Source organism: Halichoerus grypus, chromosome 10 (genome assembly GCF_964656455.1).
Source record: "Halichoerus grypus chromosome 10, mHalGry1.hap1.1, whole genome shotgun sequence".
Lineage (NCBI taxonomy): Eukaryota > Metazoa > Chordata > Mammalia > Carnivora > Phocidae > Halichoerus > Halichoerus grypus.
This window is the reverse complement of record NC_135721.1, coordinates 100,424,294-100,960,086: the sequence shown is the minus strand read 5'-3', so window position 1 is coordinate 100,960,086 and position 535,793 is coordinate 100,424,294. Positions and strand designations below refer to the sequence as shown.

The 535,793-nt window shown below is 38.1% G+C and overlaps 3 protein-coding genes across 17 annotated transcripts; 1 reads left to right on the top strand and 2 right to left on the bottom strand.

Moving 5' to 3' along the window:
• Positions 1–67,649: 67,649 nt before the first annotated feature.
• Positions 67,650–363,465, bottom strand: TASP1 (taspase 1). 9 transcript variants are annotated; one of them, XM_078056923.1, is made up of 15 exons: positions 363,400–363,465; positions 354,410–354,628; positions 351,074–351,141; positions 348,477–348,545; positions 324,311–324,431; positions 309,996–310,080; positions 292,831–292,910; positions 265,914–266,020; positions 229,103–229,222; positions 223,878–223,956; positions 174,964–175,074; positions 163,559–163,591; positions 130,215–130,325; positions 107,023–107,096; positions 67,650–68,664 (listed from the first exon to the last, which is right to left on the bottom strand). In XM_078056923.1, the coding sequence occupies exons 2-15, from the start codon at positions 354,552–354,554 to the stop codon at positions 68,572–68,574; spliced, it is 1,296 nt and encodes a 431-aa protein (XP_077913049.1). In that variant the 5' UTR covers positions 354,555–354,628; positions 363,400–363,465; the 3' UTR covers positions 67,650–68,571. The 9 variants fall into 9 exon arrangements, 6 of the variants coding, with proteins under 6 accessions (XP_077913049.1, XP_077913050.1, XP_077913051.1 ...); XM_078056924.1 differs by lacking the exon at positions 363,400–363,465 and adding an exon at positions 362,788–363,370; XM_078056925.1 differs by lacking the exon at positions 363,400–363,465 and adding an exon at positions 356,262–356,968.
• A 59,490-nt stretch (positions 363,466–422,955) lies between these two features.
• Positions 422,956–485,998, bottom strand: ESF1 (ESF1 nucleolar pre-rRNA processing protein). Of its 2 annotated transcripts, none has more exons than XM_036083808.2 (14): positions 485,890–485,998; positions 483,624–484,308; positions 477,521–477,909; positions 476,631–476,744; positions 474,576–474,676; positions 473,179–473,331; positions 470,944–471,058; positions 468,953–469,100; positions 463,262–463,423; positions 438,854–438,975; positions 435,523–435,610; positions 428,267–428,349; positions 424,769–424,915; positions 422,956–423,810 (listed from the first exon to the last, which is right to left on the bottom strand). In XM_036083808.2, the coding sequence occupies exons 2-14, from the start codon at positions 484,264–484,266 to the stop codon at positions 423,517–423,519; spliced, it is 2,559 nt and encodes an 852-aa protein (XP_035939701.2). In that variant the 5' UTR covers positions 484,267–484,308; positions 485,890–485,998; the 3' UTR covers positions 422,956–423,516. The 2 variants fall into 2 exon arrangements, with proteins under 2 accessions (XP_035939701.2, XP_035939702.2); XM_036083809.2 differs by lacking the exon at positions 485,890–485,998 and adding an exon at positions 485,647–485,859.
• A 24-nt stretch (positions 485,999–486,022) lies between these two features.
• On the top strand, positions 486,023–520,970 carry NDUFAF5 (NADH:ubiquinone oxidoreductase complex assembly factor 5). Of its 6 annotated transcripts, none has more exons than XR_013441941.1 (11): positions 486,023–486,306; positions 488,974–489,014; positions 492,071–492,134; positions 493,362–493,409; positions 494,852–494,955; positions 496,524–496,563; positions 499,270–499,467; positions 505,217–505,277; positions 516,504–516,600; positions 520,173–520,256; positions 520,607–520,659. XR_013441941.1 is itself a non-coding variant. In XM_078056919.1 (11 exons), the coding sequence occupies exons 1-11, from the start codon at positions 486,085–486,087 to the stop codon at positions 520,949–520,951; spliced, it is 1,038 nt and encodes a 345-aa protein (XP_077913045.1). In that variant the 5' UTR covers positions 486,025–486,084; the 3' UTR covers positions 520,952–520,970. The 6 variants fall into 6 exon arrangements, 4 of the variants coding, with proteins under 4 accessions (XP_077913047.1, XP_077913046.1, XP_077913045.1 ...); XR_013441942.1 differs by having other exon boundaries at positions 520,162–520,256; positions 520,607–520,625; XM_078056919.1 differs by lacking the exon at positions 516,504–516,600 and adding an exon at positions 520,859–520,970 and having other exon boundaries at positions 486,025–486,306; positions 520,607–520,689.
• Positions 520,971–535,793: the final 14,823 nt, after the last annotated feature.

The following is a 535,793-nucleotide window of genomic DNA, read 5'->3' as shown; positions in this document are numbered from 1 at the left end:
AGAAAGAGCTAAGAAAAGCAGGCCAGAACAAAGGCTTGAGAGTCCAGGTGAGGGGCACCTGGGTGGCTCAATTGGTTAAGCATCCAACTCTTAATTTCGGCTCAGGTCATGATCTCAGGGTCGTGAGATCGAGCTCCGTGTCAGGCTCCATGCTAGGTTTGGAGCCTGCTTAAGGTTCTCTCTCTCCCTCTACCCCTACCCCTCCCCTACCTCCCCCCCATCCCTTTCCAAAAAAAGATCATCCAGGTGAGCAGGACAAAATTCTGCAATGACAGAAGTAAGTAGAACTACCCATCATGCAGATTATTCATTTTCCAGATGAGAAAACCAAAACCCAGGAAAAAAACATATATCACATTGGACCCATCTTTCATTTCCTAGCCCAATGCTCTTTCTACTATATCAAGTTATTGGTGTCCTGGTGGTGTCTTTGGTATTCTTGATCCCACCCCTAAGTTCCCCTAATAAAATATGTTCTTTTGGAAAAGGTTTTATCAATCATATACATTTTAGAATGAATTACCCATGTATTTCCCTTCTCAGAATATTTATATTTAAAAGCTATTTCTAATTATGACATGAGAAGCTTTATCAACATCTGAAGGAATTTTAAACAACTGAACTGATAGGGAGAGAATCAATATATCTATATATCAGGGAAGCAGATTTGGTTTCTAATAATAAGAAAACCATTTTTTGCAAAGAAATTTGGTTGTGGGGCACCTGGGTGGCTCAGTCTTTAAGTGTCTGCCTTTGGCTCAGGTCATGATCCCAGGGTTCTGGGATCGAACCCTGCATTGGGCTCCCTGCTCGGCGGGAAGCCTGCTTCTCCCTCTCCCACTCCCCCTGCTTGTGTTCCCTCTCGCTGTGTCTCTCTGTCAAATAAATAAATAAAATCTTAAAAAAAAAAAAAAAGAAAGTTGGTTGCAATGGATTGCATTGCCTTTGAGGTGGCGAGTTCCCTGTTGGGACAGGTATTCAAGCAGAGACTGGAGATGAAACACATGAGGAGCTCAACTGAGTGATGAGAGAAAAAAATGTACAACAATAACACCCTCTAATAAATGTTTTCTTTAAGGGTAAGTGCAAAGTACTATGGGAAAACAGGCAGGAATCAGGGAAGTACCTGTTGGGGCTAATGGAGGAGTGGTATTTCATAAAGCAGAGAAGAGGGAGGGGGAAGTGGACATACTTGGAGTTAGAAAAAAGTAAGAATAAAAACAAGGAACAAGGAATGAAATTGGTGTTTTCTGAAGGCCAGTATATTTAGAGTGATGAGCAGAGGAACAAGAGTAGTAAGTTTTGGAGCTATATCTAAGATGTCTTTATTAAGGATTTAGCATGGAAGATTAAAAGGAACAGAGGTCTTTCCTACTAAAGTGAGAATGACTGATATGAACAATATTTTCAACAGGCTCTTTGTCTTTTCATACCAGACCTTGCTGACCTAGTAAAATGAGAGTTGGAAGATGAGGTGAATTGGGGGCACGGGAGGGCCCCTAAGCTCTTTGCCTACTGAATACATCCCTGGTCTCCTGTACTTCATCAGGTTAGTGCCATACCTCTGGAAATTTGCTGAACTATGGTCTGCCTCTATCAGGATAAGCTAGTTTTCAGTCCCAAAGCCAATGAGTGATACTCAGAAAGCCAGAACACCTCTACTCGGGTATCTGATAAGACAAGGCAATCTTATCTTATTTTCAGCACAGGACCTCAAGCCAGCTCCAGGGTAACCCCAAGTAATTCCTTCCTTGCAAGTGGATCATGAGCTCAAGGGCCAACTTCACCTGCAGCAGAGTAGGCTGCCTGCACCCTCACCCGCAGTCCCTAAATATGACCCCTCAGCAAGTGCTCTACAAAGACCTCTCATCAGATTCTTTGCTCCTTCGCTTCTCCCTGGAAAAAGAGCCCCTTTTCTAATAATCCACTGGGCCTCTTGGGTGCCCCGTGTGAGCGAGCCAAGAGGGGCAAACAGAGATGCCCAAGGCCCTCTAGTGGCCACACATGGGAAAGTTGAGGAAGAGGACTGGGACACACGGGGCTTTCTCCTTGGCCCCAGTAAAATCATCCACCATGATTATAGTCTCCGGAGTGTTTGGAAGAGCTGGTTGAAGCCAGTTCTTTCTAATCACCAAGCGAACATTCATAACCTTAATCCTTGTTCTACTCCCTTCCTCACACTCCCTTCCTTCTACTCCCTTCCGACACTCACAGGATCAGTTTGGTTTTTGTTTGTTTTTCTCTCACTCACTCTGCCTTTACTCAGACTGTTCAAATATGCCAAATGTCCCTGCATCAACCCTTACGGTGTCTCATATTGGGCACAGAGGATCTGGCTTTATTTCTACATATTCTGCTCAGCTTGGTCGTTCTTGATCCTATAGCTGAGCTCTGGCTCTGGTTGGGTCAGTAACCAAGCTCAACATTTCTAGAAGAACAGAGTCTGGCCTGTTTTCCCTCCCACAGGCAAGTCACATGCTGTCGTCGGTTGGGTGGGCCTCTGGGGCAGGTGTCGTGTCCCTTACTTTTCCACACCCTGAGCTCATAGCACTGCACTGGGCAAACGTCAGGCAATGTGCAGAGAGGACTTAAGAATTTGAAGGTTGACTCAAACGACCTGTATTCCAGTCCCGGCTCCCACACCTGCCGGCAGGGTTCCACTGGACAGGTTAATCAGCCTCTGTGCATTTCCGTTTCCTCATACAGTTGTTATGAGAACAAACTAAGATAAGAGCCACGAAGTTCCTGGGGCCTGTCAGATACCATGTGCCATGAAGCTTAGACGTTGGGATTTAGTCATTTGGCAACTATATATTGAAATCTCCTAGTTGCAGGCATTGTTCCAGCTACCAGAGATACAACAGTATGTAAATCCGAGTCTTTCTGTTGGAGGGCAGACAGCCAAAAAATAAATAAGTACATAATCTGAGATAATGATAGGTGATATAAAGAAAAATAAATTATTTGATCACACACGTATGTTGCATTATTTATGGCAATACTAGTTGCTGTAATAGATAATCCTCAAAATCACAGTGGCTTAACCCAGTAAAAAGCTAGGGTCTGTTTCTGGTCAAGTGACTCTCTTCTAAGTGATGACCCAGGGGTCCAGGCTCCTTCCATATTGTGGCTCAGCTATCTTCAAGTTGTGACTCTCTAGGATGTCCTGGGGGTCATCTCTATTCCAGCCTGCTTGAAGAGTAAAGAGTGGGCAGGACAAGCATAAAGGTTTACGTAGGTCAAGCAGAGAAGTACTCTACATCATTTCCTCTCCATCTCCACAGCTCTGTTCCATGCCACACTCTTCTGCGAGGACGATTGGGAAATAGAGTTTAGTTGGGGCATTGGGGGTGCAGGAAGCCGAGATTGGCAATGTGAGCACTCAGCCTGTGTTTGCCACAGCGGTAAACCACCAACTACCTGGTTACACAAGGCAGGAATGAAAGTCAGCAGAAGGATCTCTGGATGGGCCCAAAGTAGGCGACCAAAGAAGAGAAGTCCTTCCCAGCCCCTCACCATCTTCCACATTGCATTATAGTGCTAAACTGGACCTCAGTTTCCCATCTATCAATTGGATAAGACCACCTGTTCTACCTACTTGTTGGCACATCCCCCTTGGCACTTACCACACTTCCTACACATCTATGTCCACCAGCCTCTCAGGTGGAAGTCCACCAGCCCAACTCTCAACTGATCAAGCCTTTGCCTGATCTCTTTCTCTGGGCAGTGGGGCCCCTTGGCTTGCACAAGGAACAGAGTAAAGTGCCAGGGAGTTAACAGTGCCCCGCACCCCAGGAGCACTTAACAGCTGACCTAGAGGAACTATGTGGATGAATACCCCAGCCTCCTCACCCTCAAGTGGAGCAATTCTGAAGCATATTTTATACTATTCTCAGAGCTCCCAGTCTGACTGAGCTCCCTTCACCCACAGTGGTAACTTCCTTGCTAACACGCCATTTATTGGCTTCCTTCCCATCCCCATGTTTCTTCCCCCACCCCCCTTCTGTTGCTTGCCGGAATCATTTCTCCAGTGTGCTATCTGCTCAGATCATTCTCTCTAAATTCTCTTCTGGGGGAGTCCCAAACCAAGACATAACTTTATGCTTTAATACTTACTGAGTGCCATTCAAATATAAGCTTACTATTATTATCATCATGCTCATGTGGAGAAGAGGTTTTACTGTTGGTGATAGCTCTACCAAAAAAGAAAATTCAATCTCATTCTGACAAGAGATTGGGGCTCTACTAGATTTTTGAGCTTTTACAAAACAAATAATAAGCCCCCAGTTTTTATGATTAGATCCAACAGACAGAAAATGACTCTGCCAGATCCCTCTAAAAATTGGTGAAACCGTCTCCTAACTTTCGAATTCATCTCCCTGCTGACTACAAATCAGCCCTGCTCCACAGACCACACTTTGAGTAGCACTGTGCTAATCAACTGAGCAACGGTGATCAATACCCCCACGAGCAGGGATTCTGGCCTGCCATACAAAATCATGAAAAACTTCACAGGAAATTATGTGTGGGGAGGGAAGAGGATGGGGTTCTCCCTTTGTCATCCACTTACAATTTCCAATGGAAAACTGTGTGGGTTGTCACCATTATGCCTGCACTATTTCAGACTAATTAAAGGCTTGCTGTGGTAATTACTGGGTGGGTATCCACAGGAACATACATCCATGTGTACAGATCCTGAATACAGTAGTATAAATTAAGACAGAAAGCTTACAGCCTGGTGCTTTTCTGAAGCTTAGTATTGGTTTACCATATGGGATTAGAAGAAGAGGGGCACTTTCTGGGATCAGAAGGTAAGACTTCTTAGGAAATAAATTTATGGGACTAGCAACTCTTTGTTGAACCAGAAGAAAAAAGCTTAGAGACAGTTGCGGTTTTTTGTTTTGTTTTGTTTTTTGTTTTTTATTTTTTTCTATCTCCATCTCCATGTAGAAGTTTGGAAAGCCAACATACAAAGATCAGTGCCTTGCCTGGAATGGTAAAAAGAACATCATCCTCAACCATTTTAGTGGCAGGGCAAGTGGTAGAGGGACTGGATTGAGACACAGCTGCAAAAGCAAAGCTGGGGAAAAATTTTGTGACTGCTAATTTTCTATCTGTTTTGGGAGTAATAAATATGCCCTTACAGATATTCATGATTGCCCTCAAAATAAAAAAAATAATAATAATAATAAAATAAAATAAAGACAACTTTTAAATGGCACAGAAAAGCCTTTCATTCCTGAGGCATGTAATTCATGGATGATTTTCAAAATGTCATGTTTGAATTGGGAAAGTAACATTTCTTGAATCAACTGGCCAGTTGCTTCAAAAACATGACTCAAAGGATATAAAAATTTCAAGCCTGACTTCTAAAAAAGAAAAAATGAATTTTTTCTATGCAGCCAAGTTTATTTTTCACAAAGGTCATGGCTGCATGTTAGGTTCTAAATGAAGTACACCTTTAATTCCTTAGAGAAATGGAGCATTAGCAGATCTCAACAAGCACCGGTTCAAAATTTCACACCAGTAGATGTGCGGTTTCGCTTTGTCCAGCTCTGTCCTCCTGTACTCCCTTCTACACGCAGCCTGGGTTTGGTTTTGTTTTATCTTTGGAGAGCTTAGCAAATGGACAAGGAGGCAGGGGAAGGCAAAGAGGAAAGCCAGGATTTCCCAGGACAAAATCCTCTTTGGAGCTTCTAAAGTAACTCATTGCCCCCGGTTGTCGGTATAACTAAGGTGAGGTATTTACACAGGGGAAGACTGGGGAGACCCAGACCACTGATGTGGTCCTGTCCCCAAGGAGCCTTGAAATCCCCCCTCAGGGACCAGCCCTGAGCAGGAAGAGATTTCCAGAGGCCTCATGCCTCAGAGCCACGTGATGAAGATTCTTCCAGTCAAAAGAGAGTGGGATGCTCTGTGCTGATTGCTCTGGAGGGAAGGCCTTTCTTCAAGAATGTTTTCGGGTCCTCACCTGGGGACTGACTCTACTGAGTGGAGGCCAAGGCCGCCTTCCCCAGGTCTCAGGAGAAAGCCCTCCATGGAGCGACTCTTGAACACTCTGTCCCGCTCTTACAGGAGAAATTAAGGAGAATTATAAGGAGAAAAAAAAGGAGGAAAGCAGGGATCCCATTCTAGGAAGATAAAGGCTGGTTCATGCCAATCACCATCAGCAAATATACAAATCCAAACCTTGAGATAAAAGCAAATTCACTCTCTGTTTCCTCTTCTTCAAGATTTCTACCCTGTGCCATTCCAACCACCTTCCCCACTGCTCCTCATTCATTCCTTCTGTCACTCAACCGGCCATCTCATAGCCAGCTGCCATTCTTTGGGGCCAACCTTTTTTTTTTTTTAATACTCTTCAAAAAATAAATAAATAAATAAAAATACCCTTCGAACATTGGACTGATGTATAACGTACAATCGGAAAAATGTACACGTGTCATAAACGTGTGGCTCAGTGAATTTTCACAAAGCTAACACACTCGTGACCAGAGTCAAGGAAGAGAATAGAAGGTTCCTGAGGGAGCTCCCTGGGATGAAATGTTCTATGTCTCGATTAGGGTCATGGCTACACAACTGTCTGCATTTGTCAAAACTCACTGAATCGGGCCCTTATTGAAAAAAATTGAATTTCATCATATGTCAATGTTACCTCAACATCAAATAACTAAAACATCCCCATCACTCCTGCGCCACCTTCTAGTTAGTACCCACTTCCCACCAAAAGTAATCAGTGTCGTGACCCGGTATTGGTTTTGCCTGATTTCGAACGTCGGTGGAATCCTACAGCATGTGCTCCCTGAGGTCTCGCATCTTTTGTTCAACATTGTGTTGTGAGAGTCTTCCCATATTGCTGTTTGTAGTTATCGGTCATTCATTCTCATCACTGTCTAGGTTGCATGTCTCTACCTTTTCTACCATTTGGGTGGTTGCCAATTTGGAGCTTTTATAAACAGCACTGCTGTGAATGGTCCAGGGTGCATCTTTTCATGCTTGTCTGCACACATTTGTATTGGGAGTGTAATTAACAGGTCCTAGGGTGTGCACAGCTTTAGCAGATACTGCCCAAGGGTTTTCCAAAGTAGTTATATTGGTTGACATTCTATCCAGGAGTGGTTGAAGGTTCTGGTTCTTTGATCAATCTTGGTTCTACCCCTACACTAAACATTCTTTGATATTCTTATCCTTTAGATTTAAGTCAACGTATGTGCACCGAGCACTTACTGTGTGCTTGTCACGATTCACCATGCTGGATACTGGAGACACAAATAGGAACAGACAGGAACCCTGTCATAAATGAATGGTTCAGTGGCGAGACCAATTCAGACAACTGTACTACAATGTGATAGGTGCCATGGGACCAGATGAGGATGTGATTAATCACAGCAGTTGTAATTAATAAGTCAGAGTTGCCACATTTTATTTAGGAAAAAAAAGTCTGATAATACCAAGTGTTGGCAGGATGGTGCAAAAACAGAAATTCTTATTGCCACTGCTTATTGGGATATAAATTGGGGGATAACTTGACTATACCTAGTATAGTGGGTGCTGTAAAGTGGATATAGCAGAAGTCACCGATTTCACTCCTGAGGGCTTTCTTTATATTGTCAAAAATTGGAAACAACTTGTCTACCAACAGAGGAATGGACACATAAAACATGTATTAATAAGATAGAATATCATCCAGCCGTTAAAATATATGATCTAAAGCCATACATACTGTTGCAGATGTGTCATAAACATTTAATATGTAAAAAAGTAAATCTGAAATGGATATATAAAGTATTTCACTATTTCAATAATTTAAAAACTCGCAAAACAATGTTATATTATGTCTGGCTCTGACATAGGCAATAGTACTAAATTATGCATGGGAAGGCTAACCACCAACTTCAAGGTAACAGTTACTTCTGGGGATGGATGACAGTGAGCGGGTGGAAAAAGTGGAAAACATTAGCGGTGATATGTTATTTCTTTTTTTAAAAAGGAAACCTAAAATATATTGCAAGATATTTAATACTGGTTAAATCTGAGCATTGGGTAATGAACAATTGTTACATGATTTTCTGTATATGTGATATATTTTAAAGTAAGTACTGAAAATACATGAAACTGAAAAGAAAAAATAAATGATGTAGTGAGGTTGGATGGCATCCTACAGGGTCATGAGTCTGATGCCCCTTGGTACATATGAGCCCACACACAGAGGATGATGTGCAAGCCGCCATTGGCTGTTGATGGTAATGGTGAAGTTGGGACATCTGTATTCACCAGCTCCCAGGCAGTGAAGCCACTCCCAACTAGCGGCCGCCTTGGTTCTTCCAAGAGAAGCACACACAGCCTCTCCCCAGGTTCAGAGTCTTCCTTCCTTTCTTGTGTGCACAGCTTGGGATAAACAGAGCCCTGCACTGGGAACATGGTCCCAAATCCAGCATCTACTGAACGGGAGGCCCCGAGCCCATCCCGCAGCCTTGCTGAGTCACAGTTCCTGCCACCCCCCTGCAGTCCTGCCCCCAGATCTGCAGGAGGAGCCAAAGACAGCATAAAAACTGCCCCTTCTGGGGCCACTGGTTCCCATCTCAGGCTGACATGCCCGCCTACTGTGCTAGACATTGGATTCAGAAATCATCTCAGTCACTTTCTTAAAATGTCACAGGTGAGGACCCCAAGGCTCAGGTAGTAGAAAGACTTGCTCATGATCACTCAAGTAGTAGATCCATATTTAAACCTGGGGATGTCTGACTCCAAATCCACATTCTTCTTTCACCATTTGGATATCAAACGTAGAGGCAGTTTGTCTGCTTACTTCTGTCCCCTCTGCCCCAACTTTCCTACACGGAACCAGCATCTGCAAGGGGTGTGAGAGAGTGAGCTTTGATTCTCATCTGAGCACCTTCCAAATTCAAGTTGGGCCCCTGTTCCCCACTGGTCCATCTGAGGGTCTATCTCACCACCATCACCGATGACTAAGCATTCATATGCCACAGATTTCTCCCACCGTCTGCTCCCCTGAAAAACTGAATTGCAGAAAACCAAACAGAGTAAGAACAACTAGACTATGAGCAACTTCTGGCTTCCACTAGATGAACCAGATGTGAGCCTGGCGTGCCAGGTGTTTCTGCTTCTAGTCAGTAACTGGAAGTTATAGAAGGCAGAGCTCGGACACAGCAGGGGCCGCTGATCCGCATCTTGTCTGGGTTTCCAGGGGCCAAGGGTTGAGGAGTGAGCCCCACTTAATCTTAACAGGGCACACTCAGGTAAGTGGGAGAAAAGAGCTCAGCAAGGCACAGATTAGAGAAGAGAGAGAAGTAACGGGGGAAAAGATAGTGAAATGGAAGCCTGAAAAAAAATATCCCACACACTAGCCTATTTATCTGTCCAAAAAAAGAAAGAGTTTGTTTTCAGAGTTCTAAGGTTGTTATGACACCTGAAGATATGAAGGGGTTAAGTTTTGGCCACAAAAAAAATTACCCCCTCCCCACGACACACACACACACACACACAGACACACACACACACACATCAGACATGACAGAGGCCCACGGAGGGGTATGGCATCTTGTTGTCTCTGGGGCTGTGGTCCCAGCAGGGTACCTGGCAATGGCATGTCTGAAGTCTGGTCAAAGGAAAGGAGCTCTCTGACCAGCATGGGTCCCACAGAGACTGTGCAGGGCTCTGCTGGTGAGCAGGGAGGGAAGAGAGCACTGGCAATTCTGAAAACCCCACCTATAGCTTGAAGGCTAGAGGATCTGCCTAGCCTGCTTTGAGGGGGTGACCCCGGACCCCAAAGTCAGGGGCAGGGGGTGGGGGTAGGGAGACGTGTAGCAGGTGCAGCTCTAGAGCAAAGGGCCCGGGCTTCCCTTCCCATGGGAAGTGACCAATAACTCAGACCACTGGCTCCATTAACCATGCCCTGCAGTCAGAGGCCCCCCTCCCACCCCCAGCAAAGGCTGAGGGGTCATGGGCCTTGGAAAAAATACAGCATCTTGTCTTTTTTTCCCCAGAATAAGATAAACCCATGGAAAGGATAGCAGAGTATGCCTCAAGCAAAAATACTCCCCAAATTCTGAAGAGAATTCAGACTTCATTAGCAGAGTTCTACGTGGTATACTAGCTTTGTATTTCAGGAGGTACTTTAACCTTAAAAGCATTGGTATCATCCTGTGTTTGCAAACCCAAGGGCAGCAGTTTGAGACAGATGATGACAATAAGGACTCAAGGTTGAAAACAAGAGAACTTAACTCTGGTTAATTTAAGAAGAAAGGAAGCATATTGGACAGATGTTGGGTAGCTTTAGGGAGATTCAAACAAATAAGAATAAAACCACATCACGTATTATTTAAGAGGGAGGCTATATCAAACAAGGTAACCATGGCTTAAATAAGATAGAAGTTCATTGCTCTCTTGTGAAAAATAAGTCTGGCCTTAGATAGCCCCAGGGAGGTATGGAATCCAGTTTCTTCCACATTTCTCTTTAAGCCATTTCCACTTCATGGTCTAAAATGACTACCCACACTCCAACCATCACATTCATATTCCAGTCAGCAAAAAAAGAGAAAGGGGTGAAAAAGGACTTCCCAGAAGTTGCAGGCACATTTCTCTTTGCCTCCCATTCACCAGAACTCAGTCCTCTGGCCTCAACTAGTTACAAGAGAGGAGGAAGTCTTTAGCTGGGCAGCCAGGAGCCCCAGCTAACAAGAGTCCATGACAAAGAAGATACTGGAGAGAAAATGAGCAGTTCCTTCCATAGGCACCTAAACCGTATGATTTTTTATGACAATTGCAGTCACACTTTTTATGGCAAGTGTGGTCAGACCAGGCAAGGAGCCCCATGAGCAGGGCTTTTCCTCCCAAGGTAAGTGATGATTGTCACTTGGATCCAAGGAGAGAAATGCTCTGTTCCAGGAAGTTCCAGGTCCCTGGTCCCACAGCATCTAAAACCCTCAGTAGCATTGCTGTGCACGTGTGATCCTTGGTCCCCTGGTCAGGCCCGTGGCCTTAAAGCCCCAGCTTGAACACAGGAACCTGGTGTATTTCGGTCTCTGTGTTTTGCCCAGCACCTAGCCCAGGGCCAGGCACCCACAGCTGGCTTTCAAAGAAATGTTTATGAAACTGATGAATGAACCTCTACATTCAACTGCCTCCCACATACATGTGTGACTATTTTTCATGTGGATGAAAATATTTAAAAGTATTACTGAATTTATAAATGTATATGTTTTCTTCCCATGTGTATTTTCTCAGTGCATTTCTAAGTACATGTGTGTTTGGGGGAGGGGGGGCTGGGCAGCAGAGTCAGATTCTCTGGCTAGAAGGCCTGGGTTTGAATCTGTAATCGGCCACGCACCAGCTGTGTGACCTTGAGCAAGATACTTCACTTCTCTGTGCTACAGTTTCCTCATTTGGTACTGTTGCTCTTGGGGTTGTCTTGAAGATTTAATGAATTAACACTTATATTCTGTAAATTGTATCACATAGGACAGTGATTGGCACAGAGGTTTAAATAAAATGAAATATTAAAAGCTCACATACCCTTTGACAAAGTCTCATTTTTTAATGTCTTAAAGAGAGTCTCCTGAACAAAGCTGGAAAGCTATGACCCAGACTAGATGATTTTTAATTTGGCAGCTCTTTAGATTCAAGCTTTTTTTTTTTTAATTGCCCCAATCCCAAGAGCAAGCCAGTTCCTCACTGTCAGAGACAGTTTGTGGGGCATCTCCTGAGGATCCAGGGCCAGATTACGGAATCTAAGAGAAGACACCCCCGCACACACCATTCGCCTCACACCCTGTTGTCTTGACTGATGAACCCAGTTCAAGGAGTGATTGTATTTCTCTCTCCAAACCCTCCACCTGCCACATCGCTCGCTTCATAGCATCCCAGCAGCTGACCATGTTGCAGAGACCAATTCCCTTTGATGCCCGGGACCAGACGAGGTCCATATGAGGCTCTCAAACAAAGCTCTCGCTTTGTTTCTAAACAACTTAAGAAGGCTTAAAGGGGGAAGAAGTGCCCTATTTTCTCAGGCTCCTTTTCCTGCTCAAACAGAATGAAAAACCCAAGACCCAGGGAGGGACCCAATGAGACACAGAGAGAACCAGACTTTGAGAAGGAGACAGGAGTGCAAGACAAGGAATGGCTGCAAAGCTTAGATTACTTCCTAAAGGATGGAGGGTGAGTTGGGGGGGGTGGGGGCGATACGTGATCTTTATCTAATCAGACAGTCTACCCAGGAAGTCCCTGAGATCAAAGCAAGGGGCTTTTTATTTAGCCCTGTGTCAACTTAAAAACAGTCCTGGCAAAGCCACAGATCTGGACAAGCTCACACCTCTCCCCACCCCCACCGCCCTGAGCTGTCTCTCAGCATCTGAACCCTCTTAACATTCCATTTGGAATAAAACCCTGGGATGAAAAGAGTTCCCAGGATTACTGTAGGAAGAAGAGACAACATTTGACAAAGTAAGGCAGAAAAGGCTCGGCCAAGCCACCGTCCTTCCTGGCTTCTTGGAACAACTAGGTGTGCGCTGAGGGAAGGCACCACCATTTCTACTTCTCTGCGTACATTCCTCGCCATCCACCATCCCCCTAAGATCAAAGGAGTCCTCAGAGGTACACAGCTACTTGTCACAAGCATTTTTTCCCCACATGCCAGGGACTGTGTCAGGACAACTCTGAGGAAAAGAAGGCACTAAGGGAGAGGAACCAGACTGTCGTGGGATAGAGGCCAAGAAAGGAGAGCCACAGGCCCCATTCCTTGGTCCCAAGGATGAGCTGGTGAGCGGGATCGGGGTGGGGTGTGTTCGTGTAAAGGAGGAGACACACAAAGGCTGACCTGTTGAAAAGACAGGTGCTGAGAAAACGGGGGACTGGTTCAAAAGGGAGGAAAGTCACTTTTTAGAAATACAACCACTCAAGGGGAACAGGACGGGAAACTTGGAATCACACCACAGAGGTAGAAAGAGTTCATCCCGCTGGATAAAAGACTACAGAACCAGGGTCACCCTCCAGTGCATTATCATAGAGAAAGCTCAGCACCGTTTTTTTTTCCCCAATGCGGCTGAGATCCTTGTATCCTTTATTTCCAAAAACACAGACGTGGTTCGGCTCATAAGGACCTAAGACTTCTTGGTCATTTATTTTGTTAGGCATTTAAAATACTTATTATCTTAGTTAATCTTTATAAATACCTTATGATTATTACTCCCATTTGATGAACTGGATTCATCAGTTCAGACCTGGTTTTTCTTACACGAGCCAGGGACTGCTCCTTGAGTTGATTTTTATTTTATTTTATTTTATCTTCCTTTATTTGAGAGAGAGCGAAAGAGAGAAAATGAGCGGGGGTAGAAGGGCAGACAGAGGGAGAGGGAGAAGCAGACTCCCCGCTGAGCAGGCAGCCCGACTCGGGGCTCCATCCCAGGACGCTGAGATCATGACCTGAGCCGAAGGCAGACGCTTAACTGACTGAGCCACCCAGGCGCCCCTCCAGTTGATTATTAAAAGCAATTTTTAAAAGAAGAGTATGTAACATTCACCTTGAAAGGAAAGCTTGTGCTTCATGGTCAGCAGCTTGAAGTGGAGGCTTGCTTCTGGGAGAATGAACAAACCTTTTTTCTGTCCGCTTCTCCCAACAGAATTTATTTTTTCGTAGCCAAATCGGTGGGAAATGCAGTATTTCTCGAGTCTTTCTGGATTTCAATGTAGTCAGTTCATCACTTTTAGGATGTGTTTTTCTCTAAGAAATGTTATGTATCTTCCTCCTAATAAGGACAACATGCACTAAAGAGGAATTCTAATTTTAAGCCAAGAAACATGTGAAATAATTGCTTGATGTTCTGTAGGAAAATGTTGCAACTTTCAGGTACATCTCTGGGATCTGGCTGTGAATCAGCTTCAATAACACTCACACATGCATGCTTGTGTGGCCCTTTATAAAATATGTCCTCATGGGTGTTCTCTTTCATATCCCCAACTCACTGGTAAGGAAATGGAAGGTGTGAGCAACTAAGTGAGTTGCTTAAAAATACACAGGACTTTGTAGGGATCAATTGCCTCATTATCTGTTAAGACATAACTAAATGTGAGGTGTATTTTTAAAATACAGCTTTTAGCTTCAGGACTTATGAAGGCTTAAAATGATGAGCAGGACCCAAAAGTGTGGAAAGAGGGTCTTACCTACATTTTTATCGGGAGTGTAGGATTTAAATGTGCATCCTTATGTTTTTCTGAAGACTGGTGGGTTTTAACTGCGATTGGATGACAGTCTCTTGGAAGAAATTGTTTCAACTGGCTTTGATTGTGCCCTAATCATTATCAGCTATTTCAAATATTCAGGATGCTTTCCCTTCCACAAGTGGAAAGGGCTAGGTGATGGAGGTCAGAAAGATGCCTACAAGATGTCTTCACGTTGTCTTCAATTTCCCAGGCACTGATCTCTTCTCCCGGCTGGTGCCAAGTCAGGGAGCAGAAATGGCTTCCCACACCTCTGCAGAAGACACTTCCTAAGCATACATATATTGGATAACAGATAAATTTAAAGCCAGAGCATCCTTAGAAATAACCTAGTTTAAGTTCCTTATTTTCCAGATGAGAAAACTAAAGCACAGGGAGGGGCAAAGAGATATACTCATGCAGCGGAAGAAAAACACAGATCTCCTAGCCCTGATGACTACATTTTAACACCATTTGGTCAGAAAATACTTTGTTTCTTTTCTGCTCCTTCTTCTCTTGCTGGTCTGCTATTTCTTGCGACTCCAAAGAAATAAATCAGAATGTTTCCATTTGTTTTATAGACGTGTTCCAGCCAGGGAGCCTCTTTCTGGAGGCAGGAACAGAGAGCCACTCCACCTAAGTGACCACCAGGGGGTGCCCACAGGACAGTCCGACAAATGGGGGTTCTCTGGAGAATCTCCCTTCTCATGGGAAACACATGTGATACCACAACTGAGATTATTATCTTTTGTTCTTAGCAAAGGGTTAGAGGTCTCTGGTCCCTTCTGAAAATGAGTTTGGGCATGAAAAGTGAGGAAAGAAAATCTGCAACACGTGCAGACCTCGTGCTTAAGATGTATTTGTTTAGAGCTCTTGCTTGCTTGCTCTTCTAGTATCTGTCTCCATAAATAAAACGGGGAGAAACCTGTCGCTTTGAGTCCCAAACAAAGCAGAAAAGAGCAGGGATTAGATGTCATGAGAGGGCTCACAACTTCTGCTATAAGAAAGGTAATAAGGGGCGCGGCTTATAATACGACTTTCTGCACCCCAACCTGTTTCCTGGAACAGTCATCTGGTTGTTTGTCCCCAGACACTTGACCATGACCAAAATCCCTCTGCTGCCTTCAGAAGGCAAAACTCACTTCAGGTGAAAGCAAGATCCAACGATCAGCTCTTCAGTAAATCCTACCAGCATCAAAATATTGATATGTGGGTAATACGTATTCATTCACAATTCCCATTTGATGAACTGGATTCATCGATTTGGGCATGATTTTTCTTATTCATGCCATGAACTACGCATAGAGCAGAATATTAAAAATTTTTGAAAGAAGAGTACTTAACACTCACCTTGAACAAAAACCTTGTTCTTCAAGCCCAGCAGTTTGAAATGGAGGCTCCTTTATGGATTAAAAAACAAACAAGCAAACAAAAAACCAGTTTCATCAACCCCCAAAAAACTCTGTTACTACCTGTTGTAGTCACATCCTCCACTGCACCCTATTGACCCTGGTAAGCACTGATCACTGTTTGTCTTTTTGAAATGTCATGTAACTAGAAACATATAGTCTATTACCTTTTGTAAATGGCTGATTTCACTGGACATAATGAATCTGAGATTTATCCAAGTTGTTACTGCTGTTGTTGTTGTATGTATGTGTAAATGGTTCATTCTTTTTTTATTGCTGAGTAGCAATCCAGTGTATGAATGTACCACAGTGTGTTTATCTATCACCTATAAGGGACATTTAAGTTGTTTCTAGTTTGGGACAATTATGAAAAGAGCTGTCATAAACAATTATGTACAGGTTTTTGTGTGCACATAAGATTTCATTTCTCTAGGATAAACATCTAGGAGTGGGATAGCTGGGTCGTATGGTAAGTATATGTTTGACTTTTTAAGAAAACACCAAATAGCTGGACTGTTTTGAATTCCCACCAGCAACGTATGAGCATTTTAGTTGCCACACATCTTCATGAACACTTGGTTTTGTCAGTATGTTTTTTTTATTTGGGCCATTTGAATAGGTATATAGTAGGACCTCATTATGTTCTTTGTTTGAATTTTCTTAATAGTTAATGACATTGAACATCTTTTCATGTGTTTACTTGCCTTCTACGTATCCTCTTTAATGGAATATCTTTAAATTTTTTGCTCATTTTTAAAATTGGGTTGTTTTGTTACTGTTGAGTTTGGAGAGATACAGGTTGGATACAGGTTGTTTGTCAGATATGAGTCTTTCAGATATTTCCCTTCAGACAATAGTTTTTTCTTTTCATTTCCTCAAGAGTGTCTTTTGCAAAGCAAAAATGATTAATTTTAGTGAATTCCAATTTATCAGTATTTTTCTTTTATCTATTTTACTTTTGCTGTCATGTCTAAGAGGTCAGGAAAATTTTCACTTTTTTAAATTTTTATACAGTTTTGCATTATATATTTAGATCTGTGATTCGCTTTTAAGTTTTTGTTTTTTTTTTTTTTTTTCGCTCTGAGTTAATTTTTGTATAAAGTGTGAGGCTGAGGTCAAGGTTCACTTTTTTGAATAGGATGTCCAATTACTTCAACACCATTTGTTGAAAAAATTATTCTCTCTCCTTTTATTTATCTTTGCACTTTTGTCAACAATAAGTTGATTTTACTTGTGTGGGTCTTTTTCTGGATGTTCTATTCTGTTTTGTTGATATATAAGTTTGTCCCTTCCCCAATACTTCATAGTCTTAATTACTATGGCTTTAAGATAAGTCTTTAAGTCAGGTTGAGTTCACCAACTTTATTCTTTTTCAAAATTGTTTTGGTTATCCTAATTCCTTTAATTTTCCATATAAATTTTGGAAACAGCTTGTTCTTATCTATAAAAAATCCTGATGGCATTTTGATTGAAATTGCCTTAAATCTCTAGGTGAATGTGGGTAAATTCAACATATTATTATGTTTAATTGCATAGTAATCCATAAACATGGTATGTCTCCCCCATTTATTTAGGACATCTTTGATTTCCTTCATAACACTTTAAAGTCTTCAGCATACAGATTCTGCACATTTTTTTTTTAGATTTATAAATGAAGTATTTCATTTTTAGCAATATCTTATTTCATGATTGTTATGGTCTGAATTGTATACCCCTATCCCCAATATTCATGTGTTGGAGTCCTCAGCACCTCAGAATATGACTATATTTAGAGATAGGGTCTTTAAAGAGATAATTAAGTTAAAATGAGGTCATGAGTGTGGGCCCTAATCCAATATGACTGGTGTTCTTATAGGAAGAGGAGAATAGGACACAGACACGCACAGAGGGAAGATCACGTGAGGACACAGGGAGATGACCATCCACAAGCCAAGGCAAGAGGCCTTAGAAGAAACCAACCGTGCCAAAACCTTTATCTCAGACTTTTGGTCTCCAGAATTGCGAAAAAATGTTTCTGTTATTTAAGCCATCTGGTCTGTGGTAATTTGTTATGGCAGCCCTAGAAAAGTAATATAATAATCATACTTTTAAAAAAAAATTCAGTTTCAGTTGTCCACTGCTAGTATATAGAAAACAACTGATTGTGTTTACCTCATATCCTGTAAGCTTGCTAAACCCACTATTAGTCCTATGAGGTTTTCTTTAGAAATTCCTTGAGATTTTATACATGACAATTATGTCACCTGCAAATAGGGACAGTTTTATTTTTTCCTCTTCAGTCAGAATGCCTCTAATTTCTTGTTTTTGCTATTGCAATGGCTAGGACTTCCAGTATAAAACAGAATGGGGACTTGCTCCCAGTCCTAGAGAGAAAACATTCAGTCTTTAACCATTAAGAATGATGTTAGGATTTTTGTAAAATATCATTCTTAAGTTGGGGATGTTTGTTTTATTCCTTATTTGTTGAGAATTTTTATCAAGAATGAATGTTAAATTTTGTCAAATGTTTTTTTCTGTATCTATTATTTGATCATATGGTTTTTCTTCTTTCAACCATTAATATGCTGGATTACATTGATTAATTTTTTAATATTGAATCAGCCTTACGTGTGCTAGATAAGCCCCTGTTGTTTTATACACTGTTAAATTTTATTTTCTAACATTTTTTTGTGTGTGTGGATTTTTGTATCTGTATTCATGAGGGATATTGGTCTATAGTTTTCGTTTCTTTCAGTGTCACTGATTTTGGTATCAGGATAAATCAGGCCTCATAAAATGAAATTAGAAATGTTGCCTCTTGGGATGCCTGGGTGGCTCAGTCAATTAAGCATCTAACTCTTAATTTTGGCTCAGTCATGATCTCAGGGTTTTGATATCAAGCACTGCATTGGGCTTCACACTGAGCATGGAGCCTGCTTAAGATTCTCTCTCTAAAAAAAAAAAGAAGGAAGAAATGTTGCCTCTGATTTCCTGGAGGAGATTATATAGAATTAGTAGTATGTCTTTTTAAGATAATTAGTAGAATATTCCAGTGAGAAAATCCAAGCCTAGAATTTTCTTTAGTGGAAGCTTTTAAACTACAGATTCAATTTATTTAGTTGTAGGACTATTCAGGTACCTATTTTATCTCGGGTGAGTTTGGTAATTTGTGAAGCTTTTTCCCTTCTTGACTTGCCATGTGTTTTTCTATTTGCTATTTAATGTTGTTCTAAGTAAATATATATGTAAAATTTAAGTAAAAAAATTTATGTAAAATTTATTAGCATGAATTTTACCATTCATCCTTATATTGAAATTTTAAATGAAAATATTAACATTTAAATGAAAATATGAGTATTTAACTTGTGCAAGGAATCACCAAAATTACACAATTTGTACTTCTTGGCTCATACATGCTTATGTGTTTTGTTCTTATCAGAACAGTGGAAATGCTGAAAAAAGCTAAATCAGGTGGTTTTTATCTTACTTCACACACTCACGTTCTACCAACCAGTCTCTATTTGGGGCTTACAGATGAGTTAGGAAGGACTAAAAGGAAAGGAATAATTCATTGTCCTATCTTTCTCTTTCCCTCTGTGTCATTACCAGCATACAAGGTTGGCTAATATAGGATATGATAAGGTTTCTTGATCATTCATGCTTCTTACAATGCCTTTTTCTTCTTTCTGCATTCAAAGCAAGTCTGGAAAATGTGGCCTCCCAGGGCTATCAATACTACAGCTTGCTTTGTATGTTGTACACATACATGCTTTGAATTGTGCTGAATTCCCATGCATTGCTGGTCTGCCAGAGCTCTATACTCATGCACCATTGCAAACACTAACTGCAAATGGGCAACAAAGAACAGCAGACCCACATATTGTATATATCTCTTCAGCTCATATACGTGTTCCATTGCCCTGTCAGACTTCACTTGTGCAATGTAAGATAAAATTATTAAAAATGTCAAGATAGCAACAGCAGAACATTCAACCAAGCATGGGGCCCTACTGAGCATGGGCCCATGCAACTACCCAACTCATATACCCATGAAGCTGGCCTGGCATATATGTGTAGAAATCACCAATAAGGTGATTCTCCATTTTTAAATTTGTTTTATTGTTCTACCCACACTTGACTTCCTGGGAAATCCATGGAATCCAGTGTGACATTTTGAGATCATTAACCACTTGACAGGGGAGGAGAGAGAAATTTAAAGCAAATGTGTCAGGAGTCACACCTAATCAAAGATCAATCCAAAGCAAAGATAAAAGCACCTTGAAATTACAACATGAGTCAATAACAAGATAAGTTTTGATTCCAAATATTTTGGGAAGAGGTCAGTTATGTCGAGGAACACATAGCTGCTCCCCAAAACATACTGAAATAAAAATATTCACATTTTTTCCTACCTGCCATAACCCCTTTACAGTGCCTCCCTTTAAAAAGACATAGTTGATGTTCCATATGTAAGCTATAATGTTCAAATTTAAACAGCTTGGTTGTATAATAAGATTGTTGTCCATATGAAAAATAGTGTCTCACTGTTCTATCAACAAGAAATAAAGTTTATGATAAATTAAAGGTAATATTTCTTTTATACATCATACAAATTTATTTCTTGTTTCATTTTTATTCATTTTTATTATTTTAAGGGCATTATACTGAGGAAAAAAGCCAATCTCAAAACATCACATACTCTATGATTTCATTATATGGCATTCTTTTTCACTTTTTTCTTTCTTTCTTTCTTTTTTTTTTGTTATTTTTGAAATCTTTTTTAAAATGCATCACACATTTGCTTTCTTCTTAAATAAAGTGTACAGATCCCTATTTGACCTGTCCTTGAGGACTAAAGATTATGATGTCAAACATCAATTATTATATTCAATTGGGTTTAACAAACATTTACTCAGGAACATTTACTGGCAAAGCATTATGCCAAGAGTAACGGCTATCTTAGTCAGTTCGGGCTGTTATAACAAATATACCATAGTCATATATATCCTTATATTGTGTAATACCAGTTTTAAATGAAAATATGAGTATAACAAATATAAATATCAGGTATTTATTTCTCACAGTTCTAGAGGCTAGAAGTCCCAGGTCAGGGGCAGCATGGTTGGGTTCTTAGGGAGGACCCTCTTCCTGGGTCGCAGACTGCCCAACATCTTGTATTTTCTCATGGTGGAAAGAGGGCTATCTCACTCCCAGCCTCTTCTTACAAGGGCATTAATTCCGATCACAAGTGCCCCACCATTGTGACTTCATTACCTTCCAAGGCCGCACCTCCAAATATCTTTACACTGGGAATTGGGTTTCAACACATGAACTTGGGAGGGACACATTCAGTCCATTAGAATGGCCCATGCTATTTAGTGCATCTGATCTAACTGGAGAGGTAAGGCAGATGTGTAAGTTCAAAATTCCTCACAAGTGCTGTTATATACATCTAAACAAGAATCATGGGGACAAGGAAGAGAAGGGAGGGAGAATACATCTTGAGAATTCAAATGGGTCTTGAAGGGTGACTTGCGATGGCAAGAAAGGGTGTGCCATGCTAAGAAATTCACACTTCTTAAGTGAAAGGTGAAATAGAGCAGGGTGTTGTGCTGGCACCACAGGTCAAATGTTTGGGAATAGACGGAACAGTGAGAGAACATTAGACTTGTATCTACAGACAGTGGGAGCCATAGAAGGTTTTGTAATAGGAGGATGACATGAGCATTACACTTAATTGCAGCAATGCATTTTGAAATGCGTAGGACAGTGTGTACCTATATAAACTGCTCTACTGTTATGCATTCTTTTAACTTGTTATTATAAGTTTTCTGCCACCTTTTAGTCTGCCAGCTAGTCTTGATACTATCAGCCTATATGACTCGTGCCACATTCATATCTAACTTCCTACTAAAATTCTGCCTCTACCCTACTAAAAGCTAAATACTAAATAACCAGGATTATTTGAATTGTATTTAAATAAATATGCATACACTATGAGATACAGACTAAAACTTGCTATTTCTCTAGATTGTTTACTGTTTACTTAGTAAACAGCAGGGATTTGCCTAAAAGAGAGGTGCATGGGTTTGGACCCCAATAAAAATTAAGATTTCCAAAGGAAACTTCTGGTTAAAAATACTGGACCATGGCTACCTTTTCTTCCTACCCAAATTTCATTACAATGACAGCCACGGAATTTTTAAAAACAAATTAATCAACAAGGTCAAAGAGAATGAGAGACAATTTGCCATAAACGCTTTCAACAAATTTTTGGAAGGTGAGAGATGAATGGAAGAATGGTAATTACCTTGGCAAATGAAGAAAGGAGAAAGCCAATTGCTTGCAGACAAGTGGGGACAGAGCTGCTTCACCCTGAAGAAACTCTGAGCTGCTCAGTGTTTATAAGCAACGAAAGTTCCAAAAGACACGTGAGAGTAAGGCCCTTTATTTGTTGGAAGTTTGCCTGTTATGTGGTTGAGCCCTTCAGGTCTCCTCTCCCCTGCATTCCTTCAGGCAAAAGCCCTTCTCTCAAGTCCTTGTAGAAAGCTGGCTGCTGATTCTTTGGAGTAACTGGACTTGGGGGCGGGTGAAGAAAGGTCTACATGTCATACTGTGAATCCCCCAATCCTCCTTCCCCTAGCTGTTTCCAGAACTACTCTCACCTACACACGCATGTGCACACACACAAACATACACCCTGGCAGGAGATTTAGGTTCCCCTCTAAACAGTTCAGAAAAGACCTTCAAATAGTGACATTTTGAAGTTCTTCAAAGAATTGGTGATTCATTCCCTGACTACCCTACAGTAAAGTGTCCCGATCCATGGTCTTAGAGCATCCCATCAAACTGCTTCACTTTTAAGTAGACTGAGAGGTTTTCTTCCCTCCTGGCACCAAAAACATAGTGTCTTTTCCAACACCATTTCCCCAACACTCGACACGAGCTGGGTCAGATAATTCAAGTCAACAATTCAATTCGGTTCTGATACCCTCTATTGGAGTTAGTGTCAGATCCTACACGTTAAAGGGTTCAGTCCCACAAGACTGTCCCACTTTGGGTGCTCATCACAAGTCTCAGGCCATCCATACTACTGACCCACCAGCTATAAATTGGGGGTTCCCTCAACCCCCTCCTTAGGTTTAATGATTTGCTGGAACAACTCACAGAACTCAAGAAAGCTTTATTTACTATAACCAGTTTACTATAGAGGATATAATTCAGGAACAGCCAGGTGGAAGAGATGCATGGGGCAAGGTGTGGTAGGAGGGTCACAAAGCTTCCACGCCCTCTCCAGGCACCACCTTCCCAGCACCTTCATGTGTTCACCCACCCAGAAGCCCCCTGAACCTTGTGGTTTAGGGGTTTTTATGGAATTTTCATTACATAGACAGAATTGATTAAATCATTGGCCATTGGTGATTCAACTCCATCTCTAAGCCCTCACCTCTCTCCAGAGGTCAGGGGTTGAGCTGAGAGTCCTAACCTTCTAATCATGGCTGGATCTTTCTGGAGACCAGCTACCATCCTGAAGCTATCTAGAAGCCCCTCAACCAAAGGTCATCTTATTAGCATACGAAAGAAACTCTGCTCCATCAGGAGATTCGAAGGGTTTTAGGAGTTCTGTGCTGGGAAAATGGGACAAAGGCCAAATATTTTTTATGCCACATAAACATATCACCAGATATTATGAAAAGTCCCCAACATGAAAGAATAGGAACAAAAATCAAAGGGGGGGGGAAGAACAGAATTAATGTAGGAATGAATAAAAGGTTTGAAAATATTATTAGTATTCTCAAATACATAAGAAGAGATATTGCATACAAATAAAAACAGTTTGCTAAAGAGGAAAAAAGCTCTTGAAAATGAAAAATATGATTGCAAAAATTTTACTAATTTCATTGACAGTTGACAAAGTTGAGGCAAAGATCAAGGAGATAGAAACAAGGAAAAGAAAGGAAAGCAAATTAGGGGACTGACCCAACATCCACCAACAGGAGTTGTAAGAAGACAGAACAGAAAAAAAATTGAGGAGAGAAATTACCAAGGAAACAATGCAAGACAATTTCCCAGAAGACATTGGTTTCCAGACCAGAAGCGTTCTCTGAGAGCTCTAGACAATAAATGATGAAAAATTCACATTAAGGTGAAGTGAGACATTTCTGAAGAGAAGATAGGGTTAAAGAGAAGATCCTAAAAGCTTCCAGGAATTAGAAACAGATTACATAAAAAAGAATGGGAATCAAAAGGTCATCAGGAAAGAAGACTCCAGCCATAAGATTTCAGATGGCCAGTGAGTCATGTCATGCTTTTGAAATCGTGAGAGAAAATAAGCTTCAACCAGACCAGTGAAGGCATAGAGGGTCCTGAACTCAGAAAGGAGCCTCACACTTGGATTTCATGCTGTGGTCACCATTTTTTTTTTTTTTTAAAGATTTTATTTATTTGACAGAGAGAGCACAAGCAGACGGAGAGAGAGGGAGAAGCAGGTTCCCTGCTGAGCAAGAAGCCTGATGTGGGACTCGATCCCAGGACCCTGGGATCATGACCTGGGCCGAAGGCAGCCGCTTAACCGACTGAGCCACCCAGGCGTCCCAGTGGTCACCATTTTAAATAATTTTATCTTTGAATTTGTGTATTGGGAATGAAGTCCCACAGGACAGTGGTGCGTGCCCAGCACTGCCTCCTACCACCCCCTCACCTCCCTGGCATGGGTTCTTGGCCACCTGTTCCCTGACCCCCACCAAGAGGCTACTGTGGCCCCTGAGCCCCCGCCCCCCCATGGGCCTGGTGCAGGTACAGGGACAATTGGGGTTGGTTGTGTACACAATTGGTGGCCAGGCTCCGCTCTGGGTGCTTGTGAAGGTCTGCACTCACCCAGCCAGTCTCCCCATGCCTGAGGGAGTGTGACATTAAAATAGCAAATAAAAAAATACCATGGGAGGTTGAGAGAGAGAGGTCACAAAAGAAAGGAAAAAAGCTTTTTTTTCTGCTCTTTGAGAATTTTCAGTGTGTGCTGAGCCCCAAGAACTATGCAGCCATCTCTGGCTTCAGTTTAGAGACTGCCTGAGAAGCGAGAACTTTTGTTTTGTACCTCAAAACCTCAACTGCAAATATCACCAAAGATAAAAAAAGCAAATCCTCCTCATATTGGCTAATTTTATAACGATGTCAGGATCGTTCCAATGTGGACCAAGGATCCCACAGTTGGAAATTCCTGGTTCCAATGTGCCTTTACTGAGCCACACCCTGACTACCGGATTAGGGCGCTGACAAGCAAGCACTAGATTCATATCCACACAACCACAATTTCAGACCCAGAAAGACAGTTTCAGACAGAAATCCCTGAGTAGACTGAGGGGTTTAGTGAGGTTTTTGCCATATGAATAGAGGCACCTGTTTTAGGAGAGTTTCTCGGGGTCTTCTAAGTTCGAGTTAAGGCAAAACCATCTGGAGGAGAATGTGAGACTCTGGAAATGGCTATCGAGAATGAGAGGATTTCCTTCTCTGGGAAATCTTAAGAGGAAAAAAGATTCCTGCTCATCTGGACCAGCACAGATTAGACCAGAGGCCAAGGTGGGGAGACTCAGACTCTCAAGCCCCGCCCCCAACCTCCTGAGTCTCTGATTTTCATTTTCTTAGACACCAAGGTCATTGCCAGTGGTGAGAACAGCCAAGTCCAGACCTTGTTTTTGAAGTAAGTACTGCAACTTGCTTCACACGGGTCCACAGTCTCAGCGCCCTTAATTCTCCCCCCATCTTCCCCCTCGCTGCCACCCCCAGAACCTCAGACCTCAATGGATTTGGTGACCTGACAACTGCCCTTTACATAGGGATTTGTGTCTTAAATTACCCCTAAGAGGCCTCTGAGACACGTCTTCCTCACAAATGTATGCTGTCGTGGTTTTCAGACAGAAACGGGTGTGGACACATGGGCCAGCCTTGCGCTCATCAGACAGGTTCTATGAAGTTAGTCGCCAGGTGGTAACCATATTACTTCATGCTTCTCGGTAACTTTTGTGCACCACAATTACCTTTGACAGTTCTTGAGTGGGACAGCAATTTTCAGCAAATGTTTTCAGTAACCGGAGGCCAGAAGGAAAGGAAACGTGAGTGCGTCAGTTAAGCTTTGAGTGTGGGTCTGATAGCTCTTCAGCACCTCTGTGGTGTTAGAAATAGGAATTCTGTGGAAATTTGGGCACATGGAACTTAACAGAAGGGAGCTAAGCAAGGCCCAGGGGGTTTCCACTGTATTTAAGAAAGAATTTGCCCTTAGGCAGGGTAATAAGTCCTACCATGATGAATTTCTCCCAAGCGCCAGAATAGAGTAGAATTTTCCTTTCGATGGGGTTTCATGTGAGGGATGTTTTGTCCTCCTTCGTCTTAATTCCCTACTGCAGACAATGTGACGGTCACTTCTTGGACTTGCCTAAATGTATAGTGACTTCAGCAGTCCTCAGGGTTATCTAAGGAAGATGTAGATCAATTCACCCTCCATGTACTAGTTTCTGTTTTCAGGAAAAAAAAAATTCTGAGTCATCACAGGTGAGCTGTTCAAAATCTGGTCTTATAGAATGAGAATATGAAAGTCAATCACTTCTCCACAGTCCCCTCACTAGCACCAACACACACTATACACACACACACACACACACACAAGTATGAGCACACACGTGTGCAACAGGGACTTTCTAAGAAAATACAAAACAAAGTACCTGGAAGTCTCAAGTCATACATCATAGGAAAAAAAAAAAGAAACTTTAGGTCCCCAAATCACTAGGTGTTAAAAGGACTGATTACACACAATTGATACATCTGCAGAGTTAGGGCTGCTGGAGTTGAACATGAGGTCATGTGGCCACGACCACATCCCAAAGAACGTACAATGATTCATCCTCCTGGCCTGATGCAGAGCAAAACTTTCCTTTGACACACCCAAGAGAAGAGCCTACCCTTTGCTCCAATTTCATTAGCAGTGTTTTACAGGCAAGCTTTCTTTTGATCTCCAGTGACTAGACACATGATATCATCAGCCGTAAATCAAGCCACATTTTCCCCCTTTCCCTAAAACGGGTCTCACTGGTGAGGACAATGCCAGCTAATCTGTAACATGTTGCAGATTGCAACATCTCCTGGTGCCGTCATTTGTCACCTTCTTTATTTGCTTACCAGCCACTTTGTCAATAACAGTTGGTGATTTTTCTCCTAGACTCCGAGACCAGAATTCTGATTTTAAACTTTGCCTGCATACCTCATCCCTACCAAAGTTCGACATTCGACCATTGCCCATTTTGAACTAGTTTCCGTGCATCTCAGGACTCCGTTCTTTTCTTAGATGTGATCCTTTGGTGGAGAACAACAGCCTCGAAAGTAATCTGCAGAGGGTATGATATAGAATAACTCCCCAAAATAACTCTGTTTCCCCAAAGTCACAAGTGGCAGCTTGTCAACCATTTATAAATGGTTGAATATTAATCTTCTGCTTAGTTTGGGAGACCAGAGAAGGAGGCACCACAACCAGGCAACACATGTGTAATTGAGCCATTCTTGAATCATGCTCAACATGAAAACAGTAGGCTGATGTCTTTTATTTCATCAGTTTTAAAATAATAGCCTTTAATCAACATCTTTCTTATTATAAAAAACACAAAATGTGCCTGTTACCAAAATATCAGGAAGTACAAGCAAGCAAAAAGTTAAAAAAAAAAAAAAAAAAGGAAAGGAAGGAAGGAAGGGAGGGAGGAAAGAAGGATAGAAGGACGGAAAATACTCCAATTTCCCCTGTAGCATAACTATTGGTTAGTTAGGCCAAGACATTCCCAAGTATTTCCTCACTGGGCTATCTCTGCTATGGAGTCTGACAAAGTCCCTTGTGCACCTTAAGGGCTCATATTTGAACTTTGTCTGTAAAATTAGAATTGCTGATAAAGCCAAGGACATGATGTGTCTATGGGAAGGTTGAGCAAAGAGGCATGACAACCCCCTCTTCTGAAGTCCCTTTCTCTCACCTTTCTCCACCCTTCTCCTGATGATGGACTGAGTTGGTGTATCAGTTAGCTTTTGCTACATAACAAACCACCCCAAAACATACTGGTTTAAAACAATCACCATTTATTATTTTTCAAAATGCTATGGATGCACTGGGTGGTTCTTCTCCTCTGAGCTGACTTGGCAAGCTCTCTCATGTGTCTGTGATCACATGGCGGGGCGGGGAGAGGGTCCGCTGATGGCCGGCTTTACAATGACCACAATCACATGTCCGGTGGCTGAATGGCTGTTGGTGAGGCCACAGGGTGACTAGTCACATGTCTGTCATCCTCCAGCAGGCTAGCTGGGGCTTGTTCACGTGGTGGTCACCAAAGTGAGAGAAAGTGTGCAACACTCCTTGAGGTTCAGACTCAGAACTGACAAATGCTCACTTTTGCCACATTCTCTTAGTCAAAGCAAGTCACAGGCCAGCCCAGGTTCAAGAGGTGAGGAAACAGATTTCACCTCTTGATGGGAGGAGCTTCAAAGTAACAGACAAATTTAGGAAGAATTTGCGGCCATTTTGGCAATCAATTACAATACTCAAACAGTATTCTGGAACCACACACGTGGGCTGGCCTTCCCAAATCTTCGCTGCCCACAAACCCAGACAGAGTTTGTTTTTCCAGTGGGGCACGGATTGCAGGTCTGGATGGGTTGTTTGTTTTTGTATTTGTTTTGACTTTAAGCTATTTCCAGGATGTTTCTTTCAGAGCAGAGAAGGCTCAGTTCTGTCTGCCATGTGTATTAAAGATGAGCTGTGAGAGAGCATTGCTTTGTGGTGAGAGGACCTGGAACCTGGGACAGAGGCAGCGGAGTCCGTGACAGACCCTCGAGGCATGGGAGTCCACCCTTCCAAAATAAGGAGACAGTCTTCTTCCTGCAGTGCTGCCTGGGGCTGCCCGACAGCCAAGATTGTGCAAGTCAAGGGTGTGACCAGTGTTACCCAGCCCTGCCAGGGATGACAAGGCAAGTTTACCTCACCAGCACATAGGGGACACTCCAGCCTGATGAATTTGTGGAATTCCTGGCTCTTGGTTGACAATATCTGGCTCATGCTCTCTCTGCTTTCAAGTTTGGAGATTGCACAAGTGACATGAAAGGTTGCAGAGGGCCTTGGAATGTCCTGTTTGATGAAATCACACACAGGGACAAGGAGGGGTCAAATACTCCTGACAGGGTGCCCCCTGATGACGTGCGCATGTTGGAGGGCGGGTACCCACCTGGCTTGGATCGCTTCTGGCCATCTGGGGCGTAGACAAGGAGAAGCTAGAGGACGTGACTGGCAGAGATGCAGGAAGGAATGTCTCAAGAAGAGTGAAAAATTGCTTTCATGCACTTTGCTGGCAAAGCCTCCAAGAATGGAGCCTTTTCCTGAGGAAATATTGCAACATGCTAAGCTGCTGAAGGGTCAGGGAAGGGTCCTGGCCAATGGGGGTGAATGCCCCTTCACTGGCCTCCCTTACCTCCGGCGAGTCCTGCTTTGTGGCATTCCCATGCGAGTGGGGAAAGTGAGAAATTCCACTTCCAGTCCTTGCCGCCCACACGGAGGTCTTAAATGAGGTCCGGCAGGAGGCCAGTATTAGATATGCCTGGAGGCCCGCATGGGGAAGCCAGAACTTCCACCCAAACAAGCTGTGGCCATGCTCATCTATTGCTCTCCTGGGAGAGCAGAGGCTCAGCGTGCCAGAGGGCGGCCCAGTTTGGCTCTTGGAAAAACGGCCCTGTTGGGCTTCATTCCTCACGTACTTGCTTTCTGGCTCGAGAGACAATGCTAAATTCAGTGCGCACCCACGTGAACGTTTCTGAGTCCAAAAGTCAAGGAGACTCCCCAGACCACACTTGGACCAGGGGAAAAACAAAAGGAATCCATCTACTTTCTTTTAATGTGTTTCTCCCTATTGGACTAGGGGCAGCAGAACTGGGCCAAGCAACTGTGGTTCCTAGGAAAGTCCTCCTAATCTACAGAAGGCCCAGCCCTGTCCTGAGATGCAGGGCTCCCCTTTCATCTGTGACCCCTGTTTGCAGAGCACCTGCTCAGGTCCCACAACCAATGGTTGCAGCCAACTTGTAGGATGAAAGGCAGCAGGGACCCCAACCCCATTCCTGCAGAATCCAGAACCTGGGAGGGTTCCCAAGGCCAATTGGGCAGCCCTGTTTCCACAGAGCTGCCATAAGAGCCACACCAGCCTTGCCGTTGGTCCCCCTAGCCCACCAGCTTCTGTTTCCATGTGGTTACTCCACTCAGGAATGTTCTCACTTTTAGCCCTTCCGCTTATAGATGTTCTACTCCTCCTTTCTCTATTGCTTCAATCCCAGGCTGATTCCATCTTTCTCTGTTTAGTATTCTCTTTTCTGGTGTTCAGTGGACTTTTGGGTTGTGGGATACTCTCAGTAATCACGTCCTAAAGGGGAGAACCATGATCTATGAAGGCCAAGAAGTACCCTTGGTCTTGATCTCTGGCTCTGGGGGTGTGGTACTGTGATTTATAATAAGAAATACATATTTGGACTTTGTCCCCATTTCTGGCACAGAGCTTCTAAAACCCTTAGAATTTCCTAAGTAATGAGTTGCCTTTTGTTAAGTTAATGAAGTGACTTTTGGACCCCACCTAAGGCTGAGTGCTGGTTGCCAGGAGAACCAACCAGGTAATTAGAGGGCTGGAACTTTCAGTCCCATCCCCCTGACCCATAGGGAAGGGGAGAGGGGCTGGATACTCAGTCAATCACCAATGGCTAATAATTTAATCAATCATGACTATGTAATGAAGCCTCCATCAAAAAAAAAAAAAAGTTAGGATTCGGAGATCTGGGTTGGTGAATACATGGAGATTTGGGAAGAGAGGCACACTCAGTCAGAGAGGGCTTGGAAGCTTCATGCCTTTTCCCCATATATTGCCCTACGAATCTCTCCCATCTATTTCTGAGTTACATAATAATAAAATGGTAATCTAGTGAGTAAACTGTTTTCCTGAGTTCTGTGAGCTACTCTAGAAATTAATTGAACCCAAAGAGGGGGTCATGTGAACCTCTGGTTTATAGCCAGTCAGTAGAAATACAGGTAACAACCTGGACTTGTGATTGGTATATGAAGTTAGGGGAAGTGACAGTGTCGGGGGACTTGGCCTGCGGGATCTGAAGCCATCTCGGGGTAGACAGTGTCAGAATTGAGTTGAATGGCAGGACACCCAGCTGGTGTCAAAGAATTGCTTGCTTCTTTATGGGGAAAGTCCCTACACATTGGCATTGGAATCAGAATCATTGGGGGGGAGGGACAGGTCTTGGGATGGTCTCAAGTTTACAGTGTCTAAAATACACACACACAACACACAACACACACACACACACACACACACACACACACACACACACCTGCCCAGACTGGATTTTCAAAGTTTCCTTCAACAAAACATTAGAATCAGATTTTTCAGACCCTGATACATGGGTACAATTAATTTAAGCAACTGGAGGCAAAGGGAAGGGGTAGTTGTCTACATAATGGAATGGGAAGCTGGCACAGAAAAGATCGGGGAGAGATCCTTCATTTAGAATCAGAGATTCTCAGAATTTAAGAAAAAGACCTACCAATAGAGATCTCTGTGTCCAGGGGAGGTTTTCTGGAATGAAGCTTTATTCTCTCAATGGTCTCCTTGCTACACTTGGAAACATCCACCCTCCTGGGAAGTAAAGGTAAGGTTAGACCACTCAGTGAGAGAGGATGTCCCTTAAGGCCAAGTTCTCGAGCATCCATTGTTTTCTTCCCATCTTCCTAGGGCTTTATCTTCTCCATGTACCCCACACCCCTAGCCCACTATGCTGGCCCCTCTCTATCTGTGCTGGCCCTGGGTTCACCCCACTCCAGGCTCATTCAGGGGCGGACATGATTAATGAGCCATGGCAGGCCCAGGAAACAGCCCCAGCGGCCTCCAAGATTTCTTTGGCTTGAGGCATAGCAGAGGCCCTGAGTCTTCCAGGGTTCTACCATACTAGGTTCCATGTAAGGAGGTCAGACCCCACACAGGTAAGCATGTCCAGTCAGACTGCTCCCACCCACTCCTAATCCACCACCACCTTCCGCAGGCTTGTGCATGTTTATACACATTCGCCAGGCTGGACTCCTGGAGACATGAACCTCCCTGATTCTACCTTTGAAAAATTGGTGAAAATTTTAGAATTGTTTCCTTTCCACTTTTCTTTTTTATTATAAAGACCATATAACCACATTACAAAAAAAATGAAGAAACCCGAGTTAAAATTTTTGTTTTTATTTCTGTTTAGTCTTTACATGTATGCATACAGGCTTTTCTTTTTGTTTTTTTTTTTAAAGCAGTAAGCAGAACGTAGGGAATTCTGTTGGCCAACTTTTTCTCCACTTCAGCTGCATTTTCTGGTCCATGAGGACTTTGGGCACTGGAATCCAGCAACGGTAATGGTGGGGGGCCCACGGTGCCACTCAAGAGGCAACATCAAAGGGCTGACACCACACCCCTTTGTTCTTCCCCAAAAGAATCTAAGGTGTCCTTGACCTCCACAGAGCACCAGTGGAAAAATGAGCTGCCTCCCTGATTGAGCAGCCTTGCATGTATCCAATGGTAGGGCTCTGGCACTGCTCCCGGTGGACCTAGGTTTTACAAGAGGGAGGTCTAGCACGCACCTTTCCCCAGTGGAGTGACGCAAGGCTGCCACCTCACAGAACAGAGCCGTCAGTGTCTCTGGAGGATGGACTTTGGCACTGGGTTCAGAGTGGGTGGAACACTGGGCATTTGTTAGCTGAGCCAACCCCATCAGTTCCACTCTTTCCCCAGACCCAGTGGGTTCTCCTATCTCTGCCAGAGGTTGAAAAGGGCAGCTGGGGATGTGGAGCAGGACCCCAGAGGACTGACCCCCACCACTGCCACAGGCTCCTCAAAGCCTAGTCGGTCTCTTCCCATGAAAACACTCAGTTCCCTCCCAAACCGTAAAAAGCGAATGAAGAGCAGGACTGTTTGGCCAGCACACTGGCTAAGAGAAACCTTGGAGGCGGCTCAAGGGCTACTGCCCATTCCACGGGGACCATGCTTCCAAACACAAATATTAACCTTGGCCATCTGTCTGTCTCCTGCTTCACAACTTAGACGGCGCTTTTTTGGGGTCATGTTTAAGTTGGGGAAGAGGGAGATGAAGAAAAAAAATATGAAGTCTCCTGGAACAAAGTGAGCTTTTGATTTCTAGACAGTATTTAAATGGTGCTAGTGTTTAAAATCCACCCCTGTTAAAGACTACTTTTCCAGGAACTTCTAGAGCAGAAGGGTGAATCCCAGCAGCTCTTTCTTATGGGGTCCTCAGGCTGAAAACACACAAATGGAAATATCAATGCTGTGATTCTTTGTTGCAAAAGCACTCAAGTGACAACAAATCCCCACAACTCAAGGCTGGAGGCCCAGGGAATCAGCTTCATAAAGCCTGAAGACTAGTCCTGCGCCGTCGTGGTTTATATTTTATGAGACGGTCAGCAGGTGTGGCCACAAGAGGAGACAGAGGAGAGGTTCAGGTAACAACAAAGTTTTATACTCACAGATCCTAGAGACAAGAGGCACGGCACACCTTGCCGGGCCACGTAGGAAAGACACCAGGGTGGTTGGGAGGCAGAAAACGGGAATGAAGGGTGTGCTTTGGCCATAGCCTTTATGGGGGTTTCCTTGGGAAGGGCAAGGCAGGGCAAGGTAAACAGTTTAGGATTGCTAATTTGAAAACTTTGAGGAGGCTCCGGGCTTTAAGAGCGGTCATCAATTGCCTGGCAATAGCACTGGCCCTGGGATGATTGAGGCAGAGGAATATTGCCTCCTGGGATGCACTGGCCAAGTAGAGTAGGTAGGTTACTCTGGATTGGTTAGCTTGCACATGGAGGACAGTTTCCTGGCCCTATCCTTTGCTATCTCTAAGAATTTTATAACTGAGGGAGGGGCTGTGAGAAAGATTTTTCTTTTCTTTTTTTTTTTTTTTAAGATTTTATTTATTTATTTGACAGAGAGAGACACAGCAAGAGAGGGAACACAAGCAGGGGGAGTGGGAGAAGCAGGCTTCCTGCGGAGCAGGGAGCCCGATGCAGGGCTCGATCCCAGGACCCTGGGATCATGACCTGAGCTGAAGGCAGACGCTTAAAGACTGAGCCACCCAGGAGCCCCAAAATATTTTTCTAAGATGGCAAAACATCATGGTATACAGAAAATTGAAATTATTTACAATACACATAGCCTTCTCCAGATGGGTCCACAGTCTATGAAAATGCACCTAACCTCATCAGGGATGCCAAATCCAGAAGACAACAGTGGTTCTGTCCACAGCACCATGCCAGGGGCAAAGTACTATGGTGTGCCAAAAGTTAAGTGGCCCAGGCACAGGAGAGTAGAGTCTTCCCAGGGCCCTGGGAGCTGTTGGCTGCTGGGGGGGGGGGGGGGCGGGGAGCAAAACCCACATCAGAGCTCAAGCCTTTCAAACAGGGAGCCCCAGACTTCAGCAGTCATCTGGGCTTTAGAGAAGGCAGAAAAATATGCAGTGCATCTATTAAATTACCCTTTCTTCATTTATGCCCTAGTTATTTTAGCTCCTCAAGCTTCATGTAATTTGGGGCTCCCTTTAAGAAGGGCATTGTGATACACACCATTAAACCAATGATTCCACGTCTAATAATTTGCCCATAGGCAAGAATCAGTGATGAACTGTAGTCTTAATCTCTTAGATGCTTAACTATGTTCATACTAGAAGAAATTTGAAAACAACAACAGTCAAAAGTGAACTGGCTAACTACATTATGTACAAGCAAATAATATGCAGCCATTTCAAATGATGTCTTAAATAATTTAATGTGGGTTGATATGGGAACTGAAAAAGGGTTATAAAACAGTACGTACGGTGTGATACTAAAAAGGCCACAAAACACAGTACGAAACAGCCTTTACTCAAAATGTGTATGTGTATCTATATATTCATAGAAAAAAATCTCCATGTGGGGGAGCCCTTCTTGGCATGACCCCCACATTCCTGCCTTGACTCCTAAAGCAGGAACCCCCTCCCACTGTGTGGCTTTCTCAGAGGAGGTTCCCAGCTGTGGAGATGACCCTCCAACCTGGAGAGAGCAACTTATCTTAACTGGCTGTATGGGCAGCAATTAGGGTCATTCTGTCTCAAAACTCAAAAACAGAACCTCTCCCTTTCCTGTCCTCTCAGACCTGCTCTGGCAGAACCCTAGGCTTTTTCTTACCTCAGACAGGTCCAACCAGGCCTCTTCTTTCTGCTTCCAGCTTCTCAGTTTACTTTGGATGAATGAAACCAGTCAGGCCCACTCATGCTCCAGTTGCCTCAAACTGAATAATTGATAAAGTTGATAACTTATAAGTATCATCTAGACTCCTGGTGGGGAAGGGGGATGGATGATAGGATTCAGTCAATAAACCCCACCCTGAACCCAGAATGGCCTAAGGCAGTGAGGGCTTAGGAGACATTTGGCAATGGTCAGGAGGCATTTTTAGTTGTTCCAACACAGATGAGAAATAGGAAGGGAGTTGTTATTGGCATCTAAGGGGTAGTGGGTAAGAGGCCAGAGATCCACTAAACACCCTACAATACACAAGGCAGCCTTCCATAATAAAGATTCATCTGGCCCAAAATGTCAGTAGAGTTGATGTTGAGAAACCTTGATCTGAAGGATATATATAGAAGTGCTGACAGCAGTTTGTCTTCTATTTTCTTAGTAATAAAGAAAAAAATAAAAGTTACTTTAAAATTTAAGACAAAGTGGCTGTACTACAATTAGGATTTGTCAAATGAAGGGAGGAAGAAAATAACATGGTTTCTAAAAAAAAAAAAAAGGGTAGCTAAGACTATGAATTTCTTGAGGCAGGAATATTTATATTTTGTACAACTTTGTGTTCTGAGCACCTATATCAGTAGGTGGCAGGCACGTGGTAGGTACTGGGCAATTGTAGATGGATGGATGGATGGATGGGTGGGTGGATGGATGGGTGGGTGGATGGATTGGACCAGCCTCAATATCATCAAGAACACTTAAATGTCTTATGGTAATCATTTTGCAATATACACTTGTATCAAATCATCATGTTGTATACCTTAAACATGTTACATGTCAATTATATCTCAATAAAGCCGGGAAAGAATAGGGAAAAAAGATAAAGTGGCTATAGCTTGTTAAAAGTTCAGGTATGGCCACATGCTGTGAGTATTTATTGAAAAAAATTAAAATCTGGTTCCTACCAACAGCTCCTGGCCCTCTTTGGAAGCCCCTCCAGAAATAGGGCCTAAGAGGTAGAGAGAATGAATTTGGTAGAGTCCGGTCATAGCTGTGCATTACTAGAAAAGAAATTTGGTAAGTCAACCCATCCCTAGGGACCCAATAAATTTCACGTTGGCTTATTTTTTTTTCTCTTTTCACTCAAACAATGTAAATTTTTAGCTACTGACACTGCTGTATGTGTGGTGTGATGCATGCCAGAAAGCATGGAGTTCTGTTTCCATAGGTTTATTATGGCTGGTCAGTCTTAATTAAAAGACTGCTTTTGTCTTGTCTTTAGGGCTTCTGGACATGGCGCCTGAGCTTTATTTTTGGCTCTGAGCACCGATGTTGCTTCCTGTTTTGTTGCCAGATTAATGACATACAGCATGTGAACTAAGGCAGCCCAAGAGAAATATTTCTCTCACCTTCCTTCTTATTCCCTGGGACAACTCCGGACCCACAACAGGTCAAGTGCATCATACAGAGCCAGCAACTCTGACGTGCTGAACACCCGTGTCCTGCCACCTCCTGCATGTTGGTATTTTTGACAGTCCTCAATTAGCATGGCACAGTTAACTTCAGCCTGTCATTTGTGTGGGCTAAGCTGTTTGAAAAATCCTGGGGTCAGCAGGGTCAGCCAGTGGTGGGAGGACCATTTTCCTATAAACAAACGATGGAACCTCTATGTCTGGAAGATACCAGCTGTGGTTTGGTGCCAGTGACCTTTTGAGGGGACAGAAATGTCAGCCCCCTTCCTTCTTGGCTCCTTGGGCTGTCTCATTCCTGGGACTGATGCTTTTCCATTCCATTATCAGAAGCCCCTGAGGTCACCAGGATGTCTGGTTCTAGTTTCATGTTCTCATTACTAGTGCTAAAGATGCAACATTTATCCCCAAGTAACTATATGGAATAACTTATTCAACTTATGAAGTTATAAATCCTTGAGAACATCTAGGAAAGTTGGTTTTGGTTTGAAGACTATGTCACCAAAACCACTCTTACCATGAGACCATTTCGCTGAGAGAATATTTATGCTTATGATTAGGGGCATGAGAGGGAAAGCATGTAGATAATCTAAAAGGAATTTCAATCAAAAAGATAGAAATGAAAAAGAAAGGGATCAGAAAACTCAGCTTTCATGGTTCGTCTCCCCCTCCGATTCCCCCCCTTCATTGGGGGGGGGGACTCTGAGAAATGGACTCTGAGAAACAAACTGAGGGTTCTAGAGGGGAGGGGCATGGGGGGATGGGTTAGCCTGGTGATGAGAATTAAAGAGGGCACGTATTGAATGGAGCACTGGGTGTTATACACAAACAATGAATCATGGAACACTACATCAAAAACTAATGATGTAATGTATGGTGATTAACATAACATAATAAAATAAAATTTAAAAAAAACTCAGCTTTGTTTTACATGACTTGAAATTTTTATCTGATCCCTCAGTAGAATGTTGCCAAAACCCTGATATTAAAAAGAAGGCTCTGGGGGTGCCTGGGTGGCTCAGTCGTTAAGCGTCTGCCTTTGGCTCAGGTCATGATCCCGGGATCCTGGGATCGAGCCCCGCATCGGGCTCCCTGCTCAGCGGGAAGCCTGCTTCTCCCTTTCCCACTCCCCCCTGCTTGTGTTCCCTCTCTTGCTGTCAATCTCTCTGTCAAATAAATAAATAAAATCTTTAAAAAAAAAAAAAAAAAGAAGGCTCTGTCCATCACTTGTAGTATGATAGTATATATTGAAATTTGCAAAGAATCTACAAAAAAAATCTAGAACTAATAAATGAACTTATCAAGGTCACAAGATACAAGGTCAGCATTTACCAACAATCAATCAGGGGTGCCTGGCTGGCTCAGTCGGTAAAGCATTCAACTCTTGATCTCAGGGTCATGAGTTTGAGCCCTATGTTGGGGGAAGAGTTTACTTAAAAATAGTAATGGTAATAATAATATAACAAAATTTAAAAAAATAAAGGAAAAAAAACAATCAATCATACTACTTCATGCTAGCAATCAAAAATTAGAAATCAAAAAAATAAAAAATATGATTTACAATAACTCCAAACTGACATAATTATGTAGAAATCTAAAAAATATGGGCAGACTCTATATGAGAAAAATTACAAAACATTAATGAAAGAAATCAATGAAGATCTAAATACATAGAAAGATACACCACAGGGGTGCCTGGGTGGCTCAGTCAGTTAAGCATTTGACTTCAGCTTGGTCATGATCCCAGTCCTGGGATCCAGCCCTGTGTCAGACTCCCGGCTCAGCAGGGAGTCTGCTTGTACCTCTCCTTCTGCCCCTCCCCCTGCTCGTGTTCTCTCTCTCTCTCAAATAAATAAAATCTTAAAAAAAGAGAGAAAGATATACCACATCCATGAATGGGAAGACTCAACATAGTAAGATGTTAATTTTTGCCCCAAATGATCTAAGGATTTGACTAAGTTCCAATCCCAATTCCAGTAGGATTTTCTTTTGTGGATAAAGTAACACTGGCTCTAAAATTCATTTGGAAAAGCAACTAGAACAGCCAAAACCATTTTGAAAAAGAATAATAAATTTGGAGAAATCATGCTATCTAATTTTAAGATTTATTATAAAGCAACAGTAATCAGAACCATCAAAATTTAAAACTTTTGTTCCATAAAAGACACTATTAAAAGAAAGGAAAAAAGAAAGAAAGAAAAGAAGGGTACAGAGAAATACTTGCAAATCATGTATCTGACAGAGAACTTATAACCAGAATATATAAATAACTCTCAAAACTCAACAATATAAAAACAATCTAATTTTAAAATGGGCAAAAAATTTGAATAGGCCTCTCTCCAAGGAAGATATAAAGATGATAAATAAGCAAAACAGAATTAGCCATTAAGGAACTGCAATACCATAAGAGACTACCATATATGTATTTGAATGGCAAAAAAAAAGACAATACCAGTGTTAACAAAGACACAGAGCTCCTGGACCTCTCATACCCTGCTGTTGGAAATGCAATATAGTACAGCCACTCTGGAAAAGTTTGGCAGTTTCTTGTAAAATTAAGCCTATACTTACCATATGACCCAGCAATACTACCGCTGTATATCTACCTTAGAGAAATGAAAACCTATATTCACACAGAAACCTGATCGCAAATGTTTTAGCAGCTTTATTCATAAATTCCAAAATGGAAATGACCAAGATGTCCTTCAGTGGGTGAGTGGATTAACAAACTGTGAAACCACCATATAATGGAACACAATTCAGCACTGAAGACTTAGGTCCATGAAACAAATTGGATACATCTTAAAGGCATTAAGCTGTGTAGAAGAAGCTAGTCTCAAATGGTTACATATTGGGACACCTAGACGGCTCAGTTGGTTAAGTGTCCAACTCTTGATCTCAGCCCAGGTCTTAATCTCAGGGTTGTGAGTTCAGGCACTGTGTTGGAATGGTAAGAGAGTGTGCCTCTAAAGGAGTAGTACGAGGGAATTTGAAGGGTTGTGGAACTGTTCTGTGTCATGATGGTGGTGGTGGTTACTTTAATCTTAAGATTTTTTTTTAAATTTAACAGTAGACTTTGTACAAATATGTAATTATTATGATGTACACCTGAAACTAATATAATGTTAAATATCCATTCTATCTCAATGAAAAAGAATAAGCTTTTCATAACCATAGGACAGTGCTATCTAAGAGAACTTTTGGTAATAAAAATGTTCTGTATCTTGATATGCCGTACTGTAGTCACTTGTCACATGGGACCAGAAGGCACCTGAAATGTGGCTAGTTTGAGACACTGAATTTTTTTATTCTATTTAATTATTTTAACTTTAGATAGTCACATAGGGCCACTAGCTACTGTATAGGGCCGTGCAGCTACAGAACACTTGAATTGCTATGTTGTATTCCAGAGTTTACCTAACTTGTGTAGATACAGAAAACACAGGGATACCTAGAATGGTAAGAAATCCAAAATTCATCACATGTATACTCATTGAGAATGTATGAACTTGGATTTTATAACCCGGTTAAGGTTTTCTGAGATTTGGGTTAAAATAAATTTACATTCGCTCAGCGTACTACATCCAGTGAAGTGATGGGCATGTGGGCTGGGTGGGGGCAGACGGGTGGAGCAGGAGACACACCAGTAGTTTCCTGTGTGACAGCAGAAAGCCAGTCTCTATCCTTTCTTAATTGTTGTGAATAATTCAGATGGAAATCAGTACTTACTGACTTGGACTTGGATCAGCCTCAATGAGTAACCATGCTGCCTCTTGGACTCAGACACTGTACAACCTTTGAACCAGTGTTTTAAATAATACTTATGAAAATACATGGTTCTTTATAACCTAGCCCCTGACCACCCTCCAAACACACAGAGAGGGACTTATAATTTTCCCACCTCACATCTCTGCCCCTTTGCTTTGTCCATCAATCCCATATGGAGTCCCCTTTCTACCCTCTCTTAATGTAATAAAAGGTGTCTTCCTCTTCTTTATTACAGTGTCTCCCAAACATCAATCATTTGAGTACTGCCTTCTTGAGTTTTTGCCTTGTTTCTATCCCTCCCTGTACTATTACTGATCTTAATACTTTGAACATGACACACTCTCATTTACTTGGCTTGTCTTAAGTGATCGTGTCCATGACACCATGGATTTGGTGTGTTAGTTATATTTTGGCCAGCACATACTAGAGCAAATATATTATAAGGAAAAATGTTTGGCATTCGTGCCCTAAAGTCAACTCATGTACCACCAGTGCCACACTCAGCACTTTGGGTAATGTGGCTTCCACAGTAGGTGTGGTATGCACCCCTAGTGCTTCAGCAGTTAGGCATAAGCCTCTGGTAAGAGAATTAGAAGACTCTTCAGTGGGAAGTTGACTGACATTTGGGAGTCCTCCCACAGAGCAACTGGTCAACTGCTTGATTCCACTGTGAAGTCCTTTTTGCATATAAAGCTTCCAGTCATGTCTTAAGTACTTTACTAGAAATAGGAACAGAGAGCCAAAGACCACCAAATATTTGAGGAATGTCTCCTAACATAAAAGACAAAAACCAAAACGAAGAACTACAGAGAAAAGAAACACAAAGGTCGAAGAGATAATGTAGCGATCAGAAGAAAACTATAAAAATCCCACTAAAGTTAATATCCTTAGATTGAAAAGAGATGTTACGGAGCACCTGGGTGGCTCAGTTGGTTAGGCATCTGCCTTCAGCTCAGGTCATGATCCCAGGGTCCTGGGATCAAGCCCCATGTCTTGCTCCCTGCTAAGTGGAGAGCCTGCTTCTCCCTCTCCCCCCTGCTCATGCTCTCTCTTGCGTTATCTTTCTCTCTCTCTCTCAAATAAATAAAATCTTTTAAAAAAGAGAGAGATGCTGCATCCATGAGACAAGAAGAAGAAACTATAAAAAATAATGAATGAAATAATAAGAAAGAACTCATAAATTTAAAATAGGGTGGCTAAAATTTTTAAAAATCAGAAGGCTTGGGAAATAAAGTAGGTGAAACCTCTCAGGAAGTAGAACAAATAGAAAAATATTTTTCATAAAGGTTGATTAGAGTCTTGGGGAATCAATCTAGGAGATCCAAGATCCAAATAATAGTTATTCCAAAGACTTAGAGAATGGAGAGGGAAAGAAATTATTAAGGAAACAATAAAATAAAAATTCCATAATTAAAGGGTTTGTGCCTTGAGATTGAAAGGGCTCACTGAGTGACCAGTACTGTGAGACTCATGGAAATAAAGAGAAGATCCTAAAAACTATCCCAGAGAGAGAGAGAGAGAAGGAAAAAAGACATCACTTACAAAGGATTGGCGATGAAATTTGCATTGGACTAGTCACAGCAATATATGTGCTAGAAGACAGTAAAGCAATTGAGTTTCAACCAGGAATCTATATACAGCCAAATTATAAATTATTGTAAGAGGGATAATAAAGACATTTCAGATGCATTCCTGGACTGAAAAAATAAGTGCCTCCCCTGTGCTCTGTCTTAGGAAACCACTAGAGAAGATGATCCTACAAAAGGAGGGAGTAAGCCAAGAAAGTGGGAGATGTGGGGAACCAAAAACAAGGCAGCCAAAAAGGGAAGTCACAGGGTAATGGTGAAAAAATACTCCAGGATGACAACCATGCAGCAGCCCTAAAGACTGCATCAAAGCAGGAGAACAGAGGGGTTCCGCAGGGAAGACTTCAGAGGAAGAAAGTAGAATAAATTATCTAATATGTTTGAGCTTTTGGCAAAGCTGTCAGTGGGGGTGGGGGATGGGGGGTTGACAGATCTGATAGGAAAAATTAAGGTAGGACCCAGAAAACTCTGCAAGTGGAAAACAACAATAAAATTAAGCATTGGGCAAGAAAGATAATCACAATTCCCTACTTGGTTCTGGGGGAAACCATATTTATGAACCATAACAACATAAATAGTGACAATTGATTTAGCTAAAATACTGTGATATAATTATGAGAATAGGGATAGAGGAAAAGGGAAGGGAGTGTGCAAAGGTAGTGTCCTTATTTAACAGAGCAGGAAGTCAACACACAGGGCCTAAAATGAATAATCCAGAAAGAGTGTAAGCAAACATAAATACCAAAAAAAAAAATAGTTGAAAGCAAGTGGGTCTTGGGCAGCAGGACTTGGGCTAGGAAGTGGTAAGGCCCTTGATATTTGGGGGCTTATTTAATTTTTAAATTATGTACATACATTTTATTAAAAAAAAAACAACTTAAAAAGGGAGAGAGGAATTATGGCTGCCAGGCTGCAGATCAGAGAGCAAGATTTAGTTGCTAAGGGGAGCCATAAATTATAGCACAGCCAACTTTCTAAAGGCTCCCTTCTGCACACACTACCCCCAGATGATATGACAATATTACACCAGGGAAGAGAAGGAAAGCCATGCCCAAGCTCCACCCTCCCTTTTGGGAAATTCTTGGCTCAGTTCACAATACTGAGTCTTTGTTTCATGGTGTTTGCAGGACTCTGCCCTTTTGGAGGTGAGATGTTTATTTTCCATGGCCAGAAACTTTCCTGCATCCCTACCTCACCATACGTGTGGCTGGGGAGTCGCACAAGCCCTAGCATGCTTCCTCCAACACTGTGCATCAAGCCTTGGCCACAAATTATGTGTAACATGATGGCGATGGTGCCTTTGGAATGTTTTACGGACTGGCTGTGTCTTCCATTTTGACCACGTGAATGGTTCATGATGTAGCTAGGGACCTGATTGGTGGGAAGTGGCAACTTACCTCAGCTACACTTAAATGCCTCTGTGTAACTCTTTCTGCTCTCTTCCTCCTAAGCTCCAGTCCCATTTATCTTGGTTAAGGAGATCTACCATCCCCAAAGAGTCTTATAGAGAGCTCACTGTTCCCCACTTTGCAGCAAAATAGTTATGTTGATACCATGTGCAACCTTGCTCATACCTCAACCACTACTGCTTTCTAAATGTTGAGACCTCATTAGAATCATCTGCTATTAAACTAACATGCTCTTGGTACTTCCTCTCACTCTTCATTCCCATTGGATTCTTGACAGGGAAACTAAAGTTTTGTTTCATAAAGGAATCATAAATCAAAAAATAAAGGAAAGTCAGAGAAAGGACAAAAAGAGAGAAGCCTCACAAATCCATATCTTGTTTCCAGGACTTGCTATTGAAATGTTAGTATTTTATATAATAACAAGTTTTATGGCTTAAATTCAAGAGGTGGGAATGCAGCAGTTAGTATTCCAGTCATGCCTACAGATTTTTCCAGATTTAACAATGAGCAATTGTTGTGAAGCATAGTCTCCTCATTCAGCATATAAAGGTCAGAGAAATAATCTGCCTTTCTATACTTAGTCTTAGGGAACTGGGTTTTGGGAGCTGCCAGCAGCCTCATAACTAACAGAACTAAGCCCACATCAACATGACTTTAGTATTTGTTCCAGGAAATTCTTGTCCAGTAAATAACCTCAGTGTTTGCTCCAGGAGCTTCCTAACATCTACTTATTTTCAAACAATGGACTACTCAACCAGCCCCCTTTTTCAGGCCAACAAGTTGCTCTGTGGGACAGACCTACTTGCTTATCACTGCGTACCTTGCTTCTTAGAACCCTTACCTTTCTATGAACTTTGCCCACTTGGAAGCCCCACATTGAAAGGTCTGCCTTAAACCACTCAAACCCAGATCTAAAACCCTACACATATATGCCTGGATCTTTCCCTTTGAAGCTACTACTAAGACTTTGTCAAGGTGGTGTTCTCCCCTATTGCAGTAAGTAACAAACAGCTTTGCTTGATCAGCAGAGTATAGCTATGGTCTTTTTAGAGAGTTGGCAGTAAACGAATACTTACATTTTAACCATTTTTGTACAGTCACAACTGTTAGCTCGGCAGTCTTGTTCTGTTAGCCTATTTTTCATTTTTTTCATTCATTTGTGCATTCATTAAAAAAAATTTTTTTTGAGTTCTACTGTGAGCCAGGGGAATTAAAGAGGCTTGGTTCCTTGTTTCATGAAGTAAGGAAAAAAGACACTAATCAATGAATTTCACAAATATAAATGACTATAAACTGTGCTAAGTGCTATAAAGGAAGGGGGCGTGGTGCCAAAGAAACATTTAATAGGCCTACTATGGGAAATCTGCAAAGGATTAGTCCACTGGGGCTGAGGTAGGAGGACTGAGTAATCTCCAGGTCTAAAAATGGGGTCCAAATGTAGGCTGAAGGACAATTTTGCAGGCTGAAGGAAAAATTCACCCCTTAGGTTAGGAATTCATTAGTGTTCTCTTCAATTCCTGTATCTTCAGGATCAGATAACCATTTTGTTTCTTCTGGATATTTCTCTTTCACAGAAATGAAAAAGAAAGACAAATGTTTCAAAAGGAAGAGAACCAAAGAGAAAAGACAACATATCCATGTTTTTCATTGTTAAACTCCCTTTTCCCTGGTAAGAAGCAGTCATGGTAAAAATGGAAGATCCTAACCATTCTGAAAAATAGCCTGGCAATTTCTTATACTTATATTCTTTTTAAATGTAAAATACCATATAACCCAGAATTTTCACTCCTAGGTATTTACCCAAGAGAAATGAAAATACATACCTATACAAAGATTTAAATATGAATATCCTCAGCAGCACTATTTTTTTAAGATTTTATTTATTTACTTATTTTAGAGAGAGAGAGAGAGCAAGCAAGGGGAGGAGCAGAGGGAGAGGGACAAACAGACTCCAAGTTGAGCACAGACCCCAACACGGGCTAGATCCCATGACCACAAGATCATGACCTGAGTCAAAATCAAGAGTGGGACGCTTAACTGACTGAGCCACTCAGGCACCCTACAGCACTATTCTTAATAGCCTGGAACTGAAAACAACCTGGTGCTCACCAACAGTATATTAGAGAAATAAACTGTGGTGTATTCATTTAGTAGAATACTATACAGCAGAGAAAATAGGTGACCTACAGCTATATGCAACAATATGGATGCATCTCTCAAACACATTTTAAAGGCTGCACACAAACGAATACATACCAGGTGATTCCATTCATATGAAATTCTATGAAAGGCAAAAAAAAAAAAAAAAAAAACACTAATCTGTAGTAACAGAAAACAGATCAGTGGTTACTAAGAGCCAAAAGTAGAGGGGGACTAACTGTAAAGGGGCATTAGGGAACTTTTTGGGGTGATAAAAATGTTTTATATCTTGCTTGTGGTAGCAGTTACATAGGAGTATATGTTTGCCAAAAATCATTGAACTGTACGTTTGAAATGGATATATTTTATCATACATAAATTTTAGCTACATGAAATTGACCTTTTTTTTTTTTTAATGAAATGAAGGGGGAAGAAATTTGTTTCCAAATGAAACTGGTGAACTCTGCTCCAAATGTGATTAAGCGTCAGAGTTTTATGGCAATCTTGTTGCAAGAAAAGAACTATATACATCAGGCTAATCCAAAGACATCCTTTTAGTGGGGAAAAGAAATCATTAGGTAATCATTGTTAGACTAGGATACCAAAAGAAAGAATGTCAGCTGAGAGTCGCCTGGGAGGATGAGTAACTGGTTTCTCAGACATGGTATTAATCCCATCAGAATTCATCAGAAAATTGGGGTGCCTGGGTGGCTCAGTCAGTTAAACATCCAAGTCTTGATTTCAGCTCAGGTCATGATCTCAGGGTTGTGAAATCAAGCCCTGCATCGGGCTCCGCGCTGGGCATGGAGCCTGCTTAATTAAGATTCTCTCTCTCCCTCTCCCTCTGACCCTTGTTCCTCTCCCTCTCCCTCTCAAAAAAACAGAGAAGAAAAGGGAAGGAAAAGGAAGGGAAGGGAAGGGAAGGGAAGGGAAGGGAAGGGAAGGGAAGGGAAGGGAAGGGAAGGAAGGGAATGGAAGGGAAGGGAAGGAAGGGAATGGAAGGGAAGGGAAGGGAAGAGAAGAAAAAAAATTCATCAGAAAGGTGCTTCTGCATTTATCAGGAAGGCCAATTTCTTCCTAAGAGGAGGTTTGTGTATATTAATTCACAAAAAAGGTCCAATTCCATACAAAATGTGGTACAATTTTTTTTTCTTCCAAATATAAATTCACTAAAAAGGAGATGGAAGGAAAACATCTTAAAGTGTTAAGGGTTGTGATTATTTCTCAGTGATGGGGTTGTAAAGGAATTTAATTTTCTTCCTCATCTGATTTTTTAAAAAAATTTTCTAGTATATCAAGTGTATCACTTTTGTAGTTCCAATAATAAGAAAGAAATGTTTTTCACCATCATTTCAATAAAGAATTCCATTTCTTCATTATAACATGTTTGACTATGAAAAATGAAGTAAGAAATATGAAAGTGCTGGCCTGGGATCTGTGGAGGGAGGACAAGCCATGTTTCTCAATAGCACTAAGCTAAGGAGTGAAGCAAGGTTAGGAAGGGAAGAAATTCCTTAGAGAAGGAAAGATGCCAGGAGATGGAGATAAATGGTGCTATGGCTGTTGGGGGAGGGGCAGGTGCTGATTTGGTCTTGTCAGGTCTCCCAACCTTTGTGCCTGTAGTGACCAAAGATGGACAGATAACAAAGGTCCATCCGACACACAGCAGCTTACCCTGTGCTACTGTCCATGGGCTTACGAGCTGGACTGAGACTCCTAATTTTGTAAACAAAGACCCAGGACTTGAAGTCTACATATCTGACCCCTGAGATGGGCCAAACTGGTATCTCCACTGAAATACCTGTGCCCATTGAAAGAAAAAAATAATTTGAAGTGACCTGGAGTAGTTTGCTGTTCATTAAGTGCCCTACCTACTGCATCTTCCAAGACCGGATTAGAAGGCATCCTTCTGAGTCAGCCAGCTCCTCATGCTGCAGCTCAGGATGTGTGTGGTGCAGATGAGGAAAGAACTCAAAGGCAACTTGTACATGAGCCAATGAGTAAGCGAGAACATCAGTTGAAATGGTGAATTCTGGGGAAGGAGCAGGCTTGTGGGATCAGGGGATGGGGAGATAGAAACTGAGGGCTCTGTGTTAGACATATTATGAAATGCTTTATTAGGTGTCACAGTGGATATACTGAGTCAGTAGTTTGCAGTTTAGGTGCAGTTCAGGCTAGAGATTTGGAAGGCACAATACTTAAAGCCATCAGACTAGATAAAATCATCTATGGAGACAAGAGGGCTGAGAACCAAGCTCTGGGACCACCAATGTTCAGCAGGAGAGAAGAGAAACCATAAAAGGATACTGAAAAGGAGAAACCAGGGAGGTATGAGGAAAACCAGAAACATTAGGTGTCTCAGAATCCAAGTGAAGAGTATCTTTAATTCTAAATCTTCAACAACTCCAGCTTATTTTTAAACAATCCTTTAAGCAATGGCTGCACTATTTCAGCCCAGTGACCTACCACTCCCAGACTTACTGAAAAGATATTCACTATGATCAAGTCTTTGGACATGGCCCAACATCCTCCCAGTCACCTATGTGGTTGATTTTTCCTCTCCCAGGGAAAGGTCAGCCAAAAACAAGTCCCCTGCATAAGAGATTCATTCTCTGGCCTTTATGATATAAAGTGAGCCTTCCCCCATTTATCCCAGCATTGCCTGCCCTGACATGTTCTGCCAATGAAAAATGGCTCCAAAGAGCACTCTTCTGGTGTGTACCAAAAAGCATTTCCTCTTTCCTTGCAGACTCTACTGGTCTTGGTACCAAGAGGGTATTGCCTTACTTGGCTACACACACACACACACACACACACACACACACACAATCCAACTCAGCCCAGGGATTCAAAACACTGAGCAACTCAGGAATTGGTTTGGGGAGCGGAAGTACCAAAGTCACCACCACCTAGCTCTTGCTAAGCCTTAGGCGTTGTAGCTAATCAGTTAGTAACATTGAAAGACTCCTTTTATGGAGGCTTCCCCACCATCAACGAACTCATTTTATATAAATATTTAGCCAGGCAATAAACTGGACAGCCTATATTACTCAACATCAGCCTCAAAAGACCCTCCCGATTTATATACACAGCATCTTGGTGGAGCAATACATTTTACACGCATGACATGGTCAGCGATAAATATACCAGGGTAGGTCAAACCCTATTTGGTTCTCTGCTTTTAACTGTCTTGGGCTTTGTGTGTTTCTTTAATCAGTTGGATGATTTAGATAAACAATGTGTATTAGTCTTTGTAAGTATAACATGCCTTGAACTTTTTCCAGATCTTCATTCCCATTCATCATCATAATAGTTGCTCCCCCTTGGCCATCATTAAGATTAGAAATGTCCTTGAACCATTTAATGATATTCCACAAGACTGGACAGACTTTTCATGCCTTGATGAATTGTGATCACTCAGCTTAGACCAATGAAATTGGATATCCTTTAATGTGCCTGATGACTTTAAGGAGTTTAGGGAAAGCAGTGCTCAGGAATCAAAATGGCTTCACAGAATAACCATTCATTTGGGGGAAGATGCATGATTTAAGTAAAAATTGACTAATGAGTTAATATTTAATCTGATAGCTAACTGCAGTAGATATTATTTCTTTGTTCATACTGCTGAATATGGTTTTATCTGCAAGTGTCCATTTATTATAGAACTCATTAGAATTCTTAAGGGAGATATGACATAATTTTTTTAAAGCATAAGTTAAAATGTTAAACGAGGTTTCGTTTAACACATATAAAAGTGACTTTTATATGTTCACACCACTGATGAGGAAAACTATAAAAACAAGGCTGGGCTAGAATGTGTTTAACTACCTTGGAGTGAAAAAAGACTAGTTGTCTCTATTTTATGGGGCCCTGGAGCTCCAGATGGTCACCATGGGAAGGATGTGACCCCTAAATATCTGTGTGATACAAACAAGCAGACTTGGCCATTTGTCCCATAAATATCTTTAATATTCTCACAGATCTTTCTATTCCACCAACTCTGAAACCATTGACATCACTATGGTTTAGAGCTGGCTAATGATATTGACATATTTAAGTCATCTTTAAGTTCCTCTGCAAACCATGATCTGAGACAGCAGGGTTAAGAACAGGAAGTGAATGTGTAGTGGAGAGAGCATTGTGCTTGGAGTCAAAAGACCAAGCCCTGACTCTTTCATTGGTAATTTGATAAAAATTACTTACAGGAACCTCAGTTTCTTCTTTTATTCATCAATTATTTGTTAAACATCTATAATGTGCCACGTGCATTCTCGGGATACACAAGAGAATGTAACAGAACATGGGGCTCACGTTCCATTGCTGGCCCTGACCAAAAAAACTCTGTCCTTTCCAGAATTGTCATATGGGTCAAATAAGATATCATAAGTAAAAACACTTTATAAGGTGCTTTCCTCCCAGCAGCAAATCCTGAGATAAGAATCTGAGTGCAAGGGCTTTATTTGGAAGGTACAGGAAACACTGATGGTGGGCCTAGGAGATGAAGGAGAGGAAGGCAGCCAATAAAGGATGCATTAGCAAGGCAGTCACCACTGTGGAAAACTGGAAACACCAAAGGGAAATTCTGGGAAGTAGTGCAAACACAAGCCCCAGTGATATCCCATGCCGGAGGTGAATGAGTTGGGATATTTGTACACCAGCTCCTGCGAATCATGAGTTGAGGGCTGCTCCAGGCTGTGTTAATGTCCTGGCACTTCTGGCATGCCATGGACAGAGTAGTCTTCTGTGATTTTGGAAAGAACTCCCAGGCACAGAAATGCAGAGTATGGTAATTGCAGAGTACGGCAATTGGAAATCAGCTGGATCACACTGGAATTGGTAGTGTCTAGGAATATGGAGGGGGACTATCAGTGAATGAATGGTACAGATGAGTAAAGAATGAACCTATTATCATCATTACTCTACCGGTCAGATGGTTCCTGTCTGTCCCCAACCATGTTTTGCAAGTCCAGATAGATGGAGCCTCCAGAACCCATGAATTCAATGAATTTTGCAATTTAAGAATTTTTCATTTTGATGACAAATTAAAATGAATGAATACAAACATATTCAGGGTCAACTTGCAACTAATTCATGCCAGGCAATTTCATTTAGCATTTCTATTTGTGATTGTAGTAATGTTGATGCCAAGCGACTATTACAGGTAGCTGGAAAGAGTAAGTGAGACAATTGAGTCATGATCAGTAATAAGGTATGCTGAATGTAAAATAACATTTTTGGTCTTATCTTTATGTTCAGGGTTGAGCGGAGGGGGCTTCGTGGATCAATCTATGTATGTACCAACCTTCGTCAGCAGTAAATGTAGTGGTAAACCCTCAACTAGGAATTTTTCATGAAATGGCTACATTGCAATTTCCCAGGGTATCTATTAAGTGGATTGGCTAGAAAAATAATGGATAGATAGTTAAAGACAAGTTTATTGTCAATAAGGAAGTATAATGCATGTTAGCAACTCAAATGATGGCTGTCAAGTTCAAAATCAAAAGAATCAGGTCAACTAATGAAATATTCAGCTTCCAAATAAAGGCTTCTATAAAAAAAAAAAATCAGGACTTCTGCTTCTGGAAAGATGGAGTAGAGGCACTTCCCTTATTCCTTCCACTAAGTACAGCTAAAAACATGGGGCATTATATATAAAACAAACATGAGAAAAGTTGGAAAGGTGGAGAAAATAAGGCAAGCCAGTTCAGGATCGTGAGTCTTGAGGAACATGGTGATGAATTCCCTGAGTTTTTGTTTGGCCTCATCTATCCCAGACTGGATACTGGAGAAGCCAGCAACCCAGGAATACCAATGGACACAGACAGAGGAGCCCCAGGAAAAGTCTTCTCTCTCAGGCCAACAGACCAGGAAAGGGGCAGTCTAGCAGAACAGAAAACTTTTAGACAAGAATGGCTCTACTTCCAGCCAAACACCATGAGAAATAAAAAGGCTGCAACCACACCCCCACCCCTTCCAGTGAAGGTCATGGGGAGAACCTAGACTTCCATTCTCTTTAGGCTGCTACAGGCATCTCAACACCCCCTCTACCAAGTGGAGTCATAGAAGGCCCAGGGGAAAGGAGACTTTCATCACCTCTTGAGTAATAAAAAGCCCCTTCCCCTCCCAGTAGGCAGGATGCCAGCAAAAGTTCTAGTGGGAGCCTGAACTCTCACCTCCATCAGGGGATAACAAGGAACCACTCCCCTATAGGGGTCAAAGGAGCTGAGTGGAGAACCCAGACTTTTCCACTTCCATCTGGTAAGTAACAAGGGAGCACCCCACTTCTCCCACCAAAGTGGCATCAGAGGAGACCTGATTTAAAGCAACCATTATAAAAATGCTTTGACAAGCAATTATGAACATGCTTGAAACAAATGAATAAAAAGTAGGAAGTCTCAGCAAAGAAATTTAAGGTACAAAGAAAAATCACATGGAAATTTTAGGACTGAAAAATGCAATAACCAAAATAAAATCAAACAATGATTTAAGGTAAAACAATAACAAAGACAGTGTAATATAACCATTATATCATTGTTAACATAAACTTTGCTTTTAGATTTTGTTGTACTCACTTGGAAATCTCCTTGGATTTATAATTGTAAACAAGCTATACATGTGAGAAGTTTATACTTAGTTTTATGTTTATACACTTTAAAGTGGCAATAGTTTGAAGTGATTTATACTGACACTAGGAAACAATGGGGTTTTTTTCCTCTGTGAGGGTCCCTCATTCAAACAAGAAAATATATTTTTTTAAGATTTTATTTATTTATTTGAGAGAGAGAGCACGCGTGCACAAGCAGGGTGAAGGGCAGAGGGAGAAGCAGACTCCCTGCTCAGTGGGGAACCCAATGTGGGGCTCGATCCCAGGACTCCGGGATCATGACCTGAGCTGAAGGCAGATGCTTAACTGATTGAACCACCCAGGTGCCCTAAGAAAATATGTACAATGGAATATTACTCAGCCATCAGAAAGGATGAATACCCAACTTTTACATCAACATGGATGGGACTGGAGATTATGCTCAGTGAAATAAGTCAAGCAGAGAAAGTCAATTATCATATGGTTTCACTTATCTGTGGAACATAGGAATAGCATGGAGGACATTAGGAGAAGGAAGGGAAAAATGAGGGGGGGTGGGGAATTGGAGGGAGAGATGAACCATGAGAGACTATGGACTCTGAGAAACAAACAGGGTTTTAGAGGGGAGGGGAGAGGGGGGATTGGTTAGCCCGATGATGGGTATTAAGGAGGGCATGTAGTGCATGGAGCACTGGGTGTTATACGAAAACAATGGATCGTGGATCACCACATCAAAAACTAATGATGTATTGTATGGTGACTAACATAACATAATAAAATTAAAATAAATAAATAAATAAATAAATGACATTTACAATGTCTTATGGGTGAATTGTGCCTCCCCCACCAAATTTCATATGTTGAAGTCTTAACCTCCAGCACCTCAGAATGTGACTGTTTTTGGAGATAGGGCCTTTAAAGAGGCAATTAAGGTAAAATGAGATCATATGAGTGGGCCTTAATCCAATATGACTGGTGTCCTTATAAGAAGAAGAGCTTAGGACACAGACACGCACAGAGGAAAGACAATGTCCAAACAGAACAGATAGGGATGGCCATCTACAAGCCAGGGAGGGAGGCCTCAGAAGAAATCAACCCCATCAACACCTGGATCTCAGACTTAGAGCTTCCAAAACTGTGAGGAAAACAAAAGTCAGCCAGGCTGGGGTACTTTGTTATGGCTGACCAAGCACAAACTACTACACAATGCAATTGGAAATCTGATCATTTAATAGAGTTTTAACAATATGGAAGAATTATTGTAAAATGTTTTAGATGTAATAATATGGCCAAGTTATTGTGGTTATGTTAAAAACACCTTAATTTGGAGGGCACCTGGGTGGCTCAGTTGGTTAAACTGAAACTTCGGCTCAGGTCATGATCTCGGGGTCCTGAGATTGAGCCCTGCATTGGGCTCCCTGTTCCACGGGGAGCCTGTTTCTTCCTTTCCCTCTGCTCCCTCCCACCCCTACTTGTGCTCCTCTCTCTCAAATAAATAAACAAAATATTTTTTAAAAAATAAAAAATTAAGTTAATTATACATGTGAAAAATGTTTGGAAAAACCAGAAATGATCAACCAGGAAAATGAAGAATTTGATATGGCATGGTATTCTTCACCAATATTTATTCCTGAATTATATCCTATTTTTTTCTGTTTTTTAACAACTTACTGAGATATAACTTACATTATCATTCATTCACCCATTTAAAAAAGTATACAATTCAATGGCTTTTATTATATTCACAAAGTTGTGCATTCGGCATCATAATTAATTTAAGCACATCATTAATTAATCCTAGAAGAAACCCCACACTCCTTATTTATCACCACTTAACATTCCCCATCCCCCATCCCTCCCAGCCCTAGGAAGCTACTAGTCTATAGATTCTGTTTCTATAAATTTACTGATACTGGGCATTTCCAATAAATGGGATCATACAATATGTGGTCCTTTGTGACTGGCTTCTTTTGTGCAGCATAATGCTTTCAAAGTTCATTCATGTTGTAGTATTTATCAGTATTTTATTGTTTTTTATTGCCAAATAATATTCCATTATATGGATATATACTACATTTTGTTTATTTATCAGTTGGTGAACATTAGGATTATTTTCACTTTGTGACTATTATAAACAATGCTGCTATGAACATTCATGTCCACGTTTTTATGTGACATGTTTTCATTTCTCTTGGGTATACATATACCGAGGAGGGGAAAAACTCAGTGTTTAACTATTTGAGGAGAGCTGCCTGACTGAGTGGCTGCACCTCATAGAATAAGTGGAGATGTGTCCCCTCCTCTTCTGTTTTTTGGAAAAGTTTGTGTAGAATTGGGATTAATTCTTTTTTTTATTTTTTTATTTTTTTTTAATTTATTTGACAGAGAGAGACACAGCAACAGAGGGAACACAAGCAGACGGAGTGGGAGAGGGAGAAGCAGACTCCCGGCCGAGCAGGGAGCCCGAGGCAGGGCTCAATCCCAGGACCTCAGGATCATGACCCGAGCTGAAGGCAGACGCTTAATGACTGAGCCACCCAGGTGCCCCTGGGATTAATTCTTTAAATGTTTGGTAGAATTAACCAGTATAGCCATCTAGTCCTAGACTTTCTGGGAAGATTTTTGCTTCCTAATTTAAACTCTTTACTTGTTATAGGTCTATTTGGATTTTCTATTTCTTTTTGAGTCAGTTGTGGTAGTGTGTATCTTTCTAGGAATTTGTCAATTTTATCTAAGTTATGTGACTTGTTGGTATTTAGTTGTTTGACACTCCCTTTATATTCTATTTCTTTCAGTTATATAATACTATCTCTCTTTCATTTATGATTTTATTAATCTGAGTCTTCTCTCTTTTTTCTTGGTCTGTATAGCTAACGATTTGTCAGTTTTGCTGATCTTTTTGAAGAACCAACTTTGGCTTTATTGATTTTCTCTGTTGTCTTTCTAGTCTCTATTTAATTAATCCTCATTATTTCCTCCTTCTACTTGCTTTGGGATGAGTTTGCTCTTCTTTTTCTCATGTCTCAAAGTGGAATGTTTGGTTGTTGATTTGAGATCTTTCTTCTTTTTTAATGTAGGCACTTACAGCTATAAATTTCCCTCTAAGAACTGCTTTAGCTGAATCCCATAAGTTTTTTGTATGTTATGTCTTGAACTCATTTCAAAGTATTTTCTATTTTCCCTGTATGTTTTTTTTAAGATTTTATTTTTAAGTAATCTCTATACCCAATGTGGGGCTCAAACTCACAAACCCAAGATCAAGAGTCGTACACTCCACCAACTGAGCCAACCAGGCATCCCTACCTTTCCTGTGTTTTATTTTTGGCTCACTGATTATTTAGTAGCACCCTGTCTAACTTCCACATATTGCTGAATTTGCTCGGTTTCTTTCAGTTAGTAATTTCTAGTTTTATTCTATTGTGATCAGAGAACATGGTTAGTATGATTGCAATCCTTTTAAACTTATTGAGGTTTGTGTTATGGCCTAGTCTAAGGTCCATCCTGAAGAATGCTTCATGTGCACCCTAGAAAAATGTGTACTGTTGTTGTTGGGTAGTGTGTTCTGTAGGTGTCTGTCAGGTGAGCTTTGTGTATAGTGTTGTACAAGTCTTTTACTTCCTTATTGATCTCTTGCCTAGTTCTATCCAATATAGAGTGAGGTATTGAAGTCTCCATTATTGCTGACTTCTCTAGTCCTCCCCTCAGCTGCATCAGGCTTTGCTTCATGTACTTTGGGGCTGTGCTGTTACATGCATATATGTTTATTATTGTTATGAATTCCTCATGGATTGATCCTTTTATCATTGTAAAATGCACCTCTTATCTCTAGCAATACATATTTTGTTTAAGTCTATTTTGTCTGATACTAGTATAGCCACTCCAGATTTCTTATGGTTGCTGTTTGCATGATATATTTTCCATTCTTTTACTTTCAACCTATTTGTATAATTTAAGTCTAATGTGTCCTATAGACAGCATATAATTGAAATTTGTTTTTTAATCCATTCTGGCAATCTCGGCCTTTTGGTTGGATTGTTTAATTCATTCACATTGGTAATGGTTGACTTTATGTGTCAATTTAGTGGGTGTTTGGGGATGAGATTAACATTTAAATTAGTGAACACAGAGTAAAGTAGATGGCCCACCATAATGTGGGTGGACCTCATCCAATAAGTTGAAATCCTGAATGAATCCCTGAGCAAGAGGGAGTTCTCCAAGAGACTTCCTTCAGACTTCCACTGCACCATTGACTCTCCAGGGTCTCCAAACTGCTGGCTTTCATGCTGGCACTGCACCACTGGGGCTCCTGGGGCTGAAGCCTGCTGGCCCACACTGCAGATTTGGCTTTGCCAGGCTCCATAATTGTACAGTCCAATTCCTTATGAAAAATCATTTATATACACGCACACATACACATCCTATTGGTTCTATTTCTCTGGAGAACACTGACTAATACAACATCTAATGTTATTACAGTTAGATTAATTTTTTGCTTTCTACATGTCTCCTATCTTGTTCCATCTCTATTTTGTTCCTATTCCTTTACTGATTATTTGGCATTAGTGATTATTTGTAGTGTAATTTGATTCCTTTAATAATTTTTCTACTATTTATTTAGTTATTTTCTTGGTGGTTGCTCTAGGGCTTCCCATATGTATCATTTATCAGAATCCACTTTAGATTTATATTAACACAATTCCTGCAAGAAGTAGTAATGTTACTCCTATATAGCCCTACTCACGATTTTTCTTTTTGTGCTATTATTGTCACACATTTTACATCTATAGATGTTACAAATGCAACATTACATCATTATAATTATTACTTAATATAATTTTACATCAAAGAAGTCGAGATAAGAAAGAGCAAGCATATATTTGTAGGTTTGTTACATTTACTTTCTTCAGCCAACAGCCAGCAAGGAAATGGGGATCTCATTCTTACAACCTCATGGAACTAAATTCTGCCAACAACCTGCATGAGCTGGAAACGAATCATCCCCTAGTGCCTCCCAGAAGGAATGCAGCCCTGCCAACACCTTGATTTTAGCCTTTTAGGTGCTGGAGCAGAGAAACCAGCTGAAGGCTTCTGACTTACAGAATTGTGAGATAATCCATACGTGTTGTTCTAAGCTGCTAAATTTATAACAATTTGTTATGGCAGCAATAGAAAACTAATACACTGTTCCACACTGCCTCTCCATGTCACCATGAGGAATCCTCATTTATTTATTTATTTTTTAATTTTATTTTAGTATGTTATGTTAGTCACCATACAGTACATCATTAGTTTTTGATGTGGTGTTCCATGATTCATTGCTTGCGTATAACACCCAGTGCTCCATACAATACCTGCCCTCCTTAATACCCATCACTGTGCTAACCCATCCCCCCACCCCCCTCTCCTCTAAAACCCTCAGTTTGTTTCTCAAAGTCCATAGTCTCTCATGGTTCATCTCCCCCTCTGATATCCCCCCTTCATTTTTCCCTTCCTTCTCCTAATGTCCTCCATGCTATTCCTTATGTTCTACAAATTAGTGAAACCATATGATAATTGACTTTCTCCGCTTGACTTATTTCACTGAGCATAATCTCCTCCAGTCCCATCCATGTTGATGTGAAAGTTGGGTATTCATCCTTTCTGATGGCTGAGTAATATTCCATTGTATATATGAACCACATCTTCTTTATCCATTTGTCTGTTGAAGGTCATCTTGGCTCGTTCCACAGTTTGGCTATTGTGGACATTGTTGCTATGAACATTGGGGTAATATGGCCCTTCTTTTCACTACATCTGTGTCTTTGGGTAAATACCCAGTAGTGCAATTGCTGGGTCATAGGGTAGCTCTATTTTTAATTTTTTGAGGATCCTCCACACTGTTTTCCAAAGTGGCTGTACCAACTTACATTCCCACCAACAGTGTAAGAGGGTTCCCCTTTCTCCACAACTTCTCCAACATTTGTTGTTTCTTGCCTTGTCAATTTTTGCCATTCTAATTGGTGGAAGGTGGTATCTCAATGTGGTTTTAATTTGAATTTTCCTGATGGCTAATGATGATGAACATTTTTTCATGTGTCTGTTAGCCATTTGTATGTCTTCTTTGGAGAAGTGTCTGTTCATGTCTTCTTCCCATTTATTGACTTGATTATTTGTTTTTTCGGTGTTGAGTTTGAGAAGTTCTTTATAGATCTTGGATATCAGCCCTTTGTCTGTAGTATCATTTGCAAATATCTTCTCCCATTCCATGGGTTGCCTCTTTGTTTTGTTGACTGTTTCCTTTGCTGTGCAAAAGCTTTTTATCTTGATGAAGTCCCAAAAGTTCATTTTTGCTTTTGTTTCCCTTGCCTTTGGGGATATGTCTTGAAAGAATTTGCTGTGGCCAATGTCAAAGAGGTTATTGCCTATGTTCTCCTCTAGGATTTTGATGGATTCCTGTCTCACATTGAGGACTTTCATCCATTTTGAGTTTATCTTTGTGTATGGTGTAAGAGAATGGTTGAGTTTCATTCTTCTGTATATAGCTGTCCAATTTTCCCAGCACCATTTATTGAAGAGACTGTCTTTTTTCCATTGCATATTTTTTCCTGCTTTGTTGAAGATTATTTGACCATAGAGTTGAGGGTCCATATCTGGGCTCTCTATTCTGTTCCATTGGTCTATGTATCTGTTTTTGTGCCAGTACCATGCTGTCTTGGTGATCAAGCTTTGTAATGTAGCTTGAAATCAGGCAACATGATGCCCCCAGCTTTTTTTTTTCTTTTTCAATATTTCCTTGGCAATTCAGGTTTTTTTCTGATTCCATACAAATTTTAGGATTGTTTGCTTTAGCAATTTGAAAAATGCCATTGGAATTTTGATCAGGATGGCATTGAAGGTATAGATTGCTCTGGGCAGCATAGACATTTTAACAATGTTTATTCTTCCGATCCATGAGCATGGAATGTTTTCCCATCTTTTTGTGTCTTCTTCAATTTCTTTCATGAGTGTTCTGTAGTTCCTAGAGTATAGATCCTTTACCCCTATTCCGAGGTAGCTTATGGTTTTTGGTGCTATTATAAAGGAATCGGTTCTCCAAATTCTCTTTCTACAGTTGCATTGTTAGTGTATAAGAAAGCAACTGATTCTGTGCATTGATTTTGTATCCTGCCACATTACTGAATTGCTGTATGAATTCTAGTAATTTGGGGGTGGAGTCTTTTGGATTTTCCATATAAAGTATCATGTCATCTGTGAAGAGAGAGAGTTTGACTTCTTCTTTGCCAATTTGAATACCTTTTATTTCTTTTTGTTGTCTGATTGCTGTTGCTAGGACTTCTAGTACTATGTTGAATAACAGTGGCGAGAGTGGGCATCCTTGTCATGTTCCTGATCTTAAGGGAAAGGCTCTCAGCTTTTCCCCATTGAGGATGATATTCGCTGTGGGTTTTTCATAGATGGATTTTATAAAATTGAGGAATGTTCCCTCTATCCCTATACTCTGAAGAGTTTTAATCAGGAAAGGATGCTGTATTTTGTCAAATGCTTTTTCTGCATCAATTGAGAGGACCATATGGTTCTTCTCTCTCCTCTTATTAATCTGTTCTATCACATTGATTGATTTACGAATGTTGAACCACCCTTGCATCCTGGGAACAAATCACACTTGGTCGTGGTGGATGATCCTTTTAATGTACTGTTGGATCCTATTAGCTAGGATTTTGTTGAGAATTTTGGCATCCATATTCATCAGGGATATCAGTCTGAAATTCTCCTTTTTGATGGGGTCTTTGCCTGATTTGGGGATCAAGGTAATCCTGGCCTCATAGAATGAGTGTGGAAGTTTTCCTTCTGTTTCTATTTTTTGAAACAGCTTCAGGAGAATAGGCATTATTTCTTCTTTGAATGTTTGGTAGAATTCCCCAGGGAATTCATCAGGCTCTGGACTCTTGTTTTTTGGGAGGTTTTTTATCACTGCTTCAATCTCGTTACTGGTTATGGGTCTATTCAGGTTGTCTATTTCTTCCTGTTTTGGTCTTGGTAGTTTATAGGTTTCCAGGAAGGCACCCATTTCTTCCAGATTGCTTAATTTATTGGCATATAGTTGTTGATGATAATTTCTAATAATTGTTTCTATTTCCTTGGTGTTAGTTGTGATCTCTCCCCTTTCATTCATAATTTTATTAATTTGGGTCCTTTCTCTTTTCTTTTGGATAAGTCTGGCCAGTAGTTTATCGATCTTATTAATTCTTTCAAAGAACCAGCTTCTAGTTTCGTTGATCTGCTCTACTGTATTTCTGGTTTCTAATTCATTGAACTCTGCTCTAACCTTATTTCTTTTCTAATGAGTGGCTTAGGCATCATTTGTTGTTTCTTTAAGGTGTAAAGATAGTTGGTGAATTCAGGATTTTTCTATTTTTCTATTTTCTATTTATTCTATTTCTATATATTCTATTTTCTATTTTTTTTGAGTGATGGCTATATATTTCTCCCTTAGGACCACCTTTGCAATATCCCATAGGTTTTGGACCAATGTGTTTTAGTTCTCATTGGTTTCCAAGAATTGTTTAAGTTCTTCTTTGATTTCCTGGTTGACCCAAACATTCTTGAGCAGAGTGGTCTTTAGCTTCCAAGTGTTTGAATTTCTTCCAAATTTTTTCTTGTGATTGAGTTCCAGTTTTAAAGGGTCTGAGAATATGCAGGGAATAATCTCAATCTTTTGGTATCCATTGAGACCTGATTTGTGACCCAGTATGTGGTCTATTCTGGAGAAAGTTCCATGTGTGCTCGAGAAGAATGAGTATTCTGTTGTTTTAGGGTGGAATGTTCTTATATATCTATGAGGTCCATCTGGTCCAGTGTGTCATTAAAGCTCTAGTTTCTTTGTTGATTTTCTGCTTAGATGATCTGTCTATTGCTGAGAATGGACTATTGAGGTCTCCTACAATTAACGTACTATTATCAATATGACTCTTTATTTTGGTTAACAGTTGGCTTATGTAGTTGGCTGCTCTCATGTTGGGGACATAGATATTTACAACTGTTAGATCTTTCTGTTGGATAGACCCTTTAAGAATGATATAGTGTCCTTCTGTGTCTCTAACTACAGTCTTTAGCTTAAAATCTAATTTGTCTGATATGAGAATTGCTACCCCAGCTTTCTTTTGAGGTCCATTGGCATGGAAGATGGATCTCCAAACATTCACTTTCAGTCTGGATGTATCTTTAGATGTGAAATGAGTCTCTTGTAGACAGCATATGGATGGGTCCTGACTTTTTATCCAATCTGCAACCCTGTGCCATTTTATGGGAGCATTTAGGCCATTCACATTGAGAGTGATTATTGAAAGATATGAATTTATTTTGATCATGTTGCCTGTGAAGTCCTTGTTTCTATAGATTGTCTCTGTAAATTTCTGTTGTATATCACTCTTGGGGTCTTTCTCCTTTTATAGAACCCCCCTTAATATTTCTTGAAGGGCTGGCTTAGTGGTCACATATTCTTTCAGTTTCTGCTGGTCTTGGAAGCTCTGCATCTCTCCATCCATTCTAAATGACAGCCTTGATGGATAAAGTATTCTTGGCTGCATGTTCTGGAACCCTCATTTATTCACTCAACAAATATTTAGTGAGAACCTATGATGTGCCAGGCACTGTCCTCAGTGCTGGAAGTATAGTATGAATGACAGAAAAATCCCTGTTTTCAGGGAGCTTACCTGCATATCGAGGGAGACATATAAACCAAACCAATGTGTCAGTGATATGGTAGATTGGAAAGGGTGAGTGCCAGAAGGAAAAAATAAAGCAGAAAGGGGACAGGACACAGAGTGGTGAGAGGAGTGTGGTGAGAAGGGTGCTCACTGAGAAGGTAACATTTAGGGACACCTGGGTGGCTCAGTCAGTTAAGCATCTGCCTTCAGCTCAGGTCATGATCCCAGGGTCCTGGGATCGAGTCCCACATCGGGCTCCTTGCTCAGTGGGGAGCCTGCTTCTCCCTCTTCCTGCTGCTCCCCCTGTTTGTGTGCGTGCTCTCTCTCTCTGACAAATAAATAAATAAATAAATAAATAAATAAATAAATAAATAATAAATAAAATCTTTAAAAAAGAGAGAGACAGTAACATTTAAACAAAGAGTTGAAGGAGATGAGGGAGGAGCAAGCCATGTGGATCCCTCTGGAAAGGAGAGTAAAGGCACATGCAGTGGCTCTGAGATGGGAGGTGGTCTGGGCTGCTGAAACAGCAAGGAGGCCAGGATGGCTGGAGCAGAATGAGTGAAGGTTATAATAGGAAGTGGGTCAGAGAATGACAGGGAGCAGATTCCAGGGTATTGTAAGGACTCTGGGGCAAGGTGTACTCTAAGGTTTTGAGCAGAGGTGCATCATGATCAGACTTCTCCTGGCTGCCAAGTGGACAAGTAACTGTGGATGCGGGGAGGCCAGTGAGGACCCTGTTGTAATAACCCAGGGAAGTAGTGGTGGAGAGGGGGAGAAGTGGTTGAATTCAGAACGATAGCATTTAGTAATGGATTGGTTCTAAAATAGGAGAAAAAGCAGATTCAAGGATTTCAGGTTGATGGCCCCCAAAGAGCCTTGTCTCTGTATTAATACCCTAATGCAGTCCCCTCTTGAAACTGGGCTGAACCCGGTGACTTGATTTGAGCAATACATGTGGCAAAAGTAAGGCTGGGACAGTTCTGACCCAAACCTTAAAAGGTCCTGGTAGCTTTTGCTTTCATGCTCCTGGGAACCTTGAGTTGTCATGTCTTACAGGAGAAGCAGCATGAAAAGACCATGGAGGGTGGCCATGAGCAGAGGAAAAGACCCTGAGCCTGCATGGAAAAAGAAGGAAGCTCATCAGCTCATCCCCCAGCTCACACTCCAGCTGAATACAGCATACCCGTGACTACCGGCAAGAGTCACAGAAAACCCACTGGGTAAAGCCAAGCTTAGTTGACACAACTGTGAGAAAACAAAATAGTTGTTGTTTAAATTACTAAGATTTAGGGAGGTTTGTTATACAACAACAGATACATAAAAGAAAAAAAAATGATCCCAAGAATTTGGGCCTGAGCACCCAGAAGGATGGACTTACCATTAACTAGATGGAAAAGGCTGCTAGTGAACAGGTTAGGGGAAAAAACTTGGGTGGACAGATTAAAATCTTACTACTTATAAATGAAGAAGAACATATTTTTCTTAACATATTAGAAGAACACAATCTTCTGGGGCGCCTGGGTGGCTTAGTTGTTAAGCGTCTGCCTTCGGCTCAGGTCATGATCCCAGAGTCCTGGGATCAAGCCCCATATCGGGCTCCCTGCTCCACGGGAGGCCTGCTTCTCCCTCTCCCACTCCCCCTGCTTGTGTTCCCTCTCTCTCTCTCTCTGTTTGTCTCTGTCAAATAAATAAATAAAATCTTAAAAAAACAAATAAACAAACCCACGATCGTCTATCTTTTAAGCATTGCTGGATTTTCCAAGGCCAGGAAAGGCCATTTGAGGAGCAAACTTTTGGACCTCCGGCATAATGGCAACAGCAGTGATTAAAGGAATTTAGATTTTTTTTTCTATCCAGGTTCTGAAGCTCTGCTGACAATCAGTGAAATCCCCATCAGGGCCGAGAAACCTTAGCCCAGTGTTTCCAGCTTCGCCACTGTGGTTTCAGGCTTTGGTGACTCGACCACGTAAAGGAGAAACCACCGTGCTTGCTTTCCCTGCCGCTTTCCGCAACTGGTCACAATGAACCACCCTGGGCTTGGCTGATGGGCTTCTGGAAGCTGAGTGCACAGCCTCAGAGGGAGGCCCTTGCCAGTTTTAGATTTAATCCTTCCTGTGGCCATACACTTCAGAGACAGCAGTATGTGGGCACAGAAAAACTGCCTGGTCACTTTGGTCAGCCTGTCGGTCTCCGATGATAGGCATCTGGACTAATAAACTTGAACCCAAATTAAGTGTTGGGGAAAAGCAGTGTATTCCTTAAGAATTCTTAATGCCCCATAGCAAATATTAATGTAAAAGGATTACTTTTATGGTGTCAGCCTCCCGCTCATTCACTCTCAACCTATATAGCCTACTGCATTTACCCACCCACATCTCCTTCCCCTGCTTAATCAGGATTTGGGAACGGTTTAGGATATAGCTAAAGTAAAACAAAGTAATCATATTCACGGGGGCTTATAGCTTCTGGGCTCAACCTTTCCTTGGGCTTGTGTTCCTGGGTTGGAGGAGTAGCTTCCATGCATAGTCCCCTTTTGGTTCTCCACACCACGACTCACCACTGGAACCTTAAGTTGGATGGGAGACTGGGCTTCGTGGCACAGAGGAATTCACAACGTTGAACAATTGTAGGGTTTATGTCAGAAAAAAAGTGGATGTGCTTGACTCAATAAACATTTTGTTTTCAGAAAAATGTTGGGAGGCATTTTTAAAAAAAATTAACCATAAAATTACATTGGTGATATCCAGGCTTGAGAAATGACATTCCAAAAGTGGGTGTCATATTGGTTGTTACAGTGTGGTCATCATGGAGATGTGTTCATGACGTGGGGACACTGGCTACCACTGTTTGGGTCTTTTCAAATCTCTTAAAGTCATCACACACCTTTGGCTATGGTTTCTTCCGAGTACCAGTAACACGATTCTAGATTCTTTCCCTTGAGGAGTTCCTCACTCCTTGATGGACTGCTGCTTTTCAGCTTGTTTTTCCCCACCTCCTTAAAAGTATGCGCCTGTCTCCAGCTGTCTGGTGCCTGCCATTACTGACCAAGCTGTGAACTTCCTTCCACTTCTGTGGCACATCCAGCCTTATCACTTGGACAATGTTCAATCAGATATGACGGATGAAGATGTTTCATCAGGAGCACAAGGCAGGAAGAGACTCCAGTGCAGGGCCCAAACAGACTGGTGAGTCCACCCTCTCAGCAGAAGAGGGTATAAAGGCCCATCAAGGCCTCCTGGCCAAGGAGAATGGAATGTTTCTTAGTTTCAAGTCCCCAAGAAGCAACCCTGGGACAAGGTGGCAAATGCAAGTAGTTCATCTGGGAGATGACCCCAGGACACACAAATAGGGGAGCAAAGAAGGGTACAGGGAAGGGAAGAAGGCCAACATGAGGTGTATTCGTAAGTCAACTACCACAGAGGGCAAGTGAAGCTTAATTTCTGTGGGAAATCTCAAAAATAGTGTGAAACATGTACCCCAGACTTATACCACCCAAGAAGCAAGGCAGTGAGTATATTTATACAACGTCTGTTCATCACTGGTTGAGAGCTGCTCTTGGGGCATGCTGATTCCCAGGCATTTCTGGCCTGCTGTGTGCAGGTGCAGCTTTCTATAGTTCCCGAACAAGTCCTCAGGCGTAGAGGTGCAGACGCAAGCCTCTAAATGTTGTCTGGGGCACTCTGAACTGGAGAATCAACGGGCAATGACAGTGGTCTGCTCCAGACCCTTGCTCAGCTGGCTTTCACTGGCAAATCAGACCTTGCCACGGTGCTCACTGTGTGGACCTGTGGCCGGAGAAAGCAGATGCTGACTGTACCGTTAGGACTGGGGATGGGTTTCTACAGAACTCTTAGGATAGAATATAGGTACTGAACAGCACTAGCTGAACCAATAATAAATGAGGTAATTCTTGTAAGCCTGGACATCCTTCTATGATATTCTTAAGTGAAAACAGCAGGTGATGTAAACCCATTTCGGTGTTAAAAACTTAGAAAATTCATGCATAAAAAGTCTATAAGGATACAAGATAAAGTGTTATTAACTGTTGTCTCTAGGGAAATGGGGTTATGAGTTAATCTTTGTTTTTGTTTTTTTTTCTTTCTGATGTTTTGTAACGAGCATGAATTGCTTTTATAATAACAATGACCAGATTTTTTTTTTTTTTAATGCCACAATAATACAATCTCAAGATTCAAGAATAATTTCAGGACTTTTCTAAATGTTCCCTTCTTCAAACCCTCCTTTCCTCCCTCCCCCCTCTTACCTGTGCTTCAAAACAGAATTACAACGCTGCTTATTTGCAGGTGACTGCAATGTACCATCACCACTCTCAAACATGGGACAAAGTGAGCAATTAGGCAAAAAAGACTTTTGAGCAGCCAAAGAGAAGTCCCCACAGCCGCAAGCTAAAAGTCATCCATTTTGCTCACAGACAAGTGCCACAGACTAGCATTTAGGACTTACTTACGCGTACTTTGTACACAGTTCTAACAGACACTGCTCTCAGACTTCACCTTCACAGTTCAAAGAAGCAGGGAAAAAGGGAGGAAGGGCCTGCCCTCATCAGACACACAGAAGGCAGTGAGAGGAGGCGGAGCTGCCAAGTGAGGAGGATGGGCCTAGACGAGGCCTTCGGGCCTCAGCACGGGCATGCGCGCTGCGGGTGCCATGCCTTCCATCTCCTCGCCACTTCCAGAAAACTCCCGTTTCCAAACCCAGAGCAGAATCACCGGGATGGCCTTAAGGAATCCAGACCAGGCTTACTTATACTCAAGAGAACCAAGCATCCAATGATCAGGGCTTGAAAAGAAGCAGAAGATAGGCATACAGTAAAGATCATCCATGTTAAAATACTGCTTCAGCATCTTGGTGATATAAGCCAGACTAGGGAATGAGGTTACTTTCTTATCTCTTTTGACCCTTTCTACTTTTGTGTGAAATGAGGTTGATTATCCTCTGGTTCCAGGATCTGCTCTTTAATATCTGATCTGATCACTAAGGAACTTATACCACCCATTATGTTTTTGCCTCCATGATTCTGAGTATCACTTTTTTTTTTTTTTTTTTTTTGCCTCCTGGTTTGACACTATTCCTTAAATTAAAAAAAAAAATAGGAATTGGAGAATAAAGTCTTAACAAACTGTTCTTGGAGGGGCTGTGTTCTTTTACACTGACCAGTTTTTAAACTCTTCATAAAAGGGGTTTTTAACAAGCCCAAACTTTTAAATATGAGTAGAATAAAGTCAAAACAAGATGAAAAGAAATGGCATTCCTGGTGAAGTAGGTCAGATGATTTTCAGACTCCAAAGTGTCCTGATAGTTTTATGTGATCCAGTCCAGTTCCTCAAAAAACCCTGCCAACAGGTAACAGGTCTTTGAAAGCTTTTGAAGCCAAAGGCTCCCCACCAGCCAGCCCATCGCTTACTAAGTTCTCAGCCTCATTAAGAATGAGAAACAGATACCACGGCACCAACCTGTCTACGGGAACACAGCGAGACAAATGTAATTGCCTGTACAAGGAATATAAATCAGCAACTCCCAAATCATTCATATTTACACTCACTCCATTTTGGTTGTCTTTCCTTTATAATTTGGCCATACATCGATGTCAAGTGTATAATTTCATCTGGGGCTTTATCAGTTACCGCCCAGAGCCATGATTATATGGTGCAGGGAACTTCCTCTCCCTGAGCAAGGCTATCTTTAGTATCTTCTTGATAGCCACTTCTTACACAAAAAATTAAAGAAAAGTCTTGGTTTCCTTATGTGGCTCCAGAATCACTAAATATAACATTTAGAAGCAATTTATCAACTGAAACCCTTGGGTTTTCAGCTGCCACTACAATTTTCCAAAGCAGAGTGTTCTTATTCCTTCCCTTTGTTATTTTTTTATCAACCTGCAATAAAAATTTTAGGGATCTTGATACTGACCATTCAATCATGAACAAAGTTCAACTTTCATCTTGTTAGTGTCCAGCCTAACTGCACAAAGACTGGTTTTGAACTAGCAGAATCATAGCAAAAAAGATAAAGGCATGATTTCTGGAAGAAGTAACTTTTTACAAAACAAAATAAAAAATGGCTCTCCAATCTAGGATTCAAAAGATAATTTATTAGTCTGAGAAGAGGAGTCACACACTATACCCAGTAATATGCTTCTTTTATTTTTGTGCCTTTATCTTAAAAATATATTTAAACAACAAACAAAGATAATATTGAATTTTCCCATAAATTTTGCTTTCTTATTTACAGTGTTACATTGTAAATAACATTCCATTATACACAAATTAAGGACTGTGCATTCCTGTATGTTCTCTTTACATATTCTCTCATTATATAGTACATATAGCTTGAAGATATGCAGTATTTAAGCTTAGAAAAGCTTGAGGAAAGAAGTACAAACTTTATCAATAAGACTATTATTTAAAAAGGTTCTGACCTTAATTCTCTGCTAGATTGTTTCACTGAAACCATTCTTTGTTAAAGAAAAATGCCCCATATGAGGGATGAGAATAACAGTTTAAGTTACCACAGGATCCACTTAAACTGGTTAACAAATAAAAACACTTTATCACTTAGTACTGTTATTAAATGGAGCACTACCACTGTCAAATCATTTAAACATGTAGATTTACTCTTCAGTTCAGACACATCACATCAACGACAGCTGGTACCTCTGTATGAAATCAAAAATGTTTCCTTTGCAACTTTAGGTTTCACTTGTAAACAGTAAAGCACACATTTTGTAAAGATGATTTAATCATTCCTGGTCATAAGTTACACAATAAGGAGCTCGTATTTCATCGAGAGAGAAGCAGGCACGCGCACACTCAGTCCCGCGCACCCGCCGAACACCCGCACGGCACTAAGCGCTAACTGCAGCAGCGAGCCGTGCACGAGGCTGCAAAGAGGAATTATAAAACGGCGAAGATAAAACATCCAACTTCAGTTAAAATCCCCGAAACGCTCAGGCTCTGAAATGCCTCTCGGACGCTTCATGCTCAGCCTGAAGGGTCAGTTCACCGGGCTCTCCAGGCGGCAAACCCCGCCTTCGATTGCCACGGACTGTCCCGCCACCGCACCGGGAGGGAGTCTTGAAATGTGAGTCTGCAGAGAGGGAGACAGGAGAGCGTTAGAAGTGCCAGCGGTGTCCTCCCATAAGCGACAAGGGCGGAGGAAATACCAGAATGCCACAGCCTCTCTTTGCTTCTCAGGATCTACAGACCCTGATGGTAACCTTTAAGTGCAGAGAGATCCTGTTTGGTCAAATCTTGCAGGGGATGTTTACTGAGCATCTACTATGTGCTAAGCACAGCACTGGCAATGGCAAGTACAGAATGAACAAGATAGCTAAGGCTCCTGAGAGCCCAGAACTTATAATTTAGTCATGAATTCAGAACAGTAATTAATTGTTTTAAGGCCAACTTTATCAAGCATATTCTAGTTCTCTGAAAACTAATAATTTATACACATTTTGTCTTCCAAAGCAACTGAGAATACCTGATTCACGTTTACATTTTATTCCCTAAGGGATTTGAATAGCTTGCAAAAATTCAGATAATTCAACAGCCTAAAAAGTGAGGCAATGAGACTGAAAGAAAAATAGAAGCTTACAAAATAAGGTAAAGACAGGCATGAGATTAACACACAAAATCTCGCCTGAGTTCTGTACCCATGCTAGAGGCAGCCTGCTGCCCCATCTCTCAGCTTCCTCATTCCATGACCAGAGAGTTGGTTCATGTGTGTCCAGGATCACAACAAACCAACTGCTCAGAAGGGAATAACAGTTCCTTGTACAAGGCCTGGGAACTCTCTCTCTTACGGGGCTTCATACACAGTAGGTACCACGTTTAGTGGGTGAGTGAAGACATCAGTTGTACCAAGAGGAATTTTGTAGGGCTGAGGGTTAACTTTACTCAAAGGACGCTGCCCTGATGGAAGATCGTAAAAGCTGTTCCATAAGGGGTCAGGATGATGTCAGCCAGGAATTCCTCTTTTTGATGATCCGGCTTAATCCTGGGATAGATAAATGTTGGGAGCTTCTAAGAAGAACAGAAGGACTGCATATCCCTTAGGTAATCCTCTCTAATTCTGCTACTCTAAACAAGTTTTTCCTAAGGACCAAACAGAAGTGAGTTCGAGCCCCGGGTGAGGCTGTTTGGACACAGCCAGCGAAGTGACCAAGCCTAGAGTGGGAATGATGTCCTCTCATGCAACCAAATATGAAACAAGCCTATGTTTTAGATGGAATGACAGCTAAGCTAACTGATTTGTAGTTGGAGGGTAGACAGTATTCTTGAATCTCACTGTGCAAGTCCTATTAGAGGAGCTAACGTAAGTCAACAATTTGGAAAGTTCTAGAGAATAGGAACTGTTCTCTAGGCACTGAGTTTTTCTGTGTGCAAGGCAGGAAGCAACCTGTAACCTACAAGGGTGAGGTCTGTTGCCTCAGGTAGAGAGCTGGGTGAGGTAGTCTCTGTGGTATCTCCTGGGACACAAGTATCAGTGAGTTCACTCACTAGGCTCATGCTTCTGGGAACCGTGTCCCAGAATCTGGGCTCATTATTACATCTGAGGGCCAAACTTGGATCTCACCATATGGATACACTGTACCTGAGGAGTCCATAGTGGGAAAGCTTGTGGCTCTATTGTTTCTTTATTCCTCATTTAACCTAGCAGGAGTTAGAACAGGGTGCTTTGTTTAATTCTGCTACCCAGCAGTCTTTGTCACACCAGGCACAAAAATCTCAATTCTCACAATTCTCAGGGTTCAATATTGATGGGGCTACTTTTATTCCTCCAGGAATTCCTTAACATGAGGTGAAAGAAAATTTTTTTCCCTAGGTATCATTCTTTTTTTTTTTTTTTTAAGGTTCTTCTAAACAAAACAAAACAAAACAAAACAAATCCCTGAAAGAGTAGAAGTCCCTTGGTCAATTTCATCCCTAATCTCACCCTTTCCAGTCATGAATACAGTCATGCAGCTATGACAGGGATCAAGAATGAGGCAGAACCCCAGTGGAAAACAGTATGGGGATTCCTCAAAGAATTAAACATAAAATTACCATATGATCCAACAATTCCACTTATGGATATATACCCCCAAACAAGTGAAAGCAGGGACCCAAGAGCTAAAAGGTGGAAACAACCCAAGAGTTCATAAACAAAATGTGACATATAGTATATACATGCAATGGACTATTATTCAGCCCTAAAAAGGAAGGAAGTTCTGACACATGCTACAACATGGATGAACTTTGAAGATATTATGCTAAGTGAAATAAACCAGATATAAGATAACAAATATTGTAAGATTCCACTTATATGAGACATCTATTAGTCATGTTCATAGAGACAGGAAATAGGATGGTGGTTGCCAAGGGTTGGGGGAGGGGGAATGGGCAGTCACTGTTTAGTGGGTACAAATTTTCAGTTTGAGAAGATGAAAAAGTTCTGGAGATGGATGGTAGTGACGGTTACACAACAACATGAATGTACTAAATGCCACTGAACTGTGCATTCAAAAATGGTGAAAATGGTAAATTTTGTTATGTATATTCTACCATAATAATAATAAAGAAAAGAATAAAGCAGAAATGACAATTTCCTACCTGGTCGAGAATAATATTCCACATGATAGCATTAAGAAAAGAGGCTAGCTAGGAATGAATCTACAGTGCAGACCCCCGTAGAAGAAGCATCAACACCATCAGGTTCTGTTCACAAATAGATTGGAATTCTCCAGTCAGGTCTGTTAAAATATCTGTCCCCTAAGAGAGAAGCTCACAGGAAAATCTGTCTTCATGTTTCCCAGAGATCCAGGGAGAGTCCAGTAGGACCTCCTGGCAGGCCTGGCCATCCAGGCATCAGAGAATAAATTAATTGTTTAAAGATCAAAGAGTGAACATATGTCCAAGCAGATGGCCTGCAACTTGACCAGGGGGATCCTGGTCTTAAAGAAACTGATTTCCTGCTGACCAAGTTAAAGACCAGAGCTAGAAGGAAGAAATTCTTGCCCTATGGACCAGAGGACTTGATAGCAATCCCTTGAGATTTACAAATACACAGAGGGCCAATTCAAACTTATCTCTGACACTGCCCCAATCAGGTTTATGATAGAAGAACATCTAAATAAACTGAGCTAAACTACAAAGCATCAAGGAGAGTTAGGAAGGAAAAGAAAAAGGATTGGAAAAGATGACAGTCGTCTTGAGACAATCTGTTAACAGTACATGGACAAAATGCTTCAAAAACACATTGAGGTTTGTATAAATTTTGCTGTTTACATAAAACAGAAATGCTCAACTAGACAAGCTAGTTAAGATTAACTTCTCAGGATTACCCCCTCCCCAAATCATCATCTAGTCAAGAGGGATTTTGTGATTATAAAACACATTGGTGTGATCTTGGTTTTGAGAGCAATAAAATGGTTAACAATCTGTCCGAATGACAGTACTTCCCCAGCTTCATCCATCAACATGATCTTCTGACTCATCAGAAAATAACTGCCCTTGGTCTGAAAACATTTGAGCCAAGATGTATTTGAAGCTTTCTGTGGAAATTTCAATGGAGCATCAAATCACATTATGAACAGTGGGAGCTGTTTAAGAGAATGTTTTATATGAGTATTCATCTTGAAATGCTCTTTTAGAGAAGTGGGTTGGAATTCCTCTTGTGGCTAAAAAGAGACCATTTTCTACAATGAACTTATATGTCAGCATTGAAAAGTGCAATAAAGTATTTTACATTGTCTAAGGACTGTGTAGACTCTCGGGTACCCTACAAGCATTAAGAATTTAACAAGGTGTCTTTAAAACCATTTAAATACCAATGTACTTTTATGAAAATTAAGAACTAATGATAAATAGCACATAAAAATCGTATATGAAAAAGCAGCAGATGAGTTCATTTTGGGTTGTTTTCCTCCACTTCTTGTTGCATGCTCTACTCATATACCTGTCTAACCATGATTCCATGTCTCCAATGTCCTTTTCTGGGTCTTTCTCAAGTAAAGACTTCCTTGACTGGATCCCCAACTCAATCTAGAAGCTCTTCTTCTAGCTCTTGTGGCACCCATCTGAGCATTTCTTGTCCTGTTATGTAACTGCCTTGGTTCTTGGTCTGCTTTGAATTTTTAGCTTCTGTAAGTGAAAGTCAATAGGAGGCAGGAGCTGGTCTTACACAGGCCTCTGTATTCCTTGCACCTGTCAAAGTGCTTGACCCAGAAGGCACACTCTGGAAATGCTTACTGAGTGAAGTGACTAAAATACACCCTCAAGGGGCTATACTTATGAATGCATAAAGAATCTCAAGTGTTTTAACTAGTATGACCAGCCAGTTTGATTAAAAAGTCAAACTAGTTTGTCATAGCAAATTCTTTAAAATAGATTTTTTTTTTTAGACTGACTAAACTTTTCCATTTTCCAAGTGATTGTGTTGTTAGAACAGAGATGGAGCTTTAGATTTCTCAGATGCTAACAGCTCCATACCAGTGGAACCCACTGGCTTTACACTTAAAATTCTCTGCTTTCTTGCTAATTCCCTGACCGACACACAAAGATCCTTGAGGTTAACATTCCTTGAAGAATTATCCACTTATAAATTAAACTAATTCAAAGCCAATATTCTTATGCCTATATCTTGTTACAAAATCAAACACTGTATAATAACAAATTTAGTCTAAGATTTTAAAATGAGAAAGTTAAAGAAAAAAATATAGAAATTATATAATCCCTTGATGTCTTAATCACAATCTAAGTAGTAGTTGGGACTTCCTATCATTCATATTCATGTCTTTAAATCTCTTAAGACCACCTTAGTGACTGTTCTTTTGTGGTTTCTAGGAAAATTCAAAGCACACGATTTAACTTTAAAAGTCTCAAAGCCTTTATTTAGCAGTTATATTTTAATCCATCTTTCCAGTCTTAGGAAAATTGTTGAGATCTACCACAAGAGTCAAGGGAAGAGACTCTTAAACAAGTTATTATCCTCCTTTGGTGGGATCAGGAAAATAAAATCTGGACAGACACGGTCCAAAAAAAGCCTTGGAAATATTTTATTCATTGGTTTCATAATTCTGAGGGTTTGGTTTTCTGTTTTTTAAAAATAGAGCTTGAAGCAAGATAGTACTGTCAAAGCAATACGGGCATTTACAAATAGAATAAATGACACGGAGAAAACATTACACACAGAGACACTTAAGAAACAGTATTTCAAAACACATAGGTATTTTCATCCACCAAAAGCTTAAAAAGTACATGTAATATATAACATATCATGTCCAATTCTGAAGTTAAGTCTACAGAGCCAGTTTATCATGATAGCTATGTGCATGGGTTACAGAATCAGAGCATCTTGGGTGCTGGGGCATTTCCTCTTCTTCCTGGACACACTGAGGGACGACATTTCCCAGCTTCCTTTCAGTTAGGTGTGGCTACGTGACTGAATCAGGCCAGTGGACTAGAGTGCTATGTGCCACTAACAGGCCTGGCAGAAAATCTTCTTATGCACCATTCTCCATACTCTTTCTCTGATGACCTTGAGGCCCACGTGCTATAAGGAGCCTGAAACTCTGGTTCACAACTTGGAGGAGAGCCTGCTACTAATCACAATCCCCAATTTGAATTTTATGGGAATAAGAAACATACTTCTTATTGTGTTTGAGCAACTATACATTTTGGGGTTTCCTTCTTAGAGCAGCTGGTGCTATCTTAACCAGTAATGGCTCAATACAGACCTCTGCACTTTCTAGCTGTGTAACCTCTGCTGGCTATGTAACTTCTCAGGGCCCCATCTCTAAAATGAATATAATAGTAGCATTTATGATCAGGTTGATAAGGACTACATGAGATATTGCATGCAATGAAAATATGTGTCAATTGATGTAAGATTATCATTATTCAAACAAACATGTAGCCATAGAATAAAACATCATACAGCAAAATCTCTATTGTAGATTACTGGATATCCAAGAATTGGAGAATTCAATTTTAAAAGTTTGATAGTCTGCAAAAATAGAATGAGGTATTTTGAAGAAAAATTAGCTGCATGCTAAAAGGTAAGGTTCAAGAAAATGGACATTTTTAGGTCAGTATTTTTGATGGTGCTATTTTGCTGCTACAGATAAAATAATTAACAATTGCTGAGTACTTAGTAACTGCTAAAGATTTGTATATATCTGCTTGCTATATTCTAAGTCTCAAAAACAGTGGACATATTTGGGTGCTACAGAGAAAACCAAAATGGTAGAATACTGGTGAAATGCCTTCTAAGAACATGTGGCATTGAGGGAAGACAAGTACAGCCATACAAAATGATTAGAAAACTATTAACAAAAGCACATAACCATGTACTAGAAGGGTAGAATACTCCAAAGTGTGTTTTCTAACACCAGTAAGCAATTAAGTCTATACTGCCAATATTGATCGGGGGTCCTACAGCTGAACTCAGTGCTGACACTGTTTACCAGGAGATAGTGTCCGATCCTATAGGTTAAGGGCTCAGTCCCACAAGCCTGTTCCTCCTTCCCAATCCAGACACCAATCGCAAATCCAGATTGATGGACCTACCCACAATAAATGGCAGGTTCCCACGACCTCTCTTCAAGTTTGCTAATTTGCTAGAGTGGCTCACAGAACTCAAGAAAACAGTTTACTTACTAAATTACTGGTTTATTGTAAAAGTATATAATTCAGGAGCAGCCAGATGGACGAGATGCATAGAGCAAGGCAGCTGGGAAGCAGCTCAGAGCTTCCATGCCTTCCCCAAACATGCCACTGTCCCGGCATCTCCATGTGTTCACCATCTCCATCTTACGGGTTTTTTCTGGAGGCTTTATTACATAGGCATGACTGACTAAATCACTGGCTATTAGTGACTGAGCTCAATCTTCAGCCCTTCACCTCTCCCTGGACATTGGGGGATCTGGCTGGAAGTTCCAACTCTTAATCACATGGTTGACTCCCCTGGCAACCAACACCCATCCTTAGGTTACCTTGGGGTTTTCCAAAAGTTGCCTCATTAACATAAGCTCAGGTGTGGTTGAAAGTGGCTTGTCATGAGTAACGAGACACCCATTTCACCTTTATGGATGTAACTCGATTTTAGGAACTGAAGACAAAAGACCAAATATTATAACAAAATATGATCCCACTGCTCTTAATGTTTACGATATTCCAAGGGTTTTGAAAGCTGTGAGTCAGGAACCATGAAGGAAGATCAAATATACATTTCTTATGATAAATCTCAGTATCACAGATACCCAACCATAAATGTCATAGGAAGTCATGAGTGAGAAAATGGATGTGGATCACAGAATTGAGGAAGACATTCCAGAGGCCCTGGCACTGGAAGGCAAGTAGAACAGGAGCGCAGAGGGACAGAAAAATGATATGTTGGACCTTAGTAAGGGAGAGCTGACAAGTTTATTTGGTTTGAGCCACACAGTTTTTCCAACTTTTAAAAATAGAAAATATTTTTAAATTCAGAAGTTGTATAAAAGCATCTTGATTTCTAGCTTCTCTTGAAAAATTTGGCAACCCTTGATTCCTTAACTGGGGTGAAGTAGTAGCTACCTTCTTAAAGTACATTTTTGGCAAGAATTTTCTACAGGTGGGGCTGTTCTTCCTGCAGAGTGTGTTCAGAAGGCACCCAATATCTAGTGATCCTCTTTCTGTGGGTTTGATCCACTGGGTTCAGGTAGTGGCAGCCTGATCCTTCCATAGGAAATTCCCCCAACCTTTTGCCCAACGGTTTTAGTGGCCACTGATAATCATTGCTTAGACCCCTTATTTCATGAGGGGGTTCCCAAAGGATGGTTTCCTGTCATTCTCACTACATTCTTCTATGAAGAACTTTCTCTCATCAACTTTTTGCTATTCTAAAACAAAGTTTATGTAAGAAAGGAAGGATAAATATTTGATTTTCCACAGCCTTTTCAGGGTGCAAATAATAAACTTCCAAAAGCAGCCAATCACTCCCCCCCAACATTTTTTGTGGTGTTAAGAAATCAGTTTGTTTTTTTTTAAGATTTTTTATTTATTTTTATTTGACACAGAGATAGTGAGAGAGAGAGCATAAATAAGCCGGGGGAGCGACAGGCAGGCAGAGGAAGAGGGAGAAGCAGGCTTCCTGCTGAGCAGGGAGCCCGATGTGGGGCTCGACCCCAGGACCCTGGGATCATGACCTGAGTCGAAGGCAGCCGCTTAACTGACTGAGCCACCCAGGCACCCCAAGAAATCAGTTTCGTTAGAAGAAAGATGGTAAGAGATTAAAGAGGGAACATGGCTGGTGGGGTAGGGATAGAAAGAGAAGGTACAGCATTTTACCTCTTCATTCCAGCTAAAGACCAATTCTTCTACATTTTATTAAAAAAAAGAGACAGAGAGAGAGACAGAAACAAAAGAATTATAAGAGCTACTTCCAAACTGCCAATGCAAAAGAAACCGCATATCTGGCTGGACTGGCTTGCTAGCTCTGTTCTGGATGACTTATCTGTACACTCATCTCTTTTAAGTCAAATACAGTACCTTATAGAATGAATTAGCTTCTTCTGGACTGACATAAAATAAGTGTTGCTGTCAGTTAATATTGTAAAGTTTGTTCAAGATCAATTTGACTATTTAGCAGAAAGTTCTTTCATCAAAGTGAACTGGGTGTTAAGATAGTATATGAGTCTGCTTAAGGCTTCCCTAACAAAATACCTCAGGCTGGGTGCCTTAAACAACATCAGCTTATTTCCTCACAGATCAAGATATCAATAGGTTTGGTTTTTCTGAGACCTCTCTCCTTGGCTTACAGGTGGTCTTTTCTCTATCACAGCATCCCTAGTGTCTCTTCCTCTTCTGATAAGGACCCTGAGTCCTACTGAATTAGGGTCACACCCTTATGTTCATTTACCTTAATCACCTCATTAAAGGCCCTACCTCCACATATAGTGACATTCAGGGTTAAGGCTTCAAGACATGAATTTGGGCGCTGGGGTGGGAACACAATTCAGTCCATAATAGGACTAGTCCATAATAGATACTGATCTTAAAATGATACGGAGTAAAATCCAACAATGCCCCATATGTTCTGGTCTCCATTAGTTCTCTGAGCTGAACTCCTCCTGCTCTCCCCACTTTGCTTGGTCCTCTCTCTCTCCACTTGCCTCCCTGCTGTTACGCAACCACACAGCACACCCCAACTTGAAGGCCATCATGAATGCTGTTCTCACTGCACAGAAAGCTCTTCCACCCAATGTCCCTGTGGCTCGCTTGCTCAACCCTGCCAGATCTGTACTCCAAAGCCGCCTATTCAGGAAGGGTTACACCGGCCCCTGGCCCTGAATCTCACTACATCACCCTCCCTGTTTCAAGGGTTCCTATGTCCTTACTACTATCTAACCAGCCATTTACTTTGCTCCTTTAACTTATTCATTGCTTGTCTCCCCCACTGGGACATAAACTCCATGAGGGCAGGGAGTTTATCTCCTTGTTCATTGCTTTTTCCTTAGTTCCTAAAGGATACTCTGGTATATGGGAGAGGTTCAGTATATTTGGTAAATGAATAAAGGCCTTTTTTTTTTTTTTAATGAGGGTTGGGAAACAAGAGTACAAACTGCAAATTAGACATTTTATATTTCTTAATTTTATATTTTATAGTTTTTAATTATAGTTTGTTATAAATTTTTAATGATATTTATGGAAATGAAACAATCAAAATGATATTGAAGTTGTGGACCTTAAAAAAGTCTGAAAATAAAAGCCTGCAGATTTCCCAAGACTGACACAGTATGGTCCAACAGATTCTGTTCATTCATTTATACCAGAATTGCATTGTCAGCACACATATCCTCTTCTTTTAGAGAGAGATGAACACAGACATCAGCTACCTAAACAGTGGTCAAGTGGGGGCTGTGTGCCTTGTGTGTCTCTTATGTTAGGCCACATTAATAACATTTTGATGAAGTCAGAATGAGGAGGAATATGGAAAACACTACGGCAACCTTGTTTGCATGAGCATTTTCCCTTCTGGAAAGCAGGACTCTAGCCTAGTGAGACATCAGTGCCTCCTGCTCAATCTTTACCAGGAGCATTTGAGGAGACAGATAGTCTTTTTCCCTACCATTTTCCTTTCTCCTGTTAATTCTGACTTACTTTTCAAACTGTTGAGTCCTCGGTAATATATTTTTCCATCTACTAATGGTGTCACATGAACTTTCTTAATATACTATGGAATAATGTGTGTATTTCATAGAATAAAGACCCATTTAGCTACAGGCTAGGTTTGTCTTCTTTATCACTGTGCTACTCAGGGCATGGAAATTTAGTACTGTGAGGTGGCTCTGTTGGCTGAATATATCTTATGTCCTTACATAAGGACATTCTTACCTGATGTGATAATAGTCACTCTGTGCTTTCTTTTACTGGCACAAATGTGATAGACCTTAAATGACCGATTCCAGGGAGAAGGGCAGGGGAGGTGTGTCTGGTTGGCTTTTATTGCTTTGTGTCTATTATGGGCATTTCTCCCCGCTTAATGAGTGAGTCAGGAGACACCACCACCCCCATCCTTTTCCCAGAAGTTCCCTGCCCACTGCTTTCAAGAGCTGTCTTTCAAGGAGATATAACTTGCGAATAAGTATATTCTGAGCATTCTTTGTGTGTGGCATTAAACCTCGGAATGTAGTTTACTGTTCCAAAAATAGTTTGGTCTTTAGATTTCATCCTTAAAGCAGATGTCCTCAAGTAGTTGATGGTGTCACATGAACCTGCTTAATACAGTCCAGAATAACGTTTATATTTTATAGAGCAAAAACCGATTTACCTATAGGTCATAAGATCTGCTGCTCACTTCCTAAGCCTCTGTGATAGTGGGAAAGTCAGTGAAGTCTCTGAGTTATAAAATGAGGACTTTGGGTTAGATTATCTCTAGAATAGCCCCTCAAGTTTTTTTTTTTTTTTTTAAATTTTATTTTGTTATGTTAGTCGCCATACAATACATCATTAGTTTTTGATGTGGTGATCCACGATTCATTGTTTTCGTATAACACCCAGTGCTCCATGCAGTACATGCCCTCCTTAATACCCATCACCAGGCTAATCCATCCCCCCACCCCACCCCCTCTAAAACCCTCAGTTTGTTTCTCAGAGTCCATAGTCTCTCATGGTTTGTCTCTCCCTCCGATTTCCCCCCCTTCATTTTTCCCTTCCTTCTCCTAATGTCCTCCATGCTATTCCTTATGTTCCACAGATAAGTGAAACCATATGATAATTGACTTTCTCTGCTTGACTTATTTGACTTAGCATAATCTCCTCCAGTCCCATCCATGTTGATGTAAAAGTTGGGTATTCATCCTTTCTTATGGCTGAGTAATATTCCATTGTATATATGGACCACATCTTCTTTATCCATTTGTTTGTTGAAGGGCATCTCGGCTCTTTCCACAGTTTGGCTATTGTGGACATTGCTGCTATGACCATTGGGGTGCATATGACCCTTCTTTTCACTACATCTGTGTCTTTGGGGTAAATACCCAGTAGTGCAATTGCTGGGTCATAGGGTAGCTCTATTTTTAATTTTTTGAGGAACCTCCACACTGTTTGCATTCCCACCAACAGTGTAAGAGGGTTCCCCTTTCTCCACAACCTCTCCAACATTTGTTGTTTCTTGCCCTGTCAATTTTTGCCATTCTAACTGGTGTAAGGTGGTATCTCAATGTGGTTTTAATTTGAATTCCCCTGATGGCTAATGATGATGATGAACATTTTTTATATGTCTGTTAGCCATTTGTATGTCTTCTTCAGAGAAGTGTCTGTTCATGTCTTCTGTCCATTTTTTGACTTGATTATTTGCAAATCAATCAATGTGATAGAACACATTAATAAGAGGAGAGAGATGAACCATATGGTCCTCTCAATTGATGCAGAAAAAGCACTTGACAAAATACAGCATCCTTTCCTGATTAAAACTCTTCAGAGTATAGGGAATGTCCCTCTGGAACATTCCTCAAGTTCATAAAATCCATCTATGAAAAACCCACAGTGAATATCATCCTCATGGGGAAAAGCTGAGAGCCTTTCCCTTAAGATCAGGAACACGTCAAGGATGCCCACTCTCGCCACTACGGTTCAACATAGTACTAGAAGTCCTAGCAACAGCAATCAGACAACAAAAAGAAATAAAAGGTATTCAAATTGGCAAAGAAGAAGTCAAACTCTCTCTTTTCGCAGATGACATGATACTTTATGTGGAAAACCCAAAAGACTCCACCCCCAAATTACTAGAACTCATACAGCAATTCAGTAACGTGGCAGGATACAAAATCAATGCACAGAAATCAGATGCTTTCTTATACCCTAACAATGCATCTGTAGAAAGAGAAATGAGAGAAACGATTCCATTTACAATAGCACCAAAAACCATAAGATACCTCGGAATAAACCTAACCAAAGAGGTAAAGGATCTATACTCTAGGAACTACAGAACACTCATGAAAGAAATTGAAGAAGACAAGAAAAGATGGGAAAACATTCCATGCTCATGGATCGGAAGAATAAACGTTAAAATGTCTATGCTACCCAGAGCAGTCTATACCTTCAATGCCATCCCGATCAAAATTCCAATGACATTTTTCAAAGTGTTGGGACAAACAATCTTAAAATTTGTATGGAATCAGAAAAGACCCCGAATCGCCAAGGAAATGTTGAAAAAGAAAAACAAAGCTGGGGGCATCACGTTGCCCGATTTCAAGCTATATTACAAAGCAGTGATCACCAACACAGCATGGTACTGGCACAAAAACAGACATATAGACCAACGGAACAGAATAGTGAGCCCAGAAATGGACCCTCAACTCTATGGTCAAATAATCTTTGACAAAGCAGGAAAAAATATGCAATGGAAAAAAGACAGTCTCTTCAATAAATGGTGCTGGGAAAATTGGACAGCCACATGCAGAAGAATGAAACTCAACCATTCTCTAACACCATTCACAAAGATAAACTCAAAGTGGATGAAAGACCTCAATGTGAAACAGGAATCCATCAAAATCCTAGAGGAGAACATAGGCAATAACCTCTTCAACATTGGCCACAGCAACTTCTTTCAAGATACATCTCCAAAAGCTAGTGAAACAAAAGCAAAAATGAACTTTTGGCACTTCATCAAGATAAAAAGCTTTTGCACAGCAAAGGAAACAGTCAAGAAAACAAGGAGGCAACCCACAGAATGGGAGAAGATATTTGCAAATGACACTACAGATAAAGGGCTGGTATCCAAGATCTATAAAGAACTTCTCAAACTCAACACCCAAATAGCCCCTCAAGTTTTAACATTCTCTGACGCTGACTTCATTTAGCTTGTGTATACATTGTTAATGAATCCAAAAACAAGTGTTTTACTTCTATTCCATCATTGTCTTGCACTAAAAGTAATAAATAGGCCAGAGCAATTTCAAGATCTAATTCCTAAGTTCAAGCTAACAAATCAGAAATATCAACAGTATGAGGAATGAATGCCATATGTTAGTCATTTTACTGTATGTCACCCTACCTAGTTTTCCACATTTAAAACAAGGATACCATAAAAGATCCAATGGTGAATGTGGACAAAACAAAAACAGCATTATAGTGAATTTCATTGTTAGTACTGAAACAAGGCTACAAAGAAGAAAAATTTCTATTGTTCTCACATATAAATATCATGTCCAAGGAGCCTTAAAATGCTGTCTGATGAGAACAGCATGTTGTTCCAGTCTCAAGGCAACTTTTGTTACTTCTTTTACCATGCAGAGGACACCACACTTGACAGGCAACATCAGACAAGACTGCCCTCCTATTTTTAACTTAAAAGCCCTGTGAAGGCATCCACATAAACATAGCAGGTCCCACAGTACCTATTTATCATCACTCACATGGAGAATTATCATGAGTATTCTATTTTGCTAAAGGTGATAAAAGCTCTCCACTATTTAGCAAATATTTATTCTGCGCTTATTATGAGAGAACAGAAGAATGAAACACACATGGATCTTGCTCTGAAGGCAATTATGTCTTTGTAGGATGCAGAAACTAGTTCTTTGTGACCCTAGTTCCTTATGATATCTTAATAAAAATACCAAGTCCCTATATTTACATAATACTTTAATTTCCATAGTGCTTTTGCATCCAGATGTATACTATACCTATATTTCAGTTGAAAAAAAGCAAGGCCCAGAATGGTTATGTGGTCTGTTACTGTCACAGAGGAAGTGGAAAAACTGAGACTTGAATGAAAGCTTGTGGACTCCAAATTTAGGGTTCTCTTTATTCCCACAAAGCCTTACCATGAAGGATTCTAAATCTAGCTCTGTTAAGAGACACACCTCTCACGGCAGGAGGCTTATGACTGTATAGTCTCCCAGGGTGACATAGCATTTGCTCAGAAAAGTTATTGCCACAAATTTTACCAACATGTTTTAGGATGATTCTGGGATTCAGAGAACTAGGTCTGAGCCTTAACTCTGCTGCTGACAAACTAGATAAGTCTCAGGACTGAGAGGTCACTGGCTCTCTGGGCTTCAGCCTCTTTGTCAGTAAAGATGAAAAATTTAATTCAATTATATTCAGGGTTCTTTCTGATTCTAACATTCTACATAGTTTTGTATTAGGAAGGCCCTCTAAATGTTTGAATAAGTATTTTTCCAAAAAATCCATGTCTAAATTTTCCTAAAATTTAGGTTACAGATTTTTTAATAGCTCCTCTAAGAACTAATTAAAATCCCAATTGGTCCTGGGACTTTGTATCACCTTCTCCTTAGACCCAGCCTAATATTGAGAGGTGTTCTTAGAGGGTAGTTTTATGACTACCTACTGAGACCCACTACATCAGAGTATCTGAGGTTGGGGCCCAGGAGGCTAGATTTTCACCCCACCCCTATCTCTGCAGGAGCAAAACCTGTCCCTAAGCTACCTCTTGGATAGTAGGTGGTCAGGCAGGAAGAAAGGTCAGTGGATAAGTCATGCAGACTAAATGTAACTACATATCTGATACCATAATGTTAATGCATACCTACCTCAGGTTGTAGAGGCCTTTCATACTCTCTACTCTGATTTTTATTTTTATTTATTTATTTATTATTATTTTTTAAAATTTTATTATGTTATGTTAGTCACCATACAATACATCATTGGTTTTTGATGTGGTGATCCACGATCCATTGTTTTCGTATAACACCCAGTGCTCCATGCACTACGTGCCCTCCTTAATACCCATCACTGGGCTAACCCATCCCCCCTCCCCCCTCCCCTCTAAAACCCTGTTTGTTTCTCAGAGTCCATAGTCTCTCATGGTTCATCTCTCCCTCCAATTCCCCCTGCCCATTTTTCCCTTCCTTCTCCTAATGTCCACTCTGATTTTTAAAATTTTCTTTACTCTTCTTTATCAAATGTTTTAAGAGGAACATGTACTATTTTTATATTAAAAACTGATTTTAAAAGAATAAATTAGTATGTGCCATTCCATGTATTCCACATAATCACAATTGTGTGTAAAAAAAAAAAAAAAAATCACAGTTGCAAAAACAGAAGGAAATGTACCAAAATGTTAACAGCAGTTAATGTGGGGTAGCTTGCTGCATTCCAGAAGGATTCACTCAGGGCCAGGGCTGAATTTTTTTTTCTTCCCATTATTTTCCTGTACCTTCTTAATTATGTAGTATGGTGATTTAGTGAGTGTCCAATGCAGCAACACAATCTATAAATTAATCCATGTCCTTTTATTAGTGTTCTAGATTCATTTTGGAAGGTGGGACTGTGTCCCCACTCTATTTCCTAGCATTGCTGAAAAGGAATGAATGAAATAACTGTAATGTCCACACAGGACCCAGCAATGGCACCCGGATGAACCGATCACTCCGTTCTCCTCGGAACACCTTTTTCCCTTGGCTTTAGGACACCATTTCACCTGGTTCTCCTCAACCTCTACAGCCACAACTTTTCAGTCTCCCTGGCAGGTTCCTTCTCCTGTCACCAACTTATACACACAGAGTTCCCCGGAGTTAGGCCTCCTTTCTTCTGTCTGTGTTCACTCCCTTGGTAATCTCAACTGGTCTTAGAGTTTTAAAAAAGCATTCATATGCTGAGACTCGCAAATATACATCTCCAGCCTAGGCCTCGCCAGACGACTAAGTGGCTAGAAGATTGGTTCTGGAGTTCAGACTGTCCAGCCTGAATCTTAGCTCTACCTCTTTGTAGCTGTGTGACCTTAGGTACATAACATGGTGTCTCAGATATTTCTTCTCTGAGGGGCTAATGGTGGCATGAGGTGCTGAGCTAAGAGGAGAGGATCTAGCTGAGTCCTGCAGGCCCAGGTGTAAGGGGTTTACCTTCAATTCTGTAGGGGGAGGCTCTGGGCCACCAATTCCTTGGTAAAGACAGCCCAGTGGCCTCTTCTTAGAGAACCTGGTACAGAAGTCTAAACATCCTGATGATTTATACTGGGTGAAAATCCAAAATGTCAGTTACAATCTTCTGCTTGGTAAGCTGCCAGATAACATAGATTTTTACCATCACTTGAAAAGAGCATCTTGCATTTGAAAAGAAATGAAAGGCTAATGTTTAAACTATTATAAAGAGTGAAATTACCATTTGTGTAATGGACTATTTCCTGAGAATATCAGTTGATCTGTCAGTGAGGAATTTGGGAGGGGTAAAAATGAAAACCACTAACAAACCCTTTGAAGAAAGTTCTCCTTGTCAAAACCATCTGCTTCCTGACTTCTTATTGATCTGACCCATGAAATGCCAAAGAACTAACTGCTAAGGCATTGAGACCTAGACAGCAGTATGTCCCAAGCTGAACTCCTGCTGCATCCTGGGAAATGCTCTCTGAAAAAAAGGTGCACAGTTAAATGTCAGGGAAATGGTATAAACTTATTACTCAACCCAGCCCACTCTTCTTAGAGCAAGATAGGCATGTGAGCACTTAATGGTTTAGACATCCTTCTAAGGGGGAGCAAAATACATGACCCCAAAATATGCCACTTCGGCATGTGGATTATTTTGAGCTGAGGGCAATTGAGACCCAGCAGAATCAAGAAAATTTTGAGACCTTTAACCACTCAAAAGAACTTAGATAGGAGGCCTGGCCAGAAAGAGAGCCATTACCGGGGATAATTTTGTATCTGAAAGGCCTATCTATAGGGCAGGGCAAACATCTAATTACCAAACATCTGCTCTTCTTACTGTGAATTACCCTCCTCCCCTTGCAATTCCCAGGCCCCTATTCCATTCCTTAGCTCAGGATGGCATACAAGCCTCAACTGACTCACTTGTCCTTGTGTCTCAGTGGTTTATAGGACTCCTATATGTACATAATTAAATTTGCTTTTCTCCTGTTAATCTGTTTTATGTCAATTTAATTAACAGACCTGCTAAAAGAACCTAGAAGGACAGAGAAAAAATTTTCCTCCCCTACATTTCAATAAAGAATTCTGTGTGACTTTTTAAGCCAACTCATCCCAAATGTTAATGCCTTCCTTTAATTCCAGCCACATTCAAACTACTATAAAGAGTGTCCTCTTATTTTACTTTAATGCTGAAGCCTCAGCTCCTTTTGCTGGTTCTTCCTCACCGCACTAACAACTAAATGTTGGGGAACTTCACGGCTCAATAGTTAGACAACTTTTCCTCTGCTCATTTTATAGAAATGTATCTGTGAAATGTTTTGGACATAAGTGAAGCATCTGATTGCACTGGAGAAAGAGGAAAGAATAATAACTCTCCAGACCTACTCCTCTAACAGTTACCATTCCATTTCTTTACTTCCATTTACAGCAAAGTTCCTCAAAAGACTTGTCTGTACTTGTTACCTCAATGTTTTTTCCTTCTGTTCTCTCTGTAAATGCTCTACAATCAAGTTTTTGCTTTGGCCACTCCAGTGAAACAGTTCTTACCAAGGTAAGCAATGCCTTCCAATCCTAAATCCAATGTTCTGTCCTCAGACCTAATTTCATGGTACTAGACTACTGCATCTGATAAAATTGGTCACCCTCTTCTCTTTGAAATACTTTCTTTCCTTGATTTCTAAAACACGACATTCATGTTGTTCTCCACCAACCTCTATGGCCACTTCACAGTCTTCTTTGCTGGCTCCTCATTTCCCAAACTTGTAAACACGAGAGATCCTCAGGACTCTTTTCTCCTGTCTGTGTTCACTCATTTGGTGATCTCATTCAGCCTTCTAGTTTTAAAAAGCATTTATATGCTGAGATCCCAAGTATGCATCTCTAGCTTAGTCCTCTCTCCTGACATATACATCCAACTATCTACTGGGCATCTCCATTCAATGCTTTACAGGCATCTCAATATTAACATACCCCAATTGAGCTCTTTCTACGTCTCCTCATTCTTCTCAAGCCTAGTAAATGGCAACTCCACTTTTCCAACTGTTCAGGCCAAACTCTTAGAAGTCATCATTGCCTTCCCTATTCCCCTCATCCATCAGCAATCCATCAGCAAATCCCATTGGTTCTACCTTAAAACACAAAGAAGCAACTGATTCTCACCATCTGCAGAGCTAACACTCTAGCCAAGTCATTACTGTCATTTATATGAGTGGCAACAACCTTTCACTCAGTCTCCCCTTCATAGCTGGAGTCACTTATTATAATGTTAAGTCAGATCATGTCACAAATGGGTTAGTGAGTGACATTATGCTAGTGAGTTTCCAATGGCTCCCATCTCAGAAAAAAGCCCAAATCCTGACAATGACCAATATGAACTTACACTATCTGGTCCCTCACTGCATACTGACCCACTAAAACTGGCCTTCTCACTGACCCTCTAACATACTAAGAATACTCCTACTTGAGGGCCTTTGTACTTGCTGTTCTCTATGCCTGGAATGTTCTTGCCTTGCTCCCATAAATCTTCCAAGACTTCACTCAAATGTCACCTCCTCAGTGAGACCTACCTAACATCGGAACCTTCGTACTTCCTTAAATCCCTCCCAGCTTCATGTCTCTTTTTAGCACTTACCACAAATATAGTATATGCCTTACTTATCTAGTATATGCCTTACTTATCTTGTTTATTATTTCCCCCACTAGCATGTAAGCCCACAAGTACAGGGATTCTTGGCTTCTTTGCTTATTCTTATATCCCTAGGGAAGTACCTGAATATAAAGGGTACTCCATACTATTTGTTTAATAAATACTTCATTTTAAAAGATGAAGTTTCTTTGTTTTATCAAAACTCTATTCTTAGTTAAACTGAGTTTTTTAAATAGCTAAAATCTCAAAGTCAAAGAATTAGGGCTTCCTTCCTAGTCAATCATTGTTAGTCACTATAATAAATCCTTGAGTAGCTCTAAAACTGGTTAACTGAGGTTAAGAAAAATATATTTTTGTCATCTTTGATGATGAAGATCTTCTAAATTGTACTTATTTCTTTTTTTGTACCAAATATGGTTACTGAACAAAAACATTGAAAAAAAAACATAAGCAAAAGTGCTAGATTCAGGAACTTGTTGTATCTAAGAGGATTCATATTATAGACTGGGTCTTCCTATCTAACCATATGGCATTGGAAACGTAGAAATTTCGATGAAAGTATGTTCTATTAAGGGATTATTGGGACTTACTACTAACTGCCTATTAAGAGCTTGTTTTGCCAAGATCTTCCATTTTTATCCTTAAAATACACATTATAAACATTTCTAATGGAGCAGTGTAGTTGGCAGTTCTAACTATTCAAAATTTTACCATACTATCCATAGAACTATCAGTGGAAGAAATCAGGGGGTTATTTGGTTTTTCATCTGTTACAGGAGAGACATTTAAAACAATATTAATTTTCTATTTCAAGTGAAGAAAAAGCTGTTTCCAAGTACTTTGAGCATCTCCTAATGGCAAATTGTTAATATAATCTTCATCCTAAATTAAGTTTCTTTTTACCCCTTCAACACTACAGCAGACAGTGTAGGCCAAACATGTATAGCACAGTGATAACAGCTCAAGAGCATAAAAGTCCATCATCAGTACCTACCACTTACTGCATCCAGAAGTATTTGAAAGGAATGTAAACAGAGAGAATAGCTCAACCATATCCAAATGTCTCAATTAGTTATTACCAAAATGTTAAGTTTTCACCAATTTACAGCACTGCTTTACTTATAGGACATAAAAGTCATACATTGCAACTATCATAAAAGAATTTTAATCCTAGGATTACATAGATTGGACACCCCAAGATAAAGGTTTTAAAAAGACAGAAACTATATTTTATGAATGCATGGTATTGAAATGAAAATGTATTCTAGCAGATAGACTTTGCTTAGGGTTCAAAAGCTACAACATGGATCAATCTCAAACACCTGTGAGTGAAGCAGGCCAGGTGGAGGACTGCCAAAGTGGAGTGGCAGGCCCCACCAATAGGGTGGCTACCAGTGTTGTCAAATCTGCTCTTAGAGGATAAAACAAATCAGAAGGGGGAAAAAATCATATTTTTATGTAATATTTAAAATGTTTAAATCCTGTACAAAAATGTTATGTGAAATTTGTATTTTGTGTAAATTAAATTTTTTACGTAAAAATTTCAATTTTTTAAAAAAGCTGATCTGCTGATGAATCCAGCTTTTAATCTCAAATCTGAGGTTACTGGGAAGGAGAGACAGTGGGGACAAAATGTATCCAAACAACAGTCTAGGCTCAAAGTTCTACCCTAAGCCTTGACATGGAATCACTCACTAAAGATGCAACTATGGAAAGTCTATACATGCTAAGTCTTGGGTGGTCATCAGCACCTCCCATATACTATATGCTTGGGAGATCCAGCTCCTGTCACTCACCAATTTAATGAAATAATGTAATGAAAGTTCTTATACAATCAATGGGTGATACTGAATATTTATAATCATAGAAACCAATACTTTGTTTTGAGTTGGGAAGTTAACATGAAATAAGAATGATGCCTCAAGACACAAGAAAAATCTCAAATAAACAATCTAACTCTAACACCTAAAGGAACTAGAAAAAGAAGAACAAACAAGGCCCAAAGTTAGTAAAAAGAGGGAAATAATAAAGATCAGAGCAGAAATAAATAAAACAAAGACAAAAAAGAAAAAAAAAGAAAACATCAATGAGAACAAGAGCTGGTTCTTTGAAAAGATAAACAAAATTGATAAACCTTTAGCCAGACTCACCAAAAAGAGAGGGAGAGAACTCTCAAATAAGAAAATCAGAAAAGGAGACGTTATGGCTAATACCACACAAATACAAAAAATTATAAGAGATTACTATATAAAACTATATGCCAAAAAATTGGACAACCTAGAAGAAATGGATAAATTCCTAGAAACTTACAATCTTCTGGGACTGAATCAGGAAGAAACAGAAAATTTGAACAGATGAATTACTAGTAACAAAACTGAATCAGTAACCATAAATTCCCAATAAATGAAAGTCCAAGACAAGATGGCTTCACAAGTGAATTCTACCAGACATTTAAACAAGAGTTAATACCTATTCTTTTCAAACTATTCCAAAAAATAGAAGAGGAAGGAATGCTTCCAAATTCATTCTGAGGCCAGTCTTACTCCTATACCAAAACCAGACAAAGACACCAAAAAAAAAAAAAAAAAAAAAAGGAAGAAAATTATAGGCCAATATACCTGATGAACATAGACATAAAAATCCTCAACAAAATATTAGCAAACCAAATTCAAAAATATTCATCAAAATCAAGTGGGATTTATTCCAGGGATGCAAGGATAGCTCAGTATATGCAAATCAAACAATGTAATACATCACATCAACAAAATGAAGGCTAAAAATCATATGATCATGTCAATAGATACAGAAAAAGCATTTGACAAAATTCAACATCCATTCATGATAAAAATTCTCAACAAACTGGGTACAGAAGGAACATACCTTGACATAATAAAGGCCATACATGACAAATCCACAGCTAACATCATACTCAACAGTGAAAAGCTAAAAGCTTTTCCCCTAAGATCATGAACAAGACAAGGATGTGACTCCCACCAAATTTTATTCAACATAGTACTGGAACTCCTAGTCATAGCAATCAGACAAGAAAAAAAGAAATGAAAGGCACCCAAATTGGTAAGGAAGAAGCAATACTGTCACTATTTGCAGATGACATACTATATATAGAAAATCCTAAAGACTCCACCAAAAAACTATTAGATCTAATAAATGAATTGAGTAAAATTTCAGGATACAAAATCAATATACAAACATCTTTTGCTTTTCCATACACTAATAACAAAATAGTAGAAAGGGAAATAAAGAAAACAACCCCATTTACAACTGAATTAGAATAAAAACTAGGAATAAATTTAACCAAAGAAGTGAAAGACTTCTGTAGTAGTCAAAAGTGATAACATCAGAAAACTTCCCTTCTGGTTAAAATAGTCATTATCAAATATAGTCAACAATATTGTAATAGCATTGTTTAGTGACAGATGATAGCTACACTTGTGGGGAACATAGCATAATGTATAGAGAAACTAAATCACTATGTTATACACCTGGAACTATTGTAACATTGTGTGTCAACTATACTCAAATAAAAAAGTTTTTTTAATAAAAAAAATAGTGAAAGACCTAAACTCTGAAAACTATAAGACACTGATGAAAGAAATCAAAGGTGACACAAATAAATGGAAAGATATACCATGCTCATGGATGGAAAGAGCTAATATTGTTAAAATGTCCATACTATTCAAAGCAATCTATGGATTCAATGCACTCCCTATCAGGGTACCAACAGTGTTTTTCACAGAACTAGAGCAAAAAAATCCTAAAATTGTATGGAACCACAAAAGACCCCAAATAACCAAACCAATCTTAAGAAAGAACAAAGCTGGAGGTATCGTAATCCCAGATTTCAAGATTTACTACAAAACTATAATAATCAAAACAGTATAGTACAGGCAGAAAAACAGACACACAGAATGCACACATATAGGGTCAATTAATCTATGACAAAGAAGGCAAGAATACAATGGAGGAAAGACAGTTTCTTCAACAAATGGTGCTGGGAAAACTAAACAGCTACATGCAAAAGAATGAATATGGACCACTTTCTTACACCATACTAAAAACAAACTCAAAGTGGATTAAAGACCTAAATGAAACCACAGTACTCCTAAAAGAAAACACAGGCAGTAATCTTTTGGACATCAAGCTTAGCAATATTCTTCTGGATGTATATCCTCAAGCAAGGGAAACAAAAGCAAAATATACAATCGAGACCTGACATCAAACTAAAAAACTTTTAGCACAGTGAAGGAAACCATCAACAAGACAAAAAGGCAACCTAATGAATGGGAGAGAATATTTGCAAATGATACATGCAATAATGAGTTAATATCCAAACTATATAAAGAACTCGGGGTGCCTGGATGGCTCAGTCAGGTTAAGCGTCTGACCCTTGGTTTCAGCTCAGGTCATAACTTCACAGTCATGGGATCGAGCCCCATGTCAGGCTCTGTGCTCAGCATGGAGTCTGCTTCAGATTCTCTCTCCCTCTCACTCTCTCAAATAAATCTATCTGTCTATCTATCTATCTATCTATCTATCTATCTATCTATCTATCCATCCATCTATCATCTATCTAAAGGATACAACTCAACACTAAAAATAATCCAATCAAAAAATGAGAAGACCTGAATAGACATTTTTCTAAAGAAGACATTCAAATGGCCAGCAGACACATGAAAAGATGCTCAACATTACTAATCATTAGGGAAATTCAAATCAAAACCACAATGAGATATCACCTCTCAGAATGGCTGATAACAAAAAGACAAGAAATAACAAGTCTTGATGAGCATGTGGAGAAAAGAGAACCCTCATGTACTGTTGGTGAGATTATAAATTGGTACAGTCAATATGAAAAAACAGCATGGAGGTTTCTCAAAAAACTAAAAATAGAAGTACCATACTATCTAGTAATTCCACTTCTGGATCTTTATCCAAAGGAAACAAAAACACCCTTTGTTTACTGCAGTGTTATTTATAACAGCCAAGATATGGAAGCAACCTAAGTGTTCATCAATAGATGAATGGATAAAGAAGATGTGGTGTATATATACCCAATGGAATATTATTTAGCCACAAAAAAGAATGAAGTTTTGCTATTCACAACAACGTGGATGGACCTAGAGGGTATTATGGGTATTATGCCAAGTGAAATAAGCCAGGCAAATATCACATGATTTCACTTACATGTGGAGTCTAAAAAACAAAACAAATGAACAAGTAAACAACAATGACAAAAAGAGAGAAACAGACTCATAAGTAGAATAACTCAGAATAAACAGACTCATAAATAGAATAAACTGGTGGTTGCTAAAAGAGAAGGAGTTGGGGGAGGGGCAAAATGGGTGAAGAGAATTAAGAGGTACAGACTTCCAGTTACAAAATAAATGTCATGGGGATGAAAAGGACAACATGGAGAGTATAGTCAATAATACCGTAATGCACTTACGGTAACCATTTCACAATATACATAATTGTTGAATCACTGTATTATACACCTAAAACTAATTTAATATCATACATCAACTACACTGCAATTAAAAATTTTATAAATTTTCAAAAAACAAGAAAAGATTCCTTTCATTTGACCTCTGCTTTATAACCAAAAGAAAGAAAACAGCATTCTGTAACCATTACTCACTCACTGTGGGTAATGAGGGCAATCATTCTCAAGGACACTTGTCTCAGTTACATGCCATGATTAAGTGTCTTGTAGGCAAACAGTCTGCCTTGGGAAGGTACATATTTACCTAAAATGTTGGGTACTAAAAGGTAACAAGATAACACTCTAATGTTCAACTCACACCTGATGTGAAGTATGTGGACTGATGACTATGTAACTATGTAGAAGTAGGGAAAGTAATGTTTCATTCTTTTTCATGTTGCTATAACAACAACAGCAGCAACAACAACAAAAAGGCTTATTCACTTCACCTCAATTAACATCCAGTGTTTACAAGTCCAGGTGATAGACATGTTTATCTTTGCAAAGATCTAACCCTACACCATGATTAAAATGAGATTTATGTGGATAAATATGGCTAATACCTTTGAGAAGATTTATGCTCTTGCCAACATGGTGAATTCTCTCCTGTTTATTCTCTTTACTGCTTTGAAGCAATGCCAATGAATCATTTGGAAGAAATTGATGGAATAAGACTTATTAGGCAAAAATAAAATTACTGATTGCTCTTAGAAATAAACTGGAGGCTGAGGAGACCTCTGTCTCAAAGTTTGTTTTTCACACATTCAGTTTTAGACAGTCTTCTCCTGTTTGTCTAAAGGACTTTCTAAATAGACCTAAAGGGATCTTCCTGGCAGTCCTAACAGCATGGAAAAGAAATGCAATTTTCTATATCTGAAATTCTGGGCAAGTTTGAAAGGTACAAATAAAATCACTGATTAGCCACTTTTCTTTGTGTTCTGTAAGTGCATCTGGCAAATTTAGCGTCTGGGATGTTTGCTTAATACACAGCTTACTGGTGGTGCCCAACCTACCACCCCGAGGCAGCTGGCTTCCTGCCAGGGATCAGGTTCCTTCAGTTATCAGGCTCCTTCAATATGGGGACTAGATTGCCAAAAGCAGTTAAAATTTGGTTTAGACTAAGGCCAACTTGTATCTAGGTGATCTTCATAAATCTAACATATGGTCCAATAAATCCAGTGACTGAATTCCACTGGGTACCATCATGGAGCTCTTTTAAGGGATTCATGGGCAATATACCCCTAGGTGTTCCACCGTCTAGTGCTCAATAGAATCTAAGAAGGCTGCCTGTATGTTCAAGGGTCACACAAGAGAAATTCAGCAGTAGCTAGTAGCAACATTTTTCCCTCCTTTAAAAGAAAAATTATTCAGTGAGGTGAGCTTAACAGAAAAGCTGCAGGCAAATCTTAGAGTAAATAAAAAACTGAAGTTTGTGATGCTATCAAGCTGGTAGACCTCTAGTCAGACAGCTTTTTGAAAGGGCATTACTGTCAAATTAGCCTGAACTGCAGGGTTGGAGGGTGTGTGTGTGTGTATTATTGTAACTTCAAACAATTATTTTGTTTTTCTGGGATTTCTGAATTCACTTGTTTTTTCTGGGGTTTCTGAATTCACTTGGCAGTTGGTTTATATTTATGAGTTAGAGTTATATTTTGTCAAATGGAATAACCGCCACCATCTCCACCAGAGACGCAGGATGAAAATTCAGGCGGTACTACTCTTGTCACAGACAATGTAAATGGCACCTTTGGGAGTAGAATTACAGTGTAAAGAAGGCTTTGGAGCCGTGGAAGCCATGAAAGCCTTGAGAAAGTCACTACAACTTCTACCACCACCATCATCCCCCATCATCATTCATGTAGCTCTAATATATATATGCACTTCAGCTATATTATTCAATTAATTTTCAGGATGCTATGACAGCATCACTAGTATTCTCACTTTAAATATGAAGAAACTGGGATGCCTGGGTGGCTCAGTCAGTTAAGCATCTGCCTTTGGCTCAAGTCAGGATCCTGGGATCCTGGGATCAAGTCCCGCATTGGGCTCCTTGCTCAGCAGGGAGCCTACTTCTCTCTCTGCCTGCCGCTCTCCCGGCTTGTGCTCTCTCTCTCTCTCTAACAAATAAATAAATAAAATTAAAAAAAAAAAAAATATGAGGAAACCAAGGGTCAGAGTTGTAACCTGCCCCAGGTTATAAACAAGCAGGAGCTACAGGATGGAAATCCAAGTCTGGCTAACTCCAAAGCCCATTCTCTTCATCATTACACCACACTGCTACTTAAAGACAGGCCTGATAATACCTTTCCTTAGACTTTTAAAAACAGAGGGTTGATTCAGATATGATAAAATGTCGAGATGTTAAGTAAAGCATTATCACTTTTGACCATTCGTATAACCATGAAACCGAAACCAAAACCTATGCAGAAAATTTTCCTTTTTAAAATAGTTTTTTTTTTTAAGATTTTATTTATTTGTCAGAGAGAGAAAGAGAGAGAGAGAGCACATGGGCGCACAAGCAGGGGGAGGGGCAGGCAGAGGGAGAAGCAGACTCCCCACTGAGCAAGGAGCCTGATGGGACACTCGATCCCAGGACCCTGGGATCATGACCTGAGCTGAAGACAGAGGCTTAACTGACTGAGCCACCCAGGTGTTCCAATACAGAAAATTTTCATACAAAATATATTTCTATTACATTCCAAATTCCCTCGTGCTTCTTTTCTTGAAGCAACTACTTTTGGATTTCTTTCATCTAGCATACCTTATATAAACGGAATAATCACAAAGTAGTCTTTTGTGTCTGGCTGTATTCACTCAATGTAATGTTTTTAATTTATTTTTTTTAAAGGTATAGAAAAAAATTTATTTAGCTTGTGAGGATTTACTTTCACAGTGGCACAAATTCTTGGCATAGAAGACCCTAAAGCTTTATAAATTGCTTTAATTAGGTAAATATCTAGGTTGATATTATGAGGCTGTCAAACATTGTTAGAAAAAGTTAATGGTCACTAGGATTTGCATACATAATCACATAATGGCAAAATAAACCAAAGAACAAGACTTTTTAATACCTCTCAAAACATAATAAATTAAAATTTTTCATCAAACATTTATTCCTAGGCTATAGCCATCTGGGTCTCTGAATTTATTTTCCATTTTACACTTTCTGACATTTTCTCTGAATACAGGCTATAAATAATCTTCCTCATTCCCTCTCCAGCCTCAACACCCCAAAGTCACCCGTTTTACTTAGGTTATACTATTATTTTTTAGAGAAGATACACTTACATAGCACGTTATACTTATGAATGAAAAAATGTTAAAGGATTACAAATAATAAGGTAATTATTTCATTGATCCTCATCCAATTTCAGAAAGATCATTTTCCTAAAGCACCAATTCCACCTAATACAATTCTTTCCATCTCTAAACACACTGAAAAAAAGTGAAATTATAGAAAACTTATGATAGGTTACTAGACATTGTGTGCTTTTAACAGTTCAACTGGCAATACTTGATGATCAGGAGTAAATTCATAGACTTAATATTTTAAAATGTATACTTTAATAAATATAAAGTATATAAACACTTAGGTAAGCTTGTTGAAGAAGTTGACCAAGATAAATTAGAAGATACTGGTATCCATCTAGATTTTTTTTCATTTTTTTCAGTCTATTTTATTAAAGTTGTTGAATGTATACTTTCTTATTTGTCATTCTGGAAGTCCTTTACTGTAAAGACAATTCTTTTATCTGATAACCATAACAGCAGCCACATTGCTAGTGATTATTCCAGATCCCCATGTTGGATACATTCAATTTCTTCTTGAGACACAAGTTTCCATCTGAATTTCTGAGGCAATGTTTTTATAAATCCTGCAGTGTCGTCTTATGAACCCTGTTATATCCACAAATCTGGTGATTTATTCCTTTAGAATGTTGTGAAATTGCAGAAGGGAGAGTGGTATTCCTACTGATCTCAAAGCTTCTGATATTACTGGGTTTAGGATTGTCTCTTTCACCAGAGGACACTGCCTTTATTATAGTAACTTTATGGGGAGTCTCAAAATCAGTTAAGTCCTCTAACTTTGGTCTTTTTTAAAGTTGATTTTTACAATTCTAGGTCCTTTGCATTTCCATAGAAATTTTGAAATCAGCTTGTCAATTTCTTATTTAAAAAACTACTAAAATTTTTATTGGGATTGCTTTGAATCTATGGATGAATTTGGAAAGAATGGCTATCTTAACATTATTGAGTTCAATCCGTGAACATGCATATTTTTCCATTTCATTATGTTTTCTTTTATTTCTCTCATCAAGGCTTTGTAGTTTTCAGAGGACAGGTCTTGCACATCGTTTTTTAGAATCATTCCACGTCATCTAAGAATAACTACAGTTTTTACTTCTTTTCCAACTTTTGTCTTTTATTTCTTTTACTTGCTTTATTGTACTGGTTAGGAATTCCGGTAAAATACTAGATAGAAGTAATGAGTGGACCTCCTGTTTCTCTGTTCTCAATGTTAGAAAGAAAGTGTACAGGATTTCACCAATTTGTATGCTTTTAACTGTAGGTTTTTGGTAGATGCCTTTTATCAAATTGAGGTATTTATCAGATTTCTGGTATTGTAAGGATTTTTATCATGAATGGAAGTTGAAATGAGGATATGATATCTAGATGATCATATGGTTTTTCTCATTTATTTTGGTTAATACAGTAAATTACACTGTTTGATATTTTTAATAGATTTTTTGGGATATTTTAACAGATTTGTTCACATCCCATAAAACTCACCCTTTAAGTGTTCAGTTTAGTACTTTCAATACATTTGCAAAGTTGTGCACCTCCAATTCCAGAACACTTTTATCACCTCAAAAAGAAACTCTGTACCCATTAGCACTCACTCTCACACTCTCCTCCCCCAGCAACCCTGGCAACCACTAATCTACATTCCGTCACATTTCGTTTATCCATTCACCAGTTGATGGGTATTTGTAGCTATTATGAATAATGCTGCTATAATATATCTGTGCACAAGTTTTTGTGTGGTCATAGTTTCAATTCTCTTGGCTCTATATCTAGGAGTGGAAATGCTGAGTTATATAGTAACTCTAAGTTTAATTTTTTTTACTGCTTCTATAAGCAGAAAATACTGAATTTTGTATCTTTATTTTCTACTTGCTCTTCCTAAATTCATAATTCTGAGTTGAACTCCTTGGATTTTCTAGGTCTATATCATATCACAAAGATATTGGTGCCTTTTTGTCTGTTCCTTTCTTTTCAGAAGTTATACCTCTTTTCTTTCTTTCCTTTTTTTTTTTTTAAAGATTAACATATTAAAAGGGCGCCTGATGGCTCAGTTGGTTAAGTGTCTGCCTTCGGCTCAGGTCACAATCTCAGGGTCCTAGTATTGAGCCCCACGTCTGGCTCCCTGCTCAGTGGAGAGTCAGTGGGGAGTCTGCTTATCCCTCTCCCTCTGCCTCTCTCTCTACTCGTGCTCTCTCTAGCTCTCTCTCTCTCTCCAATAAATAAAATCTTGGGCGCCTGGGTGGCTCAGTCGGTTAAGCGTCTGCCTTCGGCTCAGGTCATGATCCCGGAGTCCCAGGATCGAGTCCCATGTCAGTCCCATGTCAGGCTCTCTACTCAGCGGAGAGTCCGCTTCTCCTTCTGCCCTTCACCCAGCTTGTGCGCGCTCTCTCTCTCTCTCAAACAAATAAATAAATCTTTTTAAAAAATAAATAAATAAAATCTTTTTTTAAACCTTCTTTTTTTTTATTATGTTATGTTAGTCACCATACAGTATATCATTAATTTTTAATGTACACTACATAAATAAAATCTTTTTTAAAAAATAATTAACTTATTAAGAATTCCTGCACCTATGTTTAGGAGGGGTATTGGTCTGTAGTTTTCCTTGTAACATGTTTGTCAAATTTGGATACTGAGGTTACCCTCACATCATAAAATGGGTTGGAAAGCATTCCCCCTGCCTTGTTTTCCCAAGATAATTGTTGAAAGATTGTATTATTTCTTCCTTAAATGTCTGATGTAACATACCAGTGAAACCATCTGGGGATGAAGTTTTCTTTGTAGAAGATTTTGATTATAAATTCAATTTCTTAATTATGTATATGCTTATTTCCAACTTTCTCTGTTAGATTTCATAAGTTGGGTTTTTTCAAAGAATTTATGAATTTCACCTAAGTTACTGAATGTAATAAAGTTGTTCATTTTATCACCTTATTATCCATTTAATGTCTGTAGGATCTACGATTCTGTACTAATATTCCCCTTTCATTCTTGATATTGGTAATTTGTATTATTTTCTGTTTTCTGACCCTTCTTTCTAAGGTTATTTCAATTTTATTAACTTTTTTCAAAGAACCAATTTATGGCTTTGTTGATTTTTCTCTATTTTTAATTTTCTATGTTACCTTTTTTTTACTTTTATTTTGATTATTTTGTATTTATTCTCCTTAAAGCTTAAGATGGAAATTTAACATTTATTTAAATTTTCTCAAAAAAAAATAAAATAAATTTTCTCCTCTACTATAAGCATTTAAAGATATACTTTTTCTTTTAATGTTCTCATTGTATCCTATAAATTCTGACATGTTGTTTCCATTATCATTCCATTTGAAATAATTTCTAATTTCTTTTGGTGAGTATTCCTTATGAACTTGAAAAGAGTAACTTGTTGAGTGTGGTATCTGTAAATATCACTTAGGTCAAGTTGGATCATAGTGTTGTTCATACACTCACTAATTTTTATTCTACTTAATACTGAGAGAGGGATGTTAAAATTTCCAACTATATTGTAGATTTGTCTGTTCCTCCCCTATAGTTTTCTCAATTTTTGCTTCCTTTACTAGGTACATACACCATTAGAATTTTTATGTCTTCTTGATGAATTGGCCATATTATCAATGTCCTGCTTTATCTTATAATGTTTCCTATGTCTGACATTAATATAGCCACACCAACTTTCTTATGTTTAGTGTTTGCACATACATTTTTTCCATACTTTTACTATCAATTTTATCTGAGTCTCTTTAATGTGCATCTCTTATAAACACTATATAGTTGGGTCTTCTGAGATTGTTTTCAATATGAAAATCTCTGCCTTTTAAATTGAGTGTTTAGTTTATTCACATTTAATGTAACTATTGATAAAATGGAGTTTAAGTCTTTCAGTATTTGTTTTCTATTTGTCTCATATGTTCTTTGTTTTTCTGTTCCTCTTTTCTGACCTATTTTTTGGTTGAGTATTTTGTAGTATACTTTCTTATATGTCCTGTACTGATTTTTTTTGTTATGTTTAAATTTGTTATCCTAGAAATTAAAAAGCAACCTTAACTTATCTCAAACTACATCCAAATACTAACATCCTGTCTTATAAACAATGTAAGAACTTTACAGCTATATAATTCCAAATGCACGTATCTTAGACCAGTTGTTATAGTTCCATAGGTCAGACACACTCTTCAGTTTCTTAAATTCATTTTCCATTTTGTGCTTAAGTTTGGACAATTTATACTGACTGGTTCTCAAGTTCACTAATCATATTTTCCACGCCAATCTCCTGTTAAGCCCATCAAATAAGTTCTTTGTTTCTGATATTGTATTTTTCAGTCATTCCATTTCCATTTTGTTATTTCTTTTTATAGTTATCATAACTATTTTATAATCCTCCTCCACTAATTCCAACATCCAGGTTATCTGTGGGGATAAGCTTCCATTGACTGATTTTATTCTGCTCCTTCAGAGGACTCAAATTTTTTTTAATTTTTTAAGATTTATTAATGTATTTATTTTAGAGAGAGAAAGGGTAGGGGGAGGGGCAGAGGGAGAGAGAGACTCCTAAAGCAGACTCCCTGCTGAGTGGGGACCCTAATGCAGAGTCAGTCCCAGGACCCTGAGATCATGACCTGAGTGAAATCAAGAGTTGGCTGTTGGGGCACCTGGGTGGCTCAGGCATTAAGCATCTGCCTTAGGCTCAGGTCATGATCCCAGTATCCTGGGATTGAGCCCTGCATCGGGCTCCCTGCTCAGCGGGAAAGCCTGCTTCTCCCTTTACCACTCCCCCTGCTTGTGTTTCCTCTCTCACTGTTTCTCTCTCTGTCAAATAAATAAATAAATAAAATCTTTAAAAAAAAAAAAAAAGAGTTGGCTGCGTAACTGACTGAACCACCGAGGTGCTCCAGAGGACTCATAATTTTTATTGTATGACAGACACTGCATGTAAAAGAACAGTAAATTATATTCAAAATAGGTAATATTTATCCTAAGAAAATGGCAAACTCCCTCCCTCTACGTTAGGACTCTGAGTCAGTCTAATCTCTAGGTGAGCTGGTTCTGGGCTTTGTGGTAGTTTTAGATTTAGTTCACTATTGGCTAATATTCTGAGGTCTGGATCAGGAATTTCCCTTAAGCAAGGTCTGGGATCTGAGCCCTGATGAGATTCTGAAGACTACTCTATGTCTTATAATCCAGCTGCCCGTGTTCTAATCATGGGAGATTTCTCTTTGTATAGCCGAGCCACCAGATTTCTGGGTTGCTTAGGTTTCTCTTTGCTCTTGATAACCTCCCCCAGCTTTCCATGCCATGGCATATTTCTTCACCCTGTTGCCCAGGCACTAGCCTTCAACAGTATGCTGCCTTGCCCTTGAAGGTCCTGTATACATACCTTGTAGGAATAAGGGAGGTTTCTTCTCATTTCTTTTCTTTATCCCAGCCTTCTCTTGCAACTGCCTTGTATTTGATAAAGGGCCACTATACCTCAGGGAGATGTCTCTCAGTTCTCCTGCTCTACCTCCAGTCTTTCTTTGGCTACTGCCATGTACTTGGTGCAAATCCTACACACCTTGATGAATCACTCTCAGTTCTTTGCCATGTTCCAAGCTCTTGGTGTGCTCATTTGGTGAAGGCTTCATAGGGAAGAACTGGTGGTGGGTGCAAGACTCATCCTGTGACTGGGGCTTCTTAGGATTTTAATCTCTCACACCACTCACATGAGGCTATAAATAGTTCATTGAAAGTTTGGCTAGTTTCTCTTTATATTCTTCTACATCAGTTTTACTCCTCTTCCCACTGTTCTGCCAGAAATAAATCTGTCAAGAGGTTTTTTCTGTCCTAAAAGTCTTTCTGGGCCTTAGTTCACTTAGGTTTTTCTAGCATATTCAGTTTTTTGGATGATTTTTTAAATTTATGATTTTATAGTTTATCCAGCTCATTCTCATTGTTAGGAGTAGGAGCAAAAGTGTCTTCATCTTAATTGGGAGTGGAAATCTCTTTCTCAATTCCTTTGATAACTCCTTCTTGTTTACCTCCCATTTTATATTTGTCTTCCTCTTATGATTTTATTTGAGAGGTACATTAAGCCTAACAAAAAACTCTCAGAAATCCCATCTGTCCTAACCCTTCTAAATAGATGTTCATCGAGATTTTTTTAAAGCCTCAGAAACTATCTTCAAAAAAAACAAAACATGGTAAATACACTACATTGGGATTGCAAAAATTCTACTGAAAATTGAATAGCAATATATCTGCTTATGTAATCTGGAATGTAGAATTTAGAATTTGCAGATTGGAGGCAAGTATCTAGGGCCATAATATATACAAATATCTATAATATATAGAATATATCCATAATACATCAAGGACTAAATAGAATCTAGTCATCCATATTCAGAGAGACAGATTTTATTTCTTTGTTGTTATCGTACTTTATCCCAGAAAGGACTTAAGGCATAGTAAGGTATTCTTATTCTCATTTTACAGATGAGGACTCTTGAGTTCCCAAGAGGCAGAGTGATCACACTAAATAAACAGAGTTGGGGGAGAACCCAGGCTCCAATTGCCTGGCACTGCACTCATTCCAATACTTATTCATTTCAAAACTAATCAAATGTGCCATAATATCCAAGGGTGATATATTTTTAAAAATTTCTATGCAAAAATAATTTCAAAATTACAGAATAGTTCAAGGAACATCCATATATCCTTTACCCAGGTTTACCTATTGATAACATTTTGCTCCATTACTTTGCTATCTATCCATTCATCCATCTATCCATATATTTTTTCTGGACCATTAAGAAGATATTGTATATATTATGGCCCTCTATCCCTAAATACTTCAGTGTGTATTTTCTAAGAGTGAAAATATTTCTTTATATACCACAGTACAGTTATAACAAACAAATTTAAGAATGATACAACACTTTTTACTATCTATAATATTTCAATTTTGTAAATTGACCTAATAATGCATTTATAGCATTTTCCCCTCCCCTGTAGGATCTAGTCTAGGATCAAGTATTGCATTTAGTTGCCAAGACTCTAGTATTATTTAATCTGGAGCATTTCCCTCAGCCTTTGTCTTTTATGACACTGACATTTTTTAAGAATATAATCCCTTTTTTCTTTCTTCATAGAATGTTCCTCATTTTAGATTTGTCTGATGTTTCTTTGTGATTAGATTCAGGTTATGCACTTCCAGATGGAATACTACAAAAGCAATGTTGTGTCTTTCTCAGGTTATCACATCCAGAGGCACATGATGTCCATCTGTCCCTCACCAGTCACATTAATTTTGATCACAAGGTCAAGTTGTTGCCTGGTTTCCTCATTATATATATATTATTTTTTCTGCAACTAATAAGAAATCTGTGGGGAGACACTTTAAGACCATAAAACAGCCTGCTCTTCCTCAAGAATGAATTTTTATAACAGTATTTTCACTACTGTTATAGAAAGTTATAAAATAGTAAAAGAAACCTAGGTTTCACTTAATACACTTCAATAAGTTCCATGCCAGTTTTAACATCTGTTTTTATTACAGTAGTCCATGCACACTGGGTGTTTATTAAAAACTGTTCATTAACTACTATCTGGGCAGGATATAGGCAATCTGATTTTTAAATCCAACTGGTATCAATGCCCTAATTTTGGTTTAATAAAAAAAAGAAAATCTCTAACTTATGCTACAGAAGGTTTAGAAATTAAATTAAATGATATAATTAAAAGAATGTTCTATAAAAAAGAGAAGAAAAGAAAAGAAAGAAATTTGTAAAAGAACCTACCTCTATTTATTCAAATTGTATACAGACTCTGGTTACAATAATATTTATTATCCAGCCTTTTTAAAGCACTATGATTTTGAGGTGAGCTTTAATTCAAGACCTTAACTTAGAGTGAACATAGCTAGCTTATATAAAATGTTCGAATGGCCAGGTGGCTTTAGTTTCTGAGTTTGGTAACAAGAAGTCCAAATTAAAAAAAAAAGAAAAGAAAAGAAAAAAACTTTTTAGAAATAGATTTTAAATTTAAAAAATGTGTGTGCTTTGTTGTTGTTTGGTTTTGGGTTTTGTTTTGTTTTAGTTTTAGTTTTTAAAGATGCCTTCTTTCTCATTTGCTACCATGGATCTCAACATTATGTGAGAGCATGTTTCACAAACCAGTCATCATGCTGAACAGGCATGCCATTAATTCAACAACTTTTTCATAGAAGTCAGGAAACCAGAGGGGTAGGCCAAAAGCTTACTTTCTTATAAGGAATACAAACTTTGCTATAGCCGCTTTCTCTTTTGAGCCCAGCTTCTCATTTATAACATTGTCTTACTTGCAATACAATAAAATTCCAGCCTTTATGACAGAAGAGATGGGTTTTTTTGATCAATAGAATTCAGCAGCCAAAGCATTAGTGTTTGGGTTTTTTTTTCTTTCTGGAAAGCATTTGTAGCCACAGGCTCAAAGGAGGAAGAAAGAGAGAGGGATTAACTCTCTGCAAGGAAGGTCAAAAACATAATTTACAAGTGAGGCAAGAGGAGCAGCTGTATCTGTAGGTCCAATCAAGACTACCAGCTGGAGAATTTACCAGCAATATGAAAACCACGTCCACCAGATGTCAAGCAATGCAACTAGAGGCCAAACATCTTTGGGCTCAATGCAGGACTCTCCACTCTCTTTACTACCCATATTTCATATTAAATAGTAAGGTGTCTTCCACAGGCCACCAGCAGGGATAACTAGAACATTTCCGCTCAAGGGACTTAATAACATGATGGTACCTCCATCAGACTGGCTTCAGTACTAAAGTCTACCTCATATATGTTCTTTTATTAAAAAGCAATTTTAGCTCAGAGTCAATAGGTAAGGGGTGAGAGAAACTTAAATGGCTGCAAGCCATTACTGTGGCTTCTCAGGCTTATTTTATATTTGGGAATGGTTTTGTCATTGGGAAGAAAAGAATGTTCTGAAAATACTTTTTTGAATAACCATTTTTCCACTCATTCTTTAAGCCTGTGCTGTTCAATACAGTAGCCATTTCACCACATGTGGCTATCTAAATTAAAAATAAGTAATTTAAGTTAAATTTAAACTAATTTAAAACTCTGTTCCTCAGGCATACTAGCCATATTTCAGGTGCTCAGTAGCCACACGTGACTAGTGGTTAACTTACTGGACAACACAATATAAATATAAAACATTTCAGTCATCACAGAACATTCTATTAGGCAATGTTACTCTAAACTCGAAAATCATCTTTATTTTCTATTTGTTTATTTATTTATTTATCTATTTATTCTTTAGAGAGAGAGAGAACAAGTGGGGGAGGGGAGGAGCAGAGGCAGAGGGAGAGAATCTTAAGCACACTCCATTCCAGCACAGAGCCCGAACACAGGGCTTGAACTCACAAACCTGAGTTCATGACCTGAGCTGAAATCAAGAGTTGAATGCTTAAGAGACTGAGCCACCCAGGCACCTCTCAAAAGTCACCTTTAAAACGAGCAGCTATAATTTCCTTCTGTATATGCTATGAAACAAGGCAATCTCTGTGCAGTCTCTTATGAAGTAAGTCTACTAGTGTATGAATATTGTATTAGGTGAGGGTAAGACAAGAGGAGGAGAGCTCAGTAACACTGTTACAAATATAAGCCAATCTTTGTCTGATGAAATGCTCTTGATGCTACTGGCTTGCTGGATAATATGCAGAGGCCAGACTGGATGGCTTAGTTAAATAACAAATCAGCAATAAACTGACATGTACCTTAATTTGTTACATGTATCCTTAATTTGTTAATGATTCAATCTATATCAGACATTTATATCAGAAGTTTCCTTACTTATATTTCCAAATGTGCAAAATAAATTATGTCCTTTAAAAAAGAGGCTGCCCAACTTCACAGCTTTGCAATTGAGGTACTTAATACCAAGTAAACATCATATGCCACAGCTGTTTCTAAAAATTTTATGAAGAAGAACATGAGTCCAGTATAAACTAAAATCCATAGATTATATTTCTTATATAGACTCACCCATCATGGATGCAGGGAAACCAAGCAATGCATGAGTAGCTGTGTATGTCTATGTGATTGTTGTGACTCACTGAGGGATGCATGCCACAGGCACGTGTCACACAGGGCACAGACCTTTGACTCTGCTCACGAGGACACCATGCCAGGGCATGCCAGGACACAGCAGAGCACTAGACAAGTCATATGTGCAAGCACCTCAGCCACCTCCACCCTTGCACGTGCAGGGTGATGTCTAGGCACTCAGCCTTCTTTACCTCAGTTTCCTTGATCTATTCCAACACTCCCTGTAAAATCACTCAGCCCTGTCAGCCCATCAGCTCGACTCCCATTTTCTCTTCCCAATCCCCAGTTTCTTCTTTTCCAGTTATTCACAATGGCTGAGGAAGAACAAGATGAAAATAAAGGGGGTCGGGATAGTGTTTCCTAATCTCCCCTGCTCTGTCATCAAAAGCTAAAAAGATCTGCTGTTTCCCTTTGGGATCATTAACTGTTCTTAATCAGATTCTCATAAAGATCACGGAGCTACTGCCCAATAGAGGCTGAAAAAAATACATTTTTATCAACTTCACTGGTTAGAGGTTCATGCAACAGCTGCAAGGTTTTCAGGTTATGCCCCAGTTTTCCCGCTTACCTTGGCTTTCCCATCCTGGGCTGACATATATCCAACACACATGCTCTCTGTCGTGTGGCTCCAAAGAAATTCCACTGCCGTGGAAGAGAACACAAATAGGCACATTCAGATCACAGATGGAAAATAAATCTTTGCTTTTTAATAGAACAGTTAAAGATGGCTTTATATTTTAACACACTCAGTTCCCTACTTTCCATTTGGTCCTTCATAAATGTCAAGATGATTTAGTACTCAAAACTGTGTAATGCCATTTACTATGAAATGAAAAATGTATTTCTTTCTTGTCAAAACTTATGATTATTACATGTAAAATAAATGCTCTTCTGTTTGAAACTTGTAGCCTTAAAAACACACATGCACCACATACTCATACACACAGTACACAATGATTTAGCATATGTAATATTCCATAACGTAGTTTCCATAGTTTCCTTTAACACTAACACACACACACACACACACACACACACACAGTCTTGGTTTCTAAATACCATTCTCCATAAAAAGGAACCAAGATTCTTTGGAGAATGTTCATTCCAGGGCTGGGGCAGAGAAAATATAAAATGAATCTGGAACATCTTATTGTGCCAGAAAGTAAGGAAGTGCTCAAAGAATGATGACAACTTATCAAAATGACCCAGACGTCAGCCTGAAGGGGCTCCGACTGGCCAAATCAGTGTCAAACTAAGTATCAAAATAAATAGTAATGAATTATCACCACTGAATAAAATAAGAACCAATGAGCCCATACTAATGCAAATAAATAAATGAATAAATAAATGGGGGAGAAGAGAAAGCTCTTCCTTGTAGCAGAATGCCAACTAACAAATACAGAAGAAATAACAGTTAGAAAACCATCATGGTTGCTAAAATGGGTGACAATTTGAAGAGGAGCAAACTATTTACATAGTCTCCAAGTATCTCTCCATGAAGTCCTTACTAAATGGAACGAGGGAAAGTTTAAGTTCACTGTGGAGAAACTAATGAAGCCCCCCTAATCAAATGATCGAAACTCACATCACCAATTAAGGGAAAATCAACACCACGTGCCTTCTGGTGAGACACTGTGGGACACACCACCACTTCTGCGGTACTTCTGCCAAAACTGCAGAACCCAGACTGCATGAGGAAACACCACACAAATCTGATACAGGAACACTACTAAATAACTGGTTTGAACTCTTCGGAAATGTCAAAGTCAATTGATACAAAGGAAGTTGAGATAAAGGAGATATGATAACTAAATGCAATGTGTTATCCTACATTGGTCTGTGGGGAGATGTCATAGGGACATTATTGAGACAACTGATGAAATTTAAGAAGGGACTACGGATTAGGTAATAATGCTGTATCAATATTAAATTTTATTATTTTGATAACTGTATTGTGATTATTTAGAAGAATGGCCTGTCCTTAAGAAATATACACTGAAGTGTTAAGAGTAAAGACAGCAGACATCCACCTTGACTTCAAATAGTTCAGAAAAAAAAAAAAAAAAACGTTTCAGTGTGTGTGTGTGTGTGTGTGTGTGTGTGTGTGTGTAGAGGGAAGAGAGGAGAAGGAAGGAGTGAGGGTAGAAAAACAAATGGGGGGAATAAAAACAATGGGTGAATCTGGGTAAATGAATAGTGGGTGTCCCTTGTACTATTCTTGCAACTTTTTTGTAAGTTTGAAATTATATCTAAATAAAAAGTTACAAAAAGAAAAATCCACAAACATACAGAGATACACACAAAACCCTGTCACCTTCAAGTATATATACTTTCAAAATTCTAAATTTTTTTTTAAAGGCATTTTTTAAGTTTTGACGTACTTCTCCAACAAAAATTTCAAAACTCCCTGATAATAAAACAGCATTGCTCAAGACAAACCCTCTGGGTCCCAGGCCATCCATCTGTTTATATCTCTGAGCTAATTAAGCCTGAAGACAAGTGTTTGAGTTGAGATACAACTGTGGGATCAGTGATCCTAGACTCTGAAGGCTTTGCCAGACATGTGGGGAAGAAAGAAGCAGTAAGGGGCAAAACTGAGTTCCTCAGATACGTGGCTCATTCCCTCATCATTAATTAATTATCAAACCTGCCAACCTGCTCAACAGACGCTCCAGTGAAGAGTGCAGGAAAACAGTGTCACGCAATGAAGCAAGTTCTCTTCAACAGATGTTTTTTCTTCCTCACACATCTGCTTTGAACTTCAAAAATCTTGAAGTCCAGAGCAAGGTCTGGGATATTCTAAATTGCCTAATAGAGCAAAGGCATTCAAGTCTTACTGAATTTCCTTAGAGTGGTGACAAAGTAATTGTATTTAAATACAAAGTTAAGGCATTTCTAAAATTGTGACTTCTCCTTATTCTCCAAATGTTAAGGTGGCTCATGAACTAGCCATGGAAAGAAAAATATATGGAAATATAGTTGATCTAATTATGAAAGGATAAAAACATTACACTTTATTTTTTAAGATACAATTGTGCTTATTTTAAATGCATTATTCTCTCTAAAAATGTAGCCTGCTTTAAGGAAATGTAATATATAAAAAAATTCAGAATTATGAAACGGGATAAATTGGGTACAATGACTGACTTCATTAAACAATAGTTTTATATTGAAGGGTTGCCAGTGAAGTTTCTAGACATAGTTTAGGAGTTCTTAAAGAAAGTAACTCAGTGTCTAGAAATTCAATCTTCATTTATTCTTTCCACAAACATTTATTACCAAAAAATGTATTTTTGCAATGTGCATTGTACTGACACACTATTTTTAACACCTACAATTCAAATATGGATGTATGAGTTACTAGTTCAGGCTAACTTGAGAAACTCAACAGTAATCATTTATAATTTAAATTATAGAATGCTTTTGAAAAGAAATCCTGTTTATTTAAAAGTGTATGTCTTAACTCAAGTTAATTTAACAAAATATTTCTTGATCAAGGGCTTTAGGGAAGTAGGAGAGAGAGAAACTAACAATGAGAATCCATCATATGCCAGGCACTGTCTTTTGTAATAGAACACAGTAAGGCCTGGATGGGGAACCTGAGGCTAAGAGCAGGTAAGTAACATGGCTTAGGTCATTTTAGTAAGTGCACAAACTACAATTCAAACAGGACTTTGGATTCCAAAACCTGGTGACCTTCCATTGTTCTATTGCTTTGAAATTTACACTGCTTAGAAGATTTATAATTAGTGTTATATATTGCGAGGATTAAATTCATTAAAAACACCAAAGGACCAACAAAACATTAAACACAACTCTTAGATATCTCTTAAGAAAAGCTTTTATTTTTATTTATTTTTTTAGAATATTTTTTTAATTTTTATTTTTATTTAAATTTTAGTTAACATACATGCAATATTGGTTTCTGGAGTAGAATTCAGCGATTCATTATTTACAAACAACACCCAGTGCTCATCACAACAAGTGCCCTCTTTAATACCCATCACCCATGTAGCCCACCCCCACCCACATCCCTCCATCAACCCTGTTTGTTCTTAACAATAGAGTTTGTTCTCTATTGTTAAGAGTCTCCTATGGTTGGTTTCCCTTTCTCCTATTTTCCCCCCTTCTCATATGTTCATCTGTTTTGTTTCTTAAATTCCACATATGAGTGGAATCATATGGTATTTGTCTTTTTCTGAATGACTTATTTCACCTGGCATAATACACTCCAGTTCCATCCATGTCATTGCAAATGGCAAGATTTCATTCTTTTTGATGGCTAAGTAATATTCCACTGTGTATATTTACCACCTCTTCTTTATCCATTTATCAGTCGATGGACATTTGGGCTCTCTCCATAGTTTGGCTATTGTTGATAATGCTGCTATAAACACTGGGATGCATGTACCCCTTCAAATCTGTATTTTTGTATCCTTTGGGTAAATACCCAGTAGTGCAATTGATGGGTCGTAGGATAGCTCTATTTTTAACTTTTTGAGGAACCTCCATACTGTTTTCCAGAGTGGCTGCACCAGCTTGTATTCCCACCAACAGTGCAGGAGGGTTCCCCTTTCTCTGCATTCTTGCTAACATTTGTTTCTGTGTTGTTAATTTTTGCCATTCTGACAGGTGTGAGGAGGTATCTTATTGTGGTTTTGATTTGTATTTCCCTGATGATGAGTGATATTGAGTATCTTTTCATGTCTGTTAGCCAACTGGATGTCTTCTTGGGAAAAGTGTCTATTCATGTCTTCTGCCCATTTATTAACTGGGTTATTTGTTCTTTGGGTGTTGAGACTGGTAAGTTCTTTATAGATTTTGGATATTAACTCTTAAAACTGTAACAAAACCCAGAGGCTACAAAAGACAAGATCAATACATTTGACTACATTAAAAATGTTTACGATATTTCCTTTTGCCATATGGGGAAAAAAGGTCAAGAGATAAATGACACACTAAGGAAAATATCTGCAATTTGTAGCACAGAAAAAGGGCTAATTTTCTTCATATATAAAGATTCACAAATCAATGAGAAAAGGACAAAAGGAATATAATTGGCTCTAAAACATGAAAAGAAGTTCTACATTTCTCATACTAAAAGAAATGCAAGTTAAAACCACAAAATACCGTTATTCAACTATCAGGTTATCAGATATCAAAAGTTTGAAACATTATGTTAGCTGGGGGTGGAGAAAAAAGCACTCTCACCTACTAATTATGGAGGCATGGCCATTTGAAAATATATCCTTGCAATTTGTGGTAGTTATGTTCTATAAGGTTGCCATGAACACTGAATTAGCAAACACTGAGCCATTGCTCCTAAGGGAAATATAGGGTTAGGTTCCTACAAGCCTCTTGTCACAACATTTTCAATCAATAAGTAACCTTATTTTATGTGTTTCTGTGTAAAACATCTTATTTAATATATTTTTCTTATAAGTAATTAATTATACATAATCTTTCTTTATAACACAACATAAGCAAAGAAGAGTTTAACATTTTCCTGATGCTGGATAACCTGCTTAGGAATTTCTTTGGTTTTCAGCCTCACAATAATGCTGTCCCCTATGCTCTGTTCATTGGTCATTATCTCATGAATCCACAAGTTGAGTACTTTTCCAGCTTTTCCATGGCTTCATCATGCACACAGATGTTACTTTAGCAGTTTCTGGAGCAGCCTCACATACAATTCAATGAATTTCCTCTTCCTTTTTCTGGATGTACAATATTGTTGATTCATTAACTTTGAACTCATAGCCAACAACATTATAACTCTTGCCTGAAGGAAGCTTATCGAACACACGTTTTCTCCACAAGACAGCACAACCTCCTTGCACAAAGAAACACTAGGCAGCACTTCAGCACTGAGCTTGGGGGCCGCTTTATTTTTTTAAATTTTAGTAAGATTTTAATTTTAATTCCAGTATGGTTAACATAGAGTGTCATATTAGTTTCAAATGTACAATATAATGACTCAACAATTCTATACATTACTCAATGCTAATCATGAAAACTGTGCTCTTTAATCCCCATCACCAATTTCACCCATCCCCCCAACCGACCACCCCTCTGGTAACCATTAGTTTGTTCTCTATAATTAAGAGTCTTTTTCTTGATTTGCCTTTCTCTCTCTCTTCTGTTTTTATTGTTTCTTAAATTCAAAATATGACTGAAATCATATGGTATTTATCTTTCTCTAACTTATTTCACTTAGCATTATACTCTCTAGCTCCATCCATGTTGTTGAAAATGGCAAAATTTCATTCTTTTACAGCTGAATAATATTCTATTATACATATATACCACATGTTCTTTACCCATTCATCTATCAATGGATACTTGAGATGCTTCCATAATTTGGCCATTGTAAATAACGCTGCAATAAACATAGTGGTGCATGTATCCCTCCATATTAGTGTTTTTGTATTTTTAACACTAGTACTTTGAATGCTGGATTGTAGGGTAGTTCTGTTTTTAACTTTCTGAGGATCTCCCCATACCATTTTCCATAGTGATTGCACCAGTCTGCATTCCCACAAACAGTGCAAGAGGGTAATTACATGTTTAACTTCTGGAGGAACCTCCATACTGTTTTCTACAGTGGCTGCACCAGTTTGCCTTCCCACCAACAGTGCAGGGGGTTCCTTTATCTCCACATCCTTGCCAACACTTGTATGGAGTTTAGCCATTCTGACAGGTGTGAGGTGATATCTCACTGTAGTTTTGATTTGCATTCCTCTGATGATGAGTGATGTTGAGCATCTTTTCGTGTGCTATTTGTATATTTTCTTTGGAGCAATGTCTGTTCATGTCTTTTGCTCATTTTTTAATTGGGTTGTTTTTGGGGTGTTGAGTTTTATACATTCTTTATATATTTTGGATACTAACCTTTTATCAGACATGTCATTTATAAATATCTTCTCCCATTCCGCAGGCTTTTAGTTTGGCTGATTGTTTCCTTCACTATGCAGAAGCTTTTTATTTTGATGTAGTCTTAATAGTTTATTTTTGCTTTTATTTCCCTTCTCTCAGAGATATCTAGAAAGAAGCTGCTATAGCCAATGTCAAAGAAGTTACTGCCTGTGTTCTCTTCTAGGATTTTTATGGTTTAAGGTCTCACATTTAGGTCTTCAATCCATTTTGAATTTATTTTTGTGTTTGGTGTAACAAAGTGGTCCAGTTTCATTCTTTTGCATGTTGCTGTCCAGTATTCTCAACACCATTTTTTGAAGAGACTGCTTTTTTCCCATTAGATATTCTTTCCTGCTTTGTGGAAGATTAACTGACCATATAGTTGTGGGGTTCATTTCTGGAGTTTCTGTTCTATTCCAGTGATCAATGTGTCTATTTTTGTGCCAGTCCCATACTGTCTTGATCACTAGAGCTTTGTAGTATAACTTCACATTTGGAATTATAATACCTCCAGCTTAGTTTTTCTTTTTCAAGATTGTTTTGGCTATTCAGGGTCTTTTGTGGTTCCATACAAATTTTAGAATTGCTTGTTCTGGTCCTGTGAAAAATGCTGTTGGTATTTTGATAAGGATTGCATTAAATCTGTAGGTTGCTTTGGGTAGTATGGATATTTTAACAATATTTATTCTTCCAATCCATAAGCATGGAATGTCTTTCCTTTTCTGTGTGTTTCAGTCTCTTTCAACAATGTTTTATAGTTTTCAGAGTACAGGTCTTTCACCTCCTTGACTAATTTATTCCCGGATATTTTATTATTTTGGGTACAATTATAAATGGGATTACTTTCATAATTTCTCCTTCTATTGCTTCATTATTATGTATAGAAATGCAACAGATTTCTGTACAATGACTTTGTACCCTGTGACCTTACCAAATTCATTTATCACTTCTAGTAGTTTTTTGGTGGAGTTTTTAGGGTTTTCTGAATATAGTATAATGTCATCTGCAAATAGTGAAAGTTTTACTTCTTCCTCACCATTTTGCATGCCTTTTATTCCATCCTCTTATCTGACTGATGTGGCTAGAACTTCTAGTATTATGTTGAATAAATGTGGTAAGAGTGGATATCCTTGTCTTATTCCTTATCTTAGGGAGAAAGCTTTCAGTTTTTCATCATTGAGTATGATGTTAGCTGCGGGTTTTTCATTTATGGCCTCTATTATGTTGAGGTATGTTCCCTCTAAACCTACTGTGTTGAGGGTTTTTATCATGAATGGATGTTGTACTTTGTCAAATACTTTGTCTGCATCTATTGAAATGATCATATGGTTTTTATCCTTTCTCTTATTGATGTGATGAATCATATTGATTTGTGAATACTGAACCACACTTACATCCTGGGAATAAATGCCACTTGATCATGGTGAATGATTTTTTTAATGTGTTGTTGGATTCGGCTTGCTATATTTTGTTGAGGATTTTTGCATCTATGTTCATCAGAGATATTGGTCTGTAGTTCTCTTCTCTTGTAGAGCTAATGTAGGCCTCACAGAATGAATTTGGAAGTTTTCCTTCCTTTTCTATGTTTTGGAATAGTTTGAGAAGAAGAGGTATTAATGCTTCTTTAAATGTTTGGTAGAATTTGCCTGTGAAGCCATCTGGTCCTGGACTTTAGCTTGTTGGGAGTTTTTTGATTACTGATTCAATTTCATTGCTGATAATCAGTCTGTTCAAATTTTCTATTTCTTCTTGGTAGTTTGGTTCCTATTTCTTCCTGGTAGTTTAGTTTCTATTTCTTCCTGGTAGTTTGAATTTATCCATTTCTTCTAGGTTGTCCAATTTGTTTGCATATAATGTGTCATAATATTCTCTTAGAATCCTTTGCATTTCTGTGGTGTTGTTACTTCTCTTTCATTTCTGATTTTGAATTTTCCTTCTCTCTTTTTTTTTTTTTTTTGTCTTTTCAGTTTTGTTTTTGTTTTTAAAGTAGGCTCCACACCCAGCGTGGAGTCCAGTGTGGGGCTTGAACTCATGATTCTGAGATCAAGACCTGAATTGAGATCAAGAGTCGGATGCTCAACCAACTGAGCCACCTAGGTGCCCCCACTCTCTTTTTGATGAGTCTGGCTAATGATTATCAATTTTGTTGATCTTTTCAAAGAACCAACTCCTCCTTTCACTGATCTGTTCTATTGTTGTTGTTGTTGTTTTTAGTTTATATTTCATTTATTTCTGCTCTAATATTTATTATTTATTTCCTTCTATGGGTTTGGGGTTTTGTTTCTTCTTCTTTTTCTAGCCTCTTTAGGTGTAAGGTTAGGTTGTTTGAGATTTTTCTTGCTTCTTGAGGCAGGCCGCTATAACCTTCCCTCTTAAAACAGCTTTTGCTGCATCCCAAACATTTCAGACTGTTGTGTTTTCATTTTCATTTGTCTCCATGTATTTTTTTATTTCCTTTTTGATTTCTTGGTTGACTCATTCATTGTTTAGTAGCATGTTATTTAACCTCCATATGTTTTTTCTCTTTCCAGATTTTTTTCTTGTGGTTGATTTCTAGTTTCATAGCATTGTGGTGAGAAGAAATGCATGGAATGACTTCAATCTCTTTGAACATGTTGAGATTTGTTTTGTGGGCTAATATGTGATCTATTCTGGAGAATGTTCCATGTGCACTTGAAAAGAATGTGTGTTCTGCTGTTTTAGGATGGAATATTCTGAATTTATCTGTTAAATCTGTCTTGTCCAATGTGTCATTCAAAGCCACTGTTTCCTTGTTGATTTTCTATTTGGATGATGTTCTGTTTGGACAGATGTCCTCTGATATAAGTGGAGTGTTGAAGTCCCCTACTATTATTTTATTATTATTGATTAGTTCCTTTATGTTTGTTATTAACTGCTTTAAGTATTCGGGTGCTCCCATGTAGTTGCCTAAATATTTACAATTGTTATATACTTCTTGTTGGATTGTGCCCTTAATGATTATATAGTGTCTGTCTCTTGTTACAGTCTTTGTTTTAAAGTCTACTTTGGCATAGGGGCCCTGGGTGGCTCAGTTGGTTAAGTGTCCAACTCTTGATTTCAGCTCAGGTCATTATCTTGGGGTTGTGGGATTGAGCCCCACATTGGGCTCCATGCTGGATGTGGAGCTGGCTTCGGATTCTCTCTCTCTCTTTCTGCTCTCTCTCTCTTAAAAAAAAAAAAAAAGTCTATTCTGTCCTATATAAGTATTGCTACCCTGGCTTTCTTTTCAAATCCATTTGCATGGTAGATGCTTCTCTATCCCTTCACTTTCAATCTGTATGTGACTTTAGGTCTGAAATGACTCTCCTGTAGGCAGCATATAGATGGGTCTTTTTTTTTTTAATCCATTCCATCACCCTATGTCTTTTGATTGAAGTGTTTAGTCCATTTACATTCAGAGTAATTATTATTAGGTATGCATTTGTTGCCATTTTGTTACTTGTTTTATGGTTGTTTTGTAGCCTTTCTCTGTTCCTTTCTTCTCTTGCTCTCTTCTCTCACAATTAGTTGACTTTCTTTAGTGATATACTTGGATTCCTTTCTCTTTAGTTTTTGCATATCTATTACTGGTTTTTGATTTTTGGTTACCTTTCGGTTTGTATATGACATCTTCTGCATAATGGAGTCTATATTAAGCTGATGGTTGCTTAAGTTTGAACTCATTTTTTACTCCTCTCCTCCCCACATTTTAGGTATATGGTGTCATATTTTACATCCTTATATTCTGTGAGTCCCTTGACTGATTTTTATAGATATACTTATTTTTACGGCATTTGTGCTTCCTACTTTTCTTACCCTTGTTTATGGTCTTTCCTTTCAACTCAAAGAGTCCCCCTATAACATTTCTTGTAGGGCTGGTTTAGTAGTCATGAACTCCTTTAACTTTTGTTTGTCTGGGAAACTCCTTATCTCTCCTGTTCTGAATGATAGCCTTGCTGGAGAGTATTCTTGGCTGTGGACTGTTTCCTTTCAGTACTTTGAATATGTCATGCTACTCCTTTCTGGCCTGTAAAGTTTCTATTGAAAAATCAGCTGATAGCCTCAATAGAGGTTTCCCTTGTATGTAACTGCTTTTTTCTCTCTTGCTGCTTTTAAAATTCTCACTTTATCACTACTTTTTGCCATCTTAATTACTGTATGTCTTGGTGTGGACCTCCCTAGGTTGATTTTGTTGGGGAGAATCTCTGTACATCCTGGATCTGGATTTCTGTTTCCTTCCCTAGATTTGGGAACCTTTCAGCTATTATTTTTTCAAATAAATTTTCTGCCCCCTCTTCTTTCTCTTCTTCTGGGATCCCAATAACATGAATGTTATTATACTTAATGGTGTTGCTGAGCTGCTTCAGGGCCATTTTAAACAGTGAAATCATCAGCAGAGGCACAAAAATGTGAAGAACATGTCATTAAACAAGCTACAAAGAGGATGCTGAGACATGAAGGCAAAGATTCACCCTGCTCACCTCAGCTGGGAATGTGCATGTCAGGTGACTCAAATTCTTTACCACTCTGCATGTGCCTACAAATGACTGTGAAAGTGTCAGGAGTACTGATTTTGAAATTACAAATAAGTTTCAGCAAGTAGGAAAATGAGCAAATATGAAATCTGCAAATATTGAGGACTGACTGTAGTTATTAAAATGACATAGTCTTTGACCTAGTAATTCTACTTCTAGGTAATTATTCTATAGATATGCTTTTATATGTATGAAATAACATATTTACAAAGATACTCACTGAAGTAGTTTTAATTAGGAAGAAACTGGAAGTAGCTCAGTTGCCTATTGGTGGGAGTATATATAAATAACCATGGTACTCTATATAGTGGAATACTACGCAACAATTAAAAACAAAGGAAGAAGCTCTACATAGGAGGTATGGAACCATCTACACTGAGTATTTTTGAAACTTTCTGACCATGAATCACAATATTAACAAAAACAAAATTAAAAAGTCCCACATGTTGTCACTTAGTATATACACTTCTTTATAAATGAAATTTCACAAAATAATACCTACCCTTTTACTTACCACGCATTGGTTTATACTACTGGGTTCTTTATATTCTATCCACCATATTTAAAAGATTCTGCCTCTGACTCACTAAATTGACTTTAGACCTCATTAATATGACATGCTTTTGTTTGAAAAAATACTTATTTACAAGATAGATAGTTTATCTAAAATAAAAGGCAAGGTAGACAATGATATAAAGATAGTGCTGCCATTTTTGTGGAAGAAAATAAGAGGGTACCATGGATGAATATGTAAATACATGGGATCTCTCTGGAAGAATATTTTAGGAACTGGCAACAGTAGTTGCTATTATAAAGAGAACTGTTTGGTTAAAGGAGTTTAATGGAAGGCAACCTATTTTTTACCATATATCCTTTCCTGAAATTTCTGAATTTTGTCCTATTTTGGTTTATTTCCTATTTTTTAAAAATGCCCCTAGGAATCTCAATTACCCTATTAATCTATGTTATCTATTAAGAATTTCTTCCTTATTTAGATTATGACATTCTAAACTTCTGAAATTTGATGTAATGAGATGTTACCATATATTTTTAATTATCCTTCATGAGAATGCTTTATTATGATGTGAAATGATCTAATGCTTTCAAATTGTTTCATGTCTCATGACTATCTAAAATATGACTAAATCTTATGAAGGACCATGAATAAGTCCCTACATAAATTTACACTGGGCATATATATTTAGGGCAAAACCTGTTATGTTTAAAGAGCAATTAAAACAAACAAAACAAAAATTTATTCCTGTTAGAAATTTAAAAATTCCAAAACCACTACAAGCTTTAAAAAATAAGTAGAAAACACGGGACACCTGGGTGGCTCAGTCATTAAGGGTCTGCCTTCGGCTCAGGTCATGATCCCAGGGTCCTGGGATTGAGCCCTGCATCGAGCTCCCTGCTCAGTGGGAAGCCTGCTTCTCCCTCTCCCACTCCCCCTGCTTGTGTTCCCTCTCTCGCTGTCTCTCTGTCAAATAAATAAAATCTTAAAAAAAAAAAAAATAAGTAGAAAACATTTATTGTCTCAAGGGCAGTTTATATCACAAACTTTTATAACTATCTAATTAAGTCCTAATTTACAATTAAAACCTGGTAAAGGGTAGTACAAAATTAGCTCAAATACAGTTACATAGAGGCAAAAAATAATATGAATAGCATTTCTTACCATGAGTAATATCTAGAAGTCTATAATTTGTTTCTTGATTTTTAGGGACTAAATTTGAAATTGTTTAATACACCTAAAATGGAAATTTATGGGAAGAGTATTAAGAAATGATTCTAATAATACAGCAAACTGGGCAGATGTTATATCATAGTACCGGGACTTTTCCATGTATAATTATTCCATGTAGAGAATCATGAACTGAAGCAACATATAGGATAAATGAATGGCCTGGAATGACATATCTGAGTGTGGGAAAGTGCCCTGTTTCTTTGCCAGTGGCTGGTGACTGTTTACATCTCAATTACTCATTTGAAAAGCCTACTGTTTTTTAGAAAGCCAAAGCCCAAGGGGCACCTGAGTGGCTCCATCAGTTGAGCGCCCAACTCTTGGTTTCCGCTCAGGTTATGATCCCAGGGTCCTGGGATCGAGCCGCGAGTCGGGCTCTGTGCTCAGCAGGGAGTCTGCTCAAGATTCTCTCTCCCTCTGCCCCTCCTTCCAATCACACACACACTATCTCTCAAATAAATAAATAAATCTGAAAGAAAGGAAAGAAAGAAAGAAAGAAAGAAAGAAAGAAAGAAAGAAAGAAAAAGAAAAAGCCATTGTGAGGCTACTGAAAATGACCAGACCATGAAAAGACCTTCATCAGAAAACTTTAAGAATACCCAAAGCCAGACTAAAATAGATTAACATGTAAAAGATGGTCACAGGGATTTGGCAAGCTTCTTCTTTACCAAGTGACTTGACAACACATCATATCACATAAGCGTGATGTGAAAAAAGGCCAGTAGTACAGATCCTGTTCCAGTGCCAGAGAATGGGTTAGGTGGGATGTGCTGTGCCTGTGCTCTTCAAGAATGACATGTTAGGGGCTCCTGGGTGGCTCAGTCAGTTGAGCATCCGACTCTTGATTTCGGCTCAGGTCACGATCTCAGGTTTGTAAAATCAAGCCCCACATCGGGCTCTGCACTCAGCACAGAGTCTGCTTGTTCCTCTCCCTCTACTCCTCTCCCTGCTTTCTCTCACTCTCTCTCAAATAAATAAATAATAAAAATCTTTTTTAAAAAAAGGATTACAGGTTAATGGTATTACAGGCACATCCGAAATGGATTTGCACATAATCTTAGAGGCTAGCTTTTCTGGAAAGCTGCATTTAATGCATTGGAATAAATAAATACACGCACAAGTATAATGCACAAGAGTGGTTCTACTTTAGTTTTAATGTCCTTCCACTATATGAGACAGCCTTTAGCCCCTATGCAAGGCTTTGACTCCTAGTGACACTTAAATCACCACCTTCACTAGTTAATATTAGAGCTACAAGCCCCCCCCCCCCACCTTGCAAAATGCTCCCTCCGCCAGGATACCTCTTTCTCTTTCAAAATGATTCACAGGTCATTCTGTTTAAGCAAACAAAATTTCTTTACTAGGGTTGCAAGCAAGTTTTCTCTACCAAATGGATTCTCTTTTCTAGCCAGAGAGAAGTTCTCAGCCACCCCTTTAAAAAAAAAAAAAAAAATTGTTGTTCTCCAATTGTTGTTAACAACCCCCAGCTGCACTGGCTTCCGCACCCATTTAAAACCCCTCTGCCTGGCTTCACATCCCAGACTTCTTGCAAGGAAAACAGAACTTTAAAATCAGAACCGTCTTGGACCGGACAGTTGCCAAGTCAGCTGCTGCTCCTTAGACTTAGGTGGAATGGCTTATCCTCAGACATTCTGCACAGTGCTTTAAGTTATATCTTACTAAATAAAGATAAGCTCATTTTTAAAATGGGAAGAATGAGGAACTGTAAACAGAAGAGCCTCCTCTTATCTCTGTAGATTTTCCCTCCTGGTTGTTAGGTTCCTTATAACCCAGAATGGGGTTCATACAGGGATACTTTACTGTCCTGACATGGAATCTTTAAGATTCATATCTTGTATGTTCCATTGTGGCCATTAAGTAGCTCTGAGTTGGCTCACCTCTCTGAAAAACTTTCACGACTGAACTGTTTTAGGAGGGATGGGATTGAAGTTCTATAGAGCCCCATTTATACTAAGCCAAGAAAATAACTATTTTCTCTTTCCAAGGCTCACTCTGATTTGTTCAAGACTAAAGAAGGATGCTGATTGAAAAGGAAGAGAAGAATGTCGGTCAAATAGTAATATAAGCCTCAAAGGACAATTTGGTTCTTTTCCTTTTTTTTATCATTTTATTTATTTTTAGAGTTATTTATTGAGAGAGAAAGAGCATGAGCGGGGGGAGGGGAACAGGGAGAGGGAGAGAGAGAATCTCAAGCAGACTCCCCGCTGGCAGAGCCCGACTCGAGGCTCGATCCCACGACCCCGAGATCATGATCTGAGCCGAAATCAAGAGTCGGACACTTAACCGACTGACCCACCCAGGCACCCCTTTTATCATTTTATTGTATTAGAAACTGGAAATAAGGGCCACTGGCTGCAACATGGAAGTTCTCTGCTGAACAGAAAAGCATTCAGTGAAACAAGTTTTATTGAAACATGATTTCATTCATTCAACAAATATTTTTTTAGGATTTATTTCATGTTAGAGTGATCTCTATTACCATTTGAGCAGATGAAAACTGACTATAAAATTTGTCAAAATATTTTTCTGAGAGTTTTAGGAGAACCACAGTAATAAGAATTACATAATCACTAGAATTCTATTCATAAATCTTTGTATTCTTTATATCAAATGGAAAATTTTGTGGCCAAAAAAAAAAGTACTACATGGTTAGATTACAGCTAGTACTACACTTCCCACGATTAATGCTAATGAATGAACTGGGTTCTACCACATTCATAAAAGGTCCATAATAATATTGTTTACATACACTCTATTCTTCCTTCATGAATATGTGGTTTTCACAGATTCTAAAATCATAGTTACTCTCAAATATCTGATGATAAAAAAAATTAGGTTACAATATGGAGAAGCAACTTTACAACCATGAAAAGAACTCTACAATTTATTATGAGCATTATAATATATGGATTTATTTATTTATCCACATCCACCAACTGTACTACAAGGTCTGTTCAAACTAACCAATCAATATACTGTACAACTCAGCCTTCAGCTTCATATGATTTCATTTTCCTTTCCTTCTTGTGACATTATAATTTTGTGCTCTGAGTTTACTATAACTAATATTACTGGTTTTGTCCACATGCTCACAAACTAAAGGAAAAGACAAAAAAGCTTTTAGATCACCTAATCAGTACCCTTAGGGGAAAAAAAAGCTAATGTAAACAAAGATCTTTACATTTTTTCTGTATGGGATAAAACAAATGCCTTGTGTGGTTTTAATTATTTCATAAACATATTTTAGCATAAATAGCAAAATAAGGTACCTATTGTGAGAAGCTCAGCAGCTCCCAATTTTGTGATGGTACCAACTTCTATAATCAAGTCTACAGTCCCTACATCTGGCCACCTTTGAATTCCAAAGCATTGCTGGGGCACTAAAGAAATAAGCTTCTACCCACTTCCCTAGGTGTTATATGGAAGTGTTGAATCACTATATTGTACACCTGAAACTAATATTACAGTGTATGCTAACTAACTGGAACTTAAATAAAAATTTAAAAAAGAAAAAGAAAAAAGCTTCCAACCATGACACTGGACCCTCTTATAGAACAAAGTTTTAGTTATATTTCTAAGACAAGTTATTAACATCAGATAAGCATCCATCAGTACCTCTTTTCCCACTACCAGTCTAATAGCTAATTTGCCTTCTCTCTGAGAGTTATTTTTATGATCATGTGAGCCCAACAGAATGCCTAGTCATAAGTGCTCATGGTGGCATGTGCCATGAAATGGAAATCAGTGATACTGCTGGGGCCCCCAGAATGAAGCTCCTTTGAAGTGCATGTGTTTATGTGTGCTTGCCAAATTTTTAATGCCAGTAAAACCAAAAGGCAGTTTGGAATTTTAACTTACAGTAAAATGACCTTTTATCTTTTTAATGTTCCAGGAAGCATCAACTCAATCTAACATTTTTTATTTTTAAACCATAGCATGTTTGGTAACAGTGACAAAAAGAGTACTTGATAAAGAACTTCGCCTGTTCTGCAAAGGAGGGGAGGGAATGCCACATTTAAGTTCTAATTGGCAAGTGAAAAACTATTTAATTTGATAGAGCTAAGTCTAAAATGATGGAAGGATTCATTATTCTTTCAAGTAATTATGTAAGAAACTGCAAAAATTCTCATAGAAGAAATCATATGACATACCATTTATCATACCATTTATATAAAGTCAGGCCCACATGGGGGCTTCAAAGAGATGGGTAATGGGCAATTTCTTAAGCGGGGTGGCAGGTCTACAGGTGTTCATTTTATTATTATCCTTTATAACTTACAAATTTATTACATTCTTTTAAAAATATATGAAACATTTCATAGTTAAGATGAAAAACAGGGAAAGAAGGGGTAGCTGGACAATTAGAAGCAATATCATGTACAACACTTAATTATCAGCATAATGAACATATTCCTGGATAGTAAGGAACCTGGAGTTATTCTCTGCGTAAGGTGAGGCTAGCTTAATGGGGGAGTAACAATTGCCGTATGTGTTCATCAGATGATCAGGCTCTGGCTGAACTGAGTGCCTCAAATCTATTTAGGATGAAGGACTCCCAACAGTGGCACAGAGGTCACTGGTCAAACACACAGTCTTTTTGCCCCTAGGAGCCCCTATGCCTCCTATCCTGAATTGCTTAAGATTTTCCTTAAATATATGGAGTCTGTTTCTCATTGATCCCCATATTCACTGCTTCCTAGTAACCATTCTAAGGCAGGGACCCCTGAACTTTACAAAGTCTGTCAGGCTCCCACCAGTACAGTGAGGGCAAGCTATAAGGAGAGAAATGCACCCATATAGTGAGATTGGCTATTTATGCCATGTATTTGCATATATTCTAATTACTTGTGTCAAATCACAAGTTTAAAACAGAAAAAGACTCATTTTTTTTTCCACTGGAAGGCTTGATGTGCCTCTGTTTACACAATTATTAGCCATACTATATACAGCAGCCTCAATAAAGCTCTCTGTACAGGCCTGGAAAGCACATGTAATTGTACTTTAGCAGGTAAAATATATATTGGGTTTTTTTTTTTTCTCTAAAAGCAGAGAGAAAATTAATTCTTTTCAGCTGTTTCACTCCAGGGAGAAGCATTTGCTTTGCGTTAAAGCAGTGATTTGTAGGCTGGGCTTTGCCAGCATCTCATGATCTGGGGAGTGGGAGGTGGAGGGATGGGTGTTGCAAACACATTTACATCCAAACTGTCCTTTTTACAAGGCTGTTTGTAGAGGTTATCTTCTGTGATCCATTTTTGACTGTCTCCAAATCTTCTTGTTTCCGGACACTTGTCATTATCCAACATTTCCGAGCCATACTGTTTTGGATTGTTTTTAGAGCATGTAAGGATACTTTATGTGACATTTCATTTTTCTGGAAGAGTGTCAATTTAAAATTTCTGCTAAAAAATCAATAAGGAAATTCCATTTGACACTTAATTCGTTTATTTAATAATCAGTGGAGCCTACTATGGAGGGTGGGTACAAGATTGGATATGACACAGTCCTTGCCCTCAAATGGTTCACAATCTGGTGGTGTGATTCTCAGAGGCTGTGGAATCTTCTAGCACTTGGAAAGATATTTTAAATCCCTGATCCTCCATGTGAATCACTGGGGCTCAGAGATCTGTGATCTATTCCTGTCAAATAAGTGGGCTCAGAAAAAAGCTTAAGAGGTGCTGGCCTAGAGGGAGGGATAGACACTCTAACACATGTCATGGCGAGTGTTACAAGGGATGCCAATTGCATGTTGCAAAAAAAAAAAAAAAAAAACACAAGGAAGGAACAAATTACCTGGGGAAAAGGGTTTCCAAAGGATTCTAAGAAGATTCTTATCTGTCCTGGGTCTTTAAAGAAGGAATGTAACTGGCCCAAGGCATTCCAAGCACAGGTAAAAGCATGTGAAAGTTATTGGGGAAAAAACAGGACCCTCTGGAAGAAGACCAAGCAATCTGGAGTGCCCAGAACTGGGGGCGCTGAGGCTGTGTAGAGGGAAAGGACTAATTGGAAATGACAATGAAAGCATGTTCCGGGGTTAGATCAGGGGAGGACTTTCCCATCAAGTTAAGTAGTTCCTATCTGTCTTCTAGGGAAATGACCAGCAGAGGCAGGAGTATGGATGCATCCTCACAGAAAAATTGAAAGCAGGGAGTGATAGTAAGAGACACAGGTTTTGACTTTACTTTAACACACAGAGAAAGTTATTCAACATTTAGCTTAGACATATAGTAAACTGATTACATATACTTATGTGGCCCTTCTTTTGACCACTATCCCTCTGAGCCTGGGATTGGTCTCTCTAAGCCACCATTAGGTCAGGTTCTCATTTTTGCCCTTTCTGCTTCAGGGCAGCCTGCTTCTCTCCTGACTGCCCATTTCTGAGCCCATGGTTAGGTTCTCTGGGCCAGCGAGAGAAAAGTCTGGTAACTGTATGGAGGTGGGATAGGAATAGAGTCAGAGCAGCTAACAAGATAGTCTAGAAAAGAGTAACTAGGGACTATAAAGTAGGAGGACACTGATCCCATTTGTCTCAGAGGATCCCAAAGAAGAAAACCAGGATCCACTGATGCAATCTGATAGTCTCAGCTGCCTAAAGATGCAAGAGAGCACCTTGATTTGTTACTGTAGCTCTTTAGACAAACTAGAGGCTCATTTGGCAGTGAGAGGATTTAAAAGGTTTGTTAGTCATCTATTTTGGCATAAATTACCCCAAAATGTAGTGGTTTAAAACAACAAACATTTACTATCTCAATTTCTGTGGGTTAGGAATTCAGGAGTGGCTTTGTTAGGTGATTCTCACTCAGACACTTACACTCTCCCTCATGAGATTCAGTCAAGAAATCTGTGCAAGGCTGCTGCAGTCATCTGAAAGTTCATTCAGAGCTGAGGCTATTAGCAAGAAGCCCCAGTGTCTTGCTGGCTTTTGGAAGAAGGTCAGAGTTCTTTGCCATGTAGACCTCTCCACAGTGCTGCCTGTCTATACATGGCAGTTGGTCTCTCTGAGAGTGAGAAAGCAAGAAGGATGTCACAATGCCTTTTTTGATCTAGCCTCAGAAGTCACACGCTATCACACTGCCATATTCTTATGCCTTGTAAGAGAGTCTCAGGGAGAGGAATTAAGCTCCATCTCTTGCAAACAATTTATGGATAAAGCACATGTAACAGGGTCACACAAGAGGATTTTGAATATTCCTTCATACCTGAGATTTACCAATTCTATTCATAAATCAGTAAACAGAGGACAAACCTTGAAAGTGTCCTGTACTTGAGTCATCCCATCCTTGAAGTGGCCCCACTGGGGCTCTTGTAATTGATATATTTGTCAAGAGGAGGGGTTCAGTAATGGATTTCTGGAAACTCCACCAAGTGACAATGGGGTTTGATTGAAACTGCTCTTGTGGTGTTATGGAAACACTACCTATGATTTTCAGAAAAGAGAGTGGACACAGAAAAAGCTTAAGTTAGAGACTGTTTTAATTATACTATTCTTTGGGGGGAAAAATGATTGACCAAGATATAGTAATCCAGTTCTTGTTTGTTTTTTTTTTTTCATTTTGGGAATTGTTTTATTTGGATTGTACATAAGAAAGACTTCTGAGCTCTCCTGGTTACTAGATATTACTAAGCATTACAGAGCCATGAGTTTATGAAGTTAAACTCTCATGAGGGTTTTATAAGGCAATATAAGAAGTCATGGTCCAAACATAAAGCAAATTAAGTTGTGGCCTGCTTTGGAGCAACTGATAGGGTATAGCATGGGAGAATCCACTTGACCTTGATGTTTGAAATATTCTCCTCTTACAGGCAGAGGTTTATGACAGACACTTATGAGTCCAATCTTCCACTACTGGGATCTGCAGTGAGTAATATTTATACAGTCTTGGTACTGCCAATGCTGGTTACTATCACTGTTCAGAACCTCTAATCAAAGTGTAGAAGACAAGTTAGCTACAGGACAGAATGTGGATGTTAATAACCATCGCAGCATTGCTAGAGATTGAGGTGAGGGTTGGGAGTAAAAAAGAAAGAAGAAAGAACACATGAACTTTCCTGAACTTACATAGTCAAAGGCGTGAGGTATGGTTGAGAGACTGTATAAAGTTGAGGAATCAAGAAATAAATTAAGAAATAGTATGTTACAGTTGCAATAAAATTAAAATTTATGATTTCAAGTTAGAGTAGAAGTCTAACAAAGTCAGGAGGAAAAGGGAGAGGAAAGTGATGTGAACTACATTCTTAATTTTTTTTTTCCCCAAAAAGGAGCCACAAACTACTGACCAATCAAGAAATAGAAGCATGAACATATTCTATAGAGTGCAGGTGTTTCCAACAAGAATAACCAGAACCAGAGACTGGTGGCTCTGGGACTGAGGTGACCATGGTGACTTTCACATCTCCTTTCCTATCCTATACATACATTACTCTTTTGAACAAATGTAAAAATCCATGTGGTTGGTATCATCTATAAGTTGATACTAGCCTATGTTCACCAGGTTTTAGAAGATAAACTTCACAAACATTAATTCCTCTAGTTAGGTTTAACAAATGACAAGATTTTACTTATTTTAGAAATTCACACTTTACATTTCATTCTTCTTTTTGAAACAGAGAGTAGGAATTAGTTTACAAATTACTACCTTGGTGATAAAAACTATTTAAGATGAGCAAAAACGCTATGATTTATCCTTAAATATGCATTTCTATACTACACCACCAAAAATAAAACGACAACCAAAAAACCTTATAATTTTCAGGATTAACTCTAATGGGCAAGAGTCCAGGCTCAGTAAAGAACCGATACTCCAACCTAGGAAAAGTCTATGAAGCAGTTTTAGCAACTACCCCCGTCCGGCCCCCAGTCCTAAGGGTTATTCTGAGTTTTAATGGAAGGCCCAGGTACATCCTCCTACAAACTCCCTTCTATCCAACCATGGAAGATTTCTTCAAAGGATTCAACAATGATTAAGATACCAAAGAAGCAAATGGCTAATTTGCCTTGGTTTAATAAAAGACAGCCATTTAAAACTACAGTTCCTGGGAGCAACCTGGGTACCAAATATACTAGGTGCAAAGAGAAAAGGAAAAATATATATATATATGAGGTTAGTAGTCAGAATCCAAAGTGCATTTTTTTCCCCCTTTGAGAAATTAGGGGGAAAACTTTATGAAAGCTCTTTCAGCTTCTATAGAAAAAATACTTTTGTACCCTCATAAGAAAGGCTTGCTTTTCTAATTTACAGACTCACTTGTACTACACCAATTCACAACAATCATACAATATAGATCAGGCACCACCCACACCTTCTGTAAGAAAATTTATAGAAAGGGTTGAACTACCACAGTCCCTGTGGATGATCTACGACAGTTATATTAAAAAAAAAAATACTTAGGGAAGAATGGATAAATACCAAGTGGTGTATCTGTATAATGGAATACCACACAGCAATGAAAATAACAAACTACTGCCACATGTAACATGCACATCAGATACACATAGTACATATTCTATGATTCCATTTATATAAAATATAAACCCCAGCAAAACTAATCATGGTGTTAGAAGTCAGCATAGTGGTTCACTTTGGAGGGGTAAAGAATGGGGGTGGGTTACCAGGGGTTTTGGGGGTTCTGGTAAAGTTCTACTTTTTATCTGCTTGCATGAGTGGGTTCAGTTTATAATAATTTATCAAGCAGTTGCAGTTATAATTTGTGTACTTTCCTGAATGTATATATAATTATTTAAAAAGTCAATTAAAAAATAACATATAAGGCCCCCTCCTAGCTTATGCAGTACCTTTATGCAGATTTTTAAAAAATGTCCCCTCTGAAAAAAAAAAAAATGTCCCCTCTGGATAAATGGATTAGAAAAAGGCATCCCTGTGGGCAGAGGGAGTCCCACAGGTTTGTGGAGGATTGGCTGGTTTTTAACCCCAGTGGTACACTTGGCTAGACACAAAACCGCACATCTGGATGGACATCTGCAAATCTGCAAAACACTCACTTGACCTTTCTTCACCACAGCTTTATGAGGAGGGCAGGGCAGATGTCCTTATTTTACAAAAGAGGAAGTGGCACAGAACAGTAAGACTGATGCACAAAGGCGTCATAGCTAATAAGCGATGGAGCCAGAACAGACTCCGAGGCCAGTAGCTCTTCACATGGTTCTGATTCTGTTTTGGGAGGGGAAACAGGAAGAAGCTTCTTTCTATGTTTGTTGCTGTGTATGTTGTTATGGGTCATCTCCATGCTTTGTGGAACTAGGCAGGGAACAAATACATGGTCCAATGTTCTTAATATTGGGGCTTTAGTAAAGGTCCTAGGTTCTAAGCCCATTTGAAAAATATGCTTTAAGCATACACTTAAAAATGAATATTCACCTTTTAATGTTTACTTATGCAAAAAGATCAGTAGAATAGACATGTGTAGATACCAATAGAGCATTCTGGCCTTCCCATAGCTTAACATTATTAACTTATGGACATAAATCTTTTCGTGTCTTGAAAAAAATGAAAGAGAAAGACACACACCTAAGGTATATGTCCAGCTTACCTAGAAGTGTCTGCTTATCTTGGGAGGAGTCAGACTCTGCAGAACACCTGCAAGTTCGGAGAACAATCACTCCTCCAAGCACACCATCTTCACTGGCCAGGAAAGGTGAACCTAGGCAGGAAAGGCAAATGGTCATTTTTCAGTGAATTTTCCTTTTTTCATTTTCAATTTTCATTTGATTATAAGAACAAAAATGTGGTATGAATAAGATCTTGAAAGATGCCCATTTTCTGACAACCACCATTGTTCATGCCTTGTATAGGCCTGATGGCAAACACAGGCCTATGCCCAAAGAGGGGCCATTTGGCAAAGACAATCCCAGATGCTGCCAAGAAGACTTGAGTGGGGGTGGAGTGTGCATTACAGTATTCAGATGGAATTGGAAACACTACCAGATTAAAGGACCAAAACACAAATACAGGAAAAAATGCTCAGCAAGTCTCTTTGATCAGCTCTTAGGGATCACTTACCAGGCTCTCCCTGCTGTCAGGGGCATGCCACCAAAAGCTTTGATTTACTACCTTAAATTCAATTTTAAACAATAAGCCACAAACTTTATTACAAACATTTAAAAATGATCCTGATGGTTTACACAAATAAGGGTGAAACTGTATTTCTATTATAAGAGTCTGGTGGTTAGAAACAACCAGGCCTCTTTGGGATCTCACACACTGAACCATTGTGAGCATTTCAAGAACACTACATTTTAAAATCCCTCATTTTTCCTCCCCAAGGACATCTTCTTCAAACATCTGGCATAGCAAGTAAGCACGTGGAGAACAAATGCAAATTAACCCAAGCACTATCAAAGAAAGTAATAAAAACAAAAACCAACCAAATTGGATTTGGGGAAGCTTCTGGTTAAACTTAGTTGATTAAACACATATATTTATCTCCACTCCTTCCAAAGGCATGGCCCAATGAGGACAGAGAGAAAGGCAAACGAGAAAAAAACTGACCTTTTAGAAAATGAAAAGAAGATGGACATTAGTTCGCTCACCTAGTGGGACCACAGAAGCTGAAATCTAAGCTTTCATGGTGGGACAGGGTTGAAATTGGGGGGGTCACCTATAAGAAATCACCCAGTTTTGTCATGAAACCCAAAAAGAATTGGAAATTGGAAGCCTCCAGTTTCTCTGAAGGCAGGGATATGGGGTGGGGCTGAAATGAAGATGGCTGGTTTAGAGTGTCCAAAAGGACCCTCTACACCAGGTGTCAGTAAGCTATGACTTATCTGGTCTACAACCTGTTTTTGTACTGTCTACAAGAGATGCGTGTTTATTTTACAATTTAAAGGTTATTTAAAAAAAAGAAAAAGGAACGAGGGGCACCTGGGTGGCTCAGTCTGATAAGACACCCTTATCAGTGTCTGCCTTCGGCTCAGGTCATGATCCCAGGGTCCTGGGATCGAGTCCCACATCAGGAAGCCTGCTTTTCCCTCTCCCACACCCCCTGCCTGTGTTCCCTCTCTCTCTCTGTGTCTCTCTCTGTCAAATAACTAAATAAAATCTTAAAAAAAAAAAAAAAAAAAAAGGACGAGAAGGAGAAGAATATGTGATAGAGACCATGATGTAGCCCAAAAAGTCTAAAATCTTTACTTTCTGGCCCTTTCAGAAATAGTTTGCCAACCCCTGATCTAAAGCCCCAGATTCCTGCATAGAGAGGAAGTTACTTCTTCCTAACCCAGGAGATGCCAGGATATTTACTCTTTAGAGAGGATGAACCAGAGGGACTTGAGTCTTGGGGGCATCAGACTCAGCATATGGCAGGAGAGAGGCTCCACAGTGAATATAGGATGTGGAAGTGGAAGTCTTAATGCTAAACAGTGAAATAACCAACTCCTTTACCCAGAGGCTCCCAGGATACAAGAAGTCAGGCTGATATCCTCCAAACAAAAGACTGGATAACTCCCTTCCAGCCACACAACCAGCTCAGGAATAAAGACCTATCTGAGAGACCCTAAAAAATTTGCCTCACGGTAAGAGCTTCCAGATGACAAGTATGATTCATTCAGAAGGTTTTCACAGTTCAGCTTTTTGGTATTTAACTGTTAAAAAGTATAGACTACCTAGGATCACTAGTTGTTTCAGTTAGGCCTCTAGAAAAGACAGAGACCAAAACTAAAAAGCAACACAGAGAAAACTTAGGCAAATGCATTGAGCAAAAGAAAAGAAAAAAAAAGAGAGAGAGAAATCAGAAGAACAGGCCAGAAGGTCCAATATCTGAATAATAGGAGTTTCAGAAAAAGAGCATAGAGGAAATGAAATTTCAAAGAAAGAATTCAGAAACATTTCCAAGAATGGAAAGGTAAGTGCTTGGACTAAAAAGCCTCATCAACCTCCCAGAACAACTCATGAAAAAAAAAAAAAAGTGCCATGGAGGTACATCACTGTGAAATATCAAAATATTGAAGAAAAAGAGAAAAGTCTAAAAACTCTCAAGTGGGGGAAAAAAGTCACATGGAAAGCAAGGGTATCATAACAGCATCAAAATTCTCAACGTAACACTGGTAACTAGAAGATTAGAAGGCACCTTCTTCAAAATGCTAAAGGAAAATTATTTCCAACCTAGAATTCTATACTAGGCCAAAATGTCAGTCAAGTGTGAAAACAGAATAAAGCTCTACAAAGTCTCAAAGAATTTACCTCCCAGGTACCTTCTCAGAAAGCTGTAGGATGAACGTGCCTTGGCAAAGTGAAGGAATAGGGCACATAATGAGAAAAAAATTGAGATCTGGAAACAGGGGATCCAAAACAAGAGAACAAAAAAAGATTCCAAGATGGCATGCAGCTATGCAGCAGGCTTAGAAAGTGGACAGTCCAAATTGAAGCAGGAAGCCAGAGGAGGCTGGAAAGATATTTCCAAAGGGAAAATAAATCAAACTTACAGAATATATGTTGGGTTTGAAATTATTAAGAGGAAATGTTTCAGATTTTGAGGGAAGTTTGACAATCAAGAGTGACTGGTATAAAAAAAACAAACAAACAAAAAGAAACCTAAACAATAATGAGGCAAATATTAACTGCAGAAAAAAAATAATAATTTGTGTAAGAAAGGAAATAGAATCACAGTACACTATGTAGTGCAGATGTCAATAGCTGGAGTCAAAAATATAAACTCACAATACTGATGAACTAAAAAAAAAAAGGGAGGGGGACATAATACATTAAGAGGAGGAATGGTACATGTAGTATGTGTAGGTTTGGGGTTGGAAATATACGGGAATTAAATCTTGGCCTTTCCTGGTATGAATATGAAGATATCTCAATTCGATATATAAACAATATCTAAAATTGAAAACTGAAGGAATAGTAGTACAAATGTGTTATGTTGAATTACAGATTTAACTTCTAAATGAAATAGCTATGAGAGTTAAAAGTAGTAGCCTCAGGGGAGAGGAAGCTGGGGGAGAAGGGACTGGATTGAAACAGGGAACCATTCATTTTCATTTTAAGTCTGGGGGTATTGTCTTTTTAAACCACTTACTTGTTTTGCCTTGCAAAGAAAAACAACACAAATTTAAACTGTGGAACTGGACTAAATTTTTTAATCCTCAGCCTCTTAAAGAAGGGGTAAGGAGACAGGAAACTCAGTCATTGAGAAACTACCCTGCATCAGGGCTTGGTTCCACGCTTTCATGTTCTACAGTTTGATTTTCAGAACCACTGAAGGGGGTCAGAGAAAATCTCCCCAAAATGTGTCATTTTGGCATGTGGACTATTTTGAGCTGAAGGCAATCGAGACCCTGTGGGCTCAAGAGAAACTTCTGCCTCACCCTTAACTACCTAGAAGAATCTAAATTGGGGGTCTTTCCTAGAATTAGAGTTATCACCAGGAATAAATTTTATCTGAGTAACCCATCTGTATGGCAAGGCAAATATCTAATTACCAAACATCTGTTCTTATTGCCTATGAATTGCCCTCCTCCCCTTTGAAGCCCCAGGCCCCTATCCCACTCCTTAGCTCAGCATGACATAAATAACTCATTGTACCTTTTTGTCTTTGAACCTCTCATGTATAAGGAGTTCCTGTATGTATGAAATTAAATTTGACTTTCTCCTGTAAATCAGTCTCATGTCAATTTAATCTTTAAACCAGGTGGAAGAATCTTTGAAGGATAGAGGAAAATTTTCCTCCCCAACACTACTGTGCCATGAGGTGTTTTCACGTTACAGATGAAGAACCTAAGGTTCAGAGAGTTGAGCAGAGTATGTGGTTTTCCGTTATGATTCTCTGAGCCCATAGTCCTTGTTTGCTTTGCAGCAATGCCTGTCAGGGAATGGGAAACTTCGGATAAGCTCACATTCCAGCTGCTGTTAGAAACCTCCACCCCACCAGCACTCAAACTCTTGATACCTCTAGAACAGTTCCTTTCCCTACCAAATCCAGGAATTTCTCCTAGGTTCCTAATAGCTCATCCAAGCTCAAAACTCTCTATCTCTTCCCTCTTCAATGACTCAACACATGAAACCATGTTAAATCCCAACAGTTCTCCCTATGACTGTACTTGTGCTAGTTTCTGCCCCTTCATTTCCACTGACAAGACCCTCAATGTACTCTCATTGTACTGAAAACAGTGTAGTAGGCTCCGTGCTCCAGTCATCCAAATCTCTAAATTAATTAATTAATATGTACTATGTGCCAGGACTCTTCTAGGCACTGGGGATATAGCAATGAAAAAAAAGAAGTCCTTGCTCACATCTAGTTGAACAGGTTAGGGGACAAGTAAATTTACAAGTCAATAAAGAAATTCATCCAGTTATTGATAAGCACTGTGAAGAAAATGAATCCTGGTAAATGAAAGAAGGTGTGACTTGAGCAGGGGCTACTTCACATCAAGGGTCAGAAAAAGCCCCTTTTGTTAAGGAGCTAACCATGTGAAGACCTGAGGGAAGAACATTCCAGGCAGATGAACAAGCAAATGCAGAGACGTTAAGGTGAGAAGGAACCTGGATGTTCAGGAAATACAAGGAGACTAGAGTGGTAAGAGCTGAGTGAGGGAGAGGGAAGAGAGGGCAGAACATAAATTCAAAGAGAGGCAGGGCCAGGTCACATAGGGTTACAAAAGGCCTTGTGGGTACAGCAAGGAGGTTAGATTTTACTGCAAGTGTGATGAAAAGATGATTTAATCTTTAACCAGGACGACAGTTCTTGTTTGCACTTGCAAAAGGTTGCAATGGATGAATGCAAAGTATGAAATGGATTGGCAGGGCAAGCATGAAAGCAACAAGTCACTAAAAAAGGTGCCATGGCAGCCCAACTGACAGATAATAGTGGCTGAGGTGAGCCTGCTGGCAGTGGAGTCTGTCAGTAGAAGCTGGGTCTGGGATATACTCTGCAAGTAGAACCAAAAGGGCTGTTCACAGAATGAATATGGGGACATGTGAAACAGAGACATCAAAGTTTACTCTAATAAGAAGTATGCACTATGCTATGATTACATCATTAAACCATTCAAAAACTTCCAATGACTCCCAGGTGCCCACAGAACAATGTCCAAATGCCTTAGCCTGGCACAGTCCTCCTCTCTCTTCCCAATCTTATCTCCCTATTTATTTTTACACACCAAATGCTTTAGCCAAATTGGACTTCCTGTATCCCATTTCTCCAAGATTTCCCCCTGGGCCCATTTGTGAACTATTCTTCCTGAATCCTTTTCTCCCCATGAACTGAATCTATCCTCAGTGCCTTTTATACAGACACAGCTCTCTGGGGTGAGGGTATCTCACCTTTAAAGCACCTTTAGTGACTAATGAAATGCTTCCACTTATTCACCGCCTTCTCCTATCCCCAACCTCCTACACACACACACACACACACACACACACACACACACACACACACACACACACTCCCACTTACACCACTGCAGTGTGGCATTGAAGATAGCAAGACAGGATGTTAATGCAGTGAAAGGAGATGGGGCCCCCAGGGCACCATCGAAGCTACAGCAGGACTTCCCCCTCTCAGTATGCATTCATTCAATAATTTAAGGAAACAATGATTAGAGTATGTTTGAAGATTTCAAGTTTTTCATGGAAAGTACTCAGATTTCATATTATCACTGTGATGTTTAAAAAAAAAAAAAATACTGACTCAGACAGAAGGCCTTGTTTTGAGTCTGAGGGTAGCAACTATGTATTCTCAAGAAAGACATTTTTTTTGTAATCCATGCTTCAGTTTCTTAAATTATAAATCATGGATATTAAAAGACATCTTTCTGGTTGTTACAAGGACTGAATTATACATATGAACTCTGCAACCTCTGAAGAGCTATTTAAACATTTGGTGGTAGTAACAATGATGGTAGGAAGACACTTCAGCATTTTGGTGGTTCTCAAAAATTGTCAGGCTGAACAAGATCTATTACTGTACCTACTTGGTTAACCCTCCACAACAGCCAGAACCAGTGTTCAACTGACATTCAATGGTGGTGATAGGATATCAATTTTCCAAGTTAAAATGTTGAACAGTCTCTGTATATAAGGAAACACTATTTCTTATTATTCCCAGTAAGAAAAGAAAAATTAACATGGAGTGACATTTTAGGCACTGTGTTAGGTGCTTTTCATACCCATACAGGGAATTGGGGGTAAAAATTAATAAAATAAGACAATCCAAAGTTCCATTAATATATGCGCAAGAAGTTGCATAAAATATCTAAAGAAGATTAATAAATAAATAATAAAAATTAAGTGTCATTCACCCTAATAAAATGTCCCTAACAGACTGCTTAAATATCCAAGTCTAAAACTGTTACGGAATGAAATTATAATTACAGATGGTAAGAGAAATAGTTACTGTGATCAAATGTATCTAATCTGAATATTCATTTAAATTGTAAATCCATACTGTAAACAAATGAGACACCTACTTACTAAATTTGTTCCATAATTTTTAAGGATGAAGAATTTGAAGAAATTTGAAAGGAAAATCACTATAAGTATTAAAGTAGAGAATTCAATGAGAATATTAATCCATATTCTTTTGATTGCTAGTACCAGAATCTTAATTAGCATGATCTTCAATAAAAAGGAGGATTTGCTGGCTCATAAAATCCAATGGTAGGGATGTGATGGGTTTCAGTAACAGTAGGAAACAGTTCTCTATGGACAGTAATTCCCATCAATAGTTCCAGAACTATATTCCTGACAACTTTCACCACCAGAGAGTTCCTCTTTTTCAGTTTTAACATTCTCAGGGAGCATCAATTGGATTTAGGAAAATTCAAAAACTTGACTATCCTGGCTCCAGTTAGGGATTAAGCCTAGAACAATCAATTGTGACCAAGAGGCCAGTGGAGTGGAGTCATGGATGGACAGACAATACAGAGATCCAGGAAACACAAATGAAGAGAACACTGGGCTACAGAACCAGGAAGTCAGGATCTCATATTTGGTGTGGTCTACTTGAACTTAGACAAGCCACTTTACCGCTCTGAACCTTGCTTTCTTCTTTCATCTGAAAAATTGGGAGACTGGACTAACAATCTCTGATATCTCTACCAGTTCTAATAGGCTGGAGTATTTTTAGAGATTCATGTCTACCCACAGCAGCAACCAGTCATTACCTGATGCCAGCAAGACAAAACATGAAAGCTCCTTTTGCAAAACCTGGTACAATGCTTCCTCTTTGACATGTGAGAACTTATCAAGAGAGTGATTCTGTAGCCAGAAGGCAGCTGCTAGGGGTCCACCTTCTCATTATATTTAACAAAGAACTTCTGTCTTTCAAATACATTTCTGCACATTGCTTTCCTTTTAAAGTCTATACACCAAATCACTTGAATGTCATTTTCTCTTGGAGGAATTACACACATTGAGAAAAAGAAATAGAGACAAAGATGGTTTGAAGGTCAGATGAACAAGAAAATGGAGGGCTGAGGAATAATGAATGTTCCCTACTGCAAACACATACCTCTAACTCCAAAAGAACAAATTTTATAAATATTCTTTAAACACAGAAGTAGGATAATAGTTTATACTTCTTAGAAGACCAAGGACTTTTTTCCTAAAGATGCACTTGAGTTGGTTAATCTTTCCTGGATGTGAAGTATTAGCAGAATGACATGAAGACTATATAACATAATGAGAGGAGCCAATCACAATGTTCAGAAGCACTAGCTCCATTAACGAAGTGCTACTACATTTTGCCTTTGAAAAGAAGGCTACAAGATCGCCACCATCATCCTATTAGATGTATGTTAACTGCATTCTATCATTTCCTGTCCCCACAAAAATCCTAATGTAATGATTATTACTATAATCATCTGACAGATGAGAAACCAAATTAAAAAAGAAAGAAGCTGATGCACAGGGAGGTAAATGACAGGCTCTCAGAAACACAAAGAGGAAGTGGGGATCAGGACACTAATCGATGACCCTGATCCTTTCACTACAAACCCTGAGGACTACCCCTGTTCCACCTCTACCACAACTCATGGATATCATCATTATACGAGGTTTTCTGGTGATTTTTAAACATAGTTTTAAAGACTCTAATTTAACTCTTTTTTAAAAAAAGATTTTATTTGAGAAAAAAAGAAGAAGAAGAATATAGCAGCAGGGGAAGAATGAAGGGGGGGAAATCGGAGGGGGAGAAGAACCATGAGAGACGATGGACTCTGAAAAACAAACTGAGGGTTCTAGAGGGGAGGGGGTTGGGAGGATGGGTTAGCCTGGTGATGGGTATTGAGGAGGGCACGTTCTGCATGGAGCACTGGGTGTTATGCACAAACAATAAATCATGGAACACTAAAAAAAAAAAAAAAAAGATTTTATTTGAGAGGGATGCAGAGAGAGCACAAGCGGGGGGGTGGGGCAGAGGGAGAAGCAGACTCCCCACTGAGCAGGGAGCCCTAGGATCATAACCTGAGCCGAAGGCAGACGCTTAACCAACTGAACCACCCAGGAACCCCTAACTCTTTAAAGAGAAGAGTTGAGTGTGGCCAATAGCCCTTTTGAAATCCCTTACTACCATAATTTGAAAGATAGAAAAAGTTAACTTGTTTCAGAACAGAAAATTCCAAACTATAATCAGAACCTAAACATATCAGAGAGACAGTCTGTAGATAAATATATTGATTCTGCCATAAATATTACAAGTAAGAAACCAAACTGAGTCCATTAAAGCTTCTGTTTCTTGGTTTAACCAATCACAGAATACAGCCACCTAATACTGCTCTAGAAATGACAAGAGATTTTTTTTTTTTTTTAAAGTTTGATACAGGGTCTCTGTTCTCAAGAGAACAATTCAGCTAAGGAGAAAAGACAGTACATTTCTAAAATCATACTGGCAGTTATAAAATAAATAAATCATGGAAATATAATGTGCAACATGGTGACTACAGTTAATATTGTATTGTATATTTGTAAGTTGCCAAGAGTAGGCCTTAAAAGAAAAAAAAATCTAACTATATATGGTGACAGATATTAACTAGACTTATTGTAGTCATCATTTTGTAATATATATAATCAAATCAGTATGTTGTACACTCAAAACCAATATAATGTTATATGTCAACTATACTTCATAAAAAAATCATAAAGCAGTTCAAGAAGGATCAGTAGGTATCTTCTTTTCCTAAATATTCCAGCCCAGCATTCTATCTGCTAGTGGAGGTATCCAGAATTCCACCAAATCACCCTTACACAGCAATGACAGGATGAGAAATGTGAATCCCTGACAGAAAGAAAGTGGGAATGGCCTACAGGCAACTGGAAGATTCACTGGAGGGGAAAACAAATGGTCCAGTTTTCCAGCCCTGGTCCTGGCACATTCCATGTTAACTTTAACAAGTAAGAAGAGGATTCTCTACCCTCAGACTCTAACAGGTCACCCCAAGCTGCTGCTGGGGAATACAGAGAACACCTTTGCCCCACAGTTAGTTACCATCTAACTTCCATCTCAAGGAGTGTCACAAGGCAGAAGAGGCCAAAATGGTGACAGTGGCAGAAGACAGGGGTCCAGACTGGGCAAGCTGTCCCCAGTGGGGTAGGGTGTGGTGGTATAAATTCATAATTGCTTATTAATACTAGAATAAAGCCATGAATTTGAGAAGTATAACATTCATTCAACAAATATTTCATATTTCATACAGATTCACTTTTATAAAAAATTTAAGAATCAACTCTGTGTCAAGCACTGTATAGGGCCCTGGATATGCAGTGATTAAGGTAAAATCTGTGTCCCCAACTGCTATGGTCTGAATGTTTGTACCCTTCCAAATTCATACATTGACAAATGCCCAATGTGATGGTGTTAGAAGATGGGGCCTTTGGGAAATGATTAGTCTCCTTACAAAAGCGGCCCAAGAAAGCTCCCTTGCCCTTTCTGCCATATTAGGTTATAATGAGAAGTCTGCAATCCAGAAGAGGGCTCTCACCTGACCATGCTGGCACCCTGATCTTGGATTTCCAGCCTCCAGAACTGTGGGAAATAAGTTTCTGTTGTGTATAAGCTACCCAATCTGTGGTATTTTGTTCTACCAACCCAAATGGACTAAGATACCAAGTCATCTATGCTATGATAGACAACAGACAGTATAATCGGCACAAGAAAGGGAAATCAACCAACATAAGGGAGATACAGTGCTAATATGGGTTGAGAGGGAGAGAGCATTTTAATTAGGATGGTCAGGGACAGCTTCCCTGATGGTGACATCTGAGGAGAAAAATCCAAGCAAGTGAGAGAACAGTAATTCAGATATTGGTGTCTTGATACATACTTATTTTGCAGCTGGCAGGTCAAGCGGCAGAGTTTCTAGCAGATGCGTCTTAGCTGCTGCTGTTTGCCTCAGATGCAGTGCCTGGAGGTGGCACAGCTATCTTGTGGCCATGAAGAATAAACCAGCCACCCACTAAAGATTACCCAACGGAGTCTGGGCTTCTGATGCACGGTGCAGCCACCGTGCCAGCTTTGGACCGCTTTCAGACTTCTTATGTGAGAAAAGAAAAGCCCTCATTTTGTTAAGCCCCTACAGCTGGGTTTCTGTCACATTAGTCGACCATAATCCCAAACCGAAAATTTCCTTTATCCATTTTTCTGTCAGGTCCTTGGGTTTTTTCTTTCCCCTTACTAATTTGCTAAACTCTTTACACATTAAGGCAGTATTTGGTCATGTGTGTTGTAAATATTTTCCCTCAGTTTGTTATATATATTTTGATTTTTGTCTATGACTTTTTTTGTAATAGAGAAGTTTTTAATGCTTATGTGGTGAAATTTATCAACTGCTTTCCCTTATAGCTTCTGTCCTGGAAGTTTTTCTGTAATCCAAAATTATGAAAATAAGCAGTCCATTTTTCTCTATTCGTGCTTTTATAATTTCAGTTTTTACACTTAAAATTTCAGTCCATCCGGAATTAATTTAGGGGTAAGGACTACAGTGAAGACCCTGCTTTATTTTTTATTGATTTATTACTGTTTTCCCTAAATGGTCAGCAAATTGCCCAACATAAATTTGTTGGAAAATTCATCTCTTACCCACTGATTTGAAATGCATTTTTATCACACATTACATACCCATATGTATTTGCATCTGTATCTAGATTATCCTGTTCCATTGATGAAACTATTCCCATACAGATACCAAATGGCTTTAATTATTATAGCTTTCTAGTATACCTGACTGGGCCAGTTTCCTCTCATTATTCATTATTTTCACAATATTCTTTGTTACTTTCATGTGAACTTTCCATATGATCTTAAGAATAAACTTGCTTATACTTTTACCTCTCATCCTCACTGGAATTTTCATGTGAACATAATTTAATAAAATTGTGATTTTGCTTAACACTTAGGTTGTCCTGGTAAATTTTTCCAAGGAAAGCCTGAAGATGGAGATAGTTATATTCCTGACACCTCCAAATGGTGGAGCCATGTGAATTTTTAGACAAAGAAATGTGACATGGCGTCCCTAAAATAAAATCTGCAAGCATGCCTCTATCTAGTTTAAAAGGATCAAATAAGTATCTTTCTAGAATATCTTCTGAGATGTTAGTATAAAAAAACCAAATTTTTTTTTTCTTCATGGTCAGTTTTCTCTTCGGATCCATCTTATCTGATTAACTACAGTCTGTAGTCACCATCTGTAATATTCTCAAATCAAGAAAATCATTCTCAGCAATGCTCAGCCTACTCACAAAACAAGACAAAACCAAAACTAGACCCCTCAGTTCTAAGAGAGGTTGGACAGCAAGTTGTCTGCTGAATTGGCAAATATTTAGGTCAACAAATCAATCCTAAGTAACCCTAAGTGTTTGAAATACGAAAAAAAGTTTTCTGGATAGACAAAGTTATTTCTCATTGAATCCTAGATTCCATCCCTGCGAACTATCTTATGTCCAAGGGACCAATGTTAATGAGCATTGTAATTTGCTTCAGCAGGGCTATGCTGGTATTTATCTTGACTTAGTCAACAAAATCAATGTGATCAAATAATGCAGATAAGCATCTGGGAGTTCACCAGATTGTCTCCACCAATTACTTACTGCACAAAGACCCACAAAGAACATCATACATTTAGGAAGACTATATACCCATCTGTTGCTGTTCATTGTTTTGAGCTGTTCATTCTGCTCAATGAGTTTTTCCTTCTCGAGTTGTTTCAGCACATATGGTATTTTGTCCTGTGAACAAACTTTCTTCACTTTTTACTTGATAAGGCTGGATCCTGCTCATTGTGCAGAAGTACATGACATTGAGGCTTACCATCATGCTTTTCATTCAAACGTAGAGTCAGTTTAATGCAGCACCTACTTTATGTGCTCTCATGCATTTTGCTTTTAAGTAAATAAATAAATCTATTGTAGCGGGGCAAAATTGGCTTCATATAGTCTGTCTGGAAAGCCTGAAAAAATGGTGTGATTGTTGTGGGGATATAATAAGAAATATATATTTTGTTCTTTGACCATAGTTCCTGGTACACAGCTCCTAAAACCCATGTAATTTCCTATATGAGAGCCATAGGGACATTTATTGTTATAATATTTAGTTTTGTTCCTAATTCCTGCAATAGCTTTGTAGTAATAAAAATAAAATGGGTAACTTTTGTTATTTATAACAAGCCCCTTTCAACTACACCTGAGTTTATGTAAATGAGGTAACTTTGGAAAGCCCCTAGGTAACCTAAGGATGGGGGCTAGCTGCCAAGGGAACCAACCAAGTGATTACAGAGGGTTGAAACTTTCAGCCCCACACCTTTCACCTCAGGGCATAAGGAGGAGTTAGAGTTTGAACTAATCATCAATGGCCTATAATTTAAACAATCATGCCCATGTGATGAAGCCTCAATAAAGACCTAAAAAGATATGGCTTGGAGAGCTTCCGGGTTAGTGGATACAGTGATGAGAGAAAAAGCAGGCCTGATAGCCAAGAGAAGCCATTTTAGATTTCTTTCTAAGTCAACATTACTGTATATAAACTTTGTTCAAACCAAAAGCTTGATTTATGACCTGCCACACATGCCTTGTGCATCTGCTTTGTGAATGAGTAACCCAAAGGAAAACCACTGCATCCTTGAAATAATCAATCAATTCTCCTACTCCCTCCATTCCTTTATGATAAAACTCATGACCTAAATGCTCATCTATAATCTTTTGAGCTTTTACAAGATGTAAAAAAGTATATAACCCTGTAAAAATTGTTCATTCTTAGGAACACTTTCCAAGCAGCTGTCCCAATTTGGGCTTGAATAAAATGCTCTTTCTTACTTTAGGATATTCTAAAAGGTTTGTTCATTTTGTGTTGACAACAGGGAGAGCAGTGAGCCCAGAGAAGGCACAGCAGCTCCCAACCCCTTCCTACACACCTTCCCCAATAATCTTCCATCTGGTGGTTCTCAGTTATATCCTTTTTTGAAAAACCAGTAGCCTCATAAGTAAACTGTTTTCCTGAGTTCTGTGAACCACTTCAGCAAATTAATTAAACCTAAGAAGAGGGTCGTGTTAACCTCAAATTTATATCCATAGCACAGATGACAACCTGGGTTTGTGAGTGGCATCTGGAGTTGGGGGTGGAGGGTAATGCAATCCTGTGAAATCCTGAGCCCTTAAGTTGTGGGATGTGATGCTATCTACAAGTAGATAGTATCAGAAGTGAGTTCAATTGTAGGACACCAAACTGATTGATATCAGAAAATCAGAGAATTGCCTGGTGTGGGAAACCCCCCCAACACACATTTGGTGACCACAAGTGTTAAAGTGAGGTCCTGACAGAAGAGACATAGGAGTGTTTTTCCTTAGCAAATGGTGATTGCTGATATTGAGATTCCTGTAAGTTTCTGGATGCTTCAATATTTTTCATATTTATTATCGTATTGAGACACAATAGTTAAGTAATTATAAATGCAATTTTCTTTTTTTTAAATTTTTTATTGTTATGTTAATCACCATACATTACATCATTAGTTTTTGACATAGTGTTCCATGATTCATTGTTTGTGCATAACACCCAGTGCTCCATGCAGAACGTGCCCTCTTTAATACCCATCACCAGGCTTAAATGCAATTTTCTATCAGTGTTTGAGCTTACAACTCTAGTTCTAGAAACATTGCATTTTTACACTGTGAACTTTAAATGAATCTGTCCTGTACCCATGTATAGTGAGTTAACATATCCTGAACACCTAACAGTGCAGACACCCATTAATGCAGAAGGACATCACACAGAGGGCTAGACTGCAATTAGACAATGTATCAACATAATAATATGTGGAGTTTTGTATATCACTTGAATGTAATTCTCATGTATTCTATATTTAGTGAAGTCAGTGGACTCATTAAATACATGTTCTGTACAGCATTCTACCAAGCAGGTATGCAAACACACAAAAAAATTTTTGTTTCTGAAAAATTTATAATCCTGTTGGTAAGACACAATTTACTTAGCTAAAAGCTAGTGAACAGCATTTAATAATATAGATTAAATGTTTACATATACAAACTCATATATGCAAATACTTATACACATACTATAAATATGTACATATATCCCACTAGAATGTAAGAGCAATATGTATAGATGGAACATACATATACAGAGCCTCTTGTTCACCAGCCACCGCTAGAATAGTGTCTGACACCTAACAGGTGATCAATAAATACCTATTAGATGAGGGGCGCCTGGGTGGCTCGGTCAGTTAATTGGCTGCCTTCAGGGCAGGTCATGATCCCAGCATCCTGGGATCAAGCCCTGCATCGGGCTCCCTGCTCAGCGGGGAATCTGCTTCTCCCTCCCCCTGCTCTTGTGCTCTCTCCTGCGTGCACTCTCTCTCACTCTGTCTCTCTCGCTCTCACTCTCAAACAAACAAAATCTTTAAAAATATATATCTATTAGATGAATGAATGGATAGCCCATTAATGGGCCTTATGTTAGGTGTTTTAAGACTTGAGAAGGGCATACTTACTAGAAAGCTCTAGAATGAGTAGTCACAACTCTTGACTATTTACACAAGGTGAACTTTGAGAAAAGTCATACAGAAGAGCAGAGCGCTCAGAATAAGGTGAGCACTTAATATCTACTAGATGATCTAGACCTAGAGAAGGATTAAAAAGCTACTTGACTGTGGACATGGGGAAGGATGCTGTCCCAGGCACAGGCAACACTGGGAAAAGAGACAACTGAGTCTGGACACAGAGCAATTTTAAGGATTAATGAGAGGAGCCAAGAAGAGAAAGGACAGGAGGAGAGTCTGGAGATCCAAGGGCCAACAGTATAAAGAATGTCTAGGGAGATGTTCACAGTGGGAAAAACGACATGAGAACAAACAAATCAAACTGCCTAAACTGAAAAGATGAGAGGGGAATGTCAAGGAACCAGTGGTCCAGAACTGATCAACTTGCAGAGGAAGAAACCAACCCAAGGGATCTTATGGCAAAAGGGAAGAATGAGATGAAGCTATAAGAGAGAGCAATCAGTGATCAAGAAAGTAGTACCATCTCCAAGATCTGCTTAGCAAGGTGATAACAGTGGTCACATTAACCAAGGACTTAATTTCCTAACAGAGCTCCAATAATATTTTTAGTTGTTTCAAAAAGTCAAGAAAGAAACTGCTAGACCCCAGAGCTCCCACAATGAGAGTTGCAAGGCATTCTGTTCCTGCTGGGAGTGTCACACACATAAATTGGGTTAAGGAAAACAAAAAAGCTATACTGAAAGGGAAGGGGGGGCCACAAAAGGTGACCGATCATCTGTAAGAGTGTGTGAATATCGGTGTTACTTTTCCTTCATTTACCTATTAATTACGTATTCAACCCAGTTCTGAGTGCTGGATTACATTGGTAAACAAGATACACTTGGTCTTAGCTCACAGGGAGGTTACATTCTGATGTGGGATATAGCCAAACAAGAAAATACATGCACACATTATTTATAATTGTGACAGTTCCACAATGGAAACAAACAGCGGACTAAGAAGGAGACTAATGGAGGCAGGTAGGACCCATTGTTCACAGGCATCTCAGAGCAGGTGGCATTTTAATTTTGACTAAAAGATGAGGAGAAAGGAACCAGATGAAGATTGGAAAGGGAAACATTCCAGACAGGAAATAGCACATGCCAAGGTCCTGAAGTGTGAAAGAACCTGAGAATTTGTAAAAACAAAAACAAAAACAAAAAACAAAAAGAAGACCAGAAAGGCCAGCATAATGAGCAAGGGAGGAGAGTGACCAAGGATGAAGTTGAGGGAACAAGCAGGAATCACATCAGAGATGCCATGAGGCAATGTCTGCATTTTATCCTCATTACAATGGAGGGCCATCAAAGCAATAGAGAAGGAACTGGAACAGGCTGCTATGTGGAGAATAGACTGGGTTGAGGGTAGTTGTCATGGGAAAAGGCAGGAAGACTGCTGAGGATGTTTCTATGGTAGTCCAGGTGAGAGTTTCTCAGTGAGTGCAGAGATATCCCCATGTTCCCTGGATAGCCCCCCTTGCCAAGGTCCAGTGAGGTGGCAAATGGACCACACCCTCACCACCATACTGAGTACATGCTGCAGCAGATACTGCTTAGAGCAGAAGTGGGACAAGAAGAAATTACACCGGGGACTGACGGCAGGTGCTCTGCCAAGGAGAGCATTTGGGTCACTGCTCTCCATCAGGAGGCCCATGTACCACACTGGAAATGTGTGTATGCAGTCATACACCTAGACCTGTCATTTCAATCAGGTTATTTACATGTCCCCTTACCATTATGTAAGATCCACTGTGCAGCCCTGAGGACAGTTGTCAGAGAATCCTGGGCACAGCGAGGTCTACCGTTTCCTGTTAAATTCTTTTCCTGGTCTACTGCCCCAATTTCCTTCCCTTTGTGGGTCCATCATGGCCTTGTTCATCTCTGGAATTCCCTTTGTGTCCTAATTCAGCAGAGCTCTAATTTGTTAACTGTAGGGTGCTGAGCAGGATCTATTTTTCAGCTTGTCATTCTTCACTAAATAAAGCCCTAAATCTTTTTTTCATCTTCGTTGTGGAATTTCAGCTGCCCTATTTGATTTAATTGTAGATTTTTACAGTCTACACATGCCTAGAAGCCTTGGGCTGTGGATAACCTTTTACTACGTCTAATAAATAAAATGAAAAGAGAAACTGCAGAAGTAAACCATAAGTGTCTTAAAGACTGGCCAACAGGCAAAAATGAGAGCCATGAATTTCTTAATTTTTAAGAACATTCTTGAAGAGTGAGATTTTATTCATTCCAGAACAGCTAGAAAGACAGCAAAGGTAACCAAAAATTTTTAACTCCTTTCCTTCATTTGTATTTGTAAAAGGATCTCTACTAGAATTAATATGTTACCAATGGCACTGAAAGACCAAATTGATTTGTCAGTCATCTTTGTTTTAACTTACAGAAGAATCAGCAGTAGACTGCCAAACTCAAGCAACCCTAAGGAAAAATAAAATAATAAAGTAATGAAATAATAAGATAAAATTAAATTTAAAAGCTTGTAATGAGAAAAGGGCCAAAAATAAAAGTAGGCCCCTTGTAGGAAAAGACAAGCAATATAACCCATTAGGAAAACCAGTTTTTTTGTCCATAACATGTTGAGAAGGGTGAAAAACGAAAATTGTGTTCTGTGAGTTATACCTGATCATTTAGGTAAATAAAATTTGAAAAACAGTATGGTGTACATATAACAGGGGGCTTTAGGAAATTATCAATCAATAACCCTTTATGCTCAAAAGCCACTTTAATAGAATTTTTATAAGAAAAAAATAACAAAAACATAAAACCATATTGTAGATCCACTTGAAGGATTTAAATTAATCTAAAATTAAATGAAGAAAAATATTCTACGTATTACATATAATACAGATGAATATATAAAACTATCACAACTTCATAAATAGCCATTAATAATCTGAAATAAAGATGAAATGTCACTTTTAAGAATTTTAGGAACTCCACAAGCAAGTTTATCCATATAGACAAATATATACACACTCACAATTTCATAAAGAGAGTTGCTATGTTAATAAGCTGAGATAAACACTGAAATGTCACTCTAAGAATCTGGGGAATTCCATAGAAGCAAGGTCTATTTTGGACCTGTCTCCCAGAAGGGGATAATTACTAAAGAGCAAAAAGATCCTCCACTCACAAAACTGTCCAACAACACAAAAATCAAGTGTAGCACCATTTTGAGACTCATAAAAAATTCTAAATTTGAAGAGGGAACAGAGGGATGTTTTCATTTGTGCATTTTCAATTATGCATTCCCACCAAGACAAACAACTAAATATAGCCTGGTCAGTGGTGATGCACAAAACCTTAATCTACTGTGCAACCAAAAGGTTAATATTAGAAACAGTGGTGAATCCAAAAAGTTTCAAAAAAACACATTTCAGGGCCACTTTTAACAATAGCAAGATCTATGCAGACAGTTGAGTGAGCCATGTTTTGACGGTGAGCACCCTGAAAGGAAAGAGGGTAGTGCCAGTAACTCAAATTTTTCATTTTCATACTTAAATTTATGCATCAACTTTTGGGCTAAAGAAAAGAATCACTCACTTTCTGTACCCATCTGGTTGGATTCCATCTCAGGACTCCTGAGCCCTGTGGCTGTTTCATGTTCATGTCAGTTAATGCCACAACTCAGCAAAAAACAGATTTCAAAACATTCAGGTAAATTAGCCAACATACAATGTCAGGACTTGTGTATTCAGAAAACTGTGCATTTTTCTCTTCATGTTTATTGTGACAAACGGTTGGCATGGCTACGCTTACTAGGGGTACACAAGGTTTGAAATTTATATTAATGTAAAGAGTTTCATGGAAACAACAAAATATTCATGTCATGCCTGGAGTGGGGTGGTATCTTTCTTTCTCCTCACGACTGCCCACAGATTCTTAACCAGGTTTGAGCTTCCTATCATCAGACTTGTCCATGTGACAGTTCATCCACTGGCCCTCGGAGGTCTCTCCCCATCACTCCTCAAAGATTTATGTTCCTAGATCATTGTTTCTTTGACATCCGTCCTGCCATAACTGCTAGTGATTTCAAGGTATGGAGATTATGCTTCCATCTCTGAGCTCTCAATTCTTTGAGCTCTTCTTTCCCAAGAATCCTGTCCTTTACTCTATGTCAGCCACTCACTCTATTATACCATATTGTGATTACCAACAACTTCCTCTTTTTTAGACCTCACTTGCAAGCATCTCACTCCCCCTAACTTTCTAGTGTACCCCCTCTAGTACCCAGACTCCAACAATCCTTCAATCTGTCCCTCACCCACCTCAAATTCTCATTTTGGTCCTTAAGTGGGCTAAAGTCTATGGTCCATCATTATAATTAATTCCCTGCAAAAACTGTCAGCTATTTTGCCCTGCTCTTGACCATCATACTCACCTGGCAAAATTCCAAGTTAAATCCTACTCCATGCCTATACCCCTAAGCTGAATTTGACTGGAGAATGGCACTACCATGCTAACCACTCATGATCACTAACCTCAGTTTGGGCCCTCAATGCTGCCCGGAAATCATACATTTCTCATTTCTCCTCAAATTTCCAGTATCTCCTCCTCCATCCTAACTCTGGAGCTGACCTTGCTTCCCAATTCCCTGAGAAAAATAAAAGTGAGAGAGAGAACCTCCACACATCCTCATCACATCTTCTTGATTCGAATATTACTACAAAAGAACTGCTCATGTTCCTCCTAGGTCAATGGCTGTGCCTGTCCATCCCTTCTCACTCATCACTCAAGTGATTCCAGGGTCCCTCACCATCTGTCCATCACCTTAAAATGTCATCTGCAAACTCTTAATTCTCAGGTTTATTTTAGCACAGGCCTTCTCTCTGAACTAGAGACTTGAATATACAATTGCCTAATTAACATTTCCACCTGCATATTTAATAAGCACTGCCTGGAACCCCTGATCTTCCCCCATGACTTACTCTCCCTGGAGGCTTCCCCACATCAATAAACAGAAACTTCATTCAGTTGTCCAGGCCAAAAGCCAAGTCATCTTTGACTCTCTTTATCTCTTACACTCTGTATCAATTGAGTAGCTATTATGCTAGCTCTGCCTTCAAAAACTTGCCAGATTCCAACCACTTCTTTCCCTTCCACCACCATCACTCTAGTCCAAGCCACTACTATCTCTTGCCTAATGTTGCCTGAGAGCATCTGACTGGTCTCCCAGGTTCCACTCCTGCCCTCCATGTCTACTGTCAGTACTATAGCCAGAATGACCATGTTAAAATGTAAATCAGGTCATGTTATTCTTCTTCTTATAAATTTCCATGGGTAAGTTTCTACATAATGGTCTTTACTACCTCTTTGAGCTCCTCCCTAACCATCTCTCCCCCTTGTTCCCTCTGCTCCAGCCACACTGGCCTTCCTGCTATTCCTCAACCTCCACAGACACATTGCTACCTCTTTAGCACATGTTGTTCTGGCAGGTTCTTCCCTTCATGGGCCACATGGTTCCATCTCTCACCTCTGGATTTTTGTTCAAATGTCACATTCCTAAAGGAGGTCTTCCCTGACCACGTTCAAAAATTTCATTTTTCTCTGTAGCTCTTACGACTACATGACAGATGAGAAGTTTACCTATTTATTTACTGTCTGCCTGACTTGATAAAATATAAGCTCCATGAGGACATGGACTTTGTCTTATTCATTGCTATACCCCCTGTACCTGATCTAATGCCTGAAATATACTATATGTTCAAATACTTATTGAATAAAGGAATAAATGCATGTTTCTGGAAGCACCAAGATGGAAGGGCTTTTCTGAATCATCTAGGCCAGGGATTGCCAAATTTTTTTTCTGTAGACAGCCAGATAGTAAACATTTTCAAATTTTGCAGGCCATCTGATCTAAGTCACAACTACTCAACTCTGCCATTGTAATGTAAAAGCAGTCACAATGTGTAAACAAATGAGTGTCTGTGTTTTAATAACATTTTATTTACAAAATCAAGTGGCTAGCAGGATTTGACATGTGGACCATAGTTTGCCAAATCCTGATCTAGGTTATTCTGTTGCACTGAGCATTAAGGCCTTAATCACCAGTTCTACCAAAATTTTTTAAACAGAGTTCATAACTGCTAGAGCTGGGGCCATCTAAACCAATCATCCAATCTAACCCCTGTGGCAGACATAGATGCTTACCTAGCATCCATTTTCTCCTTTCTACCTAAAAGGAGCCCATTTTATTGAGGGGACAGCAATGTGTACAGCTAAGAATCTATGTTTCTCAGCCTCTCTATACCTAGAAGTGACCACGGGCCACACTTCTGGCCAATAAGATACACAGAGAAGTCATGTGGAGAGCATTTTAGGAAAAGTCCTTTAAAGAGGGTTGACTGGTGGCATACTCTTTTTGTTCATTACCCTTGTCCCACTTCCTGTTTTAAATGCAAATGCCATACCCAGGAGTGGTGAGAGCCACACCCTAAGGATAGAGAGTAGGAGGAGAGGAGGCAGGTACATTGAAGACACTGCGGAGCTCAGGCACAGGTCCTCCAGATGTCTTGTTATAAAAGGAAAAACTAATCTCTGGTTAAGCCATGATAAGTGGCTTTTAAAGAAAGAAAATGAATATTTGGTTAAGCCACTATAAGTAGCTTGTAAAAAGAGAAAATGAGTCATCTAAGATCCTAAAAGCCAGCAAGTGGCATGACAGAGACTTGAACCGATCCTGTGACTTCCACTTCAATAGTCTTTCTCTCATGCCACTCCCCACTCAAAGACAGAATAAAAGGCACAACATGCTATTCCACACAGAATAGACAGCAATATGAATTAGAAAAGCTTTGTTCCTATCCAAAAATGATCATTTCCCAAGCTCAGATAACTAGGAATTCTGGAGATTTTATCTAGCTTCAGATGTCAGTTCCACACCACTGACAGCCCCTAAATTAATCCTATCACTCACAACTTAAAGAGAAAGAGATGGCTCTTCTATATAGCTTTGGTAGAAAAGCCCAGGGAGGGTTTCAATTTGCCAGACTTGGATACCATGCTCATTCTGGAACCAACCACCATAGTCAGAAGGAGGATTATACTGCTTGACTTAGACTGGGTCACACACTCACCCCTGTGGCATGGGAAATGGGTCAGCCCCACCCAAACGGGGTCTCAATGGTTCCTCCCAGTAAACAATGGGCTCTGATATCAGAAGACACGGGAGAGGAGTGTTGAAGTGCATGCTCCCCCATACACACACACACACACACACACACACACACACACACACACACACACCATTTTTTTGTGCCTATCCCAGGAAATTAGTAGATGTGGGTTGTAGGCTTAACTCTCTGACTAACTGGATGCAGGTCACCCAGTTGATACATGATCTTTGGTTCTGAGTTTTCTGATCATTTACTAAAAGGAGATGACTCATTCAACATTAGCCTTAAGTACTAAAAGATGGACTGAAACAGGGTATTAGAAAAAATCTTGGAAAAGTATTAAGTGCTATATAATTATGTAGGATTATTATAAGTGAATAACTACAACTGATATGAGAAAATAAGAGACTCTTTCCTACCTCATCCAAACCTATAAAAATCTTTAAAATATCCTTTACAATGATGAGCACCACAAAGGGCCTCATATTGCAGTCGGTCTAGACAACAAAGACAGAAACTCTTGTGCACCACCTTCCTGGGACTACTAACAGGCCCATAATGTTCCCCTCAAAAATGACTTGCTTCATTCTATTCCAATCCCTGCTCCAGTCATAACCTCTTCACTCTGTTGATCTTTAAAAACCAAAATAAAAAAATTTTAAGTAGCCCTATACATACTGTTTCAAACTTTAAATGCCTTAGAGGAATTGATATATATGGTCATTTGCTGTGGCCACAGCAAATAGCAAAAGACTGAAACAATCCAAATGTCCACTAAAAAGAGGCCGTATAATAAAATTATACCACATCTATATAATGGAATAGTATATAGCTGTTAAGAATAAAGAAACTCTTCATGCACTAACTCAAATAGGATTACCTAGATACATTCAGTGAAAAAAGCTAAGTGAAAGATTGGTATATAGCTATGCTGCTACCATTTGTGTAAAAGGCAAGAAAAGAACACGCAAACCATGATGCCAGGCATAAAGGCATGGGATCTCTTGGGATGCATACAAAGAAACAAATTACCTTGGTTTTCACTACAAAGAGGAGCTGGGTTTGCTGAAGAACAGAGTGTGGGAGAGACTTTTTTATCTTTTCTATCTTTTGAATTTTGCATCATGTGATTATATTAACTTTGCACCAAATAGACAGATTGATAGCATAATACAGCATAAACCTGTGGAAGGACAAAGACACCACCAGGTCATATAGATCTCTAATAATTAAGCACAGAGGTTGATGCATTTGGCTGCCAGAATAATCCACTCTAAGTTTAATAGTCTAACATAGTAGTTGTGTTAATGTATTAGGGTAGTGATTGTAATATAACAATCAACCTGCCCTCCTCTATCAACTTCATGAAGCACATGGTCACCCAACACTTGAGCAAACACATGCTTCTATTAGCAAAAACAGAGGATGAAGTAACCAATTAGGTATTCAAACAAGAGCATCCTCCCATTTATGTAAGTATGTATGTACGTATTTTGATGTGCACACACACATGAACACATACACACACACACACTAAAGTATGAAGATAAATGGGTAACCAGATTTTTAATACATTTTCCATTTCACAAATACTCGCTGAGGATACACAAGGAACAATTTATGAGTGTTTTCAGCAAAAACTACCAGAAACACAGACCTATTGTGACTTAAACAAATTGGAGTTTACTTTTCCCAGCTAACAAGTAATCTGGAGGAAAGTGGCTTCCGCATTTGTGGTAGCATGTCTACAGTGTCAAGGCCATTATTTCTGTGAGTATCCTGTCCATTACCTTATGGAAACAAGATGATTGCTCTTACTCCAGGCATCACATCCATATTCAGAACAGGAAGAAGGTAAAGGAGGTGATGTCATCACTTTTAATCAAGAAAAGAAAATACTGTCCCAGCAACTCTCAAGTGGACTCTTACTTGTATCTCATTAGCCTGACCTATATTGTATGGCTATTTCTGAAAAGGAGTCTTAAAACATAAATATTTAGTTTTTACAGTATATTAGAGTCATGCAATGGCAAAATAAGCTCAGAAGGACTACTGGACAAACCAGCCCACAGTATGTGCCACAAGTACTCTGATAGGCTATAAAAGTTGGCACGTGGAGGTGATAAGTGTGACCCCCCCCAACAGTTTATGTGCTTTATTGCCTGCTTTCAGAATATTTTAAAATGTGACAATATGATGGATTTTAGATTGGATGCACAAGCTGACAAGTAAAAATATTGAAGGCTTTTCATAAATCCAAAAATAAAAAACGAATGTACAAGTTATACATTTATATTTATGTGCCTTCTTATTAGAGGTAATTGTCCTGCCAAATAAATGCACATCCAAAAGTTACACACATTTATTTTCTGTATATTTCTCCTTAAATGTAAGTTTTCATTTGTTTAATGAATTATAATTGCAATTAATTTCTCAGGATCTATAGACCAGTTCTGTTCCCTCCACTTTGTTAAATGCTAAAGTTTTGTTATAACTTAAGTCCCAAAGAGTTGTTAATTTTATCATAAGCTTTTCTACAAAGAAAATCAATTACCCTACAGTGTCACCATCAGTCTACAGTGCAAAAGCATTACACATACAAATATTTTTTCCTGAGCCATTTGTAAGTAAGTTTAAAACATTATAAGCCTTTCTCCTAAATACTGTGTAATAGACCCCCCCTAAAAAGAAAGGGATTCTCTTACTAACTAGAATATTATTATGCCTAAGACTATTAATGATTCTAATTAACAAGACTATTAATTAGTAATTTTTATGAATAATAAGTATTATCATTTAATCTCTTAAAACTTCTCCAAATGTCTCCCAAAGTATTTTTTTAATCAAAGGCTAATCACACCTAAATGTTTTTGTTTAAAGTGCCATGTTTTCAAAATTATTCATCCAAAGGTAGTTTCCTACACCATTTTTATTGGCTGTCAGTTGATTGGTATTTGGGTTGGAGTCTTTAAATACAGGTTTTAATATTTATAAAATAGCCACTTGTTTTGCATTTTTGTATCTAAGTGATTACAGAATACAACAAGAAGCTTTTGAGAACATTATACTTTATAGGAAGAAAAGAAAAGTAGGGAAGGAAGACAGGCAGGATTATTTTTGACTTTAAAAAAAGAATGGAAATGCACACGTGCACATACATGTAAGCGCATGCATGCACACCCATGCACACACACACACACACTTACAGCAAACACACTCAAAATTTGCCCCAAAAATACAATTACAGAATTCCAAATCAGAAACTCAAATAATAAAGACTGCTACTTGATTTAACTGTTTTAAATAAATATAAATCTGCTACTTTAATCAAACAAAGAAAATACTCGGAGCTTACCCAACCTGAAACTGAAAATCAATCCAGAAGCAAGGTAACATAGCAGAAAATCAGCAGTGTCATTGAGCCTCAGATGGACTGTGAGAAGCGCTCCACATAAGCTTCCCACGATTAATGCTAATGAATGAACTGGGTTCTACCACATTCATAAAAGGTCCATAATAATATTGTTTACATACACTCTATTCTTCCTTCATGAATATGTGGTTTTCACAGATTCTAAAATCATAGTTACTCTCAAATATCTGATGATAAAAAAAATTAGGTTACAATATGGAGAAGCAACTTTACAACCATGAAAAGAACTCTACAATTTATTATGAGCATTATAATATATGGATTTATTTATTTATCCACATCCACCAACTGTACTACAAGGTCTGTTCAAACTAACCAATCAATATACTGTACAACTCAGCCTTCAGCTTCATATGATTTCATTTTCCTTTCCTTCTTGTGACATTATAATTTTGTGCTCTGAGTTTACTATAACTAATATTACTGGTTTTGTCCACATGCTCACAAACTAAAGGAAAAGACAAAAAAGCTTTTAGATCACCTAATCAGTACCCTTAGGGGAAAAAAAAGCTAATGGAAACAAAGATCTTTATATTTTTTCTGTATGGGATAAAACAAATGCCTTGTGTGGTTTTAATTATTTCATAAACATATTTTAGCATAAATAGCAAAATAAGGTACCTATTGTGAAAAGCTCAGCAGCTCCCAATTTTGTGATGGTACCAACTTCTATAATCAAGTCTACAGTCCCTACATCTGGCCACCTTTGAAATCAAATAAACCAGCAACAAAACTATGATTCTTTTTAATGTAACATGTTTACAGAGAGGTGCTATTGTTGTTGTTCTTCCTCTTTAGTACTATGCTTTTTGCTTACTAACCAAATAATATTACCAAATTACTTCCAGTTATCTAAATTCGGTAGCTAATTTAAATAGTCTTTTCTTTGTTTCCCCAAAGGTCTGTGTGAGTAAGAACACATCTACTAAGAACTATGGACAAATCATCCTCTGCTATGTAAAAATCTCCAAGTATCCAAAATATTTGGGATTTCCAGGATGTAGGAAGAGGCTACAGCTCTTGTATAAATAGGAAACCTAGGCCACAGGGAGAAAACCAAGGTCAGCTGTGAATGTGCAAAGCCCTGCAAAGTTACATTTCTGCTTCTGGCTACCCATTTCCACTTATCTTGTTAAGTCTATTGTTAGTCTGCTGCTAATCAATTCTATTAGTAATTTAATACAAAAACAAGTTTTTCTTGTTTCTTATTTGTAAGAGCAGAAAAAGAAGAGAAAACTGATTGAGGCTGCCCAGAACACCCCAACCCAGTTTTATCCCAAGATTCTCCTTTAGGAACAATGCACCTGCCATATCACAGAAGGTAACTTCTGGGTTTCTTGGAAACTGGGATGCTTCTGTTTCTTACATTCAAAATGTACTGAAGAAACAAACTTAGGTGTTACGCAACTTAATAAGCAAGTGAACTATTTACTTTCAAAATGATTGTCCAGGTCAATAAATGTGATTTTTGGGACACCTGGGTGGCTCAGTTGGTTAAGTGTCTGCCTTCAGCTGAGGTCATGATCCTAGGGTCCTAGGATTGAGTCCTGCATTGGACTCCTTGCTCAGTCAGGAGCCTGCTTTTCCCTCTGTCCACTCTGCCTGCTCTGCCTGCCATTCCCCCTGCTTGTGCTCTCTCTCTCTGACAAATAAATAAATAAAATCTTAAAAAAAAATAAATGGGATTTTTAACAATCCTTTCTAGCCAAAATAATAATAATAATAATGTCTCAAATTTTTACTACTTTTAACAGTTCCACTGAATATTATCTAATCCCTCTTCCTATTATGGGACCTCCTAGCCTTCCTACACAATCTTTCTGCATCTTGACTTAAATAAGATATATAACTATTTTGTAAACTTCTGTTTAAAAAAGAAAAATAAAGGAGACCACTCTGAGAAGTATTTCAAAGCTCACCACAGCAACTCCTCAGAAAGAGATGAGTAAAAAGCGTTCAGTTTTGCCATTAGCTTCCTAAAGAACATTCTTGAAGGCCCCTGGAAAACCATGTTCATTTCTAAAATGACTGTCTAAGAATTTAAATAAATAAAATAAAATTACTGTCATCTTTACAGTTACTTGCTATTTTTCTTTTTTGTCTCCATTCCATCCTCTCATTTAAATTTATTCTGATTTATAAAACTTCTACACATTTAGAAATATTCTAGGATTCTACATATGTATCTTTTGTTACACAGGAAGAAAAATATGATTTGCTTTGCAACTTTGTGACCTTCTATGAGATATATTCTAGCTAAAAAAGAAAAGATGAAAAGCAAAGTATTAATCTTCAATAAGTTTATATACTATGCAAAGTTAAGTTGTGGATGCCAGTCTTCTATCAAACTCTAAACCCTGAGTTGGTTTCCACAGGTGGCCCTGTGCTTATGCCAAGTGGTACAGGAGGGAAATGGCACCTGCCAGTTCCTTTATTTCTGGAAGGGTCTCTCTGTGAATGCTGACTCTCTGGGACATGCTCCAAGATGAGCAAATACCCTCCCCACTGTGTGCCCCAGGTGCTCCTCAGATCATTGTTTCCATGCTGTGTGTCCAAGGGGTTGTTTGCCTGCCTCTCTCGAAGTCTATCCCAGACAAGCCTGCTGACCTTTAAAATTCCAGGCTTTCAGCCTCACTGGTTGCCAGATGTTATGAAATTCATACCTTCTCACTTTCAAAGGCAATTACCATGGGGATTTGTTTTCCCTTTGTGCACCCCTGTGTGTTAGTCTGTCTCTCACCATTCTCCATGACTATGGCTCCCTCCCTACCTCCAGCACCACACTCCCCTTCTCTCCCAAACTGCCTCCCCACACTTCCTACCTTCTTTGATGTGGCCTCTTCTCTACCTTTAGTTGTAGAATTTGTTCTGCCAGCCTACAGGTCAGTTTCTGATGTATTTAGGATGATTTGATAGTTACCTAGTTATATTTGTAGGGTAAGATGAGACTCAGGTCATCCTCCTACTCCACTGCCATCCTAAACATTGATTTTTAAAATAGGTGTAGAGACTTACCCAAAGGATACAAAAATACTGATTTGAAGGGATACATGCACCCCGATGTTTAATAGTAGCATAATCAACAATAGCCAAATTACGGAAAGAGTCCAAATGTCTACTGACTGATGAACAGATAAAGAAGATGTGATATACATGTACAATGGAATATTACTTAGCCATAAAAAAGAATGAAATCTTGCCATTTGCAATGATGTGGATGGAGCCATAGAGTATTATGCTAAGTGAAATAAGTGATTCAGAGAAAGACAAATACCATATGATTTCACTTGTATGTGGAATTTAAAAAACAAAACAAATGAACATGGAAGGGTGGGGAAGAGAGGGGCAAACCAAAAAACAGACTGTTAACTATAGAGAACAAACTGACGGTTACTGGATGGGAGGTAGGTGATGGAATGTTAAACAGGTGATGGGTATTCAGGAGGGCACTTGTGATGAGCACTGGATGTTGTATGTAAGTGATGAATCACTAAATTCTACATCTAAAACTAATATTGCACTGTATGTTACCTAGCTGGATTTAAATAAAAACTTAGAAAAATAAAAAAAATTAAAAATTAAACAATTAAAAAGAAGACAGTAACTTACAAGGGAAAAACTATAAGGCTAGCAGATTTTTCAGCAGAAACTTTCCAATCCAGGAGTGGCATGATATATTCAAAGTGCTGAATGGGAAAATCCCTGGCCAAGGGATTGATAGCAGGCTATCATTCAAAAATAGAAGGAGAGATAAAGAGTTTCCTAGACAAACAAAACTAAAGGAGTTCAACCACTAAACCAGCCCTGCAAGAAATATTAAAAGGGACTCTTTGAGTGGAAAGGAGAGACCAAAAGTGACAGTATAAAGGTAAGAAACACAAAAGCAGTAGAAATGAATATTTCTGTAAAAAATCAGTCAAGGAACTCCCAAAATAAAAGGATGTAAACTGTAACAACATATAACTACAATGTGAGGAGGAAAAGAGTAAAGAATGGGTTCAAACTTAAACGACTGCCAATTTAACATAGACCACTATATGCAGAAGATATATATATACCTAATGGTAGCTACATATCAAAACCCACTAATAAATATGCAAAGAATAAGGAAAAAGAAATCTAAATATATCACTAAAGAAAATCAGCAAATCATGAAAGAAAGACAAGAAAATATCAGAGAAAATCTTCAGAAACCATAAAACAAATAATAAAATGACAATAAATGCTTATCTGTCAATAATTATTTTGAATGTAAATGGACTAAATGTTCCAATCAAAAGACACAGGATGACAGAATGGATAAAAAAACAAGACCATCTATGTGATGCCTACATGAGATTCATTTTAGACCCAAAGACAACTGCAGACTGAAAATCAGGGAATAGAGAAACATCTATCATGCAAATGGAAGTGAAAAGAAAGCCAGAGTAGCAATACTTATAACAGACAAAACAGACTTTAAAACAAAGACTGTAATAAGAGACAAAGAAAGACACTATATAATAATAAAGGGGACAATCCAAAAAGAAGATATAACAATTGTAAATATTTATATACCCAATATAGAAGCACCCAAATACATAAAACAGTTAATAACAAACATAAAAGAACTAATCGATAATACAATCATAGTAGGGGACTTTCACAGCCCACTTACATCAATGGACAAATCATCTAAACAGAAAATCAGCAAGGAAACAGTGGCTTTGAATGACACACAGGAACTGATCGATTTAACAGATATATTCAGAACATTCCATCCTAAAACAGTGGAATATACATTGCCTTCAAGTGCACATTCTCTAGAATAAATCACATATTACCCCACAAAACAAGCCTCAACAAATTCAAGAAATCAAAGTCATATCATGTATCTTTTCTGACCACAACTCTATGAAACTAGAAGTCAACCACAAGAAAAAATCCAGAAAGATCACAAATATATGGGAGGTTAAATAACATGCTATAAAACAATGGATGGGTCAATGAGGGGAAAAAAAAAAGTACATGGAAACAAATGAAAAGGAAAACACAACAGTCCAAAACCTCTGGGATGCAGCAAAAGCAGTTCTAAGAGGGAAGTTTATAGCAATAGAAGCCCACCTCAAGAAGCAAGAAATATCTCAAATAAATAATGTAACCTTACATACAAAGGTGTCAGAAAAACAACAACAAATAAAATGTAAAACTAGTAGAAAGAAGGAAATAATAAGGATTAGAGCAGAAACAAATGAAATATAAACTAAAAAAACAATAGAAGAGATCAATGAAATCAGGATCTGGTTCTTGAAAAAAATCAATAAAATTGAGAAACCTCTAACCAGACTTATCAAGAAGAAAAGAGGAAGGACTCAAATAAATAAAATCACAAATGAGAGAGGAGAAATAACAACCAACACCACAGAAAAACAAACAATTATAAGAGCATATTATGAAAACCTATATGCCAACAAACTGGACAATCTAAAAGAAAGGGATAAATTTCTAGAAACACACAGATTACCAAAACTGAATCAGAAAGAAATAGAAAATTTGAACAGATCAATAACCAGCAAAGGAATTGAATCAGTAATCAAAAAAACTCCCAAGAAATAAAAGTCCAGGACCAGATGGCTTCCCAGGCAAATTCTACCAAACATTTAAAGAAGAGTTAATACTATTCTTCTCAAACTATTCCAAAAATTATAAAAGGAAGGAAAACTTCCAAATTTATTCTATGAGGCCAGCATTACCCTGATACCAAAATCAGATTAAGACACCACTAAAAAAGAGAACTGCAAGCCAGTATTTCTGATGAACATAGATGTAAAACTCCTCAACAAAATATCAGCAAACTAAATCCAACAGTACATTAAAAAAAATCATTCACCACATCAAGTGGCATTTATTCCTGGGATGCAAGGGTGGTTCAATATTCATAAATCAATCAATGTGATACATTATTACATCAATAAGAGAAAGGATAAGAACCATATGACCATTTCAATAGACACAGAATAAGCATTTGACAAAGTACAACATCCATTCATGATAAAAAAAAATACCCTCAATAAAGTAGGTTTAGAGAGAGCATACTTCAACATAATAAGCCTATATATGAGAAACCCACAGCTAACATCATATTCAATGGTAAAAAACTGAAAGCTTTTCCCCTAAGATAAGGAACAAGACAAAGACAGCCATTCTCACCACTTTTAGTCAACATAGTACTGGAAGTTCTAGACACAGCAATCAGACAAGAGGAAGGAATAAAAGGTATCCAAATTGGTAAGGAAAAAGTAAAACTTTCACTATTTGCAGATTACATGACATATATATAGAAAAACCAGAAGACTATACCAAAAAAATAGTAGAACTAGTAAACGAATTCAGTAACGTCACAGGATATAAAATCAATGTGCAGAAATCTGTTGCATTTCTATACACCAGTAATGAAGCAACAGAAAGAGAAATTAAGAAAACAATCCCATTTACAATTGCACCAAAAATAATAAGATACCTAGGAATAAACCTAAGGAACAAGGTGAAACATCTGTACTCTGAAAATTATAAAACACTGATGAAAGAAACTGAAGACAACACAAAGGAATGAAAGGACATTCCATGCTCATGAATTGAAAGAACAAATATCACTAAAATGTCTATACTACCCATAACAATCTGGAGATTTAATTCAATCCCTATAAAAATACCAACAGCATTGTTCACAGAACCAGTACAAACAATTCTTTTTTTTTTTTTTTTTTTAAGATTTTATTTATTTATTTGATAGGGAATGAGAGACAGAGAGCATGAGAGGGAGGAGGGTCAGAGGGAGAAGCAGACTCCCCGCCGAGCAGGGAGCCCGATGGGGGACTCGATCCCAGGACTCCAGGATCATGACCTGAGCCGAAGGCAGTTGCTTAACCAACTGAGCCACCCAGGCGCCCAGTACAAACAATTCTTAAATTTGTATGGAACCACAAAAGACCCTGAATAGCCAAAGCAATCTTGAAAAAGAAAAGCAAAAGTATCACAATTCCATACAACAAGTTACATCACAAAACTGTAGTGACAAGACAGTATGGGACTGGCATAAAAATAGACACATAGATCAACAGAAGAGAAAATCCAGAAATGAACCCACAACTATATGGCCAATTAATCTTCAACAAAGCAGCAAAGAATAGCCATTGGGAAAAAGTCTCTTCAATAAATGGTGCTGGGAAACTAGAAAGCAACATGCAAAAGAAAAAAACTGGGCAACCTTCTTACATCATACACAAAAGTAAACTCAAAATGGATTAAAGACCTAAATGTGAGACCTGAAACCATAAAAATCCTAAAGGAAAACTCACGTAGCTGTAGCAACTTTTTTCTAGATAGGTCTCCTGAGGCAAGGGAAACAAAAACAAAAATAAACTATTAGGATTACATCAAAATAAAAAGCTTCTGCATAGCAAAGGAAAAAATCAGCAAAACTTAAAGGCAAACTGCAGAATAGGAGAAGATATTTGCAAATGACATATCTGATAAAGGGTTAGTACTCAAAATACATAAAGAACATATAAAACTCAATACCTGAAAAACAAATAATCCAATTAAAAAATGGGCAGAAGACATGAATAGACATTTGTCCAAAGAAGACATTCTGATCCCAACAGAACATGAAGAGATGTTCATCATCACTTAGCATCAGGGAAATGCAAATAAAAACTACAATGAGATATCACCTCTCACCTGTCAGGATGGCTAAAATCAACAACACAAGAAACAACAGGTGTTGGCGAAGATGTGGAGAAAAAAGAACACTCATGCACTATCGGTGGGAATGCAAACTGGCAAAGCCACTGTGGAAAACACTATGGAGATTTCTCAAGAAGTTAAAAATAGAACCACCCTATGATCCAGCAATTGTACTACTGGGTATTTTCCCAAAGAACACAAAAACACTAATTCAAAGGGATACATGCACCCCTATGTTTCTTGTAGCATTATTTACAACAGCCAAATTATGGAAGCAGCCCAAGTATCCACTGACTAATGAATGGATAAAGAAGATATGGCATATATATGCAATGGAATATTATTCAGCCATAAAAAAGAATGAAACATTTCCATTTTGCAATGACATGGATGGAGCTAGAGAGTATAATGCTAAGCAAAATAAGGCAGTCAAAGAAAGACAAATACCATATGATTTCACTCATGTGTGGAATTTAATGAACAAAACAAATGAACAAAGAGGGGAAGAGAGACAGAGACAAATCAAGAAACGGACTCTTAATTATAGAGAATAAACTGATGGTAAAAGTTACCAGAGGGGATGGGGGTAGGAGGGATTAAGGAGTGCACTTGTGATGAGCACCATGTGTTGTATGGAAGTGTTGAATCACCATATTATACACCTGAAACTAATATAACACTGTATGTTAACTAACAAGAATTAAAATAAAAACTTAAAAAAAATGAATGTCTACAACATACTTATTTCATATTTTCTATTTAGTGATGCTTTATATGCAAAGTCTTTTGCAAGCTGGTTGAAGTTTCTACTGACATATTCTCTCTCTCTCTCTCTCATGGTAACTCCCCTTTAGGTAAAGTGTTTTATTTCAATTTAAGGTTGTACTTTGGATTCATATTTGAGGACTATTTTGAGATCTGACTTGAAAGAGCATTCCTTCATGAAAGATTTTCATTTTCTTCTGTTAAGCCCTGGAAGCTTCATTTATCTAGGACTACCTTAAATGAAAATTCTCTTCTATTAACTTGAAAGTGTGATTATTGCAGTTAGTATTTTGTCTAGCACTGTTGGATTATTTGCAATCAGAAGGTTCGAGGATCTCCACTTCACAAAATTGCCAGGAACAGGAGTGCCTATATTTCCTGAACTTTAGTGTGGTACTTATTGCATCTTATATTTTATTTATGATGCATCTGCCCTTTTTCTTCCCATACAATGCAAGTTCCTTGATAGCAAAGCTATTTTGTTTTATCTGTGACTCTCTCATAGCAGCCAACAAAGTACATAAATGGATCTCAATGAATATTTGTTAAATAAAAAGATGTTAAAAATTCTGAAAGTATAAATGCATAAGGCCCAAGAACTGTGATGAATAATGCATGCTTTGGCAGCTGCCTAATTTATTGTTTTCCTAATTTTGCAATTTGTACATGTGAGTACAACAGACTTAAGTGTCACATTTTCTATGATAATTAAGAAGAAACATGTTTGATTTTTTAATAGATAAAAAGAGTAAATTCTCTTAGGAGTCCCTCAAACTCCAGGTAGCTACAAAGGAAAAAGATTTCAGCATTTGAAAAAGAAAAATGTATGTAAAGAAAATAGACAAATGTCTTGAAAAAAATGCAAAACCACACTGGTGAAGAGAACAGTATATTTTTAAAATTTTCTAAATTATAAAGAAATTCATGAAACATAATGATCTCACAAAAAGGTTAAAATGTGTAATGACAACTTACTTTTGTTCTTCCTATGGAAGCTAATGCTCAGGAATTATCAGGGTTTTAGTTAAGATTTGGTCATTAAAAGAAAACATTTATTGAATATGACCTCTCAATTTGGCAGAAAAATCACAAGAGGGGACTCTCTTCAACCTCAATTGTTGATGGCATTCTGCATTTCACAATAAACCTATGATGTCAATAAAGTGCAAGAATATTCCTCAAAGAAATTAAATGAGAGAACACTAAGCTAATAACTTAGCTTAGAAAGTCAAAGAGAAGAAGAAATTGGGTATTTACAGATAACATTTTATCAACTATTATATTTAGTAGTGAGCAGAACCAACTAAAAAATGTACTGTGACATTACTTGTTGAGAACTGGGAAAGAAGCTATAATACCACCCTGAAGTTCACACACCACACGTACAGCCACAGTTTGCATGGAAAAAGGAGTAATTCATGAAACCAAGTTCATTCAAAGATAACCATGAATAGGAAAAGTCACATCTGAATCATTGTAAGAGCTTTTAAATGTGTGTGTAATCGCTTAAAAAGCACAACTAAAAAGGAAATCTATTTATTTCTTTTCCCTACTTAACTAAGCATTCAGTCTATAATCAGCTGGTTAGCATGAAGTATTATTAAGGCACTATTTTTACAGTACCCATTTTATGGGTTTTGTATGTTACACAAACAGTGGTTTTTTAAAAAATGCATGAATTGGTTATTCTCTTTCATGCTTCCTATATTAAGTCAAACCAAAGCTCTGGATCTTGGTAATGCAAGTGGAAACAAAAACAGTTCAATCTTCAAAATGTCTTTCAATTTTACTCTATTCATTCTATCACATTAAAGTCTCATTTATCAAAAATAGATTTTTAAAGAGCCCTGCATTCAAGGTAATTTCAGAGTTTGTTTCAAATTACAAAAAAATAGGAAATAACAAGTCACTGACTAGAAAAAATACATAAAAACAAATTATTTAATCATAAGTGTAAAATTAGTTTTAAAAAGATCCCTTATTGCTGCAGAAGGTCACAGATATCAAACATATCACCACCCAAAAAAGACAGGGTTATTTTAAAATTCTGTAGAGATGGTTACTGCTACACCATTTTTCAATCTTTCATTGTAGATAATTTTATTATTAATAAAAGTTAAATGTCAATTAAAAGAAAATCGCCCAAACAAGACAAAGAAAAATGGTCAAGAGCTATGAGCAGATAATTCACAGATTAATACAAAAGGCCAAGTTATAGTGAAAAGTTGCTCAACCTCACTCATCAAAAAAAGATGAGTTAAAACTGGAAATCATTTTTTTAATCCATGACTTTGGCTATCTTTTAAAAGTTGATAATAACCATTAGAAAAGAGTGTGAAGGAGACTTCTAGTTTCCAGTCCAGCATGTAAGGAGCTTGGAAGTTGTCACTCTATCCTAACAAGTGAAAAGCTGAATAAACTGAAAGAAATCAACAACTCTTCTTAGATCCATCAGAGAAGTGAGGTCACAAGGTAAACAACTGCCCCCAAAATTGGAGAGAGTCAGATACAGAGAATCACAACTTATCAGAGCACAAGACCATGAACAGAAGCCTCCACGGAAGTAGTGCCAGGATAGGAAAACCAGAACTGTAACTGAAGAACTGCTGGATTCTCAGTGTAGCCAAGTCCCTGAGTTAAAAACTCTTGGGTGGGTGTGTGTGGGAAGGAGAGCATCCCATTCCTCAACATTCCATTGAGGAATGGGATGACAGTATTGTGAGTTTTACCTCCTGGAGCTCTACCAGGTTTTCACAGTAGTGAAAATTGGAGAAAAATTCCTTCATGCTTCTAGGAGGAGGAGGAGAAAAGGAACCATTTTTAATATAAGAGAGCATTCTGTTCTTATTAACAACGCCCGCCCTCAAGAGAAACTATTTTACCAGAGCCTAGTCTGTGGGGTTTTATCAGAGCCTAAATTCAACTCAAAATACTCAACTCCAGCCAGCTCTGACCTACACAGGAGAAGGTAGGGGTGAAAAACAAAGAGGCACTTGGCAAAGTTCACAGACCAGAGGCACAGGCTCAATAAAGGACTGGGACATAATTATAGGAATATAGAATGTTCCCCTCCCCCTATACCTCATCACCATATTACTAAAGGCCTACTTCCCACAGTTCCTTTTACCCAATACATCATGTCCAGTTATCAAGAAAAAATTACAAGGCATACTATAATGCCAAAAACCCAGTTTGAAGAGCCAGAACAAGCATCCAACCAGATTCAGATATGACAAGAATGCTGGAATTATCAGAGAAGGAATTTAAAAGAACTATGATTCATACACTAAGGGCTCTAATGAAAAAGTAGACAAGATGCAAGAACAATGGATAATGTAAGCACAGAGATGGAAAGTCTAAGAAAGAATACAAAAGAAATGCTAGAAATCAAAAACACTAAGGATATGCAAACATCTAAAACTGAAGAAGCAAAAAGAAAAAAGACTGAAAAGAAAAGCAGAACAGAATATTCAAGAACTGTGGAATGACTACAAAAGATGTAACCTAAACAAAACAGGAATACCAAAAGAAGAGGAGAGAAAGGAACAGAAGAAATATTTGAAACAGCAACTGAGAGTTTCTCCAAATTAACATCAGACACCAAATCACAGATCCAGGAAGCTCAGAGAATAAGCAAGATAAATGCCCCCAAAAAACTATATCCAGGTAAATCATATTCAAAGTACAGGAAATCAAAGATAAAGATAAAAACCTTAAAAGAAGCCAGAAGGGAAAAAACACCTTACCCACAGAGGAGCAAAGACAAGAATTACATCTGACTTCTCAGATATCATGGAACAAAGGAGACTGACGTGAAATATTTCAAGTGTCAAAAGAAAAAACAACAACAAAACACACACACACACACACACACACAAACTCCACCAAACTTGGATCTTTCGAAAGGAGGAATAAAGACTTTCTCAGACAAACATTAACGGAATTTGTTGCCAGTAGACCTGCCTTGCAAGAAATATTAAAAGAGAAGGAAACTGATAAGCCAGAAATGTGGCTCTACATAAAGGAGTAACATTAGAGAAGTAATAAGGGATGGTTAAATAAACTTTTCTTTTTCTTTTTTTTTAAAGATTTTATTTATTTGAGAGAGAAAGAGAGAGTGCGCATGAGCAGGGGGAGGGCCAGAGGGAGAAACAGACTCCCCACTGAGCAGGGAACGGGATGTGGGACTGGATCCCAGGACCCTGAGATCCTGACCTGAGCCGAAGGCAGCCACTTAACCGACTGAGCCACCCAGGCACCCCTAACTTTTATTTTTCTTATTCATAAGTGATTCAACAGACAATAATTTGTTCAAAATAATAAAAGCAACAATGTATCTAAATATATGCGTGTATATTTATATATGATTATCTAACGCCTGAAATGAATGACAACAATGATATAGGGATGAGAGGGAGGAATTGGGAATTTTTATTTGAGGTACTTGCACTACCCATGAAGCAGTATAGTATTATTTGAAAGTAGACCTAGATTAGTTGTAAATGTATACTGCAAACTGTAGGGCAACCACGAAAAAAAAGCTTTAAAAAAAATTGATACTCTACAAAAGGAGAAAAAATAGCATCGTGTAAAATGCTCAGAGTATACAGAAACAGGCATTCCCACATGGGAAAATGATATAAACAAAAATTACAGACAACATGAATCTTTCTCAGTAGGGTAATGGATAAATTACGGAACCACAGAATATTCAGCTATAAATGTATACATACTGATATATTAAGAGCATCAAGATATGGGGCACCTTGGTGGCTCAGTCAGTTAAGTGTCTGCCTTTGGCTCAGGTCATGATCCCAGGGTCCTTGGATTAAACCCCTGTCTTGGGCTTCCTGCTCAGTGGGGTGCCTACTTCTCCCTCTTCCTCTGCCCCTCCCCCTGCTTGTGCTCTCTCTCTCTCTCATGAACAAATAAAATCTTTTTTAAAAAAGCATCAAGATATGTTAAGTGAAAAGCATTCTGCAAAACAATATATTAGAAATCTCTTCTATATAACTGTTTAAAATGATGAGAGAGGGAGAGAGAGTGGGGGTGGGAGGTACACGGACAAAGAGAATAGACTATGAAGCCACATTCCAAATTGTCAGCAGTGGTTCTTTCTGGCAAGAGCAATGGGACTTAGAGTAAATGGAAAGGGGGCATCTGTCTTGATTATTATATAAAATCTTTCTATGTATACATTGCAATGAGAATCTCTAGATATATTATCTACGCAAATGCTTTTTTAAAAGAAAAAACAAAGGAAGCAAGAAAGGAAGAATATAGTGGTGTCTTTCCATAAAACCAAGAAGGCGGTTGCTAGCTAGTTTTAGTCACTGCCATAATGATTTCAGCCAAATTACTTCAAACAGGAACTTGAGATCCACCATTAACAATTTTAATTTATAGTGTCAATTAAGGAGCAATTTGATTTCCAACTATACTTTCACACAAATAGTTTAGGTTGGCCTGTGAACAAACCAAGGATCCAACAGAATTTTGGGGCTAGAGGGGACTTTCTGGGCCCTCACTCTATTCATGAGGAAACTGAGAACAAAGAGTTGTCCTAAAACAAACAACTAATTTCTTCACTGTTAAAAGAGGGAAGAACTCAACCTTCTTGCTCCTTGTCCAGGCCTCTGGAAATTCAATTTATTTCTTCTAACTACTTTATAAATATCATCTGTGGTTCCTGAAAATTCCCAAGTGGTTCTGGAAAATTTTCATTTTCCAATCCTATTTCCAAATCACCTGATTAAAAAGAATTTCACAGTTTCAGGTTGGATACAGTAGAGAATTCATAGAACTCAGCATGGTGAAGGAATTTAGAAACCGTTTGTCTAACATTCTTTTTTTTTTTTAAACAAAACAACTTAAGTAACTTGCTACATCCAGTGAGTCAGACACAGAGTCCAGAGTGGAACCCAACTTTGCTAACCCCCAGGATAGTCTCTCCCTGTATTTCCCATTCATTTTACTTAAAAAAAAAAGGCAGTATGATCCTACACAAAGAATACACACTAACTGGGTGACATTGGGCAAGTCATTAAACTTGAAAACTAAGTTTTCTTCAACTATTAAATACACAGGGTCAATCAGGTGAGCTCTGAAGTTCACTTCTTTCCATGAATCTGGAATTGTTAAGATGGGGTTCAAATGCACCATTAGGTCCTGGGTTCCAGTGGCAAAATGAAATACTGCAGTCCAACTCTCTGAGTAGCTTCAAAGAGCTATAGAGAAGGAAAGCACAGACAACCAGAAGAGAATAGAATGGAGTTCAGGAACTCCTTAGCATGGACCCAAATCTGGAAAGGTAGAACTAGCTGGTGAATCTGTGGTTTTAGATTCAGTAAAGTGCTTCAGAAAGTTGCGATGTGCCATAATTCCACACCTACCACAGGTTCCCAGGAAGTTAACTTCTCCTGAGCAACTAGTTTTCACCTCTTACTATTTCTTCCCACTAATGTTCTGAGAATGCATCTAATATAGCTGGACAACTAATAATAAATTATATAAATTATATATGCTATTAAGGCCAAGAATTTGGTTTCCTTTAAAAACAGCATTCAACAGTTGGTAATTGTTAAAACAAAAGACCAATAATACCTAAGTCTGATTCTGATATATTTGAGGATAGAGTAACATGAATGTAATCAACCTTTTTCTGAAAAATCATGAGAGGCAGACCTCAAAGGCCTGTTCCTAACTCATTCCTCAGCTTACATTTTGCTATCAGGCAATTCTTGCTAGCATGTATATAGTTAATAGCATTACTTATGTCTTCATAACCTCAGTTTAAATAACTGTAAGAAAGCACCTGTACAAAATCTCTTCATATTGAATTATTTTCCTACAGTTATTCACTCTGTTCTTCCTTCAGATATATCCAATTCTTTCCTGCCCATAATCTGTTTTTCTTTCTCTCTTTGCCCTAAAAATCTTTCCTGATAGGGCATTATACTTATTAAAGGCCGGAACAATAATGAAATACAGTTTTATCCCCATCCCCAGAACCTTCCATCGATCCCATCAGTTGTATGCTTATCTAGTTGATACGTTTTATCCTTTGAGCTTCTAAGTGGATTTTCATAAATTCTAAGTAGAGACACCTTTGGGATGAAATATGTTTTGATAGGTAAATCCTAAATTTGGGCAGAATAAATAGTTTAGAGCTCCCCATGAGTACCCTAAAGGTAGGACTGGGGCTAGGATGTGACTGGACATGTGGGCATTGGTGGGAAAACCAGAAGAAAAGAATTGATCACTGGCATAGGTTTCTGCCCCTCTTTCCAAGCTGGTGAAAGTAGAGGAAAAAGAGGAGACAAATAAAAAAGCCCCAGCTAGATCTGGAGGATCCAAGAATAGATGAGGCCTAAAGACACAGAAAGCCAGGTAGGGAAGTTCCCCATTCCCATGCCACACTCAGGCCAATAAGATGCTCTAGGAGTAAAGCAGAAAAACTAGCCTCATATACTTGGGCAATGAGGACTTGACATTCTCACTGATTATTCCAGAAGTTTCAGACCATCTGATTCTACTACCACTAGCATCTACTGTCAGTGGATGCTGTGTGCACTAAGAAAACCACAGGCTACAACAAGACCATGGACACCAGAGCAAATTCAGCAGTAACAGAAGCCAGTAACCCATAAGGAGGTAGAGGGCAAGTCCCATCTCAGCAGAAACCAACAGTAGGAGGAGGGAGACCATGTACCAGATGGTCCCTCCCACAATGACAAAGAAGTTCCCTTGAATCCCACTGCCACCCAGCAGAGAGGGAAAGTGGCAAACAAATATAAAGTGCCATGTATAAAGAGACTAGGCTTACATGGAAGGAGCTAGCAGAATGAAGGCAAGAAGTCAGGCATTAAACTGAGTTAAAGAAGATAAACAGTTACAAAAGGCACCCTTCCTGCAATTTCCAGCATGGGCTGGGAAGGAGACAGTATGGGTGTGGACATCTGGTGAAGTCTGCCCCAGCCACAGGCCCAGAACACAGTCCCCCTGTAACTTTGAAGCCTAAGCCTGGGGCTGGCAATATAACTCCAGCAGCTGCACAGGACTCCCTTGGCAAGGCCCCACACAGTCTGCATGTAGCCTCTGTGGCCCAGAGAGTCAAAGACCAAGTAGTCAGTCCCTCTAGAAGCCCTCTGTGACCTGTGGGCTCTGAAGTCCTCTGTGTCTTCTGCCTCCACTGGTGCCAGGCTCCCACTACACACCCAGCCACTAGGTACTGACCATCTGCTCCCTGTCTGCACTCGAGAGTAGCCTACTGTCTGCACAGCAACTCCAAACCAGTCCCAGCAAGGCCAAACCAGTGAACTTCTCTGCTACCTGGTGGCCAAACCATTCCTTCTTCATCAAGGTTTGTGCCCCTTCCAAGTATGTCCTCACTTGGACACTCAGCTCTAGAGTACCACCTAGAGTTTCTTTATATCTTACAGTTACTCTTTCAACATAGTTAACAATTCTTTATATTATACTTCTCCTGATTAACCTAATGTATAGTTTGTTTGTTTGTGTTTTTAAGATTTTATTTATTTGTCAGAGAGAGAGAGCACACAAGCAGGGGGAGCAGCAGGTAGAGGGAGAAACAGGCTCCCTGCTGAGAAAGGAGCCCGATGCAGAACTCTATCCCAGGACGCGGGGATCATGACCTGAGCCAAAGGCAGATGCTTAACCAACTGAGCCACCCAGGCATTCCCAATGTATAGTTTCTATCTCCTGATTGGACTCAGAGGGCTACATCCACCTAGTCTCAAAATCTGAGTCTACCAATATTTCTACTTTCTCCATTTCCTCTCCATCCTTTGGACCATTCCCAGCCCCTCATGTCTCTTTCCTATAGAGATGGTCTTGGACAACCTTAGATCTATTTTATAAACCCTCCCCCAAAATACCATTTTATTTGTCAACTTAGAAACACATAAGGGTTCTCTCCTTCCTATCAGATCAAATATGAACTCTTATGTTGAGATTTTTTTTTTGAGATTTTTTTTTAAGATTTTATTTTTTTCTTTTTTTTTATTATGTTATGTTAATCACCATACATTACATCATTAGTTTTTGATGTAGTGTTCCATGATTCATTGTTTGTGCATAACACCCAGTGCTCCATGCAGAACGTGCCCTCCTTAATACCCATCACCAGGTTAACCCATCCCCCCCCCCATAACCCTCAGTTTGTTTTTCAGAGTCCATAGTCTCTCATGGTTCGTCTCCCCTTCCGATTCCCCCCCTTCATTCTTCCCCTCCTGCTATCTTCTTATGTTGAGATTTTAAGGCCTTATGTGACCTGGCCTCACCAGCCCCACTGCACATAAGGAATACTTCTTGCCAGGTAAGAGTCATATAAGTGTCTAGCTCTCCTGATACCACATCTGACTGTCATGTCTGTTTATACTCCTCTCTGCTCCCTCTTTTCCCACTTATCCCAGAGCCTTCTGGGGCCAGTTCTAAGAGCCCCCACCCATTAGTTCTTTTGGGAACAATTTCTTCCTACACTTTTGTCTGCATTGTCCTCATCACATAATTGGCATTCTATTATACCCTGTCTTAATTGTCCAACTAGAGATACCACCTCCCAGATTAACCCTGTAATAGGCTTTTCTAATTTATTCATGGCTATTACCCTTATTTTTAACTATATATGTCTTATACAACTTCACCACTCTTCACATAGTGGTAAGCTCAATGTTACATGATGGGAAAAGCAGACTAAATCAAATAGTTTTAAACCTATGTAACAGTTATGGATAGGACCACTGCGAGGCAATATAAAATCTTTCTATAGACTTGAAAAAGACACCCCTTCCTCCAAACTGATGCAGCCTCACAGCTTGGCAAATGGAGCCCAGGCAGAATTTCAACTCAACCCTACACAACTGTACATGGCAGCACTGGACTCATTAATGTATCACTGACTAAAAGAAGCGTCAAAGTGTATTATAAAAAAACTTTTAAAGGATGTTATCTCTTGAATTTTGTTTTAGTAGAATTTTATGCTACTATATATATATCACTCTAATCCTAGATAATGTCTCACAGCTTGGGTATTAGATTAGTTTTATGGCAAATTTCATGCATTAGTAGGTATCTCATGTCATTCTTTTCATGACCAATATTAATTGGAGGTATAAGTCTATGCTAGGCCCTGGAGCTAGGCCTTTTGGCACAAATATGGTATCTGACTGGTTTACAGCTCAGTGAATCAATCTATATTTAGAAGAACACAATTTTTTAATGTTATACTTACTGATAAACTTGTTTTGCATAGTCTCCAACAGTGCTTGGTGAGCATCTTCAGCTTGTAAAGCGTGTGAACATTCTCTAGCCAGTATGGTACGTACAAGATGCTCCCCACATCCTAGAAATAAAAGGAAACCAAGAACGGTTGAGGAAAAGCAGTGCTAAACATCCTTCTTGTCTTATTAGCATTAAAACACCCTTATATGCCACTTAAGAAGTAGCTGTTTTGGAGAATAATTCAGTGATGGATGAAATGACTTCTATGAGCAATCTAGAATTTTAGTAATAAGACTCAGCAGAAAATAAACAAATAACTATCTAATATCAAAAGGAAACAGAGAAAAATAAAAGAAAACCCCTTTTTTATAGGAATGGTTTACATAATATAGGAATTCAGATTCTCTGCCTAGGAATCTCCTAGGGTTCTGTCTCATTTCCATTGTTGGGTAACTACAGAAATTCTGTTTTATAATTTATTTGTTTACATACAACTGTCCTAGTCTCCCATTTTGCCTCTGGCACCCCACACACCTGGGCGCACGGGAGAAGTCTAAACAGCCAGGGGCAATCTAGATCTCCATCGACCTATTTTTCACTAAAATGTCCACCACACCTCAACAGCTGCAAAGTGGACTTAATAAAATAGCACCTTTCTCACTTTATAATAGTAACTTACATAGCCTTCAGGGATGAATACTCTGTAATTTAAAAAAAAATAAGAATATATTTTTAAATCCTTGGAGTAAACTGGGACCATTCAGACACACTAAGAAAGGGCAGGCATGATGGCGATGGGAAGCACTGCCTAGAATTCCATTACAATTTCTATCTGTTGAAAGTAGAAACTGCATGCAAAAGTAAAGACAAAAGAAATTTAACTTATAGGCTGGTAAGTTCAAATAAAAGATTTCTGAAGAGGCTGATTTTTTTTTCTTAAAATTAAAAAGCTACTTTCATAAACATTGGAGGGGTAAACCTTTTCAAAAAACTACTAAGTGACAGGGCACCTGGGTGGGTCAGTTGGTTAAGTGTCCCACTCTTGGTTTTGGCTCAGGTTATAATCTCATGGGTCGTGAGACTGAGCCCCACATCGGGCTCCACTCTCAGTGGGAAGTCTGCTTGAAGATCCTCTCCTCCTGCCCCTCCCCACCACGCACACGCTCACTCTCAAATAAATAAATCTTTTAAAAAAATACTAAGTGCCACTTGAAATGCTTATTATATATAAAATCAATTGCATTAATTAAAATGCAAATACCCTCTTACCCAAATGAGAACAGAAGATACATAAGACCTGCTTCCCATCTCTTAAAAAATAAAATAAAATCTTGAGGGAAGCAGCTCAGCATGGGCACTGGCTGCCTAACTTGCTTACACCAAGTCCCACACACCTGTGCTTTGGTGGTACTGCCCTTCCCAGTCAAGCTTGCTTTAGTCCCAGTGGGACAGGCCCCTCCCCCCAGAAGACCAGCAGAAACCCCCGCCCACACCACATGTCCCAAACAGAGTTCTACAGGGCCCCTGTTCTGGTGGAGTTAGTATCAGGGTCATTTCACAAGCAAACCAGAGCACACATAGTTAAAACTCGCCACAGTCAGGCCAGGAACCAAACACTGCCCACAACAAAGGAGAGCCTCTGCGGATGACTGGCCTAAAGGACAGAGCTGCCAAAACACAACAGCACAGGGCACACAGCACACATGGGAGACACTCCCTGAAATTTCAGACCCTGGGACCCTGGGCACTACATGACCTCTTCTTCATAAGGCCATTACTTTCAGGAGCAGGAGACATAACGGGCTTTCTAACACACAAAAGAAGGCAAGAACTTAGACAAAATACCAAGATGGAGGAATTTATCCCAAATGAAAGAACAAGATAAAGCCACAGCCAGAGAGCTGAGCAAAAAAGATATAAGGAACATGCCTGATGGAGAATTTAAAGCAACAATCATAAGGGTACTCTCTGGGCTTGAGAAAAGAATAGAAGACATTCTATCCCTTACAAGAGAGATAAAGGAGTTAAAAAAGAATTAATCAGAGATGAAAAATACAATAAACAAGACTGCAAGTAGGCTTCATGCAATGAATAGCAGGCTGGAAAAGGCAGAGGAATGAATGAGTGATCTAGAAGACAAAATAATGGAAAATAATGAAGCTGAAAAAAGACAGAAAGAATTATGCAACACAAGAACAGACTCAGGGAACTCAGTGACTCCATCAAATGTAATAACATTCATATTATACGAGCCCAAGAAAAAGAAGAGAGAGAAAGGGGGCAGAAAATTTATTTCAAGCAATAACAGCAGAAAACTTTCCTAATCTGGGGAAGGAAACAGACATCCAGATCAGGAGGCACAGAGAACTCCTATCAAAATCAACAAAAGCAGGCCAACACCAAGCCATATTGTAATTAAATTTGCAAAATACCGTGATAAGGGAAAAATCTTGAAAGCAAAGAGAGAAAGTAAGTCCTTAACTCAAAAGGGACAACCCATAAGGGTAGCTGCAGATTTATCAACAGAAACTTGGCAAGCCAGAAGAAAGTGGCATGATATTCTCAAAGTGCTGAATGGGAAAAATCTGCAGCCAAGAACACTCTATCCAGCAAGGCTATCATTCAAAATAAATGGAGAGATAGTCTCCCAGACAAAGAAAACCAAAGGAGTTCATGACCACTAAACCAGCCCTGCAAGAAATATTAAAGGAGACTTTTTGAGTGCCAAGGAGAGACCAAAAGTGACAAAGACAAGAAAGGATCAGAGTAAATCTCCAGAAACAATGACAAAACAAGTAATAAAGTGGCAATAAATACATAATCTATCAATAATTACTCTGAATGTAAATGAACTAAATGCTAAATGCTAGCTAAATCAAGAAGCACAGGGTGTCAGAATGGATAAAAAAACAAGACCCATCCATATGATGCCTACAAAAGACTCATTTTAGACCTAAAGACACCTGAAGATTGAAAGTGACAGGGTGGAGAAATACTTATTATGCAAATGGATGTTAAAAGAAAGCCAGAGTAGCAATACTTATATTGGACAAACTAGACTTTCTTGTTCTTGTACTGTTTTTGTTTTTGTATTTTTGTATTTTTTTAAAGATTTTATTTATTTGAGAAAGAGAGAGAGAGACCACAAGCAGGGGATGCAGCAGGCAGGGGGAGAGGGAGAAACAGGCTCCCTGTTGAGCAGGGAGCCGGATGCAGGGCTTGATCCCAGGACCCTGGGATCATGACCTGACCTAAAAGCAGATGCTTAACCAACTGAGCCACCCAGGCACCCCATATTATTTTATTTTTTAAGATTTTATTTATTTTAGGGAGAGATCACACAGAAGCACGGGGAGGAGCAGAGGGAGAGGAAGAGAGAGACTCTTAAGCAGACTCCCTGCTGAGCATGGAGCCCAGCACAAGGCCAGATCTCACCACCCTGAGATCATGACCCGAGCCAAAATCAAGAGTCAGACACCCAACTGACTGAGCCACCCAGGCACCCCTGTTCTTGTATTATTTTTATCCTGCTTTGGTATCAGGGTAGTACTGGCCTCATGGAATAATTCTGAATGTGTTCCCTCTATTCCATTATTTGTAAGATTTTCATAAAGATTGTGCTGGACGATTTTTGATTCCTAATTCAATTCATTCTTGTTATTAGTCTAAAAAGATTTCCTACTTCTTGGATTTAAGATTCATGAGTGAATCTTAGTACCCTGCGCATTTTTAGGAATCATCTGGGGTTTTTTTCTAGGTTAATTGATGTGTTGGTATAAAATTGTTTATAGTAATCTGTTATCACACTATTTCTGTGGTTATCTGCTGTATTTTTTTCTATTTCTCATTTTGGTTTTTGAGTCTTCTCTCTTTTTTTTCTTAGTTAATGTAGTTAAAGCATTGCCAATTTTGTTTATTTTCTTGGAAAAACTGGTCATTACTTTCAATGTTATGTTATTGTTTATTCTGGTCTCTATTTTACTTAAAATTTCTGGGTTTCTTTAATTTCCTTCCTCTACTAGATTTCAGCTAAGTTTCTTTTTTTCTAGTTCCTTGTGGTGTAATGTTGTTTATTTGAACTTTTTTCTTAATACAAGCATTTATAGCATAAATTTCACTCTTAACATCTGCTTTTGCTGCATCGCATAGGTTTTGGAATATTGTGTTTTCTTTTTCTTTTGTTTTGAGACATATTTTGATTTGCCAATTGATTTCCTATTTGGCCCATTGCTTGTGCAGTAGCGTGTTAATATTTACATATTAAATATTTAATATATACACTGTAGATTTTTCATCTTTGTTTTATTGTTGATCTTCAGTTTTGTACCACTGTGACTGGAAAATATAGTTGGTATGATTTCAGTCTTCTTAAACTTGTAATATTTGTTATGTCTCTTTTTATGTGATTTAACCAGGGATTCTTCTGCATATACCTGAAGAAAATGTGTATTCTATTTTTCTTGGATGGAATGTTTTATATATATCTTTTAGAACCACATATTCTGAAGTATGCTTCAAGTAAAAAATATTCTTGTTGAGAAAAAAAATTAAAAGCTCACCTTAAAAAAAAATCCTGCCAAAGTTATTCCATTAGTTTATTAGAAATCAAGTTCTACATTCACATAATGGGTAAAGGGTATCAAAGGATCGGAGCACCCATTGAGACTACAGGAGAAGTATGATTCAACTTACAGTCAAAAACTTCACAGCAAAAGAAGGAGCATCTCTACCATCCACTCAGATTCCCCCACAGGTCCAGGGACAAAGTAATGTTTTCTCATGTTATTAATCTGTATGCACACACACGCGCACACCCACACACACACTACACTAGTAAAGGTTCTTAGCAATCAAAAAGAAATGTGGGCTAAGATTATCAAATGAAAGAACCTCTCTTAAGTAATGTCTACAAATTTTTAAATTTATGAAACATAAAGCAACACAAACTGATATAATACACAATTCTCTGTTTAGCTGGCATGTATTGTGACAGGCGTTAGGCACCAACAATAAATCACCCTAAAAATATCATCTATAATTGTAAATCATTGTTAAGCCTTTCATATCAGGAATTTTCCCTTCATATGTACAACCTCTCCTTCCCATTCTCTCCCTATCTCCGTTTCCTCCCTCAATATATACATGCACAGATGCATACATACATACATATACATACATATGTGCATATTATGAATACACTTACAATATATACTCATTTTCAAAAATACAAACCATTCAAAAAGTGTGAAAGTAACCATAAGAGACTCTTAATCTTAGGAAACAACTGAGGGGGTGGGGGTGGGGGGATGGGGTAATGGGATGATGGACATTGGGGAGGGTATGTGTTGTAACGAGCACTGGGTATTATATAAGACTGATGAATGACAGACCTGTACCCCTGAAACAAATAATACATTATATGTTAATTAATTGAATTTAAATTTTAAAAATAAGTTTTAAAAAAGTGTGAAAGTTTTAAAAATCACTTCATATTTTGGGGCACCTGAGTGGCTCAGTAGGTTAAGCGTCTGCCTTCCCCTCAGGTCACGATCCCAGGGTCCTGGGATCAACCCCTGCATCGGGCTCCCTGCTCAGCAGGGAGTCTGCTTCTCCCTCTGCCCCTCCCCTGCTCATGCCCGTGCTCTCTCTCTCCCTCAAAAAAATAAAATCTTTAAAAAAATCACTCGATATCTTGCCAGAAGTAACTTCCCTGTATTTTTTGGTAAAGTGTAAATGTAAATGTCCTTCCAGATCTGAATATCATTTTATAAGCATCTAAACTTACAGGAAGATCTAAAAATGCAATTTAATATATAACTTTCTGAGCAGGATTGTGGTGTTCCCTATTTTGTTAAATTTTTGCAATATTATTTTTATAATCAGGGAAAAAAACAGCAATAAAGCTAATAGAAAAGAAACCATTTTTGACACTTACTATGTAAAGACACTGTGCTAAGCTCATGAAACTCCATAAATTTTAATTCCCTTTGTGTACATATTTGATGTTGAAGAGTGAAATGTTATACTTTAGAACAATAATAGTTAGAAAATTGGCATATTATAAGCTAAATGAGTGTTCAGAAGGTTATGTACACATGCCTCAAGTCAAAGAGCTAAACCACATGAAGTTAACATTACATCAAAAATACACAATATGTGTCAGAGAGACTTTTTCTCCGTTGTTATACAAGAATATACAGGATTTTCCAATGACTGATTTTTCACTGAGAAACTTTTAAAATTATGACTTCTATTCGGACATATATCACCTCTAAAATAAGAGCGCTGACATCAAAAGCTTGTTCTCCTGCAGGTTCCAATCAAAGAAAAGTTTGACTTATGTGGTTTTACCCACAAAATTCCAAGGTTTCTTAGAATATGCTGCCAGATAGCTGAAGTGTGATTCAAAGGCAAAGAGTTCTATTCATTATACACAGATATGAAGAAATAAGCCTTTCATTGTGTCCTCTTTTTGTCCTTATTCAGGCAAGTATGTATTACATTCTCAGATCTTAGAAGAAAACATGAATTATACATAAAATGAAGACCTAACAACAAACCTAGAAGAAAAGTGATATGAGCACACCTCAGAGATATTGCAGGTTCAGTTCCAGATCACTGCAATAAAGTGAGTCAAATAAATGTTTTGTTTTCCCAGTGCATATGAAAGTTATGTTTACACTATACTCTAGTTTATTAAGTGTGCAATAACATTATGTCTAAAAAAATGTACATACCTTAATTAAAAAATACTTTATTGCTAAAAAATGCTAACCATCATCTGAGCTTTCAGCAAGTCATAATAACTGACCAAAGATCCTGATAACAAATATAATAATAATGAAAATGTTTGAAATACTGTGAGAATTATCAACATGTGACACAGACACAAAGTGAGCAAATGCTGTTGGAAAAATGGTGCCAACAGACTTGCTCAACACAGGGTTGCTACAATTCCTCAATTTGTTAAAAAAAAAAAAAAAACAACAACAACAGAATATCTGTGACCCACAATAAAGTGAAGCACAATAAAATGAGGTATGTCAGTAAATATCAAGTTCTAAAAGAACTTACTTATTTTAGCATCAGTAAGAATGACAACTTCATGGATTAAAACACATAGTGAATTCATAACGTACATTCTAAAAAGCATCTGTCACCTCTGAAAGATGCTATGGAACCAATTCACTATTCTGAAAACTGGTACATTAAAATAAAGATTCTAGCATTTCTCTGTCCTTCCTTTAGGAACTGTACAGCATGGTAACCACATAGTTTATGAAGGAAAATTTTCTCCACAGAAGTATCCCAACTAATAAATGAAGAAGAATTAAACAGAATTAGAATATAATCATTTGTAACCTAAAATGTGATAACTGATATAGGCAATAATCATCAATAGCTCCTAATACCACAAAAAGACACAATCAGACATTAAATGTCCCTTGATAAAATTACACCTTTGTAGTCTTGTCCCACACCAAAAAATTTACAGCTGAATATGAACAAGCCTCTAAATTTAATTATCAATTTCCACAAATAAAGGGAATTTGCAAAAAAAAAAAAAAAAACAACCTATAGTTAACATCATTACTTAATGGTGAAAAACTGAATTGTTTCTCCCTGAGATCAGAAACAAGGTAATGATGCCTGCTTTTATCACTCCTATTCAACAATATTCTGGAAGTTCAAGCCATTGCAATAGAGCAAGAAAAAGAAATAAAAGGCATAAAGATCAGAGAGAAGCAAAACTGCTTTGCAGATTACATAACTGCTTATGTAAAATCCAAGGGAATCTACAAAACAACTACCAGAGATATCTCTCCAACTTCTTCCTATCTTATTAGTAGTCTAGGGCAAAGGTTGGCAACAGATAACTACCTGGTACTTATCAGTCCCCAAAATGTGGACTTGATTTTCATTTCTTCTCCTATTTACTCACTCACCAGATTGTTACTGACAGCCTACTTGCTGCTAGGCCCAGAGTGCCTAGCAGTTGGCAGGGGCACTGTTGCATAATGTCAGATCTCCCCAGTGGTGTTGGACCCCTACTTAACTCTTAAGTATTCAGTCAACTGTCATTCTGCCCAGTCCAGATGCCAGTGCCCTCACTGTGTATCTTACAGATCAACCCTGAGGATTTAGATGAGAACCCTGGATTCAGCAGGAACCCTGGTCACTCCCATAGCCCACTATGAGTCACTCTCCATGGCCCACTAGTCCCAACCCTAAGCCCAGTCTCAGCTCACTCCTTCACAGTGTGCTTCCTGTTGCTGAGACTTCAATATGCCCCACACTCAAAGACTTCAGAATTATAATGTATCTCCTCTCTGGTGAGAATTGTAATACATCTCCTCTCTTGTGGGGATCCTTAACCTTTCAAAACCCACACCAAAGATGAATTCGCAATAAAAAATTACAAACCACACATGCATGTGCATGTGCATGTACGTGCACATACACATATACACACACACACACTTATAAGATGGAATGAGCAGATGTAAAAAGAGAAGGATTATCAAACTAAGAAGTGGTACTAGAAGAGAGGTGGACAATCATTTTGTTAAAAAATACAAAGTAAATATTTTAGGTTTTATAGTCTACATATGATCTCTCTCAAATATTCTTCTTTTATTTTTATAACAACCCTTTATTTTTTTAATTTTATAGATTTGATGTATTTATTTGACAGAGAGAGAGATGAGAGAGAGAGTACAAGCAGGGGTGACAGCAGAGGGAGAGGGAGAAGCAGGCACCCCACTGAGCAGGGAACCCGATGTGGGGCTCAATCCCAGGATCCTGGGATCATGACCTGAGCCGAAGGCAGACACTTAACCGACTGAGCCACCCAGGCGCCCCTATAACAACCCTTTAAAAATTTAAAAATCATTCTTAGCTCATGGGCTGTACAAATATAGGCCACAGGCCAGATTTGGCCCAAAGGTGATAATTTGACTATCCCTGTAACAGAACAATTTGTAATACAAAGATTAAAAGGAAGAGAGATCATAAATTAAAAAAAAAAAAAAAGCAATCTGGTAGCAGGTGCCGGGGGAGGTGTGCAGATTTTTCAAGGCACCAAATGAAACCTTTCAAATTAGAAGAAAATTGTTTAAAATTCAATGAAGAGAGAGAAATAAAAGGTATACATAGAAAAAAAAAAACCTAAAAAGCATCCTAGAATGATAAAGAGAAGGAAAATAAGGCATTAAGAAGCCTGGAGTATAAAATGAGACTATCCAACAGATTAATAGGCATTTTGAGATAGAGAAAAGAAAGAATGGGGTGAGGGAGTACTAATATTTGAAGAGATAATGAATTAAGAGTTTCCAGAATTTAAGTCACAAGGAAATTCTTAAACTGAAGATGCATACAGTGTTCCAAAGAAGATGAGTACAACAAACCCATCCTTAGGTATACCACAGTGAAGCTCTGAATGAAAGATAATCAAAAACTAATCACAGGGCACCTGGGTGGCTCAGTTGGTTAAGCGTCTGCCTTCGGCTCAGGTCATGATCCCGGGGTCCTAGGACTGAGCCCCATGTTGGGCTCCCTGCTGAGCGAGGAGTCTGCTTCTCCCTCTCCCTTTACCCCTCCTACCCCTCCTACTCGTGCTCTCTCGCGCTCTCTCAAATAAATAAATAGAATCTTTTTAAAAAATAAAAAATAATCATAAAGAAAAGAGGGATCATCTACAAAGAAATTAAAATTTAACTGTTCCCAACCAACAAAAGAGGCCAGAAAACTAACATCATAAAGATGCTAAGGCAATAAACAGAAAATAACTTGTCAACCTAGAATCAGTTAAACTATCTTTCTAGAGTGGGGTGAATACAAACTGTTCAGACATATAATGACAAATTCATTCCTTTGAGATTTTAGCTCCCAGGTTACTTCTATTCTTCCCAAGACTACTCCTTGTCATTAATTCCTGTTTGTTTGTTTTTCAAAGATTTTATTTATTTATTTGACAGAGAGAGAATACAAACAGCGAGAGCAACGTGGGCCTTGATCCCAGGACCCTGAGATCATGACCTGAGCCAAAGGCAGACACTTAACAGACTGAGCCACCCAGATGCCCCAATTCCTGCTGATTTTAGTATTTACGCAGGTGATTCTCCCAACACCTTGACATCTAGATTCTCTGATACCCTCTCTTCAAGTTATCCACACTACCTCATACATTCACTCCAGTGACAATGTCATTATCAATAACATTAACTGCTCCATAGTCTCAATTGCAGTCATCCCACCCTTCCCATCTTTCCGGCTCACCTCTTGAGCACTTTGATTCCAACATTCCCTCCACCTCACCAAAAACTGCCATCTATTAATTATGTTGGTTTTAAACTATCCTGAACTTCTCTTGGGCCCTCACCTACTTCCTTATCCAGCTAAAATTCCAATGCTTCATCAACTTATATACATTCTCTTACTCCTGAAGGCCTCCATGTTTCTCTCACCTCATCCAACTTGTCTGGCAGAAGCCCACCCTGGAGTTATCGGTCAAAAGTACTACACAAGGCTGCAAAAACAAAAACCCCCAAACCTTAGTGCCTTAACATAACAAAAATATAATTCTCATTAATGTTACAGGTTGTACTTGGGGCACCAGAGAATGTGTTCCACAGAGTCACTCAGGAACAAACCCAGGCTGATAGGTCTGTAACTGCACCTCCTGGATCATACCCCCTCCAGAACAAGAGAGCCATCCAGGGCCTGGAAGTCACACATATCATTTCCATTTCAGTCCAGTGGCCAGAAATTGTCACATAGTCTCAGGCAACAACAATTGGGCTGTGAAATATGGAGGAGCATAGGAATAGTCAGGGAGCACTACATTAAATGTCCCTGTCATCTGACTAAATCTAACTTTCTATGCCTGCACCTGCACAGCTAAATGAGGTACAGCAGCCATCCTGTGACTGTGGGGTGACATACATGAGCAGGAAGGCATACCCACTGAGGAATGTAGGAGAGAAAGGACAGACCAGGTACCAGGCAACATTGTTGGGTAGCCCAATCAGCCCCAGGCTCCTTCCAGGTTTCCTGTTATATGAGATCTAAAATGAAACAAAACAAGAACTATCTGTTTAAGCCACTGTAATTGAGTTATCTTTTTTAAGCCCAAATGCATTCTATTTTTCATGTTTTCCCTTTGGCATAATAAACATAAAATTTACCATTTAACCATTTTTTAAGTGTACAATTCAGTGGCATTCACAGTGCTGTACAACCATCACCACCATCTACCTCCAGAACTTTTTCATTTTCCCCAAACTGAAACTCTGCACCCATTCAACAACTCCCCATTTCCTCTCTCCCTCCAACCCTGACAACCACCATTCTACCTTCCATCTCTACAAATTTTACTACTCTAGGTACCTCATATAAGTAGAAGCATACATTTTTGTCCTTTTGTGACTGACTTATTTTACTTAGTGTCTTCGAGGCTTATTCATATTGCAGCATGTTTCAGAATTTCCCTCCTTTTTAAGGCTAAATAATATTCTATTGTTTTATATATACACATTTTGTTTTTCCATTCATCTGTCAATGGACATTAGGGCCAAATGCATTCTTAATCTATATAGAGAGCTATTTGCTGAGGTAGAAAATGGCTCAGAAAACTTTACACTGAAAGAAGACAACCTCTAGCTACTTCCTCAACTCAAAACTGCATTGAGTCAAATATAATTTCTGATAAGTTCAAGTAGGTATATTTATCAGATATCATTAGCAGCAATACATGAAAAAGATCATTTGGTCTGAGCACATATTTTCACTGAGTTATTCTAGAAAATCCATGATATACTCAATCGCTACCAACCAACCAAATTTCTTCTTAATTTATTTGAATAAATGAGAGAAATTTTGATTAAAATAAACCCTTTATGATGCCTGAAAAATGGAGCCTTACATATTTAAGAGTACCTTTTTTTAGGCGGGGAGAGGCACAGGGAGAGGGACAGAGAGTCTTAAGCAGACTCCCCTCTGAGTGCAGATCCCTATGCAGGGCTCCATCTCACCACTCTGAGATCAGGATCCTGAGCCCAAGAGTCGGATGCTTAACTGACTGAGCTACCCAGGTGCCCCAGGAGCTAGTATTTTCTATGCTACAGCCAGGTTCATGTTTAAATCCAGCTGAGTGACTTTGGAACTCTTCATTTAAGCCTTAGTTTCTTCAGCTGTAAAATATGAGAAAAGCAAGTAGTAGCTACCTCATGGAGCTATTGTGAGGACAAAATGAAACAATGCACATAAAACATTTAGCATAGGGTTGGACCCTTAGTAAGCACTTAATAAATATTACAATGAGGGTAATAACCTTCTTAAAGGAAAAGATTTTCTATCATTTTCTTGTCCTCCTCAATCTCATCTCTGTACTTTTCTTCTATTATGACAAGGTGATTCTCAGCTAGCCCGACCATCAACACTGATAGCCTAGAATGTAGTTAAAAAGTTTAGCCTTTGATTTGCTACTGCCTCAAAGCAAGCTGAGCCTTCACATAGAGGCAAAATGATGACCTGAGTAAACCTTTCATTATCAAAACAAAACAAATAATATGAAAAAAGTGTCTCTTAGTCTGGCAGAAAACATTTTAACTGTGGTTATCCAGGAATTGTGGGCTATGCATGATTTTTGTTCATTATTTATTATTATTTTCCCTAATTTCTATAATAAATGCCTATTTTTTTTCCCAACAGGTTTATTGCCTGACTTTAATATTACACTCCTGCATTCACAATACTTTCTCTTAAGGCAAGATAGTAAAGAGCAAATCAGAATCTCCCATAATGGGATTTGGTCCCATTCACTTACTTCCCTACCTGAGTTCATGAGTTGGTAAGGGAGACTGAACTAGTGCTACAGGTGTTTTATTCATCTGACCTTCATCACATATTTAGTATTTTCACTTCAGCTCTAGTGATAGATGCAGCCTTCAAACTAAGATAACTAAAAATATGCAAACATAGGGGAGCCTGGGTGGCTCAGTCGGTTAAGTGTCTAACTCTTAATTTCGGCTCAGGTCATGATCTCGGGGGTTGTGAGATCGAGTTCCGCACCAGGCTCTGCACTGGGCATAGAGCCTGCTTGAGATTCTCTCTCTCCCTCTGCACCCCCCTTCCCTCTCCCTCTTAAAAAAAAAAAAAGCAAAAATAGCCCCCCAAAATTGTACTGTACAATCATGTTTTAGTTCCAAAAGTTAAGTAACAAACTGAAGTGTCTGCAATACGGATAGAGAAATAAAACTTTACCAACTCTTGGCTGACATTTAAGATATATCTTCATCATTTCAAGATAATTTTTAATCTTTTTTATCTTTGTCTCAATTTAATAGTGGCAGCAGGAAAATTAAAAGAACTTTATGTGTCAAGTTTTTGATGTAGTTTTCAAATGTAGAGTTTTAATGTAGTGTTTAAATGGTAGAAGATTATAATTCTTCCACAGACCTCAAAATGAGATTAGGATTTTAAAGTATAACTCCTAATCTCACAGATCTTGCTCTTCTTTGGGAGACTTTATTTCTTCTAAACCACTCTAACCTCAGTTCGAATACAAAGAGCCCCCAGAGGGGGAAAGTGAAGTTGCATTCACAGGAGAGACATAACCCACATTCCCGGGCAGCCTGCATACACAAGTACAGGATCAGCAGCAACAAAAGCTCACATTCAGTACCACTGGCACACCACACATCTCCAAGGATTACTGATGATTGTGAAGTATTTATGTCATCTTATAAATGTTGCCATTCACTCTCACTGCGGCTAGTGGGCATCTGAAAAATCTTTCAACACATCCCCTGTTAGAAGTCCACAGGGACAGATAAGTAATGAGGAAAGGCCTTTCCAAATTTAAAAGGAAACATTTGGTACTTCAGTTTCCAGTATTGCAACATCTCTTTTTCAACAAAGGAATTTATTACATAGTACGTCACCTTTTCCCTGTCGGAGGATTTACTGCCAATTTTGGAGTTAGGTTACTTCTGGTTTTCAAGCCTGTCTTGTGAAATTAAAGAGAGGACTGCCTTAAAAGTGATAGAACACACATGATTTCAGTCTTCACAGTGTCCCCATGGTTATCAAACCTGGAACCTATTATATACAAGAATAAAACATAAGGAGCTTCATAAAGAGATGGAATAAGGAGTGAAGATGTCTAATCCAGTAAGTCTAAAGGTTATATTCACCAACACACACTGTTTCCTCAATATTTAGTTATCTCTAATCCATAGCCCATCAGCACACTTTGGATATTTATAGTAATCTATCAAAAACAACTCAGGCTTTTTCCATTTTTTTGATCAATAATAAACAACCATAAGAGAAACCAATTTTACAAATTAGTTCCTAGAGGTCTCATCTCTTATAAATTAGGATGTGATTAATATATGCGTTAGCATTTCAAAATTACTTAAAGTAGAGAAAAATATATTAGAACAGTTATAATTAAACATAGGAAAACATCTCATCTACAGGACAGTGCTAGGCATCTGCTACATATACTAAATGCCTGATAATTACTAGTTATTATCACTATTATCAATTTTATTGAGAAGGTATAACCAAACCACAAAAGATTCAACTGTCTGAATAAGAGGTAGCTACATAAATGAGAAGAGTTCCAGTTCTGTGAATGCCAATACTTCCACAAATTAAAAAACAAAGAAAAAACTCCCAACAAAAATGAGTAGTGAAAAGCCTTTATCCAATCTACCATGTCAGAAAGAGTCTATGGTTAACAATACAGAGGCGCCCCCTCCCAAAGCTTGAGCCACCCCTTCTTTCCCTTGCTCCTCCTTGTCAAAGTCACATCTCAAATGTGGGAATGTACCCCATATTCATTCCGAGCATGTATAAAGATAATAAAATAGTTTCTTCCTTTCTGACCTAAATATACTAAATTTAGTTATCTAAATTACAACACTCTGTTTAGAGCACCTGGGACAAATGGTGCCAGGCAGGGAAAAAAATCGGAGAAAACCACCTCACACAAGTGGTGTTCTTAGCTACGATGGAGCCCCTAAAATCCTATCACTACTGTTGCATTTGTCTGGGAAGCATACTACAGGCATAAGCATTAGAATTATTTATATTTGAGAACTTCATTAGCGCAGTAGTCACAAAAGAAGCATCACTGTTTGTAATTTAAGCTGATGCTCTTATACACCTTCTACACAGAGTCCTGTTCCATTAGAGAGAAGAACCACAGATGAGGAGAACCACCTCCATGTGTGGAATCTGAACTAACTCCCTGAAGATCATGCCTCAGTTTCCTCACTGGAAAAAATAAATGGCTTAGTTTAAATGGTCTTAAATTCCTCATAAGAAAAATTTTTATAGCTGTAAGTACTTTTAGAACTTTAATAACATTCCAGTTAAAATTCAGTTAAGAGGCTTGCAATGAACAGACAACTTATGAGAAACACCTTATAAAATGCTGTTAATTAATAATACATTCCAAATAAATTCACCTATAGAAGACTTTATTTTTTAAGGGGGAATATAAAAGGTCATAACTCACTGACTCACCATTAATTGATCAACTACTATCTGGGGCTTTCACAAACATCACTTTATTAAGGCTTTACAATTAACTTATAAGGAAGGTACTGCCACCCCCACTGGGCAAATAAGAAAAGTAAATTGGAAAAACAAAGAGGCTAAGATCCAAGTCTTGTAACTCTAAGTAACATACTTGTTCCACGATGGCCCACCACTGCAGAAATCATGCCTATCCTATCATGCAAAAAAAAGGAGATACAAAGAAAACCTCAAAGCCTCATAAACATAAGTCAAGATCAAAGTAACAATTACCTGCAGATAAATAGCACAACAAATTTTGACACCAACACTTAGGACTGCAGATAGCTTCCAATTTAAACCACAACACTCTAGAAACAATCACTAATCAAGTACTAAAGGAATAATATTAAAGTTGGAGGGGCACCTGGGTGACAGTCAGTTAAGCATCTACCCTCGGCTCAGGTCATGATCCCAGGGTCCTGGAATCATACCCACATTGCAATTCCTGCTCAGTAGGGAGCCTGCTTCTCCCTCTCCCACTCCCCCTGCTTGTGCTCGCTTGATCCTGATCTCTCCCTCTGTCAAATAAATAAAATCTTGGGGGGTGGAACAAGATGGCGGAGGAGTAGGAGACCTGGATTTCATCTGGTCTCAGGAATTCAGCTGGATAGGGATCAAACCATTCTGAACACCTACAAACTCAACAGGAGATTGAAGAAAAGAATAGCAACAACCTCTCTGAACAGAAAAGCGACCACTTTCTGGAAGGTAGGACGTGCGGAGAAGTGAATCCGAGGCGATATTCGGGAGGATAGACGGCGGGGGAGGGGGCCTCCGTCGGCCGCTTCTGGCAAGTGACAGAGCAGTGGAGCACAAAATCGGAACTTTTAGAAGTCGGCTCCGCTGAGGGACGTCACTCCAGTGGCTAAACGGGGGGTGGAACCCTCGTGGGACAGTGTGGTCTCAGGACCCTCGGGGTCACAGAAAGACCGGGGGTGCCTGAGTGCGGCAGAGCTCCCAGGTATCGGAGCAGGGAAGCCGGCTGCAGAGACGGAGACGAGGCGCGGGCTCTCAGCTCGGGGTTGCCATAAACCGTGATCCGCGGCTCAGTCGGACCACTGCTCCTCCAGCAGTGACCCAACAAGCGGCAGATCCGGGGTGACTCCCCATCCTCCCCCGGGAGGAGTGGCGTGGAAGTGCACCTCATGGATCAGCTGGGTTTGGAGACTCCACACGGGGTCGGGGCCAGAGATAGAAACGCTCGGTCATAGGCCGGGTGAGGATGGAGTGCAGCCGGAGACTTGGGAGTCGGGAGTGATTGACTGCTTTTCTCTGGGGGTGCACTGAAGAGTGGGGCCCTAAGTTCTCGGCTCCTTCCGGGGCGGAGATTGGGAGGCCACCATTTTCACTCTCCTCCTCCAAAGCCAAATGGAAAGCTTGCAGGAAACAAAAGCTCCCGAGAGCAAACCCGAGCAGATTACTTAGCCCAGACCGGGCAAGGGCGGGGCTATTCCGCCTCCAGCAAAGACATTTGGGAACCACGGCAACAGGCTCCTCCCCCAGGAGATGAGCAGGAACAGCCAGCCAAGACCAAGTTTATCCATCAATGAGAACAGCAGAACTCCAGCGCTAGGGGAACACTGCACATAGAATCCATGGCTTTTTTACCATGATTCTTTAGTCTTTCAAAGTTAATTTTTTTTTAACTGTCTTTTTTTTTTTTTGAATTTTTCTTTTTCCCTTTTTCAAGCAATATCTTATCAATCCCATTTTTTAAAAAATTTTTATTTTTCATTTTTAGAGTCATATTCTATCCCTTCTTAGTAGTTACCCTTATTTTTGGCATATATATATATAAGTTGTTCTCTCTTTAAAATTTTGAGATACAGTTTCTTCTAAGAAATCAAAATATACACTAAATCTCTAGTGTATGCTTTGTTCTAGTCTCCTGCCTGATCACATTCTCTCCCTTTTTTTTCCTTTTTTTTTAAGCCTCTTCTTTCTTTTTTCAAACAACTTATCAATTCCTTTTATAATATTTTTTATAATTTTCATCTTTACAATCATATTCCATCCCTTCATCATATCAACACTTATTTATGTACATATATATGTTTTCCTTTCTTTAAAATTTTGGGAGGCACTTTCTTCTAACAGACCAAAATACACACAGAATCTAGTGCGTGGCACTGATCTATGCACCAGCCTGATCATATTTGATCATATTCTGGCTTTTTTTATTTTGTTCTGTTTTTGTTTGTTTTTATCTTTTTTTTTTTCTTTTTCTTTTTTCTTTCTTTCCCTTTCTTTTCCCCCGGCTTCAGGTCTTTTCTGATTTGTTTAGAGTATATTTTCTGGGAACATTGTTACCTGTTAGCATTTTGTTCTCTCATTCACCTATTCTCCCCTGGACAAAATGACAAGACGGAAAAAAATCACCTTAACAAAAAGAACAAGAGGTAGTACCGACTGCCAGGGACCTACTCAATATGGACATTAGTCGATGTCGGATCTAGAGTTCAGAATCATCACTTTAAAGATACTAACTGGGCTAGAAAAAAGCATGGAAGTTATGAGAGAAACCCTTTCTGGAGAAATGAAAGAACGAAAATCTAACCAAGTCGAAATCAAAAAGGCTATTAATGAGGTGCAATCAAAAATGGGGGCGCTAAGTGCTAGGATAAATGAGGCAGAAGAGTGAATCAGTGATATAGAAAACCAAATGATGGAAAATAAAGAAGCTGAGAAAAAGAGAGATAAACAACTACTGGATCACGAGGGCAGAATTCGAGAGATAAGCGATACCATAAGACGAAACAACATCAGAATAATTGGGATCCCAGAAGAAGAAGAAAGAGAGAGAGGGGCAGAAGGCATAATGGAGCAAATTATAGCAGAGAACTTCCCTAACGTGGGGAAGGAAACAGGCATCAAAATCCAGGAGGCACAGAGAACCCCTCTCAAAATCAATAAAAATAGGTCAACACCCTGACATCTAATAGTAAAACTTACGGGTCTCAGAGACAAAGAGAAAATCCTGAAAGCAGCTTGGGAAAAGAGATACGTAACCTACAATGGTAGAAACATTAGATTGGCAACACACCTATCCACAGAGACCTGGCAGGCCAGAAAGGACTGGCAGGACATATTCAGAGCACTAAATGAGAAAAATATGCAGCCAAGAATACTATATCCAGCTAGGCTGTCATTGAAAATAGAAGGAGAGATAAAAAGCTTCCAGGACAAACAAAAACTAAAGGAATTTGCAAACATGAAACCAGCCCTACAAGAAATATTGAAAGGGGTCCTCTAGGCAAAGAGAGAGCCTAAAAGGAACATAGACGAGAATGGAACACAGACAATATACAGTAACAGTCACCTTACAGAGAACAAAATGGCACTAAACTCATATCTTTCAATAGTTACCCTGACTGTAAATGGGCTAAATGCCCCAATCAAAAGATACAAGCTATCAGATTGGATTAAAAAACAAGACCCATTGATATGCTGTCTGCAAGAGACTCATTTTACACCCAAAGACACATCCAGATTGAAAGTGAGGGGGTGGAAAACCATTTACCATGCTAAAGGACACCAAAAGAAAGCTGGGGTGGCAATCCTTATATCAGACAAATTAGATTTTAAACCAAAGACTGTAATAAGAGATGAGGAAGGACACTATATCCTACTTAAAGGGTCTATCCAACAAGAAGATCTAACAGTTGTAAATATCTACACCCATAACATGGGAGCAGCCAATTTATACAAGCCAACTAATAACAAAGTAAAAGGAACACATCGACAACAATACAATGGTAGTGGGGGACTTTAACACCCCCCTCACTGAAATGGACAGATCATCTAAGCAAAAGATCAACAAGGAAATAAAGACTTTAAATGACACACTGGACCAAACGGACTTCACAGACATATTCAGAACATTCCATCCCAAAGCAACAGAATACACATTCTTCTCTAGTGCCCATGGAACATTCTCCAGAATCGATCACATCCTAGGTCACAAATCAGGTCTCATCCGGTACCAAAAGATTGGGATCATTCCCTGCCTATTTTCAAACCACAATGCTTTGAAACTAGAACTCAATCACAAGAGGAAAGTCGGAAAGAACTCAAATACATGGAGGCTAAAGAGCATCCTACTAAAGAATGAATGGGTCAACCAGGAAATTAAAGAAGAATTAAAAAACTCATGGAAACCAAAGAAAATGAAAACACAACTGTTCAAAATCTTTGGGATGCAGCAAAAGCAGTCCTAAGAGGCAAGTATATAGCAATACAAGCCTTTCTCAAGAAACAAGAAAGGTCTCAAGTACACAACCTAACACTACACCTAAAAGAGCTAGAGAAAAAACAGCAAATAAAGCCTAAACCCAGCAGGAGAAGAGAAATAATAAAGATCAGAGCAGAAATCAATGAAATAGAAACCAAAAGAACAGTAGAACAGATCAACGAAACTAGGAGCTGGTTCTTTGAAAGAATTAACAAGATTGATAAACCCCTGGCCAGACTTATCAAAAAGAAAAGAGAAATGACCCAAATCAACAAAATCATGAATGAAAGAGGAGAGATCACAAACAACACCAAAGAAATACAAACAATTATAAGAACATATTATGAGCAACTATATGCCAGCAAATTAGATAACCTGGAAGAAATGGATGCATTCCTAGAGATGTATCAACTACCAAAACTGAACCAGGAAGAAAATAGAAATGGAAGCAAAACTTCCAAACTCTTTTTATGAGGCCACCATTACCTTGATCCCAAAACCAGACAAAGACCCCATCAAAAAGGAGAACTACAGACCAATATCCCTGATGAACATGGATGCAAAAATTCTCACCAAAATACTAGCCAATAGGATCCAACAGTACATTAAAAGGATTATTCACCACGACCAAGTGGGATTTATCCCTGGGCTGCAAAGTTGGTTCAACATCCGCAAATCAATCAACGTGATACAATACATTAACAAAAGAAAGAACAAGAACCATATGATCCTCTCAATAGATGCAGAAAAAGCATTTGACAAAGTACAGCATCCTTTCTTGATCAAAACTCTTCAGAGTATAGGCATAGAGAGTACATACCTCAATATCATAAAAGCCATCTATGAAAAACCTACAGCGAATATCGTCCTCAATGGGTAAAAACTGAGAGCTTTCCCCCTAAGGTCAGGAACACGGCAGGGATGTCCACTATCACCACTGCTATTCAACATAGTATTAGAAGTCCTAGCCACAGCAATCAGACAACAAAAAGAAAGAAAAGGCTTCCAAATTGGCAAAGAAGAAGTCAAACTCTCACTCTTTGCAGATGATATGATACTTTATGTGGAAAACCCAAAGACTCCACCCCAAAACTGCTAGAACTCATACAGGAATTCAGTCAAGTGGCAGGATATAAAATCAATACACAGAAATCAGTGGCATTCCTATACACCAACAAGACAGAAGAAAGAGAAATTAAGGAGTCAATCCCATTGAAAATTACACCCAAAACCAGAAGATACCTAGGAATAAATCTAAGCAAAGAGGCAAAGGATCTGTACTCAGAAAACTATAAAATACTCATGAAAGAAATTGAGGAAGACACAAAGAAAGAGAAAAACGTTCCATGCTCATGGATTGGAAGAACAAATATTGTGAAGATGTCAATGCTACCTAGAGCAATCTACACATTCAATGCAATCCCCATCAAAATACCATCACCTTTTTTCAAAGAAATGGAACAAATGATCCTAAAATTTGTATGGAACAAGAAAAGACCCCGAATAGCCACAGCAATGTTGAAAAAGAAAAGCAAAGCTGGTGGCATCACAATTCTGGACTTCCAGCTCTATTACAAAGCTGTCATCATCAAGACAGTATGGTACTGGCACCAAAACAGACACATAGATCAATGGAACAGAATAGACAGCCAAGAAATGGACCCTCAGCTCTATGGTCAACTAATCTTCGACAAAGCAGGAAAGAATGTCCAGTGGAAAAAAAGACAGTCTCTTCAACAAATGGTGTTGGGAAAATTGGACAGCCACATGCAGAAGAATGAAACTGGACCATTTCCTCACACCACACACAAAAATAGACTCCAAACGGTTGAAAGACCTAAATGTGAGACAGGAGTCCATCAAAATTCTAAAGGAGAACACAGGCAGCAACCTCTTCGACCTCAGCCGCAGCAACTTCTTCCTAGAAGCATCGCCAAAGGCAAGGGAAGCAAGGGCAAAAATGAACTATTGGGACTTCATCAAGATAAAAAGCTTTTGCACAGCAAAAGAAACAGTCAACAAAACCAAAAGACAACCGACAGAATGGGAGAGATATTTGCAAATGACATATCAGATAAAGGGCTAGTATCCAAAATCTATAAAGAACTTATCAAACTCAACACCCAAAGAACAAATGATCCAATCAAGAAATGGGCAGAAGACATGAACAGACATTTTCCAAAGAAGACATCCAAATGGCCAACAGACACATGAAAAAGTGCTCAACATCGCTCGGCATCCAGGAAATCCAAATCAAAACCTCAATGAGATACCACCTCACACCACTCAGAATGGCTAAAATCAACAAGTCAGGAAACAACAGATGTTGGCGGAGATGCGGTCAAAGGGGAACTCTCCTACACTGTTGGTGGGAATGCAAGCTGGTGCAACCACTCTGGAAAACAGTATGGACGTTCCTCAAAATTTGAAAATAGAGCTACCCTACGATCCAGCAATTGCACTACTGGGTATTTACCCCAAAGATACAAATATAGGGATCTGAAGGGGTATGTGCACCCCAATGTTTATAGCAGCAATGTCCACAATAGCCAAACTGTGGAAAGAGCCAAGATGTCCATCAACAGATGAGTGGATAAAGAAGATGTGGTATATATATATCAATAGAATATTATGCAGCCATCAAAAGGAATGAGATCTTGCCATTTGCAACAACATGGATGGAACTGGAGGGTGTTATGCTGAGCGAAATAAGTCAATCAGAGAAAGACATGTATCATATGACCTCACTGATACAAGGAATTCTTAATCTCAGGAAACAAACTGAGGGTTGTTGGAGTGGGTGGTGGGGTGGGAGCGATGGGGTGGCTGAGTGATAGACACTGGGGAGGGTATGTGCTATGGTGAGCGCTGTGAATTGTGCAAGACTGTTGAATCACAGATCTGTGCCTCTGAAACAAATGATGCAATATATGTTAAGGAAAAAAAAAAGAAGAAGAAGATAGCAGGAGGGGAAGAATGAAGGGGGGGAATCGGAGGGGGAGATGAACCATGAGAGATGATGGACTCTGAAAAACAAACTGAGGGTTCTAGAGGGGAGGGGGGTGGGAGGATGGGTTAGCCTGGTGATGGGTATTGAAGAGGGCACATTCTGCATGGAGCACTGGGCGTTGTTCACAAACAATGAATCATGGAACACTACATCAAAAACTAATGATGTAATGTATGGTGATTAACATAACAATAAAAAATTTAAAATAATAAATATACGAAATCTTTAAAAAAAATAATAATAATATTAAAGTTGGAGATTTCATTTTGCATCAAGGCCACAGTGTGCATTTTATGAGTAAAAAAGCCAAGATGCAGTTATGAACATCTACAATAACGTAGATGTAATGTAAAATAAATATTTCAGTACACATATTGATTATATATATTTCTACAAAGCCCACAAACAGAAAGAACATAAGCAAGACAGTTATACTATACCATAAATTTAAGCTGTAACTACTAAGCTGGCCATATATATTAAACATTTACTTAATAATTTTCTTAATGACAAAATTTAGAAGTGATTTACGGGGGTGATTTGAATGGCCACAGCCTCTTTAAAAACTGAAAAAAGAAGTCTGAGTTGATGTTATTTCTCAATAAATTCCTCTGCACAAAGGAGATGCAATATAAGTCATTTCATCAGTTTTAAAGCTGTATTCAGAGTTTAAAAACAACTTCCAGTATTTAGAGGCCTCACGAAGTATGATGGGGGAGAAGTTTTAAATTTCTTCACTAGTCTCTGCTCATTCTTTTCTCTAGTCAACAAAGTGTCAAGGGTAGTTCTGACATTGGAGAAAGACACAAAAGTTCCAAAGGTGAAAGGGGAAAATGGTAATCATACTCATTTGTCTAGATCAGAGTAGAATTTAAGGAATAACGGTAAAAAAAAAAAAAAAAAAATGGTCTGAAAGCTATCTTACCACCAACTAGCAGAAAAATCATATAAGCAGGTAAAAGAAGGGAAAAGCAAAATAGGCAGGCCACCTCATACAAGACATGTAGTAAAAGGAAAACAGACTATAAAATTTACCACCTCTCAAGGTTCTCATTTGACATCATTAAGAAATAATGCTAGTTAAAGTAGAAAATACATTCATTTGTATTACTTTCTTAAACTTTTATTTGAGCCAAGAAATTTATTACAATTCTATTCTAAAGTTGCCTAAGACTGTGCTTCCGAGGGCATGAGAGATATCTTTGCCTAAAATTAAACGGTCTCAGGAAATTCATAGAATTTTCCATGAAAACCCATGTAGAGATTCCATAGGGTCCACAAACCCCAAATTAATAATCCACACAGCTATGACATTATTTAAAAATCTACAAGCATATGATTATAAATCAGGAAGCTAAACTTTCATTTTGATTTCCAATAAAAATACCTTCTGCTGGGACCATGAACTTCATGTGACAAAGGCAACAGTGACACTATCATTACCTAGAGACTAACATGGAAATTGCAGTGAAAATACCAAAATTAGATTATCATGTTAGAATCCAAAAGACTCCACCCCCAAATTACTAGAACTCATATAGCAATTCAGTACACCCCCAAATTACTAGAACTCATACAGCAATTCAGTAACGTGGCAGGATACAAAATCAATGCACAGAAATCAGTTGCTTTCTTATATACTAACAACGCAACTGTAGAAAGAGAAATTAGAGAATCGATTCCATTTACAATAGCACCAAAAACCATAAGATACCTCGGAATAAACCTAACCAAAGAGGTAAAGAATCTATACTCTAGGAACTACAGAACACTCATGAAAGAAACTGAAGAGAAACAAAAAGATGGAAAAACATTCCATGCTCATGGATCGGAAGAATAAACATTGTTACAATGTCTATACTGCCCAGAGCAATCTACACCTTCAACGCCATCCCGATCAAAATTCCAATGACATTTTTCAAAGTGCTGCAACAAACAATCCTAAAATTTGAATGGAATCAGAAATGACCCAGAATTGCCAAGGAAATGTTGAAAAAGAAAAACAAAGCTGGGGGCATCACATTGCCTGATTTCAAGCTATATTACAAAGCCGTGATCACCAAGACAGCATGGTACTGGCACAAAAACAGACCAATGGAACAGAATAGAGAGCCTAGATATGGACCCTCAACTCTATGGTCAAATAATCTTTGACAAAGCAGGAAAAAATATGCAATGGAAAAAAGACAGTCTCTTCAATAAATGGTGCTGGGAAAATTGGACAGCTATATACAGAAGAATGAAACTCAACCATTCTCTAACACCATACACAAAAATAAACTTGAAATGGATGAAAGACCTCAGTTCCTGTCTCAACAGGAATCCATCAAAATCCTAGAGGAGAACATAGGCAGTAACCTCTTCAACATCAGCCACACAAACTTCTTTCAAGATACATCTCCAAAGGCAAGCGAAACAAAAGGGAAAATGAACTTTTGGGACTTCATCAAGATAAAAAACTTCTGCACAGGAAAGGAAACAGTCAACAAAACAAAGAGGCAACCCACAGAATGGGAGAAGATATTTGCAAATGACACTACAGATAAAGGGCTGGTATCCAAAATCTATAAGAACTTCTCAAACTCAACACCCAAAAAACAAATAATCAAGTCAAAAACTGGGCAGAAGATACGAAAAGACACTTCTCTGAAGAAGACAGACAAATGGCTAACAGACACATGAAAAAATGTTCATCATCATTAGCCATCAGGGAAATTCAAATCAAAACCACACTGAGAGATTACCTTACACCAGTTAGAATGGCAAAAATTGACAAGGCAGGAAACAACAAATGTTGGAGAGGTTGTGGAGAAAGGGGAACCCTCTTACACTGTTGCTGGGAACGCAAGTTGGTACAGCCACTTTGGAAAACAGTGTGGAGGTGCCTCAAAAAATTAAAAATAGAGCTACCCTATGACCCAGCAATTGCACTATTGGGTATTTACCCCAAAGACACAGATGTAGTGAAAAGAAGAGCCATATGCACCCCGGTGTTCATAGCAGCAATGTCCACAATAGCCAAACTGTGGAAAGAGCCAAGATGCCCTTCAACAGACAAATGGATAAAGAAGATGTGGCCCATATATACAATGGAATATTACTCAGCCAGCAGAAAGGATGAATACTCAACGTTTACATCAACATGGATGGAACTGGAGGAGATTATGCTAAGTGAAATAAGTCAAGCATAGAAAGTCAATTATCATATGGTTTCACTTATCTGTGTAACATAGGAATAGCATGGAGGACATTAGAGGAAGGAAGGGAAAAATGAAGGGGGGGAAATCGGAGGGAGAGACGAACCATGAGAGACTATGGACTCTGAGAAACAAACTGAGGGTTTTAGAGGGGAGGGGGGTGGGGGGATGGGTTAGCCCGGTGATGGGTATTAAGGAGGGCACATACTGCATGGAGCATTGGGTGTTATATGAAAACAATGAATCATGGATCACTACATCAAAAACTAATGATGTACTGTATGGTGACTAACATAACTTAATAAAATTAAATTAAATTAAATTTAATAAAAAAGAATCATACTATTTCCTGTAAGAAATAAGGATCCTTGGAGAAATAACTGGTTCTGGGCCTGGCTAGAAGTCTTGTTCTACCTAAAAGCAAGAAAACTATCAAAGATAGTTATGTCAGAGAACTGAATCAAACTTAAAGGGGCTTTTACTGACAAAAGATGGAACAATTTTACCAGTAAAAAGAATGATGGTTCTAAACTCTTTAATATGTCAATTGTGAATGAGACTGACTCAATACTCTACATTAGATGTATGAAATGTGCTCCTTTTTAGTAGCAAATACTTTCTTCAATCTTGTCTGTGTTCCAAACATAATGTTTATCATATAATGATAACAATGATTATGAACATATGAAAAAGCAAGAAATATGCCCTATACACAAGAGAAGGAACAGTCAACAGAAATAGGCTACTAATGGTTCCAATGTTGGCATTATCACATGAGAACCTTAAAATAATTAGGATAATTATTTTATGTAACTATCTAGTAGAAAAGAGAGAAATTTTCACAAAAATATGGGAAATCTCAGCAGAGAAAAATCTTCAAATATGAACCAAATAAAATAAAATTAAAAATATAGTATCAAAAATGAAAATGCATTCAACAGACTTATGAGTAAATAAGAGATAGCAAGAGAAAAAAATCAGTGAACTTAATAACAGTCGTGAGAAATTACCCAAACTGAAACACAAAGAGGAAAAGAATGACTAAAAATCGAACAAAGCACCCCAGATCTATAGGAGAATACCATAGGCATATAATGGCAGTCCCAGAAGTAGAAGACAGGACAAGGCAGACGGCATGTCTGAAGATATAATGGCTGAAAATTTTTCAAACCTGACAAGTGAAATCAACTCAATAACCTAGGAAGCTCAGCAAACCTAAGAAAGATAAACACGAAGAATATCACACTTAGGGACATCATAGTCAAACTGCTGAAATCCAAAGATAAAATATTAAAAACAGAAAAAAAAAAAAGATATATTACACACAAGGGGCCAACTTCTCACCATAAACAAAGTGAAAAAGACAACAGAATAACATTTTTAAATTACTGAATGAAAAAAACAGTCAACATAGAATTCTCTGTGCTGAGAAAATAACCTTCAAAAATAAAGGGGAAATAAAGACATTTCAGATGGATAAAGATGATAACTCATCACCAGCTGAACTATAAAAATACTAAAGAGCATTCTTTAGGCTAAAAAGAAATAATACAAGAAGCTTGGTATTAGGAATAAAGAGCAAGAGCATCAAAAAGAGGAACTAGTTGGATAAATTTTTTAATTTTAAAAAGCTATTAAGTATGTGTGCATGTGTATATTTGTGTGCAAATTTCTTTAAAAGATAACAGACCACCCAAAGAACAAACAATCCAATCAAGAAATGGGCAGAAGACATGAACAGACATTTCCACAAAGAAGACATACAAATGGCCAACAGACACATGAAAAAGTACTCAACATCACTCAGCATCAGGGAAATACAAATCAAAACCACAATGAGATACCACCTCACACCAGTCAGAATGGCTAAAATTAACAAATCAGGAAACGATAGATGTTGATGAGGATGTGGAGAAAGGGGAACCCTCCTACACTGTTGGTGGGAATTCAATTTGGTACAGCCACTCTGGAAAATAGTATGGAGGTTCCTCAAAAAGTTGAAAATACCCTACAACCCAGCAACTGCACTGCTGGGTATTTACTCCAAAGATACAAATGTAGTGATCCGAAGGGGCACCTGCACCCCAATGTTTATAGCAGCAATGCCCACAATAGCCAAACTATGGAAAGAGCCCAGATGTCCATCAACAGATGAATGGATAAAGAAGATGTGGTGTATATATATATACACAATAGAATATTACGCAGCAAAAAAAAAAAAAAAAAATGAAATCTTGCCATTTGCAACAATGTGGATGGAACTAGAGGGTATTATGCTAAGCGAATAATTCAATCAGAGAAAGACAATTATCATATGATCTCACTGATATGTGGAATTTGAGAAACAAGGCAGAGGATCATGGGGAAAGAGAGGAAAAAATGAAACAAGATGAAACCAGAGAGGGAGACAAACCATAAGACACTCTTAATTTTAGGAAACAAACTGAGGGTTGCTGGAGGGGAGGGAGGTGGGGGGATGGGGTGGCTGGGTGATAGGACACTGGGGAGGGTATGTGTTGTGGTGAGCACTGGGTAGTGTGTAAGACTGATGAATCACAGATCTGTACCTCTGAAACAAATAATACATTATATGTTAATTTAAAAAAAGATGACAGCCCATTTAAAGTAAAAATAATTTTAAAAATAAAAATAATAATGAAGATGATACCTTGTGGGGTTCATAATATAATATGAGCATTAAAATATATGCCAAGGACTCAAAGGATAGAAAATAAATAATGAATTTGTCCTGTTAAAAGAATCTTACATTGTTTGTAAAGTAAAATATTATTATTTTAAAGTAGACTATAGTAAATCAATGATATATGTTGTAATCTCTAGAGAAACCACAAAAAAACATAATATGTTGAAATAGAACAAAATATTAATAGAGGAGGAAAAAATGAACTACTAAAAAGTATTCAATCCAAAGGAAAACAGGAAAAGAACAGAAGAGCAAAGAAAATTAAGAACAAATAGAAAATGAAAAGCAAGATGGTAGGATTTTGCCCAATCATATCAATAATTACATTAATTGTAAATGGACTAAATGCTCCATGTAAAAGGCTCAGATTATCAATCTGGAATAATTTTAAAAGGGGAGGGGGCCCCACTTGTTTATAAGAAAAATAATTTCATATAAAAAGCAAGATAGGCTAAAAGTAAAATGGTGGAAAATGATATCCCAGACAAGCATTAAGAAAGCTGGTGTGACTGTGTCAGTGTTAAACAAAGTAACTGAAATGAAGAGGCTTATCTAGAGATAAAGGAGAATATTTTATAATGATAAAATTTATCCAGATTTATCCAGAAGACATAACAATCCTAAACGTGCATGTAACTAATAACTTCTAAACAGAGCTGTATTTAGAATTCTTTCAAATATCAGAGCTTCTAAATACAGGAGGCAAAATGATAATGAATGCAATGGGCCGAAATACATCAAACATATAAAAATCTACAAATTGACAATCTCACATATGAACAAATAAATCAATGTAAATTAAAAAAACAAATTCAATAAAATAAGACTTATTTGGAGCGCCTTTGTGGCTCAGTTGGTTAGACGTCTGCCTTTGGCTCAGGTCATGAACCCAGGGTCCTGGGATCAAGCCCCTCGTCAGGCTCCCTGCTTAGAGAAGAGCCTGCTTCTCCTTCTCCTCCCCACTCGTGCTCTCGTTATCTCTGTCTCTCTCAAATAAATAAATTAAAATCTTAAAAAAAAAAAAATAAGACCTAATTGAGCATCTTAGGAAATTACCTGAGCATCATTTCATTATTTTGAAAACTGATGTATAAATAAAAAGACCTGAGCATCTTTTCTGCCTTTCCTGTATAAACTATATCTGTGGGTAGCCAAATAGATGATGAGGAAACGTTTTCTTTTTAGAATAATTATGGCCAATAAATGCATAAGAAATCATAGAATTCTGGGACATAGTCACACAATGGAGTATTATACAAATGTTAAGATAAATGCACTAGAGTTATAGAACACCTTTCTGGACAAATACTATAGAAACATAATATTTAGCAAAAGAAGCAAGTCACAGACAACTACATACCATATGATATCATGCTCCTATACCTCAATAAAAAACCATAAAACAAGTAATAAATTGTTTAGGATGCATACATATTAAACTTTTTTTTTTTTCAAGGCAAGGGAATGATACACAATTCAGGATGGTGGTTGTCTCTGGAGGAGAGGCAGAGGTTTGGGAAGAGAATGGAGTAGATATAATACAATTACTAATGTTCATGTTAAGATGATAAAAGGGTAAGGGATTTTATTTTATTTTTATGTTTTATAACTTACATATATGATACATTCTTTTAAATATATTCAATAACACAGCTTAAAAATACTTAGTTCTTAATAAGAAAAAAAAGATACAATCAGTTGGTATCTACCAAAACCCTTGAAAACATCCATTCTTTTTGATTCATAAGGTATATTTCTAGGAATTTGTGTTAAGGAAACAGACAAGTATACAAATATTATGTACAAGAAAATCACTGTTATTTGAACAGCAAAACAAAACAAAACAAAAACAGAAGGCAGGAAATAACTCAATGGTCATTCTAAGAAACTGAAGCAATTTTATTAAATAGAATTTTTTTGGAATAATTTTACAGAATAGAATTTTATTCAGCTATTTTAAAACAATAAAATTACCATTTAAATCACTAACTTAGGAGTTAGTAAATTCCTAAACCTTATGAGTTAGACCAGGGGTACTTAAGCCGAGCAATCCATGACTATGAATCCCATGAAATTCTACTAGAACTGTGTGTACATTTATGCAGATAACTGTGTTCATGTGCATGTTTCTAGGCAAAGAATCCACAGTTTTTAGATTCTCAAAGGGAAAATGGTTACTCCAAAAAAATAGTTACTATGTTATAAGCTAATCTCTAAAGATGGCCCTCAGTGAACAAAGCTACCTGGTATTCATGACCTTATGTGTTCCCCTCCTACACTGAATCTGGATTGGCCCTATAATTCATTAACAAGCAGAATGCTAGTCCCAGCCTGAGCCCTAAGGAAGACTGACAGCGTTTACTTTTGCACTTCGAGAGTCCTGAGCTACCATCTAAGAAGTCCAGCTACCTTGCTGGAGAGGCCACATTAGAGAGGAAGAAGCCCTGATACTACATGGAAAGAAAGCAAGTCCAAAGCATTCCAGCATGGCACGTGTTGTGATGAGCACTGGGTGTTATACGTAACTAATGAATCACTGAACACTACATCAAAAACTAATGATGTACTATACAGTGGCTAACTGAACATTTAAAAAAAAAAAAAAAAGCATACCAGCTGAGCCCAACCTTCTGGCTGTCCGCACCAAGGCACCAGCCATGTGAGAAAGCTTTTATGGACATTCAGTTAAGCCACCACCTGAATGCAGCCATATGAGAATCTCCAGGCATAACCGGCAAAAGAGCTGTCCACTTGAGAACCAGCCAACACACATAATCATAAGAAATAAGAAAAGGGCTGTTCTTCTAACCCACAAAGATTGGGGGTGATTTGTTAAACAGCAATAGGTAACCAAATAGTTACCGATGGCTGATTTAGACTGAGTAACTTCACCTAATTAAGTACCTAATGTGTTGTAGTATAATGGCTAAAACAAAATAAGAAGCTATCCATCAGTGGATATAACATCACTCCTCAGTCCTGTGTGTAATCCCTGTCCATGTGGGCATGTATGTGTGTGCACACACATGTACACACACACACAGTAACGCCATTTATATAACAGTTTACTGAACAAAAACAACTTTAGTCACTTTGATTTCATGTACTTTATTTATAGGCCCTTTTATTACACATAAATGAAATACAGATCAAGCATCTAACTTTGCCCTTATATTAAGAGATGAAAAGGAGTGAGACCCTCAAATGACCCTTCATTTTAAATATTACAGTGGTTACTTATGTAAATCACCCTCTAGACTTAAAAAAAAAAGTACACTGAGGTTAAGGGAACACGTGTTTAAAGGTATTTTATAATGCTAATAAAATAGCATTGTATTATGTCATATTAGGATAATTACAATGCTTACTGAATAGAAATACTTTCTCTTCATTAATTTATACAATAATCTTGCAACTGATACTTGAGAGGAAAACAAATTCAAACAGAACCAGGAATTCTGCCCCAGAACCAAGAAGCAAAGCAGAACATAAACAATATGAAAAAGGCCAGATCCCATTTCATCTATTTAATTTGAGTGAAATGAAAATATAAACAAACTTTGTGGTGGTGTGTTTTTTTTAATCTACTGCATTTGATTTTTCAAAACAAAAACATCCATTTTCCACAGCCAGCTCTGTGTTAGCCAAAAATAACGGCAAAAGGCATGGCTTTGGTAAGGACAGATATAAATGACAACTATATATTTTTTAACTCTTTAAATACCCAACCTGTAACATTTTAAGTAGAACAACAGCTTATTAAATTTCAATTTAGCCCCTCTTCTTTTTCATATTTCTCTACTGTCATTGAGGGCAGATTCTTTAGATTTTCTAGGTACTCAGGTACTGTTTGACCTTTCTGAACCTGATTTCTCATTTGAAAATGAGAATCATTATGTAAGAAGTATTCAGCATAGTGCCTGCCCATAGCAATTGCTCAGCAAATGACAGCTATAATTACCATCCCTATTACTGATCACAAAATGATGGCAAGTGCCCAGTTTAGTAGGATACTGGTGGTTACCTGCACACCTATTTCCTCCTCCTTTCCTAACAGAATCCTGATTTTGTTCTGCTTTCTACTTCCCCCAACCCACAGTTATGAACGTGCCTCACAGGCATATCATGTGCCCATGATAGGTTTATGGGTAATTTCCTTTTTTCAGTGATTATTTCAGGAATAGGCATGTGACCCAACATTAGCCAATCACCAGAATGTGAGGAGAGGTCTGCTGGGAAGCTTCTGAAGAAAGTGTTCCTCATTCCTGGAAAAGAACTACAAAAAAAGATTTTTTTTTCTCTAGAGACTTTTGTGTGATGAGTTTTTCTGGCAATGTAGTAGCCTTTCTGCCATCAGTCTAAGGACGAGGCCAACAATGACAATGACAGAGAACTAGTCCTTTAGATCATCAGTGGAGCTCCTGAACCAACCAACACTGAAGTCCACCTACCTCTGAACTTCCTCCTATGTGAAATCATATCGTTCCTTATTGTTGAAGCCAGTTCAAATTGTGATTTTTGTTACCTGCAGCCCAAAGCACACTAACTACTACAGTAATGGAAAGGTAGGAAAACTGTAATAGATTTTATCAAGACTAAGCTAAAATTAAACCACCCTTCTCTTCAAAAGAACAGAGCCTCTACCATGAACATGTAAAGCTCTTAAACAGGCAGGAGCATTGGCTCTGGTTTACCAATGTGGCAACAAGTTAAGTCATTTTGCCAATCAGACTGTATGACAGTGCTTCAAAATAGGCAAAGGGTTACTGAATTCAATTCAACAGATATTTATTGAACACCAACAATATCCTTGAGCCACCTCAAGGAGCTCTCAGGCTTTGTAATGAGGAACAACCATACAAGTCATATAAATGCTGTCTCATGGCCCCACTGACCACAAAGGGAATAAATCTGCAGGACTGAGTGAGGGAAGGAGGAAGAGAGAGAACGAGGGAGGCTGCAGAAAAGAAAGACATTTGAGCTCAATCCTAAAAGATGAAACAGACTTCTGGGAAATGATTCTAAACAGGAGCAGAAAGAGAAACATGCATTCTTCTCAAGAAATTGTGCCACAGAAACTTCTTTCAAGACACGTCCCCAAAGGCAAGTGAAACAAAGGCAAAAATGAACTTTTGGGACTTCATCAAGATAAAAAGCTTCTGTACAGCAAAGGAAACAGTTAACAAAACAAAGAGGCAGCCCACAGAATGGGAGAAGATATTTGCAAATGACACTACAGATAAAGGGCTGATATTCAAGATCTATAAAGAACTTCTCAAACTCAACACCCAAAAAACAAATAATCAAGTCAATAAATGGGAGAAGACATGAACAGACACTTCTCCAAAGACATACAAATGGCTAACGGACACATGAAAAATGTTCAACATCATTAGCCATCAGGGAAATTCAAATCAAAACCACATTGAGATACCACCTTACACCAGTTAGAATGGCAAAAATTGACAAGGCAAGAAACAACAAATGTTGGAGAGGTTGTGGAGAAAGGGGAACCCTCTTACACTGTTGGTGGGAATGCAAGTTGGTACAGCCACTTTGGAAAACAGTGTGGAGGTGCCTCAAAAAATTAAAAATAGAGCTACCTTGGGGCACCTGGGTGGCTCAGATGGTTAAGCATCTGCCTTCGGCTCAGGTCATGGTCCCAGGGTCCTGGGATCAAGCCCCACATTGGGCTCCCTGCTCAGCGGGAAGCATGCTTCTCCCTCTCCCACTCCCCCTGCTTGTGTTCCCTCTCTCGTTGTGTATCTCTCTGTCAAATAAATAAATAAAATCTTAAAAAAAAAAAAAAATAGAGCTACCCTATGACCCAGCAATCGCACTCCTGGGTATTTACCCCAAAGACACAGATGTAGTGAAAAGGAGGGCCATATGCACCCCAATGTTCATAGCAGCAATGTCCACGATAGCCAAACTGTGGAAAGAGCCAAGATGCCCTTCAACAGACAAATGGATAAAGAAGATGTGGCCCATATATACAATGGAATATTACTCAGCCAGCAGAAAGGATGAATACCCAACTTTTACATCAACATGGATGGGACTGGAGGAGATTATGCTAAGTGAAATAAATCAAGCAGAGAAAGTCAATTATCATATGGTTTTGCTTATCTGTGGAACATAAGGAATAGCATGGAGGACATTAGGGGAAGGAAGGGAAAAATGAAGGGGGGTAAATCGGAGGGAGAGACAAACCATGAGAGACTATGGACTCTGAGAAACAAACTGAGGGTTTTAGAGGGGAGGGGGGTGGGGGGATGGGTTAGCCCGGTGATGGGTATTAAGGAGGGCACATACTGCATGGAGCATTGGGTATTATACGCAAACAATGAATCATGGAACACTACATCAAAAACTAATGATGTACTGTATGGTAACTAACATAACATAACATAACATAATATAACATAACAAAATAAAACAAAACAAAATAAAATAAAAAGAAATTGTGCTAAGTTGTTTATGTTGCAGTGACAGCAATAAAGAAATGAAGTAAATGATGACAGTAGGACTTTATTTTTATTTAAGATTTTATTTATTTATTTGACACAGAGAGACACAGCAAGAAAGGGAACACAAGCAGGGGGAGTGGGAGAGGGAGAAGCAGGCTTCCTGCTGAGCAGGGAGCCCTATGTGGGGCTCGATCCCAGGACCCTGGGACCATGTCCTGAGCAGACACTTAAGGACTGAGCCGCCCAGGCGCCCTGACAGTAGGACTTTATATTAAGAGTTTATTTTGTAGATCATAATAAAACTTACCTGTGCAATTTGCACAGTGAGTTGCTAAGAACTATCCATGAACTTGAAGACATGGGCAGGATTTAATATGCAAAAGTTGTTATGAGGAAAGCCCAGAGCTGTACACAAACCCAAGTCCATACCGAGATACAAATAATTCTGATGTGAAAAGCTGCAAAGAAGGAACTGCTGCTAAGATATGAAGCAAAGTCAAAAGCAGGTAAGACAAATCAGACAAGTGAAGATGTATATGACAAATGTATGACAAATATTTCAGTTGAGAATATTATATTTCTATATTCCACTAAATTTACTTTGGCATAAGTATGAAAGCTTAAAAGGTAAAACAGAGGCAAATCTAAATTTTAAGTATAACGGAGGACTCAGATGAAACAAATGCTCAGTAAATTTTAAATATTTATTGTCCTCTGACATGAATTTTACTACCTACATCTTAGTTAGCTACATGGGGCAAATACTCTCGTATTTCTTTTTTTTTTTTTAATTTTTATTGTTATGTTAATCACCATATATTACATCATTAGCTTTTGATGTAGTGTTCCATGACTCATTGTTTGTGCATAACACCCAGTGCCCCATGCAGAACGTGCCCTCTTTATTACCCATCACCAGGCTAACCCATCCTCCCATCCCCCTCCCCTCTAGAACCCTCAGTTTGTTTCTCAGAGTCCATAGTCTCTCATGGTTCGTCTCCCCCTCCGATTTCCCCCCCTTCATTCTTCCCCTCCTGCTATCTTCTTCTTTTTTTTTTTGAAGATTTTTTTATTGTTATGTTAATCCCCATACATTACATCATTAGTTTTAGATGTAGTGTTCCATGATTCATTGTTTGTGCATAACACCCAGTGCTCCATGCAGAATGTGCCCTCCTCAATACCCATCACCAGGCTAACCCATCCTCCCAACCCCCTCCCCTCTAGAACCCTCAGTTTGTTTTTCAGAGTCCATCATCTCTCATAGTTCGTCTACCCCTCCGACTCCCCCCCTTCATTCTTCCCCTCCTGCTATCTTCTTCTTCTTCTTTTACTCTCGTATTTCTGAGAACACACCACCATATCATCATAGCAGAATTCAAGCACATTATTATTCCATCACCAACATTAGTAAATAAAGACTAATATGACAGATTACAACACACAATTTACCAAGGTATTATAAAGAACCAGGAAAACATTCTCATGTAGGGCTAGAATAGAAAGAAAGAAAGGGAGTAAACAGAACCCCTCAGCATTACAAAACATACAACACCAAGTCCCAGACAACAGGAGATGCAATGGTACAAAGTGATAATCTCAATGATAATTAGCATATATGTTTGTCTCTCCTCCATAAAAAAAAAGATGTTCTGACCCTGGCTCTGGTGGACATACCCTTCTAACCTGTTCCCTCCATTACAATTCAAACCCAAGTCTGATTCCCAAACCCATGATATCCTGCACCCCAAACTGCCTCCAGCATGTAACCTGCTCTTACATTCAGTGTGGGTACATGCAGACCTAAAATACCACTGTAGAATTTTAATGAAGTCTCTAATTCTTTCATATCTAACTCAGATTTTTTAACATGTCTATCCATGCTTTCTTCTAGCCAGTGGTTATTAAAATCCTTTTTATCAAAGACAAAAGACAAATACAACACACAAATAAATATACTTTTTCATGATATGAACAAAACATTCTGAAAATAAAAATGTAAGGTATCCTTTGGTCGCAATGTGTTATACTGTGGACTCAATCATGCTGTGATTCACTGAGAACCATGACATGTATTCAGTAACAAGTTAATAAAAATGCAAGCTGTTTCTACATTTTACATTATCTCCATTTTTTCTCCACGATTTGCCAGTAAATCTTTTTGCCCAAATTAACCAGTCACCATGGACAGAACTGGTTAAAACATATTTGATTCAGCATTATGTCCTTCTGACTCCTCTATCAGCATCTTTTAGAGTTAGCAGTTGTTTTATCCACTTCTGTTTATAACAAGAACCTCAGTTAGTGCTAGGTGCATCCCAGAAGAGTCTGGAAACATAAATAACATTTCTGCCAGCAAAATGATCCTATCTCAGTGGCCCTTATCCACTGATATCTGGCCTGTAAGTTAACTTGTTCCACTGTTAATACTTTCAGGGATACCTAGAGTCTAGGATATACACCAGATCTCTTTAGCTTTTGATCCACCAAAACACAATGTGGGAAGAGATTGGTAAATTGTATGGGATGAGAGTTATAGTCAAGGCACAGCTGGGGGACAGCACTACTCTGCCCATCGAAATGTTGCCTTACTACTTAAAAGTATGATCTATGGACTAGCAGCCCTGGCATCACCTCGGAGCTTTTGAAAAATGCAGAATCCCAGCTCCTCCCAGACCCACTGGGTCATAATATGCCTCTTAACAGGTGATTCATACATGCTAAAGTGTGAAAAGAATAGGTATTTTTTTAAAAAATAGCCTGAAAGACTGTTTCTAAAGATACATCATCAAGATTATTATCCTAAACAACTCTCAGAAATAGGAAGCCTAAACCAAGGTTTGTGTCTAAAGAACCATATACCTTATGCTGAAAATATCCAGGAAAAACGCTATGAGGAACCAAAGACCCGTACTTCAAGCATCTGAGAGCTAAAGCCCTGAATTCCCTGGGCATCACTTTTTTTCATAACAGCTTGCCAACATCAGACATACTATGCACCTTCAGAAAGTGATGAGTTATACCATGTACAACTTTCATAGCAACAAATTATCAATTTACAAAACTCAAAGTCAACATATTGTGCCTCACAGTCTTTTAAGCTGGCAAGACTTTAAAGTACACACAAATCTGAAGTAATGTGTTGGAAATATTTGATTTATGTTAAACAGCGCTCTGGAATTTAAACATTCGTATGCTCAACCAAACCCTATTCCTAGCCAATCGGTTCACTGATCAGCTTACATATACCGTTCCAACATACACTGCCCAGCTACATTTAATATTTAAGATTTTTAAAGACCTTTTTGTGTTTTTTAAATAAATCTTATTTCAAGTAAATTTCCTGAGCTGAAAAGAACCACCACCACAACAAAATAATACCAAAAACGGCTCTGTGCTATAAAAGGCACTGCTTATATTGAGTGAACTCTGCCTCTAACAAGAACCTTCTACAGAGGGAACTAAGATGGCAAAGCCACGAAGGCCCTCAGTCCAGTAAGGAGCACGAAGCAGCGTGTCAGAAAGAAATTGTTTTTCTGCTCCTTTTGATGGGTTATGCTTTCAAGTCAGGAAATTAGAAACAGGTGTGCCACAGGGCACACACATCCTCGCTCCACACTGAATAACACGCGTTTTCAATTTTCAAACATGAAAGGGACTCCTGTTGAATGAAAGAAGAAATGAAAATCCAGCTCTGTTTCTGCGAACCATATGAAGGGAGCTTAGAAAGCCTTTGACAAGTTGCTCGACTTACTCCCTCTCCAACTGACAGCAGGTAGTAGTCGACAATAGGAAGGAAAAGGCATTCTTTCAAGTGAGAACAATCAAAGGGAGAATTACATTAAGGATCACAGCACTGGCATTTTAACCCATCACTTGATCTTATGCTTCTGTTTCTACCATTTCTTCACCTTCTGTTTTAAAATTAGAAGTCTGTTCTTTCAGAAAACAACAACAAAGCAATGCAAAATAAGTATCTGGCAAAAAAAAAAAGAAATCTAAGAAAGTACAAACATCAAAAAGAACATCTTGGGGCTCACCTGATCCACTATAACCCAACTCTAAATAATCTCTTTCAAAGAAATATTTACTATTCTTCATGATGTCCTGAGCTCTTCTAAGGTGCTGGAGACATTTCAGTGAGTATATGAGTGTGATGGGTAAGCTAAACTTAAAGGCAACTGGTTTTGGCGGGATTTGAGGGAAGGGTGTGTGACAGGAAGCAAGATGTACTAATGGCAGCAGCAAACAGTCAACGCATTAGGTGCACGGAGGTGCCTGCAAGTGACCTTCTGGGGGGCACGGTAGTACGCGTTCCTTAGGAGAATGGATGCAGCAGAACTCCGTTCAGGACTAGCAAGCCTTTAGTATATCCAACATATCAACATATTTCTATACTGGCAATAGGAAACTTCCCTATACTATCAAGTATGGACATAGATTTCATGCCCTTTTAGGACACAGAACATCATGACTTCTTTTTTACCATTCCCAGACTATAGCACAGGATAAGAGCCTCTAAAATAGGTACTGTTTTATAACATGAGAGCAATTACAAGTCATCTTACATAAGAGCAAAATACCTGCACTCATGTATGCATGAAAAGACATCCTTCATATCCCTTAAAATTATGTTTCAAAGAAGATTTAATGACACATTTTTCATTATACAATATTAAATAAACAAAGCATAACACAAGCTGAACAGTTTTGCCGTTTTTGTTTTATCTACCAAAAATATTAATATTGCCTACAACAGGATGGCAAAATTATCAGTTTCATTTTCCAAATTCTTTTCAATGAGCATATGTTTTCACAATTAGGAAAAAATCCATTCATTTAAGACCTCTAAGATACATGATAACCAAAGCTGTCATACTGAACTGGTTTCCTAGGAAATGACCTAGCATAATTCAAAATTCTACTTTATTTTGAAACATCAGTGACTTTACTTATGTAAAAAGCAGGAAATAATATATTAATAGTTCATCAGATATGAAGTGACATAATTAGAATAAGCAACAGTCTCAGAATAGAATTCCCATCCCAGATAATTACTTTAGTTCTTAGAAATGTGCTGGTAGTTTAAATACTCTGTTATCTATAAATGAACAATATTTCTTCCCTGCCCCGCCCCCAACCAAATGGTCCAAAGAGTCAAGTGCTTTTAAGATGATGATGTTTACAAATGTTAGGGTTTTATCTATGCTCACATCTAGAAGTTACAATTCACAAAAAAAAGATTTCTCATGGCATGATTCCCAACCCTACATATTACATACCAAATTATTTCAGCTTAAGTAGCTGTTCATTACCCTGAGCCCCTGAAGATTCTTCTTGAGTGTAACAAGATTATGCAACAGGAATAGCACTGCCTAATAAGGCAGATAAAGGAACCAGAGTGGGCTGAAGAGTCTGGATTCCAACTCAGTAGAACTAACAGCAATATATTTAACTTGTTGACCAGTTTTGCCTCCCATTGAACCATCTCAGAGATGAAAGATCTATCAATCTTCCAAAAGCATGAGCATGTCCCTAATCAAAAAGATCCCTACTTCATACAAAAGAAAATTTAAATACTAAGTCAAGGCCATCTAGGACCCCAAATTAAGCTCCACATACCTTGCACTTACCCCTCTATTTAAGCATCTTCCATTCTCACCAGAATAACCACTCTCAACACTTCCCTTACCTTCCTCTCAGGCCTGAATCATCTGGGCTTGACCTAGCTCACTTCGCCTGTTATGGACTAATTGTTTGCGCCGCCACCCCCGCCCCCCCGCCCCCACCAAATTCATATGTTGAAGCCCTTATCTCCTATGTGATGGTATTTGGGGAGAGGTAATTAGGGTTAGATGAAGTCACAAGGATGGCACAAGAGCACTCCATCTCTCTCTCCTTCCCTTCTTCTCTCCCTCCCTCTGCCATATGAGGGCATAGCAAAAAGGCAGTTGTCTGCAAGCCAGAAAGAGTACCCTCACCAGGAACGGAATCTGCTGGTACCATGATCTTGGACTTCCCAGTCTCTAGAACTATGAGAAATAGATGTCTGTTGTTTAAACCACACAGTCTATGGTATTTTGTTATAGTAGCCCAAGCTAAGACACTACCCCAATGTATTTATTTGTTCATATTCAATTCATTCAACAAACATCATCAGAGGCTCTACCTGATAAGTACCATCCACGTATCAGTGAAGAAAATTGATGAAAATCCCAATCTTCATGGAGTTTCACAGTAAAGCAGGGTAGAAAATAAAAATAAAGTAAATAGATGAAAGATATAAAATTAGATAATGATATATACTATGAGAAAAAATAAAACATGGAAAGAGAATAGGGAATGTTGGCTGAGAAAATTTACATGTTTAAATAGGGTAGTCAGGAAAGATCTCAGTAAGAAGGTGAACCACCTGAATAAAGAGTTGATGAAGTGGGAGGCAGCAGCTTCAGCTACTGAGGGCAGAGAGCTAACAGGAAAGGAAGCAACTCAGGCAAAGGTCCTAAGGTGGTAGTGTGCGTGGCATGTTTAAAGTACAGTAAAGCAGCCAATGTAGCTGGAACTGAATGAGCAAGGAAGGAAAAGCAAGAGTTGGAGTCTGAGAAGAAAGTGGGGAACACGTATATCAGGCCTCAGAGGCCCTTCATAAGGACTTTGGCTTTTCCTCTGAGTCAGAAGGGAAGTGACTGGACAGTTCAAAGAAGTATGACATGATTTTGACAGGTTAGAACACCAACTCTTGTGTTGAGAACTGAATAATGAAACAAAAGAGCAAAAAACAAGGTACCAGCTAGGGGGCTACTGAAAGAATCCAGATTAGATGTGATAGCACTTTGAATCTATTGGTAGCAGTGGAGGTGCTAAGAAGTAACAGACTGTAAATATATTTAGAGAGAATACAGTTTGTTGTTGGATTGGATGTGGCTGCTTTGTACCTCCGACAAAGGTCCCTGGGGACGAGGTTTGCAGCACAGACTTAATAGACAATCTCCCACAAAAGGGCAGAGGAAGACTTGTGGCTGCTTTTTAGGTTAAAGAACCAAGGAAGGGTAACACTAATTCCCAGCCCTTGAGGAAGAGGGCTGGCTCAGAATCACTGGCTCACAAATACTTAGGCAAAAGCCTGGTCTCATTTTTTGCATTTTTTATCACCCCAACCTTTGAACCTACTCCTGGCAAGCCATGGCCAGCCACATCATCACCACCCTCAGGGTTCTAGAACTATCCAGAGCCAAAACCTGGAAAATCAAAGAACCTACAAAATCAGAAATCACTGGGCCACATACCAGAAACCAAGTAGCAGAGCTTTCTTCTTGCCAAAATACTTTAAGGAAGGGGGATTGAAGCCTGTGTCTTCTGAACTCCAGTCAGCTGCCATATAACCCCTGGACTCACTGTTTCTCTTAAAGAAAAAAAACATACTGCACAGACAAGTAACAGCATACCAATGTTAAGGTCAATCAGAGCATAAACTTAATCTCCTTCTTTTTTCTTCCTTCTGATCTTCTAATCCTCAATCTGCTCTTCCTTTCCATAGCCAGAAAAGACCACAGATGTATCTGACATTATGCATCTGACGTGTTACTGAAAAATTATGTGTGATTCTGACTTTGGCAAATTAAATCAAAATTTTAAAGTACTATTTAAAGAAATTCCATGGTGAATAATCTTTTTGAAATGACATCCATCCTTCTGTAAGAGGGAAGAATCACACGCACATTTCTTTCATTTAATGAAATATATTTGACATATAACATTGTGTAAATTTAAGGTGTACAGCTTGTTAATTTGATACATTTATATATTATAATATGATTGCCACTGTAGCAATAATTAGCACCTCTATCACATTACATGATTATACTTTCTTTTTAGTGATTGGAATAATTAAGTTCCAGTCTCTTGGCAATGTTGATGATTATAATAATCATCATTTGTCTTAATTTTAATTTGTCTAGTAAGCACTTACTAAGTGCAAGGCCCTGTGCCAGGCACTCAAGAAACACAAATATACCCACAGATCCCCTTTTCTCAAGAGCTTATGTCACTGCTTAAGAAAGCCTAAAATAAATTGTTATTTTCACACACACACAAAGCTGAGAATAAAAAAAGCTTTTATTAAAGTTTATCAATTCTAAAGTATATTTTTTTCCACATTCAAAATTTTCTGAAATCAGTCCGTACATTATAATTGATGGCATCCTCCTGTGACTGCTCTCCAGACTGCAGCTATGACATAGCGACCACTGCCTCTAGAAGGAGGTAAGCTCTTCCTATTGTTGACCCTTCAGTTGAGTTATGTGCCATGTTGGAACTACAAGTTTTGAGTTTAATTGTCATTTACCATGTATTCAAAAGTATTACAGTATGATACAGAATTGAAACAAAAAGTAATTATGAGCATAAGAAGGCATGGAAATAGCAATGGAGCATGACATCGTTATCAGTGCAGCAAATACTTCTTGTTGGAGGAATACCCCCAAATTCTGTATTTTCTTGTAAAGCAACAACCATGTGTTAAGAGTGATGAGAAAGAAGTGTGTCATTCTATAACTGGCAGTCTTCTCCCCCTCCACCCCCGCTTAGTATATGTATCTTATATTGGTATATTTTAGTCCTGGATATGACACTAAACATATAGGCAACAAAAGCAAAAATGGGTAAGTGGGACTACATCTAACTAAAAAGTTTCTGCACAAGAAAAGAAATAATCAACAAAATGAAAAAGCAACCTACAGAATGGGAGAATATATTTACAAACCATATATCTGATAAGGGGTTAATATCCAAAAGACATGAGGAACTCCTACAACTCAATAGCAGAAAAACAAATAGTAAGATTAATACATCAGCAAAGGACTTGAATAGACATTTCTCCAAAGACATACAAATGACCAACAGGTACATAAAAAGGTGTTCAACCTCACTAATCATCAGGAAAATGCAAATCAAAATCACAATGAGACATCACCTCATACCTGTTAGAATGGCTAGTATCCAAAGGATAAGAGATAATAAAGGTTGGTGAAGATGTAAAGATATTCACAGCCTTGTACACTGTTCATGGGATTGTAAAATGGAACAGCTGCTACCGACAACAGCATGGAGGTTCCTCAAAAAATTAAAAATAGGACTATTATATGATCCAACAACTCCACTTCTGGGTATTTATCCAAAAGAATTGAAATCAGGATCTTGAAGAGATATCAGTACCTCCATGTTCACTGCATCATTTTTCATAATAGCCGAGATGTAGATACAACCTAAATGCCCATCAACAGATAAATGGATAAAGAAAACATGGTATATATGTATAATGGAATATTATTCAGCCTTAAAAAAGGAAAGCCCTCCATATACAACATGGATAATCCTCAAAGACGTTATGCAAAGTGAAATAAGCCAGTCACAGAAGGACAGATACTGCATGATTCCACTTCTATGAGGAACCTAAAATAGTCAAACTCACAAAAGCAAAGAGTAGAACGGTGATTGCCAGGGGCTGGAGGAAGGGAGAAATGGGGAGTTGATATTAATGAAGTTTTAGGGCACCTGGGTGGCTCAGTGTCCAACTCTTGAATTTGGCTCAAATCATGATTTCAGGGTTGTGAGATCAAGCCCCACATCAGGCTCCACACTGGGAGACTCTCTCCCTCTCCCTTTGCCCACCCCCCTCAAAAAAAAAAAATAAATAAATAAATAATAAAGTTTCAGTAATGCAAGATGAATAAAGTTCAAGGGATCTGTTGTACAATTTGCGCCTAAAGTTAAAAATACTGTGTTATACATTAAAAGATTTAAGAAAATAGATTGCATCTTGTGTTCTTACCACAATAAAAAAAAATATGAATCAACCAAATTTTTTAAAATAATGGTGTATTTTATAAAAGATAGTGACTTAGATTCAATGACACACTGTTAAGTACTGAACCACTACTCTGAGCCAAGAAGTATGCTAACTGCCTTCCATATGTCGACTCATTCAGTACTCAGAGATATTAAGGTAGATATTCTTGGTTTACAAATAACCCTTGCCAAGTCACAGCCAGTGAGCGAAAGAGTCTGCACAAGAACCCCTGTATATACTCTACTGCCTTCCAAGCTAGACAAATCTCCATGACGCCAGAACATTAGTCAGAGTTTGCACAGCTAGCTCCTGCCACACTACTCTCTTCCCCACTCCCCACTCATTCCTCCCCACCCAGTGATGAGAACAAGATGCTGGAGTTTATCCCTGAGGCTAATGATCAAATTACCTGTCTGGCCTTGGGAGAGCCCTATCTTGACCATAACTATCTTCCCTCTGCCTTTCAATTATTACCTTCCAAGAACTATAAACATAAAATGTAGGCCAGGTCTCTGAATCCTCCGCAACAGCCTAAAGCACCAGTTTTTTTTAGTTTGGCCAAACAATTGCGAAATTCTGTGCACCACATTTCTTCTGACTTGGTCACCCAATTCTGCCATGTGTTTCCATTGTCAACCTCATAGCAACAGCCCCAGGAGAAACAAGAGTGAAGCAATCACACAAAGCCCCAGGGATGGAAGGAACCGGAGACTTGCTCTATTATCCTCAGGTTATGGGGGCTGATAATTGTTAGTCCTTAAACTTCAGAAGGATATAACATGACAAACTGGGCATCCAAATTTAAAAGCTGCACTCACTGGATGTCATGAACTAGAAACCTAAATTTATCTTTAGCCATGTGAAACTATCTTCAGTTGATGCAAGATGTGCAAAGGAGGCAATATGCAAGGGGAAGGGAAAAAGACCTTAATTTTACAATTTTAGCTTTACCCACCCAATGCATTCTTAACACAACCAAATCAATGAAATGTGATCCTATTCCAACTTCCATATCACCAATTTAAAAAAGGAGAAAGGTGGACAATCCCAAAGAGATTGAAATTTCTTTTCCGAAATGACAGTCAGGCAGCTTTCAGGATTTCAACTTAAAGTAGAATCTAGGTCTCCAAATGTCTAGACATGAAAGTAACACTTAACAATGACAAACCAACTCACTGAATAACATATTGACCAAAAATAAAGTCAAAACAACATATGATAACTAATACTACTTTGGGAAAATAAAAATGAAACAACAAATTATCTATTTTAGACTTCTGTTTGTTCAAATACCACAATTTTCTATAGACATAGGGCCATACTTAATTTGTGCACAAGCTAATTCCTAAATATTATGCATAGAGATTTTCATGTGCCACCAATATTAAATTAAAAATTAACTCATACTGGGGCACCTGGGTGGCTCAGTCGGTTAAGCATCTGACTCTTGGTCTTGGCTCAGGTCGTGTTCTCAGGGTCATGTGATCGAGCCTTGTGTCTGCCTCCATGCTCAGTGTGGAGTCTGCTTATCCCTCTCTCTCTGCTCCTCCCCCCGCTTGCTGGCGCACACTGTCTCTCTCTCTCTCTCTCAATTAATAAATAAATAAAATCTTTTTTAAAAATTAACTCTTACACTCATCTCTTCAAAAGTGAAAGAATGAAAATCAATTTTTTGCCAATTATAATTAGTATGGTTAAGGTTCAATATTAATTTGTGTTTGGACTTCACCTGATAGGTCAGTGGCACACAATTATTTTTTCCACTGATGCAAGGAAATGGACAGAAGCAACAAATATGAAAATGGTACCGAGAGGTCAAGTCTGAGCAAAGAATAGGATAGTGATGGCAATAAAAGAGAGAGGGAACACAGGAGAAATTTGGTAGCCAAGGGATGGGAATAATGAATAAGGTATTTCATTGAGCCTGCTGAATCTGATATGCACAGATGATACCCAGAGGGACATGTCCAACAGGAAATCAGAAAAAACTCATGTGGCCCTCCAAAGAAAAGTCCAGAAGAGATAGACATGGAAGCAAATACCGTAAGAGATTACTGCTAAGATCATGAGAACAGCAATAACACCAAATCACCAAGAGAAAGCATATAGTGAAATGAAGAAAAGCTAAGAGAGGCCCAACCCTGGAGTTGGTAGCAATGGGAAGAGTCTGTGAAGAAGGCCAGGATGGAGCAGATCAGAGTAGCAGGACAAACCAAGAGAGTTCCAGGATCTATGCTATAATAGAAAGGAGACACCTGTATCAGAGATCACAGAGTCAAGAGCAAGCAGGAAAATAGGGCTGGGTTGGATTGGATGGTTTGTTAGTATAGTGATACAGAAACCAATGTGGCAAGAAACTGAAGAAAGGAAGGAAAGGCAGCCATATCCATCCTCTTGATAAAGCCTGATGATATGAAGGAGAAAGGCCTAGGACTGTAATTTGAGAGATAACACAGCAAAGGGGATGAACCAATATTATTTTGTCAACCACGCATACCACCACATTGAGAGAAAAGGCTTCAAGTACACCTGGCACAAGCATATGAAAACCTGGATCTAGACAACAACCATTCTGCCCATTAGCTGCCCCCAACACACACACACACAATTTCTAAATGAGAATGACTTCCTTTTTTTTTTTTTTTTTTGGTAGTAATGTGATTTGGGTTTTTTTTTATTATTCTTTTTATTATTTTTTTATTATGTTCCGTTAGCCATGTGAAATGGCTACATCATAAGTTTTTGTTGTAGTGTTCAACGATTCATTAGTTGTGTATAACACCCACTGCTCATCCCAACATGTGCTCTCCTTAATACCCACCAACCAGTTACCCCATCCCCTTACCCCTCTCCCTTCTGTAACCCTCAGTTTGTTTCCCGGAGTCCAGAGTCTCTCATGATTTGTCTCCCTCTCTTCCCCTGTGGTCCTCCACTCTATTTCTTATGTTCCACATATGAGTGAAACCATATGATAATTGTCCTTCTCTGCTTGACTTATTTCACTTAGCATAATCCCCTCCAGTTCCATTCATGTCAATGCAAATGGCAGCAATGTCCACAATAGCCAAACTGTGGAAGGAGCTGAGACGCCCTCAACAGATGAATGGATAAAGATGTGGTACATATATACAACAGAATATTACTCAGCCATCAGAAAGGATGAATGATAATGACTTCTAACACAGATACAAAAAGAGGACCTACATTTAATTAAAAGTGTAGTTAGAGGAGTAGATGTCATAATATATACAATTTGAGGGCGCCTGGGTGGCTCAGTCGGTTAAGCATCTGACTTCGGCTCAGGTCATCATCTCAGGTTCCTGGGATAGGAACACGGGGGCTCTCTGTGCAATGGGGTCTTCTTCTCCTTCTCCCTCTGCCCCTCCCCATGCTTATGCACTCTCCCTCTCTCTCTCTCTCAAATAAATAGTTTAAATATATATATGTATGTGTATGTGTATGTGTGTGTGTATATATATATATACATTTTGAAATATACCTTATATTTTCTGCCCCAACATTTTACTCAAGAGATTACCTAACTTTTTGAAATACCTTATTACTTTTATATCTTTTGTAATCTAAATTTGGCACTATCATGAGTCACTAGAGGAAAAAAAAAAATCAAAAATATAACTGTTATAGTTAACTCCAGGGTTGTAATGAAATGTTAGCAAAACATTTACACTGGGATACTTATATTGTGAAACAATCCTTAAAAGCTCCTACATATCAAAGATCTTTCATGCATAAATGCTCTTGTCTATGCAGTGTCTCAGCACATGCTTTATGTTTACATAAAAATATTGTTTTCAATCATTAAATGACCTACAATGTTGCAGTTATGAAAAATGGTCATGAAAGCAGCAAATACCTGAGGTACTCACAGCTGTGGAGTAGGGATTATGAGCTCCAGTATTTTCAGCCCAGCAGCCACATCCATAAAGAGCAGCCTGGGAAAAGAGAAAACAGATACACAATGTATTTCAGAAATATTATATGTAATTACTTGCTTTCAAAAGAAGACAAAATCATACCCATCTAATAAAGCCTGACTTAATAATGATGCATATCAACTGGGAAATAATACCAGAGACTGTGTAAGACCTACCCAAACAATGGTTCTAACACTATTTTAAACTATATTTTCAACTACTGTATTAACAGCAAATAGCAATTTTCTATTATATAGAAAATAGCAAAAGAAAGTTTCCTAGACTCTCATCAACAGTTTTTTTCTATTAATAGAAAATAGCAAAAGAAAGTATCTTAGACTCTCATCAACAGTAGTTTTTTCCTTCCTTGAACAACCTTTTCCCTATTGTAGTTTGTCAGCCAGTTCGGAAAAACTCCTCCCTTCTGGCTCCTTAAAATCATTGTGGTTGCCTTAAAATAGTGATTCTCAAACCAGGTATATGTCAAATTGCTTGAGAAGCTTGGTGATAGGACCGTGGTTCCCAGATATTCTGATTCAGTGGTCTGGGGGTTGCCCAAGGAACTGGCATTATTAACCAGGGCCCCAGGGGGGCTGGGATACAGGTGGTCCTCCTGGCATACTCTAAGAAACCCTGTTTAGAAGAGCTTCTGCCATGCCTCCCTTAAAATGGCACAAAAGGAACTGTAAACAGTTATTACCGAAGGGCCCAGCATATGCTCACCACTGTGCCAGATTCTCCAGATATAAAGAAAGGAGCCAAAAAGATCAATTCAAGCTAATTACTTTATGAGACAGTAGAACAGATTTATATGCCTGAAACCACCAATAACACAAATTACTATGGTTTTATAAAAGAATATAACAATCATCCCTATTTTGTTTTTAATAATGCCACCCAGAATGCCTGGATTCATCTCTTCAATATCCACAATGACTTCTCTGCCTTTGGGAGGGGAACCGAAACTGATAACTTTTCCAGTCCTTAGTTAGAAGCAGAATTAGAAAAACCCTTTGATAGCTAGCATAGAGAAATACAAGGAAGTCTGCTCAAGAATATTCACCACCACAAGTTTGGTGAGAATGGAAAACTGAAAGCACAGATGTCCATCAGTAAAGAAAAGGCTAAACACTGACCCAGCAAAATGTGGAATTCATTGCAGAGGTTCAAAATAAAGAATTAAATTTTTTAAAAAGATCTCCAAACATATTATTGGGTAAAAAAAAAAAAAAAAAGAAGAAGAAGAAGAAGAAGACAAGCTACAATACACTAAGTATTCAGTATGACTTCTGACTGATGAAGGAAAAAGATATTCCCATAAAACAGTAACTGTTCTTTTCTAGGAGGTCACTTTTAAGGACTGGGGGAAGAAGTTAAGACTGGGAATGGTGACCAAACAGACCAGCTTTGTAGAGTATTCCATTCTTTTTTATAAGGACTTCAGAACTCATTTGCTTCAATATTTTACCCAGAGCAGGAATTTCCATGAAATATCCCAGACACTTCTGATACCAAGAACCTCGATACCTCATGAGGGAACATATTCCCCTTTTGGACACTTGCCTTTGGCTAAAAGTTCTTCCTTAGATTTTTTTAACAAACATCTGCTTTATCATAACTTCCACCCACTAATCCTGGTTCTACTCTCTGGAATTACTTTACCCTCCCTGCTGAAGTTCTCTGAATTTTTTAAAACAGCTATCCGAGTGCCCTGATTACTCTTTTCTCACTCAGATAATCCTAGATTTGTGAACTGTTCCTCAAGACTTTGAGATGCACACACACACCCTACTTCCCTAATCACCCTCCTTGAGAAATAATCCAAAGTTCAGGATAATTGGAGATGAAGTATCCCATGCTCATGTGACCCACAGTTGCCATCCCCAGTTGTCACTGACAATAGCTTTCTTATAAGTAGAACCAAGAACTCAGTACAACATTACCAATACGGCAAACAGTAGAAAATCTATTACAGCCTTTGAAAACACCATGCTTCTAAAACACACAAGATTGTTGTGTCAGAGTGGGAACTGAAAGCCCTACAGAAGGGATTCAGCACATGGATTTCAGGACCAAACTGGCAAACTTGTGGGATATGCCATTCAACTGGTACTACCTGGGACAGGTGCTAGGTGAGCCAAAGCCTCAGAGAACATGCAACCTGAGGGGAAGGGTCTATTCTTCCTTCACTGAAAACCCTGGACATTAGTCCACTGTCCTTTCCATTCCCCACAATTATCTTGACCAGGAGCCTGCACCCAAAAATAGCAAATAGGACCACAAGGACACCTCTAAGAAACCTAAAGGAGGTCATTTTTTTCTTTTTTTTTTTTTTTAGAAAAGAAAGAAGACTTACTCTGTTTCTTCTCTCTAAGCAAATTCCCCTTATACTACTTCTCAATTTCATGATCTAAAGTTGTCTTCCTTCTTAATCTTCTGAAATCAGTTGACCTGAGACAGTGATAGGCCAGATAAAAGAAAGACTCAGAGAATGTCCCTCTCTTATCATTTCTTTGGATAAAACATAACAAGCTTGGGGTGCCTAGGTAGCGCAGTCAGTTAAGCGTCCGACTCTTGATTTTGGCTCAGGTCATGATCTCAGGATGGTGAGATAGAGCCCCCCGTCAGGCTCTGTGCTCAGCCAGGAGTCTGCTTCTCTCTCTTTCCCTCTGCCCCTCCTCCTGTTCTCTCTCTCTAAAATAAATAAATAAGTTTTTTTAAAAAATAACAACCTTAAGCAGGCCTTAAAAAACAAAAATAAAAATAAGCTTCCTTCTTTTCAGTAGTAAAACTTCATTAACATTTAACAAAGGTATTAACATTCAGTAAAAATAGATTATATAAATATTATTATTATTATCATTATTTAATCTTCTTTGGGACTTGTTTTCCTTTATAAAATGAGCATAACAAAAACCCCCACCTCATAATGTTGCTGTAGGATCACATGAATGAACACACTTGCTGCACATAGCAAGAGATTAATAAACAGTAGTTATAGCTAATAATATAGCTATATTATGAGGGACTGTGACAAGCAATTTAAATATACTACATCATTTAATCTTCTAAGGTAACTATTTATACCCATTTTACAGTTGTGGAAAGTGGAGCTTAAAGACATTGAACAACTTGTTTACAGTAAGAGGTGAGATTAGACTAAAGGTCTACCTGAATCCAAAGTTCACACTCTTAACCACTAAACTCAACTGTGTATTTATGTGGGGCTGAGTTGCAGGTAGAGGGAGAGTGGAATGTAATAATTCCTTTCTCGTGTCCCAGTTGTAAATTCTAACTATTGTTGGTAAGCCAAGAAAATAAATTCTAATTCAAATGCCACTTCACCATCTGAACAGTTGTTATTATATGTCTAGAGCAGAGTAATATGCTAAGACTTTTTAACATTTCACTTGTGCATTTAAAATGTATTTAAAAGCATATAATTTTAGCATATTTTTTAAAAAGTCATTTAAAAAGTCATTATTTTCAATATTTTGTATATTTTGTTTCCTTCCCTCTTGATCGTCAAGAAGAATGGTTTCTTACTGTCAACTGATGCTTTCATATTTCCAGGCTTATTACATCTCCTCTATCCAAGCAATATAATCCAATTAAGCAAATGCATTTTCCTGGTAAGTACCTTTACTCCTATCCACCACACCCTTTCCTGATTTTTATCTCTCACAAACTGTGTCTTCATAAACTAGCTAAGAGGGGCAAAATCAGTATGTTTAAGTTTTACAGAAGTATTTCTATTTCCAGGACAGTCCCACGTGGAATGGCTTCAAGATTGTTCAACGTAATATCCTGCTAACATAGTCCAGAACTATCCTTAGTTCTGTTGTTGCTATTTTACTAACCAAAACAAACAAAAAAAAAACAGTGAGAAAGTCATGGGAATTGCAAGGCAACCAAGGCGGCTATGCTGGTTTTTCTCTCTCCTTCTCTACCAAGGCATCCAAATCTGATATGCCAAGCTTGGTTCTTATTCCAAACTTAACAAATACACAGGGCTTTATAATGTGGAAAAACACCATGACCAGACAAAGGCTTTTTATAATGACTTCAAAGCATTGTACACATGTTGAGTAATCATTCCCCATAAATCCCCCTGTATGGCAGGCAAAGAGCAGCACAAAATTAATTATTCTTCCCTACCCCATCCCCCCATGGCATCGTGAGAGGCTTATACACTATAAAGGGCAGATCAGGGAATATCACTTGGAGCTTTGCAAAGATGTCCTCCATGAATCAGATCACTCTGCTCCAAGCATTCATTAACCACTATGTCCAAAGTAACTGTGATACCCACTTTTTTTCAAATGTGAGGGACAAAGCATACAGAGTACGCCAAGCAGTGCTCTGCATGTAACACGAGATCTAAGTACTCAGCTTAAGCACAACCCTTGCAACTACTTTACAGACTCCAGGAATCATTAGTTCACTCAACAAATATTTATTAATCCCATAAGTAATGTACCAAATTGGTTTGTGCTCAGAAAGCTTACTAGATCAAATGGATTGTGAAATATTCTCAGTACAAAACTAAGTTTGGAGATGGGGGAAGGAGGAGTGGTGAAGATGAGCAAGTGAACTGGGAATATGCCAGTTACACATAAATTAGATTTCTTGCGTGGTATCATCATGTCCTGGTGACCTGAAATACTGGTTAGTCTATAAAATAGCTAAAATGCTTAATCAGAAGAGGGATTTAGAGCGTCAAAATTTTACTATTCCTTGAATGGAGGAAATACACAATGTAACTCTAAAATCATTTCCCACTTAAAAAGCAAGCAACAATATAGTCAGGTAGTGTTTACTCCTAAAGAGAATGACATTTGCAAAGAAAGAAAATGAAGATCAACTCTTTTTTTTTTAATGTCTACTAAATACCCAATACTCAGCCTGTTGGAAGTAACAAAACATAGTATTACTGATTTTAAAGATCAATAAGAACTCTATTACTATGAGAGAGGTTTTTTAGAATCTGGAAAAGGTACTTGCTGATTTGTACTACATCAATGTTAAAAAAAAAAAAATCACAGTAATTTTTTTTTTTTTTTTTTCAAAAGAAAAAATGTTTTGCTGGCTTAAAAAAATGGTGAGCTAGAAAATTCCGTGTTTTAAATTGAAAAGCGAGTTTAAAAACCCCATAATTACTTACCTGTCCAACTCTCCCTGGATGTTTCAAGGCCAAGCCTCCACTGGAGACAGCAGCAGCAACATTCCCTTCGTGGTCCACCACTACAGCGCCCACTGTGTCCAAAGTGCCTGAGTCATTCTCCTGGAGAGCGAACAGGGCATGAGCACTCACTGAGCACAGGGTGTCACAATTCGATATGACCACATAGCACTTCTCAATACATACATAATTCACAATTCATAAATCATACATAATTCAGCAAACTCCTAAAATCATCTATTATCAAGTTGCCACTAAAACCCTGTTCAAGTCAAAATGTATTTTCTACCTAAAAATCCTGAGCAAAAGGTGTCTTATTGCTTTTCTCTAATAATAAGCCTAGCATGCCTAAGAGAGAAAGAAAAAACACCATCTAATATAAAATAGTGTAGCACAGTGTCCCCTTAATCTCCAGTTTTAAGGTCATGATTGAAAATCTGTAAGAGGAAAAGATCTATGGCATAAGTGAGCCAATAGATGCAATTATTAGTATTTTTAAAAATATTATATACAAATTTCTAAAAGTAATATATTCAGCACAATAAATAAAGAGAATGGCCGTCACAATCTTGAAGTATACTATGCTATAATTTTCTTTTACAATTCCTTGCTTGTGAGAAATTGATGGCCACCTCCTTTCTCTGCCCTATTAATGATATGCTTGCCAACTATATAACAGAAAACTATACATTCCTGGGAGGCATCTTTGCGTTTCTGTGTCTTGTCCCAAGTCCCACAAACTTAAGGCTTTTCACACGTATTGACTATAAGCAGCTGTCTCCTACCTCAAAGATTTCTGGGTCACCTGTGCAAGACAATCAAACCTTACAATCCTGGATAAAAATCAGAATTAAAGAAAACAGGAAAAAAGTTTCATAAAAAAACATCTCCTTGTGTATATTAACAAGGGAGGCTACTGCAGGTCTTTAGGTTAACGGAAGTCATTGCAGTGTTCTCACTCTAGAGTACTGGTTTTTATTTATTTTTTATTTTTTTAAATTTTATTTTATTATGTTATGTTAGTCACCATACAATACATCATTAGTTTTTGATGTAGTGATCCACAATTCATTGTTTTCATATAATACCCAGTGCTCCATGCAGTATGTGCCCTCCTTAATATCAATCACCAGGCTAACCCATCCCCCCACCCCCCTCCCCTCTAAAACCCTCAGTTTGTTTCTCAGAGTCCATACTCTTTCATGGTTCATCTCTCCCTCGGATTTCCCTCCCTTCATTTTTCCCTTCCTTCCCCTAATGTCCTCCATGCTATTCCTTATGTTCCACAAATAAGTGAAACCATATGATAATTGACTTTCTCTGCTTGACTTATTTCACTCAGCATAATCTCTTCCAGTCCCATCCATGTTGATGCGAAAGTTGGGTATTCATCCTTTCTGCTGGCTGAGTAATATTCCATTGTATATATGGACCACATCTTCTTTATCCATTCATTTGTTGAAGGGCATCTCGGCTCTTTCCAGTTTGGCTATTGCAGACATTGCTGCTATGAATGAACACTGGGGTGCATAGGCGCTTCTTTTCACTACATCTGTGTCTTTGGGGTAAATACCCAGTAGTGCAATTGCTGGGTCATAGGGTAGCTCTATTTTTAATTTTTTGAGGCACCTCCACACTGTTTTCCAAAGTGGCTGTACCAACTTGCATTCCCACCAACAGTGTAAGAAGGTTCCCCTTTCTCCACAACCTCTCCAACATTTGTTGTTTCTTGCCTTGTCAATTTTTGCCATTCTAACTGGTGTAAGGTGGTATCTCAATGTGGTTTTGATTTGAATTTCCCTGATGGCTAATGATGATGAACATTTTTTCATGTGTCTGTTAGCCATTTGTATGTCTTCTTTGGAGAAGTGTCTGTTCATGTCTTCTGCCCATTTTTTGACTTGATTATTTGTTTTTTGGGTGTTGAGTACTGGTTTTTAAACTGCGCCCCAGAACCCAAGATTCTCACCCTCACCCCCACCCCCAAGAATGCATAAAAGAGCCAGGCACAACCCCAGACTCAACAAGACCTGCTCCTCTTCCTGTGTAGTTTATTGCCCATACTACTGAGCAAGACTTCATTTGTACTGAGGGATCCCTGGCTAAAAAGTTTTTTAAATGACACACTCAGGAAATCCCCAGAAAAGTCAGTGAGTTCCTAGGGCCACCTTAGAAGTTGAGCAACATCGAAGGGAGTTCTGAAATAGTGGAGACACAATGCAAGGAAAAGATCTTTACTTCAAGCAAACTGAAAAATCCAGAGGTAGAGTATGCCTCAACAAATATCACATGAAGTCTGTTAGGAGAAGGTACATCTAGACATTTACATTTCTTTGGTTTTTGCTTTAGATTCTAACTCCCCTTAAACATACTGATACACTAGGACATTACTTACTTTAATAGAAAACGTGTAGCTGCCTGAAATAAGTGCTTTATTTCCCTTTTAAACACAGCCAGGGGAAGTCTAGGCCATATCCCAGAATACCACAGCTCTGCAGGTGGCAGACTGCCTGACTTTCAAGGATAGTTCCCTAACCTGACTGTAAACTCTCTGAGGAAAGGTCTGATCCACTGTTTGATTTTGCACACAGCAGACATATGGGCATACTTAGTCTTCAGTTAGGGGGAAATAAAGTATGTCTGAATCCCTGGCATCACAAAAACAAGAAAAATAAGTGATGATACATGCAAGGCCATTCTAACATCAGGGCCTCAGTTTTCCATCTCCTTTCTCAAGATTCAGTTTCATGCAAATCCAGAGGATGCCACTACCTTAAGGAAGACTTAACAATAACTAAGTTTGCTCATTTGGTATGGAAGAAGTAAAGTTTATCTTCTTCAGTAGGTAAGATGAAAGTATGAAAGTAAAGAACTGCATTAGACACATTTTATTCCAGGGAAAAAAAAAAAGGATAATCCTAAAGAGAAATGTACTTTAAAGGGGGAACATTTGTTTCATTATTCTAAGAAATAATTCCTAAATCTTTATACCCTTGCAACCTCAATACAGAAGTGTCTGTTCCTTGTCCAGATGCCAAGTCTTATGTCTTCTACAGGAGGCCTTCTCAAACTTTAACGTATACACAAATCATCTGAGAATCTGTTAAATGCAGATTTGATTAAGTAATCTGGCATTGGTCAAGACTCTCCATTTAACAACCTCTCTAGCAATGCTGATGTTGCCGATCCCCAGACCCTACCTTAAGAAACAAGGTAAGATAGCATCCTATGGGATTCATTATCAGCCAAACATCTGCTCTATTCATTTTAAGACAAATAATTTTATGGGCACAGATCTGCTGAAGGAGAAACTTAAACCACCTAAGACTAACATTATGTTAGCATAAAAGATTTAAGTTCTGTCTGGTTCAACTATCAATTGGTGGCATATCACCATAATCATACCACAATGAACATACTGTAAAGTATCTTAAAGTATTGGTTCTTTCAGAAACAGACAACTCTCATACAAATAAACAGAAACTATAAAATACTTTCCTTAACAACAATAAATTCAAGAAAGGGTATTCTTCATTAGTTCTTTATTAACTGTGACTGCTGATCCCAAGCATTCTGTAAAACAGAATGTTAACTGAGGGGATACATAACGTATACACAATGATATACATTACTTATACAACAATTCTCTTAGCACTTCAATCAGGATATCATAAACTCTGAGGATTCTTATGTCTAACCTTATTCTTATGTCTAACCAAACTACTAGAGAAAGATACAAAAATATTATATGTAGATGGATTTACTGTAACTTGGTTTTTAAAAATGAAAAATCAAGTAAAAAATAGAGAATCCTGTTCCAAATTAAGCTAAATATTCCTAAGGGCTTGCAACACCTGCAAAAATCAGAATTACTTCATAAATATTCAAGAATTAGTTCATAGATTTCACATACTGAAAGGCAAATTTAAGGATGATGAAGTAATATTTAAGCATTTTTATGAAGTGTAGATAAATTGAGTGAAAGACAAACTCTGGTATTTTGGCCATAATAATTTCACAGAACTCATTTCTACAGAAATGAAATCTTAGAAAGGTTAAAAAACACACAATGACTGTTACTATATAGAGCTACTATTATGCTCTTACACTCCATAAATACTTAAAAGTACATGCACCACCTATGGTGATTAACATAATAAATTTTTTTTAAAAATTTTTTAAAAAGTACATGCACCACATGGGTACACATGCACCTATTGTCCTAGACTGAAACATGCTATTTGCATTACTTTTTTGATAAAATTTTTGTGACTAAAAAGCAATTGTATAAACTGTATAGTTACCCTTATAATAAACACATGTATACAAAGTTAGGGCACGTACTGCATGGAGCACTGGGTGTTATACGAAAACGATGAATCATGGATCACTACATCAAAAACTAATGATGTTATGTATGGTGATTAACATAATAAACAAATTTTTAAAAAGAGAAAAAAAGAAAAAAAAACTAATGTTTTTTTTGGTACTGTATGGTGATTAACATAACATAATAAAATAAAATTTAAAAAAGAAAATAAAAATAAAATAATAAATAACTAAAGTTTGCATAGAGATTGCATGTGTTATGGAAAACACTGAAATAAAACTTTCTTCAAGTCACCAATAAACTAGTAATCATGTTGGGCTTAATGTCAAAAGTTTTTATTTTTCTCTGCTCCAAACTGGAGATGGCTATTACACAATTATTGTAAAATTAAATTAAGTAACACATAACTACTTTAAAAGGAATAAATCCCTTAAAACAAAGTTTAGGTACTTCCCACGAGAAAATTATGCTTCTAATCTGTGTTCTAACTCTGAAATCTGCCAAGAGACATCATCTATCAGTTACTTATCTCATTAACCTGGTCTTTCTTCTACACAGAATTACTCAAATATCAAAGAGTTAAAATGCAAAAATAATATCAAATAGATAAGTGTATCCTGAAACTGGTATATGGTGGAATTAACTTAATACAATAATAAAGACAAATACATTTTTTTAAAAGACCCCAAACCTTCATAATACACCTTTGTTAGGTTTATGAGCATGATTATAATTGGCATGAGTTTCCACTTGAGAAAAGCATATGACTTATGCCTTCCATGACAGTACATTAATGGCAGCATAAAGCTTTACGTCTTTGAGTATTCTAACCATGGAATTAGCTCTGGCTACCAGAGACCTAGATCTGGCTCCATGTCTATCTCCCACAAACCAGCCCCACAGTGGGGCCACTAAAGGATTAAGTATATTAGGTATGTGTAAACAAAGTATGATTTAGTTGGAATTATCTACTCTCGTGTATCTGGCTTGGCTGAAACCAAGGAAAATTTGGAAATAAGAACACACAATGACCTTTTTCTTCTATACTTGGAAAATCACCCTCTGGGAAGGAAAACTGAATGGGAAGGGAGGTGGGTGGGGGGATGGGGTAACTGGGTGATGGGTATTAAGGAGGGCACGTGATGTGATGGGCACTGGGTGTTATATGCAACTAATGAATCATTGAACATTCCATGCAAAACTAATGATGTATTATACGTTTGCTAATTGAGTTTAAATTAAAAAAAAGAAAAAAGAAAGAAAATCACCCTTCTGATGCCCAATACTATAAATGATGTTTCTGCAAATTACAGTCAAGATGTCTATTCTTAAATAACCCTTAATTTTCTTTGTTTAATAAGTATGCGTTAAATATCTTTGCAGCACTACACAAATTAGTGTAAAACATATCTACAACAGAGAAAAAAAATATATAAAAATTGTAATTTATTCCTTAAATCACTCAATAAAAGTTAACAGAAACATTTTTAGCTCAAAATAAAACTAAAGTGGGTTAACCATGCTTTTAAGAGGCTTTAATATATCTACATTACAGCTTTAATTATAAATTCATACCATAACAAAGTTCCAGAGGATTACCTAAAAATTCCAAACCCTCAAAGACAGCAAAAGACAATGTTTTCCAAATGGCAGAATACCTAGACAGTGTTCTGAGGCCTGCTACATTCAACTTAGAAAAAGCCATGCTTTTAATCTTGGTTTTTAAAATGATATTTCAAATAATGAATTATGGATTTTTTTGTTTCAAAATAGAACAGTTTGAGAGCCTCAGTGTGCATGTTGAGTGAGCACGTGTACGTGATGGAAGAGACCAGATGAATATACTCATGACTTAAATTATTACACAGCTGAACAGTAAAACCACAAGGGTAGTTTCATACAGCTTTAAATCATTTTTATTCTTATTCATATGCTGTTCAATTAAAATTATTTTATACTTATAATGAACCACTGGTTAAGGAAAGTAAACCTAAGATACACTGGAGTTGAAATAAAAATTAAGGAATTTAAGAATGAAAGTCTGACAAAGTCCTTAAGATAGTATTAGCTAGATCATTAAATTGCATTCATCTGATCAAAATACTTAGAGAACACACCTTGATGATTACAAATATCAGTTTAAAATATTATGATGAATATATCCGATCTGACTTATTTTTCTGGAATAAATATTAATCACAATTTTTAAATTCTAAATCAAAATTCTAAATTAAACACACACCCAGCAATTAAACCCTAAATATTTACCCAAGAGAAATCAAAATATATAAAACAAAAGACCTGTCGAAAATGTTCACAGCACTTTACTGCAACAGCCAAAAGCTGGAAACAACCCAAATGCCTATCAAGAGGGAAATGGGGGGAGGGGGCGGGGTGCGTGGAGCAAGATGGCGGAGGAGTAAGAGACCTGGATTTCATCTGGCCCCAGGAATTCAGCTGGATAGGGATCAAACCATTCTGAACACCTACAAACTCAACAGGAGATCAAAGAAAATAGCAACAACTCTCTGAAGAGAAGAGCGACCACTTTCTGGAACGTAGGACGTGTGGAGAAGTGAATCCCAGGCAATATGTGGGAGGATAGACGTCGGGGGAGGGGGCCTCCATCGGCCGCTTCTGGCAAGTGATAGAGCAGCGGAGCACAAAATCGGAACTTTCAGAAGTTGACTCCACTGAGGGACATTGCTACAGTGGCTAAGCGGGGGGTGGAACCCTCATGGGACAGTGTGGTCTCAGGACCCTCGGGGTCACAGAAAGACTAGGGGGTGCCTGAGTGGGGCAGGGCTCCCAGGTATCGGAGCAGGGAAGCTGGCTGCAGAGACGGAGCCGAGGCGCAGGCTCTCAGCTTGGGGTTGCCATAAACCGTGATCCATGGCTCAGTCGGGCCACTGCTCTTCACGCAGGGACCCAACAAGCGACAGATATGGGGGGACTCCCCTCTCTCCCCTGGGAGGAGCAGCGCAGGATCGCACCGCAGGGATCTGCTGGGTTTGGAGACTCCACACGGGGTTGGGTGCCAGAGATAGAAATGCTTAGTCATAGGCCAGGTGAGCACAGAGTGCGGCCAGAGACCGGGGAGATGGGAGTGACTGACTGCTTTTCTCTGGGGGCTCACTGAGGAATGGAGCCCTGAGGTCTCAGCTCCTCTGGGGCGGAGATTAGAGGCCACCATTTTCACTCTCCTCCTCCAAAGCTGCATGGAAAGCTTTCAGAAAACAAAAGCTCGCGAGAGCAAACCCGAGCAGATTACTTAGCCCGGACCGGGCAAGGGCAGGGCAATTCCTCCTCCGGCAAAGACATTTGGGAACCACAGCAACAGGCCCCTCCCCCAGAAGATCAATGAGAACAGCCAGCCAAGACCAAGTTTACCGATCAATGAGAATGGCAGAACTCCAGAGCTAGGGGAATAATGCACATAGAATCCATGGCTTTTTTACCATGATTCTTTAGTCTTCCAAAGTTGATTTTTTTTTTTTAACTTTTTTGTTTGAATTTTTCTTTTTCCCTTTTTCAACCAACATCTTATCAATCCCTTTTTTAAAAAACATTTTTATTTTTCATTTTTAGAGTCATATTCTATCCCTTCATAGTAGCTACCCGTATTTTTGGCATATATATATATATAAGTTGTTCTCTCTTTAAAATTTTGAGATAGTTTCTTCTAACAGATCAAAATATACCCTAAATCTCTAGTGTATGGTTTTGTTCTACTCTCCTGCCTGATCACATTCTCTCCCTTTTTTTCTTTTTTTTTTAAATCCTCTTCTTTCTTTTCTCAAATAACTTATCAATTCCTTTTATAAAATTATTTATAATTTTCATCTTTACAGTCATATTCCATCTCTTCACCATATCAACCCTTATTTTTGTACATATATAAGTTAATCTTTCTTTAAAATTTTGGGAGGCACTTTCTTCTAACAGAACAAAATACCCAAAATCTAGTGTGTGGCACTGATCTATGCACCAGCCTGATCATATTTGATCATATTCTGGTTTTTTTTGTTTTGTTCTGTTTTTGTTTGTTTTTATCTTTTTCTTTTTTTTTTTCTTTTTCTTTTTTCTTTCTTTTTCTTTTTTCTTTCTTTCCCTTTCTTTTCCCCCGGCTTCAGATCTTTTCTGATTTGTTTAGAGTATATTTTCTGGGGACGTTGTTACCCTGTTAGCATTTTGTTCTCTCATTCATCTATTCTCCTCTGGACAAAATGACAAGACGGAAAAAAATCACCTTAACAAAAAGAACAAGAGGTAGTACCGACTGCCAGGGACCTAATCAATACAGACATTAGTACGATGTCAGATCTAGAGTTCAGAATCCTCACTTTAAAGATACTAGCTGGGCTTGAAAAAAGCATGGAAGTTATGAGAGAAACCCTTTCTGGAGAAATAAAAGAACTAAAATCTATCCAAGTCAAAATCAAAAGGCTATTAATGAGGTGCAATTAAAAATAGGGGCACGAACTGCTAGGATAAATGAGGCAGAAGAAAGAATCAGTGAGATAGAAGACCAAATGATGGAAAATAAAGAAGCTGAGAAAAAGAGAGATAAACAACTACTGGATCACAAGGGCAGAATTCGAGAGATAAGGGATACCATAAGACGAAAGAACATTAGAATAATTGGGATCCCAGAAGAAGAAGAGAGAGAGGGGCAGAAGGTATATTGGAGCAAATTATAGCAGAGAACTTCCCTAATTTGGGGAAGGAAACAGGCATCAAAATCCAGGAGGCACAGAGAACCCCTCTAAAATCAATAAAAATAGGTCAACACCCCGACATCTAATAGTAAAACTTACGAGTCTCAGAGACAAAGAGAAAATCCTGAAAGCAGCTCGGGAAAAGAGATACGTAACCTACACTGGTAGAAACATTAGATTGGCAACAGACCTATCCACAGAGACCTGGCAGGCCAGAAAGGAGTGGCATGATACATTCAGACACTAAATGAGAAAAATGTGCAGCCAAGAATACTATATCCAGCTAGGCTGTCATTGAAAATAGAAGGAGAGATAAAAAGCTTCCAGGACAAACAAAAACTAAAGGAATTTGGAAACACGAAACCAGCCCTACAAGAAATATTGAAAGACATCCTCTAAGCAAAGACAGAGCCTAAAAGCAACATAGACCAGAAAGGAACACAGACAATATACAGTTAACAGTCACCGTACAGGCAATACAATGGCACTAAATTCCTATCTTTCAATAGTTACCCTGAATGTAAATGGGCTGAATGCCCCAATCAAAAGACACAGGCTATTGGATTGGATTAAAAAACAAGACCCATCGATATGCTGTCTGCAAGAGACTCATTTTACACCCAAAGACACCCCCAGATTGAAAGTGAGGGGGTGGAAAACCATTTACCATGCTAAAGGACACCAAAAGAAAGCTGGGGTGGCAATCCTTATATCAGACAAATTCAATTTTAAACCAAAGACTGTAATAAGAGATGAGGAAGGACACTATATCCTACTTAAAGGGTCTGTCCAACAAGAAGATCTCACAATTGTAAATATCTATGCCCCTAACATGGGAGCAGCCAATTTTATAAGGCAATTAATAACAAAAGAAAAGAAACACATTGACAACAATACAATAAGAGTGGGGAACTTTAACACCCCCCTCACTGAAATGGACAGATCTTCTAAGCAAAAGATCAACAAGGAAATAAAGACTTGAAATGACACACTGGACCAAATGGACTTCACAGACATATTCAGAACATTCCATCCCAAAGCAATGGAATACACATTCTTCTCTGGTGCCCATGGAACATTCTCCAGAATCGATCACATCCTAGGTCATAAATCAGGTCTCAACCGGTACCAAAAGACTGGGATCATTCCCTGCCTATTTTCAGACCACAATGCTTTGAAACTAGAACTCAATCACAAGAGGACAGTTGGAAAGAACTCAAATACATGGAGGCTGAAGAGCATCCTACTAAAGAATGAATGGGTCAGTCAGGAAATTAAAGAAGAATTAAAAAAACTCATGGAAACCAATGAAAATGAAAACACAACTGTTCAAAATCTTTGGGATGCAGCAAAGGCACTCCTAAGAGGCAAGTATATAGCAATACAAGCTTTTCTCAAGAAACAAGAAAGGTCTCAAATACACAACCTAACCCTACACCTAAAGGAGCTGGAGAAAGAACAGCAAATAAAGCCTAAATCCAGCAGGAGAAGAGGAATAATAAAGATCAGAGCAGAAATCAATGAAATAGAAACCAAAAGAACAGTAGAACAGATCAACGAAACTAGGAGCTGGATTAACAAGATTGATAAACCACTGGCCAGACTTATCAAAAAGAAAAGAGAAATGACCCAAATCAACAAAATCATAAATGAAAGAGGAGCGATCACAACCAACACCAAAGAAATCCAAACAATCATAAAAACATATTATGAGCAACTATATGCCAGCAAATTAGATAACCTGGAAGAAATGGATGCATTCCTAGAGATGTATCAACTACCAAAACTGAACCAGGAAGAAATAGAAAACCTGAACAGACCTATAACCACTAAGGAAATTGAAGCACTAATCAATAATCTCCCAAAAAACAAGAGCCCAGGGCCAGATGGCTTCCCAGGGGAATTCTGCCAAACATTTAAAGAAGAATTAATACCTATTCTTCTAAAGCTGTTTCAAAGAATAGAAATGGAAGGAAAACTTCCAAACTCATTTTATGAGGCCACCATTACCTTGATCCCAAAACCAAAGACCCCATCAAAAAGGAGAACTACAGCCCAATATCCCTGATGAACAAGGATGCAAAAAATTCTCACCAAAATACTAGCCAATAGGATCCAACAGTACATTAAAAGGATTATTCACCATGACCAAGTGGGATTTATCCCTGGGCTGCAAGGTTGGTTTAACATCTGCAAATCAATCAACGTGACACAATACATTAACAAAAGAAAGAAAAAGAATCATATGATCCTCTCAATAGATGCAGAAAAAGCATTTGACAAAGTACAGCATCCTTTCTTGATCAAAACTCTTCAGAGTATAGGGATAGAGGATACATACCTTAATATCATAAAAGCCATCTACGAAAAACCCACAGCAAATATCATTCTCAATGGGGAAAAACTGAGAGCTTTCCCCCTAAGGTCAGGAACGCGGCAGGGATGTCCACTATCACCACTGCTATTCAACATAGTATTAGAAGTCCTAGCCACAGCAATCAGACAACAAAAAGAAACAAAAGGCATCCAAATTGGCAAAGAAGAAGTCAAACTCTCACTCTTTGCAGATAATATGATACTTTATGTGGAAAACCCAAAGACTCCACCCCAAAACTGCTAGAACTCATACAGGAATTCAGTCAAGTGGCAGGATATAAAATCAATACACAGAAATCAGTGGCATTCCTATACAGCAACAACAAGTCAGAAGAAAGAGAAATTAAGGAGTCGATCCCATGTACAATTGCACCCAAAACCAGAAGATACCTAGGAATAAATCTAACCAAAGAGGCAAAGGATCTGTACTCAGAAAACTATAAAATACTCATGAAAGAAATTGAGGAAGACACAAAGAAATGGAAAAACGTTCCATGCTCATGGATTGGAAGAACAAATATTGTGAAGATGTCAATGCTCCCTAGAGCAATCTACACATTCAATGCAATCCCCATCAAAATACCATCCACTTTTTTCAAAGAAATGGAACAAATAATCCTAAAATTTGTGTGGAACCAGAAAAGACCCCGAATAGTCAGAGCAATGTTGAAAAAGAAAAGCAAAGCTGGCGACATCACAATTCCGGACTTCCAGCTCTGTTACAAAGCTGTCATCCTCAAGACAGTATGGTACTGGCACCAAAACAGACACACAGATCAATGGAACAGAATAGAGAGCCCAGAAATGGACCCTCAACTCTATGGTCAACTAATCTTCGACAAAGCAGGAAAGAATGTCCAATGGAAAAAAGACAGTCTCTTCAGCAAATGGTGCTGGGAAAATTGGACAGCCACGTGCAGAAGAATGAAACTGGACCATTTCCTTACACTACACACAAAAATAGACTCCAAACGGTTGAAAGACCTAAATGTGAGACAGGAGTCCATCAAAATCCTAAAGGAGAACACAGGCAGCAACCTCTTCGACCTCAGCCGCAGCAACTTCTTCCTAGAAACATCACCAAAGGCAAGGGAAGCAAGGGCAAAAATGAACTATTGGGACTTCATCAAGATAAAAAGCTTCTGCACAGCAAAAGAAACAGTGAACAAAACCAAAAGACAACCGACAGAATGGGAGAAGATATTTGCAAATGACATATCAGATAAAGGGCTAGTATCCAAAACCTATAAAGAACTTATCAAACTCAACACCCAAAGAACAAATGATCCAATCAAGAAATGGGCAGAAGACATGAACAGACATTTTTCCAAAGAAGACATCCAAATGGCCAACAGACACATGAAAAAGTGCTCAACATCGCTCGGCATCAGGGAAATCCAAATCAAAACCTCAATGAGATACCACCTCACACCAGTCAGAATGGCTAAAATCAACAAGTCAGGAAACGACAGATGTTGGTGGGGATGCGGTGAAAGGGGAACCCTCCTACACTGTTGGTGGGAATGCAAGCTGGTGCAACCACTCTGGAAAACAGTATGGACGTTCCTCAAAAAGTTGAAAATAGAGCTACCCTACAATCCAGCAATTGCACTACTGGGTATTTACCCCAAAAATACAAATGTAGGGATCCAAAGGGGTACGTGCACCCCGATGTTTATGGCAGCAATGTCCACAATTGCCAAACTGTGGAAAGAGCCAAGATGTCCATCGACAGATGAATGGATAAAGAAGAAGTGGTATATATATACAATGGAATATCATGCAGCCATTAAAAGGAATGAGATCTTGCCATTTGCAACAATGTGGATGGAACTGGAGGATGTTATGCTGAGCGAAATAAGTGAATCAGAGAAAGACATGTATCATATGACCTCACTGATATGAGGAATTCTTAATCTCAGGAAACAAACTGAGGGTTGCTGGAGTGGGGGGTGGGGTGGGAGGGATGGGGTGACTGGGTGATAGACACTGGGGAGGGTATGTGCTCTGGTAAGCGCTGTGAATTGTGCAAGACTGTTGAATCACAGATCTGTACCTCTGAAACAAATAATGCAATATATATTAAGAAAAAAAAAAAGATAGCAGGAGGGGAAGAATGAAGGGGGGAAATCAGAGGGGGAGACGAACCATGAGAGAGGATGGACTCTGAAAAACAAACTGAGGGTTCCAGAGGGGAGGGGGCTAGGAGGATGGGTTAGCCTGGTGATGGGTATTAAAGAGGGCACATTCTGCATGGAGCACTGGGTGTTATGCACAAACAATGAATCATGGAACAACACTACACCAAAAAGTAATGATGTAATGCATGGTGATTAACATAACAATAAATTTTTTTTTTAAAAAAAGAGAGAAATGGGTACACAAATTGTGATATAGGCAACAGGGGAGGACTGCCCAGCTATAAAAAGGAACTAGTGATATGTACAACAATATGGATAATCTTTTAGATGTACACTGAGTAAAAAGCTGGACACAACAGAGTATGTAATATATGATCCCATTTATACAAAAGTTTAGAAAAGGTAAAACTACTCTGTGGTGAAAAAGAATCAGAAAAATGGTTGTCTTGGGAGAGGGACTTGACTATGAAGAGGCATGAGAAAACCTTCTGGAGTAATGGCAATGTTTTATATCTTAATAGTGGTATGGGCTACATGGCTTTATGCATGTCAAAATTCATCAAATTATATACGTAAGATGTGTGCATTGCACCCCATGTAAGCTTTACCTCTAAAAAAAATCAATAGCTGATGTATTTATCTAAAAGTACACAACCAAGAATTCAAAACATCAAGTCATAACAAATTTTCTATTTTTGTCCTAATACTGTAACACATTTATATTTATATAACATTTAATACACATTTGATTACAATTGTTAAGTGGTAAAATACGAAAGAGATGGCAAAAATATAAAGTATGGGTGAGAGAAAGTCTAACATATGTCCAACTTGAAGGAACAGACAGAATAAAGAAGAGAAAATAATGAAAGAGAAAAAGCTAAAATTTTCCAGAAGTGATGAAATATAAGAATCCAGATCTCCCAGAAGCTACAGAGAAAGGAAAGGAGCCAGCTAGAAAGAAAAGATCACCCACAATAGAATGACAGAATTTAGAGAAGCCCAGTGAAAGCCAGAAGACCGTCGTATATCTTCAAGGTACTCAGAGAAAAGTAACTGTAACCCAGAAGTAGGTGCCCAACAAGATTATCTTTTAGGAACAAAAATAAGATAAAGACATTTGTAAATAAGTAAGTAAAGTGAGTTTACCACCAAGAGACCTGCACTTAATGAAAGCCTGAAGGACCATTCCTTTTAATACTACAACCTGACCTCTGTCTATGTCCTCCCTATCACCTACTCATGACCAGACCTAATCTCCCTTTCTTGGCTCGGCTTTATTTTTTTCCATAACATCCCAGCATCTCCTAAACTGTATAATTTATTTTTGCATTATTTAAATTGCCAATCTCCCCCACAAGATTGGAAGCTTCACAAAGGCAGCATACTCTTTGTATGGTTTATTTACTACCATTTGCTAAGCACTGAGAAAAGCACTTCACATCTCTTAGGCATTCAACAAAGATTTGTTGAATGGATGCATGAATAACAAGTGAATGATATACTTCAAGAAGAAGGAAAATAATTGCTATGATTTGAACGTTTGTGTCCTTCCAAAATTCATATACTGAAATCCTGGCTGCCAAGGTGAGGCTACTAGGAGGTGGGGCACTGAAAGATGGCAGAGCCCTCATGAATGGGATTGATGCCCTTCTAGAGAGACCCAAGAAGTTCCCCTGCCCCTTCTGCCATACGAGGTTATAGCACAAAGATGGCCGTCTAGGAAGCACGCCCTCAACAGACACCAAATCTGCCTGGGTTTTGATGTTGGACTTCCCAGCCTCAAGAACTGTGATAAACAAATTTCTGTTGTTTATAAGCCACCCAGTTTATGGTATGTTGTTAGAGTAGCCCAAACAGACTTAAGACAATAATCCAAGAAGGACAATCAGGCATGAAAGAAGGAAGCAAATAAAATGGCAAAACTGCATGTAAATCAAAACTAATATTGTCTTTAAAAATAATAACATGTTATTGGAATGTCAGGTTGGGTTTTGAAATCTGGCTGTATGTTATTTATAGGAGATACACCTAAAGCATAAGGAAATGGAAAAGTTTAAAGTAAAAGGATGGGAGGCGGAGAGATATGCCAAGCAGGTACCGGTACAAACAATGTAGCTATATTAACGTCAAGCAAAGTAATACCTTTTTTTTTTTTTTTTTAAGATTTTATTTATTTGCGAGAGAGAGAATGAGAGACAGAGAGCACGAGAAGGAGGAGGGTCAGAGGGAGAAGCAGACTCCCTGCTGAGCAGGGAGCCCGATGTGGGACTCGATCCTGGGACTCCAGGATCATGACCTGAGCCGAAGGCAGTTGCTTAACCAACTGAGCCACCCAGGCGCCCCAAAGTAATACCTTTTAAGACAAAAGGTATTAATAGAGATAGAATCTCTATATGATAAATGCTGAAAGTTTAACTTACCAGATATAGAGATATAGTAATTCTAAATTTGCATGTACCAAAAAAGAATAGCCTCAAATATATTTAAAGCAAAAGCATACCAACAAGGAGAAAGCAACAAACCATACCTCATAATGAGATATTTCAATACATTTCTTTCAACTACCAGTAAGAAACAGAAGACCCAAATTGTACATTAAAAAGTGTGATTGCCTAGCTTTCATAGAATTCTGTTCCCAACAATTAGAGGGGAAACATTATTTTCTTTTTATTTAAATTTTAGTTAACATACAGTGCAATATTGGTTTCTGGAGTAGAATTCAGTGATTCATCACTTACATACAACAGCCAGTGCTCATCACAAGTGCCCTCTTTAATACCCATCCCCATTCTAGCCCATCCCCTACCCACCTCCCTCCATCAACCCTCAGTTTGTTCTCTATTGTTAAGAGTCTCTTATGGTTTGTTTCCTTCTCTCCTTTTTTGATTTTCCCCCTTCCCATATGTTCAGCTGTTTTCTTTCTTAAATTCCACATTATGAGTGAGATTATATGGTATTTGTCTTTCTCTAACTTATTTCACTTAGCATTGTACTCTCCAGCTCCATCCATGTAGTTGCAAATAGCAAGATCTCACTTTTTGATGGCTGAGTAATATTCCATAGTATATATATACCACCTCTTCTTTATTCATCAGTCGATGGACATTTGGGCTCTCTCCATAGTTTGGCTATTGTTGATAATGCTGCTATAAACATTGGGGTGCATGTACCCCTTTGAATCTGTATTTTTGTATCCTTTGGGTAAATATCTAGTGGTGCCATTTGCTGGATTGTAGGGTAGTTCTATTTTTAACTTTTTGTGGAACCTCCATACTGTTCGCCAAAGTGGCTATACCTGAGGGAAACATTTTCAAATGTATATAAATATTTATAAAACCTGATCATACACAAAACCATAAACTAAGTTACAACAAATTTCAAGAAATAATGTCAAATAGAATATGCTCTCTGAATATGATACAATTAAGTTAGGAGTCAATAAAAGTAAACAAAATTTGGAAATTAAAAAAGAAAAAATACTTCTAAGTAGCTTATGAATCAAACAAGAAATCTAAATAGAAACAAAAATACTTAATAATGAATAATAAAAAATATTACTTTCAAAACTTGTGGGATACAGCAAAAATGGTACATAGAGGAAAAACTTATACCCAAAGTGTTGATAATAGAAAAGAACAAAACATGACCTAAGTGTCCAGCTAAACAAGTTACGGAAAAATATAAACACAAAGAAAGGAGAAAACAGAGATAAGATGAAAAATCAGTGACAGAGAAATAAACATTAAATAGATCGGGGAAAAAAGGCAAAGTTGGTTTTGTGAAAAAACTACTTGTTGAATGAATGAACTGAATAAATTAAATTAAATCTGACAGGCAATAATTTTCTCCATGCATCACCTAAATCCCAGCAAAGGTCCAGCTCTCCTGCCTTCTCCTCCGGAGAGAAGGCTGGCTCTCTGGAGTAACAGCAGATACTGACATTCACACTTCGTCCAATGCAAAAGTGGTTCCCCACACCCCTGCTACCCACCTCCCCACCCCATACCAAAATACTGTCCTTCTTCAATTCCTGAGGCCTCAAATAACTCCAGAAAGGATTTCCTTAATCTCTTCCCAACCACACAGGAGGCCGTTGCACCAACCTGAAACAGGTGGTTCTCCCCTCTATGGGGAAAACTCTTTATATGCTGGCTTGTCCTAGGATCTTTTGTGGCTTATCTTGCTCCCCATCCACCTATACGCAGCAACTAACAGTATCACAAATAGTTTTTAACTGACCTTCATCAATAAATCAAACTCTGTGCCCTCTGAAATTGCATCTTGTTCAATATATATGCAAGATCCAAACTTAGCCTATCTAAACCAATTTTCCTAATTACCTCACATATTTCTCTCTGATTATTTCATATTTAGATCTTCCCTAAATGTAATGCTTTTGCACATCACTCCCGAATAGGTTCCTTCCCAAAAGTATGTCCTTAAACAACTGCTGTGAAATCTTGCCTGGTCCTCATAATAACCACACATAAGTCCAGACCCCCTTCTCACGATACAGGAGTAATCTTTATTTCAGGAGGTTTTGCATGCCCTCTGGCCTACTATTCAAAACAAACTTCTAAGACTCTTACCATCAAACATTAAGCCTCTCACTTAATCTATAAAGAAATTAGATGTCTTGATATTGGTCACACTCTTCCATTCAATGTTTTCCTTTTGGCAACACTTCTTTACTGCCCTCCCATCCTCTTGGGTCATCTGGCACCAGATCACACTCTCATTTTTGACTAACCAATTCACTTTCTCTAACTCCAAATCACTTTGCTAAAAGCTCTACATAAGTAACACATATACTATGCTTTAGCTATAACTTTGCTTTTTCCACCAGAGACCATCTTAAACTCAGTCATCACCATCTGGGAAACATGTTCAAGGGAGGAGGGAATCAAGATTATCTGGCAGTTTCCCTTCATATAGGCACATATATCACAGTACTTCAATGACAGAGATAGCACAACATGCTACCAGCATACTCACTAATAGGCTATGAACTTCACTACCTGGGCAGATTAAAAAAACACCCAAATAAATGAACTAAGACCTTGCTAATTAAATAGACAGCAACAAAGTCTCTTTAATAAGAGCAGGCAACCTTTTTCAATTTAGTTGTCCAATTTGGCTCTTTCCAGGAACACCTGGCCATGGTCTGGACCTCTGGTCTTTCTTTCATTTCCATACATTTACCTTCTCTGGATAAAATTACACTTTTTCTTTTAAATACCAGAGCTCCACTGGCCTTTGAACTGAGTCTTAAAGCAGTGGGGAATAACAGAGAAAGGACTAGAAGGTAACTGGGACAATCTGGAGTCTATTCTTGCCTATGAAACACCATGACAATTGGGATGGGTCCTTTAACCTGGATTTAAACTTGACCCTGGAGTAAACTTGACCCTCTCCAGATTGAATATTTGACACTGACTTTAATAATACAGTAATAAGTTACTTTATTTGATATGAGATTTTTAAAGTCCAGCAATATCTATTTGACTATACAATAAGTATACCCCCCAAAATATAAATCATTAAAAATCATAAATACACAACTACTAAAGATAAGCATATTAAAAAACAAAAGGGAAAGAAAAAATGCCCACATACTTTTTTCCTTTTATTCCTCAATACCTTAAAATTTTATTAGAAAGTAAAGAGAAATCAAGGAATCACAAAGAGTAGGAAAGGAGCTAAGTATATTCTAGGATATAAAATATAATCCAAACTAATTAAGATAATACTATATCCTGGAAATCTTAATGCCATTCAAATTAACCTCAGGAATGTATTCAGACTCCCAACACTCAAAAGCCTGTGTTTAATGCAAACAGTCACCAGGATAGGCTCCATTCATACATATTTCAAAATATTCTCCTCATTGTTCCTAAGTACAGTCAGTGCAAATAAAAGTAGACAAATGTCCAGGGAGAACTCTGGCTGTGGACTTACTGCCTCTATGGCCTTTTTTACTTTGCTAAATTGTGCGCACAGTTGAATCTGATCAACTGTCATGCCCCACCAGGGATTACAAACTGCCAAAACCAGAGTTTGCTTTCAACAGCAAAGTGTAATTTTAGTATTACACATTTTGTTTTTCCAGTACCTCAAAATGGAACATGTATCACCAAGCGCTCCACCTTTCTAGATTGTCTCACATATTTAGGCTACCTGGCTGGCCCCCAGAAGCATCTGAGTTTGAAACCACTGTCCTACAGAAACTCTGTAGTACAACCAAGCTTCTCTACCTACAGGCTTCTAAATCTAAGACTTTCTCTTTCTCTCCTTCTAGTCCTACCCCTTCATCCAAGACCCAGCTTAAATTCTACCTCTTCCATAAAGCCTACAATGAGAAACTTAGCAAGTTTAGAGTGATTTCCCCATCCTACCAATTCCCATGGCCCTCACTGATTGCTTCACTCTTCTAGCAATGCTAAATTTATTGTTTAATTCCCCTGGACGAAATATAATGGTCAGCACCTAGGTGCTATCTACTCTATTTACTCCCTAAAACCTGCATATAAAGGGCACTCAATAGATGTTTGCTGGTGATAATGCTGAAGTCAAAGGTAAAACAGGAACTGGAAAGAAAAACTAAGGATCCCATGAGGTCATGGCCTCTGGTGGAAACATCACTCAAAGTCTGTATACTCAAGGTGACTTGCTGGTGTGAGTTCCACATAACCTCAGGCTACACAAATCAACAGAGCAATGAAAATGGAGCACTGCCTATCCCTTGAGCAAATGACCCAAACTGACCACTGAAGAGATGGCAATGCTTGCAAAATGAAAATGCTCTCAACATAGTGGGGAAAAACACATAATCACAAGCTTCATAAAGTAAGCTTGCAAGGCAATCCCCATTTCTATTTTATCACTTGTCCCTTCTGGTAAAATCACACAACCAAAATAAACAGGTGCTAGAAAATGGGTAGAAATTCTTATAGTGGTGAGGGTCCATTCTTTTTCCTAGAAAAAAAGACATGATCTAGAAGTGCATTTGTAAAACAGGCATTTTACCTGCGTGGTCAAGTTTTCTCTAGATGGGCACGCCCCCTTGTGGGCACTTCCTGACTCACCTCTATGAAATGGTTGGTTGAGATTGTGGGCTGTTTCTAAAATATTATTTCCCCACAATCATTTCCCTCACCTACTTATATAATATCTTCAGATCTCTACAATATTGAGGAAGTACAGTTATATTATTAGTAATATTTCAGATATCCTCTCTTTTTTCGTTACATCCCCAGAAACAAGCTTACTGGTAAACAGCAAAGCACTGTTTTAGACTAATGTATGCTTGAAGCACTTAAATAATAGATTCAAACTCATCCTGAAAGACCATAAACCTTACAATTGAAGAAAATAACAGATAGGTTTTTCTCTCTCAAAATTAATATCAGAATCATCTTTTGTAGATGTTTAAGTTAGCAACGTTAGCTGAGTAAAGGCATTGTTTCTAGGCACTGTGATAAAGATAAAGAAACAAAATGCCCATGGCTCCATGAGCCTACACAATATTATAAAGTAACCATACACACCAATCTCAAAATGGCAAATGTGTAGATAGTTCAACAAGTATTTATTGAATACCCATTATATGCACTAAGTAGAAGAAAGAAATTTGTTCTGATCTGGGTGGCATTTAAGCTGGTCGTTGGATTAGAGCTGGACTTGGATTAGAATTTCCCTTAAGGTCAGGAACACGAGAGGGATGCCCACTCTCACCACTTTTGTTCAACATAGTACTACAAGTCCTAGCAACAGCAATCAGACAACAAAAAGAAATAAAAGGCATTCAAATTGGCAAAGAAGAAGTCAAACTCTCTCTCTTCACAGATGACATGATACTTTATGTGGAAAATCCAAAAGACTCCACCCCCAAATTACTAGAACTCATACAGCAATTCAGCAACGTAGCAGGATATAAAATCAACCCAAAAGACTCCACCCCAAATTACTAGAACTCATACAGCAATTCAGCAACATAGCAGGATATAAAATCAACCCAAAAGACTCCACCCCAAATTACTAGAACTCATACAGCAATTCAGCAACGTGGCAGGACACAAAATCAATGCACAGAAATCAGTTGCATTTCTATACACTAACAATGTGACTGAAGAAAGAGAAATTAAGGAATCCATTCCATTTACAATAGCACCAAAAACCATAAGATACCTAGGAATAAACCTAACCAAAGAGGTAAAGGATCTATACTCTAGAAACTACAGAACACTTATGAAAGAAACTGAGGAAGACACAGAGATGGCAAAACATTCCATGCTCATGGACTGGAAGAATAAATATAGTGAAAATGTCTATGCTGCCCAGAGCAATCTACACATTCAATGCAATCCCTATCAAAATACCATTGACATTTTTCACAGAGATGGAACAAACAATCCTAAAATTTGTGTGGAACCAGAAAAGACCCCAAATTGCCAGGGGATTGTTGAAAAAGAAAACCAAAGCTGGGGGTATCACAATGTCTGACTCCAAGCTATATGACAAAGCTGTGATAATCAAGTCAGCATGATATTGGCACAAAAACAGACATACAGATCAATGGAACAGAATAGAGACCCCAGAAATGGTCAACTGATCTTCGACAAATAGGAAAGAATATCCAATGGAAAAAAGTCTCTTCAATAAATGGTGCTGGGAAAATTGGACAGCCACATGCAGAAGAATGAAACTGGACCATTCTCTTACACCATACACAAAGATAAACTCAAAATGGATGAAAGACCTAAATGTGACACAGGAATCCATCAAAATCCTAGAGGAGAACACAGGCAGCAACCTCTTCGACACTGGCCACAGCGACCTCTTTCAAGACATGTCTATAAAGGCAAGGGAAACAAAAGCAAAAATGAACTTTTGGGACTTCATCAAGATAAAAAGCTTTTGCACAACAAAGGAAAGAGTCAACAAAACTAAGAGGCAACCCATGGAATGGGAGAAGATATTTGCAAATGACATTACAGATAAAGGGCTGGCATCCAACATCTATAAAGAACTTCTCAAACTCAACACCCAAAAAATAAATAATCCAGTCAATAAATGGGCAGAAGACATGAACAGACACTTCTCTAAAGAAGACATACAATGGCTAACAGACACTTGAAAAAATGTTCAACATCACTAGCCATCAGGGAAATACAAATCAAAACCACAATGAGATACCACCTTACACCAATTAGAATGGCAAAAACTAACAAGACAGGAAACAATAAGTGTTGGTGAGAATGCAGAGAAAGGAGAACCCTCTTACACTGTTGTTGGGAATGCAAGCTGGCACAGCCACTCTGGAAAACAGTATGGAGGTTCCTCAAGACATTAAAAATAGAGCTATCCTACAACCCAGCAAATGCACTACTAGGTATTTACCCCAAAGATACAGACATAGTGAAAAGAAGGGACACCTGAACCCCAATGTTCATAGCAGCAATGTCCACAATAGCCAAACTGTGGAAGGGCCAAGATGCCCTTCATCAGATAAATGGATAAAGAACATGTGGTTCATATATACAATGGAATATTACTCAGCCATCAGAAAGGATGAATACTCACCATTTGCATCAACACGGATGGAAATGGAGGGGATTATGCTAAGTGAAATAAGTCAAGCAGAGAAAGACAATTATCATATGGTTTTACTCATATGTAGAACATAAGAATAGCGTGGAGGACCACAGGGGAAGGGAGGGAAAACTGAATGGGAAGAAATCAGAGAGAGAGACAAACCATGAGAGACTCTGGACTCCGGGAAACAAACTGAGGGTTAGAGAAGGGAGGGGGGGTAGGGGGATGGGGTAACCAGGTGATGGGTATTAAGGAGGGCACATGTGGTGATGAGCACTGGGTGTTACATGCAACTAATGAATCGCTGAACACTACATCAAAAACTAATGATGTACTATACGCTGGCTAATAGAACATAACAATAAAAAATAATAATAATTAATAATAATTAAAATTCACTGTAATCCTACAAAAAAAAAGAATTTCAGTAGGCAGAGAAGTGGATGGCATTCCATTATTATTACTTATTACATATGAAGGAAAAGAGACATAAGCAAAAACACAGAAGTGAGAACTTCCAGTAAATTCATGAAAAATCAAATGTATTTGGCAAGAGAAAAAGATAATTCTCAAAGGAAAATAATAGAAAAGTAGGTTGGGTCCAAGTTTCAAGAGGATTTGTAAAGTCAGGCTAATAAGTTGGGTTTTAACCTACAAATAGTAAAGATTCTGTTAAAGTTTCTCCCAGAATAAGACCAATGCAAGTATTTTTAAGGAAATGTATCCTGGGACAATATATACAGGTTTAAGGAGGAACTGAGTAAGGCTAGAAGCAGGGAAGCCAGTTATGCAGATACTGCAACTGTCCAGCCATCGAGGATGAAAATTTATAGACTTGATGGTGGTAATAATACCAAAAAACAAATCAACAAAACAAGCAAAAAACAAAAACAAAAAATATATTCATTAAACAAATGTTTATTGAGCACTTATTATATGCAAAGCTGAGAAACCATGGTAAGTAAAACAGATACTTGTGGACAATGACAATGACCTGGAGACCAAACTCTGAAGCACAGAGAAGGGAGTAAGGAGCTCTAGTCCGCCTGGAGGCAAGCTAAATGAGTGACAGTGCACATGAAGTTATTAACTGGACACAATTACATAATTCCTAACTCGTCTAGAATGTTCTGTGTGCATTTAAACAATGTTTACTAAGCAGGTGTTTTTCTAGGTCCACTCTGACATAATTATGCATAACAAAGCAATAATTTTCAAATGCTGGCCCATTAACTTACCCATCGCTACAGATTTTGATTCAGTATATTGAGAGTAGAGCCTAAGAATCTACAGTTGTAAAATTCCCCGGATGAATCTAATGGTCTGCCAGGTTTAGAATATACTAGAGAAAATAATCTTTTAATGAGAGGATCCAGAAAAGGAATTTGGACAAACTCCACATTGCTACTGAAAATAGATCAGAGAATTATCAAGCTGGAAAGAAACCATGGTAATCACCTGGCCCAGCATGCTGACTTTACTGCTGAAAAAACTAAAGTCTAGAGAGGCTCCAGGTTTGCCCAAGGTCTCTGGACTAGTCAATGGCAGACTTAGACTAGAACTCATGGTCCACTGTGCCCCATCTCTTAGCTTGCCCTTCTCCCTCAATTCCTCAAGTAATACCACCCTCAGGTCTTGAATTCTAAATGGTTCCTGGTATCTTTCTATTTATCAAAATCTTTGAGACTGATTAGAGAAAAGGTAGCCCAATCAAGACTTTAAAAACTCAAAGATAGTTCTCCTTCAACCTAATTAAGCACTGGTTCTTGTCTTCTGACCCTAAAACACCCCTGTTATTACTCTATGTGCATACACACATGTATACACACACTTGTCTTTTCACATATTGGTTTATTCTGCTGGTCTTACTAGCTGTACATGTGTCAGCATCACTACGTCTATAATGGGCCAACTCAGGTCCTTAGTGCCTGGTGATATCAAATGAGGACATATTTAAAAGATTTGACTTAGAATCTGATGCTCTCAACACCACGGTCTGAGTCAGTTCCTAGATGGGAAGGCTTCCATCTGTAGTCCCAATCAAATTCCATTTACTGGAGGTTTTTCCTTTTAGAAAAGCTACATTATGGTGATTTCTACATTATATACAAGATCACCTGGGACTGTTCCAGTGATAATGAAGGAATGCTCTTTTTTTCTCCACTAATTCTGTTAAACACTAAAATTAAATGGAAACTCTACAGAACTGTTGAATACTAAAAACTGAGGGAGAATTTATGAGGCTGACAATATCTGATGCCAGCTTACAAGTCCCCTAAAAAACCACGGGTTACTTTCATTACAAAATAAAAGCAGCTGTTAAGATTTGTTAACAATGACTTCTTGCTTTAGTCTTATCTCACTTACAACTTAAGACTCAGTATAGATTTAAGGCATAGTTTGGCATGGGTTCAAGGAAGACTTGGGAAGAAACCCAACCCACTAGCTATTGAATCTTTATATGAGAACTGAGAAGCTTTTCCTGACACAGGAAAACAAATACTGCAATTGTCCAGCTATCAAGGGTTGAAAGTTCTGAATTTAAATAATTGATGGATTGACACAAAGTACAAGAAACCACAGACATTTAAAGAATTCCTATCAAGTTATACTGCAAAGGAATGATGATCACCAGGCTCCATAACCTACATAAATGCATGAGGTGATAGTAATTAATTAAATGTAATATATTTTTTAGAGGGAGGGGAGAGGGGCAAAGGGGGAGGGAGAGAGAGAATCTTAAGCATGTTTCACGCCCAGTGCAGAGCCAACATGGGGCTCAGTCTCACAACCCTGAGATTGTGACCTGAGCTGAAATCAAAAGTCGATGTTTAACCGACTGAGCCACCCAAGTGCCCCAAATGTGATGTTTAATTAAGTTACTGATGTATCTGACTTATATGTAAATTCTATAGGCTTACTCAGTAATCAAGATAGGCAATGCAAATGTAATTTTTAATATATTACTTACAACTCAAAGTAATCACTTAACAGAACGAATTTTCAGTTTTATGAAAAGCTTAAATATATAAACTACATTTCTTCATGTAAAGAGAATTCAAAGAAGTTTCTTCTGTTTACTTATATCTATGCATTAACCATCTTCTTGAGAAACACAACAAAATTCCAGATCAAGCAAATTTCTATAAAAGACTAATTACTCCTTTCCCTGTACACATTATAGACAGACATGTACACAAGTACAAAAAGAACAATCTGAGGAAAACATGTTTTTTGTGCATTTATTTTCTTTGATCTTAACCTACCTCTCACCCAAAAAATAGTGATTTAGTATGATACAGTTAAGCGTTTACATAATAATTTCAAGATGGTGGATAAAAGAGGAAAATGTTACCCACAATATACTTCAAAAGAATAGAATATATTTATATGAAGCACACAAAGCAAGGCCCAACATTTCCTTTCTGAAACATGTGGCCAATTTGATGTCCCTATGTGGTGGCTAAAGAACACAAAATTAAAAGTTGTAGCATCTCTTTAGAGTGGTTTTGAACACACAACATTTATAAAGCATTGCAAAATTTTCTCAACTTGTTCATTAGAAATTGAAGAATTGAAGATATTCACAAATGCACATTTACAAATGGTAAAAGGTCTAATTATCTTTCATTCCACTATCCTATGCAAGTACCGTTTTACCTAAAACCAATGAAATTAATTGAAAGCTTAAATTACTTTGTAAAAGTGGTGGGAGGAGGAAAAAAATTCTATGTACATTCAATTGTAAAATCTGTTATTAAAGAAAAAGACATGGAAACTATTCCAACAATATGCTTGTGAAAAAGGAAGAGGAAAAAAAAAGGCTTGAAACATCAAATATATTGAGATCAAACAATACCCCCAACTTCTTTTAATACTCTAAGAATAAAAGAGTCCCTTCTGGTAATATCCAGGGCTAAATGTTTGAAACTGATATTTATGAAATCTAGATTATGGTGTACAATGAGTCTGTTTGTTTTCCCAATGTGAGCATCTCCTCTTTGTAGCAACTCAGTCAGTCCTATGGCACAAGTCAAGAATAGCAACTGGCCAATGAGCTAACCACTTCATTCCAAATGAAAGGTTTCCTTTCTTAAATATGATAAAGATTAATACTAATATAACTACCTTTCTCTTTTTGTATCAAAACAAAGCAAAAAATAAATTTAAAACATGTCATCACTTCATCACACATACCACAAGAATTACTGAGACATGTTCTAATAATGAGAGTTCATGACAATACTGTCGGGGGAGATCCAGATGCCAGTGCAGGAATTAGAAAGGACAGAAAAGCATGCTAAAAGGTACCATGCATATGTGATCGGCAAAACTCATACTGAAGGAACCTCCACGGGACAAACAGTTCAGGTTCTCTTACAGAAACACAGTCCTCACTTTGCCTAGTTCCAATATTTACCAATTTCAGTTACCACAGTTAAAATAGTACCAGTCACTCAAAAACATGGTTCAAATTTCAGTTACCATAGTATATTAACTATGAATAAGTTGCATGAAGTACAGATTTCATTGCTAGCTCTTCAGTTCACAGGTCACTATGTAAACATCAGAGGCTCATCGTGATCAGTAACCAATCATGTCGCTTCCTTCAAGGTCTGTCAGTGATGGGTCACCATGCACAGACAGCAAAGTGTATAGCTGTGCTGCCTCCTTGTCTCCTAGTGATAAATCCATATGACATTTTACCAGAAAATGATAATCAAAAGAGGGAACTGGCCAACAATGATGAAAGTGAAGCAAAGAAACAAAAAGTGATGATGTTGGAAGTAAAATTCTAATCAAAAATAAATGAAGTTATAAAGAAACTGCTGACAGTGGGAACGTTTGACACTGACACCATTCAAGACACTTTAGATCTACAGTCAGAGGAACTTAGTGAAGACAAATTTATTAATAAATAAGTAATGTGGCTGTGATAAAAAGGACAAAGATGTCCCAGAAGAAGTGATGTTGGCAAAAAAAAAAAAAAAACACCTGACAGTAAAGTGACTCTAAGAGAAAGACAAATACATATGATTTCACTTCTGTGTGGAATATTAAAAACAAAACAAGTGAATAACAACAACAAAACAAAAACAGACTCATAAATACAGAGAACAAACTGGTAGTTGCCAGATGGAAGGGGGGATGGGAGGTGGGCAAAACAGGTGAAAGGGATTAAGAGGTACAAACTTCCAGTTATAAAATAAGTAAGTAATGGAAATGAAAAGTACAGCACAGGAAACATAATCAACAATATTGTAATAATGTTGTATGATGACAGTTGGTGACTATACTTATCATGGTGAACATTGAGTAATGCACAGAATTGTCAAGGCATTATGTTGTACAACCTGAAACTAATATAATATTGTATGTCAGCTATACCTCAATAAATCAAGAAATAAACTGAACCTGAAGGAGAAAGAATGAAGGGAGGGAAGCAGGAAGGAAAAAAAAAAAAAAACTCTGGGAGATATTTCGCAACATGGAAAGAGCAAAGGATAAAATGTTGAAAGCTGATCCAAAATTAAAAAGGAGCTTGACAATTCACTTTGACGTAAAAAAATGCTCACTCCATATCATAAGTTACATAACAAGAAAGCAAGTGCTGTTCAAACTACTCTGGATACGGTTTTTTTTTTTTTTTTTTTTTAAAGATTTTATTTATTTATTTGACAGAGAGAGACACAGCGAGAGAGGGAACACAAGCAGGGGGAGTGGGAGAGGGAGAAGCAGGCTTCCCACAGAGCAGGGAGCCCGATGCGGGGCTCGATCCCAGGACTCTGGGATCATGACCTGAGCCGAAGGCAGACGCTTAACGACTGAGCCACCCAGGCGCCCCTGGATACGTTTTTTTTTAACACAAATAAAACACTTTAATTCTTATTGCCTCTAATGTTTCAAATTAGCATACTAATATTAGTTTTACTTAACTTTTAATCATTTCTCTATACATTACAGTATAAGAGTTACTGTACTATACATACAGTAAAAGAGTTTTTAATTTCTGACAAAAATGTTTGAAGGTCAAGGAACAAGTGTAATTTTTTGTCATTAAGATCCCTTCGCACAGTTCCAGCTTGCACATTTTTATGGTCCAGCACTATCATGCAAAGTATGGACTGTCTATATACCATAAGGGAAAGAAGTGGGTAAAAGAAAAATCTAGAAGAGTTGGGTCCACCCAGAAAGGGGAGTGGAACAGAGTAAACAATTACTATTCTTATATTATATATACAGCACTATAGTTAAACAGTAAATGTTTCATTCTCCAGCATGTCTTCCCTCTAAGTCATGAAAAATAAACAAGGTTGAAACACATGCCACTTACCAAGAAAAGACAATTACTAAGAATTTATATTCCTCGTGTTTTAATATTATATCTTAAAATCTATATATCCTGAAAAGTCAAAATAAAATGTGTTTTTATTTGATTTATGTGTAGTTTAGCTTCTTAACCCAGTATCCGTTTATAGTAATAAGGGACATGTTAATTGTGGGGAAGGAAATAATAAAAACTTTCTCCCCTTACACTATATGCTATAAATTGCCTACCTAACCTCTTCTCCCCCTCCTTTGACAACAAAACCACTATTTTGTTTGGGAAGACAAAGTGTCCAGCAGCAAGCCATGAGCTATATAAGACAGTCATTACGATAACCCACTCAACTTTCTAAGCTCTCTTACAGCCAAGAAAAGCCAAGTGACTGAATTGTGCCCCTTCTCCTCTACTCGCCAAAATATAACTAAGGGGAAGTCTATAGGGAGACTCTGGAAAACTTTCGCATCCCAGATTTAAAAAGTAACCAATACATCTGGCAATAGTCTCCCCACACCCATCATCTCGCTTCTTCTCACCTCACCTTGAATGCAGATGTGACATCTAAAATTGTAGGAGCCATATTACATCCATAAGGTAAAAGGCATGAGATAAAGGCCCAAGAGAATCCCAGATATGTTGGCTCTAGCATCATTGGAAACCTAAGCTAACGCCAACAACCAACCATCTCCAAACTTTTTATTATATGGCAATAGGCCAGGGAGAAGGAAGACAAATATGCATATCCTAACCACAATCAGGTTTTCTATTGTTTGCCGCCAAAAACATTCCATGGATTAACTATTCTTATTTTAAACTAAGTCAAATGTAAATGTAAATGATCAAAGACTGAGAAAAATAAAAACACTACAATTTAGTGAGATAGCAAGCTATTAAATATTTCTCTTGCTTTAATTTTTATTTCTTAGTATTGTGGCAATGTCGGTACAATCAATTACTTTTTTAAAGAATAACAAGAAATATCAATGCAACAAAAATTTCTAATTGATTTATTTTCAGGATTAAAAATACTGACTTACTCTACCATATACTCTTCAAGATAATGTTTGTCTCCTTCAACACTGAGTAACAAAAAATATCAACACTAGGAAAGTTACCAAACACTCTATTCTTTTTATTATATTTATATAACCAACTCATAGGTTATATTATATAGCTGGAACAAACAGTAGTCCTGGGCCTCAATCAATGCTGGCTAACTAAAACTATGCTGAAGCTACACACAGGATAAGGAGAAATAAACTAAATACACGTTGATTTAGAAAATAGCTATTTGTCTTTTCCTGTCATATCTCTAAAAAATTACTATACTTCTCTTAAAAATTATAATTTTCTGCCCCACTGGCTCATTTTCTGGGGGTCTTTTCTTTCTGTGAGCATGTTTTATTATCTTTACTATTGAGATAAGGCCTACCAAGGCTATGCAGCAAACATCTATAAAACAAAGCCTCTGGCCAGCATCTTTCTTTAATGGCAGGGGCTTGGGTCCCCATCATTTTTTGTAGGCCAGTGTCAAACACAGAGCTTTGTATGTATTAAAGCTCATATATTCTGAATATTAAAAATATTTTCCTGTCAGAAAGGGGAACCTCCTACACTGTTGGTGGGAATGCAAGCTGGTGCAGACACTCTGGAAAAGAGTATGGAGGTTCCTCAAAAAGTTGAAAATAGAGCTACCCTACAACCCAGCAACTGCACTGCTGGGTATTTACCCCAAAAGATACAAATGTAGTGATTTGAAGGAGCACATGCACCCCAATGTTTATAGCAACAATGTCCACAACACCCAAACTATGGAAAGAGCCCAGATGTCCATCGACATGAACAGATAAAGAAGATGTGGTGTATATATATAATGGAATATTATGCAGCCATCAAAAAATGAAATTTTGCCATTTGCAATGATGTGGATTGAACTAGAGGGTATTATGCTAAGTGAAATAAGTCAATCAGAGAAAGACAATTATCATATGATCTCAGTGATATGTGGAATTTGAGAAACAAGGCAGAGGATCATAGGGGAAGGGAGGAAAAAATGAAACAAGACAAAACCAGAGAGGGAGACAAACCATAAGAAACTCTTAATCTCAGGAAACAAACTGAGGGTTGCTGGAGTGGAGGGGGGTAGGAGGGATGGGGTGGCTGGATGATGGACATTGGGGAGGGTATGTGTTGTGGTGAGTGCTGTGTATTGTGTCAGACTGACGAATCACAGACCTGTACCCCTGAAACAGATAATACATTATATGTTAATAATAATATAAAATAAAAAATAATTTTCCTGTCCTTTAAGATATCTAAAATACTCCACCCAGGGTAATTAATTTGGGCAGTTTTCTTTCCCTTCCTCCCTTTTTTTTTTTTTTAAGATTTTATTTATTTATTTCACAGAGTGAGATAACGAGAGCATGAACACATGCAGGGGGAGTGGAAGAGGGAGAAGCAGGCTTCCTGCTGAGCAGGGAGCCTGATGCAGGGCTCGATCCCAGGACCCTGGAACCATGACCTGAGCCGAAGGCAGACGCTTAACGACTGAGCCACCCAGGCGCCCCCCTTCCTTTTTCTTTTTCTTGGCTAAGTGACTTTAAGGATGAAGGTCACTGTGGCAAAGACTATTGTGTCTGATTAAGTCAATGATAGCCACAAAGCACTTGAACATCTACTATCACTTTTGTTCCCCGAGAGAATATCACAATTTTCATTTAAAGATAAGAAAACTGAGCCTTCAGGCACCTGGGTGGCTCAGTCGGTTAGGCATCTGCCTTCGGCTCAGATCATGATCCCAGAGTCCCAAGACTGAGTCCCGCATCACACACCCCACTAGCGGGGAGCCCACTTCTCCCTCTGACCCTCCTCCCTCTGTGCTTTCTCTCTCACTCTCTCTCTCAAATAAATAAAATTTTAAAAAGAAAGAAAGAAAGGGAGAGGAGAGGAGAGGAGAGGAGAGGAGAGGAGAGGAGAGGAGAGGAGAGGAGAGGAGAGGAGAGGAGAGGAGAGGAGAAGAGAGGAGAGGAGAGGAAGAGAAAACTGACCCTTTGTATGTTAAATTACTCATTGAATTCACAGACCATAACTGACAATGGTAGAGTCTCTTGACCTCAGATCTCTCTCTCTCTTACTATGCCATGGCAAAACTTCTCAAGAGTTATCTTCACCCTTGTTCTCCTTGATTAACCCCTGCCACACTGGTCCACAATCCACTATGTCACAGAAACTGTCCTTATCTAGGCCCACAGTCTCCGGTTGCTAAATTCAATCGTCAGTCCTCTGTCCTCTTAGCAGCGCTCCACCCAGGTGATGAGTTGCTCCTCTCTTGGCTTCCTAGACACTCTCCTGGTGATACAACTGTCTCACTCACTGCATCTTCTTTCTCCTTTGCTGGGTTTTCCTCTTCCCAACTTGTACATGTTGAACTGGTCCAGGGTCCAATTTTCAGACCCCTATCTTCTCTCACTCCTAAGTGAGCTCATCTAGCCACATGTATTTATATTCATTTTGATGCCAATAATTTCCAAGTGGGAATCTCCCTTCTGATCTGTCCATAGCTTCAGATGCATATAACCCAACTCCACAGTTAATCTTTCCTCCTGCTATATCAAGCTTTTTATTGAAAAATCCTCCTAACCAGTATGGTGAGTGGTTGGTTAAATTTTTCAAAAGTTGAATATTCTCTGGGTAAAGTGAAGAATCATTTAAAAACAAAGTACACATAACTTAAACATTTTCTTTTTATTTAAAACACAAAGCTTCATTCATTAGCCAATCTTTTTATATAAGACCAAAACCTTTTCTTTGAATGCAGGCCCACAACTAAATGTTCCGTATCATCTTTCTTACATAAACTATACTACACTGAATTGTCCTGTGATTTCAAGTTTCGTTTTATCTAAAATAGAACAAGAACATAAAGACACAAACAACACACCCAGAATGCTTTTAGATTTTTATGATTTTTCTCAATCTTTTACAGCTGGCTTGCCTATACTTAATTCTATGGCAATTTTTTAAGAACCAACTCTATTTTTTCAAGTCAGCTCACAAACAACAGTCTTCATTTTCAAACCCACAATTCTCTTTTTAAACTCAGTATTCATCAGTTTATGTGATGCTTAATGAATTATTTAATTACAATGATAATTACAATGATAATAACAAGCATAATGGGGCTCTTGGTGGCACATAATTCAACTGAAAGGAGCAGAGGAGCATGGTACACTAAATGATGGTCTATTAGCTTTAGGGTGTTTAGGATGCTGTTGGCATCAGGTAATATGTCTTATGGTGAAAATGTAAAGTATTGGTTAATCTGAGTCCATTAAAGGGAAATGGCGCAAATTTCCACTTCCCACCTCTATCACCATGAAGCCATGCCTCCTCCAGGCCTCCTCACCTCAGTAAAGGGCACTACTCAGTCACTGAAGCTAAAACCTTTCATTCTTCTCTCTTCCTTGCCAATACCTAAGGCAGCAATACTGCCTGTCTTTCTAGGAACTTTCAAAAGATATCCCTGATATATTCGCTTCTCTCCAATTTCACCCCTATCAGTCCACATTGTCCCCATCTCCCAACTGTAATAACTTCCTAACTAGTCTCCTCACTTCTCTTCTTGCCCCCACCCTCGATCCATACAACACAAAACAGCCCAAGAGAACTCGGTAAAATGTGAATGAGACAGCATCACTTCTCTACTTTTAACTCTTCAATGGCTACTCATTATTCACGAAATAAAATGGAAACTCCTTGCCATATCTACCAGATCCTAATGGAGCCAGCACCTAGCTACCTCTCCAGCTTCATTTCATACCATTCTCCCCTTGCACTCTGCTTTAGGCACACTGATGACTCTTCTCCATCCCTCCAATATGCCAACTCCCCACCAGGGCCATTGTACATGCAGTTCATTCTGCCTGGAATGAGTTCTACTGACTCTTCATAAAACTCACATCTTATTTTTCAAATATTATGTCCTCAGAGAGACCTGTCTTGATCACTCTAACTAAAGGAGTCTTCCTTTGGGGCTTTTTTGTGTCTCTCACATCCAAGTTACTCTGTATCACATCATCTTATGGGGAGTTTTTTCCTTCCTAACAGTTACCAAACATGGTAACTAGCTTACTTAATTATATACTTCTATGTTTCTGTTTCTATCCACTAAAATGTGAAGTTTCATTATTGCATGAATTTCCTCCACCTTGTTCACCACTGCTTTTCTTACTACCCAGCTCCATACCAAGAGTAACTGCTTAATAAATATTTTCTGAAGAAAAAAATGGGTCTTCTGAATAAGACCCCCTAAATATATTCTCTATGAGATCAACTGGTACTTCTCTGCATAAAAATCCTAAACTCATATCCAAAAAAAAAAAAAAAAAAAAATCTGTATAAGAATGTTCAGAGCAGAGGCACCTGGGTGGCTCAGTCAGTTAAGCGTCTGCCTTCAGCTCAGGTCATGATCCCGGGGTCCTGGGATCGAGCCCCGCATCGGGCTCCTTGCTCAGCAGAGAGCCTGCTTCTCCCTCTCCCTCTGCCTGCAGCTCCCCCTGCTTGTGCTCTCTCTCTCTCTCTCTCTCTCTCTGTCAAATAAATAAATAAATAATCTTAAAAAAAAAAAAAAAGACCGTTCAGAGCAACTTTATTCACAATAGTTAAAATCTGGAAACAAACCAAATGCCCATCAATAGGAGAATGGAAAAACAAATTACAGTATACTCATACTAGGGAATATTAATTACTCAGTACATAAAAAAGAATGAGCCAGTGATAAGTGTCTCAAAAGCACTTTGTGAAATCAACCAAACAGAAAAGAGTACCTTCTGCATGATTTCAACTATATAAAGTTTAAGAACAGTACAAAACATCTATGGTGAGAAAAATCAGAGCAGCAGTTGCCTGTAGAGGGTGAAGACTGGTTGGAAGGAAGCACAAAAAGAACTGGAAGTGTTCTACATCTTGACAGGCGTGTGGGTTACATGGGTATACATATTTATAAAAATGATTAAATTACTCACTGCCATGCAAATTGTATCACAGTTTTTTAAAAGGTCAAAAGTCTTAAATTTGCTCACTCAGATATCACATGGGATAAAGAAATCTAAGAAATGGAACCACACTACTATCCATTTTCACCAAGACCTACTTACTAATTTGTTCATTCACCTCCTAATTTCCTACTCTTTTTTGGCAGAAAAATGAAAAGATTTGGACCAAAATGTTTGATTAATTGTTCCTTGTAGCAACATACTGGGAAAATATATATCACTATGAAAGATAACTTATGCATTTATATAGAGTAAATAATATAAAACTGTGACAGAAAGCATAAACCAATATATGAGCAATTATAAAAGGAATAACCAATAAAGAACATTAATGAGATGTCAAAGTACATCAAATGCCTGTGATGTGAGACACCCATCATGAACTGTGTGATAACAAACCCCCAAGCTACAGGCTGAGCAAGAATGTTGTGGCTTTCAACTTCTGTCTCCCCCTCAAAACACCTAAGAAATGTGACACATAGACTCATGATGGTACACTAATGTGCAAAATGCAAACAAAGAATGCAAAAGACTAAGAAACAGAGACATGTAATTAGAATGTAAAAATATCTACATGAATCCAATATATACATTTCCTTATAACACACTCTACCCTCTAATCAGCCATGTTAAGAATCATTATCTAGAACTGCAAGAACCAAAACAGTAGTCATGGGCCACATGTAGCTACTGAGCACTTAAAATGTGGCAAGAGCATATGAGAAACTGAATTTTTAATTTTACTAAATGTTAACTAATTTTAATTTTAAAAACATATTCAATTCAATTACTAGAAAGTTTAAAGTATGTTTAGAATAACCTGTTATGTAGACCTACTTTTTCAACTGTCAATTTTATGAAATTTAAGTACAAACCAAATATTTCTAATGAAAACTTAGTGCCATAACTGAGATGTGTTGTAAGTATAAAATATACACTGGTTTTAAAGACTTAATTAAAAAAAAAGAAAAGAAAAAAGAAAACTCAACAGCTCACTAATAATTTTTTCATTGGTTAAATTTTTGAAGGGACATTTTGGATTCACTGGTTTACATAAAATAATCATTAAAATTAATTTCACCTGTTTCTTCTTACTTTTTTAAGATGTAGCTACTAGAAAACTTAAAAGTACATATGTGGCATGCATTATATTTCTACTGGAAAGTACTGTTCTAAAGCTTATATGTCTAAATGCAGATATAGATATCATTATGATACATTAATGATTAATATTTCAAACACCTCCTGACCTTTTCACTTGATTGTCTTCTTTTCTTTAGTTGAATGAAATCTGTTTCCACCCTTTCTGCCAGCTCTAGTTTCCTCTTGTTTCTTTTAAATGCAGCTAAACTGAATCCTATAAAAGAAACATTAAAAGTAACATTTGAGAAATATTAAGGCAATGAGGTAATGAGATATCCTGAAGCGCCTTCCTTAAGAATGTTGAATAAAGGGTTAAAAAAGTCTTTCCAGGGCGCCTGGGTGGCTCAGTTGGTTAAGCGACTGCCTTCGGCTCAGGTCATGATCCTGGAGTCCCTGGATCGAGTCCCGCATCGGGCTCCCTGCTCGGCAGGGAGTCTGCTTCTCCCTCTGACCCTCCCCCCTCTCATGTACTCGCTCTCTCTCATTCTCTCTCTCTCAAATAAATAAATAAAAATCTTTAAAAAAAAAAAAAAAAAAGTCTTTCCAATGTACACTGAGGTGGTAGGAGAATAAGAGAAATAACCTAAGGTTAAAGAAGTAAGAAAAAGGTTAAATCCAGATAGACAAATGCGTCCTGAAGGTAGATGGTACCCAGAGGTATCTGCTAATGCATGCTACTGCCAACTTTGGTTTTGAAGGTCTCTGTGCATAAAGGACAAGGAATGAAATCTGGGGACAATACAGCATGAGAAAACATATTAGAGATTTTCCCACAAAAGAAAGTAAGGTATCTCAAGGAGTAACATGACCCGTGAAAGGGAAAACTAGAAAAGGCCACTGTATACAAAGAAACAGGAAACTTGCAAGTTTCAGCTATGGCTATAAATGTAAAGAAGAAAACACTCACTAGAAAATTCATGAACAAAAACTACGTTCAGACAAGTTTAAGGGAAAATTCTTATTATCTGTGTGGTCTGAAAACACACACACACACACACACACACACACACATACACACAAGTGATCTTGGTGTTGCAGAGTTTCAAAAACCCATCAAAAAACAAATGCAAATACTCCCTGGAAAAACACATGTTAACTTACCAGACCTCAGAGAATTCCCACATTCCAATTAACATGAGCCCAACGTTTAAAAAAAAAAAAAAATTTACAAAATACATGAGAAATGAACCACCAAAAATAAGAGACTAAAAGCCAGCCAAATATAAGAAAGCATACCATGACCTACAAAGGCCTCAAATAATGGAATAATCAGATATAGAATAAAAAACATATTTATGCTCACAGAAATTAAGAAAAAAGATACTGAAAATATAATTAAGGGACAAAAAATGATAAAATGACCAGGCCGACTTAAAGAAGAATAAAATGGAGCTTCTAAAAATAAGAAAAATAATAATTAAAAATTTTAAACTTGACATATAGATTTCAACAGCCTAACTAGATTCAGCTGATAAAAGAGAAATTATAAACTAGAATATAATGCTAAAGAGATTATCAAAGTTTTCTGATAATGGCAGACTAAATTATTCAGAGTAATTCTCCTACTTAATTTACTAAAAATGTTGGATAAAATATGAAGAAACACCACCTTAAAAACATTAAAACCTTATAAAAACTACCAAGCTAAATTCTGGGGTAAACTGAGGACTAATGCTATTATTATTGTACTGTGAGCATTTGCCAACACTAGTACACGTGAGTTTGGTTAAATGGCATCAAAGAGAGACATAAGTCAAGCCCAGAGCCCATCAGAGGTGACAGTTTCATAAGAGACACTTCCCACAATAAGCTGGGGATTGAAAGGGCTAATGCTCTCACAGTGGAGCTGATTCAGAACTATGCAAGTCCTCTCTTACCTTCTATCCCAACTCCAAGTACATTCAAGCAAGACTGCCTTGGAACAAGGGGGAGAAAAGAATAAGGAGGAGGAAGAGGACAGGGATAAGAGGACTTAGGAAGAAAAAAACTACCACTGAGAAGTCTGGAGTTGACTGAAGCCCTTGCATAGTGATTTGCAAACACATAGTCTGGGTGGGTCAGGGAATGTTAAGCTTTGAACTAAGTTTAAGCAGATTCTGATTAATGGTGTGTAAAATAATAGAAAATATATATATTGTTCTCTGCCCTTAGTTCCTGGGAAAGATCTCTTAAAACCCTTGTAATTTCCTAAATTATAAGACCACTAGGACCATTTTTTGTTCTAATATTTGGTCTTTGACCCCAGTTTCTGACAGAGCTTCTAAATCCCTTGGCATTTCTTGGGTAATATGAATGTCTTTTGTTTTAATGAGGTAACTCTCTTAGTGGGCTCCTAGATAGCATCAGGATGAAGACGGGTCACCAGAAAGACTAAACCATAATTAAAAGCTTGAAACTTTCACCCCATCCCCATCCTCTGGGAAGTAGGGAAGTACTGGCAATTGAGTTAAAGACTGAGCATGCCTACATGATGAAACCTCCATAAAAATTCCAAAAGTACAAGGTTTGGGGACCTTCCAGGTAGCTAAACATACATGTCAGGAGGATGATACAAGTTAATCGAACCCAAGGATGAGGTCATGGGAACCTCTGATTCATAGCCAGTTGGTCAGAACTACAAGTGACAAGCTAGACTTTCAACTGGTATCTAAAGAGGAAGTGGTAGATTTATGAGACTCAGCCCTAACCTGTGTGGTCTACACTAACTCTGGCTGTAATCAGAATTGAACTGAACTGTAGGACACCCAGATGTCGCTGAAGAATTGCTTGGTGTAGAAACCCACACATCTGGTGTCAAAAGTGGTGCAGAGAGGTTTTGGGGTTTTTTTGGAGGGGAGGGTTTGAGAGCGAGAGAGAGCACGAATGGGGGGCAGGGGAAGAGGGAGAAGCAAACTCCCCACTGAGCAGGGAGCCTGACATGGGGCTCGATCCCAAGACCCTGAGATGATGACCTGAGCCGAAGTCAGATACTTAACCAACTGAGCCACCGAAGTGCCCCAATGTAGAGAGTTCTGAATATGATAGTAGTATGAAAGTAGAAGAGGAGTGTTTTTCCTATAAACAATGCACACACAACTGGCAAAAATATATGCAAAAAATAATATCTAAAGAAAAATGCCTTCATCCTAGCCCATAGTGAAACTACACAAATAATTATTCAAGGGCAATGATAAGCACATAGTCAAAAATAATCAGGCACCAAAAAAATGGGGCACCATAAATAAGAACATGCAGGAAAGAATTCCAATTTGGATCTAGATACCAGAATTATCAGGCACAAATATAAAACAAGTACACTTCTAACGATTAAAAAAGATAAAAGAACATGAAAAACATCTACATATCATACTATAAACTAAAAGAAAGCAAAGACTATTAAAAAAATAAAACAAAACAAAAACAGAACTTCTAGAAATGAAAAGATAAATAACCAAAACTAAGATCTCAATGTACATGTTTGGTAGCTGATAGGATACAGAAAAAAGAGCTGGTGAATTAGAAGACTGATCGGAAAAAAATTTAGCCAGAATGCAGCTAAAAGAGATTAAATGGAACTAGAGGTATTATGATAAGAGAAATGAGTCAATCAGAGAAAGACAATTATCATATGTTCTCACACACATGCGGAATTTAAGAAACAAGGCAGAGGATCATAGGGGAAGAGAGGAAAAATGCAACAAAATGAAACCAGAGAGGGAGACAAACCATAAGAGACTCTTAAACTTAGGAAACAAACTGACGATTTCTTGAGGGGAAAGGGGGAGCGGGTTGGAGATGGGATGGCTGGGTGATGGACACTGGGGAGGGTATGTGTTGTGAATCCTGGATATTGTGTAAGACTGATGAATCACAGAACTGTACCCCTGAAACAAATAATACATTATATGTTAATTTAAATAATTTAAAAAATAAAAGATATAAAATGATACAAAACACAGAAGAAACATTAATAGGGTAGATAATGTAAGAAGGCCTAATATTTTGTTTAATCAGGATTTCAGAAGATGAAAGTAAAAGAATGGGATAAAGGTAATGTTTTAAAAAACTGAATAAGAGGGATGCCTGGGTGGCTCAGTTGGTTAAGCCTCTGCCTTTGGCTCAGGTCACGATCCCAGAGTCCTGGGATCAAGTCCCACATCAGGCTCCTTGCTTGGCAGGAAGCCTGCTTCTCCCTCTGCCTGCCACTCCCCCTGCTTGTGCTCTCTCTCTCTCGCTCTCGCTCTCTCTCAGACAAATAAATAAAAATCTTTAATAAAATAAAATTAAACAAAAAATAAAATGAAATAATAAAAATTAAAAATGGAATAAGAATCCAAAATTATAAAAGCCAGTAATTGGGAGGAGGAGCAAGATGGAGGCGAAGTAGGAGACCTAAATTTCGTCTGGTCCCAGGAATTCAGCTAGATAGGTATCAAACCATTCAGAACACCTACAAACTCAACAGGAGAAGAAAGAAAAGAATAGCAGCAACTCTCTGAACAGAAAAGCGACCACTTTCTGGAAGGTAGGATGTGTGGAGAAGTGAATCCGAGGCAATATTTGGGAAGACAGATGGGGGGCAGGGGGAGCCGGCTACTGGCAAGTGACAAAGCAGCGGAGCACAAAATTGGAACTTCTAAAAGTCTGCTCCACTGAGGGATGTCACTCCAGTGGCTAAGCAGGGGATGTAACCCATGCTGGGACAGTGTGGTCTCAAGACCCTCAGGGTCACAGAAAGACCAGGGGTGCCTGAGTGCAGCAGAGGTCCCAGGTATCGGAGCGGGGAAGCCGGCTGGAGGAGTGGGCTCGCAGCTCAGGGTTGCCATAAACCATTATCTGCGGCACAGTCGGGCCACTGCTCCTCCAGGAGGGACCCAAAAAGCAGCAGATCCAGGAAGACTCCCCTTCCTCCCCCAGGAGTGCACTAAAGGAATGTGCTCCACTAGACACAGGGTCATGTGCAAGAGATAGAAATGCTCGGTCAAAGGCCGGGTGAGCACGGAGTGTGGCTGGAGACCAGGGAGACAGGAGTGATTGACTGCTTTTCTCTGGGGGCTCACTGAGGAGTGGGGCACCAAGTACTCGGCTCCACCAGGGTGGAGATTGGGAGGTCGCCATTTTCACTCTCATCCGCCAAAGCTGTACAGAAAGCTTGAAGGGAACAAAAGCTCCCGAGAGCAAACCCGAGCAGATTACTTAGCCCCACCCCTTGCAAGGGCAGTGAAATTCTGCCTCAGGCAAAGAAATTTGAGAATCACAACAACAGGCCCCTCCCCCAGAAGATGAGCAGGAACACCCAGCCAAGACCAAGTTTACCGATCAAGGAGAACAGCAGAACTCCAGCACTAGGGGAATACAGCACATAGAATTCATGACTTTTTTTCCCCATGATTCTTTAGTCTTTCAAAGTTAATTTCTTAACATTTATTTCTTTTCCTTTTTTTTTTTTTTTGAATTTTTCTTTTTCCCTTTTTCAAGCAACATCTTATCAATCCCGTTTTTTAAAATCTTTTTTATTTTTCATTTTTAGAGTTATATTCTATCCCTTCATTGTAGTTAACCTTATTTTTTGTATATATTTAAGTTGTCCTCTATTTAAAATTTTGGGATACATTTTCTTCTAACAGACCAAAACATACCATAAATCTCTAGTGTATGGCTTTATTCTAGTCTCCTGCCTGATCACATTCTCTCCCTTTTTTAAGTTCTTCCTTTTTTCAATCAACTTCTTATCAATTCCTTTTATAAAATCTTTTATAATTTTCATCTTGACAGTCATATTCCATCCCTTCATCATATTTACCCTTATTTTTGTACATATGTAAGTTTTTCTTTCCTTAAAATTGTGGGAGGCAGTTTCCTCTAACAGACCAAAATACGCCCAAAATCTTGTGTGTGGCACTGATCCATTCATCAGTCTGATCATATTTGATTATATTGGGTTTTTTTTTTCTTTCTTTCCCTTTCTTTCTCCCCCCCCATTTCGGTCTCTTCTGATTTGTTTAGTGTATATTTTTCTGGGGTCGTTGTTACCCTGTTAGCATTTTGTTCTCTCATTCATCTATTCTCCCCGGGACAAAATGACAAGATGGAAAAACTCACCTCAAAAGAAAAGAACAAGAGGCAGTAGAGACTACCAAGGACCTAATCAGTATGGACATTAGTAACATGTGGGAACTAGAGTTCAGAATGATGATTATAAAGATAATAGCTGGACTTGAAAAAAGCATGGAAGATACCAGAGAAACCCTTTCTGAAAGAAATAAAAGAACTAAAATCTAACCAAGTCGAAATCAAAAAGGCTATTAATGAGATGCAATCAAAAATGGAGGCTCTACATGCTAGGATAAATGAGGCAGAAGAGAGAATTAGTGATATAGAACATCAAATGATGGAAAATAAAGAAGCTGAGAAAAAGAGAGATAAACAACTACTGGATCACGAGGGCAGAATTCGAGAGATAAGTGATACCATAAGACGAAACAATATTAGAATAATTGGAATCCCAGAAGGAGAAGAAAGAGAGAGAGGAAAGGAGGTATATTGGAGCAAACTATAGCAGAGAACGTCCCTAATTTGGGGAAGGAAACAGGCATCAAAATCCAGGAGGCACAGAGAACACCCCTCAAAATCAATAAAACTAGGTCAACACCCAGACATCTAATAGTAAAACTTACAAGTCTCAGAGAAAATCCTGAAAGCAGCTCAGGACAAGAGATCTGTAACCTACAATGGTAGAAACATTAGATTGGCAACAGACCTATACACAGAGACCTGGCAGGCCAGAAAGGACTGGCATGATATATTCAGAGCACTAAATGAGAAAAATATGCACCCAAGAATACTACATCCAGCTAGGCTGTAATTGAAAATAGAAAGAGAGAGAAAAAGCTTCCAGGACAAACAAAAACTAAAGGAATTTGCAAACACAAAACCAGCCCTACAAGAAATATTGAAAGGCGTCCTCTAAGCAAAGACAGAGCCTGAAAGCAACATAGACCAGAAAGGAACACAGACAATATACAGTAACAGTCACCTTACAGGCAATACAATGGCACTAAACTCATACATTTCAATAGTTACCCTGAATGTAAATGGGCTAAATGCCCCCAATCAAAAGACACAGGCTATCAGACTGGATAAAAAAAACAAGACCCATCGATATGCTGTCTGCAAGAGACTCATTTTACACCCAAAGACACATCCAGATTGAAAGTGAGGGGGTGGAAAACCATTTAGCATGCTAATGGGAATGAAAAGAAAGCTGGGGTGGCAATCCTTACATCAGACAAATTAGATTTTAAACCAAAGACTATAATAAGAGATGAGGAAAGGCACTATATCATACTTAAAGGGTCTGTCCAACAAGAAGATCTAACAATTGTAAATATCTATGCCCCTAACATGGGAGCAGCCAATTATATAAGGCAATTAATAACAAAAGCAAAGAAACACATCGACAACAATACAATAATAGTGGGGGACTTTAACACCCCCCTCACTGAATGGACAGATCTTCTAAGCAAAATATCAACAAGGAAATAATGACTTTAAATGACACACTGGACCAAATGGACTTCACAGATATATTCAGAACATTCCATCCCAAAGCAACAGGATACATATTCTTCTCTAATGCCCATGGAACATTCTCCACAACAGATCACATCCTGGGTCACAAATAAGGTCTCAACTGGTACCAAAAGACTGGGATCATTCCCTGCATATTTTCAGACCACAATGCTTTGAAACTAGAACTCAATCACAAGAGGAAAGTCGGAAAGAACTCAAATACGTGGAGGCTAAAGAGCATCCTACTAAAGAATGAATGGGTCAACCAGGAAATTAAAGAAGAATTTAAAAAAATTCCTGGAAACCAATGAAAATGAAAACACAACTGTTCAAAATCTTTAGGATGCAACAAAGGCACTCCTAAGAGGCAAGTATATAGCAATACAAGCCTTTCTCAAGAAACAAGAAAGGTCTCAAATACACAACCTCACCCTACACCTAAAGGAGCTGGAGAAAGAACAGCAAATAAAGCCTAAACCCAGCAGGAGAAGAGGAATAATAAAGATCAGAGCAGAAATCAATGAAATAGAAACCAAAAGAACAGTAGAACAGATCAACGAAACTAGGAGCTGATTCTTTGAAAGAATTAGTAAGACTGATAAACCCCTGGCCAGACTTATCAAAAAGAGAAACGACCCAAATTAATAAAATCATGAATGAAAGAGGAGAGACCACAACCAACAAAAAAGAAATACAAACAACTATAAGAACATATTATGAACAACTATATGCCAGCAAATTAGATAATCTGGAAGAAAGGGATGCATTCCTACAGACCTATAAACTACCAAAACTGAACCAGGAAGAAATAGAAAATCTGCACAAACCTATAACCACTAAGGAAATTGAAGCACTAATCAATAATCTCCCAACAAACAAGAGCCCAGGGCCAGAGGGCTTCCCAGGGGAATTCTACCAAACATTTAAAGAAGAATTAATACCTATTCTTCTAAAGCTGTTTCAAAGAATAGAAATGGAAGGAAAACTTCCAAACTCATTTTATGAGGCCACCATTACCTTGATCCCAAAACCAAAGACCCCATCAAAAAGCAGAATTACAGACCAATATCCCTGATGAACATGGATGCAAAAATTCTCACCAAAATACTAGCCAATAGGATCCAACAGTACATTAAAAGGATTATTCACCACGACCAAGTGAGATTTATCCCTGGGCTGCAAGGTTGGTTCAACATCTACAAATCAATCAATGTGATACAATACATTAACAAAAAAAGAACAAGAACCATATGATCCTCTCAAAAGATGCAGAAAAAGCACCTGACAAAGCACAGGATCCTTTCTTGATTAAAACTCTTCAGAGTATAGGGATAGAGCGTACATACCTCAATATCATAAAAGCCATCTATGAAAAACCCACAGCGAATATCATCATCAATGGGTAAAAACTGAGAGCTTTCCCCCTAATGTCAGGAACAAGGCAGGGATGTCCACTATCACCACTGCTATTCAACATAGTACTAGAAGTCCTAGCCATAGCAATCAGACAACAAAAAGAAATAAAAGGCACCCGAATCAACAAAGAAGAAGTGAAACTCTCACTCTTTGCAGATGCTATGAAAATTTATGTGGAAAACCCAAAAGACTCAACCCCAAAACTGCTAGAACTCATACAGGAATTCAGTCAAGTGGCAGGATATAAAATCAATGCACAGAAAGCAGCTGCATTTCTATACACCAACAAGACAGAAGAAAGAGAAATTAAGGAGTCGATCCCATTTACAATTGCACCCAAAACCATAAGATACCTAGGAATAAATCTAACCAAAGAGGCAAAGAAACTGTACTCAGAAACTATAGAATACTCATGAAAAAAATTCAGGAAGACAAAAAGAAATGGAAAAAGCTCCATGCTCATGGATTGGAAGAACAAATATTGTGAAAATGTCAATGATACCTACAGCAATCTACACATTCAATGCAATCCCAATCAAAATACCCTCAACTTTTTTCAAAGAAATGGAACAAATAATCCTAAAATTTGTATAGAACCAGAAAAGACCCCAAATAGCCAGAGGAATGTTGAAAAAGAAAAGCAAAGCTGGTGGCATCACAATTCCGGACTTCCAGCTCTATTATAAAGCTGTAATTATCAAGACAGTATGGTACTGGCACAAAAACAGACACATAGATCAATGGAACAGAATAGAGAGCCCAGAAATGGATCCTCAACTCTGTGGTCAACTAATCTTTGACAAAGCAGGAAAGAATGTCCAATGGAAAAAAGACAGTCTCTTCAACAAATGGTGTTGGGGGGGCGCCTGGGTGGTTCAGTTGTTAAGCGTCTGCCTTCGGCTCATGTCATGATCCTGGGGTCCTGGCATTGAGCCCCACATTGGGCTCCCTGCTCAGCAGGAAGCCTGCTTCTCCCTCTCCCACTCCCCCTGCTTGTGTTCCCTCTCTCGCTGTGTCTCTCTCTGTCAAATAAATAAATAAAATCTTTAAAAAAAAAAAAAATGGTGTTGGGAAAATTGGACAGCCACATGCAGAAGAATGAAACTGGACCATTCTCTTACACCATACACAAAAATAGACTCCAAATGGATGAAAGACCTAAATGTGAGACAGGAATCCATCAAAATCCTAAAGGAGAACACAGGCAGCAACCTCTTCGACCTCAGGCGCAGCAACTTCTTGCTAGAAACATCGCCGAAGGCAAGGGAAGCAAGGGCAAAAAGGAACTAATGAACTACTGGGACTTCATCAAGATAAAAAGCTTTAGCACAGCAAAGGAAACAGTCAACAAAACCAAAAGACAACCGACAGAATGGGAGAAGATATTTGCAAATGACATATCAGATAAAGGGCTAGTATCCAAAATCTATAAAGAACTTATCAAACTCAATACCCAAAGAACAAATAATCCAATCAAGAAATGGGCAGAAGACATGAACAGACATTTTTCCAAAGAAGACATCCAAATGGCCAACAGACACATGAAAAAGTGCTCAACATCGCTCGGCATCAGGGAAATCCAAATCAAAACCTCAATGAGATACCACCTCACACCAGTCAGAATGGCTTAAATTAACAAGTCAGGAAACAACAGATGTTGAGGATTCGGAGAAAGGGGAACCCTCCTACACTGTTGGTGGGAATGCAAGGTGGTGAAGCCACTCTGGAAAACATTATGGAGGTTCCTCAAAAAGTTGAAAATAGAGCTACCGTATGACCCAGCAATTGCACTACTGGGTATTTACCCCAAATATACAAATGTAGTGATCTGAAGGGGTACATGCACCACAATGTTTATAGCAGCAATGTCTACAATAGCCAAACTATGGAAAGAGCAAAGATGTTCATCAACAGATGAATGGATAAAGAAGATGTGGTATATATACACAATGCAATATTATGCAGCCATAAAAAAAAAAAAAAATGAAATCTTGCCATTTGCAAGGACTTGGATGGAAGTAGAGGGTATTATGCTAAGCGAAATAAGTCAATCAGAGAAAGACAAGTATTATGATATCACTAATATGAGGAATTCTTAATCTCAGGAAACAAACTGAGGGTTGCTTGAGTGGTGGGGGTTGGGAGGGATGGGGTGGCTGGGTGATAGACATTGGGGAGGGTATGTGCTATGGTGAGTGCTGTGAATTGTGTAAGACTGATGAATAACAGATCTGTACCTCTGAAACAAATAATACATTATATGTTAAAAAAAAAGGGGGGGGGGTGCCTGGGTGGCTCAGTCGTTAAGCGTCTGCCTTCGGCTCAGGTCATGATCCCAGGGTCCTGGGATCAAGCCCCGCATCGGGCTCCCTGCTCGGCGGGGAGTCTGCTTCTCTCCCCCTGCTTGTGCTCTTTCTATCTCTATCTCTCTCAAATAAATAAATAAAATCTTTAAAAAAAAAAAAAAAAGATCGTAGGAAGGGAAAACTGAAGGGGGGGGAAATCGGAGGGAGAGACGAACCATGAGAGACTATGGACTCTGAGAAACAAACTGAGGGTTTTAGAGGGGAGGAGGGTGGGCAGATCTGTTAGCCCAGTGATGGGTATTAAGGAGGGCACGTATTGAATGGAGCACTGGGTGTTATACGCAAACAATGAATCATGGAACACTACATCAAAAACTAATGATGTGATGTATGGTGACTAACATAACATAATAAAAAAAATTTTTAGAAAATAAATAAATAAAAGCCACTAATCTACCAATTTAATAATTCTAAACAATATCCATAAATTAAATTAAAATCATAAAAGTTCATAACAAGATACATTAAGTAAAAGAGAATAAGAACAATGACATAGAAAAATCTAAAAATAGCAAGAGAGAAAACAGGTTACCTTCAATTAAGTGGCAGTTAAAATGACAGCAGTCTTTTCAACAGCAAAAAATTGAAGCCTAAGATAGTAGACTAATTACCAGTAGCTGAAAAGAAGTATCTGCTGATTCAGAACACTATATTCAGTGAAAATATCCTTCAAAAATGAAGGCAAAATAAAAATAGTTTTAGGGGTGCCTGGGTGGCTCAGTTGGTTGAACGTCTGCCTTCGGCTCAGGTCATGATCCCAGGGTCCTGGGATCGAGCCCCGCCTCAGGCTCCCTGCTCAGCAGAGAGCCTGCTTCTCCCTCCCTCTCTGCCTGCCACTCTGCCTACTTGTGTTCTCTCTGTCAAATAAATAAATAAAATCTTTTTAAAAAAATAAAAATAAAAATAGTTTTATATAAACAAGAATGAGCAAATTCATCACCAACAAGACCTGTACTAATGAAAATACTAATGCGTGTTCTTCAGAAACAGAGAAAATAATACAAAGTGGAAGCAGAAAAGAAAAAAAAAAGTAGAGGGAATTAAATGCAAAGGAAAAAGTAAATAGGCAAATCTAAATGAAAATTGACTGTTATAAAATAATAATGTCTCCCAAGGTTTTAAATACATACTGAGTTTTAAAATATAAACACAAAAGCTGGGAAGATGTTAAATGTCGTTCATTCAAGTATTATACAGTCCTTGCATTGTCTGAGAAGTGGTAAAAAGTACTATTTTCTAATAGACTTTCATAAGTCATGTATGTATGTTGAAATTTCTAGGTTAATTCAAAGAGAATGGTAAAACAAGGCAATAGAGGGGCACCTGGCTGGCCCAGTCAGTTAAGCATTTGACTCTTGATTTCGACTCAGGTCATGATCCCAGGCTTGTGAGACCAAGCCCCATGTCAGGCTCCATGTTAGATGTGTAGCCTCCTTGAGATTCTCTCTACCTCTCCCTCTGCCCCTCCCCTCGCACTCTCTCTCTCTCTCTCTCTGGGAGAAAAAAAAAAAGGTAATACAAACATACTAAAAAAGAAAATATAATGATAGAAAATAATACTAAAGAAGGCAAGAAATGAGATATAGAAGGAGGCATAGACCATGTGGGACAAATAAGAAACAAAGAGTAAAAGAGTAGATTCAAATCCAAATATATGAGTAATTGAATTAAATATAAATGGACTAAATGCAAAAATTAAAATACAAAGATCACCCAAAAAAAAAATTTATATTTATGTGCTGCTTCTAAGAGACATATCTTAAATATAAGAATACACACAAAGATTGAAAACAAAAAGAAAAAGATACACATGCAAACACTAACCAAAGGAAGCAGTTATTCATTTCTTTTTTTTTTAGAGATATAGAGTGCAAGTGGAGGGGAGGGGCAGAGGAAGAGGGAGAGAGAGAATCTTAAGCAGTCTCTACACCCAGTGTGGAGCCCAATGTCGGGCCCAATCTCATGACCCTGAGATCATGACCTGAGCCAGTCAAGAGTCAGATGCTTAACTGACTGAGTCACCCAGCCACCCCTACAGTTATTTTAATATCAAACAAGTAGACTTCAAGGCAGCAAGCATTACTAGATTTGGAGCGCCATTTCTTTAAAATAAAAAGGCCAATGAACCAAAGTCTTTTGTGGGGCTGTTAACACACGCAAGTAAATATATGGCAACTAGAGCAAAAGAAAAAAAAAATTAAGTTCTTTCATAATATAGTATGTGATAAATACAAGAAATGTGATTGTTTTAACATTTTAAAAAATCAACATAATTCATTAGACTAACAAATTAATGTCCTCCTTTTTTTTTTTTTTTTTAATTATGTTCAGTTAGCCACCGTATAGTACATCATTAGTTTTTGATGTGGTGTTCAATGATTCATTAGTTGTGTATTAACACCCAGTGCTCATCCCAACACGTGCCCTCAATACCCATCACCCAGAGACCCCATTCCTCCACCCACCTCCCCTCTGAAACCCTGTTTGTTTTCCCGGAGTCCATAGTCTCTTATGGTTCGTCTCCCTCTCTGATTTCTCCCCCTTCAGTTTTCCATCCCTTCCCCTATGGTCCTCCGTACCATTTCTTATATTCCACATATGAGTGAAACCATATGATAATTGTCTTTCTCTGACTGACTTATTTCACTCAGCATAATACCCTCCAGTCCCATCCATATTAATGCAAAAGGTAGGTATTCATTGTTCTGATGGCTGAGTAATATTCCATTGAATATACAAACCACATCTTCTTTATCCATTCATCTGTTGAAGGGCATCTTGGCTCTTTCCACTGTTTGGCTATTGTGGACATTGCTGCTACGAACATTGGGGTGCATGTGCCCCTTCTTTTCACTACATCTGTATCATTGGGGTAAATACCTAGTAATGCAATTGCTGGGTCTAGGGTAGCTCTATTTTTAACTTCTTGAGGAACCTCCATACTGTTTTCCTGAGTGGTTGTACCAGCTTGCATTCCCACCAAGTGTAAGAGGGTTCCCCTTTCTCCACATCCTCTCCAACATTTGTTGTTTCCTGTCTTGTTAATTTTTGCCATTCTAACTGGTGTAAGGTGGTATCTCATTGTGGTTTTGATTTTGTATTCTGCCACACTGCTGAAAGGACCATCTTTGCAGTATCCCATAGGTTTTGGACCGATGTGTTTTCATTCTCATTAGTTTCCATGAATTGTTTAAGTTCTTCCTTAATTTCCTGGTTGACCCAATCATTCTTTAGTAGGATGCTTTTTAATTTCCACATGTTTGAATTCCTTCCAAATTTTTTTGTGATTGAGTTCCAGTTTCAAGGCATTGTGGTCTGGTAACATGGAGGGAATAATCTCAATCTTTTGGTATCGGTTGAGGCCTGATTTGTGACCCAGTATGTGGTCTATTCCAGAGAAAGCTCCATGTGTGCTCGAGAAGAATGAGCATCTGTTGTTTTAGGATGGAATGTTCTGCACATATCTACGAAGTCCATCTGGTCCAACATGTCCTTCAAAGCTCTTGTTTCTTTGTTGATCTTCTGCTTAGATGATCTGTCCATTGCTGAGAGTGGAGTGTTAGGATCTCCTACGATTAATGTATTATTATCAACATGTTTCTTTATTTTGGTTAACATCTGGCTTATGTAGTTGGCTGCTCCATGTTGAGGATATAGATATTTACAACTTTTAGATTTTCTTGTTGAATAGACCCTTTAAGTATGATATGGTGTCCCTCTACATCTCTTACTACAATCTTTGCTTTAAAATCTAATTTGTCTGATATGAGAATTGCTATCCCAGTTGTCTTTTGAGGTCTGTTGGCATGATAAATGGTTCTCCATCCCCTCACTTTCAATCTGGAGGTGTCTTTAGGTTCCAAATAAGTCTCTTGTAGACCGCATGTGGACGGGTCCTATCTTTGTATCCAATCTGCAACCCTGTGCCGTTTCATGGGAGCATTTAGGCCATTCATGTTGAGAGTAACCGCAGAAAGATATGAATTTAGTGCCATCATGTTGCCTGTAAAGCCCATTTCTATAGACTGTAAATTTCTGGTCTATTTTACTCTTGGGTTCTTTCTACTTTTATAGAATCCCCCTTTATTACTTCTTGCAGGGCTGGCTTGGTGGTCACATATTCTTTCAGTTTCTGCCTGTCCTGGAAGCTCTTTGTCTCTCCATCCATTCTGAATAACAGCCTTACTGGATAAAGTATTCTTGGTTGCATGTTTTTCTCATTTAGTACCCTGATTATGTCTTGCCAGCCCTTTCTGGCTTGCCAGGTATCTGTGGACAGGTTTGACATTATTCTGATGTTCCTCCCTCCATAGGTAAGAAATCTCTTCCCCCTAGCTGCTCTCAGGATAGCTGCCTTGGCTCTAAGATTAGCAAGTTTTAGTATTATATACCAGGGCATTGGTCTATTTTTATTGGTCTTGGGAAGGGTCTTCTGTGCCTCCTGGACATGAATGCTTGTTTCCTTCCCCAGATTAGGGAAGTTTTCAGCTATGATTTGCTCAAGTATACATTCCAGTCCTCTCTCTCTCTCCACCCCCTCAGGGATCCCAATAATCTGACTTTGGAATGTTTCATGGCATCATTGATCTCATGGGCTTCTAGTTGTTTATCCCTATCCTCCTTGACTTCCTTCCTTTCTATCAGCTTATCTTCTAGATCATTAATTCGTTCTTCTTTCTCATTTGCCCTAGCTGTTAAGAGTATCCAGTTTAGACCGCTTCTCTTTCATAGCATTTTTAAGTTCAGTGCAATTAGATCTCATTTCTGCCCTTAGAGATTCTATATTGTCACAAATGCTTTTTTCAAGCCTAGCTAATGACTTCATAAGTGCTACCCTGAATTCTATGTCTGACATCTTTCTTATATCCGTATCTATTAGTTCAGTGGCAGAGGCCATTGTCTCTGGTTCTTTTCTTTGTTGGGATTTCCTCCTCCTAGTCACCCTGTTGAGGGATGGTTGAGGGAATGTACAGAGTCCAAAATATCAACCACAACCCAGGCAAGATGCACCCTAGGAAAATCAAGAGCAGTCAGTAGCCACCACTCGCACCTGGTGGCATTTTTCTGCTTGTAGAGATCCAGATATATCTTCTTACATCTCAGGCTGATTTCGTGGGTGTTCAGGATGGTATGGTAGATATCCAGCTCAATTCAAGGGACTGGTCGAAACGAGGTCGCCTACTCCTCTGCCATCTTGCTTCCCTCCTCCCCAGTGTCCTCCTTTTCTCCAAAGAAGACATACAAATGGCCAGACACATGAAAAAATGCTGCACATCACTTGGCATCAGGGAAATACAAATCAAAACCTCAATGAGATACCACCTTACACCAGTTAGAATGGCTAAAATTAAGAAGACAGGAAACAACAAATGTTGGTGAGCATGTGGAGAAAGGGAAACCCTCTTACGCTGTTAGTGTGAATGCAAGCTGGTACAGCCACTCCGGAAAACAGTATGGAGGTTCCTCAAGAAGTTAAAAATAGAGCTATCCTATGGCCCAGTAAATGCACTACTGAGTATTTACCCCAAAGATACAGGTGTAGTGAAAAGAAGGGACACCTGAACCCCAATGTTCATAGCAGCAATGTCCACAATAGCCAAACTGTGGAAGGAGCCGAGATGTCCTTTAACACATGAATGGATAAAGAAGATATGGTTCATATATACAATGGAATATTACTTAGCCATCAGAAAGAATGAATACCTACCATTTACACTGACGTGGATGGAACTGAAGGGTATTATGCTAAGTGAAATAAGTCAAGCAGAGAAAGACAATTATATGGCTTCTCTCATATGTGGAATATAAGAAACAGCACAGAGAATCATAGGGGAAGGGAAGGAAAACTGAATGATTCGGGAAGAAATCAGAGAGGGAGACAAACCATGAGAGACTTTTGACTTTGGGAAACAAACTGTGGGTTGCAGAAGGGGAGGTGTGTGGGGGGACTGGGTAACTGGGTGATGGGCATTAAGGAAGGCACATGATGTGATGAGCACTGGGTGTTATATGCAACTGATTAATAATTGAACACTACATCTGAAACTAATGATGTACTATATGTTGGCTAACTGAATTTAAATAAAAAAAGGAAAAAATTAATGTCCTCTTAATAAACAAAAATATATTAAATTCATTTACAATTTTTAAATCTTGCCAAATAAAGCTCCCAAATATTATAACTGAATTTTCAATCAAATGCACTATACTTAAACATGTCCAATTATCATTGCTTCTATTAAACTGTACTGATGATCCTTTGTCAACATAAAAGGGAAGAAAAATAGTATAAAGATTCAAAAGAAAGAAATAAAACTATCATTATTCACAAATGATGTGCTTATGAATTTAGGAATAAACCAGAATCTACAGATAAATCTACAGATAAATCTATAGATTAATAAAAGGGTTTAGTAACATAGCTACACAAATATATGTGTATATGCATACACACACATATGCACATACACACAAACATACATATATGAAATACAATTATATTCATTGGCAAAAAACATTTTGAAAAATAATTTGGCATCATCTGGTAAAGATGAAGATAGAAAGACACTGATCCAGCAATTCTACTACAGTGCATGTATTTAGAGAAAGCCAGCTGACGCAGAATATATGTACAAGAAAACTTGTAAGTATGTTATAACGCCAACATAACTGTCTACCTACAGGAGGTATGTCTACAAGAGTTCACAATAAATAGGTTAAAGAAGCAAAATGGAGAACGACATTATTTACAATACCAACCAAAATTGCAAAATATCCAATAATAAACTAATCGTGGTCTGAAAACAATACTGTAGTAATGACATAGAAATGAACCAAAAAAAAAAAAAAAAGTTAATAGAATTAACCATCAAATTCAGAAACAAATTCATGTATATTCTAATGGAATTTGAGAAATACAGTGATATTTCATACCAGTAGGAAATGAATATGTTATTCAATAAGCTGTCTTGGCATAATGTTATCTATTTGGAAAAATAAATTAGATTTCTACCTCACACTACACATAAAAATGAAATCTTAAAGTATTGATGATTTAAATATATAAAATCTAAAAAAAGGGGGCCCAAAAAAGTTAAACCATCACACAACAATATAGGCATAAATATCAGGGTTTTTTGAGAGAGACTTTATTTTTTAGTTTAATTGGTTTTAAAGTAGAAGATTTTCCATAAAATGTTATCAAATGTTATAAAATGTTAACAGAATCTGTTAAAATGATGATTGACTGATATAATCACATAAGATTTAAAATGCCCATAAGGCAAAAGACATCATATACAAAGGTAATGATAACTTATTTAAATTTTTTAAGTATATGCAAATAGCTATGAGACAGGATTAATAAACTAAATCACAATGATATAATACAAAACTAGTAAGATGGAGTTAGAGAGAAGATGGCCAAGTAGGAAATGCCAGGAATCCATCTCTCCACCTAAACAATAATTGGCCTGCCAGAATCTAATGCAAAAGTTATGGAACTCTGGAGTCTATTTAAGGCTGTTACTTTCAAAGGAAGGCTTGAAGTAAACTGTCATTACTTGGGGTTAATTTCAGCTCTTACTGCAGTAGCATCTACCCAATCCCCATCCCCATCCCTTTGGCAGACAACCATGCATGTATTCCTAGAGCAGACTGCACACAGCCTGTGAGAGCCAGCTTGGGAAATAAAGACCCTGTCCTCCAGATACTAGGATGTGCTCTGATTGCTTCTTGGTCACAAAGTGCAGACAGAGAGGCAGGCATATCTTCTGCCCTCCCTCTCCAGATGAATTGGCTTCCAGGGAATTTAAAAGGCTGGTGCTTTTTCCCCACCTTCAACTTATCTCTTTTTCCCCTGTGGGAGACATTTAAGGAGATATACAAATGGCCAATAAGCACATGAGAAATGCTTAACATCATAATCATTAGGAAATACAAACCAAAACCACAATGAAATGCCACTTCACACCCATTAGAATGATTATTATTTAAAGAAAATAAATAGGTAGCGAGTGTTGGTAAGGATATGGAGAAACTGGAACCCCTGTGCACTACTAGTGGAAATTTAAAATGGTGTTGCCACTATGGAAGACAGTATGGTGGTCCTTCCAAAAACTGAAAATAGAATTACCATAAATCCAGCAATTTCATTTCTTAGTACTCAAAAGGAATGAAAGCAGGGATTCTAACAGATATTTGTACATCTGTGTTCATAGCAGCATTATACACAGTGGCCAAAGGTTTACAGCAACCTAAGTATCCAGCAATAGGTAAATGGATAAACGAAATGTGGTATATATATTGCAGCATATTTTTCAGCCTTAAAAAGAAATTCTTTTTTTTTTTTTTTTAAGTAGGCTCCACACTTGGCGTGGAGCCCAATGCAGAGCTTGAACTCACGACCCTGAGATCAAGACCTGAACTGAGATTAAGACTTGGATGCTTAACTGACTGAGACACCCAAGTACCCCACAGCCTTAAAAAGAAATTCTGACAGATTCTACACCATGAATGAACCTTGAGAACATCATGCTAAGTGAAAAAAGCCAGTCATAAAGGGACAGATAATGTATGGTTCCACTTACATGAGGTATCTACAGTAGTCAAATTTTAATGATGGAGATCAGAATGGTGGTTGCCTGGGGCTAAGTTGCCAGGGGCGAAGTGGAGGGAATTACTGTTTAATAAGTAGAGTTTTAGTTTTGCAAGATAAAAAGGGTTCTATAGAAGGATGGTAGTGATGGTTGCACAAAAATGTGAGCACACTTAAGGCCACTGAACAGTACCATTAAAAAATGTTTAAGATGATAAATTTTATGTTATGTATATTTTGTCAAAACATTCAAAAAGAATTACAGAAAAAAATGTACACAAATGTTTATAGCAGCATTATTTATAACAGCTCCAAACCAGAAACAATCCAGATGTCTTTCAATGGATAAATGGTTAAACAAAGAAATAGTTAAACTACACCCATAGCATGGATTACTTAGCAATAAAATGGAACAAGCTATTAATAAATACAACCACCTGAATGACTCTCCAGAGAACTATACTGAATTATTAAAAAGCTGGTTCCCAAAAGGTTACATAGTGAATGATGCCATTCATATAACATTCTTGAAATAGCAAAATTATACTAATGGAGAATAGATCAGTGGCTGCCAGGGGTTAACGAAGGCATGGAGGTGAGTGGGTATGACTATAAAAAGGCAAACTGAGATATTCTTGTGACGATGGAGGTGTTCTGTATCTTGACTAAATCAACGTCAATATCCCAAACGTAGTATTGCACTATAGTTTTACAAGATTATTACCATTGGAGGAAACTGAGCAAAGGATCCATAGGGATCTCTCTCTATTAATTCTTACAACTGCATGTGAATTTATAATTACCTAAAAATTAAAAACTTAAAACAGAGCACTGGGTGTTATATGCAACTAATGAATCATTGAACACTATATCAAAAACTAATGATGTACTATACAGTGGCTAACTGAACATAATAAAAAAAATAAAATACTTGAAATAAAAAATAAATAGATAAAAAGTGTAGGGGGAAAAACTTAAAACAGCATAACTGGCCATATTTAAGAGCGAAGTACCACATACCAGCTACAATAAAATTCTAAATTAGTACACAAAATGTTTTATCAATCATGTTGTCTTTCAAAGTATCCTACTCAAAGGCAGAAAAGCTGTAAGAACAGAATCCAGTCAACAGAAAAGAAAATAGGATTCCTTGTGGCAGAATCACACCCATAAATTGATAGGACAGAACAATGTCTGCAATCTACTCTTTACTTATATTTAAACATATACCTTAGGTCCATTCAAAGCATAAAACAGCTGAAAATTAAAGAATAGATGGTAGCAACTTTGTAGCACAAACTACTTAAGGTTGGCCTTTACCAAGACAACAAAATTATTTTCCTTTCAATTTCAACTTTAATGAATCTTCTGGAAGAACTCAAAAGCATGTACAAGCTTTATCCCAGGCATTGTTAAAATTGAATGTACATTGAAATTACCTGCAAAACTTCAAAAACTTCAGATGCCTGGGTGTCAGCTACAGAGTAGCTGATTTTGGACACAGCCAGGGCTTCAGAGTTTTTCAAAGCTCTCTAGGGATTCTAATATGCAGCCGAAGTTGAGAACCACTGCTCTAATGGTTACACCTAACTCCAGATTGGATCAATCACTAAAATCACAAGTCAGTGCTAAAGAGCTAGACCTATTAAATTCTGATGAAATCACATCACCAGGATCATTTTCATATCAAACATATTATTAACAGTAAGAATTATATTAACATTTGAGTGTTTCTATGTGCAAATTGGAATAAGAATTCTTTATACATTATCTCAAGTAATCACAATCTGTCCATAAGAAAAGTTTCTTGGAGGTAACTTGTCCATGGTCACACAAAGATATATGCCTCTAAAGCCTATACTCTGAGCTACTATGTGGTCAGTAATGGCAGCAGCTTTACAAAGACAGACTTCGCAAAAGTAGACAGAGAGTAAATGTCTTGGGAGGGGAAACACAAATAGCCAGCATAATGGTAAATGTACATTCTGATTCAGCAAATCTACTTCCACCTAGATAAACAAAACACTTAAGTACAAAGGGATATGTACAAGAATATTTGTGAAATCATCAATGTTAATGGCAAAACCTAGAAACAACCTGAATGCCCATCAAAGAGAAATAGCTAAATAAATACGATAAATGCTATTCAGCAGTTTAAAAATTAATTGATCTATATATATCAACATGGAGAGATTTCAAAATATTTTGCTGACTGACAAAAAATTAGAAGTATCATATTATACCACTTATCTAAAAACTTACTAAAGATACTATAGAGTATGATACCATTTATCTAAACCTAACAAAAATAATAATACTACATATTCCAGCATTTCTGCTGACACAGAAACAAGTAAATTCAACAAATAAGTGTGGCTATGGGAGTGGACAGGAGAGGCTGGGGCTGAGAAGAGAAGTAAAGAGGAAGGTTAGGTTTATGTAGAATGTTCCAATTTTTAAAAAGGTAACATATTCCTGTACCACACAATTAAAAAGTAACAAATACAATGTTTAAGTAATCAACTCTCTTTTATAATGTGAAATTTGTTATATTTTTTAATTTATATTTGTTATTTATATTATTATAGCTGTTAATAGTACACATTTACAAAACATAGGTTCCAGCTCCTGGTAATGGAGTAGCTTATATAAGACTAACCCACAGACCAATAACAATTACAAACTCTAGTCAGAATTTTTTTAATTAAAAAAGAAAGCTATTTGAAGGCTAGTGACAAAAAGCTGGCAGAAATAGGAGAGGATTCAACCACAGAAAGAAAAGAAACATACTGGGTGAGATCCACATTCACACAGCTTTCCCCATGAGGCACTACAGTCAAAACTGTAGATGCACAGCAAAAAGATCTCAAATCGAAAACTACAGTCTTGCCGGATGGAGATGAAGATGTTTGGGGCTACTGAAGCAACTGGAAAATTGAGGGAGGAATCCTGGTAAGGAGAAAGCCACATACACAAAAAAAGGGAAGCCCCCAAATCTATATAAACATCCCTTCAAATTCTTGAATAAGCCCTTAACTGTTCATACAAGATGCAAGATTCCTTAGAGTTTAGTGAGGAAAATAACAGCTGAAAAGCTGACACAGATTTTGAGAGATACTTACTGTAGAAGAGACAAAGTTTCAAGTTTGAGACTTTTGAATAAAACCCTAGAAAGGCCATATCTTGGGAAGAAAGACCACAGGCTAGTACTAAGGTTTCTAAGTTTAAGAACAAAACTGAAATAGACTCACTTTCACAAAGCCTAAAAACCAGTCTATGACAAATACTGTATGATTAAGGAGCTACCTAGAACAGACAAAGTCATAGAGAAAGAAAGTAGAATAGAGGCTACCAGGGCCTACAGAGAAGGGGGAATGGGTAGTTTAACAGGTATAGAGTTTTCTGCTTGGGATGATAAAAAAGTTAATGGAAATGCACAGTGGTGACGGTTATACAACACTGAATGTATGTAGTACCACTGAATTATATACTTAAATACTGTTAAAATAGTAAATTTTATGTTACATATTTTTTACCACAATAAAAAAAAAGGAAAAAAAGTGCTAAAAGAAAAAAAACCTGACAATGTAGAAGTCTGTATCCAACAAGAAATTATATTTCAAAAGTAAAGGCAAAATAAAGATTTTTTCAAATAACAAGCTGATTTTTCACCACTACACCTACCACATTATCAGAAATGCCTGTTCTAAGGTGAAGGAAATAATACCAGATAGAAATTCACATCTACATATGGGAATGAAATATTAAGTATGTGAGAAACTATGTAGAAGATTATTTTAGAATAAACCTGAGAAAGACATTCTGAAAACTTTTGGAACACTGAAAGGGAATAAAAACGTAACAATGATACCCCCCAAAACCAAAAAAGTTTTGATTGAGGATTAGACAAGTGCCCAATATAGGACAGCATTTAAATTTTTTTTAAATCTAAATAATAGTTATGGGGCGCCTGGGTGGCTCAGTCGTTAAGCGTCTGCCTTCGGCTCGGGTCATGATCCCAGCGTCCTGGGATCGAGCCCCACATCGGGCTCTCTGCTCCGCGGGAAGCCTGCTTCTCCTTCTCCCACTCCCCCTGCTTGTGTTCCCTCTCTCGCTGTGTCTCTCTCTGTCAAATAAATAAATAAAATCTTTAAAAAAAATTAATAAATAAATAAATAAATAAATCTAAATAATAGTTATAATTTCTCCTCCCAAATTCACCATAGGTCAATACTATTCTTTTTTGTAAAAAAAAAAAAAAAAAAAAAAAAAAAAGTATTAGTCATTGATGAATCCCTAGAAATTAAAACAAATAAAAGCCAAAATTACAAATTCATCAGAAGTAGAAGGTTTAGGGACGCCTGGGTGGCTCAGTTGGTTAAGCGTCTGCCTTCGGCTCAGGTCATGATCCCAGGGTCCTGAGATCAAGTCCCACATCAGGCTCCTGCTTCTCCCTCTGCCTGCCACTCCCCCTGTTCATGCGCACTGCGCTCTCTCTTTGTCTCTGACAAATAAATAAATAAATCTTAAAAAAAAAAGAAGTAGAAGGTTTAGGGGCGCCTGGGTGGCTCAGTCATTCAGCATCTGCCTTCGGCTCAGGTCGTGATCCCAGGGTCCTGGGATGGAGCCCCGCACTGGGCTCCCTGCTCCGCGGGAAGCCTGCTTCTCCCTCTCCCCCTGCTTGTGTTCCCTCTCTCCTGTGTCTCTCTGTCAAATAAATAAATAAAATCTTAAAAAAAAAAAAAAAAGAACTTCTGCTTGAAGCATTTATTCAAGTAGAATTTAAAAAAAAAAAAGAAGTACAAGATTTAGGAGATACAACTGAAGATTCTGAGACAGTAGGACAAAAAAGATTTCAAAAAGGAGAAAAAATAATTTTTGAAAAAGATACAAGGGATTGGAGCATAAGATCCAACATCCAATTCACAGAAATTAGAAAAACAAAATAGAGGAAAGATAAGGGATGAGATTAATATACATTTTTTTTTAATTTCCCCACAACTAAACCACATGAATTTCCAGATTAAAAGTACTCAGTACTCAGTAAGTATTAGGCATATTGAATAAAAAAAGACCCATTATAAGACGCTTCATCGTAATATTAAGAACACAGGAATTAAGGCTTCTTTCCAAAGATGAAAAATACACCACAAAGAACTGGGAATCAAAATGCATAACAGCAAGACTGAAAACTAGAACATAAGAGAACAAGTTCTTCAAAACCTAGGGAAAACAATTTCTAGTCTTGATTATACCAAATAAGGGAATAAAACAAGAGAGAAAAAAAAAAAAAAAGAGGAAAAAAAAAAAAACAAGAGAGACAAAAAACACATGAGATTCAGGAAACAGAGAACCTGATATTGGAGAGATGAAAAAGAAATCCAAAATGATGGTGAGGTAAAGACCAGGGATGACGGTCATGCAGCAGGCTTACTGAACACCCATTCTAGACGTGAAGGTGCCAAGTGGCATGTCTCCAAGGAAAAACAAAATGGAACTATCAAACGACCAGATTTGTCTGGGTGACATAAGAACTCTACATAAATTCCACTGGGAGATTTTAAGACAGAATTAGTGGTAAGGACTATGAGAATTAGAGCTCTCATACTCCCAGTTTGCCTACCATGCATGTATTTCCTTTCCCTCCAGCCTCCCTATATTACAACGTTCAGCTACGTAAGTGCTCACTTTGAATATAATGTTATTAAGAACTGATCCTTAGGGGCGCCTGGGTGGCTCAGTCGGTTAAGCAACTGCCTTCGGCTCAGGTCATGACCCCAGGGTCCTGGGATGCAGCCCCATGTCTGGCACTCTGCTCAGCGGGGAGCCTGCTTCTCCCTCTCCCTCTGCCTGCCACTCCCCATGCTTGTGCTTGCTCTGTCAAATAAATATATAAAATCTTTTAAAAAAAAAAAAAAGAACCTTATTATATACCTGCTATGATATATAATCATTTCTTTTTTATACAACTTGGTCTCCTTGGATTTAATGATTCCCCATTTTTTCATTTGATTATTTATAGTCATAGATGACTATGATAGAAAACAAAAATTTAACTTAAAAAACAAGTAGTATATGTTTTCAATATGTCTTTATGCATAAATATATAGCTATGATTTCATTTTTAAAATAGACATAAAATATACATTCACACATATATATTTATAACTCATTTTTCATTTTTCAAAGTCATTAGATTTAATCATTATCAGACATTAGTCTTGATAACAATTTCTACTTACTACATAACATTTCATCATATGATAGTTTACTTATATTCCTCTCTGTTGGACGTAAGATTTTTTTTCAAATTTTTTGATATTCTTAATAATGTTTATTGAGAACTACATAAATTTTTGTCTATATTTCTCATGTCAAGTTCCTACAAGCAGAGTAAGTTTAAGGCTTTGCTCTATATTACTTAGCTGTCCTCCAAAATTTCTGCCAATTTATATTGTACCTCCAATGTATTATGTTCATTTCATCACACACTTACGAGCAGTAATACAGTATTTTTAACTCTTTCACAAATTACGAGGGAACAAATTTAACATGTACTCATTTGAATTATCCTATTAGTTATGTTCTATTATCTATTTATGACTTTTGATCATTTTTCTTTTGGGGTATTATTTGTATTTGTGTGGTTTTTAATTTAATATAAGGATATGTATCACTTTGTCATATTCATGGTAAGTGGTTTTTATCAGTCTTAACTCTTATGTAGTTACACTTTTGTTCTTCCTTCTCTTGCACTTGGTCCCTAGAAAAGCCCTCCTCAGGCCAAAGACAGATAAATGTTGACCTGTGTTTTCTTCTCTCTCTCTGAGGGGGTATTATTAAGGTTTTATTGTTAGTAATTATTTTAAGTAACCTAAAAGGGATCCTTTAGCAATACTTCTATAAAAGCATGAGAATGGGGGGATCCTCAGGAATATAAAAGTGCCTTAAAATCAAATAATTTTCTATGTATCTTTTAACTATAAATATTTTGACATATAAGCTTCCTTTTTTAAATATCAGAGTACTATGTGGATTAAAGCAATGTAACACTTCCAGGTATATATGCTTAATTTTGAAAAGTTTTTTACTCACTTGTGGTCATGATGTTAGGAGGGCAAGAGGGTATTCCATGATCTACTGCCCATCTGTAGGCTCCTTCTCCAACTAAAAAGCTAACAACAGAAAAATTATCTTTTAAAAATTCAGTATCATCTTCTTCTATATATTCAATAAATATAAATCATACAGTAAGGCAACTGAAAAAATGTCTTGCATATAGATATAATTCTGGGTTTACCTCAAAATAATAATATGGCTATATGCCCCAAATTTTAAAATTTTCCCCGAGTTAGAAATTTTACAATTGAAAATGGTACAATTTCATTTGCAATAACCAACAACTAAAAATTGGCAAAATTCAACATAAGAAGTAAAAAAATAGTTGATTTCCCAGTGGAAAATATTAAGATTTATCTTGGATCACCATGGTCACAAGATCCATTTAATCAGGTTAAGAATTAAAGTTTCAGTGGCTGTTTTCAGATTTGGTAATCTTGCCTACTATAACAACTGGATCTACTCAACATGAGTGAGTACATCCAGAGATGCCCCAAAACAATGAAATGTACTTACATTTGCAAGCCTTGGTGCAACAAAAATATACATATGACCTATATGTATGCCCCTCAGATCATTTCTACTGTGGTAAGTACTATGGTGTGTAACAAAAGTAATTTTTTAAGCCCTAAACTGCAAGTTTTAACATAAAGAAGTAAATAAAAGGATATTGTTAGCTAACTGTAAAAAACTTATTTTCAAAGATTTCAAATAGAATTCAGGATAATTAACCACTCCATTCACTCCCTAACACAGTAATAGCAAGCAGTTACCATAATAATCACTTCATCTCCTTCCATAGCCAACTTCTTAAAGATCTCAGCCGGCTAGTAATGGGTTTCCTTGAACTTGTGCCTGCTCATTAGTTTTCTGCTCCCTATTTTTTGTTTCTGTTCATCTAATCATTCCAACACTAAAACTCAAAGTAATGCACATTGAAGTCTTTAGATTCATTTGTTAAGAAGACCAGCAAAACAAAATCTAAGGAGCCACTCAAAAACATCCAAATAGTTCTAGTGAGAAACTAAATACTTAAGTCCAATAACTATTTTCCAATATACATAAAGGTAGGAGGCATTGAAAAAAAGGAGGGCCAACAAGAATAAACAACTTTACCCCTTCAAGCTTCTATATTTTTTAAATTCTAAAGGATTCTGAAAGTAGAAAACAGTTTGTCCTATTCTTCTATCAAATAAAGACCACTGCATAGAATATGCAAAGAAAAGCTGTCACATAAAGTTCAAATGGAAGAATAACTGAAATAGAAACTTGAATGCGAGTTGAGCCGTCCTGATGGCATTTTTAGCACTTCCTTCTTCCAGAAAAGGAATGTGATATAAGAAATAACTTCTCTTCATGTGAAGATGTAAAAGAGATGCCAAAGTAACATATTAAATGATCAGAACAGAAGTTTGAAGCTAAATCTTAGCACGCCCATTGGTCATCTTGGGTTCAATCCCCGTATCTGGAATCAATGGCATTTTACAAAATATTCTTAGTTTTATTTTTCATTTCTTAAACAGTCATTGCTTTTAAATTAAATCAATTTGCCACTGGCTGCTATGCAAGTTTTTAAAATAGTTGAGGCATTTTACAATATTCACAGGAAGTTGACTATCTGAATGCCATCTTATGGATAAGAATACTGAACATCTGACCTTTTCTTACTATCAAAAACTACCTGTCTAGTAGTTAATAATCACACAAAAATGGCATATAAGTGCTTTTGAAATCATTTTAAAATTCTGAAAAGCTACATGATACTAACATGTCCAAAAAAATCACTTTCTAGAACATTAAATGCAGTATCAATTCACCTTTCTTTCAGTCTTAATGACTCTCCAAGGAGAAAACTTTTAGAGAAATTTTGTCTCAATCAAGTTAGGAAATCCCATAGACTCTACCTTTGTAATATATCCAGCATCTGACCACTTCTCACCACCTCTCCTGCTACCACCTTTGTCTGAACCACCATCATCTGTTACCTGGACTGTTGCAATGGACTCATTACTTTCATGTATGCCTTGCTTTGTTCCCTGCCCCAGTCTATGCTCACCAGCCACTGACATCCTTGTAAAACACAAGTCAGACAATGACATTCCTCTTCTCAAAACCTGCACAAACCTGGAGTTTTCATGAGAATCCCAAGTGATCTGATCCTTTCTGCTCCCTCCTTACCTCATCTCTTAGTCTTCTTGCCCCCTGGCTTACTCTACTCCAGCCTCCCCAAAAACAAATATGCCAAGGGACTTCCAGTCTCAATCCTTCACCCTGAATGTTCCCTCTATCAGGCTCATCCTTATTTCCCAAATGGTAAATTCCCTCATCTGCTCAAATGTATCCCCTTAATGAGACCTATTTAAAACTGTACCCAACTACCTATCCAGGACTCCCAATCCCTGCCATTTTGCTCTTTCCACATTTTTCTTTTTTCTACCTTCTAATGTACTAGACACTTTATAATTTACATATTATATCTATTATTTACTTCTATCTTCCCCAAAGAAACTGTAAGCTTCATAAGAGTGGGAATCTGTTTTTTTCACTGATATATCCAAGCATTCGCGACAGTGCCTAAAGCAAACTAAGCATCAAATAAACACTGGCAAGATATTAAACAAATAGTAGTAAACTAGGGTGTCAAAATTCCTTAAGGGACAGCATTTTCCTTGTGTTATACTTAAAACAAGTCCAACATGATGTAAAACAAAAAGCAACAACACTCTACTGAGAGCAGCCTGAGGTGGGGTGATTGAAACCTTCAACAAGCCGTACTCTAACTGCTGCTGCCAACACTAGCACAGCCAAGCCTCCTAGAAAGAGCTATTTGGGCAAATAGGAGATGTGAACTGCAACCTCATGGATGGCAACCACCCATTTCCAAAGAACCATGACTTTATCATCAGTCTAAAAACGTGTCATCTTGTGATTTAGAAAGCTCTCAAGAATGCTCAGAGATCCCAATAATCAAAATACGTTATTCTGGATGAGAAAGATACAGGAGAAAATGAGAGCTGTTTCTTTGCACTTAAAAACTGATTTCTATCTATTTTACCTATTGCTTCCTTATTCATCATAAATATACAAAATTGAGGAAAGATAAATTAGTAGGTATTGATCATTTAAAGCTTATAGACATATAAAGTGAAAATAAAGGGGAACTTGTATTTGGAAATAACATACCAACCAAATTAAATAGTAAGAATTTAACTCTTTAAAAGATTTTTTAATTTAATTTCAATTTTTTTACATTTAAAAAATGACTTTTTGGACACATGGGTGGCTCAGTCAGTTAAGTATCTGCCTTCGGCTCAGGTCATGATCTCAGGGTCCTAGGATCGAGTCCCATATCAGACTCCTTGCTTGGTGGGGAGGCTGCTTCTTCCTCTGCCTGCCACTTCCCCTGCTTGTGCTCTCTCTCTCTCTCTCTCTCTTTCCCTCTCTCTGACAAATAAATAAACAATATTTAAAAATAAATAAATAAAATAAAAAATTATTTCTTAAAAAACAGAACCTCGACATAAGCAATTGACACATAAAAAAAATGAACAATCTTTAGAATCAAAATATATCTCATCAATGTTCACATTTCTCTGGTTGTCTTATAAAATGTTTTCTATTATTGTTATTTTGTTCTTTAAACTTTGGTTTAAATGGGAATCTATCTAAATCTCTACCTTCTGATTAGTTAATAGATCTCTTATGTTTCTTTTAATCTTTCATTTTTGAATTGTCTTTTTTTTAATTGTCTTCTCACATTCATACAACAAAAGTAGCACAAATTTGAGCGAATTTATGAAATATAATAGATTAAATACTACTTTAAAATAAACAATGTACCAAAAACTAAATTTGTCTCTGAAAAAAATCCTAAGGTCTAATGAGCACCTTAAGGTTTCATTTATACTAAACATAAAACAATCTTTGTCTAGCTTTTCCTTTCTCATCAAAAGAAACATAATTTCCAAAAATTATAACTTCTATATTGGGAGTCAGCAAAGTTTTTCTGTAAAGGGCCAGATAGTAAATAGGCTGGCTCTGTAGCCACAATGTTTCTTTTGCAACAACTCTATTTGGCCTTTGCAGTGCACAAGCCATGACAATACATACACAAATGGGTATGGCTGTGTCCCAATAAAACTTTATTTACAAAAGCAAGCAGCAGACCAGATTTGGCCCATAAGCCATCGTTTGCCAATTCCTGTTCTAAATGATAATGCTATTCCCTATTATCATAATGGAAAAAGAAAGATTCAAGCTATACTTTTATAAATAAAATAAAGAAACTTGCGTAAATGTGACACAGATTATGATGGTAGTCCCACCAAGTTTATGAAGATACCAAATACTCTACGAATCTGACCAAACACCAAAACTGAAACAATACAACATCATGGTGGCTATAACCAAAAACTAAGGTATACGGATAAATGAACTTTTTATTTAAAGAACTCTTAAAAAACACCTATTGTATGTAATGCCTTGCTGTCCCCATACAGTGCCGACAGATAACACCAGAGGACCATGATTTGTAAGTGTTCCATCTGCCTTTGATAGTTTTTGTACCTTTATGCCTGGCACACAGAAAATGAGCAATAAATACTTGCTGAGTGAAGGGGAAATGAATGAATAATTAAATAGGTGTAAACAGTTACTTCTCATTATTATAAAAGGATTCCATTTTCCCTTTACTTCTAATCTGCTGCTTCTAATGTGATATGAAAGGACTCCAAATTTTTCTAATAGCCTAAAAGTGGTCAAGTGTGGGACTCAGTTTCATTATCTGCAAAATGTGTCTTCTCTTCATAAATCATCGTATAATTTGTATGAGTTAATGCACGTAAAGCACATAAAACAGTGCGTGATATAGTGTACAAATGAAACAAATGTTAGCTATTATCATTACAGAAATTAGATAACTAGACTTATTAGGGTCATATGAAAATAAGCTCAAAGTAAAAACATGATAAATTTGGTTTTGTTTATTTAGGACACTCAAGGAATTTTTTTCTCAGTTACTGCAGGTATACAATAAACTTCCAGGAATGTGAGAGATTTCTGCTTCTGGACAACATGGAATAACAGGGAACAAATTTACACCCTTGCCTGAAGAAATGTTTTGAAAATCAGACAAAATGTAGGAAACAATAGTTTTCAGATATTAGTAGGCAACATAAAGACAGTGATCCTTGAGAAAAAGGAAACAAAAAAGGTAAACCCTATGACTGGCCCAGCTTACTGCCTAGACAGGTTCCAGGCCATGGCACAGAAAGGATTCAGTCAAAGCCCAGCAGTTTCTCAGTTGAAGAGAAAGAGCTGGGCATCCAGAAAAGCCCTGACAGCCAGGGTTCACAGGAAAGAGTACTAGAGAGGAGAGAGCTGCAAAGAGAAAGGACTCTGATATCTGCACAGTCCCCTCTAGTCTTCAGCTGAATAGAGATGAGTGTATGTGTAATAGGAAATCACCCAAGGCCTGGGAAAGAATACCGCAAAAGTTTTAGAGAAAACAAGCCCCAAGTTCACAAAGGGACAGGAACAGCTCAGCTCCTATTCCCATCAGTCAAAGTAAGAAACCTCATTCTAAGTACATCTGATATAGTACTCCAAAGAGTTTTACCCAATAGCAAAGCAAAATTAGCTCAAGGCTAAATGTTTCTTTAGTTTCATGTAACATAGTATAAAGCAAGACCTGAAAGGATGAACCTGTCTCTAAATAACTTAACCACACCCTAGAATAAAGCTCAAGAGTATTTATTAAAATTGTAAAATATCTGGCACCAAATAAGGTAAAACTCACAATGCCTTGAATGCAATAAAAAATTACAAAGCATGCAAATAAGCAAGGAAATGCACCCAATAAAGAGGAGAGAAATATTTCAATTGAAAACAACTCAGAAATAACAAAGATGATAGTAAATTAGTAAACAAAGATATTAGCAATTATTATACTCTATTCAAATGTTCAAGAAGCTACAGGAAAGAGTAAACATGTTAAGTACATACAGAGAAGACACTTTTTAAAGCTGCAAAAAAATCAAACTTCTGAAGATGTCTACAATGTCAGAGATGAAAAATAAACTTGATGTGATTAACAAGTGATTAGATATTGTAGAAAAATAGTGAACTTGAAAACAGCAATGGAAACTATTGAAAATGAAACAAAGAGAAAAAGGAATAGAAAAAGTAAACAATTTATTAGTGATCTGTACAACTTCAAGAGGTCAAATACACATAGAATTGGAGTCCCAAAGGATATAAAGAGGAAACAGAAAAAATATCTGAAAAATTAATAGCCAAAGCATATTCCAAATTTGATAAAGTATATTTCCTTACATATCCAAGATGCAAAATAAACCCAAACCAAAGATTTTATAAGAAAACTACAGACCGGTGGGGAGGAGAAAGATGGTGGAGGAGAAGGAGACCTAAATTTCATCTGGTCCCAGGAATTCAACTAGATAGGGATCAAACCATTCACAACACCTACGAACTCAAATGGAGATTAAAGAAAAGGATAGCAGCAACTCTCTGAACAGAAAAACAACCACTTTCTGGAAGGTAGGATGTATGGAGAAGTGAATCCAAGGTGATATTCGGGAGGACAGACGGGGGGGGGGGGAGGGGGCCTCCATCAGTCACTACTGGCAACTGATAGAGCAGCAGAGCACAAAATCGGAAGTTTTAGAAGTCTGCTCTGCTGAGGGATGACGCTCCAGTAGCTAAGCGGGGGGTGGAACCGTCGCTGGGACAGTGTGGTCTCAGGACCCTCAGGGTCACAGAAAGACCAGGGGTGCCTGAGTGCGGCAGAGCTCCCAGGTATCAGAGCAAGGAAGCCGGCTGCAGAGACGGAGCCGAGGAGGGGGCTCCACAGCACATTCGGGCCACTGCTCCTCCAGCACGGACCCAACAAGCAGCAGTTCCGGGGAGAATCCCATTCCTCCCCCGGGAGGAGCAGTGCGGGAGTGCACCGCAGGGATCTGCTGAGTTTGGAGACTCCAAACGGGGTCGTGTGCCAGAGACAGAAACGCTTGGTCACAGGCCGGGTGAGCACAAAATGCAGCCAGAGACTGGGGAGACGGGAGTGACTGACTGCTTTCCTCTGGGGGCTCACTGAGGAATGGGGACCCGAGATCCCGGATCCTCTGAGGCAGAGATTGGGAGGCCGCCATTTCACTCTCGACCTCCAAAGCTGTACAGAAAGCTTACAGGGAACAAAAGCTCTGGAAAGCAAACCCAAACAGATTACGTAGCCCAACCCAGCAAGGGCGGGGCAATTCCGCCTGTGACAAAGACATTTGAGAACCACAGCAACAGGCCCCTCCCCCAGAAGATCAGCAAGAACAGCCAGCCAATACCAAGTTTACCTATCAATGAGAACAGCAGAACTCCAGCGCTAGCAGAACACTGCACATAGAATTCATGCCTTTTTTCCCATGATTCTTTAGTCTTTCAAAGTTAATTTTTTTTTTAAAGCTTTTATTTATTTATTTGACAGAGAGAGACACAGCGAGAGAGGGAACACAAGCAGGGGGAGTGGGAGAGGGAGAAGCAGGCTTCCCGTGGAGCAGGGAGCCTGATGCGGGGCTGGATCCCAGGACCCTGGGATCATGACCTGAACCGAAGGCAGACACTCAACAACTGAGCCACCCAGGCACCCCATCAAAGTTCATTTTTTTATAACTGTTTTTTTTTTTTAAGTTTTCTTTTTCCCTTTTTCAACCAACATCTTATCAATCCCTTTTTTAAAAAACCCTTTTTTATTTTTCATTTTTAGAGTCATATTCTATCCCTTCATAGTAGTTAACCTTATTTTTGGTATACATATATGTAAGTTGTTCTCTCTTTAAAATTTTGAGATACAGTTTCTTCTAACACACCAAAACATATCCTAAATCTCTAGTGTATAGCTTTATTCTAGTCTCCTGCCTGATCACATTCCCGCCCTTTTTATTTAAGTCCTTTCTTTTTTCAACCAACTTCTTATCCGATCAATTCCTTTTGTAAAATCTTTTCTAATTTTCATCATTACACTCATACTCCATCCCTTCATCATATTAACACTTATTTTTGTACATATATAAGTTTTTCTTTCTATGAAATTTTGGGAGGCACTTTCTTCTAACAGACCAAAATACGCCCAAAATCTAGTGTGTGGCACTGAACTATGCATCAGCCTGATCATATTTGATCATATTCTGTTTCTCTGGTTATTCGTTTTTATTTGTTTTTATCTTTTACTTTTTGTTTTATTTTTTTTCTCTTTTTTCTTTCTTTCCTTTTCTGTTCCCCTGGTTTCAGGTCTCTTCTGATTTCTTTAGTGTATATTTTCTGGGGACATTGTTACCCTGTTAACATTTTGTTCTCTCATTCATCTATTCTCCTCTGGACAAAATGACAAGATGGAAAACATCACCTCAGAAAAAGGAACAAAAGGAAGTACGGAAAGCCAGGGATATAATCAATATGGACACTAGTAAGATATCGGAACTACTATTCAGAATGATGATTTTAAAGACACTAGGTGAGCTTGAAAAAAGCATGGAAGATATTAGAGAAACCCTTTCTGGAGAAATAAAAGAACTAAAATCTAACCAAGTCAAAATCAAAAAGGCTATTAATGAGGTGCAATTAAAAATGGAGGATCTAACTGCTAGGATAAATGAGGCAGAAGAGTGAATCAGTGATATAGAAGACCAAATGATGGAAAATAAAGAAGCTGAGAAAAAGAGAGATAAACAACTACTGGATCACGAGGGCAGAATTCGAGAGATAAGTGATACCATAAGACGAAACAATACTAGAATAATTGGAATCCCAGAAGAAGAAGAAAGAGAGAGAGGGGCAGAACGTATATTGGAGCAGACTATAGCAGAGAACTTCCCTAATTTGGGGAAGAAAACAGGCATCAAAATCCAGGAGGAACAGAGAACCCCTCTCAAAATCAATAAAACTAGGTCAACACCCCGACATCTAATAGTAAAATTTACAAGTCTCAGAGGCAAAGAGAAAATCCTGAAAGCAGCTCGGGAGAAGAGATCTGTAACCTACAACGGTAGAAACATTAGATTGGCAACAGACCTATCCACAGAGACCTGGCAGGCCAGAAACGACTGGCATGATATATTCAGAGCACTAAATGAGAAAAATATGCACCCAAGAATACTACATCCAGCTAGGCTGTCATTGAAAATAGAAGGAGAAATAAAAAGCTTCCAGGACAAACAAAAACTAAAGGAATTTGCAAACATGAAACCAGCCCTACAAGAAATATTGAAAGGCGTCCTCTAAGCAAAGATAGAGCCTAAAAGCAACATAGACCAGAAAGGAACACAGACAATATACAGTAACAGTCACCGTACAGGCAATACAATGGCACTAAATTCCTACCTTTCAATAGTTACCCTGAGTGTAAATGGGCTAAATGCCCCAATCAAAACACACAGGCTATCAGACTGGATTAAAAAACAAGACCCATCGATATGCTGTCTGCAAGAGACTCATTTTAAATGCAAAGACACCCCCAGATTGAAAGTGAGGGGGTGGAAAACCATTTACCATGCTAAAGGACACCAAAAGAAAGCTGGGGTGGCAATCCTTATATCAGACAAATTCGATTTTAAAACAAAGACTGTAAGAGATGAGGAAGGACACTATTTCCTACTTAAAGGGTCTATCCAACAAGAAGATCTAACAATTGTAAATATCTATGTCCCTAACATGGGAGCAGCCAATTATATAAGGCAATTAATAACAAAAGCAAAGAAACACATCAACAATAATATAATAATAGTGGGGGACTTTAACACCCCCCTCACTGAAATGGACAGATCATCTAAGCAAAAGATCAACAAGGAGGGTGCCTGGGTGGCTCAGTCATTAAGCGTCTGCCGTCAGCTCAGTTCACGATGTGAGGGTCCCGGGATCGAGTACCACATTGGGCTCCCTGCTCGGCAGGAAGCCTGCTTCTCCCTCTCCCACTCCCCCTGCTTGTATTCCTGCTCTCGCTATCTCTCTCTCTGTCAAATAAATAAAATCTTAAAAAAAAAAAAAGATCAACAAGGAAATAATGACTTTAAATGACACAGTGGACCAAATGGACTTCACAGATATATTCAGAACATTCCATCCCAAAGCAACAGAATACACTTTCTTCTCTACTGCACATGGAACATTCTCCAGAATAGATCACATCCTGGGTCACAAATAAGGTCTCAACTGGTACCAAAAGACTGAGATCATTCCCTGCATATTTTCGGACCACAATGCTTTGAAACTAGAACTCAATCATAAGAGGAAAGTTGGAAAGAACTCAAATACATGGAGGCTAAAGAGCATCCTACTAAGAATGAATGGGTCAACCACAAAATTAAAGAAGAATTTAAAAAAATTCATGGAAACCAATAAAAATGAAAACACAGCTGTTCAAAATCTTTGGGATGCAGCAAAGGCAGTCCTAAGAGGAAAGTATGTAGCAATACAAGCCTTTCTCAAGAAACAAGAAAGGTCTCAAATACACAACTTAACCCTACACCTAAAGGAGCTGGAGAAAGAACAGCAAATAAAGCCTAAACCCAGCAGGAGAAGAGAAATAGTAAAGATCAGAGCAGAAATCAATGAAATAGAAACCAAAAGAACAGTACAACAGATCAACGAAACTAGGAGCTGGTTCTTTGAAAGAATTAATAAGACTGATAAACCCATGGCCAGTTTTATCAAAAAGAAAAAAGACCCAAATATATAAAATCATGAATGAAAGAGGAGAGATCACAACCAACAAAAAAGAAATACAAACAACTATAAGAACATATTACGAGCAACTATATGCCAGCAAATTAGATAATCTGGAAGAAATGGATGCATTCCTAGAGACATATAAACTACCAAAACTGAACGCGGAAGAAATAGAAAAGCTGAACAAACCCATAACCACTAGGGAAATTGAAGCACTAATCAATAATCTCCGGAAAAAAAAAAGCCCAGGGCCAGATGGCTTCCCAAAGGGAATTCTACCAAACAATTAAAGAAGAATTAATACCTATTCTTCTGAAACTGTTCCAAAAAACAGAAATGGAAGGAAAACTTCCAAACTCATTTTATGAGGCCAGCATTACCTTGATCCCAAAACCAGACAAAGACCCCATCAAAAAGGAGAATTACAGACCAATATCCCTAATGAACATGGATGCAAAAATTCTCACCAAAATACTAGCCAATAGGATCCAACAGTACATTAAAAGGATTATTCATCACGACCAAGTGGGATTTATCCCTGGGCTGCAAGGTTGGTTCAACATCTACAAATTAATCAATGTGACACAATACATTAATAAAAGAAACAAGAAACATACGATCCTCTCAAAAGATGCAGAAAAACCACCTGACAAAGTACAGCATCCTTTCTTGATTAAAACTCTTCACAGTGTAGGGATTGAAGGTACATACCTCAATATCATAAAAGCCATCTATAAAAAACCCACAGCGAATATCATTCTCAATGGGGAAAAACTGAGAGCTTTCCCCCTAACATCACGAACACGGCAGGGATGTCCACTATCACCACTGCTATTCAAGATAGTATTAGAAGTCCTAGCCACAGCAATCAGACAACAAAAAGAAATAAAAGACAACCAAATCGCCAAAGAAGAAGTCAAACTCTCACTCTTTGCAGATGATATGATACTTTATGTGGAAAACCCAAGACTCCACCCCAAAACTGCTAGAACTCATACAGGAATTCAGTCAAGTGGCAGGATATAAAATCAATGCACAGAAATCAGTGGCATTCCTATACACCACCACAAGACAGAAGAAAGAGAAATTAAGGAGTCGATCCCATTTACAATTGCACCCAATAATATAAGATACCTAGGAATAAATCTAACCAAAGAGGCAAAGAATCTGTACTCAGAAAACTATAAAATACTCATGAAAATTGAGGAAGACACAAAAAAATGGAAAAACGTTCCATGCTCATGGATTGGGAGAACAAATATTATGAAGATGTCAATGCTACCTAGAGCAATCTACACATTTAATGCAATCCCTATCAAAACACCACCCACTTTTTTCAAAGAAATGGAACAAATGATCCTAAAATTTGTATGGAACCAGAAAAGACCCTGAATAGCCAGAGCAATGTTGAAAAAGAAAAGCAAAGCTGGCAGCATCACAATTCCGGACTTCCAGCTCTATTACAAAGCTGTCATCCTCAAGACAGTATGGTACTGGCACCAAAACAGACACATAGATCAATGGAACAGAATAGAGAGCCCAGAAATGACCCTCAACTCTATGGTCAACTCATCTTTGACAAAGCATGAAAGAATGTCCAGTGGAAAAAAGACAGTCTCTTCAACAAATGGTGCTGGGAAAATTGGACAGCCACATGCAGAAGAATGAAATTGCACCATTCCTTACACCACACACAAAAATAGACTCCAAATGGTTGAAAGACCTCAATGTGAGACAGGAGTCCATCAAAATCCTAAAGGAGAACACAGGCAGCAACCTCTTCGACCTCAGCCGCAGCAACTTCTTCCTAGAAACATCGCCAAAGGCAAGGGAAGCAAGGGCAAAAATGAACTATTGGGACTTCATCAAGATAAAAAGCTTTTGCACAGCAGAGGAAACAGTCAACAAAACTAAAAGACAACCGACAGAATGGGAGAAGATATTTGCAAATGACATATCACATAAAGGGCTAGTATCCAAAATCTATAAAAAATTCATTAAACTCAACACCCAAAGAACAAATGATCCAAGCAAGAAATGGGCAGAAGACATGAACAGACATTTTTCCAGAGAAGACATCCAAATGGCCAACAGACACATGAAAAAGTGCTCAGTATCGCTCGGCATCAGGGAAATCCAAATCTCAATGAGATATCACCTCACACCAGTCAGAATGGCTAAAATTAACAAGTCAGGAAACGACAGATGTTGGCGGGGATGCAGAGAAAGGGGAACCCTCCTACACTGTTGGTGGGAATGCAAGCTGGTGCTACTACTCTGGAAAACAGTATGGAAGTTCCTCAAAAAGTTGAAAATAAAGCTACTGTACGACCCAGCAATTGCACTACTGGGTATTTACCCCAAAGATACAAATGTAGGGATCCAAAGGGGTACGTGCACCCCGATGTTTATAGCAGCAATATCCACAATAGCCAAAGTGTGGAAAGAGCCAAGATGTCCATCGACAGATGAATGGATAAAGAAGATGTGGTCTATATATACAATGGAATATTATGCAGCCATCAAAAGGAATGAAATCTTGTCCTTTGCAACGACATGGATGGAACTGGAGGGTATTATGCTGAACGAAATAAGTCAATCAAAGAAAGACGTATCATATGACCTCACTGATATGAGGAATTCTTAATCTCAGGAAACAAACTGAGGGTTGCTGGAGTGGTGGGGGGTGGAAGGGATGGGGTGGCTGGGTGATAGACATTGGGGAGGGTATGTGCTATGGTGAGCGCTGTGAATTGTGTAAGACTGTTGAATCACAGACCTGTACCTCCGAAACAAATAATACATTATATGTTAAAAAAAAAAAAAAAAAAAAAAAAGGAAGAAGATAGCAGGAAGGGAAGAATGAAGGGGGGGGAATCGGAGGGGGAGAAGAACCATGAGAGACTATGTACTCTGAGAAACAAACTGAGGGTTCTAGAGGGGATGGGGGGAGGGGGATGGGTTAGCCTGGTGATGGGTAGTAAAGAGGGCACGTACTGCATGGAGCACTGGGTGTTACATGCAAACAATGAATCATGGAACACTACATCAAAAACTAATGATGTAATGTATAGTGAATAACATAACATAATAATAATAATAAAAAAAGAAAACTACAGACCAATATATCTCATAATATATGACATACAAAAATCCTTCACAAAATCTTAGGAAATTGGATCTGACAATATATCAAAAGGATTGGGCACCTGGGTGGCTCAGTCGTTAAACGTCTACCTTCGGCTCAGGTCATGATCCCAGAGTCCTGGGATCGAGTCCCGCATCAGGGCTCCCTGCTCAGCAGGGAGCCTGCTTCTCCCTCTCCCACTCCCCCTGCTTGTGTTCCTGCTCTCGCTATCTCTCTCTCTGTCAAATAAATAAATAAAATCTTTAAAAATATATATATATCAAAAGGATAATACATTATGACGAAGTGGAATTTATCCCAGGAATGCAACTGTTGCTTTAACAGTTGAAAATCAATGAATCACTAATTGACTAAATAAGAAAAATTATAAGATCATCTTAATAGATGCAGAAAAGCATTTGAGAAAGAACAACACTCATTCCTATTAAAAACTCTCAGAACACTAAGAAGGGGACTTTCTCAGTATAATAAAGAATATCTATGATAAACCTACAGCAACCATCATACTTAAGAGTAAAAGACCAAATGCTTCCCCCCTAAGATCACAAACAAGGCACGAATGCCCACTCTCATATTTCTTTTTTTTTTTTTTCACTCTCACATTTCTATTCTACATTGCATTGAAGGTCCTAGCCACTGTAATAAAGAAAAGGAAATTAATTAAAGGAACCCAGATTAGAGAGGAAGAAATAAAACAATCTTTATTTTCAGAACACATTACTGTCTTTGTAGAAAATCTTATCAAATCTATAAAAATGATACTATAAAACAAATGAATTTAGTAAATTCCCAAGAAAGAATTTCAATGTAATAATAATAATCATAATCATAATCATATTTCTATATTGGCAAGGAACAACTGGATATTAACACATATTATATATGTAATTTATCATACTATCAAAAAGAATGAAATACTTGGGGCGCCTGGGTGGCGCAGTCAGTTAAGCGGTTGACTCTTGTTTTTCGTTCAGGTTGTGATCTCAGGGTCCTGAGATCAAACCCCACATCAGGCTCCAAGCTCAGCAGGGGGTCAGCTTCTCCCTCTCCCTGTTCCTCTGCCCCTCCCTCCCTCCCTCTTCCTCTGCCCCTCCCCCCACTCATGTGCTCTCTCGTCTCTCTCACTCAAATAAATAAAATCTTTTTTAAAAGAAGAGAGAATGAAATAAGTATAAATTTGATAAAAGCTGTGTAAGACCTGTACACTGAAAACTATAAAACACTGGTCAGAGAGGTTAAATAAGACTTTAATAAATGGATATGATGCAATCCTAATCAAAATTCTAGCAGGCTATTTCTAGAAATAGGCTAATTCTAAAATTCATATGGAAATGCAAAATGCCTAAAATGGTCAAAACAATTCTGAAAACAAAGAATAAAGCTGAAGAACTATGTACATGAGAAAATAAGACAGCTACTTGCAGACAAGTGTAGCATCACAATATGATATCATTTTAATGGAGAGATGGCCATCACCTTTTCCCATATAATTTATCTTTGTAAAATATAAAAATACTGCACATGTTCCCCTTTGAAAACTGCTTCATCTTGTTCCCTCCTTCCTTCTTCACAGAGGTTAACCACAGTGAGTTTGATAACCTTCTTTCCAGGCCTTCTTTGTACATCTATGTACATATATACTATACGCAGCATTAAAAAACTAGAGTATTGTCTATGTTGTAATACTATGAAGGAATATATGGGAATAAGAGAAGCTTAAAATCCAGACAACTGCCCCTAGCAGCAGGGGCAGAGACAGAGTCAGGGTAAGGGTGCGGGACAATGGGAAGGATAAGGATGCCATTAGAAAGGGTTCAGTCTAGGGGCACCTGGGTGGCTCAGTTGGTTAAGCATCTGCCTTTGGCTCACGTCATGATCCCAGGGTCCTTCTCCCTCTCCTCCCCACTCATGCTATCTGTCACTACTTCTGTCTCTCTCTCAAATAAATAAATAAAATCTTTAAAAAAAAAAAAAAGGTTTCAGTCTAGGCAGCTTCAAATTCTTTAATCACTTTTCCTACTTTTCCGACTTTCAGAGTTATAAATCAACAAAACACGTATTATAAACAATCTCAAAATTTCCCATTTGGTTCTCCTTATCCTTCCTTATTGAAGACACAAACACTAAAAACTGTAGTTCTTCAAAAATTTTTAAAATTGAACTTTCTAGTATCACAATTAAACACCTGACAAGTATATGATTAAAATGATTGAGTATATTTGGGTAAGAGGTTTCAAGACTTTTCAAAACTATACTAATTTATTTTCTATGACTTCAAATTATAACAGTCAAAGTGATATAGTACTGTTGTCACAACTTTCAACACAGAACATTAATATAACCTTCACAGCTGGGCATGCTGAACATAAACTGAAGTGTAGTGGCATTGAAGCATATTTGTTATTATTATTAGGCATGCTAATGGAATGATGATTATGTTTTGTAAACATAGAGCAATTCACAAAATTATTTAAGGGTAAAAAATATCATGTCAAGGATTTCCTTTAAAATACTATAGGAAAGGGGTGTCTGGCTGGCTCAGTCGGAGAAGCATGGGAATCTTGATCTCCGGGTCATGAGTTTGAGCCCCAAGTTGGGTGTGGAGATTGCTTAAAATCAATCAATGAATAAAATAAACTCTAAAAAAATTTTTTAAATTAAAAATATACTATAGGAAAAAGAGAGACTGAGTATAGATTAAGAGCAAAAACATGTTAGTTACTGGAGCTGGATGACAGGTTCATGAGGGCTCTTTACAATGTTCTCTCTATATTTACAAATACTTGAAAAGTTCAAAGTTTTTTTTAATGAAAATTGTATGTTAATGCTAGAGAAAAATGTAATCTTACTAACCTTAACATCACAATGTGTTTCTCCAGAAGAGAAAAATTAAGTACTTTTATTCTAAGATCATCTCAAAATTAAAATTAGTTTGGATTCTGGACTTTAAAAGTTTCATAATAAAAGACCCCAACTGTGCACTTAGGACCAGCAAAAACATCTCTGTAATCAACTACAAAACCAAAAATTAACTCTGATCTCTTTTCTGCTTTAATCTGTAATATTCTATTGCATCTGAAGCTCTATCAAGTGTACAAAATGTTCCAAGATTATAGAACAAAGTGTGTCTTCCTCTCAACGGCAAGCTACTGCTGGTGTGTAACCAACAACATCAGCCTTCTGTGGATAAAAATAGCCTTCAAACACCACATGCACCAAAGACCAAAGACCCAGGGAAAGTCAGGCAGAACAAAGCAGTTACCAGGGAGGAATTCGGCCAGCCGAGAGCTTGCCCTTCTGCCCTTCACACAAGAGTCTGTTTGCAACTGAGACTGGATTCTTGATTCCTACAAAATAAAATTGGCAGAAAATGAAGTCAGAAAAATATCTTCAAATTTCCCACTCAGTTTTGTAGCTGTTTCAATAAAACAACTTTTAAATATCTTAGAAAACTCTTCTTTTATATTTACTAATAAAAACCCTTAATTATCATATATGGATAAAATCAACAAATAAATGAATACCCAGTAGATACAAGAATATAAAACATACATGCTCATGTTTTGTCATGTGCTACAGCAGCAAAGACTGAATTTGAAATAATAGATATTTAAATTAGGTCCCTTGTTAATAGATTTCAGAATAGAACAGAAAAAATAAACTGAAAATGTGGTATCTACTATCAAAAACTGAATTTCTTCCAAATAAACATGATTACAAACAGCTTCAAATTTACCTTGGGGGGGAGGGGAATTAATGGCCAAAAATTTTAAATCTCACCTACAAGAAACAGAATAAAGAGAATATCCTACAAATTGGGTAAGAGTGGGGAGAAGAGGCCAAGTATGAACAAGATTGTAACCTAAAATATGGTTCAGATTGTTTACAGAAGGGAATAAAGAATGTGAAGAAAAGTGAGAAGAGGATGCTTATCTAGGAGGAATGACAGGACAGTAAGTATTAGTGTGAAAAACACTGTCATGATGACAATGATGACAAATATGACAATGTGATGATGACTGAAGACAGTGACAGTAACTCAGGATCTAATATATGCCAACCCGAGTACCAAATCCTTAAATATATCATAGTAATTCACTGATTTCTCAACTCTATCATATAGGTATACTTATGAACTCTGATTACTGAGGAAATATTTGCACAAAGGGTTAAGTCACCTGCCCAAGACCACAGTGCTGAGATTTCAACAGAAGCGGCTAATGCCAGGGACAAACTCTGCAGTTTGGTCAGACTAGGAAAGTAAACCCAAAAGAAGGTTGTGTAAAGTGAACAGTAACTATGCTTAGGGAACCGTGAGAGATTGGAAGCTCATAATTGAGCTCCTTGGTGCAAAACTGCAGAAACACAGCTAATCATTGGTCAAGACAGGCTTGACTTGCCCTCAGCTCAGTTTCCCAATTTTCAGGTCAGAACAGTAACTTCCAATGTGAGTTTTTCAGCATTCTAGGATTTTTCTACTTAATTCCATAAGCACCCCCAAAGATCCAAGTCATTTTCTTAAACAAAAAATTTAATTGGAGCAAGATAGTGGAGAAATAGGAGACCTAAATTTTGTCTGGCCGCAGGAATTCAGCTAGATAGTTATCAAACCATTCAGAACACCTACAAACTCAAAAGGAGATCGAAGAAAAGAATAGCAGCAATTCGATGAACAGAAAAGCGACCACTTTCTGGAAGGTAGAAGGTGTGGAGAAGTGAATCCGAGGCAATATGTGGGAAGATAGATGGGGTGGGGGGAACCACTGTCAGCCAGCTACCAGCAAGTGATAGAGCAGCAGAGCACAAAACTGGAACTTTTAGAAGTCTGCTCCGCTGAGGGACGTCGCTCCAGTGGCTAAGCAGGGGTTGGAACCCACACTGGGACTGTGTGGTCTCAGGACCCTCGGGGTCACAGAAAGAGCAGGGGTGCCCGAGTGCAGCAGAGATCCCAGATATCAGAGCGAGGAAGCCGGCTGCAGAGACGGAGCCAAGGAGTGGGCTCTCAGCTGGGGTTGCGATAAACCGTGATCCATGGCCCAGTCAGGCCACTACTCTTGCAGCAGGGACCCAAGAAGCGGCAGATCCAGGAAGACTCCCCTTCCTCCCCCGGGAGGAGTGGCACCAGAGCGCACCGCAGGAATCTGCCAGGTTTGGAGACTCCAAACGGAGTGTGCCAGAGATAGAAATGCTAGGTCACAGGCTGGGTGAGCACGGAGTGTGGCCAGAGACCAGGGAGACAGTGATTGACTGCTTTTCTCTGAGGGCACATGGAGGAGTGGGGCCCCGAGCTCTTGGCTCCTCTGGGGCCAGAGACTGGGAGTCCATTTTCACTCTCGTCCTCCAAAGCTGTATGGAAAGCTTTCAGAGAACAAAAGCTACCAAGAACAAACCCGAGTAGATTACTTAGCCTGGCCCCTGGCAAGGGCTGGGCAATTCCACCTCAGGCAAAGACATTTGAGAACCACAGCAACAGGTCCCTCCCCAGAAGATCAGCAAGAACATCCAGCCAAGAACAAGTTTCCCGATCAATGAGAAAAGCAAAATCCCAGCGCTAGGGGAATGCAGCACAGAGAATTCATGGCATTTATCCAATGATTCTTTAGTCTTTTGAAGTTAATGTTTTAGGGGAGGAGCAAGATGGTGGAGGAGTAGGAGACCTAAATTTCGTCTGGTCCCAGGAATTCAGCTAGATAGGGATCAAACCATTCTGAACACCTATGAACTCAACAGGAAATCGAAGAAAAGAAGAGCAGCAACTCTCTGAACAGAAAAGCAGTCACTTTGTGGAAGGTCTCTTCTGATTTCTTTAGTGTATATTTTTCTGGGGTCGTTGTTACCCTGTTAGCATTTTGCTCTCTTGTTCATCTATTCTCCTCTGGACAAAATGACAAGACGGAAAACATCACCTCAAAAAAAGGAACGAGAGGAAGTACCGACTGCCAGGGACCTAATCAATACGGACATTAGTAAGATGTCAGAACTAGAGTTCAGAATGACGATTTTAAAGATACTAGATGGGCTTGAAAAAAGCATGGAAGATACTAGAAAAACCCCTTCTGGAGAAATATAAGAACTAAAATCTAACCAAGTCGAAATCAAAAAGGCTATTAATGAGGTGCAATCAAAACTGGAGGCTCTAACTGCTAAGAATAATGAGGCAGAAGAAAGAATTAGTGATATAGAAGACCAAATGATGGAAAATAAGGAAGCTGAGAAAAAGAGAGACAAACAACTACTGGATCACGAGGGCAGAATTTGAGAGATAAGTGATACCAAAAGACGAAACAATATTAGAATAATTGGAATCCCAAAACAAGAAGAAAGAGAGAGAGGGGCAGAAGGTATACTGGAGCAAACTATAGCAAGGAACTTCCTAATTTGGGGAAGGAAACAGGCATCAAAATCCAGGAGGCACAGAGAAGCCCTCTCAAAATCAATAAAAATAGGTCAACACCCCGACATCTAATAGTAAAACTTACGAGTCTCAGAGACAAAGAGCTGAAAGCAGCTCGGGAGAAGAGATATGTAACCTACAATGGTAGAAACATTAGATTGGCAACAGACCTATCCACAGAGACCTGGCAGGCCAGAAAGGACTGGCAGGATATATTCAGAGCACTAAATGAGGAAAATATGCAGCCAAGAGTACTATATCCAGCTAGGCTGTCATTGAAAATAGAAGGAGAAATAAAAAGCTTCCAGGACAAACAAAAACTAAAGGAATTTACAAACACAAAGCAGCCCTACAAGAAATATTGAAAGGGGTCCTATAAGCAAAGACAGAGCCTAAAAGTAACATAGACCAGAAAGGAACATAGAAAATACACAGTAACAATCACCTTACAGGCAAAGCAATGGCACTAAATTCATATCTTTCAAAAGTCACCCTGAATGTAAATGGGCTAAATGCCCCAATCAAAAGACACAGGGTATCAGGGGCTCCTGGGTGGCTCAGATGGTTAAATGTCTGCCTTTGGCTCAGGTCATGATCCTAGGGTCCTGGGATTGAGCCCCACATCGGGCTCCTGGCTCAGCAGGGAGCCTGCTTCTCCCTCTCCCTCTGCCTCTCCTCCTGTTCATGGTCTCTCTCTGTATCCTCTCTCTCAAATGAATAAATAAAATCTTGAAAATAAATAAATGAATAAATAAAGACATAGCATATCAGATTGAATAAAAAAACAAGACCCATCGATATGCTGTCTGCAAGAGACTCATTTTAGACCAAAAGAGACCTCCAGATTTAAAATGAGGGGGTGGAAAACCATTTACCATGCTAATGGACACCAAAAGAAAGCTGGGGTGGCAATCCTTATATCAGACAAACTAGATTTTAAACCAAAGAATATAATAAGAGATGCGGAAGGACACTACATCCTACTTAAAGGGTCTATCCAACAAGAAGATCTAAAACTGTAAATATCTATGCCCCTAACATGGGAACAGCCAATTATATGAGCCAATTAGTAACAAAATCAAAGAAACACATTGACAAGAATACAATGATAGTAGGGGACTTTCACATTCCCTCACTGAAATGGACAGATCATCTAAGCAAAAGATCAACAAGGAAATAAAGGCTTTAAATGACACACTGGACCAGATAAGACTTTAAGATATATTCAGAACATTCCATCCCAAAGCAACAGAATACACATTCTTCTCTACTGCACATGGAACATTCTCCAGAATAGATCACATCCTGGGTCACAAATAAGGTCTCAACTGGTACCAAAAGACTGAGATCATTCCCTGCATATTTTCGGACCACAATGCTTTGAAACTAGAACTCAATCACAAGAGGAAAGTCAGAAAGAACTCAAATACATGGAGGCTAAAGAGCATCCTACTAAAGAATGAATGGGTCAAGCACAAAATTAAAGAATAATTTAAAAAATTCATGGAAACAAATGAAAATGAAAACACAACTGTTCAAAATCTTTGGGATGCAGCAAAGGCGGTCCTAAGAGGAAAGTATGTAGCAATACAAGCCTTTCTCAAGAAACAAGAAAGGTCTCAAATACACAACCTAACCCTACACCTAAAGGAGCTGGAGAAAGAACAGCAAATAAAGCCTAAACCCAGCAGGAGAAGAGAAATAGTAAAGATCAGAGCAGAAATCAATGAAATAGAAACCAAAAGAACAGTAGAACAGATCAATGAAACTAGGAGCTGGTTCTTTGAAAGAATTAATAAGACTGAAAACCCCTGGCCAGACTTATCAAAAAGAAAAGAGAAACGACCCAAATAAATAAAATCATGAATGAAAGAGGAGCGATCACAACCAACAAAAAAGAAATACAAACAACTATAAGAACATATTATGAGCAACTCTATGCCAGCAAATTAAGATAATCTGGAAGAAATGGATGCATTCCTAGAGACATATAAACTACCAAAACTGAACCAGGAAGAAATAGAAAAGCTGAAGAAACCCATAACCACTAAGGAAATTGAAGCAGTAATCAATAATCTCCCAACATCAAGAGCCCAGGGCCAGATGGCTTCCCAGGGGAATTCTACCAAACATTTCAAGAAGAATTAATACCTATTCTTCTGAAACTGTTCCAAAAAACAGAAATGGAAGGAAAACTTCCAAACTCATTTTATGAGGCCAGCATTACCTTGATCCCAAAACCAGACAAAGATCCCATCAAAAAGGAGAATTACAGACCAATATCCCTGATGAACATGGATGCAAAAATTCTCACCAAAATACTAGCCAATAGGATCCAACAGTACATTAAAAGGATTATTCACCACGACCAAGTGGGATTTACTCCTGGGCTGCAAGGTTGGTTCAACATCTACAAATTAATCAATGTGATACAATACATTAATAAAAGAAAGAACAAGAACGATATGATCTTCTCAAAAGATGCAGAAAAAGCATATGACAAAGTACAGCACCCTTTCTTGATTAAAACTCTTCACAGTGTAGGGATAGAGGGTACATACTTCAATATCATAAAAGGCATCTATGAAAAAACCACAGCAAATATCATTCTCAATGGGGAAAAACTGAGAGCTTTTCTCCTAAGGTCTGGAACATGGCAGGGTTGTCCACTACCACCACTGCTATTCAACATAGTACTAAAAGTCCTAGCCTCAGCAATCAGACAACAAAAAGAAAGAAAAGGCATCCAAATCAGCAAAGAAGAAGTCAAACTCTCACTCTTTGCAGATGATATGATACTTTATGTGGAAAACCCAAAAGACCCCACCCCAAAACTACTAGAACTCATACAGGAATTCAGTCAAGTGGCAGGATATAAAATCAATGCACAGAAATCAGTGGCATTCCTATACACCACAACAAGACAGAAGAAAGAGAAATTAAGGAGTCGATCCCATTTACAATGGCACCCAAAACCAGAAGATACCTAGGAATAAATCTAACCAAAGAGGCAAAGAATCTGTACTCAGAAAACTACAGAATACTTATGAAAGAAATTGAGGAAGACACAAAGAAATGGAAAACGTTCCATGCTCATAGATTGGAAGAACAAATATTGTGAAAATGTCAATGTTACCTAGAGCAATCTACACATTCAAAGCAATCAACTTTCTTCAAAGAAATGGAACAAATAATCCTAAAATTTATGGAACCAGAAAAGACCCCGAATAGCCAGAGCAATGTTGAAAAAGAAAAGCAAAGCTGGTGGCATCACAATTCCGGACTTCCAGCTCTATTACAAAGCTGTCATCATCAAGACAGTATGGTACTGGCACCAAAACAGACACATACATCAATGGAACAGAATAGAGAGCCCAGAAATGGACCCTCAACTCTATGGTCAACTCATCTTCGACAAAGCAGGAAAGAATGTCCAATGGAAAAATGACAGTCTCTTCAACAAATGGTGTTGGGAAAATTGGACAGCCACATGCAGAAGAATGAAACTGGACCATTTCCTTACACCACACACAAAAATAGACTCCAAATGGTTGAAAGACCTCAATGTGAGACAGGAGTCCATCAAAATCCTAAAGGAGAACACAGGCAGCAACCTCTTCGACCTCAGCTGCAGCAACTTCTTCCTAGAAACATCACCAAAGGCAAGGGAAGCAAGGGCAAAAAGGAACTACCGGGAGTTCATCAAGATAAAAAGCTTTTGCACAGCAAAAGAAACAGTCAATAAAACTAAAAGACAACTGACAGAATGGGAGAAGATATTTGCAAATGACATATCAGATAAAGGGCTAGTACCCAAAATCTATAAAGAACTTATCAAACTCAACACCCAAAGAACAAATAATCCAATCAAGAAATGGGCAGAAGACATGAACAGGCATTTCTGCAAAGAAGACGTCCAAATGGCCAACAGACGCATGAAAAAGTACTCAACATCACTGGGCATCAGGGAAATCCAAATCAAAACCTCAATGAGATACCACCTCACACCAGTCAGAATGCTAAAATTAACAAGTCAGGAAACGACAGATGTTGGTGAGGATGTGGAGAAAGGGGTACCCTCCTACACTGTTGGTGGAAATGCAAGCTGGTGCAGCCACTCTGGAAAACAGTATGATGGTTCCTCAAAAAGTTGACAATAGAGCTACCCTATGACCCAGCAATTGCACTACTGGGTATTTACCCCAAAGATACAAATGTAGGGATCCGAAGGGGCACGTGCACCCCAATGTTTATAGCAGCACTGTCCACAATAGCCAAAGTACAGAAAGAGCCTAGATGTCCATCAACAGATGAATAGATAAAGAAGAAGTGGTATATATATACAATGGAATATTATGCAGCCATCAAAAATATGAAATCTTGCCATTTGCAATGACGTGGATGGAACTAGAAGGTATTATGCTAAGCAAAATAAGTCAATCAGAGAAAGACAATTATCATATGATATCACTCAAATGAGGAATTTGAGAAACAAGACAGAGAATCATAGGGGAAGGGAGGGAAAAATGAAACAAGACAAAACCAGAGAGGGAGACAAACCATAAGAGACTCTTAATCTCAGGAAACAAACTGAGAGTTGCTGGAGTGGAGGGGGGTGGGACAGATGGGGTGGCTGGATGATGGACATTGGGGAGGGTATGTGCTATGGTGAGTGCTGTGAATTGTGTAAGACTGATGGATCACAGACCTGTATCCCTGAAACAAATAATACATTATATGTTAATAAAAAAAATTAAAAAAAAAAAAAAAGCAGCTAATGCCAGAGACCACACCCTTAACCACTAACCAATGGATACCTCTCAGGGCACCATCAGTACCAAAAACACACACAAAAAAATCAGCAGTGGGATATAAAAAGATCATTAAAATTCAAATTAAGGTCACCATTTTTTTTTAAGATTTTATTTATTTATTTGAGAGAGAGAGAGAGAATGAGCAGGGAGAAGGACAGAGAGAGAAGCAGATTCCTGGCTCATCAGGGAGTGGTATGTGGGGCTCCATCCCAGGACCCTGAGAACACGACCCGAGCCAAAGGCAGCTGCCCAACTGACTGAGCTACTCAGGTACCCCGAAGGCCACCATATTGACTCAAAACAAAACTATTTAGCTAAACAACAAAAACACGCCACCAAAAAAACGTATGAAATACCAAATAAAGGAAAAGCTCAGATCTCTATACTAGCTCTTAAAATATATCTCTGTATATAATGATGTAATATTTAAAGACTTTGATAATTGTCAATTAAGTTATAAATTCAAATCTACAAATTCTCCATCAAACTTCAAAAGGATAACAAGCTGACTCTTAAATTCATCAGGAAGAGAAAACTTTGGGAAAAAATGAAGAGGTATTCACCCTTCACGATACCATTTCTTATTAACAACTATTCTTAATTAAAAGAGTGTGGTTTGAGTACAAACAGACAAATACATCAACGGAACAGAATAAAGCTAAAGTTCAGACACAGACACAAAAGCATTTGAATATTTAATACATGACATAGACAGTATTTCAAATGAGTAGAAAAAGACTGACTCTATGTGAGAGGTAGAGAGAACACAGAGTGATGGGAGTCAGACTGTTTTATAACTGTACCTATCTACTGCTTCTCAGCTACAAATTCTCCCTTCACTGCCTGATCTGTGAAAATGGATATGGGCCCTTTAAATATGTTTGCTTTGCCAGCTGGCACACTGGTAGCTTTGTCAGTAGAGGGCACTGGAGACACACTGTAGGAGGAACGGGTGGCTTCTTGGGCAGGCCTGGAGAGTGTCTGTTTTTCTTCACTATTTGGCCCACATGGTATTCCCCAGTGCTAAGTGCCTGCAGGGTGCAGCTTTCTCCAGCATTTGGCCACCACATGTTTTCTCCAGCTCCTGATTCAGGCTACAGCAGCCTAGCTGACAGCCCCCAGAAAAACAGAACTGTGCCCAGCTCAAGTCACAAACCTTCTCCACCTCAAAGGCACAAAAAGTGAGGTGTCCCATGGGGACAGGGCTGTCTGGTGAGTCAAAAACCCAATCTTTATCCTGTGCAACAGAGGTTCAATTCACATAGATTCCTCATCCCCATGTGCCCACCTATGGGCCTGAGCTCACCTGTGCCCCGCAGGATTGTTCCTGGTCTTACAGTGACTGTGGCCTGGGTAATCCAGCAACTTCTCTGCTAGGCAGTGGGCTGCAACCACACCTTCTTCAATGAGGTCCAAATCTCCTTCCAAGTTTTTCCTTACATGGGTATTCTCCCTCTGCCCCAGAATACATTTTGAGTTCTGTTTCCATCTTTGTATAGTTACTCTCCTATCACTGTTTAACAGTTCTTTATATTAAACTTCCCCTATTTAATCTACTATGTGATTCATTTCCTAGTTGGACCCAGACTGATACAGTAACCTTGGGCAAATTACTAAATCTCTTCTGCATTTCAGTTTCCTTATCTGTGAAATGGGGATAAAAGTAGTGTCCTCAAAAGGTAACTGTGAGAACTAAATGACTGAATATATAAACTACTGGAGAACAATGCATGGTATGTAACAGTCACCCAATGAACAATAGTTATTATTATTGTTATTATTCAAGATTATGTTTTGTTGGTTATTTCAGAAAAAAAATGCATTAAAGAAGTAAATGAAAAATAAATTATAAGTGTATTAGAAGAAAAGATAGGTGACTATACTTATAATTATGAGGGAAACCTTAAGAAATGCAAAATACAAAAGCCACAAAAGAACAATAAGTTTGACAAAAATTTTAAATTCTAATATAATAAAGCACATTGTAAGTAAAGTTAAAAGGCAAGCCACAAGAGATATGGAACAGTCAGTTCACAGAGAAATGCTAATGGCCTTTAAACATATGAAATTTCATTACTAATAAAATTTCATAATGAAAGAAATTAAAATTAAAATTAAAACTAATTGATATACTCTTTCTTACCTATCAGAGAAACCAGAAAGGATAAAGAAGACTGGAACAAGTGAATAACCAAACTGACCAAACTGGCACATATAGAACATACACCCAACAACTACAAAACATATACTCTTTTAAAGTTCACATGGAATGCTTAACAAAACATACCATAAACTGGGCCATAAAGCAAGTCTCAAAAAGCTTCAAGGGACTGGAATCATATAGAGGATGTTCTCTGACCACAGTGAAATTAAACTAGAAATCAAAAAAAAAAAGCTAACTAAAAAGTCCTTAGGTAAATAAATTTGACAACTCCTATGAAAAAGACAAATTCCTTTACAAAGACACATGAGAGGAAAATATAATCTTATAATTGTTAAAGAAATTGAATCCATTTTTTGAAACTTCCCAAAAAGAAAACTCCACTAATTTAGAATAACTAATGAATTCTCAGAAGAAATCATTCCAATCACATGCAAATTCTTTCAAAGAGGAAAAAAAAATCCCCAATTCATTTTGTGAGGTCAGCCATAACATGATTCCAAAACCTGAAAATAATATTACAAGAAAGGAAAATTAAGGCCAATCTATTACATGAACATAGATGTCAAAATCTTAAACATCAACAACTTGAACCCAGCAGAATATAAAAAGATAAAAATATGACCGAGAAGACTTTATGCCAAGGGAACATTCAAAAATCAATCACAAATTTCATATTTAACAAAATAAAGGAGAAAAATCTTTATCTCAACAGACACAGAAAAGCACTTAATGATAATTCAATACCCATTTATAATAAAAACTATCAGCAAACTAAGATTAGAAGGGAACTTCCTCAATCTGATAAAGAATATCTATGACAGTCCAAAAGCTAGCAGAGCATACAGAATGGTGAAATATTTAATGCTCTCCTTCTAAGATCAGGAACAAAGCAAAGATGTACATTAACACCACTTATATTCAACATTGCACTGAATGTCATGGCCAAATGAAAAGTTTACATATTGGAAAGGACAAAGCAAAATTGCATGAGTCATAGGTAATATAATTGTGTATATAGAAATTCCATGGGAACCTATTTTTTCAAATGCTAGAATAAGTGATAGAATAACTTCATCAAGGCTAGTGAATTCAAGGCCAATATACAAAATTCAATTATATTTCTAAATTTAATAAAACAATTAGATATTGACATTCTAAATATATATACTGTATAATAACATCAAAAAACTAAGTATCTAGAATAAATCTAATAAAAGATATACATGACATTTATACTGAAAACCATAAAACAATGCTGAGAAAAAAAGAGTAATGTTTATATAAATATACATATTCTATGTTTGTAGGCTGGAATATTCAATATTGTTAAGACATCAATTGTCCACAAATGATTCTATATATTCAATGCAATAACAACCAAAATCCCAGCAGGGTTTTATTATGGACATTGACAAGCTGACTCAAAAATTTTATGAAAATGGCCAAACACCTAGAATAGCCAATATAATCTTAAAGGAAAAAAAAAAAGGAAGTTAAAAATCTTATAGTACCAGTTATCAAGAATATACATACATATCAGCAGATACAAAGAATATAAAGCTATAGTAATCAAGACAGTATGGCATTGGCAATAAATAGGACAATGGAATAGAATAGAGGGTACAGAAACAAGCCATTGCACGTATAGTCAGTCACCTGATTTACCAACACAGTTATGTGAGGAGAACACTGTCCTTTCTATTAACAATGGCAATGAACCATCTGGATATCCGTAAGAGAAAAAAAAGTAATGTCAGCTCCTATCTCACATACACTAACATTAATCTGAGCTTGATAAGAGAGCTAAATGTGAAGGGTAAAAAACAATAGAACTAAACAAAAACAAAAACAAAAAACCTATTAGGGATGCCTGGTGGGCTCAGTCAGGAGAGCATGCGACTCTTGATCTCCAGGTCATGAGTTCAAGCCCCACATTGGGTGTAAAGCTTACATTAAAAAAAAAAAAAAAAAACAGAACTATTAAAAGAAAACAACAGAGACAATCTTCATAACTTTGGGTAGACAAAGATTTCTTAAATAAAATATTTTAAAAATAACCATAAAATAAAAGGTTGGTAATTTAAACTACGTAAGAGTTAAAAACTTCAGTTCATCAGAAGACAGCATTAAAAGAGTGAAAAGGTCATCCACAGACTAGGAGGAGATATACATAATACAGTATCTGACAAAGGATCTGTATCTAAAATATATAAAGTATTTGAACAAATCAATGAAAAAAGATAATCCAATAAAAAATATGCAAAAGACTTTTGAACATACACTGCACAACAAGAATATCTAAATGGCCAACAGGTATATCAAAAGGTTCTCAGTATCATTAGTCACCAGAGAAACTCAAATTAAAACAATAATGCCACTGCACACATACCAAAACGGATGAATTTTATTTTTTTTAAAGATTTTATTCATTTATAAGAGAGAGAGAGCACAAGCAGGGGGAGCGGCAGGCAGAGGGAAAGGGAGAAGCAGGCTCCCCACCAGCAGGGAGCCCAATGTGGGGCTCAATCCCAGGATCCTGGGATCATGATTTGAGCCAAAGGCAGACGCTTAACCAACTGAGCCACCCAGGCACCCCAAAATGGATGAATTTTAAAAAGAATAGCAATACCAAATGTTGGCCCTGATGTAGAGTAACTAAAATGCTCATACACTGCTGGTGGGAGTATAGATTGTAACAACTACTTTTGAAAACTGTCCAGCAGTATCAACTAAAGCAAAGCACATTATGTACCTAAACTTATCATCTAGTATAATGTTGAACAGAAGTGATGAGAGTGAACACTGCTGTATTATCCCTGATCTTAAGGATAGGATCTTAATGATAAACTTATCATTCCAAATCTTAGGTTTATAACCAAGAGAATTAAGTACATATGTCTATCAAAGACATGTACAAGAATATTCACTGGCGCAGTCAAAAACTAGAAACTATTCAAATATCCTCTAAAGGAGAACAGATAATTTATTATATATTATATATTCATGCAATAAAATACTACTAAGTAATAAAAAGAAAAAATTACTGTGACACAAAACATGGGTCAATCTCACAGGCATAGTATTAAGCAAAAAAAAAAAAAAAAAAAACAGACACAGAGGTGTATCATTCCACTCATATAAATTTCAGGAACAAGCAAATTAATCTATGGTACCTAAAGTCAAAATTAAGGGAGAACAGGAGGAGGAGGGAAGGCAGGAGCAGAGTATAAGAGGTATGGACTAGGAAGAGGCATAAAGAACTCTTCTGGGATTATAGAAATGTTCTGTATTTTTTTAAGATTTTATTTATTTATTTGAGAGAGAGAAAGCATGCACAAACAGGGGAGGAAGAGGAACAAGCAGACTCCGTGCTAGTGCGGAGCGAGGAACCCAACATGGGGCTAGATCCTAGGACCCTGAGATCATAACCTGAGCTGAAATCAAGAATCTGATGCTCAACCAACGGAACCACCCAGGCACCCTGGAAATGTTCTGTATTTTGACATGGAAATGTCTTATAGCTTGACCTGGGTAATGGTTTACATAGCTGTATACATTTAAAAATTCATGCAGCTTTATAATTAAAATATGTGCATTTCATGTGTATTTGTAAAATATTAGATGTATCTTATATGTATTGATGTGGGAAAAATCTCTAAAACATCCTAGTTAAAGAAAAAAGAAAGTTTCATAATAATACGTACATATATTTTTTAAAAAATACATGTGTGAAACTGCGTTTCTATTACACAAAAATATAGATAAATGCACTGTATTTTACTGGTTAAACCCCTTCAAGGAGAAAGGGATGAGAAGGAAAGATTTGGAAGAGCAACAGCAAATTTTATTTACATCATTTGAATTTTCTAACAAAAAAATATATTATTTGTGTATTTCAAATAATCATAAAATTAATAGAATATGCTAACTCACAGGTTAAATGTCTATAATTTCAATGGGATGGAGGAGAATGATCAACCTCTAACAAAGACTTGAACATAAGCTTTTTTACTATTTTCTTTAAAACTTTTCAAAGCTAAGACTTCATGTTTTAAATTCAGTAAGAGAAAACAATGTTGTTTTCAATACTACTCCAAGCAAGAATGGTAGAAAACACTAGATTGACTAAGTCTTTAGGAGGCATCATATGGTAATATTCATAGTTCTTTAGAGAATAGAGATAATGTGTTATAATGTCCACATACCACTCAGTGCTCCAACAGCTCCAAAATTTAAGGATTTTCCATCCATTATGCTGGCATCACACTCAATTTCACCCAAGAGATTTAGATTAGATCCCATTCCTGCATTTGTAAAAGGAGAATCCTAAGAGATAAAAACAAAAATTAAAATACCATTAGTCTTAAAGAAGATTTAATGTCAATCCTTTATAACTGTTCCAAAAACTAGAAAGGGAAAGAACACTCTCGATTCCTTGCACGATACCAGTACTACACCCTGATTCCAAAATAAGACAAAGACATCATGAGGAAAGAAAACTACAGGCTAATATGTCTTGAGACTATAGACGCAAAAATCCTCAAGAAAATGCTAGCAAACCAAATGCAGCAAAACATAGAAGTCTTATACACCATGAACGAGAGGGATCCCAGGGAAGCAAGTTTGGTTTTAATACGTGAAACTTAATGTAATACACCATGTTAATAAAGAAAAAAATAAAAAAAAATAAACTAAATAGAAAAAACAGGATCATACTAATAAACACAAAAAAAGCATTTAACAAAATCCAACACCCTTTCATGAGAAAAGCACTCAACAAACTAGAAATAGAAGGGAACTTCCTATATATGATATGATAAAGGACATCTACAAAAAGTCCAGAGCGAACATAATAATTAATGGTGAAAAACTGAATGTTTTCCCTTAAGATCAGGGATAATACAGCAATGTTCACTCTCATCACTTCTATTCAACATTATACTGGATATTCTGGACAAAACAATTAGGCAAGAAAAAGAAATAATGAGCGTCTATATTGGAAAAGAAAAAGTAAAATTATCTCTTAGTAGAAGAGGACATGATCTTGTATACAGAAAGTCCTAAGGACTCCACTAAAAAACTATTAGGACTGATAAACAAGTTCAAAAGGGTTTCAAGATACAAGATCAATATACAAAAATCAACTGTTATTTCTACATATTAGCAATGAACAATGTGAAGATCAAATTCAGAAAACAATTCCACTTACAATAACATCAAAAAGAATAAAATACTTAGGAATAAATTCAACAAAAGAAGTAGAAGATTCATACACTGAAAACTATAAAACATGTTAAGAAAAAATTAAAGAAGACCTAAATAAATGTAAGGACACCCATGTACATAGATCAAAAGGTTTAATGTCTTTAAGATAGCAATACTCTCCAAAATTGATCAGCTTCAACACAATCCCATATCAAATCCTAACTACCTTTTTTGCAGAAACTGACAAACTAACCCTAAAGTTCATAAGGAAATGCAAGGGACTCAGAATCACAATCTTCAAAAGAAAAATAAAATCGGAGGGTTCACACTTCTAAGTTTTATAACTTACTACACAACTACAGTAATCAAGACTGTGTGATATAGCTAAGGACAGACATATAGATCAATGCAATAGAACTGAGTGTCCAGATACAAGCGTTATATTTATGGTCAATTCAACAACGATGCCAGAACAATTCAATAACAAAGGGTAGTATTTTCTGTAAGTGGAGCTGGGACTATGGATATTCAATCCAAGAGAACAAAGTTGGATTCTATCTCATACCATGTACAAAAATTAACTCCAAGTGGATCAAAGACCTAAATATGAGTTAAAACTATAAAACCATTCAAAGAAAACATTACGGCAAATGTTTATGACCTCAGATTAGACAGTGGTTTCCTAGATATGAAACTAAAAGCACAAGCAACAAAGAAAAAACTAGAATTTGGATGTCATCAAATTAAAACTTTTGAGTTTTAAAGTACACAATAAAAGTAAAAAAAAAAAAAACACTCAGAATGGGGGCAGGGGGACTGTAAATCATTTATCCGTAAGAAATTTGTATCCAGGATATATAAAAACTTCCCACAATTCTAAAATAAAAACACAATTTTAAAATGGATAAAGGATATGAATGAACGTTTCTCCAAAGAAGGTATATAAATGGCCAATAAGCACATGAAAAGATGCTCAACATCATTACTCATCAAGGAAAGGCAAATCAAAACCACAACAAACTACTACTTCACACCCACAATTCCACTTAAAATAACATCAAAAAGAATCATAAAGACAGATGTGTTGGCAAGGATATAAAGAAATTAGAACCCTTACACACTGCTGATGGGAATGTAAAATGGTACAGCCACTTTGGAAAACATCTGGAAACCCCTCAAAAACTTAAACATAAAGTTACCATTTGACCCGACAGTTCCACTTCTAGGTATATACCCAAGAGAAGTGAATTGTCTAAACAAAACTTGTACCCATATATTCACAACAGCTTACTTAATACTCATATGCCAGCATTTCTGGAAACAACTCAAATGCCCACCAACTGATGAATGGGTAAGTAAAACATGGTATATCTATACAATGGAGTATTAATCAGCAATAAAAAGTAATGAAGTACTGATGTATGGCAAAATATGGATGAACCTTAAAAACATAATGCTAATCAAAGAAGTCAGTCACAAAAGATCACATACCAGATGATCCAATTTATATGAAATTTCGAGAAAGGCAAATCCATAAAGTAGATTAGTCATTGCCAGGGGTTGCAGAAGGAGGAATGGGGAGTGACAGCTAATATGTACTGTGTTTCTTTTTGCGGTGATTCAGATGAACTAAAAGTAGATGGTGTGACAGCTGCAGAACTTTATGAATATACTAAAAACAAGTGAAATGTATGCTATAAAAGTGAATTTTACGGTATATGAATTATATCTTTAAAAAGATATCATGAAGGGGCACCTGGGCTGCCCAGTTGGTTGAGCGTCCGACTCTTGATTTCGGCTCAGGTCACGATCTCAGGATTGTGAGATCAAGCCCCACATCAGACTCCACGCTAAGCATGGAGCCTGCTTGAGATTCTCTCCCTCTCCCTTCCCTCTCCCCCCTCTCTTTCTCTCTCTCTCTAATAAATAAAATCTTTTTAAAAAATAAATAAAAAAAAAAGATACCATGAAGGAAAAAAAAGCTTGTATCAGCAGACTACACAGAACATAAAGGCCTGGAATCAGAAGGGCACACAATGTGATGAGCACTGGGTCATATATGCAACTAATGAATAATTGAACATTACATCAAAAACTAATGATGTATTATATGTTGGCTAATTTAATTTAAATTTAAAAAATGAAAAAAAAAAAGTCAGCCATGTATTTGCAATCTAAAAGAAAGACACTATCTTATTTTTCTAATACTGTGAATAAAGTTTTTAAAAATATATACCACTAGTCTTGTTATGTCAATATAATATCATACATGATTTCCAACCACAGATATGGAAAAAAAAATCTAACAATATAAAATCTTACAATAAAAATAAACATCATGGGGACAAACTCCCAAAAGACTTCATAAGAAAGAAAGAAAGAAAGAAAGAAAGAAAGAAAGAAAGAAAGAAAGAAAGAGAAAGAGAAAGAAAGAAAGAGAAAGAAGGAAGGAAGGAAGGAAGGAAGGAAGGAAGGAAGGAAGGAAGGAAGGAAAGAAAGAAGAAAGAAAGAAAGAAAGAAAGAAAGAAAGAAAGAAAGAAAGAAAGAAAGAAAGAAAGAAAAAGAAAGAAAGAAAGAAAGAAAGAAAGAAAGAAAGAAAGAAAGAAAGAAAGAAAGAAAGAAAGAAAGAAAGAAAAGGAAAGGAAAGGAAAGGAAAGGAAAGAAAGAAAAGAAAGAAAGAAAGAAAGAAAGAAAGAGCCGGGGATGGAAAGATTAGATTGACGCTCCTTAGAGTCACTGCATAGATGAAAGGCGTACTCCAAAATAAAGTCCATAAAAATGAACAACTCTACCTCACATTCTAGAATACTGAGTCAATCCAGAAAATTAACTCTGTTCTAAGGTAAGACCAATATTATCTAAGAAACTACAGCAAATCTGGATCAACCTATAGATCACCAAATGCCTCATATCATCTACAAATGTCCCCAGTTTCCTGTATTTCTGCAAGATCCAAGAAAACTGACCACAACATTAAACCTTCTTAATGTGTACCTATAACTAGAGCAAAGGGGTCAGAGATTGGAGAACAGAGTTTTTGTCCTAATGCAGTTAAATAACCGAACAGTCCACAGAATTTCAAAAATAAGATCACAGGATGGGGAAAAAAAGGCTATATAATTATATAGAAATGAGTTAATAATGAGATAATAAATGCTTTCAGCACCCAAAAGGAAATGGCCCACTATGAGACAGAGAAGTTAACAGCAGGCTTCCTGAACATAGCCAGGAAGCTAGAAAATTCCAGTTGGTGGAAATGATGTGAGCAACATACAGGCAATGGGAAAGTGTCAGAGCCACAGAAGATACATTCAGCAAAAAGGATTTACTGGAGCCAAATCTGAAGATTGAGACATACTATTCATCAGAATCTGAACCTGATTAAAAAAACATTGAGAAGCCAGTCAAGATTTCTGTATAAGAGAGAATCGAGATGGGTGTTTTGGTCAAGGAAACAAACAGACATGTACACGTTGTATGAGAAGGAAGGAGAGGAGAATGAAATCAGTGAGACCAAACTGAGGGCTATTTTACAACATAGGCTTGAAATACTAACTACCTGGCATGGAAATGATAGTAGTAGGAATAGAAAAAAGAGAGAGAGAGAGAGAAGGGAAAGGATTAGAACTGTGAAACTTGAGAAATAAATAAAACCATGAATAAGAAAAGGCGTTTTATGAGATGGAGGAAAGAGTATGCATAATTAAGCATAAGGATTTTGAATAAGGACTTCCAACTTAATATTTCTAGCTAAATCCGTTCATAATTAAATCTGGGGAAAGAGATCACAACCAAAGAAAAATTATGGTTTAAAAACAGATGAAGACTGAATTCTTGCCCTGGATCTTTTCATATTTTGAGAACAGAGCAAAAGAGATTATAAGCAAGTAAATTACCACATTACAAAGGTTTGGGGTTTTTGGTTTTTTGGGTGTTTTTTTTACTGCATATAACCTCCCTTGCCTAGTCATGTATATCTTCAAAGTGTGGAAAAGGAACTGAAATGTGAGAAAAATGTAAAGCAGCTACCTATATGTAGTAATTCCCAAAATACACATGCAAGATTGTACCAGTGTATACACTATCTCAACAATCTTTGAAATGGAATATATCAGCTAATCAGTTCTGCAAAATTTTTAACATAATCCAATTAGAAATCACAAACTGAACAAAGTTATCCTGAAAATGACTACTGCATGATGCTTTAAATTTGACATTTTAAAAATACATAAGAAAAAGTATATAAGAAAATTAAAAGATATCTTAGCAATTTTTTTCAAAAATATTTCTCCTACTTCAAAATACATTAATAATTTCAGGGGCACCTGGCTGGCTCAGTCAGTAGTGTGCGACTCCATCTGGGGGTTGTAAGTTTGAGCCCCACGTTTGGCACAGAGATTACTTAAAAATTTAAAAATATATTTAAAAAATATATAAAATACATATATACATATTTATATATTTATATATGTATTTATAAAAAATGCATATATATATATTTATAACTTCAAAAGTATGTTTACTGAACTTCTGCTTCTGACTATGGCATAATAGGGATGATATTTATCTTTCTAATTAGAAAATCAGGCAAAATATGTAACAAATGGACTTCAATCAATAACCAGCACTGGACTGTGATCCTGAAAGAAGAGACACAAATCAAGATGCCTCAACTTAATTCCCAGAGATATTTTCCAGGCCATAGCACAGGAAAGAGAAAGCCAAAAGACAGCCAACATTCTTCCAGGAGGAGACAGTTATGAGTTCAAGGAGGCTAGGAAGGCTAGTATAGGGTACAAAAAGGAAAGAGCTACAAAGGGAACTCCAGAGATTCTGAGTCTTTAAATAAGTATTAGTCTGCATATATTTATTAGGAAACTACCAAGACCATAGAAAGAAGCTCTGGAAAACAGTAAGCTGAACAATTTCTGGAGCTCACACAGAGGTGAGAATAGTTCATCTTCCCATCAGCCAGAGTGAGGCTATCAGGGAAAGTCTCAGGAGGTAATGCCACAAAAATTAGGCCGAATTAGCCTTAGAAAGTTTACTCTAGACTGGCACTAATAAAGTTGTAAAGGAAGCCTCAAAAAAATCAAAATGATTTACATGAACAAGTGTCCCAAAACAAAGTTCAACAATAGCCAACTCCCAAAGATATAAAATTCACAATGATTAGTATAAAACCAAAGATGACCAGACATATAAATAAGCAGAAAACTATGGCTCATAACCGGAAGAAATTACAATGAAAAGAAATCCAGAAATGACACAGATGATAGAATTAGCTAACAATTCCAATGCTAGCTAACAATGTTAAAATAGCTCTCATAAACATACTCTATATGTTCACATAGGTATAGGAAAACATGAGGGTAAAAAGGAAAGAAAAGGAAGCTATAAAAAAAATAAATAAATTGAACTTCTAAGATGAAAAATATAATAATCTAAGGTGAAAAACACTTTGGAACAGAAAAAGCATTTGCATTAGGTAAAAATGAAGGAATTCCGAATGAAGTATGGACTTCAGTTAATTTTAATGGGTCAAATCAGGTTCATTAATTGTAAAAAATACACCATAGTAATGTAAACATTAATAATAGGGGAAATCAGCTGTTGGGTATATGGTAATTCTCTTAATTTTTCTGTAAATCTAAAACTGTTCTAAAATTAAAACTTTCTTTAAAGAAAAATCAACCCACAGCTTGGGAGAAAAATTCTTACAAAACATACATAAAGGTAAAGGACATATCCAGAATATATAAAAAATCCACACAACTTAGTAAGACAAAACAATCCAGAGTTTTTAATAGCAAACAATTTTATGTACTGATTGCAAATAACATATGAAAAGATGCATAACATCATTAGCCATTAGGGAAATGCAAGTTAAAACCACTACATAACCTCTAAAATGGCTTAAAATAAAATGAAATAAAATAAAATAATAAAAATGGCTAAAATTAAGAAAACAGACAATAGCAAGTATTGGCAAGAATGTGGAACAACTGCAACTTTCATCCATTGCTAATGAGAATGAAAATAGCAATAGCTTGGCAGTTTCTTTACTGTTAAGCATATACTTACCATAGATCCAGAAATTCTACTCCTATTTATCCAAGAAAAATGAAAGCACATGTCCATATAAAGACTTGAATAGAAATGTTTATATCAGCTTTAATCAGAACAGCCAAAAACTGGAAACAACCCAAATGCCCATCAACTGGTAAATGGATAAACAAATTATGATGTATCAACACAATGAAATACTACTCAGCAATTAAGGAACAAACCTCTAATTTCCCAACAATAGGAAGGAATATCAAAAGCATCATGCTAAGGGAAAGAAGCCACTCACAAAAGACCACATATAATATGATTCTATTTAATCCAAATTCTAGAAAAGGCCAAATTATGATAAAAAGCAGACAATGGTTGCCAGGGGCCACTGAAAGAAAGGGATCCCCTGCAGATAGGCATTAAGAGGGAATTTTGGAGGTGATGGAAATATTATATATGATTGTATTGGTGGTTACATGATTGTATACATTTGTCATAACATCAAATTATTCACTTAAAATTGGCTAATTTTGTTGTATATTATATTTTGATAAAACTGACAAAAAAGTATACTTCTCACTTGATATAAACTAATCACCAATATACTAACTTTCTCCTTATAAAAAAATATACATAAGTTTTTTAAATGGTCATTTGTTGTTTTCTGACCTGAATCATTTTGTACAACTAGAAATCATTATGCCCAATCAGTAGCAAGCAATCCTAAAATCTGTCAGACCCTGTTATTCTCATGTTCAAAAACTTACAATGTTTCCAATAATACTTAGAATAAAATCTAAAGTCCTAATTTCCAAGGTTTACAAGGCCCTACATGATCTGGCCCCTCCCTCCCTCACACATCCTATGTACCAGCCACATTGACTTCCTTGCAATTTCATGAGCACAGAGAGAACATTCCCACCTCAGGGCTTTTACATTTGTTCATTTACTCCTTTGAAATGCTGAGTTTAGTGAGTGGCTCTAGTAGGAGAAAAAGTCAATAAATAAAGACTGTGTGCACATGTGTGTGCAGAAACACATATATACACATGTGTATAAATAGCTGATGTCCTATAGTGATGTGTTATGAAGAAGAATAAAGTGGAATAAGAAGGGATAATAGGGTACTTTTCCCTCTAACCAAAAACTCCCTTCCCCAACATCTTCACATGGGTTTCTCCTCCATTTCATTTAGGTCTCTGCTCAAATGGTATCAGAAGGCTCTCCCCTTATTAAGTTATTAGCATTTCGCCAACTTTCCCAACCTTTTTTTTCCTCTTACTATCTTATGTTTTTTTTTTAAGATTTTATTTATTTGACAGAGAGTGAGAGAAGGAACACAAGCAGGGGGAGTGGGAGAGGGAGAAGCAGGCTTTCCGCTGAGCAGGGAGCCCGATATGGGGCTCGATCCCAGGACCCTGAGATCATGACCTGAGCCAAAGGCAGACTAGCTTAACGACTGAGCCACCCAGGCACCCCTATCTTACGCTTCTTTATGGCACTTTCACTACCTGACATTATACGTACTTTTTGTTTGTCTAATTCTCTCCATAGAATGTTAAGCCCGTAGTACAGTAATTTGTCTTTCTGGGTGTTGTATCCTGATGTCTAACGTAATGTCTGGCACTTAGTAGGTACTGAATAAATATTTGTAGAATGAATGAACAGGAGCTAATTACAACTAGATATAAATTGAAGAGTTGATCATTGTGAACTATACCCTCTTAAGCTGATGCTTATTGATTCTTACAAGTTACACTTATAGAGAAATGCCAGAATAATGTAACAGAGTATTAAGAATCCAATCTTTTCACAATTAAAACAAGAGAAATGAAATAAACTCAAGCAATAGCATTTTCAGCTTCTAAAAGATGAAATTTTAAAAGCAAAATATTTTTGTTGACCCATAGCTTTTTTTTTAAACTGAATTCTTTTTTTTTTTTTAAGATTTTTTATTTATTTATTTGACACAGAGAGAGAGTGAGAGAGAGAGAGCACAAGCAGGGGGAGCAGCAGGCAGGCAGAGGGAGAGGGAGAAGCAGGCTCTCCGCTGAGCAAGGAGCCTGATGCAAGACTCGATCCCAGGACGCTGGGATCATGACCTGAGCTGAAGGCAGCCACTTAACTGAGCCACCCAGGCGCCCATAACTTTCAAAAGAGACAGAAGTTTTACAAATTAAGATCCCTCTGACTGCTTGACCCAACAAAGAGAAGGTGGAAAGGCCAAGATGTAGGAACTACATCCCCATCATGACATGTAAACCCTATTAACAAAATTTGAAAACACCAAGCCAAGGCAAAGATCTGCAAAACATTACTCTTTCACTATAAACTACAACCTGTATTACCCATTTAATGTCCTTTGCTGAAAGCATAAAATAAAATAAGAACTGTTTGCAAGGCTATAGGGTATACTGTACCTCTGGGGATCTATTATGAGACCTCTATTAACAGCTCTTACAGATGCAAACAATTTAGTTTTCAAATGCCTTACAAAAACCAGACTGGCACATTATAAAATCATTTTTATATAAAATGATTTATGTTTGTCCAATTTCTAATCTTCCTTTAAGAAGTTAGACATTTACAGAAAATTACTAATATGTTAGTATTCATACCTTGTTATTCTAGTGCAAATCAACAAACACATCATTAGATGAATAAAATATAGAATGAAATTATGTGATAATACGGTTTCTTACTCTAAGTATGCTAAGATATCAAAATTATTTTAATTATTGCTTTCATTAACAAGCAGGTAGCTTTATTAATCTAAAGCTGATGAGAAAGAGGGAAAAAACAAACAGCTTCTAAAACGAACTATTTGTTGACTTTTTCTTAAACAGAGTAATAAAAACAGGATGTATACCCCACGTTGTTACAGTCTTTTTCAAACTAATACTGGTAAAACCTGTGCAGTACACCTAGCCTAGCTGACACTATCCTAAGAATTACAAATTCCCTGGTATTTTATCATCAATTCTCATTATTTACAGGATGAATAGCAATCAGTGAAAAAGTATTACCAAAAAATCATTTGGGGATTTTTTGTTTGTTTGTTTAGCAGCTAATTAAGGTCAAACTTTCAAGAACTGGATTACTGGAAGATTTCCAATTTAGATTCCTCTGTGGTGGTACAGGTTAAGTTTCATTCATTCAACAAATATTTATTGGACACCTATGTGCCAGGCAAATCTTTTCTGTAAAGCGCCAGATATATTATATAGTTCAGGCTTTGTGGGCCACACAGGCAATTCCACAACTACTCAACTCTGCCTTTGTAGCATGAAAGCAGCCAGAGAAAATACAAAAAGGAATAAGCATGGCTTTGTTCCGATAAAACTTCATTTATAAACACGGAAATTTAAATTTCATATAATTTTCTGGTGTCATGAAACATTATTCTTCTTTTGACTTGTTTTCCAATCATTTAAAAAAGTAAAAACCGTTTTGAGCTTGCAGACCATTCAAAAACAGGCAGCAGTCCAGATTTGGCTTTCAGGCCATAGTTTGTAAAACCGTGATGTAAATCATGGGGATACAGCAAAACAGAAAAATATCCTTCTCACGTGCAGCTTCCATTCTAGCTACAGGAGACAGACAATAAGACATTAAATAAATTAGATGGCATATTACATAGCAGTAAACATGATGGAGAAAAATGAAACAGGCCAGGAGACGGGGTACTGGATATGGTCAGAGGGTTAAAATGAGGAGACAAGAAAACTACAGGGGTAATTACAATTTATTTTTCCTTTCAAGTGTTTATTTATTTTTTTATTTTTTTATTCATGAGAGTCAGAGAGAGAGAGAGAGAGGCAGAGGCAGAGGGAGAAGCAGGCTCTCCACCTAGCAGGGAGCCAGTGTTTATTTTGACATAACTTCAGACTTGCAATAGTAGTATAGTATCTAGAACATATTAAGAATTCCTAATAACCAAAAAACAACCCAATTTAAAAATGGCCAAAGGACTTGGAATGAATAGACTTCAATAGACACTTCTCTGAAGAAGATAGATGAATGGTCAACAGGCACATGAAAAGATGTTCAACATCATTAATCATTAGAGAAATAAAAATCATAAGCACAGTGATGTACCACCTCATACCTATGAGGATGGCTATAATCACAAAGATGAAAAAGAGCAAGTGCTGCTGGGAGAAACTATACATTGCTGCTGGTAATATAAAATGGGTCAGCTGCTGTGGAAACAGTTTGGTGATTTCACAAAAAGTTAAAGACGCAGTCAGTATGACCTCACGATTTGGTACTCAAACAAATACTTGTACAGGAATGTTCACGGCAACACTTTTCACAATTGTGAAAACAGAAACGACTTAGATGTCTATCAGTAGATGAAGGGATAAATTGTGGCATAATCATGAACAATGTTGAATAATACTCTACAAAAAGAAATGAAGTTCTGACACATGCTACAATATGAATGAACCTTAAAAACATTATGCTAAGTGAAAGAAGTCAGACACAAAAGATCACATATTGTACAGGTAAATCCATAGAGACAGAAAGCAGATTGGTGGTTGCTGTGGGGCTAGGAAAGGAGGGAATAGAAAGCAACTGCTTATAAGGTACAGGATTCCCTTTGGGGAGATAAAAATGTTTCTGGAACAAGACAGAAGGTAGTAGTGGTACAATATTATGAATGTATGAATGTCACTGAATTACTTTAAAATGAGTAATTTTGTGCTCTATGAATTTCACCTCAATTAACAACCGAAAAAAGCAGACACAAAAGACTAACATACAGCATGATTCCATTTCAGACCAGGCTTTACCCCGGAGTGACTGAAGGGGGTGTAAGTAGCCTTCTGGAGGGCTGTAAATGTGTTTCCTTAACTGGGTGCTAGTTCCATGAGGATACATTCACTCTGAAAAATTCACGGAGCTATCCCTTACAATAAATGTGCATATTTTTCTATGTGTATACTATATTTCATTAAAAAGTTTTGAAACTATAATGTATACTTTTGAAAATAAAAGATTAACTGCAATTTTTTTTAACTATTACCATTGTGGGGTAAAGGATACAAGTAATCTCTCTGTATTATTTCTTACAACTGCATGTGAATCTACAATTATCTTAAAATAAAAAAGTTTTTTAAAAAGAATCAGAAAATAGAATTTCCAGATTCCCATTCCCAAAGATTCTGATTTAGGTCATCTGAGGTGAAGACAGGGAATCTTCATTCTTTTTAACAAGCTACCTTAAGTAATTTTAACTCAGGTGGACCACGATCCTCACCTTGAGAAACTCCAACCTAAATGAACTCCGTAAGCTGTTTAACTTCACTATCTCTGTGAACCCCATCTAGAGGAGGCTTTTAAAGGCATCTATCAGCAATAGGGGTGCCTGGGTGGCTCAGTCAGTTAAGTGTCTGCCTTCGGCTCAGGTTATGATCTCAGGGTCCCAGGATCAAGCCCCACATCAGGCTCGCTGCTCGGTGGGGAGTCTGCTTCTCCCTCTCCCTCTGCCCCTGCCCTCCACTCATGCTCTTTCTCTCTCACTCCCTGTCTCTTTCAAATAAATAAATAAAACCTTTTTTAAAATTTAAAAAATAAAGGCATCTATCAGCAACAGCATGGAAGAGGTAGAAAGCAAGAAAGCACAAATGAACTATGAGAGGCTACAAAAGCTAACCACTTTGGGAGCCAAGATTCAACTTTTACTGATGAAAAATTAGATGAAGTGGAAAAAGATTAATAAAATGAGAGAATTACTGAAAAGGACATACAAAGCTTTCTGGGTAATCATCACAGATGCAGCCACAAATATTATGTGCAAATCAACGGCTTTTCTAAGTATGTTTTCCATTACAAAGTAGTGAGATCAAGATAAGATAAATGATGTTGGAAGCTAAATTAGCTTAGCAAGACAAAGTTTTGAAATCAGTGCAATATGCTTGTACTTATGGTCATTTCTGGTACATTCTTTGCCACAAACACTGAAAATAATATTTTATTCCTGAGACAAGAAGTAAATAAAGGAACAATTTAGTTCAAGCTTAGTTGGGTCATACAGTATTTTGGTCTGCTTTAGCTCCAGCTCTAAACTCTTTGGAGGGAGATACTTTGGTTCTGGTTCAAACTGCTTCAGTGGGAAATTTTTTGAAGTCTTTAGTTTGATTTGAAGTTCATTTTCAAAATAATAAGTTAATATTTCAGTCCAATTCCAATTGCAAAAAATTAAATCAAGGCTCATTCCAGTTTTACTCTTACTTTTGGTAGAAATCCCTGTTAAACTATCAATTCATTTTCTCAGCCCTTCCAACAAGACAAAAGTTGGTGTATCTGTCCAAGCCTTATTTTCAGCTTTACCCTGAACTGAAATACAATCTGAATTACAAAGCCTCCTACAGTCAAAAGTGACAGCTGTCATTCAGCCCTAGGAGACTGAGAGAATGCGTGCTCCATGTGGCCAGGTCTCATTTTTTCAAGAGAAGTTCGAAATCCAGATTTTTGAGTCTCCTAATTTTTAAATGTTGGCAATTCCAATTTTTAAGAACTAGTCTATGGGCCAATCAACACATATCTGTGAACTGTCTCTTCTGCAACCACTGGCCCAAGAGTTAATAAGGTATCAAGCTACTGATGCAAAATCTGAGCTTTGCTAAGTCTTCAGTGAAAACTGAATATACAATACAGATTTCAGGCAAAGGAGCTCTTTGATACAAATGCCAGTCCAAACAACAAATCATGATTTCATTCTCATGCTTAGTTGAATACTTAAAATACTGAATATTCTTCCTTCTTGCTACTTAAGTAAGAAGAATAAATATAGAAGTAAGCCACCTAACCTGCCGTGTAGTCTAACTACCATGTGTCAGCACACTTTACTAAGAAGAGCCAGGTTAGTGGTCAGAAATGCCACATATCTTCTGATTATGATGACTGGAATTTGTTTCTACAAATAAGTCAGATAAGCTTTCTCCCTAGAATCCACAAGAAGAATGATGAATCATGGTATTTTTCTCAAGACTATCTTGATCACTATTAGTCAACTACATCTACAACTTTATCTAATGGTGAACTGCCATTATCAAAATGATAAAACATGATACTCTCTTTGGGGCTAGTAGTTTGGAGCAGAAAAACTCAAAAAACAAAACACACACACAAACACATAAAATTTACACAGTTACATGGTGGGGGGGTGGTATCAATATTTAGGTAATATGTAAAAAATGACAAAGAGAATCAGGTAAAATAATTAAAGGACAGTAAGAATCTATCTATAAATTAGATACCAGATCCCACACAGTTTTATAAAAGTTGACTCTCATCTCAGTGTGAACTGTAGTGATTTGAAGATCAAGGCAACAGGCACATGAAATCAAACAAGTATTAAATTTGAAGAAATTATAGCGTTCAGATGAATAATATTTACAGAAAAATTCTTGGGTAAACAAAGAAACAGTAACAAGGTAACCAACTCAGAAATCCACTCAAGTACCTTGCCTATGAAATCACAATTAGCTTACCCAAGCTTTGTCCTTCCCCTACCCACTCTCAGCTACTTCCTCAATAACCATTTCTCTGTACCTCTTTCAGGATATAGGGGATGGGCTTAAAAGTTGTAAATCTACCAATTATACTGCCTTTTGTCCAGTTATGAAAAAAAAAAACACTATGAAAGAAGGTAAAACTACGATAAGACTTTTTTTTTTTTTTTACTACTAGTTAATTTTATTTAACTGTGTTAACCTTGTTTTGAGTAACTGAAAATGTGGACAATCAGAGAGATCTGCCACATGGAAATTACAAGATTATGGATTCATCCTAATGTCTGATATAATATTGACCTAAAAAGCAGAACTTTCACAACTGGAGCTAATCAGAGGTCATAGTATTCATTATCATGGGACTACAGAAAACAAGGACAGAAAGAAGCTAGACAGAACATTCAATTTAATATCCAGTAGGCAAGTAGTTGTTAATTCCTTAAAAGAGGATGGGGTAACTGGGTGGTGGGCATGAAGGAGGGCACGTCATGGAATGAGCACTGGGTGTTGTATGCAACTGATGAATCACTGAACTCTACCTCTGAAACTAATAATACACTATATTGTTAATTAATTGAACTTAAAATTTAAAAAAAGGAAACCCAAAAAGAAAAAAAAAAAAAAAGATATCCAGGCAAGTGATATCCATGTGATAAGAGCATGTTGTGTCCAAGAATAGGGGAAACATGTAGCTCCCAACAAGGCACAAGGCAATTTACCATTATAAATAGTCTTAGTTAATGTTTATGTATAGAAACATGTGTATCTGCAAATTCATTTTCAGGTCACTGAGAATAAAACCCAGAAAACCTATTTTCACCCACGTGTTGAAAACAAAGGTATATGAAATTATTTCTATAGTTGCTGCCTGTTCTTAGAACTATTCTCTAAAACAGGGTACATGAGAATACTTTCACACAAATACTAGCCAATTAAAAACAATCAAGACACACTTGACTGATAACACACTATTGTCTGTTAGGTTTTTTAGCCGATTAACATTACATTAATAAAGACTGGAAAGTTTAAGAATTAATGGACTCTAACCAGTAAGTTTCAGCAGCAGTTAGCCAGAAAGCATTTTTACTAGGCCCAAATGAAGTATCTTTCATTCATTAATACAGAACCACAGGGCATACTTAGACATCAGAGACTCAATGATCTAAAAGGAGTTCCCAGGGAAACAAAAAACTTCCCATTTTCATTATGTAACTGCTCCTTAACGACAGCAGGTATTCTTTCCTTTGCTGGCATCTCTTTTCTCTCTACCTCAGAACACATTTACAGACGCACTGGCTGCTCTGCAGACATGCTAAAAGTTCCTGCTGTGGTTGATCAAAGTTGGAATGCCTGAGGAAATTACTCAACTCAGACAGCCCGGAATTATATCTAGCCAAATAGTTACAGTGCTCTACTTTTAACATGTGTTAAAGTAATATTTTAGCTATCCTGGATGTAAGTTGAGAGAACATTTGTTTGCATCACACCCTGTGAACATTTGAGTCAAATATGTTGCATCCAATACCCAGTTTTAGTATCTGGAACAGTTCATTTTTTTTTCACTATTCAATAACACAAAAGACAACATATTTTATGTTGGGGGGAAAAAAAACCCTCACATACAACAGCACTTGTATTAGAAACTAAGACTTTTTATGATCTTCATGAAACATCCAAACTCTTCTAGAAATGTCAGAAAAAATGCAACAAATGTTGATACTTGTTCATTAGAGCATTTGTTGATCTGGCATACAATATTCTGTCAAAAAATGGAAGCATATTTTTCTCTAATTTATTACAAAAAAATATTTTTAATAAAAAAGCACTGCACCTCTGTACTCACCTCCTATTATTAATCTGCCTAATTTGCAAATAAACATATAACATAATTAAGCAGAAAAAGGACATCACAGCAATTTATTTTCCTGGTTTTTTTTTTTTTTTATTCAAAGCCACAGAATTGCAGTACAAAGAGTTACTTGTCAAATGTAACACAAATCTCTAAAATAAAATATTGGCTCCAATACACTTGCACATCTGAAATAGTTTTAAACTTTGTTTTAGTTGGATTCTTTACAATGTCCAGGAAGAGGTTAGCACACACAGTACCTGAAATTGTCCTTTCCACATGAGCTACAATAGAAAAGACAAATGTAGCTGTTGCTCTAGTAGAGCTAAATTTGGCGTCTACTTACACGTCCCTTCAACCTAAATAATTACACCTTTTAACCATGTTGACAATAATATGGAAATATCACTCAAAAAGAACCTAACAGACCATGGGATCACAATAACTTAAACCATCCTTCTATCAAATGTGAGGTGAGGACATGTCAGAACTGGAGGGGAGAAAGGGGCATTACTAACTTATAAGTAGTAACTCATAATGCTTCTTTTTATTAAAAAGACTTCAGCACACTAGAAAATGTTAACATCTCCTCATACTCCAAGAAAGAAAACATAAATAAGCTCCTCACCCTGGATTTTCTAAGAAGCCTAACAAGTGTTAACATTGTTGATATCCTACGTTATAGTATAAGCATATCATGAATGGCCAAGAAATGTGGGTACCATGCAGGAGGCTAGACCCTAAGTGAGAATGACAACCAGTAACAACTCCCTGGCAGTGGGAATGACCAAAGAACTTTCATCAACTGGGATGCCTAGATTTCATTTTTAAGTTGCTTGCTCTGCTACAGTGAGATGCAATCCTGCATTCTCCGAACATTTAGGTTACATAAAGCCTACTACACACATAAGAACTAGAGAGAGACAGACAGAGATAGACAGAGAGAATATGAATAAAAGAAAACTGAAGCAATATTTTGTCCTGCTTTGGAGTAGGAATTAGGATGTGATCTTGATGGGATTCCTAAAAATCATGTAACTTAAGTCTCTTCCTCATTCCTTTCCAGATTCTAAATAAAGGCCTGGGTCTGGGAAAATGGGCAAAAACTTAAAATCCGAGGGCAGTCTTTCAGACTAACCTTCATGATATCAGCCTGTGATTTTGCTCAACACAGAAAAAGCTTCTTAGCCCAGAAATTACAACAACAACAACAAAAAAAAACAGTAGATGTTAGATTATAAAACTGATGCCCCAAATGCACACACACAAAATGATTCAATAATCACAATGCTACAAATCTAAGGGCTAATGAATCTAATATCTCTACTAATACAGGACTTAATTCATAAGTCTAAGTTGCTTCCACATAACCAAAGCACAGACTACCACCAATTCCATCATACTACCAAATGTAGCTTTAAGTAGCTCAAAACTGAATTCCAAAATGTAGTATGTTCTTGGAGAATAACAATTCCAAGAGCAAAATGAGGGTTCACATATAAAACTACAGGCTCCTCAGGAACTGCCAAGTCTGCTCTTGGACTATATCTTCTTCTAGATTCGGCCAAGATGAATACATCTGATAAGGTCCACATATCTTATCAAGAAATGGCTAGAAAAAAGTGAAAAATGTTTCATGTTCCCATCAGTACACAGTAAAACATAACAAGCTCTGTACTTCAGTGTTTTGACTTGATCAAAAACTAATACACAGTTTTGATGCAGTGTAAAATTAAATCAGACTGTAATAATTGATTCAGTTTTCTTTAAAGGAAAAAAAAATCACTGCTTTTCCATTAAGCAGGTACTTTGTGCTAGAAAGCACATTTAATTTCTAGGGCCCTAGAAAAAGAACAGATGTACCTACTGTGTAAACACAAACAGTAAGTTACAAGTTGCCCCTTAGTACTAAAGGCAAGAATCAGCATCAGTACTCAAAAATGTTTTAAAAAGAGTGTAACTTACTTTTACTGTCCCAGGCTAACTGGGCTCGACATGTCTGGTGCTTCTTTGTCTGCACATGGCCACCCACAGCCTGTCTTCTAATTAAATCAATGCTCTAGCAGCAGAACAAGCAAACAAGTTGCCTCCCATCTGCGTACAGCTCTTCAGGACACATTTCCCTTGGTCAGAAGGTGGAAATTCTTGGGAGAGGTGATTTTCTCTGCCTCTTCACAAGAAGAACATGGATACTTGGCTGGATGCAACTCCATGAAGTGTAACTGTGTATGTACACCTCAAAAAATAAAACAAAACAAAACAAAAAAAAATGCAGAGAAACATAAAGACTCTATAAACAGCTGGAATACACAGAAATACCGAAGCACCACTGGAAATAATGCTAAACAGACAGGCAAAATGGGGTCTCTGACTGAAATAATCAATGATACCAAGTTGGAAAAAAAAAAGGAAAAAGAGCATCTAAAGACAAAACTCAAATTTCATGCAATGAAAACAGGTTAAGTACTACAAAGGATAAAAGGTAAAACTCCTTGCTTCAAATACATAAAAACAGGTCCTCCCCACATTATAGAGAATAAAAGATATTATCAACTGAAGAGAAAAATGACTTTCAAGAGTGTTAGGTCTAAAATTAGACTCATCAGTCATATTATGGTTAATGGGCACTTGTATATATGTGAGCTAAATGCATCAAGCTGTCTTTCCAATGTGTTCAGCCCTTGTGGGAGGGGAGGAGGAAGCAAGGAACCACTGAAATACTCAGCTACCCTCTGCTTATGAAAAGATGATTTCTACAAAACAGAAAATGTTCAGAAAAATGGAGATGCTCGTTTATTTACATACTTTTCTAACCTCCCAAATAAACAGAAATGCCTATAAAACAAATGCCCCTCTTTTTTTTCAACAACAACAAAAAAAAAAAAAAAAACACTGAAGTAGGGTAGGGGGCAGGATGTGGTTAAGTGTCTACTCACAAAGAAACGCCATAAGCAAACTTGCGAACAGGTTTTGTTAAGAGAAAGTGGGGCACATCAGCCTTTCCCAAAGTTCCCTGCCATCCTAGATATACCCATATGCCAGGAGCAATCCATACCATCTCCATGACCACTAAGCATTTCGAGGACTGGCAGGTCTTAGGTGCTCTCTCTCTCCCTCCCTGTGGCACATTGACAATTCCAGCCCAAGAGAAGGGGGTGTGGCCTAATCCTACAGCTGCACAGAGACCTGGATGGGGGCACCAACAACAGAGTAGTCAACAGTGATGACATTCTGGAGGGGTACCTGGGTGGCTCAGATGGTTAAGCATCTGCCTTCAGCTCAGGTCATGATCTCCAGATCCTGGGATCGAGCCCCACATCAGGCTCCCAGCTCAGCAGGGAGTCTGCTTCTCCCTCTCTCTCTGCCTCTCCCCTTACTCGTGTACACTCTCTCTCTCTCTCAAATGAATAAATAAAAAAAAAAAAAAAAAAAAAAAAACAGTGATGACATTCTGGAGATCCCTGCTTTAAAGAAATGCATGGAGAGCTGGCTCTGGGTGTAAGAGGATATAGAGACAGACAAATGTGTGACGATATTATATATAATAGAAATACGCAATAATGCAAATATTTTTTTTCTCTCACACCCCAAACTATCGGCCATCTATAAGAAGTTACTTCTTAAAGAACTTTCCTAGAGTTCATAAGCAAGCATTATATTGGATTATATAGAGACCCAGAGACAAGAGACTGCTTAGCAGACAGATATAAAAACGTGTGCCCGATATAATCTGTTCTTTAAATGTTAAAGCATTTCAACAATAAACTAATTTCAACCATGACTTACCATCTTCCCTGATCACAGGGAGCCTTAAAGGATGAATCAAATCAAGTCAACACAAGAACTGCACGGTCCACTTAGAATAATATAAACTCAACAAAACATTTTTAACAAAGGAGCCTGTGCAAGCTGCCTTTCACTATATGAAATTTCAAAGCTATATCTACCACTATTTTTAATGCACAATATTCTACCTACCAAAAGAACTAGTTTTCAAAATGAATTGACCAAAATCTCTCAAAGCCTACACCAAGATATTCAAACTCTCAGCCAGATTCATCAGTTTTCTCATACAAGACTATAAATAACCTCTCAAAAGTACGTCATTCACATTTCACCTCTGATTCCTTATCAGAAAGGAATTCCTTATTAGAAAGGTCTTACTAGATGTTTTTCAGAAAAACATCGGTGTGCAAAGGGAGCTTCAGTATTTTACAAGTAGCTTGTTTCCCATCGGAATCTGTGACACATTTTCTACATTAACAGTTGCATCATGACTCACCCAGATCTATAGCCAATTTCCTCAAAGAAGAAATTCATATTAGAAGCTATCCCATGTGAAATGTGCAAAATTATGGTCTAGAGTTTACAATCCACTGCCACTACCTGAACCAAAACTATTCCAAAAGCAGCCATGAGAACAACTGTCTTCCAGATGAATAGCCCCAGATAGGAAGATCAGACGTTTCACACACCTCTTCTCCACTGAGTGAGATCAGATCTGTACTATCCAATGGATAGAAGTCACTTTCCCATCAGTTGTAAGGACAATCTCAAAAAAGCTATAAACAGCTAAGTGAAACAATGGCACCAAATCAGTTGAACAATAAATTAAAATATGATCTATAAACTGGCCTTTCCATTTCCCTCCTCACATTTTGAGGATAAACAAAATGCATTTTGGTGTCATATCATTTTCATTTCCATACTGCAGAGCGCGCCTCAAATGGAGTGGCCACCTTCCCTCCCAAAACCCTCAAAAGAGAAGCTGGTCAGTTTAACAGGCAGGAACTTAGGCACTCACCTCCCCACTTCTTGAAATGACAGAAACACCCCTCTAGTGTCCAGAAGTGGTAGTCTTAGGATGATACCACTGTCTGTAGTGATAAACGAGGATAATGAAACTACACAAGGTGATCGGTTTCCAAGAAAAGCTCAAAAATGACGTGTCTAGGTGGCCTGCATAAGTGTGCATGTGTCTATACATATAAATTTCTTTTTCTTTACCTTGTCTCTTCCTCCCCTATGGCATGGAGTTGAAATCAGTGTACTTTTGACTACTTGGGTAAGTGCAAATTCTTTTTTTTTTTTTTTTTTTTTAAATACAAGGCTAGATACCCCCTCTAGCCAGTAAGGACCATTAAACCATTTCAGTCATTTCAGCCCACAGTTAATAAAGTGTTCAAGGAATTCTGCCTAGGTTTAAAAAATAAGGGGTTTTTTTTACTCAAAAAAAGTACATCCCAGAGTCAAAAAAAAAAAAAAAAAAAGGTCTGATTTCAGCAATTAGGGCAAGACTTAGCTTTATTGAATATATTGGTCAAAACTAAAGGAAAGTAGGTACTCTCAAATTAAACATAACACATTATAAATCAAAACTCTCTGGGCCTTTTCAGTAAGCTGAAAGGACTCAATATTGTTACTTATATTTTTCTAAGTCCATAAAATATTAGAATCTGATTTCCTTATATCATTCCATTGACCTTAACTATTACAATACTCCAACTGAACTCTTGAAAACCTCACCTTGTTTAAAGGTGGTGAATCAAAGCAACCAAAACTGCAGGGGGCAGTATAAGCATGACTTCCAACATAATTCTTAAGATTTAGGAAAACTCTTCCGGCTAGCCTTAGCCATTAAACTATTCACATATTTCAAAAATTCCACATAAAAGTGAATTATTAAAGATAATTAATTGAAATTCTTCTCCAAATTTAACAATGGGGGTGAGAGGGAGAAGTACACTAAACTCACTCAGGTGTATCTCATGCTCCCATTATCTATATAACATAGTCCAGTCAAAAATAATAGAACAAGTTTGTTTAAAAAAGAACTTCATATCCACACTCTTAAAAAACAGAGGTCATCATTCAAAACTATAAAGCTCACTTACTCATGAGTAACTTACTATTCCAGAATGTATTTTTAATCATTTTTAAGCATAAATAAGTAAACTCTTTAAAAGTATGGTTGATTGATCACTGGAGAAAAATGTAATAAAATATTCAACATGATAGAAGTATGACTTGAGAAAATTAAAGTTATTCTAAAATGAAAAGAAAAGAAAAACTTAATTTTACTCAATTTTATATTCATAGTTGCCATTACAGTATTATCCCCCAGCTACTCATTAACCTTCTTTTTCTTTCCCTGGACCGACACTGACTCCATCCATGCACCACTGATAACCTCAGAACATCCTCTTATGCACAAAGGAGAGTAATTTGCAATTAACAATTTAATTAAGTTAGATGAAGCTTTCCTTCTGTGTTTTGAGTAAAGGTAAGATCTGCTGGTAAGTACATCAATCTTCTTTCTTGCAGCACTTTTCTCCTTTCATCCACACTATATAGTTAATCTTTTCCTGGCATTGTAAAAACATGTCATTCATAGTCACCATAAATATTCAGCTCATATATATCATTTCCAAAGCACTTCATAATAGTAATAATGACTAACTTCTCAGGGGTGCTTACTATGTGTAACACAATGACCTAAGTGCTTGTCATATGTTAAAACTCAATCTTCAGAACTCTATGAAATAGGAATTACCCCCATATTATAAATGAAAAAACTGAGTCAAGGAGAATCTGGGAGGTGCCCAGAGCTAAGGACTGGTAAAGCTGGTGTAAGATGTTATCAGTCACAAACAGGAGGGGACCATATATCCCAAGTCAGATGTCTCAGGAACCAAACTACAAAAGAACTTGTACCCATCATAGATGTTCACCTTCCTCGACTACACTTGGACCCATCTGAAGGCATTAACATGAGAGATTAAAATCTACAAAGCATGATCTAAAGCATAGCTCCACAACTAAGCAGGGGAATATACGAAAACACGGCCAGGGCTTCTGGTAAACTCCTGAGCAATTTTCATAGGGAAAAGCAAGGCCTGGCATGACTGGGTAGGTACCCTGATATGAGAGCCTAAATCAAAGGGCCACAACCCAGTCAACTTGGGAAGACCCACTCCATCCACCTCCTACCTCAAACTCATCACTGGTTTATCTTCGTATCTTGATTCCCCAAGTAGTCTTCTCAACCAGAAAAGTATTTGTTCACTATAATCCTCTAAACAGATTGACACAAATATATCTTCTCTAAGTTTGAACAACAAAAGTCAGTCTTTTGAAGGCCTCAATAATCTCCAGGACAAATTCATCCTCAAAGTTCCAGTCCCTCAATATAGAGTAAAACAAGTATAGCGACCTTGAGAGCCTCCCCACTGAATTCCTCAATGTCTTCAGTTAACTGGAGACCAACTTAATAATCACACTGGACAAGACACACTTCACACAGCATGGCTTCAGGATACAAATCTAATTGATAGGTTTATGAGGAAACTTCCCCTTCTTCTTTAGACACTTCTAGATAGCTATAATTTTTTGTTTCCTAAACAAGAGAACATGCATTACTTTTGGGGAAGGGGAGTTAACTTCAGGAATTTTCCTATTAAACATAAGAAAATTTGGGTGTCCAAACACCAATAACTTTTGTATTCATGAACCTCACAAAAAGGGGTGGGGAAGAGGGATTTAATCAACTTTTATGTTATTCAGAGATGTGCCCAGTGAAAACAACCTAACAATGTATCACAGGTTTCTTCATAACTTTGTTAATACAGTTGGGAAACACTGGTCACATAATTGATGATTAACTAACTCAACACTTTCATGTCATTTAAGAATAATGAACATAAACTCACAAATATTTTAAATAAAACAGAAAAGAAATACCTCGAGTTCCACCAGAGCTGCAGTCACTGCATCTGTCGCAAGAGCACCAGCCTGTAGCTTTTCAATTGCCTATGAAACCAAGGGGAGACATTATGCATTGTAAAACCACAACTTCCCAAACATACCCAAAAATTTTCCAAAGCCTTAAAGAAGTGTAGGAGACATTTAGAGTTAGTAAAAATTAATCACTAGTTCCATTCCATACTTCAAGACATAACCTACTTAGATTTAAAACAAGCAAGGGTTTATATTCAGGATAATTTATGATACAGTTCACTTATCATTCAAATTAAGACAATGAATAAAATCTAGCCACTAAATGCAAAGTGCAGGCGATGTAGTAAGTGAAAGGGCTTCATTCATCACATGGCAATTCAAAATAGACATAGACATTATGTGAATTCAGTTTGGTTTAAATATCCTGATAATTCAAAGGAGGGTGCTTGTTGTATAAGCACCAGGTGTTGTATGTAAGTGATGAATCACTAAATTCTACACGTGAAACTAATATGGCACTGTATGTTAACTGGAATTTAAATATTTAGAGAAAGAAAAAATAAATAAATATCCTCATAATTCATATTTTATATACATAACTGAATCTCAGACTAAGCTAATAACATCTTCTCCCACTGCTACTACTCTCCACACCCCTAACTATAAAAAACAGTGACTCGGGGCGCCTGGGTGGCTCAGTCGGTTAAGCGGCTGCCTTCGGCTCAGGTCATGATCCCAGGGTCCTGGAATCGAGCCCCACATCGGGCTCCCTGCTAGGCAGGAAGCCTGCTTCTCCCTCTCCCACTCCCCCTGCTTGTGTTCCCTCTCTGGCTGTGTCTCTCTCTGTCAAATAAATAAATAAAATCTTTAAAAAAAAAAAAAAACAGTGACTCTCAATCACAGAAATATTTCAAAATCTTTAGATGAACACATACATGTGACTAAAACATTTTTGGTACTACAGTGGTTCCCCCTTATCCACAATTTCAATTACACCCAGTTAACAGTGGTCCAGAAGTAGATGATCCTCTTTCTGACATAATATCAGGTTAACAGTAGCCTAGCACTATGCCCCAATGCCTGTGTCATTCACTCACTTCATCCCACCATGGAGGCATTTTATCATTTCACATCATCCCAAGAAGAAGAAGGGGTGAGTACTGTACAATAAGATATTTTCACAGAGAAAGGGACCACATACACACAACTTTTATACATACACAGTACAACTGTTTTATTTTATTATTAGTTACTGTTGTTAATCTTTTACTGTGACTAATTTATAAGGTAGACTTTATCATAGGTATGTATATATAGGAAAAAACATGGTACATATAGGGTTCGGTACAATATGCAGTTTCAGGCATCCACTGGGGGTCTTAGAACATATCCCCCATGGGTAACGGCAGACTACTGTATGATATATTGAGATAAACAAATCATGTTCTTTTGTAATATAAACTATAGAAAGTAAAGGCCCATAAAATCACCTTAACTTCTGGAGTATAAAGGAAAGAGAGAGAAGGAAAACTGATTTCTACATGAACTATTAAAGCTCCAATTTAGTCAACAGAGAAAATGCTCAAAAGCTAAGAGTGGTATTCCTCATTAAACTTTTAAGTTCATTCACTGTGTAAATTGAGGGGGCTGATTATACATTCCAAACGTATTAGGATTCTAGGACTATAGTTACAGAAAACATTTTTTTTCAGACGATGAAAACATCTCAAACTTTGAAAATTAAGATAAAAAATATGAAATAGTTTAGAGAACTTTTAGCTTTATTATAAATTTCAAAAACAAAAAAATCCCTATAACAAAATATTCTTATTTATTTATGTGATTTCATTCGTAAGAAAAAGCTTGGATCTCTAATAAAGTATAATCTTTCTTTTAAATGGTATTTAAATGAAAAGAGCTGGAAGAGACCCATATTTACTCAGTATATAATATCCATTAACATTATATTTGCATAAAAAGTAATGGAAGCTTTGCCAAAAAGAGTATATAGTCAAGATCAAAATAAAAACAATATTTCTTCTGAGTCCATTCCTGCCTCCACATTAAGTTTTCAACAATTTAGCAAAACCTCAAAAACCAAAGAGAAAAAAAGCACAACTGAGAACAAGGGCAAACCTAAACTTAGGAATGACAATGAATTTGCTATGATACAAACTACATAATGAAAAACAGAAGGAAAAAGGACAGGATAATCTCCCCAAGAAAAGCAGCCATTTTAATTTTTTATTATTTATTTTCTTCTCTTCGTAGAAAGACATATTGGCTGCCTTTTAACTGTTTTCCCTACTCCTTCAATGGAGCTCAATGCCTTTACAAAGATTAAAAGATATATGATTATGTGCCCACAATTCCAAAAATACAGACTTTAATCTGGGAAAGGAAGGGCAAGATCTAAGCATCATTTGGAGAATAAAAAACACAAAACAAAACAAAACAGAGACCCCACAAATATGAGCAAAATAATTTCATGGTCCAAACTAAAGACTACCTTAGAAGTCAAACCTTAAAATTTTGAATTTCAAGGTAAAGCTGCTTGCTGGCCAAAACAAATGTTTCCATCAGACACACTCTGTTCATACCTTCTGACAAGCTCGTTTGCATACATGTTTATATTCCTTGGCTTTGGATTCGGAATGATAACCTGCACCTGTAGTGGAAAAAACAACCAGGTGTTAGTTATCATTAAAATATCAGAGATCTTACTTATATTATATAAATAGGTCATACAAACTGATGCTCTCCTGGTGACAATAAAGCTATTGTCCTACATGTATGGAGTTTTCAAATTCTAATAGCTTCCTTCTCTACCATAAGCCTTTTTAATGCCATGTCTTACCTCCTTTTTCAAAGGCTATTTTCCTGCCAGAGGCACTAGAAATAGCTCATATTCCCCAACAAGCTCCATCAAGACCATCTTCTCTTGAAAACCTCTCTCCAAAGTCAGGAGTTTTTTTGGTCTGGAGTCGATAAACCAGGAGGTGTCAGGGACAGAGTCCCTTCATGTTCCTTTCTGTTGACCTTTAGAAAGCCCCTGCCATTTGGCAAATTACTATTCAGAATCCTGAATTCTTAAGAGTAACTTCGGAAAACTATGTAGTTTCTAAATAACATTTGAGGTTGAGGAGTATTACATCCCACCTCTCCACAACCACCAAATACCACCGCTCCCATGCACACTTTTTACATCCTGTCACTGTCATAATATAACTCATGGTGTCTCTGAAACCTCAGTGACAGCATATTGTAGTCTGCCTATTAGAAATCCCAGCGGTACCCATCTCTTAAACACCCAGCAACTTCCTCAAGAGAATCGCTCTGAAATTTGTTTCCCTAAGAGTGATTAATACTTGCTTAGTTAGGGATTTGAGAATAATCTAAATAAGAAAGAAACCAAGACAAGGGTCCTTAAAGTCTCTTATTGATTAGGCTTCTAAACAAAGTTCTTTAAACTGAGCTCTGAATCACCCCCTCATCCAGCCACCAAGTTCCCATAGGGGTCTAACAGAAGGAAGGTTAAGAACTGCATTTCTAAGCCTCAGGGCTCCTCAAGTGGGTCTACAGACTCTGACACAAACTTACCCCAACTTTCCTCAGACCAGAGAAAGAAATGGCTCATGAATCTATCAATCAGGGACCCAGGAGAGCAGAAAAGATGCCAAACCAATAGGAATCCATAATCACCCCAATTCTAATCCTATTTCTCAGGAGAACTCTGAAACTTCATAGAGCCTGAACCAATATTTAACAGGCCTCTCTTCATGGTTCTCTAACACGTCTGTCATCTTAGATCTGGGGGCCCCAATCTTTCAGCAGTATTTCCCAAATCATGGGACACTACTGCGAAATATATAACTTTAGTGTATGGATGACAGTTTTAATAGGATTTAACATATAAATCCTTCTGTTTTGAATAAGGGAAAAGTCTCAGCATGGCCACAGTACATCTTTCATATCTGGTTAACACTTGGTAATTTATCTAACAAAGGAAAGGTAGCCTCAGAATCTAAGCCATTGACATACAACAGGATTCAGCTAAGATTTAATTACACTGTTTTGGTTGCACTGTGTTTAAAGTTATTTTCTCCTCATGCAAGTGATACTGACATTTCATTTAAGGTAAGTTTCATCTTTCAAGTTTTAAGGTAAAAAGTGTTCAGCTTTTTAATATTAGGTAAATAGTATAAGTAGTATACAGATCAAGGAAAAATCAAGAATCTAAGATTCAAATGACTAACATTTGGGCAAGTCTCCTCTAGTTAAAAAAAAAAAAAGTTTTAAAATCTCTACAATGGATAAGGAACTGAAATTTTGTCCCTTAAATGTGCAAGATATATATTTCTGCATAATCAGTCTATCTGACCTTCTAATAACTTAGGAGAGGGTCGCCTTAACCCACATAATTTCCTGCCATGACCCAGATTTTGTCCTATTACTGCTGGCCCCCAGGAGCAACTTCATCTAAGAGCCATTCCCATCTACTGAGTGTCTGAAAGAAGAGGGATCCCATCATGATAGTCATAGAAAGCAATGCTTTCCAACTAATCAAAAGCTCTATGTTGTTGCATGTTACAAATTTGGAACCTTTCTTGTACATTTGTCACACACTCATTCTGAATGAAATAACTCACTGGGTACCATGAAAGATGCACCAACATGGTGTAGTAGAAGGCAGGCGTTCTGGTTCCAAGTCTAAATCTAACTGGGTTATTTCTAAAATTTACCTCATTTCTTTGCAAAATCTTTTGAAAGAAAAGCAAATTGAACCTGGGTTTTCCGATTCTCCTGGATTAGATTCTGTAAGACTTCCCAAGTTATCTGGTCCAGATATAGCCAAAGGTTAATGATCAGGCACAACACCAGTTTGACAAGAAGAAACAATTCTACTCCTTACCCCATATGAAAGTTAATCTTGATTCCACCCTGCTTGCCTATCTGAGGAAAGTTAAAAGGAGATCCAGCCATTCCTTCTCCCTTCACAGAAGTCATGAATTTTAGATAAATACAAGCAAATAAAAATGACTTAAAAAAGAAAAAAAAAGCCTGCTGGGCAGACCTGAGCAGAGCTGCACTACTCTGAAACACAAACTCTTCAATGATCAGGGACCCAGGGGTTGAACTTCACTGCGTCTGTTCTCCAGGTCCTCTGTATTGTCAAAAGCACTACACTGGGACTAAGGGCCCACTTACGGGTGTCTCAACCTGGCTGTAGCACAAACTAGCCATGGGGCTAAAGCTACTTAATCTCTCTTCCTCACTTGTAACATTAAGAAGGCAAATTAGTTCTATGGCTGTGTAATTATATGCTAAAATGGCCATAGTTGGGGCGCCTGGGTGGCTCAGTCAGTTAAGCACCCAACTCTTGATTTTAGCTGTGATCATGACCTCAGGGTCGTGGGATGGAGCTCTACATTGGGCTCTGTGCTCAGCATGGAGTATGGTTGAGATTCTCTCCCTCCCTCTCCCTCCTCTTCTGCTCTTCCCCCCACTCGGAACTCTCTCTCTGAAAATAAATAAATAAAATCTTTTAAAAATAAATAAATAAACTAATTAATTAAATAGCCATAGTCAAACATGGGGTCAATAAAATTTTTCAGCAGCATCGTTTTTAAAAACACAAACCAGAGTTTAAGAAATTACTTTGTCTGATTTTAACACTACCTAACTGCATCTATTATATGGGGTAAAAGTAAATAATGGGAGTAGAGAAGTGAAGAAGACATAGGAAGAGCTGTCATTATAAGATCTTCCAAGCAGGAAGTAGGAGAGACCTATATTGAAGTCAATCTCTTTGGTTCCAACTCCTCTCTGGCAGTTTGCCTCCCCCAGATGTGAAATTCAATTCTCAGTGTACTTCAAGGCAAGAAAAAAAAAATCAGAATTATTTTCATCTTCCAACTCGCCCACTGAGAGCTTACCTGCATGTACCAACACAAAGCCCCCTCGCTTCTCCTTATGGGACTGCTTTGTTTCCAACTCTTTGACTGTTATTTTAACAGCCGAAACCTGAGATGATCTGGAAGGCAGCCCTTCTCCAGAACTCATCCCCTTCTCCATGGTCATTCTCCGAGATTACCATCTTCTATTGGGAAAAGTGCATACTTCCATCCAAAAGTAACTGCAGGAGAGGAATTGCCCTAAAGAAAAACAGGCAAAGATGGTATACATTTCTTTCACTAACACACACATAACTTATACAAATTTGTGCAAAGATAACTTTCCAAAAACCTAATTTTAAAGTTATTTAACTGAGTAATACAAAGAATACGAAAAGGTTAGAATTGAAATCTCTGTCCACAGACAGTACTTGCTTAAAATCATATAAACAAAAGAACTATTGTAAAAAGACTTCATACTGAGTCCAAAGATATTCTATCTTTCATTGTATTTACACTGAAGAAAACCTCAATATAACTTCAATATTGCTTTCTACTCCCTTTAATCCAAATGCTAATAATCTCTGGGACATTCTAGAATCACAGGTGATGCTGATAATATCACCAAGCCTTGATGTAAAGCCAAGATTGCAGCTTACTTTTTTCTCCCAGCTTTACTGTGATATAATGAACATATAACATTATGTAAGTTTAAGGTATTCAAAACGACTGACACACACATACCATAAAATGATTATCACAGTAAGACACCTAGATTCACACTGGTAGGTAAAATCTAGACCTTATTCTAAACTGAGAAGTAGGGAGGGACGCAAGTCTTTCTTTGCCAATATAAAACATAAATAGTCACATAAAAAGTGACTTAGCTGCCTAATCCAAAAAAGTGGTGTTACTCAAAGTGTGGTCTGCAGACCAGGGCTTGTTACCAGTCTGCAAGAGACTTATTTTATTAATATATTAATTGCTTTCTATACACATTTTCAACAATGTGTATACTTCTTATAATTTTTTCTATTTCCTTTTTTAATTATATTTTTGAAGCAACTCTACCTATTAAATGTAATAAAATTGAGCTTTTATTTTTATCTTTCTTCTTTTTTTATTTAAATTCAATTAATTAACATATAATGTATTATTTGTTCCAGGGGTACTGGTCTGTGATTCATCAGTCTTATATAATACCCAGTGCTCATTACAACATATACCCTCCCCAGTATCCATCACCTCTCAACCCCATCCCCCGACCCTCCCTCTCCTCCAGCAACCCTCAGTTTGTTTCCTAAGATTAAGAGTCTCTGATGGTTTGTCTCCCTCTCTGGTTTCGTCTTGTTTCATTTTTTTCTTCTCTTCCCCTATGATCTTCTGCCTTGTTTCTTAAATTCCACTTATGAGTGAGATCATATGATAATTGTCTTTCTCTGACTATTTCACTTAGCAATAATACCCTCTAGTTCCATCCACATCATTGCAAATAACAAGATTTCAAATTTTTGATGGCTGCATAATATTCCATTATTTTTATCTTTCATATTTCAGTTTTGTTTGGAGCTTGTTTTTTGGGGTTTAGTTTTGGTTCTTTTGCATTTTGTAAAATAGTCAACAATGGATTGAAAATTTTTTAAAGTTCGTCCTTTACACCAGAGATGGTCTGAGAAGCACTGCAATATGGCATTTTAACTGCTTTTAATTCTTGGTTAAAAAGAGTCCATTGAATTTTTATTATATAACACTTCATTTAAAGGACAAATAATTTTAAATCAAAATATATATATGCTCTTGTATTAAAATGTTAACATATATTCACAAATGCAGGAAGAAACTTTTGATTACAAAAGAGTGCTGATGTTGATTAAATAAAAGTGAACTGAAATACCTGCTTTTGTTTTTGTTTTGTGGTGGCAGCTGTCTTTCTAAGAATGGATCTTCTTCTAATGACTTCACAAGGATCTGCCTCAATTACTTTTATTTGACTTTTGGCTATTTGGTTATTTCTCTTTGGTTATTTGACTTTGAATACTATGTATTCATGTGTCATTGACGAAGGGGAAATGAAATGATTAGCAGTCCATCTGCCAGCCTATACATGCCATCACATCTGACCAGGCCATGAAATTAGCTTGGGCCCACTAGTCCCACAAACATAGGTTGAATGAAAACTCAGGCCTTGGAAAATTAAGAGTTTCAGTTAAAATGAAAAAATATCCAAGCATTATGGGTTATTAAACTTCAAGCTACTGACTCATTGTTATCAGATACATTTTTTCATAAATAAGAAACTGAAACATCTATATTTTACAATGAATAAGGCTGATGTAATAGGCATGTTCATGTATATGAGAGATTTAAAAACACTGCTTCCAGGCTTATCTGAAAAAAATAAAATGTGCAAGATAAATTAATATGCTATTTCTTGAGCAATCTACCATCCCTCAGAGACTATCTGAAATATATTTATTTAGAATATCATGTCATCTCCATAAACTCCTCCAAAAATGTTGGCCCCCAAAGTTCTGCAGGACTGGGAAAGAAATTTATATAGACAGGCTATGCAATGTACAACTCTGGCCTCAACTCCCAGTGGTTAGTGGAATGTTTTGATTTCAATTAGAAATGAAGCAATTTCTACTCCAACATTAGTTTTTGTTTAAACCCATTAAAGGTCTGACCTACCTAATAAATAAAGAGTTCCAACAAATGACTAAAAATAAGACAACAAAGGGCAAATGGGCAAATCCCAGTTAACAGAAAAATTGTATAACAGTTTAAATAGATCAAAAGATGCTAAACCTCACTCAAAAGAAAGATACAAAATAAAACTACACCCAAATGCCATTTTTTAACTTGGGTTGACCAACATCAAAATGACACCACGTTTTGAGGCTATTGAGAAACAGGAGTTCTCATACACTGTTAACAGCAGCATAAGATGACAAAACTCAACAAGGGCAATCTGGCAAAATCAATCAAAATTACAAATGCACACTGAAGGATTATTTGTAATAGTAAAGATATGAACCAACAATATGTCTTGATGTAAGTGGTTAAAATAAAAGCAGCCACTGGAAAAAATGAGAATATTCTTGATATACATATATAGATTGACTAATCTTACAGATATATAAGTAAAAAAGGCACAGTACAGAAATACATGCAATGCCATATTTTGAGGGAGGGGAGAAAAAAATAATACAGCTAAGTATATATGCAAAGTACAAATCTGGAAGAATACGCCCAAAAATAATAGTGGTCACCCAAAGAAGATTTGAATGACTGATGGACAAAAGTGGAATGGAAATGTTATGGTTCATTGTTTATACTTTTCAATATTGAAAAATCTGAACATATTACTTTCCAAAAAAACTTTTTTTATTCATTTATTTATTTATGGAAACATGAAGTAACTAGCTAAATCCAAGTTCCAAAATAGAGCAAGCCTATGAGATCTCACTTAAAAACTTCAGTAAGAGGGAAAATACCATATGCTGAAGGTTCTCAACACTCATCCCACCTAGGGCAGGAATGGACAAAAACATAGCCAACCAACAATACTGGTCCAAAAAGTTTTTGTTTTGTTTTTCTGTTTTTGCTTTTGTTTTTCTGGATCTTGAATTTCTGAGGCCGCACGAACTACAGGTAATTAAAATTAAAAAAAAAAAAATCATAGTATTTGATCTCTACAGTTCAGACTAAGGAGTAAAAAATAAATCATTACTGTAGATTAACATCAAATATCCCTAGGATTATTTTTTATCAAATTTGTATTCACTTCATTATTACAAATCATTATTTGAAATTGATGAAGCATACTTACATCAACATACTGATCTGCAAGAAAAATGTCTAACATTTCAGCTAAGCTTTGAGGTAACATTCAACACACAAGGTTTCCAATGAAAGGAAATGTATAAGCATGTTATAGTTTTTACACAACAGAAAACAATTGTATAGCTCATTTTTTATAATGCCTTTATTTCTGAATAATATACTTGAAAATGGACATTTTGCAATTTACTACTAGTGATGATATTAAAATTCATTTTATTGTTTCTAAAACACTGGCAACTTGTCCATCCTCTGCAATAGCTGCATCAAAAATTAAACACAGAGTTAGCACATGACCCAGTGATTTCACTCGTAGGTATATACACCCAAGAGGACTAAACACATGTCCACACAAAAAAATTGTACATGGATGTTTATGGCAGAATTATTCATAATAGTCAAAAAGTGCTAACAACTCAAATGTCCATGAACCGATAATGGTTAAACAAAATGTGGTATATTCATACAACGGAACATTAACTAGCCATAAAAAAAAATAATAATAATTAAGTACTGATACATACTATGGCATGAATGAACCCTGAAAACAGTGAAAGAAGTCAGACATAAAAGGCCACATACTGTATGTTTCCATTTATGTGAAATATCCAGAGTAGGCAAATCTAAAGAGACAGAATGTAGATTAATTGTTGCCTTGGGCTGGGAAGCTAAAGGGGAATTGGAGAGTGACTGCTAATGGGGGCAGGCTTTCTTTTGGCGGCAATAAAAATGTTCTAAAATTGGTTGTGTGATGGTTGCACAATTCTGAATATACTAAATACCACTTAAAGTACACTTTAAGTGGATAAATTAATAAATTAATAAAGCTGTTCGGAAAAAAACAAATTTCCTGCTTCCCATAAACTGTATCTTTTCCCATAAGTGTATCTTTTCCAAGTTACCAAACCTAATGACCTTTTCTTACTCTGCTGCTTGCAACGTCTGTTATCTAGATGCCCCATCTTCTTGGCAAGTATGCCAATCTACCATCCCAGCTCTTTATGACCCCCCTGATCCTTCTCAACTTTGTCCTCTTACATGACTCCCTGTCCACAGGCCTATTTTCAAATGTCTCCTTCAGCAATTTCATCCACTGCCAACCTTTTAAAACAATCCTCTCTCAGTAAATCAGATTATTTGTAACTCTCTATCTTCTGTCTCTTGAGCTCTAGCCACAAGTCTCCAGGATAGCTTAGCTCAACCTGGATCCTCTTCATTCTTTTTCTTTCTCTTTTTTTTTTTATTATGTTATGTTAATCACCATACATCATTAGTTTTTGATGTAGTGTTCCATGATTTATTGTTTGCGTATAACACCCAGTGCTCCACTCAGTATGTGCCCTCTTTAATACCCATCACCAGGCTAACCCATCCCCCACACCCCTCCCCTCTAGAAACCTCAGTTTGTTTATCTACCCAAAACAATCTCATTTTTCCACAGAAATCTAGTTCTTTCCACATCACTCCTTATTTTTAATAGCACTAATCCCTTTCTAACTCACCTGGAAGTCATCTTGGACTGCACGCACTTTCCAAATCTTATAAATTTCTCCCTCAAGCATTTAACTTCCTTTTCCCTACTGCCTCGACCCTTATTCAGCTCACATACCGCTTAGCATGTTACAAAAACCATTTTAACTTTGCTCCCCAAATCCAGACTATTGTAAAACAACCAACTACAAAAGGCTGCCAAAATAAATCTCATAAAGGACAACTCCAATCAAAATGAACAGCATGCCAAAAGACATGAGCAGACAATACACGCAAGAGGAAATATAAACTGGATATCCAATATCAAGGAAAGAATATTCAAAGAAATATAAACAAAAATGGAATCTTCCTAACTACCACTGTATTGCCACCATAAACTGATATAAGTAACCATTTTGAAAATGAATTTGTCAGGAAGTATCAAAATCCTTAAAATGTTTAATTTTGTATATACTATCTTTCCAGAGATAATCTATGTATGAACTAGTCCATACAAACACAAATAACAATAGTACCATGGATACCCCTAAGGAGAACTGGGAGAATGAGGGGCAAAATGAAAAGGAAACGTGATCTTCTCCTAATAGCCTTTTGCATTTTTTTTTTTTTAACCAGGTACTATCTACTAAACACAGATTTAAGTTAGCCATCTCTGAGACTAAGATGAATGCAAATTAACCTGATTAACAAGGTCAGAAGAGAAACTAAGAATAAAACATCGTTTTTGCTCCAGGGACTTTCAAGGCACTGATTTAAGGTCTAAATTTCAACCCCAGTTCTCTCAAAGACTTATTTTCCTACTGCATGTGATGACACTTTTTTTTTCTTTACACCATTTAGAAAATTATGACATGTCCTGTTTGCCCCTGGTGTTGAAGTTTTTCACTCTAGATTTACTTAGTCTCTTAGAAGCAGTCAAAGAATAGTTAAGTCAGGGAATCCATCCATCTTACAGCAAAAGGCTTTTATAGAAATCCAGCCCTTAAGCTATAGCAACTGATGAATAAAGAAGCATTCTGTTGCTCTTAACATCTTGACATTGAAGGTTTAATGCCTCATTCAGTGAGCTCCAAAACACACTCATTTCATCTTTGACCCAGTAATTTCACTTCTGAGAACACCTTTTACCAAAATAACTTCAAAAACAGAAAAGCCTTATGCCTGTTATGCTGTGTTTAACACAGGATAATTTAGAAAAACAAAAATCTGGAAGTGACCTAAATGTCCAACGTAGAGAAATGGTTAAAAAAATGATAACCTATATTATTTATGGTCAACTGGTTTTCAACAAGGGTGCCAAGACCATTAAACAGGGAAAGGATAGGGGCGCAAGGGTGGCTCAGTCGGTTAGGCGTCCAACTCTTGATTTTGGCTCAGGTCATCTCAGAATTGTGAGATCAAGCTCCACGTCAGGCTCCTCACTGCGTGTGGAGCCTGTTTAAGATTCTCTCTCCCTTTTCCTCTGCCCCCCTTAAAAAAAAAAAATTAAATAGGGAAAGGATAGTCTTCAAAAAATGGTGCTGGAAAAAAACAGATAGGCACATACAAGGAATGAACCTGGATTCCTACCTATTCCTACCTACCTATTCCTTGATCCACATAGATCAAGAACTAAATGTAAGAGCTAAAACTGTAAAACTCTTAGGAAAAGATATAGTAGTAAATCTTCATAATCTTGGATTTGGCAATTGTTTTAGATATGATACCAAAAGCACAACCAATCAAAGAAAATATAAATTAGAATTCACCAAAAGTTTAAATGTTTGTACTTCAAAGAACACTATTCAAAAAAGTATAAAGAAACCCCACAAAATGAGAGAAAATGGAAAAAACACTGCAAACAGTACATGTGATAAGGGACTTGTATCCAGACTATATAAAGAACTCATACAATATCAAAGTTTTTAAAAATTCAATATAAAAATGAGCAAAGGAATTGGACTGACATTTCTCCAAAGATACACAAAGGGCTGATAAGCATAGGAAAAGATGCTCAACATTACCATCCAACAGGGAAATGGAAATCAAAACCACCTGAGGTACCAACATCACAGCTATAACTCAACAGACAGATAATAAGTTTAACAAGGATATGGAGAAATCAGAACTCTCATATCCTGCTGGTGCAGGCCACTCTCGAAAACATCTGGCAGTTCCTCAAAAAGCTAAACAGAGTTACCATATGACCCAGCAATTCCACTCCTAGATATATATCTGAGAAATGTAAACATATCCACACAAAAACCTGTACATGGATGTTTACAGCAGAATTATTCATAATAGTAAAAAAGATTAAACAACTCAAATGTCCATTAACTGATGATGGATAAACAAAATGTGGCATATTCCTATAATGGAATATTATTCAGCCATAAAAAGGAATGAAGTACTGATACAAAATACAACATGGATGAACCTTAAAAACATGCTAAGTAAAAGAAGGCAGACACAAAAGGCCACATATTCTATGATTCCATTTACCAGAAACGTTCAGAATAGGAATATCTACAGACACAGAAGTAGATTAGTGGCTGCTAGGGACTGGGGGAACAAGGGGAGGGGAGTATCTAATTAGTGGTTGCCAAGGACTGGGGGATCAAATGGGAAGTGACTATGAGTACAGTTTCCTTTGGAGATGACGAAAATGTTCTGGAATTAGCGGTGATAGGTGCCCAACTTTATGAATATAGTAAAAACTACTGAAATTTACAATTTAAAAGGGTGGGTTTATGGTATGTGAATTATATCTTAATAAAAGATCAATCTATGCAATGGATGCCATGTACAAAAATTATACTTTTTGGTTATAATCATATTTTACACACACTATGATCATAAATAGGTTAAAAATGCTATAAAATTAGAAAGAAAGGGATCAAAATGCTGGGTTGGTGAAATTACGGGTGATCTCTTTTTAATTATTCCTGCATTTTCCAGATATTCATTAATAAGCACGCACTGCGTTTTACAAATGGGTGGGGAGCTTTATTTAAAACAAACAAAAAAGGAAATTACTAAACTCCCGAGTGCATAAAAATTCCTTAGCTTAGTATTCAAGGATCTCAGTCACATGGTCCCGAAAATACCTTTTCATTTCCCCTCCCCTACAGAGGCGAGTCAAGTTACTCCCTCCTTCCGGAAACACGATGCCCTCTATTTCCAGGGCACCTCCAGCTCCTGTTTTCCACCCTCCTCTCCAGCTGCTCCTTCTCCATCTTCTTGGTCCTTTCCTCCTCCGCCTCCTGAGCAGTAAATGCTAATGTCCTGAGAGACTCTAACCAGGCCGCTAGCTATAACACCACGGGGCTGCTTTGACCCCAGCCGGCCACGCAGGACTAGGGCGCACACCCTCGGGGCTCTGCGAGCCTGCGACTCGTAGAACCCCGCAGCCCGCGACTGCGAAGTGAGTGAAGGACAGCGAGGACTGCCCGCACACAGACAGTCCCTTCCCCGTAGAGGGAATGAGACTGCCAAGCTGGAGCCAAGGCTTCGGGGACCCGCACGGGCGCCACGCGCGACCGAGGGGTCGAGGGACGTCCCGGATCCGCTCCTTCAGCACCGCCCCAGGCAGTGGGCATCCTGCGCGCCGCCCCCTCCCGGCCCCGAAGAGGATGTCCCAGCGAGCGTATGGGCCTGGACAGAGGCAGCGCCGCAGCGCCGGCAGCGGCGCGGACAGCGTGAGAAAGAGGGACACTCACCCGCGTCAGCCCCGAGCCCTCACAGCACCGGAAGTAGTCACCCGCCCGTTGCCAGGGTGAGGAAGCGGGGCTGACGTCAAGCTTTCCCATTGGGCATGCGCGTAGCCACGTGGCCGGAAGCATACGCCCACGCGGGGCTCTGACTCTGCCCACTGCTTCCGAATTCACCTGGCCGCTGAAGTTGCATGCAAACTTTACCTGGAGCCTAATTCTGAGCTGCGCAGGCGCCGTTGCTAGTCTATTCTCACGCAGACTCTTAATGAGCCGGCCTGTTGTGACTGTACGGATCCAAGTGATTGGCAGACGAGCGATATGGTACGAAATGAAGTTAAAGTAGCCGTGATTTATTGAGGTGTCACTTCAGAGCTTAATTTTTTTCCATTCTTGCAGCCCCCCCCCGATACAGTAGGGAAAACTAGAGCTCTGCCGGGATTCCATGTAGGAGGTGGGGGCCAGACCTGCCCTTGGGAGAATCAAAGTGTGGGTGGCCTTTCTTTTACCATCTAGCTTCTAAGATCAAGACCAGTAACAATGTAATCCCTTTAATGTTTCCTTGTAACTATTAACATGAGACCTTTACCAAATAACCAGTTTCAAACCTGTTTTAGAAACCAGAGATTGAAAGAAGTAAAGTAGTAGCTCTTAAGTATGGTCCCCAGATCAGAAGCTTAACATGACCTGGGCCCTCACTAGAGGTACAATTTAGGAAAAGATGTTCCACCTCACCGGGAAAAAAAAAAAAAAAAAAATTTTTAATTGCAGATAAAAATAGACAGCAGTCCTCTTCGATCTGATTATATAAAATTTTAAGACTGATACTATATCCTGTTAGAGAGGATTGAGAAAACATTCACTCTTGTTCATTGCTGGTGGAATAAAGATTTGCACAAATTTAGGGGGGACAATTTGATGGTCATCTACCGCAATTTTAAATGTGCTTACCCTTTGACCCAGAAGATCCACTTTTAGGAGTCTGTCTATAATATTTCCATATGTGCACCAAGATATATATATACATATATATTCATGTAAAATATATTCATCAAATAATTTCTACGAGCTTGGCACAGCTCAAGGAAGTTTATTGAAGCATAGCTCATGTAGGAAAAAAGAAAAAAAAATTGGAAACTTGAATTTCTATCAATATGGACTAGTTAAGTTATAAAAATGCAAGCGATATGATAATGCAACCATTTTTTAAGTACTCAGATGAAAAGCTATCAAACACATGATTAAAAAATCCAAAATAATATTCTACATCCCATTTATGTATGCATGTCTGTGTATTGTTATCTATATTTACATATATATACATAGACAGTGTATGTGGAAAATGGTTAAAAGATTATGTATCAATGAAGCTACTAATAGAAATAAGATTGGATTGAGTTAGGGGTGAAATCACTTTTATTATTTATATCAATAATGACAGAACAGTTAAAAATGCTGGATAAAATACAGCAAGTAACCTTGTGCTCAGCTAAAAGGAAATCCCCAGAGACCAAAAACAATGGAGAATCCAGAGTAGGATGCCAGTGCTGAAGGCTCATCTCTACTGAGAGCACTTACATATAGCAGGAGCCTAAGGTTTGGGTTTTTAAGCCCATAAGGTAACAAACAGATACACATAAAAACCTTTAGTAAGAACAGAAACAGGGGAGAGTGTACTTTGATCTCATAGGCTTCTGGTTTTGAAGTCATCAGATAAAGAATATAAAGTAAATATTTCTTAAATGTTTTTAAAAATAAGTGGAGAGTAGAAAAAAATAAGTGAGGGAGTAGAAAACCAAGCAAAGATTAAGAAAATACCAAAAAATTATCTGATAGAATTGAAAAATAAATAAATAAAAGATCTAGAAATACAAAATTGTTCATTAAAAAAAAACCCACAGTAGATGAGTTAAACATTACTTAGACACAATTTGAAAAAAAATTAAGCAAATTGGAAGGTAGGTATAAAGAAATTACCCAGAATGAGGATCAGAGAGACAAAGAGATGGAAAGTATGGATGAGAATGTAATAGATGTGGAAGATAGAATGGTAGGGATAGAATGTCTAATATACGTAACATTAAAATTCCAAGAACATAAAAAAAATGAAATGAACAAGGAAGAGGAAGTATTTTAAGGGATAATAGATATTATACAGAACTGATGAAAAACAGAAACTCTCAGATTCAGGAAGCTCATGAATCTCAAGCTGGATAAATAAAAGAAATCTAAACCTAGACACATTATACTGAAATTTTAGAAGATCAAAGACAAAAATATTTTAAAAGCAAGCAGAGACAAAACACCTACAAAGAAATGATTAGACTGAAAGGAGGTGTCACAGTTTGACAATTGAAAATAGAAGATGAAAATGGTATTTTTGAATTCCTGAAAAAATATTTCCAAAGTACTAAAGAAATGTCAACCTAGAATTGTTTACTCAGCTAAACAAGCATTCAGGAATTAGAATGTACTGAGGATATTTTCAGATAAACCCAAACTGAGAAAATTTACCATGAACCAAAGTATTTATTAAGACTACAATGCAGGAGGAAGAAGGTAATTCCAGAAGAATTATTCAAGAAGAAATAGATGTTGGGCGCCTGGGTGGCTCAGTTGGTTAAGCAACTGCCTTCGGCTCAGGTCATGATCCTAGAGTCCCGGGATCGAGTCCCGCATCGGGCTCCCTGCTCGGCAGGGAGTCTGCTTCTCCCTCTGACCCTCCTCCCTCTCATGCTCTCTGTCTCTCATTCTCTCTCTCGCAAATAAATAAAATCTTTAAAAAAATAAAATAAAATAAAATAAAATGCATAGATAGCGCACTATGTTGTACATCTGAAACTAATGTAACATAGTGTGTCAACTATACTCAAATAAAAAATTATAAATAAGTAAATGAATGAATGAATTTAATTTAATTTGAATGCATAGATAGGCTCCCTTCCATTTCTTGGGCAACACTGTTACCTGCTGTGTTCCCAGGATTTAGCTACGAATGACAATCACTCCCAATCCCACTCTGCACACCTTTATCTTGGGCATCCAGCCCAGAAACCACTCTTGCCATCTCCTAGCAGTTTAAGTGGAAGTAACAAAATTCTGTCTAACCTGCCTTCAGAGTCAATTTTTCAAATTTCTTTTTTTTTTTAAGATTTTATTTCTTTCGGGGCGCCTGGGTGGCTCAGTCGTTAAGTGTCTGCCTTCGGCTCAGGTCATGATCCCAGGGTCCTGGGATCGAGCCCCGCATCGGGCTCCCTGCTCAGCGGGAAGCCTGCTTCTCCCTCTCCCACTCCCCCGCTTGTGTTCCCTCTCTCGCTGTGTCTCTCTCTGTCAAATAAATAAATAAAATCTTTAAAAAAAAAAAAAAAAAAAAGATTTTATTTCTTTCTTTATTTGACAGAGAGAGCGCACAGATAGGGGGAGCAGCAGAGGGAGAGGGAGAAGTAGGATCCCCACTGAGCAGGGAGCCCAACGACGTGGGGCTCAATCCCAGGACCCTGTGGTCATGACCTGAGCCAAAGGCAGATGCTTAACCAACTGTGTCACCCAGGTGCCCCTTTTCAAATTTCTAACCTGTGTCAGTGCAATTGCTCTCAGGTCTTTTGAAATATTAAGGATGACAGTTATCTAGCTAATCAATTCACTGAAACTGTTAAATATAAAAGAAAGTCCTCTACTACTTTATCTCCTTCAAGAAAAATCTCCATCTCCCTGTTCCCCTTTTTCCAAACCCCAAGATAAAAACTAATTGAGGAGAAAGAGCAAGGGACATGCATAGATCGTAGGCTGGGAAAACAGTAGATGCTCGGTGTTCAGGATGCTTTGAGTGTAACTTTGTCACTCTTTTTATTTATTTATTTATTTATTTAAAGATTTTATTTATTTATTTGACAGAGAGAGACACAGCGAGAGAGGGAGCACAAGCAGGGGGAGTAGGAGAGGGAGAAGCAGGCTTCCCGCTGAGCAGGGAGCCCGATGCGGGGCTCGATCCCAGGACCCTGAGATCATGACCTGAGCCGAAGGCAGACGCTTAACGACTGAGCCACCCAGGCGCCCCTTTGTCACTCTTTTTAAAATAAGAGGACCAGTCAGGGTCTTTCCCTTCCTTATAATTTTAATATCTGCCTAGGCTCTATTGTCTACTTCTGTGAATTCAATGCAATTCCAGCAAATGTAAAGCAAATTATTTGTTTGGAATTATTAACTTAATATTTTATATTGTTTAGAACCAATAACATGTCTCCACCTTTATAATCTTTACAAAGAAGAATGTGCCTGACAGTATTTGGAAGAGAAATGGGTTATTTAGCTTCTTTTGCAATGTTTCTCTTAAGTGTGAGGATGATACTGAAGGAAAGTAATTTATATATTAAGCTATAACTTTTTTTTTTTACTTATTGTGGAAATTTTCAAAGATGTACAAAAGCAGAGAGGATAGTGTCATGGCATCTCATTTTCCAACCACAAATTACTCTGTAGTTATCTGGGTTTTTTCTGGCTGCTCACATTTTGTTAGCAGATGCCTCTAGTGTCCCTACCACATCTCCTTGGCTCTGATTTCAGCTCTAGCAGGCAGCTCCAACTTGCACTGTCAGCTTCCCTGGCTTTCTGCTTTCTGGCCCCAGGCCATTTCCAATGCACAGTAGCTTTCTCAGCCATCATGCAATGAAACAATTCCAGGCTGTGCTTGGGCATTAACGCTCCCGAGGGCAGCCCTCAACCAAAGACGGGTTTCAACCCTGCACCTTCTGTCCTTCAGCCCAATTCTGAAAGTCATTCCTGTAAACTTCTCAGAGTTCTCAAGGTACTGAGCTTGCTTGTCTACAGGCCGCAAGTGATGAAGCATCTTTAGCATTTCCTGCCACCCCGCCTTATGCCTCATAGTCCTCACTTGGGCTTCCGGCAACCACTTCCCAAAAAACGTCCTGCACCTGAGTTCCTGTCTCAGGGTTTATATTCAGGGGAAACCAAACAAAAGCTAGCATCCTTCATCCAGTCATATCTTTTGGTTATGGTCCAAGTCTAATATTCATTCCTATGAAGATCATTTTGCAGACAGAACAGATCTTTTTCAAGATGATGGCCAATGTGGCTAACTGCTGTAGAGTAATAGTTAGGAGCAGCATAATTCTGCTTTTCTACAAAATTAAGAGTAGCATTTTCTTCTTGCTTAGTTAAAGAGAAAAGAAAGACGGAAGGAAGGAAGGAAAGGAAGGAGGGAGGAAAGGGAGAGAGGGAGGAAGGAAGCTTAAGGAAGGAAATGAATGACCTATTCTCTGACAGTTTTTACTACAGAATTAAATTTCACTTTAGGAGCTGAACATAAATAACTTCACCCACCCTATCTGAATTCTGAGCTTCACTTCCAAATCCCAGACTAGAGCCATTCTAAACCCATGAGAACCCTTAGGATGTGTTAGCAAGTAAATTGGCTGTCAGCACCTGAGACCTGGGAACACACCCAGTCCCCCAGGGAAGCTGGACCCAAGGGTCAGAGGACAGCACTATTGTAGCCTAGTGTCTCTAATGGGAAACAGATGCTCCCAGCTGTCACCTGCCATCAGCCTGCTCACCGACTGTTTTCAGCCTTGGCTCCTCCTGGACCAATCCAGCTGTGTAAACACACTTTTATCCACGAGCTGTCTGTGGGGGCAGCCAATGGATCTGTCTTTTTTCTGTTAGAAGAGCCTTCCTGTGTTGAATGCACAGCTTAACTCATTAGAATAACAATTAAACAAAGGTAGTTTTTTTTTCCCCTTTTCCTTTTCTTTGTAATTTTTAGCCTCTATTTTCTTTGCTATCAGGATGTCTGGGTGGCATTAGCTGATGGTTAGTTTACTGAAAGCTGAGGGGCAAAAGGAATCTGTTTGAAATAAGAATCCTTTAAAGAAAGATGGAGAGGCAGTATGGGAGAACAGGATGCTTGAGTTCTAGAAGTAATCACATGTCTTTGGGAATATCACTTAACTTCTTTGGATCTCATTTTCCTTAATCTGTGAAATGAAGGGGTTAGACTAGCTGATCTCTAAAGAACTTTCCCATTACTAATATTTTAAGTAATTTGTCATTTTCATGGCTTCTTAACATATTCTTTCATTGAACAAATACTTTCTGAGCATCTACTAGGTACCTAGCAGTCTGGTCAGCATTTTCTTTTTTTTTTTTTTTTTTTTTTTTTTTTTAAAGATTTTATTTATTTATTTGACAGAGAGAGAGATAGCTAGAGCAGGAACACAAGCAGGGGGAGTGGGAGAGGGAGAGGCAGGCTTCCCGCCGAGCAGGGAGCCCGATGTGGGACTCGATCCCAGGACCCCGGGATCATGACCTGAGCCGAAGGCAGACGCTTAACGACTGAGCCACCCAGGCGCCCAGCATTTTCAAAATATTAACACTAGAAGACTCCTTAGAGCCCAGGCTATATAATAGGCAACTTCTTTTCTCTCTCCAAGTTCTCTTCTTTTTTCCCCCTGGTAACAATATTCTTTGGACTATAGAGACTGATTCCTACTCCCATTTTATGTGGCTTTGCTGGGTCTTCCAGCCATAGTCTGGAGCAGGTATGAACACATGATCCAAGTATAGCTAATCACATACCACCCGGGGGCTATAAGTATATGCTCATGACTCATTCCAGGCCAATCAAAATTCTTCCCTGGAATCTTATATTATAGATTTTTAGAGAGACGGGGTCCTCTTTATTTTTTTTAATTTTTTAAAATAGTCTCTATGCACAATATGGGTCTCAAACTCGTGACCCCAAGATCAAGAGTCATATGCTCTACCAACTGAGCCAGCCAGGTGCCCCAAGACAGAGAATCTTCTTTTATATGTGGGGTTACTAAATTGGAAAGAGATAGCATCTGTGGTCATTCCCTTTCCCTGTTGCATGGAAAAAGTCCAAATGGAGTTGGAAAAACTATGTGTTGGGAAAGGCCATCACATAAAAAGAAGAGATGGGGAGAAATTTCAAATGGTCTAGTTTGAAGGCTTCTCCCTCCCAGGTATGTGTACTAACCTCTTTCTCAGCTACTTTCAGATTGCTTTCTGTCACTTCCAACCAAAAGAGTCCTGACTGATACATAGTCAAACTATTTCTTTTTAATATAATTCTCACAGTGTTAGGGATTTGTCTAACGTTAGCTCTGCTAGTGAGTAGCAGAGCTGGGACCTTCTGGCTACCAAACCAATAGATTTTTCTAAACCATAGATCTGACTTCCAAACCAACTCTTTTATTTTTCTGTGTTTCTTCCAACTTTGTATGATGAAAATTTCCAAACATACAGAAAACTTAAAAAATAAAAAAGCAGGTATCTATATCTCTACCACTTAGATTCTACCATTTACATTTAACTGTACTTGCTTTATCATATATCTAGCTATTTCTCTACCCAGGCAAAAATCTATCTCATTTTTAAAAATGAGTTTCAAAGTAAATTGCAACCAGTCCTCTTTTTGTCATGCCATAGCTCACCTTTATAGGCATGGTGGTATGTTGGATGGGGCTTGGATGGACCAGCTGGCTTGTCCATATGCATGATGTACAAGGGCCCCTCGTGGCACAGGATGGAACAAGGGATGGGAAAGGAAGGGGGCTGGATATGAGTCAAAGGCCTCCATATATTAAGAGTAGTGAGCCTAGGGGCACCTGGGTGGCTCAGTCAGTTAAGCGGCTGCCTTCAGCTCAGGTCATGATCCCAGGGTCCTGGGATCGAGCCCCGCATCAGGCTCCCTGCTCGGCAGGAACCCTGCTTCTCCCTCTCCCACTCCCCCTGCTTGTGTTCCCTCTCTTGCTGTGTCTCTCTCTGTCAGATAAATAAATAAAATATTAAAAAAAAAAAAAAAAAGAGTAGTGAGCCTAGAGGAGACACACAGCAAATAAGTAAAAACATAAGTGGACAAAATAATTTTTGTTAGTGATGAGTGCTACAAAGAATATAAAACAGAGCAATATCATAGAGCATTTTTGTGTGTCAGAGAATACAATATCAGATCAGTCCTAGGAAAGCTTCATGGTGGTCATGACTTTGGGATTATATCTCAGTGAAGAAGGGAACCAACCATGTCAAAATCTGGAACAACAAGTTTGGGGCAGAAGGAAGAGCAAGTAAAAAGGCCCCAGAGCACCCTAGTAGCATAAAAAAGCATGGCACAGTATCATCCATCTCCTCTCTCCCACGTCCCCCTCTCCCCTGCCTCCTCCTCCTTCTCCTTTTCCATCTTCTCCTCATGATCACCATCATCATCAAACATCCTCATTATGATTGGAAGTACATGTGATATATTTAATAATAAGTCATTGTTGTTTCTAGGTGAGTTAAATTATTACATCTTGTTTGTAACTATATTGGCCAAATGGTTATCTTCATAACTACCAGTCACTTTCTAGACAAAGATAAACAGCTCCAAGAGTAGTTTTGATACACAGACGCTTCATAAACCTACAGAAACAAGCTGGTCCTAAACAGGAATATGTTGGTCTTTCACAATTTTGCTGGTCCAAAGAACAGGCTCAAATTACATCCAAACAACCATGGTTTCTTATGCTGCTCTTTTAACATCATAACTGGCAGGCTCTTGGCCAAAAAAATTGTTGGTTTATCTTGTGTAAATGGCTTAAATATGTGTTTTAGCAATAAAATGATCCAAAACCAACACTTCGCGTTGCTTTCCAGTGCCTTTTTGACCTGCCCTCACTGGAAACCAGATTAACTTAAAGTTTTATATATGAAATGTCTTAGTCTTCTGAGGGACCATTCTGCCCTCACTGGTTTCAGGATCATGAGGAGATGGACCTCTTCAGTTTCTTTTATTTTCAGTAATTTTTTCTTTAATTGTGGAGATATTTGTTCATAAATGAGACAAAGAACATATGCTTCAAGTTTTATTTTTATGGTTTTTTAACCATGCCATGAATAATGTCCAAAACATCAATATTAAACGAAATTAATACCATAACTGATCAGAAAGACATTTGGATCTAGCATGTAGTCAACTGCATTTTTCTTATCCAATTCTACAGAAATAGTAGAATTGGATTAGAAAAATCAGAAATACCCTTAGAAACAACAAAATGGCATTTTTTGAATGTAGAAATTATATATACCATGGTAATGTAGAGCCAGATTTATCACTGGAAAAATTTATTTCTTGGGAGCAAAACTATATTTATTAAGGGCAACTGTATCTCAAGTACAGGGGTGTCTCTCTTTCAAAATTCTCAAAATGTCAAGTTTTGCACATACGTATATGGATACATTGTCACTTTGCAGTAATATTTCTACAACTGTAGGGCTAGAAGAAGCTGTGGTGAATGCCGTTGGGGCTTCTCTAGATCCCCTCGGATCTCTGACCATTTCTGTGCCCCTCCGTCTTCTGTGTTTTTGCTTTTAACAGCGAGCACCTGTGACTCTCTTCAGAGGCCATCCCTTGGGCTGCTGAAGACACTTTGCCCACTTTACTGAGAACTGGACATGCCTGGGAGTTCACACACCACTAGTGACTGGAACTAAAATATAAAGCCCTTCCCCCTTCCCTGGAAAAAGTAACTACCTTTGAGATATAATTTCAACTCTAGGCCTCTCTGTGGGTTCTGGCAGAAGCTGGGTCTCTGCTGAAAGTCACTGCTTTGCTTGGCTTCTTCCTCTCCCCATCCTATCTCTCCAACACTGGTACCTGTTTCTCTCACAAGTCCCTCTTTAACATATGACTTGCACACGAGTCCTCATTGCAGAACTTGCTTCTGAAGAATCCCATGTAAGACCTGAGATGAAGTTCATCTGTTCTGAACTACTTGTTCACAGACAATTAACCCAATCTATCAAGCCACAAATATTTGTTACAGGCCTACTAAGTTTTGGGTCCAGTCCAGTCACAGGGAAGTAGATCTCTAGGAAAGTGGAAATGACGGAGTCCTCTGACCCAGGGCCCAAGTTATCTTCTATCAAAGCCAGGGGAGTGTGCTACCAATGACAAATGCATGAATTCTCTCCTGCATTTCAGTACCATTCATACTTTATTAACCAACACTCATGGAAGCTGGGAGAGGGAGAAACCAATGAAGATCAATTAGAAAGTTAGGTGAATCATCTATACCAAAGGAAGGTAGGCCAGTAGAAAAATATCTGTAGATTTACCCTGGTCAAACAGCATTCACTGAGCAACTCTGAAACATTATTTGATTATTAATATCATTTTCTTCTAATCTCTATTACTTCTCTGTAAAGTTTGCAAATGTATAACATAATGACAGATAAGAAATTATAGGAAATGCTCTTATTTGTCCCCAAGAGATCCTACACACTCCTGTGGGGAGCTGCCAGTTAAAGCACCTCTAATCTCACTGTACTTTTTAATCATCCATCCAATAAATATTTACAGTCAGCTATGGATACTTCCTAGTTTCTAATTAGTCATGTAATTTTTTTGCACAGCCCCTGGGTACTCAGCACTTTGAATTGCCAGTGAGAAACATGCATAAAGAGAGGCTGTTTGGGCTGGTCCCCCTCTTTTTTTGTTTTCTAGAACCCCTTTCTAAACAAACAAGCAAACAAAAAACTGTAGTGCTTCCAATATCATCTGTGGTAGGCAGAATAATGGCCCCCAAAAGATGTCTGTGTACTAATCTCAGGAACCTGAGTATGTTATTTTACAAGGTAAAAGGGATCTGCACTTCCAATTCCAACATGGGGATGGAGGGGGTGTTTCGGGGTTTCCCCACAACAATAACAAAGGCTCCAGACAAACAGCTGGGTGTCCTACCACTTAACTCAATTCTGACACTATCTACCTGGAGATAGCATGAGACTTCAACAGGTTAAGGGCTCAGTCCCATAAGACTATCAATTTCAAGAGCACCTGGGTGGCTCAGTCAGTTAAGTGTCAGCCTACAGCTCAGATCATGATCTCAGGGTCCTGGGATCGAGTCCCACATCCAGCTCTTTGCTCAGTGGGAAGTCTGCTTCTCCCTCTCACTCTTCCTTTGTACTCTCTCTCAAATAAAGTCTTCAAAAAAGTAAAAAGACTGTCAATTGCAAGCCCAGATTGTTACCTGTGCTTCTGACCAACAAGCTAAAGATCAGAGTTTCCCACAACCCCCTCCTCAGGTTTGATTAATTTGCTAGAAACACTCACAGAATTTAGGAAACATTTTACTTACTAGTGTTAAAAAGAAAAATCACAGGCCCAAATTGGTGTCATTTAGGCCAAGTCACCAAACTGGGGCTTAATACCCAATCTAATTGCAGTTTCAACATCCTCCAGAAATTAAGTCTTAACCGGTCAATTAGGAATTTTCTGATAAGCACCAATAAGGTAATCTGTCACATGGGCCCTCTCCATTGCCCAATGGAGACCCCCTGCTCTTCAACCTAAGGGAAGGTGACCTTGCCTGGAATAATCGTTTCTTTTCTTCTCCTAATAACTTTCTTGCCCTGCCCTCTTTCCTACAAAAACCTTTCATTTTATACAACTCCTTTGGAGCTCCCTTCTACTTTCTGTTTGGGGATGCTGCCTGGTTCATGAATTGCTTAATAAAGCCAATTAGGTCTTCAAATTTACTCAGTTGAATTTTTGTTTTTGTTTTTCAAATCTTATTTATTTATTTGAGAGAGTGAGAGTGCACAAGTGAGGGGAGGTGTGGGGGAGGATGCAGAAGGAGAGGGAGAGAGAGGCTAAAGCAGACTCGGTGCTGAGCTTGAAGCCTGACTCAGGGCTCAGTCTCACAACCCCGAGATCACAACCTGAGCTGAAACCAAGAGTCGGACACCTAACCAACTGTGCCACCCAGGCACCCCTGAATTTTTGTTTTTTAACATGAGATTACCATTTTATTGTAAAAGGCTCTAAGTCAGGAACAGTAATATAAAAGGGTCATAGAGCAAGGTATGGGGAAAAGGCACGGAGCTTCATGCCATCTCCAGGCACACCACTCTCCCAGCACCTCCACGTATTCACCAACCCCAGCAGTTCTCTGAACCAGTCTGTTAATAACAAAAACCTCAACCAACAGGCACTCGGGTGGCTCAGTCGGTTAAGCCTCTGCCGTCGGCTCAGGTCACGATCTCAGGTTCCTGGGATTGAACCCCGAGTCAGGCTCCCTGCTCAGCAGGGAGTCTGCTTCTCCCTCGCCCTCTGCCCCTCCCCCTGCTTGTGCGCAGGCGCTCTCTCTCTCAAATAAATAAATGAATGAATGAATGAATGAATGAATAAATAAATAAAATCTTTAAAAAAATAAAATTTAAAGATTTGATTGGCTTTATTAATCAATTCATGAATCGGCAGTATACCATCTAGCAAGTAGAGGGGAGCTCTCTTTGCTACAGAAAAGGAAAAGTTTTTAAAGGTAGAGAGGGAGTGAGCAAAAGGAAATTATTAGCCAAAAAATCTGTTGTTTTAGGCAAGGTTGCCCTTCTAAGGGGAACAGAAAAGGTCTATTAGTAAATTTCCTAGCGCTGACCAGGAAATTCCATGTTGGCTGGTTAAAGATTACATTTCTGAGGGGGTTGAAACTACAGTTATGTTAGGTATTAACGCTTGGTTTACTGACCTGGGGTCTTAACCTAAGTGACACCATTTTGGGCTGTGATTTTCTTTTTAACAAGTCCTTTCTGGTGTTTATGGGGGCTTATTACATTGGCATGGTTGATTATATCATTAGCCTTTGGTGACTGAACCCTTCTCTTGGAGGTCAGAGGGTTGGGACTGAATTCCAACCCTCTAAGCACCTGGTTGGTTCTGCTGGCAACCAGCCCCCATCCTTAGGTGGGGGTCCAAAAGTCACCCCATTAATATAACAAAACACACTTTACTGCTCTCATCACTCAGGAAATTCCAAGGGTTTTAGGAGCTCTGTGCCAGGAACCAAATACAGGAGTTCCCCCTTATCCATGGGGGATACATTCCAAGAACCCCAGTATCCACTGCCTGAAACTGAAGATAGTACCGAACCTTATATACATTATGTTTTCTGCTATACAAACATACCTATGATAACATTTAATTTATAAATTAAGCACAGTAAGAGATTAACAATAATAACTGATCATAGAATGGAACCATTGTAATAATATACTATAGTAAAAGTTATGTGAATGTGGTCTCTCTTTTTCTCTCTCTCTCTCTCAAAATATCTTATTGTATTGAACTCACAGTTCTTGTGATGATGTGAAATGATCAAATGCCTGGGTGATGAGATGAAGTGAGGGGAATGAGGTAAGCATTGTGATGTAGGGCTGGGTTACTACTGAACTTCAGAGCAGGAATGGTCAGAATCCTGCCTGCTTTCAGACTGAGGTTGACTGTGGGTAACAAAACCTCAGGAAGTGAAACCACAGATAAGGAGGGGACTAGCATGTATTTCTTATTAAAAATTATAATATCGCACAAGACAAAATGAAAATAAGATTATAGATGGAATTAAGGCTGTTAACCAGTTGATTTTTTAAAAAAGAGATTATCCTAGATTACCCAGCTAGGCACAATGTAACCAGAAGGGTCCTTAAATGTGGAAGAAGGAATCAGAAGCATCAGTGTCAGAGGGATGCTATGTGAGAAAGACCTGGATAACCATTGCTAGGTTTGAGGATGAAGTGGGGCCATGAGCCAAAGAGTGTGAGCCACCTCTGGAAGCTGGAAAGGCGAGAAAACAGACTCTCCCCAAGAGCCTCCAGAATGGAACACAGCCCTACTGATACCTTGATTTTAATCCAGTGCCATTCATTTCATACTACAGAATTGTAAGATTATAAATCTGTGCTATTACTAAGTTTGTGGTAATTTGTTCTAGCAACAATAGCGAAGCGATAAGCCTGCTTTCCAGGTTCATTGCTGGTTCTGAAGAAAGTGCCAAACTTCTCCCGTGTCATAGCCATAATTCTTTTGTTATTCACTCAGTTTGACTCCCATGACCTGTATTTGAAATGGCCTACCATTCTTTTTGGCTCTCACCGGGTCTTCTGTATTTTCCCAGCCCTTTGTCTACAGAACTCAACTGCAATTATGCTTCAAGTGCCATCACTTTCTTCTGGCCTCAGTACAAAACTAACACCAACAACAGTGAATATTTTCAAGCTTAGAAATGTTAATTTCCCCTTGCAATTTACAGTTGGGTGTCTGGCTTCCTTTTCTGCGTCCCCTTCCATTTTTATATTGTTTAATTTGAGATTCTGAAGATATGATGTTCAATGATGTTAGCAATCAAGAATGAAATCCAGATGGGTTATGGAAGAAAATTTTCAACTCCTCCGGACAAGATACATTAAGATCAAAGATACAGAGTGATGACATCAGTATCACTAAGGCCCCAAATAACTCCACATGCATTTACTCACACACTAATTTATTCATTCAATTGAACGTTAACAAATATTTATTGAGTGCTGACCATGTGCTGGAAACTGTTCTAAGAGCTGGGGATTCATCCATGACAAAGATCTCTGCCCTTGTAAAACTTATTTTCTGGGGCAGGGAGGCCGGCAATAAACTAAACGGTTAAGTAATATATGGTGAAGATGGTAAGCACAATGAGAAAAAAAAAAAGAGCAGGACATGTAAGATGGACTAGGGGTGCTGCAATTTAAGTTGGGTGGACAAAGTCAGCTTCACTTTAAAAAGTGGTATTTGAGGAAAGGCTTGAATAAGTTAAGGGGCCCAGCCATTTCACATAAAAGAAGCAACCAGTTCAATGGCCATGAGGCAAGAGCTAGCCTGGAGGGTTCAAGGAGTAGCTAAGTCAGTGTAGCTGGAGCAGAAGCAAGGGGGGGCAGAGAGTTAGGGGATAAGGCAGGGAGGCAGTTGATAGGGGGAGGACTTTGAATGAAATAGGGAGCTGTGATCTGCACCCAATTACAAGGTATGAGTTTCCCTCCCGATATCAAGCAACTCTCTGACATCAGCTGAATGTCCTACAGTTGAACTCAATTCTGACACTATCTACCTGGAGATAAGGTCAGATCCCACAGGTTAAGGGCTGAGTCCTACAAGACTGCATTCTTGCCCCCACCACCAGCTTTGGATTGGAGGTTCCAATGATCCCATCCTTGGGTTTGATTAAAATGCAGCACCAGCTAATAGAACTCAGAGAAACATTGTACTTACTAGACTATCAGATTATTATACAAGGGAACAGCCAGATGGAAGGGATGCATAAGGCAAACTATGTGGAAACGGTGCAGAACTTCCTTGTCCTCTACAAGCTTGGCACTCTCCCCAAATCTCCACGTGTTCACCCACTGGGAAGTTCTCTAAGCCCTGTTTGGTTTGATTTTGTTTTATGGAGGCTTCATTACATAGGCAATTGAACTCAATCCCCAGCCCTTCTCCCCCTCTCCAGAGACTGGGAGGGTGGGACTGAAAGTTCTAACCCTTCAATCATGTTGTTGGTTCCCCTGGGAACCAGGTCCCATCCTCAGGTGCTTTCCAAAAGTCGCTTCATCAACATAACAAAGACATCATTCTAGCTCTCATTACTAAGGAAATTCCCAGGGTTTTAGGAGCTATGTGCCAGGAGTGGAATGAAGACCGAATATATATTGCTTATTATAAATCACAGTACCACAGAAGCCATTACATAGTTTTATGACCAAGAGGAACATGATCTTACCATGTTTTTTTTTTTTTTTAAGTTTTATTTATTTAAATAATCTCTACACCCAATGTGGGGCTCAAATTCACCACCCCGAGATCAAGAGTCCCATGCTCCTCCAACTGAGCCAGCCAGGTGCCCCCAATCTTACCATGTTTTAAATGGGCTGTTCTAGTTGCGGACACTCTACTGTAGAGCATCAGTGGAGAAAGAGAAGGGAGACCATGCATGAGACAACTTTAGAGTAATCTAGGTGAGAGATGATGGCAGCGAGAACCAGAGTGGTGACAATGGATGTGATGAGAAGTAGTCAGCTTCTGGTTACATTTCAAAGGTAGAGCCAACACGATTTCGTGTTTGATTGCATATGTGTTATATGAGAAAGAGAAAAATAAAAGATGACTCCAAGCTTCTTGGTCTCAGGAAGGATGGCATTTTCAATTAGTGAAATGCAGAAGGCTATAAATGGAAAACTTCGTGGAGTAGGGGAAGATCAGAAGGTCAAGTTGGGCATGTTACCTCTGATATATCTAATAGATAGTCAAGTGGAGCTACCAGCTTGGTAGTGGGATATAGGAGTATAGAGTTCATGGGACATTTCTGGGTTGGAAATATATATTTGAGAGTCATAAACATATAGTTCATGTTTAAAGTCATGAGAATAAAAATGAGATCTCCTAAGGGAGTGGGTGTAGATAAAGAAGAGAAGTGGTCAAAAACTGTGCCCTGGCATTCAGCATTAAGATGCCAAGGATATGAGAAAGAACCCACAAAGAAGGTTCAGAAGCAGTCGTGGGGGTAGGAGGTGTTAAACAAAATTCAAATGAGTAATTTTGAAGATCTAATTGGCTTTATTAAGGGGCGCCTGGGTGGCTCAGTTGGTTAAGCTTCTCCCTCTTGATTTTGGCTCAGGTCATAATCTCAGGGTTGTGAGATCAAGCCCTACTAGGCTCTGCACTGGGCATGGAGCTTGCTTAAGATTCTCTCTCTCCCTCTCCCTTTGACCCTTCCCCCCCAATCGCCCTATCCCTCTCTCTCTAAAAAATAAAAAAAAATAAAATAAATAAAATAAAATAAAATAAAATAAATAATAGGCTTTGTTAAATGAGTCATAATCAGGCAGCATCCCATCTAGCAGATAGAAGGAATCTCCACTGAGCTATACCAAAGAAAGATTTTTAAAGGAAGACAGAGAAGGCATAAAGAAAGAAAGAAAGAAAGAAAAATAAATTTATTAGCAAGGAATGCATAGTTTAGGCAAGGTTGCTCACCTAAGTAGAGGGAAAAGGGTCTATCAGTAAATTTCCATTATTGCCCAGGAAAATCCATTTAAGAGTTATATTCCTGGGGGTTAAAACTGCAGTTAAGTTAGGGATTAAGTTTTGGTTTAGTGACTTTTGGGGCCTGAACCTAAGTGATGCCATTTGGGGCCTATGGGGGTTTTTTGGGGGGGGGGTTAAATTTTTTTTAATTTTTATACTTTTTAAAGATTTTATTTGTTTATTTGCCAGAAAGAAAGAAAGAAAGAGGGAGAGCACAAGCAGGGGGAGGGGCAAGCAGAGGGAGAAGCAGGCTCCCCGCTAAGCAAGGAGCCCAATGCGGGACTGGATCCCAGGACACTGGGATCATGACCTGAGCCAAAGGCAGATGCTTAACCAATTGAGCCACCCAGGTGTCCCGTGCTTTTTTTAAACAGAGGAAAACCAGTAGAGACTGGGGACCTGAAAGCCAAGTGAGGAAGTGTTTTCAGGAAGAGGGAGTGACCAAGTAAGACACAGACTGGTAATTGTCCATTAGGTACCAGCATGGAAGTCATTGGTTAGCCTTGACTGGAGCAGTTTCTTGGAGTGTTCATGGCAAAGCATAACTTGAGTGAGTTTAAAGGGAGGGAAACACAGACAGTTCTTTTGAAGAGTTTTGTTTATTAAAACTAAAATGAAGCTAAGAACAAAGCTATAGCAAGAGAAGTGAGGTCAAGAGAATGTTTGTTTTACAATGAGAAAAATAACAGTATGGGTACTTGTGCTGATGGGGATGATCAGATGGAGAAGGAGAAATTGATTATGTTAGAGAAGAGGGAGGAATTTTTGAAGCTATGTTCTTGAATAGGCCAAAGGAGACCATATAGGACAGTGGTTCCCAAGCTCTAGTGTGAATCAGAATCCCCTAGAGGGCCTGCAAAAACCCAGATGGCTGGGCCCTACCCCCAGAGCTTCTGATTCAATAGATCTGGGATGGAACCTGAAATTTTGCATTTCTAAGTTCTCTGGCAGTGTTGATGCTGCTGGTTTGGGGATCACATTTTGGGAACCACTGGTTTACTGGGAAGGGGGTTGTTGACTCTAAATAGGAGTCCATCCATTAGTCTGCAGTAACAGATTCATTCATTAAAGTAGTTATACAGGAGGGTTTATTTTGGAAAGATGCAGCCGAGAAGACAAAAACAGCTAGCATAGCCAATCTCTGTCTTAGGCTATAGGACTTACCAAGAACCTGGCATTGCTTCCGAAGAGAAGTCACTCAGGATAAGTCGAACTTTGCAGGCGCACTACCTTCACCTCCGTACTAGCTGGGCCGTTTTTCTGATGTCCAGCCAAGTGGAAACACTTGGTTCACATAATCACTCCGTTTACATGATTGGAACGCCTCCGAGGCCACTCCTGGCTGGGCTTCTGCAACATTCCTGGGAGTCCCAGGTGCATCACACCCTCAGCCTACTCTTTCCAATGCATGTTCCATAACATCGCAAAAGAGCCTAACTAAATGTGATGGTGTTGTTTTGCCGGCCAGCATTTGGAATTGTGATTAGGTGAGGGCCAAGCCAAAAACCTCAAGGAGCCTGAGTCTTGTATTTTCTCTTTTTACTTTTTTCTTTTTTTTTTTTGTTCTTCTTGCAATGTTCATTACTTGCCAGAAATGGCCACTAGCAATCAATCTTTCCATAATGATTTTTCTTTTTTTTGTCATTGCAGAGATGGATACAGTAATATATATTCAGAATGTAACAACAGCAACTTCCCTCTGTATAGCTGTATATGATTCTGATTCATATTCTGCAATTGGAAAAGGAGGCCAGGACCCAATTCTGGGAAGTGGGCTCAATCAAAAGCCTGAATTTGGAAACATGTTTGGAGGACTTCCTGTCCTAGAATGAGGCATTGACTGGGGCGGAGGGGACTCTACCCTTGGGGCATTCAAGTCCTGTGCATGATACCTCTACTTGAATTTCTATCTCAGAGGTGGGCCATCCTATGTTAAATAGGATCATCTCTGATTTTACATTTTTTTCTATTGCCTGACAGCAAATGCCCTGTAATTTCCTCTTCTCTTCCCAGTGTTCTCCTCCCTCTTCCTTTCTCTTTTCTTCTTGTCTCTTTACTTCTCAGGTCCCTCTGTATAGCTGTTAGGGGTTTAAAAACATTTTCATATTCAATTTACTATGCTCCTTTTATCCATGAGGAAACTGAAGCTCCCAGGGAATAAGTCAACACTCCAGGTCTTTGAATTCTGAATTTCTATTTTACATACAGCACTGTGGAAGTTTAAAGTGTGCAGTATACTGAGTTGACATATGTATATTGTGAAATGATTATCACAGTGAAGCATTGGGAACAATAATGCAATGAACCCAAGGCCCCTCAGGGTATAAAAGAAAGATCAAGGAAGTTAGTAAGTGGGGCTTTGACTTAAGCAAGGAGAACAGGATGCAGATCAGCACTTTCCCTCAAAAGAATGATACAAGTGATACTGTTTTTGTATGGTTACACCAAATCCTGGATGGGACCCGCAATTGGAAAACTTTGAACACTTATCGGTTATCACTTCTTTTTTTCCTGTTCCCAACATCTTTTTCCCTAGAATCATGCAAAATGAAACTGCAGATGTTGGTGAAGAAGACTGTGGTCATGGACCTGAGAAGTAAAGAGACAAGAAGAAAAGAGAAAGGAAGAGGGAGGAGAACACTGGAAAGAGAAGAGGAAATTACAGGGCATTTGCTGTCAGGCAATAGAAAAAAATGTAAAATCAGAGATGATCCTATTTAACATAGGATGGCCCACCTCTGAGATAGAAATTCAAGTAGAGGTACCATGCACAGGACTTGAATGCCCCAAGGGTAGAGTCCCCTCCGCCCCAGTCAATGCCTCATTCTAGGACAGGAAGTCCTCCAAACATGTTTCCAAATTCAGGCTTTTGATTGAGCCCACTTCCCAGAATTGGGTCCTGGCCTCCTTTTCCAATTGCAGAATATGAATCAGAATCATAGTTAATGATGCTGAAAAATAAAACAAGATACTCCTTTTACTTGGAGAAAGAAATAAATACATTGTACAGTGATCTTCTGATGCATTTCAGAATAATCTTCATGTTAACTCAGCAGGAAAGAGAGAACATTATTTCCTACATTGAAAAAAACAAAAGCAAAAACAAAACAAAAACCCCCAAGGTCAATTGATTCCAGGGCCAGGAGCTACCACAAATGTTCCTGTTTTTGAAAAGAATTTGTTCTGACCTCACTTCTAAGGGACTTAGCATATGTGTGTCTTGAGCTTATTTTCCATTTGCTAATTAAAAGTTCCTTGTCAGCAGTATTTATCACTATTATTATTGGTGAGTGAATCATCCTCTTTTTCCACCAAATTTATTTTCCAGGCTCACCCATTCTAAATGTTGGCTTACAACTCACTCACAGGCGCCAAAACAACCCACTCAGATGAGCCTCTTCTGCATTTCTCTGTCAAATCCTTTTGCTCTCTAATCTGAAACTGAAAGTCTTAATTGAACGATAATTGCCCGCTTTTAAAATTGACATTGGATGTCAATGGACTGACATCTGTCTTACTGGCAAACCAAACATTTTTTTTACATTCTTCTAAGACCAGGTTAGAGACCCCTTAACAAGGCATCATAAAAGAAATAGACTTGCCTTCAGCTTGGTGTCTTCTAGGGTAAAACTGTGAATTCTGAGTCTTGCAAATGCATGGATTTCTAGGGTACTTTTGTAGCTCCATTACCCCCTCTGTGTTCATGAAATATCACAGCAATGGAAACTTAATCAATGCATTAATAAAGGGCCACTCCAAAGCTGTTATTTATTTTTTAATTTAAAAGTTAAAAACTTTTTTCATTTTGAAATAATTTTCAACTTTCAAAAACAGTGCAAAAATACTACAGAAATGCTTGTATATCCTTCATCCAGCTTCCCCAAATGTTGCAACTTATATAACCATAGATAATTATCAAAATCAGGAAGTTAACATTGATTCAATACTGTTAACTAATCTACAGACTTTATTCAAATTTTTCTAATTGTCCTACTAATCTCGTTTTTCTGATCCAGGATCCAATCCAAGATCACATGTATTCAGTTATCATGTCTCCTCAGGCTCCTTTAATTTGAGACAGTTACTCAATCTTTCTTCAGCTTTCATGACCTTGACCCTTTGAAGAGTCAGCTATTTGGGGCCAATTATTTTGTAGAATGTCCCTCAAATTGGGAAATCTACTTTTAAAGAATTACCTTTCCCTTTCATACTCCTCCTACCAAAATTCTGGAAGGGTATTGGGATTTTACTCTTCTTCTATAGTTTAGGGACATCCTGAAAAATAAGGCCTCATGCAACTAACCTCATAAAAGCTTATATGGTTCAGTCTGAAATTTGGCCATCTTTTTCAAAGAAGCAATCAAATTGAGTGTAACTAGTTACAAACAACTCAAAACTGTTTTGAGCCAGGGAGGAGACTTATTTCCATAAGCAACTAAGAAATCTGAAGGTAAGCTGAACTTCAGGAAAGGGCTGATCCAGTCCCTCCAGGGTCTCTCTACCTTAACTCTCCTTCCCACGGTGTTGGCTTTATCCCAGGCTGGCTCTTTCTGTCACAAGGTGGCTACCAATAACAACTGGGCAGACATGCTCCCTCATTCACATTCAGAGAATCACTGAGTGTTGTCTCTAACCCAGTCACTAGGGCTCAAATATGGAATGTACTGATTCCCTTAAATCATCGTAGTTCACCTCTTGAGCTAAGAGTAGGACCACTGTCACCCTGTTCACACGTGGGGTGCTTTTAGGAGAAATGGGTGCTATGTAGGCAATTAACTTATGTCCACCATAAACTAGAATCCTTAGTGGTAGAAGCATAGATGAGTGTGGTATTATGGGGGAAAGGAGATTCGGTGTAGGTGTGTTCCAATGGATGCTCAATCAATGCTAAGAGGGAGTTAACCAGAATGTCAGAAAGAACAGTTTGTAAAAAAATCAGTCATGATAATTGAGAAATGGTGGTTTTATTGTTTTGGTATAACATTTAAGATCTTTTTAAAAAATTTCTCTTGATTTCTTCTTTGACTCACTGCTTATTCAGTAGCATGTTATTTAATCTCCACATATTCGTGAATTTTCTAGTTTTATTCACGTAATTAACTTCTAGTTTCTTACTAGCATGGTCAGAAATGATACTTGATATGATCTCAATCCTCCAAAACAAAAACATTATCTTTAGTTTCTATTTAGACCTATGCATTCACAAGGATCTTCTGCACAACCTTGGCAATATGGGATAATGTCAGTTGACATTGGGAAAATGGGATCCTCAGGCAAACAAGTTTGAGAAATGTTACCTACATCAAACATACCTTGTGCCTCAACTCACATCTTTTTGGCCCGCTGTTTCACTCTAGCCATGGCTATGCCAACCTGCCATGTGCAGGTACCTCATCTAGGGTATACCATGTTTCTCTTGTTCTCCTTGCCAAAATTTCTTCATCACTGCAGCCTGGGATGGCTGCAGGGAACCTGTTAAGAGCTCTGATGCACGCACAATCCTAGCCATCCATGTGAAGGACATAACACCTACAGGGAAACTTCACTAAAGGTGGGATGGAGCCAATAAATAAAAGTGTCTTTTTCCATCTTTCAGATAGAAAATTCTGAGGTGCATTTAACACGGCTCATCAGTGGATCTATTTATATAGAGACCCCATTGCCCACCGTGGTCATCAATTCAATAGCGCACCCTTGGAGGGGCTTTGTTTTCCTGTCTCTCTTCCATTCTTCCTGCTCCTCAAGATCACTTCAAAAAAATTACTTGTACACAAACCCTTGTCTTAGGCTCTCCTTTTTGGAGTAATCTAGCATAAGACTCTAGATGAAACAATGTCACATGAGTTTTTCTAGTGCCTATCTTCTCTGAGCCCATAATTTTTAGTAGACAGCATGGTAATCTAATATTATTTATAGTATGCGGCATTCTCTAAATTAATTGACATGGCAATATTTTTTTCTTTCATGAACACTTTGTGAGACTAGTGTTCTATGGTCACATTTTGGGCAAGACTGGACTTAGCAAAAATCCTGGGTTTCACATGATGCAGTTTTGGTAGCTGGTTTCCAAGGCCCTCAATGAACCCCTCCTGTTATCTGTGCCCTTGTATTGACCCACTCCTCACTGCCACATTGAATTCAGGCTGGCCTGGGGCTGTGTCAGGCAATAGAACCAGCAGAAATAACACTGCAGGCCCGGTCTTTAAGAGGACTGGCAATTTCTACTTACTTCTTCTTGGAACACTTAACTTTTGGGAGCCTTGAGTTGGCATTTAAGAAGTCTGGCTGCCTTGCTGAAGAGAACATGTGGAGGGGCCATGTGAAGAGGAGAGGACTTGTGACCACATGGAAAGGGAAAGAGACTCCCCAGCATCCCAGGTGAATCTCTGAATGATTGACTCCAGCCTCACCCACCATCTGACTGTAGCCCAAGCAAAACCAAGAGAAGAACTGGCCAGCTGAGGTCAATTAACCTATAGAACCATGAAGATAAAACGTTTCTTGTTTTGTTTTTTGTTTTTTTTAAAGATTTTATTTATTTATTTGAGAGAGAGAATGAGAGACAGAGAGCATGAGAGGGAGGAGGGTCAGAGGGAGAAGCAGACTCCCTGCCGAGCAGGGAGCCCGATGCGGGACTCGATCCCGGGACTCCAGGATCATGACCTGAGCCGAAGGCAGTCGCTTAACCAACTGAGCCACCCAGGCGCCCAAAATGTTTCTTGTTTTAAGCCTTTAGGTTGTGGAGTGGTTAGTTACAATGCAATAGATCACAGAAACCCTGGCCGAATAGAACTGGCAATTGTTTAACTTTAAGCTTCCAACGTGGAGCCCTAAAACAGGGAATTAGGCACCATCATTTCAGCATTTGGTTGTTTGCTTGGATGATTGCTTTCTTCTCTTAGTGTCACCTGTTAACTTATTTTGTGTGTTGTTTTTTCTGTTAAAATTTTGTTACAAAAGTGTGGGTCTCCTGTTTTGAATCCCAGATCTACCACTTATTTTTCATGGTTTCTACCTCCCAGCATCCTTCTAAGCATCTGGTCATAGTTTTCTGAAGATTCAACCTTTCCCATGCTCAGTCCCTGTGCTGGGTCTGCCCTGACTCTACAGGGGAATTTAGGACACAGGCCTGGTCAACCAGAAGTTCCTTTCCCCGGCCACAGTGATTAACAATGATTCAATAAATCAATAAATCACAGAATTCTATTTCAAAGACCAGAAAATATGCATTTTCTCTTCCACTAGAATTAGGTTTGTGAGGATCTAAGCAAAAAATTGAAGAGTATATTGAACTAACACACCCCACACTACAGGTTCCAGCCTGGCCTCTATCTTAATGACCAGATGTGTGTATCCAGTGCATTGCCTGACATCTCCATTTAAATGCTGAATAGGCATTGCAACTTTGCATGTCCCAAAACAACTCTTGGAATCCACATATTCCCATGGTCTTCTCTAACCCATAAATGGCTCCACCTCTGACCCAATTTCTTAAATTAGAAACCATGAAGTCATCCTTGATTTCTTGATCTCTCTTTTTCTCACATCACATATCTGATCCATCAGGAAACACTTTCTGCTCTACCCTCAAAGAATTCGAAAATCCAATCACTTCTCATTGTCTCCACTAGCTTGCTCCAATCTATTGTTATCTCTTGCTTGGATTATTGCAATAGTTTCTTGAAGTTCTATCTCTTCTAAGCTGATACCTAGAGTTCATTCTCCACAAAACAGTGATCCTTTCAACCAAAAATCTGACTGGGTCACCCCAACTGCTTGAAACCTCCTTAGTAATCTCCTTGAAATCTCTTGTCTCAGTCAATAAAGTCTTTACCTTGTTTGATGCTCTCCCGGGTCCAACTCCCAATTAACCTCTGACCTCTCTCCTCCCACTCACCCCCTTGCTCCCTTTGCTCCAGCCACAATGGCTGCCATGTCACTCCTTAAACATGCCAAGCAGGTCCCACGGCAGAGTCTTTGGACTCCAGCTCTCTGTTTGCCAAGCTCTTTCCCTAGATACCTGATGATTTGCTCCCTCACCTCCTTCATATATCTCCTTATCACTGGGCATTCACTGACTCTAAAGATTTTATTATTAATTCTGTTAGGTGCAATAATGGTATTGCAGATTATACTAAAAATGTTCTCCTCTGTCATAACTGTGTACCCCATAGATAGAATGGTATGATGTCTTGGTTTGGCTTGTTATGTGTGAATGTGATTGTGTGTGTGTGTGCACATGTGTGTGATGTGTGTGAAGATAGAAGGGTATGATATGATAAGAAAAATGTTAACAGGTGAAACAAAATGGGTGAAACTGGGAAATGGAAAATTCTATTTTCTCTCCTTTTGTGTGTTTGAAATTTCCATACTAAAAATGTCTTTAAATTACTTTATCATAGACTTCTTTCTAACCACAGCTCTCTCTCTCTCTTTTTAACGATTTTATTTATTTATTTGACAGAGAGAGAGACAGCAAGAGAGGGAACACAAGCAGGGGGAGTGGGAGAGGGAGAAGAAGGCTTCCTGCTGAGCAGGGAGCCCGATGTGGGGCTTGATCCCAGGAGCCTGGGATCATGACCTGAGCCAAAGGCAGATGCTTTAACGACTGAGCCACCCGGGAGCCCCAGACCACAACTCTCTTAATCTTACCTTTTCCTGATTTGGTTATCTGCATAGTCCTTATCACCATCTGACATAATACACATTATTTATTTGTTTGTTTATGCCCTCTCCTTTTGGTAGAATGTAAGTTCTATGACTATTTCCATGAATGTAAGAATGTAAATTCCATGAATATTTATCAAACATAGCTGTGTGCTAGTCACTGTTCTAAATACAATGTTTTGTTCATTATACTCCCTGTGCCTTCAATGATTAACACATACAAGAAATATTTTTTAATTTAATGAAAAATATGCACATAAAAGAATGACCAGATTATGGAGAAGAAAGAAGATGCTAATGTTAGAGTTTGAGCTCCTGGATCCAGCTGAACCTGAAGACCTACCTTCAGGCTTTGCAATCACATGAGCCAATAAGCTCTTATTTTTGACTGAGCCAGTTTGAACTGGTTTTTCAGGAAGAGCTTGCAACCAAAAGAACGTTGCTACAGTATGTAACTAAATGTCTCCAAATTTCTTTTCCAAGTAGCAAAATGGGAAAACTATTACTATCTGCCCAGCCTACCTCATAGACCTGTTAACATTTATGAGGCCCAACTGAATTATAAGATATGGAAGCACATTGCTGACTTCAACTTAGTTCTGCAGTGTGTGCTATTGTTGCTCACAATTATGCAAATAATAGAATCTTTGCATTAAAAGAAAAGTTGGACTGGGGAACTATATTACTTACAAGTTATCAAAAAAGTCATTCTGGCTGCTGAGAATTTTCATCCAGGGACAGGAAACAACCCAGCTCCACTGAGTAAACTTAACAGGATGAAAGAGAACCAAGAATAAAAGTGCTTTACAAGTTAAAAAAGAAAAGAAAAAGAAGTGGGGGAGGTTACAGATAACCATTCCCAGACCCCTTCTTTTTATGGAACAGGCCAAGAAAACACCAGTGTTTTGTTCAAGGTCACACAGCAACTTTCAGTGGCAGAATCGGGACCAGAAACCCAAATCTCTTGGCTTCCAATCCCATACTCTTTCCAACACCACAAATGTACAGTTTCATTCTTCTGAAGTTTTTCTCTTTGTTTTTCCTTCCTCTAAATTTTTGGAGATAAATCATAGTCTTAGGGATCAAATTTGAAGTCTCCTCCATTTCAGTATTTGACCTACAGAACAATTGCAGGCAAAAGAGGGAGACAGGGAGGAAGTCTCATTCCTGTATTCCAAGGTTTCCCTGCCCAAGAAAATCTCAATGGCTGAAGCTGTTGGCTGCCATCTATGCTTTGAAGGCCTGGGACCTTTCTTCCAAAGTCTTTTGGCTCTGAGATATTTAAATTGCATTCGTCTTATTTTAATTCCTAAAGGTCTTTTTGTAAACACTGAACTAGTAATAAAAGAAGAAGATCAACTTTCAAAGCAAAAGGAGAAAATATTCACAAACTGTGAAATGTGAGGAGTACATCAATGAGGGGGATGGTGGATGGAAGAGTAGAGATCACAGGAGTGTTCAAAGATCTGGGGTCCATTCTCACAGAGCCATTTCTAGGATAATGATAAACCTTTGGGAAACTATGAAAGGAGGGACACAAGCTTTGTTACCCTGACCTCTGTCTTCTGTGACTTTTCTGCAGGCACCATCATCATCTTGCTCTGTATTCCCATTCCTGGCTCTCCATCTCTTAACTTGTTTTGAGATGGGAAAGAGATGTCAAGTTGGCAGTTGCATGCAAAGATCTGAATTTCAGAAGATATGTTTTTGAGTCATTCATGCCTCAAGGATTGCCTTGGCTTCAGGAAGCTAACTCATCCAAGACCACCTCCTTCCAGGGGCCGCTCCCATCCAATGACTGATCAATGCTGGAACTCAAAGGCCTGGCCATCTCAGCTTGACTCAGAACAACTCTGAAGACCCATTCTGGCTTCTGACCTTCTCATGAATTGACGGAGTCTGTTAGCCCCACACTGCAGCTGAACTTTCCCCTCTGTCCACTCCTGCTTCTTTCTCCTACTTTCCTCAGGCATTGATCCCAAGAACACTCCCCAATAAACATTCTGCAAACCAAATTCCATCTCAGAGTCTCAGAGTTGCTCGCAGGGAACCCAACCTGCAGGACACTCCTTCATCTCATTCTTGTTTTGCTTATCCTCCTGGGTTCCCTATTTCTTGATGCCCTGATGGCATCTCCTCCCATTTTCCCAAGAACTAACGTGACAACTCATTCTAATGCTCACAGGTTTCCCAGGACCTTCCTCTCTAGCCTGTCTCTATTAGACTCACCACTAACAAACACCCTCCAGTTACCTGCTGAGTCTTATTAGCTTAGGTTCTATTTTGTGGATCCTGACATTAGTGTCTTGGGACAGGGTAAGGACCATACTGTCTGGGATGGATAAACAAAGAATGTATGGTAGAAGCATACTGAAATAACCATGGGGTCCACTGAATGTGGGTAACCGCAATCTAAGATAGAGGGTATGACACACCACCCACGTACACAGGCACCACTTAAAATCCCATGAATGAGACTTTGAATTGCTGAGCCATTGCAAAAACACCAGAGAGGGCACTAGAGTTGTAAGATCTCAGATGAAACTTGGGTAGGAAATAAAACACATTGTTTTTGTTTTGTTTTGTTTTTGTTTTTCAAAATTGGCTGCTTTTTGCGTAGATTCACTCCAATTTCTGAGCTTGTCAAAGTTCCCCAACTTGTAGACATATATACACTCTTCTTATGCTATTATTATTTACTTACTAATATTTAATTATTTTAAATGTCCTTATACTTTGTCCACAGGCAATTTACTTTCCCAGCAGAGTTGTCTTGTTTATAAGGTGTCCTCTCAACTACTTATTTGGTTTAGCTTCTGGAGATAAATATTTAATGAATAAATATACACAGAAGAGAATGGCCAGACTCTGGTGCTAATGTCATGATTTGAGTTTCTGGAGCCAGCTGAACCCGAAGACCTACCCCTGAGCTTTTTCGTTATATGAGTTAATATCATCTCTATTTTGCTTGTGCCAGTTTGAGTTGGGTTTTCAATAAAAGACTTTGTAGTTAGAAGAAGCCTAGAACACCACGTGAACTTGGGAAAGTCACTGAATGTCTCTAAACTTATTTCCCAAGTAGAAAATGATAAAACTATAAACCTGGCCTACCTCATAGGTAGCAGAAACCATCATATTCCCTCAAGCATTTCTAGCACCTAAATTCCAGCTGCCAGCACTTCAGTCTCTTTGTCTGAAGTCCTCTTAGCTAGACCAGGCTCTGCCCCACTCTACTGGCAGTCAGATAGGTCCCTGAGCGGCCCTCAAGTAAGAACTAGTATATGAATACCCCAGCTCCCTCAGGCCTGGGGGGAGAGGGGGCTCTCTCTAAAGTGATTGTTCTGTGCTATCTCCAAAAAGGCTCCAGTAGAATTAAGCTTAGCTGTCCACAGTACCTTTCCCTAACAACCAACTTGCCCTTTATTGGCTTCCTTCCCTTCCCTGTGTCCCCTCCCTACTTCCCCATCAGTGTTTCCTGGGATCTTGTCCCATATAGACTACTGGCACTCAGAGTCCTCTCAGAGTCTGCTTCTGAGGGAGTCAACATGAAGAAAGTTACACCTTTCCGATGCTTGGTAAACTCCAATCTCTCTGTGTGATTTGCCTGTGTTCAGGACATGGTTGAATTGGCATTGGCCGAAGTGGTTTAAACTCAAGCCATCAATGTATATTTACAAGCATAGAAGCTGTGATAACCACTCTGACATTGAACCAGTGTAGTTAAGCTCTTCATTTTATTCTCTACACAGTTGTTTGTATTTTAAAGATAACTCTCCAAAAAAATGTCCTTTTCAATAGATTCTGCAGATAAAGGGATAAAGGACCTCTAAACATGCTGTCTTGCTTTAAAAACAGCTGAAAGCATGTGTGCATTTATAGAATCAATTATATAAACAGCATTAGTGTGAATGAAGCTGGAATATATTCCCACATGACAACTGAGAGTCCCACAGAAATATGTTGGAGGAAAAAGTATTTACTGCGGCTTAGAGAGGCTCTCACACATGGGAGGACAAGAAATAAAATGCCTCTTAATAAGCCAATCCTCAGTCTACAAACTAACTGCACCTAACGCAAGACTGTGAGTGGCAACCAGAGCCTCAAAACAAAGAGGAATCGCCAGATGGTCCTAGCGTGGGAAGACTGCTGGGTCCTGCTGGTCTTATCAGTGACACCTGTTCTCCCAGCTGGGGTGCATTACTGGTGGTGTCATCTTCAAAAGCAAAGGACAGCAAACACAATCCAAAGAAGAATCAGAAATGTGGGCAGATGGGGCTGATGGCTTGATTAGCAGGTCCCTTTACTTAGGGAGCTGGACTGGCGCCATCACATCCTCTGTTTCCTGTGCTGGTGGTCCCCAGCACTCATCTTGGCAGTGACCCATCACTTGCAAAGTTGTTGCAGATGGCCAGGAACTTCCTCTCTCACCGCAATCGTCTCCCTCCCCCCCCTTCCACTACTCTTACCCAAAACCACAGTATCTAGGGTTCACTTAACCAGATGCCACCATTGCTTTATGGATGTCCTCAGACCTACTTGCTCTTCTACCCTAATTTCTACCATTATTTATAGAATATCAGAGTTGCAGACCTCCTTAAAATAAAATGAAAGAATTATGTGAATGTATATATACATATATATATATAAACATACACACATACTAGGCAGGTAAGTAGATAATAGAAAGAAAATAAGCAAATGCAGTAAAAACTTTAAAATTTTTTATTTTATTTTTATAGCTTTATTGAGATATAATTGACATATAACATTGCCTAAGTTAAGGGGTACAATGTGTTGGTTTGATACACTTACATATTGCAAAATGATTACATCATAGCATTAGCTAACACCTCCTGGCTAATACCTCTATCTCTTCAGATAATGACCATTTCTTCTCTGTGGTGAGAACACTTAATATCTACTCTCTTAGGAACTTTCAAGTATATAATACAAAATTATTAACTCTAATTGTCATGCTGTACATTAGATTCCCAGAACTTATTAATCTATTTCTTAATCTACTTCTTAAGGGCAGAACACTTAAAATCTTTTTTAAAAATTATTTTCCTTTACTCTTCATTTATATTGAAGTGAGATTCACATAGCATAAAACTAACCTTTTTTTTTTTTTTTAAGATTTTATTTATTTATTTATTTATTTATTTGAGAGAGAGAAAGAGCACTAGCAGGGAGGAACGGCAGAGGGAGAGAGAGAAGCAGCCTTCCCACTGAGCAGGGGGCCCAACTTTGGGCTCCATCCCAGAGCCCTGAGATCATGGCCTGAGCTGAAGGCAGATGCTTAACCGACTGAGCCAACCAGGCACCTCAAAACTAACCATTTTAAAATGAATAATTCAGTGGCATTTAGTACTTTGACTATGTAGTGCAACCACCATCTCTATCTAGTTCAAAATGTTTCATCACCCCAAAAAGAAACCCCATACACATTAAGCAATTACTCTCAATCTTTTCCTTTTCCCAGCCTTTGGCAATCTAGGCTCTGTCTTTATAAATTAGCCTATTGTGGATATTTCATATAAATGGATTCAGTCAACATTTGTCTTTTTGTGTCTGGTTTACTTCATTTAGCATAATGTTTTTGAGGTTCATGCATGTTGTGCTACGTATCAGTACTTCAGTTTTTTTATGGTTAAATAATACTCCATTGTATACATAAATGACAATTTGTTTATCCATTCATCTGTTAAAACATCTTTGACCTGGGGGCGCCTGGGTGGCTCAGTCGTTAAGCGTCTGCCTTCGGCTCAGGTCATGATCCCAGGGTCCTGGGATCGAGCCCCACATCGGGCTCTCTGCTCAGCGGGGAGCCTGCTTCTCCCTCTCCCACTCCCCCTGCTTGTGTTCCCTCTCTTGCTGTGTTTCTCTCTGTCAAATAAATAAATAAAATCTTTAAAAAAAAAAAAAATCTTTGACCTGTTTCCGTCTTTTGGCTGTTGTGAGTAGTGTTGTTATGAACATGGTTGCACATTTATTAGAACGCCTAAAATCTTGTTGGCTGTTAATATCTATTGGTGACTTAAAATATAATTTTATGCTTAAGCATACCCAAGCTTAGACTTCTCAGATCCATGAATAAATTCTCTTTTGTGCTTGAACTAGATTGGGTTGAGTTTCTGTCAACTTGACAGAATCCTCACTGATACAAAACTTTAAAATATCTTTCAAAATGCATGGGGGAAAAAATCTGCTCATTAAGAATATCTTTTGAAAGCAAAGCCGAATTAAATTTTCTGAAGTGCAAAACTCCCCTATCCCCAAAAAACTTGAATAAGAATCTGAAATATTTCTGAACAGGAACAATAAGCTCAGCTAAGCACAGAACATTTCTGAACTGTGTCTGCCACCACAAGGGGATAATCATAATGCAATCTTGAACCAGAGGTTTTTGTGTGTGCCAGGTTTAAGGAAATTCAAAGCACTTTATTTGTGAAAGAATTATAACTTTAAAAACCAGATCTTTCCTAAATCAATGGGTAATCATTTTAAGCAATTCATCTGAACAGAAGTCCCTAAATATGAATGCTGCTCTTTATTTCTTCTTTTACCATTTGCTTTCTGCCACTCATCTTTCATCTCTTGTGGTCATAGGAATTTTAGTATTTTCTTTTCAAAAGGCTTCTAGGAATTGCCTTTGGTTTACTTGATGAAATCTTGCACCGCATACACTTCTTCAAAAGGACATCGTTTCATTTGATTTTTGTTGAAGAAAAACCAGGTAATTGGAAAATTTATCTGCTGACAAGCGATCTTCCACTTAAAAAAAATATGTCATCACCTTCACTTCATTTTGATCTTGGGGTCCTTGACTCGGCCAATTTATTAGGATACAAATTTGGTCTGAGTTTTGTCCAGCTTCCCTCCGTGTAACTGCTGTGGTGGATCTATGGTGGGACTTGTATCTCCTTCTTGAATCTGCCACTGTCTTATTCTTCTCTCAGGGCTACTGAGGATCGAGCCAGTCAAATCCCTGATTTCCAGAAATATAATGTGGGTGCAAGACATTCTAATTCAATCGGTCCTATTCACTTGAACTGAGGTGAATCTAGAAACTATCGGTAATTTTGGAGAACCATATTTGGCTATATGGTCAGTAAACATGGTCTGGAGAGTAAAAGGAAAGAGGAAGGGAGAGACGAGAACAAAAATGAGGGCGAGGAGCAGGGAGCGAGAGGACGGGGAGGGAGAGAAAGAGAAAGATGGTGAGGAAAGACGGGGGTGCGGGGTAGGCGGGACGGGTGAGAGAGAGATTTTCTTGGTTTATATTACTGAAAAGACAGAGCAATCTGTTTTCAAGTGAGACTTAATCAAGTGGGTCGGTGATATCCCCAAGGACCTGGCTTTTTTCATCCCTTCTCTATGATGAGGTCAAAATGGTTGCCACAGCCTTCAAAGCCATATGCTTTCTTTCATCCAAAAGGAAAGAGATCCAAAATTCCCACTCAAGTCCCATCAGTCAAGCTAATTAGACTGACACAGATCACGTGTCCATCTCTATGTCAATCACTGTGATGGGAGGGAGGTTGGGTCGGAAGCGAGATGGCTTGTGTTGATTGGATGAGTCTGGGTCACATGTCCCACCCCTAGAGTAGAGCTGCAGTCACAGCCCCCAGATCCACACAGATGCTCATGTAGAAACCTGGAACTACTGACAAGGAGGCAGGAGGGAAGTGCATGCTGCGAAGGGAACCGATGACTGTTCATCATGTTTATTCTCTTGTTTGGCGTCTGATACTTACAGCCGAGGAATGTTAACTAAGACATCTGACTAGAATAGTGAAGACAGAAAGACTAAAGGTGGCTTGTGGGGGTGGTATCTATCACAGGGACTCTTAGCTTACACAAAAGGACAATACAGCTTAAGTGGTTTGGGTGGCTCTGCTCAGCATTCCACTGTCCATCTGAGATGGCCGATGGCAGTGGCTCTTCCCTTGGCCGGTCTTGGCTCTGTCTTTCCTCCAGAGGTGCGAGCATCTTGTCAAACATAATGGGATTCTAGTGTGCACGTCGTAAAAGGTGGCCCTGTGTCAGCCACTGCTTTAACTGGTAGTCAAGAAAAGGAACAGAAGGGGTGGGACGAAAGACGCACTGAGCAGCACTTGCTGAGAATGTCAGTCTCAAACGTACCATTACCAGAGGACTTTTGAAGGTAACTTACCTAAAGGGCTTTCAAGGAACATTTGTCTAAAACACTGTTGAGAGGGGCGCCTGGGTGGCTCAGTTGTTAAGCGTCTGCCTTCGGCTCGGGTCATGGTCCCAGGGTCCTGGGATCGAGCCCCACATCGGGCTCCCTGCTTGGCGGGAAGCCTGCTTCTCCCTCTCCCACTCCCCCTGCTTGTGCTCCTGCTCTCACTATCTCTCTCTCTGTCAAATAAATAAATTATTTAAAAAAATAATAATAATAAAAATAAAACACTGTTGAGGGAAATGCTGATTTATAAGAGAGGACTCCATCTTATCCAAACAGATAACTATCATCCATGTGAAGCGGGCCAGTGGGAGACAGAGAATATCACTGTGTCTAGGAACATGGCCAGTTTGATCCATATTCACCAATTATTTACATAGGTCTCAGTACTTTGCACATGGTTAGAACTTAATAAATACTGTGAAATACATATAGCTGATTTAGGCAAAAGGGCTATACCCGGTGACATAGCTTGGTGAGATAATCTGGACCTAGCGTGCTGGAATGTTTGGGGGCATTTCATGGTTGTTTGGAGCACAGAGAAAGGTATCCTAATTTCTAAATTCCATTTCTACTATAAACTATTCCTGTGACGTGGGAAGAGTTACATAATTTCTTTGAGTCTCAGGTTTCCCCCTGGTGGAATGGGAAGAAAAATGATTACTCTACTTGTTTTTTAGAGTTCTTAAAAATCAGTGGCCTGTGCTCTCTTGGGCAGCGTTTCTATGTCTTTTAGGGCAGAATGAATGCTATACAGAAGGAAAACCATTCAGATGAAAAAAATGTTGGTGTCTCTAGAGATACTCAGTGAATGATTTATCCTGCCTAATGCACCTTTGGATGTTAAAATATAACCCAGTACAAAAATACAACCCAACAGTAAGCACAAATTCTCCAGAACTTCACAACAGTCCTAATAAAGACAGGATTTCTAGTGCTCTGTTGCCAGCCCCTAGCTTATGATCTTCGACCCCGAAAGCTCAGGAAGGGTATAAATTATGAAAAGTAGTCTCTGCTCTCCAGAGCAAAGCATAATGCTGAATCAAACAATGAAAGGGACATGAGGAGCTAACCACCCAGCTCTAAATTTTCCAAGCAGAAAAAGTAAATATAACGGGACATATTTGTAGTGAATTTGGATGTCATGATGTATCATGATGAGATGTAGGTTGTCCCAAGCAGAGCTCAGTTCTGGGGTTACTGAGCCTCTTCTTCTGGTGAATTTGTTTTACATGTTAAAAATCAAAAATTTATATCTTTTCTGCCTCAACCTAAGTCCTGTCCTCAGGTAATCATATGCCTCTCTCAAGAATCTGACAAAAGTGTGGCTCAGTCTGTTAAGCATCTGCCTTTGGCTCAGGTCATGATCCCAGGGGTCCTGGGATCGAGTCCTGAATTGGGCTCACAGCTCAGCAGGGAATCTGCTTCTCCCTCTCCCTCTGCTGCTCTCTCTCTCTGTGTCAAATAAATAAATAAAATTTAAAAAAATCCAACAAAATCTTATGAAGTTAACAATCTGTTTTCTATTAAAGGGACTGGTTTCATCACTTTCCATTGTTCTGAGGGATGTAGCTAAAAGTATGTATCTCCAGGGACCCAGCATGTCCTCTCTTGGTATGAACTGAGCAGAAATGGTTGTGTATGTCTACCAGAGACACATCAAAAATGTTTTTAGCAGTACTATTTTAACAGCCCCAAAGTGGAAACAGGTAGGTATTTTTTTTTATTTAAATTCAATTAGCCAATAAATGTGTCTAAGATGTAGTGTTCAATAATTCATCAGTTGCATATAACACTCAGTGCTCATCACATCCCATGCCCTCCTTAATGCCCATCACCCAGTTGCCCCATCTCCCCACCCACTTCCCCTCCAGCAACCCTCAGTTTGTTTCCCAGACACATGAAAAAATGCTCACCATTACTTGTCATCGGGGAAATATAAATCAAAACCACAATGAGATGCCACTACACTAGTCAGAATGGCTAAAAGAAACAGGTATTTAACTCTTCACCTTTATTCACTATTATTTTAGCATTTGAAAACTATAGGAAATTAGATTAGTTGTACAGAACCCGAGGAAAGTGACTGAGAATGTAGTTAAATGGAAAGTTTTATCTGGTTCTAGAATGACTTATACAATTTTTTTTTCTGAAAATGTAGCATTTTCAATAAACCCACATCCATGTCATGGGTAGAATTACCAGCAAAGTTATTAAGAACTGACACTATTTGACAGTCACAGAAACCAATGAGAAGGAACAGAAATCTCCCCAAGCTAACTCAAGTAAAGTTGGATTTATGTGAGGACACCAAGAAACCTCAAGGACCTCAACTGCAGGAAAAGCAACTTGGCAGTGACTTCCTTTCTGTTTCCTGAGTTGCATGGTGGCTCATCGCTGCATCTTTCTATCTCATTTCTCATAAAGTATTAAAAGTAGTCTCTGCTCTCCAGAGCAAAGCCTAATGCTAAATGTTTCAGTTCATTTCTCGTTGATGCCTGACTCTCACCAATTGCTTATTAGCCAGCATATTGCCAACCAACACCAAACGATGGTTTTGCCTGAGTCTATATGACCTGCCAGCCTGGCTGATTGACTTCATTTCTCTCTCCCAGGAACTGTTTTGTAGACACTCAATAAAAATTAATTTTCATGAATCCCTTGGTAGACAATAAATATGAATTTTCTTTTCCCCTTCAGAGGATGAACACCATTTGAGTATAAAAGAATGTTTGTTTGATAATGGACTAGTGAAGTAATATTCTTTTTCTTGCCCCCGACATATATAAGGTAGATAAGAAGTTTTAGGTTGAGTGAGGCACACTTCTAAAAAAAGACTGGAGAATGGGTTAGCCTGGTGATGGGTATTAAAGAGGGCACGTTCTGCATGGAGCTCTGGGTGTTATGCACAAACAATGAATCATGGAACATTACATCAAAAACTAATGATGTGGGGCGCCTGGGTGGCTCAGTTGTTAAGCGTCTGCCTTCGGCTCAGGTCATGATCCCAGGGTCCTGGGATTAAGCCCCGCATCTGGCTCCCTGCTCAGCGGGAAGCCTGCTTCTCCCTCTCCCACTCCCCCTGCTTGTGTTCCCTCTCTCGCTGTCTCTCTCTGTCAAATAAATAAAATCTTTTAAAAAAAAAAACTAATGATGTAATGTATGGTGACTAACATAACATAAAAAAAAAGACTTGAGAAATTTCCTGACTAATATGGGAAGTCTTTGAGATTGAACCAGGTCACTACTTTTTCTTATATCAACATACTCTTGTGTCCATGAAAAGGTTTTTATTTTCATATCCCAAAGGTTGCAATTTATGATTTTATTATTATGGTGAAAGAAAGAGGAATGAAAACCATTTGACCTTCAACCTCAGGGTGAGGGCTTTGGTTTGCCTTTGCATGGCTCTGCCACACGTACAAATCTAAGTCTTTGATTAAGACTGAATTGAAGTGGCTCTTCCCATAAGCAGCCTGAGATGATCTCTGAAAATGGTTTGCTATTCACCTGACCCAGAAAACCCTACAAAATCATGCAAATCAAGAGGTTCAAATCTTCATGTTCACTTTCAGAACACACTTGAAACTGCCCAGGCCATCAAGGGTATGCACATCCAAAAAGCCCCCAAGTGCCTGAAGGATGTCACTTTGCAGAAGCAATGTGCGACATTCTGTTGTGACAGCAGTGGAGTCGGTAGATGTACCCAGGACAACAGTGGGACTGGACACAAGGTTGGTGGCCCAAAAAGGGTGCTGAATTTTTACTGCACGTGCTTAAAAATGCAGAGTCATGCTGAACTTAAGGGTTTAAATCTAGATTCTCTGGTCATAGAGCACAGCCAGGTGAACAAAGCCTCCAAGATGCGGAGTAGAACTTTCAGAGCTCATGGTCTTCATAGCCCACACAACTCTCCCTGCCACATAGAGATGATCCTTACTGAAGAAGAGCAGTAAGGACCTTCCTAAACCAGAAGAGGAGATTGCACAGAAGTAAAAGATATCCCAGAAGAAATTGAAGTAACAAAAACTTATGGCCCAGGAGTAAATTGTGCATAAATAAATGCAAATAAAAGTAAAAAAAAAAAAAAGAAGAGTGAATTGAAATGGCACATAACCTAAATGCTCAGCTCTCGTGATGAGAGGCGGGTTACTGTGGGAGCATGAAATAGGATGTCAGTGACCTTCAACACCTGTTCCAGAGATGACATATATGGCAATTTCCATTGGCCTACAGACTAGTTCTGTAAGGTAAATGGGTGTAAGGCTATTCGGTGAGGCTATTCACTCTGCTCCCATCCATTCTCCACCCTTCTCTTCCCTTCTCTGTGCCTGGGAGTCTGACCCTTGCTGACCAGAGCTCCTTGCAGCTGCTTCTTGTCGGGTTTTTTCAATGGGAGCCACTGGTAGTACAGCTCTTAAAACCAGGCAGTAGTGGCTAGCCTTGCACCTGATACTCTAGAAAGCATTGCATATCATAGACACACGCAAAGATACATATACATTAAAGGACACGGGGTATCTCTGTCACTTGAGATAGAGCACCACCAATAGTGCCAACAATCTTGGAGTGTGGGAGAATTCAGTGGCAGAGTTTAGTTAAAAGACCTGTGAATTAACTTGTTAAACCCTTCCCCTCTGCAGGGATGCAATTGGTTTTTGAAGAATGAAGTATTGATTTCTAATAGTGCTCAGTATCCATTTTCTTGTTGCTCTTTGGATGCTCCAGTTCTTGCTCTAGAAGTACTCACTATTTTAAGTATGGTATTTACAATAGTTTTGCATGGTGGCTAAGGAATATTTATTATATGTTGTGTATATGCAGTCTAGATGTCACTTGAACTCAGCACGATACCAATTCTTTACATTTGGCAACTGGATGGACATCAGATACTACAACTGTGAATAGATCTATATTTTTTTAAATATTTTTAAACATTTTGTTAAATTTTAAGAAGTAAATACAAACTTGACTTTTATGTAGTTTGATTTAAATTTGAAATTAATTAATAATTTGCTTATTTTTAAAAATTGAATAAATTCTGAATATTCTAGAACAAAAAACTTTTGAAGCAAAATATGAAAGATAATTTAAAATTTACATTTACTTTGCAAGTTTTATGAAAATTTATTTAAATATTGAACACTTCTATTAAGGAGGGCACGTACTGCATGGAGCACTGGGTGTTATACGAAAACAATGGATAGTGGATCACCACATCAAAAACTAGTGATGTACTGTATGGTGACTAACATAACATAATAAAATAAAATTAAAAGGAAAAATAAATAATTAATGAACACTTCAAGTACAATTATGTTTTTATTTTTAATTCTTCAATCATTACTATCAATAAAACAAATTATGTGAAATCTGCATTACAGAATAGTGATTTTGCTAAAATTGAGACAAAAATTAATTTTGTGGAATATGTGAACAGAGTATTATGGGATAAATTCTTTATTACTCATCCAAATCTTACTGGCCTTAGCACAAGACCAATCATATGAAATAATAGTTTAATTTAGTTGTCTTTAAATTTTGTTTACTTTCAAGTATGTATTTACATATGCTTAAATATTCATATATACATAGACTATACGTTTGCATATATTTACATATTAAATATTTGCATATTTTTCTATTTTGTGGTGATAAAACTATATTTGTTGTTTGGGGGCAGGGGTTTGCAAACTTCTTCGTTAAGAGCCAGATAGTTATTTGAGGCATTGTGGGCCAGGCAGTTCCTGTTACAACTTCTTGACTTTCAGCTGAGTGGGTGAAAGCCGCCATGGACCATATACACGAATGGGCCTAGCTGTGTTCCAACAAAACTTAACTTACAAAAACAGGTAGTGGGTTCCATTTGGCCTGCAGGTTATTTGCTGACCCCTGTGTCAGGTGAAACGGACTCTGAAATGGAGATCTGTGTGCAGGAGGCTTCTTGAGGGTACCATCAGGGACACCTGTAGGGGAAGCAGGGTTGGCAGAAAGAGAAGTGGGACTGGGATGAGGGAGTCGCAACAAACACCTCAGCGGATCCCATGGAGAGCTCAGCATCAGGGGTGGCCCTTTAGTATTATACCAACTTGAGGCAAAGGAAGCTGGTCTTTATACCTTGACATGCCCTGGCTGGGGAGGGCAAGGTGTGACCTTAGACAAGGCAGCTCCCTTAAGGAGAGAGCAATGCCTGGAGATGGGCTCAGCTGTGAGCTGTCAGTGCCTCAACCTACCAACTGCTGAGGAGCAAATGCCTTCATCTTAAGGAGAGATGTGATGGCTAATGGCCATGGTGCCCAGACATTTGCTCAAGCATTCTTCTGGATGTTTCTGTGAGAGGGTTTTAGGATGAGTTTAGCATTTTAATCAGTGAACTTTGAGTAGAGTGTCTTCCATAAGCACAAGGGTGGGCTTCATCGAATTAGCTGAAGTCCTCAATAGAACAAAATAGACTGATTCCCTGAGCAAGAGGGAATTCTGCCAGCAAACAGCCTTCAGACTTGAATTGCAACACTGGCTCTTCTCTGGGTCTCTAGCCTGACAGCCCACCCTACAGATTTTGGACTTGCCAATCTCCATAATCACATGAACAAATTCCTTAAAATAAATTTCTGTATACACACACACACACACACACGTACACACACACACCTCATTGGTTCTGTTTCTCAGGAGAATTCTGTCTACTATAAGGGATCTGGGTGATGCACCATATTAACTATGATTATCAAGGTAGGAGAACAGAACACACACAGCGTGTAATCTTGCTTTGTAACATTTATATATTTAAACACATGGTCCATGGATCTCCATTTTTACTCTTGCTCCAGTCCAGTGGTATGCTAGAGTGAGCTCATACCAGATCTCCATAACCAATTGCATGCATCTCTTCTCGACTCTGTGTTCAGTGACATTAGGGTGGTAGCTTGAAATTGTTATGGTGGGAGTATTTATATCAGAGAAATAAGCAAGCACTACAAATCAGGGCTATTTTTTTGTTGCCAAGCAGCTGATTGTTAAACATTTACCTGCATTTGGCTGCCTAGGTTCCACAAATATTAGAAGGAGGCTTGCCTCCATTCCAGCAGTGTCACCAGGAAGTCCCTGCTCTGGTTCCATCTCTGCTAAGCTCCTGCGACTGCATTTCCTCTCCATGACCTTCCAGAACAGAGAAGTGACCACTCCCCACTGTTGATTTTCTCTGAGTGCTTTCCCACTCCTTGATTTTTCCCTGTTCAGTAGTCCCTGCACGATAGCCTCCTCATTTGAACCATCTGAGATGAATTCTTTTTCCTGCTGGGACCTTGACTGATACAAAAGGTGGCTGGTAAAGCTGTCTCTTACTTTACGCTCACCCTAAGATTCAGTGGCCATCTCCCTCTCCCCATCTCCAGTTCCACCTTTAGGATCAACAGCTGGTAAGCTGTTTCATTTTTCATCATCCTTCCTTTGTACCCTGTCCATTCATCTCTCTTTGCCAAACATAGAGATGTATCTGTGCTATGGCTTAAGTCCTGATACAGACTTCCAAGACATACTCCAGTGGCATAATGCCATAGCCTGTCATTTTGTTTTTTGGCCACCCTGGTTATTTAAAATATGTCAGTGTTGCTTAGTGAGGTTATTTTTGGAGTTCCCAAATATATAAAAAGAATACAAAAGCCAACTATCACAATTAATTGGAAACATGACATTTAGTTTCAGAAGACCAAAGTCATAGAAATCACGTGTTCATCTGTTTGTCTCATCCCTTTATTTTAAAAATCAAAAGCTCTTGTAGTTCCAACCTGTAATGTTATATCCCAGCATGTCCTGACTTACACATTCAGTAAGCACTCCTAACAACCAGCCTGGGCTTAGGACAAGAAGGGCTGCACACAGAGCAGATCATGGAAGCTGTCTCATTGCCATACAATAGCTCGGGAGTTTGGGATTTTTTCAAGTTGCCTCTACTTTTCCAAGTTTTGTTTTCCTGAGTTGCATTATTGACGGTAGACAAAACAAAACTTTAGTGAGGTTTAATCAAAAGGCAACAAAGAGGAACATCTTTCTCTCATTTTCATTAGGTTTTTGCTAAGTACCCATGCTTTTTTGCTTTAAAGAAAGAGAGAAAGAGAAAGAAGGAAGGAAAGAAAGAAGGAAGGAAGGAGAGAGAGAGAGAAAGAAAAAAGATAGAGAGAGAGAGAAAGAAAGAAGAAAAAAGAAAAAAAGGAAAAGAAAGAAAGACAAGAAAGAAAGAAAGAAAGAAAGAAAGAAAGAAAGAAAGAAAGAAAGAAAGAAAGAAAGAGAAAGAAAGAGAAAAAGAAAGAAAGAGAGGGAAAAAGAATCAGTTGGGTGGGTCTACCAAGTTGTCTCAATAGGAGGGTTGTAATATGATGTGATAGTGGGAGATATCTCACAAGTAGGTCATCGTAAGAAAAATTCATTCATATAAACAATAATAAATAATATGCATTTTAAATATTAATCAAGTTCTCAGAGGAGAGAGAGGCTTTCCTTGTAGATACATACAGAAGACGAGGATGAGGAAGGAAACTGAGCTCAGAATGGCAGAGGTTGGGGGAATGAGGTATCTCTATCGGCAGGATGGGCTAGGTTATTTGCAGAAACAAACAACTTTGGTCTCAGTGACTTAAAGCAGGGTTTATTTTTTACTCATGCTACATGAGCAATGGCTGTTGATCTGGCTACCAGAGTGATGCTGGGAAGGGGGAGGAGAACATAATAAATTCTATGTTAGTTCTTTATATTTCTGGGAGTGATGCACATCTCTCCTGCCACAAAAAACTTCAAAAGGCATGAGAAAGTTCCCTGCCATATGCCCAAAAGATGGAGGGCCAGAAATAGGGTGACCAGGACTCCTAATTCAGTGACCTGTGGAAGATAAAGACTTGGGTGTGAGAATGGCACAAAAGTGCCTATTGCCTTTCCTTCCTTGCCTGTCCCTCTGCGAATGAACAGAACATACAGAGATACCAGAGACTGTCTGAAAAACTTCTACAGTTGATGAGCATTTCGGGGAAGGAGACACTTTAGAATATTTGTGGAACTTTCCATTTTGTAAAGGAAGTTTTTTGTGGCATGTTAAATGGCCACACTTGATTATGTCAAATAATTTTAAATGTATTTGAATAGTGATGAAACACAACGAGTGAGGATCGTGATTTCCTGAAAATTTCGTGTAAGAGCCAAGAGCAGGAAAATCCTTGCTGTGCAGTGGCTGAAGTTCCCAGGGAGATGGGAAAGGAAATCTCAAAGAAAATTAGAGGGGAAATGGGGTGGCAGAGTAAAGCTCAACTGATGGATACCTCAGTCCTATGAACTGATAAACATTCATGACTTTCTCATTCTTGTAGTACTCTAAAATGGTCCACTGTCAAGGTTGGTTCTTGTCTAGGCAAAGATTATGATAATGCACCATGATAGAGCATTGTCTCCAGTCACGGATGGGATTTTCATAAGGAGAGCAGAGGCCATTACAGCGTGTCTACCACCTGGAGTTCCATATTGGACTCTACTTTGAGGCTAGTCACAGATTCTTATTGCCTTTCATATGTCTAGTCCACTGCCCCTCCCTTCTTCCCAAGGAGGAAAAGAGCTAGAGAACTGACAAGATTAATTCATAAATACTGATGGGTTACCAAAAAGTCCAACAGTGTAAAACCATTGTCGGGGCAGTGGACATCTATTGGCTCATTTCTCCAATTTCTGTTTTAGAAACTGTTGAAAAAACTGTCTCCCGGCTCCCATTGACTGTAGCTGTTGGATGGGCAGGGGACAAAAGCTGGGCCTTAACTTTGGCCAGTCATATTGTTTCTCTGGAAATTTCAAGTTTAGACTATTTAAAAAGGGGATTAAAAAGTTTTTTATCAGAAACAATTTCAGATTTACAGAAAAGTCATAAGACAGTACAAAGGTATCTATTTGTCCCTAAATCATATGAGAGCAAGCTGCCAACATGATGCCTCCTCACCATTAAATTGTTTAGTGTTCATTTCCCTCAAATAAAGACATAGTTTTTTATAACAAAAATGAAACCATCAAAATCAAGAAATTCACAGTTCTACCATGGTCTCAGAGATGTCCTCCCTGTATAGCAAAAGGGTCCAGTTCAGAATCATTACGTCTCCTTATTAGAGATTAGACTATTTAAAGAAATTTTAAAGTGGCGTACAGTAAAACAAAGCCATATAAAAAGCTATCTAGGGAAAAGTAAGTCTCCAGTTTCCCCTATTCCCCAGAGACAATCTCTGTTACCAGTGTCTTGTGCATACTTACAGATAGTCTACCATACACAGCATATGTATGTACATTGTTGAAAAGGGATGTCAAAGTTCCTCCTAGCTCAGGGAAGAAATAATATCAGAGGTAAGAATTCCTCTTTAAGAATGTTAGATATCCAGGGGTGCTTGGGTGACTCAGTAGGTTGGGTGACTAACTCTAGGTTTCAGCTTGGGTCATGGTCAGAGGGTCATGAGATCAAGCCAGCAACAGGCTCTGCACTCTGCATGGGGTCTGCATGGGATTCTCTGCCTCTCCCTCTCCCCCTCTTCTCTCCCTCCCCTCTGCTCATGTGTGCTCTCTCTCTCTCAAATAAATAAATAATAAATAAATAAATAAATAAAATCGTTAAAAAAAAGAAAAAGAATGTTAACTATCCATTAGGAACTTTGTTGCTTGCCATCAAGATAGAGGTTAAATAAGTTTCCAAGTGAATACATTTTCCAAGATTTTGAACATGAAAGTCTTTGATCACCTAGAAGAGATAAATTTCTTCTGTTACCAATATTAATATACTGTCAATTTAATATTTTATTTCTCTCTTTGTAGACATTAAGGATCCTTTCTTGTTTAGTTGTTTCAAATGCTTTGAATATATTTTAGGTTATTATATAAATAATAAAATAATAGTGTAAAAATTGTTTTTTAAACTGTATTGGTTGGTATATAATATTCAAAAGTAAATTTATTAAGCTGTTTTTAATATTGCAATTTAATTGTATGCAATCATATAAATGTTTTTATTTATTTATTTAAATTCAATTAATTAACATATAATGTATTATTGGTTTCAAAGGTAGAGGTCAGTGATTCATCAGCCTTATGTAATACCCAGTGCTCATTACATCATGTGCCCTCCTTAATGTCCATCACCCAGTTACCCCATCTCCTCGCCTCCCTCCCCTCCAGCAACCCTCAGTTTATTTCCTATGATTAAGAGTCTCTTGTGGTTTTTCTCCCTCTCTGATTTTGTCTTGTTTTATTTTTCCCTCCCTTCCCCTATGATCCTCTGTTTCGTTTCTTAAAATCCACATATGAGTGAGATCATATGATAACTGTCTTCTCTGATTGACTTATTTTGCTTAGCATAATACCCTCTAGTTCCATCCACATCGTTGCAAATGGCAAGATTTCTTTTTTTTTGATTGCTGAGTAGTATTCTATTGTGTATATATATATACATATATATATATATACACACACACATATATATTCTATTCTATATATATATATATATATATATATATATATATATATATATACCACATCGTTGTTTTTTTTTTTTTTGACAGAGAGAGACATAGTGAGACAGTGAGAGAGGGAACACAAGCAGGGGGATTGGGAAAGGAAGAAGCTCCCTGCCGAGCAGGGAGCCCGATGCGGGGCTCGACCCCAGGACCCTGGGATCATGACCTGAGCCGAAGGCAGACGCTTAATGACTGAGCCACCCAGGCACCCCTACACCACATCTTCTTCATCCATTCATCTGTCAATGGACATCTGGGCTCTTTCCATAGTTTGGCTGTTGTGGACATTGCTGCTATAAACATTGGGGTGCAGGTGTCCCTTCGGATCACTACATTTGTATCTTTGGGGTAAATACCCAGTAGTGCAATTGCCGGGTCGTAGGGTAGCTCTATTTTCAACTTTCTGAGGAACCTGTTTTCCAGTGTGCAACCATATAAATATTTAATTAATCTTTATTTTAATGGTGTCATGATGAAAAATTTAAAATTCATTTCTGAATCTTAAACATAAGGCAAAGCCTCTTTTTCAGTAACATAAAAAACAGGCCTGTGACTTAAAACATGGAAACTCTGATGTGGTCATCTTATTCCATTTCCCAATGGGCTAAAGAGAGAGGCTTGTTGGCAGCAATATGAGTAAAATAAGATATGTAGAAGAAAACAGAGATGGGCAAAGTAGAGTTTCTTAGGACTTTCTAGTTCCTTGTTCCCATTCTCTTCCTGAGAAGTGGTTACTTTCTTACCTTTGGATTCTGTGCTATGAGATCCCACAGGGTCCTTATAATAAATATCCACCCTCAGTCTTTTGAAATTGTTGCTTAAGCTAGTTTGAGTTGGTTTATGTTACATGCAACATTCCTAAGTTAATGGATAAGGGGAATAGAGATTCACTTGAATGCAAAGAAATCTGAAGGAACACAACAATTTCTGGATGGTTTCTGATATTGCTTGAGCTCTCCAAAAGAATTCTAAGATTGTCCTAGCACAAGTCCAGATAACAGACCCAAATGGAGGAACATAAGTACTCAAATAATTGTTTCCAGAGTTTTTCTTTAGTCAAATAATGAGCTACTGTTTATAGATTAAACTCCTTCTTTAAGAGTTGTTCCACTTCTAACTTAAAGGTCTTTCCTAACTAATTCTTAGTTAGGAAATTTTTCCCCCCAAATTTTAAAATTGTTCATGTGCTTTATTAGCCATTTCCTGCCTTGCTAATCAGCTGAACTATTTGAAATATGACAGAGTTTATTATTTCTTACTGGTCTAAGACAAAAGACACTACCAATTAATTTTAGATTTTCGTAAAAGGGGTTAAAAAACTCATGAGAGGCTACTCAAGACAAAAGCGTGTACGGTGATAAAGGATAATGACTCAATTTTAATTATTTTTTTTAATTTGACAGAGAGAGACACAGTGAGAGAAGGAACACAAGCAGGGGCAGTGGGAGAGGGAGAAGCAGGCTTCCCGCTGAACAGGGAGCCCGATGAGGGGCTCAGTCCCAGGACCCTGGGATCATGACCTGAGCCGAAGGCAGACGCTGAATGACTGAGCCACCCAGGTGCCCTGACACAATTTTAATTTTAAAAAATTCATGGAAACAGCTCATAACCCCAAAGCTAGCATTTCTCACAACTTTCCCTAACACAATATAATTTGTTAGTCTATTTGCTTTGGCACTGTCATACAGCATGGGGTTTTCACCTCCACATTTTGGCAAAATTTGGGCAGCGATATTTAAGGCTAAACACTGAGTCTCATTCACGCTTTGTCATTTTCCCATGGGCCTGGTTCTGGCTTGCTCTTGGCAACTGCTCCTTCATAAACTTTTCAAGGAAGTGATAATGTGAACCCAGAGATGCTGAAAATAGAGTTTGTAACTCTAATGTCAGTGGGACTTGTAGAACAAAGGGTCCCAGTTGCCTTCTAAGGGGGTTTGTCTCATTTCTCATGACTCATGTCATTTCCAGAAATCCAGGAAGCTTACACTACTGAGCATTCTATTCTGCAACTTCAAGTTGCAAACACTTTGACTGTATGTACTGTCAAGAGTTTCTTTTTTTTTTTTTTTTAAGAATATGAAGAAATTGGGACACCTGAGTGGCTCAGTCATTAAGTGTCTGCCTTCGGCTCAGGTCATGATCCTGGAGTCCTGGGATCGAGCCCCTTGTCAGGCTCCCTCTTCAGCTCTGCCCTGTTTGTGTTCCCTCTCTCACTGTCTCTCTCTGTCAAATAAATAAATAAAATCTTTAGAAAAAATAAGAATATAGAGAAATAATCCACAACAGTCTCAAACTAGGGCAAAATAGTCCATAAAGACTATGGCCCAGGGATGCCTGGATGGCTCCGTCAGTTAAGCATCTGTCTTTGTCTCGGGTCATGATCCCAGGGTCCTGGGATCGAATCCCACATTGGGCTCCTTGCTCAGCGGGGAGCCTGCTTCTCCCTCTGCCTGCCACTCCCACTGCTTGTGTGCTCTCGCTCTCTCTCTCTCTGACAAATAAATAAATAAAATCTTCAAAAAAAAAAGATTATGGCCTAATGCCACTATATTTGTCTTTGTATTAGTTAGGATACAGGTAGATTAGGAAGTAACAAAACCTGAGAAAATAGTGACTTGAACAAGGAGGTATTATATTTTCTGTCACATAGATGTCTTGAAAAAAGACAGCCCATGGATGATATGGTGGTTATTCTCCACGAAGCCCTCAGAGATCCTGGCTCTTTTCAGCTCACCATACATTATTTCTGGATAATGGAGTGCAGCATTTTTTTTTTTAAATTGAAGTATATTTGACACACAATGAAACATTAGTTTCAGGTGTATAACATAGTGATTTGACGAGTCTCTATGTTAAACTATGCTCACCTCAAGAAGATGGAGAGAACAGACGCTGGGGAACAACCTTTAGTCTCACTCATAGTCACATAAAGTTCTTTGGGGAGCATGAACAGTCTTTCTCTTAATCTGACCTACTTAATGATCTCTCTGCAGTCTTGCCAGCATTTGGTGTCACTATTTTTTATTTTACACATTCTGATAGGTATGTAGTGATATCTGATTGTAGTTTTAATTTGTATTCCACTCACGGCCAATGAAGTTGAACATCTTTTCTCAAGCTTGCTTGCCATATGTATGCTCTCTCCTGTGAAATGTCTGCTCATGTCTTTTGCCTATTTTCTTTCTTTCTTTCTTTCTTTCTTTCTTTCTTTCTTTCTTTCTTTCTTTCTTTCTACCTTCCTTCCTTCCTTCCTTCCTTCCTTCCTTCCTTCCTTCCTTCCTTCCTTCCTTCCTTCCTTTCTTTTTACAGTGCCGTACTGTATTTATTGAAAAAAACCCTTCTATAAACAGACCTGCGCAGTTCAAATCCGTGTTGTTCAAGGGTCAACTATATATTCATTTCAGAGTCACTCCTTGCCCAGTGCCATCTTAAGAATATGTCGGTCAATAGCCAAACTGTGGAAAGAGCAAAGATGCCCTTCAACAGATGAATGGATAAAGAAGATGTGGTCCATAGATACAATGGAATATTACTCAGCCATCAGAAAGGATGAATACCCACCATTTGCATCAACATGGATGGAACAGGAGGGGATTATGCTAAGTGAAATAAGTCAAGCAGAGAAAGACAATTATCATATGGTTTTACTCATATGTGGAACATAAGGAATAACATGGAGGACCACAGGGGAAGGAAGAAAAAACTGAAGGAGGGGAAGTGAGAGGGGGAGACAAACCATGAGAGACTATGGACTCTGGGAAACAATCTGAGGGTTTCGGGGGGGGTGTTGGGGGGATGGGTTAGTCCTACACTGGGTGTTATACGCAAATAATGAATCATGGAACACTATATCGAAAACTAATGATGTACTGTATGGTGACTAACATAACATTAAAAAAAAAAGAGATGTTGGTCACTCCTAAATTGGGGACCACTGAGCATCAGGAAGAGCCACCAGCAGATGGCAGCCCAGCTGGGAATGCAGGACACTCAGGCCCCTCCATAGGTTCCCCTCTGGCAGGTTATTCTGGGTGATGTGTTCATCCACTGGGACTGCCCTAACAAAGTACCCTGGACTTGGGGGCTTGAACAGCGGACATTTACTCTCACTGCTCTGGAGGCCTGAAGGCCAACATCAAGAGGTTGGCAGTGCTGGTTTCTTCTAAGTCCCGTTTCTCTGGCATCCTTCTCCCTGTGTCTTCACGTGATCTTCCCTCTGTACGTGTCTGTGTCCAAATTCCCTCTTTTTATAAGGACATCAGTTACTGTGCATGAGGGCCCACTATAGTGACCTCTAACTTAGGTAAAGACCCTACCTCTGGATACGGCCACTTTTTGAGGTCCTGGGGGCTAGGACTTCAACATATGACTTCAGGAGCCACAGTTGGGCACAACAGATTTTTGCCTATTTTCTAATGAGATTTTTTTTTTTTTAACTGTAGAGTTCTAAGTATTATTTATATATCCTAGATATTAGTCCTCTTTTGGATATGTGGTTGACTAAATATCTTCTTTCAGTTTGTAGCTTATCTTTCCATTCTTTAAGAGCATTTTCACAGAGTAAAAAATTTTTTTTGCTAATGTATTATTTTTTTTTCTGGCTATATTTCTTCCATTGAATTATGTTTGTACCTATGTCCAAAATCAGCTGGGCATATTTGTGTTGATCTATTTCTGTGTTCTCTATTCTGTTCCACTAATTTATGTGTTTGTCTCTCTGCCAAGGCTATATTGTCTTGACATAGTAGCTATATAGTAAGTTTAATATACCCTTAATATAGGGTAGAGTGGTTCCTCCCACTTTGTTCTTTTTTAAAAGATTATTTTAATCATTCTAGGGCCTGTAACATTAAAATTTTTAGAATAAGTTTGTATATGTATATAGAAAACCTTTCTGGGATTTTGGGGGGTGGGAGGGATGGTGTGGCTGGGTGATAGACATTGGGGAGGGTATGTGCTATGGTGAGTGCTGTGAATTGTGCAAGACCATTGAATCACAGATCTGTACCTCTGAAACAAATAATACAATATATGTTAAAAAAAAAAGAAGAAGAAGATAGCAGGAGGGGAAGAATGAAGGGGGGGAAATCGGAGGGGGAGACGAATCATGAGAGACGATGGACTCTGAAAAACAAACTGAGGGTTCTAGAGGGGAGGGGGGTGGGAGGATGGGTTAGCCTAGTGATGGGTATTAAAGAGGGCACGTTCTGCATGGAGCACTGGGTGTTATGCACAAACAATGAATCATGGAACACTACATCAAAAACTAATGATGTAATGTATGGTGATTAACATAACAATAAAAATTAAAAAAAAAAAGAAATTGCATTATGTTACACAGTGAAGGAATTCATCAACAAAAGGAAAAGGTAACCTACTGAATGAGAGATGATATTTGCAAATGATATATCTGACAAGGGGCTAATATCAAAATATAGAAAGAACTTTATAGAACTCAGCACCAAAAAACCCAATAATTGGATTAAAAATGGGCAGAGGGACGGGGAGCTAAGTTGGTGGCATAGGACTGCAGGCTTGCCTTGACCCTCAAACACAGCTAGTTAAGCAATAAATCATTCTAAATACTCAAGAAGTTGACCTGAGGACTGATAGAACAGACTGCACAACAAGAGGGAGAGAGGAGGCCACTTGGAGGAAGGTAGGAAGTGAGGAGAGTTGATTTGGGGGAGAAATGGATGGCAGGTGCTGTGGGCAGGTACCCTTGGTCACGGAGAAAGGCAAGAGAGTGGAGTGCACAGGGACAAGCCCAAGAACACTTCCCCCCAAGTCATTGCCTGGGAAAATGAGATGGGCTGAATATCATGAGTTTTTGCAACCAGTGGCGCTCAAAGACTGGAGTTTCAGAGGTCAGCAGGCTTGGATGTGATAGAGACCTGAGGGTGCTGACTTCCTCCTGGAGCAGAGCCGGGCAAACAACCCCGGGGGACAGACTGCGATCTAAGGATCGCCTCAGTGGCATAGAGAGAGACTGTTCGTTCTTTCTGGAGCACATCTGTGAGAGGTCGCATTGCCTCTCTGGGGACAAAAGAGCCCGGGAGGGGGGCACTTCCCTCCCCCACCCCTCAGCATCGGCGCAGAGACACCTGCTGAGGGGCTAACAGGGACACTGGCTGTTTCATCCGCTTGCTTCAAACCCCATGCCCCTGTGCTTCTGGGTCAAACCCGTACCAGTCCTAGCACAGTGAGATCCTTTCCCAGAGGACCAGTGCAAGTCCCTGCCACACAAGGTCCCTGAAGTTTGGAATTCTGAAAGTCAGCAGCCTGGCTAGGGTAGAGCCTAGGGTGCACTGCACTGCTCCAGGTGGGCAAGCGACCTGGAGACAGACAGTGTAAAATCAGCAATCTGAAAACCGCCTGTGACCCAGGAGGGGAGACTGTTCGCTCCTCTGAGAGGGCCTCCCTAAGAGCAGCAGGTATGCACTACCATTGCCCTCCCCCACCCCTTAGTCCCTTAGCATAAACTAACTCACTAAACGGCACAGGGCCAACACTGGCCTAAACTGCTTACACCAAGTCCCACCCCCTGCCTTTTGCAGGTGCTACTTTTCTTGGGCAAGTGTGCCTGAGAACCAGAGCAGTGGGCCCCTCCCCCAGAAGACCAGCACACCCCTGCCCAACCATGCACCACAACTACTGATCAGAGTTCGGCAAAGCTTCAATTTTAGTGGAAATAGCATCAGTTCTCTTTTAGGAAGCAGACCAGACAACACCTAGTTAAAACTGCCATACTCTGGTCAAGATCCTAACACTCCCCACTGCAGGCAAGGAGACACTCTGCAGAGGACTGACCTGAGGGATAGAATAGCCATAACACAGCAGCAGAGTGCATGCAGCACACATCAGAGCCATTTCCTGAAGCACCAGGCCCTGGACATTACAAGACCTCGTCTTCAAAAGCCAATACTCTCAGGAGCAGGAAACGTAACAGTCTTTCCTAACACACAGAAGAAGACAGACATCTAGACAAAACGCCAAGGCAGAAGAATTCATCCCAAAAGAAAGAACAAGAAAAAGTCATGGCCAGGGATCTAATAAAAACAGATATAAGTAATATGCCTGATCCAGAATTTAAAGCAACAATTATAAGGATAGTAGCTGGGCTTAAGAAAAGCATAGAAGACATCAGGTAGACCCTTACTGCAGAGGTAAAAGAACTAAAAACAAATCGTGCTGAAATGAAAAATGCAATAACTGAGATTTGAAACCAACTGGATGTAATGACGATAAGGATGGAAGAAGTAGAGGAACAAGGAAGTGATAAGATAGAATTATGGAAAAACTTCTAAACTCATTCTATGAGGCCAGCACTACCCTGACTCCAAAGCCAGACAAAGACTCCACTAAAAAAGAGAAATACAGGCCAACATCCCTGATGAACATGGATGCAAAAATTCTCAACAAAATACTAGGAAATCAAATCCAACAGTACATGAAAGGAATCATTCACCACGATCAAGTGGGATTTATTCCTTCATTGCAAGGATGGTTCAATATTCACAAATCAATGTGATACACCACATTCATAAAAGAAAGGATAACAACTATATGAACCTTTCAATAAATGCAGAAAAACCATTTGACAAAGTACATCCATTCTTGATAAAAATCCTCAACAAAGTAGGGATACAGGAAACCTACCTCAACATAATAAAGGCCATATACAAAAACCCTACAGCTAATATAATCCTCAATGGGGAAAAAACTGAGAGTTTTTCCTCTACAGTCAGGAACAAGACAGGGATGTCCATTCTCACCGCTATTATTTAACATAGTACTGGAAGTCTTAGCCTCAGCAATCAGACAACAAAAAGAAATAAAAGGCATCCAAATCAGCAAAGAAGAAGTCAAACTTTCACTTTTTGCAGAAGGCATGATACTCTATGTAGAAAACCTGAAAGACCACCAAAAAATTGTTAGAACTGATACACAAATTCAGTAAAGTCACAGGATACAAAGCCAACATACAGAAATCTGTTGCATTTTTATACACCAATAATGAAGCAACAGAAAGAGAAATCAAGGAATTGATCCCATTTACAATTGCACCAAAAACCACAAGATACCTAGGAATAAACCTAACCAAAGAGGCAAAGGATCTGTACTCAGAAAACTATAGAACACTCAGGAAAGAAATTGAGGAGGACACAAAGAAATGGAAGAACAGTCCATGCTTATGGATTGGAAGAAGAAATATTGTTAAAATATCTATACTACCCAAAGCAATCTACACATTTAATGCAATCTCTCAAAATGCCACCAGCATTTTTCATAGAGCTAGAACAAACAATCCTAGAATTTGTATGGAACCACAAAAGACCCTGGATAGCCAAAGCAATCTTGGAAAAGAAAAGCAAAGCTGGAGGCATCACAATTCTGGACTTAAAGTTATATTACAAAGCTGTAGTGATCAAGACAGTATAGCCCTGGTACAAAAACAGACACAGACACATAGATCAATGGAACAGAAAGTGAACCCCAGAAATGGACCCACAGCTAAATGGTCAAATAATCTTTGACAAAGCAGGAAAGAATATCCAATGGAAAAAAAGACAGTCTCTTCAACAAATGATGTTGGAAAAACTGGACAGCATCATGCAGAAGAATGAAACTGGACCACTTACTTACACCATATACAAAAATAAATTCAAAATTGATGAAAGACCTAAATGTGAGACAGGAAACCATAAAACCCTAGAGGAGAACACGGGCAGCAATCTGTTTGGCCTCGGTCATAGCAACATCTTACTAGACACATCTCCAGAGGCAAGGGAAACAAAAGCAAAAATGAACTATTGGGGCCTCATCAAGATAAAAAGCTTCTGCACAGTGAAGGAAACAATCAAAACTAAAAGACAACTTACAGGACGGGAGAAGATATTTGCAAATGACATATTGGATAAAGGGCTAGTATATAAAATCTTTAAAGAACTTATCAAACTCAACACCCAAAAAGCAAATAATCCAGTTAAGAAATGGGCAGAAGACATGAATAGACATTTTTCCAAAGAAGACATAGAGACGGCTAAAAGAAACATGAAAAGATGCTCAACATCACTCATAATCAGGGAAATACAAACCAAAACCACAATGAGATACCACCTCACACCAGTCAGAATGCCTAAAATTAACAACACAGGAAACAACGGATGTTAGCGAGGATGTGGAGAAAGGGGAATCCTCCTACACAGTTGGTGGGAATGAAAACTGGGCAGCCACTCTGAAAAACAATATGGAGGTTCCTCAAAATTTAAAAATAGAACTATCCTATGACCCAGCAATTGCACTGCTAGGTATTTACCCAAAGGATACAAAAATACTGATTTGAAGGGATACATGAACCTGATGTTTATAGCAGCATTGTCAGCAGTAGCCAAATTATGGAAAGAGCCCAAATGCCCATTGACTGATGAATGGATAAAGAAGATGTAGTATATATATATATACATATATATATATGTATATGTGTGTGTATACACACATACATATATACATGTATATATACATGTGTATATATGTATATGTGTATATATATGTGTGTGTATATATATATATACACGTATATATATACGTGTGTGTGTATATATATATATATATACACACACATACATACACAATAGAGTATTACTCAGCCATAAAATAGAATGAAATCTTGCCATTTGCAATGGCATGGATGGATCTAGAGAGCATTATGCTAAGCAAAATAAGTCATTCAGAGAAAGACAAATACCATATGATTTCACTCATATGTGGAATTTAAGAAACAAAACAGGTGAACCATAGGGGGGATGAAAAAGAGAGAGGCAAACCATAAAACAGATTTGTAACTATAGAGAACAAATTGAGGGTTGCTGGAGGAGAGGTGGGCGGGGATGGGTTAAATGGGTGATGTGTATTAAGGATGGCACTTGTGATGAGCAGTAGGTGTTGCATGTAAGTGATGAATCACTAAATTCTACACTTGAACTAATATGACACTGTACATTAACTAACTGGAATTTAAATAAAAACCTGAAAAAGAAAAAAAATGGGCAGAGGATTTTGAACATTTTTCTAAAGATACACAAATGGCAAACAGACACATGAAAAGATGCTCAACATCACCGATCATCAGGGAAATGCAAATCAACCACAATGAGATACCACCTTATACCTGTCAGAATGATTATAGTAAAAAAGACAAGAAATAGGAGTACCTGGGTGGCTCAGTCAGTTAAGCATCTGACTTTGGCTCAGGCCATGATCCCAAGGTCCTGGCATTGAGCCCCGCTTTGGGCTCCCTGCTCAGCGGGAGCCTGCTTCTCCCTCGCCCTCTGCTGCTTCCCCTGTTTGTGCTCTCTCTGTCAAATAAATAGATTAAAAAAAGATAAATAACAAATGTTGGGGAAGATGTGTAGGAAAAAAAATATGATGCACTGTTGCTGCAAATGTAAATTGGTTCAGCCACTATGGAGAACAGTACGGAGGTTCCTCAAAAAATTAAAAATAGAAATACCACATGATCCGGTAATTCCACTATTGGGCATTCACCCAAAGAAAACGAAAACACTGATTTGAAAGATATATACATCCTTATGTTTATTGCAGCATTATTTACAATAGTCAAGATGTGTAAGCAACCCAAGTGACCACTGATAGAATGCATAAAGAAGATGCACACACACACACAAATAGACACAGACAGACGGACACACACACACACACACACACACACAGGAATACTACTCAGTCATAAAAAGGATGAGATCTTGCCATTTGCAACAACATGGATAGACTTCGAGGGTATTATGCTGAGATAAGTCAGACAGAAAAAGACAAATACATATGATTTCACTTATATGTGGAATCTAAAAAACAAAACAAATGAATAAAAAAGCAAAAAGCAGAAACAGACCCATAAATACTGACAGAACAAACTGATGGATCCTAGAGGGGAAGGGGGGAGGATGGGCAAAATGGGTGAAGGGGAGTGGAATATAGAGGCTTCTAATTATGGAATGAAAAAGTTGCGGGAGTAAAAGGCACACAGCATAGTGAATACAGTCAACTGTATTATAATAGCGTTGTATGGTGACAGATGGTAGCTACGCTTGTGGTGAGCACAGCATGACATATAAACTTGTCAAATCACTATGTTTTACCCCGGAAACTAATATTATGTGTCAACTGTACTTCAGTAAAAAGGAAAAGAAATTTACATTAATCTATACATCAGTTTGGGGAAAAATTGACATCTTTACTATGTTGAGTCTTCTAATCTCTGATCATAGAATGTCTCTCCATTTACTTGTCTTCCTTGGTTTCTTTCACCGGCTTTTTGTAATTTTCAAGCATACAAATTCTTTACATGTTTTGGTAAGTTTTTACCTAAGTACTTTCTTTTCTTTGCAACAATTGTGTTTTTAATTTCAGTTTCCACATGTTCATTGTTAGTACAATATATAGAAATGTGATTAATTCTTGTTTGCAAGACATTGTATCCTGTGATCTTGCTGAACTCATTTATTAGTTTGAGGCTTTTTCTGTTTTTGTTTTTGTAGGTTCCTTGGGATTTTCTACATCAGCAATCATATCATCTGCAGATACGAACAGTTTTACTTCTTTCTTTCCAATCTGTATATTTATTTTTATTCCTTTCTTGCCATGGCTGGAACTTCCAGTATTGTGTTGAATAAGAGTAGTGAGAGTGAGTGGACATTGTTTGAAGGGTACCTGGGATTTGTTTATACACATATGGTAAGACAAGCACACATGGAAACGACTGCCATGATGGAAGTTTTTTATACTCTTATTCCTTAGAAAGAGGAAGGATAGCACAGCACATCACAGAAAGGGGCCACAAAGAGGAACACTGGGGTTAGTCAGGAGGCAGAGAAAGCAGGGGAAATGTGGGCAAGAGCTTTATTTGTGGTTTCTTTATGGGAGGAATGAGTGAGGCAGGGTAAGCATGTTTAGCATTTGCAGGTTTGAATTTCAGTAGGCTCTAGAGTATAGGGCTGTTCCTAGTTGGGTCCCTGGCCCTAGAGTGATTAGGGTAGGGGGATACAGCCCTGAGTGTGAAAGCCCAATAAAGGAGGTGATAAGGGGGTATGGACTCTGGATTGGTAGGTTTGCATTTGAAAGGCATGCTTGCCTGCAAGTTATTTACTATCCCCAAGAATTGGCTAGCCCTGGGAGGGGCAGTTTCTCAAGGGTCAGCAAGTCTCCACTGGTCAAAGCATCAGAATACAGAAAACTTCTAAAAGACAGGGTTAAAACAAGACAGCCTTGCTTCGTTCTCAATCTCAGGAGGAAAGCATTCAGTCTTTTACTAGGAAGTATGTTAATTTTAGTTTTTTGTAAATGCTCTTTATCAAGTTAGGTAGTTTCTCTCTATTCCAGATCTATTATTGATCATGAATGGATGTTAGATTTTTGTCAGATACTTTATCTCATCAATTGATATGATATTAATTTTTCTTTAGCCTGTGAATATAGTGGATTATGTTAATTGAGTTTGAATGAACCAGGTTTGTATACTTGAAATTAAACCCCACTGGTTACGGTGTATAATTCTTTTCATAACGTTGTTGGCTTCAATTTGCTTATTTTGAAGATTTTTACACCTAAACTCATGAGAAGGACTCTCCAGAAGCAAGAACATCTCTAATACTAACAATGTCAGTCTCTAGTTTTATTTGTACTGTCTGTCTGGTTTGGGTATCAAGGATACCAACAACAAACAACAAACAAATCAAATAAATGTGAACTTATGGGTCACCCAAACTATCCTCACACTGTTTGCTGAATTTTGACAGTGGCCATTTTTTTATCCTGAGTTTTACTGTCAGCAATTATTTATTGAGATCTTCACATTCTTTGTGTGGAATATTTATTTAATGCTGCACCTGACAATGCTATTTTTTTTTCCTACCTAAAAAATATCAACTCTTTGAGAAAAGGAGCCAGGGCTATGCATAACTTACAAGCTCAATTTATTTGTTATAAGCAATTATATGCCTGACTAGTAAAATGAGATTTATAATTAAAAATAGTGACTTAAAAACATAGAACTCAAAAACAAAAAAACAAACCAAACTAAACCGATCAAAAAACCAAAGGGCTAAGTTTCACAGGAATCTTAAAATCAAACTCTGAGTAATCCCTACATTATGATTAAACAGTTTAAAGGAACTATGTCTTTTTCCTTGCATAAATGAAATATGAATAATTATAAAACTGTTTATATACTGTATTCATAAACATATTAAGATTCATGGTCTTCTCAATGTTGAGTAGATAAATACCGGGAATTTCATGGATGGATCAATAGGAATGCTGCTCTATTTGGCTGAATTACCTAACAATGCCAGTGCTTTATGAAAAAACAAAAACAAAAACAAACCACAATTTCCTGCATTTTCCTTATAATGAACAATTTACATGTTTTTTCTCCTTTCAGAGACTGTTTATACACCCTCATTATCTTCATATCCCTCTGAGTTTTACATCCTTTTATTCTTGAAAAAACATACTACATTAGTAGGCTTGAATTTTCATACCAAAAATGTCAAGTTTACTATTAACCACAAACCTAGCTAAACTCCTACTGCCTTTCAGAAGCTACCATATTTATCATTTGTTCTAAGTGACCATTTTGGTTTTTATTTTCATTTATTTATATAGCACACCTAATTCTCCTCTCTAAATGGTTAATCGTTTGTAAAACCTAGATCAGATGAGATCCAGGAGTATTAAGGCCTTAAAGATGTGCTTTAATTTAATTTAATTTAATTTTTTTTTAAAGATTTTATTTATTTGACAGAGAGGCACAGCGAGAGAGAGGGAACACAAGCAGGGGGAGTGGGAGAGGGAGAAGCAGGCTTCCCGCGGAGCAGGGAGCCTGATGCGGGGCTCGATCCCAGGACCCTGGGATCATGACCTGAGCCGAAGGCAGATGCTTAACGACTGAGCCACCCAGGCGCCCCAAGATGTGCTTTAATTTTAAAAGGAATTAAAATTCCTTAAACTCTATAGCAGCATATCCACACTTCTAAGCATTCCAAAAATCTGAAGGGCAGACAGAAGAATTTTCTGTTACTACAAATAGAAAAATCATTGCAGAGCTCATGAACATTTCAAATACAATCATGAGCAATGCAAACCTGGAACTGCCTCTTCATAGAATTGTCCTCTTAGTCAAGTGTTCAGGTATTTTTTTCAGAGGTGCATAAAATGAAATAAATCAGTCCTACACAAAATAATAAAAATATTTTACACTTTTATTTACAAATTAATTTCATAAACAAACTATAATAAACATGAACAAACAATAAAGAAAATTACTGGCTTCTATCCATTATGGCTAGAAAAATAATTTACATAGATACCTAAATCTGCCTCCTGTTTCAGAGAAATTAATGTATGGCATATATGTATTTTCAAATTGTAATTCTTATTCAGACTTAAAAACTGGGCACTGCTCTATTTTTTACATAGAATTGTAAACAATCTTTTAAAAAATTAGGCTAAGAGTAAGTTTCTATTAGAATGGCTGAATTTCATAAAATTCAAAAATTTTATAAATTCTATATTTCAATTTAATTAAATTAATTATGATTAATCTGTGGAAATATACAGAACAAATCTGCTAATCATCCACAATTAGGTCAAACTGTTCTATAGGGGGAGAAATTTTACAATGGTCAGAATAAGATTTTATTCTTATTCTTGAAAGATAGCTTTGTTCCCAAGAAATATTTCCTCTATCACTTCACTATACTTTAGGAGAACACATTCCCAATCCAAAAAGAAACAACATAGAGCTATTTGACTTTTTGTTTTTTTCTTGCTTGAAACTGCTCTGTTTTATTTTTTATAGATTTAATCAACATTGACAAGGCAGGATCGATGGATCTCTTCTGTGATTCCTTTTGAATTTCACTCTCTTTTGTCTTCATTGTCTGAGTAAGTTCTTGTTCTTTTTGTTCTCTCTGCCGGGCTTTCTCCTCAAGGATTTTTTCCATAGCTTTTGTTTTCTTGAAATTAGGATCTGAAGGATCCAAATTGAACAAGTGGGAAGTATACATTGCTTGAAACCGTGCATCCTTAACATTTACCTGCAAATCCAAAAGGAAAACGAATAATTAAATTAGTAAACCAAAAGGACCAGAAATGGGGCCAAATTTTGAAAGTGAGCTGTCAATTATATAAAATACAAATGTGAGTGTTTTGTATTGATTCATTAGAAAACTGTTTTCCCACAGATCTTCAATGGAGTTTTTTTTTTTTTTTTAAAGATTTTATTTATTTATTTGACAGAGAGAGACACAGCGAGAGAGGGAACACAAGCAGGGGGAGTGGGAGAGGGAGAAGCAGGCTTCCTGCTGAGCAGGGAGCCCGACGTGGGGCTCGATCCCAGGACCCCGGGATCATGACCTGAGCCGAAGGCAGACGCTTAACGACTGAGCCACCCAGGCGCCCCTCTTCAGTGGAGTTTTAAGGCCTGCTCTTGGAAGTCATTAAGTAGTTGCTGACATCAGTTTGTAGATTTTTTTGTATAGGCTCAAACTCACACATAGGAGTGAATGGCCTTTAGGAATAAGTTCTTATTAGCAAAAAGAGGGAAAAGAGGGAGTGACAGAAACAAAGAGCTGTAGCAATAAAAAAAAGCATGGCCTACTGCAGTGCCCACTGTACACAGTGTGTGTGTGACACGATGTGACATGAACCTGCTCTTTCTCAGTCAAGCTTGAGTATGCATATCTTTCCCATCATGAGCATCACATTGCATATGATTCTAACATTAAAAGCTAGGTATTTAAAAAAAAAAAAAAAAAGCAGCAAAGCCATAGCTTTGGTGCAACCAAAAAACAAGCCAATACTTCACCTGGTGCTCAACTAAACAGTGATTTGATCCACCCTGGATGAACTGGCTATTTTGGACTAAAAGATGGCAGCTTTGGCTCCACTGTGGGCCCTTCCTAAGACATTTCAGGCTAACTTTGGCTGTGCTCAATGCTCATCTCCAGAGCCGACTTTAAATTCAACCCAGCTTTAAGAGGTGTCCCTGGTTACCTCAAAGTCATCCTCTAATAATTCCTTCTTTTTCATAAGCTGTTTTTTCTTCTTTTTGCTCAGATTCTGGTGCTCTACAATCTTGTTGTAATTGAAGTGTTTCTTACTCTCTTCCTCCTCATCCATCACGAGCAAAGCCATTTCAGCCTGTGGAGGGAAAAAAAAAAAAATCAAATATACAACAGTGCTTTTTTTCCCCAAGCTGAAGTATGGGGCACAGATAGCCCCTCTAGGAAAGGAGAACCCAGTCGCTAGTGCTCTGGGATGACATCTGTCATCCATAAACTGATTGTGGATTACCAAAACTCATAAAGAAACTCAGAGATCTTTGTAGAGCAATGAGATAAAATTTTTAGAAGCAACATCACCAAGAGCAGGAGAGGAGTGAAAATTTGTATTTAAAACCAGACCAAAGGGGCGCCTGGGTGGCTCAGCCAGTTAAGCGTCTGCCTTTGGCTCGGGTCATGATCCCAGCGTCCTGGGATCGAGCCCCGCACTGGGCTCCCTGCTCGGCGGGGAGTCTGCTTCTCCCTCTCCCTCTGCCTGCCGCTCCCCCTGCTTGTTTTCTCTCTCTCTGTCAAATAAATAAATAAAATCTTAAAAAAAACAAAACAAAAAACCCAGACCACATTTCACTTCATGTAACTGGTTAATAGGCTATAGGAAAGAGTCCTCAAACTCCCAAATAAAAATTTCTCATTTTCACTTCAGTCTTTTCAGGCAATGACACTAAATCTAGCAAACATGTAGTATTTTGTGAAACAACCTACACTTTCCAAACATGTGCTTTAACAGCAAGGAATTTTTTTTCTTTTGCTTTTTTTGCCTTTACTTTTTCAAAATTGATACATTTCTATGAAGGCAGAATCTTAATATTTACTTCTGAAATATGTCTGTTTCCACTAAACAGTGGAATTTTCTTCCAACCATGGGATTAAACATGAACCTTTAGGAACCAAGTAAACAACCATGTATACGAGAGAAAATACAGAGTATACTGCCAAACCTTTGTGAATCTTTCTATACTACCACTTTAGATTATTTTTTTAAAGATTTATTTATTTGTCAGAGAGAGAGAGAGCACGCACACATAGGCAGAGGGAGAAGCAGGCTCCCCACTGAGCAGGGAGCCCGATGCAGGATTCGATCCCAGGGCCGTGGGATTATGACCTGAGCTGAAGGCAGATGCTTATTAACCAACTGAGCCACCCAGGCGTCCCTAGATTGTTCTAATTTTCTTTCACTTCCATCACTGGCACCTGCAGTTGGCTTTCTTTTAAGAACCATTTTCCACAAAAGAAAGATTTTTTTTTGCACTCCTTTACTCTATGAGCATTACTGTATGTGCAATAAATGGAGGATAGAAAAGATGCATTATCATGCAGAGTTTAGGTGACCAGTTAGGCTCACTCCCAGGCAGTGACATGAACATTGGTCACTGGGACATTGTTGACTCCAACTCCTGCCTCAGCAAAAATACATATTAATCTGTGCCATGGATCTTTGGAGTCAGTGAAGCATAAAGGTCACTGCATTTCCAAGAAAGACTTTAATTTTGTACATTACATTTATGTTGTTTGCAATAGTAAGAGAGAAATTAGCACTTGATAACACAAAAAACAAAGTCTGAATTATACGGGAGATTCAGATTGAATTAAAACTTATGGCAATATTTTCTTGTGTCTGTTGGCCATTTTTATGTCTTATTTGGAGAAATGTCTGTTCGTGTCTTCTGCCCATTTCTTGACTGGATTATTTGTTTTGTGGGTGCTAAGTTTGCTAAGTTCTTTATAGATTTTGGATACTAGCCCTTTATCTGATAAGACATTTGCAAATATCTTCTCCCCTTCAGGTTTCTTTTGGTTTTGTCAACTGTTTCCTTTGCTGTGCAAAAGCTTTTTATCCTGATGAAGTCCCAAGCTCAACATCACTTGGCATCAGGGAAATACAAATCAAAACCACAATGAGATACCACCTCACACCAGTCAGAACGGCTAAAATTAATAAATCAGGAAACAACAGATGTTGGTGAGGATGTGGAGAAAGGGGAACCCTCTTACACTGCTGGTGGGAATGCAAGCTGGTACAGCCACTCTGGAAAACAGTATGGAGGTTCCTCAAAAAGTTGAAAATAGAGCTACCCTATGACCCAGCAATTGCACTACTGGTTATTTACCCCAAAGATACAAATGTAGTGATCCGAAGGGGCACGTGCACCCCAATGTTTATAGCAGCAATGTCCACAATAGCCAAAATATGAAAAGAGCCCAGATGTCCATTGACAGATAAATGGATAAAGATGTGGTGTATATACACATGGAATACTACTCAGCCAACAAAAAAAGAAATCTTACCATTTGCAATGAAGTGGATGAAATTAGAGGGTATTATGCTAAGCAAAATAAGTCAATCAGAGAAAGACAATTATCATATGATTTCACTCATATGTGGAATTTAAGAAACAAAACAGAGGATCATAGGGGAAGGGAGGGAAAAATAAAATAAGATGAAATCAGAGAGGGAGACAAACCATAAGAGACTCTTAACTATAGGAAACAAACTGAGGGTTGCTGGAGGGGAGGTGGGTGGGAGGTTGGGAGTAACTGGGTGATGGGCATTAAGGAGGGCACATGATATAATGAGCACTGGGTGCTATAGGCAAATGATGACTCACTAAACTCTACTTCTGAAACTAATAATATACTATATGTTAATTAATTGAATTTAAATTTAAAAAGTAAAAAAAATTAAACTTATGGCAATATTATTTCAAGGTTTTAATAGTAGCATTTTTTTGTCTTATAGTAAGATTTTTTTTTTAAGATTTTATTTATTTATTTGACAGAGAGAGACACAGCGAGAGAGGGAACACAAGCAGGGGGAGTGGGAGAGGGAGAAGCAGGCTTCCCGCGGAGCAGGGGGCCCGATGTGGGGCTCAATCCCAGGACCCTGAGATCATGACCTGAGCCGAAGGCAGACACTTAACTACTGAGCCACCCAGGCAACCCTATAATAGTAAGAATTTTTAATAGTGACTGATTTTCCTCTAAATCAAAAAGGGACATGACCTGGGTTTGAGATAAAATTTCAACTTTGTATTAGCTAGAAAAATGTCTGGTAAAAACTACACTACTAGGAGCACCTGGGTGGCTCAGTTGGTTAAGCATTTGACTTGATTTCAGCTCAGGTCATGATCTCAGGTTGTGAGATGGAGCCCCCACATCGGGCTCCCTGTTAAGCAGGGAGTCTGCTTGAGATTCTCTCCCTCTGCCCCTCCCCTCCATGAGCACTACCTCTCTCTCTCTCATATAAATAAATCTTTTTAAAAAATCCTACATTGCTAAAACATTTAATTATGTGTTTTATAATTTATTTATAAATTTCATTGCTAAAATCAGTTATTTTTTTATTAGGGACATTAGAAACTCATGTAGACAACTTCATTTAAGTTGTACATATCAATTATCCACTAGGAATGTAGCAATGATCATGTTTTACCTTTTGTCTTTCTATTTCAGCATCTTCCACTGGAGATGTGCAATCTTTTGTAGATTTCATTGATTTTTTCTTTTCTTTTATACCTGGCACAACAAACCAACACAGAAGGGTGAAAAAATTACAAGACTATCCATGACATTCTATTTACACTAGGAAGTCAGGATTATTCCTAGGTATCTAGGAATAATCTTATAAATAAATGTAGAGAAACTAAAAGAAGTAAAAAATGTCACTGGAGATAACTATGGGTATGAATGAAATAAATACATCTGGATGCGGTGACTGAGTATTATAAAGAAGGGATTTCTTCTGAAAGTAGTGCATAATTACATCATTAATTAAAAAAGAAAAACCATGAGATCATTTGAAAAGATATAGAGTAAGCACTGGATAAAATTCAACATCCATTCATACAATAGAACAGTATGGCTTAGTGTGTAATAAAATGCACTATCATACATTGTTGGAAAAAGAAGGGATTATTCAATAACTGGTGCCGGGAAATCTGCTTTATTCTGGGGGGAAAAAATCGAGTTATAACCTCACCTCATAATGTACAGGGAAATAAAATGCAAATGGACTAAAGAGTTAAACATTAAAAAAAAAAAAAACCTATGAGAATTCCAGAAGACTAGTTACCTGATCTTAAATAGAAGAAATATTGTCTTAGAGTAAGAATAATAGAAGAAATCACAAAGAAAAAAAAGTGATTTTAATACATAAACTCTTAAAATTCTATATATAAAAAACTCACCTGGAAAATGAAAAATTCATCTCTACAATAAGAATTTCATAGTAAAAGTTTAACAATTTTTCCTTCTCTAAAGACAAAAACTGATCTTCAATTAACTTACCAGCCCTATTATTAAACAAAACTACTTATGGTAAAAGTGGCTCCTGATTGGTAACACTGCTTGTATCTCCGGGGACTCAGGGACTTCTGGAGACCACAAGATGTTAGAGGAGATGTTCTCATCCTGAATGAGAGGTAGTCATGTGCAAGAGTTAAGGGCACTTGAATCTGGAGCAGTTTGCCTGGGTTTAAATTCTAGCTATATCACACTTATGCTGTGGCAGTTTGGGCCTGTGCCCTCATTTGTAAAATGACAATTCTAATAGTAGCACCTACCTCACAGGGTTATTGTGAGGACTAAATAAATTGGTAAATGTGAAGAGTTCAGTAAATGCCTGACACATGGTGCTATAAAGTGCTTGCTATTACTACACATAAATAAGATGTCCTGGGGGGCACCTGGGTGGCTCAGCTGTTAAGCGTCTGCCTTCGGCTCAGGTCACGATCCCAGGGTCCTAGGATCGAGGCCCGCATCGGGCTCCCTGCTCAGTGGGAAGCCTGCTTCTCCCTCTCCCACTCCCCCTGCTTGTGTTCCCTCTCTCACTGTGTCTCTCTCTGTCAAATAAAAAAATAGAATCTTTAAAAAAAAAAATAATAAGATGTCCTGGGTTCCTCGGTGATCATGCTGATGCCTTATTTTTTCTTCCTTTTTTTGTGTCTGTTGGAGCGGGAGGGGTGCAAAAGGGATTGGCATCAGGATGCTAAAGTATGAAAGACTAGTCTAATGAGTAAGACGTTTCAGAATCTACAAAGACATGTTCTGTTACTCTAGAATATTATTACACAATGCCAATCTTCTCTACTGAACGCTGTCCTCTTTGGCTAAGAAACCAATGGTCTCTAAGGTAATAATGATTAATGCTTACATAGCACTTACTGTGTATCAGGCAGTAGCATTGTTCTACTCACTTTACATATACTAACTAATATAATCCTCATAACAATGCTATGAGGTAGATTCCATTATTTGTTATAATCTTCATTCTGTGGATGAGGAAACCAAAGCACAGAGAGATTAAGTAATTCTCTCAAGTTTAGTAAGTGAAGAAACCATGATTCAAACCCAAGCAGTCCAGCTCAGGCTCTCTATTGTTAATCACTAAACAACACTCCTTTATTATCGAATGTCCTTCTCCTTGTAACAACTCTTTCTGTTTAAAATACATTTTGTTGTGAAATAATAAATAAATTCACAAAGCATATAATGGTTGAATAACTGCAGCTAATGAGGGGTAACAGGAAAAACGAAGCCTAAAAGTTGAGAGAGGCTTTAGAAACTGCTCCGTGAGCACTAAGTCCCTGCTGTACTTTTGCAGAGGTGCCCAGCTGAGAGAAAATGCCAGCATACAAGTGCTGCTTAGGATCACCCTTTAGTGCTACCAAGGCATCTGTCTACACTTCCAGGAAGAAATATTTGTAGACAGCCCTTTTTCCTAAAGTGAAAGCCTTTACTGTTCCTGTATCAAATGTTTTTAAGGAAATGATATATCTACTTTCAGATTATAACTTTTTCTCTATTTTAAAATATGTGTATGTTTATATATAATATCATCAAGGTTCCACTTTCTTAGGGTCTGACTTCTACATCCTAAGTTTACTTCTGCTCCTATGTTCTCAAGGCAAGAGCTCCTTTTGAAGTGAATAGACAAGTGACATATGCAGAAGATAGTTCTGTGGCAGGAAAAAAAACCAGGCTGTATATGATTAATACATAAAGGAGATAAAGATCTTCATATACAGCTGTGGGAAATAATTTCAAAGAACCCACAATGAACTGTTCCTGATTTTATAACAACCTGGTGAAAAGTCATAAAAATAAACTTGAAAGAACGATTGTAGCAAAGGAGGAAAAAAAGAATCTCCAAAATGGTCAGGGCTAAAAATGATATCCAATTTTAACATGATGAATATTTCTTTACTCACAAAGAATTTACTGTGCTGGTCCAAACTGTTTAGCCAGAAGATAAATAATGTGCAGAGATCTTTTCTGCACTGTTAACAAGATCATATTAAGAGGGCACATCTTAATTTCTTTTAAAAAGCATTTTTTTTTCTCTTTGGAAAGCTATTAGACCTAAATTAGATAAAGAGTACTAGGGAAATGAAAATTCCTGTTCTGAAAGGTAATCTTTATTTTTCAGTAAATCTTTTGGCAAGTAAGAAACCACGTGTCCTGGGACTGCTGAGAAAAGTACATATGGTTGATTCTAACACACTGAATACTAACAGAGATTCTAGATCAGATGTTATGGATTAAAAAAATAAACCTAAAAATCCTTACTGAGGCTACTATCTCTTTAAGCAAAAAATGTAACAGAATACATTTATGGAAAAAGATGTGTTGCAAAAACTTGACCTGTAAAAGGAATATCTGTAAAGGAAGTTCCATTTTCCATTACTTGTAATGTCCGAGAAGTATTCTCATAAAAAACTTCCTCCAAAGGGTTTAGCTGAGCACTTTGTACCAGAATAGTTAAAAGAATTCACTGGAGGGCAAATGCGGTCTCAGTACCGACCAGACTGGAGTGGTAAGCCCCCTTGCAATTCACTGTTTTTTGTAGCAAGTTCCAATGCCCATAATTAGATACAGTCTTGTTAATCGTCCTCTGGACCTGGGCATTCTGGCTTTGCTTGGAAATCCAGCAATTCCCCATGTCCACCTCTTATACACATGGGTCCTGGCTCTGGCTTCGGTCTTTACAACATACTTACTTTGACGGTGACAAAAAGTAAAGGGAGTCCATTAAGACTCAAGTTCTACCATCTACCACTGACCACTGTGCAATTCAGCTATGTTTTTTGAGCTCCAATTTACTCATCTATAAAGTGGGCTGAAGTTTAGAGGACAGAATACAAATAAAAGCATTTTTAAACTGTAGACCAACATATACAAGCAATTTGATATAAGCACTCAACATACTGACTAAATGGATCAAGTATATGTAGCATATTATCAGATTTTCATGGTAGTTTATCAAATATCTAAAGTTGTCAAAGGACACATTTTAATAGGGCATATTTACATGTGATATACTTTATTTTACTCCTACTTCTTCAAAAACAAAATCTTATTAAGGAGTTTATGTGATTAGACAGACATAAACAAATTTTTCCAATACAGTTGACCCTTGAACAACACAGAAGTTAGGGGCACTGACCCCCCCTAGTTAAAAATCCACATATACCTTTTGACTCCTCCAAAACATAACTACTAATAGCCTACTGTTGACCTGAAGGCTTAATAACATAAAGAGTTGATTCATACATATTTTGTGTATTTGTTAGTATCTATTTTTACAATAAAGTAAGTCAAAGAAAAGAAAAATGTTATTAATATAAAATACATTTACAGTACTGTACTGTATTTATGATAAAAATCCACGTAAAAGTGGATTCACGGTTCATAGTGCAGTTCATACCCATGTTATTCAAGGGTCAACTGTATTTCATTTCTAAGAAAAAAGTAACTTTTAACTCATTCTAGAAGTACCTTATATTTTTGAAACTCTCATTTGTTATCAAGTTTGCAGTTTAGGAAAAAACAGAAAAAAAAAATATAGCAAGTTTATAGTGGAGGGGGAAAAATGAGAAAAGATTTCTAGTACTAACACTGGCTCCTAACCCAAGCCAAACACCAGGTCTGGCATTAATTAACGAACTCAATTCCTCCATAGTTTGAAGAGTATGTAAGTTTAGCTCTACGGGATTGCCAAGGGCAAAGGTGTTATAAATGTATCCAAGTCCATCTGGCTTAAAATGTCTCTGTCCTGCTCAACCGTGGGGTTTGAACTATACACCCTTCCAAACACTAATGCTTTTTCTCCTATTCCACAGCTGCTCCTCAGTTTCTTCAACGTTCCCCCTACCTTCCAAGTAGTACCTTCGCCAGTATGACAGAGTAATGGTACCTTGTGTAGGCTTTACCCAACCTCGGAGCCCAATCCTGCATCCTCATCTCTTATCAATGCTTTTCACCTCCAGTTCAATGGTTTGAAATACTATTTATATGCTACTAATTCCTAAGTTTATATCTGCACTGACTTCTCAGCTGATCACCCAGACTCCTTTATAAATGTAACATAATACCTCCAACCATCTCAAAGTGATTATACCCAAAATGGACCTACTGACCTTACTTCCCACCCAAACCTATTGTTCCTACATTCCTTCCTAACTCAGTAAATGGAAGAATATTCTTCCAGAGACTCAAACCAAAAATCTAGAGTTATGCTAAATTACTTCCTTACTCAAGTAAGTCAGCAAGTCTACGTCCAAAATATATCTAGAATTCCATTTACTTTTCTCCTTCCAATTCCATTACTGGCATGCTATCTAAACCAACCATCATCTCTTGCAAAGTCTGGTCTCCCAGTTCTCACCAATGCTTCAATCTGTACTCTTCACAGGAACCAGAATACATACCAGGTCATGTCATGTTCTTGCTTTAAAGACCCTTCAGTGGCTTCCCACTGTCAGGAGAGCAAAATCCAAATGTGTTGCCACGACACAAAACCCTGGGTTGATCCTGTGTCCAGCCTGGCCTCATACCAAACTCCTCTGACCATGCTCCAGCCACATCAGGGTCTTTCAATTTCTCCAACATGACAATTCTTTCTCACCTCACAGCCTTTCTATCTCTTACCTCTCATTTGCAACATTCTTTATGCAGGACTCCTCATTCTACAGGTCTCAGCCAAATGTCATCACCTCAGAAGTCTTTTTTGCCTACCCTATGTCTACAGTAAGCTACTCTCCTTCCTCTCAGTTATATCCTCTATATTACCCTATTTTCTTTAAAACACTGACCATATTCTCATAATATTCTATTTGTTTACCTGTTTAGCATGTCTTCCCTAATACCATAGACTTCTCAAGAAACGTAACCTTGCTTATATTATTACTGCTCTACCTTTAGCCTAGCAGAGTGTCCAGCACCTAGTAGGTAATACTTATTGTTTGAATGAATAAACAAACATGGCAAGATACTATTTTTTGGCCCTAAATTTTATAAAAAAAATTCTCAGCCTTTTTGTTTTTCTTTTTCCTTTAAAGAAACAACTTCAGCCCAGATATAAATAATTACTCCTAGGATATACTCTGAAATGAAAAGTATATTGAAAGCAAAAAATTTTATCTATACTTTCCCTTGGAACTTTTGCTACTACCTTTCGAGGAAGCTTATTCACAATTTAAATGTGCTGATTCCAGGAAACAAGCTACCCCAAGCCATCAAAACATTTTTAACTTACTCTTTGAAACCTACCCTGAGTTCTAAAGTCTGACCAGAATGTACATGCCAAATGAAGCACTTTGGAATGAGAACAAGGAAACTATAATGCTTTGCATTTCTCCATTATAAATTTGGTTTCCTGAAATCAGAGGATAAGGCTAAAATCCATCATCTTCTAGAAATGACCACTCAGGTATGATAAAAAGCAGAATATGCTAAGTTTCCATTTCCCTTTCCAATTCCTAAGAATATGACATCCTATAATAGACTTTATTCATCTTGATCTCCTTTTCATCAATAAAATGTCAGTGCTAAAAGGCTATAAAAACCAGGAAATAATTTTGAGCAATTTTGACTTTCCTGTTGAGAACTATTCTGGCCCACTAGTCACAAGGGACAAGAAGCAGGGAAATTTCATAAAATCCTTCTCTTTACAATGCCAGCTTGGAGTTGCTCCAGGAGCAAGTCTTTTGGAGTTCATGTGTGTGGTATTTAGATCAGGGAAAGGCAAAATGCATGAAAACAAATGGCAAATGCTTACAGTAGTCTCTGCACTGACCTAAGTACAGCCTGAACCTTACCACACACATTTACACATACCAAAAAGGTAAGAATGAAAGCATTCAAGAAAGAATGAGCAGTGCATATGCAATGGAAACAAAGCTCCTTGGATATAGGAAATTGAATGCCCAGATAGTTCAGGGATCCAAGGAAAAAGGGGAGGAAGCTGGCTTTCATCTATAATGATGAAGTAGGATAAATGTAAAATGGATAAAATGGAACATAGATGTTTTTGTATATTTAAGCAGAAAAGTTTTATACGTTATATAACACTGTAAAAATTAAAAGAAATTTATACACACATCCATGTGAACATAAACAAATTTTTCACTTTCACTTTTTCACAGCCTTCGCAAAGACCTAGAGTAGATGCATCATAAAAAAGCAGTGAAAGCACACAAGAGGCTGACTTCCTTTTTCTTTCATCCTTTCTCTCATCAATCCTTCTACAAGGATATTTCTGAGAAAGGAATCCCTGGTAAACCATTAAGTCAATCACATCACCAACATAAATTCTAGGATTTTAAGAGAATGAGTAGTTTATATTGTTTCTACCCATGACACCTTTTTAAAAAAAATTCCAATTAAAAACTCAAATATGGGCTGGCTTACCTATTTTTGTAATTTCTTCAGCAAAGTATGGGTCATTCAAATCAACATCAGAGGGAAGTTCATCTTCACTACCCTCTTCAGCAAGAGCCTTAAAGTTGAATATAAAAATACATGTAGTTTATTACGAAGACCATGAAGGAAAATCCTATCATTTCTTTTAAATCAAACAGTTCAATCTAGAATTACACCAGTTTTTAAAATGGATTGGTTTGTAAAATAACTCCCATCTGAGTTATTCTTTCGTTTGTTCAACAAATATTCATGGAATATTTAATAAATATAGAAAATTATGTAGGGTTTTTGGAGAAATGAAAGCTATCAGATACATGGTTTCTGTCTTTAAAAATTTTACAATCTATAAGCAAAAGCTAGACACATAAACAGACACATATGTCAGTAATAGTAGTTCAAGATAGGAAGTGCTAGAAGAGGCAAAAATGAAATGATACAGACATTCAAAAGAGAAGAACACTTTTATGTGGTTGACAGCGAAAGAAGGTGGCCTTTCCTCTCACAAAACTGAGAAATTGCAGTGACTATCAATAGTTTGAAGTAGTACATTGTGGGTTATCATTTAAATTATTATTTAAAATAATTAATTTGCAGGTTAAAGAAAGTGATCTTTTATTATGACAATTAAAACATATACAAAAGCAGTAAGGACAGCTTAATGAAGCTCCTGTTCTTATCACCCAATTTCAACAATCATCTTGTTTTATCTGTAATCCACCCCTGAAAACCCTTTGGCTATTTTTAAGAACTGTTGGTTAAATTTTTCCTAATTAAATTTGAATAGACGGTCTACTAAATTAGAATATTTAAATTAAAAATCAAGCCTATAAAATAAATAGAACATATGAACTAAGATCATACTAACCAGACTGAGTTTTATTCCCAGGAACCTAAAAAATGAGTATTTCAATAAAAATATTTAGAGTATATATTGCTAAACATCACCCTGCATGCTGAAAAAGACCCACCAAGCCCTAAAGAGTATTCATTTGGATATTAATATCCTTTTAAAAAATATTTATTTATTTATTTTGGAGAGAAAGAGAGAGAACACAAGCGAGAGGGGCAAAGGGAATCTCAAGCCGATTCGGCGCTGAGCAAGGAGCCTGATGAGGGCCTCGATTTCACGACCCTGAGATCACGACCTGAGCTGAAACCAAAAGTCAGATGCTTAACCAACTGTGCCACCTAGGTGCCCCGATATTAATATCCTTTTAAGAACAAGAACTAAAAATTTTTCACCAAACTCTTACAACAGATTCAGTAATAATATGATGTTTCTAACAAAGATTATGTAATACCTACATATCTAACTAAATATCTATTCACATATTTCTTTAACTGCTTTTAGAGCTAAATTATAGCTATATCAACTTTGACACATAACCATGTATTCATTTCTTTATTAATAATTTCTCAATTTCAGGGCACCTGGGTGGCTCAGTCGTTAAGCGTCTGCCTTCAGCTCAGGTCATGATCCCAGGGTCCTGGGATCGAGTCCCACATCGGGCTCCCTGCTCAGCAGGAAGCCTGCTTCTCCCTCTCCCACTCCCCCTGCTTGTGTTCCCTCTCTCGCTGTCTCTCTCTCTCTGTTGAAAAATAAATAAAATCTTAAAAAAAAAAAAAAAAATTTCTCAATTTCAAAATTGAAGTCACAGAGAGGAAAAGGGGAAAAATATTTTTAACATGAAGGAAATTCTTGAAACTCTTCTCTATATGAAAAACTGTGGATGGAAGGGATCTGCTGGAATGCAGCACCAATCCAGCACAGAGCACTGAGTTTAGAACAAACTGCCTTTCAACAGATGTATTTTTAATGGCAGTAATAAAACGAGTCATCTTAGCCCAATGAAGGGAAAGAGTAAAAGCACAAGATAAGCTCAAAGTGCCCAGCAAATGAAAATCAAGAATAGCTGCTGAAGGTCTCAGAAACAAGTGACTACTTTATTGACCCAAAAAGGACCCACTTGTAAATTTTACAATAAACTGATGGTTTAATAACTTGTGAGATTATTCCATTTAGAAGATATTTTACTGCTTACTTAGTTTTAAAAGAAGTTCTAAGGAAGAAGAGAGGCAACCTATCAATGGGGACAGGGCTCTTACCCTCTATTCTCATTTTATTATCTATTTCCAGAAACACTGACTAAAATAGAGGAGTATTAAAAATCCCTCCAGTGCATCATTCAATTTTGCAGCCCTCTATATTTACAAGCACTGAAAGTCACAGCTGTACCAAAAGCACAAGCCTCTGCAGGACAGAGAGAAACAATACCGTACAGTAGAAAGGACACTGGAGTGAGAGATCTGGATTCCGGTCTCAGCTTGGTCATTAACAAGCTGTGTAGCTGGAGATAAATCAGTTATTTTTCTACAACTATAAAGCATCAGGATTGGACTAGAACAAATCATTTAAGATTACTCAAATTGCAAAATTCTGTGATTACTGATACTATCTTAAGGCAATAACTATACTGTTAGAATGCTGAATTTCAGTGATAAGATAGAGTATTTTTAGTGGCAAAAACTGTTAAGTGGTTTCTGCTATCTCTAAGGACTCTGATGGAAAAGATGTTATCCTCAAATTATGGGAGTCAAATTAGATTTTTCAAGACAACATATTAGTGCAGAGGACATATCCTTAATTAAAGGGATTTAATAGATCCATATAATACTGAAACGTGAAAAATGCAGGTTGAGAAATGTAGAGAAAAAAATTTCACTCATGTCAAAAATTTCTGTATGTAGGGGCACCTGGGTGGCACAGTTGGTTAAGTATGCGACTCTTGGTTTTGGCTCAAGTTGTGATCTCAGGGATATGAGATCGAGCCCTAGGTCGGGCTTTGCACTTACTGCGGAGTCTGCTTAAGACTCTTTCTTCCTCTCCCTCTGGCCCTCCTGCTTGTGCTCTCTCTCTCAAATAAATAAATCTTAAAAAAAATTTCTGTATGTATATATCCTCAAGTAAAAAATTCTGTATGCATCTTTCTTCCTCAAAAACACAAATAGAATTGAACTGTTTTATATCTACGTATCAACTAAACTATGTATCTTATAGGTGGCATACTTAAAGGTAAAATACTAGAACATTGTAGTTAAAGTGGCTCTGGTCTTTTATTAGGATTTGTACCTCATTACATCGCTTTGCAGAAAACACTTAAGCTACTGGGTTTTTCCTTTCCTCTTTCTTAAAATTGTGATGATAACAAGGCCTATTCTAGTGAGTGGTTACATTATGAGATAATGGATGCCAAGCACCTGGTACCTTCTGATACATGGTTGTTGTTCAATAAGTATTTGCTTAAAATATCATTGATACCTTCTGTTTCTTCTTCAGTCTTTTTTTCTCTTTCTTCTTCTCTAAAAATTGTTCCCAAGGGGTCAATTTATCTTTTCCTTCCAATTTGTTTTTGACCATTTCTTCTGCACTTTCTTTCAGACCTAAGAAAAAACACAGAGTTCAGTTTAAAATGTTATATCTTCATTCATTAAAAATGTAATTTACCCAAAAAGATAATTTACATATATTTACCAGAGTAACAAAATAAAATGCAACACTAAATTGTGTAATACTCCAAAATCAGAGAAATATAGGATCAACTCATATCAAAGCTATTTCCTAATAAAAAACAACAATAAACTTAACCAAACCAAAATAAATAAACAAACCTAGCAACTTGATATATAGTCAGGCCACTGAAGAAAAATCTTTTATTTAGGTTCAAATTTCATTTCTATATACTTAATTGCTTTGAGACACTAGGAAAAATCCTGGAACAAAATCTTCTCAGGATATGACTACTAATTCATTTTTGATGGCAAACAGGTAAGTAGTCTTTAACATAATTATCTCTAATTGCTTCTGTTGTCCAAATAAAAGCATTCCTTGGAAACCATAGGTGACTAACAAAAATTGATTAGTAAGGCAATCCTTGTTGAAATACCCCCGGAGGAAAGAATTCTCATAATCTCTCCTCAAGTACTATGTGAGATACATCCTTATGATCAAAAGGACCACCAAGGTCAGATTCCACTTTGTATGGTTTACCTCTTTCAATGTTATTTGCTCTTTTTAAAAAAAATTTTTTTAAAGATTTTATTTATTTGAGAGAGATAGAAAGAGAGTGAGAGAGTACAAGCAGGGAGAGTGGCAGGCAGAGGGAGAAGCAGACTCCTGCTGAGGAGGGAGCCCACCATGGGACTCGATCCCAGGACCCTGGAATCATGACCTGAGCCGAAGGCAGACGCTTAACCGACTGAGCCACCCAGGCAGGCACCCTCAATGTTATCTGCTCTTGTACTTCATCTTTAAAGGTCCTTATTTCTTATATTCTACAGCTCCTAATTCGTGTTTCTAGGTGGCTTGTGTAATAACTGGACTACATGAGTGAGAAGGAAAAAGCCCTGAGGCTGACGTATCAGTCCTTGAAGACCTTCACTACTGCCAAAGTAAGGAAATGTGATTACTGTGTTGTTACCTTTGGTAATAAAGACGTTTCTTTATTTTGTAGTATTGTTTGGACATCACAGTTTGGTTTGGGGAGGAGGCAGCTTCACTATTTATATGACATAATATTCATTTCAGAAAAACAATACTTAATGGAATGATTCAAAATGCTTTTTAAGAGAGACATGGTCAATCCAGATCATCTTCCCAGATATACTCTAAATTCAAAGGTGAAAGCAATCCTAAGGATATAACAATTCCTTTTTTACCTGATGAGTATACTGAGACTAAGAGCATTCAGCAACTTGCCTAAGAACATGCAGCAAGGAAGTCACACGACTGTAATTGCCTAGTTATCCTCTATACTATGACCAGATACATGTAAAACGCTGGTTTGACCCAGAATAAAGAAATGTATAAAGTATAAAATGAATAAAGTCAAAAGCTTTGGGTCTCAGGTTCCTTATCTGCAAAAGGAGGTTGGTCTAGATCAGAAGCATATAACCCTCCCACCCACATACACCTCTCCCCCACCCCCAAAGAAAATATTTGGTAGAAGTCCAAATATGTAACAACTAGAAGTAGTGTTTTGGGTCTTGTGCCTCAAAGAACAGCCTGAAACAGCTGGAATAGATGATCTCTAAGGTCCCTTCCTTGGCTTTTAAGCCAAGACTTAATCTTAAAATTTCTATGACTTAGAAAAGTATTAAATTATCTGCATACTCAAGGTTATGCAGATTTGTTTTTATGATGCACTGCTGGTAAGATCTCTAATTTATTGAATGCTAAATCAGAAACACAACTCTCAATTCAAAGATGTTTCTTATGAGAAAAATACAATTCTCTTTACTAAACTGTTTTTAAGAGAAATGTGACCTGTATAAAATGATGTCCAGATCTTTGACTGAATCAGCAGATATACAGCATTTAGGAAATGTAAACTGGGATCCTTACTTGGGAGAAAGCAGCAAATCCTGACAAAAGAAGTTGATTTTAAATCACAAAATAATAGGTTTATATATTATGCCTGTGGGTTAGCATACAGTCAGGCCAGTCTAATTCTACATGTACAGTATTGTATTATTAGATATGATGTTTAAATAATCTTTAAGGCATTCTTGTATAATTTCATCAAACATTAAGAAAGATTTTATTACTCCAAAATACTAAATTAATATATTTAAACTTTTTTTTTCACCAAAAGTATTCTGTTTAATTTTGATCCTTGAAACTTACTACAATGATAAGGAAAGTTCTGTATCATTGTCTCTTTCAGGTGACTAGGACATTGCTTTGATGTGTCTTAATCACTATGAACTTCTACTCCACATGTAGGGTCTGAATCTTTTTTGGGAACATGGATACCTTGAGAATTTGATAAAAGATACGGCATCTCTCCCTGAAACACTGTACAGGGGTTTACGGATACTCAATGCTCATTTCGATGTAAGAATCTAAGGGTCTCAGGCAAAGAACATTTACAGGGGCACTAGAGGTCTACATGAAGATGGGGGGCCAGCTCCCATAACTTCAAAACTTATTAGCACTGACATTTGTAGATTCTACAGCAGGGTTCCTCATAGCAGCACTGTTGTCATTCGGGACCAGATAATTCTTTGTTGTGAGGAATTATCCTGTACATTGTAAGGAGTTTATCAGTATGTCTGCACTATCCACTAGATGCCAATAGCCCCAGTCATAAAAATAAAAAAATGTCTCCAGATATTGCCAAATGTCCTCTTGGGAACAAAATCACCTCTAGTTGAGAACCACTGTTCTAGACAATGATTAGAAGGCATTTCTGAAAAGAAGGGCTATTTCATTATTTGCATCACGTAAGTTATGTGTTATTTTATTTGGTACTTGATTATATAATGTCTTTTTCACTTTAGAGTTTTCTCCCAACTAAACCAAAGGCAGCTAAAGTCACCTTCTTTTGTATTCCATAATATTTAACATAGTGCCAGACACATAGTAAATACTTAATAAACACTTAATTGATCTGTCTTGAAGGAAGAATTCTTATTTCAAGCCAACTGTTTGATCTTGCAAGTTTGGAACATACTCTCTCCAACAGAAAATGAATCAAATCTTTAGGATATAAATATAAATGGCCTTTATCCCAAAGTGGTGTGTGTGTGTGTGTGTGTGTGTGTGTGTGTACACATGTGTGTATGTAAGAACCTACAGCTCTAGAATAATTCATGAAATATTATTCTCAGAAAATATATTTTCTTTCTTTCTTTTTTTTTGGTATTTAGCTTGTTTATAACAACAAAGAAAGAGTTATCTTCAGTTAAATACAGTCTGAAATTTTTTGCCTGGCTCTCACTTAAACACACCAAATGTGTATTAAGTAGAATGACAAACACATTGCAGTGAATTAACACAACACCATGATAACTTAAAAATGCTTTGTTCTCATTGTCATCATGAGGTCATTTAAATCTCTTGCCACAGATCACAGTTGTTTATGTTCTGGTTCTTAAAAATATGTCCATCCCAGAAGTCTCTTGGCATATGCACAAGAACATTCTTCAGACAGTTTCAGCCTCATTTGAGAGCAGCCACTATGTGACTAAAAAACAACTTCATTATAGCTGTTTTTAAGTTTTGCACAAATTTGTTTTAAAAAATTGTAAGTGTATAGCCAAAGACTGCTGAATTAAATATAACATCAATAATCCTACAATAAGGGGTAAAAAACTCTTTCAAAGCCAACCATGAACACAGATGACTCAATTATGACAATAATTTAAGTGCAATCCATTCACAATGATTTTGGCAGTTTGCATACATACAAAAATACTTTAAATTTGCTTTCAAAATCCACTAAAACAAAAGTATACATTTCTCCTGACCTTACTCATGTGAAATATTTGGAAAGTCTTCAACAGGTAGGACATGAATAACTTAACTCAACTAGGTACTGTAGTTGGTTTTGTTTATAAAAACAAAATGCATGTTTTAAGATTTCTGATATAGGCTGAACCGGCACTTTTTATTTAAGTGAGACTTAGGGTCCATTGAGAATATTTATGAACACTTATGGCTCTATCTTTATTTATGGTTGTATGTTTAAATCAAACAGTATAACACTCAATTCCAAAAAGAGCTTTTAAAATGTAACTACCTACCACCACCACCACTGCACGGGAACTCCCAGCTTGGAATTCACTCTGGGTATAAGGGTTTTAGAGGAAAACCACCAACCATGTCCTGAGGAACACTGACATCAAAGGCACCCCTTCAAACTGGCCAGTTATTCCCGATGGTGTGGAGAGAGGGAAGAACACACTTACTTATGTAACAGAGGTCACAGGAATACTTGTTCCCTATGAGTAATGGTGATCTTCACCAGTGGCATTTTTTGGTGATTCAAGTGATTATGTACTTAGGATATCCTCAAAGCATACTGGTTAAGTCAACTATCAATCTTTATAATGAGAAAAATGAAGATTTGAAATGTTTTGAACTTGGTTCAGGACTTGTTCAGAACAAGAAATTGTTTAGAACATGTTCAGAATTTGGTTCATTATTTCTTATTTTAACTTCTGTAATCCCTCTCTCTTAAATTCTTACAGTACTGTGTATATTCTTTTATTCTGTACCATTTATCACAGTTGCAACTTCATAATTTGTGTGATTTTTAAAATTATTATTAATAGCTATCTACTTTATTAGCTTGCAAGCTCCATGAGGGTAGAGGCCATTCATAGCTTGTCTCCCTGAACCAGTCCCAGTGAGAGTCACCCTGGTGGCTAGTGGAGGGCCTCATATACATACCTAATAAATGTCTGTTGATAAATGAAAGGATAAACAAGTCAAATTTGTTGCCAACCTTACGGACAGAGGGCAACAATGCATGAAACTAAAAAAGTAAAATAACAACTAGTTTGGGGAACAATAGTAAACAGTAAAAATTACCAGTCAGCCAGAACCAAAATTGCTCTTCTTATTCACTTAATACTGTTAGAATACTATTATACCTACTATATGGAAACAACACAGACATCTATAATAAAGATAATGATAAGAGAGTATAGGTAAGCTACTTAGACTGGAAATGGTTTCTCACATAACATTTAATTTGGTATCTCCCAAAACATTCAATGAGGTATTCATAGAAGATACCGCTAAAGTATGTACTGAATGAATAAATGTTAATGCTTTTTGCCACTGCTGATTATCTAAAAGCTATTTCAGTGGGTAGCAACTGTTTTATATTTGTCTTGAATTTGAGCTTATACTCTAAGCTCTTCTAAATCTCCTTCTACTCTCCCTTAGAGTGACGCCTTCCATTTGTTAAGTATTTTCAAGTTACTGTGAACCAAGCTGTCCTGCTTCTTAGAATTGAATGTTCTTAAAAAACTGACTTCAAATACAAGACATTTGGGCCTCATTAGGGAGCTATTGTTTTCTGTATTTGTCTGTAATTATCTGTATTTTTTTTTTGTCTTTCAAATAGTTTGTAATCACAATGTACATAATAACAAGCTGTCCTAATAATAGAGTAAAATTCTGGCTGAGTTTGGTGAAGCCATTCTGCTATTTAATTTATGGCAAAGAGAAATGACAACTGTCTATTCTACTTTCAAATAGTTATTTTTTACACGTTTATGTTTACAGACAAGTTAGAAAGTAAATATAAAACTTCTAAGTGAATGGCTAAGATGTAAGGAAACAAAAGGGGATTTTTTGGAGTCCAGTCACAATAAGAAAACTCAAACAGAACTGTTAAACTAGCTCAGAAGCAAGGACTTTCCCTTGGGGACATACCCTATTCCACTAGGGTCCAGCATGGATCTTGGGTTTTAATGGGCTGCTAGCCAAGGAGGCAGGATACAAAGTTTGGAGCCTGATTATGGTGGAAGGTCCCACTGGAGACCACTACCATGAAGCCAGGATCCTTAAGGGTGCCTTCAGTGGTGCTGCCCTTCCTCCAAAAACTTAGAGAGAATACATGCCTTTTTGGGCTTTGGCTTTGAGCAGAAGTAAAAACACGTTTTCCCCCCAGAGAATTTATAACCACAAACCCACAAATCCATGGGTTTGTGGCTAGAATTCACACTATCTGTGTGGCCCCAAATACCCCAAACCAAAAGTTTGGTTTCAACTGGTCTTGGATTGGATGTTGCCCTTAGGCATCTGGCAAATACTCTCTCAAGCACTCTCTAAAGAAGTACTTTTGACCCAGGCCTCTGAGAATTCCCACAGGTAAAGAAAGATCCAAGGACAATGAGATCACAAAAAAAATTCAGTATGAACCAGAGTAAGCAGAAACAAAATAATACAAAAGCCAGATTTATAAAGACTACAGATTTTGGAATGATCAGATATAGAATAAAAAATCAGCACATTAAAAACAAAAAAGAGAAAATTAAAAGGTAAGATCATCAAAAGTATGAGACAGATTTGGAAAAGAAAAAAAAACTTCCTCAAATAAAACATATAACTGAAATAATAAAGTCAGCAGCCAAGTTAAACAGCAGCCTGTAAGTAAAGAAAAAAATAATGAACTGAAAGACAAATTGAGAAATTACCCAGCATGATACATAGGTTCAAAAATATGGAACATGTGAGTTATCAGCTATAGAATGAGAAGTTACGGGGCGCCTGGGTGGCTCAGTCGTTAAGCGTCTGCCTTCGGCTCAGGTCATGATCCCAGGGTCCTGGGATCGAGCCCTGCATCGGGCTCCCTGCTCCGCGGGAAGCCTGCTTCTCCCTCTCCCACTCCCCCTGCTTGTGTTCCCTCTCTCGCTGTGTCTCTCTCTGTCAAATAAATAAATAAAATTAAAAAAAAAAAAAAAAAAGAATGAGAAGTTACCACACATATCAAATAGGATTTCCAGAAGGAAAAAACAGAGAACATGAGGAAAAGGCAGTATTTTAAGAGAAAATGACAGAAGTTTTCAGAACTGATGAAAGATACTAATTTTTAAGACTCTGGGTATCCAATTAACTCTGCACAAGGTTGAAGCTACCAAGCAAAAGTATGACTTAGATAAACCGTAATGAAACTCTAGAACATTAAAGTATTTTAAGTCAGGGACAAAAAACAGCCTGTAGAGCAAAGCAAGTGTGTTCTTTAGTTATATTGATTTCCTCACCTGTAACTGTCAACAGGAGTCAAGGGGGACCCTCGTGAGCTCACAGTAAATTTGCCTGTCCCCAGAAAGGGGTTAAGAGGGTGATTAGCTTGGTGCATCCACAGCAACATCAGATACCTTTCCATCCCTAATCCTCAACACTTGCAGCCTCACCACCAAAATCTGCCTTACGCTTACCAGAAATAATCTCTGCCTTTTATCCCTATTCATTTTGGTCACCACAAAAAGCCCTAATCATCAGGTTCCCCCTAATCTTCCATGTTTTTATCCTCAGAAGTTAACTATACATCCACTCTTCTGCCACTATTTCTCTTCCCCTCCAACTCTCTACCACTAAATTCTCTGGAACTCACAGTGCATTATCAGTAGAAACTCAATTATTGTATCTCTGAACATTTTCTTCATCTTCTTGCTCTAATTGAAACCCGGCTTTCCCCTGAAGATATTGCAAACTATAGCATTTGCAAGTGGTTTGTTGGAGTTGGAGCTTGTTTTCTTCAAAGAGCCTTCAACCGATTGTTCTGGGAGGGGGTGGGATATTTTTGATGGTCACTTGTGCTCTTTTATCCAGTTTAAGAAGTATGGTACGGGTCCAGGGATAGACAGACTAACTAACTAATAAAACAGAGAGCCAAGCAAAAGATCCATGCAGTTTTGAAATGTTGGTACATGACAGAGGTGACATGTCAGATTATTGAAGTGAGAGATGATTCAATAAATGGAACAGGATAAAAAACTCCATGTAGAAGAAGATGAAACTGGATGTCTACCTTATATCATATAAAAAACCAACTCCTAATGAATCAAGGACTTCAATGTCAAAAACATTAAAACTTTCTACCTTTACTAGAAAATAAAGATGAATATCAGTCTCATCTGTATAGAAAAGGATTTCATAGATGAAACACAGAAATCACTAATTAGGAAAGAAAAGACTGGCTTAACAATATTAAAATCAAGAACTTTTATTCATTAGATAAACCTCCAAGAGAGTGTATGTGGCAAGGGTTGGGGTGGGGAAGAGTTTCATATAGAAGAAGGTATTTACTATCCTATAAAAGACAAAGGACTAGTATCAAAGATAAATAAAGAACTCCTAAAAGTCAGCATAAAAAGCACAAACAATATAACAGAAAAATGGCCAAAAGACATTTATGAGTATTTCACTGAGGAAACATAAGGCCAATACATATATGAAGAGATATTCAATTACATTAGTGAAAAGAGAAGTGCAAATCAAGCACTGCTGGTAGGAGTGTAAAGTAATGCCAACACAAAAGAATTTAGTATTTCATCCTGTAAAGTTGAACATTCACACACCCTATGGCCCAGCAATTACACTCCTTGATAGATACCTAGAAAAACTTAAACACCTACCAGAAAATGCACTGAAATGTTCATAACAGCATGCTTCATCATACTAAAGGACATCCCAAATGCATATCCAACAGGAGAATGGATATATAAACTGTGGTATATACACTCAAATGAATGAGCTACAGTTACACAAAATATGGATAAATCTTAGCAATATAATGTTGAGTGAAAAAAAAAATCAGTCCCCAAAGATTTTTTAAGTATCTAAAACAAACCCACACCCCTTCCCCCATGTGAACAAAGTTAACAGCTTTGATTTATACAATTTAATAGTTTTTAATATACTCACAAGTATGTACAACCATCACTAGTCAATTTTAGAACATTTACATTTCCTCAAAAAGACACTCTTATCTCTCTCCCCAGCAGGACACTCTCAAATACCCCCCTCCTCCAGCAACCAACAATCTACTTCCTTTCTCTATAGATTTTCTTACTCTGGATATTTCATATAAAATACGTGGTCTTTTGTGATTGACTTCTTTTACTTAGCATGAAAATTCAAGGTTCATCCACTTTGTAGCATACATCAGTACACCTCATTCCTTCTGATCCACTCACGCTTTTTATAAATGAGATGAAATATACAATGGAAAGCCAAGGAGTGAATACTGAAATCTGGATGATGGTTATAACAGGTATGGGGAAGTAAGGGAGATCAAAAGGATAAAAGTAAGCTATTGTATGGTTCTAGCTTTTGTAGTGGGTTCACTTATTAATTACTTAAAATAAATAAATAAAAGGGCCAGGCTGGACCAATGATGAGAGTGTCCTAATCCAAGGATTATAATTAACTTAATTATATGAACCAGAGGTACAAAAGAATAAAGGAACAAGTTTAATAAAGTTGACTACACCATTTTTGTTCTTCAAATGGTATTATAAAGAATAAAAAGACAAATTACAAAGAACATATTTGTAAAATATAGGACTGATAGACACCAGTCCAGAATATATGAAGAACTCCTATGAATCACTAAAACAAAGAATACTACATAGAAATGGTCAAAAGACTAAACAGGCATTTCACAGATGAGGAAATAAAAAGAAATGTTCTTCCTCATAAGTAATTAGGGAAATGCCTGAGCAAGCCTTTAACTTAAGTCAGGTCATATCCTTCCACTTCCCATTTCATTTACAGTAAAAGCTGAAGTCCATTCAGAGGTCTCAAAACCCTCTGTGATTTGGCCACCTCTCTACCATCATCTTCTACTACTGTCCATTCCTTGGCTCATTCTGCTCCAGCCACTGCTGTTTCTTAAATGTTCTTGGACAAATCAGAAATGCTCCCCCTCAAGGCTTTTGCATTTATTGTTTCCTCTGCTTGAAATGCTCTTCTGCAGGGTAACAACTAGTATGTACTGTCCTTTCTATTAGGTGTTTGTACAAATGTCACTTTCTCAATGAAGCCTTTCCTGACCTATTGAAATTGCTACCTACTCTCATCCCTGAACTTCCTACTCCTCATTCAGGCTTTGTCCTTTTGTTTCCACAGCCCCTAATCACCATCTGATTATTTTACCTATTTGTTTTTTTAATTCCCTTTCTCACCTTTCTCCTAACCCCCACACACTAAAATGTAGGGCCCCATAAATGTCTGTTCAGTGTTCTGTCTCCAGAGAAAGAGAGTCTGGCACACATAGCAGGAACTTAACAAATATTTGAGAATAACACACATATTAAAACCATAATGAGATACCATTACTTACATATTCAACTAGCAGAAACTGAAAAGCCTGATATCAATTAATGATGAGAATAATGAGCTTTGGGAACTCACACTACTGGTTAAAATGGCACATGCACCTGGGAAAACAATTCAGCATGACCTAGTTAAGGTAACTCTGTGAGCAGGCTCTACAACCAACAAATTCTACACATATCCAAGACATTCTCTCTATATATTCCTAGGTGAGAAGTCCTAAGAATATTCACAAAGACATTGTTTTTTTTTTTTTTTTTTTTTTTAAGATTTTATTTATTTGACAGAGAGAGACACAGCGAGAGAGGGAACACAAGCAGGGGGAGTGGGAGAGGGAGAAGCAGGCTTCCCGCCGAGCAGGGAGCCCGATGCGGGGCTCGATCCCAGGACCCTAGGATCATGACCTGAGCCGAAGGCAGACGCTTAACGACTGAGCCACCCAGGCGCCCCGACATTGTTTATAACAGCAATAAACTATAATAAGTGGCAATAGAACAGACATGTGATATATCTAAAATGGAACTCTGTGTAGTAGAGAAAATTAATAGACCATATCCTTACATATTGATAACTTTCAAAAACAGAATGTTAATAGCAAAAAGCAAACAGCAGAAGAATATAGAGAGGATACTTTTTATAAAGATCAAAATTAACAAGACTGTTTAGGGATATATGTGGTAAAACAATTATATAGAAAAAGAGAATGATTAACATGAAATATAGTTTGCTTCCTCTGGTAGAGAAAGGAAGAGGGCGTAACTGGGGAGTCTCATAGGTGACTGCAGACATTGGTAAAGTTCTTTCTTAAGCTGGATACACAGGTGTTCATTTTATTATTTTTCTTAAAACTGTATAACTCACTGTGTTTGCCTTTTGTATCTTTTGTTGCCTGCCCCCCCCACCACGGTAAAGCATAAAAAAAAAAAGAGTGCTTACTCTTTGACAAGTGTGTGCAAAAATGGCTTTCACCCGCCTTTTGTCATTTACTCCCCATCCAAATAATAAATACTTGAACCCAGATTTTCTGACAGCAAGCCCTCCATGCTCTTTTCATAATCACAGTAAACTATTAATGCTATCCCAAATTTCATTGTAAGCAGGTCCCAATCTATACACTGTATTTGAAAAATCCACCTATAAATCAGTGGCTTGAAATTAAGCCTGTTTTCCTCCCTGGAGGAGTTTCTGACCACAGAAGCTATTAATATATAAGGACAATTTGAGGCTGGAGTCCAACCAAAATGGCATTTCTAAGTCAACTGAAGAAAAAAACTTCATATTATAAAAATAAAAGGAAATGAAAAATATATCAACCTCCCTAGCATTTCAGTATTTAACAACTTTTCAAGCTAGATTTTTCTTGCTGCAATCTAAGTGTTTTCTTCCACATTTACTGGAGTTTACATATAAATAAACTATACATTCTGATTACTTCTAAAAAGATGTCACAAATAACTATTAGGAGAGCAACAGCCTACCAACCTTCTTCCTATTATGGTAAATAAAAAAAAAAATGATAAGACTTATATAGGACACTGGAGTAAATGGAGGAGGCAACCAGAGAAGGAAACCAACCTGAGGGCTCTGGTTGGCCTAAGGGCTAACGGGATCAATATACTGGTTGGGAATCTCTGACAGACTATCATTTAAGGTTTACTTTTTCAACTTCTCCAGTATTTGTAATTAACTCAGAATTTATTTCATTGGCAATTGTCCTCTATTTCAACATTAAAAAAAATTACAGAATGAGAGTAATATAGAATGAAAGTAACATTACAACTTAGGACTTCAATATTTCCACAGCTTATCTTTTAAGTAAGCACTGTTTCTATTCTTTGGGATTCTCTGGTGACAGAATCTCCTGAGGAAATCTGTAACAGGCCAAGCATTCTTAGGTCCCAAAAGATAGAATCTTGGAATACCAACTAATAACATGCATACCCCCCCGAAGCCTGCAGTGTTCAACATTGTGCGAAATGTTTTTTTGCCTTTTCTGTTTGTTTGTTAACCTCCAGAACAGCTTATTAATCAGAAGATAGCCCTCTCTGACACTGTCACACAGGTTACCCTGGCTGCAGACCAAAATGTTCCCACATCCTGAGAAATCTGTAATAGCACATACGGGGTCATCCCCGGTAAATGCTTGTTTTTTATAAAATTTCTCCAAATTTCAAGTAAAATTCACAGAACATCTTTATGTATCTTTGTGCACAAAACAGTAAACACATGCAGATTGAGAAAAAGCACTAAATGAAGACAATGGACCCAGACTCAATTAGTAATCCAGGGAAAATACTCTAATGGGTACAGAAGTCAGACACATCAAGGTTTGAATTACAGTTCTTCTAGCTCCTAGTTTTGTGATCTTGAGTAAGTCTGTGCCTCAGTTTTTTCTTCTGTACAGTGGTCTAATAACCACTTTACAGAATTGTTGGAAGAATTTAATGTAAATTTTTTTGCAAAGCACCTAGCACAGTTTCTGATAGAGCACAGGCATCCAATACGTGCAAATTTCTCCTCCCACCCCTAAAGAGCATTTTAAAATGTAATTCTTCTGGATCAAAATTATACTTCCAAATAAATTACTTTAAAAAATATTTTTAAATCTCCCTACACTTCTACAAAAGGGAGCAATGGGAATCTAAAAATGAAATGTATTTTATGACAATGTAAGCTGAAATGCTTAGGAAAATCTTGGTTAAGTCCTTTGCAGACAGAATTCCCTATTTTACACAAGCCAATTCTTAGGGAAGCACATGCCTTCAAAGTACATGCTTCAACTTACCTCTAAGGCATATTATTCCAAACACCAGAGGGAACTCACCCAAGTCAAATTATTGGCACTCATCTTTTGGCATACATAGGATCAGGCTATTCCAAACTATGCCAAATAATTTTACAGGTACAGGTTTTCCATGTCACTGAATGAGCAGATTAAGCTAAGGATATATCTCTTGACGGTTCATTTGATGAGTGCTATCCCACCCACCCTCAGTGAAGATTATCCTAATGAAGAAAGTTCCCCTACAACCTCTTTCTCTAACAGATTACATCAGGAAAACAATGTCAATGTGAAATGAATAATACAGAGCCCTTCCCACATGAAGTCGGCAGATTTAGCCTGCCTAGCCACCAGTTCAAGCCACAGACATTTTACTGGCTTTATCTTGGACCTCATAGCTGAAAATTATCATTGCATTATAATCAGTGAACATTTGTCTACAATGGTCTAAAAGGGCACTGAGAAAGGCTGGCAAATGTTTCAGAGAACAAAGATATGGCATATGGTCTCACAGTGGGATTAAGTTTTGCATCAAACCAAAGATCTGCAGAAAGTACTTATGCCCTTTCCTTTATGTGGCTTCAAAACCTGAACCTATTGTAGAAGCTAGATTTGATTTTGTGTAAAATGTTACCAGCATTTCTTTTTTTTTTTTTTATTTAAACCTTATCTGTAATATATTTATTTGGGAAAGAGAGAGAGCGTGTGCACGCAGGAGTAGGGGGAGGGGGAGAGGGAGAGAATCTTCAAGCAGACTCCACAAGGAGCGTGGAACCCAATGCACGGCTGGATCCCATGTCCCATTAGATCATGACCTGAGCTGAAACCAAGAGTCGGACACCCCTGTTATCAGCATTTCTGAGGCACCTTGATAAATTAAAACATGTTTCCCAGTTAGCAACATGAATTAATAGAACTATTTCAAGATATATGGTAAGAGACATGGAGATGTTCTGTTAGGAATTTACCTTAAGAAAATCCAATATAAGGTTATTATGTTATCCACAATAGCAAAACATTAGAAAGAGCCTAAAACACAACATCAGGGAAGTGATCCATAATTTATAAATCAGAAATGGAATGTGATACAGGCATAATGATTATAAAGATTATTTAGAAATACGTAAAAATAAGTATGGGAAATGAAATAAAAAAAGGAGAACTCAAAATGGGGGTCTAATCAATTATGTCTGCTTATAGGAAAGGTAATGTATAGTTAAAATATGAAAGCAACCCAAGTGACCATCAATGGATAAATGGATAAGCAAAATGTGGGGTGCGTAATAAGATACTATTCAGGTTTAAAAAGGACAAAAATTCTCACATATATTACAACATGGATGAACCTTGAAGACATTATGCTAACTTAAGTAAGTCAATCACAAAAAGACAAATATTGTGTGATTCCACTTATAAGGTACTGAGTGTGGTCAAAATCACAGAGACAGAAAGTTGAATGATGGTTGCCAGGGGCAAGGGAGAGGGGGAATGAAGAGTTACTGTTTAATGGATATACGTTCAGTTTTGCAAAGATGAAAAACAGTTCTGGAGATGGATGGTGTTGATGGTTGCACAACAACATAAATATACTTAACACCACTGAACTGTACACCTAAAAGTGCTTAGGATGGTAAATGTCATATATATTTTATTACAATAAAAAAATCAGGAAAAAATTAATGTGTTCAAGTAGTAAATTTAAGATTATATGATTTTCCAGTTTCTGGAAAAAAAGAACAATAATGAAACCGCTGAAAGTAAGTAGTGTGAGTGGATTCTGTCAAAATAACATATGGAACATGTGTGAGAAAAATGATGGGTTTGCTAGTCAGGCAGCATACAGAATGATGACATGGGACAACCTCAAATAGAATAGGCAAAAGTTCTGCTTTAAAGACCAAAGAATTCACAACTTCAAACAAATCAGCATAGCTGTGGGCTGTGGGAAAATAATACATGAAACAAGCTCACTCTTCTTGGACTGACTTCAGGCAGATTATAAATCTATGGCAAAGGCAAAAAAAAGTACTACTGTCTGGAAATAGTGGCTACAGATGCAAACAGTACAACTGATGTGATGTATGGGCAGAGAAGGAAGGACTGATTAAAAAAATCATCCTAGATATTTGCAACCATCCTACGACAGCAGACCAATTAACCTGAAACTTCAAAACATATGGGAATTTTACACTTTCTGACACTATGACTGGCATAAAAATATCAATTTTAAAGCTTTTTGGAAAGCTCTTTTAAATTAAGTCTTAATATTATTAAGAGAGAAAATAATTTTTAAAATAATCCAGGAAATTTGGAGACATTTACTGGCAACTCTATGGAGAAAATGTGCTAGCAATGTTTTCAGATAACCCTAGCTGCTTTTCATTTTCATTACACATTCCACAAATGATTCAAAAAAATTTTTTTTTGCACAGTAAAAAGTTTCAGCTTATTACCTTACAAAACCCTTACAGTAAACCTGTTAACTGGATGATTCAAGGAAGGAGCACACACCTAAGTTTTAAAGTTCTAGCTGTGTACAAGATATGAGAGTGCACTACAAACTCATTTCCATCCCATCATCAAAATACAAAGCAAACTGCAAATTTTTTAGCTTATTTTAAAGTTCAGGTTTTCCATTTAATGCTCTCCTCTCCCCTCAACTCAAAACTTTAAACATCTGGTTACTTTATTCTTACCAAAAAAACATTTTTGTGAATGTATTTCAAATATATTTCAAACATATCCATAAGGTGGATACCTTAACAATAAATGGAAATATTGATATAGCCAAAAGTAAATAGTGAACAGGTTTTGAGATGTCTGAAAATTAAAATGTTTGAAACTGCGCTGCCTAGCAGAAAGAATGCCCAACTGATTCAAAAGAATTTTTTTTCTGAATAGAGAATAAATAATACAATGGCCATAAATACATGTTATTAATGTGTTTCTGTGTTTAAGCTTCCCAGTGGGACACTAAACAGAGGAATGAAGATGGAATAAAGGGGAAAAAAGGAAGGACAAAGGACAAAGCAAACACCAGAATAAACATAGAATTAGAACTGTAAAGAGTGGAAGAAAGATTAAGTTGAGTAAGGAAGAGCTGCAACCATACCTCCTGCCTCAGTGAGCTGGCTTAGATAGTTCGAGGAGTCCTTGCTGCTTCTCCTCTAGCTTCCACGTCTCCTTTGAAAAAGTATCCTATAGCTCTAGGTTCCTGACAAGAGCTCCCTCAAGACATTCACAGTCTCACTACTATTAGGCGCCTGGATGGCTCAGTCAGTTGAGTGTCCGCCTTTGGCTCAGGTCATCATCCCAGGGTCCTGGGATGGAGCCCCACATCTGCCTCCTTCCTCAGCAGGGAGCCTGCTTCTCCCTCTCCCTCTGCCCCTCCCCCCACTCTTGCGCGTGCGCCCGCGCGCGCTCTCTAATAAATAAAATCTTTTTAAAAAAGTAAATAAAGCTTTAAGGCCATCAGCACTAATCTCATCATGCCCTTTATCCCTATTTAAAACTGTCACAAGAAGTCTTTAACTTCCAAATCATTCTAATAAGGTGGTAAACATTCCCATTTCTCACCCTTCCTAAATGAAGCCCTTCTAAAGTCAGTCATAAACACACTCATTAATATTCATTAACAGAATCCTCTTCATTCACCTGTTAGTCTGAGTCTCACTGAAACCTGATTCTCCTCTGGGACATATATTTCTATATCCTTTTTAGGTAGTTAATTTTTCTCTCCCACAGTTTGTCTTTCTTACTACTCATTGCCACCTTCATTCCACTGGCTGGCCCTGCTCCCTAAAGCCCCCAACTTCGAATATCATGTTATGAAACCATACCACCAAAAAGCCCTTCTTATTGTAGATATCTAATGACTATAGTCTCTCCCCTCATTTCTTGAAGAACTAAGCCCTTGGCTCACTGCCACTCTTTCTGATAGCAGCCCTGTCATAATTCTTGGTGATTGCAATATCTACACAGATGATCCTTCTAACACCCTGGGCCTCCCAGTTCACTGACCTCCTCTTCTCCTATCACTCTATACTCCATATCTCATCTTAGAAACTTACTCCCAGAATCATAACTAGATCATGTCATAACCCAAAATTGCAGTCCCATCATAATCTTAATTTCAAGTATCCTACTCCTCAAACACTAGCTCCAATCTTTCCATTTTATTCTAATATGCCAAGGCTAACAAGGCTAATCTTATGTCTCATAGGGACCTACAATCCATCAATCCTCTCACCTCTTCCCCATCCCTCACTCTCAATGTGCCCTCATTTTCCTCCTAACCCAACACAGATACCCTGGTCCATCATTACAATCAACCCCTCGCATATAACCTTCAATTCCCTTGCCCCTCTCTTGCTTGGTCATACTTGACAAATCTTCTAAAGCAGTTTAATCCAACTCTCTCCTTACTCCATGATTGCACATCGTTAAATATGGCTGAAGAAAAACATAATTATGTTGATTCATCTAACTTTACAAGACCATGAACTACAAGTGCACCCTTATTGCTGCTCAGCAGTACTATTAAATTTCCTTCACCACTCTCTTAAACAACTATTTCATATCTTTTTTTTTTTCAGATCTCTACCTCCTCCCTCATTCCTGCTCTCACTGATGACCTTCCTGTGACACTAATACAAGCAAAGAGAAGAGTACTACAAGCTCTCACTACCATTTTTATCCATTATCCTGTGATCATATTCTTTGCCTTCTCTCCTGTGACAATGGATGAAATGCCCATGTGCATGGACCAAAAGCCACTTCCTCCACTTGTGTAAAAATATTCTAACTCCTTTTGCCTACTTTAGAACATAGTTATCTGCATCATCATTTTTTCTTATCCTTGGTGGATCATTCCCAGAAGCATGCTGTTATTTTCTCCATATGAAAGAAAAATGCTCTCTTGATCTCACTTTCTCCTCCAGTTTCTTTCCCATTCCTCTGTGACCCATTATAGGAAAATGCCTCAAGATCTGTCAATCCATTAGTGCATGGTAACTTAAGAAAGGGGTAGATGCTAACTAATAAATGTAGAAGGAATGACAGAAAATCAGTATTTTGCAATGAATGGTATAACAACTTGATTCAAGCAAGGATCATCAAAGAATGCCAATGGCATCAGACAAAGTGTTGGAAAATAGGACATTTACACACCCCACTCACTAATTAACTCACCAATTACCAAAAACAAAATGTGTCTTTAATGGAAAAATCAGTCAGACTCCTCCTTAACTGAGTGAGCAAAGTTAACAGCACAAATAATGGGACAAATTAACATCAGGGACCTCATGATGTGAGGCAATGGGAAATATACAACATCATTTATGGAGAATTCTTGCCAAAAACTTTTTATCAGAATTAACTGTGAGGAAAACAGATAAATCCAGACTGTGGATATTCTATAAGCCACTACAGTAGACACTTTAAAACTGACACTGGACCATGAAAGAATTATAGAGAGCATTACTGGAATGAGTAATATATCTATTACTGCATCAATATTAAATTCCCTTAGTGTGATAACAGCACTGCACTTATGTAGATGACTGTCTTTGTTTTTGGAAGTTACATGTTGAAGTACTTTTTACGGATGAAGTGTCACAATGCCTGCAACTTTTGAGCAAATATTTTAAGAAAAGGGAGTTGTCTGTACTCGTCTCCAATTCCACTCCTCATTCTCTCTTGAACCCACATTAATCTTATCCCTTCCATTCCACCAAAACAGTTCAAAATTACTGATCTGATCATCTCCACACCGGTCATTCTTAGTCTGTATTTTATTGACCCATCTTCTCATTGAAATGCTTTCTTCACACTTGGATGTCTGAATACCCTACAGCAATGAATTTCCTCCTGTGGTTTTGGTAGTTTCTTCCCAGCCCTTTGGATATGTTTTCCTCAACTTATAAATGCTGGAGTGTTCCAAGGATCAGTTTTTGAACCTCTTTTCTTTTCTACCTATATTCACTCTTTTGGTGTTCCTCACTTTCAGAGACATAGACAACGAAGATCCCCCAATTTAGATCTCCAGTTCTGACCTCTTTCCCAAACTCTAAATTGTATATCCAAATGTCTTCTTGATAGGTCTATTTTGATATCTAATAGGCATCTTAAAATTAACATGTGTCCAAAAGAGAATCTGAGGTTCCTTTGCAAACCTATTCCACCCACAATCTTTGTTATCTTAAGAATACTGCAATAGCCTCATGACTGATTTCCTCAATTTTGTCCCTACCTCCTAACTTAATCTACTCTCAAGACAGCAGCCATGGTGATCCTGTTAAAAAATAATTCAGATCAGCTCAAAACTCCAATGGCTTATCATCTCACTCAGAGAAAAAGTTCAAGTCCTTAAAATAACCTAAAAGACCTTCATGATCTGGCTTCATGTTACCGCTCTAACCTCATCTGTTATTCTTTCCTCCACTCACTCACTCCTATCACACTGTTCTCTTTTTGCTATTCCTTAAACAGGATAAACTACAGCTTCAAGGCCATGTATTTACTATTTCCTCTGCTCTCACACTCTTCTCTGCATGTCTCACTCCCTGACCTCTACTAGTTTCTGCTCAAATATTTTTTTTATTAGACTCATCTGTCTCCCCTTCAACTGAACATAAGATTTATGAGGTCAAGGATTTATATTTTGTTCACACTGTGTCTAGAATAGTTCCTGGCATTAAGAGGTGCCCGATAAGTATTTAAAGGAAAGCTGGGGTACTGAAGGATACTGAGAAAAAAAAAGACCAGATATCCTTTTCACCGGCATCTATTAAACCAAAGATAACTAAGAAAAAGAGGACTCTTATCATATCTAGTCTCTTTTAAGATTATAAATGAAGAAACATTTCATTATTTGTTCATATTCTGGATGGAATTTCAAAGATATTATTTATATATATCTTGTATTATCTACAACAAAAACTGTTAATTTGAACTCCTAACGTAAGAGAAGTTATTTAATATATGAGATAAAACTGAATATTCTTTATTTGTATTTATGTTACAAATTCCCTAATGAGGCACATTCATTGATGAAGGCCCAACATGCATCACCTTATCTATTTATCAAAGTGAGTCAGCCAGGATACCTTTTCAGCAGCACACTGAGATGGAAAATATTATTCTACAAACATTAAAATACTGAATTAGAACTTTATTTAAAAATCTTATAATTTAACATTTCTACTTATTTATAATCCTAACTAATGTGATTATATGATCACATTTCTATAAGGAACTAGAATATCAACAGAAAGACTAGTTTATTCTAGTTTTTACACCTATGTACCTGTTATCTGCCTCCTTTAATACTCTACCTTTAAGGAATTAAACTCCTGATGTTACTACAGTATATAATCCAATGGAAAAAGATAGGAAGTTTAAATAGTCTAAACTAAAATTCCTTTTAAAAACCAAACCAAACCGAAGCATATTCCAACAAGTGTTCGTGATTAAGGGTATTTATTTTTCTGAAGAGCTTAATATTTTGGAAATCAAGCCACAGAAAAACCGATGAACAATATAGTATAATCTCATACTGACCCTTTGTGGTTTACTGAAGTACAGCATCATAAAAGTCCTGAGGTTCAGGATAATTGTTACTGGGAACACACATTTTGTCAGACACAAATCCACCAAAATACACATATGACATGAATAATACTCTAGCTTATTTAGATACCTTTATAAATAACTCAGATTCAGCAAGAAAGATATTATCAGTGCCACTTTCCAAACAAACTGAGATCCTAAAAGATTAGCTCATTTATGTCATTTAACATGTGTAGTATATAAAAGACCCTTTACATTTATGCACACACATGCAAATACAAAGTTGTGCAAAGATTCACAAATAGCAATACCCTAACTGAGGCATCAAAAATACTATGGCTAAAGACTTACAAAACGCACTATATATCAGAATATCAATTTTCCTCCATTCAATTAGGAGTAAAAAAAAATATACCCAATGTTGATTGTAAGTCCATGAAACTGGCACTTCTACCCCTTGTTGGAGGCATTATAAGCTAGTACAACCCTTTTGGAAAGCAATTTGGCACGAATCGCAAGACACAAAAAGTGTTTGTGCTTTTTCTTAGTAATTCCATTTCTGGGAAGTTATCCTATAAAAATAATTCAAAATATGGAAAAAGCTATAGATTATTTATAACATCCTAGATGCTTGGCATCTGAGATTTAACATTTGAGGTTTTAACACTGGTAGTTTTAACAGCTTGTGAGAGAACCACAGGTTGATCCACAGCATATGTCAAGTTGCTATGTGAATGAGGAAGTCACATGACTAACTACAGAGTGAGCCTGGCTGCCAGCATTAGCTTTTCCCTGTGGTCTGACTGCTCTCTACATACATAGATATTTCTAAAACGGAGAAGGGAGCAGATGGACGTCTTTGTTTAAAAAAACTGCTTAAAAGTAAAAGGCCCTAAAATAGCAAGTCAATTACTTAGCTGGTGATGAATGTGAAGAGTCTAAGAAAATACTGATATTTGTGGTATGAGATTGCTGAAGGCCTTCAGTCACATTTATTCCCAATGCCGTAAAGTCTATGGCAATGAAAGATTGGAAATATGATTAAGTATTCAACAACAAAGAAATGATAAATTAAATCAATCCAACTAATCATTTAGTGGCTAAATTAGGGTAGTAGAATTACAGATGATAATTTTTCATTTTCAAAATATTTTCTGTGACAATAATATTATATCTGGAAATTAAAGTCAAGATAAAAATGTACTGCTAAATAGAAAAGGGAACAGTTCACACAATTCATTTCATGAGGTCAGCATTACCCTGACACCAAAAACCAAGGACAATGCAAGAAGCAAAAACTATAGACAAATTCTCATCATTTAACATAGGTGTAAAAATCTTTAACAAAATATTACTAAACTGAATCCAGGAATATATAAAAAAGGTAGTATACCACAACCAAGTGAGGTTTATCCCAGGAAAACTGTACTACTTACATCTTCCAGTTATAAATACAAGTATAGCTATCACTTGTTTGTATTTTCCCTATATAACCGTATTAATATAGACAAAGGTTTGACCTGGTCCACTTGACAAAGCTGAAGTATTTGCTATAAAACTTCTCAATCAAGTTTATAATAAATCTGCCTTCTCAGTCAATTGAATACTTCTGCTGGGCTCTCTGCTCAGTGGGGAGCTTGCTTCTCCCTCTCCCTCTGCCTACAGCTCCCCCCACTTGTGCTCTCTCTCTGTCAAATAAATAAAACCTTTTTTTTTTTAAAGATTTATTTATTTATTTATTTGACACATAGAGTGAGATAGTGAGAGAGAGAAAGCACAAGCAGGGGAGCGGCAGGCTCCCCTCGAAGCAAGGAGCCCGATGTGGGGCTCGATCCCAGGACCCTGGGGATCATGACCTGAGCCGAAGGCAGCTGCTTAACGACTGAGCCACCCAGGCGCCCCAAAGTCTTTTTTTTTTTTTAAAGTGTTCATTTAAAATATCTTCATTTGGGGGCACCTGGGTGGCTGAGTCAGTTAAGTGTCTGACTCTTGATTTTGGCTCAGGTCATAAGTCATGGCATTGAGCCCTGGTAGGGCTTCGTGCTCTGCGGGGAGTCTGCTTGAGATTTTTGCTCTCCCTTTTCCTCTCCCTCTCCACCCGCCAGCACGCACGTGCACTCCCTCTCCTTCTCTCTCGAAAATAAATAAATCAATCTTAAAAAAAAAACCATTCATTGAGCTCATTCTAAGATTAAACTTCAATTACAACATACTTGACTTAAAAGACAGCATTCAACATTCCTTAGAATCATAAAGTAAAGGACCTCAAGTAAAATATTGCTTCACAAACATCCCTAAGTGATATGGCAATACTGTTGTATTGTGAGACTTACTGAAAAGGGCACCCAACCCCTTAAGGCAGCCTCTTTGATTTTTTGCTGGACAATTCTAATGATGAAGAGAATTCCTCTTTATATTACGTTGAACTCTAATTTCCTTCAACTTTGATTTACTGGCGAAAATACTGACTTCTGATGTAGTAAGAGTAATGAAGCCTTCATTAATATATTCATCCTGCAAATACTTGAAAATAACTAGTAAGTCACTTTTTAATCTTTTTCTTTCCAGGCTAAACTGAGTTCTCCCAACCATTGTTCAGATGATAATACTACTAAATTTCATTTTTTCTTACCACCACTTCCTGCCAAAGACAAACATTTAAAGCAAATGGGCTACAACATAGTACCTACAGGGGACGAGTCCACCCTAGGAAATTTATTACAATAGTCAATCAACTCTCAAATATCAAAATATGCCCCCAAATAAAAATCTATGCAAACATTTTATTCCCAGTGAAAAAACATACTAGTTGTAGGAAACAGATATAATTGAATATAAAACACTTAATTTTTAAGCAATGATATTCTTACAAGTTATCAGTATTCTTTTATCTAGAGATGAATTACGGCAAAAGAACTGAATCCTGGTCAAAAGTTCTACCTAGCTTTCAAAGATATACATGTATGTTGTACACTGGAAATGACTATAACACCATATGTTATCTATACTGAAATTTAAAAAAAAGATATACATGTATGTAAACAGCGGTCAAAACCAATATTGGTTCCAAGGGTACAAGCTGCTTTGCTTAGGTTGCTGAAAAAATGGGTGTGCTAGAAAACAATCCTCATTTATACTAGCTTTTATCTTTGCTTAGCTTTGACATGGTTTTAATTAGTATTGTACTACTCAAAAAAAATACGTGGAGCCCTTCAAGGCAGTTATAAAAATCACTTACAATACTGTATTTCTTTGACTTCACAGCAAAACTGAGATGGAAAACTATGTATTACATATTTTGTGCTAGTGAAACCTTGGTAATTAAGGTCTAGTAGGAGTTATGGGAGAAAAGTTCACTTATGAATTACACATTTTAAAAAGAAGTTTAATGACTTTAGAATGCATGGTGCCTGGATTCAAGTTTGTATATCCTGAGAATACTAGAATCAAACCTAGGAAAGGTCTACCTTCATAAATGGACAGAAATAATTTGTAGTTAGTAAATCAAAGAAACCAATCAAGAATAAACTGGCAAGAGTCTAAAACACTAGTCCTTAAGTGAATTAAATGATGTATGCAAATACCATGTTAACTTCCTCACCAAAACATTCCTGGCAAATAAGATGTTTTTAGGCTTACATTTCTAAGAGTTAATGTTCTTTTCCTTTGTATCTAAAATGCACTCAACATCTTGAAATTAATAAAAACAAGTGAACATTTAATAAGTATCTAATTCTTACCTGGAACCCACTTAATTTCCATTTCCATATCATTTTCTTTGCCTTTCTTTTCTTTTTCTTGAATAACCTGCAAGAGCTGCCTGTATTTAGCAATTTGTTCTTCATCATCCTTCTGATTTTTCTTTGTTTTCCCATCTTCTTCCACACTGACTTTATCATCACCTAATTAAAAAAATCAATTTCATTTAATACACAAAAATAACTGACTTTTAAATCTAGTATTTAAATCTCACAGTCACTATAGCACCTTCTAAAAGATGTTGTCAGATAAAATACAACAACAGAATATCAAAATCAGACAAACTTAATATTAAATGAATTAGATGAAAGCATTTGGTCTTGTTCATAATAAAAATCACTTGCAATATAAGTTAGCACTGTCTAAGCAGTATATTGGGAATCTCCCTTTTTATTAAAATTCATGTTTCAAAATAATTTTATAGACATGCAACACCTTGGACTTTCTCTTCCCTATAAACAAGACAGGAGAGACAGCATTTTATCCCTCTTTATGTCTTCCACCATCTGCACATTGGCTTTAAAATATTATGGTCACTAAAAGGAGGCTGAATATTGTTGGGATGCATTTGGTACATGGATTTAACTGTTTATGCTGAAGAGACAGATAAAGGAAGCTCCTCGAAATCCAAAACAAATAATAATGAGTCTTTTCCATTTGATGGTGAATAAAAGTACGCTTACTCTCAGGACCTCATTAGTACACTGAGAATGAAAGTTAATAAATTAGAAATTAATTCAACTAATATCCCTGTGTGGAAAAATACCCACATTTCCATTTCCTAATTTTATAAAAATAATTAGAATACAAAGGAACAATATAAAATTCATGGGCAACAAATACCAAAGAAAACTAATACGTGAAAAGTTTGTTTGCTCTGTATTTCCACTGTAATTTTCCAAGTCAAAAACATAAATTGAGAACCTGGGTTTTAATGCAAAACATACAGACTTATTGAATTGACTAAACGTCCCTGGTAAAGGAAAATTTAGAAGCAGCATAATGAAGACCCTCTCTTCTATAAGTTATGGCTAACTGGTCACTAAAAATGTCTAACATCATTAAGCATTTAGCTGTCAAACATTAATGTTAAGATTGTCCTCACATCTTAAAAAAGGTGACATGGAAAAAGCACTGGTTAAGTAAATGTTTTCATAGTTTTTTTCTCTAAATGAATAAAAAAATAGTCCAGGACATTCTTTCCATCCTATCACACTTTTATATTTTCACTCAAACAGCTGAAATTCATTTTTTTCCTGTTTGTGCTTTGTGCCACAAAAATAATGTTGGATGGAATTCTGTCATGTATCCCATAATTCAATGGATAAAACATCAGGAACACATTAACAAAATGGCAATGTATTTCTTTCTATTAAAAGCTTACTTCTGAAAACATAATTAGAAGCAAGCTCCTTCCAGGTTGAAATTTTAGTGGTAAGTCTCTGATGGCCTACTTTAAATTGATTTTTTCCAGTACTAAAATTTTACTTTCTGAAGCTCTAAAATGTGGGATAACTCATGTATGTCTGTTTTTTTCCAATTCCAGGACAATACTTTGTGAAAGCCTTAATACTATATAAGGAATGAAAAAAATAATCCAACAGTAAGAAGCCCTGCAATGATCTTTTATAAACACCAGGAACTTCTAGTAACTCTTAAGGCGTTCAAATATACTAATGTATCTATCACAGGCACTAAATTACAGATTAAAGTAAGCTGGCAATCAACTAAAATACTGAAGAAAAATGCATGCTTTTAAAACTTAATGAGTAGTATATTTCAAACAAAAAGCCATTAATTCTTAAAGTTTTAGATATAAAAATATATGATATGGTGTAGTATGTTAAGCACTTTATAAACATTAACTCAATCTTTCCAACCATGAGCCAGGTACTATTATTATCCTCATTTCATAGCTATGGAAAGAAAAGCACAAGGGCTTAGGAAACCTAACCTATATAACTCTACTATGTGGTAAACTCAGGATTTGAAACCAGAGGGCCCAGATCTTAAGAATATATTGACAAATTAATCCATTTTTGCCAAATGCCAATAATGTCATTTTAAAAATCTAGGTCAGTTCTTCCAAACCAATCAAAGAAAACTGTTAACATACAGCCAATCTTCACAAGTATACATGTTCTCTTCTTTCCTTTAACCTAGAGCCGCTAATGAAGAAAAACTATGCTGAATTTTCAGAAAGTGCTAAATGACCATATAGGCATCTGAATAAAAAAATACATAGATAAATCAGTATATATATTTCAAAGGCTATTTGAAAAAGGGCTTAGCTCTTCTGGGCACACTAGAAATAAAATGGTCACTGAATTGTTTGGAAAGCCAAAATGTTAACAAGCAACAGCCACTGAGACCTTAAAAGAATGAGAAGGCTTTTGTGCCCAATATAACTACCCTTGCAAATCATACTTTTTCAAAGACTATTAAATACCTAAGAAATTATGTGGTTTTATTAATATGAGATGTCTGAACAAAGAAACTAGAATGATTAAGCATGATTCTCCATTCCATGTGTAGAGCATAGTTCAAGAGTAGCACTTTATGAAAAACTCAGAAAAATGATGCAGTGTCTTCAGTAGTCTAAAGAAACAATGACAGGCCAATCACAGGACGTAAGAAAGTTAAGAATTAATGGTCCTATGTTAATACTAAAGAAGAATTTTATTTAATTTGACGTTCAGGTCATAAAAATAACACACATGCAAAAGGAAAACCAGAAGACAGCTATGAAAAATATTAAGCTATAAATAAAACAATATTCACCACTGCTAATTTAAAATACTTATACCTATGCTTAACATTTGTGGTATTTGTTGTCAGCACTAAACCTCTTACACAATTTTGTGTGACTGGGAATTCTATTAGATAAGGCAAATAAAGATGTGAATGTATCAGGGAGATGGCATCAAACAAAAACTGATAAGAAATTACAATCAAGCAACCATTTCCAAACAGAGCCAGACTACATAGAGGGGAAAAAGATGTTTTTTTGGTTCTATTTTTAAAAAATGAGTTATTTTAGGCAAACAGCATATACAACTAGAAAATACACCATTGATCATTTCAATCATCAAAACAAATTTTTAAATAAAACATAGGTAATTTGAAAACTTCTGTTTCCATTCATGGCAAGCTAGATTTTTCAAACCAACCTTTTCATCAAGGATATAAAATTAGATGAAATATTTTTAAAATCTTCAATGGGTTTAAAAAAAGAAAAAAAAAACTTCAAAGAACTGACAAATTAGTAAAAAATTACCAAGTCAAAATCAAGAAGGGAGCATCAGGCAGTTGATCCTGTATTCAAGATTTATTTTTCCCTGACATTTACTGATCCACAGAAGAAACACAGCTATGAAACTAAACTAGTTTTGGCAGCCTGGCAGGGCCAAGAGGACAAATGTTACCAGAGAAGAGGAGATTTCAACTACTATGTCCACTTTAAGCAGGGACCCAGAAGGATATACAATTAGGGTAGAAGCCAACCAGAAGTAAACCAGCCCTCATGAAGACTTGCATCATCCACAAAGTCCAAAGAACCTGAAGCCTTAAAACTTGAGTAATGTAGTCCTAGAATGATCATAGTAAATGAAAGTTCTCTGATTAGATACTCATCTCAACTATCAAATTAGCACATAAAGTTAACCATGTATACAAATAAACAAGAAATATCTTGTAAAGTAACAAAAATGAACCCAAGAAGACTTAAAATACTGAAATTATCAGACACAGACGATAAAAACATGCTTACACCATTTATAGAGATAAAGATTAAAAATATCTGCAATGAACAGAAAGTTATAAAAAGTGATATTGCTGATTTGAAAAATAGCCAAATAGGACTTTTAGAAGTGAAAAATACAATAACCAAAATTAGGAACTCAATGGATAGGTGTAGCAACAGATTCAACTGCTGAAAAGCAAATTAGTGAACTGGAACATAGGTCAGAAGAAAACATCCAGAACACAGCAGAGAGAGACAACAGATTAAGAAATATATGAGAGTAGCAAGATAGAAGTTATAGTGGAAAGAAATAATATATATACTTAATTGGAATACCAGAAGGACAGGTTAGAAAAAATATCTGATTTAGATAATGGCTGAGAAAATTCCAAAACTGATGAAAGCTACCATGATACAAATGCAAGAAACCCAACAAACCCCAAGCACACAAATAAAAAGAAATCTGTTCACAGTAAACTGCAGAAAGACCAAAAAAAAAAAAAAAAGACAAGAAAACTTCAAAAGCAATCAAAGAAAAAAGAAATCTAGACAATCTTCAAAAGAATGAAAAAAAGACAACTGATTTCTCAAAAACAACAATGAAACTACAAGTCTGTAGGATATTATCATTAGTGTGGAGATGGAGAGGACTTCCCACCTACAATTTTTTTTTTTTTTTTGCCAGTGAAAGTATCTTTCACAAATGAAAGCAAAATAAGGACATTTTTATACTAAAACTCAAGAGAGTTTGACACCAACAAATACTACCAGAACTTATCAAGGATATACATAAGGTAGAAGGAAAATGATCCTAGACAGAAGTATGAGATTTAAGAAAGAATAAGGAGCAAAGAAAGTGGAGAAAATGTAGCTATATGGAAGTAAGAGCAGTTTAAATATTAATAGCCCATAGAACTTACAAAAAAATAGAATTACAATACACAGGATAGCATGAGAGGTGTTTTAAGATTCCCTGTATTTTCTAGGAGGTTAAAGATATTACCATTAGACCTTAGTAAATTAAGAATGCAAGTCATAATTTCTAGGATAATCACTAAATGAACAGTCTACTTTCTAAACTATTTGAAGAGAAAATGGATATAAAAAATATTCAATCAATTGGAGAGCCCTGGGTGGCACAGTTGGTTAAGCATCCAGCTCTTGGTTTCAGCTCAGGTCATGTTCTCAGGGTTGTGATCTTAGGATCCTGAGATGAAGCCCCACATTGGGCTCCACAGAGTCTGCTTGGGATTCTCTCTCCCTCTCCCTCTGCCCCTCCTGCTTGCACTCTCTATCTAAATAAATAAATAAATCTTTAAAAAAAAAATGTCAATCCAAAAGAAGCTCTTAGTTTTTTTAAAAAAAAGGGGGGGTAATAGAGCATTTTACTAGTTTGTTAACAGACTGCAAAACTATATGAATCAGGACAAATCTAAAAGGCCAGGCTTTTTTGTTTGGTAATTGTTTTTATTTATTTATTTATTTATTTTTAAAGATTTTATTTATTTATTTGCTAGAGAGAGACACAGCGAGAGAGGGAACACAAGCAGGGGGAGTGGAAGAGGGAGAAGCAGGCTTCTCGCTGAGCAGGGAGCCCGATGTGGGGCTTGATCCCAGGACCCTGGGATCATGACCTGAGCCGAAGGCAGACGCTTAATGACTGAGCCACCCAGGCGCCCCTGGTAACAGTTTTTAAACAAAATGTTCGTGGTTAAAGAAATTTAGGCTAAAAAAAAACCTCTAAATAAAAAATTTCAAATACCGTTTGTAGGTGTATATAATACTATACATGGGAGTATGTTTTGCGGACAGCTTAAGAATTAGCTTGGCACTCCCTTTTAAGCTACCGCCAAAGACATATTTCCATTAACAAGTCTAGATTAGGCATCTAAATGCTTATAAATATAAAACATCAAAAGATTACAAGTACCCTGTAGCTCCTCTTCTATCTCTTCTTCATCCTCACTAGAGGAAGCTAAGTAGGCTTGAAAATCCATGTCCAAAAGCTCTTCCTTTTTAAACTTCCTGTTGAGTGTTGTAATTCTTTCATGATCAGTCTCATCCCAAGTGATCTCCACCTTTCACCAATAAAACAAATAAAAATAGAAGTGTCAGTAACTCTCACTCACAGAATATTTATCACTAAGCTAATAAAGACGTAAGCTAAACCAAATAATAAATGACATGCATAATAAAAAGTATTTTACTTATGAAAGAGGAACCATTTCTATTAACCTGTACCTTTTTCCTCCTAACTCTGCTATATGCAAGCTACTCTAATATTAGGAGTAAAAACTCACCAGTGTTTCTATTAATTGTAGGGAAAAGAAAACGCACTAGCGAAAAAGTTAACATTACGATTGACAAAAACATGTTTTTCACCTGGAGTTCTAAGTATTTCAGGAGGTCTGCAAACTACACGAAATCTATTAATAAAGCTTTCAACAAAATTTCAGTAGGCTCCCTTTTAAAAAAGATTAAGAGCCACTGATAAGAAAGGCATCTACTGGTTGGAAGTACAGTAAACCCCCATGATACAGAAATTAATCTATAACATGACCGGTTTGGCTCCTGCCCTCCATGCAGCCCCCATTCTCAGACAGGGTCTTGTCAGAAGTTTTAGCTTCATCACAGGGTGGGTCTCCTATCCTAGTTTTTTTTTTCCCTCAGGCTAATCTCCTCAGAGCAGGACAACAAAATGGGCACCAATTAACCAAGGGATCTTTAAGACAGCTGTCACTACCTTACAAGTTCTAATTACGAATTATCCTTATTCTGATAATTTGCCTGAGTGATAACCATAAAACTGCTGCTGGAACTGGGACATATGTGGGTGGTATGGCCGGACCCTAAGAATTCCAGAATGGCTATCTGGACAGACTTGCCTTGGTCATTTTTCAGGCTTGAAAATAACCTGACCCTGTATTTTATGTTATTGAATCTTTTAAACTTCACTTACTGCATAATGGTGGGGTTTTACCATACTCAGTAACTAATCAAGGCCATACAGTGCCCAATACAGCATGCAAGTGACAGATACAGTAGATCTCTCTACCACCAGCCTATCCTCAGAAGAGCATAGAAAAGGCAATGGGAAACCTGTGTGGTTCCTGCAGAGTCTATCTGTGGGCAGAAGGTTTTTTTTGCGGCGGGGAGGAGAAGAGAGAAGGTAGGCAGCTAAGTAACAAATTAATTCAATAGAAATCTTTTGGCTGTTCATTACTAAGCAATAATGTGACATCTAATAGTCCTGAATTATTCTACTTCAATTTTTACAATTTTGGATCATATCTACAGAAAAAAATGTGTTCCTATTTAAAATTTCCACTGGTTTTAACTATGATTTGAGGTAATCTGTTACCTCCTTCCCCCACTCCCTAGTATATTAATAACTGACATATTACTTATTAAAGAATCTAACTGAATAAGAATATATGGGAAAGACAGAGGAGAAAAAAAGAAACATTTGCAGGTAATTGACTCAAGCCTAAAGGCATAACAAAAATCTGAAAACAGGTTCAAACAGATGTGGTAGATAAAAATGCAAATACATTTATGTCTCACTTCTATTTGTATTTGTGCATTAAAATTTTGAATACTTTCCATTTCTAAAGATGCTATATGTAAATAATACACAAGTTCTTTCCTGAAAGCAAGAGTCCAGCCATATATTTTTAAAAGTTAAGAAATACCGTTGATGTGGGGTGCCTGGGTGGCTCAGATGGTTAAGCATCTGCCTTCGGCTCAGGTCATGATCCCAGGGACCTGGGATCGAGCCCCACATCAGGCTCCCTGCTCAGTGCAGAGCCTGCTTCTCCCTCTCCCGCTGCCATTCCCTCCGCTTGTGCTCTCTGGCTCTGTCTATCTCTCTGTCAAATAAATAAATAAAATCTTTAAAAAAAAAAAAAAAAAAAGAAATACCGTTGATGTTCCCATTGCAGCAGATGTAAAATATTTTGGTTTATATGCTGTTAAATCCACTTCTGAGGCTACGTCCTTGGGCTCATCATCAAAAGTAGTATCATCTGGTATAAACCTAAGAAGCAAAGAAAAATTAAATTTATTTAAACATATGCTGTAGTGATAAACAACCAGAGTTTAGGTTCTCTTCTAATTAGTTATAGTTTATACATACATACCATATAAAAGTTTCTATAGAATACACATGTAGATGGGGCAAACAATGTTAGAAATAACGCTGGCACAAAATTTCTGAAATTCATAAACTATAAATCTGTAATTCCACTAAATTTGAGTGAACTCTGTAGGTAGAAACCCTGTGTTGGGAGTCAGTTAATATGAGTCAAGTGCAAACACACATGGGTCCCTCATGTTTCAAAAAGACCTAGACACCTGATAGCACAGTGTTGACTTGCTATATGATATTCTGAAGATCAAACAGAATTAGTAGTGGGTAAGTGTTCTGAATGTAAAGTATCAGACATACAAGGTGTCACTGAAAATAAGGAAAAAGCTTAAGGTTGATTCTTTAAGACTAAAAAAATCTTCATAATCTTATCTTACAATATTTTTTCACAAATAATTAGCTGTTAGATGTAAATTAGCCACTGTAAATTGTATGACAATGCTTAGGCATTAGGCTAAAAAATAGGGGGGAAAAGCAGAATCAAATAACCCATGGTTAATGTATTTAGGCTTTGTAATTTATATAGGAGATTTTGGTTCCACACACACAAAAAGCATATGATAATTAAGGCTCATTAGGTTTACATAATATCCTTCTCCAGCTATACTTTTGCAAAGACTTACTAGAAGAAAAATATCTGAAATCAATATTTTTAAATGTTATTAATATGCATGCATTTATATTTTGGGGCAGATGAAAATAAGTTTCTAGATAATTGGATGGCAGCAGAAAACTCAATTTTCTTTTCTGATGTTATGTTTAACAAAATAAAACAGGGAATGTAAATTTTTTCCATGGTCATTGATCTTATTTTCTAGGCCTGCCAGAGCTTATTCTAACATTGCATGGAAATGTCCCAAAAAGGAAACAGAGAGAACAAAATGATCCTGAAAAGAACATGTTAACATGAATTCATGAAACCCAAAGTTTGACATTCTAACAAATGTTTGGTACCTACTATTTAAACATTCAAAACAAGTACCTCCTACTGAAATTGTTAACAGAGAAAAGAAAGAAATACTTGTCTGATGAGACAAGCCCTTCTCGTTATAAATGCAAGCATACTAAAATCTTACCTCAAACTATCAATGCAAAAATTTTTATTTGTATTTTTCTACCAGTCCAAATGCCTTTGAAGTATGAAAGCCAGGGACTACGAAATGATGCTAATTTTTTTGGAAATATTTCATTTTGAGAACAAAGCCTCTCACAAACTTGGATACAAAGAACTGATTTCTATTCAAAGTGTCATAGAAGAATGGTTTACTGGGTTCAAAAGCATTAAGCTAATGATAAAATGGTACAGTAGTTCAGCTTCCCATTTCCTCAGAACTGACATTTACCACCATTTAAGGTTTTTCAGCTTTGGACCAGTGAAGCCTGCGCATGGGGTGAAAATAATGCCCAAGTCTGAAGACAATGCCAGCAACACCATCCATTCACTGAGCATTTAGAACAGCACCATTCAATGGAACTTTGTGATGATAGCAATGTTCTGTATCTGCTATGTCCATATGGCCAGTAAGTACTTGAAATGTGTCCAGTGATGAAGCAAATGAATAAATTTAAAATTTTTAAAAATTTTAACTAAATAGTCAGATATGACTAGTAGCTACTGTTATTAGCACAGGTCTAGAGGTACCAATTTATTAGCAAATTCCTTTGCCCCCATCTCAATGCTTTTTTTTTTTAAATTAATTCACCTGGTTCCTAGTTCTAAAAGAGAGTTGCAAAGGAATATCACTGCATATAACCCATTATCCTACAAACATAGCCAATATATTTGAAATTCAGGATATAAATGTGGGGTGACTCATACACAATACTTAAGCATTTTCTCATTATAGTTTTCTTTGTTAAGAGTGATGTTCCATAGGACAGAGTTCACCTAAAGCAAAAAATCCTTTTTTACAATATGAAACAACAGAAAATACTACCAGCCTAATATCTTACTTCCTACAATCATATTGTGCTACAAGATAAAATTGGTAAGATACACACTGGATTACCTTAAATCTATGAATGAACAACTACTTTCGAATTCCAGGCCATCACAATCCTCATAAATTTTACCAGCTGTTTCAGGAGAATCACAGTCTACTACTGCATAATAGTACTTGAGTCGTTTGAATTGATAATCTCTCAGTTTTTCTCTAGAAGTCCTAAAAGGTAGAAAACTCATTAAGCTTACCTATACAGGAACACAAATACCTATCTTCCTTAAAAAACAAATGTTAATTATTTCAAGAAAAATATATTACAAACTGGACTTCATCCCAATCCATCTTTCCTTCATGATTTATGGGCATTAAATATTTAAGCTCAATTTATTATTTTGACAAAGCACAGACTAGATATTTTAATTAAAATTTAGTATCTAGAAAAGGAGAGTGTAAGAATTACATATGCTGGGGCGCCTGGGTGGCTCAGTTGGTTAAGCGACTGCCTTCGGCTCAGGTCATGATCCTGGAGTCCCCGGATCGAGTCCCGCATCGGGCTCCCTGCTCGGCAGGGAGCCTGCTTCTCCCTATGACCCTCACCCCTCTCATGTGCTCTCTCTCTCTCATTCTCTCTGTCTCAAATAAATAAATAAAATCTTTAAAAAAAAAAAAAATAAAATAAAATAAAAAAAAAAAAGAATTACATATGCTTACTCATAATTTTAACTCTTGAATAGTCTTTTTGTTTTGCTACTACATATAGTCTCTCAAGTAAAACTCCTGAACAAGATCACTATATTATAAAATAAATATGCTAGGAAAGCATTAGCTCTAATTACAAAGAAATTCCTGATTTTGTAAAGTGTTTATTCCAGATTTATGTGTTGTCAAGTCTAAATGGTTTTAAGTTTAATTTCATTTAACTACAACATACTCTTTGAGAGTCTTCATTGGCTGTTCTGCCACCAATCTGTTTAACCACCATTTTTATTACGTGCACATATAGCTCCACCTAGTGGTTTAAAAACTACGTTAAAATTTTTCTATACGTTATGATAATAAAAACTGTTATCATTATTTTTTGATTTAATCCTCAAATTAAAAAATACATATATTACGAAGGCAAACAGGGTTTCAATGCCACATATATGGAAAGCAACATCTCAGGAAAAAACCAAGACTTACTAATTAAGAGCAAGGAGGCTGAGAACCCTAAAACAGTCTAATCATGGAATGTTTTTCAAAACTGCAATAATTGTTTTTGTGAATACAGAAATATGAATATACACACAAAAGGCTGTTGGAATAGTATGCCACTTCTGACAGACTTTAATCTGCTCTGCAACTTGTTTTAACCATGAAAGGCAGGCACAACATAAACTTTAGCCCCATTAAAGTGACCAGAATTCTGAGTTAGTGACATGAATTCATGAGATTTAGTTTTATTTTCTGTAACAGGTTAATACCAGTCCTCTTCAGGGGCATCTTCAGGAATACTTAATAACTCTACTGGTCCTTGAACTTGCTCTTCCTTCATCCTCTCCTTTCCAAACTCCGAAGGATATATCTAAACACAAAAAAATAAGATCAATGTAATTTATACTTTACTTTTCTTACAACATCCAGACCCGTCAAGGTCAGGAACTCTAAGAGTTACAACTGAACTCGATGAAAACAGGAAGGATGACTCACTTCCAAACCTACTACAGGAAGCTAAAACATCCTGAGGAATCTCCTTAAAAATAGTCATTTTGGCTGGAGAGTAACAGATGTGGAGCTTAAGAACAAAAATAGAATTATCTCCTGCGTACATCAACTGGGACAAGATGGTCCTGGGATCCAAGGGAAAAATTAAGAAAAGCAAAACGAGTCTAAGTGCTCAAGGAACTTAAAAGTAAACACATACACACAAAATGACTAATTAGTTGACACAAAATATACAAAATGATTAAAGAAGTATATAAAACATAAAGAAAAACAATTTTGTTTTATCTCTTAAGTCATATCATTTATCCAATGCTTTAAGAAATACTTTAAATATAAAAGAACTGATAATAATCTTATCACACGGTTTAGATGGTCTTGGTAAAAGAAAAAGGATTCCCTCATTGGGATTTGGTAATTTTGTATGTCGGCTACTTATGAGAAAAAATATAACTGTATTAATTTGTATTGTTTTGATACTACTGGGCTTAATATATTTTTGCTAACTAATACATGCTTTTCTGAGTTCTCTGCAATATGTAATTTATCAAATAGGGATTCGAGTTTTTCTTACTAATTTGAGTGGCAATAATAGGTTTTGATATAAAAGTTTAAAATACATATGTAGTCACATCTGTTGATTCTGTTTTTCTCTTTTCTAACTCTAGAAATTCCTACTATCCATTTCCTGAAATATAAGATTTAACAAAAACACAATACTATTTTATTCTGTTTCTGTGGTTTGAGTTTTAATTTTTTTCCCTTACTTTATCTGGAGTTTATTTTGGACTATGATGAGGTGAAGATCTGAACTAAGCTCTTTATACAAAGACTCACTCATTTGTCCCAATACCAGATATTCAAGCTTACTTTGGTCTATATTATAATATAAACTCTTCTATTTATCTATTTCATTCCATCAATTTGTCTTTCCCTTTTTACCCAAACTTAACTCTTGTAGCAATATAAAATGTTCACATGTTATATCTGACAGGGCGAATCCTTTTACACTGGTATGTTTTCCTAAAAATTTATTAGTCATTTTCACTTATTTATTCTTTTAGATGATTACTGATAGCCTTTTTCTTTGATAGGAACTGAGATTATGCTTGAAACTACACTAAAACTATAGAATTGACATCTTTAAATACTTAAACAGAACAATAATTTAGAGCTGTTTCAGGCACTGTAAATACTTAGTGTAAGCTTCTTATCATTTCATCCTTACAACTACCCTAGGAAATGCTACTGTTATATCCACTTGTCAGGTGAGAGAACACATCTGAGAAATTAATAAAATGCCCAAGATCACATGGCATGCATCAGAATCAAGATTTGAATGGTCTGTCATACTGCAAAGCCTAAATTCTTAATCGCTATGCTTGCTCTCCAAAAATATGGTATCTCAACATTTATTTAAGTTTTTCAAATTTATCCAGTGTTATAGTTTACTTCATATATATCATATATGTTTAAGGTAATTCTCAAGGATTTTACATGTCTGCTGCTAGTAAAAATAGATTTTTTTCTTAACTGGTTAAGAATTGAAGAATGCAATTAAAAAATATTTATTTTATTCTGTCCCTTTATTGAGCTTTATAATAGCTTTTCAATTGATTTCTTTAGGTTTTTAAAATACATAAATCACATAACCCATCAATAGCAATAATTTTACCTCTTCCTTTTATATTTATTCTACCTGTTTTGTACCTAACTGTACCAGACAACTGCCAGATTATTTTCCTTAAAACTATGACTTAAAAAAAAGATTAAGCTTAAAATGTTTAGAAATATTTCAAAATGAAATCAATTCTCACCTTTACGGAAAATATAACACCCCCTTTAGGTTTAAATGAATTGAACAGAGCTAGCAAATCTTTTGCCTTTAATCTGTCCCAGTCCATGTTGCAAACTGCTAATCGACGTGTAACCTAAGAAATGAGAAAAATTAAATATTACATAATCTCTATCATTCCCATCACTTGCAAAATATATAAAAAAATATGTGTCTTCTTTCCTCTCTCAAATTCTGAAATCACCAATACAGTATTTATCTAAGTAGTTTCAATATGTAAAAGAAAACTTCGGTTGAGTCACACAGTGGTAAAACTGTTAACAGATAAGCACTTTCTCTTACTAGGTTCTTAGTTCTTGAATCAGAACTTGATAATCAGCTGACTTTTTAACAACCAAGTTTGTTAAGCTATTTTGCTACCCATGAATGGGTATGGAGGTTGAGTATGTTACTCTACCAGCTACAATAAGTATCTTCTAAAACTTTCATGTGACCTGGGGCACCTAGGTGGCTCAGTCGTTAAGCGTCTGCCTTCGGCTCAGGTCTAGGATCGAGCCCCGCATCAGGGTTCCCGCTCAGCGGGAAGCCTTCTTCCCCCTCTCCTACTCCCCCTGCTTGTGTTCCCTCTCTCGCTGTCTCCCTGTCAAATAAATAAATAAAATCTTTAAAAAAAAAAAAATTTCATGTGACCTTTCTTTAACTAATCTCTATTTGCTTGGACAGACATCTAATTTACATAGCTACTTTCCATATCAAGAAGTTATTTTATATCAAAAAGTTTTAATCAGACTAATCATTAAGAATATTATTTACCAATAAAGGTTTTCCCACTCAATTTAATGACATCAATTCTACCATGCATAAATGCTACTTTTACTGTGCTTTTCACAAATAATTTATTCAAAAGTTCACCTCATCAGCCCGAGGAGCATCTTTATCTAATTCTCTCCAAGCGTGCTCAAAACCAGAGTCCTCTGGCAGTAAATCTGCCATATCTTCTTCATCTTCAGAACTAGTTTCTACATTTCCTTTACCCCTTGCAAGATCAGGGCCACTGTCACTTTCATCATCGTCACTATCCTCATCTTCATCCTCCTCCTCATCACTTTCACTTCCATCATCATCAACATCATCTTCATCAGCTGAAGTTCTACCAGTGCCTGTAATTCCATCTTCAGATTCTTCATCACCTATTTCACTAGCACTTTCTGAATCTTCCTCCAGAGCATCTCTGTCAAACATCTTACCACCTGTAGAGTTTCCATAACCATCACTGTCTTTTGCCATTATTAGTGGAATCACTGCAAAAAAGATTGAAGCAGGGAGAAATTTAAAAAATGTAAACACAATTAAATTGAATCCAACTTATTTTGACCTCAAATCCAGTAAAAATATAATTTCTATGAAATAGACTAAAAAAACATAAATTCAGCAAAGTTGATGCTGAAGTTACTTAACAGAAATTTTGACATATACCCAGATCATACAAGTAGATTCACATATTCATTCAGTAATTACAGAGTGCCTGCTGTGTGCTAGGTGCGCAATAAAAATTATTGGCAAGAGAAGCTATCAGTGCCCTCAATGAACTTAATAGTCGAGAGGAAGATGGACAGATATCAAATAAAACCAATCAAATCAATACACATAAAAAGCATACAATAAAAGTCTCTAAATAAGTATAACTGAGTTGCTACTTGAAGGATGAAGAGGAGGTATTCAAGATTAGACTAATAGATGAGGAAAATGTTCCAAACACTGAAAAAAAACAAATGCAAATATCCACGAATAGGAAAAAATTGGCAAGAATGTCTGGATTGCAGATGGCCAGGAGTCAAGTAACAAATTAAACTGAAAGTGAGGTAGGGGCCGTGCTTCCCAAAAACCATGTAGAAGGTTTGGACTTTGTCATAAAAGCAGTGAGAAGCCACCATTATATTTTCAGAAAGAGGGACATCATCAGATTTGCACAGTGAGATCACCTTGACTCGCTATAGAAAATTGACTGGAGGGAGTTAAAAGCAGATGTGACTACAGAATTAGAAATATAGTATAAGACTCCTAGCAAGAGATGAAGGTAGCACTAAACTGTTAGAAAGAGACAGAAAGACGTGAATGGATTCACTTCAGAGTTGCAGAGTCAGGAGGTAAAATCAACAGTAATTAGTGACAGGGCTTGCGGTATGGGACAAAGAAGTTTTAGAAATGTCAAAGATGAGTCCTAGCTTCCCAGCGTGCAGAGCTAGCTACCCAACTGGATAAACATGTGATGTTGGAAAAGAACCACTTTGCTGTTTGGTAGAGGTGGATCATGAGTTCAGTTTTCAATATGCTGAATTTGAAGTGCCTGTGAATCGCGTAAGAGGAGATATCAAGAAGGCTGCTGGCCGTCTGAGTCTACAGCTCTGAAAAGTTGCACGCTGGAGATAAAATTTTTCACTCATTCATGTGTAGTAATAACAGAAGTTGTGATGTGGATTAGATCACCTATGCAGAGCAAAATAGTAAGTTTTCTGCTAAATCTTGAACTTTGTAACTAACTATGGTTAGCGATATACAAAAAGTAAAAGACTGTTTTTACTTAAGTTGGATTTTTTAGCCCACATAACTCTGAAAAAACTCATTTTCTATTTCTAAAGCAATCATATGATTTTATTGTGGGTATATGTGTATGTTGATATACAGTATCTTACACATTTTATTCATCTTTAAGTTGGAGATTATGTTTCTGCTTACAGGCTCTGCTTGTAGAATTAAAAAATAAATTTAAAAGCTTAATACTTGGAATAAAATTCGAACTTAGTTTTTTCCTTGGTCCTATAATCTTATAATAGTCATTCACTGTCCAAATATTTATTATCTACTATGTAAAATGCATTGAGCTCAGGAAAGGGAAAAGGGAGATGGCTTGTAACATGATCTCATGCTCTTGATGGGTTCATAAACAAAAAGAAATTGTTTACTGATTTATGAAGCTATGTTCTAAAGTAACACAGAAAGAGACATCTAAATTTGCCTGTAGAGGTATTTACAATAAGAAAAGCTTCATGAAGATACCATTTGACCTGAGGCTAAATGAAAAAGAGTTCTGCTAGGAGGAAAAGAAATGGGTTTTTATTTTATCTTTAAATTTTTCATTCAAAGATAACTGGATGGTTATTTTGGTACATAATTCCCTAAGTTTGTTTTCTATGATGTACCCACATAAGAGAGTGGGGGAACATAAAAAATAACTAGCCAGTAGGTGTGAAAAAGCAAAAAAAAATGCATGATCATAAGTTTTGCATATGGGATCAGAAAAACGCCACCACAAAAGTGAAAGAAAGTTACTACGAGACAAGCATCAGAATTCACCTTTAAGCAATATGCTCAGAAATAACACCTTGGGGACTTAGCTTTATCTAATATTGCAATATTTCTCAAGCATCAGTCATTATTATACCATTCAATGATTTTTGCATTTCACTGTTTTTCATTAAACTGAATTTTTTTAAGTTAAAAAAATTAGCTTTGTTCTAAATATCTCTGAATATTTAGACTCTGAAGTCACAGATGTAATGTAGTGATTACATTTTTTCCTAATATGTTGAAACAAATACATAACTATTAACATAAAAAAGTTTGAGAATCATCTCACATATGCCGTTTTCACATATGACAATGGTACACATACCACACTCTGGGTTGTATAATAAATTGATACACGCAAGACTTAAAAAAGATCTAGTATTTTAATATTTTTGACAACATCAAGTACATTCAGCGTATTGATTCATTCAGTAAATATTTGCTCAGAGTCCACCATGTACAAGGCTAGATAGATAATGTAGGATTATCTCTATTCCTGGATGGTACTGCTCTAATAGTAACTGTAAACAGTACTTACCTAGCTACTTAAAAAAAAAATGCTTTATACATGTAATGAATGCTCATTGCAAAAAAATTAAGAAAATATGGTTTAATTAAGAAAATAAAAATGACTAGTAATTTTTCATTCAAAGATAACTAGATGGTTGTTTTGGTACACAATTCCCTAAATTTGTTTTCTATGATGTACCCACTAATTTTTTTTAAGTAGCTAATCATACAGTTTATACTATTTTGTAACTTATTTTTAAAACTTCATATATCATAAACACGTTTGGGTATATCACAATTTATTTAATCAATTCCCTAATGATTTATGTTACTTTTAAAATTTTAAAAACAATGCTAAGATGCACATTCTTTGCACAAACGCCCAATTATTTACTTAAAATAAGTTCTTAGGGGTGCAATGCTGGGAATCAACATTTTATGACACATGATACCAAACTGCACTCTTCACATCACCTTTACCTTGTAGCACTTAAAAAGCTCTCTGCAGGGCGCCTGGGTGGCTCAGTTGGTTAAGCGACTGCCTTCGGCTCAGGTCATGATCCTGGAGTCCCTGGATCGAGTCCCGCATCGCCTGCTTCTCCCTCTGACCCTCTCCCCTCTCATGTGCTCTCTCTCTCTCATTCTCTCTGTCTCAAATAAATAAATAAAATCTTAAAAAAAAAAAAAAAAAAACCTCTCTGCAGGGGTGCCTGGGTGGCCCAGTTGGTTAGGCGTCTACCTTCGGCTCAGGTCATGATCCCAGGGTCCTGGGATGGAGTCCCGCATTGGGCTCCCTGCTCAGTGGGGAGTCTGCTTCTCCTTCTACCCCTTCCCCCCTGCCTGTGATCTCTCTCTCAAATAAATAAAATCTTAAAAAAAAAAAAACCTCTCTGCACAGAGTAGTTGCTGGTAACTGATGAATAATGAACAAAAGATGTTTACATATGAAGTCACTAATCCCTACTTACACATACTGCCTTTCTAGACTGTGGAACCGATGAAAACTACTGGAAGCAATATGATGCGGCAGAAAGATTTTTCAAAGACTTGAGTTGCAGGCCCAGCTCTGTGTATCCTCACATAAATCACTTTAGCCTTGTTTCCTGATTAATCTATCCTAATTTCTCAAGCTTATTGAGAAATTTTAATAAAAAAAAGATATGCAAAAAGATTCTATAAAATCAATCCAAAGGATTTTATGGATATGTTTTATTAATCCAGTGCCCTAAATCAAGTGAAATTTAAGATGCTAGACTGACTTGCCTCACAAACTCATCATCAAACAAACCTTGCTGCTGTTCCTATTCTTATTTTCCAATTTCAGTAACCAAACTCCTATCCCTCTCCCTATACCTCAGTTTGCTGCCTGGTTCCACTACAAATGGAAAGAGATCCCACTCTTACCTCCTAGTCCCTGCTATCTAGAATTCTACCCACTGCCTGATACCTCCTACCTTTCAAATGTGATCTCAGCCTGTCAAGTCCTCTCTGACTTTTTCCCAATGCCTATCCTCCTTGGATCTTGTAATCATGGCCAGCCTTTGGCTCATCTGAATACCAATTTTTCAGTTAACAACATAAACAACAGGCAACACCAACAGTCAAAATTTCTTGCTACTGGAGGGGACACCAAATTTTAATCAGCTCAGTAAACAAGTAAGCATGAACCAGAATCAGATGTTTCTTAGTTCCAAACAATCTTTTCTAGTTGTATTACCCGCTTACCCCTTCAGAGACCTTATTATCTAATCAAATGGGAATACTGATTTCTTCTGAACATATCCAACCATATCTTTGCTCAAAAAGTCCATTCTATACAGAGTGCTCTGGTCTCTCAATTTACTTTTTCCAAACCTTATGGTACTTCCCCTAAGAATTTTTCTCTGGTTACCATATCTTGAGTGACCTCTTCCTCTGAATTCCCATAGCCCTCTGCTAAACATCTTTTATGGCACTTACTATTATTTTATTATATTACAGATCTAATTTCTTCCACTTTAGATATGTGGTGTCCAGTATGTAACCTGCAGCCACATGTGGCAACTGAGCACTTATAATGTGGCTCGTCCAAATTTTATACTTGAGATTAGTATGAAAATAGAATGCAAACTATGCCATTAAAATTTAAGTTGATTACGCATTAAAACAGTTTTTTGATGTATTAGAGTATGTTAATAAAATTAATTTCGCCTGTTTTTTTCACTTCTTAATGTGTCAACTAGAAAATTCAAAATTACACATTTTTTATTGGACAGTGCTGCTTTAGGCTGGTGCCACTGTAGAGTTTAGCAGGCTTTTATTTGCAATACAGGATCTTGGGAAGGGCTGAAATCAAGATCAAATCCACTCAACAAGCTATGCACCTTGCAGAGGTGCTGTGTCTGCTCAGGCGGAATAAACCTACTGCTTCACTCAAAGATGCTGTCCCTTACCAAACGGTGAAGTCTAAGAGTTCTATGTATCCAAAAGGGCATAAATTTTTCTTTTTTTTTTTTTAAAGATTTTATTTATTTATTTGACAGAGACACAGCTAGAGAGGGAACACAAGAAGGGGGAGTGGGAGAGGGAGAAGCAGGCCTCCCGCGGAGCAGGGAGCCCGATGCGGGGCTCGATCCCAGGACCCTGGGATCATGACCTGAGCCGAAGGCAGACGCTTAATGACTGAGCCACCCAGGCGCCCTTGGGCATAACTTTTTCTAATTTGCACAGGCATCATATAAGCTAGCAGTAGCCCCAAGATGGGGGACCATGTCTTACTCATGTTCTACCTGCCACATACTAGTTACTAAAAGTAGTTGAATGAAGGATGGATGAACACACAACTCTACTAGCCCTCTTCAGACACACCTCTTCTTACTATGTGATGACAACATATAACACTTTATCTGGTTAAAGAATATAGCTCTCACTAGTGCCTACCACAAATCAAAATCATTCATTAGCCTCAAGTTTTCCTCTCTTAGCCATTATGGCACCAAATAAAAGATTAATAATCATTTTATGGCATTTTTTTCTTTCACAGCTTTATACTCCCAAATAAGCATTTGATCATTCCCATTATACTATGAAAATACTATATATGCCTTCTTTAAAAAAAAAAATCAGTATAAAAATAAATAATGTAATCTCAAAGAACATATAATTCTTTCCAACCAACCTGATTGCATTTCTCTTCTTGTCTCAGAGTACTTGACCTTGGGAGATTTCACAATTTCAGAGGGGCCCAAGTCTCCTGTGCTTAGTTTTCCTTTGGGACATGAGTCTGTACAATGCTGAACAATGCTTTTCTTCTCTGTTGCACTTTTTTGTGTAAATTCTTCTCTGTCTTTCTTGGGACTTATTTTTGAATCTACCTTCTTAGATTTGCATGACTTTTTCATTTTCTGGATTCTGTCAGAGTTATATAAATCATTTTTATCTCCAGAATCCTTTTGATTAATTTTCTTGGTTTCTTTCTTTTTCTCCTCAACTAGATTTTTTGATTCTATTTTGTTGTTAGTCTGGGGTTTTTTCTTCTTCATTTTCTTTTGGTTCAGTGCTTTATCATCTTCATCAGATAGATCTGAATCAGAATCTGAAAGGTCATAAAAACGTTTCAAGTCCTCTGTAGTGCTGTGGTTGATGAGGCGTCCTCTTTTATCTACAGCATAATTCAATTTGAACCTTTTGTCATGAAACATTGCTCGAAACCTCTTGTCAATTTTGACTTTTCGATCCTTTTCTGGCATTTCCCAAAATCTTGGGTCTTTTGTAACCTTCCTAAACCGCTGGTCACTCATTATTTCTTGTTTGGATGCCATTTTTAAATGTCTGACTGGACAAATGCTTGAAGAAATAAAATCCTAAAAAGTAAAACAAATATTACAATAATGAAGGGTTAGTTAAAAAAGATGCTTCGGGAAAAAATGCTAATTCACAATATATTCTAAGTTAAATATAAATAAAAGTAACACATCCAATTTCATTTCCCAAACTTATTCTGAGTCACATACAGAAAAACAAAAACTATCAGAATATCCTCTTTTGATTATAGAGCATTTGGAGAAATAAATTTAAGACAAAACCAAGCAGAATTCCAGGGCTTTACAGAGGGAGACAAACGCTTACTAGCCAATTGCACTCACTTAGAATTTCTACATTTCTTTTTGTATACCTGTGTACCTGTTACAAGTTAAAAGCTAATGTAATCAAAAGTTTCCCAAGCCTCAGTTGGTCCTATTTCTCTTCACATTCTGGTCCCATTCTTTCTGTTAGTCCTTACTTCATGCTACTATTCTGATCAGCCCTTAGTTCTACAAGGCTAGTCTCCTAACTAAATAGACTCAAATCAATTCAGATTCAGCTCACAAAATTCCCTCTTTAAATCCGACCATCCTTCAAAAACCATGTAAATTTTCATCCCAGTTATTAATAAACATCTCTTCTCTGTATAATTTCTTATTCTATAAGTAAGGCCCATATGGGCTGGTTCTCCCCAAAACATAATTAGACTCTGTGTGTGTGTGTGTGTGTGTGTGTGTGAGAGAGAGAGAGAGAGAGAGAGAGATTAGTATTGTTCCCTTGAAAACAGTAAGGGTTTAGCATCTCGATTTGATTTTTGCAGAGCTAAGAGTCATTGATTTTTTTTTTTTTTTTAAGATTTTATCTATCCATTTGTCAGAGAGAGAGAGAGAAAGAGAGAGCGCGCACACAAGTAGGGGGAGCGGCAGGCAGAGGGAGAAGCAGGCTCCCCCGCTGAGCAAGGAGGCCATGGGGCACTGGATCCCAGGACCCTGGGATCATGACTGGAGCCGAAGGCAGACGCTTAACCGATGAGCCACCCAGGCGTCCCAAGAGTCATTGACTATTAAGAACAAAAAGGAACTGATCAAACAGGGTAGCAGTGTTTTGTTCTGAAAGCAAGGCTTATATTTTTTTCCTTAAATTTGAAAACAATTTTTTATACGTCAAAAAAAGACACATAGGTTTCAATGATGCACTTATACAGGTAAGCATTTACCCCTCTGAACAAACAGGGAACAAGGTAGGTACCATCTCATCCAACTATTAGTGACAATGCATATGTATGTTTACAACGAAAGCATTCGATAAACGTCAGATATTCAGACAGAGATGGGTGACCTGACCTCACCTTCCGACGCCCACCTTCAACTCCACAGCCCACTCTTCCTTCTACCCACCCTCTAAAGCGGAGAACACCAGGGTGGTCCTAGAACGGCGATCTCCTTCCTAACCCCAAACCTCAGGGCACAGCTACTGGGCTGAGGTCCCTCGACAGGACCCTGGAGAGGACCAAGGAAGTCTAAAAAATGACACTGGAATGGCAAAGAAAAGGGCGCAACCCCTCATGAATCCAAAGGAGACCCTGTCAAAGACTGGTTCGGCACCCTCCACCGCCGTTCTTGAAACCCAAATCCACTAACCTCCTCCGAGCTCTCGCCGAGTCTCACGTGCGACACACACCCACAATCCTCCGCGTGACGCTCCGCCGTGATGGCAAGAGAACTGGTCCAAACTACTTCCCCTTTCCCCTCCGCGGCGATCTCCGGCGCAGGCGCCGGAGCCGCGGTGGCGCATGCGCAAGATAAGTGCAGCGGCCAGTGGCGTCACCGCTGGACATGGTGGGGCTGGGCGGTCTCTGGCGCTTGTGGCGGCGACCTCCTGCAGCGGGGGTCCCAGCAGAGAACCTCCGCTTCAGGAAGGTCGCCTCCGGCGTCTCTCCCCCGGGCAGCACCTCGCCCAGAGCACTAAATATCTTCGACCGGGATTTGAAGAGGAAACAGAAAAACTGGGCGGCCCGGCAGCCTGAGCCGATGAAGTTTGACTACCTGAAGGAGGAGGTGAGCCCGCGGGGCAGTGAGGGAGGGCGGCGCCGACCTCTGGCGCCGGTTCGGGGGCTCCGGCCAGGTCCCAGCCGACCCCAGCTGACTCCACCCGCCGGGTGACCTTGAGCAGCTGCACTGCCTGTCTCAGCGTCTACTGTAATCACTGAAGGGGTGGGTGAGGATATTTGTAAGGTGCTATTCATTCATTCATTCATTCAGCAAATATCGCTTGAGTTACAGCTCTGTCCTGGGCGGAGTAAGACCGCTACCCTCAGGAGGTTTCATTCTTGGGGGCGTCGGTGAACAAGAAATGTAATTTCAGCCAAAGAAGTAAGGTGAGGTACTAAAGTGAAGTAGTATAATGACTGCGATGGTCAGAGAAGGCCGCTCAGGCAGACGACATGATGAGGAATTAGGCAAGCTAAGATCTGGAGGGAATAGCCTTATAAGCAAAGTGAAGGACAAGTGAAGAGTTTCTGAGGCGGAAAGGACCTTGTTGATGCCTCCAGTGAAGCTTCGGTGAAGGAGAGAGTGGGAGAGGAGGTCGGGGAAGGCGCAGGTTATTAGGGCTGTAGATAAGAACTTTGGATTTTCTCGTCTAACTGAACTGCCCATTCAGTATGGTAATCTCTGACCACATGTGGCTATTGAGTGCCTGAAATGTAGCTAGTCCAGTTGAGATGTGCTGGATCTGTAAAATACACTGCATTTCAGTGACTTAGTGTGAAAAAAGGATGCAAAATATTTCATTAACAGCTTTTTTTTAATCTTGATTACGTGTTGAAATTGTAGTTTTGTTATATTGGGCTAAGTAAAATATGTGAAGAATAATTTCTCCTGTTCCTTTTTACTTTTTAAAAGTGGCTATTAGGGCGCCTGGGTGGCTCAGTCGTTAAGCGTCTGCCTTCGGCTCAGGTCATGATCCCAGGGTCCTGGGATCGAGCCCCGCATCGGGCTCCGTGCTCCGTGGGAAGCCTGCTTCTCCCTCTCCCACTCCCCCTGCTTGTGTTCCCTCTCTCACTGTGTCTCTCTCTGTCAAATAAATAAATAAAATCTTAAAAAAAAAAAAAGTGGCTATTAAAAAATTAAAATGACACATATGGCTCTCATTGTTTTTCTATTGGTCGGTTCTGTTCTAGAAGAATGTGAGCCTGTTGAATGGGTTTTTTGTTTGTTTGTTTGTTTGGGGGGGAGGGGAGAGTCAACCCTGGGGCTAGATCTCACAACCCTGAGATCATGACCTGAGCCAAAATCAAGAGTTGGTCACTTAACCGACTGAGCCATCCAGGCGCCCCTAGCCTGTTGAATTAAGCAGTGGAGTGATAGGATCTGATATATGTTTTAGGAAAAGTAACTAAGATAAATTAAGATCTCAGATTTGTGCTTGTTTGAAAGACCTCTTCCTCTGTCCAGGTGGACTAGAAACTGAGGGTTTCTACTCTCTGGACACACAGCACCAAGTTCAGGCCTAAGTAAATGTTTCTTTGGGGATGAAGCAAAATTGAAGTTAAGTGTAGTGAACTCTTTAAAGCCGAAGCAAGAAACAGTTTTTGAGGTCTGTGCAAGCTTGGCCTGACCAGATGATGATTGTGTTCATTCTTAGGGTTCATAATGAATGACATGTACTTAGAAGATGTATATTTCTAACCACTCTTCTCCAAGCAAAGCATGTAGATCCGGTATACCTCTTTCCCTTCCCCCACTACCCCCCAAAGCAAATACACATATGTTCTGAACTTCCAAGTCCTAATAGAAACTCTGGGGTGTTTATGAAAGAATAGTAGAGTGTGAGGACTATTTCTCACATCTTTATTCCTGACAGATGAAGCTAGCCTAGCAAAAAGGAAGCACCTACCTTATGGCCTCTTTTAGATTGGGATGGGATTGGGGAGAACAGCATAAAGTGCAATTTCTTCAGATTTGGCTGACTTTCTAATTTGCACATGTTCCTTGGAAAAGTTGTTTACTTGTTTAGTAGTTCCACAGAATTTCTTAGGAGTCTTTATAGATAATAGAGTTTTTTTGTTTGTTTTGTTTTGTTTTAAAGATTTTATTTATTTGACAGAGAGAGACAGCGAGAAAGGGAACACAAGCAGGGGGAGTGGGAGAGGGAGAAGCAGTCTTCCCGCTGAGAAGGGAGCCCAACGCAGGGCTCTATCCCAGAACCCTGTGATTATGACCTGAGCTGAAGGCAGACGCCCAACAGCTGAGCCACCCAGGTGCCCCCAAATAATAGAGTTTTAAAGTGATCTTTATACATTGATCTGTAATAAACCCTAGCTAACAACATTTTTTCACTTTCATAGACCTCATGCTAATATCTGTGGACAATAATGTATCTGTTATGCTCCTGTTGCTTCTTATCCTTGTAATCTTATATAGAACATACAATGTAAAGGCCAAATATATACATATTCATGAATATTTAGTCTTGGATTCATTAAATGGACTTCTGAAGTAATTTGCCTGAATTTGTTTCCTGGGATAGTTTAATTTATGGTGTTTATAATTTATGGTCAAATTTATATAATTTGTGGTCACATTGAAAATGGGATAGTGAGAAGTACTTATCAACATGTTGAAACATAAGTAACATGTGGATTATTGAATATAAGAAAAAGTGTTGCTTCTCTTTTAAACCTACTCAACTTGTATACATCATTGCTGCTTGTAATCCTTCAGGTTGGAAGTCGGATTGCAGACCGTGTGTATGACATAGCCAGGTAAGTAATGATTATCATAATAAAATACAATTAACTTTTGGCTGAAGATTCAAGAGATTGAATGCTGAGAGCTTAATGTCTTGAATGGCAGAATCTGGAGGAATTTATTACCGGGATTAGTGATTTTAATCACACTCTTAAGTCTCTCCTTTTTTTTTTTTTTTTTTTTTATTTGAGAGAGAGAGAGAGAGCAGAAGCACAGGGAGAGGGAGAAGCAGACTCCCCACTGAGCAGGGAGCCTGATGTGCTTGATCCCAGGACCCTGGGATCATGACCTGAGCCAAACACAGATGCTTAACTGACTGAGCCGTCCAGGCACCCCAAGTCTCTCCTTTTTTATGTCTGGAGAGCAAGTGTTCTTTTTTTTTCCTTTTTGCCAAAAAAAAAAAAAGAATGAATAGAAGTACAACTCAGATCTTTTCTATGAGCCTGAATGACTGATCCAGTTTCATTTGGCTAAAAGCCAGTAATGAAAACATTGCTCCAAAAATGGAGGTAAAAATTGACCACCTGTCAATTTTTAAGATTTAATAAACCTAGCTTTAAAAGTTTAACTACAATTAACAACAGAATCTTTACTATCTCAGTGAAGGAAATCTACCTAGATTTGTTCCCCACTCAGGTTATATGAAACTTTGGCCATTTTATCTTAAGTATTGTTAATGGCAGTAGGGTTCTATGACAATTACGTAGAGGCAGATTTGAGAAGAGAACACTTTAATGAAGTATTAAAACCTTGATGAATTCAATGCTCTGTATTAGGCATAACAATTTTACAAATTCAGGTTTACAGCTGTGTGGCAGGAACCACATAAATAATGGTTAAATAATGTCTTTACTGTAGAATTGTTCTGTGATGTTAGCAAATCACTTTTTTGTGCTCTTTTGTTTAAAAGACATCCATTAATTAGACCAACATGGGATGAATTTATTACATTTGTTTATAAAAAGGGGAATTTTTTTAAAATCAAAAACTCAAGTCATTTTTTAGAAATATTCTTGCTACTTAAAAGAATCTTGGGATGAATTAATTTCATATGGTAAAAAATGCCTCATTGTTACAAATAATCACCCCCATTTCATCTGTTTTATTCCATTATTTTAAGGCTCTGAAACAAATAGCTAGTTCTGTGTACTGCAGCCATTCATTTGTCTGGATTTTAGGCCATTTATTAAAAATGAAACATTAAGTTTTCCAAATCAGTATGGATTTTATAATCTTTTTATGTCATAGTACTGAGCAAAACAGATCTACAGAGAGACCTGTGATTATGGCTAAAAGCATGTCTTAAACTAACATTAACTCTTTAGAACTAAATTATTAAAAATACCAGTCTAAAAAAATACCAGTGTAAATGCCCTTGCACTAACATTCTATTGTTACAAAGTATAGTTTATATTGTCCACACTGATGTTTTGTTGATTCTTAAAAAACTAACCCCACAGATTATTAAATGTCTTATTTGTGGTATCTGAAGTCCATTTAATACTGTTATAATCTGGGGACTGCTGGGTGACTCAGTTGGTTAAGCGTCTGCCTTCGGCTCAGGTCATGATCCCAGGGTCCTGGGGTTGGGCTCCCTGCTTAGTGGGGAGTCTGCTTCCCCCTCTCCTTTTGCCCCTCCCCCGACTCATGTGCACTCGCTCACACTCTCTCTCTCATGAATAAATAAATCTTTTAAAAAAACTGTTATAATCTGTGGTAGTAACAACTTATAACCAACTTCTGTTGAGCATTTGTACTGTGCTAGATACTTTAAATGCACCATTTCATAAAATTCTCTTGAGGGAGGTAGTAACTTTTCCATTTTATAGATGGGGAAACAGATTCAGTAAGATTAAATCACTTGTCCATGGTCACAGAGCCAATAAATTACAGGCCCAGAATTCTAAATCATGTCTTTCTGATCCCAAAGCTTGTGTACTTTACCATGTCATACTGCCTATGTTCACAATCAAGATAGAGGGCATTATGTAAATAAATGGTTCTTTCTCACCACCAGTTCTTCAACTGTGTACTGGTGGTCTATATTTTTGACATAAGTTTTTAACAGAAATTGAAAAAGGACTGCCAATTTTGTTTCCAATATAAAAAATGTTATTCGTGGATAAAATTTTAAGTTTTCTTGTCATATGAAATTGGCTTACAATTAGATGTGTGAACTGGTTTTGTATGACATATATTTAGAGGAGGCAATGTAGTATGGGGGATAATAATTCTGGGTCAAAATTCTGACTAACTGAATTCAAGTTCTGACTACTGCTTATTAGTTGAGTGACCTTGGGTTGACTTACTTTGAACACTTAGCACATTGCTTTGAACCTGCTAAGATTTCTTTTTTTTAAGATTTTATTTATTTATTTGACAGAAAGAGAGAGAGACAGTGAGAGAGGGAACACAAGCAGGGGGAGTGGGAGAGGGAGAAGCAGGCTTCCCGCTGAGCAGGGAGCCCGATGCGGGGCTCGATCCCAGGACTCCAAGATCACAACCTGAGCCGAAGGCAGATGCCCAACGACTGAGCCACCCAGGCGCCCCAAACCTGCTAAGATTTCAGTAAAAGTTAGCTACTGTTTAGTTGGTGTTTTGTTTTGTTTTTAGTTTAACATGTTAGTATTTCATGGTATTTTACATGATGATTTTTAAATTATCTGCTGCTTCAACAAATTTGAGAAAAAGGGATAATTAAGTTCCTGACAATTCCATGCCGATATTTTCATGTTAATTTAGGTTAGCTTCTTTTCATTCTTTATTTGTACATATTATTAAATTAAAATATCCCCACTAAATTTGTTCTTTGAATCCACATCATGGAGCAACCTCATGGAAAGCCAGTTGACTGTGAGGTCCTGTGAATGTCTGGACTAGATAGACTTGCTCCTTCAATATGTTCTCTGGTAGAAACAGCTTATAAGGTGAGGCAGAAAAGGCAGATGATGTAACTTTTTGAAAGTTGTGTTCATTAAAATGTTTTTACTTAAGAAAAATTAGTTTTTAGTAATTGTTTTGTGGACTGTGTTATTACAGACAAAACATAACTTCTGTATCTATTTTTTAGAAATTTTTCCCTTGCTTTGGATGTTGGTTGTGGAAGAGGTTACATAGCACAACATTTGAATAAGGTATATGTATTCAATGACTTAATTTACTTTAAGAAATAAACTTGACTATTTTTACAGAAAGTCTTCCTTAATTCAGTTTGTATCATATTTAGATTTTGATTATATCAAACTTACTAAATTTTTTTTAAATTGACAAACACTACAACTCGGGGCACCTTTTTTTTTCTGAAGCCTGTAGTTAAACATTCACCTGCGCACCAGTTGCACTTGACTAGTTAGCAGTGACCAGGCAATAATAGGGTACCTTTTCCAAGTTGTGGACAGGGAAGTTCTTTAAGAAGGGAGTGTGCATGAAGTAGAAAGGATCAGAAGGAGGGGAAGCAGAGTAGAAAGTACTGAAGAAGTTTCTAGGAGACCACCAACAGTGCTGGACTTCAAAGAGGTCAAGTAAGGTAGGACTGAAAGCAGACACGCTGTTGTTGATTAGGTCGTTAGTAATCTTTATAAATAGTGTTGTTAGAGCAGTGAAAGTGGGAATAGGTTACCAAGAATTGAGGAGAAAGACATTAATGAGAACTGGAGTTGTAGATTGCAAACAGAACTGGAAGGTAGTTAGAGGTGAGGGGAGATTGGGAGGCTTATGCCTGTTTCAAGGTAAGGGAAAGAGACACAGAATACAGAGATGGAAGATTAATAGAGATGGTGATGGGCGGAGCGGAATCCTGGAGAAAAGAGCATAGTGGAAGGTGTTAATCTGGGAAAGAAATGGTGCAGTGCTCTTGGAAGGAAGAAAGAAGAGACGAAACAGGGAAAATCAAACCAGTGAGCTCCCCTTCTCCCCAAGTGTCTGTGTTTATTAAGTCTTTCTTTTGTAAACTCTTTGAATGAACGGCTGAAAGGTAGGAAAACTATCCAAGTCTTTTGTGGCCCAGGAATGGGGACTAGCTCTCAGCATGTTGTGCTATGGAAAAGTTAACACGTAAGCCTTATTCCAGTGGAGTGAACTAAAGAGGTTGATTACTCACACCTATGTTGTGTATTTTATTAAATATAGTTAAATGTGTTAAATATAGGCATGGTTGCATATATTTAAGTCTGTGTAACTTACTATATGTTATTATAGCTAATTGTTTACCATACTGGTTTTAATGCAGAAAAATACCCTTACAAAGCTGAAAATAACTCTATGATTGCCACTTTCTCGTTTAGCAGTTTCAACAATTATTTTGTTTTGTTAGTGGGTTTTTGTTTGTTTTGTATTATCTGATTAACTTTATTCCATTGCAGGAAACTGTTGGAAAGTTTTTCCAAGTAGACATTGCAGAAAATGCTTTGGTAGGTGGCTCTATAACACTATTGATTTCTTATCTCTTGGTTTTATTTTTAGATTTTATTTTTATTTCCTTCAAAATGAAAATAGCTTTTTTTTTTTTCTGATTATGTATAACACATATAAAGAATTAAACAGTACAGGAAATGTAAAGGGGAAAGAAAATATCATCCCTGGTTCCACCATTCAGGGGCAACCACGGGTGACATTTTGATCTCCACCTTTGCAGATGTAGAACTGTCTCCCAACATATAATTTTATACAAATGGTAATAATGGTAACATGCCATGTTTTTCACAGGGTATCATTCTTTTATATCAATGAATGATATATGTACACACAAATTCCACCTTTTTAAAAGGCTGTATCGTATTCCAATATAAGAATATTCCATGGTGTATTTGGCTAAATTTCTATTGAAGGACAGTTCTATTTCTAGTTTCTTAATAACCAGCACTGTGAAGAACATCCTTATATAAAGCAACTTGGTACATTTGATTTATTTTTCTCCCTGGAAATAAATTCCTATACATCAGACTACTGTTAGGAGCACTGGGTGTTATACGAAAACAATGAATCGTGGATCACTACCTCAAAAAATAATGATGTATTGTATGGTGACTAACATAACATAATAAAATAAAATTTAAAAAAAAAAGAAAGAATAATATTATATGAAAGCACTTTTTCTCTTCTTTGGCGGGACTGGGCCATTTTTTCTGTCTTTGTCGGTTTGATAGGCAGAAAGTAGAATCTTACTGATAGTTTTATTTGCACTTTGAATGCAGCCAAGTAGCTATTGATGTCTTTGGGCTTTTGGTATTTCTTAATTTGTGAATTTGTAAGTAATTTTGTGATGTGCCTATACCTGCACTGTTGCCTTAGTGTGTGCTTCCTCTGGGTAGTTTTAAGAGTTTGTTTTTTTAGGGATATTAATTTCATCATCTATGTTGTAAATATTTTCCAAAGTGTGTTGTTTACGTTGTTTATGGGTTTTTAGAAGTTTTTGATTAATTTATCATCACATAGATCAGTCTTTTCGTTTACAGTTCCTGGCTTTTGAGTCATGTTTGCTTAAAGTGTTACCATCTTAAGAGTATAAAAATGTTTACCCATAATTTCATCTAGTACTTTTATGGCTTCAGTTATTCCACTGAAACTTTCAGCTTTCTGAGATTTGTTTTGGTGTGAGATGGGTATCCTATTTATATTTTTCCAAACCATTAGCCAGTTTTTGTGGCTGGTCTTAGTTCTCATTTAAGAAACACTTCTTGAGCTTCTCTGTGGCTGTTTTGGTTTTTTTTTGTTTGTTTGGGGTTTTTTTTTTTTTTTTTGGTAGGGATAGAAACTGCCAAGTAAATATAACATTGACTAAATTTAACAATGATTGCATTAGTAACAGATTTTCTCTGAATGTATTTTGAACTTTTATTTTTTTAACCACTAGAAAAATATCTTAGAAATGGAAATTCCTACTGTTAGTGTTTTAGCTGATGAAGAGTTCCTTCCCTTCAGAGAAAATACATTTGACCTGGTGGTTAGCAGTTTAAGGTTGGTAATCCATTTGTACTTCTTAAAAATGTATGTTATAAATAACTTACGGTATACAGTTTTAATATTATTGGGTAAAGAAAATAGATAATGGAGTAAATTCTTAATAACTTTTTTAAAGTCACAAACCAGTTTTCTTAGTTTATAAACTGTAAGATTTCTCTGGTAAAGAATTACGAATTATATGCTCCCTAGTGGAGATGATATGATATATAGTACCTTAACTTTTTTCTCCCCAACTTTTTTTCAATTTGCTAAAGCTCATCTGTGATACAGGGGTTTTCCTCCCCAGTATACATAACTTAGTATCCATATTGATGAGGGCAGGAGTTGGAAAGAGTATACTGGCTCCAACATTCAAATATTAGAGCACTCTTATAAACTCAGTCTGGCAAGTAAGGAAAAGCTAGTAGTTCCTTCAACTTCAGTTTTTCTCCCACACAGAAATATGGTCCTTAAGGTTATATTTTCCCATTTGTGCTTCCTACCATGTCCCTGCACATTGATTACACAAACATATAAATGTTTATTGAATAGATTATAATACACGAGGCTCTGAGCTAGATGCTTTGGGGAAATAGAAACATGAATGCAGACAGGCATCCCGTCCTCAAAGAACTCAGCATCTAATAGGGAAAAATAAAAGTCTGTGTGTAACTTTATTTCCCCTATCTTGTTTTATAGTCAGATTTTCTTTCAAAGATTCAAAATGCTCTTCATGTCAGCTCAGCCCTTTGGTCGCTGTTTTTAGGGTGACCAGTCACTGTGGTTCACCCAAGACTTTGCTAGTGTTAGCACTGAAAGGCCTATATCCCAGGAATGCCTCATTCCCAAACAGTTGCACTTTAGCTGTTTCCTTCAGTGAGTTTGTAATTTCTTCCATACTTTTTAAGGTATGCTGGGCAAATTTAGAAAATTATTCACATTCTATCATGAAATGAAAAACATTACAGAGAATGTTGGTCTAAGGGAAAGAGCCCCGGGCGGGGAGTTAGAATGTGAGTTTTAGCTTTTCTGCTTTCTGTTTGCAAGTACCTAATTCTGTTGCTTTCAGTTTCCCCATAAGTATGATAGAGCTTGTGATATGACCTTCTTAATTTCTAATGTATCTAATAATTGTTAGAAAGCATCATGAAAGATAAATGTGAGCTTAACAGTATGGTTTGAAATGGGTATTCAGTGCTATCCTGGAAGTCAGCATAGGAGGATGCCACCTCTGTCAGGAGAGTATGACCAAACTTTACAGAGACTATGATTCTTGCCATCACATATCACCATGCACTGGTAGGGGGTGAGTAGAGGCAAAAAAAAATGCAAGAGATTTCCTAAATTAAGTTCTAAATACTATATAGTATTTATAGTACTGTAACATTTTCTCATGTCACAGAAGGAAGGTTTTCCCCAGGAATATTTTTTGCTTTAAAACTTGTATGAAAACAATCAGTGAATTTTGATATGCAATTTTAGACTTCAAAATTAATACCTTTTTGATGGCTTTTCTTTATATGAATGATAATTATACTAATTATATGAATTAAGCTAAAACCAAAATGTTATTAATATTCTAGTTTACACTGGGTGAATGACCTTCCTAGAGCGCTTGAACAGGTAAGAAATTCTCTAATAGCCTGTATTATTTTATTATTAGAAACTTCTAAATATTTCTGTTTTTATCAGAATCTTCCAAATATTTTCCATTTTATACTTCTGATAGTTGGAAATGAAAGCAAATCAAGTATTTATTATCTTCTGTGGGCCAGATACACTTGGTGCCCTTTGGCATATTAAGAAGTACATTGAGTGACTCCCTTGCCTAGGAATTCAAGAAATCTAATTATGGAGATGTTTTAAATATTTATGAAAAGTTATACAAAATGATTTGGACAAAATGATATTAACATCACATTGATAAAAGACATTTTCTGTGTGGGTCCCTTTTCTTAATTGCCTATAAATTTTGTGTGGGTAGGAACCTATTGGTTCATATTTGTATCTTCCCTGTGCCTTATAATTAGAGAGTGTGAGGTATGTTTGTTGGGTAGCATTTATCAATGAACTGGTGAAGAGTAGGTAAAAAGCACTGTGTTCAGAAGAGGGAAGGAGATCACGGTGGCTTGGAGTAGCCTAGGAGAGCTTCAAGAACAGGGAATTACTTTAGCAGGGCCTTAGAGAATAGGTCAGATTTGGGGTGGGAAGGCAGAATCACAGGATAGGTGGGAGATATGAGAGCCTCAGAAGCATGAAGGGACAGAGAGGAAGCCTCTTTGGAGATTAGTATAGTACTGGGAGATAAAGTATCTTGGGACCAGATTTAGGAAGATTTGGGTAACAGATTAAGGAATTTAGAGTTCATTCTTTATGCAATTCAGAGCTGCTGTGGAGGATTTTGAAGAGGAAAGTGACATGTTTAAAAGGCCGGCAGGCAGGATAACTACCATATCTTAAGCACACACTGTTTGCCAATCACTGTGCCCTGCTTTATATGTGCATTAAATAAATAACTCTGTAAGATGTCTTCATTTTGCTACTTGGAAAACTGATGCCAGAAGTTTTGGTTCAATTAAAGAGACTGCTTCCATCATCCAAGCATGAGAGAAACTGAAGCTAGGTGACAGTGCCAGGAGTTAACAGGAAGAGAGAGTATTTGGGACTCTGTAAAGGAAGAATCAACAGTTTGGTGGCTGGTTAGATCTGAAGATCAGAGACAGGGAGGAGTCCAAGCTCATCTTAAAGTTTTGAGTCTGGATGCCTGAGAGAATATTTAGTAAAAGCAGGGGAAAGAATGGTAATGATCAGATAAAGGGAATGGAAAATGGTACTTGACAGAAATATGGCAATTGGAGAGGGGAGTGGGTTTGAGAATAAGTGTGTGTGTGTGTTGGTTGTGTTGGGAGGGTGAGTTTGCCAAGAGACAAATATCCATGGCACAGGCAGATGAAAATGAGTTTAGAGTTCTGGGAAGATGTCCAGGCTAAAGATAGTGATTGGAAATCATCCTTGTGAAATCCATGGGAATCGATAAGCCCCTCTGAGGTAGAAAGAAGCTGCAGAGAGCTGAGGACTGAATTTTAGATCCCTGCTATATTACAGTTTGGTGACAAGGGAAGGAAGCAACACTAAAGGGGCAGAAGGGAAGAAAGTGAAGATTTTATAGTTTGCTTATATACTGTTTTGTAATTGCTTCATAATTTATTAAATATAAATTTAGGATGGATACTTTGATGAGAGAGCCTACTATGATTTGGGGTTTACTTCAGAATCTACCTTCTCCTGTAATGTTCCTTATTGTTGAGAATGGTCCATCAAATCTACTTCCAGATGGTGGTTCTAAGAGAGTCAGTGAGTAAACATTTGTGATTCTGGAAGCCATTACAGGCACTGTTTTGCTTGAGTTATCAATTAAAAATTGCTTTCGTTTTAAAGTTGGAAAATAAGTTAGTTACTTCTCCTTCAAGGAAACTAATGTTTGACTAGGTTAATCTTGTGAATCACAATAATTTCTGTATAAATTAGCTTTTTCTGCTAAAAAGCCACCCCAACTTAATGGTTTAAAACAGCAGTTTACTTAGCTCAGGATTTTGTGGATTGGGTGGGAGTTTGGGTTGGCCTTAGATAGGAAATCCTTCTGGCTCTGGCTTGGCTCACAAAGCCAGTGTCTGTGATCTGCTGCTAGACTGTCTTGAAGCTGGCCTCTCAAGAATGGCCTTAGCTGGGGTGTCTGAGTGATCTCTGCTCCTCAGGTGTCTCACCCCTCACTGGGCTGGCTCAGGCTTGTCCACAGCATGGTGGCAGCACAGGGACTCGTGGAAGGCCATTTCAGACTTCTCTGTGACACTGGCATACTGCCACAGCAGGTCACAAGGCTGTCCCAGATTCAGGGAGAGGGGAAGTAGACTTCAAATTTTTAATGGGAGTTGTTTGATGGGGGTGACATTTAAAGGGCGCAGTAGAGGTTTGTGATTTTTTGCAACCTACCACACTTTAAATTTTTTTCTTTCAGTATTTTTCCCATTATAAAAGTAATTTGTGTCTATTATTAGAAAAGTTGAAAACATATAACATATTTTATAGGTATTAATACTATCAATGAATTATTGTCCATCTTTAAAATAATATATATGCTGCAGCAGTTTCTTTCTGACATTTGGTTGCCTTAGGTGTTACTTATTAAATTTTCTGATTATTTGACAAAATAAGAACTGTGATTGTAAAATATTGATTTAGACAGCATATATTTATTCTTTTAACATTTTTTATCCTAACTTTTTTTAGTATAAAATTTTAACTAATTTTGTTGTCTTGTATTTATTACAGATTCACTACGTTTTAAAACCAGATGGAGTATTTATTGGCGCAATGTTTGGAGGTGACACACTGTATGAACTTCGGTGTTCGTTACAGTTAGCAGAAACAGAAAGGGAAGGAGGATTTTCTCCACACGTTTCTCCTTTCACTGCTGTCAGTGACTTAGGACATCTGCTTGGGAGAGCTGGCTTTAATACACTGACTGTGGTAACTATCAAGAGAGTTGATTAATTCTCATTAACCCATTGATCACACAGTTCAGAAACAACTTCTCATTAGAGATCTGTAGGTATCGATGGTATTATGAAAAGGTTTTCACAGTTTTTCTCTCTTTTTAAATTTAGTTTGTATAAACACGTCTTGATTGATAAAGGTCGGAACATGAAATTTTTAGTATTTCTTACCTGAATATGTAGCTCAAAAAACCCAAACCTCAGTTAACAAGGAGATTGTTTTCCAAGACATACTACTACATTAGAATCTTTAAATCCAGAGTTATATGTAATATGAGAGAGTTCAGATAATGGGGAAAAGAGGATGTACGGGAGCATTTACAGCACTACCTCTACCACCAGCCCTCAACTGAAATCGTGCTGTATGAGGCAGAAATGAAGGTATGTGCATTTATGGTCAAGGGTAGAAAATGTAGGAAAGGGGGCTATACACCATTAGGGCTAGAGAGATCTGGAAAGAGGACCTATAGGCTGTCAGAAGAAACATGGAGTCAGCACGGTACAGTGATGGTACGGGGCATAGGAGTCTGACGGGTATAATTTGGTTCCTTGTCTTGCCCCTTTACTAGCTAGGGGAATTTGGGAGATTTACTTCACGTCTCTGAGCATTCATTTTTTTAAGAGAAATTCAAATGTTTCTCACCTCAGGTGGCTACTAGTATTAAGATAAAGGGTGTGAAGTGCCAGGACCATGGTAGATGCTCAATAAATATTTGCTCCTGCCTTCCTCTCTCCCCCTCCTCATACTCCTAGTACTTTGCCATCCAAGGCTTCCAACAGGGAGTCATCTGGACAGACAGTGGTTGCCCCTTCTAGCTCTTTTCATTAGCACAGTCATTCTAAAGGATTTTATTACTGCCTTCAGAGGTCAGTTGGGTAGACTTGCTATGATTTTCCAAACCCCTCAGGTTAAAAACACATCTCTATTCTAGAGGAAATAGGAATTTCCTGATGAAGAAAGCTTCTCATTGATCATAGGCTTAAGATTGAAATAACCATTTACGGAGAATTTTTTTTTTTTTTTTTTTTTAAAGATTTTATTTATTTATTTGACAGAGAGATACAGCGAGAAAGGGACACAAGCAGGGGTAGGGTCAGAGGGAGAAGCAGGCTTCCTGCCGAGCAGGGAGCCCGATGCGGGGCTCGATCCCAGGACCCTGGGACCATGACCTGAGCCGAAGGCAGACGCTTAACGACTGAGCCACCCAGGCGCCCCCATTTAAGGAGATTTAATGTGAATATATTTCATAAAGTCAACCAATCAAGAAAAGATTTCTAAGGCCAACCCAAACTCCCACCCAATCCACAAAATCCTGAGCTAAGTAAACTGCTGTTTTAAACCATTAAGTTGGGGTGGCCTTCCTTGTCTTGCTAGAAAGCACGGGGCATAGACCATAGTCCATGAGAGTCTCTGAAGTTGGAAAGGGGCCTCAAGAAGGGAAGAGACAGTAGGCTAGGAAATGACAGCAGCCCTCAAGATTTCACAGCTGTGTCTTTTGTAAACTGCTAATGGCCTGAGTCAGCAAAACAACAGTCGGCTGTTGGCAGCTGGAAAGGGGAAAGCTCTGCCTTGTGAGGGTGCTGCTTTGTAATTAAAGCAAACACTGGCAAATACAGGCAATTGTACAAGAGGGATCACTATATTTTTCACCGTTTTTTAATTATATAAGTAATAACACAAATACATTTTGGTCGTAAACATTAAACTGTAGAGATAAATTGGCAATTTGTCATTCCTCTTTAATCCCCCAAATCTTAGTTCTCTCCTTTGAGCCACGGTTCTCAAAATTTTGTTTTTAGGACCTTGCTACACACTTAAAATTATTGAGGACCTTAGAGAGCTTTTGTTATGTGGGTTATATCCATTAATATTAACCAAATTAGAAATTGAAACTGAATTTTAGTATTTATTAATACATTTAAAACTTAACAATAGTGTACCTATTATGTGTTAACATAAAACATCTAGTTTTTGTGGGGGAAGAAAGAAACTATTTTCCAAAAGAAAAAATTAGAAGAATGTCATTGCTTTACATTTTTACAAATTTCTTTAACGTATGACATAATAAAAGTGCTAAATTCTCATGCCTTCTGCAGTCATAAGACTGTCTATGAGAATATCACATGTCATGTAACTTAGGAAAAATTCAGTGTACTCATGAGAGACTGAGAGGTGAAAAAGCCAAATAGCATCTTAGTATTATTTTAAGAATAGTTTTGACTTTGTGGACCCCCAAAAGTGTGTCTTCTTGTGGTTTTGTATGGTTGTAAAGTGGACTGTGCATTTTAGAAAAATTTCTGCTGGAGCCCTGGGTGGCTCAGTTGGCTAGGTGTTTGACTTGATTTTGGCTCAGGTGAGGATCTCAGGGTCGTGAGATCGAGTCCCACGTTGGGCTCTGCACTCAGCACAGAATCTGCTTGAGATTCTCTCTCCCCCTCCCCCTGCTAGCACGTGCATGCTCAATAAATAAATAAAATCTTAAAATTTTCTGCTAAAAATGTTTAACCTAACATAGCACTTAAAATCCTACATTTCTGTTAGTTGGGAAATCTATTATGGAAATACCTTCTATATTCTTTAAAAAATGAACTGAATAACTCAAACATTAAGGTACAAAAATATTGGTGTGGAATCTTCTTTGTGGTTTATAAAAATTAATGATTTAATAATAAATATATACAAATTTGTTCCTTGATACATATACACTGTTTCTAATGTGCTGTATTAACATTGTATCATAATTCATTTTCTAAAAAATCCCATCCCAGAAGCTTATAAAATCAGTTACACAGGTTTATGTTGCATACAACATTAGGTATATCATTTTTATACTGCAGTGGATTTTTATTTTTAAAGTGAATTCAAGATTTGCCTGTTTACATTTATATGACTTTCCTAGTGAATTATTTTCAGAGTTGGTGGGCATTCTGAATGAGGCTCATTTCCTTTTAGAATAGAGTTGCCAGATAATATATTAGGAGAAAACTGCAGATATGGTCCATCTTAATTTGAATAAGGACTTTGACAAAGCTATTGTGGTATTCTTTTGATTGAGATGGAGATAGTGCTTTTAGTTTCATTGAAAGATTGTTTTTGAAGGATATTGCTTAATGGCTATTGTTTTTAATCTTATGATTTCTTTAAAAAATAGTTTCCTAAGGTAGAAAAATATAGAGAAGAAATTGACTACCCAGAGATGGTCTTATTAAAAAGAGCACATACAAACAACATGGTCATGCATATGTTAATAAGAAAAAGGAAATTTAAAAAATGTATAGATAGAATGAGATAAACAGAGCAGGTCTAAAGTGAAAAGAAGTCTCCTCCTCCTGACTTCTGATACGTGGTCCCTCTCCCCAAAGATGACCATTGTTGTGTGTATATCCTTTCAAAACAAATTTTTATCATAGACCACTATACAATTATGTCATTTAAACCTACATATGCACCAGTATATACCCTCTGTTGCTTTTATAAGCACTCTTCAGGGTTTTTTTAGTTAATAGCATACCTTTTTCTTTTTTTTTTAAGATTTTATTTATTTATTTGACAGAGAGGAGCAGAGGGAGAGGGGGAAGCAGACTCCCTGCTGAGCAGGGAGCCTGATGCGGGGCTTGATCCCCAAGACCCTGGGATCATGACCTAAGCCGAAGGCAGACGTTTAACGAACTGAGCCACCCAGGCGCCCTAGTTAATAGCGTATCTTGGAGATCTTCCCCTACAATATCTACCACATTTCCTAACAGCTGTATGGTATTTCATTAAGTAGATATACTTTAATCAGTTCTCTGTTAATGGACATTTAGATTATTTACAGCTAGTTTTTTGGTTTTTTATTGTTGTTTTGTTGCTATTTCAGTGCTGTAATGTATTTTCTTTCACATAATCTTGGCACATCTGTCAGGTCAATTTCTAGCAACAGAATTGCTGGGTCAAAGAATCTGTACCTTGAAATTTTGACAGATAGGGTCAGATGACTTTCCAAACGTAGCATCAATTTATATGCCCCATCAACAATATAAGAATATGGCAACTCTTGCTTATACTTTGTTTTGTATCTTTAAGATTAAAAATAGTGGTCATTTTGTTTTGCATTTGTCTGGGAATTAGAATGGCTTTTTTAAGATTTATTTGAGAGAGAGAATAAGTGGGGGCGAGGGGCAGAGGGAGAAGCAGACTTCCTGCGGAGCAGGGAGCCTGACGTGGGACTCGATGGGACCCTGGGATCATGACCTGAGCCGAAGGCAGACACTTAACCGACTGAGCTATCCAGGCACCTCTAGAATGGATGTTTTTGATAAGTGTTCTTTGGGCTTTATACTTGATTCTGTTCAACATTAAAGTCCAAAATCAGGAGGAATAATGAACACCGTAGATAAAGTTACAAAACACGAAAAGATCTAGACACTTCGAAAGTGGTTAATGCAAATAAGATGAAGGTTTAGTTACATGCAGCATTTTGATACCAAACTTGGGGGAAAAAAAGTATGTGTCCTGTATTTGGGGGCTAATTCCCAATATAGGGAATTTTTTACAGAGATCTAAAGATTAAGAATCTTTAGGAAGATTTCTCTTAGAATAGTGAATATTTATTCTGCAGTTTGACATTTTCATATATCAAGCATAAACCAGATGACATCTGTAAAGATTATGTGCTTAACACAGAATTTTATCACATCACAGCCCTGTGCTGGTTGGGCAGCTTATCTCCATCCCATAGTTGTGCCACCTGGCCCTTTCATCTTCTGAGGTTACCGCAGCCAAAGGGATGGCCTGGAAAAGCCCCACTAGTTTTTTATTACCTTGCTCTTTCCTTTCCTTTTGCTGTGGTAGGCCAGAAGAAATGCCTTTTGGGGACTTGGAAGTATCAGGAGCACCTGGATATTTGGGGAGCATCAGTCCCTGCCACTGTACCAACCGTAAACTCTTGTATCAGACTTCAGAAAGAAGGGAACATAATTGCCCAGAAGTCCATTTGAGAAATAAATTGTATGTGCCAGCAGTGTGCCTGTCTCCCAGGTGAGCCAGTGCAGATGGCTGCATTACTAGAAGCAGATTGGAAACATCTTGGGAGATGACCCTATTTGGCTTGATATTGGGTGCCACTTTTTTTTTTTTTTTTTTTTTTTTTTTTTAGAGAGAGGGAAGGTAGGGGGAGAGAATCCCAAGCAGACTCCTAATTGAGCACAGAGCCCAACGTGGGGCTCAGTCTGACTACCCTGAGATCACGATCTTAGCTGAAACCAAGATTCGGACGCTTAATGACTGCACCATCCAGGTGCCCCTGGGTGCCACATTTTAAGAGACTGATTCTGACAACGTACATAGTAACTCAGTAAGGATCTATAAATCTATAAATTTTGTCCAGAAGACTAACCTCTCCGTCTAAAAACTTCCAGTGTCCTGGAAAAGTTGAAAGACTTGAAGAAGAGGGTGATGGTTTGCAGATACAAAATAGACTTGTTTTGTGTTGTTCCCAGGGAGAGAACTGGAACTGGGTTGATGGAGTAATTTTAGGAAGATTTCTCTTAGAATAGTGAATATTCTGCAGTTTGACATTTTCATATATCAAGCATAAACCAGATGACATCTGTAAAGATTATTATAAAGAACATTCCTGTTTACCATGAGAAATTGGTCTGGGTAATCTCTGTGGCCCGTTTTCAAATCTGGGTCTTTTATGATGAATGTCAAATGAATAATCCTTTTTCTTTTTAAATAGGATACTGATGAAATTCAAGTTAACTATCCTGGGATGTTTGAATTGATGGAAGATTTACAAGGTAACGCACTTTAAAGAATGTTTAGTCTCCATTTGAGAGTCATATTTTGAGAGCAGACTCAATGGAAAGTACTGGGGCTAAGCACTAGGGATACATTGGTGAGGAGAAAGCAGACTGTCTTCGTGGAGCTTATAAAATAAAATGGGCGAGGCAGACATCATGCAGCTGCCATAAAGATAAATGTTAAATTAGAATTGTGGTAAGTGCTACAAAGTAGAGGTGCATGGTGCTATGACTGCTTCTAAAAAGATGGCGGAACTTTCTTGAAGGGTGCATCTGAGGCAGGTAGAGCACATCAGTGACTTTCTCCAACAACAATTGGCAGCTCAGGTCCAGGCACAAGAAAGCGGGTAGTTGGGTTAGTGTGGGATTGGGGTTTATTAAAGGGATAAGTCCTAGTCGGAGTCAACGAAAGTCTTGTCTGAGGAAGTGGTGATTGTGCTCTAAAAAATGAAGATGAGTTAACTAGGTGAAGAGGGGAGGGAGGTGAGTCGCAGGCAGGGAGAGTAGCATGTGCAAAGGCTCTGTGGTAAGAAAGAGCATGGCAAGTACTGAAAGGGCATTTTGGCTAGAGTACAGGGAATAAAAAGGAGAGAATTAAATAATGAAATTGGTGAGTAAATGGGGACTGTATAGTCCCTGTTGAGATTGTCTTTATCTTAAAACCCCTTTGAGGCATTTAATGGAGGGAGAGGGGGGAAGTCATGATATCAGATTTGCATTTTGGATAAAATGGATTGGCAGATCAGCTAGTAGGGAGACTCGTTGCTGTAAAGCTTATTGAGAAATGATGGTGGCTTGGATTAAGGTGGTGGCAGTGGAGATTTGAGACAAGTGAATGGATTCTAGAGATAATTAGGATGTAAATTTGGCAGTCCTTGCTGATGGGTTACATGTGGGTGAGTGGAGAGAGCTATTTCAAACATAACTGCTGAGTTTCTGGTTCACATAACCAGATAGACGGTGCCCCTTCATTGACAGAGAAAACAGTAGAAGAAGACCAAGTGCGGACAGGGACACCTCTTGAGTTCACATGTGGGTATTTTGGGTTTGAAGTGCTTGTCAAATGTCTAAGAGGAGATGTCAAGTAGGTGGCTGGGTGTGTGGGTATGTTGTTTTAGAGGAGATGATTGCCTGGTTAAAATATCATGAGTCATTTGTGAATTGGTGGTATTTGAAGCAATTGCCTGGAACGAGAGCATGAAGTGAGAAGAGAACACGGCCAAGTACTGAGCCGTTAGGAACCTAATAGACGGTGACTGAGTCGAAGAAGGACGTGTCTGGACGTATTACAGATGTGATGGCAGAGGCAGAGTATTGGAGAATCATTAATGGTGGGGAGACTAAAAAATCTCAGAGACCATGGCACTGGTGATTATTAACCTAGGGTGGTGGCGGGACTTGGGGTACAGATGGAACCTGAACCAGGTGCCAGTCCTCTGATGAATGAGAAGAGGGACTGGGAGCCTGATGTCTGTGTCTGACAGCAAGCAGGAGTGAGAGAGGGTGACGGCCAAATAGTGTGGGTCTCACCTTGTTTTTAACAAGTTAGAGACAAAATGGCCTGGAAGAGGCTTTGAGGAGCAACAAGGATACAAACCCTTACCTCCCAATTCTGAAAGAGGTAAGGTACGCAGATACACACATCTGCCACAGAGTGGGCTGCTGGAGAAGTGATTTTCTCCAAGGAGAGCTTTGACTTGCCTAAGAAATTATGAGCTTTTACTTTTTATTACACAAATGGCAGGGGGGCGGAGCAAGATGGCGGAGGAGTAGGAGACCTGGATTTCGTCTCCTCTCAGGAATTCAGCTGGATAGGGATCAAACCATTCTGAACACCTACAAACTCAACAGGAGATCAAAGAAAAGAAGAGCAACAACTCTCTGAACAGAAAAGCGACCACTTTTTGGAAGGTAGGACGTGCGGAGAAGTGAATCCGAGGCGATATTCGGGAGGATAGACGGCGGGGGAGGGGCCTCCGTCGGCCGCTTCTGGCAAGTGATAGAGCAGCAGAGCACAAAATCGGAACTTTTAGAAGTCTGCTCTGCCGAGGGACATCACTCTGGTGGCGAAGTGGGGGGTGGAACCCTCGTGGGTCAGTGTGGTCTCAGGACCCTCGGGGTCACAGAAAGACCGGGGGTGCCTGAGTGCGGCAGAGCTCCCAGGTATCGGAGCAGGGAAGCCGGCTGCAGAGACGGAGCCCAGGCGCGGGCTCTCAGCTCGGGGTTGCCATAAACCGTGATCCGCGGCACAGTCGGGCCACAGCTCCTCCAGCAGGGACCCAACAAGTGGCAGATCCGGGGAGACTCACCTTCTTCCCCCGGGAGGAGAGGTGCGGGAGTGCACCGCAGGGATCTGCTGGGTTTGGAGACTCCACCCGGGGTCGGGTGCCAGATAGAAAGGCGCGGTCACAGGCCGGGTGAGCGCGGAGTGCGGCCAGAGAACGGGGAGACGGGAGTGACTGACGGCTTTTCTCTGGGGGCTCGCTGAGGAGCGGGACCCCGAGTTCTCGGCTCCGCCGGGGCGGAGACTGGGAGGCCACCATTTTCACTCTCCGCCTCCAAAGCTGTACGGAGAGCTTGCAGGGAACAAAAGCTCCGGAGAGCAAACTCGAGCAGATTACTTAGCCCAGACCGGCAAGGGCGGGGCAATTTTGCCTCCGGCAAAGACATTTGGGAACCACGGCAACAGGCCCCTCCCCCAGAAGATCAGCAAGAACAGCCAGCCAAGACCAAGTTTACCGATCAATGAGAACGGCAGAACTCCAGCGCTAGGGGAACACTGCACATAGAATTCATGGCTTTTTTACCATGATTCTTTAGTCTTTCAAAGTTAATTATTTTTTTTAACTGTCTTTTTTTCTTTTTTCCTTTTTTCTTTTTTTTTGAATTTTTCTTTTTCCCTTTTTCAACCAACATCTTATCAATCCCTTTTTTAAAAAAAAACATTTTTATTTTTCATTTTTAAAGTCATATTCTATCCCTTCATAGTAGTTACCCGTATTTTTGGCATATATATATAAGTTGTTCTCTCTTTAAAATCTTGAGATAGTTTCTTCTAACAGATCAAAATATACTCTAAATCTCTAGTGTATGGTTTTTTTCTACTCCCCTGCCTGATCACATTCTCTCCCTTTTTTCTTTCTTTTTTTTTTTTTTAATCCTCTTCTTTCTTTTTTCAAACAACTTATCAAATCCTTTTTTAAAATTTTTTATAATTTCCATCTTTACAGTCATATTCCATCCCTTCATCATATCAACCCTTATTTTTGTACATATATAAGTTTTTCTTTCTTTAAAATTTTGGGAGGGACTTTCTTTTAACAGACCAAAATACACCCAAAATCTAGTGTGTGGCACTGATCTATAATCCAGCCTGATCATATTTGATCACATTCTGTTTTTGTTTTGTTTTGTTTTGTTCTGCTTTTATTTGTTTTTATCTTTATCTTTTTCTTTTTTCTTTTTTTCTTTCCTTTTCTTTTTTCTCTCTTTCCCTTTCTTTTCCCACTGCTTCAGGTCTTTTCTGATTTGTTTAGAGTATATTTTCTGGGGACGTTGTTACCCTGCTAGCATTTTGTTCTCTCATTAATCTATTCTCCTCTGCACAAAATGACAAGACGGAAAAAATCACCTCAACAAAAAGAACAAGAGGTAGTACCGACTGCCAGGGACCTACTCAATACGGACATTAGTACGATGTCAGATCTAGAGTTCAGAATCATCACTTTAAAGATACTAGCTGGGCTTGAAAAAAACATGGAAGTTATTAGAGAAACCCTTTCTGGAGAAGTAAAAGAACTAAAATCGAACCAAGTAGAAATCAAAAAGGCTATTAATGAGGTGCAATCAAATATGGGGGCGCTAACTGCTAGGATAAATGAGGCAGAAGAAAGAATCAGTGAGATAGAAGACCAAATGATGGAAAATAAAGAAGCTGAGAAAAAGAGAGATAAACAACTACTGGATCACGAGGGCAGAATTCGAGAGATAAACGATACCATAAGACGAAACAACATTAGAATAATTGGGATCCCAGAAGAAGAAGAAAGAGAGAGAGGTGCAGAAGGTATAATGGAGCAAATTATAGCAGAGAACTTCCCTAATTTGGGGAAGGAAACAGGCATCAAAATCCAGGAAGCACAGAGAACCCCTCTCAAAATCAATAAAAATAGGTCAACACCCCGACATCTAATAGTAAAACTTACGAGTCTCAGAGACAAAGAGAAAATCCTGAAAGCAGCTCGGGAGAAGAGATATGTAACCTACAATGGTAGAAACATTAGATTGGCAACAGACTTATCCACAGAGACCTGGCAGGCCAGAAAGGACTGGCAGGACATATTCAGAGCACTAAATGAGAAAAATATGCAGCCAAGAATACTATATCCAGCTAGGCTGTCATTGAAAATTGAAGGAGAGATAAAAAGCTTCCAGGACAAACAAAAACTAAAGGAATTTGCAAACACGAAACCAGCCCTACAACAAATATTGAAAGGGGCCCTCTAAGCAAAGAGAGAGCCTAAAAGCAACATAGACCAGAAAGGAACACAAACAATATACAGTAACAGTCACTTTACAGGCAATACAATGGCACTGAACTCCTATCTTTCAATAGTTACCCTGAATGTAAATGGGCTAAATGCCCCAATCAAAAGACACAGGCTATCAGATTGGATTAAAAAACAAGACCCATCGATATGCTGTCTGCAAGAGACTCATTTTAGACCCAAAGACACCCCCAGATTGAAAGTGAGGGGGTGGAAAACCATTTACCATGCTAATGGACACCAAAAGAAAGCTGGGGTGGCAATCCTTATATCAAACAAATTAGATTTTAAACCAAAGACTGTAATAAGAGATGAGGAAGGACACTATATCCTACTTAAAGGGTCTATCCAACAAGAAGATCTAACAATTGTAAATATCTATGCCCCTAACATGGGAGCAGCCAATTATATAAGCCAATTAATAACAAAAGCAAAGAAACACATCGACAACAATACAATAATAGTGGGGGACTTTAACACCCCCCTCACTGAAATGGACAGATCGTCTAAGCAAAAGATCAACAAGGAAATAAAGACTTTAAATGACACACTGGACCAAATGGACTTCACAGACATATTCAGAACATTCCATCCCAAAGCAACGGAATACACATTCTTCTCTAGTGCCCATGGAACATTCTCCAGAATAGATCACATCCTAGGTCATAAATCAGGTCTCAACCGGTACCAGAAGATTGGGATCATCCCCTGCCTATTTTCAGACCACAATGCTTTGAAACTAGAACTCAATCACAAGAGGAAAGTCAGAAAGAACTCAAATACATGGAGGCTAAAGAGCATCCTACTGAAGAATGAATGGGTCAACCAGGAAATTAAAGAAGAATTAAAAAAATTCATGGAAACCAATGAAAATGAAAACACAACTATTCAAAATCTTTGGGATACAGCAAAGGCAGTCCTAAGAGGAAAGTATATAGCAATACAAGCCTTTCTCAAGAAACAAGAAAGGTCTCAAGTACACAACCTAACCCTACACCTAAAGGAGCTGGAGAAAGAACAGCAAATAAAGCCTAAACCCAGCAGGAGAAGAGAAATAATAAAGATCAGAGCAGAAATCAATGAAATAGAAACCAAAAGAACAGTAGAACAGATCAACGAAACTAGGAGCTGGTTCTTTGAAAGAATTAACAAGATTGATAAGCCCCTGGCCAGACTTATCAAAAAGAAAAGAGAAATGACCCAAATCAACAAAATCATGAATGAAAGAGGAGAAATCACAACCAACACCAAAGAAATACAAACAATTATAAGAACATATTATGAGCAACTCTATGCCAACAAATTAGATAACCTGGAAGTAATGGATGCATTCCTAGAGATGTATCAACTACCAAAACTGAACCAGGAAGAAATAGAACACCTGAACAGACCTATAACCACTAAGGAAATAGAAGCAGTCATCAAAAATCTCCCAAAACACAAAAGCCCAGGGCCAGATGGCTTCCCAGGGGAATTCTACCAAACATTTCAAGAAGAATTAATACCTATCCTTCTGAAACTGTTCCAAAAAATAGAAATGGAAGGAAAACTTCCAAACTCATTTTATGAGGCCAGCATTACCTTGATCCCAAAACCAGACAAAGACCCCATGAAAAAGGAGAATTACAGACCAATATCCCTGATGAACATGGATGCAAAAATTCTCACCAAAATACTAGCCAATAGGATCCAACAGTACATTAAAAGGATTATTCACCACGACCAAGTCGGATTTATCCCTGGGCTGCAAGGTTGGTTCAACATCCGCAAATCAATCAACGTGATACAATACATTAACAAAAGAAAAAACAAGAATCACATGATCCTCTCAATAGATGCAGAAAAAGCATTTGACAAAGTACAGCATCCTTTCTTGATCAAAACTCTTCAGAGTATAGGGATAGAGGGTACATACCTCAATATCATAAAAGCCATCTATGAAAAACCTACAGCGAATATCATTCTCAATGGGGAAAAACTGAGAGCTTTCCCCCTAAGGTCAGGAACGCAGCAGGGATGTCCACTATCACCACTGCTATTCAACATAGTATTGGAAGTCCTAGCCACAGCAATCAGACAACAAAAAGAAATCAAAGGCATCCAAATTGGCAAAGAAGAAGTCAAACTATCACTCTTTGCAGATGATATGATACTTTATGTGGAAAATCCCAAAGACTCCACCCCAAAACTGCTAGAACTCATACAGGAATTCAGTCAAGTGGCAGGATATAAAATCAATGCACAGAAGTCAGTGGCATTCCTATACACCAACAACAAGTCAGAAGAAAGAGAAATTAAGGAGTCGATCCCATTTACAATTGCACCCAAAACCATAAGATACCTAGGAATAAATCTAACCAAAGAGGCAAAGGATCTGTACTCAGAAAACTATAAAATACTCATGAAAGAAATTGAGGAAGACACAAAGAAATGGAAAAACGTTCCATGCTCATGGATTGGAAGAACAAATATTGTGAAGATGTCAATCCTACCTAGAGCAATCTACACATTCAATGCAATCCCCATCAAAATACCATCCACTTTCTTCAAAGAAATGGAACAAATAATCCTAAAATTTGTATGGAACCAGAAAAGACCCCGCGTAGCCAGAGGAATGTTGAAAAAGAAAAGCAAAGCTGGCGGCATCACAATTCCAGACTTCCAGCTCTACTACAAAGCTGTCATCATCAAGACAGTATGGTACTGGCACAAAAACAGATACATAGATCAATGGAACAGAATAGAGAGCCCAGAAATGGACCCTCAACTCTATGGTCAACTAATCTTCGACAAAGCAGGAAAGAATGTCCAATGGAAAAAAGACAGTCTCTTCAACAAATGGTGTTGGGAAAATTGGACAGCCACATGCAGAAGAATGAAACTGGACCATTTCCTTACACCACACACAAAAATAGACTCCAAATGGTTGAAAGACCTCAATGTGAGACAGGAGTCCATCAAAATCCTAAAGGAGAACACAGGCAGCAACCTCTTCGACCTCCGCCGCAGCAACTTCTTCCTAGAAACATCGGCAAAGGCAAGGGAAGCAAGGGCAAAAATGAACTATTGGGACTTCATCAAGATAAAAAGCTTTTGCAAAGCAAAGGAAACAGTCAACAAAACCAAAAGACAACTGACAGAATGGGAGAAGATATTTGCAAATGACATATCAGATAAAGGGCTAGTATCCAAAATCTATAAAGAACTCATCAAACTCAACACCAAAAGAACAAAGAATCCAATCAAGAAATGGGCAGAAGACATGAACAGACATTTCTCCAAAGAAGACATCCAAATGGCCAACAGACACATGAAAAAGTGTTCAATATCGCTCGGCATCAGGGAAATCCAAATCAAAACCTCAATGAGATACCACCTCACACCAGTCAGAATGGCTAAAATTAACAAGTCAGGAAATGACAGATGTTGGCGGGGATGCGGAGAAAGGGGAACCCTCCTACACTGTTGGTGGGAATGCAAGCTGGTGCAGCCACTCTGGAAAACAGTATGGAGGTTCCTCAAAAAGTTGAAAATAGAGCTACCATATGATCCAGCAATTGCACTACTGGGTATTTACCCCAAAGATACAAAAGTAGGGACCTGAAAGGCTACGTGCACCCCGATGTTTATAGCAGCAATGTCCACAATAGCCAAACTGTGGAAAGAGCCAAGATGTCCATCAACAGATGAATGGATAAAGAAGATGTGGTATATATATACAATGGAATATTATGCAGCCATCAAAAGGAATAAGATCTTGCCATTTGCAACGACGTGGATGGAACTGGAGGGTATTATGCTGAGCGAAATAAGTCAAACAGAGAAAGACATGTATCATATGACCTCACTGATATGAGGAATTCTTAATCTCAGGAAACAAACTGAGGGTTGCTGGAGTGGGGGGTGGGGTGGGAGGGATGGGGTGACTGGGTGATGGACACTGGGGAGGGTATGTGTTCTGGTAAGTGCTGTGAATTGTGCAGGACTGTTGAATCTCAGATCTGTACCTCTGAAACAAATAATGCAATATATGTTAAGAAAGAAAAAAAGAAGAAGAAGAATGTAGCAGGAGGGGAAGAATGTAGGGGGGGAAATTGGAGGGGGAGAAGAACCATGAGAGACGATGGACTCTGAAAAACAAACTGAGGGTTCTAGAGGGGAGGGGGTTGGGAGGATGGGTTAGCCTGGTGATGGGTAATGAGGAGGGCACGTTCTGCATGGAGCACTGGGTGTTATGCACAAACAATGAATCATGGAACACTATATCTAAAACTAATGATGTAATGTATGGGGATTAACATAACAATAAAAAAATTAAAAAAAAAAAAAAAAAAAAACAAATGGCATAGGCAGCTTTGCTGAGTGAAGGAAGCTGAAGCGATTAAAGGTGTGTTCGTTGAAACCAGAACTGTGCTTACCTAGGGGAACCTTAATCTGGATCCTGAAAAATGAAGATGATTTAAGCAAGAGATTTATAAGACTAAATAGCTTGCAGTTATTTACAGATTTATAGCTTTTCTTAAACGCTATTGCAGTTGCTTCTCTTAGTAGTCCTCTGGTAACTATTTATCTCTGTATTACAAGTGATGAATATGAAGCCCAAAGGGAACACTTGCCTGTTAATGGCAGAATTAGGTGCCAAACTCTTGCCTTCTTGACTCCTGCTCTGGCAGTCTCTTACCTGACCCGACTTCTTTGGGCTGCCCATTTATAACAGTCCGTTTTACCCATCATCCAGCCTCCTCTGAGAATGGCACTTCTCTTGGCTTTCCAAGGAGAAAGGTATGTAGCTGAAAACTTACTACTGTAGTCACTCTTTGTTCATTATAATTTAATACAGGATTGGCAGCTTATAGCGTGTGTGCTTGAGATGACAGGGGATCAGTGATAAATCACACATTCCCCTCCCAAGCATTGCCCCAAACACTTGGCTTCCCATGACATAATCACGGAGTCCCTTCATCCAAAGACTTGAGAGATGGTGGTGGGTCGATGATGTATCATTCAGACTCTAATGATAAAAATATTTCTCAAATGCAGCATTTATTTTTATTCTGCTATATAATAAATGCTATGCTCATGATTCATTTCAAGAGAGAAGCAAGAAAGAGACTAGAAATTAGATGCATCAGTTGGAAAAGGTTACTACCCACTGATTTAAAAATATAGAACTTACTCTGTGCTGGGTGCAGTTCTGTGACATTTTCTGATATCCTAATTTTACAAATGAGCAAATAGAGACATTGAGAAGTTAGGTATCTTGTTCATGGTCACACTGGAACTGGAATTAGGATTTGAATCCAAAGTCTAATACTGCCTACTTGATCTGTGTGCATTTTTTTTTTTTATTGAAGTTAGCATAGTAAAATGCTCTAATCTTACATGTATAGTTGCTTGTATTTTTAATCACTATCCAGACAAGGATTAGAACATTTCCAGCCCCCTCAGAAGGTTGCCTCATGCCACTATCCAGTTGATAACCCCCGCTTCCCCCAAGGGTTTTAAATAGGTCATCTATTTTGAGGACCTGTTGCCTGATATTTACCTTAAGAGGCTTTGCCAGTGCTTCTCTTATTTTTACTGTTAAGCCTTTTACATAAATCATATATTTTAGTCTTTGAGTCTCTTATCCTTAGGAGGATTAAGAAGAATTATGTAAAGATAACTTGTAAAAGTGATATTTAATGAAGTAGATATAAACATTAAATGGTTGATTTTATATTCATTCACTTACCATTTATTGAACATCTACCATGTGCCAACTATTGAGCCAGTGATGAAAATACATAGTTCCTTATCTCAGGGAGCTTGTGCTGTAGTAGTGACATAGAGATAAAGAGAGAGACATAGGCATTTAACTGTAAAATGAGATAATTGTGTTTGAAAGTATAGGGAAAAACAGAATCCCTAAATCTGCTTAGGGTATCAGGGATGCTTTTATAGAAGAGACAGGACCTAAGCTAAAATGAGTTTGCCAGGAGAGTGAGTGAGTGGTACAGGTTTGGGGCATTGCCTTCCAAGCCAAGGGAATGGTCCGTGTAAAATCATGGAGATGCGAGAGAATACACACTTCCTTCACTTTCCTAATTAAGAAACTCTACAGTAATTCTGTATCGCTTGAATATGTAGGGTGGAGAGATGATAGGAAATGATGCAGGATAGTCCACCAGAGGCCTCTAGATTTTATCAGGTGAGCCTGGTACTGTGGGTGGAGAATTTCATGTGAAGGAGAGACTGTCAGATCACTGTGTTAAAAAGCTCATCCTCCAGCATTGTTCATAAAGCATACTCTATGAGGAAGGTAAAACTAGAGCTAATATAGTTCATCTCTCTTGTTACACGTGAGTAAACTGAGGCATAGAGAGAAATTAAATAACTTGCCCAAGGTGATATAAGTGATAGAGCCAGGATTTAAGTCCAGTGTAGCAGCCTAACTCAGATCCTGAAATCTCAACCACTCTGCCTTTAAAAGGTCAGAGGCAGCTGAGATGGGAAGGAGAGTGGTCCAGGGATGAATGGAGGGGGTGCGGAGCTTGGGTGACTACCTCCAGGTGTGCTTTGCTTACTGGAACATGGTGTTGCCTTCAAATTGGTTTTTGCTATTTTATATTGTTACACTTTTTTCTTGATGGTTGTAGTGCTTCTCATTTGAGCTGCCATTGTTATTAATTCACAGAAAAAAGTCCAGAATGTTGACCTAATTTTACAAAACAAGTTGTGTATCAGCTGATGAATGCATGAAAAGTTTTGGAGGCTTTCACAGTAGTTTTAAGGTAAGTTCAGTTTGTTTGTTTTTTAAAGACAGTACTCAGTATTGTTCCTCCTAAAGCATAGTAGATTAGATTTTTATACAAGCAGTTGAACTTAACCTTAAAAACACTGTGAGAGTCTTAAACAGTCACTTGCTTCCTGGATTTTTCTGTTATCCCAAAGCCCAGAGCTGGTCAGAAGTTCCTAAATGTGTTTCCCAGGTGGTCTTCAGTAAAGGTCTACCATGATGCATTATGAAGTGTTCTCATTCCATTTTGAAGATGATAAAACCGTTTAATTAGAGTTAAGTGACATTGCCCTAGATTACTTAAGGATACGAACTGGCATTATGATCCCAAAGTCTAGACTTTCTGCGCCACATCACACTGCTACCACGAGGAGAAAGGAAGGTTGGTATGGTGGAATGCTTCTCTTGTGAGGCAAGCAGCAGAGTTACTGACTGTAAGTGTTATGCAGTAGTGCTCTTGAATTTCTGTATCAGAGAGAACATTATGCCTAGTAATCTTAGTGTATCTAATACCAATTTTCTAAAAGGCATTTTAGAATTTCTAGTGTATTAAGTATTCCCCCCTCCCTCCATGTATTAAGTATTTACATTAAATAAATTAAACCTGTTTTCCACTGGTATTGCCTATATCTAAGGTGTAATAAGTCATGGCACTGAGAAGGTGAACAGAAATGAAAGCACCACAGCCATCATCAACAATAGATTCTTTCAATCCAACTCCCAGTTTACCTCTGGTCACTTGATATGGTTGATACAATGTAGGAGAATGTTTTTAAATCAGATTATGTAATGGGTCTGTAATGTTAGCTATAGAAGCCTTCAGAGATCATCTGGTCTGGCCACCTAGAAGACCCATAGCAATTGGTCTAAGGTCATGTAGCTGCATTGTGACAGCAAGAATAAGATCCACCTTTTTCTTCATGACAGTCTAGCTCGTATATCTATCGTTCTTCATTAATTGGGGCTGTTGTATTCATAGGATGCTGGACATTGCTTTTAGTGTCAGAGATTCATTATTTTAAGGAATAGTAGGAACATTTTGGGATTGGAGAAGAGAAAAAAGTTTTACTTACTACAGCTGATTTGTTGATTGTTTTTAATAAGGCCATTGAAAACTTGGAAGATTATTATTTTTAAACTTCTAAAGAACAACTGATATTGGGAAGTTTATTGGGGCTTTTTTGTGAAAGTAGAAAAACAAAAGTAAGAACTGACTTTTGGTGGTGTAGTATATAGAGAATAAATAAAGGATTTTTACTTTTGAAGTTTGTTTTGATTTCGTGGACTAGTTTAAAATGTGGCCTCAAAGGAATTATAGTATATGCATAAAAAATAAAATATACAGCACTAATTGTTAATGAACAGTAGAAGAATATGAATCCTAGCTTTTAGGTATCAACTTGAAGAAAAAAGTCTAGTGATGCCTAGGTGGCTCAGTCAGTTAAGCATCTGCCTTCTGCTTAGGTCATGATCCCGGGGTCCTGGGATCGAGCCCCACATCAGGCTCCTTGCTCAGTGGGGAGCCTGCTTCTCCCTCTCCCTCTGCCTGCTGTTCCCCCCTGCTTGTGCTCTCTCTCTCTCTGACAAATAAATAAAATCTTTAAAAAAAAAGTCTAAGAGGTCTTAGCCGCAGCAACTTCTTCCTAGAAACATCACCAAAGGCAAGGGAAGCAAGGGCAAAAATGAACTATTGGGACTTCATCAAGATAAAAAGCTTCTGCACAGCAAAAGAAACAGTTAACAAAACCAAAAGACAACCAACAGAATGGGAGAAGATATTTGCAAATGACATATCAGATAAAGGGCTAGTATCCAAAATCTATAAAGAACTTATTAAACTCAACACCCAAAGAACAAATGATCCAATCAAGAAATGGGCAGAAGACATGAACAGACATTTTTCCAAAGAAGACATCCAAATGGCCAACAGACACATGAAAAAGTGCTGAGCATCGCTGGGCATCCGGGAAATCCAAATCAAAACCTCAATGAGATACCACCTCACACCAGTCAGAATGGCTAAAATTAACAAGTCAGGAAACGACAGATGTAGGCGGGGATGCCAACATCCTACAGTGTTGGTGGGAATGCAAGCTGGTGCAGCCACTCTGGAAAACAGTATGGAGGTTTCTCAAAAAGTTGAGAATAGAGCTACCCTACGATCCAGCAATTGCACTACTGGGTGTTTACCCCAAAGATACAAGTGTTAGGATCCAAAGGGGTACATGCACCCTGATGTTTATAGCAGCAATGTCCACAATAGCCAAACTGTGGAAAGAGCCAAGATGTCCACCGACAGTTGAATGGATAAGGATGTGGTACATATACACAATGGAATATTATGCAGCTATCAAAAGGAATGAAATGTTGCCATTTGCAACGACGTGGATGGAACTGGAGGGTATTATGCTGAGCGAAGTAAGTCAATCAGAGAAAGACATGCATCATATGACCTCACTGATATGAGGAAAACAAATTGAGGGTTGCTGGAGTGGTGGGGGGTGGGAGGGATGGGGTGGCTGGGTGATGGACATTGGGGAGGGTATGTGCTATGGTGAGCGCTGTGAATTGTGAAAGACTGTTGAATCACAGATCTGTACCTCTGAAACAAATAATACATTGTATGTTAAAAAGAAAAGAAGAAGAAGAAGATAGCAGGAGGGGAAGAATGAAGGGGGGGAAATCGGAGGGGGAGACGAACCATGAGAGACTATGGACTCTGAGAAACAAACTGAGGGTTCTAGAGGGGAGGGGGGTGGGGGGATGGGTTAGCCTGGTGATGGGTATTAAAGAGGGCACATTCTGCATGGAGCACTGGGTGTTACACGCAAACGAATCATGGAAGACTACATCAAAAACTAATGATGTAATGTATGGTGATTAACATAATAATAAAAAAAAAAGTCTAAATTTTATATATGTATATATGTAGGCTCCAAGCTGGGCTTGAACTCACAGCTCACAACCCTGAGATCAAGAGTCAGATGCTTAACCAACTGAGCCACCCAGGTGCCCCAGAAGTCTAAATTTCAAAACAAAGAAAAGTGCCCCTGTAAAGAATGCACATAATTTCTTCCTAATCTGGGATTAGTAATATATTGTAAAATCTGAAAACGCATCGTAGTTTTGGTACTGTCTAATGAGTCTCAGAGCCCTCTCCCAGACATTTATGGCTTAGAAGGAGTGAGGCATTGTAGCAGTGCCCTGTCCTCTGAAGAGCATCTAAAAGGGGTGTAAAATGTGGCATCCTTGGAAAGATACTTGCCAACTCCTCATGACTCACCTGGAGGGTCAGTTGCCTTGCTTTTGCCCAGCTGGCCTGCTTTAGACCACTGTTGGCAAGTAAGGCATGCTTATGGGACTTGCCTCCTGAAATTTGACTTCTTCTCTGGTCTTAATATCCAGAAGCTTCAAGTAGTTTTTGCCTTGGAGTCACTAAGAAGCTTAGCTACAACCTATTAGAGAATGGGGAGGGGTACACTGTTGGATGTGAAGAGGTTAAATTTGTGCTTTGAGTAGCTCAGCTATTGGCGGTATTATCTAAAATTGCCTGTAGTGTATTTTTAGGTATGGGTGAGAGTAACTGTGCTTGGAATAGAAAAGCCCTGCTGCACCGAGACACGATGCTGGCGGCCGCGGCGGTGTACAGAGGTAAGCGAGCTGGCTGTCTTTTCCACCCGCGCCTCACTGAGGAATGCGTGCCCTACCGTGTTTATCCCTTAACGTTGCCAGTACTTTTTCCTTTCCCATTAAGGCATCATCAGATTTTTGTCCTTCCTTTCAGAACACAGATCCTGTAGTTCTGTATCCTTTTTCCAAACAGCCCTTAACTATATTTTTGTCAGCTTCTCAGCGTTGAGGATTTTTCATGTGAGGCATTCTCAAAGTCCTCCGAGTATCCCAATATCCATTTCTCTTTGGAGGACATGACTTTTATTGAGCAGATGTTTTTCTTCCTGCTTCTATTTTTTTCAGATTGTAATCATTATTTGTCTTTATAGAAATGTACAGAAATGAGGATGGTTCAGTACCTGCCACATATCAGATCTATTACATGATAGGATGGAAATACCATGATTCGCAGGTAATATTATTAAGACAAATCATTTTTCCTAGTGGGTTCATGTTTTCATTTACTTTTTATTTACACAGGGTGGGGTTTTTTAAAAAAAATACATGATGGCATTAAGGGATTTCATGTAGAGCTGTATATTTATCTATTTCTAATATCTTTAATCTTTCATTATTTTCAGGCAAGACCAGCTGAAAGAGGTTCAGCAACTGTGTCATTTGGAGAGCTGGGAAAAATAAACAATCTTATGTCACAGGGGAAAAAGTCACAATAAATACTTTATTCAATGTTAATGTAGTCCAGAATTTTCGTCAGAGATGGATAACTTTCACATCTAAAATTACATTTTGAAGAAAGAAGCAATCTATAAGCAATGTACTATCAGACTTGTAGTAATTAGAATAACCTAATCCTACATCTACATTTAGTAACCCTTTCGGTTTTACGTAGTTTCTGTTTTCATATGGATACTGCTATCTGGTGATTCGAATGTCTTATTTACAGATTCAGCCCCAAAGCAGGAAGATATTTCAGTGAAAAATCCACAAATATGTTCACATTTATAAATGCCTGACTTGATGGAAAAACATTGCCCACGCTGACATTTTGTACCTTTTTCTCCTTCTGATCTTTTGTTACTGCCGTGAGAGGGTGAAAACAATGGAGATGAGAGGAAGGACAAGTTGGTAGATTCTCTAGAGTTCCGGATCATTTGGAATAAAAACAGTTTTTATAATGATTAGTCTAAGATACTCAAGCTAAAATTATGTCACACTGTCATTTTTGTTGTGAAGACAGTATAGGCTTGTCTCTCCAGAGCTATTACATAGTTTTATACTTTAGAAAAGTGTGGATCTTGGGGCACCTGGGTGGCTCAGTCGTTAAGCATCTGCCTTCAGCTCAGGTCATGATCCCAGGGTCCTGGGATCGAGGCCCGCATCGGGCTCCCTGCTCTGCGGGAAGCCTGCTTGTCCCTCTCTCACTCCCCCTGCTTGTGTTCCCTCTCTCGCTGTGTCTCTCTCTGTCAAATAAATAAATAAAAATCTTAAAAAAAAAAAAAAAGTGTGGATCTTTAAATTGACTCTTTCCTCACCTTTTTTTTTTTTTTTTTTAAAGCATCTGAATTCATTCATTTCTTTTTTACCTTCGTGATCTGGGTAGGATCCCAGGGTTTTATACCCCATGCTACCTTAGGTAAGGAGAGAACGTTTTAAAGAATTACAGAGGAAAAATCCCCTGTGAAAGTATCTGCACAGTGATGAAAAGTGCTTTGTTTGACTTTCCTTTGTCATTTCAGGCCTTTGGCACTCTTATTCTAATCCAGGTCCACTATCCCATTGTTATGTAGTAGTAATCAAAATCATTTGGAAGCAGTCAAGCTCAGACAGCTTAGAATGGAGGGAAGAAGGCGGTGATGAGGAAGCGGGAAGGAGGTTGGGAAGCAAACAAGAGTGAGTGCCGACTGCTGTCTTGCATTGCTCCAGGTGGAGAAAGGGAGTAGTGCTGGTAGCTGTCAGGTGTGTTAGAACTTCACCCTCACTGTGAAATGCCAGGTGGTGGCACTTGCTTGTCATTTATGTTGAAATAAACCCAGCAGAGACAGGTCTTTGTCAATTCACATTGGAATGAGGCACAAAACTCACCATACTTAAAAAAAAAAAAAAAATAGCTGAGTTGCATCACCAGGCCATGGAGCGTCATTGCTGTCCTTTACCTTTCACCATTTCACCAGGCACGGCCCCAGCCTCCTCTTCAGCCATAGGTAAGTTATTGCAGTCTTTGTCTCCCCCCGCCTTCCCTCCCTTGACCACACTGGCACCAAGCTCTTCCTGGGTAGGGGCTGTGTCTGCCTGTAGTGCTTTGCACATAGTAGATACTCAATAACATTTTGAATTGAATTAAATTAGGTGAAAAATGTGCCCTTTGAAAAGTTACAGTTAAAAAACAAGGTTTTGTAGGAGAAAAAGAAATTACTATTCTTGCTGTCTTTGACTAGGAGATCTATCAATATTAGAAATTGGGATACTCTTTTCAGCTTTTATTTTGTTTTTAACACAAAGGAAAAGTATTTAGGAAGTAAAATTTGGTCTTCTTCACATCTTCACAATTTTAAGGTTTTTAAGCTTAATTTTCAGAATTTGAAGGGAGAAGAGAAAAATGACAAAAAATCCTATGTGTTAAAATTACGAACTAATGACTCAGGAACGGATAAATCCTATGGTGACTATGTTTCCTAAGGGACACGTGTTTATATGCATTTTTTTTAATTTTTTTATTGTTATGTTAATCACCATACATTACATCATTAGTTTTAGATGTAGTGTTCCATGATTCATTGTTTGTGCATAACACCCAGTGCTCCATGCAGAACGTGCCCTCTTTAATACCCATCACCAGGCTAACCCATCCTCCCACTCCCCTCCCCTCTAGAACCCTCAGTTTGTTTTTCAGAGTCCATCCTCTCTCATGGTTCGTCTCCCCCTCCGATTTCCCCCCCTTCATTCTTACCCTCCTGCTATCTTCTTTTTTTTTTCTTAACATATATTGCATTACTTGTTTCAGAGGTACAGATCTGTGATTCAACAGTCTTGCACAATTCACAGCACTCACCATAGCACATACCCTCCCCAGTGTCTATCACCCAGCCACCCCATCCCTCCCACCCCCCACCACTCCAGTAACCCTCAGTTTGTTTCCTGAGATTAAGAATTCCTCATATCAGTGAGGTCATGAGACATGTCTTTCTCTGATTGACTTATTTAGCTCAGCATAACACCCTCCAGTTCCATCCACGTCATTGCAAATGGCAAGATCTCATTCCTTTTGATGTCTGCATATATTCCATTGTATATATATACCACATCTTTATCCATTCATCTGTTGATGGACATCTTGGCTCTTTCCACAGTTCGGCTATTGTGGACATTGCTGCTATAAACATCGGGGTGCATGTACCCCTTCAGATCCCTACATTTGTATCCTTGGGGTAAATACCCAGTAGTGCAATTGCTGGATCGTATGGTAGCTCTATTTTTCAACTTTTTGAGGAATGTCCATACTGTTTTCCAGAGTGGTTGCACCAGCTTGCATTCCCACCAACAGTGTAGGAGGGTTCCCCTTTCTCTGCATCCCCGCCAACATATGTCATTTCCTGACTTGTTAATTTTAGCCATTCTGACAGGTGTGAGGTGATATCTCATTGAGGTTTTGATTTGGATTTCCCTGATGCCCAGCGATGTTGAGCACTTTTTCATGTGTCTGTTGGCCATTTGGATGTCTTCTTTGGAAAAATGTCTGTTCATGTCTTCTGCCCATTTCTTGATTGGATCATTTGTTCTTTGGGTGTTGAGTTTAATAAGTTCTTTATCGATTTTGGATACTAGCCCTTTATCTGATATGTCATTCGCAAATATCTTCTCCCATTCTGTCGGTTGTCTTTTAGTTTTGTTGATGTTTCTTTTGCTGTGCAAAAGCTTTTTATCTTGATGAAGTCCCAATAGTTCATTTTTGCCTTTGCTTCCCTTGCCTTTGGCAATGCTTCTAGGAAGAAGTTGCTGTGGCTGAGGTCAAAGAGGTTGCTGCCTGTGTTCTTCTTTAGGATGTTGATGGACTCCTGTCTCACATTTAGGTCTTTCAACCATTTTGAGTCTATTTTTGCGTGTGGTATAAGGCAATGGTCCAGTTTCATTCTTCTGCATGTGGCTGTCCAATTTTCCCAACACCATTTGTTGAAGAGACTGTCTTTTTTCCATTGGACATTCTTTCCTGCTTTGTCGAAGATGAGTTGACCATAGACTTGAGGGTCCATTTCTGGGCTCTCTATTCTGTTCCATTGATCTATGTGTCTGTTTTTGTGCCAGTACCATACTGTCTTGATGATGACAGCTTTGTAGTAGAGCTGGAAGTCCGGAATTGTGATGCCACCAGCTTTGCTTTTCTTTTTCAACATTGCTCTGGCTATGCGGGGTCTTTTCTGGTTCCATACGAATTTTAGGATTGTTTGTTCCATTTCTTTGAAAAAAGTTGATGGTATTTTGATGGGGGTTGCATTGAATGTGTAGATTGCTCTAGGTAGCATTGACATCTTCACAATATTTGTTCTTCCAATCCATGAGCATGGAACGTTTTTCCATTTCTTTGTGTCTTCCTCAATTTCTTTCATGAGTATTTTATAGTTTTCTGAGTACAGATCCTTTGCCTCTTTGGTTAGATTTATTCCTAGGTATCTTATGGTTTTGGGTGCAATTGTAAATGGGATCCACTCCTTAATTTCTCTTTCTTCTGTCTTGTTGGTGTAGAGAATGCCACTGATTTCTGTACATTGATTTTATATCCTGCCACTTGACTGGATTCCTGTATGAGTTCTAGCAGTTTTGGGGTGGAGTCTTTTGGGTTTTCCACATAAAGTATCATATCATCTGCAAAGAGTGAGAGTTTGACTTCTTCTTTGCCAATTTGGATGCCTTTGATTTCTTTTTGTTTTCTGATTGCTGTGGCTAGGATTTCTAATACTATGTTGAATAGCAGTTGTGATAGTGGACATCCCTGCCATGTTCCTGACCTTAGGGGGAAAGCTCTCAGTGTTTCCCCATTGAGAATGATATTCGCTGTGGGTTTTTCATAGATGGCTTTTATGATATTGAGGTATGTACCCTCTATCCCTATACTCTGAAGAGTTTTAATCAAGAAAGGATGCTGTACTTTGTCCAATGCTTTTTCTGCATCTTTTGAGAGGATCATATGATTATTCTTCTTTCTTTTATGAATGTATCACATTGATTGATTTGCAGATGTTCAACCAACCTTGCAGCCCAGGGAAAAATCCCACTTAGTCATGGTGAATAATCCTTTTAATGTACTGTTGGATCCTATTGGCTAGTATTTTGGTGAGAATTTTTGCGTCCATGTTCATCAAGGATATTGGTCTGTAATTCTCCATTTTGATAGGGTCTTTGTCTGCTTTTGGGATCAAGGTAATGCTGGCCTCATAAAATGAATTTGGAAGTTTCCTTCCATTTCTATTTTTGGGAACAGTTTCAGAAGAATAGGTATTAATTCTTCTTGAAATGTTTGGTAGAATTCCCCTGGGAAGCCATCTGGCCCTGGGCTTTTGTTTGTTGGGAGATTTTTGATGACTGCTTCAATTTCCTTACTGGTTATAGGTCTGTTCAGGTTTTCTATTTCTTCCTGGCTCAGTTTTGGTAGTTGATACATCTCTAGGAATGCATCTATTTCTTCCAGATTATCTAATTTGCTGGCATAGAGTTGCTCATAATATGTTCTTATAATTGTTTGTATTTCTTTGGTGTTGGTTGTGATCTCTCCTCTTTCGTTCATGATTGTATTTATTTGGGTCATTTCTCTTTTCTTTTTGATAAGTCTGGCCAGGGGTTTATCAATCTTGTTAATTCTTTCAAAGAACCAGCTCCTAGTTTCGTTGATCTGTTCTACTATTCTTTTGGTTTCTATTTCATTGATTTCTGCTCTGATCTTTATTATTTCTCTTCTCCTGCTGGGTTTAGGCTTTATTTGCTGTTCTTTCTCCAGCTCCTTTAGGTGTAGGGTTAGGTTGTGTACTTGAGACATTTCTTGTTTCTTGACAAAAGCTTGTATTGCTATATACTTGCCTCTTAGGACTGCTTTTGCTGCATCCCAAAGATTCTGAACAGTTGTGTTTTCATTTTCATTGGTTTCCATGAATTTTTTAAATTCTTCTTTAATTTCCTGGTTGACCCATTCATTCTTTAGTAGGATGCTCTTTAGCCTCCATGTATTTGAGTTCTTTCCGACTTTCCTCTTGTGATTGAGTTCTAGTTTCAAAGCATTGTGGTCTGAAAATAGGCAGGGAATGATCCCAATCTTTTGGTACCGGTTGAGACCTGATTTATGACCTAGGATGTGATCGATTCTGGAGAATGTTCCATGGGCACTAGAGAAGAATGTGTATTCGTTGCTTTGGGATGGAATGTTCTGAATATGTCTGTGAAGTCCATTTGGTCCAGTGTGTCATTTAAAGTCTTTATTTCCTTGTTGATCTTTTGCTTAGATGATCTGTCCATTTCAGTGAAGGGGGTGTTAAAGTCCCCCACTATTATTGTATTGTTGTCAACGTGTTTCTTTGCTTTTGTTATAATTGCCTTATATAATTGGCTGCTCCCATGTTAGGGGCATAGATATTTACAGTTGTTAGATCTTCTTGTGGGACAGACCCTTTAAGTAGCATATAGTGTCCTTCCTCATCTCTTAATACAGTCTTTGGTTTAAAATCTAATTTGTCTGATATAAGGATTGCCTCCCCAGCTGTCTTTTGGTGTCCATTAGCATGGTAAATGGTTTTCCACCCCCTCACTTTCAATCTGGGGGTGTCTTTGGGTCTAAAATGAGTCTCTTGCAGACAGCATATCGATGGGTCTTGTTTTTTAATCCAATCCAATAGCCTGTGTCTTTTGATTGGGACATTTAGCCCATTTACATTCAGGGTGACTATTGAAAGATATGAATTTAGTGCCATTGTATTGCCTGTAAGGTGACTGTTACTGTATATTGTCTGTGTTCCTTTCTGGTCTATGTTGCTTTTAGGCTCTGTCTTTGCTTAGAGGACCCCTTTCAATATTTCTTGTAGGGCTGTTTTTGTGTTTGCAAATTCCTTTAGTTTTTGTTTTTCCTGGAAGCTTTTTATCTCTCCTATTTTCAATGACAGCCTAGCTGGATATAGTATTCTTGGGTGCATATTTTTCTCATTTAGTGCTCTGAATATATCATGCCAGTCCTTTCTGGCCTGCCAGGTCTCTGTGGATAGGTCTGTTGCCAATCTAATGTTTCTACCATTGTAGGTTACAGATCTCTTCTCCCGAGCTGCTTTCAGGATTCTCTCTTTGTCTCTGAGACTCATATGTTTTACTATTAGATGTCGGGGTGTTGACCTATTTTTATTGATTTTGAGAGGGGTTCTCTGTGCTTCCTGGATTTTGATGCCTGTTTCCTTCCCCAAATTAGGGAAGTTCTCTGCTATAATTTGCTCCCATATACCTTCTGCCCCTCTCTCTCTTTCTTCTTCTTCTGGGATCCCAATTATTCTAATGTTGTTTCGTCTTATGGTATCGCTTATCTCTCGAATTCTGCCCTTGTGATCCAGTAGTTGTTTATCTCTCTTTTTCTCAGCTTCTTTATTTTCCATCATTTGGTGTTCTATATCCCTAATTCTCTCTTCTGCCTCATTTATCCTAGCAGTTAGTGCTCCCATTTTTTATTGCACCTCATTAATAGCCTTTTTGATTTCAACTTGGTTAGATTTTAGTTCTTTTAGTTGTCCAGAAAGGGTTTCTCTAATAACTTCCATGCTTTTTTCAAGCCCAGCTAGTATCTTTAAAGTGATGATTCTGAACTCTAGATCTGACATCGTACTAATGTCCATATTGATTAGGTCCCTGGCAGTTGGTACTACCTCTTGTTCTTTTTTTGAGGTGATTTTTTCCATCTTGTCATTTGTCCAGAGGAGAATAGATTAATGAGAGAACAAAATGCTAAAAGGGTAACAACAGGGCGCCTGTGTGGCTCAGTTGGTTAAGCAACTGCCTTCGGCTCTGGTCATGATCCTGGAGTCCTGCGATTGAGTCCCACATCAGGCTCCCTGCTCAGCAGGGAGTCTGCTTCTCCCTCTGACCCTCCTCCGTCTCATGCTCTCTGTCTCTCATTCTCTCTCTCGCAAATAAATAAAATCTTAAAAAAAAAAAATTAAAAAAATAAAAGGGTAACAACGTCCCCAGAAAATATACTCTAAACAATTCAGAAAAGACCTGAAGCCGGGGGAAAAGAAAGGGAAAAAAAGAAAAAAGAAAGAGAAAAAAAAAGAAAAAGAAAAAGAAAAGATAAAAACAAAACCAGAACAAAACAAAAAAACCAGAATATGATGAAATATGATCAGGCTGGTGCGTAGATCAGTGCCACACACTAGATTTTGGGTGTATTCTGGTCTGTTAGAAGAAAGTGCCTCCCAAAATTTTAAAGAAAAACTTATATATGTACAAAAATAAGGGTTGATATGATGAAGGGATGGAATATGAGTGTAAAGATGAAAATTATAAAACATTTTATAAAAGGAATTGATAAGAAGTTGTTTGAAGGGGCGCCTGGGTGTCTCAGTCGGTTAAGCGACTGCCTTCGGCTCAGGTCATGATCCTGGGGTCCTGGGATCGAGCCCCACATCGGGCTCCCTGCTCAGCCAGAAGCCTTCTTCTCCCTCTCCCACTCCCCCTACTTGTGTTCCCCCTCACGCTGTCTCTCTCTCTGTCAATTAAATAAATAAATAAAATCTTTAAAAAAAAAATAGAAGTTGTTTGAAAAAAGAAAGAAGAGGATTAAAAAAAAAAAAAAGGAGAGAATATGATCAGGCAGGAGAGTAGAACAAAACCATACACTAGAGATTTAGGGTATATTTTGATCTGTTAGAAGAAACTATCTCAAATTTTTAAAGAGAGAACAACTGATATATATATGCCAAAAATAAGGGTAACTACTATGAAGGGATAGAATATGACTCTAAAAATGAAAAATAAAAATGTTTTTTTAAAAAGGGATTGATAAGATGTTGTTTGAAAAAGGGAAAAAGAAAAATTCAAAAAAAAAAAAACCAGTTAAAAAAAATTAACTTTGAAAGGCTAAAGAATCATGGTAAAAAAGCCATGGATTCTATGTGCATTATTTCCCCAGCGCTGGAGTTCTGCCGTTCTCATTGATCGGTAAACTTGCTCTTGGCTGGCTGTTCTTGCTGATCTTCTAGGGGAGAGGCCTGTTGCCGTGGTTCCCAATATCTTTGCTGGAGGCGGAATTGGCCTGCCCTTGCTGGTCCAGGCTAAGTAATCTGCTCGGGTTTGCTCTCGGGAGCTTTTGTTCCAAGCTTTCCGTACAGCTTTGGAGGACGAGAGTGAAAATGGCGGCCTCCCAATCTCCACCCCAGAGGAGCCGAGAACGCGGGACCCTGCTCCTCAGTGAGCCCCCAGAGAAAAGCAGTCAGTCACTCCCGTCTCCCCGGTCTGCGGCCGCACTCTGTGCTCACCTGGCCTGTGACCGAGCGTTTCTATCTCTGGCACCCGACTCAGTGTGGAGTCTCCAAACCCAGCAGATCCCTGCGGTGCACTCCCGCGCCGCTCCTCCCGGGGGAGGATGGGGAGTCTCCCCGGATCTGCCGCTCTTGGGTCCCTGCTGGAGGAGCAGTGGCCCGACTGTGCCCTGGATCACGGTTTATGACAACCCCAAGCTGAAAGCCTGCTCCTCGGCTCCGTCTCTGCAGCTGGCTTCCCTACTCTGATACCTGGGAGCTCTGCCGCACTCAGGCACCCCCGGTCTTTCTGTGACCCCGAGGGTCCTGAGACCACACTGTCCCATGAGGGTTCCACCCCCCGCTTGGCCACTGGAGCAAAGTCCCTCAGTGGAGCCGACTTCTAAAAGTTCCGATTTTGTGCTCCACGGCTCTATCTCTTGCCAGAAGCGGCCAACAGAGGCCCCTCCCCCGCCATCTATCCTCCCGAATATCGCCTCGGATTCACTTCTCCGCACGTCCTACCTTCCAGAAAGTGGTCGCTTTTCTGTTCAGAGAGTTGTTGCTATTCTTTTCTTTGATCTCCTGTTGAGTTCGTAGGTGTTCAGAATGGTTTGATCCCTATCCAGCTGAATTCCTGGGACCAGACGAAATCCAGGTCTCCTACTCCTCCACCATCTTGCTCCGCCCCCTATATGCATTGTTTTTTAAAGACTGCATACAAACTTGTGAAGTGCTTATTGCTGAGGAACTAGGTATGTCTGCATCTGTCAGGTTTGAATGTCGGGTGAAGGAGATGGGCAGAAGCTAGGAAGATTTAAACTTTTCATTTTTTTATCTTTCTGTAAAATTTGAAGTTTCTTACCAAGGATATTATCTGTTTATTTCATGCTGATTATGGTTACGTGGATGGTGGGGTGGGGCTGGGGAGGAGTCTACCCTGGGCTATCTCAAAAATAAGATCATGGTTTAAAAAAATAAAGGAAAGGAAAATTAGCACAACTAATTGAGGACACTTGTTTAACATGGGTGACAGTAGTAAAATTATTTTTTTAGTTAATATCTGCTTGAAGTATCTATCAAGCTTTAATTGTTTGAAACCCTCAGGCAATTCATTTTTCTGAATAGCTGTGTTTCCCAAATAATTAAGTACTCATCCTTTTTAAGCAACAATACTTTTTTTTTTAATTTAAAAAACTTTATTTTTTAAAATTTATTTTTTAAAAACAATTTTTTAAAATTGAAATTTTTAAAATTAATTACATTAATTTCAGATGTACAACATAGAGATCTGACAAGTTTATGTTATGCTGTGCTCACCATAAGTGTAGCTACCATCTATCACTATACAATGCTATAGCAATACCATTGATTATGTTCCTTATGCTGTACCTTTCAACCCCATGACTTATTCTATAACTGGAGGACTGTATCTCCCACTCCCCTTTACCCATTTTTCCTACCTTTCATCCCCCTCCCCTCCGGAAACCATCTGTTCTCTGTATCTATGGGTCTGTTTCTGTTCCTTTGTTTTTTTAGATCCCACTCATACATGAAGTCATATAGTATTAGTCTTTCTCTACCTGATTTATTTCACTTAGGATAATACCCTCTAGGTCCATCTATGTTGTTGCAAATGGCAAGAACTCATTCTTTTTTATGACTAACATTCCATTGTATATATGTATATATGTATGTGTATATATATATATATATATATATATACCATCTCTTTATCCATTCATCTATTGATGGACACTGGGTTGCTTCCATATCTTGGCTATAATAAATAACACTGCAGTAGGAGCACCTGAGTGGCTCAGTCAAGTGTCTGCCTTAGGATCAGGTCATGATTCTGGGGTCCTGGGATTGAGCCCCAGTTGGGCTCCGTGCTCATAGGGGAGTCTGCTTCTCCCTCTCCCTCTGCTCCTCCCCCCCCGCTCCTGTGCACGTTCTCCCCCCCCCCCCCAAATAAATAAAATAACACTGCAATAAACATAGGGATGCATATATTTTTTTGAATTAGCGTTTTTGTTTTCTTGGGGTAAATGCCCAGTAGTGGAATTACTGGATTATATGGTATTTTTATTTTTAATTTTCTGAGGAACTTCCATACTGTTTTCCACAGTGTCTGCACCAATTTATTCCCACTGACAATGTACTGGGGGGGGGGTGCCCTTTACTCCACATCCTTGCCAACAATTGTTATTTCTTACCTTTTTGACTCTAACCATTCTGATAGGTGCAGGTGATATTTCATTGTGGTTTTGATTTGTAATTCTCTGATGATGAGTGATGTTGAGCATCTTTTTCATGTGGCTCTTAGCCATCTGTATGTCTTCTTTGGAAAAATGTCTGTTTGGGTCCTCTGCCCATGTTTTAATTGGATTGTTTGGGGTTTTTTGGTGTTAAGTTGTGTAAGGTCTTTACATTTTTTGGATATTAACTCCTTATCAGATATATCATTTGTAAATGTCTTCTCCTTTTAGTGGGTTGTCTTTTCATTTTGTTGATGGTTTCCTTCTTGTGCAAGAGCTTTTTATTTTGGTGTAGTCCCAGTGGTTTATTTTTCCTTTTGTTTCCCTTGCCTGAAGAGACATATCTAGAAAAATGTTTAAGCAACAATATTTCCAAAATATGTCACATTCTTAAATACTGTGTAGAACATAACCATTTTTTTATAACTCCACAGTTATTATCATAAACTCAAGTTGTACTGCATTGCTTGTTCCTACACTGGCCCCAAGAATGATGTGGTTTGTCTCTTTTCCAACACTTTATAAATTTATCTGCCACTTGTCAATTTCATCAGCTCACCAAAAATGAACTTTCTTGAATCTGTTCTACTTTCTGATGTGTAAGATTAGAATTCAGATTAGAAGGTTTCTAGGACTAGTGTGTAAGGTAGGAAAGAGGAGTGAGGTTCTGGGGAAAAGACTCTTACTTTGCAGTAAAATGCATGGGTTTTACAGGTTCCCTTAACAAATCTCCTTTGAGTTTCTTGTGCTAGGCTTCCAATTCTCTGCTTTTAGTTGTCGGTCTACTGGGCTGTGGGCACTGGGACATCTGTTGGCTGCTGGGAGACTTTGGATTATTCCCTGGTTCTTAGCAGTATTCCTTTGGATTATTCCCTGGTTCTTAGAAGTATTCCACATTGTTGGTATGGAGAATTCCAGAAGTGGCAGTGTATATGAAAGTTTATATTTATAAAACAAAGAGTGTTGCTTTATAGAAAATTTTTGCAGGATTTGTTGAGATGGAAGCCACTCCTAGACATCAAGTATGTGATATGACCATAAAAAGTGACACAAGTGTGTAACTCATGAGATATCTATATGTGCTTTTCAAACTCTTTTAGTACCATTTTATCTATTAGGTGGAAACAGTTACAGTACGGCGTGTACTGAAGACATGTACAGTTTTTATACTACGCATCTGGCCCTTAAGTAAGGATGAGGTAAAAGTATTTTACCATGGATTGGATTCTGTGCAGGAAAGAAGTTAAGATTAATAGATATTTGGGGAAAAGAAGGATATTTGGCACAGTGATTACTATTTTATTCCTTCATAAGTTATTATTTTATCCTCTGGCCTAAGAAGAAATGTTTTGAGCTTGGGGGGGGGGGTTGTGAAATTTATCTTCAGAAAACTTACCATAAGTGGGCCTGCCCCTCCAGAAAGTGGTATGATTTAGTTCTCTGCCTGGATACTTGACAGGTATTTATCTTGATGATTTAAAAACAATTTAAAAACAATGGAAGGTAAGTGGGCACTGGTAAGTTGTTAAGAAATAAGTAAATAATGCTTTGGACTTGTAGTGGTTTTAAAATCTATCCACAGATTGTGCGATATGTTCCTTTCTAAGTGGAGGAGCTTAATTCCCCTCCCTTTGAGCACGGGCTGAATTTAGTGATTCCCTTCCAATAAGTAAAATGCGGAAGAGACGGTGTGTCACTTTCTGAGAGAAGGTGATGAAAAGCATTGCTTCCACCTTGCTCGGTCCGGGATCACTCATTCTGGAAACGCCAGCGGCCATAGTGTGAGGGCCTTCAAGCAGCACTGTGGAGAGGACATAGAGGTGAGGAAGGGCCAGCAGCCATGTGAGGGAGCCATATTGGAAGCAGGTCCTCCAATCCGTCTAACTCACATGACCACAGTCCTGGCTGACACCTTGATGCAGCCTCCTGAGAGACCCGGAGCCAGAACCACACAGCTGAGCCACTCCCAAACTTCCAAAGCACAGAAAATGAGATAATAAATGTTTGTTATTTAAGCTACTGTCTTTGGAGTCATTTCTTAATGTAGCAATAGATAACTAACAATACTGTCTGAGAAAAGTTGGGTTCCCCAGGTATTACAAGTTGTTGTTACTTTAAGGATAGAACATAGCTTGCTTATTTCAAATTATGTAAAGTCAGCATAAGCTACCGATACTACATTTGTTCTCAGGGAAACCTGGAACTGTGATGCTCTTACCTTGAGGTTTGAATCCATGGTCTCTCTAAATAGAACGAACCTCCATTTCCAAGGAATACTAGGATCAGTTTTCTGGAAGCCCAACTGGGGCTAGTCCAAAATGAAACCAGAGAATTTGAGACGATTCTGACCATGATGATTCAATGAGTTAAAAAGTACATGTGGCTTCCTCACTCCCTTCCCTTCTGCCTTAACTGTTGAGTTGCTGACAACTTATTACTGGTATGGACTGTTGACACTGTGCACTTAACTGCCAGCCTGTCAGATGAGCACGATGCTGTCGAAGTAGTTAAAGGCTTTTTTAAAGCTAGACTTGATCTTGTCTTGCTAGCCATTGCTAAAACCAGGTAAAACTAAAGTGCTTGCACTTTCAAAGTGGCACGTGTAGTCCGGACATTCTCCAGACTCCTTGCACAAGAATCTCATGCATGTGCTCAGGATGCCATCGCTAGCTCTGTCAGTGCCGGGCCTGGGAGTCAGGTGGTCTGGGTTTAGTCCTGGCCCTGCTGGTTCCTAACACTTGGGTAAACTCCCTCTCTCTGACCTCAGGGTTTTCATCTGTGAAATTACAGTTTTGGTACTCAGTGAGTCTCAAAGGAGACCCCTGGCCTGCCTTCAAGTTCCTGAGGGTTTTTTTCTTTTTTTTTTTTTAACAAATAATATTTTTTTATTAACATATAATGTATTATTTGTTTCAGGTGTACAGGTCTGTGATTCATCAGTCTTACACAATTCACAGCACTCACCATAGCACACACCCTCCCCAATGTCCATCACCCAGCCACCCCATCCCTCCCACCCCCCACCACTCCAGCAACCCTCAGTTTGTCTCCTGAGATTGTCTCTTATGGTTTGTCTCTCTCTCTGGTTTTGTCTTGTTTCATTTTTCCCTCCCTTCCCCTATGATCCTATGTCTTGTTTCTCAAATTCCTCATATCAGTGAGATCATATGATACTGGTCTTTCTCTGATTGACTAATTTCACTTAGCATAATACCCTCTAGTTCCATCCATGTCATTGCAAATGGCAAGATTTCATTCCTTTTGATGGCTGCATAATATTCCATTGTATATATATACCACTTCTTCTTTATCCATTCATCTGTCGATGGACATCTTGGCTCTTTCCATAGTTTGGCTATTGTGGACATTGCTGCTATAAACATCAGGGTGCAGGTGCCCCTTCGGATCCCTACATTTGTGCCTTTGGGGTAAATACCCAGTAGTGCAATTGCTGGGTCATAGGGTAGCTCTATTTTCAACTTTTTGAGGAACCTCCATACTGTTTTCCGGAGAGGCTACACCAGCTTGCATTCCCACCAACAGTGTAGGAGGGTTTCCCTGAGGGGCTTTTTCAAACAGAACATTTCTACCTTCTTCCTGTTGGTTGGAAACCATAGCCATAGGGAGCTTCTGTCACTGACGGGACTGTGGGACACCCCTTCATCATGTCATGGTGGGAAGATGGCAGTGAGCCACTGGGCGGGATGATCTCAGAAGCATTAAGCCCGGTACTAGGAGGTGGGTCCCAAGACAAGTGGATAGGATTGCCCTCCTATCTCCACAATCCCCTCTCTTCCTTCCATCTTTCCTTCCCTCCCTCC

Bases quoted from the DNA above. Each gene is read 5' to 3' on its own strand.
- TASP1 (XM_078056923.1), bottom strand. From the start codon at position 354,554: ATGACCATGGAGAAGGGGATGAGTTCTGGAGAAGGGCTGCCTTCCAGA. The intron at 324,432-348,476 runs GTATTTCTTTTC...TTTATCTCTTAG, and splicing joins CAGCTCTGGTGGAACTCGAG to GATTCTCCTTTTACAAATGC. The intron at 266,021-292,830 runs GTGAGTAAAAAA...TTTCTTTTATAG, and splicing joins TCCTAACATCATGACCACAA to GATTCAGTTTAGCTGCATTT.
- ESF1 (XM_036083808.2), bottom strand. From the start codon at position 484,266: ATGGCATCCAAACAAGAAATAATGAGTGACCAGCGGTTTAGGAAGGTT. The intron at 473,332-474,575 runs GTATTAACCTGT...TCTACCTTTTAG, and splicing joins GATGCCCCTGAAGAGGACTG to GACTTCTAGAGAAAAACTGA. The intron at 471,059-473,178 runs GTAATCCAGTGT...TTTGCTTCTTAG, and splicing joins TGTTCATTCATAGATTTAAG to GTTTATACCAGATGATACTA.
- NDUFAF5 (XM_078056919.1), top strand. From the start codon at position 486,085: ATGGTGGGGCTGGGCGGTCTCTGGCGCTTGTGGCGGCGACCTCCTGCA. The intron at 486,307-488,973 runs GTGAGCCCGCGG...GTAATCCTTCAG, and splicing joins TTGACTACCTGAAGGAGGAG to GTTGGAAGTCGGATTGCAGA. The intron at 496,564-499,269 runs GTAAGAAATTCT...TATTTATTACAG, and splicing joins TTCCTAGAGCGCTTGAACAG to ATTCACTACGTTTTAAAACC.